Source organism: Callithrix jacchus, chromosome 16, assembly GCF_049354715.1.
Source record: "Callithrix jacchus isolate 240 chromosome 16, calJac240_pri, whole genome shotgun sequence".
Classification (NCBI taxonomy): Eukaryota; Metazoa; Chordata; class Mammalia; order Primates; family Cebidae; genus Callithrix; species Callithrix jacchus.
In genome coordinates this window covers 64231040-64697476 of record NC_133517.1, presented here as the reverse complement: position 1 = coordinate 64697476, position 466437 = coordinate 64231040, and the positions used below count along the sequence as shown (strand labels likewise).

Genomic DNA, 466437 nt, shown 5'->3' with positions numbered 1-466437 from the left:
GATGAGATTTGGGTGTGGACACAAAGCCTAACCAGAAGAAGACCCATGTGGCTGGAGGATTATGAACAAGGGGGATGAGTGGTTTTGGATGCGACTGCAGAGCAGAACATGTAGGAGATGCAGCAGTCTGTGGTCCATATCAAAATGTTCGGAGATCATTTTTTGGAACATGTAGAAACAAAGGCATGGTCTACGTATGAGAGTGATGTAATATAATTTACGTTGAAAGAGACTGCTGTGGTTGCTGTAGGAAAAGAGAGGAGTAGGGGCTGGGTCAGAGAGTAAGAGCAGAAGAAGGGAGACCAATTTGGAGGCTTGTGATACTGTTTTACAGAACGAATGTCACTGAAAACAGTGAGAAGTAGTGACTGTTGTATAAACTGGGTTGGGGGGTAGGGAGCCAACAGGACTTCCTGATTATTTGATTGAAGTTTAAGATAAAGAGAGAACTCAAGGATGACCACCCAAGTCATGCAAATGAACTAGTTTCCTTTTAAATAACAATTTGTAGCATAAATATGCCTAACTCTCCCAATGACGTTCGTCATTCAACTCCCCCTCTGGGCTCGAGTTTCCTCATCAATAAAAGAGGAGGTTGGATCAGATCATTTTGGAGTGTCCCTCAGCCTGATGAGCTTCCAAGCTGGCCAATCTGCAAAACTGCATGCAGCCAGGTACAGCTTTTAAATTGTTAGCACTGAGAGATTTTGATCCAGAAGTAAGGAGTCAGTGCTGAAGACAAATGCACACAGAACAAGTGGTATTTCTCACACGTAGGGATTGATATAGCCTAGTCATTAGACAGCCAAAATCCAGCTCTGGCCCAGTGCCTTGTGAAGGTGCTCAAATCCTTGCACCATTTCATCACCCTGTGCAGGTCTTCCATCTCCACCCTGACCCTCTCCCAATTCCCAGTTACGCATGTTCCCAGGTCCATTTACCAACCTCCACCACGCCAAAGGGTAGCATTACTCTTTCTTGACTTTCCTTTCCTCCCTGTATCCCTGGGGGAAGAAAAGTGTCCATTTGAATAAATCATGTATGGGGGCAGAAGGAACAGAAACATGCTAAGCTGATTACAGCACATGAGCTTATTATAGCTCAGAACCAAATAAGCATTCCTGATTTCTTCTCATCTACAAATACACATATCTAAAAGGATCAGCTTCCATCAATGAAAAATGGACACAGCAACAACTCTAGGACAGAACCACATCACATCCCGGTGACTATAAGTCCATCATGCTGGTGAGCAAGCCAGGTGGGAATGAAGAAATGCAGGTGGTTGTAGCAGCAGGCTGGAAGTGGTCTCCCCCTGATGCCTACAGAGCCAAGAAGGAGAATGAAGGGCAATGGAGAAGGGGACCCAGGGACAGAGAGAAAGCAAAACATGGGAGGTGAACAAAAGCCACAGAGTTAGAGTAAGCATATGCATACAGGAACAAAAGAAAAAGAAAAAATGGAGGGAGAAAGCGTTTTACTACGATTGCTTCATTCTTTCCATATGGGCAGATGCTATCACTTTATTCAACAAATATGGAATACATGTATGTGTATGTATGTGTTTATGTATATCCGCAACACGAATGCATATATGAAAACATATTTACATGTATATGTAAATGTGAGTATGTGTGTGTGGGGGTGTGTATTACATACTTACACTAGGTATTGGACACTGTTCTTGGTGTTGAAGATACAACAGTAAGACAACCACAGCAAAAGAGAGTGCCTGTCCTCAAGAAGCTTATACTTATATAAGAAGATACAGCAAACAAACAAATAAACAGGTAATTTCATGACATGTCAGGTACTACTAAGTGCTGTGGGGCGGGGAAAAGCAAGCAGAGGAAGGAGATGGGAGTGCTGGGGAGGGTTGCTTCCTTATTTAGGAGAAGGTGACATTTGAGAAAGGACAGCATGGATGTCTTGGAAGACAGTCCCAGACAGGGGAGCAGCAAATCCAATGCCTGATGAGGAGAGAGCTCAAGCATGCCCAGGGAAGGGCACGAGGACCCACATGCTGGAGTGAGTAGTGAATGAAACAGAGATGGAGCTGGGGCCACAGCATGCGGAGACTTGAAGGCTTCTAGAACTTTGGCTTTTCTGTGAGAGAGGTGGGAGCAATTGAAAGATTTTGAGCAAAGGAATGTTAAACTCTGATTTTTATGATAACAGGATCACTGTGGCTACTGTGTTGACAGTAGGTTCTAGGAGCAAAGAGTAGAAGCAGGGACATCAGCTGAAGAGGCAATTGCCATAAACTAAACAAGAGTGGGTAATAACATTGAAGTTAATAAGCAGGGGGCAAGTTCAGGCTATAAGGTGGACTCAACTGAAGGATTCAACTTATAGAGTGAAGATAGATTATAAGACAAAGAAAGGAATTGTCATGGATTCAATTGTGTCCTCCCACCCAAACTTGTACAGAGGTAATGAAGTTAAAGTGGACATTAGTGTGGGCCCTAATCCAATATGACAGGTGTCCTCATAAGATGGGGAAAATTGGACAGAGACACATAAGAGAGAAGATGAGGTAAAGATGCAGGGTGCAGGGAGAAGGTGGCCATCCACAAGCCGAGGGGAGAGGCCTCAGAAGAAACCAGCCCTGCCAACACCTTGATCTCAAACTTCTAGCCTCCAGAACTGTGACACAACACAGCTCTGTTGTTTAAGCCACTCCATTTATAATACTTTGTTACAGCAACCCTAGCAAACGAGTACAAGGCAAAAATGAATCCTAAATTTTTGATTTGCAAAACTGAAGAAATGCCATTGCCATTAACTGTGATAGTGAAGACAGTGGAGGGACAGGCTGGGAGGAGGTGAGAACTACAAATTTGACACATGTCTTAGCCACCCAGATGGAAAGTTTGAGAATTAACTTGGACATATGTATCAGGAACAGAGGTCGAGGCTGGAGATCCAGTTGGAAGAGTCATGGTTTACAGAGATGTTTACAGTCATGAGTATGGATGACACCATTCTAGAAGTGGGTTTAGGCAGAAAAGAAGTCTGGCATACTCCAAAATTTAAAGGCTGAAAAAAAGGTGAAAGAATTACCAATGGAGATATAAAACCAGTTGGCTAAATTGAGAAGCCAAGTGGGAAAAGTGTTTCAAGAAGGAAGAAGTCATTACGTCAAATACTGCTAGGTCAAGTCAAATGTGGACTAAGAATTGACCATTGGATTTAACGGCGTTGAAGGCTGTTGACATCTTTGGCATGGGCTACTTGGGTGGATGGTAGGAGTCAAATCCTGATTGGGGTGGGTTTGAGAAAGACGTGAAAGAGAAGAACTGAAGACAAGTAAGCATAGAACTCAAATCTACCAAGGAGTTTTGCTGCTGCGGTAGCAGAGGAATGGAGGAGGGGAATCGTTCTAAGCAATGAGGAATCAAAAGAGGTCTCATTTAAGACAGGTATTATTACAACACGCTGGCATGCTGCTGCTGTAGGAGGGAGGGGACAATTCCTGGAGCAATTTTTATAAGTAGATAAGAGAGGGTGGGCTGCAATGCATGAGTGGTAAATTGGCCTTCGACAGCAGCAAGCACTTTCCTTCTATAGAAACAGGAAGGAAGGCAGAGTAGGAACAGATGCCCGTAGGTGGGATATATGAGGTGGCAATAGCTAGCTGTATCTTCATAACTGTTTCTATTTTCTCAGTAAAGTATAAAGGAAGGACATCATCTAAGAATGAGACTGGGCGACGATGTGCTGAAGCTTTGAGGAGAGAGGACAAGGATGAAATAATCACCCAGGGACAGTGAATTAATAGGACTAGATAAGATACTTGTGAGGCACTACCAAATACACCTGCAGGCTCGTGGTTATGAATTTAAAGAAAGGCCTCGCTGTGTGTGTGTGTGTGTGTGTGTGTGTGTGTGTGTGTGTGTGTTTACAAGGCACGTTCAGCATGTTGGTGAAGCTGAATAATAGTGCTTGATTCAACCAGAATTATAGTTTAACTCGGAAAGTACAATGAATGGAAAGAGATACAAAGGTATGACTTTAATGACAGCCCATGGAATCTAAGCTGAATAAGAACAGAAAGGAAGACATGACTGAGGACAAGTGAAAGGACATCAGAATCAGTGGAATTTGATCTCAGTCATTGAAAAATTATTGGGAGAGAGAGTGAGCTGGAAACATGGTGATGGTTAAAAGTGGGGTATTCAATATTGACAGCATGGGGGAGGTGCAGTCATGGGAATGAAAAGTTCCAGGGTTTGACCATGAGAGCAGATGACTAATTTAGAGTAGGAGACAAAATTATAAGCAGGAAAGAAGTAGAGAAAGTGCGCAGCCAGGCAAAATGCACAGGAAAAGATACTCAACATCATTAGCCATCAGGAAAATACAAATGAAAACCACAATCATATACCACTTCACATGCACTTGGAGTTGGTTAGAATAGAAAAGATAGATATTATGAAGCATTGGAGAGAATGTGGAGAAACTGGAACAATTACGCTGCTGAGAGCACATAATAGTACACCCGCTTTGAAAAGCAGTTCGGCATTTTCTTAAAAAGTTAAGCACAGGTTGGCCTTATGACCTAGAAATTTCATTCCTAGGTATCTACTTCAAAGAAATTAAAGTACATGTCTCCACAAGTCGTGTATGTGAATTTCATAGCAGCATTTTTTTTCATAATAACCAAATGGTATAAATAGCTAAAATGTCCATCTATTGGTGAATGGATAAACAAATGGGATATATTTAAACAGTAAGGTATTATTCTACTTTAAAAAGGAATGAAGTAGTGATTCATGTTGCACTATGAGTATGTCTTGAGAACATTTTGCCACGTGAAATTAATGACAAGATTGGGTAGAGAAAATGTGGTACAGATACACCGTAAAATACTATGCAGCCATAAAAAATGAGATCATGTCTTTTGCAAGAACATGAATGGAGCTGGAGGCCATTATTCTTAGCAAATGAATGCAGAAACAGATCATCAAATAACACATGTTCTCAATTATAAGTGGGAACTAAACAATGAGAACACATGGACACAAAGAGGGGAACAACAGAAACTGGCAGCAAGAACTTTCCTTCTATAGAAACAGGAAGAATGAAGGTTGGAAGGAGAGAGAGGAGCAGAAAAATAACTATTGGGTACTAGGCTTAGTACCTGGAGATGAAATAATCTGTACACCAAAGCACCGTGACCTGACATGAGTTTGCCCATATAACACACCTGCACAAGTACCCTTGAACCTAAAATAAAAGTTAAAAACGCAAAGGCCACATATCATATGATTTCATTTACATGAAATGTCCGGAATAGGTAATTTTACAGACGGTTAGTAGATTAGTGGTTTCCTGGGGCTGAAGGATGGGAATGAGAAGTGACTGCAAACGGCAGAAGGGATCTTTTTGGGGGTGATACAAATTTCCTAAAATTGGATGCAATAATGCTTGCATAGTTGTAAAACTAAAAATCATTACATTGTACACTTGAAACAAGTGAATGTTATCTTGGGTAAATTGTAACTCAATAAAGCAGTTAAAATATACATCAAAAAATAATCCCAGCCCTTTGAGAGGCAGAGGCGGGCAGATCACTTGAGGTCAGGAGTTCGAGACCAGCCCGGCCAACATGGCAAAACCCCATCTCTACTAAAAATACAAAATTTAGCTAGGCGTGGTGGCATGCACCTGTAATCCCAGCTGCTTGGGAGGCTGAGGAAGGAGAATCGCTTGAACTTGGGAGGTAGAAGTTACAGCAAGCCAAGATTGTGCCACTGCACTCCAGCCTAGGAAACAGAGCAAGTCCCCATCTCAAAAAGAAAAAAAAAATCCAAAATAAATAAATAAACAAATAAATAGACTGATGGGCCAGAGTATGAAAGGGGACATCCATGTGTATGTTAAGTTCACCAAGAATGACCGGAATTGTACTAGAGAGAGCGACAAGGCAGGAGATGCTAAAGTCTTCAAGAAATGAGGAGTTAGTATTTACACCCAGAAGTGGCAGCAGATGGTGCAGTCTGGTGTCATGAGTTTCAAAACTGGAGGTTTTAGGGGAGAATAGGGGATAATCATCTAGTAGATGCAAGGAGAAGCAAGGAGGACCTCAATCCTACTTTTAGGTCCAGTGATACAATAAATATGTGACAGAAAATATTAATAAAATGTATGTATTTATAACTTGTCATTAATTATCACAACATACCAGTGAGGTAGGTCGGGAAGCACAGGTGGAAAACATCCTGGACTCTGAGGCAGACCACACCTTGACTCCTCCAGTGGTTGACAATTGACTTCAAGCAAGTGACTCATCTCTTGGATCCTCACCTGTCAAATGGGAACTGTAATCCTATCAATTTTGCAGCACAACATAAGGCAGACTGTTCTGAGCACAAAACTAGAGGAAGCATACACAAACCTATCTCACATTTCGTAGTAGACCATGGAAAGCTCTTATCTTCATATACTGTTCATTTGTGCTAATAAGAAACCTGAATTTCAGGGAGATTAGGAGATTTGCCCAAAGCCACACAGCACTAAAAGAGAACACAGATCTTCTGACTCCTCCAACCCACTATGCTGCCCACCCCTTGCAAAGCTGCTTCTCAGGAGCAACTCTTCCAGGGTTTCCATGCTGGCTCTGAAACAGAAATAACAGACAAGTCTTCAGTTCCCTTTGGTACTGTGAAATAACCACACCAGGTGATTTCTAAAGCTAAATTAGGGTGTACATGGTATAAAGAGGGCATCTTGAATAATCTGGGCACAGTCAACATTGCTTCCACACCCCACGCCACCTGAAGCTCTCTTTCTCTGCACCAGACACGATATATTCCTTACCAGTTCACTAATGGGTCATATTCAGCCATCCACTCATTAAGCAATTACTTATTCTTGGAGCTTCTGTTCTGGTGAAAATATAGGGCAGAGCAGAGAGGAACCAAAAACCAAATCAAACCAAACAAGTAATAATCACACACCACAAATGAGTGAGAATGATAATTTCTGGCTGTGCATGGTGGCTCCCGCCTGTAATCCCAGCACTTTGGGAGACCAAGGCAGGTGGATCACCTGAAGTCAGGAGTTCAAGACGAGCCTGGCCAACATGGCGAACCCTATCTCTACTTAAAAAAAGATAAAAGCTATCCAGGCACCATGGCAGACACCTGTAATCTCAGCTACTTGGGAGGCTGAGGCAGAATTGCTTGAATCCAGAAGGCGGAAATTGCAGTGAGCTAAGATCACGCCACTGCACTCCAGCTTGTGCAACAGAGCAAAACTCTGTCTCAAAAAAAAAAAGATAATAATGAGATAGTTGAGTGATCAGAGGTGGTGTGTGTGAATAAGGAGAACATCCCTAAGATGGTAGGGACGACCTCTCTCTGGGAGAGGTATTTGCATGATGAGAGGAAGCTGGCTATGAGAAGTTCAGAAAGAAGAGTGTTTCCGACTGAGTGTCCTGGAAATGCCAAAGCCTTGAGGGAGAACCAAGCTTGGTGATGTTATAAGAACAGAAAGGGGAGCCACGCTATGGCCATAATGTAGTAAGCAAGAAGAAATGTAAGGTGTGATTGAGGGTAATTAACAAGGAAGCCATGTGGCCTGATGTCAGCTTTAGAGAGATCACTGTAATTGCTGTGTGGAGACTGCAGCCTGGAAGAGTGAGAAGAGGGAAGGCCAGGTAAGAAAATTTCTCTGCCCTGGAATAAGTTGCCCTCTTTCCTTCAAATATCCTTTCCACTTTTCTTTCTTTTTTTTTTTTTTTTTTTTTTTTTTTTTTTTTTTTGAGTTGGAGTTTCGTTCTTGTTACCCAGGCTGGAGTGCAATGGCGCGATCTCGGCTCACCGCAACCTCTGCCTCCTGGGTTCAGGCAATTCTTCTGTCTCAGCCTCCCGAGTAGCTGGGATTACAGGCACACACCACCATGTCCAGCTAATTTTTTGTATTTTTAGTAGAGATGGGGTTTCATGATGTTGACCAGGACGGTCTCGATCTCTTGACCTTGTGATCCACCTGCCTCGGCCTCCCAAAGTGCTGGAATTACAGGCTTGAGGCACCACGCCCAGCCCCTTTCCCCTTTTCTTACCTGCCAAACTCACTCTTTTTTTTTTCAAGAGCATGTCACAACCATTCACAATAGCACCCAAACGGGATAACAACCCAAACATCCACCGGCAGATGAATAAATAAACAACAATGTGATACATCCATACAGTGGACTATCATTCAGCCATGGAGAGGAAAGAAGTGCTAATACATGCTAGGATGTGAGTACGAGAAACATACAAACATGTGAAGTGAAACAAATGGATGCAAAGGGTCACATATCATATGATTCCAATTATATGAAATAGAACAGATCCACAGATAGAAAGCAAGTGGTTGTCAGGGGCTAGGAAGGATGGAACAGAGAGTGACTTCTTAATGAGTACAGGATTTTCTCTTCCGGCTACACAAATGTTTTGGAACTTGATAGATTGTGTTTTGGAACCACGGTGTTGTGGCACACAACAGTGCAACTGTACTAAATGACATTGAATTGTACAGCTTTAAGTGGTAAATGTTATGTTATATTGATTTCACCTCAATTAAACTTTTTAAAGACAAAAATACCATATTAGATATATGTTATTTTATTTTTTGTAGCAAGCAAGATAAATGTGTTCTGACTAACTTAAAAGGAGAGATTGATGGGAAAGGCACTGAAGTTCCTCAGAGACTCCATGATAGACTGTACCTCTTAGCATGTCTACTAGGCTTTGGGAGAAGCCAGCAGGAATGAGTGCAGCCCTCCATCCCCTGAACTTGGTCATGGACTTCCTCTCATCACCACCTGGCTCTGGGAGAAAAAGAGTCTGATTGAAGAGTTCAAGACCAACCTGGGCAAAAAGTGAGGACCCACCTCTCCAAAAAAAAAAAAATCAGCCAGATGCAGTAGTGTGTGCCTGTAGTCCCTGCTACTTGGGAGGCTGAGGCAGGAGGATTGCTTGAGCCCGGGGATTCCATGCTGCAGTGATCTGTGATTGTGCCTCTGCACTCACACTTCAGCCTGGGTGATAGAGGGAGACCCTGTCTCTAAAAAAAGAAATAGAAACAGACTCTGATTACCCAAGCTTGTGTCTTATACATCCATTGTCCCCAAAGTTTGGGGTCTGGGTTTGAGATCAGTAGCCCCACCAAAATTCATGGACGAGGAGGGGTGATTGCCCAAAGAAAGGGGTGTTATAGAAACCAGAATAGAGAAGAAAGTAACAGAGTATCTTCATCCTTTTTGTGCTATCATGATACAATATCACATGCTTGATAATTTCAAATGAACAGATACGTATCTGCTCAAAGTTCTGGAATCTGAGAAGTTCAAGATCAAGGGGTTGGTATCTTGCAAGAACTTTCTTGCTGTGTATCCATGGAGGAAGATGGAAGGGCAAGAATGAGCAAGAGTGGGCTTGCTCTTTTATAATGGCCGCAACCCTGTCTATGAAGGTGGAGCCCTCATGGCCTAATCACCTTTTTGAGGATCCCACCTCTTAGCACTGTTACCATGATAATTAAATTTTGACATGAGTTTTGGAGGGGGTAAACATCCAAACCATAGCACTGGGATACAGAACAGGACAACAAACATTCACTACAAATACCACCCAGCTCATATATTCTTTGAATAGCAGCAGTCTGATCAACAGTTACTGTGTACCTCCCCAGAGGCACTGGGAATAGAGTAATGGCCACAGGGGAAATGGTCTTTGCCCTGCTGGAGCTTGTAGTCATGAGGAAAGATGGACCCTGGACCTAGAACTGTGTGCTGAGCACTGTGCAGGGGAAGTACAGAGGATGCCTGGGAAGCTTTTCTGTCTGTCTTTCTGTTATCCAGGCAGAGGTGGGAAGGGCTACCTGGAGCCATCTCCATCTTGACTGTGAGTCCCTGGGCTGCATGGACCCCACAACTAACAAAAGGGCTGAGAGTTGAAACACAAAAGGAGAGAGGGAGAAAAGGAAGGTGGGAAGACTCACCAAATACACCAGATTTCGGTTTATGTCCTGCTTCCCTTTCAATAAAGTGTCTTTAAAACTAAATTTGATTGTGTGGCCATCTTGCCCCCAGGTTAGGGATGGGGAGTGGGATGACAACGGTGCGGTGTGACAGCTGATGGCACTTTTCTTACAATAAATCATAGCAGGGGGCTGAACCTGTCATCTGGTAGAGCCCTCTGCTTTCAACAGAGCAATGAACACTTAATTGACCCCAGATGGCGGTGGCTCAGAGGCCCAAAGTCCCCCTCTCTAGGTGGCCTGCTTTCATATCTCATCAACCTTGCAACCAAGATAATTTTCTTGGATAAACACCAAGATGTTGGCAGTGGCTATTCTTGAGTTGAGGGATGATGTGTAATTTCTTCTCTTTTGCCTATTTGAATTTTTCCCTTTCTATTTAAATAAAATGATGGTGAGTCACTTTCAAAATAAAGAAAATTGAATTAAAGAAGTTATTTTTAAAGCCAATCTTTTCTCATGCCACTATATAAGCTTACTTTCTCTTATTAGGTCTTTATGACAATAAAGTGATACAATCACTCCATACTGCAGCAAGAGCTTCAGAGCAGGCCTGTTTCACAGGTCATGAAATTAGGCCCGTTTTATTATTGGGCAAAGGAGGGTCAAAGAGGTTGAGTAACAGGTCCAATATCACGAAGCTAGAAAGGGCAGAACAGTCAGCATCTATGTCTAAGTCCACCTACATGTCTACCTGACCTCAAAATCCACATTTCTGCTTTCCTACCATTCTAACTTGTGTTAAATATTAAAAAATATTTATTCAGTTAAACTAAGACATCCTTAGCTAAGCCTCAGCCCACAGTTAGTCTCTCCTTTCTATCATCTCACCCAGTAACTGAAAACTTTCCATTGTCCCGGAAGTCATAAATACTACTACTACTACTAATGTTGCTACTACTATTATTATACAATAATAATGATGATAATAACAATGGTAGCTCCCGCTTCAGAAGGGCTTATGATCTAGCGCTGTTTTAAGTATTAAGCATTTTGCCTGCGTGAACTTGTTTAATCTCATAAAAATTATATGAATTAGGTAATATTTTTATGTCATTTTAAAGACCGGGAAATTAACGCTTAGAAAGCGGAAATCGCCTGTCCAAAGTGACAGCAGTTCGGTAGCTGATCACAGTCTAGCCCCAGGCCTCCTCTGACTCCAGAGCTGGAGTATCATGCTATACTGCAATGCTACTCTCCAAAGGACAGCAAGAGAGGAAACGAGGAAGATTAGGAAGGAGGAAGGCTCTAGAATGTGTTTCATGACTTTTTTCTTTTACTGAAAAAAAAGAAAAGAAAAAGAATAAAACGGAACTGCTGGCAGTGAATTTCAGCTGGCTCCCCCACAGTAGATCACTTGCAGCCTGAAGATGAGCTTCACCCACACAAAGGTATGCTGTTTCAATCTGGATTGGGCTGGAGGAGGGACTACCTTCTTTCTCTACAATGCAAATGTAAGATTTCATTTTGCATTGAAAATGCACGTCCTGATTCACCAGCCTTTGTTTTACCCTTTGCATTTTATTTTCTTTACAAAAATATTTCATTTAAGGCTACAAAAGGATATGAAAATTTTTGCAAAATAGTTTCCAGTTTTTAGCATCCACCTGCAAAATTGCCCTCCACTCTCAAGGTACACTGTCTGGCTCTCTAGCAGGTGTAGCTTGCAGCTGTAGCAGATTTTACCCAGCATGGGACAGATGGAGGGGATACAGCCTGCACAGTAGGATAGATTTTTTTGAAATACACGATCAGAACTTCATCAAAGCCTGGTAGGGAAATGTGGCACTGATGCAAAGTATGCCAAGTTGGCAGGTGTCTGTGTCTGCTGCATTATGTTTGCAGTAGTGGGATTCCTTTTGGGGGGGGGGTGGTTGGCCTCTCCTGCACCACAGGCCGATCATTTTGCATCTGAGTTGTTTTGAAGTAACTACAATAGATATCTGCTTGGAGAAGCATTGTGGTGGGGGGTACAGGAAGGGGGTGGAGGTGAATGGCAAGGCGTCTTAGAAACCTGTGGTGTATGACTCAGGGTGAGCAATACATCCTCCTTGAAGTCTGCCTTCCTCACTTTTAAATGAGAGTGGGTGGCAGAGCTGCTAAAGCTCATCAAAGATCCATGCACTTCCCTGCTTTCTCCACCACCTTGCATGAGTGGGGTCATATGACCAATCCTGTAAGGAAAGGGACATGACACTTCCCAGCCTGAGACAATTAAGACAGAATATGCCAGGCAAGCTTGGAGACCATACGCCATGGTTACAAGATGAAGGAAGACTGCTGGCCCCATCAGACTTGGTGTGGGTTTATATACTCTGGAAGCTGACCAAAGCCAAGAGTGGTCCTCAGCAGGATGGTGGCAACGATTACAGACAAAGAAGATAAATCGCCTGGCACAGCGTAGATGCTCCAGCAACACAGCAGCTCTTCTTACGAGCTCTGTAGCTACATCAGCCTCTCCGAACAGAGGCTCTAAAGCAGAGCAGTGTCAGATAATTCTTCTCTTTATGTTGTATCTCATTTATGCTGATTCTCCAAGAACTAGATTTGAGAACCCCAAGAAAAACGGTGAAGGTGATCATTGTCTCTGAAAGTTGACTCTTTTCATTTAATCTGTCGCCTTATGGAAAACTTTCTCCCGAGTTAGCGTTTCTGACGAGAGTGACTCACATAGCCTTTGATCACCAAGGCATCAGGCCCCTCTCATGTAACCTTCTCAGCAGTAATCAGTAGTGGGGGAAGCAAGGGCTGTGGGTCAGATAGACTTAGCTTTGAAATCTAGATCTCACACCTACTCTCTTGGGAAACCCTTTGGAAAGTCATTCAACCCGTCTAAAGTTATCTATCTATTAAATGTATAAAATCGCAATTATCATATCTGCTATATTAGACAGAGTTGCCCCGAGATATAGAAACAATAGGATATAATGATATATTATAAATATGTATATTACATATATCACATACATAATCACATATTATATGTCCTATTGGTTATAATGTGATGAATTATAAATATATATTTTATGTATACTATATTATATATTATGTGCATTACATGTAATATATGTATATCTATATTATACATCCTATTGGTTCTGTTTCTCTGGAGAATCTTAATACAATATATATATGGTATGTGTGTGTGTGTGTATGGTGTGTGTATATATATATATGATGTGTGTGTATATCTATAAATGGTGTGTGAGTATATATATATATGTATGTTGTGTATATATATACATATAGTATATAAGAGAGAGAGATTTCAAGGAATTGGCTTACACAGTTGAAGTGGACTGACAAGTTCAGAATCCACAGGGCAAAATGGCAGACTGGAAATTCAGGTGAGAGATGATGATTCTACAGCTGGAAAGTCACATAGAATGTTTATATTGCAATTTGGAGGTAGACTTCCTTCTTCTTTGCTAAATATCTGTCTTTGCTCTTAAGGCTTTCAATGTGTTTAATGAGGCCCACCCACATTATGGAGGATAATCTGCTTTATTTAATGTTAACTGATTGCAAACATTAATCACATCCACAAAATACCTTCACAGGAACATCTAGACTAGTTTTTAACAAAACGACTGGGCATCATGGTATATCCAAGTTGACACATAATATTAACCATTACACTTGCATAGCTAAAGTGGCTGTTACGAGATTTACTAGAACATGCAATGTGAACTTCCCCGGGCAGGATCGGGCACAGAATAAAAGTTCCCCAGTAACTGTATTTCCTGTTATTGTTAGCTTGCTGCCACTGCCATCATTTCTTTTATTTTCTTCTCCTTACTTCCTGTTTTTGATACTTAACATGATACCATAATTCCTATTAACCCAAAGGAAGAATTCATCTAAATTTTTAAAGAATCTGACTTTGTAAATGTTTTCAAAGAAACGCATTTTTTGGCTCTAGAGTATATTTGACACTTGTAATTACATGCTTAGCCAGTTCCCAGTCTGCCATGACATCTGCTCCTTGAGAATAGAATTGTATTGCCTTCATATAAAAAATCCCTGGTTCCTAGCAAGTGCCAGGTAATTAGCCGGTGGTCAATAATAATAATGATTAATTGGGTTGATCAAACTCATGGATGAATGGGCTAGAAAAACTATAAACCATTTATACTTTCTAGAGCAGTAAAATAAATCTCTAGCAAAAGTCTTTAAAAGACCTGTAAGTCAAAGCAATGATGTTCAATTCAGACATACTGCATCTCTATCACTTATTGTGTACATATTTTTGGTAACTGGGTATTATGTACCAAATATGTTTGTCCCCCTAAGATTCATATGTTGAAGCTGTAATCCCCAATGTTATGGTATTTGGAGATGGGGACTTTGGAAAATGATCTGGTCATGAGAATGGATCCTCCATGAATGGGATTTGTTCCCTTATAAAAAAGGGAGGAGACACTGGGTCTTTCCAACATGTGAAGCTGAAACAAGAAGACAGCCATCTGCAAAGCAGGAAGTGAGCCCTCACCAGACACCAAATCAGCTGGCACCTCGATCTTGAATTTTGCAGCCTCTAGGATTCTGAAAAAAATATATACTTGTTGTGTAAGTCACTGAGTCTATAGCATTTTGTTACAGCAGTCTGAGGCGTGACTATGGGTGAGTGGAAATCCTCCATTGTCCTTTAGAATCTTTTGTCAGTATTGGTCCTGTGGCCATTGTTTTATGCAATGCCTTGTTTCTCCCATTACAGAGCAAGTTTGTTGAGCGCAGAAACCACATTTTGAAATGTCTGTACCTGTTTCAGTTCTTGCAGGTAGTAGGCTCTCAAAAACTAAATGCTGGGTGAGTTTTTAAAGTTCAGTTATTATCTATGTATCTCTCATGCTTAATTTACTTTCCCAATTTTTTTAGCATCTTGGTGAAGTACAAAGCACATAGAGTATGGAAGTCGGAAGGCGTGCCTTCTGGGAAATTTTATATATTAAGCATCTTCCTTCCTACATATAAACATTGATTATATATAGCATCCTGGCCATCTTTAAAAGATACTAAGAAATAAACTTTTTGTTTTGAAAATTAGCCAATAAAGGAAAAGACTCAAGCATTCATCTCTCCTTTCCTATAAAATCGGAAACACTCAGCAATCAGATGGTAGACATTTCCTTGAGCAGACATATTCCCAACAGATAAATAAAGAAGATGTGGTCATACTGGAGTATCATCATGTTCAGTCTCAAATTCATTAGATATCTATGCATTAAACAGAAACAGCTGCCAACAACACAAAATGACATACTCCCCCTCTTGACAAAATATATGACACTACCTAGGATGTAATTGTTCCCCACAAAATTCAAAACAAAAAACGATTAAGCCTCTAGAATCAACTTTCAGTTGGCAAGAAATGTAGAAGACTAATGAAAACGTTAAACTTTCCTATAGACATGCAATCAGCAAAATTCCAATGGAGTAAAATCTACAAGAAAAATGATGCAGTTTTCAAAGAAATAAACTTCAAAGGTCAGGGAGGAAGAACCTATACAATAAAGGAGACCCAAAAGGTATATTAAATGAACAAACAACAAAAACAGGCAGAGCTGTACTATAGTATTTAGAAATATACATTGGTAATAAAAACGATAAGCCAGGATACAGAGGTGATTATCATAAGCTCAGCATAGTGATTATTCTGAGGGTGAGGATGTTGGAAGGGGCAGCTGGAGGGCTCCGGGTATAGCTAGCAAGATTGTGTCTCTTTTTGTGTTTGGTTCTTAAGAAGGCATGCTCTCAAGAGCAACCATTGGGCTAGAGTCCATTGCTAGGGGACATGTCCTAAAGTCATTTTGCACAGCAACACACTTTATAAACTTGGGAAAGAATCAGTGGATGTTGTGTTCATTATCTATCACAGTGTAATGGCAGCACAAGCTTAGTAGCTTAGAACACACATTTATAAGCTCACAGTTTCTGTAAGTCAGAACCACAGCTTTAACTGGGTCCTCTGCAAGGTTGCAAAGAGGGTGTTGTCCTGGGCTGGCTTCTTATCTGAAGCTTTGACTGGGGAAGGACTTAGCCGTTGGGTCCTGGAAGATGTCTGCATTCCAGGTCTCTGGATCTTATGACTAGATTACCTTATGTGGCAAAGGGACTTTTGCAAATGTGGTGAGGTTAAGGATTTTAAAATAGAAAGATTAGTCTGGGTTGTCTAAGTGGGCCCCATGTAATTAAAAAATGTCTTTTAAGAGGGAGGCAAGAGGTCTAAAGGCAGAAAAGAAGATGTGACCACAGAAGCAGAGGTTAGAGTGATATGGTTTGAAGATGGAGGAGGGGGCCAGGGCCAGGGAATGCCAGCAGTCTCTAGGTTTCAGCCTTGTAAGACTCATTTTGGACTGATCTCCAAAAGAGTAAGGTAATAAATTTGCATTGTTTTAAGCCACCAAATCTGTGGTAACTTGTTATAGTAGCCATAGCAAGCTCATACAGCCTGGGAGAAAAGGTCCCTGTCAACAACGAAGTATTATATGCATGTAAACAATTAGTACTATTTCAGCAACCTACTTTGAGAAACATTATCATTTAAATCAAATGGCCCTGTAGAAAAATGTATGTTACACATAGATGAAACATAGCAATTCTATGGAAGCTCTCCTAACAGAGTATTAAATGAAAGGCTCCATATGCATTTAGTTTCCCATTAAATTCATTTTAAATCCCACTTCAAAGCATTCCATGCATGTGGATTGTTGATCACTTTGTGATCACTTCACCTACTTGTAAAAACGGGAAATGTATGGGACACATCCCAGATCTACTAAATTATTACACAAAGCTATTTTAAATACAACTGTGGTAAGTTTACTAATGGTTTCCCAAAATAGCCAGGTTCTAATCATAGAAACCTGTGATAGTTACCTTATAGGAAAAAAGGGGCTTTGCAGATGTTATTAAGTCAATGATTTTATCTTGAATTATCAGAGTGGATTCTAAATGTAGTCCCAAGTGTCCCTTAAAGAGGGAGGCAGGTGAGATTTTACTGCAGAAGAGGAGAAGGTGATGAAATGATGCAAGTAAGAAATCAGAGCTGCGTGCTTTGAAGGTAGAGGACGGGGCAACAAGCCAAGGAATACAGGCAGACACCAGAAGCTAAAAAAGACAAGGAAATAGGTATTTCCCTAAAGCTTCCAGAGAGAAAACAACTCTACTGACCTTTATTTTAGACTTCAAACTCCAGAACTGTTAAACAATAACTTTGTGTTGCTATAAGCCACTTGGTTTGTGGTAATTTGTTAAGGTAACAAAAGGGAAATAATACAGTCTTCTATTAATGATGTTACTCCATGATTTCTCAAAAAATTCATGTAGATATACACACACATACACACACACATACAAATTTCCTGATGACTCCATTTATTTATTAGTTTATTTTTTAACCAAAAGTGCACTAAATGCAAATTTTACACAAAGTTATATTTTGGCATTACCATTTCAAGCACAGGCAATTTTCTGCATGTAAGAGTTTTTACTCAGAGAATATCACATAGGACAAATTGATAGTTTGAATTGCAGGCCGTATTTGCTTTGTGAACATGCACCAAGTGTGGAGGGTAGAAAGGGAATATCTTCCACAGCCCCTGAGTCAAGGCTCAAGCATGCAACTGCACCATTTTCATGCATTTCAAAGCACTCTGGTGTTTTGCCTTTATTTTGCCCTTAAGGCATTTTTCTGTGGTATGTCTTTAAGTGCAATTTAAGTGAAAGATAATTATGAGCCCCAAGAAGATTAAAAACTCAGTTTAGAAAGTGGTTCAAAAGAATATAACATTCCAAAAATGCTTATTTCCTGTCCATTTTCCTATCAACCACCAGCTACTGTTGCCACCTAATATCAAGTCACTCCGTTGGGGTGAATGACACACTTTTGCAGCATTATGTTTTATGTACAAATTGCATTTATTGTTATAAGTTGTCAAGTTGGTATTAATTAGACAAATTTGCTTTCATTATTCTATTAAGCAATTCAGCGAGGGATAAGTGCATGTGGCAGGCCCAGGAATCTGCAGTTACAAGCTCCTCACAGAATTTCCTAATGAAAATTAATGCTCGAGAAGCACTGCCTTAGAGAATCACAGGGGAACATTTATTACAGGTGGTCTGCTCTCCATCACAGTCCTCAGTCCTTTCCCTTTCAATTGCTGGTGTTCGCAAAGGAAAGGCAAATTAATATTATTTTCATGAGCGTATTATAATTTTGATGGAAAAACTGAGATCATTTTAAAATCACATAGTCATATTAAAATGGCTTTTTTCTCAATTATTCGCTTACTCCCCTCCAGTAAAACACCTGATTCCAAGTGGACTGCAAGTTGGACAATTTGCAGATATCCAGATGGAGGACATTCATCGAAGGCATTCCTAAATGACTGTCAAATTTTGATAAACCTAGATTGGAGAAAGAAGAAAATAAATGCATAATTCATCCACATACACAGGAAGTGCAGTATCTAATCACTGCATACCCATGTGCACATATATATGCACATACCCACACCCATACCCACAACCGGCCTGAATAATCACAACTAGGAAGAGTGGAGCCTCAACTATGGGTACTTTTTGTTTTTGCTTTTAACCTAGCAGTTCTTAGCTCTCTCCTTTTTGCCTGAAAGGGTATAAAGGTTTCGACCCCTTAGCCCAGCATGGTACTTCGTTAACTAACATTTCCTATGTTTTTCTCTTCCCACTTGCCCTTATGACATTTTTCAGTATTATATCTGTACTTTAATTGCACTTTAAGTGAAAGGGAATCATGAGCCTCTAGTAGATTAAAAACTTGGTAAAGAAAATGGCTCTCTTCTGCCCAGTAGAACAGCCTGTAGAGTAACAGGTGGATTTTCCCCATATTTTTATTCCCTAAAGTTTATTCATTCATTCATTAAGTATATGAACATACATTTCTTCATCTAAGAGAGAACAGATGTTACCCACTTTGTTGCTATGAAATCATAAGTGTGCAAAACTGTAAGTGTACTGCCGATGCTAACATATCATTACTAACATAAGATACCTGTGCTGATCCTTATTTGCAAGGGGCAGTCAGGCCAATGGTGAACAAGATAGATAGCCCCTGTCCTCACAGACTTTAAATTGAGTGAGGAGAGCAGTGGACTAAGAATTTCATTATGTTATGAAAAGGGATACGATCTGAGAAGCGTGAGGTGCTAAAGAGGTGCCGAGTCTAATCTAACTTGCACAGTGCAGGACGGGTGTGTGTGCTGGGGGGAGGGTGCTGCATTAATATTTGCTGAACTGAATTCAGTGCTTACTCTCCATTTCCTTCGATCCTCATCATTGATTGTTAGAGGAGACATATGAGTCATTCTTGACTCTTGGTATTAATAACTATGTCTTTGGTTTATTAGTTTCTCGGTATGTTTATATAAAAGGGAGAGGGTTGCAAAGTCTTTAATATACACGCAGAGCTCTTGGCTTTCAAGGAAGTACTTCAAGAAATGATGCAGCAAATACACTCAATTTAATGATTATTTATGGAGTACATACGACTTTCAAGGCTTTAGTGGTAGATACAAAAATGAAGTCAATCGTCCTTGGTTTCACAGGTCTTAAATGCAAATGTGTGTGTATATGAGGCTAGTAGGCAGGAAACAGGGAAAAATGGAAGGGGAACAAGAGAAGAACAGGTAAAAGCACATACACAAATAATCAAAGAAGGAAGCTTATTCCACAAGTGAGTCAGAAGATAAGAGCGTTTGCTCATGATACAAATATTGGCCTGAGGTAATCTCTTTTAGGAGAGAACAATCAGCTCAGAACAATGGGAAGTTCGGAGAAAACAGCAGGTGACAAAACCCCTGCATTTGGATATTGGCTCTTCCCAGAGGGACCCCTGAACATACTCTGCACTCCTCCTAGTCTGGGAACCGACCTCCTTGTGCTCCCCTGGCTCCTCTACCATATTAAAAAGTGATTCCTCCTTGCCCTTTACATGCTCTTTACTCTAACCAGACGATGAAATCTTGAGGCCAGCCACATACCGGAGCATTGCCACCCTGGCACCTAGTGACTGTGTCTAACCCATGGTAGACACTCCATTAACAGCAGTTGAGCTGAACTGGGCACCCCATACAGTATAGAACACACCATAAATTCTCAATAACGATTTGGTAACTTAGGTGGTGCCACTTTAGTAATCAAGGAGTAAAGGTTTTAGAAATCACCTTTTCCAGATTCTTGTAGTTAATGTGCAAACAATTACCTGGAGAAGTGGTTACAAATGAAGACACCCTCTGAAACTTTGATTCAGAATTGTTGCAATCAGGATCCGGAAATCTGCTTTTTAAACAAGCTTCCCAGTTAATTCCAGAGCCCATTTTGAGAAACCCAGCTCTCCTTACAGAGCTTTCTAGCAAAACTATGCTTGTCTTTCTGATTTATTGCACAGGTTCATCTTAAAACCCAGGGAGAAGGAATTTATATAATTCACATTGATGAATCATAGTAATGTTTTCATTTGTGAAAGTTGAGCAACAAAATTGCTGTTTGGGTGAAAATCAGACATGATTAGTTAGTCCACTCCTGACTAATTGTTATCTCAGCCCATGAATCTGAGCACACATGCAAACCTGTAGTAATGTCATGTACGATACATTTCTATGCCTCTGTACAGCCAGAGAGAGCAACCTGTACCTAGAGAAAGGGAGGTGAGTATCTCAGGATTGTTTTAAACAAATGTCATTCATTTCTTTTTCTTTGTCTTTTTAAGACAATTTTTTTCTCTGTAGCCCAGGCTGAAGCACAGAGGCATGGACACAATCACGGCTCACTGCAGCCTTGACCTCCCAGGCTCAAGCAATCCCTCCACCTTAGTCTCCCCAGTAGCTGGGACTACAGGTGTGCATCACCACACCCAGCTAATTTTATTTATCTTTTGCAGGTCTCGGTATGTTACTCAGGCTGGTCTTAAACTCCTGGACTCAAGGAATTCTCCCGCCTCAGCTTCCCAAAGTGCTGAGATCAGAGGTGTGAGCCACCATGTCCAGCTTTATCATTAATTTCAAGGGTTAAATTGTAAGGGTTTCTTGAGTTATCCAAAGATTCAATTTTCTAAATATCAGGTTGAACAAAACTTAGTTATATGTGCATCCCCAGAAACCTGAAATACCTAGAAATTATGGGAAGCATCACTGAAAATGTCAGTGAATCAATATTGGCTAGACTCCTAAACAAAATAAATTTTCACTAAACCCCATTGTGATTTCAGAATGAACACAGATTTTGTAAGAGTGCCATAGTGAATTAAAGACCTCGGTCTCCCAACCATGGGAGTTTGCCTCTGGTAGCCATATTGAAATGAAGGTAATTAACACAGTTCATCTTGCAATAGGATAGTGCTTTCAGACTGTTTGAAATTCTATGAGCTTCCCACCCAGACCCCAGGAACGCTTTGAAATACGCTGAACCATGGCAGTTAACACACAAGGGGGTCATTAAATGAATAAGAGAAGGCAGAGAAATCACAGTTTGTAACTGAAATCATTCCATGGGCAGTTTGCCAGCTATTTGGGAAAGTCTAAGGCAAAGGTTTCTTCATATGGGGCATTTTATAAAGTGTAGTGCTATGACTCTACGAAATCACTTTTAAAATTATTTTAAAGGACATTGCCTTTCAAATTATTTTCTAAATCCTGCTGCTTAAGAATTATTTTGATGTAAAAATTTAAGAGGCAGATGATAATACTATTAAATTTTATTAGTAACAGAAAGTCATCTTCAGGACAAATGACCAGGACATTTCCTATATGCAGTCATTGTCTTCTGTTACACAGTGGAAATCATTCTCAGATATCAGACTATGGTCACTTTTATCCAGACAATAATGATTACACAGGCAACACTTATGGAGCACAGACAGGGGTTTTGAAATAGCTGTCAAGGCTGAGAAACAGTGATTTCATATCTTGAGTGAGAAGGAGGAAATATTTAAAAGTCATTTTAAAATGACCAAGATTGGAATAAAATACAGGCATCATCACAATAACCTGAGAAACAGTTACTTACAAGCTATAGTTACCATCAGCGAGTATGTGAAGGCACTGGCCAAGATTTCTCCCATAAACCATCTGAAACAACAAGATTGCTCCGATTTAGCATACTGATCAGGCATTTCCAACCTAATTCCAATGTGATGTTTTTTAGATTTACTATAAACACATGATTTCAAGGTTTACTATAAAACTACAGTTATAAAGAGAGTGTGGTATTGGCAAATGGACAGACATACAGATCAATGAAAGACAGTAGACAGCCCAGAAGTAGACTCATACAGATAGAGCAAACTGATTTGAATTGAGGGGCAGAAACAATTCAAAGGAAAACGTTCAGTCTTTTCAGTCAATGGTGTTGAAACAATTGGATATTTATATGCAGAAAAATGAACTTCGACATATATAACACACCTTACACAAAACTTAACTCAAAATGGGTCATAGACCAAAACTGTAAACTATAAAAGTGTAAAATGTCTAGAAGAAAACACAGGGGAATATTGATATGACCTTGCATTTGGCAATGAGTCTTAAAATACAATACAAAATGCACAATCCATGAAGGAAAAGAAATGAATAATTGGACTTTATCAAAATGTAAAACTTTTGCACTGTGAAAGACACTGCTAAGAGAATGAAAAGACAAGGTACAGTCTGTGAGAAAATATTTGCAAATGGCATAAATACAAAATGCACAATCCATGAAGGAAAAGAAATGAATAATTGTACTTTATCAAAATGTAAAACTTTTGCACTGTGAAAGACACTGCTAAGAGAATGAAAAGACAAGGTACAGTCTGTGAGAAAATATTTGCAAATGGCATATCTGATCAAGGACTTTTCTATCCATAATATATAAAGAACTCTTAAAATTCAATAATAATAAGCAGCCCACTTGAAAAAATGAGTAAAAGATCTGAACAGACACTTCACCAAAGAGCATATGCAAATGACAAATAAGTACAAGAACAGATGTTCAACATCATTCATTATCAGAATAATGCAAATTAAAACAGTCAGATACCACTGCATACCTAGTAGAATGGCTAAAACCCAAACAACTTACAAACGAAATGCTAGGGAAGATGCAGAGCAACAGAAACTCTCATTCATTGCTGTTAAGAATGAAAATGGTGTAAACACTTAGAAGATAGTCTGGCCCTTGCTTACAGAGTTAAACATTGACTTACCATGTAACCCAACAGTTGCACCCCTTGATATTAATTCAACTGTGTTGAACTCTGTGTCTGTGCAAAAATCTCTGCATGTGATTCTTTGTAAAGGTTTTATTCAAAATTATCAAAAACTGGAAGAAACCAAGACACCCTTTGATAGGTGAATGTATAAACAAACTGTGGTACATTCATACAAGGGAATATGATTCAGCAACAAAGAGGAGTTCACTAATTGTAGAATGGCACATTTATTATTGCTATGGGTATCTTTTCTTAAAAGAAGTGAATAGTTTTCTATATTAATCATATACAATCAAAATATTCCATAGGATAAACAATTGTTTCTGACAAAATAAGAAATGAAGGGAAGACAGAAATGGTGGGAAACACTGAAGTCCCATAAGTGATGGCAGCAGCAGCCCATCTGGAGCAGCTGCTGCAAAGACTCCAGCTGCAGCAGGGGAGGCATGGCCAGGGTTGTGTGCTACATAGAGCCTGCAGGAGCTGGGAACAGGAGGGAGCCAGAAACAGGAGGGAGCCCAGAACAGTAGGGAGCCCAGAACCAGAGGGAGCCTGAACTGGAGGGAGCCCGGAACCGGAACTGGAAGGAAGGAAGGGAGGGAGGGAGAGAGGTAGGCCTGCCCTCCCAGGTGCTGCAGCTGCCCAGCCACGTCTTCGAACCCAGGCATCCCTGCCCTCTTGGGGCCTTGGAAGCCCCCCACCCCTGCAGGCTTGAAAGTGCCTGCTCCTGCCCCTGGCCTCTCCCTGCTCCTGTTGCCTGCTCTGATTTCCCAGGAAAGTTGTGGCTGGGCCTCCCTGCTATCACAGCCTAGCCAGATGTCTGTGCACTTCCAGTGGTACTGACAAGAAGCTGCCTTCTGCCTCAGCCCCCTCCGGACTTTGAACACCAACCAGCATGGGAGGGAGGCCGAGAGAGGGCTGAGGACAGGTTGGCCCTGCTGGCAGATCCCACTCCCACCAACAGGCTGAGTGCCATGGGTGATATGTCAATGGTGGCAGGAAACAGAGTGGATCCTGGGAAGAAAGGGGCATGTCCCTGGTAAAGCCCCACCTTTGAGCCAGGGACAGCCTGAAGCCTGGGAGCCGGGCTGCCAGTTCCCTGTGAAGGAGGCCCAGAGCGAGAACTTACAGTGCTTTTTCTGGCTCCCCTCCCCCGCTGCCATGGCTGCCCATGGACTAATCATAATCAGCACAAAGGTCCTCCCTTCTGAGCCCATAAAACCCCCCGGACTCAGACTCACAGAGAGGTTGGGACTAACAGCTAGGGAAGGAGCTACCCACTACTCTTCTCAACTTGGGATGACCTGCCTGCAGAAAGGAGCTACCCACTCTGGGTCTGCTCTCCACTGAGAGCTGGACACTCATCAGGATGACCTGCCTATGGATAGGAGTTACGCACTGCATGAGGGCTGAACTCATCAGGACTGTATGCCTGTGGAAAAGAGCTACCCATTTCACGTCTCCTGAGAGCTGTTCTGTTGCTCAATGATGTGCCTCTCTACCTTGCTCACTCTCCAGGTGCATACCTCATTCTTCCTGGATGCAGGACAAGAACTTGTTACCAGCCAAATGGCAGGACTGAAAGAGCTATAACACCAATAGAGCTGAAATATCTCCCCGCCCCACCCTGCCCAGCCAAGTGGTGGAAAACAAGGAGAGAAGAGTTGTAGCCCCTTGGGGAGTACAGACCTAGGGGCTTCCTAAGCCAGAGCTGAAACACCCTCCTTGGGGCTGTGTGGTTCCTGACATCTCCAAGCTTTTCGGTGCCACCTCATTTCCCTTGTCCAGATGCTGGTGTCCACAGCAGAAGCTGCTCCTGGTATGTTGATCCAGCCAGCCATAGGTTCACATGGAGCTGGCACCTGTGAGGTGTCCGTTAGGGTTAGGGTTAGGAGTTGCCTGCCTCACTGCAGCAGCTGGTGTGTCTGACTGTGCACAGTGACCAGACCCCACACTTGTTTGCTCACGCATCCCTCACCATTTCACACCTTGCTTGCCCTTGGCAGGCATGTGATCCAGGCTGGTGGTGAGTGGAACAAGACCAGTGGACACAAGCAACACTTGGGAAGAAGGCACCACCAGCAACAGAGGTTTCCAGCTGGCAAAGTGACACCCCACGGATCCCATGACAAAAGGACCAAAATTCAATGTGAGATCTAAGCTCATATTTCTGCTTCCTTTCCTACCTTTCTGTTTTTGGTAATAGTTACTTTTAAGCTAAAAAAATGAATGTGGTATTAATTCATGCAACAGCATGTGTAAATCTTTCTGCATCTTGCTCTATGAAAGAAGCAAGACTGAAAAGGCTTTGTTCTGTATGACTACATTAATATAACAATCTAGAGAAGCCAAATCGATACGAACAGAAAACAGATCAGTGGTTTTCAGGAGTTTGGGGAAGGAGAAGTGTTTGACTAGAGAACCATAGAGACACTTTTAAGTATGATAGAACTAGTTTGTATGATACTGTAGTGATGGATATATGGCATTGTGCAATTTGTCAAAAGCCATAAAACTTTGCAGCAAAAGAGCAAACCTTCATGCACACAAACTTAGAAATATCAATCAGAAAGTTGGGGGATTCCAGGATGGAATGCAGACAAAGTAGTCTAACTATAGTATAAATGTATAGCATAATCTCACTGAAGGGATCGGGGAAAAATAACTTTGGAAAATGGAGTTTCAGCTGGACTATAAAACAAAAGGCAGAAGGTGTAATGCAGAAGCATGGTACTCAAGTCAGGAAGATTGCTTCTCACAGTTTGTATGGGTTAATTCAGATATGTCTCTACATGTAAACTAGCATTGAACAAACTAGTAAATGGATGCCAGATGGTGGAAACCTGCTTTCTAACTGTAGGAGCATGAGGTTACAGGGAGGCATGGTGAGGAGAAGGCTAGAATGAAGCATGTGGTATTGGGTTAGAGTTAGATATAACAATATGAATGATATTTTGCTTAAAATATATGCACAAATGGTTACAAAAATAATTGTTGATATGTAGGTATATATGAGTCAGTATACATACACATAATTTTTATTCCATCTACTGACTGGCTATAGAAGCAATAACATCCCAGTAGCTCTGAGCACACCCAGCACCTAGATCTTGGTTTCTAGTGTTCTATAATAAAAAGAATAAGGGGTTCTTAGAAAAAAGGCTGAGGGCTGGGGCAGGAAAAACACAAATTGAGCGTGAATTATCTGGTAGTAACAGAAGCAAGACAGTGTTCAAGAAAAAAAGATTAAGAGCATGTGAAAAGGATGCAGAAACCAATCTGAAAGAGCTCTCAATGGCAAAAGTCAGAACAACTTGCAGAAGAAAGAGAAAAACATTGTATAATGTTATAACCCAGAGTATAAAATAAAAATGTGTGAGTACCTACTGATATACATTAATGTTTAAATAAATAAGTGAAAAGGGGGAGGCTAAAACGAAGAGGATGATTAAGGAAGTCTAGTGTCACAATGGGAATAGGTGCTCCCCAGTCGATATAAGAAGAAAGCCATTTTATCTGCAGGAAGAGTGCTCACAAAGGCAGGGGTTGTGAAATGACTTGGTGTTTAACAGGTTAGAATTAACAGGGTGGGGAAAAGGATAGTGCAGTGGGTCTGACATTGCTGGACCTGGGAGAATAAATAGATAGGAGGTGGGAGGATGGAAGAAGCAGATCTGAAGCTCATTAAGTAGCTGGACTTAAAGCTGTTGGCTAATTGAGTCTTATAAAGATGGCAGGGGAGGGAAACTGGCGGGAGAAAAATTAGTTAGGAGGCTACTTGTAAAGGCTCAATATATATCTGAATCAGAGTCATGGCAGTGAAGAGATGGAGGTCTAGAGGACCCACACCTTATATTCCATAGCATATTCTGTCTGTAAAAAAGCTATTCAGACAAGTCAGACCTAATACCCTCTTTTAAAAACAAGCATTTCATTTAATAACAGTAATGCCTCTTCTTGTCCTGAAGTAAAGTTCTTAAGAAATATAACCCATCTACATAAGTAATCTAGAGATGATTTAAACTATATGGGAGGATATACATAGGGTATATGCAAATACTGCCTCCTTGGGTATTGAGGGACAACTGTATTCAATGCTTGCACTTCCCCGTTATTATTGATAATTTTTATCGCGAAAGTCCTCCTCATTGGTAATTATTTTAAATCTCTCTCTCTCTCTCCCTCTCTCTCTCCCTCTCTCTCTCTCTCTCCCCCGCCCCTCTCTCTCTCTCTCTCCCTCTCTCTCCCTCTCTCTCTCTCTCTCTCTCTCTCTCCCCCCCCTCTCTCTCGCCCACCTCATCTCTAACTTTATTACGACATCTATCTCTATTGCACTTCATAACTACATATTGTTCTGCAGTGTGGACACATGTTGTTTATTCAGTCCTCTATTTATGGACATTTGGGTTGTTTCTATTTTTTGCTATTGCCAAAATGATGTGCAAGGGACCCCAAATGCTAAAACAATCCTGAGAAAGAAAAACAAAGTTGGAAGACTCATGCTTTTCCACTTCAAAACGCTACATGCAAAAGAATGAAGTTGAACCTCTACTTTATGCCATATACAAATACATATAAGGAAGTCTAGTGTCACAATGGGAATAGGTGCTCCCCAGTCGATATAAGGAGAAAGCTATTTTATCTGCAGGAAGAGTGCTCACAAAGGCACTCAAAATGAATTAAAAGCTAAATGTAGGTGCTAAAACCATAAAACACAACAAAAGGTAGGTGGGAAACTTCATGACATTGGATTTGGCAATGATTTATTGGATCATTGACACCAAAAGCACAGACGATAAAAAAAGAGAAGAACAGAAATTGGACTACATCAAAATGTAAAACTTCTGCACATTGAAGAACACATTGGACAGGGTGAAAAGGCAATCCACAGAATAGGAAAAATATTTGCAAATCACATATCTGAGAAGGGGTTAGTATGCAGAATATATAAAGAATATTTTAACTTAACTGTAAGAAAATCTGGTTTAAAAAATGTCAGAGTACTTGAACAGACATTTCTATAAAAAAAGATATACAAATATCCAATAAGCTCGTGGAAAGATGATCAACATTATTAGCCACCAGGGAAATGCAAATCAAAACGACAATGACCACCAGGATGACTCTAGTCAAAAAGACAGACAATAATAAATGTTAAGAATGAGGAAAATTTTGATTCCTCATAAATTGCTGGTGGGAGTGTAAGATGGTGCAATCCTATTGAAAAACATTTTAGCAGTGTCTAAAAATATTAAACATAGACTTACTATATGACCAGAATCTTCATACCTAGATATTTAGCCAAGAAAAATGAAAATGTATGACCATACAAAACTCGTACTTAAGTGTTCATAGCAACATTATTCATAATGTCCAAACAGTGGGAAAAACTCAAATGCCCATCGACTTGATGAATGGATAAACAAAATGTGGTATATCTATACAATGGAATGTTAGTCGTCCATAAAAAAGAATGAAGTACTGATACATGCTATAACATGAATGAACTTTGAAAACATTATGCTAAGTGAGAGAAACCAGACACAGAAATGTACATATTGTATAACTCTATAGGAAATGTCCAGAATAGGCCAGGCGTGGTGGCTCAAGCCTGTAATCCCAGCACTTTGGGAGGCCGAAGTGGGTGGATCACCAGGTCAAGAGATCGAGACCATCCTGGTCAACATGGTGAAACCCTGTCTCTACTAAAAATACAAAAAAAAATTAGCTGGGCATGGTGGTGCGTGCCTGTAATCCCAGCTCCTCAGGAGGCTGAGGCAGGAGAATTGTCTGAACCCAGGAGGCGGAGGTTGCAGTGAGCCGAGATTGAGCCATTGCACTCCAGCCTGGGTAACAAGAGCGAAACTCCATCTCAAAAAAAAAAAAAAAAAAAAGAAAGAAAATGTCCAGAATAGACAAATTCATATAGACAGAAAGTAGATTAGTGGTTTCCAAGTGGTGGGGGAGGAAGGAATGGAGAGTACCTGATAATGGGTACAGGGTTTCTTTCTCAGTGATGAAATTATAGTGGTGATGGTTGCACAATTTTGTGAATATGCTAAAAACTACTAAAAGTACACTGAAAGATAATTTTTAAAAACTGTTTAAAATGCAGTGAATAGCATGTTACATATGTCATTTCACACATGTGCTAGTGTATGTGAACAATAAATTATTAGAAAAGGTATGGCCAGGTCAAAGGAGACATGAAACTTTAAACCTGGTTGACATTATTGAACCTCCCTACTCAGGGATTTTAAGAATAAATTGTGGCCGGGCACGGTGGCTCAAACCTGTAATCCCAGCACTTTGGGAGGCTGAGGCGGATGGATCATGAGGTCAAGAGATCAAGACCATCCTGGTCAACATGGTGAAACCCCATCTCTACTAAAAATACAAAAAATTAGCTGCGCATGGTGGCGCGTGCCTGTAATCCCAGCTACTCAGGAGGCTGAGGCAGGAGAATTGCCTGAACCCGGGAGGCAGAGGTTGCGGTGAGCCGAGATCATGCCATTGCACTCCAGCCTGGGTAACAAGAGCAAAACTCCATCTCAAAAAAAAAAAAAAAAGAATAAATTGTTGGTCAAGTGCTGTGAATTACGCCTGTAATCCCAACACTTTGGGAGGCTGAAGTGGGCAGATCATGAGGTCAGTTCGAGACCAGCCTGGACAACAAGGTAAAATCCCATCTCTACTAAAAATACAAAAATTAGCTGGGTGTGGTGGTGGACACCTGTAATCCCAGCTACTTGGTTGCTGAGGGGGTATAATCATTTGAACCCAGGAGGCGGAGTTTACAGTGAGCCAAGATTGCATCATTGCACTCCAATCTGAGTGACAGGTCAAGACTCCACCTCAAAAAAAACAAGAATAAATCGTTAAAAATTTCACAGCAATGATGAAGCATGTCTTTTTAATTCACAACTTTGCCAAAAAAGTGTGACTGAGCATTTGAAGTTTTGCCAATATGATGGGTGATGATGTCACTAGGTAGATTTGCTTCAAAAAAGAATAATATTTTTATTGTTTTTATTTTCAAAATGTGAATAATTTGAAAGAGATTACAAATATATACAAAAAGAAAAAATAACAGAAAAATCCCATAATACAGAAGTTATTAACAAAATCTGGTGAATATCCTTTTGGAAATCTCTTTATATGCATTTTGAAACTATTATTCTAAAATAAGCTCTAACATACATACAGCAAAACCTATAAAGTGTACAACTTGATTTTGATTTTTTTATATAAACACCTGTCATTGCTACCCATATTAAGATATAGAATATTTCCGCACCCTATAAGGTTCCTTGGTTGTTCCTTTCACTTTATATCCTTGGAATTAATCAGTATTCTTACATCTTAATCATTGATTTGTCTTGTCTTTTTCTGAATTTTATATATATGTAGGTTGAGCATCTCTAAATAAAAAAAAACTTGAAATGCCTCCAAGTTTGAAACTTTTTGAATGCCTACATGATGCCACATGTGGAAACCTCCGCACCTGACTTCATGCCACAGGTACACAAGATTATTTAAAATTGTGTAAAATTACCTGTAGGCTATGTGTATATATAGAAACATAAATGAATTTTGTTTAGATTTGAGTCTCATCCTCAAGATATCTCATCATGTATATGCAAATATTCCCAAATGTGAAAAAAGTCCAAAATCCAAAACACTCCGGTCCCAAGCATTTTGTATGTGGCATACTCAACCTGTATATACAAACATACCAGTGTTCATGCCTCTCATCTATCACTTACATCTCTATGAGAAACATCTATGTTCTTGCCCACATCTATACATTTTGAGTCAATTTTTTAATTCAAATAAAATTATTTAGAATAATTTTAGATAAGCAGAGAAATTGCAAAATTAGGACAGAGGGTTCTGGTGGTCCCCAGCATCTTCTATCATTAACATGTGATTTTACTGTGGTATGTTTGTCACAGTGAAGGAACCAACACTGGTACATTACTATGATCTCTGCTCTGCACTTCATTTGGATTTTTCTTTTTCCATTTCAGGATCCCATCCAGGTCACCACATACATGCAGTCATTGTGTCTGCTAGGTTCCTCTGGGCTCTGAGAGTTTGTCCCCCTCCCTGGTTTTGATGGCCTTGACAGTTTTGGAAAGTCCTGCCCAGATAATGTGTTGAATGTTTCTTATTTTGTTTTGTTTTTTTCTGTTATTTTTCTTTTGGTTAGACTAGGGTTTGGAAGACCACAGAGATAAAGTGCCATTCTCACCACATTGCATCAAAGGGACATGCAATCAACATAGCTTATCCCTGTTAATGCTGACTTGTTCAAACAGTTGCAGCAGTGTTGGTCTAGTTTCTCCGCTGAAGAGTAACCTTTTTTACTCCTTTCCTCACTCTACTCCCTGGAAGAAGTTTCTAAATGCAGCCCTCCCTCAAAGGATTAAGAGTTAAGCTCCACCTCTTAAGGGAGGAGTATCTACAAACATTAACCTAAGGAACATTCATTTATAGTCCTGTGAAAGAAAAGGGCTCTGAGATCAACTTGGAAGTTTGGAAAACACAAAGTGACAGGAAGCTAGACGTGTTCCTTCACCACATGATTTCACTGATTATTATACTAATGCACATCGTGGTACTCCAACTTGGGATATAGAATGCAGAATTTTGCAAATTTATTTTTAACTACAGGAGCACCACGCCCCCCCCCAACTCCACTTTTGTTCTTTTGGTCCCATTGTGATCTAAAAATGTTTTGCAAACCTCATAATTATCTGGGAAGCTTATTTTAAAATACCAATTCTCAGTAAATCTAAATTAGTATCTCAAGAGACGGGATATAGGACTTTGGATTTAAAAAAGCAGCTCCTCTAAGTGATGCTGCTGTATTTGACCCACAAAACGTGGGACTCGAGAACAGGCGGCCCATGCTGTCCAGAGTTCAAGAACCATAAAGACCCCTGGACTGTCCTATTCACCTTTGTTTCATTGATTCAACAAATATTGAAGAACTCTGGGCACTGAGGATTCTGAAATGAGGGAGATGCACAATGTGTCCCCAAAGTCTGCTCTCAGGTAGCTCATATTCTTGTAGGGAAAAGCAGTTCCCATTAAAATTTCAGCAGATAACCACGTCACAGGTCAGGGGATAATAAGTGCTCTAAAGAAAAGTAAAGCAAGGTACATGTGACAAACAGCGGCATACAGGATTTTCAGGGAAGATCTCTCTCATGATGTGACATTTGAATGGATGTTGTCAAGAAGTAAGGCCACATGTAACGAGGACATCTAGAGAAGGATTGTAAGAGGCAGAGTAAACAGCAAGTGCAAAGGCCCTGAGACAGGAGTGGGCTTAGCACCAAGGAACTTGATCACTGCTCTGGAGACCTGAACAGGGAAAGAAAAGAAGGCAAAGGAAGAACATGCAGGCCAGAGGGTAGAGAACAAACATACCTATAGGAAGGCATAAAGAGACAATTTAAGTGGGGACATACAAATACAATGGGAAAGTGGAGTCTCTGCTGGGACCCTAAGTCCCATAGTGGGGACTTCAAGTGCCTTTGAACTCCAGGCAGGGATGCTTGGAGTATATCTGTAACAGGAGCCACTTCTTTTATGGACAAAAAGTGGTAAAATTTTATCCAAGATACACTAGGTTTTGTTTGTTTTCTAGGTTTATTTTTGTTTTTATTTTGAGATGGAGTTTCACTCTTGTTGCCCAGGCTGGAGTGCAATGGTGTGATCTGGGCTCACTGCAACCTCTGCCTCCCGAGTTCAAGGCATTCTTCAGCCTCAGCCTCTGACAGCGGGGATTACAGGTGCCCGCCACCACACCCGGCTAATTTTGTGTTTTTAGTAGAGACGGGGTTTCACTATGTTGGTCAGGTTGGTCTCAAACTCCTGACCTCAGGTGATCCTTCCGCCTTGGCCTCCCAAAGTGCTGGGATTGTAGGTGTGAGCCACTGAGCCTGGCCCCCTTTCTAGGTTTTGTATGCTTTGTGACAGGATAGAGATGGCAATGAGAGATAGCAAGGTACTTACCATCGACAGACAAATGAACAAATCTTAACCACAGAGCTACCTAACATGTTTTGTGGAATAAGACAAGAAAAATTATCAATCAATTACAGCTTCACTAATTATGAAATACCACTGCGTGAAAATAAAATCTGAATTACCTTGCACATGCAGAAATGATTAAGCACACAGCAAGTAGGATTGCCTGAAAGCAGACTTCTTGCAACAAACTAGTTTCTAAGAGAGAGAACAAAAATAAATAAATAAGAAATCATTGCTGATTCAATCATCTCGGAACAAGAAAATCATCTCAAACTTCCCTTCTACTCACCAAAAACAAAAAAAGTTTTTGAATGTATGTCAGTTTCAAGTGTTATAAATAACAAGATAAAATTACCTAATGTTTGACAGGGCTGTCGATGGACAATTTTCTGCATACAATTGCTTTCTTCAATCACTGTAAAATAAAACTATAAAACTATTTACACAGTTTAGGTCTTGCCTTTTGAGTTCATTTTGGGGAAAGGCTTTGTAGAGTTTAGGATAATGAAAGAAATCTAACTCTGCGATTGTGGTGATTATAATAATAGTGTCTAAAATCTGTAAAGTGCATTATAATTCACAAAGAGCTGTCACACCTTAGCTCACTTAAACAGCACCGCAACCCTGTGAGGTGGATGCCATTATCTTAGTTCTGCAAAGAGAACAAGACTAAAAGAAATGATGGACTTGTCTAAGGTCACACAGCTAGGCGGTGTGTGTCCAAGGTCACATAGCTAGGAAGTGTCACAGCCAAGATTAAATATCCACATCTAGACAGAACGTAACATTTTGTCTGAAGTGGGCAGGGAAAGACAATTGCAACTTTGTATACTGGAAGTCTGTAAAGACCAAAAATGAGAACACATATTATGAAACATTTGTCTTTGCAATCAGTACAATATTTCAGTACTGCCAAGCCGCAGTAGAAACTACAAATCATCTGGCAATTATGGGCATAAGAGTTAAACCAATCATGAACTTTGGTATTATTCTAATCACCTTACACAAATTAAAACTGTTTTAAGGGGTACCATATAAAACTCTAAAGGAGAGTATAAACAGATTTCAACTTAATTTTTGTCAAATGCTTCAAAAGCTTAATTTTGAAACAGTTGTTTAAAACTTGGAATGGCTTTATGTTATGAATGTATTTATTTTTGCTATTTATGCCATGAATGAGGATTGAGTCAGATAACAAAACTTACTTAGCCCATAATGCGGGTGGAATACTGAAGATTGGCAATAATTTACTACTGTGAAAATATCACAGTAGTACATTACGTCATTGCAAATGTACAGTTGTTCATGTACATTGTGAATTAAGTTATTGTGAGTTCAGTTGAACACTCAACCATCCTCCTAAAGTGTGTTTCTATTCTTAGTCTCCCCTGATTTCATGTGGAATTTGGAAAACATTTTCTTACAGAAAGAAATCCAGCTTGAAAAACGCAAAGATCACTAGATTTGGATACTGAAGGATGAATGGGTTTAAGTTTGAGATCTATGAAGATGACTTGTGTGATTTGGAATGAGTTATTCACGGATTCCTTCCTTAAGTAGCCATTTGCTGAATACCTCCTTCAGCTCAGCTAAGGTATAACCTCTTTCAGGAAGCCTACTTTGATTCTACTAGCTCCTCCTTGGCCCTTAGCCGCTCCCTCCCTGGGCTCCCGTTATACCTTGTTCATATCTTCATTAACTCTCTTTCCACATTGAATTAAAAATTCTGTAATATTTGGCTATATTCCTCCACTGGACTGCAAGCTCACTGAGAAAATAATCAGTATCTAGTTCCCATTCTCCAGGGACAGCGCCCATATTTTCCTTGCGGAATCACCTCTCCCCACCTTTGGTGCACAGTTTGGGTGAAGTGACTGAGTTTTTCTGATTTTCCTCCAAGCATTTTTTTCCTTTCAAGCTTTGCAGAGTTTCACATACTTATCAACAAGGTTTTGTCAATGTGAAACAGGCCTTTCCAGAACCAACAAATCAATTACCGACCTCTTGTCATTAGTCTAGACAGATGTAAGCTCTGTCTGCTGAACAGGAAACTGGAAAGGTGTAGGTAGGCACAGAGCCACCAGGATCCACCATGGAAGGAGGACTTTTTCTTTTCTTTCTTTATCTTTTCTTTTTCTTTTTTTTTTTGAGACGGAGTTTCACTCCACTGCCCAGGCTGCAGTGCAGTGCAGTGCATGATCGTGGCTCACTGCAGCCTTGACCCCTCAGGCTCAGGTGATCAACCCACCTTGGCCTCCCAGGTAGCTGGGATTTTAGGCATGCACCACCATGCCCAGCTAATTTTTTTAAAAAAATTGGGTCTCACCATGTTGCCCAGGCTAGTCTTCAACTCCTGGGCTCACACAATCCTATCACCTCAGCCTCCTGGGTAGCTGGGACTATAGGCATGAGCCACCATGCCTAGCTAATTTTTGCATTTTTTGTAAAGACAAGGTCTTACTATGTCACCTAGGTCTTATTATGTTACTGGTCTGGTACAACCTTTTAAAGAGTAACACAGATACAGAAGAGAAGAGAGAACAAAAGACAAAGAATGGCAGGAACCTGCACTATAAACCTGGGATTTTCATTAAGATGAGTCAATACATTCTCCTATTGCTTGATCCACTTTGAGTTCGGTTTCCATCCACTGGAACTCAAAAATCTTCAACTGATACAGATGATGTACCTACCTATACCCTTAGCACCTGGAACAGAACACACATGTAAAACCTACACGCAAAGGACTTAAAGGAAGATGGAGACCTTCTCCACCCAGGACTTTATAGCCCAGTAAGAAAGAGGAAAATAAACGGTTTCTATAGTGGAAAATAGAAAGCCAGAGAATTGAGGGGAAGTGAAGTGCTAACACCACCAGCCAGAAAGGGGTAGAGAAAGTGCATAGAGGAATTCTCATCTAATTAGAGCCTTGAGGAAGGGTAGGGGAGCCACCCAGGTATAGCAGGTGGGAGAGATACTCCAGACACAGCAAAGAGCTTATATTTGTTCTTACAAAACTCTGGGCAAAGAGTAGAAAGGTTAACTTTACCTGTCTGAATCTGAATATTTTTATCTGTAAAACAGAGGTAGCACACTTATTAATTGTTCCATCAGCCGTAAAGCATTATCTCTGTGCCTATGTGGGCATTTTGGAATTCACAGATGACTATGACCTAGTTCTCATATTTAAGGAGCTCACAGAAGCAAACATACAGTAACAGTGAAAATAATGGGCATGAGAAAGAGAAATCCTGGGAGCTAGAGGAGAGCCAAGAAGGGTGGGCTCCCTGGAGGAGGTAGCTATTGAGCCTCCTTCGGTGTTAATAACCTGTCATTGCAACATCTGGAAAGGGAACATTAAAAACAAACAAACAAACAAACAAACAAACCCTGAAGATTTATCTAGTAGCTATACTGGGAACACAATATAAAAAGCACACTGATCTTCAGGAAAAGTGAAGGCCAGTGAAGTGAATATTTATGATTTTGTGAAATAAAATAAAGAGAAAATATTTTTTCCATTTAACTTCAACTTTATGTAACAGTAACTTCACATTTACTGAGTATTTAGTAGACACGACACAGTATGCTAAGTACTTTACGTGAGTTATTCTAGTCATTACAAGGTAGGAATTAAGATCATCTCCATGTAGAGATAAAAATGTTAAGTTTGAGAGGGTTTGGTAAACTGCTTCTGAGTTATAGCTAATGGGTAGGGAGCTGGGCTTTTAATCTCAGCAAGCCAATGACAAAGTGAGCTCTCTTCACCTTGGTGCAGCACCATGTCCAAACATGTTTATTCTGACATTAGCAAACTAGAGATTAAGGAACATGCTTGCTGAATTTACACCAAATGTCTTTATTATCTTTTGACTTTCCATGGCTCGGGAACATAAAGGATGTTCTTTTTGTTCTTTTTCTTCTTCCTCCTCCTCCTCTTCCTCCTTCCTCCCTCCTCCTCCTTCTTCTTTTTCTTTTTTTGAGATGGAGTCTCACTCTGTTGCTCAGGCTGGAATGCAGTGGTACGATTGCAACTCACTGAAACCTCAGCCTTCCTGGTTCAAGAAATTTTCCCTGCCTCAGCCTCCCAAGTAGCTGGGATTAAGGTGTGTGTCACAATGCCTAGCTAATTTTTGTATTTTTAGTAGAGATGGCGTTTCACCATGTAGGCCAGACTGGTCTTGAACTCCTGACCTCAGGTTTTCCACCCACCTTGGCCTCCCAAAGTGCTGAGATTACAGGCATGAGCCACTGTGCCTGGCCTTTTTTTCTTCTTATGTAGTATGTCCACTACACAGCTAAGAATTAAAATAGCAAACATCTGGTATCTTCCACTCTGCTTTATTGAAGACTAACATTTTACAAAATAGTCTCAGGATTTTCTTTTTAATAGAACACTGTGGATCCAGTGCTTCTGGTGCCTCTAACATGACACTCAAAGGCAGTCATCTCCTCTGCAAAGGGTCATTTGTGCTCTAGCAGAGGCCCCGTGTCCTCCCCTTTTCCCACAGTTTGGTACCAGCTCCTAAGAGCACATTAGTCATTCTCAGGCTCTGAAAGGAAGAATTCTTTGAATATGGCAAAGATTTTAAAAACCTGAACTCACCTGAATGATCTGAACTATTCTCTTGGAAATGTTCAGAAGCTGTCAACTGGGACTGAAGAGACATGTCGTGGAAGTTTCCTCCAGGAGGTTGAGATACGATGTGGCTGGAAGAGGTTATTGCAGACTCTGCATTCATCTTCCCTGACTCCCAGTCATCAGGCAGAGAAGAACAGTCCAAATCACCTCCTGGAAAAGCAGAGGGGTTCAGTGAAAGAGAGAGAGAGAGAGAGAGAGAGAGAGAGAGAGTTCACTGACTCCTCAATGCACAGTTAGTTCCTAATATTCACAAAAATAGTATCATTGGTACACCATTGCACTACCATAGTGGAATGGGAGAAGGATTTCTGGATGAGTTAGTCTGTTGTCATGTTGCTGATAAAGACTTTCCTGAGACTGTGTAACTTATAAGGAAAAAGAGGTTTAATAGATGCACAGTTCCACATGGCTGGGGAGGCCTCACAATCATGGTGGAAGGCAAGGAGGAGTAAAGTCTTGTCTTACATGGATGGTGGCAGGCAGAGAGAGAAGAGCCAAGCAAAAAGGGAAATCCCCTATAAAACCATCAGATCTCATGAGACTTATTCACTATCATGAAAACAGCATGGGAAAGACCCATCCCCATGATTCAATTCCCTCCTACCAGGTCCCTCCCACAACACATGGGAATTGTGGGAGCTACAATCCAAGATGAGATTTGGGTGGGGACACAGGTACACCATATCAGATAGCATTTCAATTTGTCATCATCTTTGAAGGTTGAAGAGAAGTATCCAGTGGAGTATCCAGTTGAAGTAAACAGAAGGTTGAAGAGAAGTATCCAGAGAAGTAAACAAAGGCCAGAGGCATCTTCAATGACATAGAGGTTTGTATAGGTGGATTTGAAAGATGTGTAGTCAGATGAACCTCATATCTTTATACGACCAAACTTGAGCAGTCAACTCCTTCTACTTCTAATTCATTTAACATTTATTGAATGTGACTATGTATCAGAAACTGACCTAGCTGCTGGGATATAGTGGTGAATTAGAACAACATCTCTTTCCTTACAGACTGCTGGGGGACAGGGGAGAAAATATCTTGTGATAAGTGTCATGAAGGAAATTCTCCCTCTATAAAATACATTGAAATGCTGGTTAAAATATAGCAACCATCTGTTTAAATTTTTTATTCAAAGAGACTATTTCATACATACATAGCTTCAAGAACATGCACCCATTTTCTTCTATGATGATTCATACATAAATACATTTTACTGGCCCTAAACTTAGCCTGACATTCTCACAAAAAAGTCAAGTTTATTGCAAAAGCATGCATGCAACATCAGGTGTCAAACATGCTAAGATGACTCCTCATAACAATTGGTGCCTTCAGTGTGAGGTCAAAAAGGAATGAATTTTAATCCTTGATTCTTAGTTTGAGTCAGAGATTAAGGGATCCAACACTCCCCAAGCCAAAGCTTCCTTGGAAAGGATGAATGTGTTAAAAATGCCTTTCAACAACAGGGAGAGTTAAGCACCACACCTCTGACTCCGCCACTGGAAGTCTCTCATTTGGTTCATCTGGCATAAATGTACCTAGGAATTCTCTTGGTTCTGTCTTGAGTGCTCTGTATTACATTCCAGGGTTTAACTTTACTCTCGTGATCTTGGGTAAAAATTCGAGCCAGTTTAGAGCTCATTGACTTGGAAGCAAAGCCACTCAGAAAAAGTAGCCAGAGTCCTCCCTTGGGATGTAGGTACTTTCCAGGTTGACATCTAAAAGAGATCGCACATGCCCAACAAATGTTATTTTTCTTTAACTCTATAGCTGAGCTCAAAAGAAGGAATTATTCCCAAAGGCCAAGCCAGGGAAACCTAGAACTCTAAGTATGTTCTGTGGATGAAGCTTCCAAAAGGGGTTGGGAGAGGGCCTTAGAAGTCATGGTAATCAAAAGTATATGGATTAACTGACATTAGGAACAAGACAAAGACCTTGATGTCAAGACTGACAGAAAATTGAAACTGATAGGACTCAAAATGCTACTTCCTCAATGAAAACATGGCTAGGAAAAAAAAAAAAAAAAAACCTGTGCACTAGTTCTAGGAGAAGGCCTGAAAGCGTATCTCTTTTGGCCTAGGTAATGAGTGGGAGGAAGTGTCTCCCCTAACACTTTATAAGAAAGTGGGTTTTGAGTTAAAATTTGTACTGACCTGAGAAGTTAATATTTTAAAAAGTCCCAAGCTGGTACTAGCCCTGTGACATCTGCCGGAAGCCAACATAAAAGCTCTCGGTGAAAACACACTGTAAGCCAATCTGCAAAGATTTCCCCGGATAAAGCCCAAAGGACATGAGCTCACAACCTAAAATTATAAATTATACAGAGAGATAATCTCCCATGGGTAAGGAGAATAAATGTGGTTCTTCAAAAAAAGATAATCCTGCAGTGGGAGATGATGGAGTAGCCATGAGATTACTGTCTGGCTTTAAGCTTTGAGCAGGAGGCACGGTGTTTGTAGAAATTGTCTTAATTTATTTTACCTTGGGGGAAACTCTGAAGACCTGTAAAATTTGTGTTTTTTGTTTTTTGCGGTTTTGTTTATACTCATAGTATGTCCTTATTTTTGCTTCTTGTCTAAATAGGACAATTATTTCTATGGTCCATCTAAGCTTTGATTTCATGACTAAGGGAAGTAGGCATATTGACTTGGCAAATATTTGGCAACCTTATAAATTGTAGGACACTTAGATGGGAGGCGAACAAGGGAGAATAAGACACTGTCCCAAAAGAAGTTGAAACCTAGGTGGGCTGTGTGTGTGTGTGTGTGTGTGTGTGCGTGTGTATACACACGAGTCAACAGTGGGAATCGATCAAGAAGGCATCACTTATGGACAGGGGAAACATTATCATTTGCTAAAAAGAGATAAAACGTGGTTTGGTAGAAATTTCAAGGACTTTGGCATCAGAAAGATTGGAACATACATTGTTATACTAGTAACAGGGCAATTTGCTTAATTTTTCTGACCCTGAGTTTCTTCATGTAAAATAAGACAGTAATGTCTACCTTTTTACAGCTGTGATCAGTGAAGGAGAAAAGGCAAAATTGTAAACATCCTAACATACAGTATAGATGGAGAGAATTGAAACTTCCATCACTAATAAACATTATAATAGATGTGATCCCTAGTTACATGACCAAACAGGATAGTCAGCTTCATGCAGAGTGGGGGGTGGTAGGAAGGTGCCGATGAGTCATCAAAGGATGCTTAAAGGTGGAAGGGATTTTAAAGAATTTATCATTCTATAATAAAAGGAGCTTGTTACTTGACCTTAAGAAAGGTAATATTTACTTTGAATTAGATATACAGGAAATTGCTATACCATGAAGAGATTTCTAAACTTGCCCAGACATTTCTAGGCACAAGCTTTATCCCATATGGCTGCTTATTTGCCCTGACTTCACTGTAGGACAGACTAGAATAAAGTGCCCCAGTGGAGGGAAAAGACACCTCTCTGCCCCCTGCCCCATCACAGAGCTGAATAGGCGTAGTGAGAGGGTATCTGGGAGAGACCAGCTGGACCTAGTGGAGAATAGCCACCACTCCGGAGAAGGGTTTAGAGACAGGGACAAGAGAAAAACAGGGAGGAAGAAATGAAAGAATCCAAAAGGTGATTTTTACTGTGTAGTAGGAAATTCAAGGGGAACAAACAGGGGAATCTCAACAGCTCAAGATAATAAATAGAAACTTTCTCTGCCTTGATTGCTGTCATGGAATGTCCGGAGCATAAAATGACTAAGGAAAGATATCAACCAGCTAGGAGGAAAGACTGAGGCAGCCCCCAGGTGACAGTCCCAGCCATAGGAGTTAGGAGGTGGAGCAAAAGTAAGCAGAGAACGAATGTAAAGGATGCTGCGTGGATACAGGCCAGGAAGATCTATTTAATCATTCAATGCAGTTATTGCATATACTGCAAATGCTGCCCTGGACAAAGGCAGTCAAATTAGATACTGCTCTGCCCTACTCATGATCTGGAGAGGGACAGACATGCAAATGAACAATTAGGATGCAATGAGGTAATTGTCACAATGAAGGCTGGAACAAGTTATCAGGTGGGAGTCTAGGAAGGGGTGTCTGAGTCTGTTTGGGGGAAGTCCAGGGAGGTTTCACAGGAGGCAGTGATTCATGAAACTGGAAAGATGAGTAGGAGTTCTTCCACATAGAAAGCAGGAAGAGGACAGTTCAGGCAGAGAGGAAGAGGGTGCGTGTGGATAAAGAGAAATGACAAGACATCCATTTGTGAGAGATCAGGGTTGATTCCCAGAAGAGGGTTTTCCTGTTTAGCTAGACAAGAGCATGTGCATGAAGTCAGTCCCAGGAGATTATTCTGTCTGGGCTGATAAGCAGAGGTCACATCGTGCGGGGTCTCATGTCACAATCCAAGCCAAGATTGACTCTGTGGGCATTTGGAGTCATTAAAAAAATTTGAGCATGAGTGTAACATGAAATGCTTTGTGTATTGAAATGCTCACTCAGCATTGAGAGATTTTTAAGATTCCCAGTCTCCCATTCTAGGAGCTGAGTGACTACAGGGCTCTAAGAGACACTGGGGTCCTCATATAACAGTAGTTCTTAATAAGGGGTGAAATATGCTTCCGGGGGACATGGTACAATATGTTGAGACAGTTTATGTTTTCACAACTTGGGGTGAGGTGAGGGTTGTTATGGGCATCTACTGAACAGAGGCCAGAGATGCTACTAAGCACACAATAATGCACAGGGCCGGTGCCACAACAGGGCATTACCTGGCCCAGAACACCATGATGCTGTGGCTGAGAAACCTTGTCATTGAGAGAGCATACCTAACCACCTAAGGCAACTACATCATTGAAGTCCTTTCGACAACTCTGGTAGGTGCTTCGAGTGGGGATCACGTGTCTGTATTTTCCTGGTTGTGCTTACTCTAGTCTAAACACTTTGTTCTCTCCCTTCAGAGGACAGATCATAATTTATGATTTTATAATTGTTACAGAAATACAGACAATACAATACATAATTTGTGTGATTTTTTGGTTATTGAGTGTCTGCTCCCTCACTAGATGAAAGACTGTGAGAAAAAGGTCACTTCATCTGTCCCAGACACCAGCAATTAGTACCCAGCTCATAGTCAGCATTCAATAAACTTTATGGAGAATTCGGTAAGAGGTGAAAGGTTAAGACAATGTTGTGTTATTTGCAAAACCTAACGTGGGCCTGTTATAACAGGGTACAGAAACTATAGAGAAAGCAGGTTGGTTTTCACCACCACAGAGGCTAAGGCTGAGCTAAGACTGAGACGTCAAGAGAAGAGAATGGCTGGTGGGCTGGCTCCACCTGTGGTCCCACAGCCTGGATACTGAGCTGGGGATTTTGGACTGGGGAATTCCTACTAACCCTGCAGGCTTCCTTGTACCACCATACACATAGCCTTTGGCAGCTTGACAAAGCAGTCTGTGGATACATCCCTGCTGGTTGCCATAGAGAAAGGAGCGGCAGAAAATGAAAGATACAGATCATCCAATAATGACCAGGCTCCTGAGGGGCTCCTGGACTACACCCATCCCAGCACCGTACATGATAGCCAAGATGTGGAAGCAGCCCAAGTGTCCATCCATAGATGAATGGATATTGGAAATGTGGTATATGCAGACAATGGAATATTATTCAATCTTAAAAAAAGAAGGAACTCTTGCCACTTGCAACAACATGGATAAACCTGGAGCACAGTATGCCAAGAGAAAGAAGTCAGTCCCAGAAGGACAAATGTGGCATGATTCTCCTTCTACGAGGTGGACAAAATAGTCAAACTCATAGGGGCAGACAGTACAATAGTGGCTGCCAGGGGTTAGGGGTTAGGGGTTGGGGTGAGGGAAATAAGGAGCCATTGTTCAATGTGAATACAGTCTCAGTTATGCTGGAAGGATGAGTTATAGAGATCTGCTCTACAATATAGTACCTGTAGTTAACAACATGCTATTTATTAAGAAGGTAGCTCTCATGTTATGTTCTTACCACACACACACACACACACACACACACACACACAGAGAGAGAGAGAGAGGAACAATCACGGGTGTCTGCATATGTCTGAAGTCATAAAATTGTACACATGAAATACGTGCAGTTCTCTGTATAGCAGTTACACCTCAATAAAGCTGTTAAGAAAAAATAGGAGGCTAGCTGATCAAATCAGTGTGGAAGTGAGAAAGAGCTGGGAACTTCCATGGCTAATTATGTATTCATGAGTGTCCCTTAACTGCAATCTGGGTAGATGTGGAGGAGACTGTGACAACAGTAAAAAGATCCCTGTGCTGTTTCCCAGGACTGTCCCGTTGAATGTAGAACTTTGCTGCTGAGAGTTGGATGAAATGAAAATGCATCCTATATAGAATGCTGGAAATTGTACACAGAATGTTCTAAAAGAAAAGATGGTATTCAACAGGGAAACCACAAAAGAAGTCTTAACATTCAAATATGATCAAGGAGTTTTTTTATCTCTGAAAAGACATGATTTGACCCAAACTCACTTTCCCTGATTGACAGTGAATTTTCCTCCCCTAGCTTAATAACAAGTAAAAGGATTATAATGCAAAAAAAATTACCAAATAGCTCGTTATATTTTTGTTGAAGATACCTATTTCATTCTGTTTCACCCATTTTCTAAATTCTATGCAATTTACTTCCATTGGGAAGATTCTGTATTTTCTAAGCACATCTTCCATATCCTTTAATATAAAAATGGGCATTATTTGCTATAAAGAGAAGCCCAGAGCCACATACAGATGTTGCCATCAAAGATATTTATGTGACAGGCACGCGTTCTAGAGAAAGGCACGCAGCTCAAGCTCAGGTGACTTGCCCGGAGTCATCCTGCCTTTTCTAGGACTGGCAGAAATGGAGTCCTTCCTGTTCAGTCCTCCCTGTGTGAATCCTCTACTCTCCTTCACTATGACTCACAGGCCCTGGGAACACATCCCAAATTGCAGTATTGGGGCCTGGGTAGCTGCAAAATTCCGTGGCTCAAGAATGAATTGCAACTAATGAGGAAAGGTGTCAACACAGCTGGGAAAGGGGTGAACTGAGGACAAACAAAACAGGCAAAAACATCCTCTCGCCTGAAAATGAAGCACAAGAAAATCAGGGGAAGTAATGTTTGATTGCATCCATTGCTCAGAGAGAAAACAGCAAAACAATTTAATTTTGATTTCTTCTGGAGTCTTCTAACTAGGCATTTCCAGAGAAAAATAAATTGCTGATGGAAGTCACGGGGCCTTGGGTAAATCCGGAAAGCAAGAAGTCTGGGGAGGATGTGATTACTTTGACAGCAGAGATGAGAGATTTCAAAGTCCTGTGTGCACCCAGGTTGACTAATTACTGATTTTGGATGGAGGTAGTTTGATTTGTTATATTTAGAGGATATTTGGAAACCATGAGAATTTTAATAAGATACCTCATGCACGTGCAGCATTGCTGTGGTCCAATCACTTTGAAATTGTTTGGACATATTTTGAAGAGACAATGATGGAAAGACTAGATGTTAATTTCTATGTATGTGAAATACTGCTTTTAGAATGGCGATTCTCAGGCTTCAGTCATCCAGACATCATTTCCCTGATTTTTGCTGAATCCTGGAACCTGCTTGCTCTCAGCCATTTAATATGTTCTTAAAATGGTCTCATTCTACATTTTTACTTTAAAGCAAACTTTGTATCAGTCACAGAAAAACCCTAAACAGAAAGTAAAGGTGAAAATCAGTACAATGGAAAACATAACCTCATTTCACGTGTCCGAGATACTGGTGTAGCAGAAAGCTCTGAGCCTGTTCTTAGTTAAGAATAACCTTGTTAAAAACAAAGAGAGTATAGCAAATTGTAGAGAATCTGACAGCTACAAAGGTTTTAAACAGAGGCCTGGTCTTCCTGGTTTTATCAGAGGATTGTAAGGGAACTGGGAGAGGAGCCACACCTTCTCTCTCACTGTGTGATTCAATGTTCACTTTTGCTGTGTCCTAGCAGCATTTTCTACATTGCTCTAGAACTGAGAAGAGACTTGCCTTGTTGCTCCAGAAAAAAAACAGGGGAAAACCAGTGGATGGACACTCCAAAAGGCACACTACGGGTAAGCCTGAGTAAGCTATTCCTGGAGCAGCAGTATTCACTGAGCGGAAGAGGCAGTCTCAAAAAGTCATGAGTGGATGGGGAAGTGGATGAGGAGATGTTGGTCAAGGGGTACAAAGTTCCAGACAGGATGAAAGTGTTCTGGAAATCTAGCCTATAGCATGATGACTAGAGTTAGTAATAATGTATTGCGTTCCTGAAAATTGCTAGGAGAGGGCCAGGCACGGTGGCTCATGCCTGTAATCCCAGTACCTTGGGAAGCTGAGGTGGGCAGATTACTTGAGCTCACGAGTTTGAGACCAGCCTGGCCAACATGGCAAAACCTGATCTCAACTAAAAATACAAAAAATTACCCAGGTGTGGTGCCTCGTGCCTGTATTTTCAGCTACTCAGGAGAGTGAGGGAGGAGAATTGATTGAACCCGGGAGGTGGAGGTTGCAGTAAGCTGAGATCACACCACTGCACTCCAGCCTAGGCAAAAGAATGAGACTTCATCTCATAAAAAAAAAAAAAAAATTGCTAAGACAGCAGCCCTTAAATATTCTCACAACAATAACAACAAATGGTAAGTAGATGAGGTGATGGATATGTTAATTAACTTGATTTCACCATTTTGAGATATATATATATATATATATATATATATGTATCAGAACATCACCTTGCCCACTTTGTCAACAACACCTTCATTAAACATTTTAGCAAAATAATGACAGTCCAGAATCGGCAAATCCATGAAGACTGAGAGTAGATTAGCATTGGTCATCAGGGCGGGTGGGGAAGGAGGAGTGACTGCTAGTGAGTATAAGGTTTCTCTTTGGGGCTGAGGGAATGTTCTGGAATAGGAAAGCAGTCGTGGTTGCATAACCTCCCCATGACTGTACTAAAAAAATCACTGAATTGTACACATTTAAATTGGTAGGTTTCAAGGAACATAGATCATATCTCAATTAAAAAGTAACGAGAGCTCTGTACTAGGATATTTGTACCACTCTGTCAAGAGTCAGAGAGATGACTTCTCCCTTGCCTTCTGAGTGAAGATTCCACACATAACACATCTACCAGAGACTAAAGAGTTCTTGAGTTGACCTCCTTATCAATCTGTGCATTATTAGCCATTTCTTCATATTCTTTTCTTTCATAATACTACATCCTTCTGCTTCCTTGCCTGAGAAACTTTCCCCAAAGAGCTTTTACCCAGTGTAGCCCAGTGATTAGGAGCACATGCTCAGACTCTTCTCTTAGAATCCTGGCTATGCCACTTCCTAGCTGTGTGACCTCATAAAGAATACCTAAGCTGCCTTAGCTTCTCCCTCTGGAAAATGGGGATAAAGAATAGTAACTTGCTCAGAGGCTTTGCACAGAAGTGATGATGTGACATGTGGCTTTGTTGGAACTGTGCTCGCCCCTAGCACTCACACAATTAGGGATCATTATTACTGGGGTTTCCGTTCAACTTCTTGAATTCCTTTCTTAACTCTCCTTTCTTCTCATTCACTTGTTTTCCATAAATAGACTTCTTTATTGCAAAGAACTCTACTGCTTCTCACATTGGCTTAGGAATCAACATCTCTAGATCCTTTCTCACTCCTGAACCCCCTTCTTATGTTTCCAAATGTCCACTGGTTACCTATTTCCCATCTCAAAGTATCTCAAAGTCAACCCATAAGAAATACAGTTCATTGTCTGTTTTGATGATCCCCATCTGTTCTTTTCTGCCTTTTTAGAACTAATGTGTATTAAGCAGAATATTAGCCCCTGATATTCATAAGAGATATTAGAAATGTGATATTTTTCATGAATTATTGCATTTCATTCTCACCATTCCATATTTTTCTTCTTTTATGTATAAGAAGTAGAGAATCAGAGAGGTTACTTAATAACTTGCCCAAGAACACTCAGGTGGGAAAAGGTGGTTTAGGATTTGAATTCAGGTTCATGCAGTTCAAAAGCTCATTCTCCTTGTCACTCAACCACACCATCTTCCGGCCCTTGGTGACTGTATTTTTTATGCAGAAACTTTTTATGCAGTCTCCCAAATTAAATACAACAGTTTTCTTTGATTCTCCCACTATCTCATTGCTATATTCTATCTATCACCAACCTGTCAATTCTACCTTGAAAAATATTCTTTAAGTCTCTTCCTTCCTCATTTCCTGCCACTTCCTTAGAACACTTGTTGGTTTTAATTGCCTCTGAGCTCCCATGCAATCCTCACTTTGTGCTGCAAAGGTAACTTGAAAATTCCAAATCTGATTGCATCATCACCCTGTTTAAGAGCCATCAAAAATATTCTTGACTGACTAGATAAAACCCCAAATCTTCAATATGGCACAAAAGGTTCTTCAACTATCTGTGGTTCATCATTCTGGACTCACCTCCCACATCCCTGCTCTTTCTCCTCTTCTCTTCCTGCTTATATTTTAAAAACTAATATAGTATGACATGTACACATACACACACATACACACAGACACACACACACAGGAATATATGAGAAAATTGGTGGAATCTTCATGGTATTGTACCAATGTCCATTTCCTGGTTTTAATAATGTTGCTATAGTTGTGTACGTTGTTATCAGTGGGTGAAGCTGGATGAAGCATACACTAGACCTCTCAGTACTATTTTTTGTAACATTTTGTGAATCAAATTTACTGAAATTAAAAATAAAAAAAATTAAGTGATGTGTGTTTTCTAAGAAGCAGATTAAGAAAAATCATATTCATGTAATTGCTACACGCTTAAATTAATACATTATTACATCATATGACTCCTCTAGCTTGCTCTTTGGGCCTGCACTATGAAGGATATGATGGATTTCTCTTTGAAAAGGAGAACAAAACCCTTCCTGGCGGCAGAGAAGAATCTGGACTTTTAACAGATAGACCTAATTTAATTGACCTGGTTGAATTCCAACTCTGCTGTTTATAAGCTAAATTAACTTGGAAAGTTCTTTTATCATAATTATAATAAATATGATAATATAATCTACTTCCTATGAATTTTGGAAATATTTAAACAAGATAATGTATGTAAACAAGCTAATATATTTTTAAAAGACAAAATGTAAAGTGCCCAGCAATAATAAGTACCCTTACTTCTCTTTTTCTCTCACAGCCACGTAGGCAAATCCTGTTGCCTCTACCTGCAAAATGAATCTGGAATCCTACTTCTCATACCATTTTGCTATCATCTTAGCTCAAGCCGCCATTGTCTCCCACCTGAATCATTCCAACAGCCTCTTAACTGGTTTCTTGCTTCTGTTGCTGATAACTGACATCTAATCTGAACCCAGAAGCTGGAGTTATCCTGCCAACGTGTAAATCAAAACAGGTTATTCCTCAGCTCAGAATCCTCCAATGGTTTGTCCTCCACTCAGAGTAGAAAGCAAAGCCTTTGAAATGACCCCACAGTTCTCCTTGTCCTTTCCTACTTTCATCCCTGACACATATTCTTTTCAGTCTTTTCCCTGCATTCCCTGCTCACTCACTCAGCCCAGTGCAGGCTCCGAGACTAGAACTTGTACATCAGCATTTCATGTAGCTGGATTGTTCCTCCCCCAGGTATCTACAGAACTGTTTTGCTTTTACTTTTAAGCCAGTGCTCAAAAGTCCTTCTCAATGAGGCTTTCTCTAACCACTTTATTTAAATTTGCAATCCCCATCACTTCCCCCTTTCCTGTGCCTCATATCACTCACCGTTTATTAACGTGCTACGTAATTCATGTATTGTCTATCTCCCCCTATAGAAATGCAAAATTGCATTTTGTCCATTTTATTCATCACTATGTTCATTGTGTAGAACAATGCCTGGCACATTGTTGGCCCTCAATAAAATCTTCTAAATGAATGAAAAAGTGAATTCTAACAGAGTGAGTAACTTAAGTAAAGCCACAGATGTGTGGAAAAGCAGGATCCATTCAGGAAATTGAACGATCAGTGTGATGCATGTCAATTGCATGTAAGGGAAAGGAAAAAGATGGAGTTGAAGACAAGACCAGCCACATGGACCTTTGACAAGTGCCATTGCACAGGGCTTCTTGTCATGAGGGTCTTTTTCTTGGTTGAATGGTGTTTCTTGGTTGACACTTGAAAATCTTAAGCATTTCTTAACAGCGAGCCTTGTATTTTTTCTGCAGTGGGCCTGAAAATTATGCAGCCAGTTTGGGTTGGAGAAGTAGGAAATATTCAAAAGGCTTCATATGCTGTGTTAAGGAATGACAAGGCCACATTTGTGTTATAGAAAGGTTAGCCTCGCAGCAGTTTGGAAGATGGAATGGGGAAGCTGGGAATATCACCCCAGCTCATCTCTGCCTAGCCATCCTACTCATCCTTTAAGACCCACTCAGAAATTGCCTCCCTCTGATGCCCTCCCAGTCACCTCTAGGTAGAGCTAACACTGCCTCCCCTGGCTAAACCTCTGACAGTGTCTCCACATATCTTTAAATCTTTTATGCTGTTTCAGTCATTATACTCAAATGATTTGCAAATATATTTATCTACCTGTTTTAAACCAGGAATTTCTCAAGGTTAGGGTTATGTCTTACTTGGTTTGGAAATGTTGTGTTTAGTGCAGTGGTTGGAGTGGTTGGCATATAGCACATACTCAGTGAGTTTGATGAGTGAATGGATGAATGAAAGAATGACTGTTAAATGAATATATAACATATCAAAGTGGACCTGCAAACCCACTTTTATTTCATGCCCATGTGTTGATGAAGTGACATGTATTAGATCATTTTCACACTACTGATAAAGACATACCCAAGACTTGGCAATTTCCAAAAGGACGAGGTTCAATGGACTTACAGTTCCACATTGCTGGGAAAGCCTCACAGTCATGGTGCAAGGCAAGGAGGAGCAAGTCACGTCTTACATGGATGGCAGCAGTGAAAGAGAGAGCTCATTCAGGGAAACTCCCCCTTATAGAATCATCAGATCTGGTGGACTTATTCACTATCATGAAAACAGCATGTTTATTGAAACCCCATGATTCAGTTACGTCCCACCAGGCCCCTTCTGCAACATGTGTGAATTCAAAATGAGATTCGGGTAAGGACACAGCCAAACCATATCATGAGTATATATCATGATATGGTTTTGCTGTGTTGATAGGATGAGAAGAAAAAGGAAGAAGAGGCAAGGGCCCATTCAATCTTCTAATTTGACTTCATCCTCCTTCACCTCTCCTCTTCCCTTCCCAGCAGACATCAGAGTCTTCTATAGGCCATTCTTTATTTCCTCACCTCTCACTCTCTCTTCACTGTACTCCTGGTTCTCTTCTGCCACTTTCCCTCCACTACCAGTCACCCCCAGGCCAATGAATCTGGTGAACATTCAGTCCTCATTCTATTTACCTTTCCAGTACGATTTGCCATCGCTGAGTGCTCCCACCTTTTGTACCACTATTATCTCAGGAATTTCATTACACAACACTCTCTTGGTTTTCCACTCACTTCTATGAATGCTTCCTTCCTAATCTCTTCTGCAGGTTAATCGTGTCCTATTTATTTATTCAGTGTTTGAGTTTATAACTCCATTTTAGGCTCTCTCTTTTGAAAATTGTGTATCTCCTTCCTAATCCATCTCATCCACTGTAAGGCTTCAATGACCTCCTAGACTGATATGATTCCCAGATATATAACTTTAACTCAGCTTCCTCCTCTGAGCTCCAGATTACAAATATCAACACCATCCTGACGTTGCCTCTTGGATGTCTTAAAGAAACTTAAACTCATTGTGTTCCAAACCATGCATGCTATCTTCCCTTACTGAGCAAGTCTACTCACTAGGCAACTCACACTCCAGACTTTTTTTATCTCCTCAGCACAAAATGTTTTTACTTTTTCCCTTCACCCAGAAAAAGCCCCTCTCGTTGTCTAGCACTCATCTCCATCGTCAGTTCCACAGGGAAGCCTTTCTTATGTTTCCAAATGAGTCAAAACCTCCATTATATCACATAACCTTTTTTCATGGCCCCCATCACAATTATTATGCCATGTTTGTGCAATTATTTAACAAAGATCTAAACCCCAGTGCCTGCTCCAGGAGACCATAAGACCCAGGAAGACAGGGGCTACATTGTTTCTATTCATCTTTTTACCCCCAACCTACCACATCACCTGGAAAATAGTAACTGCCCAATAAATATCTGTTGTTTTCATTCTAGTAATAAAAATAATTGTAACCACAACTTATTGAGCACCAGAGATTGAACTATGACTGACTGTCATTGTCCCATTTCATCTTTAAAATATGCTTTGAGAATCAATATGCAAAAGTCAGTAGTCGATTCTGTACACTAATAACGACATTCAAGCTGAGAATGCTTGAAATAAAGAATGCAATCCCATGTACAATAGCCACAAAAAGATAATGCACCTGGAATACATCTAACCGAAGATGTAAAAATCTCTACAAGAAGAACTACAAAGAACTGCTTAAAGAAATTACAGATGACACAAATAAATGGAAAGACATTTCCTGCTCATGGATTGGAAGAATCAATATCACAAAAATGGCCATATTGCCTAAAGCATTATCAACTTCATAATTTACACATTTACATTAGGCTATTTTCCATGACATAGACACATATGTGTTTTGATCACACATGTAGTATAGAGAGAACTTTAAGTGAATTTTTAAAATGTGGCATCTCTCCATCAGAATGACTGTCATCTCTGGACTTGATGTTGGTTGAGGACCACAGGTTACCAGTGCCCACTTGGAAATGAAATTTTGCTATGGAAAGGAAGATTCAAACTCACCATCTCCATTGTGGTGGTCTGTGTCCAACCTCCTGATCCCATCCAACCAGTTGTCCTCACTTGGAGAAGAGTCGATGTCACCAAAGATACTTCCATGTAGCCAAGATTTAGAGGTACTGAGGTTGAAGAGAGAAGAAAAGGGATGGCGGATTCTCTTTTTCTTTCTAAATATCCTAGAGAGAAATGAAAGCATGGAAAACAATGAATAATGGTTACTTGTAGTTCAAAACTGTGATTTGGTACACCAGTACATCTCTACAACCCAAGTCTGCTCACTGCATTAATTCTACAGAAGTTTCTCAAAATTATGCTGTGTGCCTGGTCCTTGGTTCAACGTCGAGAAAAATAAAAGACAAAATTTTGCATGCGATGTTTGCAATGTTTTATGGGAGAAAGAAAAAAAATAACGCACATATAGGTTATGCTTTTCTAGAGTGTATTCTGTGCCCGGCATCTTTCTTAGTGCTTTACAAAGATTAACTCACATTATCTTCAGAACAACTCTATGAAACAGGTGCTATTATTATCCCATTTTTCTGATTAGGAAACTTAGGCACAGATAGGTTCAGTCACTTGGCTGAGGTCATGCAGCTAGTAAGTGACCTAGTTGGGATGCAAACCCAGAGAATCTGCCTCCATGGTCTCTGCTTTTGATCACTATGCTATATAGCGGATATATGCTCTGAAAGGATTACCTAGAGGCTGCTCTGAGGGCACCAGGAGTGGCATTACTAATTGATAATCGAGGGAGGTTTTCTGGGAGAAATGAGTGCTAAGCTTCATGAGATGATCTGATCTGTTCATTGAGGAGCCAGTGGGTGTGATTAGGTCATGCCAAGAAGTGAAGCTGGACAGGTAAAATGAAGGCAGATAATGATGAACTTCATATATGATGCAGGGGGGTTGGAATGTAGTGTTGGAACAAAGGGAGATGGGGAAGAGAGTGGTGATGACATAATTTGATTTGCATTTCCAAAATTATTGGTAACAGAGGATGGCTCAGAGGTGCACAACTGAGGGCAGAGAGGCTAATCAAAGTGCACAGGGGAGTCACTGTTCCGTATCTGCCTGTGATGTGTCAAGCCCTGTGCTGAACACACTATACTGAGGGCCTGAACTAAAGCTAGGTAACGCAAGGCCAAGTGGGACAGCTTTCCCATCACATGCAAGATGGGCATGGAACAGTTTTCCCAACACAAAGTGCTGCTCTCCTCTTGGGACATCCATGGCTGCTATCAGAAGATGCATTTTGAGTTGTGTTTTCCCTTGGTGGTTAGGATGAATTACAAGCCTTGTGCATTCTTTATCCTGATGGTTCTCAACCAGGTCGATTTTGGCTGCAGGGAACATCTGGCAGGTTCTGGAGACATTTTGTTAACATTACACTAGGGAGGAGTCCTCCTGGCAGATGGTGAGAAGAGGCTAGAGATATCATTAAACATCCTACAATGCACAGGGCAGTTGCCCACAGCAAAAATTATCTGGTATGAAATGTGAATAGTGCTACTTTTGAGAAAACCTGCTTTATTTGAACGCTCTCTGTCATAGGTTTCAGGAATGGCAAGTTGAGAAAAATGGTAGAGTTCATGACAGTGGAACACATTCCTGTGAAAATGAACCAAATTTGAAAGATTCTTGTAGGTTCTAAGATGAGGTCATTTAAAACTGAATAAACTCGAATTAGAAATGTTTATTCATTTATTCTTATATTCAATAATTTGTTAAACAAAACTTTATTAAGTACCTATTAGGGGATGGGCACTCATCAAATTTGAGAACAAAAAGTATGTATAAAACGTCTTTAACATCAAGAATATCTACATAAGGTGGGCTAGAGTTAAAAGTGGTGGTTGAAAATTGATTCTCTAAAGTTGAACAATCTGAGCTGAAATCCTATTTCCACCTAATAGCCCTGTGAGCTTGGGAAAGTTACTTAACCTCTCTGAACTTGTGTCTCACCTTTGTGAAACAGGAATGGCAGTAATAAAATCTATGTCATAAGATTCCAGAGCAGGAGTTGAAATCAAATGGTAAGATACATGCAAAGCAGTTGAAATAGCCCTTGGCACACAGAAAGCAATCAGTGTATTTATTTTATTTGGTTTTTTAAAAACAAATATTGGCAGTTATATAAGGTGAAATGAGAAGAAAGTAAATAGAGTAAAATCTCCCTGAAGGAGGGTGTCTAGCCAATGTAAGAAAACCACCTTGCAGTAGCCTGGCCTGGAGAATGCACTGGAAGGTGAGTCATCCAGGAGGCATCAGAATACTCAGGTAACCATTGCAGAAATTTAAGCAAGAGGTAATGGTGGCCTGAATGAATAAAATAGCTAGGGGATCAAAGAAAGAGGAACAATTCAAAATCATTTTAGGAATTAGACTCGTTTGGTCTTAAATTTTATGGTAGAAACAATAAACTTAGCTGAACTACGTCTTTCTGCTCCCTTGCCATTAGGTGTGGTCACGAGTCTAAGGTCTCCCCAGGGGAATATGAGCAAAACTGATCGGTGCCATTTATTGGCTGGAGCCTTGAGCAAAGTAGCTGTTCTTCCACCTCACTTTCTTTCTACTTTTACCAGTTGGCTCCAGGCAATTCCACCATGCCACAGCCTCTACAAGGTTCGCATGGTTAGCAGATGCATTTGACAGAAGAAATCTGGATCTCTGAGTCTCTGCTTCAAGGTGAGTCACCAGTTAAGCTAGAACAGTCATGCTGGACAATTACATGTGCAAGAAATAAAAACCAGATTTTATTAGATCTAAAGGTTACTACCTGTACTTTTAGATCTAAAGGTTACTACCCGTACCATCTTATCCTGACCAACTGACTAAAAGGGATGTGTGAATAAAAAGGTCAAGTCGGGAGAGACTCTCAATGAAGGATAAATGGTGCTTCTTTTCTTTGAAATAGAAATCATGTGAGAAACATTTTGAAAGAAAGAGGACATTTTCTATTTTAGACATACTCAGTTTGAGATGCCTATAGGAAATCCCTTCCTCCCTCATCAACAAGGGATGACCCTTGTTGAAGAGGGTCAGAGAATAAGGGTTCTCTGACCCTTATTCCAACTTGCCCATATAAGTTGAATTGACCATTGAGATGGTAGCAGATTCATGCACATGGAGGCTTGAAATGTACCTGTTGTTGGGGTAAGTCCTCTTGCATTTACGTAGTTATAACACAAAGAACATTCTTCTGTGGTCCACTGGTCTCAAAGTTGGAATTCACACTTGATTCCAACTGAAGCCAAGCTCCACCTGGTTCAGATTAAACCAACCTACTTCAACTGACTTCCAAACATGTGTGTGCTCATTGTTTTATATCATTAAGATTTGGTAGTTATTTGTTACACAGCTATTGTGTCAATAGCTGATGGGTATAGTCAGCATGTGGGTGATTTTGAAGCAAAAGAAAATGAATGTGATCATCCAAATTTGTGATCCAAAGTGAACTCATCCATCTTGTTTCCTCAAACATGCTCCTTGTTTCTTTTTGATCTTGGCAAATGGTCCTACCATCCATCCAGATGACAGAGCCAGAGTCCTAAGATTCATGCAAGTGTTCTTCATTTGCTGGACCTCCCACATCTTTGGATGTCCAGGATTCCACCTCTTTACCGTTCTTTTTATCTATTTCCCCACCCTTACTCTTTCATCATTGCTACCACGATTTGCTTTCAATCCATATACACCCTGCCTTCATTTTTCCCATTGTACTCACTTTCTACTCATGTATTCACACACATTCAACCACCCAACTTTTCCATTGCAGTCACTATTATTTTTCGAAGAATAAATCTGATAATTTGTCAATGGCCTCTCTTTATTTATAGAGTACAGTTCAAACTCTTTAGCCTAAAATTTAATAGCTTTCATCCAGCCCCTGTTCCTGTGCTCAGTCTTCTTTCTTACAAAACACCCCTTCTCACCCTAAGTTTGTCCCTACCAAACTATCTGCTATTCTCCAAGTCTTACCAGGGTCTCTCAGAAACCCATACCTGTGTCATCTTTCCAGAAGTCCTCTTTCCTACTTTTATTTTAACTAACATCCTACACTGTTCAAGACTTAAATCAGCCATCACCACCTCTAGTCAATTTGTTTTTACCTATTCCCCAGGTAAACTAGATTCTCTTTCTTTTTCTCCTTCACTGCCCCCTGACAGGTTTCTATCCTGGCACCCATATTACTTCACTGGTTTCATTTGTTTTCATGTTGGCTATGCCTGTCCCCTCTAACCCTTTGTATTTCGACAGTTTGGAGCAATAATGCACTCCTTATAAAAGACAGTTGAGTGAGTAAATGAATGAATGAATGATTAATGGATGGATTGGATTTCAAATTTCCTTCTGTAATATGCTTTGCTTACCTAACTAAGTTCTCTTTGTAAATAACACGGGTCTGAGATGGGTTCAGAGTTATGTTGCCATCTTTGTTGCACAGGAAGCTGTCTTCGGTCCAAATGTAGTAGCCATTGGTGAGGAGTCTGGGACTTCGGCGACAGGTATAGTGGGAGCCCGTCAGGGGATTTATGGAGCAGCATTCAAAAGAATGGTCACCATCTAGGACATCACAGGTGAAACTAAGAAGGAAAAGGGAAAGCCTTTTAAATCTCTATCTATTACACCAGTCCTGTATAAACCACATCTCATCACTGTGAAGGAAAATAACCTCTTTCCAAATATGACTGTGAATTACCTCTGCAACCATTAGGAATGCCACTCTTAACCTTCTGGGCTTCATCTCCTCACCTACGACAGCATTGAACTACAGAACCTTTAGTGCTTCTTTCTGTTTTAAACTCTGGTGAAAACACGATGGCTAACACTTTCCTCATCATATGATGAACCTACATTTGATGTTAGTCTACTATATTTTTTTTGATGAAATGTTGGCAGCTCAAAACCCCCTCTACTCCCTTACTTTGAATAGCTCTCCAGTTGCCATATTTTTATTCTCATCACTGTAATAGAGACATTAAAATTATGTGGTCACCAGAAACATATGAAGTACAGGGTGAACAAGCACTCAAAGAGATCTTTTTTGGCCTTTGCAAATTTTTGCCCAGGTTGGCTGCACACATGGGCACGCGGTTACCTTCTCTGATGTTGTAGCCAGGGAAGTCTCATAATTATTTGAGTAAATCTATATGTGTCTTAGGTTTAAAAAACAATCACATTGAGTTGAGCATGGTGGCATGTGCCTATAGTCCCAGCTACTCAGAAGGCTAAGGCAGGAGGACCCCTTTAGTCCAGGAAGTTTGAGGCTGCAGTGTGCTATTCATGCCTGTGAATGGCCACTACACTCCAGTCTGGGCAATATAGTAAAGCCCCTGTATCTAAAGGAAGACGGGGAAGAGAGAGAGAGAGACAGAAGAGGAGGAAGAAGGAGGAGGAGGAGGAGGAGAAAGAGATGGAGGAGGAGGAGGAGGAGAGGGAGGGAGGGAGGGAGGGAAGGAAGGAAGGCAGGCAGGCAGGAAGGAAGGCAGGCAGGAAGGAAGGCAGGCAGGAAGGAAGGATGGAAAGAAGGAAGAAGGAAGGAAGGAAGGAAGGAAGGAAGGAAGGAAGGAAGGAAGGAAGGAAGGAAGGAGTAAATTACAGGCCCCTATAATTGACAGGGAATCAAATTATTATGAAAATATTTCATAAATCTTAAATTTCTTGAGGTGAGATTTAGTGGAAGCCTGGTTACAATAGTAATACAGCCATATTGGAGAAAAAAATATGTTATGTGCTATTTCTTCAAAAATGCTTGCATTTTTCTCCTCTCTTCTCCCTTAAAAAGTATTTTTCTTTCTCCTAAATTCCAACTAATCTCATTGTCATTTTTGTGTATGTATGTCTGCCTCAGTAATTATTTTATACATTTCTGGAGGACAGATACTGTGAGCCTAAAAAATTTTCAGTATGTAAATAAATTCAATACGAGTTACTGAATGAAATCAGCTGACAGACTATGGAAATCTGGTAAAATATGTGAAAATATATAGTGTCTAAATATATTTGAATTCCTGGGGTGGTTTTGTGTCAATCAGTTAACAGTGATGATATTATAATAGCTCTCATGTGCTCTTTACCTTGATGTTTTCAATAATTTCTGTATATTATGTGTTCCACTTAATTGCATAAATTGGGATCATAGGTTTCCAGAGATCACAGATTCTAAGAATCAGAAGGAGTTTTGGCGGTCATGCCTGCAGCCCTACCAAATTCTGCTTGTTCCATCTACTGTATTTCCAGCAAACATTGTCCTGTCTCTGCATGCAAACCTTTGGTAAGAAGGACCCCACACTTACTAAGCACCTCCATGCTCCTTAACTGAACAAACATGACTGGAGCATACTGGAAAAGACAGGAAATTTGAAGTCATCCCCCCTGCCCAAGTCCATAATTCCAACTCTTTCAGTGCTTAGGTAAGTAACCATAATCCAGTCACTTAGCCTCTTAGACTCTTTCCTTATCTGTAAAACAAGAAAACAAATCTCCATTTTGGAGTTATCTTAATAATTAAATAAGAAAATAAATGGTCTGTGCTTAGCACCTAGTATGGGTCTCATAAATGTTCACTTCCTCCCTTCCTTTCTTTCCCTTGCTGTGCTGTTCCTTCCATTTTCCATTTGAGATCTAATCAGCTATCTGAAGAATTTTCATGTCCTCCCTGGGTCCTCGCTTCTCCATGCTAAAAGTGCTACAGTTCATTTAACTGGTCTTTATACGACCTAACCTAGTTTTGATCCCTTAGCTGTCACAGTTTGATGGCTTTCCTCTCAGTAGTCTCCACTTTTTAAAAATCCTCTTAAGTAACATGGCAACCATAGAACCCAACCCTTTAGGTGTGTCTGCCCAAGGAATATAGAGATTATCACCTCCCTCATTATAGAATCCAAGTCTTTAGCAATGAAGCTGAAGTCACATTAGCTTGATTCTTTTATTCCCTCCAGTTACCAACATATTATCACACTGTTAAGTCTACGACCATATCACTCTGAACGCACCTGATCTCATCTAAATAATCTATCAGTTTCTAGTCTTTCCCTGTATATTTAGATGTGCTTTTCCTCTCTTAGATTTTTGGACTAATTTTACATTAAAGAGTCAATATGTAATCAAAACTTTGCAGATACATAGAGCTAAGTTTATACCCTGGGTTTCAATCCTGGCTCTACTTCTTGCTAATTATTCTCTTCAAGGCTTGGTATTTTTTTTTTTTAACAAATGTGAATCTGTGCAACAAAGATTACCCAAAATAAACCTCACAGATTGCATAAATATTAAATGTCATAGTTTAATGGAGGTTGTTAATGACCATGCTTTCCATTGCCTAAGTGTGGTAAGCTAAATCTGTTGGCTACCATTTGAATGAGCTATTCATATTGTGCTATTAGAATTTTGAAGGATTATGATTATATTACATAATATTTTTAATATATTTACATGATACAAATATGTTGGAATCTACATGTCCTCAATACAAATCATTGATAAAAATATTGACTAGTACGAGTAGAAATTTGAGACTTTGGAAACACCAAAAGAGACTATTTCCAGACATGCACTGACACACTCTAGCAGACATTTTGGTTCTTGTTACCCCTATTAATAAATAAGAAAATGGAGGCTCCAGTAGGATAAACTCATTGTTCAATAACTCAGGGCTGATAAGTGGGAGAGGCAAGGGAAATATCTAGATCTTTTTTCTCCTACTCTAGTGCTCTTTCTTCTATATTATTTTGCCTACTTGAGAATTAATGAGGCAACTGTATGGTCCTGGACACTTAGGAGGTTTCAGAGTTCTGGACCTGTATTTCTAGCTGTACTCCAATTTCCCAGGTTTCAACATTCAACAGTTATCAACTACGGCCTCCCTGACCCCCAGCATCTTTCCTTTTTAATGTCCCTGCCTTCATCCTCTCTTGATTGTAAACAAAATGAAGACACTCTTCCAACACCCAGATTATAGTTAAAAAAAAAAAAACCCTTCTGAACAATATCAAACATTTAGAGCAGATAACAAAGTTATCTCTAGATCTTGACTCTTTGCCTCATTCTGTTGTAAACTTAGTAGCTGATTCTTTTCAGCAGGTCCTTTCCAATTCGTTTCTAAAGTCCAATCCTACAGTAAAGCCCAGCAATGTGCCTGACTGCCTAAAGACAAAGTCCTTTCCTTTCATGTGAGGTTACTAACTAGGCCTTAGAAGAGCCTAAATCATGCCTCCCAGGATAGGACAAAGACTGGGTGGTGAAAGGACAAATATCATTAGGGTCATTAAAGAATTTTAGATAATTACACACTGATAAATTACAAACTGTCTCTCATCTTTCTGTACTTCTGCCTCATGCACTACTGAACTTCTGATATTTTTACATTTAAACGTTTATATACAATGTACTTAGTCTAGTAATAAAATACTATTTCAAATGAATGTGATTTATCGAACACTTACCATGAGTCTGGCCCCCCACTTTGCCCTTTATCTACTTTTCACAAATCTCTAAAATTTGTGATTTAGTATTTCCTGATCATCTAGCAGGAGAAAAAAGAAAGATTTACAAAAACAGCAAATTACTTGGGTATTTTACATAGCTAGTAAGTGGCAGAGCTATGATATGAGACCTGGTCTATCTGACTCTAAAACATGGATCCTTTCCACATGTGCCTCTGCTCATATGGATTCATTTGGTAGTATCAGGAGGCCTACAGTTTGCAAGAAGGAGTGGGTCCTAAAAGGAATATATGATCTCTTTATATTATAGGCACATTTCACAAAATGTTAGGAGAAACATCAACTGACGTCTTTATAGGAAATAAGAGACAGTCAGAGAGTCAGGAAAAAGGGAAGAAAAATGACCCCCTTGCAGGACTTCAGCAAAAGGGTAGGCTATACATGTTTTAGTAGAGCATGAAATTCAGTCATCGGTATAGGATTCTGTTGCTCTTGTAAAACACGATAGGAAAGCATATTTAAAAGGACATCAGTTTGAGAAAAAGTAGCCATTCATCAGTATCCAATAGTTTCACCACTTGCCGGAGAAACAATTCAGAGACATGATATATAATATAATATGATATATATGTATATATGCATTATTCTATTAGGCAAGTTTTCATTTAGCATGCACATGGCACTGAAAAGATATAACATATCAAAACTAGATGATAGCTAAAATAATAATTTCAAACCAATAACACAACAAAGCAAGACATACAGGAAAATAATAATAATAATTGCTATTATTATTTTGAGATGGGATCACGCTCTGTCACCCAGGCTGGAGTGCAGTGGTGCGGACTTGGCTCACTGCAACCTCTGTCTCCCAGATTCAAGCAATTTCCCCGCCTCAGCCTCCTGACTAGCTGGGATTACAGGCGTGTACCACCACCACACCCAGTTAATTTTTGTATTTTTAGTAGAGACGCGGTTTCACCGTGTTTTACTCAGGCTGGTCTTAAATTCCTGACCTCTAGTGATCTGCTGATCTTGGCCTCCCAAAGTGCTGGGATTACAGGTGTGAGCCGCTGTGCCCAGCCAAGAATGACTTTTTTTTTAAAGAAGGCCCATAAAATACCTTGGAAAAATGCATGTGGGAGAAAACTGTCCAGCATATTCTCTTTCCAAACTGGAAGGACCTGTATAAACAAATGAGAGAGAAGTAGAATGTATCATACCTGATTAACAGTCATAAATGTTGATACATGTGTATCACTTGTGCAACAGTATACACTGTTGCAAATATCACTAGTATAAAAGTATACACCATTGCAAACATGAAGGAAGGTAAGAAGATGGGAATAGCTGATGTCGCAGCCTCAACAGGAAGACTCCAACTAGTGTGGACACCCTTATTACCAGGGCTCTAGAGGAAGCAAGACATAAACTAGGGACTTGTATCTCCGTCTCCCTTGTAACATTCCTTTAGAAGTTCCTTAGTGCAGGATGAGGCAATAATAAACCATCAGCACCAAACTGAGCTCATGAAAGGATGGGGAAAAAAACGTCTTGTGTGCAGCAGGAGAAAACCCGAATCAATTACCCAATGTATTGGTTATTGTAGCTTACTCAGTAATCTGTGGAATTCAATCATTGTTCTAGACTCTCCCTCATTAGTGCATATTAAGACACTTATAGGGTAAAATAGTGAGCAAAAGCCATTAGTGGGGAAGAAATAAAGTTTTGTTTTATATAAGATTTTCTAATGTATAAATACTGTGAGTATTCTTAATTATAGAAATCTCATCCATCCATTCATTCCAGTTTAACCAAAGGCATGACAACAGACTTTACTTGGTGAAAGTTGTAGTTGATTAATATTCTAAACTCTAAAGCAGAATTTGACTGTGTGCAGAGATGGTGTCAATAGTCCTAACAGACAGGCTTAGTGAAATTTGATTCCATTATGGACAATTAGTATCTAGGACAAAGAATGGAATTTAGACTTTCAGATTGGGTTGGTTGATTTGTAAAGCGAAAACTGTGGGTGTGTGAGGGAGAGTGAGAAGTGGGTTTCGGGAGAAAATAACAAGAGGAAGGAAGAAACTTGAAACCACTACCGTTTTCACAGCGCCCTTATTTTCTGCAAGTAGCTATCAAAATCATTCAGCATTTTTTATACACAAACAGTTTTGCATCTTAATAGTAGCTGATAAACAGTCTCCTTTCACATTTATGCACAGGCATCTAAAAAAAACGGTGATTTTTTTTTTTTCTACTAGGAGGAAAAATACCACATTTCTTTCAAGGAAAAAAAAAAGAAGTGAAAATCATTGCCAAAGTGAACACTGGCATTTAAGAAGCACAAGCTACTGACAGATGGTTAATGGTCTGAGTATCAGCAAAATCAAAGCAAGGAAATTGCTAAAAGGAGTCTAATCGTTCAAAAGATAATTGCGTATCGCAGTTCTTCTACATTTACTTGCTACTGGTGTTGACATCAGTTGAGATATTCGGTACATCTTGGGAAGGCCGCTTGTTCAAACTTCACAGATTCTCTGCAAAAGACGTTAAAAAAAGGTGGACTATATATTAAAAATAGAAAATTATGCCAAAACAGATGGCATCTACTAATTGCACTAGTCAGATTTGTTTACTGAAATAATACAGATACAGAATTGAAGGTAGGGGACCAGATTGAAGACACAACTTCTCAAAGTTGTGTCTGTCTCTATGACTCTGAACATTTGCTATTGCCTCACTCCATGCATCTCAATAACCTTTTCCTGTAAATAAGAACCACACTTTATTTGGATAATCTAGACTTAAAGAGGTTGATTTGTAATCCAAAGAAAATAATGAAAGTGAGGTATTTGATTAAGAAATCTTAATAAAATGACTGGTTCTAACAGTCATTTACCTTCAAAAACAAACATATTTGTATTTTAATCAACTGACACAAATCAACTTCATTATCAAGTTTCAAACGGTGCTTGGAGATTGGCGTCTCTTTTGCCCAGCAACTTAAACCACTGACAGGTAGCCACAGAGAGTGTTTTTTTAATAGTTTTTACCAGCTTGGACATTCCTAAACATCGTAAGTAACATTGCACTAAAGATTGCATACCACTGGGAAGATTTTAGAACCCAGTTCCCATGAGCACATAACTTAATTTCTCAATCACAAATTAAAAACATACCAAAGTATGCAAATTATGCAAACTTTGATCATTTACTGTCTATCAAATAGAACTATCTTCTGTTGACTATGAAACTTTTGTATATAGTATCACTGTCCTAGTCGTTTTATAAGGTAGGACCAAGTTCTTTTCTGATTCACCACCTATGTCCACATTTTGCAACATGAGAACTAGCAGTAATGGATTGTTTTTACAGCTGTAATACAATCAATCAAACCAGGCGAATTCTACAGCTTTAAGTCTAATATTTCAATAAATTATATACAAACCCTATTAGGAAAATGCAAAGCTAATGGAGACCTTTAAAGATGTCAGGATAACTTTTCGGCCTTCCTTGGAAGATCTCTAAATCAAAGCACATATTTACAAATTTCATTTGTTTGGGATACAAAATAAATCACAATAATATAATGTAATATATCAGTATGTTACTTGTCCTTTTCATTTTTGATCAATATTGTATGGATGTGCCCAGCCTAAATAACCTTATCTTAGTGTTCCCCACGTATTAAACTTAATTTTCAGCCTACAAATCTTGCAGCAGAAAGCAAGATCTTATTGTTCTATCTTACAAGTGCTTATAGCAATCTACAGGAAGTATGCTGACATTCAATTGAAAATTAGTAACAGTAGGGAAAAAACCCTTCAGGTACGGATCTAAAACTTTTCAAGAAACAGAATCTACCAGTTCCATCAAAGCAACACATCTGTTCTGACAAATAGTGTGCTCATATGTGTTTCTTCCAAAGGGAGTTCCCAGCCTCTTCTTCCAATTGACAAAGGACAAAATTTTACTGAAATAGAAAGCTTCCTGTTGTTGACCCTGGAGAAATAGAGGACAGAGCAGTTCCTCAGCTGAAATGTCTGAATGTCAACAGATGCAGAAGTCTCTTAATAAAGGAATCCACCCTACCTTCTCACAGATGCCCACAGGCATTGCTGTACACAGGTGCTTGCAGAGTTTTGTCTTCAGCAGCCTCTTGTTCTCATCTGTTTCCAGGTACAAATGAGTGTATAGTTCTTGGGAAAGTCAGCCTTACAAACCGTCTTGTTTTCTTTTGAAAACAGCCTGTGTAACCAGAGGCAAAGAGGCAGAATGAGGTCACACTTCCTGTTGGGCTCACATCAGTAGCGTTCACACTGAGGAGTGTGGTGAAGATTTCAGATAGTTTCCTGGGCCAGTGGCAGGGAATCTGCAGCCCATGTGTCAGGCCAGCTGGTTACACCCTGGTCACTAGAGGGGTGGTTTTCTGAGCTAACTTGTCTGTGAGAATGTGAGAAAGACTTTTAGCAAACTGACACTTCCTGCTCATCATCTGGCCACATTCATTTATAAGTAGTGCATAGTAGTGATCTTTGTCCAAATCACTGAAATTTATTGAGGATAATGCACTGATGCCATTAAATTCAGAATACTATTAAATAGCCAAAGCTTGATCTTCCAAAAATTTCTATAGAGGCAATATATTTATCCACTAAAGGCTGGGCTTTACAAAAAACTATATAGATGGCATTTTACATACACATTATAGTAGAGCGCAAGTACTTGATGCTGTTTGTGGGTTTCTATACATCTGTACTATTATAAGTGATAAAAGAAATATACATTCAAACACATTCCAGCAACATCGAGGTACCACTGCATAGTGGAAAGAGTGTGGGTTTTGCGGTCACATAGAGATTCAACCTGTGTACCATCCTAGTTGTGTGACCTCAGATTTGTGAGTTACCCCTCTTAGTTTCAGTGTTCTTGATTATAAACATAGTAATATATATGTCACATCATGGCTTGAAGAATTAAATGAGATAAAAGAAATGAGAAATAATTCAGTCCTCAGCACAGACGTACAAGGTGTATTCCTTCTCTGTTTTCTGTAAATCAAGTTCTCTCTTGAGACACCAGCTGGTCAGGCTGGCAGAGAAGTTAATCTCATCCTTTCTTAGGGTTCCATTTCCCCTGAAGTTCTGCCACATGGCAGGATCTTCTGTAGAACATGTACTAGGAAGCAGAAGCTGTCAGGAGAGCCCATCTAATTTCAAAGTTCCCTGTCTCTGGAACTTCATGTCTAATCCTTACCCCTTGAGTGTGGGCTGAAGCTGCTGACATGCTCCTTGTAAACAGAGTAAGGCAAAGGTGCTGGGTTCCACTGCCATGATAAGGCTTCTGTCTTGTTGGACTCTATTACTTTCTTGGCTTGCACACTTTGATGAAGCAAGCTGCTATGGTGGAGAAGCCCACGTGGCAAGGAATCAAGGGTTGTCTCAAAAGCCAGCAAGGGACTGATGCTCCATCCAACAGCCAGGAATTCAGCCAAGAACCAAGTGTGTGAGCTTGGAAGTGGCTCTTTCTCCAGTTGAGCCTTGAGCTGACTGCAGCTTCATCTAATGCTTGATTGCAGTTGAGAAAGACCCAGAAAGAGACAACCCAGGCTAGCCCTGCCCAGCTCCCTGGTCCTTGCAAACTGGGAGGTGACAAATGGTGTTTTAAGCCACCATGTTTTGAGGTAGTTTATTACACAGCAACAGATAACAGATGCATAGACCTAACACAGGTCACTTCCTAAGCCACCTGTCATTGCTGACCACTCAGTCAGCGAGTCTCTGCTGCTTTATTGCCTCCTGTAGAATATAGTCACATTTACTCAAGGCTACTTCTGGTCACCTCTGCCTAGATTTATCAGACAGCTATTCTGTTCCACAGCTGTTTGGTGCTCTCTTTATTGGAATTCACAGTTCTCTTCTTCTCCTTTTCCTGTTTTTTTTTTTCCTTCTTATTCTTCATCCTCCCCCTTCCAGCCTTGGCTTATCTCTTCCAGATGAGAGAGGAAAATCCTTCTGACTCATTTGAGACCCTCTACTCTTCCTGTACCCACAAATCCACTTCTCCAAAGAGCTCACATCAGAAAGACTTTGGTCTATTTTGTTTAAAGATCTGACACATATTAGAACCTTATTATTTATGATCGTAATAATTGCTAACTTTAAGGAGTGCTTACTATGTACCAGGGACTGTTCTAAGCCCTTTCCACACATCAACACATTAATTGTCATGTCAATTCCACGGGAGAGGCTCTATTATTATTCTCATTTTACAGATAAGCAAACTAGTTTAGAGAGTTAACAACCTTGTCCAAATTCACATAGCCACTAAGTGATGAGTAAGCAGAACTAGGATTCAAACCCTGGTGACAGGGTTCCCAAGTTTGCATTCTTAACCTATAAGTGACGAATGATCACATCCAACGTGTTTCAGCATTTCCTACCAACTAGGCGCTGCACTAAACACTATGATCTTGTTTCAACCTCACACAGCCCTAGAAAATAGGTGCAATTATAATCCACATTAGGACAGAGGCTTATAGAGTTTACATGAATCTTTCAGAATTGCCAAGGGCCAGAACTAGAGTCTAACCCCATGGCTCCTCTCTCAATCTTCTCTCTTGAGGCCCACTCACCTTCTCGTTGTTTCTCAAACACTAGACATGAATATACTTCAAGATCTTTGTGGTTAGTGTTCCCTCACCCTAAGGGTCACAGGGATTTCTTCCTCCCCTCCCTCAGCTCCTTGCTCCATTGTCTTGCTACTAAGTTGCACTCTACACCACTCCCTAGTCTCTCCCTGCTTTATTCTTTAGCACTTTTTACCAAGCAATATGTCACACAATTCATTCCTTGTCAGTATATAAGCCTTAAAGATCAGAGAATATTGTCTTTTTTTCCATTTATATAGCCCCAGTATCAAGAATAGTGCTTCTCATATAGTAGGTTATCAATTAATGTTTATAGAGTCAACGAATAAATTAATTGCATCCAGGCAGACTTGCCTTCAGAACTCTTATTCTGCATGTTACAAATTAATGTTTCTAAAAGCATGTTCCACAGAATATTTAATCCTCCACTATTAATGGAGGTGATGTGTGTGGATGGGGTAAAAGATGAGTGTTAAATGTAGGTACAAAAAGTCCTAGAGAACGTGGGTCTCTGTAATAGAAGTCACTATAGAATCTTTTAAATGATATTCATACTCGTTACTATACACAGGACACATGATCTCACCATCTGTCAGAATTATTTGCTTTGAGAATCTTTTTGTCACATATCGTCTCCCAAGACCTGGGTTCCAGAGCTGTATGTTGCAAACTTCCATGTGCTACGAATCACAGAGGATCCTACAGAAGTAAGGCAGTTGGAGACTACGTGTCTCATATCAGCTCCCAGGTAAAGCAAAGCTGCTAGTCTATAAGATACTCTTTGACAGGCAGGATGCTAGAGAAACTCATTTTAGGAAATGCTGACATAAATTGGTGAACTTGACATTCAATTTTAACATACTACCAGCAATGAACAAACATGCCTGCATGCTTGCTTAAATCCTTCATGTACTCATGATCTCCCTTCCTACCCAAGCCTCATCCTGCTCTGGAACGCTGTGACCCATCAGATGGCATCACCTTCCACCCAATCACTCATGCCAGAAAATGAGGACAAATTGTGACTCCCATCCATACAGCTCTTACACTTATCATCTAAGTCTCCACCTTCACTATCTGCTCTGGGAGTCCAACTACGTCCTTCTGTTGCCTGGAATTCTGTGCCAACATGCCCAGAGCACTTGGCCTCCCTCTAATACATTCCCTATGCCATGGCCAGAATGACCTTTCCAATAGAAAATCTTATTATGTCACTTCCCTAATTAAATCCACCAGTGCTTGCCCTTGCTCCTCTCCCCTGTCAAGTTCAAAATCATCTTCATGGCTGCCAGGCCCGATAGGGTCTGGTCCTATTTTTCAGCCTCATTGTTCCCTCAATAGGCCCCATCTTTCTTTTAGAATTCAACCATACTGGCTTCCTTTCAGCTTCTCTTAGCTTTGCTCTACCTCAGGCCCTTGGAATGTGCTATTTTCTTCATCTCCCATCTCTTTCTGAAAGAGCTTTTTTTCTGAGCAGCCTCTCTGACCCTCCTAGACCAGGTTATGGATCCCATAGCTACCTGCACTTCACCTTCAGAGCATACATCACAACTGCAATTAATAAGCCAAATTTCCATCCATGTTGGTTCCTCTTCCTACACTGTGAGTTCTCAGGGAATAAGAAGAATGCTTTTCTTGTTTGCTATTATGGTTTCCAAGATTAGCATAGTAGGCACTTAATAATATGTGAGTAAAATTTAATTTTTTATCATCTAAGTCTGGCTGAGTTTTCCGCCATACATAGCCCAGAAGGGCCAGAAGGAGGTATATGGGAAAAAGCCTGGACAGGCTTATAATCTGGAAGGAGTTGGAAGCTAGCCAATTTATAACGTTTATGCCATAGGAAAAAGCAACCTCCAAATCTTAGTGGCATACAGCACTAAGCTTTTATTTTCCCACTTGGTTGCTTTGTAATACGCCAACTTGGCGAAGTGAAACTACATTTCCCAGAATTCCTTTTTTGTATGCTCCTGGTTAAGATAGGCCCTAAAAGCAACTTGTTCAAGATTTGGAAGCTGCAAGTGGAGCTGGAGATGTGTGTATTCTTGGAAGATCCACGCCGGTCAGACTTTGCAGCAGCTTATAAACGTTTTCACAGACCTGCTGGCTTGATGTTTGGACTTGGCCCAGAGCTCCAGTCCCTGCAGATCACTTCCTTCCACCTCACAGGTCCTCATAGAGGAGAGGGTGTGGCTCTACAGAAAGAATACCAGCTACTGTTTAGAACATACGCAGCAATGAGGGTGGAGTCTCAGAGACCGGAAAAGGCCTATGTGACTTTTGGTGATAGATCCACGTGTGTTCCACATGGTTCTTTGTGGATTCCAGTTTTCCGTGCTCTCCTCTGCTTCCTGTTCATCTTTTGATATTGAGCAACTGTCTTGTGACTTCAGGCTCAGCACCCCTCCTAAGAAACAGCCAAACTGAGCTCATTTACTGGTATCCATAGTGGAAAAAGTCAATTCCTATTTTACGTAATTGCAATTCTGCACCATTCTGAGCGGTTCTGCTTCTCTACTTGAATCTAACACATCTTTATATTATTATTATTATTATTATTATTATTTATCTTTTGAGACAGAGTCTCACTCTGTTGCCCAGGCTGGAGTGCAGTGGTACAATCTTGGCTCACCGCGGCCTCCACTTCCCAGGTTCAAGGAATTCTCCTGCCTCAGCTTCCTGAGTAGTTGGGATTACAGGCACCAGCCACTACGTCCAGCTAATTTTTATATCTTTTAGTACAGTTGGGGTTTCATCATGTTGGCCAGGCTGGTCTTGAGCTCCTGACCTCAAGTGACCTACCCACCTCAGCCTCCCAAAGTGCTAGGATAACACATATGAGTCATTGCGCTCTGCCGAATCTAACATATCTTGACCTGTGTTCATTGCAAGGTGGCTGTAGCTTTGCTCCTTGTGCCATCAGTTCAGGAGGCAGTACCCCTTATGGGTACTCAAATACTCAGGAGGCTGAGGTCATACGATCATTTGAACATGGGAGGCGGAGGTTGCAATGAGCCAAGATCCCACCACTGGACTCTAGTCTGGGCAACCAAGTGAGACTCTGTCTCAGAAAAAAAAAAATGCTGTTTTCACTTCAGCTTTCCAGAGGACACCCCAAAATCTTATTTAACCATGGCAACAGTCTTCAAGTCCAGAATCTCATAATAATCTCTACATCAATGTGGTTTCTCTTGATATAGGGACTTCTAAAGCACCTTATTCCATATGTCCAACATTCAATAGCAGAACAGAGATTGAATAACTTCCATCAAAACTTCTCCTATTTAGAAAGAGAGTAATGGGGCCATTCTGAAATGTTATAATCTATTGTTACAAAAGCCTTGTACCCTGTAAATAGGGAATGTTCCTTGATACAGCTCTGATTCTGTTCCCAAGGGGTAGCAACTCAGGCAATTGTGGCTCTTGTTTCTACACTCTGGAAAGTAAAAGTATTTTTTTTTCCATTACTCTCCTCAAGATTAGAGAATATGCCACCTCTGAAGATTAGAGAATTTGCCTTCCTTGGGGGCTGAGCAACTTTTTCAACATACTTTCTGCTTGTAGAAGTCTACAAAAAACTAAAACAGATTTACAAGAAAAAAAACCCATTCAAAAGTGGGTGAAAGATATGAACAGACACGTTTCAAGGATCTAGAAACAGAAATTTCATTTGACCCCGTAATCCCATTACTGGATATATACCCAAAGGATTATAAATCACTCTATTATAAAGACACATGCATACGTATGTTTGTTGCAGTGCTGTTTATGATAGCAAAGACCTGGAACCAACCCGAATGCCTATCAATGATAGACTGGACAAAGAAAATGTGGCACGTATACACCATGGAATACTATGCTGCTATAAAAAACGATGAGTTTGTATCCTTTGTAGAGTCACGGATAAATCTAGAAACCATCAATCTTAGCAAATTGACGCAAGAACAGAAAGCCAAACACCACATGTTTTCACTCATAGGTGGTTGATGAACAATAAGAACACTTGGGCACAGGGAAGAGAACAACACTCACTGGGCTAAGTTGGGGGTGGGTGGAGGGGAGGGAAGGGTAGGGACAGCGGGGTGAGGGGGAGGGAGGATGGGAGGGATAACACCGGGAGAAATGCCTGATGTAGGTGACAGCGGGGAGGGAGACAGCAAACCACCATGGCATGTATATACCTATGTAACAATTCTGCGGGATGCAGGATGTACACATGTACGTGCAAGCCCAAAATATAATAATAATATAAAAAAGAATTCAACATACTAGTCACATTGGGAAGATTAAAAAAAGAAGTTAGCAAATGGAAAGGTAACTTTCTAACTTTTAGTTGTCATAATCTCTTTGATACCAAGCTGGCACCTCTTTGACTGTATGTTCTATAAAGACCATATTGGCACCTTTTCATGCATTTGATTTCAGTCAGCTTTATGTTCAATATTCATACTTATAATTTTTTTTGAAACATGCTTCTTTTGAGAAGTACTCTTTGTTTTTAAATTGCTAGCACCTTGAATTTATTGGACAACCATTTGGTTAGGCATCTTTCCTGTGTCATGTAAATAATTCATGGGCACATCTTTGAAGAACTTTCAAACTGTTTGGGTTTATGAGAACTGCAAGATTATGTTGGTCTGTATGAGTTGTGGTGAAATTGTGAGATCATAATGACACTAAGGAGTTTTGTTACTTACAGGTAATATGGGGGTGGGGTGGGGATTATACATACAAATATTTTAAGAATATGATAATTAAATTATAAGTGATCCACTAAAAAAGGACATAGAAATCAGAAGTGGCAAATCAGGATAGATTTGGATTTATTTAAACTGGCTTGCTTCAATTCCCTTGTAATAACACTGGAATACTTCATGTCCAAATAGTGATAGAAGAATGAGATTTCGAATGATTTGTCCTGTTTTTTAGAATCCACAGTTTCTACGTAATTAAATTCATTGCAGTACTTTCACTATTTGCCTTTAGATTTGATTGTCTTATAATTGATGTTCTCAAACTTCCTTTCATCACAAATATTTACATTCCTTCCTTTTACTTTAAAAAATGCTGTATTCAGCCAGGCATGCTATCCGCACCTGTAATCCCAGCACATTGGGAGGCCAAGGCAGGCATATCATTTGCTGCTAATGTGTCTTTTTAGGATTTATAGAATATTTCCTGCAACTAGAATTCCTGTCTCTCAAAAATGCTGTAGGTATATCCCTACTGTTTGCTCAGGGTTCATTTTTGATTGCAGCTTTTTTTTTTTTTTTTTGAGAAAGGGAGACAGAGATGGGGAGGGACAGATTATGAAGTGGGGGTGCAGAGGAGGCAGATCGAGAGAGACTGATTAGCTAGTGAAATTCTACAATAAAGTCTTAATAAGAGTTTACATTCTGGGCAGCAAGAACAGTGTCTTATTCATCTCTGTAATCTCCAGCAGCAAATGCAGGGCTTGACACAGTATGTCCTCAGCAGATGTGTGTTTTCATGGAATCATAGTGAAACTGGGACTATTCTTAGAGATTACAATAATTAGTATATGGTTCCCTGAAAAAGATGAGAAAGGAACATTAGGAAGCACCTGCCAATTGTGTATCAATTATAATTTACCAAACATAATTTCGATTTCATTTAATCTTCATTACAACTCTACAAAGTAGATTTAAAATTTTAATTTCCATGTGAAGAAGATCAAATCAGAGAAGTATCTAGTCCCAAACATATTTCTAATGTGTCAGGTCTAACATACAATTCCTGGTCTCATTCAAGATCCCTGGATCTTATATGGTTTATTATTTTAAGTTGTTGTTTAAAAAACAATAGCAAAAAGCAAGTTAATGAACTGATTTCCTTCAAATCGACAGTCTCCTATTACCTTCAAGATAACATAGCTATAAAAAAAAAATAGGAGAGAAAAGAAAGAAAATCAAAGGGTGTTTCTTCTCATCCTGGTGAAACTGGCTCTGTTGAATGTTTTGCAAAAATACAAAAGAGGAAGTAATCCGATACTCGACCACAAGGGTGTGTTGCCTCAATACTTTTACTAAGGCAAACCACGAGCTGTGCAATGCTTGTGCTGACAAATTATCTGCCCCTGCCCTACTCCTTCTCCCTCCTGCAGAAAGGGTATTAATTCATTCGAATGTCCACAATTACCTTGGAGATATTGTTACTGTTTTTCTGTCCTGGCCAAGAGGCCGGACATTTAGAGAAACTGTGAGTGACTGGAGCCCAAATGCTGACCCTACGCATTCTTCCACACTAAGACTTTCAAAGTATCGAAGTTACCTGTTTGCATATTTATCTACTTGTCTACATTGTTAAATGCCTTAAGATCAGGAATTAAACTTATCTGTCATGCTCTCTGAAACTAGTGCTGTGTGCTTGGCACATCACAGATGTTCAATAAATGCATGTGGAAAAGAAATGTAAGTAGAATATTTTCATTTGTCAGTTCTTGAAACTATGAAGAACTATAAGGCATTAATAATTATAAAGGCTCCATAGAACTCTTATTTGAAGCCTACTCATCCTTCAAAGGAATATTTTTTAGATGGAGTTTCGCTTTTGTTGCCCAAGCCAGAGTGCAATACATATTTTGAATGTCTCTTCCTCTGTGCTGTCCTTCCTGATTTGTCGAGTGAGAATGACCATATCCAATAGTATCTTTGTTTCAAACTGATTTATATTTAGCTTTATATTGTATTTGGCTGCTTCTATATACATCTCTGTAACATGGCAAGTCAGCTTTGAATGGGTACCCAGTTTTATTTTTCTTCTTGTTCCCTTATTCTACATCACCCAGTCTCTAGCATTAGAAAAGAATTCAAAAAGAGTGTGAGTGATATGAACTGCATGTGTGTCTCCTTGTCCCCCAAATTAATATATTGAAGCCCTAATCTCCAATGTGATGGTACTTGGAAGTGGGGCCTTTGGTAAGTAACTACGTAATGAAGGTTGAGTCTTCATGAATGGGATTAGTCCCTTAGAAGAGACAAGTGAGATGATCTCCCTCTGTCTTGTAAGGACACAGTGAGAAGGCAGCCAGCTGCAAATCAGGAAGAATCCCAGGCACCAAATCAATTGGCACCTTGATCTTGAACTTCCCAGTCTCTAGAACTGTTAGGAATAAATTTCTGTTGTTTTAGCTACCCAGTCTGTGGTATTTTTTAAATAGCAGCCCAAACTAAGGCATCAAGTGATTAAACAAATAATGACAAATGAATGCATATAAGTAAATGAATAATGCATGCTTCACATATGCTGTCTGCCATATTTGAGGATGTCACCGAATTGCTGCTAGGTCTGTTCTCAGTGAAAACAATGATCACTAAAAGAGTGAAAATATTCACTCCTTGGTGACTGCTAATTTATGTAGTTGCTGTGTTCTGCTGCTAACCCTCTCCTTCCCTAATTTTAACAATCCACAGAAATGGGGACTGCATGTTACAGAGACTATCTCTAAAATCAAAGACTTACAGAATTAGGAATGTGAATGTTAGGCCAATCTCTCACTAGATTTGTCTCTCAGTTGGCTTGGTTTTCTAACTTTGCAAACCAGGAAGAGAATGGTCAGCTTGGTTGGATGATTGAAAATTGTAATCTGGAGTTACCATTGTGTTAAATATCAGTTATTTTTGCTGTCTCTATTTCAGTCTTTTTCTTTTAAGTAACAGCATCCAAATTTTGCATTAAAGAACCCAGTCATCCTCGCTGCTTAGTCCATTAGGTTTGGACCAGTCTTCACACTTATCTGCCTGCTTAGGCGTTGGAACCCAGTTTAAGCCAAATCAGTACAATTCATCCCCACGGCCACCATGCTTGGTTCAGGTTTAGGCACCTAACTTAAATTAGGCCAGTGAGAGAAAGACTTCTAGGATTTGTTTTTACGGTCACCAGGATGCTGTCGTGGCTTAAGCTGTTGGTGATTGGGATGTGGATTCCCAGAATCAAGCCAACCCTTAGGAAATAGAGTGGAAGAGGTTATAGTTTTTCACTAAATCAAACTGACCCAGAAGGCAAACTTATCCCTGTCTTCTATTAATTCCCCAAACTGAAAAATTCCCTTTATGCTTACACATAAAATTTTTATTAAATCTTCTGTCATGTGCGACAAAAAAGAATCCCCACACACTGCAGGTGTGAATTTTTCATGTACGTATGAATTGTTCAGCGTAGCTTGCTAAAATGCAGATTTCCAGTGCCCAAACCTAAGACATAAATCAGGGTCCAGGAACTTGCATTTTACCAAACAGTGCTGCATTTTAACAGACTGTCTTGTTAAAGCAGTGTCCCTAAGCTGCATACACATCTGTATAATGCAGGTAACTGGTGGACCAAAGCTTGAGAAATACTGACATAGCTAATGCAAGAGACACTAGTAAACAATGATAAAAATCGGGGGAGGTGCAAAAGTATCACATAGCAGCGGGAAGCAAAGACCATTCTTTGTCCTGAATCAGAAATGGGAAAAGATTTTGAGCTGTCAAGAGTGGATTCCATATCCAGTGTACCACTATTTATAATATCTTTACTAATTTCTCATAATTATTTCTTCCTGCTTTATGTGGGATGATCATATATCTCAGTTTGTCTAGAACTGTCCAGGATCCACCTGTCATTCTGGTGTAATTATTAATAGCACTTCCTTCCATTCTCAAAAGTGTTCAGGGTTGGATGATAAATTTTATGGTCACTCTCTTGCTTCATGGTAATCTGCACACAAAAAAAGAGTCCTTTGTCCCCCTTGCTGCATTTGCTGAAATAGTCATACATATTTTCTCTATGTGATGACCCTGAGTAGCAGAGACTTTAATATCTTAGAATCATTACTGCCAAGCCTTAAAGTTTTAAAAATCTCAGAAATCCACGTAATTGCGCTGAGTAACATGTACACTGAGTAACACATAAACTTACAGATATATGAATATATATACATATGTATATACTAACACATGTTATAAAGTAATACGTATTACTTGAATATTCTATACTTTTACTAAAATGAATAAATTGTATTATTTACTTTAATAACATATACTTTAAAAATTTTTTTAAATTATATTCGTGTATACAGACATGTTTAAAATGATTTGGAATACCCTGTCATCCTTAGAGTTGGCTCATTCTAATAAAGTGGAATATAAACCTACAAATCACATCAGAGATGTGAAAGAATGCTGTAGGAACATGCGAGAGATGACATCTCTGCCACTTTATACATGGCCTAGAGGTCCTATTGCCAGGGATTAACTCTGGAACAACCATAACTTCTGGTCAGTTGATAAAGGGTTATGGTGACAGAGAAAAGAGAAGTGAGTGTTTGGCAGGTGAGCGAAGTGATGCCAGTGTTCTTTTCAAAGATTTTTATGTACCTGGAATGGAGAGATTTGACAGAGGTTATCTATCACAGCAGTTTAAATTTCTACTAAACTAACCTTAAGAAAAGAAAAAACCTTGAATTACTTTGATTTTCTTACTAATGCTAATTATAAATATTAAGTAAACACACAAACAATTGCTTTCTTGTGTTTCATTTGTAATCAAGGAGTATCTGGTATTAAGTACTACCTTTTTTCTACCTTAAAATAGGTATACGTTTGTTAAATATTCCAGGAGACACTATGGTTCCATATTCATGCTTATCATGTTCGAAGAATTTAGTTCAGTGATTTCTGCCTAACAACTGTTGTTTCAAGATAATTTGCCCACTGCTTGTTTGGTTCTGCTCAAACACAGCTGTAAGTTCTTTCTTTCTATATTTGGAGATGGAGTGACTGATGGCTGGGCATCGACCATCTGGAAGAGGGTGTGCTGGGTGGAAGGGAGGAGAAGGGACAGAGCAATGTATAGCTTCACTACATGGCTGCGGAGTCAGTACGAGAGTTCTGTATATTCTGTATCCCTTCCCTGGTCCTTACCTCTGACTCTTTATGGTTAAAAGAGGAAATGACATCCTACTTAAGTTTTTTGTCAGTTTTATCAGGCTTAATGCCTGATAATGTTTAGAGTAAACATTCTGTTCACACCCTCTCCACTTTCGGAAAACTAATTCATAAATAACATAACCAAGCTATACATATATACTTAAAAAGTATGACAATGATAATATAAAAAACAAATTTTATGAAAATAATTCATAAAAATCATATATATTTCAATACATAATGTTCAGCCATGTCTCACAGAGATATAATGGAGTAGTGAAGTTCTTGCATCTAAATTCAGATTTACCTGAAATGTAGCAGTTACAAAACCAGACTGACACAGGTGCATTCTATCAGTGCCTCAAATACTATGAGTAATTAGCCATTGGTGGCATATCTTAAAATGAGATAGACTCTTGGTAATGTTCAAAAAAAAGAACAGTGTTTCCTTACATTACACAGCTGCTTCATTCCTGGAAAATTTAATGTGTATTAAAACCTTTCAAAATACTTATATGTGAAATGCAGTTCTAGGCACAGATTATACGCAGGTTTTTCACCTACATGAATGTCTGGAAGGACATCCAGGAAGTCATGCATGACCTTGGGCAATTCTTCAAGGTATGGGACTGCACTGTACATTTCAGGATGTCTAGCACCCTTGGTTCCTTCCCACCAAATAGTAGCAGTGCCCTGCCCCAAACCTGACAACTAAAATACCATCCTCCATTTCCAAAGTGCCCTCTCGGGGATGGTATTAACTCCACGGAGGACTACTAAGCCTGTACAACCTACTCGAGCCAGAAATCATTTAAATAAGACCTTATTTTTATTTTTTTCTGTCAAGTGTCATTATTGGAAGACCCATCATCAAGTTCCAATTAAAATGGAACAATCATCTTTTCAGAGCAGATTCTCAACAAATAGTTGGAGAATGGACAGAATCTATGTTATTGTTTATGTATGCATTTTATTTAAATTGCAAACAACCTCAAATTTTTAGTGGTGAATAATAATAGATATTTATTTTTTCTCACTTACTAGTTTGTGATTCAGCAGGGGTTCTGCCAGAGTTCAGAAAGATTTAACTCTAGGCTGATCATCAGAAACTTGATTACTGGTACTGCCACAGATGTGGGAGAAAAGTTTCCTTATTTTGAACATCATTAGCAATTTTTGATACAAAGTCCTTAGTAAAAGTTTTACTTGAAGTTAGAACTTCAGCTGCAGGGGATACTGGAAACATGAGGTTCTGATTTTTTCATCTTATTTAGTGGGAAGTTGGTTCTGCATCCAAGACTCATAAGGTGGGTGTATCATTTAGTTTGGGTAGGATTATGCCATGTAACAAATAATCCAGCTCCCAAACTTCCTTAGCTTAAAATAATAAATGTTTATTTATTTTTCCTTATACGACGCAGTAGTTGTAGATTGTCAGTGAGGCCGTGGCTCATCATAATCTGTCTAGAGCCTGGATTGCTAGAGTAGCTATCACCTCAAACACTGCTAGTCAGTGTGCCAGAGAGAGAAAGCTTGGTGAGCTGGTGTTAAAAATTACCAGCTGGCCATGACAAATCTCACTGCTAATTACATTTTATCCGACAAAGCAAATCAAATAGCCAAGGTGGAAAGTATAATCCTGTCACATCCTAAGGAAGATGCTACAAGTATATGGTGTTCTGAACTAACGACAACCATGATGAGAAATTTCCCAAACATGGAAAGAGGATTCAGATGCTGGGCAACCAAAAAACAAGATACTCAAATCCACTAGAGACTGCCTTATTGATATCTTTTCCATGTATAACCATGCTCAGTAGATCTAGCTCAGTAGCTACTAGTGACATAGTAGGTGCTGAATGAATGTTTGTTGAATAAAAAACAGAATATGACGTTTAATTTACCAAATCTTAGTATAACTGAAGCTTAAAGAGAGTAACTTTGCTATTTTAACTCTACACTATGAAGCAAGATAAATATAAGTGTCATTTGTATGCAATGTTGCACTTGAAAGCCAGAGTGGTACAGTGGAAAGGAAGACACAAAAGATGTTTCGTCTCAATATTACTTTGAATGTGTTCACTCATTGCTTTTTCCCCACAGCAGGGATACTGTTTCCTGTGCTTAGTAGAGTTTGGGACGTTAGGTATTCAGTACAAGCAGTTCTGCTATCATTAGCTGTGTAGTCTTGGGGTAGTCATATCGAAGTAGCCATAGGTTAACGTTATTCAGCTGTGCCCAAGCGCAGGCATGCACACACATCTTCGCAACATTCGTCTTTGTCTTGTAAAGATCTCCAAGACTAGAAAGCGATACAATTGTACAATTGTGATTGTCATGTGACATATTAACAGCCTAGTGTCTACCACAAAGTATCCATTCAAGGCAGGTTTACTGATTTTCTAACAGTAACCATGCTCTATTCTTGATGTGGAATTGGGTGGGTGTCTAAGAAAGCATGTGGTGCCTTTCAAAAAGTTTGCCCAGGGTCCTGGGTAGAGGGTTCTGGGGACGTGATTCCCAGCGAATCAAGAGTAACTAGCAATGCCCTTCGTCCTCAAATCTCAAAGGTCAAACACTTCACAACTACCAGTCGGCACCAAGAGCTCGCGTTCCTTCCTTGGCTAACCAGGGCCCCGCCCGCTAGCGGTCTGCTAACGACCGCGAAGCCCCGCCTTCCACGGCGTCCCGCCAATCGGCTGCGCGGCCCGGGCCCAACCCTCGCGAGTCACGTGACAAGGCCAGGCCCGCTTCCGGCACGTCGCGGGCGGCTGACGTCGCCGGGGTCCGGCGTCGCGTCAGGGCTGGCCGGCGGCGGAGGCGGTGGCGGCGGCGGCGGCGGCGGCAGCGGTGATGGCAGTGGACCCAGAGCGAGCTTGAGGGCTGGGACCCAGCTCCCTCCTGCGAAATCTTGGGCCGTTCCGGCGCTGCGGCCCCAACTCGCTCCGCTCCTGCTCCCTCCCTGGCCGCTGCCTCGGCGGAGGCGGAGGCGGAGGCCCGGGCTGGCCGCCCTTCTCGTGCCCCAGCTCTGCCCCGGACGGCCCGGCTGCTGTGCAGAGAGGAGGCCGAGTCGGTAAGAGGCGGCGGCGGCTGGGCCTAGAGTCCGCCTGGCCCCCGCCGGGCCGCCCGGGACACCCCCATTCTGATGTCTCTCTCTCCGGCCCGCTCCCCTCCCGCCTCCCTCCCCGTAACTCGCCGGCCCTATTGTCTGGGCGCCGCCGCTCCCTCTTCCCCTCCCTTCCTTCCCCCCTGCCGAGGGCCGGACGACTGTCAAACCTGGAGGCTTCTCCAGCTCCCTGCCAGCCCGGTCTCAGCCTTTCCTGCTTGTGTCTTGCTGCCCCCTCTCTGTCTGGCCTCACCTCCTCACCTTTTTTGGCCTCGCGGTCATTCTCTGTTCATTGCTTTACATTGTCCATCTCTACGTCTTCTTGCGCATTTCTTCTTCCCTCTCACTTGTCATCTCCCAAAACTTCCACTGTCCTATTTCTTGCTAATCTTTGCCCCTTTCCTTTCTGTTTTTACTCCTCTCCGTGCTCTCTGCCTTCTTTTTGCTTCAAGTTTTACTCCCAGTAGACTGTCTTACTTTATAAAAGTTCCTTAATTCAAATCCCCCTTCATCTTTCCCTCTTTGACCCTAAGACAAAGGAAAATCTTGGTTATTATGGTACTTCATCCCTGTCACTGGGGGATTATACTTATTCAGTCCATCACTTAATTATGAGCTCTAAGTTTGATCCTGAAAGATGTTAGTGTACCTGGTGAACCACCCCTTACTGTATTCTTCCTGTGACGGACAGCAGAAAAGGTTGATTCGATTTCTACACAAACATTTTAAGTAACTGCCTTATGTGTTGCGGACTGACAAGACCTCTATTACAAATATTCATATATTTGTTCTTTTGCATCAACTACACCCTGGCCAAGCTCCCTGTTCACTTTTTAATGCGTTAATATTTGCTCATGCCATGCCAGGAGGATATGCTCTCTCCCTCTCCAACCATGAGTATTCAAGTTTGAGTTCGCATATTTTCATGGCCAATGTTGGTGCAATTTTTCCCCTTACCTATCAGATTCTTTCAAAGAGAAAAGAAGCAGCAGTTGGAATTTTATGTTTGCTGTTCTGTCTGTTATGAATTGTGGCCGAACCATTATACAAAATGACAACTGTGTGTGTTTCTTTTTTTCTTTTTAAACTGTAGGGAGCATAGTCATTAGTGATCTTAAATATCAAAGAACATCTTAGGGATCTCTCCTTTCCCCTGATAACAGTCAACTTACATTCCTAATTATAAGTTATGTTTTGACTAGGCGGTCTCAAAATGTATTCATATTTCTCATGTACCCATTAGTGAAAAAGAGGCCACCTCAAATGTGCTCGGTGGCCAGTGTGGCCCAAAATGTAGTTTGCGTGTGAATGATCTAGACATACATAGTTACTCCTTTGCAGTTTTTGTTCTTGCATCACACCACTTTTATTATCAATGTGGACACTGTCTATATTTAAATATAGTAGAAATACTCAGAGTTAAAAGCATGTTATTATTGCTTGTTGAAAATGAAGTATAGGAAAGCAGTTTCTTTTGTAACACTATATATTATTGAATTATGTGCTACCAAAGTGGGAGCTCATGGATAATCAAAACTCCTAATCCCAGGAGGAATTAGTGGTATCTTCACTGGCAGAGGAGTGTGTCTACTGTTTCCTCCATCTTTGTGTGCTATAGGGCCTTATCTTGTGTTTTGTATTATGTGGCACTCAACAAATATTTGTTGAAATTAAAAACTTGATTTTCTTCTCAAGAATTTCGGAAGTCATATTCCAGAACACTCAGCCATCTTAATTTTCAAAGGCAGGAAAGCATTTTCAGCTGTCCCTGTGGATAATTTTCTTGGGTAGCTTCAAGCTAAAATATAAAGTGTTTTTTAGCTATTAACAAGTTTTAACAGCCCATTTATTCATTCTTTTCAGATAGTTTTCTTTATTCTCTTAAGTCATTATCAAGATTGCTGGTTGCTCAGTACTTTATTAGAGATTTTGGTAATCCTTCACATTTCTCAAAAATTTGGCAAGTATTTTATCTTTTCATGTATTGTTTTAGAAATTCTGTTTAATTTTAGTTTTATCTGTTGCCTTATAGTCTACCTCCTATGCATTTTCTGCATTGGAATCTAACTTTTTTCTTTCTCTTGAGGTAGTGAAAAGAGAATACTGAAGAATAGGATCTCAAGATGAGTAAAAAGCCCCCAAATCGCCCTGGAATCACTTTTGAGATTGGTGCTCGTTTGGAGGCACTGGACTACTTACAAAAATGGTATGGAAAATACAGAACTTTTCACCTAAAGCACAATATCTGTAGCCTTACGTATGGTAATTAAGACAGTGAATTCCACTGATGGTAGCGGAAACATCAGTGTATTCACATTTTGATTCCACATGTACATTGTTTTTTAGTCCTACTCTTTAGGCTTTGTTGGTTTAGCATTTAAAAACTATTTTTAGTCAGAGTTGTACTATCATTTTCAGTGTTTGAGAAATGAAAATAATTGTCTAGAATGTGAGGTTTATGGAGAGTATCAGTACCCCTGTATACCTCACATGAGTTGTATTGGTGGAATAGAGAGAGGAGTAATCCAGAGAACCAGCTTCTTAAGTTTTGGATAAATTTTGATTTAAATCTGTATTTTTGGCCTGTTGGTGCTAGTCTTTCAAACTACAGAGTATATTAATGGTTAGCATAGGATTTTAAAAAATTTATTTTACTTTAAGTACTGGGGTACATGTGCAGATTTTGCAGGATTGTTACATAGATATACACATGCCATGGTGGTTTGCTGCCTCCATCCCCCGATCATTTACATTAGGTATTTCTCCTAATGTTATTCCTCCCCAGTCTCCCCAACCCTTGGAATCCCTCCCCTAGCCCCCAACCCCCAACAGACCCCAGTGTGTGATGTTCCTCTCCCTGTGTTCATGTGTTTTCATTGTTCAACACCCACTTAATGAGTGAGAACATAGCAAAGCATTTTTTTATAGTGAAAACTTTCAAAAACATCTCCACTATTCATTATCCCACCTAAAACCAAAATCACACTTAGCTTTCTATTTTCCCTGGAGGACCGTAACCTAAAGGCAGGTTGTTGCAAAATAGGCTGTCCTTTCAGAACTTGTGTGTCTCCCCCTATTCTGGCCATCGTGGTAAGTGGTAAATTTAAACACTTCCATCATGAAGTGATTTTTATACTGTGATTATGAAAAGTTGAAGAATTGGTACAAAGCTACCATCTGGAAAGGAGAGAAGGGTAAGCCACACACAGGGGTCCTTGGGCCAGAGTAGGAATTAGGGTGATTCTCCCTTCTCCTAAGGAGTGTGTTCCTCATTTGGCTTAACTGACACCTTGTTCTGCTGTCTTGGAAGATGTCTTTTTGTTGCCACTCTCAGGTTCTTAACCTGAGAGGGACATTAGAGGGTTTCCACTTCTGTGAGGGATGCTGCTTTGGCTCCTCCTGAAGCCCATTTATTTTGATGCAAGCTCTGGTGTAGCAGTTCCTGGACTCTCCTAGACTTTTAAATATTTTCTCATTTAAAACCATAGTGGGCATTTTGTAGATTTACTTTTGATTGATTTGCATTAAGTCAACTTCCTGAGTTGGCAGTGGCAGGCAGAGAAATCTTTAGTCATGGTATTTGACTGTATAGACCAGGCTGGTGTTTCTCTCTCTTAACATCTGGTGTTAGAGTTTGGCACGTATCTCTGACCCCAGCTTAATGGCCTCTTGTCTTGAGCCCCGCTTTAGGACAGTTTGAAGCTACAATTTGAGATGAGGAGGTTAATTGTCACTGTCAGTAGGTGGAGAATATACATGATAGTTCCCAGGAGGCATTTGGGAAGCACCTGGGAATTAGACAGTAGCATCTCTAATTCCCAGTCAGAATATCTCCAGACATTGCCAGATGACAGCTGGAATGAGGGCGAGTGGCAGCGAAAAATGCTTCTGTTGAGAACCTCAGCATTAGACCGTGCAGCAAAAAATGCTAGTTGAGGCAGCAGTAGGTTATCTTGGTTTGCATTTGACCAAGAGAAGCTTTTTCTCCAAAGGCATACTGTTGAATCTCTGTGTGATACCAGAGTGTAAGAAATAATACTTGTTACTTCTTCAATGTTACCCTTAAGTGGTTTATGGATTTTTAAGTTACTGGCTTTGTGAATTAGTTAATTCATATTAATATATTCTCTTAGGCTTCCCAACTGACAGTGTTGCAGTTGAACTAGCTTCCAGTTTTGGAAAAACGCATAATTAGTTCTGTCAGTAATTTACAGGGATAGTAATATAACTTTGATATTAGTGAGATATTTTGGTAATGAAACATTTTCTAACTTAGGAACTATTAAATTTATGATCCAGGAGTTCAAAAGACTACAAAAAAGAACTCGTAAAACCTTGCTTGAGGCCAGGCGCAGTGGCTCACGCCAGTAATCCCAGCACTTTGGGAGGCTAAGGTGGGTGGATCACCTGAGGTCAGGAGTTTGAGAGCAGCCTGAACAACATGGTGAAATCCTGTCTTTACTAAAAAATACAAGAATTAGCCAGGCATGGTAGCGGGCATCTGTAATCTCTGCTACTCAGGAGGCTGAGGCAGGAAAATTGCTTGAACCTGGGAGGCAAGGGTTACAGTGAGCCAAGATCACACCGTTGTGCTGTAGCCTGGGTGAGCCACAGATCAAGACTACACCGTCTCAAACAAAAGTAAAAAACAAAAAGAAAGCATGCTTGTATGTACCTTGAGAGTATTCTGTGTTTTTAGAATATGTGGGATTTCAGAGCACAAATGAAAGTTGTATCTTCTTGCCACAAAATTCATATGTGCTTACTAGATAGTGTCATGCAAATGTACTCAATGATAAAGCTTAGATTTAGTTTTAATGACCTTGGTAATAATAGTCTCTTTAGTGGAAATAAGCATTAGCCAGAATAATTGCATATCATCACTGACACTTGTTATCAGTTTTATTTTTATAAGCTCATTAATATAAAGATTTTGGTACTATGTTTCAGGTGGCTCCTTAATTAAAAAAGAATTAAGAATATTGTATATATGTATTCTAGGTAATTTACAAAAATAATCTTCTTATTGTGATTGTGCTTGTTAACTACAGTAGTTTCAAGAACTGGTTAGGCTTGGGTGCCCCTTAGATTTAGGTGGTTTGCTATTGGACAACTGTTTAATTAATGAGATGTATTGAATTTTATATGGGACACCAAAGTTTTATGAGATTGGTGCTCTTAACAGATTTTATTTCTAAATGGGAATATAAACTTAATTGTTCATATTATTTCATATGTAAATGATAATTTTATATTTCATGGAAATTCTATAAATTATTGCATTAATATGAAGTAAAATTATAGGATTATTTGATTGACAAGAAACTGATATTCTTTTGAGAAGCAAAATATTATAGTTAATCTTTGAAAATTTATGGAAATTCTTTTCTCTCTCTTCCCCCACTCTTCTTTCTTTCCCTTCTTTCATATTCTATTTTTTGCATCCATATTGAATGCTTAGTATTCCAAATTTATTCAATTCTCTTTGAAAAGTATTGAGTCATCTTTGAGATAAATGTAGATTCAACTATTATAGGCATTGGATAGGAAGGAGCAGGAATGCAACTCTTGCTTACTGTCTCTATACTCAAAACATTTACAATAAGCAGCATATTAATTAGATACTAACTTATCACATGTTGATAAGTTACCTTTTGGAGAGAAGTACAAAAGGAAAATGGTGCTAGTGAAGAAACCAAAATGCCTTTTTTTTTTTTTTTTGAGACAGAGTCTTGCTCTGTTGCACAAGCTGGAGTGCAGTGGCATGATCTTGACTCACAACAGCCTCTAGCTCCTTGGCTCAAGCTACCCCCTCACCTCACCCTCTTGAATAGGTGGGCACCACAAGTCTGGGCTAATTAAAAAAAAAAAAAAACAGAACAAAACTTTTTTTGTAGAGATGAAGTGTCACTGTATTGCCCAGTCTGGTCTGGAATTCCTGGGCTCAAATGATCTTCCCACCTCAGCCTCCCAAAGTACACTCCCTGCTGGTTTCTCATATTTAAAAAAGGAAAATAGTTTTTGGTATGTGTCTAGACATAAAAGGATAAACTGTAAATTTAGTAGGTGGAAATAATCTGAAGTTAAGCTCTCACTTTTAGCTTTGGGTAGATTTGATTTAATAAGAAGACTCAGTGTGTTTCTCAGGAATTATTGCTTGAACAAACCATATTACATAATTCTTAAAGATCAGAAAGATACCTTATCTTTGAAAATACATTGATGCATTATACCTTTTTAAGTAGTGATTTATTTTTATTTTCAAAGTAACTGTAACTACATTGGCGGTTTATTTACCACGACTAATGAATGCAGGCCCTGAGAAGCCACCGAGAGGTCAGTCATCTTAGTCCTAGTATTTGCTTTTTGATACTTGGGTCTCTCCTACACTGACCAAACCTAATTCCTGAGTAGTGTGGGCTGTTTTATTTTTTAAAATATTATAGCTTTGCAATATTTTAAAAACATTTTCTTTTAACTATTTTTTTGTTTTTTTGGTTTTTTTTTTTGATAGGGAATCTCACTCTGTTACCAGGCTGGAGCGCAGTGGCATGATTTCTGCTCACTGCAACCTCCACCTCCCGGATTCAAGCAATTCTCCTGCCTCAGCCTCCCAGGTAGCTGACACTACAGGTGGGCGCCACCAATCCCAGCTAGTTTTTGTATTTTTAGTAGAGATGGGGTTTCACCACATTGGCCAAGATGGTCTCGATCTCTTGACCTTGTAATCTGCCTCGGCCTCCCAAAATGCTGGGATTGCAAGCATGAGCCACTGCGCCCGGCCTTTTAACTTTTTCAATCATTTGCATAAAGACTTTAACATGCTAATGTTTACAGCTAACGTAGTCAATCATTTTTTTACCTTTTTTTATCATATTTTTCATGCCAGACTGTGTGCATCCAAACCTTGATACTGAGTTTTATAACCTCTTGAAGGTAGTAACATCATAAGAATAAAAATGAGTATAGGTGTGTTGATTCAGAAGTATATTTGGGGAAGGAGAAAGTTCAGAGTCAAGGTTATACTGGAGACACCGTAAGTTTAAATTCATACTGTTGCTAATCCTGTACATATGGGTAGGTCCTTTAACTTGGTTTTCTTAGCAGGAAAGTGGAAGCAGTGTTACTGGCTTTTATTTAGAGGTTGGTTTTTAAGGTTCAAATAAATTTATGTGTTGCTTTAAATTCTGCAGATTGGCGCATAATCATAAAGCATTGAAGTAAACGCAAGAGGAGAGGGAAAATAGAAAAGTAAATCTTTGGGGATCTGAAGAATTAAGTGATTGAGTTTTTTGATGTAGCTTTAGTTGTCAGGAGAATGGCTTGGAATCATAGAAGGCAAAACATGTCACTGCAACAAACTGATGATCCTTTCTTTCTTTCTTTCTTTCTTTCTTTCTTTCTTTCTTTCTCTCTCTTTCTTTCTCTTTCTCTTTCTTTCTTTTTTTCTTTCTCTCTCTCTTTCTTTCTCTCTTTCTTTCTTTCTTTCTCTCTCTCTCTTTCTTTCTTTCTCTTTCTTTTCTTTCTTGACAGGGTCTTACTGTCACCCAGGCTGCAGTAGAGTCATGAGATCATGATTCACTGCAGCCTGCAGCCTTTACATCCCAGGGCTCAAGCCATCCTGTTGCATCAGCCTCCCAAGTAGTTGGGACTACAGGCATATGCCATACTACCTGCGGATTTTCTTTCTTTCTTTCTTTTTTTTTATTTTGTAGAGAAAGGAATCTCCATGTTGCCCAGGTTGGTCTCGAACTCATGGGCTCAAGAAGTCCTTCTGTCTGTCTTGTCCTTCTGAAGTTATAGACAGTCTTTTTGAAGTGTTAATAAAATCCTCATGTTTCCACAGAGTTTTATGAAATTTGCTTGCAAATATTAAAGCATCTAAGCATTCTGAATACTGTTTAGTAAGAAAAGTGATAAAATACACTTGTGTTGACTACTGATTTAACTCCTGTTTTCTGATTGAAATTAAAATAGTTATTCTACAGTAAATGATTGTTACAAAAACACAAGAGATTAAATCATATGCTCTGCTGTTAATCTTAAAATAAATTTGAAATATAGAGTCAGTTTAAAACATTCAGATGAGTTATGCTCCTCTGACTATTTTGGAACATTTCTATTTAATTCTCTTCTGTATCTAAAAAAAAATGGAAAATGTAAGATTAAAAAATATGGAGATTTCTCCAAGTATCAGAGTTTAATAGAACAGTATAAATTTGAATTGACAAATGCTGTTTTCACACATTTGAGGTTTTTGAACTGTACAGAACATTTGCAAATGTGAGTTTTAAGATGTTCATGACAGGATAGGAGAATTAAGGAAATTTACATTGTAGCAAATACAAATACTTTTTAATCTAAATAAAAATACATATTTTCTGAATAAAAGTTATTTTGTTTTCTAATTAGATTTAACTACTCAAAGGAAAACACTACCGGAGATAAGTTGTATAATCTATATTTAGAGTAGGAGAATATTTCTGAAATGTAACATGTAGATGAAATATAGTATTGTAGGAACATTAGGTGAATACTTTAAAAATAGAGGTTCTTTTACTAATATTAAAATGCATGCAGTTTTTGTCTTTTTGTAATTTCGGATTCTTTAAGTTTGTCTAAACATGGAAAGTAATGATTATTATTTTGAGTCACTCACTACCTTTGAAAAGCGATGCCAGCCGGAGACTCAGAAAAAATGTACAGTTATAGTTGTATATGTACACCAAAATAAATAAATTATATACTGTGGTCATCAGTTTATAGAAAACTTATACCTGACCTCCAGGTTAAGGACCCTTCTTGCAGAGAATTCAATTGAAATCTGTAATTTGTTTAAAAGTTCTGAGATAATTTACATTTAGATAGTCACAAGTTTTGAATCTTAAGGTCAAAGTGAATCATCCAGTTTAATTATCAAGCAGGTATGTACCAGTGCACAAACATTTTACTTCTTCAACTTTTAAAATTTCCACAAAAGAAAGCCCCATACATTTCTTTGAAGAATACTAAATATAAGAAAGCTTCCCTATGTACCCCTCCAAATGTGTGAAAAGCATGATTAGAAATAGGGACAGAGAGTACACCAGGTTTTAGCTTGTTCTTGCTCTAGTGTTCTTCCTTTTTTTTTATATTAACTCATTTTTTATAGAACTTTTTTCGATTCATAAGCTTTTTCTGCTTATCCTAGTTTTTTTTTTGAAGAACCAAAGTATTGGAAACAATAAATTAAACTGGAAGTCATAAAATATGGGTTTTAAGTGCTATTTTGCCATAATCTATGTGATTTTGCAGAGGTATTTTTCTGCTTTAATGTCCTTAAAATGAATGTCTTACATTTTAGATGGTCTTTCAGGTGTAGTTCAATTTCAAACTCAGTTTCTTTTTATCAATTTTTAGCTATTCAGGGATGACAGATTATTTTTTTTAAATCATATTTTTAGATGGGTAAATAACACAAACTTGAGGCAAAGGTAAGATAGACAGAAAGTCATAGGTAGTTCAAAACTGCTGGCTACTGGAAGAGAATGTGAGAAAAATATAGAAAACTGAATATAATTTGGAAAAAAATCTAGAGGTTTCAGCTATTTGAGGTATAACTATATTGGTCATGAAACCTTTTGGCTCCCAATATAGTGATCTCTGCACTACAACCTATTGTCTCATATAGATTTCCTAAAGCTCTGAGCCTCAGTTAACTAAGTGGGCTCAGTGTTCATGGATCATCTTAGTTTCTGAGCAATTGTAGTAGTGAGTGTATGTCTGGTATTTGGAAGGGCCCTGAAAGTCCAGCAAGCCTATGCCATTCTTTCTCATTGGAATTAGAGGGCTTGAGCAAGGTAGGTAAATTTCAAGTTTATCCGTCCTAGAGAGCCTTCCTTCTAAGTTTAGTTTAGAATCACATCTCCAAGCTGATGATTTCTTAGGGTCCTTCATACATTCATAATGGGGGTAAAGTCCAGGAATTTCAGGCTTACTGTGCTGTGCTTTATGAGTGTCTGATCATATAGTGGCAAGGGTTGGAACAAGAGAAAAGACTGTTTTACTTGCTTAGCTGACATTTGATCCAGCTATCACATATCACACACATCCAACTCCCTATTTGTTACATAATTCCTGCTGAATGTTATTATGTATTATGAGATTCCACCTTGCCACATCACATTAGATAATGGTTTAGTTTTTAGTTGGGGAGTTGATTAAAGCCACTAGCTGGAAAACAGTTTAGCTGTTGTGGTAGTTAACTCTACTAAAAAGAATGTTTTGCAATTCTAGTTTGCTGAGTAGACAGAAATGGCATCTGCAGATGCGTGTGTTTTTAATTTTGGTTTTAAGTGATTTCTTTTAAGCTGAGGGAGAAAATACTAGTTTTAAGTTTTGAATATCAGTAGTACAATTTTTAAGAGAAATTAATGGGGTATTGAAAAGGCGGCTTAGTTCTGTTCTTCATAAAGGTCCCAGTTTGTTCGTATTTTTACTGTAACTTTATATTTTGAAGAATTCTTGACCACTCCCTATCATTTCTTGCTATAGATCATTAATACATAAGAATATTCTTATTAAACTAGAAATTGGTATGCAAGTATTATGTTATTTCAGTAATTCTAATTACCTCAACTTTGAGAGAATTGTTGCAGTAAAGTTGAAGGAAGAATATAAATATAAATATTTACCTAATATTCGGAGTGCCAAAAAAAATTACCATCAATTAGCAATAAATGTATTTCTGGTATATCATGATAAGCTAGGGTACTGAAGTATAAGCTACTTAAATGAAATGGTGTATCTGCGAGGTCTTAACATAGTAACTTACTCATAAAAGGTGCCCAGCAAAGTTTATTGAATTTCGTTGGGTTTAAAAAAGATGAACACAAATGTTGTGGGATATCTTGAAATAACCTAGTTACCATTGCAGAAAATTATGGCAACTGCATTGTGAGTTTTGGATTGAAAACTAAGCATAAGATATTTGTTAACCTTGATTAGCAAATTTAATTTATTTTAAAAGTCACGTTATGTTTTCCTTAGTTCTGTAATGTATCATATCCTAGATTTCCTATCTTAATTTTAAAATTTGTGAGTTTCAAACATGATAAAAATTAAACTACTTTCTTTTCTCCAGTTGTTTTATTGTAATAATATGATCTTTCATACCTAGGCATAGTTGAGATGTAGTGCCCTTTGAGAAGTTTTAATAACAAAACAGAAGAGCCTTTTATCTTTGCTTAGTCATTTTGTGCATGGAAGATATTTATTTTGTACAATTATTTTCCATACTCTTTCGTCTAACAAAAACCAACTTTATTCATGTTGCTTGTATATGAAACAGAGATTAAAAGTTCAAGAATAAACAGATAATATAATTTGATTTTTGTATTGTTTTACCTGTTTTTAATATAACTTTGGCAGGAGCCTCCTATATTGAAACACTGCCATAAATGTAATAAAAACTGAAAATCATCAGTTGCAAGATGCAGAATCTGTAATGATTGAATGCACGTCTTTATGGACAGGAATACCTCAGTTCAAGGATCCACCATTCATTACCTCTTTTAACATGAGCGAGTTACCGAATCTTTAGAGCCTCCAGGACTTCCCATTAAAAACTGGGAACAGTAGTAGTACCACACTTAAAAGGTTCTTTGAGGATTTAAACAAAATAATGCATGGTGTATGCCACAGGGTAGGTACTTAAACATCAGTTTTAATCATAACAGTAACATGAACATTCATTATTTTAAGAAGGTAAAGTCAAATGAAATAGAAATTGATGTAAATTCATCAGGTGTTAATCAGTAGGCATATAAACAAATATGACTATCTGTAGTAAAAACTTTTTAAAGTGCTAAATGTTAAGAAATAGAACTGGGTGATTGTAACCTGCTAGATTTTGAGTTTTGCTAGCACAATTAAGTAACAAAAGTTTAGTTGCAGTAGCTTGAAAAAACTTTATGAAGTGCATAAACATTGATTCAAAAACCCATGATAGGAAGAGCATGTTTTAGTGGAGTAGGAAAGAAATGCTCCATGGTCTAATGGATTCATGTGATGGGAGAAGGTAGTGAGTACAAAGGCTAAGATACAGGTATTTTGATTTGGTCAGAACTGGCAGTGTGAGTGAATACAGGCATGCCAGGATTCAGGTGCTATGGGGTGGGAGGAGAGAGGAACAGGTATTTAAATACAGTGATCTGGAAATGAAACATTAATTTGCAAAGTACTTGCCACAGAGTTCTAAAAGAGAAGACATAGCTTTCTTCTTTTTGTTGTAAAAGTTGTGGACAAGTAGGAAGCAGGGTGAACTATTAGCTCGTGCCAGATGTGTATTATGGGGATCAATAGGTCTCAAAAGAAGGCCTAAGAAATAATGTGATGAGGTTCTTACACTTTAGTGTTAGAGAATACGTGACTTTGACCTGTAAGCTATCATCTGAATGATTTGAAATTTTAGACTATTTTGTATTAACATTGGATTTTGGAATATTGAGTTTGATAAGAGAATTTTGTTTTAGCACATTGTTTTTAAAGTGTGGAGCAAATGAACATGCAGTATTTGAAAGTGCTGAATTTAAAATACTGTAATTGTAGTAGGTGATATCGTTACTGTAGTTATAATCAATGGGTGAATGAGAAAACATTTTTGAAAATTATAAAGCTTAATGTAAATTTAAAGTGCTTCCATGATGCTAAAAATGTTAAAGGGTTACTAGGTTACAAGAATATTTTGTTTGCTTTGGGTTATGTTCTGTGTTAATTTTTGTTATTTGGCAAATAATCCTCTGCCTAATAATTAAATGTAAGACAGTTCTTACCCTTCTGTTTCTAGTTCTTTTACTCTTTTAGTCATTTTTCATGACTACCACAGTTATAGTTGTTCTTATCGACAAAACTATTTTGAATTGTTAATCCTAGATCCCAGGATTCTACTAATAGTTTGGTTATGCTTAAGACATGTTTCAGGTGTATTTCATACATACTATCCTTTATAACGTAAAGAACTGAAACTGCCTTGTCTAAGAGAACATCCTTGTTCAGATACTCTTTCTGTATGCTAGCATAATGTCTTTATTATATTACCTATTACATTATGTTGAGTTGTGTTAAGTTATTTGATTCTTTTTCTTTGTTGATTAAATGAAATGAACGAGGAACTGTCAATTTCTAAATTTACATGAATTACAAATCCTGTTGGCTGATCACTATAAACAAGAAAATGACTTTAAAATACATAATTTGAATAACTTATTGAGCCAGTTTATAAAAATATGTTGCTCTTTTGATTGATATGGTGCTTATTCAAATGATTAGTTAAATCTCAAATCTTTAAGTGACGTCTCATGGTCTTTAGGGCATTTGGCAGCATATTCTGGCCCTGCTAGGTGAATTGCAACCTGTCGTTGAGATAGTTATCAACTCTGTATTTTGACTTAAGTACAGGAGATTCTAGGTTATATCAGTTAATTTCCCTTGTTCTTTTCTCATGGTTGACTTTATCAACACAGATAAACATCTGGGTATATATTTCACACTAGAAGACAAATCAGAATGAACTCCTTAAATGCAAATGATGTTTAATTGTTTTGGTGTTTTTACGTTGAATGCAAAGAAATTTTAAAAATTAATCCATCAGATTATATTTCTGCCAGATAAATATGCATGCCCACCATTAGCTTTCCTCTTCTATCCTAGGATAATGAAGCTCTGAGAGTTTGAGTTAATAAATAAATGATCTTATCTTCCAAAAGTTTTTGTTTTCGTGAATGTGGACCACTTTGAAAATCTGATTAAATCTGGGAATTCTCTCCTCGAAAGAATACCCATACATCTACACCAGGAACATAGCCTTTTGCATGCAGCCTCAGGGAATTCACAGTCTCTTGATCTAGTGTGTGAGTCCAGACCTGCCCATGTAAAACAGTTAACAGTGTGAGCCAGGATAAGAATTCACTGGTAATAATTCCCATTTTAGGTTTCTATAAAATATGTAAAAATAAATTGTAAACAAAACATATTTATGTTTTGGTAACACTTAAGAGTTGATACCACAGGGAACTGATAAAGTATATTTACAGTAGAGCTAACTTCTTTGGTCAATTTCTGTTCTTATTAGATTGTGGTGTTAGTCCAGACTCTTCTAGATACTGCCACTCTCTGAAGACGCTTGTACAAGTTATAGTGTTAAAATGTCAGCATATCAGATAATGCAGTCAAATGCTATAGGAGTTCAGAGAAGGTGAAAAAAAGTTTATTCTTGGTCATGGCCTTGCTCTACTCTTGTGATGGCTACAGTTTGACTTGACCATTAGAGGACTTGGATCCAAAAGGGTCCCACACTAATTCAGAAAAAGTCTCAAGAAATCAATTGAGATTAATGGAATTGCGTATTTGGAAATTCTGTTAAATTTAGCAAGAATCATTTTAAAGTCTTTTCTCTTTTGGAATGCTCTTCATTTTCATTAAGTGAGTAAACAAAGAATTCATTTTAGAGTGGATTATTTTTCTTGTTAAGTTTTCTGAGGGTAAACTCTTCTCTAGGATTCAAGTATAAGGTAGACTCAGCAGTGGAGGTGATTATTTTCTACACAAGTAGAAAACATTTAACAATGCATGAATTTTAAAGTGAAATTAGGAAGGTCCGTAGCAGAAATTTTAGGATATATTGCAGTAGTATATAAGGGGTAAGTAAGCTCTATGTGGAACTTTGACACTGAGAAATCCTACTTTTATTGAGATTGCCTTCTCTTCATCTGTTTCTGTTGAACCCTTGAGAGATGCTAGTTATAGTTGTTTTCTTTTTTTTTTTTTTTTTCTGAGAGGGAGTTTTGCTCTTGTTGCCCAGGCTGGAGTGCAATGACGCCTTCTCGGCTCACCGCAACCTCCGCCTCCTGGGTTCAAACGATTCTCCTGTCTCAGCCTCCCAAGTAGCTGGGATTACAGGCATGTGCCACTATGCTCAGCTAATTTCTTTTGTATTTAGTAGAGACGGGGTTTCACCATATTGGCCAGGATGTCTCGATCTCTTGACCTCGTGATCCACCTGCCTCGACCTCCCAAAGTGCAGGGATTACAGGCGTGAGCCACTGAGCTATGGTTATTTTCTTTCCTGTTTATCTCTAATCATTGTTATTGGCATCTTATCTCTGACTCTTTAAACTCTGGAACCTCAGTCTTCCACTCCTTGAATCTTTTCCTAATTTACTCATAAATGTCTGGGATTTAGCCTAATCACTATTCTTTAATTTAACAGCTTCCTATGATTCAACCTTTAAAAAAGTGACAAAACGAAAACATTAACACTATGCCTTCCAAATTCAATTAGAAAAATCGTATGTTCAATTCACAGTTAATTAGAATAAAACATAAATAGTGCATCAAAATAATATTGTAGTTCAGTATACAGAGGAATTTGTGAATACGTTTATGTTCAACAGCATTTTTCCTTCACTGTATGTATCAAAACATGATTACCATGAGCCATCTGCTACAGATAATTTCACTGTGCAAAGCTATATGTTAAATTACCATTTACTGCATTTTACATGTATTGCAAAGATCTTGATGTTACGATTTTTTTTCCTCTGAGATATAACTGGTAACCAAATTAAGTACAAACTTTAAGTTACTCCCTGTTATCTGTAGAATAAAGGATCGTTTCATTAGTTTGCTATTTCAGGCCCTTCAAGTTTCAACGAAGCTAACAAGTCCCATCTCATGCCTTAGTATTCTCCTTTTCCTGCTTTACTTCTTACCATGTAGTCTAGCTGGAAAGACTATTACTCTTTTTTTTAAGTACTCCTCCAATCTCTGAACATGAGGTCTTTGAGGACAAATAACCACATCCTACTTATCTTGAAATCCTCCATGGCTGCTGGCCTAAGTCAGAATCATGTGATGGTTTTAAGTAAATGAACGTTGAGTAAATGAATTATGCTCTGTGTATACACTTTGTTTGTGCTTATGAAGACCATATTCTAGAAGTCCCCTAGCAAGTCCAATATAAATAATGTCTTCCAAGAACCTTCAGTAAATCCCAGGATTTCCTTGGACTATTAAAGCATCTTACATACAGTTTTTGTATACACTTACCAGTTTTACTATGCATGATATAATCACTTAGATGTAAGCCTTATCCCATTTCTCCTTTTGGCATAGAGTATGGACTTTTGTGCCACTTAGTCTCAGTTTATAATACTGTCTGCAACATGTATATTCTTGGACAGGTTTTCATCTGTTAAGTGTATACTATGTCTTCTATACCTTTCATGATTACCAAGATCAAATGAGAAAACATACAGAAAAACAGTCAGCACTCAATAAGTAAAGAAAACAGAGCCTGACACATGTGTGATAATAAATATTCTGTCTCTTCTCTCTTTCTCCTAATCTGACCCTAAGCTAAGCCCATCAGTGATAGGAGTTGTGGAGTTATTTCCTTTTTGTTGTTGTTGTTGAGATGAGGGGAGTTTTGCTCTTGGTTCCTTGCTCTTGTTTCCCAGGTTGGAGTGCAGTGGTGTGACCTTGGCTCACCATAACCTCCACCTCCTGGGTTCAAGTGATTCTCCTGCCTCAGCCTCCTGAGTAGCAGGGATTACAGGCATGCACCACCATGCCTGGCTAATTTTGTATTTTTAGTAGAGAAGGGGTTTCTCCATGTTGGTTAGACTGGTCTTGAACTCCTGACCTCAGGTGATCCGCCTGCCTCAGCCTCCCAGAGTGCTGGGATTGCAGGCGTGAGCCACTGCGCCCAGCCAAGTTGTTTCCTTTTTATGTACCAACAATGCCTAGCAAGTACCTTAGTCTTATTGGATGTTCAAATAAATGTTTAATGAATAAACAGAAATTTGGACATTTTTTATAATGTTAATATTTCTGTGCCTTTAAGATGAAAAATTTGATTAGTGAACATTATAAAAATTAAAATAGAGAATAATTGTGGGTATCTGTGGTACTTATTTAATTCTTGGCCTTCATCCCCAAGTGTATGTATCAATTACTAGTTATTTATGTAGAGAGTACAGAATGCTATGACTTATCTTAAAAAGGATCCCCAAAACATAATTTTCATTTTGGTTGTTGCATCAGGCATCTCAGCCAGAAGAATGTTAAATATTTTAGAAAAACCATAAGTCACTTTAAAATGTGATCTAGACTTAAATTACTCAAAATCCCTTAGATGCTGATTCTTTACTGAATTGAATCATGTGAAAATAAAGATGTGTTTAACCTTGTTACTGTGGACTATTCTCACTTTGAGAAATGTTTCAAATATATAGAGTTGTATACATTTAGAATTTGAAGGAACCTAAAGAATAAACTCCTTATTTTTTTATTCAAAAATGTAAATGTAGGACAAATTAAGTGCATGAAATTAAAGTCTTTTATGTTTTGAGAGAAATTTATCAATTTTTATAATTGAGAGAAGATCTCTTTGTAGTTCTTTAGTGACTAGTGAATGTTGAAAAATAAAGAACAACCTTGCTATGTTTTTCTTAATGCTATTGGCAATTTTTATGTTTTAAAAACCAGGGCAACAAAAACAAAACCAGAGCAACACTGCAAAAGACAAGTGTTATAACATCGACTCTAAGTGGGTGGGCAGGTATGTCCACCTCAGGAAGTATGTTCATCTCTTAGGTTTTCTTGTTTTTATGCCTTTCTTTAATACAGGTCTTCCCTCACCTATACTTACTCCCCCCAAAAGACAGATCTAACAAGGTTGTAATTGGGTCAATTGCCTTCTTAGTTCTGAAGAAATGAGCAAATTGCCTTTCTGTAAAGCTGCTTCTTACTCCTGCAAACATTCCCTTAGTAGCAGTTATGTGTCCTGTTATAGAGCTGGGTGCTGGAGACTATAAAAGTGAACATGACTCAATTATCTCCAGATGCTCACAGGCCAGAGTAGCATTTCTAGCCTCATTTTCCTTAGCTGTCTGCTATCTCCAGATAAAAGGGGCTGCATATTACTTTGAATACATATTATTTTCATGCTAATAGGGGCTACATATTACTTTGAATCTGTTAACACTGAATGTTTTATCTCCATCTCATTGACAGCACCAAAAAGTCTTTCAATAAAGAACACAGCGTAACTTTTTAAATTCATTAATTCCCTAACTTATTTGACAACAAGACCGTTTTTTTTTGGTGCCACACATATCAGTGTCCTAAGAGATATAAATGTTCTGCAGCACCCAGTTTGAGAACCTGTGCAGAGATGACATACAGCTCAGCAGCATGGGAGTTAGGGAAGCCTTCACACAAGCAGTTTTCTGTGTTTCACCAAGTTTGCAATGATTTGTGTACAAAGATAGGGAAGGGCGGTTTAGGGCTCTGCTGAAAATAGAACCTAGAACAGCACAAATGCTTGACACAGAGTGACGTATGTTTGAGGAAAATCCAAGTAGCTTAATATCATTAGATCAAAGTGCGGTTGAATGTCAAGGAAGAAGCTCTACTAGAGAATGATCCTTGAAATGTCTAAAAAACTGAATAGTGTGACTGAGCTGTAATGTATATAGTAATCAGTTCCAACATTTAAAAGTTATATAAAGTCCATTGTACTTTATATTTAAAGGTAGTTTTCTGCAGGGAAAACAAAGATTCTGAATTTAGCAAAGGCTAGCAAGAATATGGGATAAACTGTATGGCTGAATCATCTACCATGTGCTGCTATTGAGTTCTGAATGTTATTTAATCATACTTAAAAAAATTAAGTCATCTGTCAACATTTTAATACAGTACATTAAAAATGATGAAGCAATTTTCCTTGTAAAAAAAATTCAAGTTAACTAATTCCTGTTTTGGGATTAGAGAATTGTCACATGTGAAGACAGAACAATGAAATATTTTATATTTTTAAATTTAAGGTTTTACTGAGCCTTTCCTTACCATCATTGATCCTCTTTATAAAATATTGGTAAACACGGAAAAATAAGAATAAATTGAGCTTATGTCATACAAAGACAGTGTATGTGCTGATGTACTTTTTACTAGACAAAATTTATATATTTATATTTCTGCTAAATATAGTGCTTGTTTTTTTACATTTTCCCCATATTGTAAATTCTTTGTAAACACCACATTCAGTGACTACATTTGATTCAGTGAAATATTGTTTGTATAGCTCTAGACAGTCTTCAGTTTTTCCAACCATATATTTAGACGGTTTTCAGTTTTTTTATTATTATGAATAATGTTTTCTGTATACAGTTCCAGAATTGGAATTGTTGGGTCAAAAAGTAGGAATATGTTTAAGGTTCTTGATGTATGTTACCTCGTTACTTCACAGAACAATGCAGTCATCTATATTTGTACTGGAAGTGTATCATGGAGTTTATTGAGATCTTGAAGACTATCATTTAAAAAGACAATAAATCAGACTTTTTTGGTTAGTTTTAAAATATGAACATATTTATTGTTCATGGTTTTGATGGTAAACAACATTTCAGCTATCTCTATAATACTTTGTGTAAACAAATATAAAGATTTTCTCTTGATTTGAAGTGTTTTGATTTTTGAGGTATCCATCACGAATTGAAAAAATCGACTATGAGGAGGGCAAGATGTTGGTCCATTTTGAGCGCTGGAGTCATCGTTATGATGAGTGGATTTACTGGGATAGCAATAGATTACGACCCCTTGAGAGACCGGCACTAAGAAAAGAAGGTCTAAAAGATGAGGAAGATTTCTTTGTAAGTAGCAGGTTTTTTCTGTTTGCTATTTTTGCTGGCTATTTAATGACATGTTAAATTTTACAAAAGCCTGTTTTTGTTAAGGAAGTGCTTATTTAATATACATGGAATTGATCTTAAAAGTTGTTTAAAATAGGATTTTAAAGCTGGAGAAGAAGTTCTGGCTCGTTGGACAGACTGTCGCTATTACCCTGCCAAGATTGAAGCAATTAACAAAGAAGGTATGTGTTTGAAATGATCTGAGACTTAAAATTAGATTAATAGTAAAATTTCACTATATTTTAAAATTTAATTAGTGTATGTTATGTAATCATATGTAACTTTTCGTTGTTTTATATTTTACTGAACAAATTTTCTGCAAGTATTCTTTTTTGGGGAGCATTTAATTTGTTATATGTGGCCGAGAATACAATGCCACATGATTTGCTACCTAAGTAGTATTTAAATTAGTAGGTGAAAATAGTCGGTTAAAATTTTTCAACTTTCAATTCACAGGCTTATATGCATTTTATTTCTACTTCTCTGTTTCTAGTTTGTGACCAAATTACATTTATAAGCATCTAATCAGAGTGTGAGGAAAGGTTAACGATTTAGGGGAATTCAAATCAGTTTAATGCACAAGTGAAATACATTGGGCTATTTTCTGAGGAAATAGTATGGACTTTTTACCAATTAGAGGATTTCCTTTATTGTGTATCTCCCTACTCTCCTATCATTAATTTCTGTAGATAATTGAGTTAATTTTTCTAGTAGCTTTTTGTGCACAGTTTTTAGAATATTAGATACTGAGCCACAGTTACTTAAGTGATCAGAAATGCTGAAAGTAACACAGAAATTAGGTGTGTTAGTGTTGCGTAAGACTGGGAAAGCTACTGGACAGATAATTAATTTAAAACAGAATGCATATGCTGATTAATTTGGAAAGTTGTGAGAATTAATAATTAAATTATTATTGAAAACATACCTGAATATTTTATTTTTTTAATTTCTCATTTAAAAAGTTATGGAATACTTGCAAGTATTTTTTAAAGTCAGTAATACATTCATTTTCTTCTACAGTTATTTGTTAAACTTGACCACTTAAAATAGTACTCCCTTATCCACAGGGAATATATCCCAAGACCCCAAGTAGGTACCTGAAACTTTGCAAACTACTGAACTCTATATATACTCTGTTTCCCTATACTGTACATGTATATGAACGATAAAGTTTAATTTATAAATTAGGCATAGTAAGAGGTTAACAACAATAACTAATAAAATAGAATATTCAACAATATATTGTAATAAAAGTTGTGTGAATGTGGTCTCTCTTTCTCCCTTCCTCTTTCTCTCACCTCTCTCTTGCAAAATATCTTACTGTGCTGTACTCACTCCTTTTCAGACCGCGGTTGACTGCAACTGTGGAAAGTGAAATCGCGGATAAGGGGGATTTCTCTATTCATTGTTATTACTAAAGAGACAAACATTGAGTGACAGCTTCTTGGCAAGAAGGGCATTTGATCTAAGTAAGGGGACATTTCCTTTAAACTGAGTCTTGAAAGACAACTAAGTTAGCTAAAGAAGTGATCAGAGGGCTTTTCTGGTGGAATAAATCTATGGAAAATAATAGAAGTGGGAGAGGCATGCCATCTCATTTTAAGGAACTGCAGGTTGTTTAGAATGATGGATTCCTTTAAAGGTGATAGAATAGCTGGAGTACAGGTTGGAGAGAGAGGCAAATATTGGTATATGAAGTGTCATGTAATCTTGCTGAAGAATTTGAATTTTATTTAAAGGTGTTGGGTGCCATGGAAGAGATTTAAGCTGAGGATTTAATCTAACAACAAACTTGAGAGAAAATAGGAGCTAAGAGAAGATAGAAGAGGAAAGCAGAGATATATTAAGGAATGTTAGGTGTGAAAAAATAAGTCATAGTAGTCTAGCTAGAAATTATGATGTTCCTTTATAAAGACCTTAATCCAATGTATTGTTTTAATGAATTGAAACCATGAGTATGGCTATGGTTTTCTTACCACTGGTTACTCCTACAGAAAGATGTAAGAGACATCTCAGTTGTTAGATGTGCAGGCTATTTCTCCTTTTCTAGTGGGGCCTGCATTTCCCTGTGCACTTAACACCTCTGTGGAGCTGTGTTATGGAGCTTACATTCCCAAGTCTTATTCACATTGGCTCCTGAGTGTCTAGTCTAGAGCCTAGCACACAGTAGACAGTCAGTAACAATTTGTGGAAGTAAAGGGAGAAGTAAAATCTATTCTGTTGGATAATAGGAGGTACCCCAAACAAAGTAAAATTAAATAGTCATTGCCCTCTACATTAATTGGTAACAGTTTCTAAGAGCTTTGGGACCTTCCTCTCATGCTTAAAGTTCCTGTGTGTGGACAGATGCAAGTACACACACACCACACACACTCAGAACAAAACCACTGTCATTCTTTATCCTATCCCTTTCATCTACAGGCATTTACTATAGAAAATTCAGCTTATATTAGTGGAGGAGTGATGATATTGATTGCGATCCCTGCCATTTCAAGAGTAGTTTCAGTGAACACATAGTGAAATATTGGCAGATACTATTTGTTTTCTGAAAGGTGTTAATTTTGTGATCTCTTTATGCCCCACATGGTGGATATGCTTGCCCCCTCCCCACCTTGACAAACATCAGAAGGGCAAAATAAGCTGTCCATTCAGTGTAAGAGCAAAACAAAATGAACAATTGTCAACATTTAGGCATTTGTAATACACCATATAGAAGTGAAGAAAAGGGACCAGTCAGTGTGTACTGGAGTCATTGAGAAAGTTTTCATCTTGGGGATGGTCCTTGAAGAGTGGACTCTGGTTTAGATAGACATAAGGAAAGGAGAAAGGCATCACAACAGAGGAAATAGCACAAGCAAAGGCAGAGAGGTATTTATGCCCATATGGTCTGGTGTGCATGCTGAGTTTTTCTAGAATGCTGTATTGAAGAAGGAAGATGGAAAGTTGCAGGGAAGAAGGGAGTACAAGGTGTACATAGAGTTTGTCATTCTCAAAATATTTCCAGGTCTTTACATCCTTGCTATTCATCTAATCCTTTGTTTGTATAACTTGAATTTAGATCTTTATATCTGTGAAATTCAACACTATGCTGATTATAGAAAGATACAAAATCAAATGGTGTTATTCAAAGTACAAAAAAAATTCTTTGCACATATATATGACTGTCTTTGGTGCCAACTCCAAAGACATTAATAATGATTGTCACATTTCTTGTTTATAATTATTTTATAAAAGCCAAGTATCTGTTTACTTAAAGCGGGACTCTGCCTTCATTTGGGAGATGGTAGAAGAACTTTTATCTAGGAAATGACAGAAAAACCTTTGAATTTCCTTAGGTAGAACATTATACATAATTTATATCTTCTAATAGTACTGACTTATATTGGCTTGAAAGTAACAGAAAGTGAATATGCTTCATAATGGACAAAATCTTGAGTCTTCAAAGTAGGATGAGTTTGTAGGAAAGACATGGATGACTAGATGAGATCAGAAGTGTTATGGCTGTGTGTCGCTTAGGTGAATGCCATGGGGTGTAGCACTTAGCCTTCCTCTGGAGTTCAGTGTTCTGAGCCACATATGAGGACTTTTATCTAGACGATTTGTATTTTCTAGCTTTAATGTCTGGAAATCTATACTTCTTTCAGTATGTTATTATTGCCCAAGGAATAATCCTTTCCAGGGCAAATGACCTTTTTTTGTAGATCAGCTCCTTCTCTGTATTACTTTTAAAGAAACATTCAAAGAGAGCAAATGGTAATTCCTATGGAAATAATATATATTTTTGTAAGTAATAATTTTTACTTTTGTCAGCTATGTTAGGAGTCTAAGGATTTGAAATATTGCAAAAATAAATTATCAAATTCTTTAGTAAAAATCAGAGTTACATGGAACTAACTTATAAAGTCTTAATTTGTGTACTTTTGAAGGGAAACAGGAATTCAGAGTTGTTTCTAGAGGGAGGGAGAAAGTAAACTTAAACTTGATGGAGTCCTTAATAGGAGTATATGTTTGTAGTTTTTGCATTCCAAAGCATTTATTTATACAGATCATTACTTGTTAGCTTTCAGGTGTTGCTGCAAAATTGAATTATATTTTCTAATGGTTCTGACTTGCTCCTGTTTCAGGAACATTTACAGTTCAGTTTTATGATGGAGTAATTCGTTGTTTAAAAAGAATGCATATTAAAGCCATGCCCGAGGATGCTAAGGGGCAGGTAAGAGTGTTCAGTATTCCTGGCTACCCAAAGGGATATCTTCTTGAACAATGATTGATCAAAATATATTTATACATAGATATATTTTATATGAACTAATTGTAGGGTTATGTGCTGATAACCCCAAATAGCAGCAAGAAAAAGCAGCTTAGACTGTAAAATAAATTATACACTTGATTTTTGCTTCTTTGGTTTTAGACCTGCTAAAGTTATAGGTCACTAGTTTCTGTTCCAGGTGAAATCCCAGCATCCACTAAGCTGGTGTTGTCCTATCGACCCAGCTGGATCGTGTAACCAGTCTATGGGAAGTGAGGTAAGTGCCTTTTTAAAAAAAATTTTGTTTTGTTTTTCCTGGTATATAATGTCATTTAGAAAGTTAAAAAATTTTAATATAAAATTTTACATTGAGTTCTTATCTTCTTCTTTCCTTCTACAAATCATAGTCATTCATTTTCCTTTAAAAGGCGCTTACCTGACACTCTGTAGGCTGTTTCAGGTAGGGCTTTCTGAGTCGTATGATGGAAGCAGTGTATTGTATGCTTTGTCACTGCTCAAAGCAAGAATGGACGGTAAGCATTGGAAGGACAATCTTGGGTGGAGGTAAAACCACAATTGCATTGGTGGGCTGTGTTTTCTGAAATACTGGAAAGAAAGGTGCCATTAGAAATTTAAAATATTCCTTTATATTCTGCTGTTATTTGGGATTTTCAGCACCTGGACCTACAATTATTTTTAAGAAATTGAAAGTAGTCTGTGAAAATGTCTAATATGGAAATATGCTACATATTTGTTCAAACTATGCAGTGAAAACTGTCATTCTGAAATGTGTTGAAATTACCTGGTCAGCTTCAGTCAAGTATAAATGTTTAATGCTCTATAAATATATATCCAACACATTAAAAAAATTATGAAGAAATAAGTGTGATTGTTTTAAATTACCTTGTTTTCAAAAATTTAATTATGAAATGATTAGCAAGCAGGTTTCCTCTAATTAACATGTAAATGCAATTTAAAATGAAAATGCTTTTGATCAGGAAGTGGCTTTGTGTGTTCCCACATATATATATAAATAAAGTGTTCTTTTAAGCATTCAGTGGTGTAATTTCTTGGTTACTACATAGATTGATTAAAATGTTGGGAACATTGGTTAGTAATACCTGCTTAAACAAAAGTCTCAATTTTTTTTGTTTTTTTGCTTTAAAACAATTATTTTGTTATTCTGGTTGATCAGATGCTCATGAAATGACACCAGTATTATTGCCTTAAAACTTCCTTTTTTTAAAGTGGGACACTGAGCCAATTTGGTTTGTCATAAAATTACAGGTTGTAAAAATTAAATTTATTGGGTATTATGGATGTTTGTGTTTAATAAGTAGTGATTCCTTATTCACACTATGGTGTATTATAACATTAAGATCAGTGCCAAGATATAAAACTACTGAAATAATATTTGGATAGTAGTATATTTCTTTCAGTTTTTCATTTTTTCTTTATAATTCATAATTACAACAATGTTAACAATATTTGTAGAATTGTGTTTTTTAATGACTCCCATTTTGTAAGTTGCTTTTTCCTAACAAGCGTTTGACTTGCCTTCATTAAGGAAATATGCCAAATCAGGTGTTATTTGGCCAAAGCTAAGGGGTGGCCTATCTTGCTATCTTCTAGATTTTGAGTACATTGAGAATTTCTTTATAGTTTTTAAATTGAGCTAGCAAAGAATAGTGCATCAAATTAATGCACTCTGGAAATGCTCTTTCTTAAACTTGCCGTAGAACCTGTCTAAAATGTGACATTAATAACACTTCTGTATGTGCAAACCTCCAGATTAATTGATACTCTTAGGCCTAAACAAGTCTTAATGCTGTTGTTTTTTACTTTGAACCAGTTGGTTAATGCTGGATAAACTGCTGCTTTCATTATTAAGAGGTTAGCTTGAGCACCTTAAGGAGCTTTTAATATTACATGAATGCGATGTAGTCCTTCTAACACTGTGTCTGTAGACATTTTTCTCACTGAATAATGGTAGACACGTTAACAGCCCAAAATAAGATCCCCTGTTTTTCTCCCTACCTACATTTTTTTCTTCTTCCACATAATTTTGTGTGGAATGGTAGTGTTGATACATAAATAGCTATGAAACTGACATATATCATAGGATGAGGATTGATTCCTTCATCTTATGAGATACTTTCTTGTTCCTTCTGGTTTTCTACACTAATAAGAGCAGTAGTAATTACAGGGTGAGAGATTGAGCCATTATATTTTTAATATAGAGGCTTTTAACAGAAGTATTTGCTTTTTCTCTTGATTTTTCTTCCTGAGGGTGTGCTGATACAGAATTTATGTTGTAACTCACAAGTGTTAACAATTGGCTCATATGTCCTTTGCTATTAATATTTATAAGACATTTTTTTCTGTGTATTGTCTCATTGGAGTCTTTTAGTAGATCCTTTGACATAGATATGGCTAATATTTGTTTCACATTTGAAGAATTCAGATGTTGGAGGATTGAGTGACTGACTTAAAATTTTACTCAGTCATTCTGAGCAAAGTGATTCCAAACACAGTGCCCTTTTTAGTGCAATACCTTTTTATCTACAAAGCACTTGGAAATATATTATTATTAGTTATAGTTCATGAAAAGATCACACCAGTTATTTTTGACGGTGAAGCTTTTCTGTAGAAGGAGTAAATTCAATGTTTGATAGCAGAGTAGAGTGACTGTGGTTAATAAAACTGTATTATATTCGGGTGATGGACACTCTAAATACACTGACTTGACCACTACTAGTTATATACGTGTAACAAAATTTCACATGTATCCCATACATTTGTATAAATAAACACAAAAGCAAACACAAAATAAAACAACATAAAAGAGAAAAACAATGGGAGAGTTATTTAATCACACAACTACAGTGATTCCCATGCAAGTCATATGATTAAAAAGCATTTAAAAAACATGTTTAAATTTTAAAGGGTGTGATGTGATTCTCTTTTTAGTTTTCTCTTTATTGGAGGTAGAAGACAACTTGGGATGGAAACTATTTCTGACATTTTCCAGCAATTCTAACAAGTTAAAATTTTCCCCACAATGTGGATCCCAGAATTTAATGCTCTACTCTTAATAGGTCTGCAAACATATGATGTCTGTGCCATATAACACTTTCCTTTCCTTTTGCTTGTTTGATTGTACTTACTCTTGTTTCTCTTCCCATTTTGTTGATTGTTCTCTCTCAATCCTTGTTTTTTTTACACTGATGGTGACTTCTTTTCTCATTGCTTAAACGTTAGTCTCAAAGCTCAATTTGGCCATACTACTCTTAGCTACCCGTATTGCTCCTTGAATCTTCCATCACTTTCACTTTTCTGTACACTTTTACTCCTGGTCTTTGTTTAACGTTTTTCCTTTTGCTTGGAGCAACCTTTTCTCCTTTGCCGCTACCCCTATCCCTAGCAAATTTCTACTTAACTTTAGGGTTTGGTTCATCTATCATTTTCCACTCGTCTTTCTCTTCAGTCAAAATCAATCTTTTCTGTTCTCCTATAGTATTTTGTTTACTACTCTAGTACCTTTCCTGTCACGTTGGCTTATAGCTAATTTTATTTAACTGTGAATTCCTTATGGACAGAACCAGCATTTTAACAGTTGCGGTCTCCTGAATTCTTAGCCTAGTACCTGGTATATAGGACATGGTATAATCTCAGCTACTCAGGAAGCTGAGGCAGGAGAATCACCTGAACCCAGGAGGTGGAGGTTGTAGTGAGCCGATATCGTGCCACTCTACTCTAGACTGGGCGACAGAGTGAGACTCAGTCTCAAAAAAAAAAAAAAAAAAAAAACCAAAAAGAAAAAAGAAAGAAAATTGGTGATTAAATGTGTTAAGTGCAATCACATGATGTTTTCAGTTAATTTCAATCATGAGAGAGAGTTAGAAATACAGATTTTTGTAATGGCTTTTACTTTTACCATATATTTTTAAGGCAGTGCTAATCTACATTGTTCATTGCTTAATTTTATTTACCTGTTTTGCTTATATTAATGTAAACCATGAATTAAATTCATTTGATGTGAAATTTTTAGTTGCTTGAACTAGGGGTTTAATGTATTTTGAGGGAATCTGAATCGGTAGTCTATTTGACACAGCTTAGTGGCCTCAGCAGATGGACTCTTAGAGATATTTATATTTGTTTTAAAAACAACATTTTGATTGTGAAAACATTAAAATGTTAGGACCACTGTATACTTGTTTACAGCTTTTTATATTTTTTATAATAAGCATTTTTAGTTAAAAATACAATAGTAAAATGTATTTAGCGACAAACTAAATTAACACAGGAAAAATAAATACTTGTACCTCAGAAGAGTGGTACCAAACAGAGACTTAGGATGTTGTATAGGAAGAGAAATTAATGTGGAGTTCTGACAGTGGATGCTTTACCTTGGTCAGTGGAGCTCTTTTCTTCTTCATCAGTATTATTAAGCTGTTGTGATAAATTGCTATCTTAATTTCAGTAGCTTTAGAAAATAATAAAAGGCATACCTTTCTTGATTTCTATGAGATTGACTGTAATTTGAATGGTACCTTTGTCCTAATAAGGAATAGTAATTTTGGTAGGTGGGAATACACTATTTTTAATCTTTTTAGACTATTCAAGATAGCATTTTTCTCTTCTAATCCTTTGTATTATGGAAAAGTGATTGAATACAACATTTAAGCCCTAAAATACTTAAGGTAGAATGTCATGTAGTATTCCTTATCTGCCATAGGTTTCCTCTGCTATTTTATGAGAAGTTATACCATCTAACCCTTTGATTATTAAATTTGATAACCTACCATGTTGATGAGCTATCATGTAAATATTGTTATCTCTATGTTTGTGTGGTTACATGTGAAAGTAGCTTTGAAAATGTGACACATATTTTAATAAGTGTAATCACATTTTAATTCATTTTTAATGCTTCACATGTTTTGTGTTTTTCCTTTGGAGGATTGGATAGCTTTAGTCAAAGCAGCTGCTGCAGCTGCAGCCAAGAACAAAACAGGGAGTAAACCTCGAACCAGCGCCAACAGCAATAAAGATAAGGATAAAGATGAGAGAAAGTGGTTTAAAGTACCTTCAAAGAAGGAAGAAACTTCAACTTGTATAGCCACACCAGACGTAGAGAAGAAGGAAGATCTGCCTACATCTAGTGAAACATTTGGTACAAAATACATTCTTATGTTAATTCCTTATGACACTGGTAAACTCATTAGTGAACAAGTCAAATCCCTTGGCTTCCTTTGATTTTGAATGTATAATTAAATTTTTAGGCTTTTTTCCCTAGTATAGTATAATGGCTAACTTTTTTAGCATCTTACAGATAGATCTGAAAATTAATAGTGTAATATGGATTACTTGATATTGGATGCCCTCAGCATTCTTAAATAGAAATAGGTTGAGATTTTGATTTGTAACTTCTTGGTAGCAGATTTTTGTTTGAGATTTTTTTGTTTTGTGTTTTTTCTTCAACCTTTTAAATGCTTCTATGTATGTTTCAATATGTAATATCAAAAAAGCAGTAGGTCATTTTCTTCCTGCTTTTCTTTAAGAATAACTGCTTTAGTAATCTTTTTATTCTAATGTATTAGTCTGGAGGAATTTGTGGTTCTCAAAGATCTTTATCAAGAAATAGATTAAACTAATGTGCAAAGCATTGTTACTGTTTTGCTATTAAAAGATCATGCGTTTTAATTTTGGATTCTAGATAAACTCTCATATATGTGTTCTATTAAAAGTAGGACTTCATGTAGAGAGCGTTCCAAAGATGATCTTTCCACAGCCAGAGAGCACATTATCAAACAAGAGGAAAAATAATCAAGGCAACTCATTTCAGGCAAAGAGAGCTCGCCTTAACAAGATTACTGGTAAACAACAATGATTTTTTTGGGGGGGAAATGGAATGTTTATAATTTTAGAGTAATTTGTTTTTAATAAAGTAAAATGCATCTTTTGGTTTAGTATCATGGACCTGTTTATAACAAAGACAAGGTCAATGTCTTTCAACACTTCAACACTGTCAGCTTTTCCTGATGTAAAATGTGAAAAATATCATATCTTCTACCTACCTCACAGGGATGTTGTGAGGGTTGATAAGGACAAATACTACAAATCTCAGTCATTTTTAAATTACATTGGTGGTAGTAGTTTCTAGAAGAATGATCTTATTTTGTCAACTTAAGGTAACACAGCGTTTGAGGTTCTAAATTTTTTCATACATTCTTACAATTGACCAGTTTTACTTAAGGAGGGTACCATATATGGTTGGAAAGATGACTGTCTGACTTACATTTACTTCCTGAATCTGTTAATTTCTCAATTTCTGATATAAAAGTATTTTTATGAGGTTTTTTTTTTTTTTTAAATTTCTAGTCTTACCTTCTGGTTAGTCTCTAGAATCTGGGCTTATTTCCATATGCTTTCCTGTAGTTTAGGAAATAGCAGTGCTAGGCTATTAGAAAATTCTAGCCTGGTTAGTGTTCGTGTAGGAGGGGATTGAAGAATTAGAATTGGGGCCAGTCATACTACATCCTGCCATGTCCATGGTCTGCTCAGCCTAGTCATTCTAGTCTTCAAAAGAAATAGTGAACATATTTACTTTTTCTGAGTATATGTTAAAAGTGGACTTTAAATATTTTCATGATTTAGTCATATGTTCTTATTATAAGGACATACCTTTTTTTAGTGCCTTTGGCCTAATAAGGCTGTATAAACCTTTGTTGGCATTCATTTAAACTTGAAGAAACTTGATTTCATGGTCAGATTTAGGAATAAATGTAAACTAAACTTGACCATTTTCTGAAGAGAGGAGGCGAACAGAAAGATGACTGTGGAGCTGAGGGTTGTTTAGACCAACCATTTTATTTATATTGTTGGTCTAAGTGATAATAATTGGTTTCAGCAGGTGAGAATATTCAGTCTCTTTCCATTTGTATATATTATTTTCATGCCTGTCTCTGATAAAGGATATATTTGGCTCCAGAACAGGAAATATTTTAAATCAGTTAACCTGTTACACCTTTTCCTTGTAAACTATTAACCTTGGAGAAAGCCACATGTTCTCTAAGTGATTGTTCTTATGGCATGAGACTTCAGTTTTGCCTTAAAACGTGGAACCCATTGCTATATACTGGGCAGAAGTGGAATAGTATTTCTAACTCCTGTGATACAAAGATTGAAACAGCACTATTGGAGGAGTCAAGATCAAAGAAGACGGAGGTGACACTGACATGATACAGCTTCCAGCTTTCCAGCTTCATTTTTTTTTCCCTTCAATTTGGATAATCTGCTTTTAATAGTTTCAGTCAATATATTATTACATATGCCTTACTGGGAGATTCAAGCTCAACATTTAAAGAAGTAGAAAAAACAAAACGCCATAACAGAAAAACTCAGCTGAGCCCGCAATGATGCATTATTTCTCCATGGCCTTGAAAAGACAGTAGTGAAGGAAAAAAGTACCATTTTACCATATGCCTCAAGTTTCTAATACTGGTTGCTTAGTAACACCCTTCCCTTCCATGGAGGGATTTTTCTCTTCACTTTCCCTTGGGAGTCTCAAATGAATAGGTTAGAGTTTGACAGCAGCAGCAAAGCATAAGATTTTATGAATGTGAAGCCATTATGATCTTTTCTCTTTATTTGCTCAGAAAATTTAAGTGTGTCATAATCTTTTTAATAGTTCATCTTTCTACATCTATTTCTGATTTCGTGTTGCAACTATGTCATGCAAAAAGACAATAGCTTTTGTAAGATCGCCTTCAATAGATGAAATTCAGGCTTGCCTTTTAACAGTAAATTTCATTTATAGTTTATAAATATAAATGAAAAGTAATACAAAAAAGTAATTTTGCTATGGCATTATGGTATATTTTAAATTTATCAAGCTCATCTGTGTCTTTTTGTCCTTTTACCACTGAGAGGATTGAGGTTGGGATCATGGCAGCCTGCTGTGATGTATTTCTCTCCTCTATTTTATTTTATTTTTAAAGAGTTCTAGCTTAAATAAGTGGACCAGCCACTGGAAAACTTTAAGTCATGTATTTATCATTTTTTCCATTCACTTTGCCACGTACATACCATGTGATGATTTTAAACTCGATTTCTATATAGAGAATCATAAAAGGATGGCTTTTTTGAAAGATTCCAAATAGGTAGACATTAAAAATACAGTTGTACAGTATATGGAATGTGTATATATGTATGTATATACATATTTACACATATACCTATTTCACATATATACACGTTCCATATGCTGTACAATATATATATACACACACTTCCAGGTTTATATTTTTCATTATGTAATGTACCTTATTGATAGCTGTTATCATATATGGCTAATACATACTAATTTGCAATAAACAATTTTACATAGAAAATTAGTAGTCCATACTTGTAGAACAAAGTTGCAAACAAATTGAAAATGAGTAGACTTAAAACTGCAGATTGTCTAGGGAGTAAAGGAAAAAACATCAGCAGTTGGTGCTGCATGGTCTGTTTCTAATAGGTTCTAAAAGTTCCTGGAATTTCAGCCAGCTTAGGTTTGTTTCTGTAACTTACAAATTAAAAAAAAATTTTAAATCCTGAAATTTGAATTGACCAGTAGTATATTACTGATAATAATATCAAGAATATTTGATTCTTAGTCCCAGCAAGAGGATTGTGTTTTGAAATATTTGGATAAAAAGTAGACCAAGAATTTAACCACTTTGCTCTTTCTTTGTTCCCCTTTGCCATTCCAGGGAGTTCTAGCCTCTGTTCTACTTCTTCCTATTGGCAGGAAGAGACCACCTGTGTATTTTCTAGCTAATATTGAATACTGGGAAGTTGTGACTTTGTTGATGGATGGAACTAATAACTATTTGATATTCTTCTTTTACCTAATTTCTAAATAATTTCTTGAAGCACCATAATGCGTTCTTATGGGGCAATTTTATCCCATAAGTGTATTCTTCTAGAAGAGGGCCTGTTAGTAATATACTGATCATTAATAGGTACTTGTTGATAATTTCCTTTCAATTAATTCTTCTCATTTTCTATGGATATTGCATTTCTTCCTGGAATATTAGCAGGTCAACATAACAGATTTTGGACTGCCTCTTAAGGCAAAAGTAGTCAGAATTCTCTCAAGTACCTGTTTTATCATTTGTTCCATTTTGTTGTTTATATTTAATAGCTATTTTGTAAGTTGATATGTATGTAAAGCATAAAAAAGACTTTATTAATCATACTTGGGCTTTTAAATTCTCTGGATAATCAAGTATGCATTTTTAAATCTAATTTTAAGTAGTTTTTTCTTAAATCTCATTACTTTTTATGAACACATTACAACACTTCATTTTTCCTTCTCAAACCTTTAATGGAAATGGATTTTAATAAACTGGGTCTGTAATGTCCTCATATAAATCTATAGGTTATGGGTGAATTATTTTGTTTCTTTCAATACTTGTGGTACCTATTTTCAGTTATTTAGTTTGTGATCTATTTCAGTTATTTAGTAAGTGATCTAGGTAGGAATTCACATATTAAAATTATATTCTTGGGTCCAGCACAGTGGCTCATGCCTGTAATCCCAGGACTTTGAGAGGTTGAGGCAGAAGAATCATATGAGGTCAGGAGTGCGAGACCAGTCTGGCCAACGTGGTTAAACCCTATTGAGTATTAAACTATTAATACTTTATTGAGTATTAAAACCTCAACTCTATTGAGTATTAAAAACTATTATTAAAAACTAGTATTAAACTATTATTAAAACTAGTATTAAAAACTCAACTCTATTGAGTATTAAAAACTATTAACACTCAACTCTATTGAGTATTAGAAACTATTTCTACCACCTCTATGAAAGGAAACAGAATATATAAAATATATTGAATAGCAAAATTTGTCCTGTTTGAATAGTCCTTAGAAATAGAACTTCTACTCAGTTTCCTGCAAAATAAGAACTTGATTTTCTAATTATTTTTATTTAAATAGTTTATTGATCCTTATAAATATTAGCTGGAGACTAAAAACCTAGTGAATGTGGCTTTAAATGTTAGACAAATATTCAGTACTGTATCTTTTTCAGTAATGTAAGAATATGTTCAGAATATAATTAGGATTGAAACTGTTTTTGTAAAATTGTTTATATACAGTTGATGTGGTGTGAGACTGGAACTAACTATGTAGGTTTTTTTTTTAAATCTTAAACTGGGACAAATACCAGGGTTTTGTTGTTGTTGTTGTTGTTGTTGTTGTTGTTTTCTATTTATTTTTTAATATAGAGGCGGGATCTTGCTATGTTGCCCACACTGGTCTCAAACTCCTGGGCTCTCAAACTGCTACAATTAACAGGCAGCTGCAATTACAGACATGAGCCGCTGCACCTGACCTTAGATACCGGTTTTAATACTAATCATAGATGCATCAAACTCATTGTCTTACACTCAGCCTTTTTTATTTTAAAGTATAATCTGAGTACTAGGTATTCACCTTTCAATAAAGGAAAGGTATCTTTTGCCTAATTTAGAATTTGACTCGAGTACTACTTTAAGAATTTAATTTGTTTGTTTATTTAGAAACAGAGTCTCACTCTGTCCCCCAGGATGGAGTGCAGTGGTGCCATCTCAGCTCACTGCAACCTCCACCTTCCAGGTTCAAGCGATTCTTGTGCCTCAGCCTCCTGAGTAACTGGGATTACAGGTGTGTACCACCACACCCAGCTAATTTTTATATTTTTAGTAGAGATGGGGTTTAACCGCGTTGGCCAGACTGGTCTCACACTCCTGACCTCATATGATTCTTCTGCCTCAGCCTCTCAAAGTCCTGGGATTACCGGCATGAGCCGCTGTGCTGGGCCCAAGAATATAATTTTAATATGTGAATTCCTACCTAGATCACTTAACTTGTTTAGGGTAGTTAGTTATCTGATAAAGTCATGGCATGTTGCCTCATGGATAGCTCTATGCCATACCACATTTGATGGGGAACCATTTTTCTTCTATTAAATATGTTGTGGACAGCTTCTATAATGTGTGTAGTATAATTGCTGTAGTCACTTTACTATTAAACTAGTTGTTAGTTGTTAAACATGCTTTTTTTGGAGCAAAGTTTTTATGTGGCCAACTTTGAAATGACACAAATATGATTTTTGGTGGCCTTTTATGAGCAGGGTGGCCTTAAACAAAACCGAATACTTGTTCTAGGCTTGTAAACTGGGCTTTATTGAAGGTACCCGACAACTTTGAAATGACACAAAAATGAGTTTTATTTCAATAGTACTTTGGTGACCTTAAACAAAACCAAATACTACGTGTGTTGGGCTTATAAACTGTACTTAATTGAAGGTAACTGACAGGCTTAGCAAAGAATTTTAACCTAAGTAAATGCCTGTATTTTATTAAAGCGGAGTTTTGATGTTTTGATAAATTAATAATACAGTTATATATTCAAATAAAATATAGTTTTTTCTTTTTTTAAGACAGAGTCTTGCTCTGTTGCCCCTGCTGGAGTTCAGTGGCACAATCTCGGCTCACTGCAACTACTGCCCCCTGGGTTTAAGTGATTCTCTTTGCTCAGCCTCTCAGATAGCTTGGATTACAGATGCCCACCAACACACCTGGCTAATTTTTGTATTTTTGGTGGAGATGGGGTTTTACCATGTTGACTAGCCCGGTCTTGAACTCCTGACCTCAAGTGATCCGCCTGCCTCAGCCTTCCATGGTGCTGGGATTACAGGCATGAGCCACCACGTCTGGCCTATTCTGTTTTTTAAATTTGAGAATTGTGACATACATCAAAGAAAACTAGACCTTCTAAAAATTTTTGTCATTTATAGACAAAATGAACTATAATACTAAGTTCAGATGTTCTAGGAAGGACCCACGCTTTTATTCCCTTAACGTAAAAGGGATCCATCTGTGTTTAAACTCTTATAAGAAGATAAGGTACAACTGGACACATCTAAAGCTTAGATTGAAAGGATCTAAGTGAACTTAAGAATTGGTAACTTTTTTAGCTAGTAAAACAACAGAAAATCGTATTTTATGTTCTAGATGTTTGGAAGGGTTTCATCTGTCTTACTCTGTTTTTATAGTTGTATAGACAAAACCTGTATTATAATTATTAGCAACTTGAGCAATCTTAATCTGGACATTAAGACATAGAATTTTAACTTTTTACAGAATAAATGTATGTGTGCATGTGTGTGTTTTCAGTGATTTCATTGGGTAATATTAAACAAAAACCCACCCAACTATGTAAGCAACTCTTCAGTCCTGATTCAGTCCCTTGGCTTATTATTAAGCATATTTGTATTTTTGAAAAGAAAACATTTGAAACTATTTACTTCCTATATATTAAAAAGGATAGGAATTTCAGCTGCTAAGATTTTTGAAAAGTTAATTAGGGTGTAAATCAGTATTTTTTTTTTCTAATAAGCAATTTCTGTACGATTTTTCTCAAGGTTTGTTGGCATCCAAAGCTGTTGGGGTGGATGGTGCTGAAAAAAAGGAAGACTACAATGAAACAGCTCCAATGCTGGAGCAGGTATGAAACGGTAGCATTTGATTTTTTTCAAGGTTCCCACTGGAATGATGACGGAGCTCTAGTATCTACATAATTGAAATTCCCCTTTTGATCAGATATGGGAATAGGAAGCTAATTAATTGGTGATATATTTTTAACTCTGCCTTCTCCAAGGTATACAGATAACTACAGACTTCATTAGTGTTTGATTTCAGTAGACTGGCATTAAAGCTTTTGTCTCCAAAATTTGAAGGCCTGGAGACAGGCATCCCAGGGTATAAGCTTCCAGCCGGATCACCTTTAACTAGCTTACAAAAAGACCCTTACACAAATACTTTTCATTTGTGAGTTAAAACAGGGTTTTTTGACATCTAATAAAGCTTCTTTTGTAAGAAGTTTCTTTTATATTGTAACAATTGGTGTTGTTAGATTGACTATGTGTTTTATGAATTGATCAATGAGCCATACATTTTTGCTAGGATGTATATTTTAATAACTACAAAAAAAGAGAGTTTAAAAAACTATTAAGGGTCTGTCTTTAAACCACCTAATAGAGGAATTTAAAAGTGAAGGTTGCAGTTGCTAGATTTTGCCTTGGCTACCTTCAGATTCCCACAATACTTGTACATAATGAACTGTGCATGCTTTTACATTCTCTAAGGGCTTAACTTCTTAGGCACTGTAAGACTATAAGAACACAGTAATAGCCATAACTGGATTTCCTTGGTTCTCCTGTTTTAAAATCTGAGCCTTAACGTAGTTTTAATATATCCTTTTTGTATTACTTTTCTTTATTAGTAACCTAATAAAGAAGACTTTAGAATGAGTATCTTTTGCTCTCCTCTAGATGCGTTTAAAAAAATATTCCAAATTTAATTGATATTGTATTGAGTTTTTCAGGGTTATTTTAGGCCTGATTTGATAACAGTGCGTTGTTTTGGTGCATCCATTAATGTTGTATGAAATCAATGGGTCTTTTAAATTGATTAATATGTCATTAAATCATATCTTCTGATTTTCTGTGATCATCAGACGGTTAAGTCTTTGCCGTTATTGTCAATATATCAACCAAATTTTAAATAACTTTTTTTACTGTGTATTACTATATTCAACGTCCCAGTTATACAATATTTTGTATTTTCACCACTGTTTATGGTATTCTCAGAGTGCGATAAATCAGGGACTTGGGTAATAAAATGTTTCTGGAAAATTCATTACAATGTCAATCTTTGATTATGCACAGTCCTGCTGAGGTGAATGTGATTGTGAAAAGTACTTATTAAATGTGGAAGTTAGTGTAGAGGGCAGTACCCACTTTAGAGAGAAGTATAGAAAACCATGTTTTGAAATCGAATTTCTAAAAAGAAAGGAAAATTGCGTAACTCGGCTGTTTCTATTTTCATAATTAAAATATTTTGAGAGTCCTTGCCAGTTTTGTAACAAAGAGACCAACAATCATTAATGAAAACCTTGTAAATTATTTTAGATTTTAAGGAACACCATGCCATTCCCTCATTTTCTATTTGTCATTCAAGTTGATTTCAATGTGAAAATGTTTTGTAACCAAACATATTTTTATCCTATGTGTTAGCCTTGCTTCGTAGTTAAAAAGCCGAGTTATAAAGCTCTTAATTACATCTCAATTGGTATCAGCAATAGACCTAAAGAAGAGGTATCGATTGTTACTAACCTCTGTTTCCTAATGAGTTAAAGTAATGTCACTCGTGACATAGATTGATAACAGGCCTGTAGTCAAAACTTACTGTGCTAATGGATTTATTTATATTTTTTAAAAATTCAAACTCTGTGGTCTTGAACCCCAATTCTTAGCTTATTAATTATAGATTATTTAATTGTATTAGGGATATGTCATGTTATATTTACTTTTGGATAAAACTTGCATTAGATGCATAATAATTCAGTAAGTTTTAAAAACAATGTTAATTTTTCCTTGTTTAGAAGTTAAGCACCTTATCAAGATATTAATTTAAGTTTTAAAACCTTGTTTTATAACTTTGTAACTTGAGAGTAATGGATGCTGTAGTGATGTCTTTCACATATGTGAAGATGAACAATAAAATTGTTTATTTACAAGTAATGGCTCTAATTACTTTTCTGGCAACACCTTTTATGATAAGGTTAGGAATACTATCTATTTATGGAGTACCTTTTCAAATAATTAACCTGCACTTAAACACATTTGTAATGAGTAAATTCAATAATAGAAATGACAACTGAATGAATGGGACACTTGACACCAGGCCTTTTATGTGGTTTGTCCAACATGCTGTCTGTAGAGCATTCAAGGTGCCCTATTTAATACCAAATATGCACGTTTTCCCCCCACCAAAATTTGACTTGTGTCAGCGAGAACAGAATTATTTATTTATATGGTCCCCAGAAAATGATCTTTCATACTCCAGAGAAATGCAGACCGTAGACCTGATAGTTATTCTCCACAAGATACAGAAGTAAAAAGATATCTTGGGGACAAGGATGTTGTTTATAGTGCTAGCAGTTTCACTCTTTATAAAGGCCTATGGTAGAAGAGATTTTCAAAAAATATGTATTACATATTTTGCTCTCAGATAAGTATATCAGAAAGAGAGAGGCATTTCAGCACCATAGTTTGCAAATCCATCCAGAGTAGCTATTTTCTCTTGTTTTGAAAAATGGACACATTCACACATATTTTAACATATGTAGGAAATTTTACAGCCAAATGATAAAAATATTCTTTTATGAAAGAACTGACAAAGTTCTAATTTTTTTTTAAAAGTATCAGTTGGCAGGAAGAAGGTAAAAACTCTCATCTAAGAATGCGACGTATTTTGTTTTTAAATCCAATGTTTTTAACTTACACTTTATCTCTTTGGTTTTTTTTGTTGCTTGTTTTGTATTGTTTTTTGGTCTTTTAACTCTGTATTGCTGGTGGCTCTGATTTCATGATGCATTGTGCTTATGAAACTCTAGCTTTCAGCACTAAAATGAGTTAAAGATAATGTTTTGTTAATTTGGTCATTGTTTTCCTGTTTGGAGCTTTCTTTAAAGGGAAACTGTCTACTTAGACCTCCACATTCAACTTAATAAAATAAATGATTTTTTAAGAAAACATCTAAAGTTGAAAGCTTAAATGTATTCCTCTAGTCCTTTAAAACATGAAAATGTTATTTGTTTATCGAATTATTGTCATTGGCAATTATGGTTCCTAAAGGGGTGTATTTCTGTATAATACTGAAAATATTTGTCCTATAACATTTTATATTCTGAAAATATTTTGAATAATATATTTAAAAAAATGAATTTAGACTGAAAGTTGACAGCATCCCTTTAAAGATAGCCTATTCAACTTTTAGTTAATAATTTGTGGGGTTCTTTTTGGTTTTTCATTTGTAATAGAAATGTTATATGTTGCTTAACAATGTTTCTGGATACTAAAGTTGCTTAACAATCAAAATAGAATACAAGAACAAAAATGAAGAAGCCAAAATAAAAATATCAATTTTTTATTATTTATTCAGGCGATTTCACCTAAACCTCAAAGTCAGAAAAAAAATGAAGCTGACATTAGCAGTTCTGCCAACACTCAGAAACCTGCACTGTTATCCTCAACTTTGTCTTCAGGGAAGGCTCGCAGCAAGAAATGCAAACATGAATCTGGAGATTCTTCTGGGTGTATAAAACCCCCTAAATCACCACTTTCCCCAGAATTAATACAAGTCGAGGATTTGACGCTTGTATCTCAGCTTTCTTCTTCAGTGATAAATAAAACTAGTGAGCACAGATTTTTAAAAAATAGTTTTTTATCCTATAAGATACATTAAAAACAGTTTGATTGTAGTTATATTGTATTTTTATGAAGTTGCTTTTTTAAAAACTCAAACTTAAGTGGATATGATAGGGAAGGCTTGAAACTATTTCAGGGGCAAAAACCATAGACATTTCTTACTGATTCATTGCTTAAAGACTACTGCTGGTTGAGATACCTTACCATTTAATAACACAGATTCCACTGTAGTTTGACTCTCCTCAACTAATAATCCAAGCATACTGAGAGGCCTGATTCATTACAAAAAAAAAGTTATAAAAAGACCGTGATAGCTATTTTTACTTAAGACTATTTTTGTAGATTTTTGTGTCCCCACTTGTCTATTACTTCCCTCTGTAATACATTCTATTCATTCTTATTATAATCTTTATAGTCTAGACTTCAGTTTAATCTTTTTAATGAAAGAAGAATGCCTCTGAAATTATATATTTAAAGATTTTACTGTTTCAGTACTTCTAATTTTTCAAGAGTTAACGCAGTCTTTTTTAAAATAACCTTTCAACGTGGGTATATCTATCTATATAAATACATGTGTCTATATATCTACATATATAAATAATAGAAGATTTGTGTTGACCCTGAGTTTCCCATATTAGTTTAGTATTCCAAGTTGGAGACATGAATAACAGTTAATTTGAAAAGTCAGTAGGTAAATGATGCTTTTTTCCCTCTTTATTCAACAAGTGAAATACATGATCAGAGAATGAATATGACACATTTCCTCATGAACTGTTCCATATTGTGTCTTCCAGAATAATCAAAGATGTTGACATTCAGAAGACTTTTATCAAACATATTAACCTATTTTTTTTCAGTTGCCATATTTTCTACTGAATCACTTTTTCATTTTGATCAGGTTTTGCTTTTTTGTTTTGTTCTTTTTAATAAATAGGTGGAAAGAATGGGAACATAATTCAATTGTTTTCCAATAGGCTTCATTTCATTTTGACATTTATCATGAAATAGTGTCAGTAGTAGTCACTGGAATGTCATATGACATTAATAAACATTTTATTTTGGAATTTGGTATAATCACAATATTATAGCAATTAAATTTTATTCTTTTATATTTTTAAATTATCACCATATATGTTCGTTTTGATTGTAAAATTACTTTTAAATACCCAAACATCAATCTCTTTAGACCACTCTTACTTCCTTTCTAAATTAACGTGAATATACTGGCATATATAATCTTTCCTGTTCTTGTCAAATGTGTTTATATGCCATGTAGAAAGAAGATATATAAAAGTGTAAAAGACATTTCCAAATATGTATATTATATTGCTAAAAGATGCCTAAATTACTCACCAAGTTATTAAAAAACGTTACACAATGTCATAATCTTAAAACTCCTCATTTGCTCACAATAATACACAAAGTTGTTTTTGTTCAATTTTTTTTTTTTAATGAATCAGGCCCAGACATGTTTGTAAAACTCCATTTGGGGGGTGATAATGGGATAAAATTATTTACATTAGTGTAAAGTAAAGCACTAACTCTATAATGTTATATCATCTATGCCCCTGCTTTTTTTCCCCCTTAGAATTTTTAGATTTGCAATGTAGCAAAAGGCATATATATAATTTTTTCCTTTATATTTTGCTGTAAAGAGAATATTTTCCCAAAGGAAAATGGCAGTTTACACAATGATCTGCAGTTAGAAAAATTAACTGTAGTCTGTCACTTGGGGAAGCTACTTGAAATTAATGTTCCATTTTATTTTCTTTTAGTTCTAGTAGAGTATAGAGTTTAGAATTTTTGATTGACTCATTTTGTGAATGAGGGCACAATTTTTGCCTTTGATTGCCTTTGGAACATGCCATTCCTTGTGGATATCTTATAACAACATCAGAGGGAAGAGTATAAATCATTTTTCCCATTTATCTCCTTAAAAATTTTTAAATGATCCTGGTATGTATCTGCTTCGTGAACATTGAAGATCTTTTTCTAGGTCCTCCACAGCCTGTGAATCCCCCTAGACCTTTCAAGCATAGTGAGCGGAGAAGAAGATCTCAGCGTTTAGCCACCTTACCCATGCCTGATGATTCTGTAGAAAAGGTTTCTTCTCCCTCTCCAGCCACTGATGGGAAAGTATTCTCCATCAGTTCTCAAAATCAGCAAGAATCTTCAGTACCAGAGGGTAATGTATATTGATTTCCTATAGAACCAAACATAAAAGAAGATAAAGAAAAAAACTAAGAGATAAAGATTATTAAAATATTAAGAAATTTCTGCTCTTTTATCTTCTGGAGTTATAAGCACTTCTACAAGTATTTATTGAATGCCTTCTTTGTGCCAGGCACTGTTTAACTTATGTAACACTTTAATTCACAGTGATAGTGACTGAGCCATTTTATCTGTGTTAATATTATATTACACTCTTTATTTTGTGTAGTGACTGATGTTGCACATTTGCCACTTGAGAAGCTGGGACCCTGTCTCCCTCTTGACTTAAGTCGTGGTTCAGAAGTTACAGTACCACTAGCTTCAGATTCCTCTTACCATAATGAATGTCCAAGGGCAGAAAAAGAGGATACACAGATGCTTCCAAATCCTTCTTCCAAAGCAATAGCTGATGGAAGAGGAGCTCCAGCAGCAGCAGGTAAAGGAAAAAAAAATAAAGGCTCTTATAAGTAGCTAGGCTTGCAGTTATTAGGTATAAATATTTTGAGGCTTAACTGTATTATTTTGATTCCTATATAATTCCTTTTCATAAATAATTTAACATTTATAGGAGAGTTTCTTCTATATCTATTTTGAAGATCTTTTGTGTGATGATTTTATAATCATATTCCCTGGACATACATGCTTCTTACCTTGTCACTTGATCTATTTTCTTCTCCCTGCTTCTTTTTTATATATCCTTACTTCTACTAAATGTAAATTATTAGGGCCAAGTACAATTACAGGAATTCTTTTGAAGCCAGAAAATACTTAATGAGATCAGTACTTCAGTTTAAGGATTTTAGTAGAATTTAATATTTAACAAACACTGAGCTATATGCCTGTATCTGAAATATAATTTCATATTCTGGGGCAGAATCCTCCAAAGTGAATTAAGTTTGCTGTAAAGTTATTTAAGAAGTGCAGTATGTAAAATCAGCCATCCTTAATAACACATTTTTGCATGGTTTTGTGATATTTATTGTAGTTCGAAAGCATTTGGATGTGTATTTTACCAAGCTGATATTTTAAATCTAATGGAATATTAATTCATGTTTCCCTTATGTGGGTGCATTGCTTTATTTAGAAGTTTTTAAGAATTATAACCTCATTCAGAATACACATAATTAAAAAAGGCCAATACTGGTTACAAATATACTTCTGATAAATTACTATGTGCAGTTAGCTGTTTGAAGGAAGTCTGAATTTAGTTAGTTCTGAGTTGGAGAAAAACATCATTTGTTGATTCATTATCAAGGGTGCTGGTGATCATTGTGTTTACAGGCATCTTCCTGAAACCACTTTATCTGTTTTTTGGATGAAGCATAAAATGAACCTTACTCTTATCTGGTGATAGCATGTATTTAAATAAAATGATTGAAGTAACTTAAGGTCATATACTTATTTTTATTAATTTTTATCTTGACATAAGGTTGAAGTTACTTTGTACATGATAATTCTTTATCGTATTTAAAGATAAAATTCCCAAATCTGAATATTTGTAGATTTCAAAACATTTCCTGTAGTTTCTCAAATCAAATATATTGTCTTTTGATTCTTAGTCTTTCCTTAAGATAATTATTTTTTCTTTCCCACTTTTCGACAAGATTTCTGAATTATCATTGACCCATTGAGATACTTTTTTGATAAAGGTCTTACTCAGTTCTTTAATGATCTGGAATTTGTTACTGTACTGAATATATGAAAAGCATGTTTAAGTTGTAATGTTATATATCCATTAGGAAAATTATTTTCAGATGTACATGTGAAAATATTTACATTTTTCTTAAAAAATACTCATAATAGTAACAATATTGGAATATATAGGCAAATATAAGTAACTGTATAATAAGAATCTTATGTTAACAGATTATATGTCCTAAAATATCAATGTAGTGATTGTGCATGAAAGTCCTTGAATTAGATGATTTTGCTTCAAACCAGATTATTAACTTCCTCTTTTCAGAATTTCTAGCATATTTGTGGCAATATGGCTGACTATAATAAGATGAATTCGTAGATTCGTTTGTGGAAGAGTTATGATTATCTGGGTGTGATGAGCTTACTAGTAGAGTAGCTGTCAACTTTAATTGCTTATAGCAAGGAAAGGCATAGTTTTAATTGTTAATTACTGCAGATTTATTAGAGGGTTAAACAAAGTATTTGAATAGAGTGAGGTGAAATTCTAGTTTGTTTCTGTGACCTCTTAATTTTTAGTTCTTAAGGAAAGCAGTGGAATTTAGGTCATTTTCTAACTGACCACCTTTTGATTAAAATTTTGTGCAGCTGTCTCACTTGCATTGAAATTCTGAGTGGTCTCCATGCTTTTTTCCTTAACCTTTTGTTGTTCACCCTCTCTTGACCATTTTGCAGTGTTTGTTATGCTTCTGTCTGCTCCCCAAGTCCTCTTATGTCTGGAGTCAAAGTGCCAGGTTTTTATGTTTTTGTTTCTTTTATAAATGTGCGTGTGTATATATATATTTTGTTTCTTTTTTATATATATATGTGTGTGTGTGTGTGCACATGCGTGCATATATGTGAATATGTGTATATATGTGTATATGTGTGTGTGCATATATACATACACATACACATATGCACACATATATACATATATGCATACACACATACATACACACACATATGTTTGGTTGGTGTCCATATTATAAAAATAAATTTTCTTACTGTTGAATTTTAAAACTTACAATAGAAAATATTCTTTATAGTTTATGTCAGAGACATTTTCTGAGTTATTTATTTATTTATTTTTTCTGACAGATTATATTCAGAGCAATTTTGCTTTTAACATTGGGGTACATAGATAATATTTATATATATTTTTTTCCTTATTTTTTTATTGAATTTTAGGTTTTGGGGTACATGTGCAGAACATGCAATACAGTTGCATAGGTACACACATGGCAGTGTGTTCTGTTTGCTTTCACCCCTTCACCCACATTTGGCGTTTCTCCCCAGGCTATCCCTCCCCACCTCCCCCTCCCACTGGCCCTCCCCTTTTCCCCCCAATAGACCCCAGTGTTTAGTACTCCCCTTTCTGTGTCCATGTGTTCTCATTTTTCATCACCCGCCTATGAGTGAGAATATGCGGTGTTTCATTTTCTGTTCTTGTGTCAGTTTGCTGAGAATGATGTTCTCCAGATTCATCCATGTCCATACAAACAACACGAACTCATCATTTCTGATTGCTGCATAATATTCCATGGTGTATATGTGCTACATTTTCCCAATCCAGTCTATCATTGATGGGCATTTGGGTTGATTCCAGGTCTTTGCTATTGTAAACAGTGCTGCAGTGAACATTCGTGTGCATGTGTCCTTATAGTAGAATGATTTATAGTCCTTTGGGTATATACCCAGTAATGGGATTGCTGGGTCAAATGGAATTTCTATTTCTAAGGCCTTGAGGAATCGCCACGCTGTCTTCCACAATGGTTGGACTAATTTACACTCCCACCAACAGTGTAAAAGTGTTCCTTTTTCTCCACATCCTCTCCAGCATCTGTTGTCTCCAGATTTTTTAATGATCACCATTCTAACTGGCGTGAGATGGTATCTCAATGCGGTTTTGATTTGCATCTCTCTGATGACCAGTGATGATGAGCATTTTTTCATATGATTCTTGGCCTCATATATGTCTTCTTTCGTAAAGTGCCGGTTCATATCCTTTGCCCACTTTTGAATGGGCTTGTTTTTTTCTTGTAAATCTGTTTGAGTTCTTTGTAAATTCTGGATATCAGCCCTTTGTCAGATGGGTGAACTGCAAAAATTTTTTCCCATTCTGTTGGTTGCCGATTCACTCTAGTGACTGTTTCTTTTGCCGTGCAGAAGCTGTGGAGTTTGATTAGGTCCCATTTGTCTATTTTGGCTTTTGTTGCCAATGCTTTTGGTATTTTGTTCATGAAGTCCTTGCCTACTCCTATGTCCTGGATAGTTTTGCCTAGATTTCCTTCTAGGGTTTTTATGGTACCAGGTCTTATGTTTAAGTCTTTAGTCCATCTGGAGTTAATTTTAGTGTAAGGTGTCAGGAAGGGGTCCAGTTTCTGCTTTCTGCACATGGCTAGCCAGTTTTCCCAACACCATTTGTTAAATAGGGAATCCTTTCCCCATTGCTTGTTTTTGTCAGGTTTATCAAAGATTGTATAGTTGTAGATATGTTGTGTTGCCTCCGGTGCCTCTGTTTTGTTCCATTGGTCTATATCTCTGTTTTTGTACCAGTACCATGCTGTTTTGATTACTGTAGCCTTGTAGTATAGTTTGAAATCCGGTAGTGTGATGCCCCCTGCTGTGTTCTTTTTGCTTAGAATTGATTTGGCTATGCAGGCTCTCTTTTGGTTCCATATGAAGTTCATGGTGGTTTTTTCCATTTCTGTGAAGAAAGTCAATGGTAGCTTGATGGGGATAGCATTGATTCTGTAAATTACTTTGGGCAGTATAGCCATTTTCACGATATTAATTCTTCCTAACCATGAACATGGAATGTTTCTCCATCTGTTTGTGTCCTCTCTGATTTCGTTGAGCAGTGGTTTGTAGTTCTCCTTGAAGAGGCCCCTTACGTTCCTTGTGAGTTGTATTCCAAGGTATTTTATTCTTTTTGTAGCAATTGTGAATGGCAGTTCGTTCTTGATTTGGCTTTCTTTAAGTCTGTTATTGGTGTAGACGAATGCTTGTGATTTTTGCACATTGATTTTATATCCTGAGACTTTGCTGAAGTTGCTTATCAGTTTCAGGAGTTTCTGGGCTGAGGCGATGGGGTCTTCTAGGTATACTATCATGTCATCTGCAAATAGAGACAATTTGGCTTCCTCCTTTCCTATTTGAATACCCTTTATTTCTTTTTCTTGCCTGATTGCTCTGGCTAGAACTTCCAGTACTATATTGATTAGGAGTGGTGAGAGAGGGCATCCTTGTCTAGTGCCGGATTTCAAAGGGAATGCTTCCAGTTTTTGCCCATTCAGTATGATATTGGCTGTTGGTTTGTCATAAATAGCTTCTATTACTTTGAGATACGTTCCGACGATACTGAGTTTATTGAGGGTTTTTAGCATAAAGGGCTGTTGTATTTTGTCAAATGCCTTCTCTGCGTCAATTGAGATAATCATGTGGTTTTTGTTTTTGGTTCTGTTTATGTGGTGAATTACGTTTATAGACTTGCGTATGTTGAACCAGCCTTGCATCCCCGGGATGAATCCTACTTGATCGTGATGAATAAGTTTTTTGATTTGCTGTTGCAATCGGCTTGCCAATATTTTATTGAAGATTTTTGCATCTATGTTCATCATGGATATTGGCCTGAAGTTTTCTTTTCTTGTTGGGTCTCTGCCAGGTTTTGGTATCAGGATGATGTTGGTCTCATAAAATGGTTTGGGAAGGATTCCCTCTTTTTGGATTATTTGGAATAGTTTTAGAAGGAATGGTACCAGCTCCTCTTTGTGTCTCTGGTAGAATTCGGCTGTGAACCCGTCTGGACCTGGGCTTTTTTTGTGTGGTAGGCTCTTAATTGCTGCCTCGACTTCTGACCTTGTTATTGGTCCATTTTCTGAGTTATTTTTGTCAAATTGAAACTCTTGGGGAGTTTAGAATGATGAAGATGTTAGTTGCTAACTGTGAAATCATTGGGCATGATTAGGTTTTTACTTTTTTGAGGAGCAAGATAAATTCACGCTGCTGACTTTAGTAGTGATACTAACACATTGATGAGATTTGCAAATGGTACAATTATTATATACAACTATTCTTCATTGTTTTCCAGTAGAGATAGTGAACTTGTGATAATCTCTCTATGTTCTTCTACTAGGACAGATGCCCACATGACTAGCCACTGTTAAGAATGCTATTGCTACCCACATTACCAAAGAAGTAATTGGTACCTTTGTAAAAATTGATGAGTTTGTTTTTATTTTATTATCAGGATGCTTTCTCACAGAGCCAGCCAATTTTAGAAAAGGATACAGCCTCAGGAAATCTTAATTCTGTTAGTATCTGTTAGTATTTATAGAGTATATCAAGTTTTTTAAAAAGTGGCCTTTCCAAAAATAAACTCTTGGTTCAGGTTCTCACAGGCGTCTTGGGCCCAGTTATCTATTACCCCTTGTCACACAATTCTCCCTACGTACAATTAGGTAGGGAACACGTCACAAACAGATAGGGAATTTGCCTTCAGGAGACTTAAAGTCTAGATGGGACACAAAACTAATAACTGAAATGCAAATAATTAAATGCAAAATATAAGTTCCTGAAGAGGTGTAAAGTACTCTTGGGTGTAAAGGAAGAAAAAACTGTCCCAAGAGGCATCTGGTAGGGCCTTTTAAGAACTCTGGAGAGACAACCCATCTGCCTTGTCTTTCTGCTTCCTTGACTCAGTTTTCATATAGATTTATGGTGAGATTATAGTAGATGATGACTGTGGTCACTTTTGGTTCTACAATGTTAATGTTTTACTTATCATTAATCAGGCATTTGATAGAGTCTATGTTTATTCCAAAAAAATATTGTGATATATGGTAGGATTATTTTCAGCTTAAAAGTTCAATTTAAGATAGTTTTAGAGATGATAACTTTTATTGTTTGTAACTACTGTGAAGACAAAATTGGCATTAGCAGATTGTATGAATATAATTTTGAATCATTTAGTTACTCTTGTATTAAAAGAAATACCTGTAGTAGCACATCTTCATTTTTTAAATTTTTTTAGTAAATTAGTAAGTAAATATCAAAGAGCATTTACCCGTTTTATTGAAGCATGTTTTAGTTAGCATGGATAGGAACGTTGGCTTGACATGGTCATGCAGAGTGGAGCTTTTTTTTTTTTTTTTTTTTTTTTTTTGAGACAGAGTTTCGCTCTTGTTACCCAGGCTGGAGTGCAATGGCACGATCTCGGCTCACCGCAACCTCCGCCTCCTGGGTTCAGGCAATTCTCCTGCCTCAGCCTCCTGAGAGGCTGGGATTACAGGCACGCACCACCATGCCTGGCTAATTTTTTGTATTTTTAGTAGAGACGGGGTTTCACCTTGTTGACCAGGATTGGTCTCGATCTCTTGAGCTTGTGATCCACCCGCCTTGGCCTCCCAAAGTGCTGGGATTACCGGCTTGAGCCACCGTGCTCGGCCGAATGTAGCTTTATGTAATGTCATCAGGATGGCCATGAACAGGTCCCCTGAGTTTTAGGGTAGCATTCAATGAAATGCATCAGGCTTTGCTTCAGTGTCACTCAAAGTCATCTTAGTGTTCAAATGATATGTTGATATAAGTAAATACATGTGTGTATATTTATTATCATAGATAAGATAGTTGGACTCTTTTTTAGTGAATCTTCTGTAGAGTGTCCATAAATTACATTATGGATTGGTTAATATAATGCATTTTATCTGTCACCAGTGAAAAACAGAAGTAGGTCTTCAGATTGGTCTCAGTTAGTATGGCCAAAAAGCATGTTGTCAGTTCTACTGAATCTGCTTGTGGCGGGTTTTGAAATGGCCTTCATTTTTATTCCAACATCTCACATCAACTTTACATTTACTCTTTAAAAGTCTTTTTGTTTTAAATTGTTTTTCAATTTGTTTTCCAGATTTGTTCAAAACAAAACTACAACTGGAGACTCTGTAATCTGCCTCCACCCTCATACCAAATGTTCATGGCTTGTACAGAGCCTGGGGTTTCCATGGAGAGTCTCAGGGATTGCCTCTCTTTTTAGCCAGGAGAATCTGTAATGCTTAACTTACCAGAAGAGGCTTGAGAAATTGCTCTGTATTACTAGTTTTTAAACTGTGTGCAAGCAAGCATGGTTCAGACATCTGCCTCTGTGACTTTAACTTGAGTAGCTCCATTTGTGTTTTGGGTTTTGTTCTTGCATTCAGCTGCCAGATAATATATATTTTTTAAATGTTCTGTTGCTAAAATTTAGTTTAAAAATTACTGTTCTACAAACTAATGTTCTGGTACCTTGGTCACCAAATTCTAGCACGTAGTGAAATAAAGACAAGATAGTGAACTTCTTGTAAAACTAAACGTATTTTTCTTGTTGACTTCTGGAATGGTCTCTTTTGTTTTCCTATTTGTGTGTAAGTATTTTTTAAAGTCCTGCCATTGCAGGTATGAATATTTATTTTAAATTTTTACTTGAGTAGAAACATCAACAACCCCTTTATAAGTCCCCAGTTTTACTTTTGAAATTTTATCATTTATGAAATTGAATGGTTTGGGAACCACTAAAACATGAAAAACTAAATCTAGAGCTGACACTCTGGAACCCACTCTGGGAATGACTGCATCTGTACTGCTCTGTTAACTTCTGTGTTCCTGGTGCAGTGGTTCGTAACTGTTTTATTTGTCTTCCAAGTACCTAAGGGTGGCACACATTCTAGTCAGTCAAGGTAGCCTGGTAAGACAGTTCCTTTAATCTGACTCCCCGTCCCCACCCCAGCAGATTATAAGCATCATTGCTCTACCTTTTCCCTAGAGATGCAATGCTCCAGAGATGTAAGCACCTAAGAGGCAGTGATCGCTGTTAGCAATATATCTGAATATATCTATTCTACCACTCAGGATTTGGAAAGCACATTCCTCATGGTTTGCCTTGTAAGCGCTTTATTGTTTTCAAGGAAATTGCGTAAAATTTGTGGAGTTCTAATAGTGCAGTAAGTAGTAAACAGAAGGAAGTGATGTATTTGTTCAACAGTCTTGCTAATAAGAAAATTTCTCTTTGCTGTGATGTCCCTTCCATATTTTCTGTCATAACAAATATCAATATTCTTATTTACATTTAAACTTACTAGAGCCTTATTGGCATTTGACTTGAGTGGTATTTTTATATTTTTGTTATGTTTAAATGATAGAAATATTTGAAGTAAGATTAATGAAATGTCAGCTTTTTTGATACTGTTGTAGACTGATTTTTAAAAATTAAAGAACTAGTAAATGATGATATTAAAGCATAATTTAATGGACTAAAATTGAATTTTAAATGTACTAAAGTATTTTTTTAGACTAACACTAGCCACAAATAGATATTAGCATTGGGAATGGTTGAATATGAATTGATTAAATGTACCTGTGTCAGCTGCGCAGTAATTAAAGTGCAATATTGCTTTAAAAATGAATTTTGGACTATTAATACCTATATTGGAACATTTATTGACACTGAATATTTTAATATATAAATATGTCTTTGTATTTTACATTTATATGTAGAACAAAAGTGGTTTGCAGAACAGTTTTATTTTGGCTATTATCATTACCTAACAGTGCATTCATAATGGAATTCAAAGGTACAAGTTGTTTTAGGCAGAAGAGCTTAAATATTAGTTTAAAAATTGTGTACAGATTGTTGAAAACCAGTATGCTTTAATATGGAGTTTAGTATTTCATTTGAATAATCCAAATAGCATTCATGTTGTAACTGTCACAGAAGTAGAGATGGTACCTGGACTTACGACTCAGGTGAATTTCAGCATCTTTTGGATTGCCAAAGGCTGTGGTGCTAGAGTAGACCTTTACTGATGGCCTAATACAGTTAACTTTTTCTAAATGGTTAGACTCATATTTATGCTATTTCTATAAATAGTGTGGTGTTAAATTATCACCCTACTACAAAAGAGAAAAATGAAAAAAATTACATATTATGACTGACATAATCCTTATAACTGCATGAGGTATATAGACTTATTCCTATTTGACAGAAGAGAAAACTGAAGCACAAAGGCATTAAATGATGTTCTCAAGGCGATACAGCTAGTAAGTGGTGGAAACAAGAGTTGAACCTAAGTAGTCTGAATAACAAAAATCACATTTAATTTATTGTTTTGGTTATTTTTTAAGGTAAGAAATCTCACTACTTTGTTACCAGTTGAGGCAGTAAAACATATAGACTGTTAGGACAAAGAGTCTTACATAGTTTTATGAGCAATTGTAATATAAAATGTCCCGTACTTTAACTTTTTCTGATTAAACTTACATATTTTTCCCCTAACCCACAGGAATATCGAAAACAGAAAAAAAAGTGAAATTGGAAGAAAAAAGCTCAACAGCATTTGGTATGAACAGAAAGTAATCTTTAAGCAAAAGACTATAAAGCTTGACAGAGATAGTCTGCCCCTTACTCTTTACCTGTTAATGCTTCCTTAGGTGTAAGTGATCGTCTGTTTTAGTTCTTACTATTGTTAGCTCCAGATATGTGATTTATTAAACACCTATCTTGGTTTATATGTAACTTTTTTGTCAAGTGGGTCTCTTGCTTCCTCTGAGAACTTTTGTGTTTATGATCATCCCTAGCCAAAATTATAGCTATTCAAAAATAGTCATCGATTTAATATTGTTGAGACTTTAGAGAATAGATGATAGATTAAAATAGTAATTTTTTTCATACTTCTTCAATATACTTTACAAAAAAGTTTTTGAGGTTTCTATTTTCTATTTTCTGTGCTGTAATGACTAAAAGTCAAGAAATGATGGATGATAGTCTTATATAGTCTGTAGATTAGCTAACTGGAGCTCGAATCACTGAAAGTTGGTCAAATACGTTTGATAAGTTATAGGCTAAACCATTGTGAGTTGGAGCAATAGTTAGTAGGATATATGTGGTGATTTAATTTGAAATGTTATAGGGTACTGCTCTAATATTTTTTTAAGTACATATGGTTGTGGAAAAGAATGCTTTACAGTTTTGGGAAAGATTAGTGAAATACATTTTTTTCCTTATGTTCTTAGCCTTCATTGTTAAACACACAGAGAATGTAATTAAAGGCTGGAGGAGTTGTTTATGAGTTGATTTAATTATTATTATTATTATTTTTGAAACGGAGTTTCACTCTTGTTACCCAGGCTGGAGTGCAATGGCATGATCTCTGCTCACCGCAACCTCCGCCTCCTGGGTTCAGGCAATTCTCCTGCCTCAGCCTCCTGAGAGGCTGGGATTACAGGCATGCGCCACCATGCCTGGCTAATTTTTTGAATTTTTAGTAGAGACAGGATTTCACCATGTTGATCAGGATGGTCTCAATCTCTTGAGCTTGTGATCCACCTGCCTCGGCCTCCTAAAGTGCTGGGATTTAATTATTTTTTAAAGCTTTTCCAAAGAATAAAGTCCAAGTTTTTTTTTTTAAATATCCTGATATATTTTCTCATTAAATTACATATGGAAATGCTGAGTCTCTTCATTCAGGTCCTTTTAAATTATGGAGTTTAACTTCTCACCACATCAAGAAATTGAGAATATTACTCATTTAAAGGTTTTAACTACTGTCTGTGTTAACTTTAAGGTATCAGGAGTTGGGATTTCTCAGCACTGCTAATGAAGATCCCTTCTTATAGTCCAATAAGCTTATCAGGACTTCCAGAGTCATGACATGAACAGTTTAATTGAACCCATCCACTCTGGGCAGGTGACTGGAATAGCTGATTAAAACATAAATGCTGCATTTAGGTTTACCACAAAGTAACAGCCCAGGATCAGTCATGATTGCTGAAGTATTCACTTACATCTTTTAGGTAAGAGAAAAGAAAAGGATAAGGAAAGAAGAGAGAAGAGAGACAAAGATCACTACAAACCAAAACAAAAGAAGAAGAAAAAAAAGAAAAAGAAATCTAAGCAGCATGGTAAGTACAATGAGATGGTTATTCCCCCTTTTTAAAAAATCTGAAGTTTCCTTTGATTCCCCTTTTCTTTTACAAAATGCAGTTATGACAAGATCCTCGTGTTGAGAACTGAGAAGTTTCTGTAGCTTTCCTTTGACATGAAATTTCAAAAATATACTACTCTGTTTTACTCTGGTCTATAAATTAATTGTTGCAACTGATTAGACACGTTTCCTTCTGGCATTTTAGTAGACTCAGTGCCTTGACCAAGCACCCTTTAGCATGCTCAAGTAATTATTCTCAGTCTAGAATTATAGAGACCCTTAACTTAGCTTTCAAGAATGAGAGCAAAATAGGTATTTTTAGAAGAACTTGAGAAACCAACAGAATTTGGTATCAGCAGTCTGTATTTAAAGGAAACCCTAAAGGCTGTACTTGAAGGCAGAAGGAAAATGATGGCAAAAGGAAATTCAAGATGCCAGAAGACATGGTTAGCCAAGTGTAAATACGTGGGTAAATCTGAGCATTGACAAACAGTTCATTGTATGGAGAAAAACAGAACAAAAATATATGATACACCTTGTACATTGGGAGTAGCATCTTTGTATTTCAGCATTTTTAAGCTCCTTGAAATGTTTTGGAGAAATGAAAGAGATTTGTTGCTTTTAGCTCTAATAAGTTAAATCTGCAGGTTAAAATATCTGACGTAAATCCTAAAAGAATAGAAGCATAAGGTATAACTCTCAAAGTTTAGTTCATTATATTTAGAATAAATATAGTGAATAAACTATCCAGAGAAGGCAGTTAATAGAGAAAATCATAGAAAAAGGAGAAAAAAAATACAAATTATAAGATATTAGAAGTAAATCCAAATGTATTAGTAATTATATAATAAACATTATCATAGTAGATTATAAAATACAGTGCCATATTATTTGTAAGAGACATATATAAATGTAAGGATAAAAGAGGATAGAGAAATGTTGAAAATAAAAATGTGGAAAAAATATGGTAAATAAATACTACCTGAAAGGAAAATTAGAGTAGATATTATACAGATAAGATAGTCATTAATGCACAAATCATTCCTAGAGATAGGAGGTTACCATGTAGTAGTAGAGGTTCAGTTCACTTTGTGTCTTCCTAGATATAAAATTTCTAAGTTTTATCCCTGAATAACATCATTAATGATGATGTATCTTTTTATTACTGATGACATGTATTTCACAGTAATTAATAAATGAATAAAGCTAAAAAATATTCTGTAAGGATAGGAAAGCAACAGCATAGTTGATCTAATAGCTTCATATACCACATGGACTCAGCAGCTGTAGAGTATATATAGTTTTCTCAGCCGGACACAAAAATTTGTTAAAATTGACCCTGTGATGCAGCTTTAAGCAGATCTCAACAGATTGTAAAATTGGTATAATACAGACCCGTGGTTTCTGACCACAATATGTTTACCTTGAACCAACATAAAAAAGGTAATTGGAAAAGCTCTGAAAGTTTAGAAATCTAATAATTCATGGATAAAGAGCAAATTCAAAGGGAAAGTAAAAGTGATGTTACAAACCTGAAAGATAATAAAAACATTGTGTGTCAAAACTTGTGAATGTAGTTAAAATGACACTTCTGAGAAGAAAATGTATTGTCATACACACTTGTATTTGTAGTAATAAATATTGGCTAAACCTGTAGCTTACAGAGTTAGAAAAGGACAAAAATAAATCTATAAAAGTACAAGTAAGTAATAATCATATGAGTAGAAATGGACAAACTAAAAAAAAAAGTGTGCTGGGAAGAATTTTAAAGTGCCATATTTAGCTTTTTTTTTTTTTTTTTTTTTTAATCAAAGCTCTGGGAGGACTAATTAAGAAAAAAAGACAAAGTGCACAAATAAATAATATTAGAAATAAAGAGAATGTAATTGCACATATTTCAGACTTTAGAAAGAAGATGATATAAACAGCTTTATGCCAATAAACTTGAAAGGTTAGAGGGAAGTATAGACAATTGCCAGAAATGAAACACAAGAAGAAAGTTAAAAACCTGAATAATCCAGACCTTAAAATAAATTTAATCAGTATTTAAAAGTGTTTCCACAAAGCAAAAGGCCAGGCCCAGAAAGTTGCTGCCAAGTCCTACCAGACATTAAAAGAACAGATTACTCCAAATGAATGTAAATTTATTTCAGAATTTAGGAAAAGAGGAAGGACTCCTGTAGTGGGGTGAATAGTGTCTCCCAAAAATACAGGTCTAAGTCCTAACCCCTAGTATCTGTGACTGTGACCGTATTTGAAAATAAGATCTTTGCTGATATGATTAACTATCTCAGAATGAGATCATCTAGGATTTAGGATGGACCCTAAAGCTAGTGACTGGTGTCTTTTTAAGAGAAAGGAAAAGGAGATGTGAGAGATACAGGAGAGAAGGCCATGTGAAGATGGAGTAGAAATCAGGGATGCAGCCCCAAGCCAAGGAACCGGAAGTTGCAAGTCAAGGAAAGATTTGCCCCTAGAACTTGCAGAGAGAGCACTTCCCTGTCAAGCCCTGATTTTCTACTTCCAGCCTTTAGAACTTTGAGAGAATAAATTTCTGTTGTTTTAAGCCACTAAATTTATGGTAATTTTTTATGGTACCCCTAGGAATGAACACAACTCCAAATTTATTTTAAATGATTTAAATAATTTTGCTATCAAAATCAGGAGAGAATAATATGGGAAAGCACAGCCGCAAGCTCTTCTTACTTATGGATGTAGATCCAAAATCCATAAATGAATGTTATAAAATCAAATCTAGCAATGTGTTAAAAGGATATGACCACATAGGATTGTATGCAGAATTGGTTAGACTTCAGAAAATCAGACAGTGAAACTCAGTTTTTAAAGCATCGTGAAGTCTGTTTCATACCTGCTCTATTGGCACAAATGACCAGGTAGATAATAGCAGATGATGCTGAGGAAATGAGGGCAACTACTCAACTACTGTGGGAATTCCAGATGGGGACCAGGGAGTAAGGTGTTGTGTGTGCCCTGTGGCCTAAAAATCCCTGAGGAAACTCACAGGATACATCAAATGAGAGTGTTCACAGCAGTACCGGACACGGCCCAGCTCTCCATCAAAAGTCATGCATTCCCTCAGTGGAATAAATACATGAATTGCCACTACAGAATCTCAGGAACAAAATGGTAACCTAAAAATCAAGTAACTGGGGCCGGGCACGGTGGCTCACACCTGTAATCCCAGCACTTTGGGAGGCCGAGGTGGGTGGATCATGAGGTCAAGAGATTGAGACCATCCTGGTCAACATGGTGAAACCTCATCTCTACTATAAATACAAAAAATTAACTAGGCATGGTGGCGCACGCCTGTAATCCCAGGTACTTGGGAGGCTGAGGTGGGAGAATTGCCTGAACCCAGGAGGCGGAGGTTGCGGTGAGCTGAGATCGTGCCATTGCACTCCAGCCTGGGTAACAAGAACGAAACCCCGTCTCAAAAAAAAAAAAAGTCAAGTAACTGAAGAAAACATAATATTTCACTTATGTAAAGATAAAAAATTATAAAATTAAACAGTATATTTTTTAGAGATTCAACTGTGTGGGGAAAGCATGAAGAAAAACAAGAGAATGATGAACAAAAATTCAGGACAGTGATTGCCTCTAAGGTGGGGAAGGAATGTTATCAGTTCAAATTGGAAAGTGGTGCAAAGGGACCTTCAGAAATGATGACACTCTCTTAAACTGTGGGATCAGTACCTAAGTGTTTTGTGGTATTGATATTCTTTGTGTCATGCACATTTTTTCATAATTATTACACATTTAATAAAACCAGTTTTAAAAAATATAAATCCAACTGAGCAGTTTTGTAGTTGGTAATAATTGTTGCTAAATTCTTCAGATTTTAACTCTCCATAGTCCAAAAATAACATTTAATTTTCCACAAAATGTAAAGTTTCTACATTCTTGAATTCAAAAGCCAGAGTAGATTTGAAGATACAGGATCAAAATGGAGTTCATAAGCTTGAAACCGCTTTCCAGAGAGAATCTTGAACATGTCCAGGCACTTCTGTATGTGCCTTGCTCCTCACTCCTTTCCCTTCTGCCCGCCCCCACATCACCTCTTCATATATAGCTGTAAATTCAAGCTAAAAATGATGTAGATGTAGGAAACTCTGGAGTTTGGTAAACAAAAACCATTCACCATGAACTGATTTGGTCAGTGAATACCCTCCTGTGAGTGGTATGTCACAGTACAAGTATGAGAAGCTCAGGCTGCAAATAAAACTTCCAGATGAACTCCCACCTGACCAGAGACTCTCAAGGGATTTGCCTAGCTTATGTGTTCCAGTGGAGACCTACATTGTCACTGCAGGAATGGCCAGCTATTTTAAGTCATCTTACCGCACAGCAGCAAATAAATATTAGTTGGTTCTAATATTTAGTAGCAGACACAGAATCTTATATACAAAATACCTGTGAAAGTGGGGAAAAAGATAACAGGGGCCGATACAAAGCAAAATTAGAAGAGGCCCATGATTGGCAGCAAAATGAGGGACAGAACTTAGGAGAATGTGGTAAATTGTAACTTGAAAGAAGAAAGAGAAATTAGGATTAATAGAGGAAAAATGGTCAAAAAACTTGCACCTTAGAATTGTGACCAGGCCTTAACTATAGTAACCCTTTATAAAGAGCCATTAAAATATACTCTAAATGGTATATATTTTTATTTTTTAATAAAAAACAAAACCATATATATTTGTTTACATTTAAAAATCAGACTTACAAATGAACATCTTAACTTCGTGAGGTAGAGTCCTGGTAAGATGCACAGAAACATTGCTATTTATAAAAGGCAGGTGTTGAGTTTGGCAATCACTATCATCTTTGTAATTAATTATTGCATTGAGAAGAATTTATTCTGAGCTATTTACTTTATCTTAGAAATGACACTTTCCCCCAGATGGTTAAACTAGAAGAGTGGTCTTTAAGTGGGAAATACAGGATTTTAAGTAACTTTGAAATTTTAAAGACATCTTAATGTTAAAGAATTGACATTATTACTGTATGAGATTCTTGATGTGTTTTTTAGTGTACAGTTAGCACCATAGGGAGTTTCAAACTCTTATTTACTGCTCAACATGATTACATATATCCTGCTGGTACTTATGTACCAAAAACTAGCATTTTATAAATATTACTACTTCATTTAACCCTCAAATGAACCCTTTACAGTAGGGTTTGTTATTTCCATTTTACCCTCAGTTAACTGAGACAGAGTGAAAAAGAGAGGTCTCCAGGTCTCATAGCTAGCAAGTGGTGAAAAGCAGATTCATTTTAAATCCTAGCAGTTTGACTTATTAGTCTGAATTTTTAACTTTAACCACCATGCTAGGTTATTAATACCTGAAATATTATTTATCAAACTGTGTATTCTTCTCTTCCACAAGTTTTTACTTGTTTTTGTTGGCATACTAAGTTCTTGTCCTTATTTGTTACTTTAATGCAGTTCTGCAAAGTAATAATTTATCTAGTTTTTTTTTATTATTCTATGAGGTAGTGGGTATGATATGTTTTGAGTAACAGAATTGGTTTACGAGACATAATACTGACGTTGTGTTTAATTTGTGTGGATGAGAAGTCACCATGTTAGGATTTAAGAGTGGCATCTTTGCCAGTTTTTAGCTTGGATACTTTGAGCAAATCACTTCATCACTTTCATGTGTCTGTGAATATAAGGATACTGAAAGCATCTAGAGATTAAAAAGACAGAGAGTTAGAAGGGAAAAGAGAATTGAAAGCATTGCATAATAAAGATTTCCTCAAGGAGCTTGAAGTCATTTAAGTATGTAGTAAGAATGATAAGCGTACATAAATCTCTACCAGGGAGGTCTGATATGTGTGTTCAGAGTAGTACAAAATAAATCTTTAAGTTGGAAAAGCTGATGCGATCAAGGAAGGGGCTTTATGTAGGAGACCACTTCCAATCTAAGCCTTGAAGCATAACAGATAATAGCCAGAAGGGATTGGAATGGGGAACACAGACAGGGTGCAGAATGCCAAGTTTTGTTCATTTGTTAATGAAACATTAAATATCAGCCACGTTTTATTTTAGCACAAAATTGAGATTTCTTTCATTATTTTTACAATCAGACTCTGCATCTACGTTTACTTTTGCTGAAAGGGCGATACAGAATGGAGTTGATAAGAAGGCAGCCTTGAAGGTTGAGCACAGGGACTCAAATCCTGCCTATAACACTTAGAGCTAAGTGACCCTTGACAGGTTATTTAAATTCTCTACATCCCAATTTCCTTTCTTCTCAAATAAATGGTAATTGATAGTTTTACTGCATAGATTTCTTGTTCGAATTAAATAATCATTATAAAGTACTTGATATAGTACCTAGCATTTAATAAATGCGCTTTCCATGACTGGGTCTAAGTAACATGGCATTGGGCAAACTGCGGTTATGGTAAGACCCTTGGAGGCAGAATAAGGTAGTGCTGCCCAAAACCTGCTGTAATCTGACAGCATCAGCATCGTCTGGGGGGAGTGTTTCGTTCCCAGTGTACTGGAGATGAGGTCCAGGAATTGGGTTTTAACAAGCTTGCCAGCTTGTACACACTTTAAATGTTGAAATACACCTATATCACTTGTTATAGAGTGCAGCTTCCGTAGTTAGGCTGCCTGAGTTTGAATGTTGGCTTTGCCATGGATAGTTATGTGTTCTTGGGCAATTTCGTTAATCTGTCCTGCCACAGTTCTTTTTTTTTTTTTTTTTGAGACGGAGTTTCACTCTTGTTACCCAGGCTGGTGTGCAATGGCACGATCTCGGCTCACCGCAATCTCCACCTCCTGGGTTCAGGCAATTCTCCTGCCGCAGCCTCCCGAGCAGCTGGGATTACAGGCACGCGCCACCGTGCCCAACTAATTTTTTGTATCTTTAGTAGAGACGGGGTTTCACCATGTTGACCAGTATGGTCTCGATCTCTTGACCTCGTGATCCACCTGCCTCGGCCTCTCAAAGTGCTGAGATTACAGACTTGAGCCACCGCGCCCGGCCCCTGCCACAGTTCTTTACTGACAGTCCTCCTTCCCTTATGGATGCTTGTGAGGATTAAGAGTTAATACACATAAAGAGCTGACTCAAGCAGTGTTGGTTATGCTGTGGTATTTATGATGACCAGTGGAAGTTTCCCATTGCTACTGTCACAAATTACTGCACATCAGTGGTTTAAAACAGTACGTATTTATTATCTTAAAGTTCTGGAGGTCCGAAGTCCAAAGTGGGTCTCTCTGGGTTAAAACCAAGGTATCAGCAGGGCCTCATTTTTCTCTGGAGGCTCTCAGGGACAGTCCATTTTCTTGCCTCTTCTGGCTTCCAGAGGCTGCTGCGTTTCTTGACTCTTGTTCTGTTCCCATCTTCAAGGCCAGCAATGGTCCAGTCTTTCTCATATTGTTTCACTCTCACATTGTCTCTTCTGCCTCCATCTTTTCACTTTTAAGGACCCTTCCCATTACATTGGGCCCACCTGGATAATCCAGGATATTCTCCCTGTTGTAAGGTCAGCTGATTAGCAACCTTAATTCCACCTTTCCACATGTCTGAGCCCATTTAAAGGTTCTAGGGCTTAGGACATAGACATTTTGAGGGGAATATTATTCTGCCTCCCACAACTCCCAACTTCAAATGGATACTTAGTACAGAGTAGTACTAGGTACAAACCAGTACTTCTCTTACAAGCTCATTTCTCCACTCTCTGTCTTTCCTTTTTCCCACTTGTTTCCACCTTTTATGTATTCCCTTTTCCTCACAGAGGTGAGGAGACAGACATCATCAGGTGGGAACTTTTCCATAGTCTGTCCACCACATCTGCATGCATACCTGAAAATACTCCTTTTCGTTGCCTCTATTAAAATGGAGGGAATGTCTGCCTTTCTCTTCTTAATCTGGCATTTTTCACCACTGCCATCCCCCTTCCCCTCATCTTTAGGTTCATGCAAGGATGTGTAAGATTTCCCATATTACAGAACCCTCCTCTAAACTTCTGTTTCTTCTCTGGTTTTTCCACCTTGCATTTATTCTTCAGCCCCATCTCAGATCCACTTTCATCACCTAGTTGCCCAAGCAAAAATCTGGAAATCAGTTTTGATAATGCACCTTAGCTCTTGGCCTCCAGTCTGTAACAGCACTGTGTCTTTGTTAATCTGCCCCTTAGTTGCCATCACTCAAGTTCTGAGCCACCAGCATTTCTTGCCTGGACTCCTGCTGTAGCCTCTGAAGCATCCCCCTGTTTTTACATGTGTCTTCTTGCACTCCATCCTCTACTCCACAGCTAGGGTGATCCTCCAGAAATGGAACTTCACCTGTCATATCCTGCTCCTCCACACAACCATTGAATAATGGAGGTTTTATTGCATTCTGGTAAAACTTTTTTAAAAAAATCTGATCTGGCTCCTGTCACTCTAGCTTTGTTTCCCCATTATTCACTGTGCTCAGCCAGTCTTACAGTTGGCCAAATGTAGCATCATCCACTCTTCAGCTTCAGAGCCTTCGCACATGCCTGGAATCACACCCCCGCCTCCGTGTTTCCTTCCCTCACTATACCCTCAGCTTTCCAGTATGCTGCATATGGCTTCTCCCCTTGCAAACATCTGTGGGATTCATTCCAAACTGAGAAAAACAGAATTTTTACAGATTTATTCCAGGACTAGTTAATTATTTGCAGAGATTTTTTTAGTTGAAAAAATATTGATATGAGTATCACTATATAATTGATGTGCTAGACATCAGGAGAACTTTTTTACAAATTGTGAGGAAGAAAAAAGGTTAATTTCCATCTTGCATATCTTTTTTTTCCTCTCTTCAACTTTTCTTAGGTGTAATTGCATTACTTTTGCACCAACCAGATAAGTTATATGTGCAGGATGTGCAGGTTTGTTGCATAGGTAAACATGTGCCATGGTGGTTTGCTGCACAGATCAGCCCATCACCTAGGTATTAAGCCCAGCATGCATTACCTTAGCTATTTTTCCCGATGTTCTCTCCCACTTCCCACCAGCTCCAGTGTGTGTTCTTCCCCATGTGTTGTCATCTTGCTTATTTTACTGCAGACATAGTTGTGATTATAATGGAGAGAAAATGTAGAAATAATCCTTTTTCACCTCTGTAATACTTCACAAAAGTTTACTGGTACCAGTTAGAACCTGGTGCTCCCTACTATGTGTATATATATATATATATATATATATATATGTTGTCTGGGGTATGTTGGTTTCCCAAGTGTTCTTGCTAAACCCACTTTCTCAGATACATATCTAGCTTTTCATGAATGAGAAGAGAAAGTGGTAGCATGATTATTTGATGTATCCTGCACATGACTTTCATTATTTTTATGGTGACCTTTCTTAATTACCTGACACGTTATTAATATTTCTTTATGTATCTTATGTTGCAGACTATTCAGACTATGAAGACAGTTCCCTCGAATTTTTGGAAAGGTGCTCTTCTCCACTAACTCGATCTTCTGGGAGTTCTCTGGCTCCACGAAGCATGTTTATGGAGAAAACTACAACCTATCAGTACCCAAGGGCAATTCTGTCCGTTGATCTTAGTGGTGAAAGTATGTGTGACCATGTAATGGTTCAAACAAGATTTACAATTCTTAAATGTGTAACTGAGAATAAAACATACTCTGTTAAGGGCACACAATTTAAAAAGTTGTTAGCTAAACTAATATGAAAGTCTTGACATGAGAAATTTGAACTACTTTTTAGTTTATATAAAGTTAAATTGGCTTTATACCAACAGTGGAAAATGTTGAGGACTCTTACTTTCCTTCCAATATTACAAGCAATTAAGAAGAGAGTTCCCAGCTCTAGACTTTGAGGGCTGTGGCATAAGAGTAGAGCTCTAATGCAGTAAGGACCAGAGTCAGAGAATGAGGAATAAGGGACAAGACCTTCAGCGCTTGTACAGTCCAGGATCCTTGTGAGTGAGTTCGATGGTGGATACTAGGTTAAGTGTTTTCTTTTGCACCATTCACTTCTGGGTCTAACTCCTCCCTGGCTTCTATGGAGAAAGCATTTTCTTTCCTTTATAGCACATGACACTTGTGAGATTTTATTTTTAGAAAGCTTGAGATGTGGGAGGGGATTAAAAAGAAGTTACCACCACTCTTTCCAGCAAACACAAGTCCCCTTTTACCCATGGTTCAGTGGTTCTTAACTCCAGGCGGACCTTCTAATCATTGCTGTGGTGCTTTAAAAGTATACTGATCATGGGTCCTACCATAAGGCACAATTAAATGATATTTTTGGAAGGATCCTGGCAACATACAACTTCTAGGCAATTCTGTGGAGAAGCAGAAGTTGGTAATCAAGTTAAGAACACCCTTGCAGTAAATGATCAAGATCTGAAGATCATCTCTTGCTGTAGAGAGGTGGAGAATAGGGGTTATATCTAGGCTAGCTGTGGTGCTGAAGCAAGAATCCTTGGAAGAGTGTGAGAGGAGCCGCAGATGGGTACTCTCTGTTCTTTCTTGTCTCTGCCCTGCCCTTGCGATCAAGTACTGAGCCAGGAGAAAGAAAAGGAATGTTAATCAGGTCTTAGGCCAGAAGTTCTCAAATGTTAGCATGTGTCAGAACTGCCTGGATGGTGCATTAAAACACATTTCTGGCCCTCACCCTCAGAATTTCTGATTTCTAACAAGTTGCCTGGTGATGATAATGTTGCTGGTCAGGGAACCATACTTGCAAAATGCTGTCTCAGGAAATAGCAGTGACTGTATAAGGGGAAGTGGTTGGAAGGCAACAGCTGTTCTTGTGGCCACTCAATTGGAGCCATTGTCTAGGTGGCTATTTAAGCACAAGGGGGAGCTTTTATTTGCTTCTTACATAACTTTCAGCCCTATCATCCATTTTACTCAACTTCCAAAGCTCAGCTGAGCGTATGTTTAATGCTTGGGAGTTATTCAAACTGGATTTTCTGGAGAATATGATAAATTTGCTGGCTAACACCATAAAACCTGGTAATTTTTGCCATGCAAGTATATGTGAGATACACTAATTCCTTTCAATGATATAGTTTCAAATTGATTTTTATTTATTTATTTACTTATTGAGGCAAGTTCTTGTTCTGTTGCCTAGGCTGAAATACTGTGGTGTGATTGTAGCTCATTGCAGCCTCAAACTCCTTGACCCAATCAGTCCTCTTGCCTCAGCCTCCTGAGTGGCTAAGATTACTAGCACATGTCATCATGCCTAGCAAATTATTTTTGCTTTTGTGGAAATGAGGTGTTTTTTTTTTGTCCAGACTGGTCTCAAACTCCTAGCTTAAAGTGATCCTCTTGCCATGGCCTCCCAAAGTGCTGGGATTACAGGTGTGAGCCGCTGTGCCGGGCCTATTTAATACAGCTTATATGCTACAACAGTATTTGAATCTGTTTTGTCCACATTCTAATTAACTTGTACTTGGGAAAACCCAAAAGAAAATTTGGATTTAAGCCAGCAAGATCATGGATGGGTTTAATTTTCCTCTTTAGGTTCTTTTAAAACAAGTTATACTGTTCATATTAGATTTTCCTTATCTAGTTGATTTACTAGCTCAATGAATATTTTCTATTCATTCTGTATTCTCTATTATCTATTTCTGCTGACCTTCCTTCCGTATGTCCTCTGACGTCAAAGAGAAGGAAACTATTTATTTTTCTATAAAATAATAATTCAACAACCAAACATTCAAAAACATTGAATCAAGAAAAATGCCAGATTAGAAGCTGATAGAGGAAACACTGTCATATTGAATATGTAAAGTATAAATAGCTTGAATTTTAAAAGTTCGAATCTGTTCAACTTCAGTCCAATCTGATTAGGTCCGAAAAGGAAATGTTCTCTCTCTGACTCCTTAGTTCTTCTACAAACATTCTGGAGTGGCTATGTTATATATCAGACCTCATTCTAATCACTGGGGATATAGCATTCAACAATGCAGAGATAGATGATAAGCAGGTCAAGGGATAACTCAGAATGTGGCTTGGGGATAGGATGTGAGGTAGGAAGCTACTCTGTTGAATAGCCTCTGTCAGGAGCTCACACACAGTGTTATATGATATTCTGTGACTCGTGATGACTCTGTTTTCCTAACATTTCTCCATCCAAACTCTGCAAAAAATTTAGTGTCCCATCATCATTTATTTTCCTTTGTTATAAATAAAGATTCCCCCATGTCTGTCTCAATTTTCTTTTCCTCAATAACCTGAGCAAAACAGTCGGGTTTGGCATTGACACTATTATACACACACACCTAAAACCTGGCATGTAAATTGAGTTGTATGTAGTTGTCATCCCTATGATCTAGTTTCTAGATAATGCTTAATTTAAAAAAATTGTTACCAAAAACAAAATTAATACATTTTAAAACTTCCTTGGGGGAACTCAGTGTTCTGTTTTTAAGAAATACTGGTTAAGTGAGTAAGAACACAGGCTTGAGAATCAGGCATTCCTGGTATTCGGTTGCTTTCCCACTCCATGACTACATTTCTCGAGCAAGTTATATGTCTTATGTTTAAAGTGCTTAATATAGTACTGCGTGCTTACTAAGTACATAGTAGTTGATGCTACTGATACTGTCAATGATGGTATTGTTGATTTTAGACCTTAAGCAAGCTCCTTTACCTCTCTGAAGTTTATAGTACAAATAATAAAACCTGTCCTCTTTACAATCCAGGTTTTTGTTTTTGTTTTGGGTTTTTGTGTGTGTGTGTGTGTGAATTTTCAAAAAGCATTTTATTAATCCAAAAAAAGAAAGAAGAAAAAAATACAAAGAATGAATCATCAGTGGTGTGCTAGAGCCAGCTTATGCTGGCCAATGGGGACTTACTACACACACCTATCCTCAGGTCCACAGACAGCGGAGTCACATCAATAGTATGAAGTCACAAGGGGACAACCCAGGGTTTTTAAGAGGATCAGAAGGGATCGTGTTTGTGAAAGTATATGAAAACTATGCAAATTTAAATTTTTGATGTTGGCCTTAGCCATAAATTCTGTAAGCATGAAGTCTAAAAGATACTTTGAATTACTTATAATAGTGTATACTCTAAGATGTAAAGCAGTCATAATAGTCTAAGCTTCAAAAATCTTTTGTTTCTGTGTCCAGAGACAAGTACAATACAATATTCTCATTTGTTTGCTCCCCCTTTTAAAATGTTTAATAGCTTATGATCGCTTCTCATGGCTCCTTTCTTTATGAAAAATGACATGAAAATATAAAAAAGATGTGGTGCTGAGTATACTTCTTATATATATTCTAGACTTATCAGATGTAGACTTCCTAGATGATTCTTCAACGGAGAGTTTGCTTCTGAGTGGGGATGAATACAATCAGGACTTTGATTCAACCAATTTTGAGGAATCTCAGGATGAAGATGATGCTCTTAATGAAATTGTGCGATGTGTTTGTGAGATGGATGAGGAGAATGGCTTCATGATCCAGGTAATTGGCTAACCTTTCTTCTCTATACTGCATCCATGTTAGTTATTATAATAATTAACAGTATATAGTCACCCTTCACATGTCAGTGATTAAAAAATAGAAATTTCCAGTATTCTTAAAAACAGGGAAAAATTTTGTTGCAGGAGTTAGCGACTTCTTGTATGAAAGATATCTTTAAGATAAAAGGAAAGCATAACCCAAATTTTGGGATATCAGAAGATTTGGAGATATTAGTTGAGAGCATGAAGAAAGAGTAATCTGCTTTTCCTCCCATTTTCAGTGGTTTTCTGGAGGTAACCACAAATTTATAGCTTTACCACAAGAGTAGTACTTTAAGAGATCATTGGTATAGACACTGCTACAAACTTACTTTTTTTCTTATTTCTACATTTTAATAAACTAAAAATTTTATGATGTGATTGCCTTAATGTCAGTGGGAATTAAATTAGAGAAATTATTACTTTTTTAGGATTTAAATAGTTGATCAAAACATACTCTAATAGGTGCAACAAAAGACAGTTCTTGAAGTAGTTGACCATTTCAAAGATAATTATGACTTGATTTTGTTATGTCGAATAAGAATGGAACTGATAGTGGCAGTAAGAAGTCAAGCTAGCGAATTCAAAGAATGGGAATGTATCCTTATTCCTAGCTTATTCCTAGTGAGGATCAGGTGACTTTAATACTCCTCTGTTTTCTGCAGTGTGAAGAGTGCTTGTGCTGGCAGCATAGTGTGTGCATGGGGCTGCTGGAGGAGAGCATTCCAGAGCAGTACATCTGCTATGTCTGCCGGGACCCACCGGGTAAGAGATTCTACACCGTGCTCATTGCCAGGATTCCTCCATGTCTCCTCTAGGATTCTAGAGTGTGTCAACTGTGTTCACCACCACGACAGCAAGTTCTCACATAATGTCATTGACAGGTTCTTGGAAACTGAATCCAAGTGAAACAGCATGCTATATGCCAGAGGAACTTAATTTGTTTAAATCAATGAGCATATAGTACAATTCATTTCATTATTCAGTGTGTCTGTTTCCAAGAACCTATCAATTATGCATAGGGAGGACTCACTGTACTTCTTGGTGGTCAATTAGACTCAACTTCCATATTAAAATTATAAAATATTTTTTCACTTATACTTCTGTTTTCCATATTGATTGCTTAAATACGTTAGCATACATTTATCAACAAAATTACTATCTTACTGAAAGAGAAGAGGTATGACTTCTTCCTGGAGAAGAATTAGCCTCTGTCTATTCTTCTCCTAGCTAGGCTTCTTTGTGGCTATTGGAGTAGACCTGCATCTGTGTTCTGAACTTGCATGCTACTGACCTGGCAGTTCTGCATGTTTGACTCATCGTAGAGCAGGTGGGGCCTCAGAACACCACCTGTGATGCCTTTATTTTACTGATGAGGCAGACTGAGATGAAACCTGTGCCTTTTGATTCTCAGTTCATTGTGCTGTCTACCTGGTGCCTTCCTCTATGCTAGAGGGTCTTCAGATAGCATATTCTGCATGTTGGATATAACTTTAGCCTCCAGGCAGGAAATAACTAGGTTTTCTCAAATAATAGGCATGTGGTGAATTGGGCCCATGACTATTTGAAATAAAGAAAGAAGTCACAGTAAGTCACAAAAAAGTCACAGTAAGAAGGAAGAGAATTATTCACAGCCATATGAATGTAGACATTTGTTTATTCATTCACTAAAATTTGTAGTATTTATTATTCATTGTATGCTTTCGATAACAAATGTAGACATTTGTTATTTGTTCAGCAGCATTTATTGGATGGCTTCTATTTGCAACTGTGGTGAGATCATTGATTAAACCATGCCTTTAACTAGCTAGTTGTACACAGGCATACAAATACCTAATTGTAATAAGATCTAATTTGTATTGACATGGAGGGTATGGAATTTCATAGGATTCTGTGAAATCACAGACATGGGGGAAGGATTCCTATTCACTCAAGTAGAACTCTATGGTTCATCCAATTCAGAACTAAGGTTAATGAGAGAAGTAACCCTTGTCTAGTTTTTTTTGTTTTGCTTTGTTTTGTTTTTTTGAGCTACAGTGTCACTCTGTCACCCAGGCTGGAGTGCAGTGGCATGATTTTGGCTCACTGCAACCTCCACCTCCCAGATTCAAGCAGTTCTCCTGCCTCAGCCTCCTATATACCTGAGACTACACGCCATCATGCCTAGCTACTTTTTATATTTTTAGTAGAGATGGGGTTTTACCATATTAGGCTGGTCTCAAACTCCTGACCTCAGGTGATCCACCCGCTTTGACCTCCCAAAATGCTGGGATTACATGTGTGAGCCACCGTGCCCGGTCCCTGTCTAGTTTTTAATCCAGCCCTTTGAGCCTTTTTAGAGGACAGGTGATAACTACAAAAAACATTGAAGCCAATATGCTCAAGGTTCCCTTTGTAGGTGTCATCTGCCACCAACCCGAACACACCCTTAATGGTGTTTCTTCTTGTTAGTGGGCAGGAACACTGAAGGTGTGGAGGAGCTCCTCCTGCACCAGTTCCTCAAAACACTGTCTTACTTATTTGAATCTGCTCCTGTTGCTAGAGCTTGCCTTGCTTAATGAGCAACGTTAGTAGCGTAGCAGTTGAAGAAAAATCTGAGTTAAGTGTGGTCCTTTGTGACTTTAATGTCAACTTCATCTACAGGTCAGAGGTGGAGTGCAAAATACCGTTATGATAAGGAGTGGTTGAATAATGGGAGAATGTGCGGGTTATCATTTTTCAAAGAAAATTACTCTCATCTCAATGCCAAAAAGATAGTTTCTACACATCATCTGCTTGCTGATGTCTATGGTGTTACAGAAGTGCTACACGGGTTACAGCTGAAGATTGGAATACTAAAGTAAGTGAAGGGCGGCAGAGGGAGGGTCACAGCAGACATTTTAATTCAGACCAACACTCTTGGCCTTTTGATGGTCAAGAGTAACAGTTTGGAGGAGAGAACAGGTATTTGAATAAAGTTTCATATTTAAAAACAAGGAAAGATTAACAACCCTCTGGATGCGTTGGTGCTTTCTGCCTATCCTCCTGGAATGTGTAAATGTGGTTAAAGGTAAATACAGCATCTAGTAATTCAACACATCCTAGCCACTGTCCTGTTGTTTGGTATGTTCACCATAATGTGCAAAATTAAGTGCAGTTGCTGTGGTGAACCCTATATATTGTGTCCTCCTTCAGGAACGCTATCAAGATGAAATAGATTCTAAACAGGGCGTGTATTTTTTAATATACATAAAGATTGATTTAGAGGGGCTGAAGGGAGTCTACAAACCAGAATCCACTTCTTTGCTGTGCACCAAATGTGTTAGTCATCCCATACTATTTTCTCTTAAAAAAGTCTCAGCCTCCCTTAAGAACATATCAGAATATTCTTGAAGTGCTTATTTTCAGTCCTTCCTAATGCCTGACTGGAATTCTTCTTTAAAAGAACAAATGTAAAAAGCCCACATTTTAAGTAAAAACAGGATGATTCACTGGTTCTTCACAAGATTTTCTTCATTTGGATGTACTTGTCATGGCCAGAAACTTGGCCTCATCCTCTCCTTGCCTTCCCATCCTGTGTCCTTCACATCCTATCCATTGCAATTCGTGAACATTGTTCAGTCCGTTCCTCTCTCCCTTCTCACTGGTACTGTCACAGCCAGGCTGTTACAGTTCACGTGGACGATAGCCATGCTGGTCTATTATCTCTGGCTCTAGTCTTATACTCTATCACTTCATTCTTTGTACTGCTGCCAGTGTGAGCTTAGTAGAAGATAAATATCAGCTTGTCGTTCTCCATCTTAATGTACTAGAGCATCTTCCTGTTGTCCAATGGACTGAGTCCTTCCATGACACATACTCTGTCTACCATTTTGTTGCCACATATTCCCATATTCCCTGTGCTTTTCCCCCAATGTTCCAGCTATCCCAAACCATAATCCCTAAATGAAGCAAGCTTTTTCATAGCTCTAGGCCTTTACCAGGATAAGCTTCTACCACTAATGCCCCTAGCAGATGCCTTTTTTTTTTTTTTTTTTTGAGACGGAGTTTCACTCTTGTTACCCAGGCTGGAGTGCAATGGCACAATCTTGGCTCACCGTTCCTCCGCCTCCTGGGTTCAGGCAATTATCCTGCCTCAGCCTCCTGAGTAGCTGGGATTACAGGCACGTGCCACCGTACCTAGCTAATTTTTTGTATTTTTAGTAGAGACAGGGTTTCACCATGTTGACCAGGATGGTCTCGATCTCTTGACCTCGTGATCCACCTGCCTCGGCCTCCCAAAGTGCTGGGATTACAGGCTTGAGCCACCGCGCCCGGCCCGCAGATGCCTTTTATAATTAACTGGAGTTGGCCCAACTGGAGTTGACCATGTTCTTCTTGGCAAAGTCCATGCATACTGGTGTCAGGCACTTTGATATTTATTCTTTTTATGTCTGTCTCCCCCTACTACATCATGGGATCCTTGAAAATAGGGCTTGTGTCCTATTCAGGATTATATCTCCAATTGATAGTGTAGGGTAAGTACTCAGTTACTATCTGTTGAATAAAATTTGCTTCCATTTATCATAAGCCTGAGTATGAGTTTCCTTTTTAAAAGGCCGTGTCGATGCTAAGACTTAAGGGAGGGACTAATGTGTTAGGCCTTTTTTTAAAACCTGATTCCTTCTTGATGTTAGTATGAGTTTCTCTGCATTCCTGATTTTGCCAAGGATTATAATTGGACCATTTCTGTTTCATATACTTATAGACCCTCTTTATGTCAATATTTTAAATCATAATATATACTATGTACAATTTATTAAAAGTCCTACACATCATGGACTTTTGTGTGATATTTTATTTAATCCTTATAATAAGCTACCTCATTTCGTAGATGGGTAGTGAAAGACAGAGATTTTTAACTTGTCTAGGCTTCTCTATGGTACAGCAGAATTCAACCCCTTGGACTATTGGACTACAGTGCCAGCTTTTCTTCTATTATGCCTTTTACTGATATAAGTGTTTTAGTGTTTTCTGAATATTAAATTACTAGGGATTCAAAACATTTATTTATAATTTCAGAAGCAATACTTGAGTATTATTGGAAGAGAACTAATTTAACTCAGTATGTATCTAATTTGGAAATTATTAATATGCAAACATTCTGAGCCTTTTGAAAGGTTTTTATCTCCTGAATGTCCTTCCACTTCAGCTCTGATGATTGGATTCCTATTTTACTTACTGCAGAATTAACTGTACAATATCATGCTTACATGTTCAGTGAGGATGAGATAAATGGGCATTATCATAGAGTGTTGGTGGGATTGTCAGTATAATCCCTTTCTAGGTCACTTGGGTAGTACCTATCAAAATTAAAATGTGCATGTTATCCAGCAATTCTGTATCTAGAAATTTGTCTGGCTTTAATATTCTGACTTGTGTGCAAAGGAACAAACAAGTACACAGACGTAGAACAGCAGGAAAGTGTTTGGCTAGACTGGACATTTGTAACTATTCACCCATAGAATAAAAGTAAGGGAAATCTATCTGTATGAAATGATATGGCAAGATGCCTATAGCATGTTAAGTACAAAAAGGCAGATTGTATGTGTTCTGGTTGTGTCACAAGAAGATGTGTATACTTACATCCATTTAAGAACTAATTTTAGGTATATAGAAGAAGTCTGGAAGTTTATACCTCAGTTATAAATCATAAGATTGCCATGGGAGAGGAAATTTTTACTTTCTGTGCATTTATATTTAGGATTTTTTTCCATCAGGAATTATCACTTTTTGACTGAATAAAAGTTTTTAAAATATGCTCACATGAAAGTTTTTCAGATTTTACAATGAAAAAATGACAAAAAATCAGTAGAAAAAGAAATGCGTGTATCAAATGATGACATGGACTATCAACACAAGTTTGTTACTGCTTTTCTGAGTGTTACTTCTCTAAAATTGAGAAAATTCAAATTTTGGATGAAATCCTGGAGTGAGTTAACTTAAAGAATACCTTTCTTTTGTCTTGAGTCCCAGATCTCCTAACCTAGTTCTGAAATGTATTATTGTATTTAGCTTGTTACTGGAGTTTTGTTTTTCTGAACTGCTGTTTTCTCAACTTTGTTTTAAGGAATAAATATCATCCTGACCTTCATCTTTGGGCTTGTTCTGGGAAGCGAAAAGACCAAGATCAAGTAATGGCTGGGTTAGAGAAAAAAATAGCGCAAGACACAGTTAATCGAGAAGAAAAGAAATATGTACCGAACCATAAAGAACCACCTCGTTTGCCCGTAAAAATGGAAGGAACTTACATAACAAGTGAGCACAGCTATCAAAAGCCACAAAGTTTTGGTCAGGACTGTAGATCTCTCGCAGACCCTGGGAGCTCAGATGATGATGATGTTAGTAGTTTTGAAGAAGAGCAAGAATTCCACATGAGAAATAAAAACCGTTTACAATACTCAGCAAAAGAACACGGAATGCCTGAAAAGGTAAAACTGGTTTATTTTTCTTTGCTTGGAAAATATGATAGAACAACAAAGTAAAATTTTATAAAATAAAACATTCTGAATTCCCAGATTCTACTTGTATTTCCAAGTTCTCCAGTAACTTGTTAAAGTAACGAGATTTTAAAAAATTTCTCTACAGGAAATCACTGACCATTTCAACATTTAATTATCTCCTAATTCAGAATTGTAGTTATTCAATAAACTGTTTCTCTAACAAAAGTGAATTGTGTAAGCACATTAGATGCCTCTAAAACATGAGCTACATTGTATTCCAAATGCAAATGTCCATGTGTAAGAATGTGAAAGGACGTATGAGTGTAATGATTTGTCTTCCTCTTGATGTGTGTTAGATGAAAGGTGGCACTCTCATTTTCTTTTTTTAAAATTGTAGCATATTTGTCAGTGCATCCCACTCTTCAGTAAGCTGAATTCTGACATATCTTTGTGTATTAGATATCTGTAAACTTATTTCCTGTACACTGGGATTATCTCAGAAATGTTGTACCTTTATTTTGTACTGATTTTCAGTTAGTGGGGCCACTTTAAAATCGTTTTTTTTTTTATTTTTCTGCATTCCTTAACAAGTAGTTACTGTAAATAAGTACTTAACTGAATTGGAAAGTTTATATTTCATATCATAAAGTTTGTGGTAAGTTATTTTGTCTAATTAATATCCTTTGTGTGAAATGAGTTATATCTGACAAATCTAAATGCACATTGTGTGTATGTGAGTGTGTGTGTGAAGCAGTTTGCACTTTTGAAATTTTAAAAGGTTTTTGCCTTTCCCTCCCCTCATTGGTTTACTGTACTGTAACAGTAAAGTCCAGTCTGTAGTTAATTAGACTTTATACTGGTCTTTGGCAACTCTCTTGATTTCTTTTCATCATACTTTGCCCTCTTATGTCCACTTACATCACCAGTTAACATTAATTGAGGAACAGGCCAGTCCAAATTAGTCAGGTATTCTAATTGCAGAATAGAATTAGTGACTTCATTTATTTAGCTCATTTTATTGAAGCCTTTTTGCCTGTGTAGCACCATGCCTCGCATGGTGCAGGGAGGTGGTAGACACGTCTGCTCTTAAGAACCACCAGCTGGGATTTGGTTATGTACCAGTACTTCTTTAAAGATATCCTGGGAGTCAGATTGGATCTCACTGTTACCAGTGTTGAGGTGTTTCATGTATCTTTACTTCAATGACTACATTTCATCTCGTTCTTTGTGTTTGCTTTCCAATGGTCCTTTGGAGAAGAATCCAGCTGACGGGAATACAGTATTTGTTTATAATGATAAAAAGGGCGCCGAAGACCCAGGAGACTCCCATCTTCAGTGGCAGCTCAATCTCCTCACACACATAGAAAATGTGCAGAATGAAGTTACCAGCAGGATGGATCTAATAGAAAAAGAAGTTGATGGTAATTTAAGAAAGAACTAAAATATAGTTACCAGAGTGTGTTTATTGTTACTATGAAGAAGTTACTTAAAAATTCTTAAATTATGGATGAAAACTACAGATACTCTCCATCCTGATGGGGCTTTATTACTCCCTTTGTATTGTATTTGACATATTTGCGATCTTTTACACTTAAAACAATATGACTGGGTATGATCATAAGTTGTTTTCATTTTTTAAAGGTGGAGGTTTATTAAATACTGTCTATCTATCTGCCAGGCTCAAGATAGATCACTGATTTATTAGCTTCATTGAACTAAGTTTTCTTTGGAAGTCAACATAAGGAATGTAAGCATGTTTGAAATGTGAAAACATTTTCATTCAATATTTTACTTTGGTTAGCACTTGTTAAATTAACTTCTACAAAGTTACATAGGTAAACCTTAAGTTTGCATACAGATTTTCAAGTAGTTTTCTTTTTTATTTTAAAATTGTGTCATCACACAGGAGGCCTGAAAAGTAGGCCAGAAAGATACTATCCCTATTTTATAGTTGAGAAACTAGAGTAATTTAGATTACCTGATTTTCAGTCCATGTTGTTCTTAATGCTTTCTGACTCCTGTTTCTTCCTAACATCATAGATGATATTCTGCACCCCAACTTTTTTTTAATTTGGCATAAGCATGTGATATTTCTCCTCTACATTAAGTTAGAGCTCCTATTCCTTCCTGCCCCCCGCCCTTGAGAAAAGCAAAGAGGAAATGGAAACCAATTTTAGAAACATCTTCCATCTGGGTGTAAGCTAACTGTAGAGCTGATGTAATGTTTTGAGTAGATTTTTGAAGAAAAGAAAATGCATCTTGACACTATTTCATATTATCAGGTTAGATTTCCAAAAGGAACATGAATAAAAACTATAGAAGATAATCAATTGCATTCTGCCTAGAATTTTAATATGCTGTGTGTATTTTAAAAAGTAGTGTTAAAATAGTGGAACTGAAAGAATACCGAGAAATTGCTACTTCCTTTTCATTGTTAAAAAGAACTTCCGGATTAAAAAAAAAATGATTAAGTATGTTTTCTGTAAAGTAGAGATGATTTGAGTCTAAACTAACAGGAAGCTTAAGCAAGTATAGGGAACTGTTGTTACCTTATTCTAGGAGTAGAAGGGGACCTTCAGAATGAAGTTAGTATGTATATATGTATATGTGTGTGTGTATGTATATTTTTCCCTCTTATATATAAAAAATATACATTTCCTGTATATTTAAAGGGGAAAATTATCTTAAATGACAGATAAAAATTGCCAGGAGGGACTTGAACTCTGTGGGGCGGGATAGACAGCACGCTAAACCTCTCGGAAATGGCTTGAGTATGTTGGCCTTCTAAAGACAGGCAAGTGAACTCTTATCTCCATCACAGCTCCAACTTTCTAATTGTATCATTTTCTGACTGTTCGTCCAGTTGCCATTCAGATTTGCTTATTTTCTTCTCTCTTTTAGTTCTGGAAAGCTGGCTTGATTTCACAGGAGAGTTGGAGCCACCAGATCCTCTTGCAAGATTGCCCCAACTTAAACGCCACATAAAACAGCTCCTAATTGACATGGGCAAAGTACAGCAGATAGCCACTCTTTGCTCTGTATGACAACAGTGAACACTTAATGAAATAATGTGGCTCTCTTCAGTCAAATCGTTTTTATTATCCACATGACAGCTAAGTGGATAATTTAAAAGCCTATTAATGTCTGGTCATTCACTGGTTTGTGATGTCAATAGGATGGCACCTTGGAGAGCAAAATGAAGAACAACTTTATCAAGGAAGCTAGAATTTAAAAACAAATTCATGAGCAAGCTGCAAATGAGAATGTGTTCTATGCCAAGGTTCGATGAAGTAGAATATAATCTATACTAAGGGATTTCAAGTGGGCAGAATTTTTGAGTACTTGCTTACAGGAAGCTCAAGATACCTGTAGAAAGAAATATGGTATATTTATATAGTTTTTAATAGAAAGATCTACATTTATAAACCAGCACGTGGCCAAAAACAAAATTGTAAAGGAAATTTAAATTCTGGAGAATTCTACAGGTTTGCTCTAAGAACTGTCTTCTCAGCAGTTGATCCAGCTGTACGGAAATTTAGGATATTTAAACTTTTATAGGATCATGAGCTGTTTCTTGGGCGATGAATGTTCTTAACAGAAAACTGACAGTAGAAGTCTCACTTCTGGGGAAAACAGTTGTGGAGTTCTTACTTCATTATGAATGTATTTAAAAACAAACACCAAATAATTGGAATATATTGCAGGCATTAAGCTCATTAAAAACAAACTGGCTTGCAGAAGGGTTCCATGTGCCAAGTGATCATGATTCTGCTGGAAAGAGGTTTTTAAATATTGTGGGTGTTCTCCCACCCTAAGTCTTACATAATGCCATCAGTCCATCCAAAACCAACCATGCTATATATGTCATATATATAGTTGAATGGCAGTATTCAGGCTCAACGTACAGTTTGATCCTGAGTATGCTTGGTGTTTGCCTTCAGAAAAAAAATTGTAAATAACCTCAGCTGGGATGAGGAGTGACAATATCAAAATAATTTGTGGCTGTGGATTTTTTTAACTGCTAGTAGTGGAATACTGGAAAAGCTTCATTTCTGAAGATGAATTTTATTTTTAAAAAATACATGCACACTCAAAACTTTTAGCTTTGATCACAAATGGACAAATTTCTGAAACCAAAGGCAACTAAGTTGCTGTGTTAGCTCTTGCTGGATTTTGAGCCTAGGTCCTACTGTCTGCCAGTACTCATGTGAGTTGTATGCGCCCCCAGTGCTACATACGCAGGTATGCGTAAGTGTGTATGCTTGTTTTAAACAAACACTCAACGTACATATGTACATAATTGACACATATTTATATCACATATCTAGTTTTATTACTACAGACTATACGAATTGGTGGTTAACATGAAATGTTACCTTTTAACAGACTGTTTTTAAAAATTAAAAATGTGTGTATAGGTTTTGAAATTTTTTTAAAAGGGGGAAAAAGACTGTTAGGAGGAGGCTATTTGATGACATATAACACTTGAATATTTTATGCCTCATTCTGTTTATCAGTTCTCACAATCTGTATAAATGCATTTTAGAACTGATAGACAGTAAACTTGAATTTATCTTTGATAAGAATACATGCCACTGTACATTGAGATATTATTTAAATTTGCAAACACATTGTTCTATATGTAAGGGTACTGTATGTAAAACTCTTTATTAAAACTATTCCACATATCCTGAAATTTCAGCTTGCCTTTTTGCGGCCTTATATTTTGATGTAAAGATTAAAAGAATGTGCAAAACAGTCAGAAATTTTTATTGCCTTTTGAGATTCTCCAACTTGACAAAGTGCCAAAGATCAACAGACAGAAAATATAGTCCTGTGTATTTACTTGTCATCCTTTACCTTTGTGAAAGATCTTACTGACAAATGAGAAGCTTTAGCCGGGGCGGTATTGTGGGGTAGTTGCTTAAATTTGCATATCAAAGTAAAAAAATAGTGCCTGTATTCGATGTGTGGAGTAAATTTGCTAATGTCTGTATTTTATGATTGATACTATTCTCTTTCCTTTGTGTTTTAAAATAATGGCTCTAATTTTCACTGTTATGGCTACATTCTAGACACTGAATTTATATCTTCTTTTTTTCAGATATGGAGCAAATAGCATCCTTAACCTATGAATAATGGTGTTGCCTAGATTCTTGTCACAAACACAGAAGATCCTTTGTACCTAGTAACATTCATCCTCTCGATTCCTGGTGAACAGGGTTAAATTAATGCACATTTGTTCTTGTAGTTTCTAAAAATTAGATCAATTTATTTGTTAGCCAGCAAATTGAAAATTCCATTAATAGATTACTGAAATTTTTGCTCTGCTTATATATATATGAACTGGAAATCTGAATTTTTAAATTTAGATCTTTAAATCAAATTATTTTTATGCATATTTTCCATTTAATATAGAATATATCAGTCGATTGAAGCCTTTCACAACTAGTGGGCTGACACTTTTCTTCTTTAAGAGAGTGAATTAATTTCTAAGAAGTCAACCCATTGTGAAAAGTTTCAGATGAGATTATTTTCTTTCCTTTTAGTATTTTTAAATATCACTATATGTATTTAAATAAAAGCAATAAACTAGAGGGAGTGGTTCTTGAAAAGACAGTGTTTTATTTGCCACTCAGACAGAACAGAACATTGATAGAGAGGGCTCCCTCTTGGTGTGTTACTTTAAACTTGTACTTCCTCATACTTGTTTGTGTTTCTACTGACTTATTTCCAAACTTAAGAGTAATGTACTTTGAAAACAACTTGATTATTCTTTTAATTTCAGGTAAAACCCTTTTTCCTAACACTCATCTTATTTCCACTGTCTTATTTCCTCTCAGATGTTGGTATTTCACATGTTCAAAATGAAGCATACTATTTCCCCTCCAATAAATGAAGTCTCCTGCCAACTTCACTGTCTCCGTTAATAACGTTACCCTAAGAGTCCAGGTTTCAAACACCTAGTTGTCCCTCATATCCATATTATTAAAACAGATAATGTTGTCTTCTCAATCCTACTGAAAGTCCAACATTTTTAATAAAATAATGTCATGAAGATATTACTACTGGCCTCTGAAACCGTAACTTTGCCTTTATTGTAATTCATCAAAATTGTCACTGTCAGACTGTTCCATGCATTGCATATGTTCCATACATTTTACATGTTACCTGCAGTATCTAATTAGTTCATAAAATAAGGTAAAATAATCATTTTCTAGACAATGCTGAGATATAGAGACATTTAGAAACTTATCCTGGATAAGACCTAAGGGACAGGTTCAAATCCTGTGCTTTTCAAGTGCATGGTCTCTTTCCAGCATATGTGCTTCAGCTATCCTTGTCATTTTTGTTTTCTGCTCTAGAATGTCTAGTGACTCCCTGTTTCAAAGCATGTCAGGTCTTTGTAATCTGGATCTTTTGCAATTTACATAATCCTCAAAGTTATTTAAATGTAGCCTCAATGTTAAATGGACTACACTTGTTTTCCTCTGTTACCTTCATACTGTTTTCTTCTTCTGGAAAATTCTCTGCTGTTTGTTGTCTCACTGTAAAAACTCTGACAATCCTTCAAACTTCATTTCTCTTCCTATGAGAAGTAATCCATTACCGAAGCCTTTCGTGGTATCCTGCATTGTACCAAGCTATGGAGCAACTGCATCAGTGATGAATAATACAGTAGAACAGGCGTGAACTTTGAAGTCTTGGACTCAAATTTTCACTCTGGCAATTTACTAGCCGTGTGATCTTTTGGAACTTTAGTATCCTTATCTGTAAATTGGGAATAATGCCCAGCTTAGAGCCTGCTCTGAGAATTAAGTAAAGCAAATAAAGTACCTAGAAGCTGTTAAATAGAAATTTCAGTAGACATTTAGGGTTGTCCCTATGCCAGCTATTAAGCTTAGAGGCTGGGAGTGGATGTGGGATTAATAAGATCACAGTCTATAGACAAATGGAAACATAAAAAATATTTTTCACCAAGTTAGGTGCTATCAGAGAGTATAAGACAAAAGAAAGGAAAGATAATTAGACTTGTAGGTGGAGGGGTTTTTGGGAAATAGATGATGTATGTTAGAGCAGTGGTCTTCTCATATCTTTCGACTGAGTGGCCTCTAAAGAAATTTCAAAAAATTGCATTCCAGTCCTGGTACCTACTGTCTTTGGGTACTCCTGAAAGTAGAGCAAGAGACAAGATTTGATTGTACTTAGTTTATTCAGGAAATGGTCCATGGAGGTTGAAATGAGGGAGAAACAAAGGTGTGGGAGGGGAGGGAAAAAGCTAATATAAATATGTGTAATTGAAGACACTGCCATGAACAGTGGGGCTCTGATTCTTCCATTCAAAGTTGTAAATTTAGACGATTGCAAAGGATAATTTCCAGTTTGCAAATATTGATATGTTCAAATCAAGTTACATTATTTTTAAATTTTTACAATAGAATCATAATAGTTTTGTTACTTACCAACATCTGTTTTTATCATCCATGAGCAATCTTCTTTAACATTTAGAAATTTTACATATGTTTATATTTTCCCTTCTGCCTTTCCATTTTACTTACCAACAGAATGTTGTTTTCTATAATTATAGGCCTTTATCGTCCTCTCATACTTTTGTCCACAAAAAATGATATACTGCAATTTAAAAAAGCATAGGCTTCTTAATAGAGTGTCAAAATACACCAAGCACTAACATCACTGAATAAATAGAAAAATTTACAATTGTAGTTGAAGATTGCACCCCTCCTAATTTAGCACTAATTGATAGAACAAGTAGACAATGTCAGGGTATATTAGAGAAGACTTAAGCAAAAACAATCACCCAAAATGACTTAAAATTGATATTTATGGAACCTTCTGTCCAACAACACAAGAACATACATTTTCTTTTGAAGTGTACGTAGAACACTGAAGGAAAGAGACTATATACTAGGCTGTAAAACAACATGTCTCGATAAAGGTAAATACAAAACAATATGTCTCAATAAATGTAAAATAATTGAAATCATGCGCAATATTCTGTCTGACCACAACTGAGTTAAATTGGAAATCGATACCAGGAAGGTATCTGGAAATGTTCCCAAACATGAAGGAGTTAAACAGTGTACTTCTAAACAACCCATGAGCCCAAGAAAAGTTACAAGTAAAATTAGAAAATAAGTTGAGTGAAAATGAAAACACAACATGCTAAAATGTGTGGGATACACCTCAGTGTTAGAAATTACAGCTTTGCTTATATGTGTAAAAGTATAAAATCACTGATAAAAGATTTCACCTCAGGAAACCAGAAGATAAAGAGTAAATTAAAGCAAAATAAGCATAATAACAAGGAAATAATGATAGTGATGGAACGAGTGGAAATATTAAATGAACAAAATACAAAGTCAATATAAGAAAACTGATTCTTTGAACAGAACAGAAATTGATAATCCCTTGGAGACTGATAAATAATTAGAATGGACAGTTTTGTCAAAGACAGTGAATAACTATATTTCCATATATTTGAGACTTAAGATGAAATGGAAAAATCCCTCAAAGGACACACATTACCAAAAGACAAGAAATTGGAGAAGTTGAATTTATAATTAAAAACCTAGGCCAAGCACAGTGACTCACACCTGTAATCCCAACAATTTGGGAGGTCAGGACAGAAGGATCACTTAAGCCCAGGGGTTCCAGACTACCCCGGGCAGCATAACACCCTGTCTCTACAAAAAGTAAAAGATGACAACAATAAAAATGGCTAGATATAGTGGCACCTAGGTGTAGTCCCAGCTACTCGAGGCTGAGGTGGGAGGCTTTAGCCCAGGTGTTTGAGGCTGCAGTGAGTGGTGATTGTGCCACTGCACTCCAGCCTGGGTGACAGCAAGGCCCTGTCTCAGAACAACAGAAAAAACCTTAAGGCCTAATTGAGTTCTATTATAACATTTAATGGAGATGTAATGTCGATTTTATGGAAACACTGGCAGAAAGTACAAAAGAACATTGAGTAGCTTACATCTTGAGATGAACTTTGACCTCATGCCAAAACCAGAAAAAGAAGATATCAGAAGACCAATACATACTCCTCCTGAATATAGTTACAAAATCCTAAGCAAAATATTAGAAAACCAAACCCAGCAGTATAAAGAATAATATATCAAGATCAGGTTGAAAGTATGAAGTTGGTTTACTATTCAAAAATCAAAACATGTCAATAAATGAATACAAACTATATGTTAATCTCCATGAAGAAATATTTACAAATTTCAACATCATTTGTGATTTAAAATCAGAAAACAAAGAAAGGAATTTATAATTATATGAAGGGCATATACCAAAAAACTTAACCTACCATCACAGAGGCAAAAGAATATGTTCTTCCCTAAGATGAGGAACAAAGCAAGCACATCCACTGTCACCACTTTTATCCAGCATTGTTGGAGTTCCTGCCAGTGTAAGATGGAACTGGGCAATGAAAGGAAATAACAGTAAACCAATTGGAAAGAAAGATGACATGTTTTGTACCTGGAAAAGCCTAAGGAATCTATCAAAATGCCACCAGCAACTAATAGTTCTGTGGATTAGCAATGAGCAATTGGAAATTAAAATTTAAAAATAAATGCTATTTTCAGTAGTATCAAACTATCAACAGGGATAAATTTGAAAAATATTTAAAATATATGCAGAAAACTACAAAAACAATGCTGAGAATAATTGAAGAAGACAGAAATAAATAGAAAGCTATACCAGGATAATGGATTGGAAGACTCGGTGTTGCTGAAATGTTGGTTCTCCCAAAATTGACCTGTAAATATAATGCAGTCCTACTTAAAATCCCAGAAGACTTTGAATTAGATTATCCAGGTTATTCTAAGATTTATATGAAAATGCAAAGGACCTATAATAGCCAAAGAAATTTCAAGAAGAATAAAGTTGGAGGTAATCCAGTTTCTAATTTTGAGGCTTATTATAAAGCTACAATATGGTGTAAATATAGAGATGTAGATACATGGTACAAAAATAGAGAATCCAGAAATAGATCTAAAAAATATGGTCGATTGAGAGTTTCAGTTGTGCCACATTCTTGTCGACATTTGGTAATGTTAGTGTTTAAGGTTTTAGCCATTTAAGTGTACAGTGGGATCTTATTTTATTTTTTCTTTTTGGAGACAGAGTCTCACTCTGTCCCCCAGGCTGGAATGAGGTGGTGTGATCTTGGCTTACCACAACCTCTGCCTCCTGGAATCAAGCGATTCCATGCCTCAGCCTCCTGAATAGCTGGATTACACGTGCATGCCACCATGCTCAGCTAATTTTTGTATTTTTAGTAGAGATGAGATTTCACTGTGTTGGCCAATCTTGTCTTGAACTCCTGACCTCAGGTGACCTGCACCCCTCAGCCTCCCAAAGTGCTGGAATTACAGGTGTGAGCCACAGGACCTGGCCTCTCTTCCTGTTTTAATTTCCATGTCAATATCTAATTGTTCCAGCACCATTATTTGAAAAGATTATCTTTTTTCCCTTTGAATTACCTAGGTGGCTTTTTTGAGAGACAAGTAACTATAATTATGTTAGTTTATTTCTGCACCCTATATTCTTTTTCCACTAATCTATCTATATATCTATCCTTATGCCAACATGAGACCATCTTAATTACTATAGCTTTTTACTAAGGTTTAGAATCAGGTAGCATAATACTAATTATGTTCTTCCATAAAATTATTTTGCTAATTCTAGGGTTTTTTTTTTTTTGCACTTCCATAAACATTTTAGGTTCAGCTTGTCAGCTTCTTTTAAAATCTGCTGGAATTTTGAGAGGAATTGCACTGAATCTATAGATCAATTGCTGTCTCAACAATATGGAATCTTTTGATCCATGAGCATGGTATATTTCTACATTTGTAGAATTTATGTATTTTTTTCCTCAGCAGTTTTCTTGTAGTTTTGAATGTTCAGATTTTGCGCTTATTTTGTTAAATTTATTTTTAAGTATTTTATTCTTGATTATATTTTAAGTGGGACTGTTTTCTTAATTTCATTTTTAAATGTTTTACTACTAGAAAAGAGAAAGAAAATCGAGTATTTAAAAGTTTATATCTGCTAAAATCACTTATTAGTACTATAATTTTTGTATATTTTCTAAGATTTTCTATATAAATTATGTTTTCCATGAATAAAGACACATTTATTCCTTTATTAATGTGTATGTCTTTATTTCTTATTGTATTACTGCACAGGCAAGAACATCCAATGTGAATAAAAGAGGTGAGAGTAGACATTCTTGCCTCATTCCCTTGGGAGAAAACATTCAGTTTTTCACTATTAAAGATGATGTTATCTTTAAATTTTTGGTACATGCCTTTGATCAGATTGAAGTCACCTTTTATTCTGGTTTGCTGAGAGAGTTTTTTATGGTTATTATTAGTGGGTGCTGGATTTTGACAAATGTTTTTCTGTTTCTGTTGACATGGTCATATAACTTTTGTATTTTTTAATATAGTATATTACGTTAATTCTTTTGGTGGTTAAATCAACCTTGAATTCCCAGAACAGACCCTACTTTGTCATGATATAAAATGCATGTTATATATTGCTAGATTTGACTTGCATTATTATGTGGCTAAGAATTTTTATATTTGTATTCATAAGGGAATATTGTTCTGTAGTTTTATTTTCTTGTAAGATTTTTGTGTGGCTTTGATATCAGGGTAATACTGACTCTATTAAGTTGATTGGAAAGGGTTCCCTTTTTCTGTAATTTCTGGAAGACTTTATATGAAGTAAATATTGTTTCTTTCTTAAATGTTTAGAATTCACTAGTGAAACCACTAGGATTGGCCTTTTCATTGGGAGAAGATTTTAAATTATTGATTCAGATATTTTATCAATATAGACATTTGGATTTTTAGTTTCTTCTTAGAGTTTATTTTAGAAATTTGCATCTTTCTAGGAACATGTCCATTTCATCTAGTTGTCTAATGTGTTAGCATAATGGTTTTTATAATTGTTCCTTAACATTATTTTATGGTTAGTCTGTAGTCATGTCTCTTATTCTTGATTTTATAATTGGCTGCTTGTCTCTCCCTTCCTCTCTTCCTTCCTCCTGCCTTCCTTCCTTCCTTTCTCTTTCTCCCTTCACCCCAAATCCTTAGTCTACTTAGAAGTTTGTCATTTTGTTAGCCTTTTCAAGAAACTGTTGCTTTATTTTAGTTTTCCTGTTGTGTTTTGTAATATGTTTTATTCATTTCTGCTCTGATCTTTTGAATTTCCTCTTTTTTGTTTTTTTCCCCTCTTTCAGCTTCCTGAGGTAAAAACTATGATTACTGATTTTAGATCTTTCTTCCTATGAATATAGGCATTTAAAGCTGTAAATGTCCCTCTAGTCTCTGACTTAATTGCATATCATACTTTTTGACATGTCCTTTCTATTTTCATTCAGTTAGAGATATTTTCTAATTTCTGTTGTGATTTCTTTGTTGACCATGGATTATTTAGAAATGTTGCTTAATTTTCCAGTACATGGGGATTTCTCAGATTTCATTATTTTGATTATTTCTAATTTTATTCCATTATTGTTGGAGAATATTCTTATATGATTTTAGTCCTTCTCAGTTTGTTAAGTCTTGTTTTATGCCTAGCATGTTAAATGTGCACTTGAAAAGAATGTGTATTATGCCATTGTTAGGTGAAGCATTCTATACATATCAGTTAGGTCAAGTTGGTTAAGAGTTTAGCTCATGTCTGGGGTATCTACTATATCTTTACTCATCTCTCTAGTTGGTATATCAACTATTAAGAAGGAGATGTTGAAATTACCAACTAAAATGATTGAATTGTCTATTTGTCTTTTCAATTAATTCAGTGTTTATATTTTTTAGCCTTGTAGTGTGTGTGTGTGTGTGTGTGTGTGTGTTTATAATTTTTTATATCCTGGCATACTAAACTTTTCATTATTATCTTTTTATTTCTAGTAATACTCCTTGTCTTAAAGTCTGTTCTGTCTGGTATTAATGTACCCAAGAGCAATGAAAACATGTCCACATAAAAACTTATTTACAAATGTTCATAGCAGTATTATTCATAATGGCCAAAAAGCAGAAACAACACAAATGTGCACCAACTGATAAATGGATAAATAAAATGTAGTATATCTACATAATGGAATATTATTCAGCAAAAAAAATATGAATTACTGACACATGTTACAACACATCTACAACATAGATGAACATTGAAACCCTCACACTAAGTGAAGGAAGCCAATTACAAAAGACCATATATTATATGATTTAATTTATATGAATTTTCCAGAATAGAAAAATCTATAGAGACAGAAAGTGGATTGATTAGTGGTTATGTAGGGCTATGGGGAGAATGGGGAGATTGGAAGATGATGGCTAAAGGGTGGGGAATTCTTTTGAGGATAACATTCTAAAGTTTATTATAGTGATGGATGCAAAATTATGTAAATGTGCCAAAAGCTGTTGAATTATACACTTTAAGTAGGTGAATTGTATGGTATCACCCAGTCTTTTTAAAAAAAATTTAAAGAAAAAACACATATACATCAAATTGTTGACTATGATAAAACTAAGGAGATGTTACAGCCAAATAAAATGTTAAATCCTGGATTGAATCCTGGGACAGAAAGAGGAACATTAGTGCAATAATTGGTGAAATTCCATTACAGTATTCAGTTTGGTTAATAGTATTGTTCTGATGCAATGTTAACATCAGGTGAAATTGATTAAGGGGTATCCGGGAACTTTGCACTACTACTGCAACTTTTAAGTCTATAATTATTTCAAAATAAAAAGTTAAAAACTATATGAGACAAGAGTGAAAATGTAACCTATGGATTGTAGTTCAAAATGCACCAATAATGGTTAATTAATTTTAGCAAATGCGCCACACTGATATAAAATGTGAACAGTAGGGAGAACTGCATGGGGAAGGAGGGATGTGGGAACTCTATACTATCACTCAATTTTCTCTAAATCTAAAGCTGTCAAGTCTATTAATTTAAAAAAATTAAAGATTTCAAATTTCTATTTCTGAAAAATGAATATGAAAGGATAATTATAATATGCTATCTGTTTAGTTTGAGAGAGAAAAGAATTCAGTGAAATTATTACAAACTGACAGGCAATTTAAAGTTCATCCTTGCAACACACTGTCTCTAGGAATCAGGCTGCCTCAGGAAATCAAGGAGGAAATACAGTCATGAGAAAAATGTGTCTCTTACAATCAACACAGAAGCCTTGAAAGAATGAAACAAAATTAAGGAAGATAGAAGAGAGTGTTGCTTTGGAGAAAGGGTGCAATTTGTGAAGACAGGTCAGATTTAAATATAAAATAGGGCTGTGAAGTCCAGAGTGGGTTGATACAAGTGGGAAGTAGAGATGCACAGGGAATCCAATTACTTTGAAAATAGACACTAGAGAAAACAGAAACATCTTAATTTTTACAAATCAAAACAGACTTGAAAAGATTCAACCACACTATACTCTGAGATCTTGGAAGGTCTTGGCTCTGTTGGATTTCTTCAAAAACTAGGATCAACAAACAGTTGAGAAATTCCTTCTTAAAACCACAAATAGTTCAGTAAGTGAGAACCATCCCATGAAGAATGGGCTACTATTTGAGATGCTTTCAGAAAATCTAGACAGATGTAAGAAGACTGGTCCAAACACACAGAGTACTCAAAGTAGTTTTAGTGAGTTTCAAGGTGAGGCAGTCATCTTCATAGAGAGGACATACAGATGCTATTTATGCCCCAAGGAAACATGCCTGAAAACTTTAAAGAATGATGACTCTGAAGTGAGGCGCACTAATGTGAGAGCCATTGGAGGGGCCAGGCAAAACAAGATAATGGACATGTCTGAACTGTTAGTCAAATGGCAGAATGTCTTGACAGAGACACTTGAGGAAGTGGCAGTGGACAAGATAGGTGTGAATAACTGATGCTTTCAGCAGTCCCAGAGTATAATGATTTTATCTCCTCAGATCTGAGAGAAAAAAGTGGACAAAATTTAGTGGTGTATGTTTCAAAATATTTCCAGAAAGAACAGAATTAAAAGAAAGAAGGGCTCAAATTCAGCAAACCATCCCAGCCCAAAATGAATCAGAGAAGAAAAGAGAGTGACTTAAGCAGTTAATATATTAGAAAATAGCATGGACCTTTCAGAAAGCAAAAGGAAAAGTGGGAAACAAAATGTCCATGCCATATTTCTCCATGGCAGAAAACCATGTAGCAAAACAACTGCTAATCAAGACACAGAACAGTTGAAAATAGGAAAAGCAGTGTTTTTGGGAGCAGCGGGGTTCTAATCATTACTAGTCCCACAGAGTGACAACCTTCAAAAACATTAATAAGCTAAAAATGATGCTTCCACTGAAAGAAATTGGAGGACAGGGAGGAAACATTCCCAAGGGTAAGACTTCAGAGGGTTGGAAAATTCCAGGACAGCAGCCAATGTGAGACTGACTGTACATGGCTGTTCACAAAAGCCAGGAGACAAAGTATGGCCAGATACATCCACCTTCAGTGTTGCACATTGGGCTCAACAGAGAAACAGTAATGGAGAGGTTTCCAATATGTTCAACACAAGGAGATGCGTCTTAAATAAGGCTAACATCTGGGGCTGCCACAATTGAAACATTCTCATTTTTGCAAGAAAAATGATATCAAGTATTTATTGCACACAGACACTACTATGCATTTTATATTTATTGCTTTATGTATAATTACCTCATCCTATGAAGTTGGGCTCTAATAGCATTACAACTTTATAGATGAGTAAACTGGGGCACAGAGAGATTAAATAGCTTGTTCGTTAGTACTCTTGGTAGAGTTTCATGAGACCAGAACCACTCTGGTGAATGCAGGACGAGTCTGATGGATGATCTTTCCCTCTCCAACAAGAGTTAGCCATTTTTTAAAAAACGGTGGAGACCACTGCTTAGGCAGGGTATGGAGGGGGGCATTTTGGGAAACTTCGGAGTGCTTCTGCCTTATTCCTGATTTTCAGTCTATGAGAATTCTTCTCTAAATGCTCTTGGCTTCTTGTTCCATCCCTTTTCTATAAATGTTGATAGTTACCTGGTCGATGAGTTACTTTTCCTCTTTTCTAATGTAAACATTTTTACTATAAATTTTTGCTGTGAATTTCTCTTTTAGTACTGCTTTAGCTGTGTTCAACAAGTTTTGATATGTTGTATTTACATTTTAATGCAGTTCAATATATTTTTAAAATGTCCTTTGAGTCTTCCTCTTTGACCCATGGAATACTCAGAAGTGCGTTTAGTTTCCAGGTGATTGGAAATTTTCCTGTTGTCTATTCTTTATTTATTTCTACTTTGATTCCATTTGTTCATAGAACACATTTTGTATGAATTCAATTCTTTTACATTTGTTAATGTTTATGGCTCAGGATATGGTCTATCTTGGCATATGTTCCATGGATGCTTGAGAACATGTATTCTGCTTTGTTGGATGTGGTATTCTTTAAATGTTGATTAGACCCTACTGGTTGATGGTGTGGAGTTCTTTTGTATCCTTGCTGATTTTCTATCTAGTTGTTCTATCAATTGTTGAGGGAGAGGTTGACTTGTCTATTTCTCCTTTCAGTTCTATCAGGTTTTGCCTCACCTATTTTGCAGCTCTGTTGTTTAATGCATACACATTAGGATTGCTATGTTTTCTTGGAGGATTAATGCTTGTGTCATTATGTATTATTTCTTTCTGTCCCTTAGGACTTTATTTGCTGTCAAATCTGTTTTATCTGATATTAGTAAAGCCACTTCTGCTTACCTTTGATTAATATTTGCATGGTGCATCATTTTTCATTCCTTACTTTCAGCCACCTATGTTACTATAGTTGAAGTGAGCTTTCTGTAGACAGTATATCGGTGAGTCATATTATATACTCTGCCAACCTCTGTCTTTTAATGTTGTACTAATTTTAACTATATAGTAATAATTGATATTTTAGGGCTTGATATGCCATTTTATTTTTATTTATTTATTTTTTAGATATAGTCTCACTCTCTCACCCAGGCTGGAGTGTAGTGGCGTGATCTCAACTCACTGCAATCTCCACCTCCCAAGTTCAAGCGATTCTTCTGGCTCAGCCTCCCGACTTGCTGGGACAACAGGCATGCACCCCCATGCCCAGCTAATTTTTGTATTTTCAGTAGAGACAGGGTTTTGCCATGTTGGCCAGGCTACTCTTGAACTCTTGACCTCAGGCGATCCACTGAGGTCCCTCAGGTGATCAGCCTCATGCTCCTAAAATGCTGAGATTACAGGTGTGAGCCATGCTGGTTCTCTGTTTTCCATTTCTTTTTTCTTTTTTCTCTTTTTTTGTGAGCTACTTAAACATTTTTTTTCTACAATTCTATTTTGATTGACCTGTGACATTTTTTGATTGTACCTCTTTGTATAGCTTTCTCAGTGACTGCTCTAAGTATTACATTATATATACATAACATATTAGGTATTGGTATTGGAATCTTTACCAGTTTGAGGAAATATAGAAAGCTTATCCATTTTCCATATTTTTACCCTCCCTCATTTATAATTGTCTTAAATATGTCCTCTATATACATTAAGAACCACATCAGACAGTGTTGTTATTTTTGTTTGAATCATCAAAGATAAGTTAGAAAACTAAGGAAGAAAACAAAGGTCTATCGTATTTACCCATTGTTTTTCCTTTTACTATTCCTCCTTCTTTTCTAATGTTCCAAGATTTCTTCTTTTGTCTTTTTTTTTCTGTTTTTGAGAACTTTCTTTAGCCATTCTTTTAGGGAAGATCTTCTGGTGACAAATAGTTTTCCTTCATCTGAGAATATCTTGATTCTTGTCTTCATTCTTAAAAAACATAATTTCACTGGATATGGAATTCCAGACTGACAACTCCTTTCTCTCAGCATTGAAAAGTGTACCACAACCTTCTGCTCTCTGTTGTTTTCCATGAGAAATCTGCTATTCCTCTGTAGGAAAAGATGTTTCTCTTTTGCTACTCTCACAATTCATTTTTGTCTTTAATTTTTAGATGTTTGATGTGTCTTGGTATTGGTTTCTTTGGGTTCATTCTCTGGTGTTTACTCAGAGAAAATCTGTAGTTTCATAGCTTTTGCCAATTTTTTTTTCAGCAATTACTTTTTTCAAATTTTCAGTTCCACCTTTTTTTCCCTCTTTTTTGCATTCTAGTAACATGAATGTTAGATCTTTTGTTACAGTTCTGCAGGTCATCAAGGCTCTGTTTATATTCTCTTCTCTCTGTTTTTCAAATTAGATTATTTTCATTGTTCTGTCAAGTTCCTGGGTTATTTTCTCTGTTTCTTTCATTTTGTGGTTTGGCCACATCTATTGAGTGTTTTATTTTGGTTATTTTCTTTTTAGTTCTAAAATTTCCATATAGTTGTTATTCTTTGTATCTTCTATTTCTTTATAAGAATTTCTGTTTTTTCACTTGCTTTGTATACATTTATAATTGCTTGCTAAAACATTTTTATGATGACTTTTAAAATCCGTATCAAATAGTTCTGACATCTGTGTCACCAAATGCTGGTATATATTGATAGTCTTTTTTCACTGAAGTTGAGACTTTTCTAGTTCTTGGTACAATTAGTGATTTTTGATCAAGACTTGGACAATTTGGGTGTTAAGAAACTTTGGATCTCATTTTAGAAGCACTCTTATGACATCACTACATTGGGAAACTGGAGATGCTACTTCATTACTGCCAGGTGAGGCTGGAAGTCCAAGTTCTTACTCCATTGACACCTGGAAGCTGTTGTGCTTTTCTGTACTGCTAGGCAGGAATGGCAATTCAGTCTCTTCTCTAGGCTGATGTCACCTTGCCTGAGACGGTCAGGGTTGCCCCATTACTGTTCACCACGTGACCTTTCATGGACACCACAGGGAGATGGTCTTGCTACTGCTGGGCAGTGGTGAAGGTCCTGATACTTCACTAGATCTCTTCTGACACACAAAGTGGCAAGGTGGAGAGTGACACCTTATTACCACTGGATGGGAGCAGAATTCCAAGCTCCCTACAAGGTCTCCACTGATACTGCAGAAAGAGGAGGCTCATTACTCCCCAGCAGGGTAAAAGTCACAACTCCTCACTGTCTCCTCTGACAAACCCTGTCAGAGGGATTGGGGAACCTCCTTACAGATTGACAGGAGTGGAAATCTGGGCTCCTCACTTGACCTTTGCTGGCTTGATGGGGTTAGAGACAGATTTTCTGTGTTTGGTATAGTAAAGAGGTGGTTGTCTAAACGTTTTCTGTCTTACCAGGCTGCTGCCTTTTCTGGAACTTTGGCTCAAGAGGTTTTTCTTGGGGCTTGTTTTATCTGTGCTCATTGGCATTTCTGAGTATCCTGCATCTCCAACATCTCATCTGAAACTTAGGAGGCCAAATAGATCCAGGAAACTCCTACCATCTCTCTCATTCCTTTGATCCTGAGGGTGATAGCAGTCTTTCCTCTCTCCACCTTTCAGTGCCTTATGTTTGTTTTATATATAATGTTCGTGGTTTTAGCTATACTTAGTAGAAGGTATAGGAAAAGTGTATTTTTCTCTCCATTTTTCTGTGCTGAGAAACCAAGAACCAGAAATGTTTATTATTGCCCTAGAAACATAGGAGAAGAAGGTTTGTGACTTTGTGTCCTTGGGTATGTCGGGGATGAGAAGAAGCTGTCCCTAGAGATAGCAGGGATCCAGCAATATAGTGGCAGGCTGGATTAAAGGAGACATGACTGGGAAGCAACCTGTGGTGCATGACAGCTGATGGATGGTTGTCAGAAACAGTGGTGTCTGATGATCCATTTGAAGCTATTTCCTCCTCTCTATTCCTATTACTCTCCATTTCCCCCAATATCTTCAGTAAGCACCTATTATATGTAGCAGCTTAGTATTAAAGAATGAAGGAGATGAAAGAGAAGGTTATGCAATTGTATTTTGGGCCAAGGAAAGTGACAGAGGTGGCAAGGCCAGTGATGAAGAGCCTGCCAGAGTGATAGAGGCCTGAGCAAGGAACAAATTGGTGAAGGAAGATTAGGACCTTGGCATGTGGAGTCACTGCGGAAGCCTGTATGTTCTCAGAGCTCAGTAGAGAGGAAGTAAAAGCAGGGAGCAGTAGCTGAGTCATTATGAGAAAGAGGGTTTCGCCATAGAAAGTGCCACCTTGGCTGGATTCTCTTGAAGTTTGCTGCACGGTTACTTGAGTGGAGAGAAGCACCTCTGCTTTTGCGTATGGAGGGAAGCTCTTTGCATGCATTTTGAAGGCAGCCTGTGCCGTCTGAACTACTAAGTGCCCTCCCACAGGCTCCTAACGCCTTGCTGCCTCTCCAGGTGGGTCTGAAGTGGAGTCAGCTCAGAGGCCTGCCATTCCACTCTTCATTCCAGTGATACCTTGGCTTGCTTTATGAACCCTGAGCCCAGAGTTCCTAAAGCACCAAACCCAGTGAAGCAGAGACACCTCTGGCATGGGTCTGTGAGTTGCTTCTCAGGGCCCAGGCCAGCAACAATGATTCAGCACACAGGCCAACCTGTGTAAGCTTTATGCATGCATTTTAGGGCAATGGGAAGCATGGTGAGCAAGATTTGTGGTAAACCTTTAACCACATTCAACTTCTTCTAAGATTTATCTGCTTTAGAATATGTAGAGTTGGAGAAATGACCAGGGACCGCACAATGCTGTGCTTGTTATATTGCTGTAGAGTGAAGGATGCTGCTGGCTCTCCCTAGTCTGGAGTGAATTTGGCCCATGTAACGGGGCAGCAGGGAGTCAGGCAGGTGAGTTCTTCCTTGTGTCTCCTTTTCCAGTAAATGCCAATATGCTCCCCAGATCACCCTTGGCTAACATCTAGGTCTTACACTAAGTTGTCCTCCCACTCCCCAGGGTGAATTAATCTCCCTGCCATGTACCCCCTGAGAACCTATTGGCTGAGTCTCCATCCCCATCTGTGAAAATGCTTTGTGATGTGCAGTTTCATTTCACAGAATAGAAACTGTGTTTTGATTCACCAGGACCCAAACACTCTTTTTGTAGAATCTATAAAGTGACATGGAAGGTCATATTTTAGAGGACTGTCCCTGCAGCTGGTGAGGAAGCCCTGGTGAGGGGCAGCACAGGAGGCTGTTCTGGCTGGCTGGTTCTGGGCTGAGGGGATGTGTTGGAGGCAGGAGGAGTGAGGATGCAGAGGAGGGGAGGACTCACGAAGTGGAATGAGCAGCAGCCTGGTACGACTTAGAGGCTGATAAGACTTGAGGAAAGAGGCTTAGGAAGGGGCTTGGATTTGCTCTCACAGAGACAGCCAAAGGTGTGATGTCGGGAGAAAGGTTGAGGAGTTCGGATTGGGATGTGTTGAATTTGAAAGGTCTGTAGGGTGTCCAGGCAGAGTGGACCTGAGCTCAAAAACGTCTGGCTGGAGACTGAGCTAGAGAGAGATGTGGAAGCTCCAGGCATATGTGGTCCCCAGGAGGATGTGCAGAGCATGGGCTGTCACCTGTTTTTAATCCACACCCTGACACTAAAAATGACTGTTGTGTTTTACTTTCTCTAGTTTGTATCATGAACCCAGTAATAATGACAGTAGCTGTTACGGACTAGTTGTGTCCTCTCCCCAGTCACTATGCTGAAGTCCTAAAACCAGGACCTCAAAATGTAACTGCATTTGGAGATAGGGTGCTTAAAGAGGTAATTAAGTGAATAATGAGGTCACAAGGTGGGTTCTAATCCAGTATGACTGGTGTCCTTAAAGGAAATAGATACTAGGACACGCACACACACACACAGGGACAACCAAGTGTGGACACAGCGAGGAGATGGCCATCCACAAGCCGAGGAGAGGAGCCTCTAAAGAAACCGACACCGTTGACACCTTGATCTTGGACTTCCAGCCTTCAGAACTATAGAAAATAAATTTCTGGTATTTAAGCCTCCCAGTCTGTCATACTTTGTGATGGCACCTGTAGCAGACTAGTACAGTAGCTAACACGGGATACTTATTACGTGTCAAATACTGTCTTAAGCACTTTAAATATTCTAGCGCATTTAATGTTCATAGCAACCCTATTTGTAGAAAGTAGTACAGTCCATGGCATGGCGGCTATATTGGCTCCTTCATTTTCCCCAGGGTTTGGAGTCTCTTCCACTTTCCAGCTTGTCCTCCTGTCCTTCACTCTCCCCGGGACCATGTCCTTTAGATTCTCACCTGTCCCCCACCTCTCTCCTCAGGTTCCAGGCTCAGCAACCTGCCCTCATCACCTGCCAGTTCCCGACTCTATCTGTAACTAGCTCCTTACCTGTCTGGGTTGGTCTTCTGAATACTTGCCACTACTTGGCATGATGCTTTTGCAAAATAGAAAGAATCAATAATAATAATAACTGCTAGGGTCTACTGAGCATGTGCTCTTCAATGTCTGTTTATTCTCTTACAACTACCTTAACACATTATTATTCTCCTTTTAATTCTGCTTTCTAGAGAAGGAGGCTGGGGCTCAGGGAGATGAGATGAGTTTTCCCAGGTCTCACAGAAACAGGATTGAAGGAAGGAAGCCGTGTTTTCCAGAAGAAAAAAACTTACGTAAAGTCTTTCTGTGAAAGACTCAGTTCCTGCTCTCTTTCAGTTGGCAAAGTCTGAAGTCCTAGGAAAGAGAGGAAAAGAACAGAAATATGAATATGAGTGTGTGTGTATTTTGCTTCCCTCACTAAAGTTTTCACGTTCTATATTAATAAGGGCAAGCTTTCCCTGTTTTGTTCTCTGCCATATCCTCAGTGTCTATATTAGGTGCCTGCTAGTGTGGAGCTCTAAAAAGTTGTTAGAGAAAGAATGGAAGAAAGGAAAGAAGAAGGCAGGAAGGAAAGAAGGAAGGAAGGGAGGGAGGGATGGAAGAAGGAAGGTAGGAAAGAAAGAAGGAAGGAAAGGAAGGAAGAAAGGAAAAAAGACAAGATGAAAGGAAAGAAGGAAGAAAGGAAAGAAGAAAGGAAGGAAGAAAGGAAACAACGAAGGAAGGAAGGGGAAGGAGAAAGGGTTCAGGGGAAGGAAAAAACAAGGGATTGCTTTTCCCTCATGGGGGGCTTGAGCTTGTTGCTTCCAAAGCTACAAAGCTTTGGTCTTTACCCATAAAAAAATTTTGAAGTCACCCCATCCAGTTATGTTTCCCTACAGTTTAAACAAGAATTCTCATGCTCCACTGGCCACACGAGTGACCTCAGGGGGAGTAGACACAGGTGGAGGGAGCTCCTTGTGACCAGCAGAGAAAACAGGATGGGGCACTCCCTCACTGAGTACCTGTGGGTGGGAAGGCCATTGCCAACCGTAGCTCTATAAAGGCTCCCTGGCCCGGGAACCTAGGGCAGGCAGTGGCTTCTTCTCCTTCCTCCCGGGAAGGGCCAGGAAAATGGCCCTGGTCCTGGGGATTGTCAGCCTACTGGGCTCTGTCTGCTTGGTGTCCGCCAATATCTTTGGTAAGTTCTGAGGCTGTGGAGCCAGGGGGCTGGGGAGGGAGCGCCAGTGTCAGCCAGGCTCTGCCCTGGGCCTTCGAACAGGTGTGATCTAATTAAATTTTCCCCAATGCCTACATGTCAGTGATTTACTTTCCTTTTCAGATAAACAGGCAGATTTAGAAAGAGGCGAACTGAATTACTTAAGGTCACAGAGCTAGTGATTGGTGGAGCAGAAATGGGAAATGGGGTTGATCTTTCTATTCAATTCTAGGTCCCCCTCACTCCACCATTTTGGCAAACTTTTGGCATTGACCTTGGGTTTTTATCCCCTTAGCTATTCCAAAGTCTATGTCATCTGTAAGAGGTATTTTAGAAGTAGCCAGCAGGTAGAAGGAAAAGAAATCTACCTGTGGAGTGAAATAGCCCTAAGTTCTGTCCTAGCCACTTACCCGTGTGACTTTGGGCAAAGTGCCAAGCCGCTGTTTCGTCATTTAAAAAGTAAACAACAACCTCATGGTGTGGTTGTGATTTGTGGGTAAGATCCTCTGTGTTATATGAGTTCTCAATGAAGAAGACATGTACGTTATTAATCAATTTGTATTCCATTGTGTATCTGGAAGGTGCTACATCTGTAGGGCATGGCTTGATAGATTCAAGAAGAACTTCCTTGTGGTGTTGTAACCTACTCCAAATAGCCTCATGGGAGCAGGGGTTGGAATGTGGAGTCCCTGTGTTGATTTTGGAATCCTTCACTTGCCAGCTATGTGACTTTGAGCAGGATGACTTTCGCTGCCTGAGATTTGGTACCTCATGAGTGACAAGGATATATTGCCTGTCACCTCTCAGAGGAATGCTGTGCTTTAAATCAGCTAATGTAATACTTGGAAAAAAGTGTGCCTAGCTGCCAGATCTTAAGATAGACTGTCACAGGTAATGGTGATGACCCTGGAAAAGCATCTGTGCTTACGAGAGCCTATCTCTGTCCTGGCAGCCCAGTCCATGCTCTTCTCTGATGAAACATTTTTCTTTTCCTAGAGTACCAGGTGGATGCCCAGCCCCTTCGTCCCTGTGAGCTGCAGAGGGAAAGGGCTTTTCTGAAGCAAGCAGACTATGTGCCCCAGTGCACAGAAGATGGCAGTTTCCAGTAAGGCTTATATCAGCAGCAAACTCTCAAGGTCCAAGATGCCATAAAGAGCATCTTGTGCCTCCCCCTCTCTTCCTGGGATCTGCCCTGCAGCTCCTTTGTGCACATGAGGCTTGGCCACTGCCATTTGGAGGTGCCCACCTTTCAGGTCCCCAAGCTGATCAACACCGGCCAAACTGACCAAGTGAACCCTAATCCATGCTTCGTCCTCCCACTGCTCTTCCTTCTCTTCCTGCCATCACTTTTTCTGTGATGACTTGAGTAAACTGCACACGTGGGGGGTGGGGCAGAGTTGTGGAGGGTGTCAAATGATCTGTGTTTTGGAGCCTCTCCCTCCTCCAAGTATCCTCTTGAGAAGCTGGGGTGGTGGAAGCAGAGGCTGCCTTGACTTCCCAGTCCATTGCTGCCTTTGACCCTGTCCAGGCCAGCTTTCTAGGCTGCCTCTGGGCTTACAGGTCACTGTCTCCTCATGGAGCTGCTCTCTGGAAGGGGTTTCTCCAGCTGCCCTAATACAGCTGTGGGGCCTGAGACCCTCTCTGTGGAGAGCATGATAATAATCTAGACGATTCTTCCTTGTGGAATAGACAGGAATCATTTGCAATGTGCATGCCATTGAAATTTCCCCGTGCTATTCTAGTCATTTTGAATAGGGGAACTGCATCTATATGATGGTGTTCTGGGACACATCTGCAGAACGTCCCTCCTTGCCGCTATCTTCTGTACACTCTTAACATGCCTAACCTCCCACGAGCATGCAGAGACACTGCTAGAGCAGTTCTTCTTTAAATCGCTGGGAATTCTGAAGCAGCAAGGAAGGCATTAAGGAGGATGTGTCGCTTTCACCAGCCTTATTTATGTTCCCATCCCAATTCTCTTGTTCCAGCCTCTTGCAGTTTCAAACCTGGTCTGTCCTCAGGAGGCTTTGCATATGCTGTTCCCTTTACCCAGAGCATCCTTTACCTTCTACACCCCGACCATCCTGCAGGTCTCAGTTCAGCCATCATTTCTTTCCAGAAATGACGTCAACTCTATGGCCTGGCCTGACCCCTCCCATGTGCTTCCCAATATGCCAGGCCGGCCCCTGACCCCACTAACGTCCCACCCCCAGAGCCCCAATGCTATCCACACAATGTGGGCACTGCCTTTTCCCTCTACAGCCTCATAATGACTGAGGACACTTAGTAGATGTGGCTGAAGCCCTGTACTCTGGGTGGGTCACTTGCTTTGGGGCTGGAAAGGTGGTGAATGAATGGCTGGGGCAGGAGGCAGAGCAGGTGTCAGCCAGGCAGGAAAAGTGGAGCCTTTCCTTTCCCAGGTAAGCCACCCCTCTCACCTCCACTGTCTCCCTAATTTAAATGAACCAAAACCTGGAGGAATGGAAACAAAGAAGAAAAGTAGGCTGTGTGGGAGCCTGTGTGTGCCTTTGGGGGCCCGTCGCAGAGTCACCTGGTCTGTCTCTCCTCCTCAGGACTGTCCAGTGCCAGAATGATGGTCGCTCCTGCTGGTGTGTGGGTGTTGATGGCGGCGAAGTGCTGGGCAGCAGGCAGCCAGGACGGCCTGTGGCTTGTAAGTGGGGATGGGGGATGTCCCTTGGGGATAGGAAGGACCCTGCTGGGACAACTCATGTCCAGGAATGAGCACTAGGTTTGGGTAGGTGACTGAGCGAGTCCTCCCTTTGGGCTGCTGGCTTCTCTGTGAAGAAGAATCATCCCTGCAAGTCAAGGAAGGCCCTCTGTGCTGCAGGGCCCCTGTGAAAATCCAGTAATTTGTTAAGCAAATATCCATCCACTTGCTCCCATGCACCAGGCACTGTGCCTGGTGCTGAGAAGACAGTGGTGAACAGACATCATGGTCCCCTGAAATCAGAAAATGACCATAAAAATACGAAGTGCCTTCTCACCTATGGTGTGAGGTGTTTCTAAACATTTAAGACTTGGCTCAAAACTATCCAGTTAAGATCATTATAATAGTGAGTCATCAAAGAAACACAGTCCCCATTTAAAACATGTCATAACCCTAAAACAACAGTCAATTTAAGCCAACCACCTTAAAATGAGGAAACTGAGCCTAAAACAAAAACTCTCCTTTGATGGATTAAAAGCTGTGTTTGGGGCATTACTTTTACGCATCCCTTGTGGCTGTCGTGGGGGCAGGCCTCTCTCATACTCTCCTGCTGCGTGAGCTTGGCTGAGTCAGGCATCCTCACTGAGCTGTGGCTCCTTATCTGTGACATGAATATAGCATCTGCCTTGTACGATGTGGGGATTTAGAACACATGTAAACACTAGGCATGTAGTAGGTACTCAGTAGTGGGTGACCATTGCTAATGTATTAGTCCATTTGTGTTGCTATAAAGGAATGCCCGAGGCTAGATAATTCATAATGGAAAGAGGTGTATTTGGCTCACAGTTCTGCAGGCTGTGCAGGAAGCATGGCGCTAGCTTCTGCTGCTGGTGAGGGCCTCAGGCTGCTTCCATTCATGGTAGAAGGGGAAGAGGAACCATCTGTGCAGAGATCACGTGATGAGAGAAAGCTTGAGAGACAGAGGGTGGAGGTGCCAGGCTTTTTAAAAAATAATCAGCTCTTATGGACACTGCTAGAGCTGGAAGTCACTCTGAGGGAGGGCATTCGTCTCTTCATGAGGGATCCGCCTCTAAGACTCAAACACCTCCAACACTGGGGATCAGATGTCAACATGAGATTTGGAGGGGACACATGCTGAAACTGTAGCAGCTAAGGTCACTAACCCTCATGCAGAGTGGTGAAGCAGCTCCCCCAGGGCTACACAGCAAGCCTGGGGAGAAAACCGGACTCAGAAAAGCTCCATTAATACCAAGCCTGCACTCTGATGCCATCTCCCCTCCACAGTACCGGTGCTCTGGGGTACATGACTGATCGAGGTCAAACCAGCGAGCTCTGCCTGACCCAGTCCACAGGATACTAGCTAGGCCTGTGCTCTGGTTGCCACCGATCACTGAGTCACTCTGGGGAGGGAGCATGAGTTTTCCTGGGCTCTGCCCCCTGGACATTTCCCCTCGGCCCTATCTAACACTGCTCCTTGTACCCACAGGTTTGTCATTTTGTCAGCTGCAGAAACAGCAGATCTTGCTGAGTGGCTACATTAACAGCACAGCCACCTCCTACCTCCCTCAGTGTCAGGATTCAGGGGACTACACGCCTGTCCAGTGTGACGTGCGGCAGGTGCAATGCTGGTGTGTGGACGCAGAGGGCATGGAGGTGTATGGGACCCGCCAGCTGGGGAGGCCAAGGCGATGTGAGTTTCACACCTGCACCCCTAGAGCAGTGGAGGAGCTGCAGCTTTCCTCACTGTGAGCCAAAACATTTAGGGTTTCCTGCCAAAACGGGCAGAGAACCAGGCCCTCAGTAGGGAAAATAAAAGCTTCAAAGGGAAGGTTTTATTATTCTCTTATTTCCATATGGTAGACAAGTCATATTTGCTGGCTGATCATTAGAAACATAAGCAGGATTTCAATAAATGTTGTGAGTCTCCTGTTGCAGACCTGAGTCACTGTGTGGGTCTCTAACTGTCATGTATATAGTGTAAGCACAGCCATGTGCTGCATATGGATGTTTTGGTCACCAGTGGACCACATACATGACAGTGGTCTCACAGGATTATAATAGAACTGAACAATTTCTATTGCCTAGTGACGTAATGATAACCTTGATCCTAGTCTGAGTAGATCTAGACTAACGTGTGTGTTTTTCTATTACTTTTTAACGAAAAGTTTTAAAGTAAAACAAAAATTAAAAATAAGGAAAAGTTTATAGATTAAGGACATAAAGAAAGAAAATATTTTTGTACAGTTGTACCATGTGTTCATGTTTTAAGCTAAGTGTTATCATAAAAGAATCGAACGTTTTAAAAAGTGAGATTTATAAAATAAAACTGAAGTAAGTCTACAGGAGTGTACAGGAGTGTCCTAGGCTTGGGTGTTCACCCACTGACGCCCAGAGCAACTTCTAGTCCTGCAAGCTCCATTTATGGTAAGTGCCCCATACAGGCGCCATGCACTATTCTTTATCTTTTTTTTTTTTTTTTTTTTTTTTGAGACGGAGTCTCACTCTGTAACCAGGCTGGAGTGCAGTGGCGCAATCTTGGCTCATTGCAGCCTCTGCCTACTGAGTTCAAGCGATTCTCCTGCCTCCGCCTCCTGAGTAGCTGGGACTACAGGCACAAGCCACCATGCCCAGCTAATTTTTTTTGTATTTTTAGTAGAGACTGAGTTTCACAATGTTGGCCAGGATGGTCTCAATCTCTTGATCTCATGATCCGCCTGCCTCAACCTCCCAAAGGGCTGGGATTACAGGAGTGAGCCACCGCGTCTGACCTATTCTTTATCTTTTGACTATATTTTTACTGTATCATTTCTATGCTCAGGTATGTTTAAATACACAAATACTCACCATTGTCTTACAGTTGCCTATAGTATTCATTACAGTAACACACTATAGAGGTTTGTAGCGTATAAGCAACAGGCTAGCTCGTACAGCCCAGGTGTGCCGTGGGCAAACCATCGAGGTTTGCATAATGCACTCTATGATGCTCACATAAAAATGAAACCGCCAAACGATGGCTTCTCAGAGCTCATCCCCATTGCTAAGGGACACATGACTGTATATGCTGCTCAGCTATAGAAACGTGTGTCTACTTATGCATAAGAATGTAATTTTTCTTCATGAAAATGTTTAGGTCCAAGGAGCTGTGAAATAAGAAATCGTCGTCTTCTCCACGGGGTGGGGGACAAGTCACCACCCCAGTGTTCTGCAGAGGGAGAGTTTATGCCCGTCCAGTGCAAATTTGTCAACACCACAGACATGATGATTTTTGATCTGGTCCACAACTACAACAGGTAAGGGGAGCCGACCTCCGGGCTGTGCCTGCCACTGGCCCGTCACCTGCCCAAGCACACACTCACCTTGAGCTGGGGGCTTCCATGTGTCATATGTGCAGCGTGGTAAAGAGTTAAGAGCAGCCTTATTCTCATGAGCTGTGCTGGGTGTCTGAAGTGCCACGGCGTTTTTATCAAGGCAAACTGGCAATTGGTATTTAATGAAAAATATATGTGCCCTCTAGCCAATGAAATGTAAAACATCAGAATGTGAAGACATGTGGACTAAGGTGCCTACTGCATCGTTTTTCATTGTAGCAGGAAACTGGGAACAAAGTGATCATCAAAAGATGGTTGGCTGAATCAGTGTGAATCTGCCATAAATATTTATGCAGCTATTAAAAAGACTGTGTTAGAGCTGCCAGGACATTTGACCTGGAGAGCATGCCACAGTATATTAAGATAATACAATACAAGATACAAAGCACAGATAATATAATGTAATACGCTTTAATTTTTAAAGAACAGATGAGCGAAGAGATCCTTTACACATGCTTAGATGACTATACCATTAAGCAGATCTCTGCAGAGGACTATGTGAGCACAGAGGGTAAGAGGAAGGTGCAGGCAGGGCATGGTTATCCTGGGCTGCTGCAGGGCCAGGGCTGCCCTGCAGAAGAAGGAGTAGGCAGAAAGGGAGTCTGCAGAAAAGGAGAAAAGGCAGCACTTCCAACAGCACGGATGTCATCATGTTGTGAACTTTTGTAAACTGTGTGCATATGTGCATTTACAAATAATTTCTAAAATGTTAGTAGTGAATATAAACAGAGAGATGCATTATAGATCTTGACCCAGATAGCCAGGCAGCTTCTGGTTATCCAAGGTGGCCCCTTGTTTATTGTAAATGGGTTCACTTCAGATGTAACGGAACCATTTTGAGTTAAAAAGAAATATTAATACTAGTCTGCAAATGCTGATATGAATTCTCTTGGAGAACTTGAGCCTCTGTGTGGCTGGCTTCCAAAACAACCAGTTTCTTTCTGTGTGTGAGGAAGGAAATTCTCATGGGCTGTGCCAGGAAGAAGCTCACACTAGCAGCCTGTGTGCAGAATTGTCCCATAGACATACTTGGTTTGAACTGCATCGTATTTTTAAAACTGGAAACTTCTATTAGGTTATACCCCATGAAATTTCCAGTTTTGTAGGTTACTAAATAGTTGAACATGAGCAGTTTTATATGTTCAATCTGAAACTCACAATTCTGAATTCCTGATTGTAAAGAACAAGGGTAGGAGGCTGCACGCATGCATTCACTGGTGGCATCAAGACACTGGCTTCGCTGCTCTTTTTAGACCAAGGACACACCCTTCTGTGCTCCAGGTCCCTCTGTGCTCTGGTGCCATACCCCTGACTACCCCATCCTGCCTGGTCCTGTAGCATTTGCCTTTGTGACCTGCCTTCTGCCTCTGCCACTGCTTAGAACAGTGACTTAGCCACTTACTCTCACAGAGCCTCAGTGTTCCCATCCATCAAATGGAGGACAATGCCTTGCTCATTACCTCGTAGTGAAGATCTGATGAGGCCTCATCTATGAAACCATGAGTGCGAATTTACAAAACTGTAAATTACTATACTTCTGAAGGGCATTCTTATGCTTCAGCCAATTTCAGCAAACGTAGCTTAGATTTTTCCCCTCTGGGCCTGGCCTGCCTGTGGGCATGTATAAATCTCAAACAGCCAATTTTATTGAATGTTCTTTGTTGCAAACCAATGTATTCTCTGTTCAAGATTACCTGAGTGCTTGCTATATACAGGGAATTTTATATCCTTTAACCTACCTGAATACTTATAGAAATAATTAGATAATTACAGTCATGTCTATACAAATGATTACTGAAACATTAAGGAACATAGGGTGACTTAAGGAACTCATCTTAGCAAACATAATTAGTAGGTGCTAGAACTGTCTGGCTCCTTTTAGTATCCCACATAAACGCAGCTTATCTCTGTTCCCCTGCAGTGCATGGCACAGAGCCTTGCACACAGCAGGTCCACCATCAGTACTCGAGGAAGTGGTGAATGCATCCCAGACCCTGGCGGGTGCCGCGTTAAGGTTGAGGCACAATTCACAGCTATTTCCACAAGAGGGCAGTCGAGTTAAATGCAAAAGTTCAGAACTAAGCAGCCTTTGTTTAAATTTACTCCTGAAATGGGATCCTTTTCATTTTGTAAGCAAGCATCTCTCAGAGCAAATTCTGGTACCGAAAGGTCATGGGAAGGGTTGGGTGGTTGGTTACTGGCAGCGCAGCTGTAATCAGGGATTTTCTGATACTTATGCGGACCTGGTTAGTTTCAGGCCCAAGGACTCCTCTGGGCACAGTGGAAGCAGCTTCGGAGGCCATAGAGAGGGCCTAAGCTTCGTGACTCAGGTTTCCAGGTAAAATATGAGACTGCCAGTGATGTTTGAATTTCAGATAGCAAAGAGTAATTTTTTTCAGTGTAAGTGTGTTTCAATATTGCACCAAGCATTTTAAGCCTGGGGTGGGGGAAGGGTATATCATAATCACCATGGGACACGGATTTTTGAAAGAATGGAATGGGCGAGGGAAGAGCAGAGTGGGTGTGGGTGGGGGATGCAATCCTCCGAGTTTGGAGGCTACTGCACTAGTCCAGGCAAGAGACAGTGTTGACATGGAGCAAGTGTCCCAGAGGACGGCAGACACTTGATGGAGTGAGACTAGAAGAACATTGACCAGATGGAATCCACAGAACTTGGTGAAGGAATCGATGTGGAGGTGAGGGTGGGAGAGGGTCAAGAATGACTCCTAGGTCTAGTTTCTGAATGGATGCTTAAGGATAAATTTGGAAAGGAAAAGCCACAAGCTTTGTTTTGGGATATTGAATCTAAGGGGATTTCTTTGAAAAAATTCAAATGGAGACGTGAAGGAAGGCAGTTACTTCCCTGGGGCCATCAGGAGGGTGGAATCCTATCGGCGGCTCCCTTGCTGACCTGTTGCTGTGAGTTTTTTCTGTGCTGGGTAATGGTGTGCACTTGAATTTGGCCATAGTGTTTGCCCATTTGAAGTAGGTCCTTTTGCCCTTCAAGAAGGCCACCGCTTACTATATCTGTTTGACTGGAAAATTTTAAAGAAACATGTTGTAATGGGGAGCAAGCTTCACTGGTCCTCCTGACTCATGCCCCATCTTTTATATTGCCCTAGCCCAACCATTAACTGTGGACACACATTGTGGCCAAGCAGATTATAAGTAAAGGTCTTAAGAGCCTGCAAGCAGGGTTAATGCCATTATCAAAGCCTTAATGATCTGATTTAATTGGCTTCTTTGTTAACCTTCGTCCTTAATGACTAAACACACTCAAACTTCCTAGCAACCAGTCTAACCTCAAATGCCTCAGCCATCTATGCTACCCAGATTGCCCCATGGGAAGAAGGATCAGATGCATCTTAATATATGGTAAAGGGGTATTGTAATCAGAACACTGAAGGTACTGTGTGGAGAAATCCTCATAGGTGAACCACAAGATCATCCTCACTACATACACCTACGGTGATTAGCTATGTGTCAGGTGCTCTGCTAGGCGATGGCCCCCTCTTTTTAAAATTTTTTTTTTTTGAGACAGAGTCTCACTTTGTCACCCAGGCTGGAGTGCAGTGGTGCGATCTTGGCTTACTACAACCTCCGCCTCCCAAGCTCAAGCGATTCTCCTGCCTCAGCCTCCTGAGTAGCTGAGATTACAGGCATGCGCCACCCTGCCTGGCTAATTTTGCGTTCTTAGTAGAGATGGGGTTTCACTATGTTGGCCAGGCTGGTCTCAAACTCCTGACCTCAAGTGATCCACCCACCTCAGCCTCCCAAAGTGCTGGGATTACAGGCGTGAGCCACCAAGCCCGGTACAGCCCCCCTTTTTAAGGAGCACCCTCCCTAGTGCAGGAGATAATCAAATACGTGGCTCATTTGTTAGTTAGTGTTTAGATTTCTGAAAGGGCTGCCTGTGGGAAACGTTGGAGAATCTGATTGAACCTGAGGCAGGAATCGTACTTGCAAATGAACAAGACCAAATGCCCAGTAGAGACCAGAATTTCGCATTCCTCTGAGCTTGGCTGTAATTTCTCTGTCTTGAGGTTGGACGTAATCTGAGCATAAAGTCAGAAATGCCATCCTTTCCTCTCTGCTAGGATTTGCCTTCTTGAGGATTCTTCTATGGCCACCCTGAGATTTTGCTTTTTATTTTTTTATTCAACGAAAAGCAAACATCCTTTTCCACTAGATTGTGACACAGGAAATTAGGGAGATTCAGAGCTTGAACTCACTGGTGATTGCAGGGTAGGGCCCCTGAAGGACTGGGCTCTATTGGAGTCGTAGTCCAAAATACATATTATTTTTAAATTTTTAAGTATTGTGTAGATTTTATCTTCCTTTTATTCTTCTGATATGCCCAAAACAGGATAAAAGTGGAAATTAGAGGGAATTGAGAGGAAGGCAAAATAAAAGTAGAAAATCAGAATAAGGCAAGGCAAAAATTGGGCCACATCACCCATTCTACAAAGTCATAACAAACGTGGGGGGGCTGCATATTTGTCTCTGAGCTTCCTGTAACCACAGAAAAGAAAAAGATAGCCTTCATTTATTTGGTTTCTGCCAAATAAAAATAAGAAGTTTCTCAGGGGTTGCAATGTTTTCTTCTATTGAGGATGGAGGGAACTTCGTTCCGGTCCTTATGAAGGGGATGCCACAGGGGATACAGGACTTGACAGCCCTGCTGCTAAAGGACCAGTGCTTTCCAAAGGCCGGTGCCTGTAAAAAATGTCTTTAGGGGCCGTATTTAGGAGGCTGTGAATCTTGGGCCCTAGTGTTCTCTACCAGACTTGTACCTCCCTTGGTGTCTACCAATTTCTCAGTTTCCCTTGCTGCCCACATCTGCAGTCTTGCCTCCCACCTTGAAGTTGGAGGCAGGTAAATGACCCTTCTAGATATGTTCTTCGCTCCTCTGTTGTCTCCTGGTCAAATTGCCATTGTGGCTTTAGAATCCCACTCAAACTCACCTCTTTCGCGAGCATTCTTTGGCCCAGCTGGCTCGAGGCTAGGAATGAAGCCTTGTCCAGCTTTCACTGCGGCTTTGGGTTCAGTCTCAGTAGTTTGACTTCTTTTGGGTGATATGGGGCAGGAGATCTATAAGGAGGAGGTTGAAAGCATGACAGAGCCCTTGTTTCCTGATGACAGTGAATCACTCATGACAGTAGCAGAAGCAACAGCTAAACAATCTTCATGGTGCTAATTGTTATTTTGGAGGAGGAGCCAAAAATTCATAGATGGTGATATTGTTTCAGAAATTAGGCACAGACATCAAATCGTATCAAATGGAATTGTGGGCACATGGGAAATTGGGAAGACTCAGAGCCTGAAATCACTAGTGATTGCAGGTTAGGGCCCCCAAAGGACTGTGCTCTACTGGAGAGGTGGTCTTACCCTTTGGCCACCTGGTGTTGTCGAAGTGCATTGGAAATGAACTTGGGATTGTGGCCCCATGGTCTTGGCTGGATGATCTTGACACAGTCACACCACCACTCAGAATCCCAGTTTTCTCATTTGCGAAATGGAGATTTTAAAAGGGTCGTGAGAATTAAATGAGACAAAATATAGAGAGCGCTTGGTCTGATTGTTCATACATATCACCTGTGATTATTTTATGAATAATAATTAATAGCAACAATCATATTAGCTCTTCTCACTACATACGGAATTGGCAAGAAGGGATTAAAGATGGCAGCACAGGGTGTCTGTCCAAGAGGTCATATGGGAACAGCCCTAGAGAGTCCAGATGGCAGTAGCTGGCCTTTGGGTGGTCTTACTGAGAGGGTGAGAGGATTCTCTCAGGAGCTGAAGCCAGGGTGATCTCCAATATGCAAGGAGCAGGAATATCAAGAGTGAGGTCCATGCAGAAAGCACTGGTAGGCCAGATACTGCGCAGTTGATGAGACCAGAAACCCCCAGAGAGCGTATCTGAACATAAAGAGGCGGGATGAAACTGGCTCAAAGACCTTGGAGGTCATGTCTACCATGAGCCAGGACATTGAAGTGGATTTAATTGACTGAGCGTAGAACTAGAGGATTTAAACTTGTGCCTCATGCTGGAACGTGTTTCAGAAACTACCTCGGGCCAGGACTTATGTCATCAACTTCTATGAGACATCAGGAAGAGCAAGGTGCTGGGCATATGGAGCAGTGTCAGACAGAGTCATGTGCCTCGCAGGGTAGGGCATAGGACAGAAGCCAGGTGCAGCCAAAAACACATGAATAACACCAGTGGCAAATAACACCTTCTTAATCTCTAAAAGGGGGATTAAAATATATCACCTTCCTTTTAGGACTGTTAGATGGATTAAATGAATCAACGTGTATTAAAACATTTTGCAAGGGATGGGTGCGGTGGCTCACCCCTGTAAATCCCAGCACTTTGGGAGACTGAGGCAGGCCGATCACGTGAGGTTGGGAGTTTGAGGCCAGTCTAACCAACATGAAGAAACTCTGTCTCTAATAAACATACAAAATTAGCTGAGCATGGTGGCGCATGCCTGTAATTCCAGCTATTTGGGAGGCTGAGGCAGGAGAATCACTTGAACCTGGGAGGCAGAGGTTGTGGTGAGCTGAGATTGGGCCATTGCACTCTAGCCTGGGTAACAAGAGCAAAACTCCATCCCAAAACAAAAAACAGACAAAAAAAACCTTTTGCAGATAGTCTTTTATAAAGTGGTGCTCAATAAATGAAAAGTTATTATTATACTATTATTAGCATTTTTAAATTGAATTATCGTAGGCTCTAATGAACGAACTTTTATTATATACCCCCTATCTCTCTATCAGTGGCAACTAAGCAAAGTGAGGTTTTATTTTTTGTTATGCCACACACTTACTGTAACATTCTGTTTAACATGATACACAGAATCATAGATTGACAGCATGAAAAAGCTTATCCATCATCCCATAGTGCATTTATAGCTTTTGTTTTGCATATTCATTTCTATTCAAATTAACTAATAGTAACATGATTGGAAATTCAAAGCCAGGCTCTGAGCAATTACTACACCATACATTGCCTTCTAATACTGGTTCAGTTATACAGCTGTAATTGTAATACATGTGCATGGCATTTTATAGTCTAACCTTTTTACATAATGTTATACACACTTCCTTTTGGCTAGAGTTTATAAGCATTGTCCTTGGTCATAGCATTTTATTATCCTTAGGGGATTTACTATAATTTACTTCTTAATTTTCTATTATTGGACATTAAGGTTGTTTTCAGTATTTTTCTAGAAAAGGTTGCACAGCAATTGACCTATCAATGTCCAGAACTGCCTTTTCTAGTAATTTATTGTTTGGAGATAGATTTCCAGACATGTATAGAAACACATAATGCTTGGACCTCATATACTAGTTATATAGTTATATAGGCATGAAAACAAATCTCTAAATGTTATAAACAATGAACGGTTTCTCTCTGGCTGCTAAATCATTGCACAGGGGCAGAACTCCTCAATATGGCTTTTGATGCTTTACGTTTCTATTACTTCAAAGACAGGGAACCCAGCTGATGAGCTCCTTAGGACAATTGTCAGGCCAGACATGATTAGGAAATCTCTTTCCTCAATTTACAGAAAGAGATGGACAGCCTTGTTAGTGATGCTGTACTGATTTGTGTTTTTTTCAGCTATGGAACTGGATAAATTTCCTTTTTAAGGATTTCCTGTGGTGGGAGCTGGCTTCTTTTCAAGCTCTTGAAAAGTCGTAAAGGGGCCTGGAGTCATTTGATCTCCCAAAATGAGATCATCTCCAATATGCCATATGTTTGTAAAGCAGACTTGGCCTTTAGTCTTGAGAGTTGTATTCCAGGAAAGGAACCAATTAATGGGCTCTTCCTTGACTGTTTTCACCTGGCCTGATGAGACAAATGCATCGGCATACATTGGTCAAAGGCCATAAGTGAGAAAAATGGCTAATTAGCAGATGGCAGCTATGCACAACTTTATTTTACAAGGTCCAGCCGGGTTCCAGCCAGGTCAATTTGTAAAGAAAATGCATTTACTATAGGAAGTGTGAAGCAACTGTCATGATAGAAGAAAGTAGACATGCCTTTCCACTAGGTGCGGCTTGGCCATGTTTATTTCCACAGGAAGAGCTTGTGATGACTTGCCTGTATGAAATGGTGACCGTAAATCTCATTCTCTCCAAGGTTTCCAGATGCATTTGTGACCTTCAGTTCCTTCCAGAGCAGGTTCCCTGAGGTATCTGGGTATTGCCACTGTGCTGACAGCCAAGGGCGGGAACTGGCTGAGACAGGTGAGTGACACCCCGTAGGCCATCCTCAGGGAGGGAGTGTGATTCCCCAGGCTTGAGAGCCTGCATAGCATTGCTTGTAAAGCACAGCTAGAGAGACAGGCTGCTGTGGGTATTGAGGAGGACACAGCCTTAGCACACTGTCATCTGCAGTATGGTGAAGGAGGCTGTTGCTGGCCCACACAGGGCCTTTGTGCACACTGGAAAGAAGTGCCTGCTCTCCAGATGCAGCTCCAGAACTGGCGAGTGGAACGCAGGATGGATTTAAGCTCTCATCATGCAGGCACTGCTCCCTTGTTCTGTGACCAACTGCACAACCACCCACAGCAGGCCTGACTTGGGAAACTGTTAAAGTGTTGTTCGGACTGATTGCCTAATGATGCTGGCGAAGGCTCTCTCTCTCAATATGTTTGCACAGCAAAGTCAGGGCTTCCTTTCCGAATGAGACCGTCCCTGAAAGTCTTGCTGTCTTTGTTCAGGTTTGGAGTTGTTACTGGATGAAATTTATGACACCATTTTTGCTGGCCTGGACCTGGCTTCCACCTTCACCGAAACCACCCTGTACCGGATACTGCAGAGACGGTTCCTCGCGGTTCAGTCCCTCATCTCTGGCAGATTCCGATGTAAGTAAAAAGCTGCCAACAATGTGCGTGTTTCCATTAGGGGGCGCCCTTTGGGTTTCAAAGTCGCTATGGTCTGCGTGGCTGTTCCACCAAAGTGAGTGCAGAGATGAGAAGAATCCTAAGAGCAGGCAGCAGTGCATGCTGGGAAGACACCAAGCGTTGTTGACACTGCCTTCTTTACTGCGTGGATTTCTTCTAGGCCCCACAAAATGTGAAGTGGAGCGGTTTACAGCCACCAGCTTTGGTCACCCTTATGTTCCAAGCTGCCGCCGAAATGGAGACTATCAGGCAGTGCAGTGCCAGAAGGAAGGGCCCTGCTGGTGTGTGGACGCCCAGGGGAAGGAAATCCATGGAACCCGGCAGCAAGGGGAGCCGCCATCTTGTGGTGGGTTTCCTCTGGGGGCTTCTTGTGGGCTCCTCAGATCGTGTTACTTTAGCTATTCTCTAGAGCAACCCCTCTGGACCCCATTAATTCAACTGCCTTCTGGTGTGCCCCCCTGGCCCTTTAAGCTCAACCTGACTGAAAACCAGGTTATCATCATTCACTTCCCACATGTTTCTCATCTTCTGTCAGACCTGGTTGCTTTTTCAGGGAGCTCAGGGAATATTAGGAGGCTCACAGGTGAAGAGAACGAAATGTGCCGTGAGACAGGAGCATGCACGCAGCTACAGGAGCACGGTGGGGTGGGCGTTCCATCTCGCAGCAGGTGTGGGAGAGAGGCAATTAGGAAGGCTGCATGGAAGAGGCTGCACTTGATCAGAACCTTCCAAGATGTTTCCTGAAGGAGGGGAGTAAGGACAGCTGCTCTCTATATGGAGAGAACAGGAGAAGCAAAATTGGAAGGACAGAATAACAGACATTGAAATGCTAATGATCATCTAATCTGCAAGTAGGGTAGAGAAAAAAATTGCTGGAGTATGAACAGGGTGGTGCTCCGGACTCTGGAGAAAGGCAGGGGTAAGACAATGAGGTCTTTGCTATCCTAACAAAGGCTTGGAGTCTTCATCTGGGAGATCACGTGACGACAGTGAAAGGTTTTAAGTTGGACAGTGTCATCGTGGGTTTTGCGTGTAAGACAAAGCAATTCTGGAGGAGAGACTCAAAGGAGCGGTCGTCCAGAGGCAGTGGAGCTAATTAGAAGGGCATTGCCATGTTCCAAACAGAGATGATGAGGTCTGTGTTAGTTTTCTAGGGCTATGGTAATAAATCACCACAAAGTGGGCATCTGAGAGCAACTGAAATGTATTGTCTCTGTTCTGGAGGGTGGAAACTGAAAATCAGGGTGTCAGTGGGGCTGTGCTCCCTCTGAAAGCTCTAGGGGAGGACCCTTTCCTGCCTCTTCCTAGGTTTTGGTGGCTGCCCGCAATCTGTGCTTTCTTTGGTTTGGGGCAGCATGACTGCAGTCTTTGCCTCCATTACCACATGGCCGTCTTCGCTCTGTCTGTCTGTGCATCTTCTCTTCTTATAAGGAGACCAGTCACGTTGGGTTAAGGCTCCACCTGGTCCAGCCAGCCATCATCTTAACTAATCCCACCTACAATGACCCTTCTGCTAAATAAGGTCACATTCTGTGGTTCTGGGAAGAGCATGAATTTGAGGGACACTATTCAACCAAGCATGGGAATCAACCCTAAAGCAGTGAGAACTCTCATTAGGCATTCCAGTGGAGACCCCATTTTCTCTTCCCTGTGAAATTCTGAAGGATGTTACTGTGAGGAAGGGAACAACCAGGAGCACACCTAGGCGTCCAGCTTGGGGAAGCTGGGTAGATTTTAAAAGATTTGGAATTGTAATATACCAATGCAGGGTTGTTTTTTTTTTATAACTTCAACATGTATGTTAGCATTCGTTCAATAATTCCTGTTAAATCATTCAATTTCTCCAACTTAACCTTTTGAATATTATTGATGGTGTGTGGTCATATTCTATCTGCTAAGAATGAGAATGTCAAAAAAGGAAATTTGGAGATACTTGCCTGAAGGTATTTGCAATCCCATTTCCTTTCTATTAAAACCTAGAGAATGGTATGCCCTCCAGCTTCCAGGTGGAAAAAAAGAACTAGGATTTGCCAAATTAAAGTGCAGACATGGCTCTATCAAGTGCATAGATGGATCGTATGTTTTCATTTTTTCTCTCTGGTGTATCAAGTCCTTTTCTGAGGAAAAAAATGCCACGTGGAAACAGTAATTGAATTTCCTTGCTTTCGTAACACTACATAACAAATGACTGGAAGGGTAAGCTCTTAATTTGGTGGAAGACTAAGCAAGGCAGTAAACTTAATTTCTGCCATACCTTCCTGTAATATCCATTAGAAGAGGCCATGGCCTCGTTGAGGGATGTTATGTGCTCCGATGCTGCCAGTCTCTCCCCACTCGCACCACATTTTCCAGTTCTTTCTCTGTTGCCTGGTGACGGAAGGAAATTTGGTGACTTTCTTCTTGGCATTTGTGTGAATCAAGAGGAAAAAATTATTTTAAAAGTTGGGGGTGGGGTGGGTGATTAAAAGGTCTTCTAAAAGTTATGATTTTATGGAGAAAAGTGGAGCTTGCTTATCATATCCACCTATGTAACTGAGACAGCCACTTGGTGTTTGAATTTTATTTTATTTATTTATTTTTTTTTCTGTTAATGTGGCTAGAGTCAGCCTAGGATGTTCAGATAGAATGATTTGATCATGCAAAGAGTTGGCTGAGTTGATCACTGTTAAATTAGTAATTTCTAGGAAAGGTCAAGAAGCCCAGAAGAATGTTCTAAGTGTGTACGTTAGATGTGTGGTGGGCATTCTTGTTTTATATTATAGGAAATATTATATTTCCTATGTTATAATATATATTACAATAGAGGACAATGTTTCTTACAGGAGCCATTAATGGCATTTCAGATATGGTTCTTGCCCTCAAAGAGACCGTAGCTAACCTAGACAAGACTACCCCCAGGAGGAATTAGCCACACTAAGAGCATATAGTGAAGCATTAAGGTCCACTGAGAATTCCAGCGAGAGAATGCTGGAAGACAACATTTCAGTGAATACACATAGGAATGTGTTGTGGTTCTAGTTTCACTGCCATACAACATTACTGCGAATCAGGTGGCATAAAACAACAGAAATGATTCTCTCATAGTGCTGGAGGCCAGAAGTCTGAAATCAGGGTGTGATCAGGGCCATGCTCTCTCTGAAGGTTCTAAGGCAGAATTCTTCCTTGTCCCTTCCTAGTTTCCGGTGGTTGCTGGCAATCCCTGGTGTCCTTGGCTTGTGGCTGCCTCCCTCCAGTCTGCTCCTCCATCCTCACACGGTCTTCTTCCCTGTGTGCATCTTTGTGTCTTCACATGCCCTTCTTATAAGGACACCAGCCACTGGATTTACAGCCCACTCTAATCCGGTATCATCTTAACTTGGTGACATCTGCAAAGACCCTATTTCTAAATCACATTCTGAGATTTTTGTAAATGGGAATGTCATGTCTGTGGGTGAGGGGGACACTATTCACCCGAGTTCACTTGGCAAATGAGGTCAGATTTTCAGAAAGTGGGCCAGTATTTACGAGACTTGCCTTAGAAGGGATCAGCCTCTAGTGAGAGCTGTGGGTGTGGTCATGCCAACTGGAACAGTCACTCCCCCAAAATGGCCCCACAGAGGCAGCTCGGGGGAAAGGAAAAAATAGAAGGACATAGAGAAGAAAGTGGTTTCAAATGCAGGTGTCTTTGATGGGATGTTCTGGCATCTTACTACCTGAAAGATCTGAGGGGCTGTCTCAGGATTGCTTGTGACGTTAAAACCTTTTCTCCTATTTCACTTTGTTTCGTGCAGCTGAAGGCCAATCTTGTGTCTCCAAAAGACAGCAGGCCTTGTCCAGACTCTACTTTGGGACCTCAGGCTACTTCAGCCGGCATGACCTGTTCTCCTCCTGGGAGGAAGGACGGGCCTCTCCGAGAGTAGCCAGATTTGCCACACCCTGCCCACCTACAATCAAGGAGCTCTTTGTGGACTCTGGGCTCCTCCACCCAATGGTGGAGGGACAGAGCCAACGGTTTTCTGTCTCAGAAAGTCTCCTCAAAGAAGCCATCCGTGCGATTTTTCCCTCGCGAGAGCTGGCTCATCTTGCCCTTCAGTTTACCACCAACCCAGAGAGACTCCAGCAAAACCTTTTTGGAGGGAAATTTTTGGTGAATGTTGGCCAGTTTAACTTGTCTGGAGCCCTTGGCACAAGAGGCACATTTAACTTCAGTCAGTTTTTCCAGCAACTTGGTCTTGCAAGCTTCTCAAATGGAGGGAGACTAGAAGATTTTGCCAAGCCACTCTCTGTGGAATTAGATTCAAATTCTTCTGCAGAAACTCCTGAAGCCTCTAAGAAGGCTGTTGCTATGAATAAGTCAACTGTGGGCAGCTTTGGCTTTGAAATTAACCTGCAAGAGAACCAAAATGCCCTCAAATTCCTTTCTTCTCTCCTGGAGCTTCCAGAATTCCTTCTCTTCTTGCAGCATGCTATCTCTGTGCCAGAAGATGTGGCAAGAGATTTAGGTGATGTGATGGAAATAGTGCTCAACTCCCAGACCTGTGAGCAGACACCTGAAAGGCTATTTGTCCCGTCATGCATGGCAGAAGGAAGCTATGAGGCTGTCCAGTGCTTCGCAGGAGAGTGCTGGTGTGTGGATTCCTGGGGCAAAGAGCTTCCAGGCTCAAGAGTCAGAGGTGGACAACCGAGGTGCCCCACAGACTGTGAAAAGCAAAGGGCTCGCATGCAAAGCCTCATGGGCAGCCAGCCTGCTGGCTCCAGCGTGTTTGTCCCTGCTTGTACTAGTGAGGGACATTTCCTGTCTGTCCAGTGCTTCAAAGCAGAGTGCTACTGTGTTGACGCTGAAGGTCAGGCCATTCCTGGAACTCAAAGTGTGATGGGGAAGCCCAAGAAATGTAAGTCTGTTGGGTATTCAATCTGTAGATTCCCTGAGTCTCTCTTTAGGCCCTGGCCCAATCCAGTACAGTCATAGAAATCCATTCCCGGTCAATGCCTGAACTTCAGTTAAGGACAAAATTGACTGCTTATCTTAGAAAGTATCTAGGAATGCCTAGATAATGTTCATCAAACCCAGGAGTAAATAGGGATTTGTTTGACCTTAGAGAACTGCCGCACACATTTCTGCAGTGCTGATCACCAACTGATGTCGATGGTGCTGAGTTAGTCACTGGACAAGGCCTATGTAGATGTTATTTACACATTTAAGCTTCATGGGATTTCTATGGCTACATAAGGGTTTAGATGGAGTTTGGACAATTAAATGGTTTTATCTTGGTCTTTCCAGCTTATTAAGTTTCTTAAACACCTGCTCATCGTTTCTCCCCAGGCCCCACACCTTGTCAATTACAGGCTGAGCAAGCTTTCCTCTGGACGGTGCAGGCCCTGCTCTCTAACTCCAGCATGCTACCCACCCTTCCCGACACCTACATCCCACAGTGCCGTGCTGACGGGCGGTGGAGACAAGTGCAATGCGATGGGCCCCCCGAGCAGGTCTTCCAGTGGTACCAACAATGGGAGGCTCAGAACAAGGGCCAGGAGCTGACGCCTGCCGAGTTGCTAGTGAAGATCGTGAGCTACAGAGAAGCAGCTTCTGGAAACTTCAGTCTCTTTATTCAAAGTCTGTATGAGGCTGGCGAGCAAGGTGTCTTCCCGGTGCTGTCACAATACCCTTCTCTACAAGATGTCCCACTCGCAGCACTGGAAGGGAACCGGCTCCAGTCCAGGGAGAATGTCCTCCTGGAGCCCTACCTCTTCTGGCAGATCCTAAATGGCCAACTGAGCCGATACCCGGGACCCTACTCAGACTTCAGCACTCCTCTGGCACACTTCGACCTTCGGAACTGCTGGTGTGTGGATGAGGCTGGCCAAGAGCTGGAAGGAACGCGAACTGAGCCAAGCAAGCTCCCAACATGTGAGCTAACGCATATGAAGTGCTAAATGTGTGTGTGTGTGTGTGTGTGTGTGTGTGTGTGTGTAATTTTTTTTTAAAAAAGGATGTCTAGTGGGAGGGTATTAAATGTCAAAGCTGGAATGAGGTTTAGAGATGGCTGAGAAAACCAAGGCTCACAGAGGGAAGGGACTTCCCTGCATCCCCACAGTCAGGCGTTGGCAAGATAGATGCAGTATATTTTAAAACTTTCATATAATTGATTACTTCAATCGGTGTCTTAGATTTTTACTGGATGTCTTCTGTGTGCAAAGCATCTTCATCTTAGAGCTGATGAATGCTGTAAAAGTGGAGATGACCTGGCCCTTATCCTTCTATGGTTAATGTTTAGTAATCTCTCCTGTTAGGTGCACCTTTTAATTGACCAATGAGTATTACAGTGATCCTGCTACTTGCATAGAATGCTGCTACATGCGGAGACCTCAGGAGAGTGCCACCTGAAGTGGCTTTCATTGATTTGGAAGGATTTAACTAAGGGACTAATTGGAGAGCTATTAACTGAAGTCTATACAGTCAGCTCTGTGGCAGGTCAATTTATGGGAAAGTTGAGCCATAAATAGAATGACGCTGACATTGGTTAAAATGCCTTATCTGCCGTAGCTGCGCCAGCAGTTTGAAAGAAGAACCAGACAGGTTGAACACTGTTATCACCAAATCAGAATATCTCTAACCAGCCATTGCTAATATAGGTGAGAGGACAGCCATTCTGTGAAAGCTCTCAATTCATTCTCTGCAATGTTAAACATTGTCTGGACCTTTCTGAGTAGTGTTAAAATCCATTAAGCTATTTTGATATTAGCCAAAGTTTAGGTTTCTGTGACAACTGGAGTTTTAGAATGTTGGGTGAAAGTGCCATGTGAGGAGAACAGTAATACCCTTGGCATTTTGAACAGCTTAGAGATGGCAATGCAAGGACTCTCCATTCAAATGTCAAGTTCTAGCAATGCAACCTTCGAGGTTAACACCTTGGTCTTGGCCTGACTGTTAAATAAGAAGTCTTATTTATTTTTGTGGTATTGGTAGAGTCATACTCCATACCAGTACTTGGGTTTCTTACATGGGGATGGTCCCATAATTTTAAATTATCTAAGATTAAATTTGGTGCTATTTGTATGCAATTTTAGGAGCCTCAATTGTTTATACCAAAAGTACCTGGTAACTTTATTTTATTTTATTTTGAGGTGGAGTTTCACTCTTGTTGCCGAGCCTGGAGTGCAATGGTATGATTTCTGCTCACTGAAACCACTGCCTCCCAGGTCCAAGTGATTCTCCTGCCTCAGCCTCCTGAGTAATGGGGACTACAGGCCCCTGCCACCACATCCAGCTAATTTTTTGTAGAGGCGGGGTTTCACCATGGTGGCCAGGCTGGTCTTGAACTCCTGACCTCAGGTGATCTGCCTGACTTGGCCTCCCAAAATGCTGGGATTACTTGTGACTATCTTACTTTAGTCTGAATGCTGGATAGAGTGTTAGAACTAGACTTTTTTCATTGAGTAACAGGAGACTGGGTACAAGATCATCCATTAGGGAGAAAATGTTAGAACTTCCTTCTCTATTCAGTATTTTCTGCCTTCCTTTGACATTTCTATTAATATTTTTATTTTTGCAATTAAATATTAACAGCTGAAACAGCTAAAAATCCACATGTAGTATATTATTTTAGTAGTATATGCATATGCCTTATAAAGAAATACCCATTTTGCGGGGGGAGAGGTTGCGTATTCACACTCCTTTGTTTATAAGGGGATGCCCTTACAAACTGAAAGGGTTTGATCACACTCAAAGCGTGATCCGGCAGCATTGGCATTCACCTTGGGAACTCATTAAAGATTCAGGATCTCAGACCCCACCTATTGAATCAAAACTTGCATTTCTACAATATTCCCAGGGGAATTGAATGCAGCCAAAAGCTTGAGGAGGACTGGCCTGGGGGACAGAACAGTAGTTGCCTTCTACCGTGGTTCTACCATTTACTGCTCCGTGACTTAAGAGAGGCTAGCACTTTTGAGTCTTAGTGTCATCTGTAAAATCTGATGGAGTTCCAATACATAACTGCCTCAAAGGCTTGTTGGAAGAATTGCAAAAGGTAATAGATGTAAAGTGGCACATAGGAAGTACTTATTAAGTGGTAGCTGGATTAATACAATTGATAGTGAGTAATGAAAGGACCAATAACTTCCTACATGCATGCTCAGGTGATGACTCAGGCCTCTAGGAGTTTGAGTCTGCCTTGCTATCTCTGGACTGTTTGAAATTTTGCTTTATTCATTTAATATGCATTTATGAACTGCCTACTGTGTGCACTGTATTGTATGATGGGCAGACTGTCATGTGAAGGATGGTGTCTGCCCTGAGAAGCTCGGAGACCAGTGGGGAAATCAGAGATGTTATCAGGAATGTCATAAATGGCAATGATGGAACAGAGGTATGTACACGGAAAATGTGGTGGAGAGTGCTCAGAGAAAGGGAGTACTAATCATTGAAGATTGGGTAAAGATTGGCTTGATCCCAATGACAGGGATGAATCTTAAGAGGTATTTATCCACTCAAGATGTGGCAGGTCCTTTGTGACAGAGGAAATAGCAAGGACTGAGTGAATGCTATGAGTGAGGGGGAATAAAGGTTATTGATGTAGGAGGGGAGGGGGCACAGGAGGGAACAAAAGAAGAGGTGGAAAAAGTTGAGGACAGATTGTTATTTTGTTGAGACAGTCTTGCTCCGTTGTCTGTGTTGGAGTGCAGTGGTACTATCTCAGTTCACTGCAGCCTTGACCTCCCAGGCTCAAGTAATTCTCCCACTTCAGCCTCCCAAGTAGCTAGAACTACAGGCATGTACCATCACACCCGGTTAATTTTTGTGTTTCTTGTAGAGATGGGGTTTTACCATGTTGCCCAGGCTGGTCTTGAACTCCTGGGCTGAAGTTACGTGTCTGTTTCGGCCTCCTGAAGTGCTAGGATTACAGGCTTGAGTCACTGCACCCAGCTGGGGACAGATTTTACAAGATCTTATGTGCCCAGTTGTAGGTTTTCACTTTATCCTAGAAGAAATGGAGAGCAAGCAGAGGTTTTTAATTGTGAGGTTTTGCTTCAGAGATTCAAAATCCCTAGGATTAATAGATTAATTTATTTGATAACATCCTTTTGAACAAGAAATCAGTATCTTCAAATTCTAGACGTCAGAATTTTCTGTTGACCCCATGCTCTCAAAAGAATCCAGTGACACCCCCACTGTTGAATTCACCATGTGATGGTTGAAGTAAATATGGCGAGGGTGGATTTTGCTAAGTGACAATGCCAAGGACAGCATGTGCCAGATGCTGTGCCAGGCACTTCAACTGCAGCACCTCAAAGGCTCATTACAAAAGCCCATGTTTTTCTTATTGCACAGATCAGGAGGCTGAAGCTCAGAGAAGTTAAGTGCATTATCCGTGGTTGTACAACTCATCAACGACCCAACAATTGAACCCAAAGGTCTTTGAGCACCACACTCCTTCCTCTTCACAGGGGAATAACTCTCTGCTAACCTACAGTGCCTCCCTTCAACTTTTGATATCCATCCATCCATCCATCCATCCATCATCTGTCCATCCTTCATTGGAGACAGCTAGTCAAGATCATGTTCTGAGAGTGAGAATGTCCAGATTGAAATTCTGAATCAGCTACTTGCTAGCTGGGAGTTCATTTAAGTTATATGACTTCTCCATGCCTCAGTTTCTCACCTGTAACATAAGAATATGTTATTGGGCTGTTGCAGAGATCAGACTGTCTGTGTGTATATGCTTAGAATGATGTGCAGCATGAAGCACCTGTTAGTTATTATCTTATGCTGTGCGCCCTCCACAAATGGTGACTGAATGAGAGTGTGGAGGCAAAACGAGGAACATTCCAGCTTGTGGAAAGAGCTGCTGCAAAGGAAACAGCTGAGGAAAAAAATGCACGTGTGTGTGTGTGTGTATTGTGTAGTGTGTATATGTGTGTCGTGTGATGCATGTGTTTATGTGTGTGGTGGGTGTTTATGGGATGCGTTTCTATATGTGTGTATGACAGTGTGTGCATTTATGGGTGTGGTATGTGCATGTGTGTGGTGTGTGTGTACTGTGTGTGATGTGTATGGGTGTGGGTGGTGTGTGTGGTATGTATGTGTGGTGTGTGTGTATGATGTGTGTGTGATGTGTCTGTGTATGTGTGTATGTATTTGTGTGGTGTATGTGTGGAGGGTGTGTGTATGTGTGTGTGTGTGGTGTGTATGTGTGTGGTGTGTATTTGTGTATGTGCATGTGTGGCATTTGTATAAGTGCATGTGTGGTGTATGTGTGGTAGGGTGTGGTGTGTATGTATGTGGTTTGTATGTGTGGTGTGTATGTGTATGGTGTGTGGTGTGTATATATGTGTATGTGTATATGTATATGTGTGGTGTGCATGTATGTGCAGTGTGTATGTGATCTGTATGTGTGTACTGTGTGTGTGGTGTGTATGTGTGTGGTGCGTATGTGTGTGGTGTGTGAGGGTGGTGTGTGTGTGTATGTGTATGTGTGTGGTGGGTGTGAATGTGTATGGTGAGTATGCGATCTGTATGTGTGTACTGTGTGTGTGTGATGTGTATATGTGTGGTGTGTATGTTTGTGTATGTGTATGTGTGTGGTGTGTGTGGTATGTATGTGTGTATGTATGTGTGTGGTTTGTGTGGATGTGTGTGGTATGGTGGGTGGTATGTATCTGTGTGTGTATGTGTGTGGTATGTGTGTGTGTGTGTGTGTGGTGTGGGGGGTGGTGTGTATATATGTGAGTGTGTATGTGTATGTGTGTGTGGAGTGTAAGTGTGTGTGTGAGGGCACACATGCCTCCTGGGAATCAGAGGGAGCTCGACCTGGTGAGTATGTCCATCTGTGATACTTTTATTCCCCTAGGTCCTGGCTCCTGTGAGGAAGTGAAGCTCCGCGTACTGCAGTTCATTAGGGAAGCGGAAGAGATTGTCTCAGTTTCTAACAGTTCTCAGTTCCCTCTGGGGGAGAGTTTCCTGGTGACCAAGGGAATCTGGCTGAGGAATGAAGACCTGGGCCTTCCTCCACTCTTCCCGCCCCGGGAGGCTTTCTCGGAGCAGTTTCTGCGTGGCAGTGATTATGCCATTCGCCTGGCGGCTCAGTCTAGTGAGTGCTGTGCCCTTCAGCTTTCTTACTGCATTCCTTTGGAAAAGCAGGAGCTTCACTTTGTCTCTCCTCAGTGATCTTGAGGATTTTGTGGTTTGGTTTCCCGAGGCTGGTGGGTTCCTGGGAAGGAAAAGGCAAAGTGGTTTGGGATACCAGTCAAAGCTGGAATGCTGGAGCATCTCTAAAATGCTCCCTAATTCTCCAGTGAATCTGCCCTAGGGCCGGTTACAGATGGCACCTGCAGCTCCCATAAAGCCAAGTATTCATTTTAAAATGTGAGGGACCCAAGCCCTTGAATATTTATATGACCCTCATGGCCTGCTCCAAAGCTTCCCTCCATTTCCAGGGATTCAGGAATATCTCACAGCGGGAGGGGAGAGGAACCCTCATTATTGAGGAACTATGACACGTTGATCTCATCTAATCCTGAGAGTAGCTCCAAAAGGCATCAATTACTACCTGCATGTGACAGAGGCATAAGCTCAGGGAGCCTGCAGTTTTGTGGCCTATAATGACAGCCAAACAATATTCTATTTTTTTTTTTTGAGATGGAGTCTTGCTGTGTTGCCCAGGCTGGGTGCAGTGAAACAATCATAGCTCAGCACAGGCTCAAACTCCTGGACTCAAGCAGTCCTCCCACCTCAACCACCCAAGTAGCTGGGACTACAGGTGTGCACCACCACACCCAGCTAATTTTTGCATTTTTAGTAGAGATGGGGGATTTCACCATCTTGGCCAGGCTGGTCTCAAACTCCTGACTTCAAGGGATCTGTCCGCCTTGGCCTCCCAAAGTGCTGGGATTACAGGAATGAGCCACAGTGCCTGGCCAGCTAAACAATATTCTAAACTTTGAGCAGGCACTTACTATGCTAATTAGATTGTCAGATCTTCACATTTAATCTAACATCTCCAGGAGGATGATGGTGTAGTCACTATCCACAACTCTTTGTAAATGTGGAAACTTGCCTGAGTTCACCCGACCGATAACCAGTGGGCCTGGACAGAAAGCCTGGAGACCTGGTCCTCCAGCTCATCGTCTCAGCTCTCCTGTTCCCCACTGGGCTAATTGCAGGTGTGGCTGAGGGCGGTGCCTAGCTCTGCCTCATCCTAGAGCCCTTGTTCTTCCTCCACGACCTCACAGCTGCTCTAGCAGGAAGGCAGGTCCCTTCCAAGTTTTCTCACTGACCCCACTTCAACTTGACCAGGACAAATGGTTCATCTCTCTTTGAATCTTCCTCAGGATCCCCATCCCTTTCAAATGGTCTCAGCTGATTCCCTGTCTAGCTTTCCAGGCGTGAATCACCAAACAGCAAAGCAATCCTCCCCAACAACATCTGCTCCGAGTCAGAGAAGCCCTCCAGCAGGAGGCTATCTCCCTGCCTTCCCATCCACTCCAGGCATTCCAGGGTGTCTACCGCCAGCGTGGGATTGGGTCTCAGTGATCTTTGTTCTCCTAATATCATGTGACAGTCTCCCGAGTGCCATCTTTGTTTCCTGCTTCTCTCTCCCACCAGACATCTCTTTTGGAGGACAAGACACTGTGTCTTATTCTTTCTGTATCCCTGGTCGGTGGCTTAGTGCCTGACACCTACAGGGAGCTCAGCAGATGGTGGTTAACCGTCCTTGTTGCTTCCTTCCTTCTTTCTCTCTTCTATCCCCTCCCCTAACCCTTTGCCCAGACACTGCTTTTGTCTGTTCCTCAGAGACTTGGGGACTTCTGCTTTTGAGAAGAACCCTGTTGTTTTACATGTTTGTACAAAGACAGGATTTGAGGTAATCAAAGAGAGAAGTGGGATTGATGCCCCTTCAGTTGTGACAACTTTGGTCAGGGAGGAAAAAGCGGAGGGAACATCACTTGTGCTGGCAATATTAGTCATTGAACGGCATGAGGGTGTTTTCTTCAGAAGTTGAGCTGAGAAGTTCCTCTCCAAGTAGCCACATGCTCAGCTCTGCATGTCTGAGCCTGTAGAGAAAAGAGGAAGGGACCATACAGGGCCAGGCCTGGTCTTTTCCCTGAGAGTCAGGCGACTGGGGGCCTGGAACAAAGTGCTTTGGCCACTGGAACGTGGCAGCCATGTCTGAGGGCCTAATGAGGGTGGTGGAGGCCACAGGAATAAATGGACGCAGCTTGGTGCTTGATGCCTATCAACTCCTTTGATGTAAATATCATACTTGCCCTATTAGGTGAGTGTTAGACCCATTCCACAGATGAGGAAATAGGCCAAGAGAGGCTGGGCAACTTGCTCATGATCTCAGTTAGGAGGTGCAGCGCCGGGATGCAGCAGGAGGCCTGGCAGACTCCAGAACTCTGTCCACTGTAGGAGCTGCTTCAAAGGTGGGTCCTGCTGTCCCCAGATGGGCTCTGACTGTGAGTTGGTGGCATCCTACAGCTGTAGGCTCTCCTGTTTGGAGCCAGGAAGCCTGTTTCTGAAAGCTGGGGCGTGGGGAGAACTGTCCCAATGGACTGCAGGTGACTGCCCACAATGCCGCCCCAGATGCAGCCTTTCTCCCTCCAGGATCCCGGTAAGGAACCCCAACCCACCTCAAACGCCAGCAGGAGTGGAGAAAGAGCTCAGGCGACAGTTCATGGCCACCTGGGAGGAAGGCGGTGGTTAGGGCAAATCAGACTGGGCCTGGTAAGACCCGGACCAGGCTGATGTGTTTCCCACCTGCTGTCCACCCTTGCGTCTTCCTCCCCCCCCCATGCATTCATTCACTCTTTTTTCCCAATTGGTTATTTCTTGAGTGCCTACTATGAGCCAGACACTCCACTATGTGCAAAATAAACACAAATCTCTGCACCAAAGAGCGTGTTAGGGCAGAAGAGACAAATCTAACACAATAAATGAGTACACTAGGTACTATGTTGGTGGTGGAGAAAGCCATGCGCAGAGCCCAGTCAGACAGGGACTGCAAGAGCTGAGGATGGGGTGCAGTTTTATTAGTGGGGTGGCCACTGGTTTGTCATATAACCTCCCTCACTGAACCTCCATGTCCTCACCTGGTGTGAAAGTTCTGACTTCATAGAGCTGCTGTGAATATCTGATCCAATTTTGTGGATAACAAATTTTCAAAGTGGGTAAAGAACTGAACTGTAGGAGTTTGGTAGGGTAACCTACGAGGGCAGCTGACATCGATTGCCCTCTTGTGTTCCAAGGCCAACCCCTCTCCTTTCTGGCTGTGAGCCCTTGGTTAAGTTGTTTAATCCATCTCTGTCTCAGTTTTCTCATCCATTAAATAGGATAACATGGGCTGGGCATGGTGGCTCACACCTATAGTCCTAGCACTTTGGGAGGCTGAGGTGGGTGGATCATGAGGTCAAGAGATCGAGACCATCCTGGTCGACATGGTGAAACCCTGTCTCTACTAAAAATACAAAAATTAGCTGAGCATGGTGGTGCGTGCCTGTAATCCCAGCTACTCAGGAGGCTGAGGCAGGAGAATTGTCTGAACCCAGGAGGCGGAGGTTGCGGTGAGCCAAGATCGCGCCATTGCACTTCAGCCTGGGTAGCAAGAGTGAAACTCCATCTCAAAAAAAAAAAAAAAAAAAAAGGAAAACATGACATTTCTTCTAGGTTGCTGTGAGGATTAAATTAATTAAGGTATGTGTTTAGATAGTGCCTCGCACATGACGTGAGTATAGAGCCTGTCTGTTATCACTATTACCTCATGTGCCAAGACACTTCACTAACCTAATTATTTCTATATGGAAGTTATCATAGAGGTCTACTGTAATATTCTTTCAAGCTTCATCCTGAGTGTTATTCTTAAAGGACAATCTGTTGAGTGCCTTCCCACTGTGCAAGGAGCCTCTGTAATACTGCGAGTTGAAATGTTTGTCAAATCAGTAAATAAGAAGGCCTTCTTATGTTGGAACCAGGACACACGTGGTGGTTCTCAGCATCAGAGCCCACACAGGGCAGGTGGTCATATTCTACTTTTCTCCCTCCCTGACTCCAGCCTTAAGCTTCTATCAGAGTCGCCGCTTTTCTCTGGACAACAATGCTGGAGCATCCGCCCGCCTGCGGTCAGGTCCCTACATGCCACAGTGCGATGCGTTTGGAAGTTGGGAGCCCATGCAATGCTATGCTGGAACTGGTAAGGTGGCCAAGTGACAGCTCCTTTTTTTATTTTAGAGGACAGAACCCCACACTGGGAGGCAAGTGAGCTGGACCCTTGAGCTCCTCTTTAGCAGCTGGTGACAAATTCCTTAGCTTCTCTGACCTCCAGTTATCTCGCTAGTTTAACAGGAGCAGGAATCTTCTAGCAGCCTGAAAGACAAGTGGGTGGTTGCTGGGGGCATCAGAGTGATCGTGGACAATGTTCAACTGGGGGTATAGACTGGGGACAGCAGGCGACCAGGCTTGCACTGCTGTGAGTACACAGAAGGAAAGCGGTTTATGGGACACTCAGGGGCAAGTCCTCAGTGCGATTCCTGAATGTCCTCCCCTTGGCTGTTTTCCAGGGCACTGCTGGTGTGTAGATGAGAAAGGAGAGTTCATTCCTGCCTCGCTGACTGCCCGCTCTCTGCAGATCCCACAGTGTAAGCGAAACCTGCAGAGCTCCCCTCCTGACCCGCCTTGGTGGGCATCACTGGTCTAGTCAGCTGAGGTTGCTCAACTGCTGGAGACTCCGTAGCCCTTCAGCGAGGCTCCGGGTGAAGCCAGACACATTTTCCTAAGCCCCCAGGTCTGCAAGCTTGTGCTGACCTAGGCCCTTCCTAGTTGATGCTTCCAGCTTTGCAGGTGGGAGGAAACAGCTGAGACTGATGAGGAAGCCCTGGTTCACCTCCCTGTATGCTTGCTGGGCAGTTTCAGCCACTCCTGAAGTTTCAGCAACTGCCTCACATTGGAACCTGCAGCCCTAAGCCCTCTCCTGAGGCTCAGTCCTGTGAAATCCTCAGTCCACTTGGCATCTCATGGCTGACATGTCCCACATGAATCTTTTTCCTCGAGGCTCCACCTCTCTGTGAAGAGCACCTCCATTCACCTAGGCCCATGACCCTGAAACCTGGGGTCAGCCTGGGCTCCCCTCTTTCCCCTTGGCTCCCATGACTAGTCCTTTAAGAACACCTCTCTCTCCCACAGGCCCGACCACCTGCGAGAAATCTCAAAGCAGTGGGCTGCTTTCCAGTTGGAAACAGGCTAGATCCCAAGGAAACCCAACTCCAAAAGACCTGTTCATCCCAGCCTGCCTAGAGGTAAGGCTGGAAGCACAGGACTGGAGCCGGGACTTGCCCCATGTCCCCTGGTTGGAGATGATTTTTCTTTTTGTCAATACATTTGGCTTAGTTGAAAGCTCACATGGAGTTCTCAGCTGGGGAGTTTGTCCGGGCCTGCTAGAACCTGGTTCTGTGACCTTGGGCCGTTTGCTGACCTTTTCTGTCTCCCAGTTTGTTTTGTTTAATCATAAGATCAGGCCATATTTTGTCCTACTAATGCTAGAATTGTTTTGAGATTCCAAGGAAATATCTTTCATAAGAACTCTTTGAAAAATAAACAAAACACGCTGTCATGATTTCCTAAAGGTGTCTTGGCCAAGGCCCTATGCTTGCTGTGCCTCAGATTCCCAACACACATGGAGGACACCAGCTTCTGTCCCTCCCCGGGTCCTGGGGTGACTGTAACAATTCATCATTCAGTGAAGTCCTGATGTAGAGCTCCTAGAGAAAGAATTTGTGCCCGGAATATACCCACTTACTTGCCAAGTGAGGGAAGTCTCTGGACCTCAGTGGTTTTTTTCTAAAATAGGATGGTAGGAACACCATCACTCACTCTGCTCAGCTTCCAGGGACTTGGTGAGAAGCAGATGAAACAGCAGCGTTGAAGCTTGTGAAACTGGACTGTGCTAAGCACAGGCTTCCTTATTGTTATTGTTAGGTACAGTAAACAGGGACCCAATGGGGGGTCCAGGACCCAAACAGGGACCCCTGTTTCTCTATGGGTAGCTTCATAGAGAAATTAGTCAATGCCATTTAGTTTTTCATCTTGGCCAGAAAGCACCTGCTGCAGGAATGCAATTCTGTTTCATCCTGGGCACTGATGCTCAGGGAGAAGGAGAGGTAGAAGCTACCGTGTCCGATGTAGGACAAGTGACTCCAGAGCAGAGGTGAGAGGTGCTCTGAGGTGCGATTTGCAAGCCCAGTTCCTGTGGAGGGCTGCAGTGCTTGCCAAAATCATTTCCAGAATTAGTGAGGCTGCTCCAGGAGTATGGCGGGGCTTTGGGTCTAGATGGGTTTGGGCCGGGCCTGATCTGCCTCTCACTCACCAGCTGTGACGCATTGCCACACCACTTTCCCTTTCTGAGAAAGCCTCAGTTTTCCTCACCTGAAAGTGGGAGAATGGTGGTCCTTACCTCATGAGGGTGTTGTAGCTGTGAATTAAATGATGCACATAAAGGGCTGGGAACAGGAGAGCACCTCTCCCGACCCCCACGTCTTTCCATCTGAAGAAGCCATCATCAGTTGCCTTGGAAGGGACACTTTTGACATCTGCTAGCAGCAGGTTGGCCACTAGAGCATCTTGCCTGCAGCAGTGACTGACGTGACCTTGGCTTTGTCTCAGACAGGAGAGTATGCCAGGCTGCAGGCATCGGAGGCTGGCACCTGGTGTGTGGACCGTGCATCAGGAGAAGAGTTGCTGCCTGGCTTGAACAGCAGTGCCCAGTGTGAGTGGCAGCCCTTCCCGACATTGCTTTTCACCTCTCCTGTGGGGCACTGAGTGTGGAGTCCGAAAAGCTGGCTTCATGTATCAGCTCCTCCTCTCCCATAGCTGTGGGGGCGCAGCTGCTGACCTTACTATGCCTCAGTTTTCTCATCTGTGAAATAGGGCAATATTCTCACACCTCTGCAGGTTCTTGGGAGAAGCAAACGTGGTAGGGAGCAGGCTGTGCCTTGTGTCTGAGAAGTGCAAACCGGCACTGCTCACTGTCAAAGGGGCCCTGGGCCTTTGGAGGGCTCGCTGGATGTACAGCTCTGCAATCTGGTTTCCACAGTGAAGCCGTCTTTAACGTGCAGATGTCCCTCCTCTGCCTGGACACTGTAATGCTCCCATGATCCTTGGGGCCGTGCTCCAGCTCCCTGGCATGGCTTGAGGGCCCTGTGCTTCTGGCTCCCATGTGTCTATTTTGGCTTCTCTTTCTTCTCCATCAGTTTTGCTTCAGGATGAAGTTGTGATAAATTCTGGTCAGAATTTTGAAAAAGGAAGCACTTTCTTCCACCTGGGCCTTCATGCGTTCTGGCGGTGCCACCTGCAATTTGTCCGCCTGTCCCCTCCCCACCCCCAGCTGACAAATTCTTGCTCAGACCACACATCTGTCCCTCCAGGAAGCCTCTGCTCACCTCTGTCTTCCTCCATAGGCTCCTATACTACACTATTGTTGCCTTTATTTCATAGAATTATACCTGTTCACGTGCTTGTTGAATCTCCTTTAAGACTCTAAGCTGCTTAAGGGCAGGCGGTGGTGGGGAGAGAGTACAGAGCTGAGCCAGGCCTAGTCTTTGCCTTGTTGTCATTTAACCTCCTGGTGGGGAGGCAGCCCCATGCCTCTGGAATGCCCTGCAGGCAGGTAGGCTGAGGGTGGCTATGGGTGGTGGGCATTGAAGCAGGGAGTGGGAGCTGGTTGCCTAGTTCATCTGGCTTGTCTCTGTGTCAGGCCCAAGCCTCTGCAATGTGCTCAAGAATGGAGTCCTCTCCAGGAGAATCGGCCCAGGCTATGTCCCGACCTGTGGGGCAGAGGACGGGGGCTTTTTCCCAGTGCAATGCAACCAGGCCCAGAGCAGCTGCTGGTGTGTCATGGACAGTGGAGAAGAGGTGCCCGGGACGCGTGTGGCCGGGAGCCAGCCCGCCTGTGAGAGTAAGTCATAAACCCCTGGGGGAACCACAGGGCCCGCATATCTGTTCTTTGATGCAGTCGGGGTGAAGTTCTAGAGAAGCTGGGAAGGCGGGGGTGGGAGAGGAGACAGGAAGCGCAGGAGGAACGTAGTTGTGGTTGAGTCCCATCACATGAAAACTTACGGCTACTTCCTGAAGACGCTCCTGCTGGGAACTGAAGTAAGAAAGAGCCTGAGCAGGGAACCTCTGGAATTGGCACCTCAAGAAGCTTGGGGGCTATCCCGCTCAGGGGTTTGGTATCTCAATCTCTGTGTCCTCAGATGGGGAGAAGGACGGTGGTTGCAGGATCTCAGTGTGACGGTTCCATCCTTACTGGGGCACTTGAGGAATCTGTGGAGATGTTGACTTGTTTGTTTTTATTTCTATTACAAAAAATTGAGTGAATGTCAAATATTGAAATATATATCACATGAATATATAGAATATTGAACTATATTGTTAAATATTAAAATATAAATTCTTAACCTTTTATTTCTCTAACAATCTCAAGTCACAGGACATTGCAGTCATTTTTAAATTTGTATAAATAGGTGGGTTAGACTATCTGTGAATTTCTTTTCAGGGCAGGCCATGGAGACATTACAAAACACTCAGTACAAGTTGGGGTGGTGGGTCTGGCAAAGTTGTGAAACACCGTGCTAAATGGTTCTGCGTCTGCACAGTTACCTTTCTTTTGATGTTCTTATTCTTTCATTATTTTCATTTTCTAATCTCTCAGCAACATTTTGGAATTGCAGGGAAATTCAATTAGATCTAGTGATACTTCTGGTTGATATTTGTAAAGAGATGGGAGGAGCCTCAGAAGCAGGGGTGGGAGGGAAGAGTCCTCCTGCTCTCTTTGCGGGGGCTGCTTTCCAGTTTTTTCCATACTCCCTCATGCCCTGACCCTGTACTGTGCCCAAGGCTCTTCACCACACTTCATTTCCTTCAAGTTCTGTTTTGCTCCCCTCCACACGGGCCCCGTGTCATCTGCATCTTTGCAACCCTCAGCGGCTGTCACCATGCGGGATAGGGATACACAGCAGGTGCTCCATGGTTATGTATGAGTGAAATGGTCTGCCCTGTGCTTCCAAACTAGGGAGAGAAGTGAAGGGTCCACCTTAAGTCAGACACAATCAGACACAGACCTGGGTCTTAGTGCAGATCATTTAGGAGTGGTCTGCACTGAGACCCAGGACACACACTGGTGTGGCTTCCTCCAGGAACAGGTCTGGGGAACAAATCCTTTAGTGCTTAGGAAGACTCTACGTGGCTTGACCATGTAGACATCCATGATATGGCTCATGTATACAGAGATTGCCTGTTCAAAGCTGCTTTTCACATCCCTTATCCTATTTTTGCCTTCCAACAATGCAGGGGAATAGATGGAGCTCTCCTATCTCCCCATTTTTCAGATGGAAAAACTGAGACTCATATAGGTTAGTGAACATGTCCAAAGTCACACAGTTAGCAAGTGGAACAGCCAGGATTTAACTTGGGGTCCTGCTGATGAAACCCTGTGCTATACAGATGTAAGGGCTTTAAAAGAAGACAGGCGGAAAGCTCCAGAAGGTCATTTAGTGACCTTGTTGAATGAAGAAAGAAATAAGATAAATATGTCCAGAGGAAGAGCTTTGGCTTCCTCTCCTTATAGGGGAATAGTTCTTCATTGGCTGAGTTGTTTTCAAGGCTGGGGAGCTAACATTTGTAAGGACTTCGTTGTGGGTTTGATGGTTGGGTAGGTGCTCACCTGCTCTTCTGACCCCACTGGCTGGTGGGATTTGGCTGGAAGTCTAGGAAGATCCCTGATTCTTGCGGGGTCTGGCAAGCCACTCTTGCCCCATGCAGGTGCAGATGGAGTGGATGGTGGTGGGAACAGTCAGCACTGGCCTCTTCCGATTCCACAGCAGGGCAAGGGAGTTTGGGAAAAGCTGAGAGATTTAATATAGGTGGTAATTTGGGACATTGCCCAGGTTCCCTGAGAGTCTTAAAGTGACCAGGCTCCTGGTCATGTGATCAGGAACTAAGAAACACCATTCATTTAAACAAAGAAGAGTGGAATATTCCTGGGGTCTTGGAGCTGAGGTCAGAGGCTGGCCACGCTCAATACACTGCGAAGGTGGCATTAACATGAGACGCCCAAAGCCTCTTCCTGCTGACTCACTGCAGAGCGTGATAGGGAGTCAGGGGGCTGACAGACAGACTTGAATGGCAGCTCCACCACTCACTTACCAGGTGACCTTGGACTGGTCCCTCCTCACCTCTGTGGACCCCAGTGTCTCAATCTGTAAAATAAGAATGGAGAATAAAATCTCTGTAAACTGTTGAGCACTGGAATTACCAATACACTAATAAATACATATTATTACTACTTTTTCTGGTATTACTTAGGGACAGGACTAGAACAGATACCAAGTTGCCTCTGTTTGCATCCAATGTCATATTCATGGAAAATACTGCCTCCTCCGCTGCTACCAGCCACGTCTCACAGGTGAGGCCCTGGAAGTCTGACAGCTTGACTTCCCATCCAGAGCCCAACAGCAGGAAGTGCTGTGCTCTGAGCTACCAGGCTAATGCCCAGCGGAGGAGGTTGCTCTTGGAAGATGGCAGGTGGAAGCAAGCAGGTCTGGCTTTTAGTCCAATCACTAACACATGTCCCCAGGCGAGCCACTTAGCTCCTTTCAGACTCCATTTTCCTCATCTCTAAAATAGCAATAAGGACTCCCAGTGGTATAATTTTGGAAGGATTGCTTGACGTTAAAGATGTAAAGCATCCCCTCTGGGGCTGCACCCACTTGGGGTATTCAGTTAATTTTAGTTTCTGTACTTCTTCCTTCTCTTCTTAGCCACTCCTCCCTGGCTGTGGGGGCCAGCTGGGTTGTACCATAGCCAGGGAGTCACTCATTTCAATGACACAGGGAATAAGGCTGTGAGAAAACAGGTCTGCGGGGGAGGGTAGGAACCCTGGCAAGAGAAGCCTCAATGTCCTGGGTGATGTTTGTGGCCCCAGGAGGAAAACCTCTTCTTAGCCAAATCGGATCGCTCACTGGCCCACTTCCAAAAGGCAAAGGAAGGTTAAAAAAAAAAAAAAGGAAAAAACACAGGTGCAGATCATTCCTATGGGATAAGAGAGGAAACCTGTATTCACAGAGATGGGAAGGATGCTTACACGCTCATTGACACCCCATATACACATGTGCGTCTAGCACACTGGTAGAGGATGTAGATTCTGGGGTAAAGATAATGGAGTTGGAGTCCTGGGTTTTCTGTTTACTAGCTGTGTGACCACAGAGGAGGCATTCACCCTCTGTGTGCCCCAGTATTGGTATCCGTATAGGGATAGTGGGACCTATCCCATAGGGTTGTGGGGAACATTATATGAAATGTTATTAGTCAAGCTCTTAGTGGTGTAGCTGGCACAGACTCCACATCCCCTAGTAGTTTAATAAACAAATATTGAAATAAATATTAATAAATTATTAGTAAATCATTTCAATAAATATTCCCACTAGGAGGTAGGTGTTATGGCCATCTTCATCACTTTATGGGTGAGCAAACGGTCACAGAGAAGTTAATTACTTGTGCCAGGACCCTGAACTAGTGAATAATGGGGCCAGGACTCACAGCCTTTAGGCTGACTCAGAGTCATAGCTGGACTCTTGCTGTCCCACTTACACTTGGGACTTGGTAAGAGACGACTCAAGAAGCCCACTGCAAATCGCAGTGCAAAATCTTGACCGGGGACCATTATCACAAAAAAAGTCCGGGTTGGGTTCTGGAAATCAAAATAGATCATTCTTCCTCTTTAAAGCCCCTGAATACCCTCATATTCTTTATAGATTGAAGATTTTAAAGCATATATTGGTCAAAAGACTGTGCCTGAGTCTGATAATGAACTAAATCTAATTGGTGTGAAATTCTCATGCTAAGTCTGTTGGCTCTTTGATTCACTAATTTTCCCATTTACTTGACTCATATTCATTGAGCTGTGTCTGGGGCAGCTGTGTGCCATGGTCTGGGTGAATAGAGGACAGGTGCCCTCTTTCTCCCTGTGGACTTAACCCAGTGGGGAGACCAGAGTGCCACTTATTAGCGGTTCTAACAGTTGACAAAAGGAAGGTCTACACCTGGTGGCCTGGGAATTGAAAAAAAAGCTAAGCCTGCCTGGGAGAACCATGAAAGTGTTAGAAAACGGAACTTGTTGAGTTGATATTTGAGGGTCAAAAAGGAATCTTCCAGACAGGAGCAGGCAGAGGGAAGGCTTGGAGATGTGTTCAGGGAGTAATAGATATTCCTGGAGGCATCAGGGAACTGATGAGATGAGAGTGAAGAGAGGAAGCCAGGTTCAGCCTGCACACGAGGGAGTTGAGAGCTGATATTCAGCTCTGGCACAATTTCTCTGCCAGCAGTGGGGACTGGGTGGGACGTGGGAGCAGAAAGGCAGGAGGTGAGGGCTAATTGCAGACACCTGGCAAAGAGCATTTGCTGGCAGCTCAGGCAGAAGAAGAAGGATATCTAATGATGGAGGTGGCCATGCGAACAAAGAGACGTGGAGCAGGTATGAGCTGTGACCAAGACAGAGGAGATGCACCCTGCAGGAAGGTCACCAGCTTGCTGGCGTGGGACGGCTGGGTGGCTGGCAGTGCTGTTCTCTGTGGCTGGGGCACTGAAGCAGAAGCAGGCTTGGCAGCAGATACTAAGTTCAGGCCTGGATGGTGGGCTTTGAGGTGAAGAGACCAGGTGGTAATTAATTGGCTTTAGAGAAGAGAAAAAGCTCAAGAGTGCCTGAGCCAGACGTGAAGCTACAAGAGGCATTCGTGCTTAGGTGCCTGATAAGACTGAGAACGGATGGGCTCATCCAAGTAGAGGGCAGGGAAGAGAGGAGGGGAGCAGGCCCAGGCCTGGTCCTGAGAGTTTGACAGGTCCAGGGAAGGGGAGAGGAGGAGGGCCCAGTGTGAGTGAGAAGGAGACACCCACAACTAGATGCGTTCAGCCCTCCTGAGGCTGGGCAGGTGTCCACCATGGCTCCACTTTCCTCCTCCTAGGCCCGCGGTGTCCACTGCCGTTCAACGTGTCGGAGGTGGTTGGTGGAACAATCCTGTGTGAGACCATCTCGGGCCCGACAGGGGCTGCCATCCAGCAGTGCCGGTTGCTGTGCCGCCAGGGCTTCCGGAGCGTGTTCCCACCGGGGCCACTGATATGTAGCCTGGAAAGCGGACGCTGGGAGTCACAGCCACCTCAGCCCCGGGCCTGCCAACGTGAGTGGCCTCAGAGCATCTGTCCTGCACCCCGCTCCCTCTCAGGGCTAGGGCTGGGACCAAGATGTGGAGGCGTGGCTGCTCCCTTTCCCCACCCAAATGTAGCCTGTCCATGGTAAGCCAGGCGGCACCAAGAGGTGAGAGACAGTCCCAGGGAGCATAGTCTTCTGGAAGGAGCAGATGGACTTCACAGACCCCTGGAGTTAGGCTTTCTATGTGCCTTATCTGGAACCATCTGTTTCTTGAGAGAATTGTCATCCTTCCAACCTTCTTGGGATATTTGGATTCAGGAAACATACTGGGCAGGTCGGTGCTCTGACAGCTGTATAGGTGGCTGTGCCATGCTCAGAGATGTTCTGAACCTCTGAATGACCCTGCCCAGCAGCATCTCCTCATGACCAACTGGACTTCCCGGGCTAATGCCAGGCTTAGCAGGGGGCCCTGGACTCTGCTCCAGGTCTGTTGTCAGTTCTGATTGCTGGAACACGTGCCCTGTGTAAGTTTCGGCTCTCTTTCCCAGTGCCCTGAGCAGAGCTCCTTTAGCCTCATCACACACTGAACCCACTCTGGGACTTGGCCCTTGATCTACCCAGTGCAATGGGAAGAGCATCTGGGAGAGAGACTGAGATCCTGGGACTGTCACAAGGCTTTGGGTTGATGCTAGAGTGTCCGGGAGAGCATTTGTTGCAAAACACTCTGGAATATAGAGGGTCCCCATCCAGAAAATTCAAAATGTGATTTGGATAAATAAGTGGCCTGCCACTTTGGCTATGCTGAAATCAAGACCAAGATGGTCACAACTGATCCTACAGCAAAGGACTTTGGGGAAAAGAGGCACAAAGCTTGATCTCCTGAAGTTGAATGCAGGCTGCTGTGCATGATTGTTCAGGTTGTGTACTGAACAACCTTAGAGAATGGCTTTCCCATGATCTGTGGTGTCTATTCTTAACCTAAAAAACCAGATGGCATGGCCATGTCTATGTGCAAGATGGCATGGAAGATTTTCCATGGAGGATGTCCAGGACCTCCAATTTTAAAGCACTCTGGTTTGCACGATGAGGTAGTACTGAGCTTGCTGTGAGGGTGCTCAGTAATTTCAGAGACAAGCCATTATGCTGGAAAGGTCTTAGACTCAGGATGACAATGCAAAATGTCAGTGCTTACGTGTTTCAAGCTAAATGAGGAAGGGTTAGTTTTTGCAGAGCAAAACCCAAACAAAGAAAAGAACTCCACAGTCCTGTTGCCTCTGTCTGCTGACCTCTGGTGCTTACCTGCAGGGCCCCAGCTGTGGCAGACCATCCAGACCCAAGGGCACTTTCAGCTCCAGCTCCCACCGGGCAAGATGTGCAGTGCCGACTATGCGGGTTTGCTGCAGGCTTTTCAGGTCTTCATATTGGATGAGCTGACCGCCCGTGGCTTCTGCCAGATCCAGGTACTTGCCTGACCTTTCCCACAGTGAGGGCTCAGACTGAACTCAGGGTTACTGTGTCAGAGAACCTGAGGGCTCACATGAACCTGAGGGTTTGAGTTCAACCCTCACTATTTGATCAGTGTGCAAGCTGATACCCAGAAGTGGGAAGTAGTTTGGCCAAGGTTAATTACATAGCAGCAGAGGCAGAATCCATACCCATCTCATCATTGACCATTCTTTCTACATAAAGATCTCAAACATTTACTGAGCACTTAATATGGGCATCCTTTGGTATAAATTAGCTAATGCAGTGCACATAGGGACTTTATCTTTACTGCTATTGTGCAGATGAGGAAAATGAAGGCCAGAGAGCTAAAAGAATTGTTCCAGAGTCATACAAGCCGGAGAAGGTAGGGCCAGGCTGTCTGACTTGATCACAGAACTGTGACCACCATGTACTACCTCCACCATCCATAGAGAAAGAGCTTGGGAACATGGGTAGGAAGGCTAAAACCTCAGTGTACTCTGCACACCACAGTGTTAGATGTGTTTCTAGACAAACCTGAGAGGAGGCATTATGGATCCCTCCTGGAAGAAGAATATTGCATGCCACCTGGAAAGGCATCCTACCATATATAATAGTTTTTCAGCTGTGCAATATTCAATAGCTTTGGTTATTTGAAGCCATAAGTGTTTAGAGAAGGAATCTTTAAAGGTTACTCCTTAAAAAAAAATCATTTTTCTGCTTAAAGGTTGCTAAATCGGCCGGGCGCGGTGGCTCAAGCCTGTAATCCCAGCACTTTGGGAGGCCGAAGCGGGTGGATCACGAGGTTAAGAGATCGAGACCATCCTGGTCAACATGGTGAAACCCCGTCTCTACTAAAAATACAAAAAATTAGCTGGGCATGGTGGCACCTGCCTGTAATCCCAGCTGCTCAGAAGGCTGAGGCAGGAGAATTGCCTGAACCCAGGAGGCGGAGGTTGCGGTGAGCCGAGATCGCGCCATTGCACTCCAGCCTGGGTAACAAGAGCAAAACTCTGTCTCAAAAAAAAAAAAAAAAAAAAAAAAAAGGGTTGCTAAATCATCAGAGCAACTCAGTTTTGGGACCTCATGTTAAGAATTTTGGAGAACATTAGGGTTGAGTTCATGTAAATTATCTTAAAAAATAAGAGAATTTTAGAGAAGATACTTTTTTTTCTTTTTATTAACAAAACAATATGCTGCGGTTACTGATATTAAAAGAAACAGAGGCATGAATAGACTTGGTCTTTTTATTCAAGGAAATACACTCACAGTAACAGTGTCAGCGATGCCTATTAATTATTCGGTGCTGTGTGTGGTACCAGGCTAGAAGCTCTACGTTCCTTACATGTAATCATCACAGCACCCTGTTTGGTGGGTATCAGTAGCCCTCCATTTCCAAGGGAATTAACAAAAGACATCAGGTAAATAAGCTGTCCAAGATTTCTCATCCCTTAACAAGTCCAGGTCTGTGTAGACCATATTTATTCAGTCATTCATTCTTACATTTAACAAATATTTAAGTGCCTACTACAGGTTAGGCATGTACTTAGGCACTAAGGTAAATTATCGAAGGTAAATCAAGCCAATACTAGTTAAAGTGATCAGGACAGATTTTAATCAGAATATATTATACAGTGGGGAAAAGAGTTCAGCATGAACTGGACTCAACTTCAATTTGTAGAGAAGTGACTGGGCATTTGAAAAGGAGAATGAGGGGATAGGGAAGGGGTCAGCAGGGGTTCAGTAGAGTCAGGGAAGTGAAAAATTAACAATGCAAAAACCAGGAAAGGGAGCTAGTCCATGTGATGTGAAACCCATCTGGGTTTGCTAGCCGGTGCTATTGCAGCCTCCCACAGAGGCTAGAGACAGGTGCCCCATCTTCAAGTGTTTGCTGGAACAAATAATGAATTCTCTTGGCAGCCTTGAGTTTTCTAGGCAGGCATTTTAAGAGGAGCTAGGGTCATTCCAGGGGTGTGGCCTTGAACAGTTAGAAATAATATTAGTGCTTATTCAAGTCTTTTGAAGCCAGGCTGAGGTCTAGTAAGAGGGCTCAGAGGATCCCGGCTAGAATTTGCTTCATGACAGTCTTCAGGATGTAGCAGTGAATGAGATCACCTCTTTGTACTTTGGGGGAGATGACATTAAGCAAGTACCTATCAGGTAAGGGTAAGAGCTAAGAGGGGAAATAAAGCAGGTCGGGCCTTGGAGAGGGAAGACAGTGAGTTGAGAGGGGTTTTAGATAGAAATGTCAGGAAGGGGCCTCCAAGAGGTGCTGTTGGGAGGGATAGGAGTGAGGTAAAGCTGAGGACCTATGAGTTCTGGGGGAAAGGGACCCCTGCAGAGGAAATAGAAAGTCAGAGCTTCTGTGATGGGCACATAAAACTGAAGGGACCATTATGGGTAGGCACAGCAGAAGAGGGAACTGTGAGTTGGGGTGTGCATGTTGAGAATGGCTCAAGGCCTTGTTGGCTGTGGCCAGGATGGTGAATTTTACTCTGCATGTGATGGGAAATCACTGAAGTTGAGAAAGGATGCTGAGAGTTTTGCAGTTTTCTCCAGCCTGGGGCCAGGCAGAGTGTAGAACATGAGAAACAGCAGGAATCTTGACATGGTGGGGCCACAGAGCCCACAGGACTGGGTAGTAGGTGATATGTTGTGGGAAGATAGAAGTGTTGAGGATGATTAAGGTTTTAGCTGCAGGGAATGGCTGAAGACATATGTTTCCAACATGGGGAAATTAAACCTCATGCAGAAAGGAGTCAAATGTGCTGGAATCCAGGGGAATGGAGAGCTGAGGACCATGCTGAAGACAGAGATAGGGTCAGGAGGAAGCTGAGCAGGGACCTAGTCCTAAGGGCTTTCTAAACAAGATGTCAGGGTATGACCATGAGACAGAGAGCTTCTAAGGTCAAGGAGGAGAGGGCCCTATTCTTCAGAAGTAGGAGACAATACATAGACTTCCAAGTCAGGTGGATCTGGGTTCAAACCTCGGCTCCAGCACTCCTACCAGTGTGACCTGGGCCTTTCCCAGGCTTGGCAAGCCTCAGTCAATCATCTGTAAAACGGGGTTGGGAGAACCCACCTTGGAGGGTCAGGTTAAGTGAGACAACATACAGACCCAAAGCTTTTTCTCTTTACCCTCTTCTGAGAGCTACACAGTTCTGGGGTTAGTGGAGTTGTGAATCCCAGCTCTACCACCTACTGGCCGTGGGACCTTAGGCAGTTTCTCAGCCTCTCAGAGGCAAATTCTCCATCTGTAATGTGGGGTAATGAGAGTCTCAACTCTGTAGACTTGTTTTGGATATTAAACTAGCGAATATATTTCAAGCACTTCACACAGGGCCTGATGAATAAAACATGTTCAAAAGCCATGCCACAGTGCCTTCTGAGAATACTAAGCCCCTGGCACACAGCAGGATCTCATTAAATGACAACTATATGAACACTCACATTCACTTTCTCACCTTCACCGCGGGTGTGGCACACAGTAAGGTCTGGGAGCCAGGGCTGTTGGGATGGATGCCATGCTGACATTCAGCCTCTGTATGCATTGGCCGCCTGGGGCTGGCCTTCAGGGCACTGTCTGCATTCTGAAGAAGGTAGTTGAGGCCTTTTGTGGTGAAGCCTGAAGGCCAGGGCCACATCAACTCTGAATTACTCATTGGTGATGGAGTTAACTTTCTTTCTAGAACTTCTATTCACTCTCTAGGCACCCAAGCTTTTGATAAACTGACTTCCCTTTGGACTTTATATAAACTCTCTTGGAATGCTACCTTTTGCCATTATCTGAATGCATGTGTCCCCCCCGCCCAAAATTCATATCCAAACCATAATCCCCAAAATGATAGGCTTAGGCAACTTTATGTTAGGTCGTGAGGGTACTGCCCTCATGAATGGGGTCAGTGTCCTTATAAAAGAATAAAAAGGCTATATCCTTATAAGTGTATATCCTTTACTATAAAGAGGCTCCAAGAGATTTTTACCCATTCCACATGTGAGGACACAGTGAGAAGAGAGACATTTATGAAGAGAACCTTCACCAAACATGGCTGGCATCTTGATCTTGAACTTTACAGCCTCCAGAACTATGAGAAATAAAGTTGTGTTGTTTATAAGACACCCAGTCTGTGGTATTTTACTATAGTCATCCAAATGCACTAAGACATCCTTTAAAAGAGGCTGTCTTTGTGAAGAAGGAGAGATGAAGCTTGTGTTCAACCCTGGACCAAAGCTTGGCACTGTCCTTAGGGTAACAGGACTTGTAACCATCTGTCTTTCTCCCCAACCCTGAGGAGCCCGCAGTATATCACTCACAGACATTCAGTGGGCACAACTCAGTGACACTTAGGCTGGGAGGAGAGACCAAGCTGCATAACCAAAATTGAGGAGCTGGTGGATGCTATAGGGGTTCAGAGGTGTCCTGCTGAATACGTGTGTGGTAAAAACTTTCCGAGTTGGCTAAAGTTGTTTCGCCAGTGAAATATGGTGACTGGGCTTTGATGCGTGGAGCCCTGCTCTTCCTCCACTTACACCTGTATACACCATGTAACCAGGGCAGGTTATTTAACTTCTGTGAACCTTGTTTTCCTCAGGTGTGGAAAAGGGGGTTACTATTGCTTGACTCCCTGAAGTAGGGTTGGTGGAGGATTGAAGGAAGTAACATAAGCCAAGTTCTGGTTCCTGGTGTAGACCCAACAACACTAGCTTTCTACTCTGTGTTCTTGAGCTGATAGTATCTGTCTTCTTGTAGGTGAAGACTTTTGGCACTCCAGTTTCCATTCCTGTCTGCGACAACTCCTCTGTGCAGGTGGGATGTCTGACCAGGGAGCGTTTAGGAGTGAATGTTACATGGAAATCACGGCTTGAGGACATCCCAGTGGCCTCTCTTTCTGACTTATATGACATTGGTATGTTTTTCTGTTTTAGTACCTAGAAGAAGCTATGCAGCCTCTCTCAGTCTCGGTTTCCTCATCTGCCATGGAGCTAGTCTTCCTGTGAAGATTATGGGGAAAGCTAATTATTTTAAAATGTATAATAATCAATAGAGTTCTTGCCAGTCCTTTACTAGAGTTAAATAATGTCAACGAAGAGCTTGGTTCTGTCTCCTGAACGTCTTCTAATACTTCTCTTGGTTTTCTGCATGCGGAGAGGTGAAACAGAATGTGTGAAGGGGACAGCTGGGTGGGCTGGGAAAGTCTTTATTGTTTTTTAACTTATATCTTACCTGCTTCCAATTGTAAAACATTTCAGACCACTTTACACCATTTAGAATGGGGCAGTCATGATATGGGTAATTAACAGAGGAGAGGGAAAAGAAGAATGGATTTTATGATAGCTACCGTGGGCATGTGCCCTGTTCAGCTCTGAGCTTTCTGGTAGGGTAGGAAAGAGTCCATAGATTTCTGACCAGAGAATGGGATGCAACTCCATTCTCTCTTCTACCATCTATCCAGTGGCCAAACATCCGGGGTGGGATTGGCTGGAGTTTGCCCTCTGTTCCATGATGAAGAACTTCTGGAAAACGTTGCCAGGAAGGAGACTACATTCACTAGTCCTGTCATTCACTAGTTATGAGGGTAATAATCCTCTAAATGATAATTCAGAAGAATTATGAATTATCCTGCAGACCCAGCATTATGAATTAGGGATCCCCTTCCATCTTTCTCCAAAGAGATCCTGGATAACGTGTCTGTGTTTGGAGCTGCAAAAGCATGAGATGCTTATTTCAATGGTGAGGCAGCGAGACTGTGATTGGAGGCCATGGGCTGGCTCTGTAGTAGCCTGTTACAGCTGGAATGTTTGCTGTGTGCTGGGATCTGCCCCAGCTCCTGGCACGGTGCTCGCCTGCTTTCTTCCTAGGAACTACTTACCGTTTGACAGATGGAGGCCTCTTGGTGTTTGGCTAAACACTGAGGCAGACGGTCCCATTGCCTCTTCAAGTCCTTGCTTTCTTTTTGAGTGGCCACTTCACACACATTCGTTCCTAGGACCCTCACCAACTGCAAAGAGAGCCATTCCCAAGCCATTTTTCAGATGGGAACATTGAGGCTTAGAGGTGTTCAGTGCCTCAGTGAGGGTTGAGGTAGATGAGTGTCTGGATCTTGCACCTTAGACTAGTGACTGAAGACGTGGTCTTCTATGCCAGCGCAGGTTGCATTGGTGCCACAGAAGTGGCAGGAGCCAGGAGATCTGGGTTGGAGTCCCTACTTGTGCTTCTGACTCCTGGGTGACCTGGAGATGGTCCATCCTCTTCTCTGAGCCTCAGTTCCTCCCTCTTTAAAATGAGACATCACATGATGCCTATGTCTCTTTTCAGCCAGGACATTCTAGGCATCTCTGCCCCCTTGATCCTCCCTGGCCCTTGCAGAGAACAGTGGGGGTGACCCCTGCCTTATCCTGTGTCTTACAGAGAGAGCCATGGTGGGCAAGGATCTTCTTGGGCGCTTCACAGACCTGATCCAGAGTGGCTCATTTCAGCTTCATCTGGATTCGAAGTCATTCCCAGCAGACACCGCCATCCGCTTCCTTCAAGGGGACCACTTTGGCACCTCTCCCAGGACACGGTTTGGGTGCTTGGAGGGATTCTACCAAGTCTGGACAAGTGAGGCCAGTCAGGACCGACTAGGATGTGGTAGGTCCACTCTCTCCCTGGGTGTCGCCTGTGGAGCTGTGTGAGGCTCTGGGAAAGGCCACCTCAGCTCTGGAGAGAGGCTACATTCTGGGCTGAGAATCATCCATTCAGTTAATGAGCAAAAGTTTTCAATCATCCACTGTGCATGGGCATATAGTCTCCATCTGTTAGGTGGCATGGCGGAAGGAGGGGCCCCGTGTTTGCAGTTATTCTTTCTGTTAGTTATGAATAATCTTGGAGCCTGAGCCTGAGCTGCCCTGTCATTGTGAGGAAGGCCGATGTCCACTTGTATCCTGGGTACACATTTCCCAGTCTGGCTGTGGCAGTATGTAACTCACCACGATTTCCAAATGGCCATTCATCCGCCCAGGGCTTTAAAACTCAGGGAAAGTGGTTCCTGATGGAAGTTCACTTGGGTTGCTCTTGCCTCTCCTGTAAGTAGTTTGGGGGCCGTTTTAATGGGAATGTGTATTAGTTTCCTCTTGCTACTATTGCAAATGACCAAAAATTTTGTGGCAGAAAACAATATAGATGTAGTATCTTACAGTTCTGTAGGTTTCAATTACAACATGGGTGTCACTGGGCTAAAACCGAGCAGTTGGCAGGGCCCGCACGCTTCCTGGAGGCCCCTGGGGAAGTCTGTTTCCTCACCTTTTCCACTTTCTAGAGCTTGTCCGCATTTCTTAACTGGTGACTTCCTTTCTTGCTCATCAAACCAGCAGTGTTGCAGCTCTCTGACCCCTCTTCCCTGATCACAGCTCTCCTCACTCTTTCACCTCCAAGGACCTTAGAGTTACACACAGCTGCATGGTTCAGGATGCTTCCCTTATTTTGAGGTCAGCCAATTAGCAACCTTAGTTCCATCTGCACCAGTAATTTCCCTTTGCCACGTAACCTAGCATATTCACAGGCTCTGAGGATGGGGACATGGATGTCTTTGGGGGGTCTTTGTCATGTCTACCACTGAAGATTCAAAGGTCTCCTGATGAGAAGCCTTCCTCCTGCATGGAGTGAGATAGACATTTTTATGAAGCTAAAGAAAGAAGATGTTTCTCAGTTATTGTTATCAATTATTTATATTGGTTGCAACACAAAAGCCAAATGCCCTTTCCTTTTCTGACATCTGTGCCAAATTCTGAACTCCACATTGGATTTAAGATGCAGCTAAATCCTAACACAGAAAACGGCAAGACAACCACTTCCCACTAGCATTTATGGAGAATTCTACAGTTCAAATGCACCTGCATAAACATTTAACTCTCACAATAGCCCCTGGTGGCAGGGGTTATTTGACAAAGAAGCTTAGGTTCAGATTAAATGAGATTGGGCATCTGTTGTGCTTGGAGTGGGGCGACTCACAGGAGGGACTCTAGCTCACCTGATTGATTAATAGAGGATGAGTAAGCCCAGGTCCTCTGGGATCAGAGACCGTGATCTTTCTTTCCATTCCATCAGAGCTGCCCGAACCAAGAGGACAAGAAAAAGAGCAGGAGTGGATGGTGCCACTCCAGCGTGGGTGAAACAGGGTTGCAGAGAGGCAGAGTCACGTAGAGAGCACCTGCCCCTGTGTTCACAGACTTTATCATGAAGAGCCCTTGGCTTCAATGCCAGTTGCTGAACTAGCAGGGGTGTACGTGTGTGTGATGTGTATATGAGTGTGTGAGCACATGTGCATACATGTATGTGTGTAGTGTGTGTATATGTGTGTGATGTACATATGTGTGTGTGAGTGGGTTTGTTTTTGTCTGTATACATGTGTATGATGTGTCTATGTGTGTATGCCCATGTGTGTGCATGCATATGTGTATGCTGTGTGTGTGCGTGTTGGGAGTGGGGCTGCAGGAGCCTGCTTTCATAGCTGCCTCAGGTGATATACCATGGGATCTGGAATTAGCCCCAGGAGACTCCCTGGCTTCAGGGGTGCCCTCTGTACCCAGTGATGGAGGTAAAGGAAAGGCAGAGAATCTGTGTTGACTCTGTGTCCTCAAGGAAGTTCTGTCCACTCGGTATCTTCCTTTCCACTTCCACCCCCTCTCACCGGTAAAATAAAGGGGCTGGCCTAGAAACCTGGCCCCAAGTTTCCTTCTAGGAAGCTCAGTTATTAGTACCTATCAACAAGGGGATGAGAAGGGCTACTCAGCTCAACTTTGCCTGAAGGAGAAAGAGTGGGGTCTGGGAATCAGCAGCTGGCATCAGGGCATGGGGCTTCTGAGGGCCTTTGTGGGAGCCACAGGATGGGGCGTGGGGAAGAGACTGCATGGGAGACCTTGCCCAGGACACTCTTGCTCTGGAACAGGACTCAGCAAACCTCTCCTGTAAGGGCCAGATGGCGATGTTTTAGGTCTCTGTCTCAGTGACTCAACTCAGCCGTTATAGGGAGAAACATGGCTGTGCTCCAGTAAAACTTTATTTACCAAAGCAGAAGGTGAGCTGAATTTGGCTCCTGGGCTGCTGTTTGCCAGTCCTGCTCTAGATAAACCTACACTCTGTCTTCCAACTGCTGCAGCCTCTAAGTGATTCACAAAGACTTGTCAACCACACCACACAGCCCCATCCCCTTACTCCAAAGGGTTAGAAAGATCCAGAATGGAAGTCTCAAAAGCAGTACCAAAAGCCCTGAATTTTCTTCAGCATCAGTTCTAGTACCTATCCCTTACTGAGTTTCTGATATGTGTGTGGCCTTACTAGCATTTTTCTGTCCAGAGACTCAGGTGTTATTGATCCCATCTCATGCACAAGGAAATGAGGGGCCTATAGTGCTACACAGCATCAGGAAACTGCTCCGTGAAGTCCGGTGGACCCGGGTTCGAGTCCTGACTCCAACACTTTCTCATTGTGGATCCTGGAGGAAGTCCATTATTCTCATAGGCATCTTCTGAAAAATAGGGATAATAATACCCACTGCATGGGGTAATACCTATTGTTGTTTAGATAGCATGAAATAATCAATGCAGAACACAACACTTAGCAAACTCTTGGCAAATGGTTTTGTTGTGAAAATTGGCAGTGCTGAGCTCTAAATCCAGCTCTGTCTGCCTCCAAGTTCTTTGTTCTGTCCTCTGCATCACATGTCCTCCCTTTTCAACAAGGAGGTTCTTGGTGAAATCACACCCTCTGACTCCTGTGTCTATTCTTATTGGTAGTTTTCCCTCTAAAACACATCTGGGACACAGCTGTGATATTACAAGGCAGAGCATTGTCCTGTGGCAATAAAGCAGATTTTTCTGTGTCATCCTGAGGGAGGGCTAATCAGGATGGCCCCCTCAGAGGGCTGTGACTCAGAGGGCCAGTGGGAAAGTCCGTCCCCTGTGACTCATGTAGACACAGCAGCCTTGATCCAGGGAACTGGTGGCTTCCAGGGAGCAGAGACCTTGTTTGCAGCCCTGATGGGGTCGGTTTTGTTCACTCTCTTGCCTCAAGGCCAGCCATGTGGGTTCTCCTTGAAACTACCTGCTGGCAGCCTTCAGAGCAGGTTAGTTTATTAAGGAGAATACCTGAGAAATTTTCTATAGTTTTCATATTCCATTCTGGATGACATTGACTTTCACTCATTCACTATAATTTACTCTAGTAGAGCTGGTTTCCTACGGATTTTTTTCCTGAGCCAATTATTCCTGCCTTCTCTCTTCCCTTCCCTTCCCTTTCCCCTTCCCTTTCTCTTCTTTCCTGTCATCCATCCAAACTTACAAAATGTTATGTGCCATGTTATACACTCAGGGAAGCAAAACACAAAGTTCCACTCTCAAGGAACTCACAGCCTGGCTAGGGAGAGGTCAGTGAATATTCAGCTGGATCACCCCAGGAAGAAGCCTGTTGTATCCCAGCCAGGGTGGTCAGAGCAGGTGTGCTGGGGTAGCAAATGCTGGCAGAAGTCTTGAAAGGTGAGGAGGAATCACTGCTCAGACAAGAGCAGACAGAAGGTGGTGCGTGTTTGTGAACGTGTGTGTGTGTGTGTGTGTGTGTGTGTGTGTACTCATGCTGAGGGTGCTACAGTGATGAAGAACATTCCAGAAATATAGATCGGTATGAACGCAGGGAGTCATGAGGCTGCTGACTTTTTGGAAATAGTGCTCATGATTTGTACAGCTAGGGAACAAGGTGTGTGGGGAACGTGACAGGAGGTGGAGCCAGAGCAGATGGACAGGGACAGGCCAGGGGAGGTCTTGGAGCACAGCAAGGGGAGTGGGCTGGAGATGGGACCACAGAGGGTTTTAAGTTGGAGAGTGAGAGGACCACGTGTTTCCTCACAGATGTTTTTCTTCAGCAGAAATGCGGCTGTCACTGTTGAGGGGTTTGTGGACAAGGGTTGGCAGGAGGAGTGGCCTGACTCTAAAGCTTTGTGAAACTCTTAAACTCAAATAGGTATAAGTCTCTCATTTTATTAGGCTGGTGCAAAAGTAATTATGGTTTTTGCAATGTTTTTAAAATTTAAAAATTTGTTTTTAAAAAAAATCACAAAAACCACAATTACTTTTGCACCAGCCTAATACAAAGGAGGGATCTGAGGCTGAAAGATTTTTTAGTGATTTTGGGGGATTTAACCGGGGTTCAGCACCTACTGGTGGCGGTGGACCCAATGGTCTTGAGAAAGCCTTCTCATCTGAGGGAAGGTTAACAATAAGGCGACAGTAAGCTAATAAAACGAGACAGTTATACCTATTTCTGACTTGAAAATGCACTCTTTTGGGTGGAAAAGACTTGACGTCAGAGATAGAGAGAACTGGTAGGAGGAAAGAGCGCGTACATTCCCTGAGCATAGACAGGAGGCTGGGACTGTGGGATTTGCAGCAGAAGTTAAGTCCCAGCTCTCTCATTTCTGCTAGTTGCCTGCACATCGGCATTTGGAGGCCGGGCAATACAGCCTGGTTGAAATGCTTTTGTTTTCCTTCAGTGATGAATTTGGAGGCCACTTGAAAAAAGTAGTCACAGTTCCGGGGTGGAAGTGCTAGAGATAATCATCACCAACTTGACTCATAGAAGTAATGAAACTCCACTCTCTGAGGGAGGATATTAATTGCTCAGCATGGACCAAAACACATGGTGTTCAGTTTCCAAGATGTGGCTCGAGTTTCTAATTTACTCAGCAATGCCAAGTACATACGCAGACCAGAGACAGCATTGCTACATCAACACTGGCTCCATCTCCACACATCCCACTCACTGGTGCTGACTTCTCTGCTAGAGGGAGGTGACTGGATTGGTGGAAGGAACAAAGACTTTGGTTTGGAGATGAATGAATGGGGCTCAAATCTCACCTCTGTCACCTCACTGCTTGGCTGACCATGACCTTGAACCTCAGTTTTCTCTAGTCTGATACGAAGATAACTTCCTTATAGGGCTGTGAGAAGAACACATTAAACATCTGCTACTGTGCTTGGCATATTCTACAATTTTACTTTCCCATTGCCCTTTGCTGAAAGGCATACTAGGAAGTCATGCATGGATATCTGAGGCTCAGCTTTCTCAACTGAAATGGGGATAAAATACTTTCCATCAGAGTGATGTATTAATGTACATAACAGGGCAATAGAGTAAGTGCTCCCAATAGTGGGCAGGATTTTAGCTTCCACCTTTTACTGGATAAAAGCTCACTTCTTCTGGAAGGTATTTGGCAAACTCTCAAGAACACAACACTGAACCAAGAAAAAAAGCAAAACAACCTCTGTCCCCATCCCCTCCTCTGAGCCATCAAAATCAGTAGCCAAGTTCATGTACTTTCCCCAGAGCAGAACTCCTCAGACCTTAACTTAGAGTTCTTATGAGAACCCTACTGAGAGCTCTAATTCTAGTTGGCTTTCTGTTTTCCCAGCCGATATCATATTAGAAGAGGAAATGAGAAGGGATGGGAAATGTTCGAATCAGAGAGACAGAAAGTGCTGAGAATGGGTAGATTAATTGGGTACCATAGGGAGGGATTAGGGTGAGGTGACTGAGGCATCCAGATGCAAAATTTAAGGAGGCTCTCAGGGTCACACTTGGCATTTCTGGGTCAATGAAAAGCCCAGCATCAGTGAGAGCCACGTTGAATCCTGTGACCATGTACCTCACTTCCCTCACTCAAGTCCCATATTAGAGCAATACTACTAATGACCCAGCGGCCAGGTACAGTGGCTCACGCCTGTAATCCCAGCACTTTGGGAAGCTGAATTGGGCAGATCACCTGAGGTCAGGAGTTCAAGATCAGCCTGGCCAACATGATGAAACCCTGTCTCTACTAAAAATACAAAAATTAGCCAGACACGGTGGTGCACAGGAGGCTGAGACAGGAAAATCACTTGAACCTGGGAGGCAGATGTTGCCGTGAACTGAGGTTGTGCCATTGCACTCTAGCCTGGGTGACAACAGTGAAACTCTGTCACAAAAAAAAAAGACCGAGCAATAGGGAGAGAGACCACGGGAGTCAAGTGGGGAGGGGCTGAATGTTGGGAATGCCTCATAGAGAGGGAACCCTGTTTGGACAGAGTGGGTGTTGAGGTCAGCTATAAGGAAGGACTTCCTCAAGTGTAAAAATGATTATCATTTGTTGAGTGCATATGTGAGTCTGGCATTATGATAGCTACTTTTATATACATTATCAGTATGCTCCAATAAGATTGTATTATTAATCCCCATCTTGCAGAGGAGAAAGTGGAGCCTCAGAAAGGTCCAAAAGTACAAGGTACACGGGGCAGCGGGACTTCATCCAATCTGTAAGATACCAAAATGCGCCCTTCCACCCCTCTATTCCAGCAGGCCCTTAACTTTGGGAAGCATTCCCATGGCAACCTGTGGATGGGCTCTCATCTTTCAAATTGTTCTCCAACTTCATCTCATGCTATTCATTCTTTGCAGACTTAAGCGCTAGGTTAGTACCAAGCTTTGTTTGCTTTTGTCTTTCCATTGCTTGAATGATCCAAACTCATTTTTACCTCAGGGTTTTTGCACTTGTTTACTCTGCCTGGAATTCCCTTCTCTTAGATATTTGCCTGGGCTACCCCTCATCATTCAAGGCTGAAGCATCACGTCTTTCAGGGGCCTTTTCTCACCAACATGCCCTTCTCCCCTGCTTTATTTTACCCATATCTGAAATTCCTGTCTGACTCTCTCATCTACAAGTGTGTCACTTCCAGGACAGCAGGAAGCTCACCCAACTTTTTCACAGCTGCTTTCCTGCTTCTTAGAGTCTGACACACAGTAGGTTCTCAATGGACGTTTGTTAAATGAATGAGCTCTTGAACTGCTTTGAGGATTTCCTGTACCCTGTGTGTTTTGGGATTGTAACTGTGAAGCATGTGTCTTGATCTTTCATATCTTTTCTCCATTTGTTTTTTCTAGTTAAGTGTCCTGAGGGAAGCTATTCCCAAGATGAGCAATGCATTCTTTGTCCTGTTGGATTCTACCAAGAACAGGCAGGGAGCTTGGCCTGTGTCCCATGTCCTATGGGCAGAACAACCATTTCTGCGGGAGCTTTCAGCCAGACTCACTGTAAGTTCTGTGGGGTGCTTCTTTCAAAGAGAAGCCCTGCAGTGAAATGGACTGCAACAAGATTTCCCAATCACTGCACTATTGACATTTTGAGACAGATAAATCTTTGTTCAGGGATGGCCTGTGGCTGGTAGGGTATTTAGTAGCATCACTAGCTCTTCGATGCCAGTAGCACCCCTCCCTGAGTTGTGACAGCCAGACGTGTCTCCAGACATTGCCAAATGCCACTTGGGTGCAAGTTGCAGAGAGGGCAAAATTGCTCACCTGGGAGAACTATTGGGTACACAACATAATAATCAAAGGGGCCGCCATCTTTGAATACTTGCCACTGCCAGGCTATGGGCCAGGCGTTTTACCTGTGTTGCCTCATTCAATACTCCCAGTACATCTTCCAATATCATTTGCCCAACTTTTACAGATAAGAAAGCTAAGACTCCAGGAAAGGAAACTTAGTCAAAGTCACTCAGCTAATTGATGATGTAACTGCTCTTTGATCTTGGTTTTATCTGATTCTGAAACTTCTGATTTTTGTAAGTCAACTTTATCAGATTGAAAAATGGAAGATATTTTCCACCTACAGTCATTACCTCAGTGTAGCTTGTCTTCCTTTTCTGCCTGCCACATGAATTTGCCAGGACTGTATGTACCTGTGGCCTTCCCATAGGTCATGTGATTTCACTCGACCTACTTACTTCATAGTCCCCTGGGTATTGTTGGGTTTTTCCGAGAAGGACACATAAGTTGCCTTGTTGTGCATCTCTTGTGTTGGTCTGGAACAGTGTCAATATAAGAGAACCTGTTGTGCTTACAATCTAAATAGTTTCTAGAATTTTTAAAACAAGTTATCAGAAAAGACCAAGATACTTTCTTTGATCAGGGCAGTTTCCTGGTCAGGAAAGCAGTAGTAATAGAATGGTAATTCCAGTAAAATGAAAGTAAAAGGAAATTTATAGGCTGCGGGTTTGACATTCTTCCTGGAATAGGAAGAATGAAATTTCCTTCACTAGGAGAACAGAGTGACCTGGACATCTGAGCATCACCCTGTTTGTACACAGCGACTCGAGTACTTGTAGTTTGAGATGACTTGAAGTGCTTTCAACATACCAGAGAAGCAATTTCTTAAAAGAAGATGAACATAGTGTGCTAAGCCTGTTTATGGTGGGGATATGATAAAAATGGCAGGGAAGAGAGAACGCAGGTTGAGGTTTAATCACTGCTCTCCCTTCTTAGCGGTGCTGTGACCTAGGCCAAGCCACTTTCCTCTTCTGAATGTCAGCTCCCCCATGTATCAGATGGAGCCAATAATACTTCACTCACAGGGTGGTAATAAAGAGTGTCTTAGTTCAGGCTGCTATTGCAAATTATCCTACACTGGGTTGCCTAAACACCAAATTTATCTCACACAGTTCTACAGGTTGGAAGTCTGAGGTCCGGGTGCCCATATGATTGGGTTCTTGTTGAAGGCTCTCTTCCTGGTTATGTCCTCACATGGCCTTTGCTTATTATATGCACAGAGAAAGAGAGAGAAAAATCTCCTATCCTCCTCTTTCTAATAAGGAAATTAACCACATCATCGGGGCTGTACACTCATGGCCTCATCTAAACCTAATTAATTTCCAAAGGCCTCACCTCCAAATACCATCACATTGGGGATTAGAGCTTCAATATATAAATTTTGTAGGGGAGGGACATAAACAATCTGTAGCAAAGTGGAATAAACATCAACAGTAAGCATTTATTCTCCACCCATTTTGAGGGTGAGCATTGATTGCATTTTCATGTAGTAGTAGAGGGTGGTGTTGAATCATTGCCATCCTTCCAGATATTATCCCTGAGTAGTGAAATAGATTTTAGTGAATGGTTCTCTATGATCAAGGTTGGAGTCTGTGCTAAGGATCTGTTCAGACCTAAGAAACTTCTCTATGACTCATTAACTCCAATGTTCTGCCTGTTGAATTATCTGGTCTTTGTTCTTAGATGAAATTATACCAAAGAGAAACACAGGGCACGGGGCAGGAGAGTCTGCCAAGTTTTAAATGATGCCAGGAGATTACAATATTTCCCTCATTTCCTTTTGGTGTTAGGATGGCTTTTAGAATCCCAACTCCTCTATATAGTTCAGGTCTATATTATTGATCTTACTTATACTTTTCTCCTACACTTTGTAACTTAGCTGGTCCACTGGACCATGTTTGAGGTTCTGCTTTTTCTTATTTGTTTCTTTGTTTATTGACATATTAATTCTTGTATATCATGCATGGCATGCAAAGTGTCCAATTAAAAAAAGAGCCTTTGTAACTTCCCAGAAAAAAAGGCTGTTATTAGTCAATGGTGAATCATGTAACCAATAGTCTGGAAATATAGAAACTCAGTTGTTATGAAATCTCTGGGCATAAAAGATTATGTTTCACCTACTTCCCGGACCTGAAGAACCAAATGAAGGTATTCCCTTTTAATATCATTCATCCAACATGTATTGAGTTCCTGCTTTGTGCCAAAAATGTACTGGGTATGTATTAAATAAAACAAGTAGTGCCCGCTTTGGCAGCACATATACAAAAATTGGAAGGATGCAGAGAAGATTAGCACGGCCCCTGCGCAAGGATGACATGCACATTCGTGAAGTGTTCCACATTTAAAAAAATAAATAAAACAAGTAATGATACAGTCCCTGTCCTGAAGGAGTTTAGAGTCTAACAGGGAAAAGAAACTTGTAAGTATATCCATGAGATGTAATGAATAGTATAATGGAGGTACAGGTTAGGTACTGTTATAGCAGCTTGTGAGAGGTCTTGAAGGACAAGGTGAGATTGGCTAGGGGGCCTGGTGCAGAGGACTTCTAGGAAGAAGAAATAGCTTGAACATGGGTATAGAGAGGGGTATTCATCCATGGATTTGACTAATATTTATTGATTTTGAGAAGAAGCTTGTTTTGTGGGTCAGACACTGAGTGAGGGATTTGGATACAATAATGAGCAAAGCATACCTGGTCTCTGCCTTTCAGAACATCTATCTAGTGGGTGACTGGCAGTCATCAATCATTCATTCACATGGAAAAATGGGAATTGTACCAGCATGCCCTGCTATGAAGGAGAGGTATAGGTCCCTGGGATAGTGCATAACATTTGGGTCTGACTGAGCTGGGACGTCCAGAGATGTCTTAGTCCATTTGGGCTGCTATAACAAAATACCATAAACTGGGTGGCTTATAAATAGCAGGAATTTATTTCTCACAGTTCTGGAGGCTGGGAAGTCTAAGATCAAGGTGCCAACAGATATGGTGTCTGATAATGGTATCAAAGATGGCACCTTCTCACCGTGCCCTCACATAGCGGGAGTCTTTGAAAGGGTACAGATCTCATTCAGGAGCACTCCACTCTCATGATCTAGTCGCCTCCCAAAGGCACCACCTGCTAATACCATCACACTGGGCACTGGGTTTCCACATGTCAATTTTGGCAGTGACACCCAAACATTCAAACCGTAGCAGGAAGGCTTTCCTGAGACAATGGGAATTTCCTGAGACAATGAAAACAGGTGAGTGATGGAGAGTTTGTGCCACAAACACTGGGAGAGCTGTGGGCCAGGAGAGGGCTCAGATGAGCCAAGCCTGTGTTGGAGCAAATGGCATCAGAGAGGTTGGTGTGCTCAGGGCATGGAACGAGGCAGGTGGTGTGGGAAGCATGGGGTGTGTGTGCAGAACTTAAGAGTGGTGGCGGCCAGGTCAAGGGCCTTATTGGTCAGAGCAGTGGGGACACTGAAGAGTTTTAAGCTAGAATGTCTGAGTTAGATGTGTGACTTGGACACCTTGTCAATGACCCAGAGCCTAGGAGTAGGAGTGGGGCAATTCCAGAGGCCCATCGTTGACAACCTTGTCAATCTATTGGTTCTAGGTGTCACTGACTGTCAGAGGAACGAAGCAGGCCTGCAATGTGACCAGAACGGCCAGTACCGAGCCAGCCAAAGGGACAAGGGCAGTGGAAAGGCCTTCTGTGTGGACAGCGAGGGGCAGAGGCTGCCGGGGGAAACAGAGGCCCCACTTGAGGACTCACAGTGTCTGAGTAGGTGCTGGAGGTGAAATCAGTTGCGGTTCCTGGGGAGTGGGAAGTGGTCTCAAAGGCTTTATAGAAAGGGAGAGAAACCAGAGGTACATTTGTCTCCAACTTTTATTTTAATCTGTGTAGAAATTGGAAGAACCGTTGCATGAACAAATACCCATCACCTAGATCCAAAAATTGTTAACATTTCACTCTCTTTTATTTGAATCATTTGGTATGTAAATTCCAGATATCAGGAACCCTTACTTCTAAGTACTTCAGCATGCACAAGAGGTGAAGTTTCATATGAAAAGATCTGTGGAGGCCTCCATTCTTCTAGGCAGCTTGCCTTTACTAATCTAGCCAGCACTTCTTCCTCAGTAGGACACTGTAGAGCAGCAGTCCCCAATCTTTTCGGTATCAAGGATCAGTTTTCTTTAAGACAATTTTCCCACAGACTAGGGGTATTGGGTGGGGATGGTTTCAGGATGATTCAAGCACATGACGTCTATTGTGCCTTTTATTTCTATTATTATTGCATTGTAATATATAATGAAATAATTATACAACTCACCATAATGTAGAATCAGTGAGAGCCCTGAGCTTTTTTCACTGCAACTAGATGGTCCCATCTGGGGGTGGTAGGAGACAGTGACAGATGACCAGGCATGAGACTCTCAAAGGAGTGCACAACCTGGATCCCTCGCATGCACGGTTCACAATAGGAGTTGTGCTCCTGTGAGAGTCTAATGCTGCCACCGATCTGGCAGGAGGCGGAGCTCAGGTGGTAATGTTCACTCTCCTCATGCTCACCTCCTGCTGTGGGGCCCATTTCTTAACAGGCCATGGACTGGTACCGGTCTATGGCTCAGGGGTTGGAAACTCCTGTTATAGAAGACTTGTGTGCCAGGCCTTGTTCCGTATTTTTGTTTTAAATTATACTTTAAGTTCTGGTGTACATGTGCAGATCTTGCAGGATTGTTACATAGGCATACACAAGCCATGATGGTTTGCTGCCTCCACCCCTCCCTTCACCTACATTAGGTATTTCTCCTAATGTTATTCCTCTCCAACCCCTGCTATCGCTCCCCTAGCCCCCCACTCCCCAATAGACGTGTATGATGTTCCCCTCTCTGTGTCCATGTGTTCTCATCATTCAACACCCACTTATGAGTGAGAACATGCGGTGTTTGGTTTTCTGTTCTTGTGTCAGTTTGCTGAGAATAATGGCTTCCAGATTCATCCATGTCCCTGCAAAGGACATGATCTTGTCCTTTTTTTGTCTGCATGGTATTTCATGGTGTATATGTGCCACATTTTCTTTATCCAGTCTATGTTTGATGGGCATATGGGTTGGTTCCAAGTCTTTGCTGTTGTAAACAGTAATGCAATGAACATATGTGTGCATGTGTCTTTATAATAGAATGATTTATAATCCTTTGGGTATATACCCAGTAATGGGATTGCTGGGGCAAATGGTATTTCTAGTTCTAGATCCATATCTTTATCGCTGGGTGATCTAGACCAAGTTGCTCGATCCTTCTGATCCTCAGTCTCCCAGTGGCTTTCAGTCTATTTCCTGAGAATCGACATCACCTATAATGTCAACAAATATATATTGAGCTCTACCCTGTGCCACATACAGTTCCTCAGTGAGCTACTGGGTGGAAAAGTCCCAGGTGAACCATCAGATATTGTACAGTACATGGTGTGATGGGAACCAGAGGAGCAAAAGGGAACAGTATGTCCTGTGGGACCAGAACTAGTTTAATCCCAGTGGTGCCTTTACTGGCTGTGTAGTCTTAGGCAAGTCACTCACCTGCAGCAGTTTCTTCGTCCATAGCATGGAGGCATCAGTTTCAACCCTTGTAAGGGTGTTGAGTGCCTTAGCGATGGAATACCTACCAGCGGTAATAAATGTCTCAGAATAAGAAGGCTCAGAAACAGTATTTGCCGTGTTTCCCCATCTGCTGAACTTGGAGGGAGGCTGAAACAGTCTGCAAGATCCCTTAATCCTGACATCTTCTCAGTCTTTACGACTCTGTTCCACCCTTCCCTGGAACCACCTGCCTCTGCTTGAGGTCTTGTGGTTGACCTTTGCACACTTAACAAGCCAAAGCAAGTTAGTCTCTTAGTATTTCTGCGTAAGAAAAGGGTGTAACATACATGGGCTTACTGTATGCCAGACGTTTTATGTGTTTATCACATTTGCATCCAGGGCAGTCCTAAAAGGTAAATATTATTACCAATATTTTAGCTGAGGAAACAGAGGCAAAGAATGTATAAACACTTCTCTTGCTTCCATAGTTAGGATGGAATATGCCTAGAATTTGAATCGGTGTATGTCGAACTACCCAGCCTTTGTGTTCTTCATTCCGCCAATCTGTTTCCACTTAGATTCATCTGCTTCCTCAATAAACACATCCTCACACACACATATATACACGCATAGCCTACCTGGCCTCCAGGGAAGCAGGTACAGCTCATGGCATAAAGCATCAGTGAAAATCTAAGTGAAAATTTTTTCATTTTATAATTCTCAGGGCAATCATTTCCCTTCTCTAGTGAAGAGCTAACGAGTGAATGTATGCGTGTGTGTGTGTGTGCGTGTGTATGCGTGTGTGTGCGTGCGTGTGCGTGTGTGCATGTGTATGCGTGTGCACGTGTCCATGTGTGCGTGCGTGTGTGTGCGTGTGTGCGTGTGCGTGTGTGTATGCATGTGCGTGTGTGCGTGTGCATGTGTATGTGTGTGTATGTGTGCGTGTGTGTGTGTGTGCGTGTGTGTGCGTGCGTGTGTGTGTGCATATGCTTGTGTGTGCGTGTGTGTGTGTGCATGTGCGTGTGTGTGCGTGTGTGTATGTGAGTGCGTGCGTGTGTGTGCTTGCGTGTGCGTGTGTATGCGTGTGCGCGCGTGTGTGCTTGCGTGTGCGTGTGCGCGTGTGTATGTGTGCGTGTGTGTGCATGTGTGTGTATGTGTGTGCGTGTGTGTGCTTGCGTGTGCGTGTGTGTGCTTGTGTGTGTGCTTGCGTGTGCGTGTGTGTGCGTGTGTGTGTGCATGTGTGTATGCGTGTGTGTGTGTGTGTTCTTGAATAAACTGCAAATCCAATGAAAGTCTTACTTTTTCCCCAATATCCCTCCACTTGGGCAGAAGTAACAGGGGAGGTACAGCTGGCAAGTACTTTGAGAGATCAGTTAGGCAGATACTTGACAAATGAGAGACTGTGTCCTTAGAGGGGGAGCAACTTGCCCAGTGGCCCAAGTGATCACTGCCCGTCCTGGCATTTTTGTCTAAGTGCTCTGAGCTCTCTTTGCATCTTTGTCAATGGCTCGGCCTTGAGGATTGTCTACTGAAGTCTGTAGGGCATTTCATGGTGTATTCTGCCCAGTGTTCAGGGCAGAAAGAACAGTTTAATCAGTGTCACCAGAAGTACTCAGGAGTTACAGCTCAGCTTGACAACTTTGATGATGCCTCCCTGAGGCACTGGATTCTGAATAGCCTCCAGATAGAGCTTCAGCATCTTTGGCTTCTTATGCAAAGCTCTGAGCTTATGTTTCCCTTTCTGGATATGCCTGGGGATTTCTATGTTAATAAGCTAGGACCTCACAGGCATGTCAACTGTCTTTTCTCAGAATTGCCTTTGAGAGGAACTTTCTCTGGGAGTAGAATTTTCTCTCTCTCTCTCTCTCTCTCTCTCTCTCTCTCTATATATATATATATATAGAGAGAGAGAGAGAGAGAGAGATAAAATTAATGGTATGTGGTAACCACTCAGTTAGGGTTAGGATAAGTCCCTCTGAACCCTGTAGAACACCTTGCCTAAGTCTCAGGGCTTGTAAAATTGACCACAGGAATGGAGGTGGTAGAAGAATCCCCTTCCCGGAAGACCTTTAGGAAATGGTTTCAAAGAATCCCAGACAACTGGAGCAATTCGTTCATTCTGTCAATGAGTATCTGTGATCCTGGAATAGAACAAGAAATAAGACACAATTCTAGCCCCAAAGGAACGTATGGTCTAATTAGGTTAGGGCCCAGAGGGGAGGCTGGGATACTGCAAATGGTGCTTCATCCCCAGAGCAATGCAGAACCACTCAAGAGTTTTAAAAGGCTTTGCATAAGCAGAATCCCCTTTTAAATAACTGCACTAGAAGCATCATAGAAAAACTGTTGGACTGGAGCAAGAAGATGTGTGAGGCATGTATGGCAGTGCCATGTCAGCAACAGCAGAGGCCTGAACAAAGGAGGTGGCAAGAGGGCTGGAGAAGGAGCAAATTCCTCTCAGGTAGGTACCTGTTTGGGGAGGTATAAGTCCCTTGCTTAAGGACCTAGCCTCAAGGACAAAAGCCTTAACAATTTTACTCCTGATTTTTTTTTTTTTTTAATGAATGAGAGCTTCTTAAGTTGTCCAGGTTGGCCTTGAACTCATAGCCTCGCCTCCTCAAGCACAACTCCTCAGGACAACTGGCCGGGGCCACCGCGGCTCCTGTGCTCCTGATTTTTTAATGATTGCCATTCTAACTGGCTTGGAATGCAGCAAACCACCATGGCACATGTATACCTATGTAACAAACCTGCATGATCTGCAAATCTACAAATATATATATATTTTGTATATATAAATATATTTTATATTTTATATATATATATTATATATAATCTCTCTCTCACAGATACTCATTGACAGAATGAACGAATTGCTCCAGTTGTCTGGGATTCTTTGAAACCATTTCCTAAAGGTCTTCCGGGAAGGGGATTCTTCCACCACCTCCATTCCTGTGGTCAATTTTACAAGCCCTGAGACTTAGGCAAGGTGTTCTACAGGGGTCAGAGGGACTTATCCTAACCCTAACTGAGTGGTCACCACATACCATTCCCTGCTATATTATTTAATCCTCACTACCAGGAAACTGAAACTCTCAGAGGTTGCAAGGTGTCTAGGGACACAGAGCTGGTGGTGGCATCAGGAGTTGAGCTGAGGGCTCACTTCACAGTTGGTGCCTCTCCCCGACTGCCTGCTGCCCCTCTCTGAAATCTCTCCTGCTGCAGCTTCCTGGCGCTCTTTTTGATCTTCTATTTCCTTTGATTACTTGCAGAGTTAGTAGAAATATTTCCACCTTGCTCACTGGAAATATTTCCAGTTCATCCTCCCTTTAACTTTAGATTCATTTTCCTAATTCTGATCTTTGTCGACCTATGCTGAAGACTTCATATACCACATCAAGTGCCATCATAATGTTCTCTCTAGGTTTCCTGGTGTCCTGATGATGTTGTTAGTCATTCATTTGCCTGTCCTTCCTTCCCTGATATCCTCCCTCCCTCTCTCTATCCATTCAATACGCAGGAAAGTGGTCTCTCTGTTACAATCCTGGGTAGTGATCAGAATATTGTCTTTGCCTTGGAAGGAGACAGGGACCTAAGTATCCACAATATACTATGCAAAACTTATGGAATATTAATATATGCTGTGCTTTAATGATAACCTTTTATGCTTTCCTTAAGACATTTATACATAGCTGCTAAGTATAAATTGGATATATGGGAAATTATACCAACAGAATGTATAAATCTGCAAACTGGCTCTGTTGGCATAATTCATCAGCAAATTGGTTCATGGATTGTTTCTGTTCTGCTTGGCCGTGAGATTCTTCACAGAATGCTGAAATGTGAAGATCTCTATCACCAAGGTGTCCCTTTTCTGAAAACCAGCAGATTCTCTAACTGAAGTGCTACATTTACTGTATTTTTGGCAGAATTTAATTAGAAACTGAAAGATCTTTCAAATTTTATTTAGTCTCCTAGAGAGTTTTGAGCATCTGGTCTGTACCAATCAAGACTTAGAGACACTGTGGTGAATGTAACATGGCATTTGCTGGACTGGAGCTGACGGTCTCTACAAATGAGCTACTAAGGAATATAAAATTTAAAAGAGAGAGAAGGAGATGAGATGAAGGGCTGAGTGTGGGCAGAGAACATGAAATTGACAACTGTAGCAATTAATGTGGATAGGCCAGTTTGTCAAATCAGAATTATTTTCTCTATCACCACTTTAGAAGGCTTAGAGCATATCATGTATTTTATATAAAGGCTCACTCCTCTCAACCCTATCCCAAAGGAATAAACATTTTTTCTGCACTTATCATGAAAGCTGAGAAAAATTGCTTTGGATGGCCTTGAATTTATTGACTTGATGAAAACCAATCTAGATATAAGTCTTTTGTATAAAGCAATGGATGTACATAATTAGTGCCTGGGTATATGTTTATAATTATGTTTCCCAGAAAACAGATACTCATGTGCCTTTGGGGTTGTACATAAGCCTTTCTTTTTGACAGTTACCTGTAAGACTGCAAGATATTGACACTCTTGGGAATCGGTGGCTTGGAAGATAAATCTCATTCCTTGAGTGTTACCCTTCATGCTTTCTTTTTTGCTTGGTAAAGAATGAGTTCCAAACCTCATAGCCTTGCAAAATTATATTTCTTCCTCCTCACTTGTCTAGTTTTATGAGTTTGTGGCTATGTTATTCCTATCAAATGGAACTCAAGTATGTCGAAGGTAGTAGCTAGGAAAACAGATGCTAATAAATCACTTAAACAATCGTAAAAATGCCTGAGCCACGTGACACATCTTCAGATTTACATAAATACATATGCACATGTCTTTTAACAGATAACTTACCTCATTTCAGAAAGAATTCACGTTGCTTTATAGAAAGAAAATGCCAGTAAAATAATTATATGATGTAATTAGCACTCAGGGATAGGAACAGAGAAATGTAAGTTTAGATAGAAAATCAATGTTAATGAGAAAACATGAGTTGTAAGGACTAACATATTAAGTTTCTGCCTCACTTCATGACAATGAGGTAGAAGCAGGGAGAACTGGTAAGTTGTAGCTCTCAGTATTAGATGTGGGGCAGGATGTTGGAGCTACCTCAGGAAGGAATTGCTTTCCCTGGGACATTTGTGCTACCAAGAGCTACGAATGGGTAGTGACTTCTTGACCTAACAGCCTTTAGGGCTTCTCTGCACATGCCCTATATCCTTCTGAGTCATATTTACTAACTCTGCATTATTTTTAGTGATGCAGAAATTTGAGAAGACTCCAGAATCAAAGGTCGTCTTCGATGCCAGTGCTCCTGTGGCTGTCAGATCCAAAGTTCCCGATTCTGAGTTCCCCGTGATGCAGTGTTTGACAGGTGAGGAGCGGCGGGGAGATGTGCATTCAGAGTAGGTGTGGAAGTAAGCTCTGCTGAGAGTTGTCAAGACAAACCAAACCAAACCATTCAAACTATGATTTAAAAGCACACTTTATTAAAAACACTCAGTGAATTGATTTCCAGAATGTATATTCAATTCATAATTTCACTGCAGAGTTGAGAGTGTATCTACTGTATGCTATCCACATGGCACATGTTAAGGAGTAGAAATGAACAAAATTAGTTTGGCATGGAGCTTTGCATCCAGTCCAGGATATGTATCTCCCTATTTAACAATAGGGCCAGAGAGGTGGTAATAAAAGCCGGTATTCATTGAGAATGTGTGTTTACAAGGATTAACTCACAATCCCAAAGCTACCCATAGAGTAGCCATTGCTATCCTGAGTTACAGAAGAGAAAAATCAAGCTTTAGGAGTTTAAGTGACTTGCTCAATGACACAGAGTCAGCAAGTCCAGGGCTCAAATTCAGATCCAAAGGAACATGTCAAAGCCTGCAATCTTTTTTTGTTTTAAATGATTTAATCTTTGGAGTGCACTAAAATCTCAGACTTTACCACTATACAATTCATCCGCATAACTCAAAACCACTTTTACCCTAAAAGCTATTGAAATAAAAAATACTAAAAAATAATCTTATCTTTGTCTTTAGATTTAGCAGGTGCACATGCAGGTTTGTTGTATGTATGGGTATATGGTATGCTGCTGAAGTTTGGGGTCCGACTGAATCCATCACCCAGGTAGTGAATGTAGTCCCAGTAGTCAGTTTTACAAACCTGTCCTCCTGTCTACATTCCCACCCCCAGGAGTCCCCAGTGTCTATCTTTGCCATTTTAACTACTGCCTTATGCCTCCCTCAGTAACCTCATGTGACTTAGTTATTAAGTAATTAACCCTCTGAGTGTGACTCTGTTTCGGATATCAGCTTTGGTTATGGTGAGCACACTCTTGTTTGTTTCATAAACACAGTGCAAGGCATGAAGTAGAAGCTAAAGAAAATGTTTGTAGAATGAGAGATACTAACAGGAATGGAGGGACAAAACCAAGTGGTCAAAAATGTGGATGTGAGGAACCAGCAGGACAGCAGACACAAAGGACAGCTTTGATAGTTACTTGTTTTGACAAGGACCATCATATACCTGCTCATGTGTGCACACGCTGTGACACAGCTTAAGTTAGAAGGGCAAACTAGTGAGATGGGAAGCAAAAGAGGGTGCAGAATTTTAGGGAGTGAGGCAAGCATGGATAACATGTGCCTCTGTTTGTGTCCAGAGATGGTTTAGCTAACTGGGCCACTGAGTTCAGTGTCTAAAATATGCTGAAAGGAAACAGACAACAGTTTGAGAAAGAAAGCCACATCAGGATGTCTAGCAAGAGGCCATCCTATCACACAAACGAGAGTAGAGCAATGCAGCTTGAGTAGAGGTCCAGGCGTTCAGCACTGTGTTAGTCTGCTTAGGCTGCTGGAACAAAATACCCTACACTATGGGGCATAAACAACAAAATGGCTTTTCTCCTAATTCTGGAGGCTGGAAGTCCAGGGTCAAGGTATTGTCAGGACTGCTTTCTTCTGAGGCCCCTCTCCTGGGCTTGTAGATGACTCACTTCTCCCTGTGACTTTGCTTGGTCTTCCCTATGTATGTGTCTGTAGCCTAATCTTTATTTCTCATAAGAACACCAGTCCTATTGGCATATAACCGCCAATATTATATACTTAATTGCCTCTTTGAAGACCCTAACTCCAAATGCGGTCACATCCTGAGGTTCTGGGGTGGACTACATGATATGAATTTTGAGTGTGAAACATAATTCAGCCCACAATGAAAAATCAGGACAGTTTTACAGTTGGTCAAAGGGCCATTGAAGGGGTAGGAAAAGCCACTTAGTCAGTGAAGACATAGATATCATTGTCGGCGAGGCAAGGAGAGACTGGTAAGAAAACCAAGTTATCTAGAGAACCGAACAGCATGATAGGGAATGGGAGGGAAATGCGGGTGAGTGGGAGCATGAGGGGAAGCTGTGATTGGGGCCATGGTAGGAGCCCTGGTTCTAGGTCAGCACTTAAACAACCAGATTCTGTGGTGCTCATCCTTCCAACACTGATCAAGAACTTTGTTTTCTTGACTGAATTTGTCCCTGAGCCTGAAGCAGGATCTGCTTGCAGTGAGGATTAGGTTATGTCAGTTAGGAAACAGGAGAACTTTAGAGCCATTACCCAGCAGACCAATAAGAATTATTCTCTTTGGAGCTGGATGCAGTGGCTCACATGCGTAATCCCAGCACTTTGGGAGGCCGAGACAGGTGGTGAAACCCCATTTCTACGAAAAAATAAAAATAATACAAAAATTAGTCAGGTATGCTGGTGTGTGCCTGTAATCCCAGCTCCTTGAGAGGCTAAGGTAAGAAGATGGGTTGAGCCTAGGAGGCAGAGGTTGCAGTGAGCCAAGATCACGCGGATGTACTCTAGCCTGAGCAACAGAGCCAGACCCTGTCTCAAAAAAAATATTTTAAAAAAGAATTACTTTGTGTGTATGTGTGTGTGTGTGTGGGAGTTCTGAATGAGCCAGGCAGTTTGTGGGTAAAATGATATCATTGACCTCTCAGTGCCTCGTTCATAAAGACATTACAGTCGTACAATGCTGAGATGAAAATCAGGAGATGATACAAACAGCCGGAAGACCACCTTTGCACCCAAGATGTCACCTGATTATGCAGTTTGTGAGATGTCCTGTTAGAAAAAGGAAGACATCTCCGTTCCAGATACAAGAAGCTTTCCCTTGTCCTTCATCTGGGCAAATGCAGTGTCAGGGGGGCGGGCTCAGGAATTGGATTGCAAAGGTATTCAAGTTACTGCTTTGCCCCCATCAGCCACAGACTGTGCCAAGTCTTAGTCTTGGTGTTCCCTTCTCTAAATTGACCTCTTACCTAATCCAAGAATCAGTATTAATAATATATGTGAAAGTGCTTTGAAATGATAAATATGTAAGTTTAAGGTTTTTCTCCTTAATTTATATTTTCTACCAAAACCTCCTATTCCTGATAAATCATTAATTGCCATCATTATTCATGAATATTACACAGTTGAATGCTTCATGCCTATCATCCAGTGTCCACAAAAAGCAGCTGTGGTCCCTGCCCTCATTAAGCACATGGCCTCCTATCATCTGGAGAGAGCACTCACTGTGGGAAGTGGGGATTCTATTCTATCATTCAATCCCCTACAGGACTGCTGTTTCCTCCTGATGGAAATGGCACATAGCCTTGAACAAAGTTGTGATCTCAACGGATATCTAGGCTTGGATCCTCATAGGACAGAAGCAATTAAAATATAAAAAAGGCATAATTTAGGCAGATACAGCTTAGTAACTATACAAGGTCTGAAGTCTGACTACTTAGATTGAAATCCTAGCTCTGCTGCTTGGTAGCTTTGTGACCTCAGTAAGTACCTAAACTGAGCTGTGCTTCAGCTCTTTATCTGTAAGATTGGGGATCTGTGATTCAGTAACACAAAAAACACTTCATACTGCATGAGGTTCATGGTATGTACTTAATAAATGTGTGCTTATATGTGTGCTTGTGGGTATATATTGGGGGTGTGTGTATTTGGGCGTATATGTGTGTATTGGAGGTGTGTGCATTTGAATGCACATTTGTATCTGTGTGTGTCTTTGAGTATATTTGTGTGTGTGTATTTGGGTGTATATGTATGTATGTGAGTGTATATATGCTTGTGTGTGTATTTGTGTGTGTGTGTGGGTGTTTATTTGGAGGTATGCGTTTATTTGGGTGTATATTTGTGTGTGTGTGTTTGGAGCTGTGTGTGTGTGTGCTTGTGTGTATTTGTCTATTCTGTGTGTGGGTGGTTTGTGTGTGTATTTGGTTGTATGTTTTTTTGTGTGTGTTTGATGCTGTGTGTATTTAGGTGTATATTTGTGTGTGCTTGGAGGTGTGTGTGTGCATGCGTGTGGTTATGTGGGTATTTGGAGGTGAGTGTATGTATTTGTGCACCCATGTATTTGTGTGTGCAGTGTGTGTGTATGTGTGTGTATGTGTGTGTGTGTGTTTGGGCATGTGAGGTAGGAACAGGGGCAGGGGAGGTGTCTGCTCTGTCCTCAGCATCCTCCCCAGTACGGCCAGGTGAGTAACCATCTCATGATGCTTGCAGATTGTGCAGAGGATGAGACCTGCGGCTTCCTCACCATGTCCATGATGGAGCCAGAGGTTTCCTGTGATTTCTATGCTTGGACAAGTGACAATGTCGCCTGCATGACTTCTGAGCAGGTGAGGTGGGCCAGCCCAATGGTGGTTCTGCCCCGCATCCACTCTAGGCCAGACATGCTCTGAGGAATGGGGTGGCAGCCTGGCCAGGTGATGGAATGAAGTTGTCAAGAGCTGATCCTCTGTCACCTCCATTTCTTCAAAGTGATGAGACTTGGGGGACTTGAAGCTGAGATAGGCCAGGGACAGACCCAAGATGGAGCTGGAGTAAGGGGTGTCTGCCTGAACTGTGTAGCTTCCTGATGAGTCAGTCAGGAGAGAACTGCCTGCTCTATCAGGCAGCGTGGGCCAGATGTGAGAGGGCCCTAAACACCACTGTCCCTCAGGGTCCCAGACCCCAGCATGCCTACCCATTGTAGAAATATAACATAATTGTGGTTGGCCAGGCACGGTGGCTCACATCTGTAATCCCAGCACTTTGGGAGGCCGAGGCAGGTGAATCACTTGAGGTCAGGAGGTCGAGACCAGCCTGGCCAACATGGAAAAACCCTGTCTCTACTAAAAAAACACACACAAAATTAGTTGGGTATGGTGGATATTGCTTGTAATCCTAGCTACTGGGGAGGCTATGGCAGGAGAATCACTTAAATTTGGGAGTTGGAGGTTACAGTGAGCCAAGATTGCGCCACTGCACTCCAGCTTGAGCTGCAGAGCAGAGACTCCATGTCAAAACAGAAAACAAACAAACAAACCATAATTGTGGTTTAAAAAGAAAAAAAGTTAAATATTAGAATCACATAAGATTGCTGTTCTGTTAGTCAAAGTTTGTAGAGTACTGGCAATTTCATGTGGTACCATCAAATTAGGATAATTAGCACCTGTCCTCCTCAGTGAAAAGCATGAGTCTCCTGTCTCCTAATTTCCTAATTCATAAACATATGCCTATCTCCTTTTTACTCCTGGTTTCTTATGGATTCTTCCAAATGCACAACATTTCTGTGCATTTATAATGGTGTTTTTATTTGATTGTGTGCTATTTTTATAATAGATATTCTTTTCTACCTTGATTTTCTCATGATGTTTGTCTTTCTCTATATAGAGCCTTGAAAAATAAGCTTCTTATTATCATTGGAGCATATGAATCTATTTAATGGATGTGCATAATTTACTTGGTGTTCCCTCAGTGGAGGTCATGGAGATGTGTAGCGGCTTTGCAATGTCACCCACGCTGGTGCATTTCATTTCCCTTTACCCATGTGCTTGCATGTGAGAGTGTCTCCATAAGTGACGCTGCAGAAGGGCATGGAGGGTGGATCTTGAATTTCAGGGCTCTTGAGCTGGGTTCTGTAGCTGCAAGATATAGGGAAGAGGCAGGAAAGGGTCTTGGGTTCAAATCCCAGCTCTGCTACTTGCCTGTTTCTATTTAGTGCTTTGGAGCCTCAGATTTCCCCTATGTTATAGGTCTAATAATGGCAGCCACGTCACTGGATTGTTGTGAGGATTGAATGAGGTCCTTCATGAAAAGGCTCACTGAAGAGTTTGATCGCAAAATACACTCTTATTGACCATTGTTACAATGATCATTGTTGCTGCTAATATTATCATTCCCCCATCAGGTCTGCAGGAAATTCCATCTCAACCATTATTAAGGCTTCTCTCCAGGGCTCTGGGCTCTTGGTCCTAAGGTGTTGGGGTGGGGTGATGATGGGAGGGTCTTGGTCCTTGGTCATTAGTGGTTAGCCACACTACCCAATGCCAGGGCCCAAAGTCCTCCTCAATTCCTCTGCTTCTGGCCAGGCTTAGGGTATGAAGAGGGCTCTACCAGCGCTGGAGCCTTAGCATGTTGGATTTAGCCCCCTCAGGTCCATCTGACATCTTGTCCCCTGCCTCACCTGGCATAGCCACAGAAGGGCAAGTTCTCCTGCTACACAGGACCTCATCTTGAGTTCTTATCAGGTCTGTAGGAATCTCTTCTTTCTTTTTGCTCTCCAAGCCCTTCCTCCTCTTTCTGCAAAGCAAGAAGAGCTGTTGCCTTCAAACAGCCTTGCTATAGCCCCTGTCCTCCAAAAATTCCCACAGGAAACTCAAAATGTGGCAACCTTGAGGCAGGGAGGCAAAATACTGGGAACAAAATACACAGGTTTATCCTACATCATCCACATAGCAAGACTGCTGAAAATAAGTCAGGAAGAGAGATCAGAGAAGGCTGAGAATGACAAGAGCTCTGGAAGTCTGACCTCACTCACCATCTCCAAACTTAAGAACTTTCTCCATGATCTTCCCTGGATAGAAACTAGGGGTCTCTCAGGTCTTTCATAGCCAGCTCCTGCCTCTCTGTGCTCTACCATCCTCCTCCCTCATAACTGAAGTCCAAAAATTACTGAACCTAGTTCTGAAAACACTCATGAAATTCTTGGTCTCTGTGTCTGCTGTTTCCTCTGCTTAAACTCAACCCTCCCTTGTTTCCATTTGGCAAACTCTTATTCATACATCAGAACCTCACCCAGATTCACTTTTTCTGGGAGACTTTTCTAGGTTCTCTTTCTCAGTAGAATCAATTGCTCCTTCCTCTCTAACTACCTCTTCTCTAATTATATGTATCTTCGCAGTTAACACTCTGGGCTTCAAGTTATTGCTTAAATGTCTATCTCCTCCAATAGACCAGGAGAAACTAACTTACCTTTGCAGCCTCCATGCCTAACCATGGTTAGGGTTGGATAAATGTTAGTTGGGTTGAATTATTAAACATCGCAGGATGATAATGAAGCACCTTTCTGTCTCTAGAAACAAGATGCATTGGGGAACTCAAAGGCCACCAGCTTTGGAAGTCTTCGCTGCCAGGTGAAAGTGAGGAGTCGTGGTCAAGATTCTCCAGCAGTGTATTTGAAAAAGGGTAGGTTGGTCGGGCTGGTTGGCTTAGGGCGGCAGTGGCTTCACATTGTCATATTTGGAGCTGATTTCCAGCAGGTGCATGTGGGGAAGGGCCGGACTGTCCCCCTCCCCACTCTGCACCCTCAGCCTGGCCTCTCCAAGCTCCATCCTTCAGCAGACCCAGCACAGTACACTCCGCAAGCAGGTACTGATCTCCCCTGTGACTACAAAGGGATTTCCACATCATTCTCCTTTGTGCCATCAGACTTGATCTCATTGCAATCTGGTAGAGATTGGGAGTCTCATTCTGCAGGCACAGCTGAGTTGCAAAGTGGATGCAAAGCCACTAAGTGAAGGATCTTGGCAGAACCTGCCGAGTTCAGCCCATGCTGTCAGGAAGGCCCATGTGGCCCGTGAGGCAGGGCAAGCCGCTTGCAGGGGCCTGGGCACTGGGCTCTCTGCAGCCGCTCCTCCCAGGCTTCCTGATTCATGGAGCTTCTCCTTCTTCTCACTTTAATCTCTACCCTCCCAGGACATTTTCACGTTTTCCTCCCAGCAAACCCAGGCCCTGTAAGGTGTAGACCCTGAGTCAGTAAATTGGTGTCAAGCCAAGATCCAGCCCTTTTTTTATTTTTTGAGGTAGAGTTTTGCTCTTGTTGCCCAGGCTGGAGTGCAATGGTGCAATCTTGGCTTACCACAACCTCTGCCTCCCAGGTTCAAGCTATTCTCCTGCCTCAGCCTCTCAAGTAGCAGGGATTACAGGCATGTGCCAGCACGCCCAGCTAATTTTGTGCTTTTAGTAGAGACAGGGTTTCTCCATTTTGATCAGGCTGGTCTCAAACTCCTGACCTCAGGTAATCTGCCTGCCTCAGCCTCCCAAAGTGCTGGGATTACAGGCATGAGCCACCATGCCCGGCTGAGATCCAGCCTTTCTAATCAACTCTTAATGGGTCCCTGTGCTGCTGGTCTGGCGACCACACTTGGAGTAGCAAACTTTATAGTATTGTACAGTTTACAGCTTCCTTTCTCATCCATCTTTTCATTTCACACTCATGGAAACTTTTGGAGAAAGGCACAAAGGGGATCCCAATCCCCATGGACACATGCGGAAGTGCTCTAGGCTGCCACTGGCACGTGGGAGAGGCAGCAGCTCTTTCCCTGGAATCCTGGAGCCTGCTCTTTTCTGCCCTGCCCTGCTCACCTCCAGCCTCCCCTCCAGCAGGGTAGAGAGGAAACATGCCAGCAAGGCAGGCCGTGAGCTCTGAGCCATGGTCAGGTTCTGCCTTGCGCCCTGTGGCTCCTTCACAGCTGTTAAGGGCTTCAGAGTGAGGGAGGACAGTGGGGCCACCTGCCTGTGTGTGGCTCCTTCACAGCTGTTAAGGCTTCAGAGTGAGGGAGGACAGTGGGGCCACCTGCCTGTGTGTGGCTCCTTCATAGCTGTTAAGGGCTTCGGGCGCGAGGGAGGACGGTGGGGCCCGCCCACCTGCGTGGATCCCCTGCTCTGCCACATAGGAGCTGCATGATCGTGAGCCTATTCCTTGACATCCTAGGCTTCAATTTCTCCTTTGTAAAACAGGAGTCAGAGTGGACCAAGGTCATTAGCAGGTTGAAATGAGGTGACAATGTGTGAAGCTGTTAGGACAGGACTGGGCTCACGAGGAAAGCCGAGCAAGTGTCAAACATTTCTGTATTCATCTACATTCCTGCTAAAATGTTTCCTGAGGGTCCGAGGCCATGGCTGTGCACCAGATGAGAGCCAAAGGGGGCTGGACCTGGGACATGGGGGTTGGGAGACGGGGAGTGTAGGTTCACTCTCTGAGGTTCGTAACTCAGGGAAAGTTGCTTGGGGCTTCTAGCAGCTTCAGACTTGTGTCTGGAAAAGCAGCAAGTGAAGATGCCACAGCCTAGGTCCAAAGTGGCCCTGACCTCAGTAGCAATCGCCAGCCCTCAGCAGGGACAAGTGTTTGTGTTTTTTTCCCTCTGGTCCTTCTTTCACCTAATGCCTCCATCCCCGCTTCACAGAGTTTGCCTGGGAGCTTGGAGTCTGGCAGAGCTCGGATCTCTCTAACTATGATCAGGGTCACTAGGATTTCTGCCACAATCTTTATTCCAGTTATTTTTACTGTCTTTTCTTTTCTCTACTTTTTTCTTCTTTTCTTTTCTTGAGACAGAGTCTCACTGTGTTGCCCAGGATGGAGTGCAGTGGTACAATCTCAGCTCACTGCCACCTCTGCCTCCCCCCACGAGTGGCTGAGACTACAGACGGGCGCCACCACATCCCAGCTAATTTTTATGTTTTTGGTAAAGACTGGGTTTCACCATGTTGGCCAGGATGGTCTCAATCTTCTGACCTCGTGATCCACCCGCCTCGGCGTCCAAAGTGTTGGGATTACAGGCATGAGCCACTGCACCCAGGTTTCTTTTTAAATAACAAAACATAGGGATTGTTTTCTAAAAATAAAAATCAAAATAGAACAGTAACCCCTACCAAAAATGTCCTTTAAAATAATAACATACCGTTTTATGACATTTTTCAAACTGCAATTGTATTTCTGTTTAGGTGTTTGTTACTTTTTTTTTTCAACATCACACAGAAAGTTGTAGTGTTTGTTATTTTTATTTTTCCTCCTTGTCTCTTGAAAGTTTATACTTCGGGGGAAAATTCCTTGTTGCCAAACTAAATCAAGGGCAGAACTATGTTTTGTTTTTTTGGTTTGTTTTGCTTTTTGGCTTACAGCAAAAGATGCACCAGGCAGCCATTCTAGCCCTGGGTGGAATGGAGGAGGAGGAGGAGGAGGAGGAGGAGGAGGAGGAGGAGAAGGAAGAGGAGGAAGAGGAGGAGAAGAAGGAGGAGGAAGAGGAGGAGGAGGAAGAGGAGGAAGAGGCGGAGGAAGAGGAGGAAGAGGCGGAGGAAGAGGAGGAGGAGGAGGAGGAGAAGGAAGAGGAGGAAGAGGAGGAGAAGAAGGAGGAGGAAGAGGAGGAGGAGGAAGAGGAGGAAGAGGCGGAGGAAGAGGAGGAAGAGGCGGAGGAAGAGGAGGAGGAGGAAGAGGAGGAGGAGGAGGAAGAGGAGGAGGAGGAGGAGGAGGAGGAGGAGGAGGAGGAGGAATAAGCTGGGTCTGGCTTTCAACTCCCACCTCCCTCTTCCTGGCTCTGTCTCTGATCAGAATCAACTTTTTAATTTCACTTGAAACTCAGTTTCTCTTCTGTAAAATGGGATTATGTTGCAACTGAGGAGGAAAGGACACCATTTCTGAAAGTCACCCACACACGTCCTCAGCTCCCAGTAGGTAGTTAATCATGTCCGTTCCCATCCCTGACCTTTAATAACCTGGAAGGTGAAACTAAAGAAAGGGTCAGAGTCTCAGAGCTTGATCTGTTACCCAGTACCATCTGCTGCCTACACCCACTTAACATCTGTGGTGTTCAACTTGGGGGATGAGCTGTGGGGTCTTTCAGAATCAAAGGATGTCAGTGCCCAACAGTTGTTTAGGGATTGTCTAGCCAAACCCCTCATCTCACAGATGAGGTCTAGGAAAAGGAACCATTTTACTACACGAGACATCAAAATGGAACCTCCCATGAGTCTGAAAGTCCTTTCTGGCCTGCTTCATTGTCTAGGCCTCTCCCATTGCATGGGGCAGCTCAGCATTGGCACTGCCATAAATAGTTACGAGAACTCATGCTGCGATAAGCACTTTTGTAGTCACTGTGGATGCGTTGGTGAGCAAAACAGAATCACTGATTGATAGAGGAACTGACCCAGCAATAAGATCAATTCAGAGGGTGGTAAGTGCTTGGATGAAAACAAAGCAGGATGGGGAGGTAAAGATGGGTATGAGCTGCTTCAGGTGGTCTGAGAAGGAATCACAAGGAGGGGACATTGCAACTGAGATCTAAAGGATGAAAAGCAGCCACCATGCTAAGTTCTCAGGGTAGGTGGTCCTCTCTGCCACCTGCCCTATGTGGAAGATACAAAGGTGAGCTGAGATGTGTCCTGGACTCCAGAGTAGCACCGTCCAATGGAACCTGTGGCAGTGATGGAAATGGTCTACAAATCTGTGCTGTTCACTAGTCACTCATGACTACTGAGCATTTGGAAGGTGGCTGTCACAGCATTAACTTTGATTAACTGACAGTGATTTTTAAATAGTCACATAAGGCTATGATTATGGCATCAAACATTGGAGAATCACATGCTGGTAGGGGAGGCTCACTCTCTCAAGTAGCTTAAATACAGAGAGAGGGACAGTGGAGGCTTTAGTACAGGCACAAATGGAACGTATGAGAGATCAAGGGAGAGAGAGATTAATTCTAACTGTACAAATGCAGAGATGTATCCTTCTAATTCAGCTGGGCTTTGGTGAAGAATGGATTTGTCTGGCATAGTTGAAGGCATTCCAGGAAGAAGGGGTGGAGTGAGCCAATGCTTGGATGGAGAAGATGCTGGCTTTTTGGAGATGTGTAAAACATCTGCTAAGCATAAGCTAAGTGGCAGGCTTGTTGTTCAGCCCTTTTAGATACATGGTGTTTTTTGGTTTATTTTTCTGATATGGAGTCTCACCCTGTTGTCTATATTAGAGTGCAGTGGCAGGATCTTGGCTCACTGCAACCTCTATCTCCCAGGTTCAAGCGATTCTCCTGCTTCCACCTCCTGAGTAGCTGGGACTACAGGCACACGTCACCATGCTTGGCAAATTTTTGTATTGTTAGTAGAGACAGGGTTTCACCATGTTGGCCAGGCTGGTCTTGAACTCCTGACCTCAGGTGATCCACCCACCTCTGCCTCCTAAAGCGCTAGAATTACAGGTGTGAGCCACTGCACCTGGCCCCAGTCTGTGTTATTTTGTCTGCTCAATGTCCATGAATATTACATATTATAATCCTCATTATACAGGGAGGCTTGGGAGGCTGAGAATCCAAGGAATTAGGAATTTGCTTGGCAGGGTGCCCTCAGATCTGTCTGATCTGAAATTTGTGCTCTTGGGTCTCACACTGAAAACCTCCCTATGACCCCCAGGTGTGTGAGTTGGATAAGACGTGGTGATCTGCAAGGCTGACAGAAGGTCAGTGTGGTGAAGGGTGCAGGCCCTGGTGTCCCATCTGCCACCCACTGGCTGTGTGAACCTGAGCAAGACAGTTCGCATGTTCAGACTTGTCCTTAAATGGAAAAAAGGCATAAGAATGGGCAAACATTTAGGCTATATTGCTCTCTCTATCTATCCCTACAAAATCTCATGTTTGCAAAATGATGCTCTAAAATTAATAGGGCTGATTTGAAAACTAGAGTTAGGGACAGGAAACCCAAACCATGCTGCTTTTAGGTAGATGAATGGAAAAGAACAATAACAATTCTACTTAAAAATGCTAGAACAGTTTTTAAAAAGATGTGTTGAATTTATACTAAAGAAATGCTTCAGCCAGGTACGACGGCTCATGCGTGTAATCCCAGCACTTTGGAAGGCCAAGGTGGGCAGATTACGAGGTCAGGAATTCAAGAACAGCCTGATCAATATGGTGAAACCCTGTCTCTACTGAAAATATAAAAAATAGCCAGGTTGTGGGTCCTGTAATCCCAGTTACTCAGGAGGCTGAGGCAGGAGACCTGCTTGAACCCGGGAGGTAGAGATTGCAGTAAGCCGAGATTGCACCACTGTACTCCAGCCTGGGTGACATAGTGAGAATCTATTTCAAAAAAAGAAAAAAAGAAAAAGGAAATGCTTCTGTAAATGTAAAAGGACACCTTAGCTTGATGGGGAGGACATAAGGAAGGGTTGAAGCTGCTGAGTTCTGGAGACAATGGCTAGTCGCAAAAAGGGAAGGGAAAACTCTGCAACTGTCACTTTGAAGACTGAGTGGGGCCAGTCCCAGGCCAGAGGAGGAATGTGGGGTCACAGTGCTGTGTACAGTGCTGAGTTCTTGCAGTTTGCCCCATTCAGCTGCATCTGTCTACACAGCGTTCCTTTGATGATGTTTGGTGGCACAGGCAATGACATGCTGAGAAAACTAGGTAGAGCAAGCAATGTGACTGCAGCATTACAGTGCCCAAGCTTTTCTACCATGTGTTCAAACTAATTGGTGTGACAGAAACACATGGGATAGCAGGGCAGGGCAGTGGAAATTAAATGAAACCATGTAGGTAGCGCATGTGGCACAGTGTCTGTGTATACATTTACAGCTCAAAACATTTCTGCTGATAATAACAAACATAATAATATATGGCCATTTTCTACACATAGCCTTTGGAACCTTGAAGGCATGATGGGCATTTATCCCGATATCCCAGGTTTGGGGCCATGCCCTTGGCTGGCCCACCCTCCTCATGCATGGGCACATCCAGAAGCTTTGTGGCACAGAGAACATCTCATCTTGGCCCACAGGCTGCCTTGAGCACAGTTGCAGCTAAGTCAACAAACTGTTCTATGAGATCAGCAAGCTCTGTCCAAGTCTGCCATTTTTTGAGGTCTTTTAAAACTTTGTTCTGTTTTCCCCAGGCCAAGGATACACCACAACACTGCAGAAAAGCTTTGAACCTACTGGTTTCCAAAATACGCTTTCTGGATTGTACAACCCTGTTGTGATCTCAAGAGCCAGTCTGACCGATGCTCACCTCTTCTGCCTTCTTGTGTGTGACCATGATCTGTGTTGTGATGGCTTCATCCTCACACAGGTCCAAGGAGGTAATGCTGGCGGTGGGGGCCAGGGCCTAACGAGGGATGGGGAACATGTAAGGATGCAGAAGCAAGACACACAACGTGGAGCTGCATGGGGAGTACAGTGAGAGTGCCTACACCCAAACAGAAGGCAATAGTCAAGTACATAATACACACACGATACTCACATTTATATTCCACACCTTGCACACTGTGCTGGCCCCTTCATGCTGTAGGACTGGTTTACTCCTCACTGCTGTTTTTAGGGGGCATTTTGCAAGCTCCATTTTACATACTGAGAGACCAAGCCTCGGATAATTTAAATCATTTGCTCATGGTCAGACACATTGCAAAGTTATAGAGCCAGGATTTGATCCAAAGTATGTCTTCCACAGCACCTTACTGTCACCTATGAAGCCTGGACTGGACATATGTGGTTGAAACATGTGTTAGCTCATTGCTATTTCCCATCATTCATTCAACAATTGAGTGCCTACTGCATACCAGGTCCTGTACTCAATGTGCCTATCATTTTCAATAGTATCTCAGCAGTGGGGCTGCATGTCTGTCTATGGAAATCAACTCATGGACTCAGCAGTGTAGCCTAGTGGCTGGGAAGGGACTTTGGTTGTATGGACCTGGATTCTAGTCCCTGCTGTCACTTTCTGGTTGTGTTGGACAAGAAATCTTGGACAAGTTGCTTAAATAAAGTTGTACTTCCATTGTTTATAACATAGACATAATGATACTCCCTATTGGACTAATCATTATAAAGATGATGAGTGCAAAATACTGCATATAAGTTTGGCTCCTGGTGTACCATTGATTGTCTAACAGGGACTTAACTGTTTTATATAAAAGTCAACCCTATTTCTCATTAGCAGCATCAAACTATAACTTTTACGTGAAGTACAATCCTATTTCTCTTTAACAGTAACAAACGGTGACTGTTTTATGTGAAAACCAACCCTATTTCTCCTTAGCAGCATCACCTTGTAAGCGACTATGTGACTGGTCACATTAAATCTATGAAAAATTCTAATTAGAAAAAATGGAAATAATCTAATGTACCTTGTTATGGTTCTCACCTAAGTCAACAGGGGACTCTAATTGGTCACCATGTGCGTGCAATTGAATGTGCTGTGCATTAGGAACGGATAAAAAAGACTTGGGGTCTGGTGGGCGAGGCAGTGTGCACCGTGAAAGGGAAATGACCTTTACTAACTTACTCATCCCTGCTGGCATTCAGCAAACACGTTTGGAGCACTACTCGGTGTCGGGCTGGAGAACTAGGCAGTGTGCAATGCAAGTGCCCAGTGAAGTAGAGATGTAGAAGCCTTGCAGTGTGAAGGAAGGGGTTATCAAAAGGATGGTCAGGGAAGGCTTCCTGGAAGAAGAGGAACTTTGTGGGGTGAGCAGTATTTAGATGACAGGGTAGGGGGATTTGGTTCAGAGTGGGTGTCCTTGTGAGCTGAGCAAGAGACAGAGAGACTCCAGCTTTTCTGAAGACTATTAACTGAGACATGGAGCTGATCAAGAAGCAGGTGTTTTTTTGGTTTTACCTTCAGGGCTGTCACTGCCTCTAACATCTACATGATATCTCCACTAGGCTCAGGGTAGAGGGTGTCTCCTTCTGAGGAGGACTAGCTTTGCCTCCTGTGTACAAGAGCCTCTGGTCTTACCTTGGCAGGGCCATGCATGACATAATTTGGATGTTTGTCCCTCCTTATCTCAGGTTGAAATGTGATCCCCGCTGTTTGAGGTGAGGCCTAGTGGGAGGTGTTAGGTAACAGGTGTAGATCTGTCATGAATGATTTGGTGCTGTCCCTGTGACAGTGAGTGAGTTTTTCTTGTAAGATTCTTAAAAGAGCAGGGAAGAAGAGATGGTATCCTGGGCTAGGGCCATAGCAGTAGAAAAAAGGAAAAGAAGACAGATTCAAAGCATCCTTAGCAGGCAAATTCAACAGGACTTTGAATATGGGGGTTGAGGAAGAGGTGTCAATGATTATTATTGGGTAACTAGCTTGTTCACCTGTGTGGCAAAGAATAAAAGCGATCAGATGTCCAATCTGGCAATGGGAGAGGGAGATTTAGGAAGGTCATGAGTCCATGTGGGGTATCCTAAGTTTGAAGAGACTTTGAGACATTCACAAAATGTCGGCAGAGTTTTTAGAGGCAAAGATCCAGAGCTCAGGAGGGAAGTGTGGGCGGGAGATATAAATGTGTGGATTACAGTTTTGAGACAATATCAAAGTTATGAGTATGGATAGGATTTTCTAGGAGGAGGGTGCAGAATGAGGAAATAAAGGGGGATTGAGCCCATTTTGATGAGCAGCTGTGTAACAGGTAGAGAATCTGCAAAGAGATGGAGAAGGAGCAGCCAGAGAGGGAAGAGGCCAATGAGGATAGTGGATCCTCATGAAAGCCAGGGTGGGAGAGCATTGTGTGGTGAGGAAGTTGTCAACAGTCTTGAGTGCTGCTGAGAGTTCAGACAAGGTGATTCCTGAAAAATGCTGAGTTTAGCTCACAGTGGTCAAGGGTGGCTAAAATGAGAATTTTTGGGGGAGTGGTGGGGAGGGAACACAGATTAGAATGAGCTGATTTCTAAAATTCCTTCTAGATTTAATGCTGTGTGATTATGTGATGTGAATTCCTGTCAGTGTTTAAATAGGAAAAATATGTTAAATGCACACACACACACACGATAGGAAAAATGTTATACACACCCCCCCCATGTTTGTCTTGATGTATATCTATATTTAGAAATACCATAACTCAAATCCAGGATTCCTCTTTGAACTAAATGTATTTTCTGAGGATACCACAATTTCCCCAGATGCACGATTACTCACCAGACCATGTGATTTTTCAAGCTGGAAAGGTTGATTTCATTTTCCTTAGGATCATATATGGAAGAATGTTTTTGTTCCATGGAGCAGTAAGCCCACAAAATCCTTTTTTCCATGATATTTCTGGCTAGCAGCTTGCTTGCTTTTCCCTCCAAGTTTAATCTGTGATCTGTGAATTACGTTGAACCAAACACCCACCTCACAATGCTGAAAGTCAAGCCTTCTTTGAGAAACACCTCAAGTATCAGGCAGATATTTCCCCCAGTCTTGTCCAGTGGGCACATCTGGAGTTTTAACTAATGAAGCTTTGGCTGGACCTGCTGATGACCAGGAACAGAATCTCGCTACATCCTTTACCACAGCCTGGAAAGTCATTTAACTCTGGTGGATTCCCCTCCTTTCCTTTCTCCCCTCCCAGCAAGTCTCCAGCCTCCTCCAACCTCCACCCCTCCATGGCTTTGTTTCCACTGAGAGTTATTAGTAAAAATTCATGGGGCTTCTGAACTGCATTTTAGTGGAGGCTGCTTGGAAGTGGGGCTCTGAGGGCCTTGAGTGGCCTCAGGGTCACGGGAGTGTAACTGAAGCTAAGCTGGCAGTATGTGACCAGCAAAGTGACTTCCAGCCTCTTCCTGGCCCCCACCTCTCAGGCACAGCCTTCTCAGGGACATTTGGCACTCGTTAAAGAAGAAAGCTGCATGGGTTTCTCTACTGAGTCTTGAGAGCAAAAGGAAAAATGCACCCTGTTTCTTGTTAATTCCATCATTTGGTTTCCCGGCTTTCGAGTCAGCCAGACCTCAGTGATCAGCCTTCCTCAAACCCTCCTGGGCTCTGAGTGTGCCCCTTGCTGGTGCTGCCCTCACGGTCTGCAGCTGGTTCTCAAGCCTGCACTTTGCTGAGGCTCTTGCTGCCTGCTGGCCACTCTACCATTTCTCAGCTCCTAGAAAAATTGTTCTTCCTTTCTGTGCCTCAGTTTCCCATCTGTAAAACAAGGTGGTCTAACTAGGTCAACATTTCTCCATGATGCTCTTTGCAAACGCTTATGCCCAAATGCACGCTGCCCCATACACATGACCTATCAAGTCAGAAACTCTGGCCGATACCTAGAAATGAGCATCTTCAGAATGCTCCCTGCATTTCTGATGTCATCAGTCTAAGCATTCTTGTTCAAAAACCACCACATTAGATGACCTCACAGGCCATTTTAAAAAAATTTAGAGATGCTACTGCTGCCGGTTTTATAACTACTGCAGTTTTACAGTGGCCAGCAGAAGGGAAAAGGACACAATGTGAAATTCTTAAGCCAGACATCCATGAGTCACCTACTCTGGGGAAATTTTGGAGATAGAATTGTTTAGAACTAGATCCGGATTGGACATAAATTAGGAAATTAGAATGAAGAATGGAGTAGGAGTTGTGGGATAATATATCGCCTTTTTTTTTTCAGGAGAGTCTGAGAAATTCCACAACCTAAAAGAGTTATTTATCCAAATGGCATAGATATAAATTAAAATCTAAATATACTCAAGCAGCTTACTTAACTTATATGAGACTCAGTTTCCTCTTTGGTAAAATGGAGATTGTAATGTCTATAAGAATTAATGGAATTAATATGCTTAAAGAACTTATCATAGTGGCTGACACATGGCAGATATAAAAACATGTGAGTTACTTGAATGTATCCAACTAAAATCACTATCAAATTCCATTAGTGCGGAAGTAGGTTTCCCTGATGCCAAACAAAGATGTAATTTTAGGGTAGCTTTTTAAAATTGAGAGTCAGAAGACGTATTCAAGACAAGAGAGTCCAGTGTCATCTCCCCTAGTTATAGGTTTCTCTCCACACATCCTAGGCATATGGACACACAGTCTCAGCTTAGATATGTCCAAAGATGAGGAGCTTACTTCCTAATAGGGAAGTTTGTGTCATTGATGCATAGGTCTTAGTTTTTAAGAGCTTCTTACTCCATCTCAAAAAAAGAATAGTTTCTTACTTTGAATCTAAATACTCATTTATGAGACCCTTCAAGATCTCATGTGTGTGTGCACACACACACATGCAAGAAAGTGGGTGCGAGGGAGCGAGAGAGAGAGAGAGAGAGAGAGAGAGAGAGAGAGAGAGAGAGAGAGAATGAGAGAGAATGACCTTACATGAGGCAGATGGGGAGGAGAAAAAGGAGGAGGAAAATGAAGCAGCAGTAGCTCAGAAAAGTAACCCTGTTCAGCAGGTGTAGATCATGTTGACTGAGGATTTTGGCAGTGATGCACCCAGGAGGTTGGAGGTGCTGTGAATGCTGTGGATGCCATAAAGAAGGGGTCTCATGGGGAGGGAAAGGATCAGCAGACTTGAAGGTGGCCCTCCCCTTTAAAAATTTGTCAAGAAGACAACTGCAGGACACTCAGGCAGGACTATCTCAATTTAAAACCAGATTTTTGAGTTCTAGTGCCCACATCTTCTCCTGAGACGCTGTCACCTAGCTTCAGCTGCAAATGCTCTCAGGGCACAGAGAAGAGTCTCTAAAGCACCCCCTCCCTCACATTGACCTCTCTGCCCTCTTGTGACCCTCAGGTGCTATCATTTGTGGGTTGCTGAGCTCACCCAGTGTCCTGCTTTGCAATGTTGAAGACTGGATGGATGCCTCTGAAGCCCGGGCTAATGCTACATGTCCCGGTGTGACATATGACCAGGAGACCCGCCAGGTGACATTGCGTGTTGGAGGCCAGGAGTTCATCAAGAGTAAGTCTTTGCCATTTGTCCATATTCCTTCAAAATTACTCTTCCCACCAGCAAGGCCCTCTGCTACTTTCTTATGAGCTCTCCCTGTGACCTGAGGAACTTACACCTCTGAAAAGAAAACTTTACCAATCACGCTGCATGGAAACAACCCTAGCATCTCAGCAGAACTCCATGGGAAGCATCCATTTAGCTACTCTGACTGCAGGTGGACTGGGGGATGGCCAAGTGGGGCAAGTCTGCTGCTCTCAAAAATCTTGGGGTCAGCTGGCAGTTGGTGGATCTCATCTAGTCTTGGCTAGTGCATCTGGGCCCTGCTCTGTGAATTTCTCATCCTCTGGAGGAACATACTCTTCTCTAGGTGGCAGAAGCAGGAACAAGGAGAAACAAGCAAGGCCTGTGCTGTTGGAGCTCAGATTTATCACGTTGCCATTTCTGCCTCATCCTATTGGATAAAGCAAATCCCATGCCCAAACAAGAGACAAAGGGCAGGAAATACACTCTGCTCTTTAATGGGGGGACTGCAAAGTCATGTGCAAATTGTATGACTACAAAGGAAACTGGAGCCTGAAATGCAGTCTGTCCCAAACTAATGCCCATCCAGGCACATTTCCCCTTCTGTGAGTTAAGAAATTCCAGATTGTACCACCTGTGCTACACACTCTAATGGTGGGTACAAGGGACTGTGGGCTCCATTACATGCGTCCAACTCACAGAAATAATCACTGGGCTTTCTCCCTCTCCTTCTTTCTTTTGGAAGCTCTTCTGACCTTTCTTTTCTATGAACATATAAGCATTATGGTGAAGCTGCATCTCTGCGATCATCTATCCCAGCCTCTCAGTTTCCAGAGATGGGCAGTTAGTGCTTGAGGCCCCCCAGCCAGTCGCATCTTTCTCCACCTTCACAGCCCTGCACTACCTCTCCCAGCAGACCCCCATCAGGAAAAAGTGGATGTCCACTGTATGTTGGGCTAGGGACTGGTCAGCCATGTACTTCTGATGTGATCACAAAGGACAGGACCAGCACCACCACCATCCCTGGGAACTGGTTAGAAATGCAGAGTTTCAGGCCACACCCAGCCCCCATGGTGGGCCCCAGGATTCTGAATTCTAACAAGTGGGCCAGATAATGCTATGAACACTGAGGGCTTGAAAGTTTCCTTCCATCCTTGAGAGTCTGAGTTGTGATGAAGATGGGGCCAGCTGCTCCCTTCCCTCTTCCTGCTCCAGAGTGGGGTTGAAGGGAAGTCCTGCTCCTCATTGTCTGTTTATCTGCCAGCACCTGAACTGGGAAAGCACCACCAGGCTTCCACTCTGCCTTCTGAGTTGAGAGCAGTGAAAGCATGTGCAGATGCTGACCAGATAGGCGGAGCACCTGATGTGAGTGGGTCAAAGGGGTTCTTCTTTGGGAACCTTTGGGTGCTTATGTTGTTGCAGGAAGTGATCTCCCAAAGACTGGCAGAAGCTTTCTCCAGGAAGCTTCTGAGACTCACACCTTTATATCCTGCATTTCTCAGGGTTCCAATGGCAGAGCATTCAATGTCACCTCCTTCAAAAGCCCTCCCTGACTACCCACAGGGCTTATTGCTTCCTCGACTGCAGAGCTTCATGGATGCTCTGCCTGTTCCTTTGTGAGGTAGTGGAGTCAGCAGCGTGCCGCCGTTATCCATTTGCCTGTCTGTGGCAAGTGTGTCTGTGTTGTTAAATCCTAGCTTTGGACACTAATTGTGTGATCTGGAGTAGGCCGATGAATGTTTTCAGGCCTAATTGCCTGACTGTATAAAGAGAGTAATACCAGTACCCATCTCACAGGCTTGAGAGGGTGAAAGGAGAGGATATAACAATTGAAAAATAAGGATAATAGAAATGGCTTATGTAGCACCCTCTGAGGCAGTCCTGCTCTGAGGCCTTGACCGGTACTCACAAGTCCTCAACACAGTGCTTCAGGGGAGGCACTTTCATTATCATTGTCCCTGTTTGCCCGCCGAAGACATTCTGCTGTTAGGTGACTTCCCTAGATCTTAGAGCTTGCAAATAAGAGTGCTGGGATCTGAAACCAGGCATTCTGGTTCTCACACTGCCTTCTTAACCACTCCCCTTGCAGATGAAGAAATTAGCCGAGTTCCTGATCCATGGTACTGATATTAGATGATATTATTGTTATTTTAAAATTTGTCATTGTTTTCTGTCATATTTGAAGAACTGAAGTGTATTTCATTAATTTCCAGATTCATACCATTGAGCATAAAAAATGCCATATATATATATGTGTGATTGGTTGTTTGGGGGTGTGTTTATTGGGGGCTGGTATTAGAAGTCAGTCCTAACCGTAAAAAATGGCCATATATATATGCCATTTTTTATGCTCAATGGTATGAATATATATATATATCTGTGGAGTGCATGGTTACCAAATTCTGAAAAAAATATTGCAGAATTTGGTGGAATTCCACAAAGCATAAATAATTTCTTTTGGGGTAAATACAATCAAATCACTTATTTAAATGATGGCTAGTAAACACATGGCACTCATTGCTCCAAGAGGTAGCACAGGGTGAACACAGGCATTTCCAGAAAGACATATGATATATTCACGGCCGTAAATCCAGAGTGAATTGCTCAACCCAGAGCGTGTGCTTGGTATGTGCCCAAGAAATGAGGTCTGTGCCCTTGTCTGGCCTCCCGGGGAAGAAGTGATTACCAAAGGACTTTGGTAATGTTTGCTTTTCTCAGTGCCTTATATGTGTGGGTGTGTATTCTGGGGTGAGGGTGCAGCTTTAAGCAGTGTGTGCTGTGATGGGGATTTCAGGCAGCCTTGATATTCCAAATTGGAGGTTGCACTATGTAAAGACTGATTAGGAGGCTCCCTCCAATTGAAGGCAACAGGACACAGATCTTTCCTCTTCAAAATAAGAGGTCAGCCTTTTAGTGTGACTAACCCCTGGGGGTGAGAGGGAGGGGGTGCAGTATTTAAATTCTTACTATAGTGTGAAGAGCTGATACATACCCTTTTCTATGAACAGATATTGAAGGAGGAAAAGAGGAAGAGGATTCTGGCTATAGGAACAGTTGCAGGGGAGGGTGTGGCATGCTTTGAAAGAACATGGGGAGGTGCCAGGACAATAAAGACAAACTCCATTCCCACTAAACTTGATTGAGGACTGGCCTCTTCCTCCCAGTATAACAATGGGGTAGACGGTTGTGAAGACAGACTCTGAATCAGGCCCCGGAATTTGAATTCCAATGTGAATGTGTCCTCACCGTGTGGCCCTTCTAGGCTTTGGTCTTTCCAATTATACAATGAGGATAATTATGGCCTCTGACTCTCCAGGTAGTTGGGAGGATGAAGGAAGAATATGTGTGGAACAGCAGAGTGGTGCTGAGCAGGGCAGGCTTGCAGTGAATGCTGAAGATAGGGCACAAGGGGTGGGAGTGAAAATGCCTGGAATTGAGCCTGGCTGTTTCCCGTAGCTCTGTGGCCTTATTCAGGACACTTGACCATTTGCAGCCTCAAGGCCTCCACTGTGCAATGGGGGCACTTGCTCACAGATTACTGAGTGAAGTTCTGGCATTTGCTACAGCCCTCGAAGAATGCCTTGTTCTCTGGTCCCTGGTTCCCTGACAGCACACCCAACAGGGACACCCATGGGACTTCTGGGTGCAGATATCTGTTTTCATTGATCAGTTCACTGGTACTGTCAGGCTCTGGTTCAACAGATGACCTGGGTAATGGAGAGGAGCATTTATTTATAAAGGAAAAATGAATTGATTGCCACCAGGTGTAGCAAGTTACAACCCAACAGAACACAAATTCAAGTAGTAAATATATCAGTATCTGCACTGCATTTTACAAAGTGCTTTCACGTACAACTCCATCGATCCTTTGGGCACTCTGGTGAGGCATTTGGTTATATCGCAGTTTCACTCATGAGAGTGAAGTTTGAAGCTATGAGATGACATACCCTGAGAAACAATCTTTACATTAGTGCCATGGCTGGGGCTCAGGGCTTCGGCTTTGGAGACCACTGCTGTCTTGTGGAAGCTTTCCACCCACTCCCCGCTGCCGCCTTCCACTTCCACCATCCCGTGTGCAATTTACTGGAAGGAGAAAGTGCTTTGGAGTTTTCCTTGTTATTGTGCCAGAAAATTAAGGCGCCTCCAGTAACTGAGAGTGTCACTCTTCAGACATCACTTTGGGGCCAGCTATGCTCTGGATATTAGGTATTAATGCCAGCTAAAGGGATAGTCCACTTCAAGGATTTTACAGGGCTGCTGGAAGAAGAGAACAGAAGATTCAGAAAAGCTGTAGGGTCAACTGTGAGTTGCACAGGGGAGCTGGGAGATGCGCAAACAGCTGTGGAGGAGGTGAGTCGGTGGGAAGCCCCCCCCCCCATGGGGAAGCAGCTCTTGTGTTCCCTCCTCCCTCCCTCGTATCGTGAGCACCTGCTGTGTGGGTGTGAGGATGAGGTGACCAGGCCAGGTCTGGAGTGCAAAGATGGTGAGAGTGGCTTCTGTTCTCAAGGAGCTCACAAGGTAGATGGGGTGAAAGATGCAGATTATTAAATACAACAGGCCTCTTGTTTGCCCATCTTAGTGGACTGATGAGGACTGTAGAGACATGAATGTCCCCTTAGCATATCCCTTCCTGTTTGGTAAAAAGCCTCCTTCAGGTCACTTGCCCCACAGAAGTTAGGACTGACTTATAATACCAGCCCCCAACAAAGACACCCCCAAACAACCAATCACACAAAACATTTGGAGGCCATTTTTATCTAATTGGAAGATACAGCACCTTTGGCTGTGAGGCTTCACTTTCCTGCCATCAGGGATGAGTGATGGCTGAGAGTATGAGATTTTGCTTCGCCTTGGTGCCTGGGTTGATGTGTGTTGTTCTCCAGAGAGAAATCCACACAAGATCTGGATCTCCCAAATTTCCAATGAGCATCTCTGAGTGTATTCAACTATTTGCTGTTGGCTGAGTCAACCTTTTTATTTCTCAGAAAAACATCTTAGAAAGCTCCGGGACTGCATATGACTAGTTTTTGAGAAATCTTAAAGTGCAAATGAATGGAAAACAGGCAGAATAAATGTCCCCTAATGCCACACAGACGTAAAATTTGATAGAAAAAAAGAAAAGCCTTGGCAGAAATACTACTAGGTTCATCCTGAATTCAGACGGCTTAATGTTGAGTGATTGTGAGGCTTTGCCTGATATCTGATGTTCAATTTTTAGGAGGCTGTTTTATGTCAGTGATTGTCATTATCTAGGGATGCCAGGAACTCAGTGGAGAAACTTACAATACACCTGTGGTACTCATTGCAAGCAGATGCATCCAGATTGCATGACTGATGAATGCCTAGAAGTAGGATGGGCCATTTAAAAAGGGCCCTGTCGGTTATTAGTTACTGTTGCCACGTGCTTAGTGCTACGCTTTGTTGCTCAGTTTATCGTTTGGATTCTCTCAGAATCAACCATGAGACAAAGATTCAGGAGCATCATTTAAATAGGAAAGACAAGGAATATGAACAGAATCTCAGGGGAAGTAACAGAGAAGAGACAACAGTCAAGAAAGGGTGGACTCTTAAGCTGTTGTAATTCCCTGAATCAGTGCAAAACACACTTCAGAATGACCCCATCAGCTAAGCCAAGGAACAGGATGTGCACCCAGCAGTGCTGCAGAGGACTTGGCTGACAATTGCAGGGAGAGCAGCAGCTCCCGGCCCGTCCATCCTGCCATTGTGCCAAGGGCAGCTGTGGCTTTCTGCAGCTCCCTCAGAGCCCTGGGCATAGACCAGCAGTTCATGTTGCACACATAATTTCCACTCATCCTCTAAGACCTGGTGAGAAATGGCATTTTCTCCATTTACTGAGGGAAAGAGTAAGGCATAGGTACTCAGGGGAATGTCCTCAAGGTTATTCAACTCACGAGTGGCACAACTCAGGTTTCCTTTACACCACAATCAGCTTCATGCTGGGAAGTGGGATGTAGAGATCCTGATATCTGTCCTCTGTTAAGGAAGCTCACTGTCTAGGAGAGGGAGAGGAAATAGGACAGAACCAATCCTATTCTCACAGCTGAACTCAACTCACCTTCTCATCAAAATCAGATGAACAAGAATCCTTCAGATCTGTGACTGATCACAGACCCCTTTTGAATCAAGCCACAGCTCTCGGGCTGTTGGGCTCAGAAATCTGTCACAATCTCTTCCTGCCAGCATAGGAATGACACTGCAATACATTTAGCCAAGCCATGTGTTTTGAATGCTATGAATCTGACCAATAAGTATGTGCCTCTTTCCAGCATTCATTATGCTAATGAACAAAGCCCCGTGGTGGTGGTGGCGGTGGTGGTGGCGGTGGTGGTGGTGGTGGCAGTGGTGATGGTGGTATTAACTAGGGATAAAGAGTTGATGTATCTGTGACTCCTTCCTGGAGGGTGGGGCTCCTGGACAGCAGCTTTTCCTGCCATGTGACCACTCCTAGAATGTACTTTTCCATTAGGATCCTGCCCAGTTTAATATGAGGGCGTGGATTAAAATTGATTGCCACAGACGCAGCACATGATCTCGCGGAAGGTTTTTGAGTAAAGACCACGCGACATTCAGCAATGCTAGAGAATCAGGCTCTGTACTCAAACCCCAAGTTCTCGGTGTGTTTGTGCTCCTGCAGCCTTGATCACAGGGGCAGCGACACAGAATCAGGGGCTGGAGGCTGGTGTGTGTAGCAGGGATATTCTAACTCAGTTATTGTGGAAGAAATGAACTGTTATCATTTATCAGGGAAGAGGAGGAGCGATGCTTGCTTGGGTTCTGTGTACCTTCTTATGGTCATCAATATTCTATTAGGGAAATGTTGGGGAATGGAGTCAAGAGTCAGATGTCTGTTTAGGAAAACTAATGTGGGGCTAACCGTCTTATGTGTGGGAGGATGATGTTCTGTGTTTATTTGGTGGGCTCTGAGTATAATTCATTGTTTTGTTTTCCCTCATTTATTTATCCCTGCATTTACTTAGGCACTGAATGCCAGTTCTGTGCCAAGAATTGTGCTGGGGGAGTGGGAGATATAAAGAGGGGACTTACAGTGTATCCAAGAAGCTGGAGAATAACCACCAGCCATGAGGGAAGAGAGAGAAGATCTCTGAGTACTGCAAACTCAAAGGAGGGGGGCATGTGACCAGCTGGAGAGCTCAGGGAAGCCTTTCAGAAGGCGGTGATGCAGAACCTGATTCTTAAAGAATGAGTAAAGGTCAATCAAGTGAAAGAGAACAGGGTTCTAGGCAGAGAGAAAAATACGTCCGATGATGCAGAGGCCTGACAGCAAGCATTTAGTGTGACTGGGGAGGTGGGCACTTTGGAGACAGAGTAGAGCATAAGGCTGCTCTGCTGTCATGAGCCAGATTGCAAGGAGCTGAATTCTAACATCCCTGTAGCTACTGCAGGACCAAAGGTAGGTTTGCCTTTCAGGACGAATACCTGGAGGCTGTGTGGCTGAGGGATGGGAGGAAACCAAGGTCAAGGCTAGGGTAGGGATCAGCTAAAGCCTAATGAAGTTAGGAGAGTAGCCTGAGCTGAGAGGGAGGGTTCAGAGGAGAGGAAAGAGTAAAGAACAGTTTAGGAAGTAGACTGAATGGATGCGGAGACCGACAGAGAGGGAGGAGCCAAGGACAACCTGAGAAGGTGGTCCTATTAACTGATTTAGAAAGCAGGAGGAAGTGATTTTGGAAGTAGAGATGGGAATGGGCAACATTCTTTTTTTTTACCCCAGTATTCTCTATGTATTCCTATGGACACCTGGCAATCATATGAATTATGAAGACCACCGAGGGGTTATAACTTTCCTTGTGGTGATTGACTAGGGTGCTTCCCAGGACACAGTAATCTCTGTAGATGCTGGCCAAGTGACTTTCTGGACCTACAAAGGTGCCCTACATGCATGTGCTAGGTTTAGTTGAATTGCATTGGATTAAATTGTATTGAAACAGGCAAAAACCAAGGATGAACTTAAGACAGCATATTTCTCAGGCTGGTAGACCCAGGGCTCTGTTGCCTTGAGATGGACAGAGTATATAAGAGGGTCTGCTTCCTATCACAGTTCAGTACATTCTGGGCCAAAAAAACCGTCTTAAACTGATGTGCACCTGCAGGAAGTGCCCATTTGTTTCTGGGTGATAAAAGGGGCACCTATCATTTTTGACATTATGTAAAGCAGGATACATATACCAACCAAAGTACGAGTCCCAGACAGAGTGAAAGACACCACCAGCTCACCCCAAGTCAGTCACTGAGACTGCTGAAAGGTCAAGACCTTTCTCTTGGCATTTCCTAAGGATTACTGCTCTTAGGAAGGGGCAGGCATGGGAATGTGACCGAATTTGTATTTGTATTGAGGGACTATAACCAAAACGCCCCAAATTATTTCACAGTAAACTACACACACACACACACACACACACACACACACACACACACACATACACACACGCATATATTATTTTTCCACAGGTTATTGGGGTAAGGCGGTGTTTGGATACATGAGTAAGTTCTTTAGTGGTGATCTGTGAGATTTTGGTGCACCCGTGATATGAGCAGTATCCACTGCACCCTATTTATAGTCTTTTACCTCTTGTTCCCTCCCACCCTTTCCTCCAAGTCTCCAAAGTCCATTGTATTTTTCTTATGCCTTTGCATGCTCATAGCTTGGCTCCCACATATCAGTGATAATGTATGATGTTTGGTTTTTCATCCTGAGTTATTTCACTTAGAACATTAGTCTCCAATCTCAAACAGGTCACTGCGAGTGTATTTCATGGTAAACTACTTAATGTGGTCATTGGCTTCAGCCTTAGACTTGAGACCAATATAATACTCTAGAGGTAAATATTGTTTCTTTAACTTTTACAGGTTAAATAAGAATGGTAATGCATGACCTGAAGTATTTTAAAAAGCTTATTCACTTTACATCTGTATTACATATTACCTATATGAACATAGAGGTTATCTCTATAGCTATATATCTCTCTATACACCTACATATAGTCTTTCTTTCAGAATCAGTATATCGATAGATTTGGGTATAAAAAGATTTTAAAAATTATCTAATTTCCCTTGTGACAAGTCTAAAGCCCCATAGCCTGACCTTTGAAATAATCAGATGATGCTCTCATGAGGAGAGAGTGAACACAGAACACAGACTGAGCAGGTGCCCAGCCACTGGTCTGTGTTGTTGCAGTAGGAGTGTATGGTGAGGTCTCCTCTGCAGTGTGGAGAACAAGTCCAGGAATTGCAGAGAGCCAAGTCCACATCTCTCAGATAGCGTAGGTGTTCACTTGCCCAAATTTTTATAAATAACTTTTACTTTCTAAAGACGGGCGTAACAGAATTTTGAGTGGCTCCTTTAGAGAGACATCCCAACATTGCAAAGCCTGAAAAGTTCTAGCACCGTTGTTTATTCCCATTTCAGAAGTCAAAGCAGATGGAAGTGCAACGCAGTATTTTTGGCTCACCTCCATGTCCTAGAATGTGGTCAGCCCTGGGGGGGACTTGTCACTTTGATAGCCAAGTTTTCCAGAGAGTTCAGTCCAGACATCTTTAAACACAACAACATTTAACATTTTTGCCATGTCAGATGGACAGAATTCTGAAGTACAGCCATGTTTTCAGAAAGACATTTTGACCAATGAAGGACCACCTATGTAATGCTTATCCCATTAGACTATAATAGAGAATAGGACTATAAGGTTAATCTATAAGATTATAATGGATGATAATAGAAACCTAATACATAGCACTTGTTACTGGCATTTCATGTTAAGTAGGGGAAATGATTGCTATTCAGTAATGATGCTAGGACATTTTGTTTTTTATATAAAAATATATGTAAATAAAAGTATATAGACCATCTGTGCTTATGTATATGCCCTCTATGATCACACAACAACAAAATTGCATCTCTCTGAACGTATTCTGGTTGTTAAGAGATGCACGGCTGTATATTATCCTCTCCCTAGTGTGGTGGTGAGGAAGGAGTATGGGATTTGAAGCCAAACACACAAGACTTAAATTCTTGCATGAACCTTTCTTGACTTTGATTCCTTTATCTGGAAATCGGGGACCTTACTTTACAGCACACCTGTGAGTTTTAAATTCGGTACTGGATGGGGATTTTCATGCAAGCTTGTACAATACACCGTTTGTTGTTGTTCTGTTCTGTTTTGTTTTTAGGTTTTTTAGTCTGACACCACGGTTTTTAGTTTCTGTCTTTAGTGATAAGCGAAAAAGAGTGATGATGAAGGGGCTTTACTGGCCAAATTAGAAACAGAAACTAAGAACCCATGACTGTATTCTCTCTCTTAGACACCCCTGCTGGTGCTGGATAAACGGTAATAACTGTTTATCAATAACTAGCTCCTCATTAGCAGAAATATCTAATGCATGCGGGGCTTAGGACCTAGGTGATGGGCTGATAGGTGCAGCAAACCACCATGGCACATGTATACCTATGTAACAATCCTGCACGTTCTGCACTTGTATCCTGGAGCTTAAAGTAAAATAAAATTTAAATTTAAAAATATTGAAAACATAACCTCCTAATGATAATTTAAAGCAAAGTTTGATCATATCTTGGCATCTCAAGCTATCAGCCAGCTCTCTCCTTTAGCGTAGGGCTTCTTTGCCTCCAGACTCTGCTCTCTGGGTTCTTTCCTCCATCTTCCATATCACAGGGATATTGAAAGGAACTGAAGACTGAACGAAGGCAAAAGAGGCAGCACTGACCTTCAAGAGATGGTGTGGCAAGTCTAGTCTCATCCAGAATGGCATCCAGGGGAGAACAGTTTGCCAGAAGGGAAAACCTGCTAATATTAGTAATCAATTGAGCCATGGCAGCTGCCAAGTGGCTGCCTATCAAATGTTGAGGACTGCAGAAGATCGTTTACGTACAGTATTCCCATTCTCGAAATTGCTGTCCACATTTACCAATGAGGCAAGAGTCTCTGAGGAGTTAAGTGATGTGGAAAACTCATAGCCCTCAAAGGTCCCAGGAGTTTTGCTTTCTTCAAGCCGATATCTAGTTCCTTAAGTGACTCTCCTGAGTCATAGGTTCACAACACCTCATGAAAGTAGTCCCTTTGGTGCCCTGAACATGACACCTGACATCTGACCAACTTTGGTTTTGGGCCATAGAGCTGCAAGAAGCTCCTGGGTTATACCTTGGGTAGGAAACAGAGTTTTCAGGCCTAGGAAGAACCAGCATCAAGGGAAATGGGGCTGTTGCAGTAATGATGGGTACACAGTGATAGCACACTCAAACTCATAAAAATAAACATCTTCCTTTGCAGGTCTGACACCCCTAGAAGGAACTCAAGGCACCTTTACCAATTTTCAGCAGGTTTATCTCTGGAAAGGTAAGCTCCACAGTGGAAGAGGGGGGTTAGCAGGACACTGATTACATGAGATTGTCTGGCACCATCTCTCATTCACAGGGCACCTCATTTCCGTAGGGAAATAGGTAGAGAGTCACTTTCCAAATGCATACTTTCTGTGGAACAGAAAGGCTCCAGCTCATCAGATAAGATACCAAAGTCTAAAAGAAGAATGACTGCTGTGGAAACCCAAGAATGGATAGAGGGAGGAAGCACTAGGTTCCCACGAGACAAAGTTTGCTGACCGCAAGACACCCTTTTTCCTAGGAGGGGAGTTTGGAGCCATTGCAAAGGCATTTCTCCAGGGGGAGGCATTTCTCCAAGGGGACTCAGCCTTTCTCCTGAGGCTGAGAGACTGGGGACAGGACTCCAGGCAGATAGTGCCCTGAATTCCTGCTCAGAGATAATGCTACTTGGGTGCGTGGGACAGAGTGGGGAGAAATGGAGAGTCCGACAACATGTGTGCTTGGCACTTCCCTTCTGCTGCTTTGTCCTCCTTAGAGTTTTCTGAATGTTGACCAAGTGACTACTCAGACCCAGGGAAAATGAATGGCATTTAGGAGAGAGATGAACTCTTGAAGGGTTCCAGCCTCAGGAGGGAGCAGATGGAGCAGTGGCCCATCGCAGGTCATGGCCGTATGTGCTGGGTGAGAGGCATGAGGAAAGGCCCTTGACCCCATATCACCCTTATCCTGTCCCCCTAATCTTTCCTCACTGATCTTCAGTGTCCTGAGAGAGGATTGGTGACTTGTGCTGTTGAACTGAAAGGGCAGGAAGGCATAGACTTGGAGTGATAGGATGTGAATCCTGGTGCCATCAGTCCTCACTTGTGTGACTGGGAGCCCGTGGACCAGCCCCTCATGCCCAGATTCCCCATGGGTGACATGTGACACAGATAGCACTGATCTTAGAGTTACCTGAGCAATAATGCGGGAATGCCTGAAAAGTGCTTTGAACAGTTCCCTGCATACAATACCTGCTGAGTAATGTTGGTGGTGGTGGTGGTGATGAACAGGAAGAGAAGGAAGGCAGAAGAGGAGGAGGCGGAAGAGGAAAAAAGAAAAGGAAGGTGTTTACCATTATTTTCGTTTTAAAGAGATAAAATTAGATTATGTACTTCTTTTCTCATTTAATTATACCTATAAGGTAGGCCTAAAGAGGGGGTAATATTTTATTCATTTTCCAGGCAAGAAAAATGAGACTTGGAGAGGGTATGTGAAGTGCCCATGGGATGCCTGGGAGGCCCTGAGGTTGAGAGCAGGCACTGGTAGTATGTCCCATGTCCAGCACTTCCTAGTTATCAGACATTTCTATTAAAGTGTTAACTGATGAAATATGAAGGACATATATTTCTCTAGGACATTTGCTGCATTGCAGGGAAGTGCCTTGAGACCTGCCTGATATCTGCCTCACGGCAGGCTCTCACTTTCATGGAAGACCTATTCCTGACTTGGACATTTGGTTAAATTTTTAAATTTTCTAAATCATTTACTGGCCACTTGAGCAGTCTGGAATAAACTATTCTGCCTCCCTAAGTCTCAGGTTTTATGGAAATCTTGTTCTCTACCTACTTAGGATGTTATAAACAGCAATATTTATGAGCATATATTGTTAACTCGAAAGGGCTTTGCATATGTTAATAATTTCAGTATCACAGACAATGATTATTCTGTCATTGAGAGGTTGGATGATGTTCCATATAAAACAAAAGACTGCAGATCTACATGTGAGGACATCTGTTTCAGATTTTATCTCAGGCACCTGGCTCTAGGCTCTGAGAATTTCTCACATTGGTACTACCATTTGGTTGACCAGTGGAATACTACCCGTTCTTCCCAACATTGAAACAACTCTTTTTTTTTCCCTCCTAGATTCTGACATGGGGTCTCGGCCTGAGTCTGTGGGATGCAGAAAAGGCACAGTGCCAAGGCCAACATCTCCAACAGAAACAGGTACCAACCCCAGAACCTTCTTACACACTTGGGTATCTGAATGCAGAGACAAAATGTGTGCACCAGGAGTTTAATCAATGAACCGACCTATTGACATCACTCTACTCTGTATCCATGGAATCTCCATTAATCTTCTAACCCAATTATCCAGCTTATAAATATGGAACACTCCTCAGATGAGCAATTGGCACAGAAAGTAAGGCAAAATCATTGCAAAGTCATCACTGTTACAGGAAATGAAAACAGCCATAATAACAAACCTTGAAAAAAAAGAAACAGAGCAAGGTTCGCCTGACTGTGCCAGTGGGCTTCACTTACCTCAACCCTGAAGAGTATAGGCAAAGTGTAAATATTCTGAAATTGTCTAATGAATGAAATGTCTATGAGAATCTTCTGCATGTCATGGCATACAGTGAGAGCTATGACTCCAAACACAAATAGGAACAGTACGTATATACTATCTGGGACTTCTCTACCTCCACAGTCTCTGATTATTATTACTGAGGTGGAGCAAAAACTCAGAGAGAGAGAGGAAGATCAGCTGCTTAATAGAGGCTCAGCAAGGACCAGGAGACAAGACACCACCTGTGGTCTGCAGTGTGTGGTGTGTGTGTGTGTGTGTGTGTATGTGTTTGTGTGCACATGTGTGTATTTGCATGCATGCACATACTGTAGGAATAGGAGTGGGAGCAGAAGGAAAGAAGGAGGGGAAGGGCAGAAGAAGAGGGATAGCCAGAGCAGACTGCTAGCATAGGAAGTAACATGGTGCAAGGGAAAAACCATCACATTACAGAGCAGATACTAGATCCTGAACCACACTTCTGCCACTGAATACATGCCTTACTGCACAGCCATGGGTAATTTGCTTCCCTGCTAAAAGCCCTGGATTTGTGTGTAAAATAATCTTCTCTACCTCTTATCCTAATAGATAGCAAACACTTGGCACAGTGCCTGGTTCTTAACATGCCAAAAACTGCCCAGCACCCTGCCCTCCCCTCCTTGATCAGGCATTGTGTTTGCATTTGGCAGTGCCTTTGAAAGGTAGCCACACAGCTTGTGACAATGTAAATGTGTGCGAGTTAGTGGCACTTGAGAAGGTTCTGACAAATCCATCATCACACCCTGCTTCAGGGCAGCGTCTGTCAAACTCACATGATTCACACAGGACGTTCCCCACCCTGTCCCCTAGAAGGGGAGCTTGGCCTCCACTGGAGACCTTGAAGGGAGGGAGTCAGGGTGAATAGACAAGGCTCAGCTCAGTTTTCCCTTTCTCAGTTGATTACATTCCTGGGCTCAAGGAGATAAACTGTCTGGAGAAGAAATCGCATTGAGTCCAGGCGGGGTGGCGTCTCCACGTGCTCGTTTACTTGGACGGTACTTCTCAGTGTTCATGAGAATGGCCTCTCTGATTCAGAGGACAGTGAGGAATCTCCCCCTTTGTGTATCAGGTTACTGCCATCAGTCTGAATGTTTGAGACAAACTCAGGAAGCCAACGAGAGCAGTTGGTCTCCTTGCTTTTAAGGTTGGTGCAGTTTTAAAAGAAGCAGCAAATGGCTTTATGTAATACAGCATGTAAACCAAGCATAAGATGAAGTGGCTGCAGTATTCATTCTTTCATCGAACAGACATTTTTGAGCACATGCGGCTGTGGCCTTGAACATTCATAGACTAGTGAGAATTCCATGTGCCAGCCACTGCGTGACAATGTGGTAAGGGGTGCAATGTGGACGGGTGTCGAGTGCAGTGAGAATGCAGGAGAAGGAATGCTAGCAGCCTGCAGGGGCCAGGAAAGGTTTCTCAGAGGAGGCCAGAAGGATCTGCCAGACACTCCCAGGTACACCTGAGAAACGGTGTTCCAGGTAAGGGGAACATCTGTACCAAGGTTCCAGAAGCAGGTGTGCCTTCAGGCCTGCTGCCTTGTTTCTCTTCTCTTACACTGCCATTTTGAGGGGAAACCTGTGATCTCCCTGAGCTTCTACTTTGTGCCTGGCATGGTTCGGTGGGGAGACAGGCATGGGGACTGGCCATTACGGAATCACGTAAGATGAGGGCTGGGGCGGTAACATGGTCTCTGGGGCCTCTGCCAGCATCAAATTTCTGACCTTTTCAAATACTTGTAAAGTCTTTATCCTGACTGTGATTCTTTCTAGTAAAGAAGCTCAGTCTTTTTGAGCCTGCTTTATGGAGTGTGGAAAGTGGCTGCTGACAGGTACTGACAAGGAAAATGCAGTGCTCAAGTCCACGGCAAAGTGGAGGTGTATGTGGGATATAGTGCCTCTTACACAGAGCCCTGAATGGATGGACATGGCAAACATTCCCCGGCTCATCTCCCTGATATACCTCATGCCACCATTGTATGTCCCCCTGGAAGTCAGAGCCCTCCAAGGATACAGAGCTATCCCCAGGGCCAAGGGCCTGGATGTCAGGGCCCTTGGCCCTATAGAACCTCTTTATAGAGTCACAGGACATCAGAGCAGGAGGGAACAAAGCTGATCCTTGAAACACGAGTTGCACTAAGCTGGGTGGGGGAGGAGGGTATAATGGAGCTTGAGCCAACAGAGGGAAGAGCACGAGCAATTGCACAGGGACGGCAACCATTGTGGCGATGAGCTAGAATTAGCAGGACTGTTGTGCTGCTGGAGTGCAAATCCACACAATCCGAGGTGAGGCTCAAAATGCAAGTAGAGCCCAGATTGAGAAAGGAACGTGCACTTCTGTTCTGTAGGCAGTGGAGACCCCAGGAAGAGCTGGGATTATGGCATGTGAATACCTGAAGAAAGACTCAGGGAATGGTTGAGCTAAAACGTTCAAGTTTGGGTTAAGTGGAGTGGAAAACTGTCTTTATAGACAAAGACTACCATTTGAGAGAGAGGCTGGACTTCCTTGTTACTTCAGAAGACAGAAAGAGGATCAGTGGTTCAAAGTTACAGAAAGAGAACTATACAACTTACTAACGATGGGGTGAGCTGCTGCGGTCAGTACACTGATGTCATGATGAGCTATAGAGGCATTAGCCAGAAGTCTCAAGGGGAAAACTTCTGCAATAGGTGAAAAGGCGGACCAGATAACTTCCAAGACTTTATCCAAACCCACATTCTAAGATTTTTTCATCCCATAGTTTTTAGGACTTCCTGGAGCCTTCTGAACTATTCCTGTCTGACCAGAACCCCAGCTCTATCTACTGACTTCAATCCTGCTCTGGTTTCACACAGCATAAAAATCTCTCTCTCTCTCTGTCTCTCTCTCTCTCTCTCTGTCTCTCTCTCATTCTCTCTCTCTCTCTCTCTCTCATTCTCTCTCTCTCTCTCTCTCGGGGGGTGTGTGTGTGCGCGCACATGCGTGCATGTGTGTTTCTTGTGTTTTTCTCATACTCACTATAGAGATAAATGTCAAGGAAGTTGACTCTCTGCTTCTTTTTCAGGTTTGACAACAGAACTTTTCTCCGCTGTGGACCTTGACCAGGTCATTGTCAATGAAAATCGATCACTGCCCATCCAGAAGCACTGGCTTTTCAAACACCTGTTTTCAGCCCAGGAGGCAAATCTGTGGTGCCTTTCTCGTAAGTATCCCTAAAACTCATCCTTCTTCTTCCAGACACTGAAGTCAGGTATCACAGGCCTAGTCTGGCAAATCCTGAGAAACAGATAAGGTCAAATTTTGTGTCATAACTTAGGGATCACTGCACTCTTAGTACCATGGATGATATAAAAGAAAGATAACACATAACCCCTATCTTCAAGAAGGTTGCAGTGTAGTTAATCTCTACTCTGCTCCGAGGACCTATCTTCATCTACCTGTCTCTCCATCCATCCATCCATCCATCCATCCATCCATCCATCCATCCATGTATCCATCCATCCATCCATCCATCCATCCATCCATCCATCCATCCATCCATCCATCCATGTATCCATTCATCCATCTGGCAGTTATTAAGTATGCATTATGTTCAAAACTTTGTGTTTAATTTTAGAGATGAAAGAGAATGTCCAAAATGAATCAAATCAACCATGTTTCTTGCCCTTGGGGAGCTCATATATACCAGGGGCATAGGCTGACATGGGCACAGGTGCAGGGAGACCATGCATAAAGTTCATAGTTTTTACAGTCCCATGGCCTCTGTCTACAGATCCTGACTCCCTCTGAGATGGCCATGGGTGGATCCACTGGAATGTTACTATTTTGCCTCTTGTATTGCTGAGTTTGAGATTTGCCCCTTGTGCCTTTGACTCTGCCTTTATTCAGGAGCACACAGTCCTCTCCACAGCTAGCAGAACCCCAGCGTTTTGCATGGGCCTTCCAGACTGGGTGATCATGACAGTCTCAGGCCTCTGCCCTAACTAGGAGGGATCTCTACCAGGCATTTCCCACCCGCCTCCCCCCAGAGAATCCTGTAGATGCCACAGGAAGTAAAAACACACTGCTCTGTTCCCCATAGGTTGTGTGCAGGAGCACTCTTTCTGTCAGCTCGCAGAGATAATAACAGACAATGGTTCCATGTACTTCACTTGCACCCTCTACCCAGAGGCACAAGTGTGTGATGATATCATGGAATCCAGTCCCCAGGGCTGCAGACTGATCCTGCCTCAGAGGCCAATGGCCCTGTTCCGGAAGAAAGGTGAGCACTTGGAGGAATCTGCATAAACTGTATTTCCAATGTGCTGCTGACTCTGTGGTTTTAGAAATATCCAGATTACTTTCTTCTTTAAAAACTGTTTTCTTTATACTTTTATTGGCTTCAAGAAGATGGGAAACGGGATCCAAACTTTCAGGGTTAGAATCAATAAACCACTGCGTGATTGTCTCAGTTTAAACAAAAAATATGAAAAAGGGTTATTTGGGGGCAGTTTTTCAATGCAGAAGTGGGATTGTTTTAAATAAAAATGAAACAAAAATGTTTATTTACACTTAAAACTAATTTCTTCTTGTTTTAAAAGTAAAGTTGTTGATGTTCCTTGTAGAGATATGAAGCCAGTCAGAACTGCATCAAACTGACTTTAGAAAATAATCCTCTCTCCTAAGAGAGCCGCCTTTACTGCATGTATCAGAATTCCATTTGGCTGTATATTACAGAGAAGGTCAGCAACAGTGACTTTTCTCTCCCAGGCCATTAATGATGCCATATTTTTGGAGATCCTTTTTAATCCCATACAGTCTGTTTTCTCCAGATGTTGTCACCCTTCCTTCACTGTTCTATCTTCTTTGTTGGAGGCCTTTCTCAGATGTCCAGCGATTTATTCTTCCACTTGAATGTCAAAGGGGTCCACAAGATGACTGCGTAGCCCCGAATGTGTGGTGGGAGCTTGTTGGCTCTAGGTGTCTCTGAGGGATAATCCAGTTGAGCTGCCCTTTGGAGAATTCCTCATGCCAGTATTTTTAGGTTCCTCCTTCAGAGGAGTTTCAACATCTGGCCTTGGAGTATGAGCCTGGCTGCTGGTGGTTTTGGCACCAAATACATTTGGAAAATGGAGGTGGGGAACATCTCAATATTCATTATGCAGGCTGACTTAAAAGAATTTGCTGCTTCCAGTGAAGTGCTCATGCCATGGACTATACCTGATGCTCCCGGGAGATCCTCTTTTCTGTCCCCTTGAGAAAATGAACCTTCTACCTTCTTCCATGATGGGGAGGGGGCTGTTGTCAGCTGCGGAGAGCAGAGGAGAGCATCTAGAAACCTAATAGCTTCGTAAAGAGATTCCAGCCAGTACTTCAGTTTGGGCCACCTTCACCCCCAGGGCTACCATACATATACCCGGTGGGATTCCAGAGGGCAGGCTGGTTCTTACCACAGGAAAGTTGAGTCGTTTTCTTAGGTCTGTTAGACCCATTTTTATTCCTCATATTTTCTAGCTTCCAACATTTTGTTGCTGTGTCCCCACTTTTTAAAAAACAATCTATCTTGTGGACTTACCATCATTTTAGTGAGATTTGGGATAGGAACTGAGAGTTAATATGAATTTAATATGTCACCTTTAATTGGAAACTTTCAGTCTGGGTTTTACTCATTCATCCTTGTATTTTCCCGACTACAGCAAATCACTAAGTAATATATTTTCTTTCTTCCTATATGTAGTTATACTGGAAGATAAAGTGAAGAACTTTTACACTCGCCTGCCGTTCCAAAAACTGATGGGGCTATCCATTAGAAATAAAGTGCCCATGTCTGAAAAATCTATTTCTAATGGGTAAGCTACTTGTGTCTCACTCCTAACATTTATTATTAATAATACTTCCTTAAAGAAGATGACACAATCACAGAAACAGAAGCAAAACCCAAAGCTAAGGGGGTAAAAGGTAATGAGGAGGTAACTATATCTGAAAACCTTAGCTCAGGTAAGTTACTGATAAGTAAACACAGTATTTAGCCTTGAACTACCAGGTGGTCATGAAAAAGCCACTGAGCTACATCTTATTATTTAATGTAAATTATCAAGTTTGGTAATAAACTTGATTCTCAGAACCTCACATTGTAGTACTCAGAATCTGGAGAGCAAGTAGAAATTTTAATAGACTCATAGGCATAAAGTCATTTAATTTATTATTTTAAAAATGTATTTTATTATTAATTTATTTGCTTAGTCATTATTTAGTTGCTTTAATTGAAGATGATGTCTGTCTTAGTATTGTCTATGGACCTTACCCATTAGAATCACCTGGAGAGCTGAATGTGAATTCTAATGGGTAAGATCCACAGATCTGCATTCTTGGGTCCTGTTTATAAACTGCATCCTTGGGGCCTATTTCGAACCTGCTGAATCAGCATTTCCTGGGATGGGGTTCAAGAATCCAAACTTTATGGAAGCTTCCCCTGGTAATTCTTTTATTCTTGAAAATTCAAGGATCATTCATTCATTCATGAACCGTTGATCTATGAAGTGCTCTTGAGTTGTGAAAGTAAATCATGTTGCTGGTGCTTAAGGTCTACTTTTGAAAATGGGGGTAAAAAGGTGAGGCAGGCTAGTCTGTCTTGAGATTCATCTGGACACCACTGTGCTGATGGGAAGGGTGGATGAAAGGAGGGTTGGAACCAGGGATCAGCCTGACCATGGAGCTGAGATGGGAATTAGGGGAGCAGATTGTGCATCTAGACTCAGGGAAATGTAACTGGTGGGGAAAATGCGTGGTCCAGACTGCATCTTAGAAATGAGCTTCCAAGATAGGAAAAAGAAGTGGTAAGTGGGCAGGTTGGCAGGGAACTAGGAGATGGAAAGGCAGAGAGGTGACTTGCAGGCATCAGGGCACAGATGCTGCCAACAGTGGAGATGCTGCCCAGCAGATAAAAGCGTCACCACTAGGATGTGACTTGGGTTCAGGGAAGGAGAATGGCAATCACAAGGCAGGAACCCCACACCAAGAAAGGACCAAGGATTTTAGAAAGCTCTCAGGATTCAAAAAAGAGTGATCAGACAAGAGCATGTGAACTTGGAACTGAGCCCAGGAACATTGGTTTGGAGCCATTAAGTCCCTCCTGCCATGACTGGCCCTAGAAGCTGAGGGTGGGGCTTAGTAGCTACACTGAGTGGATAAGAAGGTTAGTCTTGAGAGAGTCGGGCTGGATGGGCTGAGCCAGAAAACAGAAATGCCTTGGTAGAGTGTGATTATCCACATTGCACAGTGAGTAAGAGGGGAGGCGAGTGGGGGGAATAGGCTCAGCTCCTGCTGCTTCAACAGGCCCCTTACCCTGACAGTAAGGCCATGGACTCTCCTCTTTCTAGAAATACCTTCCCTATTATTTATTTATTTTCCCAGAGTCCAAAGCTGAGACTTTCTGCTTACATAAAAGGATTGAAGAAGTACATTTAGGATCCTGAGTTAGCTTGATTGGAGCCTGCCACATTAGAGGCACAGAATATATGCATGATGAACGAATGGGTGAATAAATGACTAATGGCATGACAATATTCCTGAGAGGAGTAGAATTTTGTTTTCAGAATGAACCTCAAAGCTAAGAAACCACTCATGCACATTGACCAAAGCACCTCCAGTTTAAGTAGTCATAAAAAAGCTGGTCCCCAAAAGCATGAATGACTGCAATCAGCCCACCCAGTAGGTCCTGGGCCACCAATGAAAGCCTTCAGTCCTGCTCTTTCTTTTCTCATGCCAGGTTCTTCGAATGTGAACGATTGTGTGATATGGACCCATGCTGCACTGGCTTTGGATTTCTTAATGTTTCCCAATTAAAAGGTAATAATGGTAATAACTCCCTCTCCCCTGTGCACAGTACTCTGCAGTTTAGAAAACACAGTCACATCTATGCTCTTATCAAATCCTCAGCGTCTCCTCTAACATGAGTAGAGAGAAGTAATCCTCATTCACAGATAAGGAATTGGGGGTGTGGAGAGGGTAACTGGCTAATAAATGTGGCAGCTGAGACATGGCTCCTAGTCCCGTGATCATCACTTTACCTGTGCAGTTCTGCCTGGCCAAATTTCTTCCTTCCACTCTTGGCCCAGCTTTTGTTCATCTTTCAGTGCTTGGGTTAGGCAGCTTGGCAAACTTTGGGTCCATTTGTTGGATATGTATTTAAAGCTTGGTTCATTCCCTTATTAGTGTGTGATTCTGGAAAAGTTACTTAATTTCCCTGAGCCTCAATTTCCTCTTTGTATATAAGGCTGCCAAAGCTACCTTCCTCTTAAGGTTATGTGAGGACCAAGTGAAATGATACCAACAGAGACCTAGCACAGCCCTGGGTACGTGATAAGTGCTTGATAAGTATTAGCCACCTCTATCCTTTTGATTTTAGATAAGAGTCTCCTTGATTTCAGGTACCTGGTTTTTCAGCAGTGGCTGAGATAGTGTCTGAAATATAGTGATGTATCCCAAATATCTGCTGAACAATGAATTTGCAGAATTTTTCTCATTCATTAGATTCTTCCATTGTACTCATTTTCCTGATCCTGCTTTTTTTTCCCCCAGGAGGAGAGGTGACATGCCTCACTCTGAACAGCTTGGGACTTCAGATGTGCAGTGAGGAGAATGGAGGAGCATGGCGCATTTTGGATTGTGGCTCTCCTGACATTGAAGTCCACACCTATCCCTTTGGATGGTACCAGAAGCCCAGTAAGTAGCTTTCCCTTGACAGCTATGTGAGCACCTTTGGTTAACTATTTCCCAGCCATGCATTAGACAATGTTCTTGGATTGGTGAGTAGATTTAGTCAAGATTCACTGGGTTCAAGCAACAGAAATGGATTCTGTTTAACTTAAGCAGACAAGAAACTTATTGGAAGGCTGCTCATTGACTCAAAGGAGGGATGAGCAACCTGGTCTCAGTAAAGATGGAAATGGACCATTTCCATGGACATATGTAGCAAGAACAAATGGACAACTTATTCAGTGTGCCATGATCATCGTTAATTTGCTTCATATAGTTTAGTGGTTATATTCAACCTTTAAATTCAAGGGGGAGAGTTTGATCCCACCTGGGCTTAGTCAGTACACTGCCAGAGGGAGAGTAGGGCAGCTTGACAGTCCCAACAAGACTGTATACACTAGGGTAGGGGATGGTCCTCAAAGAATAGTGAAGGCACTGTTGCTGGACAAGCAAAATCAATAGAAGTGGACTCTGGCACATTCTCTTGGTTTTCTTACCTTGGCAATCAAGGCAGTGTAGCACATGGTAGTCCAGTGGAGGAAAACAGGGACAACCAATGTGTATTTGGCAATGCATATAGAGTTAGGACTTCAGGGCCAAGGCAGCATTGGCCCAACATGGGTTCTTAAAGCATGACTCTTGATTATATCTGGGTGCATTTTTTTTTGAGATAGAGTCTCACTGTGTCACCAGGTGCCAGGCTGGAGTGCAGTGGCACGATCTCGGCTCACTGCAACCTCCGCCTCTTGGGTTCAAGCAATTCTCCTGCCTCAGCCTTCTGAGTAGCTGGGACTACAAGCGCATGCCACCATGCCCAGCTATTTTTTGTATTTTTTTAGTAGAGACGGGGTTTCGGCATGTTGGCCAGGATGGTCTCAATCTCTTGACCTCATGATCAGCCCACCTTGGCCTCCCAAAGTGCTGGGATTACAGGCATGAGCCGCCATGCCTGGCTGGGTGCATTTTAGAAGGTCAATTTGAAATTGATGAAGGAGTGAATGAATGGCATTTACAGTGTGGCATAAAAGCTCTTGGAGTCAGATAAGGAGATGTTAGGATGGTTCTAATTCTGCCATCTATTTACTATGGGGTTGTCTTTAGGAAAGTCACACCACTTCCTCAGTTTTTCCATTGTTGAAAAGAGCAAATGAGACTCACTGTGATCCTGTCACCACTTACATCCCAGGTGTCTGTGGTACGGATAGCCTTGGAAAATAGTGGGCAGCCACATGGAAACTAGACATCTTCATCCCGTGTCCCAGAAGCAAATTCACAAAGATGTCGCAGGTCCAGAAAGGTGGACCGCTCTGTGTTCAGTTAGGAGGAGTCACATTAGAGAGAGGCTGAGCTGAGTTTTAGTGTTTCAACTTCTCTCACTAGTGGCTTCCTTGTTCGTTTCAGAGTAAATATATGGTGAATTCCGGCTCTTACTTGACATTTGCCCTAGAAATTAGAGTCATGGACTGCCTGATCTGGAAGGGGTCTTTGATATTCCTACCTTTGACTTCAACATTCTTTATGTTACTCAATATAACACTTTGCCCAAAGTAGGCAAGGAGAGAAGAAACGACATTCTTCATATGTCTGCTGTGTGTCAGACCATGATGAATTTACATGGGTTGTATCACTTACTATTTATAATACTCCTGCAGAGTAGGTATTGTTTCTTCCATTTTAAGGTAGGAATATCACAGCATAGAAAGTTGAATTGTTTGACCCAAAGCACACAGCTGGTAGGAAGCAGAGGCAGACTTCAGGCCCAGACCTGATGACCCTAAACTTATTCTCTGTCTCTTGATGATGTTGCCTCTGGCAGGTGTTTCACATCCCATAAATGACAGAAAAATGTCTAGACACCTTTTCTGACTGGATTTCCTCCAACTCAATTGATTAATAAGAAATTGACTAATACATTGAAAATAACAAATACGAATAAACTAACAAATCAAACCAGTTGGTGGTTTAGTGCCTTGGTCCACAGCCATATCCAACCTGAAAGGTCCAGATACAGCTCCCAGGCAGGATCTGGCCCTTGGCCCTTGCTCCCAAGCCTACCCATTCCCTGTGTGTGTCTCAACTTCATGGAAGATGTTTCTGGAGTTAATTATTACTCTTGAATGAATCTTCCTGCTGCTGTCCACCTTCAGCATCCTGTGATTTGATCTGAGTTTACTCTATTGGCTTTTTATTTTACTTTAACATCTGAAATTATTTTAGGAAAACATCAGGATTGTATAATAAAATATCCTCAGTGGGTTTCTGTGTAAGAAATGATGTTCCATGTATAACAATTTCTCTGCTTTAACTCATAGAGGAAGGGAGAAAATACCTGCCCAGGTCTTTGGCCTCAAAGGAGACCCAATGTCAGCACTGGGTATTTGGGGAACTTCAGAACAGAGCTCTCAACTCTCAGTTCCCCCTTGCCCCATCTGTTCTCTCCCCTCCTCACCTCACTAAAGTCTGAAAAATGTCATTTTCCATCTTCGTATTACTCATGGAAGAGTTGGGTAAAAAGAAGCTTAAGAAGTAATTCATTTGTTCAGAAGTAATGAGAATCAGACCAGAGTGTTACAACATCTTGACAGGAGTTGGCAGGGGAAGGAACCAAGGTACACATTGTCCCAACTCTTTCCATCTGTTCTGTTTCTTTTCATCCGACTGTAGATCATTAACTTTTTCCTGCATATATATTGTGGGGTCAGTCTGGGGACTCAACTCAGGAGTTTTGACCAGAAAGTTGGAGCAGGGAATTAAAAATCCACAGAGGGGTTCTTATTTAACCAACATTGACTGAGCGTCAGTCATACCTGGGGGTCCTCTGGCATTACCAATATAACCTCTATTTATTGGGCTCATATTGTGTACCCGGCTAGATTCCAGACACTTTGCATGAATTATCTCACTTAATTCTCACACCCATGTATCATGATGAAATAGAGGCTCAGAGAGGTTGTCACTTACCCAAGGTCACCAGAAAGTAAATCATATAGTTAGAATTTGGACACAAGTCTTTTTGAGTCTACACTATGTTGTGTGATTGAACATGAATAAGCCACGATTTGTGTTTTGTAGTCACTTACAGTGTAAGAAGGAGTTACAGATTATAAATAAAAAAGCATTCTGGTGCTGGGTCTATCTTACCATAAGTTTTTTAACTTTACTGAATGTCTGTTTTGAGCTATAAACCGTGCTGTGCACTGTGGAAAGTGACATTAATAAGATATATTCATTTTCCTTAGACACAGACTTGTGAGGAAGATATGAGCAAATATGGTTGAATATAGCAGAGTAGATGAGTACTAGAGTACTCATCAATAAAGTGTCATGGGAATGTAGGAGAAATAAATTGTGCTTGGGAGGTGTCTTAGGCCATTTTGTGCTGCTATAACAGAATACCACAGACTAGGTAATTTATAATAAACAAAAATGTATTGGCTCTCAGTTCTGGAGACTGGAGAGTCAAATATCAAGAAGCCAGCATCTGTCAAGGGCCTTCTTGCTGTTCATTCCATGGGGAAGGGCAGAAGAGCAAAGAAAAGAACGGGAATCAAACTTGCCCTTTTATAATGGTGTTTGTCCCACCCATGAGGACTCTGCCTCATAAAGGTTTCACCTCTTATTAACGTTGCAATGGCAATTTAATTTTAACATGAGTTTTGAAGGGGACAATGAAACCATAGAGGGGGTGTGGTAGTATGTTTCTGGAAGGTTCCTATGGGCTCTCCTTTTGACCTAAGGCCCAGCTCCTGCAATTTCCTCTTCCCAAGCAGGTAGTCTTTCATACTGTGTACTGCCTGCTTTCAGTGTCTGGGTGCCTGTGGAGAGAAAGAAAAAGTGCTGCAATGTCATCAGACTGTCATTCTTCCATCCATGGCCCCTGAGCAGAAATACCTTGGGATACACATGGCTTATGGGCATTCTGGTGTGAGTGGCTCCATATTTCTCATTTCAGAACAGAAGGAGGAGGACTGGCTGTCACAAGGTTGTGTTGACATGGTTTGATGTGACTCTCCAGAAGAGAAGGACAGGGTTCTTTCTCCCTTAAGTTGTCTTCCTCAGACAGAAGTGAGTGGTGAGATAAGTCTTAAGACTTTGTGGATTGTCTCCTTCTAAGACCTAAGACTCCTCCAAATGTCATGTCGAAATGTGACCTCCAGGGTTGGAGGTGAGCCCTGTGGGAGGTGTTTGGGTCATGGGGATGGATCCATCATGAATGGCTTGGTGCAGTCCTCACAGTAATGAGTGAGCTCTCGCTCTATGAGTTCACATGAGAAGTAGTTGTTTAAAAGAGCCTGGCACCTCCTCTCTTTTGTTCCCTCTCTTCCTCTCAGTCTCACCATGTGACAGGTCTGCTTCCCCTTCCGCCATGAGTAAATTTTCATCTCACGTGCCAGTGCTAACAGAGAGGTGAAGGAGAAGATCCTATCCACCCTGCCAGGCTCAGGCCCAGGGATTACGTGGAGAAAAGGAACCTTACTTAAGGAGACTAGTTTAATAAATTATTCTCACAGCTGGGTCATGTTGACCAGAAAGAAACCATCTTTTGATTGATGATATAGTTTGAGCCAAAACATACTTCTTAGTTGAGTTCTAAACATTAGTATGGTCTTGGATTCTATTTTCTCTAGTAAACAAAACCACACCAGTATACTGATGTAAAGTCCCAGCATGGAAGCTGACATTGCCATTACTTTTTTCCTCAGTCTTACCTTTGTATTAGATAATCACATACATAATAGTAGGAAGTAGACTCTATGGGGCTAGAAAAGTCTGCCTAGAGGAAGAAATCCTTGGACCTGAGCCTTGCAGGATGGATGGGATCCTCTCCTTCACCTCTCTGTCAGCACCGGCACATGAGACAAACATTCTTACAATTTGCTGAATATTTTCAACAATAGTCTTTGGCCTTGCTTCAGGTCTGTGGTTTGGTCATTCAGTGTAGTGACATCTGTACTGAGTGATGACTATGAGCCTGTTAACGCTATGCATTAGTCCATTTTCATGCTGCTGTTAAAGACATACTGGAGACTGGTATGTTAAAGACATAAGGAGACAGAAGAAAGAGGGTTTACTGGCCTTACGGTTCCATGTGGCTGAGGAAGCCTCACAATCGTGGCAGAAGGCAAGGAGGAGCAAGTCATGTCTTACGTGAATGGCAGCAGGCAAAGAGAGAACTTGTGTAGGGAAACTCCCATTTTTAAAACCATAGATCTCTTGAGACCCCTTCACTATCACAAGAACAGCATGGGAAAGACCTGCCCCCATGAATCAGTCATCTCCTGCCAGGTCCCTCCCACAACATGTAGGAATTATGGGATCTACAAGGTGAGATTTGGGTGGGGACACAGAGCCAAATCATGTCACACTAGGTCCCCTGTTCCTGAGGAACTGCCATTAGAATCAATTAGGAACTGAGATTTATTGAATTCCTATGATGTGCCAAACAGCTTGTTGGCACAGGGGGTAGAAGTGCCTTCCCACAAAGGGTTGACTGTCTAGCTAAGGAGACAGATGTTTAAGAAACAGACCATTCTTAAGCACTTACTGTATGTCATACTGTGTTTATCCATTTTGCATTGCTATAAAGGAGTACCCAAGACTGGGTAATTTATAAAGAAAAGAGATGTATTTGGCTCATGGTCCTGCAGGCTGTGCAAGCATGGCACCAGCATCTGCCCAGCTTCTGGATAGGCCTCAGGAAGCTTTTACTCTTGGCATAAGGTAGGGGGAAGCAGACCTGTTACATGGTGAGGCTGAGAGAAAGAGAGGGATCAAGAGAGAGGAGGTGCCAGGATCTTTTAAACAACTACTTGTGTGAACTCATAGAGTGAGAGCTCACTCGTTACTGCAAGGAGAGCACCAAGCCATTCATGATGGATCCATCCCCATGACCCAAACACCTCCAACCCTGAAAGTCACATTTCAACATGAGATTTGGAGGGGACACACTTCCAAACATATACAGACACTATTCTAAAGGCATTCCTTGTATCAACTCACACGCCCCTGGGAGAAGGGTGCTATTCTCCTCCTCATCCTTAAGAAATAATTATTCTCTCCAATCAGAGAATTACACTACGATGTGGCTTGTGTTACTCTAGTGAGATCCCAGGGGTGAGATGGGGGTTGGGGGTGCTTCTTCAGAGCATGAGGGAGGAACAGGAAATTCTGTTCTACATGGGAGTGTACAAAAGTGACTCTGGGGGAAAGCTGGACGTAGAGAAAGGGGAGTGGGGTGAAGAGCAGTGGCACTGACCTGCCGTAGGCAGTAGGTAGACAGGAGGTAGCATGTCCCTGCCTTTACAGACCTCACAGCCTCAGAGGCAGAGGACTGCACACATGGACAATTGCAACATAACCTTCTTTCAGGGCTGTGGTCACAGATCAAAGGACGGAGCAGGGTCTCCCAGCATTCAGAAAGAGAAAAGTACAGACCTAGTGCAGCGGAGCACCAAGAGGAGAGTCCAAAGAACCTGCAGCCATGGACCTTCTGATTCTGCTATGAGCAGAGCTCAGAAGTGAGCAGAAAGTTTCATGCATCTTAGCACAGAACCTCAGAGTCTCAGGCTAAGCAATTGTGAATGCAAATGAGACTGTTTGCAGCCTTTTCCTGGCAGTAGACCCAGAGAGGAACTGTTCTGAGCCTCCAGAGGACAAGGGTGTAAGTGCTGAGGTGAGGTGCGGGTGGTGTGTGCCATAAGGGGGGCTGCTCTGTGGTTAAGCAGTACCCAGAGCCCAGGGCTTCCTGGAAGGGGTGGACCTCTGGGGCATTGGGACTCTCTGTTCTTTGAAGAGAACTAGGGCTGCCCATCTTATCTGCAGCTGTGCATTGTCTGCAAGTGGGGCAAGGTCTGTTTACAAAGTCGAATGTGATGTCTAGAAAAGACAGTTGAAGCCTCGCAGTTCCTGTCTTCTGCTGAGCAAATGTTTTTGAACCCTGTTGAAATTCTAGGTATAAGAACCTGGAAAGGAAATGAAAAAATTCTTCTAATTATGTGTCTCTACAACCCACATAGAAACTTCCATATGTAGGAAGCATTTACTGTAGAAGCTATTCTTTATCATCATTCACATCCTCTCACCAGCTTCTTACCTTTTAGTAAGCATAGAATCTGCTCCTGGCACTAGGCTAGCATTTGACATGCAGTATCTCATTTAATTCCCTAACAGTCTGATGAGGTGGGGCCTACAGTTACCCCATGCAGTGCTGTGCTGGCAAATATGTTACAACTGATGAAGTGGAAGTAGGAGCTGTTTTTTACTCACAATGTTTCTGATACCAAATATGTGTTTCCCCCCCGCCCCCCGCCCCCTGCCCCCTGCCCGCCACCAACCAATTCTTCAACCTTCTGGACCAGTGATTCAATTCAGTTCAGACACTCACTACCTGGAGTTAAAGTCAGACCCCACAGGTTAAGTCTCGGTCACAGAAGACTGTCCCCCACTTCAGATGCCAGTCACGAGTCCTGAGCTCCTGCACTTCTGACCGTATACATTGGGGGTTTCCATGGTCTCCTTCTAACTTGCTAGAATAGCTCCCAGAACTCAGGGAAACCACTATTAAAGTTTTATTATAAAGGATACAACTCAACACAGCCAAAGGAAGGGGTACATAGGACAAGGGGGCCGGGGGAGGAGCCTCTATACCCTTTTTAGGTGCCCCACCCTCCCAGAACCTCTGTGTTTTCACCAACTCAGAAGCTTAAAGTAAATTTCTAAAAACAGAATTACTGGATCCAAGAGTGGACATTTGAATGCCCTCAATATAGATAGGTAGATTGTTTTCTGAAGGTTGCATTCTCAGGAGCCTGGTTGCACTCTCTCCTGGTTCTTCCAGGAAGAACAGACATTTTAAACAAGTGACAACAGGAGGACAAGTGTCAGCCTGGCCAACTGGGTGTAGTGGAGCGTGGGGGTACTTATGAGCAATTATGAATTACATGAGGAACTCCCAGAACGTGAGATACAGAAGCCTTGGCTCAGTGTGGATCAGCAGCAACAGCCGCAATGGGGAACTTGCTAAAAATGTAAACCTTAGATCCATTCCTGGACCTGCTGAATCAGACACTCTGGCGTGGGACCAGCAAGGTGTGTGTTATCATGTCCTCCAGGTAATTTGGAGGTCTGTCAAAGTTTGAGATCTGGTTGCTTTGAATGACAGTGGCAGGTGCTTCTAGGGCGATGATGCCAAGTAGAAAAAGACACAGTAGGATTGAAGGCTCTGGAACCCAGAGAGACTGGGGTTTGGTATACTTGACCAAAATGGAGAAGGCAGAGGAGGTGGGTGTGAGAGGACCCACGTAAGGACTTTGGGACCAGAATAGAGCATAACTCTGACCCCTACCTTTTCATGGAGACACACAGGGACAAGAGACGTGATGAGAGTGTATTATGGTTAAAGGACAGCATTAAGAGTGAATAAGAGACAGGATGCATTCAATGTTACTATATGACCAAAGCTGGACCAGCATCAGCTCATCTAAACCTCACAACCCTAAGAGAGGCACTGTTATTATGCCCATTTTATAGACAAGGAAACTGAGGACAGAGAGGTTGAGTAATTTGCTCAAGGTTACACAGCAGAAAAGCAGCAAACCAATCTTGCTGGGAACCACTGACCCGGGATTGCTGACGCGGGAGCCCCTACTTTTGACTGCTGGCCATGCTACATTGCCGCAGCTCCCCGTGAGCAAGGAGGTCCCATATATGGTCCTAATTTGGGCCATTGGAGAGAAAGGAATGATGAAGACTTAGATATATTCAGTAAAAGAAGAAAAGGGGAAGAAGGTAATTCGCGTTTGTGGGTCACATACTGGGTCGGGTTCTTCATTTAATTTTTATATCGTCTTCATTTTATCAATGGTGAAACTGAAAATAGAGGAAGTTAGAGGACATGTCACTCTCCACCGTTTCCAAGTGGTCTCTTGAGGTCCATATCTGGTCTGCCTGCCTTCAAAGTCCAGGCTGTCACCATACTGTGCTGCTTTGCCATTAGCAGCTGGCACTTGCCGAGCTTGTATCTTATGTGGACACAGTGCCAAATATAACAAGTTGTGTCATCTCCTTTAATTTCATAGTAATTCACCAGGTAGGTAGTGCTATTCTCATTGCACAGATGTGAAAACCGAGGCCCAGAAAGGATAAATGCCTCACCCAGTTCACAGAGTCAGTAAGTGATAGTGACGGGCATTTGTGTTATTTCCCACATGTTTCTGCTCTCTACTCTCTGGGACAGGGTAGGACTGCACTTCCTCACCCTTGATCTCATTCCTAGCTTTGGTCAATGTCATGAGAAAAGGAGTGATATGTGTCACTTTTAGGCAAAAGCTCTAAGAGCAAGACTGAAATCTGCTGTATTCATTTTGCCCTGCATGGCAATTACTGAAACCTGGAGCAAGAAGGTGCCTTTCAGGTGGATCACGAGGTCAACAGATCAAGAACATCATGGTCAACATGGTGAAACCCCGTCTCTACTAAAAATACAAAAAATTAGCTGGGCACGGTGGTGCGTGCCTGTAATCCCAGCTACTCAGGAGGCTGAGGCAGGAGAACTGCCTGATCCCAGGAGGCGGAGGTTGCGGTGAGCCGAGATCACGCCATTCATTGCACTCCAGCCTGGGTAACAAGAGTGAAACTCCGTCTCAAAAAAAAAGAAAAAAAAGAAGGTGCCTTTTCCAGCCTGGTCCTTGAGAGAGGATAACGTAGAGCGAAGCTCCCAGCCTATCTGTGTTAGGCAGGTGGTGCGAGGAGAGGGATCCTGTACTGTTCTAAGCCACTTAGATGTTGAGATGGTTTGTTAGCTCAGCATCCTCCAGCCCACCCTGACCGATACAGGGTGGGACCATCTGTCTGCTTAAGTTGGATGTCATGATCACCATCTTGTACTTCTATTAATGCATTCTGAACTCAGTGATACCAAGGGGGTAGAAAAGAACTAAAAGACTGCTTTTTTCTTTTCAGTTGCTCTAAATAATGCTCCCAGTTTTTGCCCTTCGGTTGTTCTGCCTTCTCTCACCGAGAAAGGTAAGTTCACTGTCCTTTTGATCTCTTGTATGAGCGTACCACTCACTCATCTGTCTCCTCTTTCCCCTTGCTTTTGTACAGTATTTTATAGCTTACAACACTCTCATTAACTCCAGCTCCCATGAATTAGACACATGTATAAGTAGGGTGAGTGCCAGCAACATGCCTGCTTTGCAGAAGAGAAAACTGACCCGTGGAAATGAAATTATTTGTGGAAATAATGTGGCTGGTTAAAGCAGAGTGGGACTTAAGTCTGGTTCTCCCAGTTTTTGTTTTAAGGATTATTTCACCCTGTCAAGTAATGACTGGATACACACAATCCTAAGACAGTGTCAAGAATGGTGTTATTTATAGCCAAAAAAGGAAAGAAGTCAACTCCTTATTAGTGCAAAAGAGTTGGAGCTTATAGTTTCTGGCCATCCTGGGTAGCACTGTGGCATCTAATGATGAAACACTGGCCCTGAGTCCAGGAGCCCAGGTGCCGAGAAGCCCAGTAGCATAGCCTGGACCCAGGCTGCCCTTCCCCCTGCACGTCCCACTGACCCATCCCACAGACAGGTTGTATCTGATACAAGGAAGCAGGAAGTGCAGAGAGGTTGGGTGCAGTGGGGACATCTGTATGCTCTAGATGGGGGTGAGGTGGAAGAGTCAGGACAACAGAGACCTCACTGCACCGTCCCCTTTTCTGCTTCCCTTTGTCAGGAATTGAGAGGCCCAGCCAGGGCTCCAAACATTGCTTAGCCAAGAACCCAAGCGATGTTAATTCCTGTCTTGTGACATGATGTCTAAGGGGCCCTAGACATCTGTCATTATGGCCATTATGGCCCTGGCTGGAGAGACAAAATACAGCTCATGTAGGAGGAAATTATTTAAAGCCAAGGCTGTGGCTAAAAGTATGAATTGTCTTTTACCCGTCTATATTATTAGTTTCGCTCAGTCAGTTAAAATAGCTAACTTTGGAGAACACATTATATAAAAAGTTTTTGAGCCTTCTATAGAGACTGTGTATGCTAAGCACCTTGCATGTACAATAGGTATTAGCTTCCTGAAATATTGTGGGGTGGTGGTGTTATTGTCATGTCACAGAGGGAGGAGTAGGGCTTAGATTAGGATGCCCAAGATAGATAATGCCCAAACAGATAATACATGTCCTAGCCAGATTTTGGTCAAAACTGATTTTGAATTTTATCAAGTTAATGTATAAACCCAGTTGAAATAATCAAAAAATCCCCAAAGATTTGCGGTCTAAAAGCAGAACAAATGAGTTCCCCAGGTCATCTCTACTCATCTGCCACTCCCACTCCTAGTGGCCACCCCTTTCCACTCTTTTAACTACTTTCTTTCTCATCCTGGCCTCCGTGTTTCTATGTGACAGTTGGCCCTCTGTACGTGGGTTCCACATCCATGTATTCAATCACACATAGGTCAAAAATAATCAGAAAATAAAATTCCCGAAAATCCCATAAAGCAAAACTTGAATTTGCCGTGCCCCAAGCACTACATTGAATCCATGCGGACAAAGCTGTGGTAGGCATTGTATTAGGTATTTCAAGAAATCTACAGATGATTAACGTATACAGAGGATGTGTATGAGTTATATGCAAATGCTGTAACATTTTGTATAAGAAACTTGAGCATCTGTGAATTTTGGCATGGGTGGGAGGGGTACTGGAACCAATTACCCATGTAATCCCACTATTCCTTGATTTGTCCACTTCAGAAGTGTCCACTTCTTGCATTGATACAGACTTAACTCTCTGTCTCTTTTATCACCCCTTTTACAATTTTCGTCCATCCACAAAATATATTAATATCAAGATTTGGTTTGAAACAAGGGTAAATCATGATTACGGCCATGGAAATGTGGTTCACCACAGAGCCCCAAAGAACAACAGCAGCATCCTGTTACAATTGTCAAGATTTTCAGCTGTCCTCCTGTCACACACAACCCCTGTCCTCCACGGCACCTGCTTCCTGCTCACCAGAGGCCTGGGAGCTGCAGGTCGGATGGTGCTTCCTTCTGCAGGCACTGGGTCACTGCTTGTGCCTCTCTGCCAAGTCAGTAAACCGGCCTCCATCTCCCATTCTTCACCTAATAATGTTTGAAGTCCCTCGTCTGCCATCTGCTCCTTGCATTTTCTGTTTTCCTTATTCTGTTTTGGTTATCTTCGTGGGTTTAGATGCTTATGTTCCTTTACTTCATTTTGTAGGGGATTGTGGAGGGAGAGAAGATAAAGGGCCGTATTTAATTCAAAACAATACGGTAGCGTTTTTCAAAAGTTTTGAATGTTTAATGAAAACTCATTTTGTCTTCAGCACTGTGCTAAGCATTTAAACTTCATATGAACCCCAAGAGATAGGTCCTATTATAATATTTGTTAACTATAGAAAGTTCAAACAATACAGAAATATAGAAGGAAAACCACAGTTATTTAGAAGTTACTCTGTGTCAGTTAATTCATTAGTTTATTTTTTCAGTATTTTTAGGCCCTCTGTATGGTCTGATCATTGTAATCTCTATTTATAATGCTGCATTTTTTAGTTGTCTTACCTAATATTGCATTATATATATATATATATTTCCATATTGTTACATGTCTCTCTACATCATGCATTCATGCATGCATGGCTATACCTACTCACTCATTCGTTGAGTCTTCTGCATTCCTCCTCTCATGATGCTCACCGTCTAGTTATGAACAACAAATGAGCGAGGATAGTGTTAACAGAGACAGCTGTCCTGTTATTCCACCAGTTCACTGGTTCATTTCATTATTTTTGGCAGTTTGATTGTTTCTGATTCTTCAACATTATAAAAATAGCAAAATGAACTACTTGGCACCCAAAATTCCCTCCAGAAGTCCAGATTATTTCCTGGGGTAAGAGTCACCAAAGTGGAGTTATTGGGTTTGAGAAATTAGTCTCAAACAGTTGTTGCTAGTTGCAAACTTACCAGCCATAAATTAAAGTGTTTATTTTGCTTTCGATATACTTGTGATCCTTAAGTTTTACCACTTAAAAAATTACTTATTAAATTTATACATAAAGAATGCTTTGATGTCAGATCCTATTGTTAGAGATGTATAAACCAAAGCATACTTCTTTGGATGATTTTATAATGCTTCCATTCTGGTTTTGCTAAACATTTGTATTACTGACACATGAATTACCTACAAAAGAAAAAGAAAAGAATGGAGTCTTGAGCATGTCCTTTCACGTATACAGACAGCCTATGAGTCTGAGTAGGCATTTCTAAGGTGGAATGAGATGTCACAGTGCTTGTAAATGTGTCTTTCACAAGTATGATTTAAAAGCAGTAGAGATAGATGTTAGAGCCAACATCCTATCTGTTCTTTAAAGTTCCCAAATTGGAACTAACAGTTTGGGCATGTTCCTTTGATGTGAATAAGAGGGAGGGGATAGTTCTGCTTTCAGGGTGTTAAAATGTCAATGTGTGGTTCTGAAATGGATTGCGCACATGTGTGTACATGTGTATGTGTACGTGTACAGGCACATATGCACTATGCATATGTAAAACACTCATCTTTATGTACTTTCTATTCAGGGAGAAAATGAAATATTTATTAAATATTAAATATTTATAAATCATGTAATATTCACAAGAAATTTAGGTTTTTAGTATGGCCTGTTTTTCAAGTAAGGAAACTGATATTAAATGAATGAGCTGGGATTTGAACCCACATCTCTATGGACCCTTTCAGAGTTAGATACAGTTACTTGGTTGAGTTTCTGAAACAGGTTAGCAAAGATAAACTTTCAAGTCTAGACTAATCTCTTGGCTTCATTTCTTTTGTGTGTGTGTGTGTGTGTGTGTGTGTGTAAGCCGCCCATTCAAAGTCTGCTTCAAAGCAAGAATTCTTTGCACATGCAAACCCTTCTCTCTGGAAAGACTTTCTAAAACTCACCTGCCTGCTAAACTCCTGCTGCCTTCAAACCAGCTAGTGTGTTAGAAGCCTTCCCTAGAGCAACAGAAACGCAGTGCTTACAGCAGTCCTTATCACTTACTGTACAGTCAGACAGGGCCATAAGATTTCCGAAGTCTCCTTCATCTGCACAACATCCCCACTGACTAGTCAAGACAGCAGAATTCTTTCTTTGAAGTAGACTTTGAATGGGCAGCCTATACATACACACACACACACACACTCATACACACACACGTGCGTGCACATGCATGTGCACATATACACACACACGAAATGAAGCTAAGTGATTAGGTCTCCAGACAAGTCTAGACTCGAAAGTCCATCTGCACAGTGGAATTGCTCTTAGGCTGCAGGGGCATGCTGAAAAGGTTCCCCCAGATTCATTATAGATATGCAGGAAAGGCACCACAAACATGATCAAACTGTGACTTGGAGGATGCGTATGCCTCTGTCATATGGCCAGGAGGAAAGGGACAGTGTCTGAGGCAAAGGGCACTGCACATGTGGAAGCACAGGGGCATGCATCACTAAGGTTCAGGCAGGGCCATGCACATAGTTCGGTATTGCAGGACCAGCAGGTGCAGAAGAGGACAGGGACCAAAACTTAAAGTGCATTGGATGCTGCAGATCCTTGCAGGGCTTTAAACAATGATCTTTAAAACTGTGTAAAAGCTTTCACTTTGTACTATCTGAGAGTGCTTTGGTGGATGACAAGGTAGATTTTGAGAAAGTGAGGACAATCATATCATCTGTATATAGCGTATAGTTGAAATCTTTTTGGAGAAAAATTGTTTTATCAAACAAGTGAAATAGTAATGCTATCGTTTTCTTCATAAGACAAATGTACATCGTGTCTTAAAAGACTTACACCAACCAAACCAGAAAGGCTGCTGCAGGTTAGCATGAGTTATCTTCCCCAGTGTTGGAGCCTGCCTGTGTGATCATCACTCCCCTCCCCTGCTTCTCAAATGTGGAATCTTCTAAGAGTTTATTCCCAGGACAACTGGCATTCAGCTTGCCATTCCCTATTTCAGAAACGTTAGTCTTAGAGGTGTGTATTAGTTCATTTTCATGCTGCTGATAAAGACATATCCAAGACTGGGCAATTTACAGAAGAAAGAGGTTTAGCTGGACTCACAGTTCCATGTGGCTGGGGAGGCCTCACAATCATGGCAGAAGGCAAGGAGGAGAGTCACATCTTACATGGATGGTGGATGGCAGCAGGTAAAGAGAACTAGTGTAGGCAAACTTAGATTTTTCTTTTTCATATTTTTGTTGTTGTTTGTTTTTGAGACAGAGTCTTGAGCTGTTGCCAGGCTGGAGTGCAGTGGCACAATCTCAGTTCACTGCAACCTCCGCCTCCTGGGTTCAAGCAATTCTTTCGCCTCAGCCTCCCGAGTAGCTGGGGCAACAGGTGCGTGCAACAAAGTCTGGCTAATTTTTGTATTTTTAGTAAAGATGGGATTTTACCATGTTGGCCAGCATGGTCTTGATCGCTTGACCTTGTGATCTGCCCACCTTGGCCTCCCAAAGTGCTGGAATTACAGACATGAGCCACCATGCCCGGCCACGCGCTCACATTTTTCAAAGCCATCAGATGTCCTGATATTTATTCACTATCATGAGAACAGCACAGGAAAGATTCGATTATCTCCCACCAGGTCCCTCCCATAATACCTGGGAATTATGGGAGCTACAGGATGAGATTTGGGTGGGCACACAGAGTCAAACCATATCAAGGTGCCACTGAATTAAATTTAGTATTTGGATTGAAAGCTCAGGAAAACAGAATATTTAGGATTCTGTCCTCTCCATTCTATGTGAATTTCACATGAAGACTTCAACATACCATTTGGAAAATGCTCCTGCCTTGACTTTTAGCTCTTCTGAGCAATGAGCACAGCACAGGTTGCTGCTGTCAGAGAGAACTGTGAAGAGGGCTGCAGCTGAGAGGTGTGAGGCGGAACGAGGAGAAATGCTTCATTACAGTTTGTCCTGCTCATTTTTCCGACACCTCTCTCCTGACCTCATCCTGATCTCAGTGACAGGAACAAAGCCTGAATTCAGGGTAGATGGAAACTGCAGTGGCTGCCCCAACAGCTTTTGGACCACACAATGAAAGGGAATAAACTTTGTCTGCTTTGCCTCCGTCCTCTGCTTTTGATTGTGCCTGTGGGTTGATGGAATTCACTTGATCTTTTCTGCAAATGTTTTTCATTAAGCTGGAACCAGAGTCCTGTAATCCTAATAAATGTCAGCACCGGTTGGAAGCACGCGCTCCATCTAAGTGAGGAAGCAGTGCGACATCATGGTGCAGCACATGGGCTCTGAGGTCCATCTGCCCGGCTTCACTAAGTATCTGGGCCAGATTTCATAGCCTCTTGATGCCCCTGCCTGCCACTGTAAAATGAGATAATGGCGAAATATAAGCAACCTCAGGCTAGCAGGCTTTTGTTGAAGAGCAAATAAAGTATAATGCACAGCATGGAATTTACTGTAGAGTAGGTGTTCAGGAAATGTCAGCAGTAATTCCCAAGTCCAAGCCACTTTACAGAGGAGAAAACCGAGGAAGAGGGAGGATAAGACTTCCCCACATGACAACCAGCAAAAGCCAGGCTATACAATTGTGTCTTAAAGGTAAAAGTGATCAATTAATGTTTGTTGAAAAATGAATGAATATCAGAATGAACAAATGAATTAGTGGTGATGGTGATAATGAAATATTGACAGCCACATGGGATATGAGTTTGGGCAGCCAGATTTTAAAAAAAATTTTTTTTATTGCACTTTGGGTTCTGGGGTACATGTGCAGATCATGCAGGATTGTTGCATAGGTACACACATGGCAAAGTGGTTTGCTGCCTCCTTTCCTCCCATCACCTACATCTGGCATTTCTCCCCATGTTATCTCTCCCCAACCTGCCCACCCACCCCACTGTCCCTCCCTTGTCCCCCCACGACAGACCCCAGTGTGTGATGCTCCCCTTCCTGTGTCCATGTGTTCTCATTGTTCAGTACCCACCTATGAGTAAGAACATGCGGTGTTTGATTTTCTGTTCTTGTGTCAGTTTGCTGAGAATGATGGTTTCCAGATTTATCCATTTCCCTACAAAGGACATGAACTCGTTGTTTCTTATGGCTGCATAGTATTCCATGGTTTGTATGTGCCACATTTTTCTTGTCCAGTCTATCGTTGATGGGCATTTGGGTTGGTTCCAGGTCTTTGCTTTTGTAAACAGTGCCACTATGAACATGTGTGTGCATGTGTCCTTATAATAGAATGATTTGTAAAAAAAAAAAAAAAAAAAAAAGAATGATTTGTAATCCTTTGGGTATATACCCAGTAATGGGATTAGTGGGTCAAATGAAATTTCTATTTCTAGGTCCTTGAGGAAGCTCCACACTGTCTTCCACAATGGTTGAACTAATTTACACTCCCACCATCAGTATAAAAGTGTTCCTGTTTCTCCACGTCCTCTCCAGCGTCTGTTGTCTCCAGATTTTTTAAATGATTGCCATTCTAACTGGCATGAGGTGGTGTCTCAATGTGGTTTTGATTCACATTTCTCTAATCATCAGTGATGATGAGCATTTTTTCATATGTTTGTTGGCCTCATATATGTCTTCTTTTGAAAAGTGTCTGTTTATATCCTTTGCCCACTTTTGAATGGGTTTGTTTTTTCTTGTAAATCTGTTTTAGTTCTTTGTAGATTCCTTTGGTGCTCCTTAAGTATGTGTCCTTGGCCAATTTAAAGAATCTTTCTGCATCTCAATTGCCTCAGTTGTAAAATGGAGATGATAATACCTATGTCAAAGAGGTTGTTTTCAAGCTTAAAAGAGAATATTATTTGTAAAATTGCTGTACCCAATGATCAGTGAAGGTTGGCAGTGGTGGCATGGCTGGGTTAGATCAAGCACTATCAGTTCTAATGCAGTCCTTTCACAGGTAATCTTTGTAAATGTTACCTCTGCAGCTGCGCTATGCACAACCTGTGCAGCTGTACATAGTAAGCCTGGGAGGCACTTGGTGAATGTTTGCTGAATGATAATGCTTAAACCCTTGCTAGATCTTAGAGTCTTACAAGATGGAGAAAATGTATGGATTTTCTGCAGTAACTTTCTCCCTGTTCAGTACCAGTTTCGTACCTGGTCCATCAAAAATTTGCTTAATTATATTTAAAGGATATAGAGCCAAGAACAAAATATACCAACAGAAAATCTACCATTTGGGTTGTTTAGCCTTTAGCTTTAAATAGGTTTTTCTAAATCTCCTTAGCTACGGAAGATACCTTTCAGCCTAGAATCCATCAGAAGCCACATGATCAAAAATGACCTCAGTCAAAGCTGCGAGGTAGAGGAAGCTGGCGTTTGGTACCATCCTGCCTTCCTCTCTTCCTGTAACCCGTCTCTGCCCACTCTGGGGAACTCCTGACTTCATGCTCCTAAGCCATGTTTCTCGTCTAGAATGGCAATCCCAAGGCAGGACACTGTGATGAAAAGTCGTTTCTCTTTCCTTCTCATCCCTGAATCAGCTTGATCTGAGGCAACTGTTAAGAACAGAAGGATCTTGTTTACTTATTATTTTATTTTCTAGTGCCATCCTGGAGCCTCCTGAGCCAAATGGAATTAACAAAGTTATTTACACTAAGGTGCAAATATCAATATTCTCATATCTTTTTCCCACGGGTGTTCACAATTTAATAAGTGGGTAAACCAGTTCTATTCTGAAAGTAGAGATTCAGAGCTTTTTCCAAATACATGGGGGAAATATTTTAGGCAGGTTGCCCCTCCTGGGGCCCCTCAGATCCTTCTACATAGCTGACAGTGAATTGGACCATCCCTGAGTGCATTCTACTAGATTTCCTTATTTTTATGGCTTATAATAATTTTAATCGCTGATTAAAAATAGTGATAATATGTTACAAGTGGCTAGTGCTACACAAAGTTTTTAAAGTAATCCTTCAGTCACACATTTATTTATTCTCCCTTAATGTTGAGTGTGTTCTGAATTCCCTGACCTCATGAAGGAATGCAATTTGACTTATCAAGGAAGCATCCACCTCTTCTTTCCCAATGTATAAAGTCCAGGAAGTGAGAGGGGCCCAGCTTAAGAGGATGGAGTGAGGGCTTCAGTATGGATGGAGTAGTACCTGCTGTCCTGGGAAGGTGCAGTGGGGAAAGAGGAGAAGAGGGGCTGGGTCAGATGATGGAAAGCATTGGTTATCCTGCTGTGATGGAGAAAGATTTAGGTAATGAGCTTTGTGCCACTCAAATATATTGAAGAGTCTCTTGTTGTGTGAGGGGTTGGCTTAGATGTCTTCTAAATTTTCCTTTAAATTTTGTAATTCTTAGGATTGTCTCAGCTACACTGTAGGGTGTGATTTTTCCCTTCTGCTTTTGTGATCGTTCACCCACAGGCCAGCAGAAGGAGCTGGGCAAAAGCAGAAGCTGGGAAGCACAGAGCCTGGTGCTGGGCTGATCTCCATCTCCATTCACATTCCATTCCTGTTCCATGTATAACCTAGGGAAAGTCGCTGCACTGCTCTGAGCCCGAGTTTCCTTAAGGTGGAAGTCATCATGTTACCTATTACCTTCAAGTTGAGATTTGGGTAAAGTCCTATGTGGTATGTGCTTATCCTGGCACCCACCACATACAGCAAGTGGTTGGTAAATGACACGAGCAGCAGCTGCTCCTACTCCTGGAGAGAGCAACACAGGTCTCTAACACAGAGGGCAAGGTTGCAGCCTTGGGAGTCTGTCTGTATTCAAGGCAGCTTTGTGAGCTTGGGGAAGTTCCCCACAGTTCACCTATACCCTTGTTCAGCACCCCAAGGGAGGCCTCCATGGTGCTGGAATCACCTTACTAAGCTCAGATTGGTTGTTCACATGCATTTGTGCCTCAGAATTTCTGCAGTTTTGCCCAGATACCCAGGATCACATATGTGTCCCCATGAAAGAGGAGTTCAGATGCTCTTAGGAGATCCAATTCTTGTACTTTCTCCATGTAGCTTTTGTGTTTGGGGAAGTTGGTGGGGATGTCCACTTCTTAGGAGTCAAACTTCTTAGAAATCACATTCAATTTGAACCTTTGAAATTTGGCTAGAAATTTTGCTGGTGACAAACTTAGTAATTTGTCTTGAGGACATAGAAAGAGTATAGATCCACGTCTGGTTTCGTGTGTATGGCTTTTTCTTGGTTAGAAATTTCCCTAGAAGCATCTTTGAAGTTAGTGGCATTAAAGGTGGTTACTCACCAACACAAAAGCTCATAAACAGAACAGATGCTGGGCCCTCACAGATGTCTTTGGAAACTTCTGCCTGCAATGAGAAATCACAGGGAACCACTTTATGAGGCTGCAGCTGAGTCATATGGAGGAAGTGGCAGCTGTGGGACAGTGGGAAATGAGAGGGGGTAGTTTGGATGAAGTCCCTGGCAGTTTGCCGCCCCAGTCACGAGCTTTAATCTTGGCCATATTTTGTAGCAACTCGGAACCTCAGTTCAGCTCTCTACATGATAGTAATAGTATTAAGGCCTGGGATGATGTAGTTATTAATTCTCGCAGTGTAAGTATAAGTGTTTTGTAAGCCAGAACACACAATATCTTAAATTGGTTTCCCATTATTTGCTTCCTATGTGACTAATCTATGAACTAATTTACTCAATAGTTATTTACTGAGGTTTTGTAGTATGTGAATAGTAATAGTCTTAATATTTATAGAGATATAAATTAGCACTCTATTGTTCCTTTATTAAGTAACTTAATTCATTCAATACATATTTATGGATTAGGGCAGTTTATGAAAAGAATAGTGCTATTGCTCCTGTTTAGCACACGGTGAATACTTAGGAAGTGCAAACCCAACTACATTACTACTTCTGTTGTTAATATTTTTTTACTTGCTATTATAGGTCTTGGAGAAACAGGGAAACAGTGCACACTCTTTGATCTCAAGGAATTCATGTTTTAACAGGGAGATTAAAAAATAAGCAAATTGCAATGCAGTGTATTAGTGGAACAGTAAGCATATCTAGGCATTTAGAGGAGCAGAGGTAGGCATTTACAGGCGATGGTGGTGGAGGAGGCAGCTGTAGAAGGTGATTTCAGAGTGGATAAGATCTAAGTTGGGTTTTGAAGGATGATACAAGTTTATCCTATAAATAAACTGACTTAACTTGGTAAGTCAGTAGTGGTGTTCACACGAATGGTATACAAAGTCAAACAACACAGAGTGGGGTGGTAGGAAGCAGACTAGTGAGAGATGAAGTTGGAGAGGTAGGCAAGAAGGCAGCAGATAGATTTTGGAGAAACTCAGGCACTGTGATTTTTGTTTTGCTACAAACCTAGATGAAATGTGTTTGCTACAGGGAGAATATTCACTTATAATGGTAGATCTGAAATTTATCCCTAAAATGATACTTATTCAGACTTTTCTTCTATCGTATCCTTTCTAGGTGAACATTCAGTCCACTTGAGCACCAATCAAGGACAACACTTAGGGTTTTGAGTTGGGCAACCCCATGGCTGGTGGTGCCAATTCCCAGATAAAGAATATAAGAGAGGAACTAGTGGAAGAGTGTGGTTGTGGGTGAAAGTTAGATTATGTGTTCAGTTTTCAATATGCTGAGCTTAGAGGACGTCTGTTTGGAAGTGTCCAGTAAGCACTGAATATATAAGCAGGGAGCTTGGGCAGAGGGTCTAGCCTGGATGCATTTGGTGATCATTAGCATGTCAGTGGTATTTGAAGTTGTGGGGATATGAGGCCACCCATGGAGAAAGTCAGATGTAAAGATTAAGGGTCAAGGGCAGCCCCCTGAGGAGAGGAGGAGACGCTAGGAAGAGGAGCATCTGGAGACAGGGGAGGCATGCTGGTGCCATTTGCTATCATGGAACCCAGGCCAGGGAGATGTAGTTCATCATTTCAAGGAAAATGGAGACTGGAAATGTCTGCTGGGTTAGTGATGAAGAGCCCTTTGAAAATTTAGTGGAGGAAAGAGGAAAGAAACTTACTAGTAGTGATTTGAAGTAGAAACTACAAACTTTCCCCAAGCATCTTGGCTATGAAAAGAAAGGGAACAAGATTGACAGCTAAAAAGGGAATTGTGAAACATGAGCTGGTAATATTTAGGTCATAGACTGCTTGTGACAATGAACTAAAAACTGTATGCTCCACCTTATGTATCAAATTTTGCCTATATTTTTAGGGAAATGGGTCGCCTGAAACCCAGACCCCGAGTTGAGAAGCTTTGGGTTAAAGTGGTATTCTTATGATGGGGGATATTTCAGCATGTTTTTATGCAAAAAGTAAAGTGTCAGTATCGAGGGACACACTAAAGATTTAGGACGGATAGGAGTGGGGCTGGATTGGAGGTCATTGATAGATGGAGACACCTGAAGGGGTGAAGAATGAGCTCTAGAGCACAGATGGAAGGACTGACTTCCAATGGACACTCTTCCTCTATGTTAGGAGAAATCAAGATGGAAAGATACAATGGCTTATAAAAAGTATGAGCAGGAAGGTAGCTGAAGCAGACATTGACAGACAGCCCCTCTTTGCTCTGGGAGGCCAGCAGCCAGGCACTGGCTGAGAAAAGAAGGGGATGGTGAGGTCTAAGCCTGAGAGAGTGGCAAGCACTGAAAGCAGTGGCTGCAAGGAATGGAAGAGAGGGGACCACGTAATCAAACTGTGCTGAGGATCAGTTAAAGCTGAAGGTTCGCAAGTTGTAAAGGTACCAGTCTGTTCACCTGTGGCTATGGGAGATTTCTCTGGCCATGCTCAGCAGACTAAGACAAGCTGCAGGGAAAGACAGCCCATAGGGTTAGTCCCACTGGGAGGAAGAGAATTCAGGACACTGCTCAAAGGGAAGCTGAAATAATGGACCAATGGGAGGTCTTCGTTGGACGATGAGCCAGTGAGGATGGATAACATGGAGTGGGTGGGAGAGTAGAAATCACAGTAAAATTAAAGAGCTGGTGTGAGTGGACTAAAGTGTGAATGTGCTGGAAAGAAAGAAAATTGTGGTCTATATCAGCAAGTGCAGCTTAGGAAAACTACAGTTTAAATGGTGATGGAGTTCAATGCCATGGCAGGGTTTGGGGTGTGGTCATGGAGGCAGTTGGCTGGGGTGGAGTGGAAATGAAGGTCTCTGGGATTGAAGCAGACAAGAAACTGAGACCAGAGTTTCAAATGGGCTTCTGTTCTCCCTAAGATGATGAAATCACTCAGGATTTCGGCAGGAGTAGGAGGAACATGAGAGAATGACCAGGCATTCTCTGTTAAGGATGATGAGAAGGACTAGAAGATTTTATTGTCAGAGGGTTGGGACCCAAGAACCCCATGACTCAGAGTGAAGGAGGGGACATTACAGTCATGGTAAGGACACTGGTTTCGGGGACACAGCAGGCTAGGGAAGGATGAGACAGGTTCAGGGGGTAGCAGTGTGACAGCGCAAGTTGGTTTCAGAGAGAAGGGTGAGCAGGAGTCTGGATCAGGGCAAGAAAGGCCAAGATGGCACAGAGACAACAGGTGGGCTGGTATTCTACCTTTTGACTGGAGGAAGGTATGTGGTTGCCACCCTTTCATTTTATCCAATAAGAATAAAAAAAATAAAAATAAACCAGAATTGGGTGGATGCGGTGGCTCACACCTGTAATCCCAGCACGTTGGGAGGCCATGGCAGGCAGATCATGAGGTCAGGAGTTCGAGACCAGCCTGGCCAATATGGTGAAACCCTGTTTCTACTAATAATACAAAAATTAGCTGGGTATCGTGGTGCGTACCTGTAGTCCCAGCTACTCAGGAGGCTGAAGCAGAAGAATCGCTTGAATCTGGGAGGCAGAGGTTGCCGTGAGCCAAGATTGTGCCACTGCACTTCAGCCTGGGTGGCAGAGCAAGACTCTGTCTCAAAATAAAAAAAAAAAAAAAAAAAAAAAAAAAAAAAAAAAAAAGGACATTCACTTCCCCAGTTAAGAAGGAGCATTATCAACAGGTCATAAAATTAAAATATTTTGCCTTCCAGATGGCATCCCCAATACTGCTCTTTATTCCTGGAAAAAGCATGCAAACTCCCTGTCCAGCTGCCTGTAGTATTTTTGGTTCACAGATGTGTACTCCCCACTCACTAAGGTGCATAATGCCCGGGTTCATGCCCTGTCTCAGCCTCTGCCTTCTGGATCAGAGTTCAGAAAACTGCAGCCTGAAGCCTGTTTTTGTACAGCCTATGAGCCAAGAACGGGCCTATCACATTTTTAAATGGTTGCAAAAAATAGAAGAATATGCAACAGAAAACAACTGTGGCTGGGGAGGTCTAACATATTTACTCTATGGATCTTTATAGAAGAAGCTCATGGACCCTGTCCTGAAAGCTTGCATCTTCTCTGTCCTTCCTTCTGTGTCCCTCAGTCATTTAAGTGGGTCTTTTCTGGTCCTCCTGGGTCACACGACCAGAGGTACATCCCTCTGTGGGACCATCTTGATGTGACAGCATTTCTTTCCAGGAAGATGAGAGATAGCAAGTGTAACATCAATATTATTAATATTCACTATTAATATTAAATTTTGGTTAAAAAAGCCCTGTTTCACAAGCAACAGTAAGGATGCCATCATGTATTCAACAATGTGCACTGGTGAGTTCAGGTGCTGGAGGTTGATGTATGGGAGGTCAAATCCTTAACAAATGTTAGTGAGTATTTGTATGTGCCAAGCAGTTTGCAGGCATTGCCTGGCTCTCTATTCAGCTTCGAGCCTGTGCCCAGAGCTCCCTGGTTTTTCATGCCGTTGCACACATAGGGGAAGATGACATCTGCATGACTCATTGGGGTCAACAGATGGGAAGATGGGACCAGCCCTAGCTCCCTCCACCCCTTGCTCTCCCACAGGCTAGAAGATCAGTAGCAAACTGTGACTCTCGCTGTATGAGAAGCTCTGCTTTATGGTACAGGTGGTAAAACAATTCTTATTTACAGATTAAAGCAAAATACCAATCATTGAGACTTAGACTATAATTTATTGCAAATCACAGAGCTGGCAGGAGGCAGAGTGCCCCAGAGTGGTTCTTCCTTAAAATGTGCAGTGCCACCTCTCAGAGCAGGAGTGACCAGAAGAGCCACATCAGACAGCTGTGTGTAGACGGAGGGAGACGACACAGAGAGCACATCAGGGGATGTCTGCAGTGCTTCTACAGGAGATGCTTCAAACCTATGAGCCATTGGAATATGTGCATTTCATAGGGTGGGAAGTATCAGTGTGATGAGCATTTTATGCGAGGGAGCAGCACTGGGGCAGAGCAGGCCCTCTGTGAATAATCAGCAAGTGGACACTTTCACCGATTGCACACTCACTCTGTTACTTGGCTGCAGCTGCCACAACAAAGTGCCAGGAACTGGGTGGCTTCAACAACAGACATCATTTTCTACCAGCCCTGGAGGCTGCCAGTCTGAGATCAAAGTGTAGATGGGGTTTGTTCCTTCCAAGGTCCCTGTGGGAAGGATTGTCCCAGGCCTCTCCCCTCGGCTTGTAGATGGCACCCTCTCCTTGCACCTCTTCACCCCGTCGTCCCTCTGTGCAGATGTCTCTGTCCAAATTTCCCTTTTTTATAAGGACACCAGACCACCATTGGATTAAGGTCTACTCTAATGAACTCATTTTATAACTTAATTTCATCTGCTAAGAGTCTATCTCCAAATAAGGTCACATCCAGAGGACCTAGGGCTTAGGACTGCAACATATGAATTTCGGGGACATGGTTCAACCCAGGACACCCACTGTCATCCCCCTGCTAAGCCCTGAGATGCAGAGTTAAAGATGAAGGTGTGCTCACTGAAGAGCTCAAAAGTAGGCATGGAGGCTGGATAGAGAGGTCAGCAGATCTGGGTGTTTCTCCAGGGTCATCGATGTTAACAGAGGCCCAGGAGTGCGTGCTGCAAGTGCAAGGAATTTCTCCTGGAGAAATGCTGAACCACCCGGCAGCTCTCCTCCCATTTTCAGTTTGCAAATGACCGTAAAATAACAAGGGTGTATTTATTTTGTCTTCTTTTCTTTCTGTTATCAAAGGAACATCTGGTCTTTGATGAATGTTGTTAAGAACAAGCATTGGCCACCATGTTGTGGTTCTCACTTGAAAGATGGTCTCTGGTAAGACAGCAGGCTGTCTCGATGTTATCTCTGTCCAATGACGACAGGCTGAGATGCACGCTGGGCTCTTCGCTACAGCAAGTGCTCTGTGGCCATACAGTCCTACAAGGCAGGTTCCAGTTGCTTCTATTCTGCTTATCCCAGGGATCACAAAAGTTTGATGGGGCCCAAAAATCTTTTCCTTCCTGAAAGGTTTCAAAATGTCACGATTTACCCCAGCCAGCCTGTGCAGGTGTGGAAACTGCGTCTTCTATTTCCCAGCTATTCCATATTCAGGAGCGGTCATTTGACAAGGGCTGAGGAGCTGAGAGGAATTCCTCTTGGTTCTGACTGTGAGAAGGGTGAGGATCCTGAATGCCTTTGCCTTGGAGCTGAGACTCACTGTTGTCTCTTTTCTTGATGAATCCTAAGGAAGTCATGTGATGTTTTAATATAGTAAATGGGTCTGTGATTATTTGAACGTTGGAGAGTGTCAGGCATTTGCTACTGGTTTGACATTTCTGCCCTTGGAGCTGATACAAAGATGCTTGAAGGTACTTTCTGCCCATTTTTCTTTTTCTTTTTATTGTTATAATTTAAGTTCTGGGGTACACATGCAGAACATGCAGGTTTGTTACATAGGTATACATGTGCCATGGTGGTTTACTGCATCCACCACCCCATCATCTACATTAGGTATTTCTCCTAATGCTATCCCTCCCCTAGCCCCCTACCCACTGCTATCCCTCCCCTAGCCCCCACCCCCCAACAGGCCCTGGTGTTTGATGATCCCCTCCCTGTGTCCATGTGTTCTCATTGTTCAACATTCACTTATGAGTGAGAACATGCAGTGTTTGGTTTTCTGTTCCTATGTCAGTTTGCTGAGAATGATGGTTTCCAGCTTTATCCATGTCTCTGCAAAGGACATGAACTCATCCTTTTTTTGTGGCTGCATAGTATTCTATGGTTTATATGTGCTACATTTTCTTTATCCAGTCTATCATTGATGGGCATTTGGGTTGGTTCCAAGACTCTGCTATTGTGAACAGTGCTGCAGTAAACATACCTGTGCATGTGTCTTTATAATAGAATGATTTACAATCCTTTGGGAGTATACCCAGTAATGGGATGGCTGGGTCGAATGATATTTCTGGATCTAGATCCATGAGGAATCACCACACTGTCTTCCACAATGGTTGAACTAATTTACCCTCCCAATAACAGTATAAAAGCATTCTTATTTCTCTACATCCTCTTCAGCATTTGTTGTCTCCTGATTTTTTTAACGATCACCTTTCTAACTGGCATGAAATGGTATCTCAATGTGGTTTTGATTTGCATTTCTCTAATGACCAGTGGTAATGAGCTTTTTTCATATGTTTGTTGGCTGCATGAATGTCTTCTTTTGAGAAGTGTCTGTTTATATCCTTTGCCCACTTTTTGATGGGGTGTTTTTTTCTCTTGTAAATTTGGTTAAGTTCTTTGTAGATTCTGGATACTAACCCTTTGTCAAATGGGTAGATTACAAATTTTTCAAATGAGAAAGGCAATGGCCACTGCAGGAGCTTACCTGCCAGCGAGTGGCAGACCTCTGCCTGCGGGATTCACGTAGCTCTACAGTGATGTGTAAATTTTTTGGCTAATTTTTTAACTGTAAATTATTTTATTTCTTTTGTGATGATTTAGAGAAACTATCTTCAAACTGGCATGAATATTTCATAAATATCTGGCCGTTTTCTCACCAATTGAGTAATTTGTTACACAATAAGCCCCCTCACATCTTTCAGCAAGAAATACATAAAATTTGAATAGCAGAGGCATTACACAATGAATTCAGACACAATTACAATTTGCTAGAAATATTTCTTTGGCAGAGGACACCACACTTCTACTCAATGAAGAGAAACATTTTTGCAGTCCAGAGATCTTTTTTATTTTATTTTTTAACACCTGCTATGCCTTAAGTTAATAGGGACTAGGTTCCAGCATCTCTGGCTCTTCCCACTGGCTCTCACACAGTGCGCTTCTCTGGGTGGAGCAGGCTGGAGCTTCAGTGGAACCCGGGTGCCTTTCTCTTTGGCCTTTTCATCCGATCATTTTCCTTATGTGTTTCAGGAAGTTATATCGGCTCGCAGAGTGCTTAGTGTGCTCACTACCTGCATTAATTCTCTTGATTGGAAGAATCTTGCCCTTCCCTTGTTTGTTTACAACAATGCCAGCAGCATGCTGGGTAACAATGTAGACTTCCAGTTTTGCTATGGTAACACTTGCAGGGCATTCCCTTCATGTCTGTAATATCACCTTCCTTAAAGCATCCGGCCAAATGAAACTCTGTGCTTTCTGAAACGCCTGGGGAATGCATCAGGTGCCTCTCTTTTTTCCTTTTGTATTTGTCATCTTGGCAAATTACTGGAAGATGGTGGTTCCTGTCGAAAGGCTTTTGGCAATTTTTAACAGCTGAAAACACACCTTGAAATTAACATTTTCTGCTTTAACTGATGTCTGGGAAGGAAGAAAGAAAAAAAGAAAAAAGGAGATAAGGAAGGCAGGAGGGAGGGAAGAGGAGGAGAGAGGGAGGGACGAAATGAGAATTAAAAATAATTATATATCAATGGAAAATTTCAAATATATCTTGGCATAGCTTTTTTTCTACTTAGTATACATTTAAAAAGTGAGTCATTGTGGAATGACTGACTCAATCCAATGAACACATCCATCTCTCAGATACTTATTTTGTGGTGAGAACATTTGAAATTTACTCTCTTAGTAGTTTCAAAATGTGCAATACATTGACTATACTCACCGTGCTGTGCAACAGATCTCAAAAAAGTATTCTTCTGTACCATATACATATATCATAACCTCATATTATACCCCATAATATGTATAATAATAATTTGTCAGTTAAAAATAAAAAACTTTTAAAAAGGGGATATGGTGCTTTCTAGAAAGGAATAGACATGCCTCCATGTCACCCAGAGACCTGTTTATGCAGAGCTGAAGCCATGCTGCCTCAGAGTTATGGGGTGACCCAAGCTGTCCCCATCACCTCCTGCCTCTTTGCTGCCTCCATCATCCCTCCTAGACCCTTCTCCTCTGCCCTGTCCCCCAGCAGCTCTGGTTTGCAGGGGGATATCACCATATAGGGCTGTCCTGGGTGCAAATACTGACTTAGGGCCTTTCAGCTGTGTGGTCTTGGGCAAGTCAGTGGCCCTCTGTAAACCTCACTTTTCCCTTCTATAAAATAGGATTAAGACTGTTCATCTCAATGGGGTAGCTTAGATGGAACCAGATAATCTTGACGTAACTTTTCAAGCACTTCCAGCCTTCTAAATAGACAGTAGCACTCATTGTTAGTCTGTCTGGTCTCAGAGGAAAGAGGCTGTGTGAGATTGATGAGTCTCTCTTCCCTTCAGGGCCACTTTTGCCCTTCTGCTCATGGAAGGGGCAGAGCCTCTTACTTCCAAGGGCATATTCTCCTCCAGGGTCTTAGGGCCTGCTAGTGAGCTATTTCATACTCATTGAAAGAGCCACTAAAACCTTTAACTGCCACGCTGTGGGGCTGGATAAGGGTTGGGAGGGTGCATATTAGCTGCTAGGAATGAGGGCTGATATGTCAGTTACCACCTCAATGAAGAAGTTCCAGGCTGTATAGCATCGCAGAGGAGAAGCACAGTCCCTGTGCTCTGTCGGTAGGACTTCAACTGGGCTCTGCCCTGTGACCTATGGCTACCCCTATAACCTTGGGGGTCCCTCTGTAACCTTGAGGGTGCCTCTGTGACCTTGAATGATGTCTCTATAAACAGCCTCTGTGATCTGGGGGAGTATCCTGAGGTCTTTCCTCCAGTACCTCAGTGTTCCCACCTGTTGTGAGGATCGATGTAAGTTAACACAGGCAACTCAAATTACATAGTAAATCGATACTGTTTTCACTTCTGATTGTGTATTGTGTTTGGTGAATTGGTGAGAGTAGGGGGCACCCAGGGCCACCCTGTAAAACTGGAGGGTTGCAACGTAGCTGGAGTGACTGACCCTGCCAACCACAGGTCTGCCTGGTACCCTAGAGGACCAGAGGTGGTGAGTGCTGTGACCAGATGCGGATGTTAGAACCGTTGTCCTGGCACCAGCATGAGAATGGCCTGAGCAGGCTGAGACTCATAATCAGGAGGCCCTTGTTTGGAGACTGCGTGGTAATTGCAGTGAAACTGATGAGACCGGAAATAGGTGGAAAAGAAAAGACAGTTTCCAGAGGAGCTGAGCAGTTAGACTCTACCAGGAGGAGGCAATAAGGATGATAGGATTTCTGGTTTGGACAATGGAGTGAGTAGTGGAAACATTCCCTGAGGAAAGAAAGAACATGGTGTAGGAGTAAAGAGGAGGATTGGGGGCAGTAATAGCTTCATTTTGGGACATGCTAAGCTCATAAAACCTTGAAATGCTGATGTTTATAGATGTTGCTGCAATTCAGCAGCAAGTTTTCTGTGAAAGCGAACTGCCTGGTCCCACTGTGTAACAATCTAGAAGTGACAGGGCCACAAGGCAGGAGGTGAGAAGCTGTGGAGACCCTCCTGGGCAGGAAGCAAGCTGTCCTGGGACAGGGTGACAGTGGGACAAGGGAAAGAGGGGTCAGGTGGAAGTCAGGAGTGAGATGTTTGGTGGGGACATCATTGGCAGTAGTTTGGGCTCCTGTTCCCCTTAAAAAACACCCCTGGTACTTCCATCCAGACTCAGAGCTCTGCCATTTGGAAAAGACAGTGTCTAAACTGCATCAGGAACCATGCAGCTTGATCCAGAGATGGTGAGGGTGGCTGTGTTTACTGAGTATTTTCTCTGTACAGCAGCTCATGTCTACCAACTCATTTACTTGTGGTTACGACCCTAGGAGAGAGGATCTCTTAATATTCCCATTTTACAGATGAGGAAACTGAGGCTCAGTGAAGGGAATTGGTGTGCCCAAAGTCACACAGTGTGGTCTGGCTGCTTAACTGTGTCTCATTTTTGACATACACTCACAGCCAATTGTAGTGTCAGCTGCTGGGTGTGTTCAACTCTTCACTGGTTTCTGACAATTTAAGGGGACCCCGACGTTCTTCTCTAACCAGCATTGGCTTCTGGGGAGGTGCAAGTGGGCTGTGTGGTCTCGCATCTCTAGGGAGCATGCCAGTGAGCACGGAGGGGCATCCTTCTTACCAGGCAGGAGAGTCACTCTGTAGGAGCCAACCTGTCCCGCTTTTCTCTCAGCTCACCTCTCCCTCCTGCTCCATCTTCTCCCTGCACTGGAGGAAAAGGACTCCTTTCCTGAGGCCTGAATCCAAGGGTCTCATAGCACAGGTGCTGATGGATTAATTTACCCCACAAAGGCAACAGTCCATATGTCATCTATTCAGAGATATTATGCTTATTAGAGATCCTGAACAAGGGCAATGCATAACACAAAGATCTTTAAGATTAGAGTTTCTCAGAGTAGTTAGGGGACTTGCCTGAGGAGACACAGTGTCAGGCCGAGTGAGGTTTAGAACTGAGAACTGTCTCTTCACTAGCCTAAGCTGTGTCTCCAGGAAATATGGCCAAAACAAAACCAAAACCAAAAAGGATATCATAGAGACCGCATTCATTCTCTAACTTGGATGTGTTTCAGACTCACCAAGAAAGTGAATAGACTACAGGGCCCAGGCTCTTCGAAGTGAGAGCTGGGCCTTTTGCTGTCAGGACAGTCCTGAGTGTCACAGGAGGCCTGTAAACGGTTGGTGAATGAATAGACAATTGGTAGAACAAGTACACAGCTGACTGTGAATACGGCAGGTTCCCAAACTGGATCCCAGCGGAGGCATATCTTTGCTAGACCAGAATGTAGTTTTGGTCCTGTTTTCAAATTAACCACACAGCAGAGAGCCTATTCATATTACAAATAGTCAGTTTTATTTTGATATTACTCAATAAGATGGTAGACTTAAACAGGAAAAAATAGATAGGCAAATAATTTAGAAGACTAAATGTTAATTTTTTAGTTGTAGATTTTTTGGATCATAATTTCAGTTTTGAATATTTTAATGTGATTTGGCCAGTAGTTTTAAAATGTGTATTAGAAAGGGCCAAAATATGTAATCAGTTGGAATCTCAGAAAACCTGGCACATTTTAAGGTTTGAGAATTTTATTTTGGCCATTTTCTTTTTTTTTTTTTTAATTTTTTTTTTATTGCATGTTAGGTTTTGGGGTACATGTGCAGAACATGCAAGACAGTTGCATAGGTACACACATGGCAGTGTGTTTTGCTTCCTTTCTCCCCTTCACCTACATTTGGCATTTCTCCCCAGGCTATCCCTCCCCAGCTCCCCGCCACCCCGCTGGCCCTCCCCTTTTCCCCCCAATAGACCCCAGTGTTTAGTACTCCCCTCCCTGTGTCCATGTATTCTCATTTTTCATCACCCGCCTATGAGTGAGAATATGCGGTGCTTCATTTTCTGTTCTTGTGTCAGTTTGCTGAGAATGATGTTCTCCAGATTCATCCATGTCCCTACAAACGACACAAACTCATCATTTCTGATTGCTGCATAGTATTCCATGGTGTATATGTGCCACATTTTCCCAATCCAGTCTATCATCAATGGGCATTTGGGTTGATTCCAGGTCTTTGCTATTGTAAACAGTGCTGCAATGAACATTCGTGTACTTGTGTCCTTATAGTAGAACAATTTATAGTCTTTTGGATATATACCCAGTAATGGGATTGCTGGGTCAAATGGAATTTCTATTTCTAAGGCCTTGAGGAATCGCCACACTGTCTTCCACAATGGTTGAACTAATTTACACTCCCACCAACAGTGTAAAAGTGTTCCTTTTTCTCCACATCCTCTCCAGCATCTGTTGTCTCCAGATTTTTTAATGATCGCCATTCTAACTGGCATGAGATGGTTCCTCAATGTGGTTTTGATTTGCATCTCTCTGATGACCAGTGATGATGAGCATTTTTTCATATGATTGTTGGCCTCATATATGTCTTCGTTTGTAAAGTGTTTGTTCATATCCTTTGCCCATTTTTGAATGGGCTTGTTTGTTTTTTTCCTGTAAATCTGTTTGAGTTCTTTGTAAATTCTGGATATCAGCCCTTTGTCAGATGGGTAAACTGCAAAGATTTTTTCCCATTCTGTTGGTTGCCGATTCACTCTAGTGATTGTTTCTTTTGCCCTGCAGAAGCTGTGGAGTTTGATTAGGTCCCATTTGTCTATTTTGGCTTTTGTTGCCAATGCTTTTGGTGTTTTGGTCATGAAGTCCTTGCCTACTCCTATGTCCTGGCTGGTTTTGCCTAGATTTTCTTCTAGGGTTTTTATGGTGTATTTTGGCCATTTTCGTGTTATTTTTTTTTTTTTTTTTTTAAGTAAACTCCTGTCATCCAGGGAGAGCTTTGTCGGAGTGTTGACGGGCAATTGGCTGTCTGGTGTCTCGTTGTTTTAGTTTTGGATGATTTATTTTTTATTGCAAGAGTTTAGTAAAGCAGGCACAGTTCAAAAGGCAGAGGCTTTTTAATTTAGGCCTTTAAAATTGTAGACTTTATTTTTATACTAAATCTAAACTGTCATGGGACTGGAGTGGAGATGGAAGGAGGAGTGAGACCAGGGGAAGAGGGAGGAGAGGTGGGGATGGAAGAAAACAGAAGAATTCACTTTGTAAGTTTTTTATGTGTGTGTTTTTTATAATTTTTTGAGTTTATGGAGTCTTTTTGTTTCTATTGAGTGTGTAGATAAATTAGTTTGAAGATTTTTACTAGACTTTTGTTGTGCCCATTAAAGTCTTTAATTTTTCTTGGGCCAAATATTGTTAGATACACCAAAAACATAGCCAGAGAGACAAAACTTAGAATTAGACCAGATTGTGTATTTTACTTGATGCAGATTTTTAGTATTATCTTCATTTTTGGACTCCAGTCTAAATTATATTTGGGACTTTACCCTGACCAGGATTTGTTTTAGAATGGAACTTGAACTTACCATTTTAGACAAGGATGGAACTTTAATTTATAATTTTAAGACTAAAAAATAGTCTAAAATTATAGAAAAATAGAACTTGAATTTCTAAATAGTCTAAATAGTCTAAAAATTATAGAAAAATAGAACTTGAATATTCTATAAAAATAGAACTTGAATGTATAATTTTGATGGGATTAAAGATAATTAAAGGTATAGGCATATATTAATGAGGTGTTTATTAGAAAGATGTCTAATTTAGAAGCTCTTTTTTTAAAAAGAAAGAAAGCAGTGTCAAGGGAGCCTGGCATGTTGTGGCAGAGAACTAGAGATCTTATAGTCAAATCCTTACACAAACTAGGCTAGGTGGCCACTCAGGGTGAGTAAAGGAGGCCCATACCCCGTTAAGAGGATAGAGTATCTTGGACCAACTTTGTCTCATCCATGTCTGTGAGTTTCATTGATGGTGGGTTTAGTAAGGTATCCTGTTAGAAAATGTGAACACATAAGTTAAATGCTTTTCTCTATGCCAACAATAACAATTTTGAAAATATAATGGAATAATAACACATTCTATTCTTACTGGCAACAAATATTAAATATAATATTAAATAACATTCAAATTAAAACATTTTCTCCCAAATTAATGTTTAACTTTGAGATAATTCCAAGTAATAAACCAAAGAAGATTTGTCGAACCCTGAAATGGAAAATTTTGTTCAAAAGAATGAATAGTCAAGAAGATATTTTACAAAACAAAATAATGTAGAGAGAGTTTTACCATTAGATGATAAAATATAAAGTAACTATGGTTTAAGCAGGGTGCAGGTAGAGCCAGGATTTGCAAAGAGATTCATGGAAAAGGACAAACATCTACTAAAACAAATCACTTACAGATAAGTACTTGATATATGATTAGCATGCATTTTGAATTCAAGGAGAGATTACATTTTAAAATAAATGACACTAGCACTGTAATCTATAAACTAAAAATAGAAATGTGAAAAAAATCAATCAATAAACCATACACTCTGCTTTTTAGGAAAAGACTCACACTCTGGGTGAACTTGAAAGCTGCTACCACCTCATTCATCTGGAGAAGTTAGTGATATACTAACTCTGGGTTCTGTACTTGCAAGAGCTGGCTCCAGCCCTAGCTGACACTATCACTTAATTAGCCAGGCTAACACTGGCTAAGCTGATTGGCTAAGTAAAAGGATGTATTACTGGATAGTCTCTTTCCTTGTCTGTAAACTTGGAGAGTGACAGTACCCATCTCAATAGTAAACTCTCACAAGATGCTGCCAAGAGCCCCAGTTTTCCTGCTGCATCATGCTTCTGCCTCCATAAAGAATTTATTCTCAGAATTTTCATAAGATGCATGTGGACCTCCCAGATGTTGGCTTCTGCAGTGGCTCATCCAGGGGTTCGTGCAGCCCAGGAGATGAAGGCAGGTGGAGGGCATGGCAGGAACTTGGCTCCAGGCCCTGAAATGCTGACAGATAAACTGGCTTTCCACTTGGAGATGACATTCACTTTTCAATTATAGCACTTTCTCCCAGACATCAGCCTAAACACAGAGCATGACCAGCGCTTCCATTTTAAGACCATAATTGGTGAGTCTAGCCCTTAAACCCTTTCATAGAGCTTCTCTAAAATTACAATGTTCTCACCCTCCAAAAATACACAGCTCAGTTCGGTCATGTTGCAAAAATGCCACTTGTATTGACCCTGAAAATAGCAACATGTGGACGACACTTAAGAAAATGAAAACCCAGCATCTCTTGCAGTCAAGCCAGGACCCAAGCTCAGGAAGACGCAGCTCCTGCATCTAAGGATGGTGCCCACTGCTCTAGGACAGAGTATGGGGGTTTACCTTCCTCTTGCTGGGCTTGCATGAAACTGGTTACATTATTTGGCAACTTCTCTGGATGAATCTTTTCTCTCTCTTATTTTTCCTTTCTTGTTCTTATGTTAAAAAGCGTAGACATGTTATAGACTGAATGTTGCATCCTCCTCAAATTTATGTTGCAACCCTAGCCTCCAATGGGATGTTATAAAAAGGTGGGGCCTTTGGGAGCTGATCAGGATGTGGAGCCCTCATGAGGCTATCACGCCCTTCTAAGAAGAGGCAACAGAGGGCTTGCTCTCTTTGATCTCTGCCATGTGAGGATACATCAAGAAGATGGCTACCCCTCAACTAGAAAGAGGGCCCCAGCAAGAATCCAATCATGCTGCCACTCTGCTTTCAAACTTCCAGCCTCTGGAACTGTGAGAAATGAATGTGTGTCGTTTAAGCCACTCAGCCTATGGTATTCTGTTACAGCAGCCCGAGCCAACCAAAAGGCAGCACTAGGTTGTTTTGCTGCTTTATTTGCCAGTCTAATTTTAGTCAACCCCCCACCAGTGTGCTGAATGTCAAAGACAGTTTTAAGATAAAAATTATAAGCTTCCCTGCATAGCTAAGAGCATGACGTTATCAAAGGCAAAGACTCTTTTATACCTGGGGATAATGTTCTGGAAAAGGTGCATAGGAAACTCAGATGGGACAGAAGGAGCATTGACTTAGAGCCAAGACGTCTGCCTCAGTTCTGGCCTAGTTAATTTCCAGCTCCGTGTTCTGAAAAATGTCATATAACTTCTCTGAGTTTCTGACTCCTTATTTGTGAAAGAGGCACTAGAGCTCCTACTCAACCCCTTATTCGGGTGCTCTCAGGATCAAACGTGACGATGAAGTGAATATGTTTTGTAAACTTTAAAGTGCTGTGCTTCAGATCACCATAGTGTTCTGTGAACACAAGGTAAATGATACCAAATATTTATTAAAGGACATACTTCTGTGGTCTTCTGGGAAAAATAAGCAAGAAAACAAGAAAGAAGAGAACATGAAAGTAAGCAAGAAAGTATGTGTATGACACACACACACAGAGATTTTCTTTATTAACGATCACTGACGCTCCCACTTAAAATAGTGTGTGTATGATACAGAGAGAGAGAGAGATTTTCTTTATTAATGATCACTGACGCTCCCACTGAACATAGTGTGTGTATGATACAGAGAGAGAGAGATTTTCTTTATTAATGATCACTGATGCTCCCACTGAACATAGTGTGTGTATGATACAGAGAGAGAGAAAGATTTTCTTTATTAATGATCACTGACGCTCCCACTGAACATAGTGTGTGTATGATACAGAGAGAGAGAGATTTTCTTTATTAATGATCACTGATGCTCCCACTGAACATAGTGTGTGTATGATACAGAGAGAGAGAGATTTTCTTTATTAATGATCACTGATGCTCCCACTGAACATAGTGTGTGTATGATACAGAGAGAGAGAGATTTTCTTTATTAATGATCACTGACGCTCCCACTGAACATAGTGTGTGTATGATACAGAGAGAGAGAGAGATTTTCTTTATTAACGATCACTGACGCTCCCACTGAACATAGTGTGTGTATGATACAGAGAGAGAGAGAGATTTTCTTTATTAACGATCACTGACGCTCCCACTGAACATAGTGTGTGTATGATACAGAGAGAGAGAGAGATTTTCTTTATTAACGATCACCGACGCTCCCACTGAACATAGTGTGTGTATGATACAGAGAGAGAGAGAGATTTTCTTTATTAACGATCACTGACGCTCCCACTGAACATAGTGTGTGTATGATACAGAGAGAGAGAGAGATTTTCTTTATTAATGATCACTGACGCTCCCACTGAACATAGTGTGTGTATGATACAGAGAGAGAGAGAGATTTTCTTTATTAACGATCACTGACGCTCCCACTGAACATAGTGTGTGTATGATACAGAGAGAGAGAGAGATTTTCTTTATTAACGATCACTGACGCTCCCACTGAACATAGTGTGTGTATGATACAGAGAGAGAGAGAGATTTTCTTTATTAATGATCACTGACGCTCCCACTGAACATAGTGTGTGTATGATACAGAGAGAGAGAGAGATTTTCTTTATTAACGATCACTGACGCTCCCACTGAACATAGTGTGTGTATGATACAGAGAGAGAGAGAGATTTTCTTTATTAATGATCACTGACGCTCCCACTGAACATAGTGTGTGTATGATACAGAGAGAGAGAGAGATTTTCTTTATTAACGATCACTGACGCTCCCACTGAACATAGTGTGTGTATGATACAGAGAGAGAGAGAGATTTTCTTTATTAACGATCACTGACGCTCCCACTGAACATCTCTCTGGGCATGTTCTGGAATCAGCACTTCCGAATGATTATGGAAGCCTATCTTGGGAGGCAGCCTTTCAGCCTCTTCAGTGTTATTTATGGACGTATGATACATCTGTTGACCTAGATTCATAGTCCCTCCTCTCAGTGGAACCATAAGTCCACAGTTCAGGGTCACCCTCACTTGGTCTGGCTCTAGGCACAGCCTTTGTGCCAGTTGGGACAAGCTCATGCAGGCCTCCTCACCTTGCCCAAGCCATCTCTGTGGCTGCTACACCACTGCTACACCAGTGCCTCCCTCCCCCATGCTGATACAGCCATGTCCTATGTATGGGACTGGGGAGGCATTACCAGAGAGCAGTTGAAGGGCACAAGCTTCACAGATACAAAGGCAGCTCCAATCCTGTTCCATTGTATAGGAACAGTGCACTCACAGGCAGTCCACTTTAACTTCTTGTGTCTTATTTTCTTCATATTTAAGGGAAGATACCTTACCTGGGGCTTCTGAGAAACAGACTCTCACATGGAGATTTGCATGCAAGAAGCTTGGTGCAGTGTACTTGGGATGTAGAAGGAAATGAGGGGCAGCATTGGCCAGAGGAAGATGAACTTTGATGCAAATAAAACGATGGCCCCACTGGTCTTCCAGTGAGCTCTGAAGCTAGGCTGTCCCTTCAGATTTGTTTCATTTTGAAGCTGGGGGTCTCAACCTCTGTTTATCCACATGGACGTGTTGGAATACAGGCTGTCACTGGGGAAGGGGAGGCAGTTTTCTTAGATCAAAGGCAATTCCTGGAGACTCAGTTGGGAGCTGCCAACCATCAGCTTAACAACAGTTGGGGAAATGAGAGCCTTGGTCCTGCAGGGGGGTCTCAGTCCTGTAGGAAGTCTGGGTAGCACCCCACAGTGTCCCCTACAGAGATCAACTGATAGCAACTGATGTAGCGTCTGTGAAAACCTGAGCATAGTACCACATAATCAACCTGATATGTCTGTTAGTGTCATTATTACCTCATATTATTCTAGTTGTTGCTTTCTAACAATTATATAATGATGTTTTGCTTCTCTTCTCAACTTCTCTCCCATTGCTTAATAGAAGCAGCCATGCTTTCTGTTTGTTTCATACCATTTTCAACCTTTGTTTTCCTAGGCTTGAGCACAGAGTTTGGCTTATAAATAACTTAATAAATAGTTGTAGATGGAAAGACAGATCAAGGTGTAGGATTGCACCTGAATGGAGACCACAAGGAGGATCCTCCTGAGGCTACCTTTGAGGATACTGAGTATACACTGCTGTCTTTATTACTCACCAGGTGACAGCTGTGTGTGACTGTTCCTTGCTTTCTCTCCTAGTCTCTCTGGACTCGTGGCAGTCCCTGGCCCTGTCTTCAGTGGTTGTCGATCCATCCATTAGGAACTTTGATGTTGCCCATGTCAGCACTGCTGCCGCCAGCAATTTCTCTGCTGTCCGAGACCTCTGTTTGTCAGGTAAGAAGAGTTTCCAACCTCCAGGTAGGGTAGGACAAAGCCTCACACAAGTGCTGCTCAAGATTCTCACCTTAGATAAACACATGAGATACCATGATAACCTAGGGTGCTTGGAAGTAAGGGATTAACCTGGGGAAGAAGACCCGGGTGAGGTCTTTCTCATTCCCTCTCAGGGCAGCCAAGGTGTCCAAGGGAATATGCCAGCCGGAAGATGAGGGACATAAACCCAGGTCAGAGGAAGATTAGAAGGATCTAGTGGGCTAGTCTGAGGCAGAAAAGATGCACATGTACAGCAGCTCTGGTAGTTGACCTCGGATAGCAGGTGGGCTGTTGCAGTGAGGAGGAAGTACACTTGTCTGGCCTACAGAATACAGCTAAGAGCTATTCTTCTGGTAAAACTCGAATTTCCAGAGACATTTTTTTCTTTCTTTTTTCTCTTTTTTGAGACAGATTCTTGCTCTGTCACCCAGGCTGGAGTGCAGTAGTACGATCTCTGCTCACTACAACCTCCACCTCCTGGGTTCAAGCAATTCTCCTGTCTCAGCCTTCCAAGTAGCTGGGACTACAGGCATACACCACCACGCCTGGCTAAATTTTGTATTTTTAGTAGAGACAAGGTTTCACCATATTGGCCAGGCTGATCTCAAACTCCTGACCTTGTGATCTGCCTGCCTTGGCCTTCCAAAATGCTGGGATTACAGGCATGAGCCACCACCCCCAGCCTCCAGAGACATTTTTCAATGCAGTTTGAAGAACTTTTTAAATAGGCAAAGCTGTCCACAGATGCATAATTTCTTTAGAGAGTTTTTGGTCATTGTTGATATTTAAACAAAAGCTAGGTAACCACTTGATAGGAATGTTCAACAAAGAATTTTAGCTTCTGAGAGGGACTGAGATCAGATAACATTTATACCCTTTCCAAGATTCTAACCCCTTCCGAGGTTCTATGAATTCCATGAATCTCCTTCTCTACAAGGCTGGATAATAATATGCACAAAGCTATGCTTATCTTGCAGATTGGACCACCACGTACAGATACACAGGTTATGTGTTGCATACCTCTGGGTGGTACAATTCACAGAAATTGAACCATAAATAGGGCTGTTAGACTGTGAACATCAGACCAATCAAATGAAGCAGCATTTTTTCAGAACTGTTCTCAGGACTGAATGTCATATAGTTTAAATTGTCCAGTGCAGAACTTGACGTGTATGGGAAAGGGCATGGTCCCTGGTGGAACAGTGGGTATGGTGCTAGCTGAGGAGGCACTGACGGACAGGAGAGGGAGACAGAGCTGAAAACAAAGTCTAGAGTATGGAAAGGCTTAATCCTTAAGCCCATGGGGAGCCATGGAGTATATTAAGCAGGGAAATAACAAGAGCACATTTTTAAATTAAATAAACAAAAAAGACCTTAATCCTGTGTGAAAGGTAGATTGATGAGAGGGTTGGGTTTCCCATCGCTACCATTTTATATTTCCATCCCCTGGCACAGTGCCTAGGATTTATTATAGTGCTCAAATAAATGAGTGATTGCATGACTGATGGATGGCTGGATGGATGGATTCATGGATTCATGGTTTCATGGATGCATGATTAAATGAAATGATACATGGATGGAAGGGTGGATAAGTGGATGGCTGGATGGATATACGGATGAATTCATGAATTCATTGGATGAAAGGATAGATGGATGGAAGGGTGGATGAATGGATGGGTGGATGGATGAATGGATGGATAGATGGATTGATTCATGCATGCATGATTGAATAGAAAAATGGTTGAATGGAAAGGTGGATGAGTGGATGGGTGGATGGATGATTGATAATTGGATGGATGCCTGAGCGAAGTAACATCTCTGAGGCCCAAGCATCACTCCTCGCCTTCTTCTCTGTAGAATGTTCCCAACATGAGGCCTGTCTCACCACGACTCTGCAGACCCAACCTGGGGCTATGAGATGTATGTTCTATCCTGATACCCAAAGCTGCACACATAGTCTGCAGGGCCAGTACTGCCACCTTCTGCTTCGTGAAGAGGCCACCCACATCTACCGGAAACAAGGTAAGCCCAGGCCTAAGCCTTTGCAGCCATCCTGGGAAACGGGGTCTGGCTCAGAGGAACTATTTAAGCACATGGTGACTTGGAGGACAATGGCTTTTGTTAGCCAAAGTTCTGGGCTAGGTACAGTCACTTGTAGTGAACTAAAGGAAAGTATAAAACATTCCTAGTCCTGTATCACTTTTATTCATTTATTTCTTTGAGTTATAGAAGTCATCTTGGTTTTGAAGAGTTTCTTAGTAAAATAATTAAAGAGCCCACTTTTCATTTATGGTTTTGTAGTTTAGAGAGTTCTTTCACAGGCCTCATCTCATTTGGTCCTCACACTAATCCTGTATGGTGACAGGCTAAGGGCTTTATCCCTGTCTTAGATATCAGAAGGCTGTAGCCCAGAGAATTTAAGTTCCTTCTGTGTTTTCACACAGCTAGTGATGATAGAGCTGGAACTTGGAGTCAGTTCACCTAGCTCAAGATGCAAAGCAGCGCAGCCTAACTATTGCATCATAAACACTTTGGAGAGGGAAGCTGTTCCTGGCTGAGTTGAGTAGTTTTAGAACATGTGTCAGATACTGTGTTGGTGCTGGGGATCCAGGCAAGGCAAGGGGGAACATCCGTAAATCCACCACTGAGGAAGACTACTAAGAGCTGTAGAACAGGAAACAGGAGCTGAGCATCTGGGGGAAGCCTCCACTAAGACATGTTTATTGGATGAAATTAAGGACTGTTAACTTGTTGGCTACATCTGCCATCTTTTCTTCTAGAGCAAGGTTCTACAACCATACTTTTTTGTTTCCACTAATCAACTGCTATTGTAGCATGAATGCAGCAGTAAACAACGTGTAAGCCAGTAGATGTGACTGCGTTCTGATAAAACTTTATTGAAAAAACCAAGTAGAAGCAGATCTGGCCCCATGCTATCCTAGAGCATTGACAGTTCTTTGGTTCTGTCTTGATGCCAGAGATATCCTCCTCTTTTGCCCCCTCCTCAACCTTAGCCTTCAGACTACAAGAGTGTCTTCCAGACCCGACAGTGCTTTGATTCCTATGTGATGAGATATTAGGCCCTCAGTTGAAAGTCTTGTCCTCAATTTATCTGGACATTCATATTATTTAGTCAAGCTAAGTAGATTTTTTTCTGAGACAGAGTCTCACTCTGTCACCCAGGCTGGAGTGCAGTTGCATAATCTTGGCTCACTGCAACCTCTGCCTCCTGGGTTCAAGTGATTCTCATGCCTCGCTGGGACTACAGGTGCATGCCATGATGACCAGCTGATTTTTGTATTTTTAGTAGAGACGGGGTTTTGCCATGTTGGCCAGGCTGGCCTTGAACTCCCAGCCTCAAGGGATCCACCCACCTTGGCCTCCCAAAGTGCTGAGATTATAGATTTTAATAGTATATTTCAGAATAGTGTAGCCAATCTGTGTGGTAGTTCTGCTAAAAAATGCCTTAACATTGAGGTTTGAGTTCTGTAAAACACAAATTAGACTGCTTCTCTATTACTTCAGTGTGACTAAAATTCAATTCGAAATGCTCACTTCCAAAAGAAGACGTGTGCATATATGCATCTACAGGTATCTCGACTTCCATGCAGACATTATTTGTTTGCAGCTAACACACATGGCCACAGATAATTTTCTTAACCCAGGTAATCATGTGGCCTCTGTGGGTATCCTGGAGAGAATCTACCATTTCTGCAAAAGAATTTGAAAGAGAGAACTTCAGGTCTAACATTTTTCCCATGTTTGATCTCATTGAGTTTGTGATTCACTGGCCAGCTTCTGAAGGGAAGACTGAATACCACTCACGGCCCATAGGAATGCACGCCTGCATTCCCCCGAAATTCTTCAGCCTTGATATTTGTTCTGGCTTTGTTCCTGCCTTCGGGTGATGCCACGTACATAAAATGTGGCTGTTTCCTGCATAGCAGAATGAGGTTCCATCACTTCAGCAGCCATGGTCCTGAGTGCTTGCCTGAGACCCCTTGATTTATGATAGTGACGGGAAGTTTGGCAAGGAGGAACTGTGGGGGTGACATCAGCCATAATTTATGATTGAGGCCAGATTAAAAAACAGCAACTATTCCTTCCAGCCTGAGTTTCTATTTTAAGTTCTAACTCATATTCCAATGTTTTTGCAACAGAGAGGCTTTGTTTGCTCTATTTATTTATTTGTTTGTTTGTAGAAAGTGAACTATTTAAAGAGAGAGAAAAGGAGAAGGTAGGAAAAAGAAACAGCTAACTCACACTGAGTGAGAGAATCCAGAAAGATGGAATCCAAGAGAAAAAAGCAGCTTCCACCCTGAGTGGGAGGGAATAGAGAGATGGAGTTTAGGAGGGGAAGACAGGCTTCCATGAGAGAGTGTGGAAGGGGACCCCAGAGGGGATATCCAGGAGAGAGAAAGATGGCTTCCACAAAGGGAGTGTTTGTGGAAGGGGGCCCAAACATGGAGTCCCTGCTCTTTTTTTTCTTCTTCTTTTCCTTTTTTTCTCTCCCTGTGTCCCCCAACCCCTGACAATTCCTTCCTCTTTTTTCTTCTATTCATTAATTAATTAATTCATTCATTCGTTTACTTATATGTTGGACTCCTGCCATTTTTCAGGTACTGGAACTGATAGGCTTCTGCCTGCCTGCCTCTTGGTCTGTCTGCCTCACCAGGGGATTGGGTGTTGTTTGCTGTCTGCTTCTCTGTTCATTTTATATATGTACATATATAAATATATATATATATACGTGTATAGACACACACACACATATACATATATGTACATATATTTATATATATACAATTATATATATAATTATATAAAAATATATATATAATTGCACTTTAGGTTCTGGGGTACATGTGCAGAACATGCAGGATTGTTGCATAGGTATATACATGGCAATGTGGTTTGCTGCCTCCATTTCCCCATCACCTATATCTGGCATTTTTCCCCATGTTATCCCTCCTCGACCTACCTCCTCCCTCTGTCCCTCCCCTACCCACCAAACAGACCTCAGTGTGTGATGTTCCCCTCCCTGTGTCATGTATTCTCATTCTTCAACACCCGCCTATGAGTGAGAACATGTGTTTGATTTTCTGTTCTTGTGTCAGTTTGCTGAAAATGATGGTTTCCAGATTCATCCATGTCCTTACCAAGGACATGAACTCATAGTTTTTCATGGCTGCATAGTATTCTATGATGTATATGTGCCACATTTTCCTTCTTCAGTCTATCATCGATGGACATTTGGGTTGGTTCCAGGTCTTTGCTATTGTAAACAGTGCCACAATGAACATATGTTTTCATGTGTCTTTATAATAGAACAATTTATAATCCTTTGTATATATACCCAGTAATGGGATTGCTGGGTCAAATGGTATTTCTATTTCTAGGTCCTTGAGGAATCGCCACACTGTCTTTCACAATGGTTGTAGATGTGTGGCATTGCCTCCGAGGCCTCTGTTCTGTTCGTTGGTCTATATCTCTGTTTTGGTACCAGTACCCTGCTGTTTTGATTACCATAGCCTTTAAGTATAGTTTGAAGTCAGGTAGTGTGATGCCTCCAGCTTTGTTCTTTTTGCTTAGGATTGTCTTGGCTATGCAGGCTCTCCTTTGGTTCAATATGAAGTTTAAGGTGGTTTTTCCAATTCTGTGAAGAAGGTCAGAGGTAGCTTGATGGGGATAGCATTGAATCTATGAATTACTTTGGGCAGTATGGCCATTTTTATGATATTGACTCTTCCTAACCATGAGCATGGACTGTTTCTCCATCTGTTTGTGTCCTCTCATATTTCCTTGAACAGTAGTTTATAGCTCTCCTTGAAGAGGTCCTTTACATCCTTTGTTAGTTGTATTCCTAGGTATTTTATTCTCTTTGTGGCAGTTGTGAATGGCAGTTCATTCTTGATTTGGATCTCTTTAAGTCCTGTTATTGGTGTATAGTAATGCTTGTGATTTCTGCACATTGATTTTGTATCCTGAGACTTTGCTGAAGTTGCTTATCAGTTTCAGGAGATTTTGGGCTGAGATGATGGGGTCTTCTAAATATACAATCATGTCTGCAAATAGAGACAATTTGACTTCCTCCTTTCCTAATTGAATACCCTTTATTTCTTTTTCTTGCCTGATTGCTCTGGCTAGAATTTCCAATACTATGTTGAATAGGAGTGGTGAGAGAGGGCATCCTTGTCTAGTGCCATACTTCTCTGTTCTTTTGCAAGGCCCCAGGGTGCTGGTAAGGGGTCCTGGGCCTTGGACCCATGCATAGAAGAGATTAGCATTGCATTCTGTATATTTTGGTGCCTAATAAAAATCAGCTTTCTTTGCTAATTTTTTTGTTTGTTTACTTTGAAAACCTGACTAGATTTAAGCTGTTAGGGGTCTGAATAAATGACTGACATTTTCAAGGTGCAAAAAGCAGTGATTTTTCTTTTGCTGAAAGCACATTCAGAATGCTAGTGGAGAGAGCACTCACGGAGGCCTCTCCCCTTCCTCACTCCTTTCCCTTCCCTTTCCCAACAGGAATCTCTCTGCTCAGCTATGAGGCATCTGTACCTTCTGTGCCCATTGCCACTCATGGCAAGCTGCTGGGCAGGTCCCAGGCCATCCAGGTGGGCACCTCATGGAAGCAAGTGGACCAGTTCCTTGGAGTTCCATATGCTGCCCCACCCCTGGCAGAGAGGCGCTTCCGGGCACCGGAGCCCTTGAACTGGACAGGGTCCTGGGATGCCAGCAAGCTAAGGTATGGGTTGAGTGGAGTACATGTTGGTAAATGCTCAGAGAAGCCTTATCTATTCTGATCTATCAAAGTGAGTCTCAGTGGTAGAGCAGTGCATTTTGGATAAAGTGATGTATGGAGAATGGAATCTATTGGCTAAGGTATTATTAAATGCTGTGACAGATAAACTCCCAAGTATCAGTGGCTTAATGGTGTTTTGCTCATGTGAAGCCCATCTAGTGATGGAGGGGCCTGTATGCTCTGCTCCATGCAGTGATTCAGGGACCAAGGCTGATAGAGGCTCTCCCTTCCTCAGCATGAATTTTCCAAGGTCCCCTGGACATTGATCCAGGAAGAGAGGCTTTAATTGACAGGAGAGGTTCCCATGGGATAAACCTGGAAATGGGGTTTACATATCACTTACACAGGTATTGCAGTGGCCAAGCTCAGCTTCCTGGCCACATATGATCTTAACGAAGCTGGGAGACACAGAACTGAAGGAAAAGAAAATTTTTCCCACTAGGAACAAAATTACTAGTTTTTTTTTAAAGCACCCATCTTCTTTCCTCATCAAAAATTTCATTTTTTCCTATCTTTTCCATGTGTACACCACTTTAAATAGCAAGCATATTAAAGAACAATATTGTGATTTTTTTCTAATTAAAGCATACTCAGAGTACCTGTGAAAACAGTACTTACTACTGCTGCTCTTCTCCTCCCCTCCTGAATCTCCTTCTCAACAGGTACCTATACTCAGGTAGCTGCACCTCCATACTCATTACCCCCATGGCTGGCTGCTGAGCAGGTCTATGAGTCCATAACCAGATAGAGTGATGAGCTAAGAGGCTCTTGGAGTACTCCAGGAAAAGGATAATGAGGATGAGGACTTCAGGATGGTGAAGTGGGATGGTGGCGGTGGGAGTGCAAAGGCATGTCCATCTGCTCCACCACTGGGGAAAAAAAAATCAAATATTCATGAGTTAGAGTATCCTACCGTGTTAGGATGTACCCATTTTGACAGATGAAGTGATGGAGTTACATAGGGTTTGAGTGGAGAGTAGTTGAGAGCTTGGGTCATTGTAGTCCAGGGCTAGTGAAGATTGGGTGATGAGTCACATCACCCATTGGGTAGATGACGATTGCACTGCCATTAGGCATGGTCACGGCTTCAGTCTCAGTTCCTATACTGGGAGATGCTCAAACTGGCATTGTAGGACTCTCTACTGGTGAAGAGAACAGGTAGGACACCCCCTCCAGAGGAGGGTCTACACTCTTGGAGCAAGGAAGGGGCAAGGTCCTGAGTGGCTTTCATTGTCTTCTACTCTATCTTAAGCTGTTGGGTCAGCAGCCTTCTCTAAGTTGGTGCATTGTCTCTGGGGAACGTTCCTCCACAGGCCAGTGGCCAGAGAGTGGTGGGTGCTCTGCCGTTCCTTTCATTCACTGCCACTCCCATTTACTGAGGCTGCCTAATTTCTGCAGGGCTGGTGGGACGCCAGGCTTTGGAATGGGGTAGTGGGCTCTGACCATGGTGGCGGGTGGGGAGAGGTGATGGAGCATGTCTTAGAAGTCACCCATTCTGTATCTGCAGGGCCAGCTGCTGGCAGCCAGGCACCCGAACATCCATGTCTCCTGGAGTCAGTGAAGATTGCTTGTATCTCAATGTGTTCATCCCTCAGAATGTGGTGAGTTCAGAAGCACTTGCTATGGTTGTTCTGAAGACTCCCACTAGAAATCCACTGTCCTCACAGTGTCCAGCACAGCCCAGTCTCCTCTGTGGCCTGCTGAGCTGAGATTAGGTGATTTGCCTAACGTCATGCAGCCAGTGGGTGATCTACGGACTTGGTCATTTGGTCCTCAGAGCTCATGGCTAGAACCAGTGAGTGGTGACCATGAGTATGTGCTTTTCCCATAGGAAAAGGAAGAAGACTGTGAAAGTGGTTTGCAGTTTAAAGAGCACTTTTTTTTGTCTTTGATTTTATTCGTCTTCACATCAACTCTAGGAGGATAGATAGATGATAGATTGATCAATCCATCAACTGATAGAAAAATGTAGAGAGAGAAATTTACCCTTATCTTAAAAGTGCAGACCTGGAGCTGAGAGAGGCTAAATGAGGTACATAAGGACATTCAGCTGGGCAGAGTGGAGGCTCATTCCTGTCACCGTGTTCCAAAGCCAGTGCTCTTTTCTCCTTAGGGAAGTTCCCAGTAAAAGAGAGTTTAGCTTTCTGCCTTGGGCTGTCCGGGCTCCATCCTGACCTTGGGAGAGGAGAAGTGATACCTCAGCCCAGATGGGCAGTACCTGCCCCGCCAGGTGACAGGCCCTGCGCAGGAGGGGCCAGCATCCTGGACAATTCCTGTGGCTGTCGTTGAGGTGGGAGCTGAGGATTGCCCCTCCTTTCTGTGCCTTGCCCTTGCCTCAGCAGCCACAAGCCAAAAGGCCTTTTCTCTTGCTGGCAAGCTACCCAATAAACATGAGTCCGGGCACTTTTAGGAGGGGTATACTGGGCTCCTTCACTGATCTGTTCCACAAACAAGGACAAATGAGTCCAAGACCACTCAAGCTGGCCTTTCTCTGTCGCATTTAAAAAGACCTCATATTTGAAGAATCCACATCTGAGCTGGAATATCACAGAGGAAGAGACTAGGGGAGTGCTGGGAAGGTGGGTCAGGGGTCAAAATTCCAGGTCAGCCCCTTCCTCTCTGTAAGGCATTTCCATGGGTGACTTCACTGCTCTGCACCTCTGCTTTCAAAGCTGTGGAGTGGGGTGCTTATGGCCACCATAGCTTCTACCTCCTTGGGTGGAAGATCAAATGAGACACTCTAGGGGAGAGCCTTTAGCCCAGCCCTTATAGGGGCAGGTCCTAGGTCAGTGTTTGCTCCCGTGACATGGCCCCTTTGTAAAAACATCTGTGTGTCTGTCTGAGGCCATCATACATGGAGTAGAGACGTCACAAGGAATCAGGATCCTTGATGGATCATGAGTTACCTGGTACCCGCATGTGCCCTGGCCTGAAGTAGGCCCTCAGATTCCCCAGCTTGGACACATGATTCTAATAGAATAGGGTCAGCCTACTTCCAGACCTCAGCTCTGCTACCTCCTAGCTGTGTGATCTCAGGCAAGCCAATGAAAATGTCTTAAGCCTCTGCCTCTTCATCTGTAAAATAGGGACAATAAGAATCTGGCAACTTCACAGAACTGTTTGAGGAACTATTGCAAACACTGGACACAGTGCCTGGCTCTTAGTAAGTGCATAATGAACTCTAGCTCTGTGTTACCAGAATGAGTCCAGCAAGGGAATCATCCAAGGGAAAGGGGATGCCAAGGGCCCAGAATGCTTTTCTGGAATAAACCATGTGCCAGAACTGGGAGCTAGAAGTCTGTGTGGTACCATGAGACGGGCTTCAGGTCTGCAGGGAGATGCCATCCCTGACACCTGCTCACTCTGTAATGTGAGAAGTGCACTCACCTTGTCTGACCCTCAGTTTCCTTCTCTATGGATGGGGTTTAATAGTTTGCTCAGGCTGCCATAACAAAGCACTGCAAGCTGTATGGCTTAAACAACAGAGAGATTTTTCTCACTAGAGACAGAAGCCCAAGATCAAGGTATCACAGGATTGGCTCCTTCAGAGGCTCCTTTCCTTGGCTTGTAGATGTTTCTCTTCTCTTCCTTGTGTCTTTATGTGGCCTTCCCTCTGTGCTTGTGTCCTGACCTCCTCTTCTTATAAGGACACCAGTTCTATGGGATTAGGTCTCACAAGTATGACTTCATTTTACCTTAATTACCTCATTAGGTACTGTCTCCAAAATATGGTCCACTGCTGAGGTCTTGGAGGCTAGGACTTCAATGTACACATTTGGAGAGACACAGCCCTATCCACTGCATGGGGCTAAGTATGCCACAGAGTTGGCCAGAGGAGTCCTGTGCTGACCCAGAATCGGGCTCCAAGCTTGGGAAAGGTGCCCTCCCCACGCTCTAGTCTCATGTTTCTCCAATTCCCACAGGCTCCAAACACATCCGTGCTGGTGTTCTTCCACAACACCATGGAGGGGAAGGGGAGTGAAGGATGGCCAGCTATCGATGGCTCCTTCCTGGCTGCTGTTGGCAACCTCATCGTGGTCACTGCCAGCTACCGAGTGGGTGTCTTCGGCTTCCTGAGTTCTGGTGAGTTGCTGCCTCTGGTGGGAGCTGCTGACCCCCTGAGTCAAGGCTCAGCCCCTTTTTCCCCAAGCCCTATCCCCTCACTGCCCCTGCTCCTCCTCCAGCCAAGCTAGCCACACAGTGGAAATTTTAGCACATTCAGGAGACACTCTGGGGATACTGACACCTTTAGATAAGGATGATAGTTTCCACTTATGGAGAACTTACTACATGTCTGAGCTGCTCCAAGTCTACCGCAGTTCTTACCTTGTGATGTATATATATGTGTGAGCATGTAGTTTAAAGAGAAAATTGAGGTCCACTTAAGATTATACAGTCAGGAACAACAGAGCCAGGAATTGACTTGCCCTGGACAGCCCTAGGGGATGAATTATAGCTCTTCTGCCCATAGAAAAACCATCTGGTTTGGAATCAGAGCTGTATAAATAAGGAGATTCCCACCTCCCTTTAATACTGGCCTCACTTGTAAGCAGTGGCCTGTCCCCTATCACAGACCTGTTGATCACCCCATCTATGTCCTCCATCCTCCCCACTGACTGCCAGGGCAGAACTGAGCCCTGGACCAACCCAAACATCTTCCAGCCACATCTTTTCCTCTAGCTATTACCTGCCACAGGGAGTATGTCAGCTGCAGTGACCAAGGCAGAGTTACTGCCTTGGAATCTGAAGAGCCCAGGGCCACCTCTGCCACTCTTCGGCTGTGGGCCCTCGGACAAAACCATTCCTTTCACCCAGTCTCAGTCTTGTCCTCTATAAAATGGGGATAATTTTACCTGACTTCCAAAGTTCCAATGAGGCTCAAACAAGGTACAGGTAAAAGGGTTTCAGAGACTTGAGTTTTACACATCTTTGAAGATAGTGATTGCTTTGTCTCTGTTTTCCAAGGGTCTCCTTTAAGATCTGAGATGTTCTTTGTGCTGAGTACGGGTGGGTGAATGGAAGATAGACTGGTCAGACGATCAGCTGGACTAGAATGTGTGTGAATGTGTGGGTTAGGCATCCAGCTGAGCAGAAACCTGGATGACTACATGGTGTGAGGCCTTGGATGCTGCTAAGAAGATTCTAGATGTATGAAATGGGCAACAAGTTAAGGCAAAATACAAGCAGATGTCAATGCAGGAGACGAGGGTGAGAAACAAATTTCAGATGCTTTTGATGGGGAGCAGGGTCATCTGGGAATCCAAGGACAGATATAGCTTCCCCTTTCCTGGCTCTGAGAGACCCTGGCTATCTCATTTAGCCTTTCCAATCCCAGTTTTCTGGCTGGTAAAATGAGGAAAATTAGCCCCACCCTCCTTCACATATATGTGGTGGTAAGAACCGAATTTGGTGACTGGGGTTTTGTGGAAGCCCTTTGGAGAGTGTTTAGACAATTATTCACATGTGAGCTTATTTTCCTCTTTAAGGAGAGAAATCTCTTTGCCTGGGTTTGCTTTCCTCTGTGTGAACACAAGACTGACCATGATTTGTGCCATCAGTAGCCCCTTCCTCTAGAGGTGGTGATATCAGGACTCGCCCCAAGGAGCCTGGGCCTGGGAAGCTTTTCCCAGACATGGCTGCCTTGTTGGCTTAGAGCATTTCTAGACAGAAGAGAGTGAGTTTCTGTATGCCATCTGTCTCTCAGTGGGTAGGGGATTATGATTTCACAGAGTATAATCTTGTTGAGAATTCATGTGCTTCTGGAGAGGCAAATTCATTTTGGCTGTCGGCAGGGACAGCCTGTGGGGAGGCAACGGAAGCTTCCAGAACACCAACCCTGCTCATTCCTGACATGCACTAAGCCTGCCTGTTCATTTTGCTCAAGGGAAACACCATCAGCAAGAGAGAAGGAAAGTTACACTTACAAAGTGTGTCATCTTCACCAGATATTTCTCCTGGATTACCTCATCTGTTTCTCACAGGCGATCTCTGAGGCCAGCAGGGAGTGGCCATTTCATAGATTGGTCAGCGAAGCTCAGTGAGGCTAAGGAACGTTATCACCACAATCACAAGTGGCTTCCTGGGCCTTAAACTCTGTTGGTGGAACAACAAGAAATATTGTTTTGCAGCCGGCTCCCTCAGATGGCTGGACATGTCCTTTCAATTTCCCGTTTTTCAGTTATGCTGAGCAGGGTCCATCTCTTGCATTCATTTAGCCACAGGCCAGTTTATTTCTTTTTTTAAAAAAATGTTACTTTAAGTTCCACTATACATGTGCAGAACATGCAGGTTTGTTACATAGGTATACATGTGCCATGGTGGTTTGCTGCACCCATCAACCTGTCATCTAGGTTTCAACCCACATGCACTAGGTATTTGTCCTAATTCTCTTCCTCCCCTTGCCTCCCATTCCCTGAAAGGCCCCAGTGTGTGATGCTCCCTGCCATGTCCATGTGTTCTCACTGTCCAACTCTTACTTCTCAATGAGAACATGCAGTGTTTGGTTTTCTGTTACTGTGTAGATTGCTGAGAATGATGGCTTCCAGCTTCATTTGTGTCTCTGCAAAGGACATGATCTCATTCTTTTTTATGGCCGCATAGTATTCCATGGTATATATGTGCCACATTTTCTTTATCCAGTCTATCTTTGATGGGCATTTGGTTTGGTTCCAAGTCTTTACTATTGTTAATAGTGCTCCAATAAACATATATCTAGAACCAGAAATACCATTTGACCCAGCAATTCCATTACTGGGTATATACCCAAAGGATTATAAATCAGTCTACTATGAAAACACGGGCTGTTTTCTTTGCCTTCCTTCTTAGCCCGTCTCGTGTGTCCTACATTCCCAAGCTTCCCAGTCTCTCACATTGCTCTTCCCTGCTCTTGAGCTCTGAGAGGGGAGCAGAGACATTGACATCCTCATCAAACCAATCAGGAAAGTGAGGCACAGAGACAGAGGGAGGGCAGAGCAGCAGCAGCAGAGCCATGATGCAGATTCAGGCTTCCTGCTATGGAGGAGTTGTCTCCTGCCTGCTTCGGGCAAGATCAGAGACAGAACTGAGCCTGGCCATGCAGAGGACAACAGGAAGCAGGTGCTCACCTCTGGAAGCACAAAGGAGCGAGTCTTGATCCCAGTTAATCCCCCAATAAACCTGCCACACGAGTGCAACCATTCCCTCTTTCATATTTTTTAAATAATAGATTTTATTATTTAGAGCTGTTTTAAGTTTATAGAAAAATTAAGCAGAAAGGACAAGGAGTTCCATACACTTCCTTCTGCCCCTCTTTCTTACCCTACTATTGATTAATAAGATTATTTGGTTGGGCACATGTGTTACATTTGATGAGCCGATGGGTGGTGCACTATGATTTACTGAAGTCCACAGTTTACCTTGCGGTTTGTCCTGTGTGTTGGATGCTCTCTGGGGTTTGCAGGCTGCCTGATCTCCTGGACCCACTGTTACAGGGTCCCACAGGATCATTTCATTGCCCTCCAACTTTCCTGTACTCCACCTCTTCATCTATCCCTTTTTCCACTTTAAGTCATTGAAAATTGCAGTTCAGAACATAAGCCTGGAAAGAGCTGGTTACTTTGCATCCCACCCTCAGCCTGGGATTCTGCAGGGAATGCAAGTTTACATTTGAGCAGGATGGGGTCTGAGGGCTGCTCTGTGGCTCTGCAGGGCCAGGACTCTGAGCAATTCCTTCCTTCTCCATCCCAGCGCAGGCTGCCTGTCTGTCAGTGAAGGATTCTAAGCCTTGCAGGGCAGCTCATGTGAGATGAAGTGTGTGAGGAAAAGTACCCGGGCTCACTCATATTCATTCCCACTTTCTTCTCTAGACAGGGCTGTGTTTTTATCATTTCCTGGCCCAGTATCTGGTCAGTGTCTCTTGATCTTAGCAGAAACAGCCCTGTCACTCACAGAGCCAGGCTGAGCAGCCCCTCGTGAGCGTCATCTCACTTGATAAATGTGTGCGGAATCTGCTGCTGTTTCCCAGAATGAAAATGGTCCCTGGGAGCCCAGACTCCAGAGGTACTTTGTGAAAGAGACCAGAGGAAAATGAAAGCAGCAGCTTGTGCCAGTCCTGAGGCCTACTAGACAAACACGTGCTCTCTGCTGGTAAAAGGCAAGCCCAGCCCAGTGTTTAGAGGCAGCCTTGGTTCCTGTTGATGTGAGCAGTTGGAAAGGAAGTAGTTGCTGGGCAAAGGGAGGCCATTTCCCCAAGCCTGGCCCCTGCAGCAGGGCAGACCCCAGAGGGCATCTGGCCCCAAGTCATTCTTCCTCTCTGTCTGGCAAAGCAAAGCAGTGAAGGGAACTGGGGCAGTGGCATCTGGGATAGAGGACGAGAGGCTGGACAAGGGGCCTGTGGACTCTGCAGGGCATGGGAGCAGAGGAAATGTACTTTGGCCAGGACACCAGACAGAAGGCCTGGCTGCCAACGGCAACCACACACTGCCATGACCTCATCGTCTCTGGGACACTCAGAGGCCTACTGAGCAGGTCTGCTGTCCTCTCTACCCAGAACAGGCACAGAATGCTGCCCCAGCAGGTGCCCCTTCACAGGCAGGCTGGAGACAAGGCATTCTGCTGAGAGCATCAGTGACATCATGTTAGAACCTAAACTTGTTCTATTTTATGAAAAATTAATCTGTAGTGCTTTATGACAAGCACTGTTCAACCTTACAGATATTCACTAATTTACTCAACCTTACGTGGAAGTGCTAATATCATCCCCATTTTACAGATGGGGAAAGTCAAAGCACACAAACATTATTAGCTTGTCCAGGCCCTCTCAAGGCTGTAAATGGTGGAGCTGGAACTGCAGCCAGCTGGTCTGGCTCCATGGACACTACATGACACTGCCTCTTGTTGATGGTCTCTGGTAAGACCAGGGTGAGCCCAGGATGGTGCTAAGGGGCTTCTGTGAGATGATTGAAGAGATCAAATGAGCAAACGAGCCAATTAGACAATGAGGGAGCAGGTGAGTGCTTGCTGGGTGCTCTGAGCAGAGGAGTAGGAGCCAGGAGGTACAGGGGCAGATCAGGGTGGGCGACAGTGGATGGAGAAGAGTGTTGGTGCTGGTGTGGAGGGCTTCCATTCAGGCCAGTTATCCCTGTGGGCAGCTGAGAGCAGTCCTCTGACATCTTGCCCCTGGGCCCGAGCCTCAAAGACATCAGCAGAGGCACAGAGTGTGTGTGTTGCATGACTGAGTGAGGTGGGACCTGAGGATGAGGACTGCAGCTTAGACACACAGACTGCAGCCGAGGGGGCAGCCCCTGGGCAGTGATGGGGCGCCAGACTGATCAGACAGCTTCGCAGCACATTTAGAAGGTCAGAAAAGCCAGGAAGAAGTTTGGACTTGATGCAGTAGGAATGAAAGAGATATAAAGGCTTTTTGAACAGAGAAAGTTTCAGAAATAAAGCACTGAAATGTTTTAATGTACATTATAGATTTTTCAACAAGCATTTGTTGAATTGGGTTGAATGTTAGGACAGAATTCTGATTGTGAATTAGGATTTGAGTCCCAACTTGATCTCAGATTCACTTCTTGCATCTAAACAAGCTCGTTCCCTCTAAAGTTTGAGTTCTTCACCAGTAAAGGAAAAGGGTAAACCAGACATGTTGAACCATAATTGCTTGTTAACTGCCTTCTGCATTTCTCTGTGGTCATGTGTCCCTAGGGCTAGGCGGGATCTCTCTTGCTTTCTGCCATACCGAGCACAGTGCCTGATACCGGCTGAAGCCCAGTCATACTTGTTTAATGAGTGGCCCCCTGACCACATGCTCACCTCTGTCCTCTCAGAAGTCTGGACCCCAGAAGTCAACACTGACCCTTATCGTGTAGTGGGAAGCTGATACATGGGAAATGAGAGTCAGGAACATGTCCTCTCCTCCTTGTCCCTGGAATACAGGCTGTGGCCATCACTTTCCAGATTTGTAGGACTTGGTCTGACTAAGTTGATGTCATGCTTTCCTGGGCTACCTCAGACTTTGGAGGGAGCAAACACATTCATCCTAACAAATGGGACATACAAGCAATCCAGAAAGTTCACAGCGAGGATCGTGTTCTACCAATGGCTTCACCAGTCCCAGAACACAAAATGCCTTTGAAGAACTGAACGTCTCTACAGCTGGAAGAATAATTTGTACCGTTATGCACTCTGAGCTAAGTGGAGTGCTCAGGCAGGCTGGAGACAAGGAAACTCTGCTAAGAGCATCAGTGACATAATGTTAGAGCCTAAACCTGTTCTATGTCATGAAAAAATAACCTTCTATAGTGCTTTGTGACAAGCACTGTTCTGCTCCTCTTACAAATATTCACTAATTTACTCAACAACCTTATGAGGAAGTGCTATTATCACCTATTATCACCCCCATTTTACCAATGGGGAAAATCAAAGCATACAGATAACTTATTCAGGGCTCCTCAAGGCTGTAAATGGAGCTGGGACTGCAGCCAGCTGGTCTGGCTCCATGGTGAGACCATCATGTTCCCTTAAACTTTGTGACTTAATACTAGACTGGGGAATCAGGATGCAAGATTTTTCTGTTTTTTCTTTTCTTCTTTCCTACTTGGGAATATGGGATCTTATCCGTAGTTTCTTGCTGGATGCCGAATCCTGTAAATCATAACTATCATGTCTCATGGAGAAATGAAGGATCTGGAGCCCGGGGAGTGGGCTGGGCTGCTGACACACAAAGGACCGTCGCCAACATGTAGGTGCTAATGAAAGCCATGGAATCTGATGAGGTTCCTTAGTGCAAAGTCAGAAGAGAAGAGTGGGAAGCTCAGATGAAATGAGACCTGGTGTTTCAAGGTCTGATAAAGAGGACAAGTTAGTGGAGTAGTTTGACCAGAAGGATCTACTGAATTCACAGCACAACTGGAAGTCTATGTAGTGTCTCAAAAAGCTAAAGAGAAGAGCATATTTGTGCTATACTTGTGCCTAAATCATTTTATTTAAAAAAATAGTGCTGAGTTTTTAACAAATGTTAATTTGGATTCTATAAAAAAAAGAGATCGATTCAGTTGCATGCTAATAAAGGCTTCAGATGATGAGACGAGGGGAAGGGTGTAATCCAGAACCCCAGCATGTCCCGGTCACTGTCAGGGACAGCCACCTGCAGGGGTCAAAGACGTGGGGCAGAGAGTTCACCTCCTTCCCATTGTCAGGCCAAGCTAGTGATGGAACTGAAGATGGACTGCCTGTAATCTGAGCAACTCCCCTCAGCTAGTGACAGGGAAGCAGTGGCTCAGAGAGTTATAAAGACATGATGCAGATCTCCTAGCTGGCAAAAGAGAGGTACAAGGACATGATCAAGGTCTCCTTACTGGCTAGCATTCAGGCCTGCGTGTGTCTTCTTTCAAAGCCCATGCTCCTCCATGTTCCTCACTGTGTTTGGAACCCATACTTCTGACCTGTGACCTGTGAGGACAAGAGCCCATAACTCCTGGAGGGGCCATTGCCTGCCATAGACAGCACCATGTTTGTCAAATCCAAGGTTGCAAAGTCACAAAGGGTAAAAGGCTTTCCTCTTTTCTGAAGGGTCTGGAGAAGTGAGTGGCAACTGGGGACTTCTGGACCAGGTGGCAGCTCTGACCTGGGTGCAGACCCACATCCGAGCATTTGGCGGGGACCCTCGGCGCGTGTCCCTGGCAGCAGACCGTGGCGGGGCTGATGTGGCCAGCATCCACCTTCTCACGGCTAGGGCCACCAACTCGCGACTCTTCCAGAGAGCTGTGCTGATGGTGAGTGTTGTGTGTTCTACCTTCAGTCTTACTGTAGATGTGGCTGGGGAGGTGGTTCTCCTGTGCTTTGAAAGGCTAGTTGGCTTTGATCGCTTGACTTTCCCTTGTCCTTTGTCCTGAGTGTGGATTCTGCTTGGAGTTTTCCATGTTTGTGTGATTCCAAGATGCTGAAGAGCTCCCCTGACTTTTTTTCCCTCATGTCTAAAGTGCTAAAAATTTTAGATGGCGAAGCGTTTCTGTTTCCTGAGAGTGGTTCATTAGGGTTTCCTTTGCATGGAACAGTTTTTCCACATCCCCCTCTTTGCCTGCCCTACTTTTCCTTTAGAAAAACCTTCCTGACTTTTCAGCCTAGAACTGAGCCCTCTTTATGTGGCTTGTGCTGCCTGTAGGTCCCCTGTGCAGCATTTACCAGGATTTCCAAAGTAAGTAATTGCTCTGAGTGGCGAAGCTGCTGCCTCATAAGACTGCGGGCTCCAGCAGAGCAGGGGCTGGGTGTGCCTTGCTCTCCGTGATACCCTGAGCACCCCACACAGCACATCTGAGAGTCCGTGGTTGCACCATTAATTATTGTGGGGCAGCAGTGAGCAGATGACTGGGGGAGAGTTCAGCTGTTGTTCTCAGGGCCCAGGGACCCACAGGATACACCAGCTCCCTCCCTTCCACACCTTTCTGTAAGTCTTATCCTTTGATCCCAATTTTCTTCAATCCATCCCTCTGATATTGATCCATCTCAGTGGCAGTAGAATTGGGCACAAACATCTTTCAATTCCTGGTATTGAGAACAAACCATCCTGCATTGAGTTGATCCTGGAGTGATTTGTCCAGGGCCCTTTCAGAAACAAGACACTCATTAGGACCCAGAAGATGCCAAAAATACCTTCCAATGGGCTCAGAAAGCAGATTTTTCTTTTTGAGGGTTTAGGTGTTTGGGGAATTTCAAATACTAATCTGTTTTAACAAATGGCAGTGTATTTAAAAATAAACCTTCCATCTGTTTTAGTCATTTGGAAGCAGCTTTTACAACTGCTCCCAGTAGTCCTTGGGATGCATGTGAAATTATTTGGAATTGAGAGAACTAAAATACTTCAATATATTAGCGGTTCTTAAATGTGTTTTTTATCAACAGATGTTTGGGGAAATGAATGTGAGTTGGCAATTTATTCTGGGATAAAATCTTAAATCTCTTTGCAAATCTTGAGGCCAGAACTGTTGAAATATTGGTCAAGGGAAATCCTGTGATGATAATGAATAACCTGTATTTATTTAGCACTTTTGAGACCACAAAGCACTTTCAGTGTCTTATCTCACAGATTCCTCATGTTGATTGGCAAGGGGACTTTATTTTATTTTGCAATCTAGAGATGAGAAATCTGAAACTCAGAAGATTTAGTGACCTACCAAAGAACACACAGCAAGGAAGAAGCTGCATTAAGGACTAGAAGCTAAAGCTAAGTCCTGTGTTTCCCCACTGTATGAGGCTGCCTCTCCGGGAATTTGGGACTCTCTTGGGATCTCAGGGTGTAAGATAAAGAGCCATCAGATAGGCCTGCATTAAGATCTTGGTCTTGGAGAAGACACTTAACCTTGTATTCTTCACCTATCAAATCAAATCCATGTGATTAATTCTATTTCCCAAGGTCTCGAGATGTTGCCAGGACTTAATGGTTTGTAAAGTGTCCTGCATAACATAGGAACTCAAGAAATCCAAGCTCCTTCTTTCCTCTTCCTTTGCCAAAGGAAGGCAACTCCAGACAGAAGTGCATCCTAGGGCATTTCACCTGTCCCGGGGCTGGGTTGGGGGATGAAGGTGCTTGTTGCAAACATGCCTTCTGTAGCTCTGTCCCTGGACAGTTTTAAGACAGGGGAGGTCTTGTCCTCTGGGGTATGATTCATGGACCCAGAAAACATTTCCCTTGCTGTTCTGTAACATCGCCCCAAGTCTGCATTCCTCGGGGTGAACTCCTGGCCTCAGGCATTGGCCTCAAGCTAAATTGTTCTGTCTTGTTTCTTACTCCATTCCTGCATGAATCCTACACTTGAGGATCCCTGGCTATCACCCTTCTGAGGAAATGCCTTGCCTTCCTCCAGACCTTCTTAACTCTGTTCTGTATTCAGCATATCCAGTATCTACCTGGAAAGTTCCTGCTATCCTTCAGGGATCAGCTGGAATGAGGCCTCCAAGCCTTTCCTCATCTCTTGAAACAGAAGGAAAGAATCTTACCTTAGTGAAAAGACTTATATTTAGCAATTCTTAGAAACTGTGCCTTATTTTACATGCTTATTATTCTAACATCTCTCATTCCAATTCTATCATGACTAGGTGCTTGAAAACGTACATGAGTGTAATCCTCTTAGTGTTTCCTTAACACTTAGCACAGCATTTGGTTCAGAGATGTGCTGAGTTCCACTAAAGTGATGAGAGAGATGGTAGTTTGGGCTCAGAGCACTGTTCTCTATTGTTTTTGCAGTATATCTCATATTGTGAGCATGCAATGCCTGTCTATTCAGAATTCACCAAGCTATTCATGAGTTTAGATGCTTCCATATATATTTTAGAATAAGTTTATTGAGGTTTTATTCTAATATTTTTTCTGGGAGTTTGAGTGACATAGACTTGATCCTTAATTTCAGAAAAAAATCTACACTGTAATGATGTTAAGCTTTGCCTTAATGAATCAGGTAAACGCTGTAACCATGGACACAGTAGTTTTGCCTTGTTAGGTCTTTTCATACAGTTCTGAACATTTCTAAATAAAAGTTTTGTGAAACCATTGTGAGTCAAGTTCCTACATGTGTCGTCATTTGGCTGGCCCTGTCACCACTTTCTTCTTTTCTATTGTATTTTCCAGTTTGAAAATACTTGTGTTAGGAAATAAGTTGTTTCAGCAATTTGCTAAGCTGTTTTGTCACATCTAATACTTTGCCTGTGGGTTTCTTTGGGTTTTCTATGAATTTTCCTCATTCTGCAAATAATGATGGGTTTATTTCTATACCTGTTGGAACAAAATGCTCAGTTGATATAAGGAGACCCAGTACTAAAGCAGCTTAGTGGATAAAGTTCCTTCTGTCTGTCTGTCTCTCTGTCTCTCTCTCTCTCTCTCTCTCTCTCTCTCTCTCTCTCTCTCTCTGCTCTCTCTCTCTCTCTCCTATACCATCAGCCAAGATGGGCAGTCCAGGTGTCTCTGGATCACTCAGGGCTCTGGTTTCTTCAAGATATTTCTCTGCCATTTCTTAAGGGCTTCCTCATCTGCTGGGTTAGAGTTTGGGCTGCCAGGGGTTCCAGATGGTAGAAAGAGGATGGAGAGGAAGGAGGACCAAACCTGCCGCCTTAGGTCTTTGCTGGCAAGGGACACACTCTGTCTTCAGGTATAGTTACAAGCAGACGTGCATTTGATTTGTGTTTGTTGTCCCTCATCTTTCTTGATCATTCTTGTTCATATTTTTATCACGTTAGTCTATTTCAACAATGTTTTGCTTTTTAAAATCTTCTCTATGGCTGTGTTTTAAGAAGTCTGTTTCATTGATGTCTTGTTATTATCTTCTGCTTTCTTCCCGTTTCCTTGGCTATCTGTTGTTCTTTCAGCTTCTTAAGTTGAAAATTAATCTCATTACTTTCATTCTTTGTTTCTCGATTAATTTATTTCAAACAATAATTCGCCCTCTCACTATTTTATCAGCTATACCCAATAAATTTTGAAAAGTAGCAATATGTCATTTATTTCTAATATTTTATTTATTGCATTATTTTCTTCTTAACCTAAGGATTTTTTTTTTTACTTTAGATCCCTGGCAGTTTTAAATTTTTATTTCTTGTTTTGAACTTTGATTCCCAATTTTATTGCTTTATTATCATACAGCATGAATTGGAGGATGCCGACTCTGAAATTTACCAGGACTTTCTCTGTGATCTAATATATTATCCATTTGTTGGCAAATAAGTTATATAGTGTTATCAAAATCTATCTACCTATTTATTTGTTTACTTATTGTTGCTTACTATATCAGTTCCTGGGATTGTGTATTAAAATCTCCAAGTAAAATTATTGATTTATCTATTTTTCCCTGTTGCAGTTGTGTAATCTATTTTGATACTATATCATCCCATTAACATAAGTGCAATCATCATTTCTTCTTAATATATTGTTGCTTCTGTACATCTCTCTTTGCCTTTATGTAATTTATTTTTACCTTAAATCCCATTTTTTCCTCAAAATGCACCACACATTATCTTTTGTTCATTTTCGCATTAAATTTTTTTTGCCTCTTTAATTTCAAACTTTGTGTGTCAGTAGGCAATACAATGATGGAATTTAAAAAATGTGTCCTCCACACAGCATGATCTTTTAAATATATCAGTGAAATGATCTTACCCCTTACTTGGATCCTTTCAGTGGCTCCTCATGTCTCCTAGAATGGGCCCTATGCCACTTTATATCCTCCAGGGCCCTGCAGCACCTTCCTGATGCCTCCTAAGACCCTTCTCTCCTTCCCTAGCTGCCTCGGCCTGGCCACCCTGGCTTCTTTTAGCTTCATCAGTGTGCAGTCTTGCTTCTTCTGCCTGCAGGAATTGCCCCATTATTCCTGCTGACTCCATAGACTTCCTAGATCTTTACATGACTATTTGCTGCTCACCTTTCAGGCCTCAGCCCAAACATTGCCTCTGCTAGGAGGCCTTTCCTAAGCCTGGACCTGAAGGCCAGCCTGCCCTCACCCTCATCACCACCATCACCAAGCATCTTGTCTATTTATGATGTCGAGCTCCATGATACCAGAGACCTCATCTGGTTTTCGTTGCTACAGCCCCAGTACCTGAGCAGTGTCGATTTGGTAGGTGTCCAAAAATCTGCAGAAAGAAATTCTTGGGAGAATGAATAGCACAGTGATCACAAGTAATGCGTGGAGAATCTAGGCGAGATGTTTTTTATAACAATTGTTCAGGATTTGCTGTCCCCTTCAATCCCTTAGGCTTACCTTCAGGTCTCATAAAACACCTTCCAAAGTCAAGCAATCTGGTTTTTCTTAAGGCTGCACCTCAAGAGGATGCTGCACTGCTAACTGGCACCAGGTTTCTCTGGGTGATCTTTGCCTCTAGTTGTACGTTTATTTGAAAATTTGAAACACACAGAGCTTCTGAATGAACCACCCATCCCCCTCAACCCAGAAACTGTCCCCACATGCCAAGGGTTAAATATTTATTAGGTTTATTTTAATCAGGAATAAATACATGATTTAGCGAAGTGTAATGCTCCCCACTTAGAAATCCCTCTGGGTGCTCCCCAACATTCCAATCACATTTGTCACAATGGAAAACAATACATAAGATGCTATGCAGACATCTGGAGTTCAGGGGTCACCTTGCCTTGTGTGGGAAGTCAGTGTCCACAGTGTTACATTCATTTCTCATACATTGGCTGGTTCTTTTGAAATAGCCTTTTGGAATTGTTGGGGAAACCACAGATGCCTCCTTGTATAAACACACTGGAATCTATGATACAGAAGATCGTGTAACTGCACATATACATACCACTAGCACAATGAGCTCAGATCGATGGAATGCTTATGTGAGCAGACAGACTCTGAAGGCAGGGAAAGATACTGAAAGTATGTGCCCCTCCTTCCCCAGGATCCCTTTGAAACAGGAAAACATGAGTCATAGACTCATCTGCAGCCCACTCTCCTCCTAGCAGGATTTGGATGGGAGCTCTGAAGATCCCTGCTTCTCCCTCTCTGGCTATACACTGTGTTTTCTCCCTTGTCTCTTAAAATTATGCGTGACATCATTAATCCACTTGGATTCCCCATCTTTCCTGGAGCTCAGCATTTTTTGTCATACGGATGCCAGACCCTTCTTAGAATAAAGTACTGGATGAATTCATTCTTTAGAATGTATCCATTTCATTTAAAAAATTCAGCTATTCCAGCCAGCCCTTTCACTCTGAAGAACAGCTAGAAAGTGAGCTTCTGAATGTCCATCACCTGCCTCCAATTCCACCCTAACCCATGAGTGATTTCTATTTTTACATATTATTTTTAACCACTTTTTAACCTGTCTACAGTGTGAACACCTCTATTGGGGGTTGGGACTTAGGCATTTTTTTTTCTGGCCTACATGACACATTACATAGGACCTAATGCAATGCCTCTTCAGGCAATAAATGAATAGTTGATGCATTAATGTAGGCAAGAATCCCAGCATTCCAGAGAAGCTCTCTCTGCACTGCAAAGCCATGGCTGCAGACACCAGGACAGCTGGCGCAGTTCTAGGCTTGCCCCCTCAATTTCCCTGCCAGCAGCCTTCCTCTCTCTCATTCTTCTGGCCCTCTGCAGAATCAGCGGGGCTATCTGCCTTCCACCCACATGGCTTTGGTACAGGAGCAGGCCCAAGGTATCTCCCAATTGAAGGCTCAGAAGTTTTTCGGGCTAATGTTTAGTGTCACAGAGTTCCTATAAAAAGAGAGGAAAGCATACGAGAGATCCCTATGGATTGGTTAAAGTAGTTCCATTCACGGGGATGCATCTGCAAACCCAGACCTTCTGCCAGTCCATAGCTATTGTTTCCTCTCCCTCTCAGCCTTGGCCATACGGAAGTTCCCTCCAACGACCTTGGAGCATAGCTATCTGGACAGGTCCAGTTCCTTGGAGAATGGTCCTGGTGCACTTTCTTGTGAGGGTGGCTTTGTCCTGTGTCTCACATACACAATGTGTGCACAGATACATGCTGAGCTCTTCCAAGCACTGCCTGACATGTCATGACCCAATCTTTCATGAAGCCACTGCCCTGATCGGACACCAGGCCAGAGTTCCTGTGGTCACGATGTGAATAGAGAAGATGCAGCTTTGAGTCTCCATGTGGCTTCTCTTGGCTCCTAAAATATATGAGTTTCCCGGGGATCAGGGAATCTTGCTTTTTGCAAGATTCCAAGCAATCGTTGGAACATCTGTTCCTTTAGGGCATGAACCATTGTGTCTGTTCTTGGCTAGTCTTCAAAGTAAGGTGGTGATGAGAAGAATGAGCTCTTTCTCTTGCTGCCACTGTACATCAGGGAGACACTTTTCTTCTTTCGATCGAAGGAGGTGTTGTCCTCACTGGTCAGGGACAGGTAAGAGGCGATGCTCTCTCGAAGGCCGTAGCTGAAAAGGGACTCGTCTACCCCAAGTGGGTTTTCTGTTCCCTCATGGTCCTCCTGCAGCCTGTGGGTCAGAAGAAAGGGGGCAGAGAATGGGAAAAAAGAGAGGGTCATAGAGAGAGGAGGGGATGAGGGCAAGAGAATGAGAACAGGAGGAAAAGAAAAATGAAATTCCTGGTGACTATTTCTCTTATTTATCCTTCTTTTTTTTTTTTTTTTTGAGATGGAGTCTCATTCTATTGCCCAGTCTGGAGTGCAGTGGCGCATTCTCTGCTCACTGCAACCTCTGCCTCCCAGGCTCAAGCAATTCTCCCTCCGTAGCCTCCTGACTAGCTGGGATCACAGATGTCTACCACCACGCCTGGCTAATATTTTGTAGTTTTAGTAGAGACAGGGTTTCACCATGTTGGCCAGGCTGGTCTCAAACTCCTGAACTTAGGTGATCTACCTGCCTCGGCCTCCCCAAGTGCTGAGATTACAGGCATGAGCCAGCCCTAACCTACTATTCTAATTATTACTCTAACCAATTATTCTACTCTAACTGCAATTATTCTAACCGATTATTTTAATGCTGGTTCTTATATTTGTGGGCCACATGATCTTGGATAAATAACCTCTCTGAACTGCTGTTTTCTTGGAAGGCTGACACTTCCAACTGTCAATTCTAGTAAAATTACTTTTTATTATTTATAAGAAAGAGCTGTTTTCTTTATCTCTTATATAATTCTGATCTCTGATTTCTTTGATTTGCCGGTGGGATCTCTGGATTGATACTGAATTACTAAAATAATCCACCAATCCCAAACTGTAAATAGCCTTTAAAATTCACACGCTGACAATGGAATAAACAGAACAAATTGATGAAAGGTTTTTCTCCTAGAGAAAACAAAGAAGTCACTGTAGGATTCTACTGATGTTTTTAAGCTTTGTGAGTGGGTTTTAAATAATATTAAATTTACACAGGATGTGATACTTTCTAGGATTCTAACAACTAGAAAGAGAAAGGTGCAGAAACAGGGGAAGCTGCCACACACCTTGTGATGCTTGAGGCTGCACCAGCACCCAAGGATTCCCTTGGTTTACATCTGGGTGGGGTGCTCACCTCCAGGTCTCAGCAGGGCTGGCTGACCCTGGCCATGGTTTTTATGTACTAGGCACACACACTGTTTTGTGCTCACACATTCACGGACCACTTGCATATGTACACACACACACGCACGCACACACACCATACTCACCTGGACACTCTCCTCCAGTCCACGGTCTTCTGACGCAAAGTGACAGGTGAGCTGGAGGTCCTCACTGCCGGGGCAGCTGTGCTTTGTGTCAGACAGGGCGTGGTGAGCACACAGCACAGGCCATCAGCCACTTCTGAGGAGGGAAGCAGACAGCCAGTCAGGGACCCTGTGGACGCCTCAGCCAGTGTGGGGTGCAGGCCTGACACACCCTCCAGTGCAGCTCCCTGGCTATTGCTGTGGGGAAACTGGGGCTGAGACTTCAAAGGGGCATGGTAGGTAGTAGCAAGGCTGAAAGTCACATGCTCAGTTGTTTGAGAAATGTGAGTGTGCCCTGGTGTACTCTGCATTTAGGCAGGTGCGGGCAGAGAGAGAGGTTTAGGATCCAGTATCAAGCAAACTTGGGTTTGAATTTTAGCTTTGCCCCCATGGTAAATGACGAGGAACTTCATTGAGCTTCATTTTCCTCAACTGCAGAATCAAAGAAACGAGGCAACAAGTGAGTGCCTGCAGAGGCCACAGCCTTCCAGGGTTTCCAACGAAGGCCCAAATTATCAACTTCACAGGGTGTGAGAATGGGGCCACATACAACATTCATCCCCCCAGTTGTGCATTCAGTATGCACAGGTGGACTAAATACACCTCTAGGAAGAAAGATAAAAGAAGCAATGAAAGAAGGAAGGAAAGGAGACAGGGAGCTGAGGAGGAATGAAAGAGGACAAGAAGGAAAAGCAAAGATGAGAGGGAGAAGGAGGAAGAGGAGGAGGCAAAAATAGCATGAAGAGTAGAAGACACAGGAAGGGAGGGAAGAGAAAAACGAAGAGGGCAAGGAGAGAATGCAGACAAAGAAAGAATGCAGACCATCTCTCTTTCATTCTAGAGACTCACGCACAGAAAGAATGAAAATTAAATAAACCTGTTTCTTTTTCGCTTGTATGAAAATCTCTGTATGAAATGCCTGACTCTCGGGCACATCACGACATAGCTTCTATCTCTTGGAAGGCTTCTTCCTAGCCCATGTTATCATCAGAAAGACTTGATTCTGCTGTACTCAGGCATCTTAGAGATTCAAGAAATTCTGTGCAGTCTTATTCAGGCTAAAGACCCTGACCCCAGTGCTTCTCCTGTGCCCTGTGGGAGATGACATGGCCAAGGGGATGAGGAGCCACTGGTCTCCGACTGGACTGAACCACCCCTGGCTGCAGAGCCAATCCACCACCAGGGTTTAGAAAGCACATCACACCTCTGACAGGTCCCACCTCCCATCTGATTTATGGAGTGCTCTCTGGGGCATCCTTGCCAATGACTGAAAAAGGAATTTGTAGCAGAAGAAGCACACTCATCCTGTCACAGGAGGTCAGCCAGGAAGACTTTGTTTCGTGGTTTTCAGTCTGACGTCAACTATGAACTCAAATGTCCACCCACACAGGTGCCCTTGGAGAAATGGGAGGTGAGACCATGAATTTCGAGGGAGATTTAATGGGACGGGAATCTAAACTAATGACCTGTCATGTGTTGGAAATTGAAACGACCTCCCAGGTTATGAGGCGAGGAAGATGAAGTCAGATGCAAAGGCTGGAGAGATCAGCTGCAATGTGCAGCTCAGGCAGGGGACACTTCCTGAGTTTCCTTCCTCAGACAGGTTAATATGCAGGGTGAAAAATAAAATTTGACAAAAAGCAAAAGAACCACCACTTATAAGCACATCACATGCCTCCAGCACTAAGCTAGCCTCATCCCCTGGATCACACTGAGCCCTTGATCAACTCAATGTTTTTAGACCCATTTTGGGGAGTAGAAAGCTGAGGATCTTGAGGTGAAGTAACTTGCTCAGGGCCATAGAAATGTGACCAAACTAAATCTTATTGACTCATTGTAAAAGCAACTCATTGCCTCTTAAACAAAGAAGAAAGACACCATCCAGCTGTCTCTAGGATTCAGACACCCTGGTCTCATTCACCCCTGTCTACATGGCTCATCAGAATTCACACTCCTCTGGACCTTTAGGGTCCAACAACTCTATATTCAAGGGTTCTTAGACCCTCAAGGTCCCCAGCCCTTGATTTTCCAAGCCATATTTTAGAGCTCATTTATGCCCATGCACTCTGTTCTCTCAGTAACCAGCATGCATGGTGTACTTTAGGTGCCGCATTTTTCATGTGCATTTTTTCTTGGACTAGCAGCAATTCTGTGAAGATTATTGCATTTTAATCCCCAAGTTATAAATAAAAAAACCCTGAGCCTGCAAGGTGTTAAGTAATTTGCCTAAAAGCATCGTGATAAAAATTATAGGCAACCTGTTGTTAGATGTCTATTTAAACCCTGGTGAACAGTTCCTCTCGTTCTGTCTTTAGAATGAGTCCAGTGGAGATCAAAGTGGCTGTGTGGTTTCTGCTTGGGGATTCTGAATGGGGCATAAGGAGGATTTCAGGTTTTCACACCCTTTTCAGTTATTCACAGAAGCAAACGGATGACCCTAATCCATTGAGTGGTTCGATGACCAGAAACATATTGTGGGAAGGTTCTAGTGCTGCCTGGGGTGAGATATGCCCCATGGTCAAGCAGCGGCAGGTAGATTTGGGTGTTTCTGGCCTGGTAGCCTCATGGCCTCGTGGTCCCTAGAAGCTTTGCTAGGACAGCATCTTTCTCATGTTTGCTTTTGTCTATGCAAAACTTATGGTCTCCACACCCCCTCCGATGGTTGTTATTAAAAGCCAAATACCACAACCAACCTTTACTCAAAACCAATATAAGTTGGCTGTTTCCAGGACTCCCTTCCTCTTTCGTTTTTACCTGGCTACTAAGTTTTCAGATATCACAGAAGTAATATCTGTTATTATTTATTTTGCATCTGCTGTGTGCCAGGCTATGCTGAACACGCTATGTAAACAGTTGTGTTTAGTAATTATTCAATCACCTGCTAGGAGCCCATATTCACCCACCTCCCATAAATGGGGACCCCAGGTTCTGAGGGGTGGCTGACCTTGCCCAAAGCCTCACATGGTACAGATCTGAGCTTGGACCAGCCTCTCCTGAACAGCCATTTTTGCTCCATGCCCTGCTGCTTCTGCTGGGCCAGCTGTGATAACCAAAGCCCTGTAGACTTGTTTCTCCCTGAAATAGCCTTCATTTGTTCAGTTCAAGACCCCATATACAAGAGGACGCTGGCAAAGTTGCCCCAGTGTGTGAGGTCAAGCATCCTGAACCCAGAAGATGCTATGAAAGCAAAAGCATCCTCTTCCTTCCTCCCTCTAATGTGTAGAGGAAGTGAGGAGGACAGCGATATTCTGCTAGGTGAAGTGGCTGGTATTTAATGGGCGCTCGTGGTTATGGGCCAGGTACCCTCCTCACCTTCCATGCACTAACTCCGTGGATCCTCATGGTGTCCTTGAGAGGGGGGACTATTAGTGTCTGCCTGGCACAGATTAAGAAAGTGAGACACAAACTGCCAGCCCCAGGCTGCCCAGCTAACAGTGAGCAGATTTGGGATAGAAACAGAGCTTCCAGAGCTGGTTTTTGGAAATTTAGCATTTAGCCAACTGTTCACAATAGGGTAAAGTTCCGAATCCTGAGCTGATGTTTGGGCCTTTTACAGTGTAACTCAACTTTCTCTGTCTGGCAGTGTCCTACTCTTCCAGCTGCCAACACCACATAAGATAAAGATGTGTCCTTTATCTTAGTGGATGCTCCCCATCTCATCAGCCTGGGAGAATTCAGACCTCTTCCTGGGTCTGCGAAGGGCACAGAAATGAACTAAATGCAATTCCTAGTATTTAGGAGCCTGCTAAGGAACACAGGTTAGCACACAATCAAACAGACCACATGGAAGCATGATTAGAATGCTGGAAAGGAACCCTGGGCGTGCTCTGAGCACAGTGAAGACAGGCAGCCACTGGTAACTCCTGTAGCTTCATTGCAGAGGCGATTCATGTTGGCCTTGAAGGCCAGTGAGGATCTTGACAAGTAGAAAAGGGAGAATGAGGGGCAGTCTAGAACAAAGCCCCAGAGGCTTAAAGATGTATGCCCCACTTAGGGATGTGCAAGCTGATTGCAGTTGTGAATCTAGGCACACCTTAACTTGTTGAATGTACAGGTAGAGAGAGGGCAAATTTGAGATTAGCTGTATTTTGCTTATTAAGGCAGCACGCACAGGCAAGCTTTCCCTGTCTCAACCAAGCAGAATTGATGACACTTTCCTTTGTACTCCCATTGGTTCCAGTTCAAACTACTAATCTTCCCTTAACCCATGATAGTGCAATTATTTGTAGTCATATCCATCTGGAACATAATGAGCATACAACATATGCTATTAAATGAACCAAGGGATGAACGAACGAGTGCCCTGCAACCAGTCTGAAATTTACGGTCTGAATTAACAAGAGAGCATATCGTGAGGGCAGCATGGGCAGAAAGCAAGAGTAAATCACTGCATTTATTGGTGACCCCTCTGCATTCCAGGTGGATGGTGCAGCAGAGCAATTAGCTAAGAGGGGTCCCACCATCGCAATCAGTCCAGATTGAATGTCTCTTACCAGAATAGTGGTTCACCAGGTCCTCCAGGCACTGGAAGGTGAGCCTCGGAGAAATGTAGTACCAGTTGTTGGGCAGGCGGAAAATGCGGTAATGCTTTACCTGCCTGTGTCTCACCGACAGCGAGTAAAACCCTGCAGGAGGTAGAGGATAAGTCAGCGGGCTCCACCTGTCCCCACCTGAAGGCACCCAGCTAACCAGCTTGCCACCACCGAGGCAGGGAGACCTGCCCACCCTTGGGATACAACAGTGATGCCTCCCTCCACTAGACCCTCCTGTGTTTAGATGTTGCTTCCCATTGCAGGAGTGTGTTATTGTGTCAAAGCAGATGTGTCCATCCTATGGCCCTTACAGGTTTTCAGGAACACACAGGTTTCATCCTCCTTGCTTTTTTTTTTGAGACTGGGTCTCACTCTGTTACCCAAACTGGAGTACAGTGGGGTGATCTTGGCTCACTGCAGCCTCTACCTCCTGGGCTCAAGGGATCCAACCACTTCAGCCCCCTGAGTAGCTGGGACTACAGGCATGTGCCACCATGCCCAGCTAATTTTTGTATTTTTTGTAGAGATGGGGTTTTGCTACATTGCCCAGCTGGTCTCAAACTCCTGGACTCAAGTGATCCACCCACCTCAGCCTCCCAAAGTGCTGGGATTACAGGCATGAGCCACTGCACCCAGCCTTGTCTTCTATCTTTTTGAGGCAAACACATTTGGGCTGTTTCCACATCCTGAGGCCAAATTGAATGATTGCACTTTGGTTGCAACCTGTAGCTCCAGGACCCATGATCGTTTTTGGTTCCTTCCTGGATACATTCTAAGATGTCATCCCTACTGTTTTCCTCTTTGAGCCTCTGTCCCATCAATGCTGCCACAGCACACATTTGAGGGGGTCCTTGCAGTTATTCTCTCTCTTTCTTTGTCTATACTATCTCTGACTTGAGCTTAGTTTTTTCAGAAATTTGAAGGAGTTGAGTCATCTTTCTGGGTGTCCCTAAGAAAAATCTGAAAGGTGGGTTATTGTTCCTTAACCCTCATTAGAGCAATGACCTGATATGGGTTGGTAGGAGCAGAATCTCAGGCATGTGCCTCGATTTCCCCAAATGCAAAATGAGAGAATTGGATATAGGTTATGTTTTAGGGTCCTCTCTGCTCTATCTTCTGGGATTTCAGGAGTAGAAAATGCCCACCAGACAGAGGAGTTAGGGAACTGATTGATTTTGCTATCTCTGCTGGGCAGGGCTAAGCAATTGCCGAGACATTTCTATTAATTCTCAGAAAGGTCATAGGAGGCATTGCCCCCGATTTTTTTAAAGATGGAGAAGCAGAGGCCTAGAGTCTCAATGGGATACGGCCAGGGGCACAGGGCTTGGAAATGCCACCTTGGGATGTGAATCTTGGCCTCAGCTCATCCCTCAGGGCACCCAGACCTGCCCTGAGTCAACCCAGCGTGAGCCTTCCCGTAAGATCAGGAGAAGTGGGAGTGTGGTAAGCAAGTCGAGGGTAACAAGTAAAAAAAAGTCAGAGCTTTGCATACCCAAGGTGGGCCTGCCACACCCACCCAGCTCCAGCATGATCACTCATCTGCCTGATAATATCTTTATTTTTAGATGAGCTCTGTGGCACCCACCCTGGGTTCTTGGCCAGGCCAATTTAGGAGTTTCTTTCTGAGTCAGGGCATCCTGCCTCCGGGGAACACTGGGACAGGCAGAGGATGTTTTGCTTTTGCTTTGATCTTTCTGTCCCCCAGCCTATTTAGGTTTTTGAGTGAATAGTTGATCTTGGATTTTTTGTTTAATCACATATATCTGACCCTGCTCTCTGAAAGCAAGGTCGATGCTCTTTTTGGTGAAGAGCTCTAGCACCATGGAGCTTTGGCACTTATTAGGTGCATAGGAAGCACTCTCAGATACTGTGTTTTTTCTTCTTTGATATCAAGTATGCAAGAAGCAAGCCAAGAACTTGAAGATACCTTCTGAATTTAAAAAAAGTTATTGTTTAGTCTGGGAAATCCTAGCTGTTAAGTATTTGGGGATAAACACAGTACTCTCCTACTGTAAATTTCATGGTCTAGATCAGAGAGCTGAGGCTTAGGGAGAGAGAGGCAGTAACTTAGTAATTTGTAAGGCTAAAATTGGAATTTGGAACCCTTGCTTTGAACCATGACAAAGAGCTCACACTATCTGTGCTTTTACTGAGGTGCTTAATGCATAGGATGCAAGGAAATGATAATGCTAGAGATGGTGGTGACTGAGAGGACACAGCTGATTCTCTGGTTTGGTTACAGAGCACAGAGGAACCTGATATCGGGGCCATCTGTGCAGCAGGAGCAATACAAATATTATGACATTTGAATCTCCCACACCCTTATAAGAAAGGGGTTTTCTCTCCATTTCACAGATGAGAAGACTGTGCTCAGGCAAGTCAGTCACAGAGCTTAGAACACAGGCCAGGCCTGTACTGAAGGCCGCTTTCTGTCTGCCCAGTGTGCTTTCTACACGCTATGTTCAGTTTTGTTCTCAGCTGCTGGAAAATTCTCCAGCAGGAGTCATCAGGCCTGATGTTGGCCAGGCCCATAACAGTGCCCACTTGGCTCCCCACTGCCTGTCCCCTTGCTTCCACACTGGCCTCTCCAGCAGTATGTGGGCTGCAGGGGGCTAACTACATTGGGTCAATTTGCATGGATGTAGGAGGAAGGAAAATGAAGCCATGTCACGAGTCAGCCAGGAACAAAACATGCTTGTCTGCCCTGAACGGGGAAAGATGAGTTGGAGGCCACTCACCTTTCTTGGTCTCACTCTCTCTGATCATGAAGGAGCCGACCTTCGTGTCTGGCAGCTGCAGCAGCTCCTCGGCCTTGTCTCTGCCCAGGCCCTCAAAGAGCCAGCTGGGAAGGAGGAAGACAGCCATTAGGATCCCGAGCAAGTCCTCCCCCAGGACAGGTGGGAATGGGCCACCCACCACACTGAGCACTTGAAACCTAATCCTCATCTGAACCCACTAAGACAGGTAGCATTATCTCCCTTTCACAGATGAGGATACTAAGGGTCCCAGTGATTTAGTAATTTGCCCAAGATACCATGTCAGCAGTTGATAGTGTTAAAATTAGAATTCACTTTTCTGGGACATCCAATTCTATAACCACCATACTTCACTGCTGCTCTTTTATTTATTTATATCTGGAGTTACATTATCCTTTATTTATTTATATCTGGAGTTACATTTATTTGTTTATTTATTGAGATGGATTCCTGCTGTGTCACCCAGGCTGAAGAACAACAGAGTGATCTTGGCCCACTGCATACTCCACCTCCCAAGTTCAAGTGATTCTCCTTCCTCAGCCTTTCAAGTAGCTGGGATTACAGGCACGTGCCACTATGCCTTGCTATTTTTTTTGTATTTTTAGTAGAGATGGGGATTCACCATGTTGGCTGGGCTGATCTTGAACTCTTGACTTCAAGCAATCCACCCACCTTGGCCTTCCAAAGTGCTGGGATTACAGGTGTGAGCCACCATGCCCAGCCCTACTCTTCCTCTTTGACATATTAGAGGATGTGATCACCTCTGTTAGATTGGTAGTCCCATGAGGTCATAATTATGTCACTCCTTTTGGTTCCTCACCACCCCAGCTCCCACCAGCTGTAGCTCCACAGCTTCAGCATGAAGGCGCTGATGCATGCAATGAATGAATGGCTCCAGGGTAAGCAGCTGATGCAGAAGATTCATGTGACTCACATCTCTTTCAGAACACAGCAGCTCCTGCTCCACTTTTGTTCACGTGTATCATCCTAACCATGGGAATGGCTTCTGGTATTCACAGTTAATTTACAGGACTCTCCTACCACATTAGCAGTTTACTACAGTACTGGTAAATAATGAATACTGAAATTAAACACGTGGAATTTCAGTCTTCAAAGGATTCAGATGGTTATCTCTGTCTTGCAAGATGAGCACGTGGCATGTAGAGTCTTACTCTGGACTTGAAGAAGTAACTTAGTATTTATCAATGGAGTCCTCCTTTCTTTCCCATTTCCAATATGCTGTTCACTTCTTCGCCAACTTCCGACTTTGGTAACTTGACAGATGAGGATAGTGTAACTCCAGGAGGTGAAGCCACTTTTCTAAGGCCCTCACATGGAAGTAGGGAAGCCAAGATTTGTGCTCAGGTGTGCGGGGCTCCAAAGCCAACCAGGAGATGGCAGAGACCTCACTGGCATGACTACAGGAGAAAGCAAGGTCCTTATTTTCTTACCTGCTGAGCCTGGTTTTCTAAGATTTCTCCAGTTCATCTTACAAATTTTTCAAGGAGGGCACATAAGCATTTTTGGCAGTAAGGATTCTGTGTGTTTCTGGATTGGTATTTGATTAGAATATAGCTAATAGTTATCGAGCGCTTACTGTGATGCCTGGCATTGCTCCAAGAACTATGCATCTATCATTATATCTTATTTTCCTAACAACCCTACACTTTGATCGTATTATCATATATTATTATCCCCATCGTTCTATATTATGATCTCTATTTCACAGGTGATGCATAAAAAGCTTGTTCACTATCACACAGCCAGTAAGTGACAGAGGCAGGATTTGAAAGTAGACAAACTGACTTCTAGTCTCTGTACCGTGCTGTGCCCTATGATAATGTTTACCACTCTGTTCCAGGAATACCATATTAGAACTGAAAGGCCTAACTTCCTTCATTTTACTGTGGGAGAAGTTGAGTTCCAGAGAGCAGAAGAGATGAATGAGCCCAAGGTTACGCCTTTCCTTATTGACTGGGTTGGGAGTAGGAGTATCTCTACTTGACCCAGTGCCTTCATTTCCACTGTAAATGCTGGAGTCTATGTTCTACCTTGTGAGTCACCAGCATAAGCATCATGCTTAATGGATGCCTTTTGAGAAATGTACTCACCCATGGTAGACTCTGGCCACACATATTCCAGGGATGTAACTCTCTCGACCAGTGCTAAGAGAAATAGCTTTCCACCAGCCCCCTTCACTGTGAGAATGAGAACAGAGAAGAGCACAGAGACAGGTAAATAGCAAAACAAAAGGATGAATGAACAGAGTAATCAGATTTAACCCAGGACAGACTGGAGCATCCCTCTATTAAGACCTGTCACTGGCCATGTTAACCCAAATTCCTTCATCTGAAAATTTACTTTTTAAAGTATGTGTATCCAATGGAGAGCCCTCCATTGCAAGCAACTGCTAAACCCTCCCATGTGCTAGAAATAGCTGCCTTTCAGGGATTAGCAGCTAAGGTTCCCAACTGTTGGGGGATTTTAAAAATAAATGTTTACTATATTGATTTATAGTCTAAAGTATAACCAAAGATAATCTCACATATCTGCATCAATGAACATTTAAATAAAAGGGGCTTATTTAGAGTCCCTGTTATGCTCTATAGCCCATATTGAATCAGACTGCAGAGGCAAGAGGAGAGAGGGCAAATCTTTTATATTTCTCATCCAAAGAATTTCCAGACCCTGGGGCCGCCTTCCCAGTCCTCATTCCTACATAGCATCAACACTGTACATGTGGTGAGAGATGAGAAGAATATGAGAAGAGGTTGGATCGTAATGAATTTCAAAAACCAAGTTAAAAAGTTTAAATTTGATCTACTGGGCAGTGGGGAACCATGGAAGGTTTTAGAGCACTGGCCACATTAAAGAGGAGGGTTGCAGTATGGGCCAAATTTCTCACCTCACAATAGGACCAGGACCCATGTGGAACTAGACAACTCTAGCTAAGTATCAAATGATTTTCACCCAAACCAAGTTTATCCTGTTTTGAAGATTGTAAAAGTTTTGGAGAGCTAACTCACTCAGAAATCACACGCAGTTTCTCCCCTCGGCGGAATATAGGGGGGCTGATGTCAGGAGATGGGTAGTCATTCAGCACAGCGAGGAAGTCACTATCCAGTCCTGGGGAAACAAAGGCAAGGGGGCAGGGGGCAGGGTGCTTTTTATTCACAAGGAGCTTAAAGGTAGCCTGGGAAGAAAGGGTATAAAGATGAGATTTTCGAGCAGGAGATACCTTTCTTGTTTAAACACTAATTTACGGCTATGTCCTCTCTTCAGAGACAGCAGTGCAGGGTCCACGTATGAGCCCTGAGGGTCAGGTGACATGCTCCTATTCTCAAGCCTGCCTTGGCCCTGATGTTCTCATCTGAGAAATGGGATCCAGAGCCTGTAAGCTGAGTCATGGGGTCTGATTCAGGGCCTGCCCTGAGTCTACTAGCCTCACTCTCTCCAACTTTAAAATGGGACTAATAATACCTCATTCCAGGGTCCTTAGGAGAGGAGATGAGAGTATTTTACACCACATACATTCACATAAGCTGCTATAAAAACACCCCTTCTCATTACCAATGCCTCGAGTGTCCACTCTGGGGCTTGGGGGTGTTGTGTCTGTGTCATGTTGGGGGAAGGGCTGCCAGGTTAAATGAGTTCCCAGGACCCATCAGGACCATGAGGCAGTAACTCTTAAACAAAACACTTCTTTCTTGCAGAATATAAGACCCCATACTGGGCATTTATTTAATAGAGACATTTGTTGAGGGTAGGGATGGTGGAAGAAAAATCGAGTACTTTTCCTTATAGTGTATTGAAAGGAATTCTGGTGAAGTTTTGAGAAGGAAACAGGGCTGTTTCCTGTGAGTATCATTGACTGTAGAGCAGAGACAGTGATTTTGCTTTTTGACACTTAGTGACACGTCTGCTTCCATCCTCAGTGATTTGACATAATTCAGGTGCATCAGAGGCAGGGTACTATTTGGGTACATTTTGGGGGAAAATAATAAGATGTCTTCCATATCGGCAAATACAGCTATTATTTGCCATGACTTTCATCACTCCACCTGCTGACTGGGTCTTCAAACTTAAAATTCTGGGTAACATCACCTGTTCATTCATTCTTTTGGCAACTACTTACTGAGCACCTGTCATGAGTCAGCATAGGTGAGCAAAGCAAGCCCATTCTTGCTGCTCTCATGGAGCTCACACTCTAGAGGATACATAGTCATGGGAGGAACTGTTTCCTGGTTTGCTCACTGCAAGAAGATCTGGAGAAATGCCAGCACTCAGGCATGTTGGCTCTATGGCCCAAACAAGCCACTTTCTAGGATCCACACACCTCTAGATCCTGCCTCCTACAACTCATATGTCTTATAGCCTTGAGTCATAAGTCTCCTGGGCAGACTAAGTCTAAAGAGAGATTAAATACTCAAATGAGTGAGAAAGAGGAAGCGGGTTCTGAGTAAGGTTATGCTTATCGGTTGATAAATGAATTAGAAACAAGCAATCGCAGTGGAACAGTGCACCCAAATGTATTGTTCATTTGGGGAAGCTGAGTCACTGACACTAAGCCACGTAAAAGCAAGAGTTTCTGGGTGTGAGGGAGAAACCAAAAGTGATCTTCAGTGGCTATCCAAGTCTTGGAGGGGGATCAGGGCTTTTGAGAAACAGTTAGGTTGGGATGTAAAAGGGCTGGCCCAGCCAGACCTCTGGTCTGTCCTGCGGCAAACCTCCCCTGAACCTGTGAGGGCAGCTCCTTCACATTCTGCTTCACTGAATTCAAAAAAGGGGTTCTTCCTTGTGTAGCTTTGACTCAACCCCAATAAGTAGAGGCAGCTTTACCATCGTGTTAACTTTGAAGCCAAAAGTCCCAAGTTCTCACACAGGGCAGGTTCACATTTGGCGAGGCATAAAGCTTTTGCAAATTTGGTGATCCTCTTTAAGAAAAAATACACAATTTTAAATACACAATGAAGGCTAGACCCCAGGAAGGTGCTGTACCAGCTAGGGGGTCTCAGAGGTATGATTTGTTTGGTTTCCTGGCACATCTGCCCAGAAGCTGAGGCTGACTTTGCTGCTCACTGAGTGGAACACCTCCTTCTTCTCTTGCGCCTGGGTTTCTTAGTCTGGGAAATTAGAAACACCTTCAAGGTGGAAATCCAACTTCCTGGACTAATGGCCCCCAAATATGAAAGGGCCATTTATTATCCTGGCACTCTGCTGCCTTGGCTACATGTGACTGACCTTTCTCCAATTTGCCAGGTGCCCTGGTTCTCAAAGCCTCTGGATACGCTGTTCCCTCTGTGTGGAACACAACCTGCTTTTCCCTCCTTCACCCCTCCCACGTTTGTCAACTCTAAACTCACCTCTGAAGAGGCTCCAGAGGAGGCTCAGCCTTCCCACTGTACTAATTCTTCCTCTCCGCCCCTAAGATTTTCCTTTGAAGCAATTATCCCAGGCTGCATTTTCCCATTTGTGTGACTGTCAGGGGAATGTCCATCTCTCCCACCCCTGGCTGTGAGTTCCGGGAGGGCAGAACACTGGTGTCTTCTGTGTCCTATAACCCGTGCTCCGCCTGTTTCGTAAAGGATACTCAAAGCAGGTTTGCTGAATGTATGGAGCGGTCCCTGTGCTATAATGCCCCTTAAACACAGCTGTCAAGCTGCAGTTTTAAAGCAGACCCAGGCAGAAGGAAACCTGATTTGTGGGAGGCCACTGGGTAGGTGGCCACTGTGGAACCAGCCCCTTGTGAAAAGTGTTGAAATGGAGAGGTGCAACATGTGTTATCTGTGGCAATGATAGAACCTTGAGGTAGATGCTGTGTCTACAGAGGGGATTGAGGATTGATGTCAAGGTTAAGACGGTGGAACAGAACAATTGTCTTTCCTAACATTAACAACAAAAACCAACAGAAGCAAAAACAAAAGCAAAATCCCATTATAAAAACAACTGTTCCAATGAGGGAAAGGAGAGTTTCAGTTTCACAATAATGAAGTTAAGTTTCCTGTGGAATTTCCGTAACAGTGATGTTTTGTTAGCTAGGCACTTAAACATCACTGAGGAAACTTTGAATCTGGGCTTTTGCTTACAGCTCAGATAACCTGTGCCTAATCCTTTGCAAGAGACTTTGCAAGGTGACTATCTGCAGAGGTCACCTTTATTATCAGCATTAGCCAAACGGTACAAAGGCACTGTGAAGGTATCGCACTTTGGCTTGTACTTCTGTGGGGCAGGGTGGCTGTTCTAAGCAAGACGCGGTGCCAGGATCCCTTCATAGTCTTTCCTGAGCTTTGGTTGCTACTGAAAAATAAATGCAATGTAGGAAATTTCAGTTTGCTGGTAAAGGTGAAACATTATCATCTACTTCTAGAACTCCTTAGCTTTATGAAGAGCTCAAGCAGAAATAAATGAGTGATGCCAAGAAGAGGAGAGCTGAGGAAGTCAACGAAATTATTGCAGACTTAAGATAAGGCAGCAAATTAAGACATTTGCACTGGGCATGACAGAAACCCAGAGAGAATTTTTGGGACAGAGAATGAGCTTTGAAATCCATCAGAACTGGCTTACCCACCACCTCCACCACTACATGGTGGTGCTATTTGGGAGAGATTCATTTTTATCTAATTTGAGCTTGATTTCTTCATATATAAAAATGGAAAATGTCAAAATCTGCCTCGTAGGATTGCGTTAAGGATTTATGATGCATTGCACTTCAGGGCCTGCCTTAGTAAGTCCCCGCTAATGTTATTTTCATGAAGAGCGGGGTCACCGGACAATAACTCAAGACCAGTGTTGGCCAATGACGTTTCTAAAATTTGCAAACTGGTAGTATACACTTGAAAATTTCTGCTTGTCTAAAAATGAACTCTATTTGGTGGGAACAGAAGATGAAATTCAAAAGACCAAGTATTTGCTGATAGCTCAACTTAAGAATGGTTGAACAAATTGTACAAATGCATAAAATAGGAAATGAATCCCCAAAGGAGAGGGACCCAGGCAGGCCCTTACTGGACTTTGTCGAGAGGACAAGCCCTTTTGTAAATTGTCATTCCTTAGTGCAGCATAACCATTTCTTCCTTCCTTTCTTCCTTCCTTCCTCTTTCTTTCTTTCTTTCTTTCTTTCTTTCTTTCTTTCTTTCTTTCTTTTCTTTTCTTTTGTTCTTTTCCTTCCTTCCTTCCCTCCCTCCCTCCCTCCTTCCCTCCTTCCCTCCTTCCCTCCTTCCATCCTTCCATCCTTCCTTCCTTCCGAGTCTTGCTCTGTTGCCAGGCTGGAGTGGAGTGGCGCAACCTCGGCTCACTGCAACCTCTGTCTCCCGGTTTCAAGTGATTCTCCTGCCTCAGCTTCCCAAGTAGCTGGGACTACAGGCACCCGTCACCACACCCAGCTAATTTTTGTATTTTTAGTAGAGGCAGAGTTCACCACATTGGCCAGGATGGTCTACATCTCTTGACCTCGTGATCTGCCCACCTCGGCCTTCCAAAGTGCTGGGATAACGGGCATGAGCCACTGCGTGCAGCCCCTGACCATTTCTTTTTAAATGCTGAGGACATTCTCAGTTGCTCCCACTTATAACTGTCTAGATAAATGACTTCTAGCAAAACTAGTCATTTGTTACTTCCAGTGCCCTGCCCAGCCCTACAGAAAATATGCGATTATTCAAGGGTGAAGAAACTGAAGCTGGGAGAGTTTTAGTAACATGTCCAGGGGAAAGTGTGTAGATTTCAAAGCCTATGTTCCTTCATGGAGCCACATGGCCCTCGTTGGCACTTAATCTCCAAACTCTCCTCAGCTCACACTTGACCCTTACCAGGGGAGACAAAGCAGACTCCAGCTGAGTCTTCAGGATTAGCACAAGCGGCTCAGGGCAGCTGGCAGGTAGGGAGCTGTACAGCCCAGGGGTTGTAGCCTCTGGTTTTGCATTCCCTGGAGTCATGCCTAAACTCACGGTTTCCTAAGGGGTCAAAGCAGGCCTGACTTTTAGTGTCTTCAGTAAACACACACACACAAACACACACACTCTCTCTCTCAGACACACACACACACACACACACATACACACACACACACACACACACAGGATTATACATGTAACTAACCAATCACACAGAGCTGGGCCGTCTAGCCTAGTAGAAGGTCTACCGAGTCCTGTGTGTCACCATGAGCCAGACTCATGGAGCCTCTTAGTCATATGAAAAGGGCTGTGTTTGAGGCTCAGTAGCCCACAAAGCTCTTTTCTGCCCATGCCTTGGTTTTTCCATATGTTAGTGGGAACACAGTGGAACTAAACAGACCGTGAGGCTTTTCAGCATCAGTTTCAACCTCTGAGATGCTAGAGGGATACAGGCAGGGCTAGCAGAGAACAGAAGCAAGAAATAGTCAAAACTAATATTTTGGGCTGCGTAGACGCAGAATGTGTTTTGCTTGGACACTCTGGGCTTCCCAGACTTCAGTTGCTTTTATTCCACCATCCCCTTCTTCCCCCTCCTCCCCATGATCATCAGTAGCAGAGGGCACAGCTCTGGGGGAAACTGGGCACTGGCCCATGTGTGGTAACCAGGTTACTCCTTAAGTCCTCATGCCTCCCTTTGAGGTTGATAGATGGAGACTACCTTATTTTGAGTATGAGTGAAATAGAGGCACAGTGAGGTCCAAAGACTGCCCAAGAGAACACAGCTAGGAAGTAGAGTGCCAGGTTTCAAAGCCAGGTCTCCCTGGGCAGGGCAGGGCAGGGCAGAGCAGAGAAGGGCAGGTCATAGCTGTGCTCTGGACCACTCAGCCCTCCTTTGTCATAGTCCACACCACTAGTTATGATAATCTCTTCCTTAAAATTAATTTACTTACAAAACCCTTGTGTGCTATTCAGAGCAATGTGACATCATGGATCTCTTGGGCTAGTTATATATTTTATGATGTTCATCAATGTGAAAGTTGTAACAGTTGACGGATAATGATCCACCTAAAACCATCTCATGTACCAGCAGCAAGGTTAGGCGCAAATAGAAAAAAGGGATCTGGTCCAAGATTTGATACAGATTCACTGTTTGTGGGATCCCTTGCTAAATCTTGTGGCCAGGCATGTTCTCACTCACTCGGGAGCAAGCCCACCCTCTCTCAGAACCTGCGGGCTTCTTGAAACCCTGTCCTCTCCAGGCACACACTGCGGCGGGGAGATAGACCCTGGAGTCAGGCCACCTAGCTTTGAATTCCGGCTGTCTCCTCTGAGCTGTGTGGCCTCAGGCAAGTCAGTTAAGCTTCTTGTACCTCAGATTCTTCAGATGCAAAACGGAGATGATAATAGGCAGAAGCCTTGTGGGGCTGTGAGAATCGAGTCTGTGCTTTTAAAGCACTGGAAACTTTGTCTGGAGGCTGTGAGCACCAAGTGACTTGAATCATTCCTGTTTTACAAAGGAGGACCAAGAGACTGAGGAGATAAACTCTCTCTCATCTCTCCTTGTGTGTCAGCGCAGGGGCAGGACTGAAAGCTGGTCTGTGGTCCGCAAGCTTTTGGGGCTATAGAGTCTCAGGGACTTGCAGGAAATTCAGCTGGCGGCTACCTCCTACTGTCTCCAGATTCTGATTGGTTGGGACCCAGGAATCTGCATCTCAACTACTTCCCAGGGGATTCTGATGCAGGTGGTGTGAGGACCACTTACTGAGAAGCTGCAAGCTGTATTTGAGAGGTCCCTGCACGCTTTTTCCTTCCCTGAGCCCCATGTGTCCCCATCTTTCCACTGGGCAGCTACACAAACAGCATTGTTTCTACACTTGCATGGGCAGAAAGGGGTCTGTGCTGCTGCCTCTGTTGGCACCTCTTCAGGTCAAGGTGATAAGAAGAGAAGGAACAGCTGGGCGCAGTAGCGCATTCCTGTGATCCCAGCATTTTGGGAGGCTGAGGTAGGCGGATCACCTGAGGTCAGGAGTTCAAGACGAATCTGACCAACACGGAGAAACACTGTCTCTACTAAAAAGAAAAAAAATACAAAAATTAGCCGATTAATCCCAGCTACTCAGGAAACTGAGGCAGGAGAATCACCTGAACCCAGGAGGCGAAGGTTGTGGTGAGCCAAGATCATGCCATTGCATTCCAGCCTGGGCAACAAGAGTGAAACCAAGTCAAAACAAAAAAAAAAAAAAAAAAAAAAAAAGAAGAAGAAGAGAAGGAACAAAGAGGGGAAAAAGATCAGAGCGGAGAGATGGAGTGCTCATTTTAAGGTGGAAATATGCCATTTTCTGACCACAGCGGGACTTCCCTAGGTTGTATTCAAAAGTCCTGTACTGCCCATGTCTGGTACAGAAGTATGTATAGAATTATAGAGAAAATGAACAATTTGGGGTGATTTGGAAGCAAGTCACAGAACTACCAGTTTCACCACTTTAAAACTTTTGGGGAATGGCCATTTAGATATATAGAGCCCAGTGCAGTCAGGTACCCCCAAATGGATTTTTTTTTTTTGAGACAGAGTGTTGCTCTGTTGCCAGGCTGGAGTGCAGTGGCACAATCTCAGCTCACTGCAGCTTCCATCTCCTGGGTTCAAGAGATTCCTTTGCCTCCAAAATGGAGTTTTGAAACGTTTTCACACCCTTCTTTGCTGGTACCTGCTCTACATGATAGTGTCGCTGTGAGAAGGAACTTGTTCCGGATCTCTCTTGGGGCAGGCCGAGTGACACCTAAAGTCACACAGCTTCAACGGAACATTACTGGAAGCTCGGTGAGGGCCACCTGCCCTTGAAACTTGCCCTATTTCCCCTCAAGTACTGCTTCTTTTCATAGGTTTTATGACATTGGTTTCTGACAACTCGACTAATCAGGAATGTTCTGGAAAGCTTAGTTTGTGGGGGAAAAAAAGCCAGATTGTCAAAGCCACGTTCCAAGGCATTCACAGTCCTGGCTTGGGGGAAGAATGGTCTCCCAAAAGCTCAGAAAACGTGGTTGTCTGAAAGTCTCCAGACTGGCCTCTGGATGATCCTTGTGCAGGGTCAGGTCTGTGGTGCCTTTAACTCTCTGGCACTGAAGCCAATGTGGAAGCTGGCTCTGATTGCACATTGGCCTAAAGCAACCAGCAAGACCTGCACTGTCTCCTGGGTTAATTGTTTGAGGGTAACTAGATGAGCAACCATATGAGCTTTAGCTGAGTAGGAGCTCATTCCAGGAAAACCCTAACCCTGGAAATGAGGAAGATGGGACTAGTGAATACAACATCACTGCACAACTTTCTCCTCCCTCACTCAAGCAGATATAAGAGAAAAGAGGAAATAACGTGAAGACTGATGATCAGGGAAACTTCTCAGGGCTGGGGGGTGGAAAAGCAGCCCACCAGCGCTTGATGTGGTTGCCTGGATCACAAACGGGGTATGACCTGGGGAATTCTCTTCACCAGGGGGTGGAGGGGTGGGGAGACCCCTCTGTCTACCTCTGCTCTAGAGGTGACTTCTCACCCACATAATGGAAAAAATAAACTTACTTTATGACAATTTGCATTGAAAAGTTGAAAGCAAATGAGCAAGCCTTGGAGGCTGATGTTTTCATGGGGTTCACTCAAGCATGCTGCCCCCTCTGCCCCAGGCTGAGAGGTGAAAAGCCAAGATGGGTTGGGCGGGTGGGAGCCTCCCCAGCCTGCCCGGGCCCGGGGCCCTGTGGAGTCAGTTTTCTAGCCGTGATTATGACCAGAGGAGAAGGCTGTGACCAAAGTCAGTTGGGAGAGGGTGAGAAGGAACCCCGGGCGTTCTCCTGACAGCAGCAGCAGGCTCAGCTGCCTGTGCCTTGAATGCTATTCTGAATGCTGCACCGGAGGTAGAGGGCTGCCCCCACAGGGTCCTGAGGACACAAGCCCTGTTCCACCTTGTCATCTGGTTCCATCCCCTTGGTCCTGGGGAATATTCTTTTTGTTTTCCATCTTCCATTTGCTTTGGGAAGGGGAGTTACTGCACTAGATAAATCAGAACTACCAGGATTGTTCAGCATCTGTCTTGAAAGGGGTGTAGAGTGGCTGGGTCTTAGCATGCTGACTTGGAGGCATCTGAGGCCATCAGACCACATGAGCTGGGCCTGTCCATTTTGAAAGAGGTGAGAAGGCTCCTTTGTGAGAGAGCCACAGAAGTCATGGAATGCACAATAAGTACCTGAAGGCAGCTCAGGAACCTGGCTCAGTCCACTCCCCTGTTAAGCTCAGCAGACAGGGCAGTCATCTATGCTCAGTGAACTCCACCCAGAGCAGTGCTACAGGGCTTCTGGGAACCATGTGTGGCCACCCCTGCTAGGAGATGGGATGCCAGGCCCCAAAGACTATGATGTAAGGTGGGAGGCAGAAGTGTCCCAAGGTGCCCCTTGGCCTCGCTATCGTCCCTTTCCCAAGACCACAGAAAATGAGAAGTATGAACTAGGAATCTGAGGAAATAAAGACTGGGCCATTAGAAGGGGCCAGCATAGCTGAGCCCAGCACATGGTGGATTTGACATCTAGCCTTTGCCCTCCGTTCACTGGTGTTCCTCCCAGGCCTCTGACCAGTTGCTGAGGGACTCTTTGTAGCTTTGGTAATCTAGCCAAACCTTGCATCTCCCGGAAAAGCTGACATTGTCATCACTGATTAACCTGCAACATTAGGCTCTTTCCCCAAGAATGCTTGTCACCTTGCAATACCACCAACAGGACATAAGGATTCCTTTGCTTTCAGAAAGATGTCAGAGGATGGTGCCTAGCTTAGAAAAGGAACACAGATCCAGCTCATGCAGGGCTAACTCTATGGGCGATATTATATTATACGCTGCCAGAGTGTGGTAAACAGGAGTCTAGGTTTCAGAATCAGATGGGCCTAGATTGGAAACTTATCAGCAAATACTCAACGATGTGGATTCCATTCCCTTTGTGAACTTCAGTTTCCCTACCTGGAAAATAAAGGGATTGAACCAGCTGATCTTGGAGAACCATCTCAAAATGCCAAAGATTTAACATCCTTCAGGTGTGCCAAAGACCCAGTCCTTTTCATCTTTTAATTATGAAATATTTGAACCACAAACAAAACGAGAGAGAAATATGAGTCCTCCAGTACCTGCTGCCATGTTTAAGCAATTATCAGCATCCACCACCCCCCAGTCTTTATCACAGGCTCTTGTAGCACAGACTTAAGCATCTCACCAAAGAAGCCAGACTTACCCTCTGGGCTGGGCAGAGCCCTCTCAGCAGGCACAGGGGTGGATTTCATGCTGTTTCCCATTTCTTTCTCTCTCCCTGGGGCCGTTGGAGATCCCCGGAACCTGCGGTATAAGACACACACGGGGAAGGTCAACCGTGCCCTGAGCCCTCCAAGTGGAGAATGACCCAGTTTAGAGAGCATCATGCATCATTTTTCTGGCAGCTTGCTTCTTGAAAGGCGACTGTTTATATGTGAAGATGAGATTGGTGAAGATTGGTTACTTTTGCGCAGCTCAAGTTCTTTTATCAAGGCAATGACAGAAAAACCACAGAGAGGGAAGTTGCTAGCAAATGCTGTTGGTGGCAAAAGTTTCCATTCCTCCGCGCCCTTGCTGGGGATGGTAAGCAGCCACAGCAGGGTGCGTGTGAGAAACTGAGCAGCATTTCAGGTGGCCCAGAAAGTATCTGCACTCAGGGGCCCTCACCATCATCAACTCTGTGCACCAGGAATTCAGAGCACAGGAGCTGTGTGGCTGTACAACCAAAGGCATGAGGAGAAGGTCCATTCTGCTGCTACCTTTCTCATCTGTTTGAGTTTGTCAGCATGCTTTGACAAAGGATGGAAAAGGACAACTTTATAACAATTCCGTATACTGCCTGCATGCTGCTGATACCCTTTCGCATTTATTGTTACTTTTGATCATTGTAAATTCCTTGCACCACACTTAAGCCCATTCTGCAGTGAGGGAAACTGAGTCTCAGAAGGGGTAAGCGACTTGTGTGAGGTCACATGGCAAGCATTTGTAGAGCTGAGATTTGAACCACTGATGCTAAATCTCTGGGTTGCTCCATAACAGTTTCCCAGCGTAACCACCGAGGCTTAAATTCTGGCTGTGTACTTACAGGCTAGATGACTTCGGGCGAATCCTTAACCTTTTTCTGTTTCTGTTTTGTTGAGACTCAGTCTCACTCTCCCTAGCCTGGAGTGCAGTGGTACAATGTTAGCTCACTGCAACCTCTGCCTCCTGGGTTCAAGCGATTCTCCTGCCTCAGCCTCCCAAGTAGCTCCCACAGGCACACACGCCGTACCCAGCTAATTTTTGTATTTTTAGTAAAGACGGGGTTTCATCATGTTGACAGGCTGGTCTTAAACTCCTGAACTCAGTTAATCTATCTGCCTTGGCTTCCCAATGTGGTGGGATTACAGGCATGAGCCTCCGCACCCAGCCAAGTCATTAACCTTTTTCTGACTGCTTTGGGGGTCACTAATTGGTCACTAATTGAACAGTGTTGGGTTGTGGTTACAAAATCAACTGAGGTAAAGCATGGGAACCACTTTGACCGTGGCCTGGCATAGAATACATGTTAGTTATTACTCTTCAGAGTCTGTTTACTAATTGTCTTTAATGATGAAAGTTCCAAGTCTGGACCTTCATATGAATATTTTGGAAAGGGACATAGATAATCAGAGAATAGGGTCTTAGGAAAGCTGCCTTCCCTCTGGATGGTGGTGGCACAGAGAGGAAGGCCACATAGACAGAGCTCTGCCTGCTTTGTGGGGCCAAAGAGAAGAGATGGATCAGGGTCTCCCCATCAGCCTCCAGCCCAAGTGGAAACTTACCTCCCAACTACCCGTGTCTGTAGCTCAGGATCAAACCTTATGAAGGGCACGAATATCAGCCCGTCCAACTCCCACCCTGACCTTGAATCCTGTCTCCATGCCCTATGTGTACAGGTTCTGGAAGGAGCTGCACTCTCACAGCAAGGCCTTCCCAGGTGGAGGGAGCTCTGCACTGCTCCTTAATTTGAGGGAAGTGTGAGGTGAGACTTCTACAGTATTAGGGAACAAGGAACACCAAGATGAGTGTTGTTAAAAAGTCCATATATCTCAGACATTTACATGAATAGCTTGTCACTTACTGCTCAGGCTAATGCCTAGTAATAGTCTCAAGACAATGACAAGGCTTGCAAAAGCTATAAACTCATAGTGCACCATGGAAGGGTTAGAATGGGCAGCATATTTAAAGTGAAGTGCAACTTCCATCCTTTTTAGATCCTGCTGATCTTTGTGACTGGAAAAGAGGATACTCTTGCAAATTTGAGGTTCTGGCCCTTCTTTCTCCATACTTGCCTCTACCCTCCTCACAGACTAGAAAATGCCCCCCCACACAAAATCGCAGGACCTCTGACCCTGGTGGGCAACTTCTAGCAGCTGGGCTAGTTCTAGTGGCAACACCCAGAGTCTAGTAGGGCAAGAATGCATTGGCCTTTCTCCATCCCTGAACCTGGTGAAGGTGCCCAAGAAGTGTGCTCCCCCAAAGTGTTTACAGAAACACAACAGGTGGCACTGCAACCCACATTCTCTGCAGTTCAGCAGACACTTCCTGGGCATCTATGTGGTGCTGGGCCCTGGGCCAGTGCCTTGAGGAAGGCAGAATCCCACTCATGTAGTCGCAGTGTGCTGCCTCCAAGGCCTGGGTCAGACAGAGGGAAGAGGCACACAAGGCAGCCTCTCTGGCCCTGAGGAGCTGGCAGTCACATAGGCTGTCCCACACAGGCCTCAGGAAGCATATGTGATATGCACAGGCTGTCCTGCACAGGTCTCAGGAACCACGCATGTGACACACACAGGCTGTCCAGCACAGACCTCAGGAAGCATGCATGTGACATGCACAGGCTGTTCCACATAGACCTCAGGAAGCACACATGTGACACGCACAGGGTGTCCCACACAGGCCTCAGGAACCACACATGTGACACACACATGTTGTCCTACATAGGCCTTGGGAAGCATGCATGTGACATGCACAGGCTGTCCCATACAGGCCTCAGGAAGCACATGTGTGACACACACATGCTGTCCTACACAAATCTCTGGAAGCATGCATGTGACATGCACAGGCTGTTTCACACAGGCCTCAGGAAGCACATGTGTGACACGCACAGGCTGTCCCACACATGGCTGCCTCTGCCCTGCTCCTCGGGCTTCCTGAAACTCACCAGCTGCCTTGGTTCCTCAGCCTCCCTATCTTAGCGTCACCAAGGCCTTTGGGCTTCTGGGGAAAGTTTTCAACATGCAGAACTAACTCTGAAGCCACATGTATGATGGCCTCGCCCATTTGCCACCATCTCCTATGTCCCCAGACACAGCAAACTATCTCAGCAATGGCTTTCTGTCCTTTCAGCCCAGAACGTGGCATTGAGATCGAGTGTCTTTCGACACTTAGTGATGGTCCCCAGAACCCCGATTCTGTGGTTCCCCCCTCCAGATATCAGGGTGCCCCCAGCCCTGCCAGCCTTCCCTCCCCTCCATCCTCTCCACTGAGCTTCTTCTAAGTAGCAGGCTCCCACCACAATGTCTGATCTTTATGTCACAACCATTCTAGAAAACCAGTCAGAACAAGACTTTGCTATCCATCAAAGAGAATTCCAACAACCTCTCTCTTCCCAAAAGTTCTATCATTCTTCTCAAGCATTTGCATGCTGATTTGGCGCTGGAATCCACTACAGAAAAAAAGCCTTTAAATTTGCATTTTTCAGATTGGAAAACCGACATTCATTTAGGAAAAGAAACATACCCAGGGTCACGAGATGAGAAAGTTGAAGTCAATCCTGGAAGCCTTGGTTTTTCTATGCTAACACGCTTCTCTCTCTGTTGCTTGCACTCCACCTGTTCTGTCTTGCCAGGTGGAGTTCAGTCTCCATGAGAGAAGGGGCCGGGTCAGGGCTATATGACCACCAAAAAACCATCAGGTCTCAACAGCCCCTTAGTGGTCTGCTCAGTGGCTTCCTACAGTCTTCAAGAAGGAGTTAACTTATCTGAAAGAGGCTTTTATTGGAGAAGAGCGAAAATGCCCCCAGAGAATGAGAACTGGAGTCTCTCTAATGAAACGGCTGAACAATTTGATTTAATCTGTGACAGTTTTATGCAGTGGCTGAAGGTGGGAGAGAGGGTACTGGAGACATAATTGCTTCTAAGAACAATAGAAAAGGGCAAAAGAGAAATGAGTTAATTAACACTGGCTTGGCACATCCTTGATTTCTTCCTCTCTTTCCTTGGTGTGTGTAACTCTTAGGTTTCTGGGTCAAAGAATCATAACTGCTATTACCTTATTTTCCCTCCGGTCTTTGGGCCAATGCTATTTCCTCTGTGTGAATTTGGACCTTGGTTTCCTCTTCTGAAAAATGAGATGAGTAGAAAAGATGATCTCCAAAGAGCAAGCCTTATAACCCCATTTAATTTTAGCAATCACAACTCAATGGTTTTTGAAAATTATTAATAAAAGAACCATTGGCATTTTAAAAATGAAGTCCCATTGGACAGAATCCAACTCTTGTCTTTTTGTGCTTCAGAATCAAGGGAAGACAGTTAACGTGTACAACCACCTTCTGGGAGGCAATTTTTAAATACTATTGTGTTTAATCTTACCAGCATTCCCGAGGGCGGATACTCTTTTACTTTGTCAGTGTGAGGTCAGGGGTTAGTCACCCGCACATTGTTCCAGAGCTGGAAACCCTACATCTCCTAACTTCAGGACCTACACCTTTTGCTCAGAACCATGCTGCTGCCTCCCCAGTGTAAGCAACTCTGGTCAGGGATGGCTGGCTGCCACTTGAGCAGACACATGGCATGGAGAGGTCACATACTGGCAGGGCATTGGCATCAACAATGTGGGATGTGCCAGCCAGCAGCCCCTCTCTTAATAGGTTTCTGTTTTGCAGATCTGGGTCCTTTCATTGTGTGCTCTGCATTGTCTTATAAATCCAGGTGGGGAGCCTTCTCAGAACCTTCCATTCCTGGGGCAGCCTCCCAAGACAGCTCTGTGCACCTTGTCCATCTTGTGCTTCTGTTGCCTGGCCTTGCTGCTGCGAAGGAGAGTAGCCCAAACCCCTTTATCATGCACCAAAGGGGAGAGAAATTGAGGATGTCCAACCAAGGGAAGGCAGGTCAGAAAGTCAGGAGCTGAACTCTTGGTAACAGTTAGAATTAAGTTGAAAACTTACTTAGGGATGCTACCTTCCCTTTGGCCTTAGAAATTTCTGCTGCAAAGTGTGACAGCTATAAGCCCATTCATGCGATCTTCTTCTAAGGCATGGGAGCACGGTGGGTCAAGTGGAGAAGCCTCAGTGTCCACCATATATGTGAATGCCAGCAGCAACAGTGATGACCAGAATACCTCTATCCCACGATTGGTCAGCGAGCATCCTCTGCCAGGTACAGATCTAAGCACTGTCCAGCCAGTATGTCTTGGGTTGCTCAGAACAACCCCACTTTATAGCTGAGGTAAATTTAGTGAGTTATCCAGGCTTATACCACTAAGAGGAGGTAAAGCTGGGATTCCAACTTCATCTGCCTTGCTCTAAAACCTGTGCTTTTAGTGGCCACCAGTGCTGGCCTTTTTTTCTATCCTCTGGCTAACCCAAGAAGGCAATAGAAAAGTGATTTTTAAAAGTCATCAAAGCAAACCTTAGGAAGCATAAACATTGGGGGAACCTTTAAAACAATGGACACGGAGACCCTAGGGGATCTCTTGGATGTCACTTGCCAGTGTTTGGAAGCCCAGGTCTGGGTGCATGGTGGGGATGAGGGATGCAGGAGTGCTTGCTGGGAGCAGAAGAAACAAGAGAGAGAGGCCAATTGAGACATGCTATGGGCAGAAGAGCGGGAGTGAATCACAGGGGATGTTTTCTAGCCTTTCACAGCATTATTTTCAAAAAAGCTGTTACTACTGTGGAACAAAACAAATGAAAGAAACGAAAAGGAATACTAGCTGAGCTCTTAGCACTTCCGCGTCATGAAGATGTACCACTCAAATGCATGCGTATAGAAAAATAATAAAGAGAAATTTCCAAAATGTTTCCAAGGACTGTCTCTGGGTAGTGACTTTATGCATGAATTTATAAATTTCTTCTTTACTTACACATTTCTAAAATGCCCAGATTTTCTCCCAAGTGCATGAATTGCTTTTATAATCAAAAGCTTGGAAAAAATGAGGGAGCTTTAAAGAAGAGATTTTCAAAGCAGGCAGGCCTGAGTGCAGATTCCAGCTCTTGACCTACTGGCTGTGTGTCCTTTGGCAAATTAATTCCCTTCTCTGAACCTCGATTTTCAAATCCACTAATTTGGGACACAAGTATATGCCCTACAGGGTTGTTTTGAGGATGAAATGATAGATCACATCTAAAGCAGAGCTATGTTTGGTAAATGGCAGCTAAATTCTACCCAAACTATATCCTGTGCAGGGGCTGGGGTGGCTAGCTCACTGTACAAGCTTGAGCAAGTGCCTTCCTCTGTCTGGGCCACAGAGCCCTCAAATATGATGGGGAAAGGGTTGGGACACTTTCCCAACCCTTGGGAAATGGCTCTTTTGGTTCAACAATTTCCCCGTCGTGACTGTACCCAGTACCGGCACAATTGACTAGGGACCTGCTCAGTGCTGCCTGTGGCCTGACCTTTGGCTTCAGGAAAAATAAGAGCTGGCACAGGGGCTTAGCATTCGGTGGTCTCCCTGGCAGGATTTCCGGGGTCACCCACCACATCCTGATCTGTCTCCACAGGTGCACCTCTCTGAGTGCGAGGCGGGGGGCTGCTGGTGCTGCCTGCCCCGTGACCCACATAGTCCTTTGCTCTTCTGTAGGGCAGGTGCAGCCACAGGCCTGTCCTACCTGCTCCCACCCCACCCCCACCTGCTGCTCCGTTCTCTGCACTGCAGCAGAGGGCTGCAGCATACCAGGGGCTTCAGGGACACCTGCAAGACCCACAGGGGCAGGAGGCCAGCTCAGAGAGGGCACGCAACCCCCAGCCTTTTTCTTAGGAATGACTCCAAGTCAGAGGCCCTCAGGAGCACCTGGGGAAGAATGTGGGATCCTCACACCTAAGATATTTCAAACTGTGTTTCAAAGAAAGATTCCCTAGGCCAGGTGCAGTGGCTCATGCCTGGAATCACAGCACGCTGGTAGGCTGAGGCAGGTGAATCACTTGAGGTCAGGAGTTCAAGACCAGCCTGGCTAATGTGGTGAAACCCTGTTTCTACTAAAAATACAAAAATTAGCTGGGCATGGTGGCAGTCACCTGTAATCCCAGCTACTCAGGAGGCTGAGGCAGGAGAATCGCTTGAACCCATGAGGCAGAGGTTGCAGTGAGCCGAGATGGTGCCACTGCACTCCAGCCTGGGCAATAGAGTGAGACTCCATCTGAAAAAAGAGAAGGAAAGATTCCCTAGAAGCTCAATACATAGAATAGATGAAAGTGAGTAGCTGCATGGGCTGAGGGCTCAGTATCTCATCCCTCTAATACTGCTGATAGAATACCTCAATCCTGGGGCATCATAAATCACCACTTGAAAAGTAGCAATTCAGCAGTCTCATAGGACCAGGAAAAGACTCAGAGGGGGCAGGCAACCTGCTACAGGTCACACGTTAAGTGTGTACGAGTGCATGACTCCCTGTCCAGCACTCCATCCCCTGCAGAGGAGGAGATGCCCATCTATCTGTCAACCAGGCCGCAGGCCTGACCTACGTGTCCAGGAGCCTGTGTACTGTGCCCACTTTGCCCTTGAGTGCCCAGAAGGGGATCTCATACACTCTCAGTCTTTATGAGAGACTGGGCTTTATGCTAAAACCAGAAGAGGATGGAGGTGTCCTAGTGTCCATTTTAAGGTCATTTTAAGATATCAGGGAAAGAAGCCAGATTTGAGGCCAGTCTATTCCAGGGCAAGTTTTAATGTTATACTTTATTAAGTCACTAGACCACTCTTCCTGTTGTTTCTGTTTTCGTCTTTAATGGACATAGTCATACGTGCCTTTCTGGGTATTCTCACAGAAGGACTGGTGAGAGGAGGTGTTGAGGGCTATGCACACCCTCCAGTCTCTGTGGCTCGCTGCCACACTGACGCAAGGGCCCCAGTAACCCAGACGTGTCAGTACAGTGAGTGGGTGTCATGTAAAGAGCTGTCTCACATATGGGGGCGGGCAGCAAAGGACATTCCTGACGTGGCTTTGATACTTCATGGAGATAAAAAGAGCCTTCCCCATCCCATTTCTTTCTTTCTAGATAGGCTTTCTATACACAGAGGCCCCCAACACACAGGAATGGTGAGGTGGGGCACCGCCCAGTCAGTCTGTGGCTCTGTTGGACCAGAACACATTCGCTGACAAAACCAGGCTATAAATGGGGTTTGGGCCCAGGCCAGGTCGTGGATAGCTCTAGATCCTATAAGCAGGCTGGCCTAGCAAACGTTGGCAATGAAGAGAAAGTGGTAAAGACAATTATTTTGATCCTGGCCATTACACGGAATGGGGAAACGATGACCAGGAAACAGGCCTCTTCTTTTCTTTTCAGATGTGGATGCCTGGGAAAGGCAGGTTTCACCAGAGAAGGGAGAAGTATATAGAGTCTTTCATGGACATGCTAAGCTTGCCCAGGCATCTAGGCACAGGGACGATAAAGTCCGTGATTTCTTTATTGCATTGTATTTCCCAGCAAGTTACTTTTGCTTTTCATTCAGGCATGTGAATCACAGCATTACTCATAAACTTACTAAGTAAGATGGGAATCAGCATTTCACCTGACACAGCGTTTGCCAATGACCAACTCCTGATCTGGGGTTTCCTCTCACTGTCAATCACTTATCAAGGCACATGGACCCCAGAACCCCAACACTGCAGCTCCCAGGCATGGATCAAATGGGGCTTGGTCTCTCTAAGGAGATCTCCATGGTGTTTTTAATTTGCTATTAATGTGCTTCTCTTTTGAGCTCATTTTTCCCTCCATAGCTCCTCAGGAAAGCTGATTGCCTTCAGATGGGTCATGATTTGATGGTCATTTGTATGAGTGTGTGGTGAGTGACCTTCTCCCTTACTGGACTGTAAGTGCTGTGAGGGCAGCCAGCAGGTTCGTTTCTACTCTCGGCTGGGACTCAGTAGATGCTCCATAGGGAAATAAAAGAGAACAGTTAGAAACAAAGAACAGGCAGGCGTGTACTCCCGGCACTTTAGGAGGCCAAGGTGGGCAGATCACTTGAGGTCAGGAGTTCGAGACCATCCTGGCCAACATGGCAAAATCCCATCTCTACTAAAAATACAAAAATTAGCTGGATGTGGTGGCAGATGCCTGAAATCCCAGCTACTCAGGAGGCTGAGGCAGGAGAAATGCTTGAACCCAGTAGATGGAGATTTCGGTGAGCTGAGATTGTGCCCAAGGCTCCCTCTCAAGGAAAAAAAAAAAAAAAGAGAAAGACAAAAGAAAAACAAAGAAAGAAAGAAGAAAAGAAAAGAGAAAAAGAAACTGAAGGAACAATGTGGACCTAGGAGACCGTGGGTTCTTGGTGTGCTAGTAAATGTCAAACAATCATTGTTTCAGGGGACACATTCTAACTGATAGAGTGTGCCAATTTCTGTGGTGTAAATACTCCTGCCATAGCTAACTTCCAGCTTCCAGTGTGACATCTCTGAGGACAGAGTAGGAAAAAGATGTGTGGAATGCACCTCATAAGACAGTGCAGGCTACATCCAGGCACCACCAGAGTGAATCAACTCTATGGAATCTTTCTCCCGATAAGTTTCTGTTTGGGGAACAGTTGCCTACAGACCTCTATTTTTTTTCAAAGCAAAAGAGGTATCTAAGTGGGCATCCACTACATGGAAGGCCTAAATGAGATGTTTAAAATACGGACTCATTTGATGCCCCCAGGAACATACAGTTTTATAGATGAGAAAACTGAGTCTCAGAGAGGCCAAGTAACTTGCTCAGGGTCACAAGGCTTGTTCAGGGCTGGGGCCAGCCTGTAAATCCTTTGCCTTTTCACTCCCACTCCTAATTCCTTCAGTTACCTTCATCCCAGTTTAATACAACTTTAATTCTAAAAGTAGGTGCTCTAAGAGCTGGGACTGCTGGTGTGACTAGAGGAGAATGCACACAGGCTTGGGAGCTGGCATGCGACTGCCCCATGTCTGCAGGCACCCTCGCTCTGAACATGGCGAAACTGTCCCTTCTTCCCAGACAATGGTTGTCAATTTTATCATAAAATCATGGGGATCGGTTACTCCAATACTGTGAGGGAGAATTTATCTCAGTTGTTTCCCCTAATTTTATCTAATTTTCATATTCTGCACATTCTGTCTTTAGACTGCACAGTGGGACAATCAGCTTCTCTGAGACTGTGGTCAGCCACTTTCCTCTTTTGGTGTCAGTTCGCCTTTCTGTACATAATGAGGGGGCCAGCTGGAGGACTCTCTGCGTCCATCCCAGATTGGTGCCAGCCCTTGATGAGGCTTTGTGTATAGCACCAGGAGAGGGGGCGCCAGTGCGTATTGAGGAATTGCATGTCCTGCGTGTGTTACATGTGCTTAGCAGCAGGAGGGGGGCGCCAGTACGTATTGAGGAATTGCATGTCCTGCCTGTGTTACATGTGCTCCCTGCCTGACCTCCACAACTCTCCAGGGAGGACTTTTGTCTAATGGGGAAACCAAGACCAGTGCACTCACATAACTTGTTGGAGTTTGCCCAGCTGGGAAGTGCTGGAGGTGGGACTGGGGTCTGGCTCTAGAGCCTGGCTCCCAAGTACCATGCCTTAGGCCTGAGGAAAGGGGTGAAGGGCTGCCTAAAGCAGAGACATTTTTTTCCTGGCAAGGTTATGTTACTTTTTTGTGTGCTAGAGGGTTATGCATGTCATAGTTATTCAGTAGGTGGACTGATAGGTTTGTGGATAGAGTGGTGCAATGAAAGGTGGGTCCAGATACTCAGGGTGCTTGGTCCTTGCATTCAGAGGATGCATATTTTTAGCCGGTTGTCCAGGTGGCTTGGAAGGCATGTAGGGAAGAGAGGGAAAGAGTGGGGGCAGATTGGCACATCTGCAAACTGGTGTGGGGAGCATGTTCACCTCCCAGGGTGAGTGGGAGAATTAAATGAAACTGACTGCACTGACTACACTTGGTCCCCTCTGTTCTCTCCCCTGGCTATTTCCTCCACAGCACAAACCACAATTTATCCTTATGTATTTGTTTCTCCAAGTGCTTATTGTTTCCAGGGCAACTTCCTTAGGATAGGGTTGATGACTATTGTATTCCTCAGTGAAAAGCCATGACCTAGCAGGTGCCTGGCACATAATGCAAGCTCAGTTAGTTAGAATGCATGGCCGAAGGTATTGTATATAAACTGGCATGGTACAGGCAACAGGTGGTCTGCTTCCAGGGAAGCCTGGACCATCCAAGATAGTTATTTTGCCTCCAAGCACATACCAGCAACAATTCTCACTTTCTTCCGAAGCTCTTTAAGTCTCTCAGCTTCAATCACCAACCCCTTCAAAACACACACACACACACACACACACACACACACCCCAAGTCCTCCAGCCCTGGTTCCAGTCAGCCTGGTGCCAAGGAGGGAAATGTGACTTTGCAAAGCTGTTTGACAACAAAAGGGATCCTTTTAGCCCCTGGAGCCCTAAAATTGCTGTTTTAGCTAGAGTTACCATAATCCAATTGGCTCCTCCCTCAGTGGTTCTCAGACGGGAGGAAGTGGTTTGAACAGGCTGTACTTATTTCCTTCGGAATTCATAGGGAGGTTGACAACGAGAGGGAGGAAGTTGATCACGTGATGTGACTTCAATGCATATTTTATTACAGAAAGAGAGGGATGGATGGATAGATAGATAGATAGATAGATAAATAGATAGATAGACAGATAAATATACAAACAGAACCCTTGCACTGCTGAAAAGAACTGAATGGTTTGGTCTGAAATATGCTGGAAGTCCTTGATGGGAATTTTACGTTTCAGCCTATCTCAGAGCTGGGAGAAACATTCCTGATGAATGCCAAATGAAAACCTGAAACCCAGCAGCACCCACTAATGCAAGGCACTGATCTGGGTGGACTCGAATGAACGGTTTCTGTCTTTAAGGAGGCTCATTTCCCTCAGAAATACATTGCCAGATTTCACAATTCAGAATGGGGAAGTCTTCCCTGAAAGTGACTGAGGAACGTTTTCTTTGGAAAGTGACTATAGTTTGCTGCAATGCAAACCTACCCATGTCTGTTTCGCGTATATCAGACGGAGGAACAAGCAGAAATACATAGTCAGAAAAATGGCGGAATGCCTTGCTCATTGCTTCAGCAGTTTAACCATCATATTTAACACGGCCTATTAGCAGCTTTCTGCCTAGGAAATATTAAAGGAATCAGATATATTTTAATTTTCTGATTTAGGAATGATATCAATAGCTCCTATTTAGTACATATTATTTCCTACATATTACATGTAAACTTCTCTCAAACATATAAAGAAACTGGTCTTCTTTTTACAAGGAAAAAATGAACACTCAAAGAGGCAAAGTGACTTGCACGGAGTCACCGAGTTCTTTGGTGGCCGACCCAGAATGTTGACTCAGATGCAGCTGATTATAACACAGTCCTTCTATACTGCCATCTTGCTGCTCTGATCTAGATTCTAGATCTGTTGAAGATGAAGGAATCTAATTAGATTTCAATTTGTCTATTACTTAAGTTTGAAATATTTTTACTATACTTTCAGAGCATATTAAGCACTCTTAAGTAGCATTCTTCTAAGTGGAAACTATTAGTTACAACAAATTTGCCAGAATTTTTACCTGGGCTTACCTCTCTAGTTTTCAAAGGACCACAGCCCAGTTTAATAGACTCGCAGCTGAGCATCTCACAGCAAACCACAGAATGACAAATTGAAGACTATGGTGCATTTTTCCTAAAGTGAAGGGCACCGCTTTAAACACAGGCCTTGGCCCTTCATTCACTTGTTCTCACTGAGGTGTCCCAGCCCTTTAGAGCCCCTAACTTGCCTCTGCCTCCCACCAGCTATGTGACTTGGAAAAGCCACCTAAGTTCTCTGAGCCTCATTTTCTCAGTTATCAAAAGCAAATAACAATCATGAACCTATAGGACTGTTCTGAGGATTGCAGAAAAATAACTTTTTCTGTATTGCTCCTCCCCCGTCACTCAGGATGGTAGACATCACCTACTGACACCCCCGTGCACAGCCCCAAGTGAGGACATTCTGAGGCCCAAGCTCAGGTCATTTCTTTGACACCAGGCTCTTGCCATATGTGGGCATCTCAAAGAATGTGGAGTGTGGCACATTCCTTAGAAAATTGTAGTTCTCCTAAATCTCTTCCAACTCTAACATGCTGTTTTCAGAATTTATGTACTTCACATGTTTGCCTTTCCTTTGATTCCTCCTCTCCCCCATACACATGCCACCAGCTCAGATTATTATTAATTATCTTTGGCATCTTCCCAAAGAAGATCTGTACAATTGCACTCCAAGTAGCACTATTGCAATCTCTCAACCCACTTGGCTCCGTGTGCCTTTCAACGTCATGGCTCCAGCCTGATAGCATTTGCTGAACACCTGCTGCGTGTCTGAAGCTGGCATGGGTACTTAGCAGATGTCCATTTCTTGACTTTGCCCCATACTTGTGTGCGTTAGGTACATCGTTGCCACTTTACAGATGAGAAAACGAGGCCTGGAGAGGCTTAAATGACTTGCTCAAGGTTCCATAGCTAGAAATTCTGGTGGCAAACCCCAGTTGTCCTTTATAAGAAGCCTGCTAAGTACAGGCCTTTTTGGTGAGAATATCTCCTCTGGCAATGTCCTGCCCATGCTCCTCCAGCCTTTCTCCCCATAGAATTATGCATCCAACATCCACTGAGCCACTGCAGTGTGCTGGGCACCAGGTTGGGGGCTGGGCTTCTCTAAAAACATTGCCCTACCTGTTCTCAGGGAGCCCCCCTCTGCCTCCAGAAAGTCAATCCCTGCCAACTGTGTGTTGAAGAGGTTCTGAGTTCTCTCCCCACTCTGTCTCTGCCATATCCCCCCAAATTACCTTCACACACTGAGCATGACTCCTGTGGGAGCTGTCTGCAGAGAAATTGCTGGACGCAGAATCACTGCCTCTCCGTCTGTCAAGTGCTGCTCCTCCGGAATAAACAGACAGTCGGGCCTCTCACGGGTGAGGAGAAGCAGCCCATGCCACCCAGAAGAACTGCAGTTGCTAAACTGGCCGCATACTTCCTCTGCTAGGAACAAGGAAGGCACAGGGCTTGCAGAAGGGCAGGTTCCTGTTTTCAGTAACCACTCTGAGCAGGCTTCTCTCTGCGAGGACTGGGAAGATAGAGGCATTTGTAATTGTTTTACAAAGCACTTGAGAATATGGCCAGCTTAATTCTAGATTCTGGGAGTTCAGAAACTTTGTCTTCTTTCTCTAATTAAAAGGCAAAGAGACGGGGCTGTGAATTTGCTCCTGTGCATCACCAGAGCTTGCTGGGTCCACGAAGGCTGTGGCTGACAGCTGCAGCTTCTGTGATTTCAGTTTCCCAATTTTTGCAGTTCCCTTCTGTCACTGCCACATGGACCCCAGAGCAAGACTTCAAGATTAGAGGAGACTGAAGAGACACAATGATTTGGTAATGTGTGGGTCCAGGGAAAAGAACTAGAAAGAACATTATGGGATGGGAGTTGTTAGAATATATACTGCCCAGTAGAAAATACTGTTCCAGTGCTAAGTCTCTTGGACATGGTAATAAGGGTATGGGTTATGTGGGAGAAGGTCTAGTTCTTCAGGGACACATGGCGACTAAGAGAATATCTCGTATCATGATGGCTACAGCTTTCAAATAGTTCATTAAAAGAAGAGCTGCATCCCTGTATCTACAGTCATTATGTTGGTGCAAAAGTTATTGCGGTTTTTGCCATAAACATGGCAAAAACCATAGTCATTGTTGTACCAACCTAATACACCTATTTCTATATATATCAAGACACAGAAAGGTAATGAGAGAGACAGAAAGTAAACGTGACAAAATGGTGAATCTAGGTGAAGGGGATATAGGTGTGGATTATTCTACTCTGGTGGGTTTGATGTTAAAATACATGTGTCTCTTTGTTATCTATTACAAAATGTATGTTGTATATGTTATAGGTTATATACATATTGCATATAAGATCCCCCTACTTACAGTGTGTGAGTCTCAGGCAGAGAAACCCAGGCACTTGGGGCTTCAGAGCTTATTGGTGAAAGAGGTGAACGTTTCTGGAATGCTGACCCCAGGATTCCCTGGGAATTGCCTGCTTGAGCTTGGAATGCCAGGTAACCATGCTGGGATGGCCTTCAGAGCCCCTCACAGCCCCTCATACCTCATAGAGTGGACAGAGCATCAGAGACTTGAGTGACCTGCCCATAATCACACAGCTAGTCCCCAGGAAGGGTCAGGGCCCGAGTCTATGGCTGGGGACCCAGGCCCTAGTCCAGCAAGGCCAACATAGCCACCCTGGTACAGTCATTTGGAAACCTCACTCCGTATAGTTTGCAAAGATGAATCAAAACCCTCAGAGCTGCTTCTAAATTTAGCAGGCAGGCACTCTGCACTAGAGAGAGGGTTCCTTAGAACTTGTGGAAACACCCGCTCGTGAAGAGCTTGCTGGGAAGGTGCAAAGGAAATATTGCAAAAGACTCAGTGGGTAGTTTGCTTAACAGGGAAGAGGGGACAGGCAGAAATATGCAGAAGTGGAGACTTCCCCCCAAATTCACACAGAGGAGTAAAAGAGCTTTGGACTTAAAGGTAGAGGTATGAGTTTTTAATAGACACTTACCAAGGATCTAGTACAGATGAGGCTCTGAATTTATTCTCTGTCATTTCTTTAGTAGAGCTTTATAGATCAAGGTATGTTCCAGGAGCTGGGATTTAGCTGTAAACAAAAGTGCAAAAGCCCTTCCCTTCCGTGTGCTTAACTTAACTTAAAGGAGACTACAGAGGCATGGTGACTTGGTGCAATGTGTGGGTCAAGGGAAAGAACTACAAAGAACATTATGGGGTGGCAGTTATTTGCATATATACTACACAGCAGATACTACTACTTCCCACAGGGGGAGTCCTATGGGAAAGACTGAATATGTGGCTATAAATTATGGTGACCCATCGAGGAAACTTAATGAGTTGATGGGACACAGGGGCTCAGAAGTGCTACTTTGCACAGGTGGTCAGTTGTGTGGAGGATATGCTCTCTCTAGAGGTATCATTAGGCTGAGAACGGTAGGAAGAAAGGAAGCCAGTCTTGGAACAAGCTAGGACACAAGAGGTGTGTGCAAAGGGGCTGCTGGTTTAACACAAGCTTTAAAAGTTTTGGAGAAAGACACCATCAGCCCTAAAGATGCTCAAGTCAAAGGCAGAGGCAGGCAAGAGAGAGGCCCATAGAGTGGGTTCCTGATCAAGGGCACAGGAGGAGCTGCGGAAGAAGGAAAAAGGCAGATGTGGAGCCCTGGAGGTCGGGGCTGCAGGCTATTCTCTGCCTTTTGCCAGTGGGTCATTGGGTGACTGGTATGCTGCTGCTAACCTTCCCCAGCCCCCAGCCCCCAGCCCAGGGGGGTTTATGACCTCTCGTTTGCCTCCTGGGGTAACTGTGGAAACTCGGTAGGTTTGAGAAAGTGCTCCTCATACTGGGCACTGTGCTATCCTGAAGCCTGGGCTGTGCCAGAGCAGGGGGATGGAATGGAGGTATCTGCCCTGGGCTCAGCTAGAGAGGGCAGGGCTGAACCTTGATGCCATGCTAGACAGGTGACTCAGGTCTTAGGACTCCATTTTCAGTAACCCCAAGGGGGTTCTCAACCTCAACACTTGACGTTTTGGATCAGCACATTTTCTGAGGCGTGTGTGTGTGTGTGCGCGTGCGCACGTGTGTGTGTGTGTGGTGAGGCTGCAGGGCTGGCCTGTGCATTGGAGGATGTGCCATGGCATCTCTGGACTTGACCCACTAGATTGTGCTCCCTGGCATGCATCTCAGAAGCCTGCTGTATAGCAAGGCATCTTTGGGTGGCTGTGTCACCTGTCCTTCCTCTCCGCCATCATACATGTGACCCAAGAAGAGGAACTAGTTTGTGGTCTGTTCAGGAATCCCTGGGAATTAGGGCTTAGAAGCTCCAGTATGGGCAGCCTGTGAGCTGCACCTTAAAGGAGGAGTAGTTTGCTGTCAAGACTTAGGGTGAAAGCATGTGAGCCACGAGCTACCTAAGCACAGTAGGGGAAGAGCAGGAGGTGTACTTCTCACTGTGGAGGCCCATCCAAGAAGGACTGTACTGTGAGTTCGTTCTCATGTCGTCCCTGCTACTCCACTACCCTAACCATTCCTCTCCCAGCCATTTTCCATAGTTCACACACCTTTTTTTCCTAATCCATGAAATGTCCCAAGTCCAAGAAGGTTGTCATTTATTCAAGCATGCATTTTGTGCTCTATACATTCAGTCATTTATTCAACAAACATTTGTTAGCACTCACTGTGTGCCAGGCACTATGCATGTAACTGTACTAAGTGCCAGGCAAGACGAGGCCCGACCTTTAAGGAACTCAAAGCCAAACACTCTTTATCCTGGTTTCCTGGGCCCAGCACAAAACAGTGTTCATCACATATTTGCTGAATTACTTAATTTTGCCAACATCTATTGTAAACTTCTTGTGTATATAACCCATGCTCAGACGACAGATGGGGAGAGAATTCTCAGATAGAGCCTGAATGTGTCTCCATCCCTCCCTGCCCTCAAGGAGTTTCTGATCTAGCAGTGGAGACACACACACATATAAAAACCCCAGGGTGTAAAGAAAGATGTCAGTAGGGAGAGGGCCAGGTGAAGACTAAGAAACCTCCAGGGCTCCTGGTTTCACATGGGAACTTCATGGTACTGAGGCGTGGCGGGACCATGTTAGATTCCATCCCAGCAGCTTGATCTTCAAGGTCCATGTACTGAGTCAGCACAAGAAACAAAGACAGAAACCCTTAGCAGGTGATGCCCCCACGAAGGACCTCAAGTGTAGGCATGGGGTCAGCCCAGGCTCTGCTGCACTGGCCGAATGACACTATCAGGAGGTCGGGCTTTAGGATTCACAAAGACACCCAGTACCATCTGTGTAGGAAGCAGCTGATTGCCAGAGGGCTTTGCAAATTAATTAGCTATTGGGGCCCAGACTAATGGCCATAGGCAAATAACAAAAATGCCAGCCGGGCATCGATTGATAATCACTCAGTCAAGCACTAGGATGTGGTCATCACCTTCATTAAAGTGAAATGTACAAACTAGCTTTCCACACTTAACATGGTCATGAGCCAGTGGTTGTATTTCTCCACTTGGGGGTTGACGGGTCTCCCAAGGCAAGCAATAAAAAGCCACTTCTCCAGCTTCAGGTCTCAGAGGAGCTCCAGGTTCTAGGAGGTTAAGAGCTCCTAAGGCAATCAGACTCACTCGGCAGATGCGATGTTGAAGCCCCACGCTGGGTCAGAGGTCACAGCTTGGTCCAGTATGAGCAGATTTCCAGTCCTACTTTATAGCTTGATTTTTTTTCCCTCTTTCAACATAAATGTTAAAAGTTTGGAAGAAGGAAAAGGAAGTCTTGGAAACTAGAAGTCTTTCTCTCAATGGAGAAAATCAAGTGTAAACTAATTTATTTGGTAGAGATGTTCAATACCACTTATTGTATGCAAGGCATTACGCTTGGTGCTATTAAACTGTTGATGGGATTCTCATATCAAACCCTATGACCTTCAAGATCCTATGCAAGATAGAAGTTCTTGAAAGTAAAGTTTTGCCCCCTTATGGCCAGTAAGTCTGACCCACTCATTCAATAATTTAATAGTTTTTTGAACCCTTTCTATGAATTAGGCGTTGCTCTGGTTACGGAGTTATAGAAATAAATGAGTAAGTCTTAGAAGGGAACTGAGGGCATGGGAACAGTAAGAAGAACTCTCCCCTTAAAAGTGTGACATTTGAAATGAGTCCAGAGTGACTCTGGCATAAAAATCAAGATGTAAAAACACCAGGTGAAGGACATAACAACTGCTAAGGTCTGGGGCTAGAAATGCTTGTGTTCAAGGAGCAGACAGAAGGAAAGGGAGGACGAGCACGGTGGCTCACGCCTGTAATCCCAGCACTTTGTCAGGCCAAGGGGGGCAGATCACGAGGTCAGGAGATTGAGACCATCCTGGCTAATACAGTGAAACCCTGTCTCTGCTAAAAATACAAAACATTAGCCAGGTGTGCTGGCATGTGCCTGTAGTCCCAGCTACTCAGAAGTCTGAGGCAGGAGGATCAGTTGAACCCTGAAGGTGAAGGTTGCAGTGAGCAAAGATCATGCCACTGCACCCCAGCCTAGGTGACAGAGCAAGACTCCATCTCAAAAAAAAAAAAAGAAAAGAAAAGAGAATTAATATTGGGGAAATGCAACTTGGCTCTTGCTTATATTACATATTTAGTCTTTCTACTCACTCTATGTAATCTAGATTTCACCTGAAAAAACTGGCGCTTATAGGGCTTAACTTACTTGCCTCCAGTCACCCAGCTGATGAGTGGCACCACTGGGCCTAGGCTCATGGGCTCTAGAAATAGGAAACTTGCTGTCACTATTTTACTGGCCTCCCATTGGGTCTTCCCCAGTCCCACCTCTCCCTGCCAATTCTCTCTTCCCATTCGTTTTCAGTCCTGTGTCCCCAAATAAGACTCAGACCCTGCTGTTATCCTCCTCAAGCAGCTGCCCAAAACTCAAGGCCATCTTCATCCCTTTCCCACAGGATCCACTTCACTGCTTTCCTGGCATTCAAAGCTCATCAATCTGTTCTCCATCCTCCTTATCAGCCCCATGGCAATGTCAGCACTCAAGGCCTCCATGCCCACTCACCATAGGAACTCCCCTGCCATTGTGCACTGCAGAAAAGCCCTCACCTCTTCCTCATGCACTTTGCCACTGTGCCACTGCCATTCCCTTCCTATGTGGATGCCTTTTCCCCTGCAAGGGCATGGGGCAGGTCCCTTCAGGCCCAACCCAGGCCTCATCTTGTCCATGCATCTTCCCAGATGCCCCTCACCCAACAATGATTGCTCCCTCTCAGAATGCCCCTTGGTGTTTTATCTGCAACACAGGAATGGGACACATTGCATATTGGAGCCACAAGCAAGAGGATTTGAGGTACTTAGGAGCTGTGTAACCTTGTGGGGGCTTTCTGATTCTTTCTCTCTGCCTAGTGGTATTACTGATACTGCTTTATCATGAGGGTCCATACATTATCATGTGTACAGCCCACCTGGTCTAGTGCAAAGTGCATAGAAGGGGACCAACCCCTGCCTTCTTAGAACTTAGAGTTTTTGAAAGTCAGACCAATAGAAAGATAGTGAAGGTTGGTGTTAAGAGACACCCTTAGAAGAATTCCCCTCATGAGGCCTGACAACACCCAACACTGACAACACCCAACACCCTACCCTACACCTTACACCATACACCCTGCACCACACACCATAAACCCTATACCATATACCTCACACCCTACACTCTATACCCTACAGCCTATACCCTATACCCTACAGCATATACCCTATACCATACACCATACACCCTATACCATGCACCCTATACCCTACACCCTACACTCTATACCCTACACCCTATATCCTACATGCTACAGCATACATCCTAGACCCTACACCATATACCTCACACCCTACACTCTATACTCTACAGCCTATACCCTACACCCTACAGCATACACCCTACACCATACACCATATACCCTACACCATACACCCTATACCCTACACCCTACACTCTATGCCCTACACCCTATACCCTACACACTACAGCATACACTCCATACCCTACACCATACACCTCACACCCTACACTCTGTACACTACTCCCTATACCCTACACCCTACAGCATATACCCTACATCCTACACCATACATCTTACACCCTACACTCTACCCTACACCCTATACCCTATACCTTACAGCATATACCCTATACCATACACCATACACCCTACACCATGTACCCTATACCCTACACCCTACACTATACCCTATACCCTATATCCTACATGCTACAGCATACACCCTACACCCTACACCATATACCTCACACCCTACACTCTATACCCTACACCCTATACCCTACACCCTACAGCATACACTCTACCTCCTACACCATACACCTCACACCCTACACTCTACCGTACACCCTATACCCTACAGCATACACCCTATACCATACACCATACACCCTACACCATGCACCCTATACCCTACACCCTACAGTCTGTACCCTATATCCTACATGCTACAGCATACACACTACACCCTACACCATATACCTCACACCCTACACTCTATACCCTACACCCTACAGCATACACCCTACACTCTATACCCTACACCCTACAGCATACACCCCACACCCTACACCCTACACCATACACCTCACATCCTACACTCTATACCCTACACCCTGCAGCATACACCCTATACCCTACACCATACACCCTACACCATACACCTCACACCCTATACTCTATACCCTACACCCCTACAGCATGCACCCTACACCATACACTCTACAGCATACACCCTACAGCATACATTCTAAACCCTACAGCATACACCCTACACCCTATACCCTATACCCTACACCCTACACCCTAAACCATACACTCACACCCTACACTCTATACCCTACACCCTACAGCATACACCCTACAGCATACCCTACACCATACACCCTACACCCTAAACCATACACCTCACACCCTACACTCTATACCCTACACCCTACAGCATGCACCCTACACTGTACACCCTACACCATACACCCTACAGCATACACCCTACACCCTATACCCTACACCCTACACCCTAAACCATACACCTCACACCCTACACTATACCCTACACCCTACAGCATACACCCTACACTGTATACCCTACACCCTACACCATACACCCTACACCCAAACCATACACCATACACATGGGAAGACTTTGCCTCTTGTCTGTGTCCTAAGTTCCTATTCTTGGAACTTACAGTTTTTGAAAGTCAGACCAATAGAAAGATAGGGAAGGTTGGTGTTATGAGACACCCGTGGAAGAATTCTCTTCATGAGGCCTGACAACACCCAACACCATCAACACCTTGTGCCAAAATAGGAACTTTTGAAAGTCAGACCAATAGAAAGATAGGAAGCAGGGAGTAGAAAGACTAAATACGTAGTATAAGGAATGTGTAGAGATGCTTCCCTTTCCTTTCAATTTGGAGCCTGAACTTGGGAAGGCAGGAGTGTGTCATGACCATGGAGCCTAAAACAGAGACGTGATCCATAAGATCCATAACTATCCCTCCAATAAAAGAGTAAATGAAGGTTGTACCTTCTGAATTAAAGTACGTAAGTTGTAAAAGTTCACCTCTGGAGAAGACAATAAGCGAACTATGAAAACTGTCTTGCGGGGAGAGCAGCCCCTGTTGTTTCTCTGGAGATAAAAGCTTATGTTTCTGGAACATCTCCAAAGTTGGATAAGTGGTCCATCTGGATGAGCTGATTTCTCCAGCTGGAGTGGAACCTAAATGTATATGTCATCAGAATCTTTGGAAGGTCTTTGGCACTAGCGATATGCTCAGGAAGAAGGAAAAAAGTAGATGCTTGATGTCCACCACAGCTGTCTGCCGTGAAGAGCTGCACAGATAGGTTGATTCATTCAAGCTGTTCTTGTGTGTCATTGCTCAACATAGACCCGCTACCTCCACGCTGGGGGAGACCTTACTCTTCTCAGCCTTGAAAGGATTGATAAAGAGGTCAGCAGTGTTCCCAGAGATTGGGAAGTTCTCTGAGAAGGACCCAATTTCAGTTGTTTGCAACATTGCTTTCTTTGCTCACTTTCTGTAACTGCACTCCTGTGTAAGCCTTTCTGCCTCCGGTGGATTGTCACACAGGCCCCACTGGAGAGAACACAGCTCCAACAGAAATGCAGAGGAGGAAACAGGCATCATTTCTAAGCAAAGAGGGATCTAGACAGGAATGTTGTTGAAACATTGTATTTTATCTTCCCTTGGTCCTACTTAGAGTCTATCTTCTGCAAAGGGCACAGAGATCCTTGTGAACTCCGTTTAAGGACACAGACAAGAGGCAAAGTCTTCCCATGTGTATGGTGTAGGGTGTAGGGTGTTGATGGTATTGGGCATTATCAGGCCCCATGAAGGGAATTCTTCCAAGGGTGTCTCATAACACCAACCTTCCCTATTTTTCTGTTGGTCTGACTTTCAAAAACTGTAAGTTCCAAGAAGGCAGGGAGTGTATCTGTTTGGCCAGTTATTGGCGGCTAGTCTTGGCACTTTGCATGCCTGGGGCAACCAGCAAAGGTCCACTGGAAAGAAGAAGGGAGGGAGGGCAGAAGAGACAGGGAGCAAATTAAGAAAAAACTTCCCCTCCCCATAGATTGCAAACTTTCTTGAGGCCTTAATCATTTTTCATTCCTTGCAGCATAGGGCACATAGGAGGAGCTCACAGACACCCATGGAATTATCCTGATAATCAACCAGCTCTCTGCAGAAGAGCAGGCTGTGGGCCCAGGGAAGGTGGAAACAGAGGCTGGACACTGAGTGATAATGCCTTTGCGATTAGTTTCCTGACATCACCAGAGTCAGGCCTCTTAAACACTCTGCCCTGGTATTATCATCTCCTAAACAATAATGCCGAGAAACCTTGCCCACCCACTTCCAAATGTGCTTGAACGGCATGAAATCAGGGTAGAATCTGGAGCAGCATTATTATGGCTTTTATTAAGGTTTCCACTAATGCCCCTGTTCTATGATGCCTTGATACTTTCAAGACATGTACTTTTTCCTAAAGATTCTGTTATTATTCTCAAAAGAAAAGTAGGCCGGGTGCAGTGGCTCACACCTGTAATCCCAGCACTTTGGGAGGCTGTGGTGGGCAGATCAAAAGGTCAAGAGATTGAGACCATCCTGGCCAGCATGGAAAAACCCCGTCTCTACTAAAAATATAAAAATTAGCTGAGCATGATGGCACGCACCTGTAGTCCCAGCTACTCAGGAGGCTGAGGCAGGAGAATAGCCTGAAACCAAGACGTGGAGGTTGCAGTGAGCTGAGATTGCACCACTGCACTCCAGCCTGGTGGCAGAGCAAGACTCCATCTCCAAAAAAAAGGAAAGAAGAGCAAACTTAAAACTAGTCTCAATTTAATTTAAAACAGTGTCATCCAGTTATAACCTACTGGATGGGTGTGAAATCATCTGTCAGTGTTTGCTTCGGTGCCCGCTGAACTACAACTAATTACACTTAGTTGTCGTGTGCAGCAGCCATGGAGGAGAGCTGTGAATAGGCAGGCCTTGTTGCTATAGAAACATTTTTGGCCAAAACAAAATTTCAATCCCAAATGCCACTTTTAGGCTGGAAAATTTTATTTGAGTAGCAATAATAAATAATTATAACGTATAACGTACTACGCAGGTGCCAGTTATCATTATTTATTATTGCTAATACTTTATAACCTGTAAAGTACTATACAGATGTCAGTTATCAAGTACTTTTTGAAACTGGTACTTAATTTTCACGAGAAGTCTTTGAAATATCAATCATGATTTTAACAACTGCTGCTACTATTTATTAGAAACTTGAACCATTGTAAGCACTTTACATGTTTTCTCATCAATTCATCTTAACAAGTGAATGAGGTAAATATTCTCATCCTTATTTTATAATAGAGTAAACTGAGGCATGGGGCTTTTAAATAGCTTTCTTAAGAACACACAGCTGGTTAGAGAGAGTGTTGGACTCGAACCTGGGCTGATGGACCCCATGACCCATGCTTTTGATGCCATACCTTGACACATATCATATACCCGTTTTACAGATGGGAAGTGGGAACCCAGAGAATGAAACCAATTACCAAGTTGTCAGTGCAGGACTCAGTAAGATTTCTCTAATCTGAAAGCCTATAGTCTGTCCATTTTTTTCTCCATCTCTTTAAAATCATAGTTTCTGCTTTTCATCCGACAGATTTGAAGAGGATAACATTGGAATTGTGTGATGTGAGTGTCAAAATCTCAGTAGGCTCAGGGACTCACGCACGCCCTTCTCACACAGTGCCCTGAGGCCCTGTCCAGGTTCTGGTGAAGCCGCCTCCTCCTTGGATGGCCCCTCTGCACCCAGTGGTTCCCAGTTTCCCCCCCGGATCCCCTCTTTATGCATGGAATCACCTCAGTCACTCAGCCCAGGTTGTGCCTCTGTCACACTGTCCTCTGAGAGGTGACCCTGATCCCTCCCAGGCACCTTCTATGCCATTTCCTCTCTTGTACTTATGAGGCCATTTCCACCCACCAGCGTCTCAGAATTTTCTGCATGCATTGTGTTTTCTAGGGCAGACATGGTGAGTCCTTTCTGCTGGTCAGGAGCTGGCCCATGGCATTTACTAGAGGAAGGAGAGAGGAAGCAAAGAAAGGAGAGAAGAAATGGAGAGAGGGGGCAGTCTAGGGGTGACTGAAGGAAAATAGAAGAGACTTTGCCTCTCTCTGGGCAGTCCCTACTGCTCTAGCTCTTCTCCTGGGCCCTGAAACAAAGCTGCAGGAATAAATGAGTAGAACGAAGCAGTCAGGTTTTACAAGTTATAATGATGAAATTATTTTTAAAGGGAAACATATGCCCATGTGTATGTATGAAGTGCTCATTGACAATGGAAGGGAGGCTCAGGAGCCTGCATTTTAAATTCTCTTTGAAATAAGAGGGCAGCCATTGCCTTGGCTATCACTCATGGTGTCACTTTAAACGTGTGACACCTTTGCCTGGGAAATCAGAAATTTTCAAGTGCCAAGCATTTAAATGGCTTCTGACAGCCAGAAGGTGACAGAGGCAATTAGATTTCATGTTTGTAACAGATGGAAAAGGCATTTTGTCAAGTCTGTAAGACCTGTAGGAAAACATGACAGGTGCCTGTTCTGAACTAAAGAGGCAAAGCCAAGAATCGGGTCCTCTCCATTTCCCAGCAGAAGTGCCCAGAAGAGACCCCTTAGAGGGCTCCCCCATGGGGGCCTGGGAAGGCCTCCACACTGTGCCTCCACAGGCAAAGGGGACAGTTATACAGCTAGACTACAGGGACTGCTGTGTCTGTCAAAGATGTCTGCAGAAGGCAGGTTGAGTGCTTTCAGCTGGCAAATATAAGAATATACCAAGGTACAGTCTCTCTGTAGGACAGGTTAGCAGTCTATTGTGAAAGAAGTTTTTGGTCAGGCACAGTGGCTCATGCCTCTAATCCCAGCATGTTGAGAGGCCAAGGCAGGTGGATCACAAGGTCAGGAGATGGAGACCATCCTGGCCAACATGGCGAAACACCATCTCTACTAAAAATATGAAAAATTAGCTGGGAGTGATGGCATGTGCCTATATTCCCAGCTACTCAGGAGGCTGAGGCAGGAGAATCGCTTGAACCCAGGAGGTGGCAGTTGCAGTGAGCTGAGATCACACCACAGCACTCCAGCCTGGGTGACAGAGCAAGACTCCTTCTCAAAAAAAAAAAAAAAGTTTTTATATATCTATAGATTATAAAATATCTATCTATAGAATGAAAGGCAGAGCGTGTGGACCTTACACTAGGCAAGGGGTTTTTTAGATAGGACACCAAACCTCAAGCAGCAAAAGAAAAAATAGATATATTGGATTTCTTCACAATTAAGAAAATTCTGTACTGCAAAAGATGCCATCAAGAAAGTGAAAAGAAAATCCACATAATGGGAGAAAATATTTGCAAATTATGTATCTAATAAGGGACTTACACCAAGAAACATAAAGAACACTTAAAACTGAATAACAAAAAGACAAATAACTCAATCTGAAAATAAGCAAAGGATCTGAATAGACATTTCTCCAAAGAAGATGTACAAATGCACCCATCAGCACAGCAAAAGACTCTCAGCACTATTAGTCAGTCATTAGGGAAATGCAAATTAAACCCATAATGAGCTATTAACCCACACACACTAGGACGCCTATCATAATAACAATTTTTAAAAACCAGATGGTAAGCGTTACTGAGGATATGAAGAAGTGGGAGCATTCTGATACTGTTGGTGGGGACATAAAATAATGCAGCCACTTTGACAGTTTGGCAACTGCTCAGAAGCTTAAATACAGAGTTTTCATGTGACCTAGCAATTCCACCTGCAGGTATACATTCAAGAGAAATGAAAACATGCATCCATATAAGAACTTGAATGTGAATGTTCACAACAGCATTATCCATAACTGGCAAAAAGTGGAAAAACCCCAAATGCTCACCAGCCAATGACTAGATAAGCAAAATACGGTTTCTCTATACAATGAAATATAATTCAGCAACAAAAAGACAGTACTAATACCTGGTATACTATGGATGAAGCAAAAGAAGCCAGACACAGAAGGCTACATATTATTTGATTCCATTTATATGAAATGTCCAGAGTAGGCAAATCTATAGAGACAGAAAGTAGATTAGTGATGGCCTGGGGCTGGGAGTGAGGGTGGAGAATGGGGAACGACTGCTAATGGGCACAGGATTTCTTTGTGGGATAATGAAAATGTTCTAAAATTAGAAGTGGTGATGATTGCACAACTCTGTGACTATAATTGAAAACCATTGAATTAAGTGGATGAATTCTGTGGTATGTGAATTATATCACAAGAATGCAGTTTCTTCAAGTTAGCTATAGATACCAAGAAACATAGCTTAAAATACTAGCTAAATGTTTATCATACAACAAAAATATTCTTCTTTAATACAGATTTTCATGTGGTACCTTTTTAATGAGAAACTATTAAAATGTCATGGAAACAACTCATTCAATACGTTTTTATCTTTTTTGATGAAAAAGCTATACCTTTTGACCCAGCAATGCCTTTGTAGAAGGAAATCATCCCATGATGTGAATAGATTTGGCTATAAAGATATACATTGCAGTATTATCTGTAACATCATAAAACCTGAAACAATGATATCTGTCATTTATTAAACACTTACAATGTGTAATGCAGCATTCTGTTACAGGAAAACTTTATCTCTTCAGTACAACAATCCTATGGGGAAGCTCTCAATATTATATTCTTTACAGATGAAGAGAGTCTCAAATCAAACAGCTGCAAATCAGAGCTGGGATTTGTATCCAAGACTGTCATACTTCATGGCCTGCAGGTGCCCCAATCTGTCTATAACATTCTCCTTAATAACCTAAAATCCTAAATTTAATTAGCATGCTGGCATTGAAAACAATTTTGTAAATAAATAAGCAATGACACAGAGTGATATTCACAACGGATCATTAGGTGAAAAAGACAGACTCAAAAGCAATCAGCTCTCTATATTTCCTGAATATATGTGTGTACAAACACACACACACACACACACACACACACACACACACACACACGAGACTTGCTGGAGGCTAACAGCATTTAATAGTGGTTTTCTTTGATTGGGAGGATTCTGTGTAATTTTAATTTTTTTTGTTTTGTTCACCTGTATTTTCTGTTTGGGGTCTGCTATTTTTGCTTTACAAACTGCAGTGGCCATTCTGTTATCCCTTTAAACAAGCTAAAGTAGTACTGATAGATATAGAGCAATATATGACAGCCTTTTACGAGAGTGCAAAAAGGATTGCATTTATGCCGATCTGTGAAGACAGCAAGGCTTATTGCTGGGACCTCTTTTGTCAGCCAGAACCACCTCCTTCCTCCCTTGGGGGGTGAGGGGGTCTCATTTCTGCCCCACTTCTTATTGTCCCCGCAAAGGTTTTCTCAATGGACTTGGCCACGTCACTTTTCCACTGATATGCTTACATGCTAAGTTATAATGCCTGCTTCCCTCTTGACAAGGATCATTACATTTTAGTGTGCAATTCATATTTTAAATGTAATTTAAATTTCTCTAATTAAAAATTTAACATTAATTCATTGGAGACAAGTTAGAATATTCTGAAAAGTATAAAAAGTCAATAGAACTCCCCCATCATTCACTCACCTTGAATTGTAAGAAGGCTCTGTGGATTGATCAAGTCAGACTATTCAAATAAACCCAGTGGGGCCAGGCAGCAGGAGGTGCCCTGGGACTGAAGGCCTGTGAATCTCACGTGACCTCCTCTAGCTGTTGAGACAGCACAGCCTCATGGGAAACAAAAACCTGGGGCCAGAAAACCTGGGTCTTAACCTCTTTCATCCACTACTAGCAGGTCTTTAAACTTCTTAGACACGCTTTCTTGAGTATACCCCAAATTCTTCTCAGAATGAAGCGGGTCATACACAGAAGAATGATTCTTAAGAAAGGTCAGTGGATTGCGGTGGCTCACACCTGTAATCCCAGCACTTTGGGAGGCCTAGGTGGGTGAATCACTATGTCAAGAGATCAAGACCATCCTGGCCAACATAGTGAAACCCAATCTCTACTAAAAATACAAAAATTAGCTGGGTGTGGTGGTGTGTGCCTGTAGTCTAAGCTACTTGGGAGGCTGAGGCAGGAGAATTGCTTGAACCCAGAAGGCACAGGTTGCAGTGAACTGAGATCATGCCACTAAACTCCACCCTGGTTGGCAGGGTAAGACTCTATCTCAAAAAAAAGGAAAAAAAAGAAAGTAGCATTTTCAGTAATATTGGTTTTTCCTACTTCCTAGGATAGTAGTGGGAATTTAAAAGAGCCAATAGAGGGAAGAGCTCTGTCTTAAGCAGAATGGAACACAGTTGTACATGTGAATCAAAGCGACTTGGGATAGATTCTCTATTGTCTCACTAGGCCTTTTCAGTCTGCAGACCACGGTGTATTTTTGAGCCCTGTGGCATAATGGAGAAGCCAGGCTCTCCTCCCCTTCATCTTCCTCCTCTTCCTCTTCCTCCTCCTGCTCCTCTTCCTCCTCTGCTTTTGAGCCCTGTGGCTTGATGGAGAAGCCAGACTCTCCTCCTCCTCCTCTTCCTCCTCCTCCTGCTCCTTCTCCTCCTCCTTCTCCTCTCCCCACCACCCCACCACCCTTGCAAGGACCTTGCTGACAAGTCACCATCCGCCAGCCACTCATGAGTGGAATGGAAAATAAGCGTCTGTGATGTGCTTAGTGATTGCTGTTTTCATGGGTAGGTGGCACAGTATGGGGCAAATGGTGAAAGCTTTATAATCCTAGTTTTGCTACTGATCAGTTTGATGACCTTGGAAAAATTACCTACCCACTCCAGGCCTCAATCTCTCTGTAAAATAGGGATAATAATATTATACTTAGGGGTTGTTTTGGAGATCATGAAAGAAAATGTGAATAAATGACTTGGTCCTTAGAAGGTGCCTTGTAAATGTTTAATTATTTTCTGCTTCCCTTTAAGTAAACACATACACACACATACACACATGCACACACACACACAATTTTTATATAAAAAAGAAGAAATAGCATTCACTAGGCATCCTTCAAATCTTACATTTCAGATGGTCTCCTAGATCATGACTATACCAACAGGTAATTTTGATGCCTTTTAAGAAAGCAAGAGTGATCCTAGCACTTTGGGAGGTTAAGGCTTGAACCCAGGAGTTTGAGACCAGCCTGGGAAACATGGCAAGACCCTGTCTCTATATATTAAAAAATTATTGGATTAACCAGGAATGGTGGCACATGCCTGTGGTTCCAGCTACTCTAGAGGCTGAGATAGGAGGATCACTTGCACCCAGAAGGTTGAGGCTGCAGTGAGCTGTGTTCACTCCACTGCACTCCAGTCTGGGCAACAGAGCAAGACCCTGCCTTAAAGGAATAAATAAAATAAAATACAATTAAAAAATAGAAAGCAAGAGTGAAACCTTAGCCTGATATTCAAAGGACATTGACCAAGGGCTAAGCTACCTTCTGCTTTTCTCACCCAAATTCCACGGGCTTTCACCAAGTGAAACCAAGAACTACTGATTCTAAGAAGGAAGGAGAAGTGCATTCTAATGTCCTAATACTGGGGTTTCAAGATGAAAGTTGTGTTAATTACCACCCCTCTGATGGAAGTTTTGCCAAAATCAAAGTGTTACAAATTAGATTAAAATTCAGACTTTAGAGATCAAGGAAAGGAGATGATTTTCAGTGTAGGAAACATGCAAGAGAATACAAATATAAACTTGGATGTATAGCAGTTTAGAAAAACGTCCATCTGTGCTTTAGTTTCCAGAGCTCTCTCCCTAAGCTATCCTGGCTGCTCAATAGCATGCCCCAAGTCAGCTGGCCCACAACACCTTGGTGGCACCTTCCAGGTGTGAGTGAGTTCCCAGGAGAGGTTGGTGTGAGGCCAGAGGCATGGTGCTCTGGATCCCACACTACCCCTTTTTCTTAAGACTTAACAAGTCACTGATGGACTCCCTGCCTCAGATGATTCTTATTCCAGTCCATCCCACAGTCAACTGGCCAAGCCACCAAGCTGCCATTCACTCCAGTTCACTTCTGTTTCATGCATGGTGTTCCCCACCTTGTGCTGGGCTCTGGGGATAAAGGAATAACTACCTCCCAATCCCCACTAGCAGAAGCTCACTTTCAGGAGGTGCTGATGCTCCATCCTTCAGTGAGGGCCTGTTGAGTGCTATGAACCATTTTCAGCTCTAAGAATGCAAACACAAAGGACCCAGTGACAGGAAATTCCTAAGTCCTTTCTGTAATACCCCATTTAAAAGCCTTTATGGATGCCCCATTGCATGAAATGGATGCCTGCTCTGTGTCCCAGGGTTGGTGTCTTCTAAATCACATCTCTTACTTAGTCTGGGATTGAATGATCTCTGAAGTTTACTTTTCACTATCCCTCTATGCAAATTCTTCTCTTCATTTAGAAGTCATTGGTCCATCTGCCTGCCATTCATTCATCTGTTCACTCCCTCACTCATACAGTCATTCCCTCACTCATGCAATATACATTTTGAGTCCCAGGCCCTGCCCTGGAGCTGCTGGGTTACTTTGGACCCAGCTCCTATCTATAACTGGGTAATCAGCTTCTGGCCCTACTGCCATCCCTGCCCACTCCCTCTCAGAAGGCTCATTCATGCTGTTTTTCCCATTTATTTCCTCCCATCGAAATCCACACAAGTCCTAGTGAATCTCTGCAGCTTCCTCTGGGCCACCCTAGTGCCCAGAAATCCCTCCCTCCCCTGAATCCCCAAAGCACAAGAATTCTTGGCTCACTACTGCTGATTATTGCAAATAGCTCACCCAGAGGTTTGCCAGTACATGTGTCCTGCTGGATACAGCCACATTTTAAAAAAATATCCACCTAACTGGAGCTTGAGACTTAGGCTTCTTTGTGACTCACATTGCCTGGAATAAAATAGAGAAAATAAGCCAGCTAGATATTGTTAAGTTCCCAGAGGCCCAATGGTCTGGTCAGGGCCTAAAAGTCATACATCTGGTTTCTCCCAGGAGATGCAGAGAGAAGCCCTGGGTTTGGAGTTGGAACACCTGGGTTCAGGTTCTGTGCAGCAGAGAATTTCTTCCTGAAAAGACAGTCCTTCCTACCTGATCTAACTTCATAGTATTGTGGCAGGAAATAAACCGTGAGTCTACAAGAAAGCACCTTGGCCCATGTGTGATATCACAGGGAAGTAAGTTTACCAGCTCTGCAGCTACCCTGCGTGTAGAGGCACCTGCCCCCGAGTCAGATGGCGCAAGGGACCTGCTCCCCATCAGCCTAGGTTGTAATAACTAGTTTCATCAAGTTACATTGCAGGCGTTAAACCATGGATAATAACATTCCTGATGATGAATACAGCCAACTTTGAGTGCAAATTACACATCAGGTATTTTACCTCCATTGTCTCCTTTAATCTGTACTTCAGCTCTGTGAACACTGATCATAATATCCCCATTTTACAGATTAAGAACTGGAAGCTCAGACAGGCAAAGGAAATTGGCAACATAGCCACGGGCAGAGCTGGAATTAAAACCCCAGTCTGTCTGGAACAAGGGCCATGAGCTTTGTACTTTGCTCTGGCCTCATGCTTTCAACGGGAAAGAAAGAAACTGCCCACCGCAAGCATGAGATGGCATACTGGTTAGAACATGGAGCTCTGGCGCCCGCAGCCTGAGTTCAAATCCTAGCTCTGCCACTCCCAGCTCTGAGACTTGGGGGGAGTGGCTTCAACTCTACCCTGGAGCCCCCTCTAAAGCTGAGATGATACTGTTGTTACGCAGCTCCTAGGGCTGCTCTGAGAACCCTACCTATACACATTCTTCTACAACCCACGCAGAACATGTACAACCCACATTCAGTGCCAGGTACACAGAAAGTGCTACTTGATGTTCATTCTCCTCTTCATTGTTATATCTGTGTGGGGCTGCAAGGGCTTTGCAGGAATTAACTCCTCGATTCCACGCAGTGCCTGATGGATGACGAACTCACTGGGTACCTCTTTACTGGGCTTCCCATTCTTCTGCTTTACATGAGGCAGACACCACTGTAGATGAAGATCCACGTTCCAGGGAGGAGCTGAGAAGTGCAAGGGGTACCAGGAGGGAGGTGGAGTCCACCCAGAGGACCCTCTGAGGCACGGATGCCCCAGGGCAGGGCCGCCAGACCTCCTGCTTGTCCAGGGAGCTGCCCACCCACTCCTTGCTGTTTTGCTTACTGGAGCTGCTCTGGGGAGGCCACAGGAGGGATTCCTCCTGGTAAATGCCCAAGGGTCCATTTCAACAAGGGCAGCTGTGTGTGTGTGTGTCTTGGTGACTGTGTGTGTCTGTGTGTGTCTTTCTGTGCTTATGTAAGTGTGTATGTGTGTGGGTGTATATTTCTTTCTATAGCTGGATGTTTCTGTGACTGTGTTTTACTAAGTGTGGGTCTCTCTGTGTCCATGAGTGTATGCCTGTTTTTTTATGTGACCGTGTCTGTGTGTGTAAGTGTGTATCTCTGTGTGAGTATGTCTCTATGACTGTGTGTTTACATCTGTGGCATTGTTTCTGCATGTAAGTGTGTTTTTCTGTCTGTAGCTCTGTGTGTAAGCATGTGTGCATCTAAGCATATGTGTGTGTAAGCATATGTCTCTGTTGGTGTGTGTGTGTGCATGTGTGTGTGTGCACACGCGTGTGTATGTGTGTCCTTAACCAACTTTGACAAACTCCGAGTCTCCTGGTGCTGCTTTAAAACGAAGCAAGGCTTCTGTGTTATGTGATCTCCAGCCAGTGGCTCACTCTGATCTCCAGAATTTTTAAAAGAGAGAGAGAATCCTAACTCCCAGGATCCTCTGAGAAGCAGTAGCAATACACTCCTTGACTGCAGTGTGTGTTTTCATCTGTGGCTGTGTGTGTGGACATGTGTGCATGGCCAGGGGAAGGTCTTGACTCCAGAGTGACCATAGAGACTGAGGTCGAGGCAACTCACCATGTTCTGAGGCCCCAAAAAGGAAAGCAGTGGTCAGCAATTGTGGTTTTGACCTGAACTATTTTTAAAGTTAAAAAAAAAAACAACAACAACAACAAACACACACCAGCGGAAACTCATTGCCATTGAATAGATAGGTCACATTTAGATAAAGCCAGAACCCAGAGCTGTGGACGTGTAGGTATGACTGGGTGGACTGAGAAGACCTGATTCCTTTACACCCTGTGGGGTCCCATGAATGTCCCTGCACTAACCACAGTGTAGCCGTCGCTCCCACTGTGCAGAGGACACGCTTCTTCAGCTACCGGGCCTCGAGCATCTTTGCGGTGACACTGTGAAGTCTGGTGTATTGTTCTCATCACAGGTGGTCACTTGCCCAAGCCCACTTCATCAGGGGGTAACGCAGCTAGGGTTCAGACCGAGCCCTTCTGCCCCAGAACCCATGCTGTCTGCACATCTCTGCCCAGCAACTCCCGTTCTGTCCCCAAGTGCTTTGTCTCTAGTCGGGTGCTTTAAAGTGAAGGCGGAGTCGACCGTTGGCTTGCTTAAACACCAATTTTCCATGGTGAAAAAAATGTTTCCTTCAGAAAGATCAATTTAAACAAAATACTTTAAAAGAAAGAAAAGTTCTCTAAGCCATCTTGCAATATCAGTGTGACCCACGCCATTAACCACTTCCTCACCAGATCAGGATCCCTGGCTTTTTATAGCTGAAAAAGTACTGAAACTGTCAGAGGGGGCCCATCCTGACACTCACGCCTCCTCCCTGCCTGCAGGACCTTCTGCAGTTTCATTCAGATCCTGGAGTTTTGAGCTTGAATAGTTTGAGTATGTGTATGTTTTCTGTGTGTGTGTGTGTGTGTGTGTGTGTGTGTGTGTGTTTTAATTTAAAGTACATCCAGTGGTTCTCAGAAAAGCTGCCCTGTTCATTGTTAGAAAAATAAACCCGAGAGCCCAGGAACTCAACAGTAGGCCAAATCATATTGACCCTTGTTCCTTGGGTCATTGAATTCCAAGCCTTGGCCTGGCTGAGTAGGTTAATTTGATTGTTGCTGCTTCTCAGAGGATCCTGGGAGTTAGGATTCTCTCTCTTTTAAAGATTCTGAAGTTCAGTGTGAGCCACTGGCTAGAGATCATGTAGCACAGGAGCCTTACTTTCTTTTAAAGCAGAACCAGGAGGCTCAGAGTTTGTGTAAGTGATCAAGGACAGAAAACCAGGTCTATATCCCAGCCCTGTCTGCAGTCTGTGGACCAAGTTGCCAAGCCTGTTCTGAGAAGCCCAGAGCGATTACAAAAGCTTCTCTGACGTCAGTCTCACAGCGGCCATGTCTGGGATCCCCCAATTCCATGCACTTGTGTTTTTCCTTGCCTCTGGCTGAGATTCTGACTGTCCAGCTTTGCCTCTGACCCCAGGCGCAGGTCTCTTCTTGAACTTGACAGTTAACAGAGATTATTGTAACAACAGTGTCACCACCTACCAGGTGGTGAAAGGTCCACTTCACAGTGGCTAAGTGTTTGGCCACTGGGGTCAGAGCCCAGATCTGTCTCCTACATCATTGTTAAATGGGATACTAAGAGCAACTGACTTACACAGTTGCTGTGAGGACCCAATGAGTTAAAATACGGAACCTCTTGAGTGAGTTTGTCCAAGTCCTCGATTCACAGTGGTTGCTGTTATTACCGTGAGTGGCAGTAGCATGGGGAAGAGCAGTGGCACTGGTGTCACCACCACTGCCTCCCTGGTTATCCATGAGCTTTCAGTGTGCAGCCAGTGTCTGAGCTATGGGGAGACCCATAGAGGAGGTGCCCTGGAATTGCACACTGGTCAAGACCCCACTCAGTTCACTTGTTCCTCCCAGGGCAGATGACCCAGTTCTACCAATAATCTAGGCAAAGATGAACTTCCTGGAACCCAGCTCCTACCCCTTACATCATTAGAAAGAAGAAGCCTGTTATTTTAACAGAGAGTAAGCTGAGTTTGATGAAGCACTTTACCCTTACAAAGACTGTGTTTTCATTACCTCCTAGGCGGGCTTCTATTCTAAAGTCCAACTCGATCTTAATGGAGCCAAGAAAACTTGCTATTTATGGAGCCCCTGTGGGGGTGATGGTGGGAGACGGTTCTACCTTTGCAGAGTTCTCTTCCCAGAGGACTTTGCCAATCTCTGATCCTGTTAAAGAACCATCAGCCTGTTGCCTGTATATACAAATTCATCTGCACAGCCAAGACCGAAGGTTCCCTTGTGCAGTACCCCCTCACTTCACAGGTTAGGAAACTGAGGCCTAGGGAGACACCTGTTCAATACTACACTGCATGCTGATATGCTGTTGACCAGTCATGACCTCTGCACTGTGTGTATACCCAGAATAGGTCCTGGGACCCCCAAGCAGGGAGGAAAGCTGCACAGCCCTAATGTGGCACTGAGGTCTCCAAGTAAGCAGGAGCAAGAGATGCTCTGGACCATCAGCCCTGAGCCTGCTTTCTCTTCCAGGGAGGCTCCGCACTCTCCCCAGCCGCCATCATCAGCCACGAGAGGGCCCAGCAGCAGGCAGTTGCTTTGGCAAAGGAGGTCAGCTGCCCCATGTCATCCAGCCAAGAAGTGGTGTCCTGCCTCCGCCAGAAGCCTGCCAGTGTCCTCAATGACGCCCAGACCAAGGTGGGCACTTAAGTGCAAGTTGGGAAGGGACATTCTCTGGTCTTTTACAAATAGAAAACGAAGACCTAGAAAGGGGGTGTGACCCACCCCCGCCATATCACATGTGAGGCTGACCATCAGTGGGAGCTGGAACTCACATTCCCCAGCCCCCAGAGCTGGGCACATGCTACAATCTGCAGCAGCTCAAACATGGAGACTGAGGGTAGACAGATATCTGCAATTTGTTTTCCTTATTTATAACATGGGAATAGTCATACATATCTCATAGAGTAGGAGGAGAAAATGAAGTAACACATATGAAGGGTTTGGGCCCATGCCAGGACAATGGCAGGCAGGGGACCAAACCCTTAGCAGGTCACAGCTACATGTATTGAGCATTGCAGACATGGCTTCATAGATGGCAGTGGGTTTGAGCCACTTCACTCCCGGAGATGGGACAGCTATGTCTTCCCTTTCTAGCCTGCAAAGTTCTTGCTTGCCAACCAAGCCTCTGGCTGGTGCTCACATTAATGGAGGGAACAGTAGCAGGAATAATTGTTGTTACTGTAACTGATGGCCTGATCATCTTAGCAGTGAGTCTGGATTCACAGAATTGGAGCAGGTCTTATCCTCAGCTCCCCTAAATGCAGGCTAATTTGATCACAACTGAAGCTGGTTAATGTCACCTGTTAGAGTCACTACCTCCTCTTCAACCACTGTCCCCTCCTGCCTTCCTCACCCACCTACAGGGTCAGGCTTACCCATCCCTCTCTGGGGATCTGCTGTGACCTCTGGGATGCTCCCCTGGAGACCATCATTGCTGAGAGTGAGATTCATTCACCCTCCAGCCCCTGACTTTGTCACATGGTGTCCTGTCTGCCAGTTGTCCTGGTCATTTTTTCCCAGTAGAGTCCCTGATGGATAACCAGCATTAGCATTCAGTATGGTTAAGACCTCATTATGCAAAGCAATGCAACTGATTATTCCAGGACAATTGATTATTGTTGCATCCAATGCAGCTCCTGGCCGTGAGTGGCCCTTTCCACTACTGGAGTCCTGTGGTCGATGGCCAGTTCCTCCGGGAAGCTCCAGCCAGAGCTCTGAAGAGGACTTTACAGGTAGAGGTCGATCTGCTCATCGGGAGCTCTCAGGATGACGGGCTCATCAACAGAGCAAAGGCTGTGAAGGTAGGCAGGGGAGGGGCGTCAGGCATCTCCAGCCTGGTGCTTCCTAAGGGTTCTGGACCTCAGTGTCTGACTTGATCAAAAGATGTCGACCAATTGCTGAATAACTACTGTGTGCAATACCTATGTGAGTTTAGGAGGTGGTAATGGGGGTATTCAGAAATCAGACACTTGCAGGGTAGTGAGCAACACAGGCACATCCACAAATGACAGCTGTGAACAAATCACTGTGGAAAACTGGAGCTGACTCAGAAGCTCTGCAGCTCAGGGCTCCAAGTTAGAAGACTCAAGTCTGGGCCATGCCACCCCTGTTTCACGAAGGATGCTTGTCATACTGAGAACTGAGAGGTTAGGAGGCAGGGGGTGAAGGGACCCTTATTAAATCATCACCCTTTCCCAATCCTGAAAAAGACACCAAAGCACCAGGCTTCCAAGTTACATTTTTTAGTAAAGATAGCATGCAAACACGCAGCTTTGTGCGGCTTGCTGGAGGCACAGAGAAGTGGGAGTGAGCTGTGAGGTCTGCAGTCTGCTTGAATGTACAGCTCCTGCTCTCGCCAGCAGTCACAGCCACTCACTAGGATGTGGCTAACCCTGGAAGAGGCTGAGCACATGTTCCTCTGCCTACCCCACCCTGCCTTGGACATGCTATTCATGACCAAAGCCTTGTAGGTGGTCAGACCTGAGGAGGGGAAGCCCCGTGTGCATGAGGCACAGAGAGAGGACCACTCTAGGCATGGGTAGAGAGCACCCTCCCCTTACATGCATGACACAGGTCTCTTGGCTCTGTTGAATATAAGTCAGTGTAACCGAGATTTTATTAAATCATGAAAGCAACCAACAGGATCCTGAGTTCCTTTGGATAATACTATTTCCTTTGGATAATATATTTCACCTTGGGGACTCTATCCTACAGTAATAAAAGCTCCAGTCTTACATGATATATATACAAGAGTATTTATCGCAGCATTGATTATTGTGGCAAAAAGTTGGAAGCATCTCAAATGTCCATTAACAGGGAAATGGTTGACTAAATTAAGATACAGACAATTAAATATTATGCAGATGTTAAAAAGAATGAGCTAGATTTATCTCTGCTGGCTCAAGGGATGCCTGTGACACATGACAAAAAAGATGCAGAGGAATATGAAATTAAGATGGCATTCATATTTTTAAAAACCAACCTGTACATATCTTTATATTTATAAATATGTATATTTGTATATTTTCTGCATAGAAGGATAGCGGAGTGAAAAGATTCACAACAGGCAATTAACATTGGCTACCTCTGGAGGGGTAGAGATGTGAGAAAGAATATAATGAATTATTACTATTGCTATATATATATAGACATGCATAATATGTTACATATTATATACATTTATGTATACATGTATATAGAGAGAAAGAGAGAGAAAGAAGCAGGGCTGGTGAGGCTAGAATATGGAGTTGATTTCTAAAGGTTCCCATCTGGAAGGTGGGTATGGCATGTGAGCAGTGACAGAGTCCTCTCTGAGGGTGTGTGTGTGAGTGTGTGAGGGTGTGTGTGTTGCAAGGGGATGGTGGCAAGCAGAGCTTAGTCACCCTCAGCTTTCATCCAGCTAACTCACAGCCAAGGCAAAATACCATTTGTACCTAGTTCATTTCAACATTTTTCTGCCAAGCACCCGTATACAGCACAGACCTCACCCTGAGGGGATGCGACTTTATTATTGGACAAGACAACCATTCAGGAAGGACTGAAAGGGGCCACTCTCCTCCACTGTCTCACAGTTTGTAGTCTCTAAAACAGGGGTCTTCAAGTTGCTTCTGATCAAGCCCCTCATCAGTTAGGAGATAGTAAGTTTAGTTATTTTAGTATAAATTAGATACATGTGTACTCCTGTACTAATACTCCGAATTATTATAAACCCTTTATTGAAACAAAAGAATGTTAAAGCATGAGAAAGCAATGGAAGTTCTAATCTTAGTATTCCCTGGCTGCCCCTAAACACTCTCTGCCCTGGAGACAGTTATCTGAGGCATGGGCAGACTGGGATGGAGCTGGCCATTGACCAGGGACTCTTTCTCACTCACCTCCCTAATGTACACTGTCCTACGGGGGAGGCACAGTCTCTGTGCAGAAGACGTGATGTCCTTACAGCTCTGGTTCCTTGGACCATGCACTGAAAACTTACCATAGCCATCTTTGACTTTTGAAAGAGGAAGAATTACTTTTATATTTCCAGGAGCCTTGGCATTGGCCTAGAAAGGGCTGATGGGGCTAGGAAGGAGGGAGGCCCTGTGATTAGTTCCCAGACCTCTCCCAAGGCAGTAGAAATCCAGTCCATCAGGGATGGTGAGGGCGGTGGTTGTTATTGGCAGATCTGGGACCATGGTGTCCAGAGGGTAGCCCAGGCTCATGTTTTCTGATTATGCTTGTTCATTGTGATAGGAATGACTGTACTTGTGGCTGCCTTGGGCTTTCCTGGTTTAAGCATGGTCCCAGGAATATCTGGAAGTGTCCTAACTTTGTCCTGAATTCCTTAATCAGTCCAGCCAGGGACCTGAATCCAGAGGACTGGGATCTCTACTCAAGGATGTATTTGCATTCTTCTCATTGAGTTTTTCTCTAAGGGTTTTAAAGAAAGCTTACTTTTTTCACTTGCAAAGAAAGATGGGTCCACTAGCAGGAGACTCACTGCCAAACAGGGGCCTGGCTGGGGAGGCCAGCAGTGAAGTCAGGCGTCCCCAGATAGAGAAACCCCTCTGAGGGCACAGCAGAGCAACTCCTAGACCCACTCCATGGCAGTCGTCCCAGACACCAAGCACAGGGAAGTGTTTCCCAAACACATTTATTCATTGGTTAGACCGTCCTTTCTGGCTTTACTTCTTCATTCATTCCCTTGTGCAGCCACTGAGCAGCTTTTGTGAGCCTGCATCCTGCTGAGAACTCATCTAGGTGCTGACTGGTGAGGAGGACTACCTGCAGTAGGAGAGTGTTGATGGGGGATTAGAAGCCAGCTCATAGCTCAGTGCCACTGCACGTGGACATCTACTAAACATGTGTCTGTGCCCAAATTTATTCCTCCTGGACTTTTCCCTTCAACTCTGAACTGGTTTAGCCAATGTCCACTTGACATCTTGACTTATATGTCTCATAGTGTCTCATCAATAATACAGCCAAAGTGGACTGCCGATTCCACCTCTGTTCCCACCCCAATCAGCATGTTCTTCTATAGTCTTCGCCTTCTTAGTAAACAACTCAGCAACTAAACAACTCATCCTTCTGTACTCAGGCTCAAAACCACAAGTCATTCCCAACACTGCTATCTCATATCCTACCAGTATTCTATCAGTGAATCCACCTGATCCAGCCATTTTCTTTGGGATTTTTATGGTAGCCCCCAACTCTCTCTCTCTGCACCTGTCTTGCCTCTTGTAATCTCTGAGAAGCATAGAAGCCAGAGCAATCCCTTTATAAGTCAGACCATGTTACTCCTCTACTCCGAGCCTTCTCTCCAGTGGCCTTCTCTCATGCAAAGGAAAATCCAATCTTCCATTAACTGCCATAGCCCGTTTGATGTTACCCCCGTTAGCTCTCTGACCTCACCTCCTGCTGTTCCCCCCTGCCTCACTGTGGTTTGCCCCTTTAGAGTTTCTCAAATAGGCTGAGCATATCCCACATCGGCATCCTGGTATTTGTTGTTTCCTCTTCTGGAATGTTCTTCCCCTAGGTAACTCACTGCCTTACTTCCTTCAGGGTTTGCTCATCAGAGGGACCTCACTTGACCACTTGGATTGAGAGGGAAGCCATATCCCTAGCCTTCTCTATCCCCACATCCCACACCCCACTGCAGCACTCATACCTCTTGACATATTATGTATTTGTCTATTATCTTTCTTTCCCAACTAGAATGTTTGAAACTGCTGCATCTCTGGTGCCTAGAAATGTGTTCAGTTCTGCTAGACACATCGCACACAACAGGCACACAGTAAACATTCACTGGAATGAGTGAATGAAAATATGAAAAACTGACCATGACTATATGCTGGGCCCTAATCCAAAAGTCTTCAATGAAATAATTTACCCTCACAACTACAAGGTGGGGATTATTATTACTGTTTTTCAGAGAAAAACCAGAATTCAAACCCAGGTTCTATCTGCCCCTAAAGTCATCCTTTTCCCATGATGGCACTCTGGGAAAAGCCAGGCCTTCCTCCAAGAGCCTTCCATCTACCATCAACAGTATGCTGGGTACTGCAATGTTTGCAAACTCAGATAGAATAAGGGCTACTATGTGCAAAAGGCTTTGCAATTTTACCCACATTTTTTTTTCTGTTGTCATTTATTGATGTATTTATAAGTTTAAAATTTTAATAACCTTAGGAGTTATCCTAAGTGAAGTAACTCAGGCTCTTACTTTACTTTATCTCAATCATACGGCTGTGAGGTAGGGAACCATGAACCAGTATTTAACACCTTTTTCTTTTTTTTGAGGAAGAAAGGCTTAGTGAGGTTTACCAGTTTCTAGGTCAGCTAACTAGTCCTTTGCAAAGCCAAGTCTCCCCTGCAGGTCTCTGACCCCCAATGGAGCAGGGGGTCTCTACTCATGACCCCATCTGTGCTAAACACAAGAACAGGGATGTGCTAGCACCACCTTACCCCTACCATATGCAAGTATTGCTCAGAGAGATCCTCAGGATTCTGCCCCACACAGAACTGCAAGAAGGTACAGTGGACGCCTAAGTGGAAACTGAGCTACGAGCTATGCTCCCCCCGTCCCAACAGTGAGGAAGCTCCTTCTGGACTTCATCCCAATGTGCCCTTTGGTAGCCCTCCCTTGCCTTACCCTTCTCCCAACCTGAATTTAGAGTTGGGTTTGTGCATTTCTGTCCCCCACACAGAAGGCTCCATGGCTCCTGGGTCCAACCACCATCAGCCAAGAAGGACCTGAAGATGGCAGGTTCCAGAGGGCCTCAATTCCAACCATGCCTTTTACTCCATCCTCTGTCCTTTGATACCCACCCAGCTCCTCCTCCCCCATCTAGGGCTGAGAAACAGGATATATCAGTTGCAGTAAATTGCCACATCCACCTAAACAGGGTGTCCAGCATGTTTCTGTAATACCAACACCTGTTTGTTTAGTCATGCAATATTTACAAGGCCACTTGGTAGCTGCCAGATGCTAGACCAGATGTTTCAGCATAAAATACAAATTGAATTCCTCCCCTAAAAAGGGCTTGCAGTCATATGAAAATAAATAAGGCAAACAATGGAAACACCATTGATACATACAATAAGAAGAGATGGATATCTATTCCAAGACCTCAGGAGGTGGGGATCAGGTGCCGTTGGGCCCCATAGCAGCACTGTCAGCTGGAGTGACACAATAGCCAGGAACTGACCAGGACCCTGCTCCCTGGGTCATCTGTCAACAGAGCAGGGAGAGTGTCTTGGGTCCTTGGGTTGCAATTACAAGCATCCAAGTTACCCAGAGCCTGAGCCTCAGTTTCCCTATCTGTGATATTGGGAGATAATTAGTTAATATTCTCATAAAGATGTTCAAGAATTCAAATATACACCAATATCTGGAAAATAGTTTGGCTTCAATAAATGTTCATTTTTTCATTTAATTTTTAAATTTTAATATTAAGATTACTATCCAAAGCTGTTGCCCCTTCTTCAGATAGTTATCCACAGAAAGCAGGAACACAGAGAATGTCCAACCTCTGAACCACCTCAGCTGACCTGAGACAGATTTTCCAAATGGTAGTAAACACAAATGCATGCTCTCTTCTCATGCCAGCGCTGCATAAGTATCAGCCAGATCCCAGTCCACAAACATGCAATGCAGCTTCCCAGGGAAGTCATGGAGGGACAGGAGTGGAGCCTCTTGCCCCAAGTCCTGCCCCCTGGAGCCACCCACCACCTCAGCAGAGACCCACCCATTTCCCTCCGGCCAAAGACAGAGGGTGGGTAGGGGCTCCATTAAGTCCCTCTGAGCGCCCTCCACACATACCACTCCAGACCACCTATGGCCCACCCAAGGAGTCCTAATGACACCCAGCAAAGTTAGCAACCTACCGGTGGGGCATCAGGGCTGCCTGAGAGGTTCTCCATTCGCGGCAAATGATCTTATTTTCCGAAGTAGCAGCTTTCTATTGAAATTCTTCATCAGTAGCTGTCATGGGGAATTTCCCCCCCTTTCCTTTCTCTTTCTAACTGGTGAAATTGACAGTCTGCCTACATTAACCAGGCATTCATTTGCATGATCAAAAGCAGATTTGTTCCAAGATACAATGTTCTGCCTTCCCTTCCAAGCACAGGCATCTCCAAGAAAGGCGAGAAAAATCAGAAACAGAGCTCCTCCGCTGTGCCCCTGAGCTTGGCCACAAGTTGTCCTCGTCTGGGAGCAGGTGGAGTGGGGGCCCTGTGGAGAGGAGTTGGGGGAGGGCAGCTCATGTGAGAGTTGGAGAGCAGCACCTGGCAGCCGAGGTGCTGGCACGAGCCCCGGCACAGGAATATCCAGCCTTTGGTGACAGATTATAGTAAGGGAAGCATGCAGGAGTTTCCAGCGTGTGTGCAATTTCCTGAAAGGAGGCACTGCTGCCTTAAATCCCCAGCACTCAGGGATGGGTGGGTGTTACGGTCTGAACCCAGGGCATCACGAGGACCTGGATACAGGAAAATGGGTCACAATTCTTAGTTTTAACCACACCATTTAGGAGAGTTGCTGAACTAGTCTGAGCTGCAGTTTCTTTAGCCTTTGAATGGACACACTGAGACACCCCCCACCCCACTTCTGTCTCCTGCAGTGTTAGAAGAAGCAAAAGAGGTGTCTCCCAACACCCAGAGAGACCTGGAGGTCTCATGGCTCTTGCCTGCCCTCACACACTGTAAGCCCTCCACCCTGGAGCTGTAACCCCACATTACCGCTCACAACTGACACTTGCACGTCACTTTGTCTAATTCTCCCCAGTGGTTTGTGAGCTGGGATCACCGTTCAGAGAAAGCTGAGGATCAGAAGGATTGACTTGTCCTCCTCAAAATATTAAAAATTGTATTTCGTGACTGCATTGGTATAAAGATGAATGTAAACCAGGCTAGATTCATTATTACATTTTCTTTTTCTTTTCTGTATTAATTGACTCTTTTTATTAACTGACTTTTTTTTAAATTGTACTTTAGGTTCTGGGGTACATGTGCAGATCATGCAGGGCTGTTGCATAGGTACATACATGGCAAGGTGCTTTGCTGCCTCCATTCCCCTATCCTCTGTATTTGACATTTCTCCCCACGTTCTTTCCCCACCCCCTGCTGTCCCTCCCTTGCCCGCCCCAACTGACCCCAGTGTGTGATGCTCCCCTCCCTGTGTCCACATATTCTCATTGTTTAACACCCACCTATCAGTGAGATATTTTTTTTCTTCTGATTTTAAAATAAATTAAAAGGAAAATACTTTCATGAGTTCCTAAAAGTGCAGTGAGCCCTCAGTCCTGAGCCAGCTGTGCTTGATGGAGAAGTCAGGCCTTGTCCCTTAACTCCGCAGTGGGTGGTGAAGCCAGGAGTCACTCAAGCATTAACCCATGCAACATCTCTCCAACACAGACTATTCAGAGGCTCCTGTGTGCTGGACTCTCTTCTAGGCTTTAGAGGGAAAAGTTGTAACCCAAACAGATAAAGCCCCTGACTTGGAGAGTTCATGTTCTCATGAAAGGACACAGACGATGTAAGTGAATAAAGAATATCAGATCTTAGATATGCCCTGAAGAACACTGAAGTGGGGTCATTGTAGAGGAGGTGACAGAATGGGGAAAATACTTTAGGGGCAGTCAGGGATGGCTTTTCAGAGGAGGTGACTTCTGGACTGATGCCCGAGCAATGAGGAGCCAGCTCTTTGGATTGAGGTACAGAGCTGGCGCAAAGACTCTGGGGCAGGAATGGCCCTAGCTGTTTGGGGGTCACAGGGAGGTCAGTTCTAGGAGACCCTGTGGCTTGTTGGGAGACCTGGAGGAGAGGAAGTCAGAGGTATGCCGAAGACCAGTTATGAGATATTGCAGGCTATCAGAAAAGTGACTTTATTCTTCCTGCAGTGGACAGGTACTGAAATGTTTCAAGCTAATAATAGAAGGTGATTTTGTTGATTCATTTTAAAAAGGAACATTTCTGGCAGGTATATGGAAAATTAACTTAGGAGATGTGACACAGGAAATAGAGATCAGATTGGGCTCTGCTGTGGAAATCCAGGGGTTGAGCTAGTAAATTAGGGTTGCAGACACAGTCACAGTTAGAAATGATCAGATTTGGGATATATCTTGCGACAGCAGTTGACCACATGAGTTGGGAGTTCAGTAGAGAGGTCAGAACAATAGATACAGATTTGGAAGAAAACCAGGAAAATGTGATGTCACAAAAGCCAAGAAAAGAAAGTATTTCCAAAAGGAAGGAAAGGTCAAATGTCACCGAGAGTCAAGTGAGATGAGGGCAGAGAGTGGGCTTTTGCAGGTCATGGGAGACCTTGATGATGGCCATTTCAGCGGAGTGAGGTGTGGGGAAGGCTGATTGGAATGGGCTGGGGGAAGAGAGGAAGTGAGAATGTGGTCACATTGCTTCCCAAACCCACCCTCTCTCCATTGTGCAATGCCTTCCACTGGATGCAAACGACCACCCAGGATTCACAGAGCACTTTGCTCATTCACCAGCTGACCCCACTGGCTACACCAAGCTCTGCTCCGTGACAGGAACTGTGTCATGTTCCTTTGGAATCCTCAGCTTCTGGCCAACACAAGGTTGGTCTTTAATTGATGTTCCTCAAATGAGCAAAGGAGTATTGTGTCTCCATCTACCTCAGAGCTCTAGAGAATCCTGGGGCATTCCGTTATTCACTCACTCATCCATTCAAATAGTCTTGCAAGAAGCACGCGCTCTGTGTCTCCTTCTTCCCAAACCTGTGATGTTACAACCATCTTTCAAAAGTTGGAGGACAATCAATAAGCAAAAACTGACTACAAGCCTCTGTGTACAGTGCATTCCTCCCCCAAGCTCCTGCTAGGAGCAGCATCTCTGCTTCTGCCCCAGTGTGGGTAGAGGAGATGTGCCACGAACTAGGACAGCAGTAGGGTGGACTGGAGGTGGGGGCAGGTCTCACTCAGGAGGAAGATTGTAGGAACAGGCTACAGCAAAATGTAGGGGAAGAGAGGAACAATCACAGGAGCAGCCAGGAAATACCTGTGTTTTCATCAGGTAATTGACAGCTGGTCTTAGTCACTAAGGATAGGAAAATAGGAGGGGAAGGTTCTAGAGGGGAGGAAGAACACATGTGAATGACAAAGTTAAACTGTGCCTATGTTGAGTTTGAGGGGCCTGAGAGACTTCCAGGTGATGTGAGTCATTTGAATATGAAGGTGTGAGGGTCAAACTGGAGAGAGACGGGAATCATTAGCTTAACAGGTCATACTTGAAGCAAGAAGAGGAAATGGCCCCATTCCACAAGCATTTGTGGACAGAAGGGGAGGAAAAGGGGACAGGGTGGCAGCTGGGAGCCTTGGCTTTCAAGAGTAGGCAGAGATAGCAGAAGGGGACTCCAGAAATGAGCCTGAGGCAGAACCAACTGGGAGGAGGAGATGGAGAGGTGGGGGGATGGGGTGTCTGCTGGTGGGCCTCTGCAAGGCCATCAGTGACCTTGATGGAGGTTGGGGTAGCCAGATGGCCATAGGGTAAAGAGGCTGTAAGACAGCTGGAGACCACCACGTAGGCATGCTCTCAGCATGCACACCAGGCTGGGAGCATCTGGACGAAACAGATGGAGGAGACTCTCCTGTTGGGGACCTCCAGGCAGGCACCTTAGCTCTAGGTGGGTGTGGGACTCATGGAGAGCTAGGGGGAGATTTGCCCAGCGAGGGGCTCCAGAGATGTGGGCAGCAAAGACAGCCTCAGAGAGAAGGAGGGCCCTCAGTCCAAGAGGAGGAAGGGCCATTCCCTGTGAAGAGGGCAGTGTGGCCTGCAGAATGCACTGGCCTTGGGCTTTGCAGCAGGAGACAGAGCTGGGTAAGCACTGCCAAGGGGCCAGTTGGCTCCTTACCGAGACCTGCAGTGCCTGGGCCAATGCAAGGACACCCAGCCTGGCCTGCTCTGTGCTCCGTGCTCTCTGACAGGTCCCATTTGAAAACCACAATGGGATAGCCCTTCTTCTGGGCCTTGTGTGAAGTAAAAGACAGGGTGGGGCTATCCCAGTCACCCAGCCCTCTGTTCTCTCTGGCTTCACCCCTGCTCCTCTGCCCTCATCACTCCACTGACCCCGAAGGCCTCGCTGCTCCCCCTCACCCAGGTGTCCACGTGTCTGATCCCCACCCTCTCCAGTCTGGACTCAACCATCCTCCACGATGCCTAACCCAGCTCCCCAGGGCACAATTGGGACCCTCACTGGCCAGCACCCCCATCCCCTTTCCAGTTCCCTGCTCTGTGCACTAATTTTGCTCCTTATCACCCCTGGACAGTCCATATCAGATAGATGCTGTATATTGTCAGCATGTCCCACAGAACTAGGAGCCCCATGCAGGCAGAGAAGAGCCTGCTTGTTCACTGATGTGTCCCAAATACCGGGAGTTGTTCCTGGCACACGCAGGCACTCCATGGATGGCTGTTGAAGGGATGGTATGTTGAAGAGCAAGGACCTGCAGCCATGTGTTCCCATCGTGTCTCTCAGACATCACCAGGTGTGAACATAAGGGCATTCTAACCTGCCTTGCTGAGTTTCTTTTTAATCATTTACTAACTGGAGGGGAGAGAGAAGTCATATTTACTGTCTCCCATGTGTCAGCCTCTTTATAATCATGAATTCGTTTTATTCTAATATCAATCCCATTTTACTGACCCGAAATGAAAGCACAGTATATACACTGAACACATTTGTTAATTGGAGGCAAATCATCTGAGGCTACAGAACAGAGCTAGATTGAACCCAGGTCTCTCAAATACCAAATCTCACATTCAGTCCACGGGGCCCTGAGACATTCAGGTTGATGCTGAAGCCCTGTGCAGCCTCTCAGTGTTTCCAAGGGGATCTGACTTTTCATTAGGATGTGTTTGTGGCCGTCCTTTAAAAGTACACACTGAACACTGGCCAGCGCATGACAGCCCTTTGTGTCATTCCTGCCTGCAACAAATCTACTGTCTAAGGCAGACCCCGCCTGTAATTACAGCTCGTGGGAGTCAGTGCATGCAGTCACACGGTGGCCCCCGCCCCCACCTGCTGACTCTCTAATTAAACTGGCAATGGCATCTGTGCTCAGGCTTTGCCAAGCATGAAGGAATGTGTGTCCCAGGTCATGCTGAAAATGTGCCCCTTCATGTTCCCTTGCACCCCACTGGGACTTAGGAATTTGTCTCCCACTATTTGAGTGATAACTTTTGGGTCTTCTCCAGAATACTGACCAGTCAGCAAGGCTGACTGTCAATTAGTGTCTCAGATCCCCACAAAATGTGGAACTCTAATCTCAACCTCATGGAAACATAAACCAGGCCCCAACCCTCCCGCTACCTGGCTGTGAAGCTGTTCTAGACCATTTTATGCAAGAGGGACTTCTTTTGGCAATGCCCAGGGCTTGGTGTCCCTGCACTCCTAAAAGCTCATTTTGCAAGGAGGTTCTACAGAACCCATGAAGGAGGCTCCATCCTTGATTGAGGGCAATCATTTTGTAGCAGGGGTTTGGAAAAGGGGTTCCAAGTGCTTGAGCTCAGCCTCAGGTGGACAAAGCTCTGCTCCGACCTCTCTCTCTAGACATGGGCTTTCCCTGGCCTGTCTGAATTGGGCTCAAGGCTGGGTCTACAAACACCTAACAACAATGACAATAGACACAGTGCTAAGCACTTTGCTGGTTTCACCTCTTCTAACTTCATGACAGTTTTATGTTGAGGGTAATTTGTTGTGCCCATTTTACAGATGAGGAAATAGACATGGAGTGATTATATAACTTTCCCAAGTTCATACAGCTAAGAAGTAGTACAGTTAGCCTCCAAGCCCAGACCTTTCCAAGTCTGGAATTTGAAACCCAAGACGTTTGACTTTAGAGTCCTACTTTCAACCTCTAACCTCTATTATCTCTACAAAGGCTGTTCATCCAAAGCATATTCACCTATGACATGCCTGTCACATACTGAGCACTGGGACTATGAACACAGTCCCTGACCCTTTGCCATGTAGTACTCTGGAACATTAGGCAAATAAACACAGCACCTGTGGCCCCTGGTTTAGCCTGGGACAAGTTAATCATCATCACTCACATTTATTGACCATGTGTCAACTACTGTGCTAAACCCTTTTAATGCATGTTTCATTGGAATCTGTAGGTAATTCACACAATGGGCATTTTCTTCATTATCCACCTTGTATAATTAAGGAAACTGAGCTACAGAGAGAGTTAGCAGTTTATTCAGGATCCCAGAACTGCAAGGCAGGTATCCCGAGTAAAGTGGATCTCACGTAGTTTGACTGTAGAGCCTGCCCGTTCAACCATTGTCTGTCCTGTTTCCTGGAGAAGGTGAGCCCTGGGAAAAACCTGGATGTTCTGTTTATAATCCTATTGCTGGCAGTGAAGTCCCCAGGCCAATGGCATCAGCATCACCTGGAAACTTGTTAAAATGCACATTCCTGCACTCCACTCTGGACCTGCTGAATCAGAATCTGTATTTCATCAAGATTTCAGGCTACTCTAATGCTCATTAGATTAAAAAGCCTGGGTCTAGTTCAATAGCTGTTATCCAGGCAAACTAGGGAAAGGTGTTTAGGCAGGAGGAACAGCAGGTGCAAAGGCTTAAAAGTAAGAGAGAACATTTGGTGTTGAGGACACAGCACTCCTTACACATGCTGGGCACTTTGGGACTATTTCAGCAGCCTAGTTCTCGTGAGTTACAGAAATTGAAGGCCCAGTGGCAGCCTGTCAGGGTGGCAAGGGCTAGGCACAGCTGGATCTGTTCCCCACCTGTATGACTTAATCAGCCCTGTAAGACAGCACTTAGCCTCTCTGAGCCAGTTTCCTTGTCCATCCTCTCAGGATAGTTATGGGGGAAAATGAGGAGAGGTGGACCAGGGGCCAGCACAGTATCTTACACACAATGGGTGCTTGGTGCGTGTCATTGGTGCTGACGTTGGCTACTCCCTTCGCCGACATGACTCAGGCAGCATCGTTCTCACTGCTAAGCTGTCTCCTCTTGTAATGCAGTGAATGGCATTACACAGGGAGGAGATAATTTATGAATTTGCTTTACTCCTCTCAAGCCCAGGAGGCATTGGTGTCTTAGCTAGGGGTCTCACTATGACCGCCTCATGTTATGTATGAGAAAATGGCACCCAGAGAGAGGAAGCCACTCTCTTGAGTTTGCCCAGTGATTGCCACATAGCGGGTGCTGGGACTTGGAGGTCCTGGAACCCAGACCTCAGCATAGCTCCCTCATGTTAAGACATGAAGGCAGATTATGCCTCCCATGTGGCAAAGCAGACTGGGGAGAACCCAACTTGGTGCCACTGCACCCTTGTCCTTGTACCATCCTGGGCTCCCAGAACTGAGTTCTCTCCACTTGCACTCCAGCCCTGGGCATTAGACCCACCCAGTATCTGAGGTGGGAGCATTACGAATCCCTTCTTGTAAAGCATCTGTGAGCAGTACTTAGGCCTCGAGTTTGGTGCCTTCCACCTGCCCCACCCACTCATCACCCAATCTCCTGCTCACAGCTCAGAGCTAAGCAAACAGGCTAGCACTGAGATAGCCACTGGAATGAGCTATTATATTTTCTTGCACAGTTTTTCAAATATTCATATTATTTGTATGAAGGAATTAGAATAGAAATAGCAGCAAGAGAGCCTTCTTCCATGAAGATAGATACACAGCACTTTTTAAATATTTTTCTCATTTAATAAAGCAATTTGGGGCCCTGTGTTCCTCCTTCAGTTTTCTAATTGAAAACGATCACAGGAGGCTGAGGCAGGAGAATTGCCTGAACCCAGGAGGCGGAGGTTGCCATGAGCCGAGATCGCGCCATTGCACTCCAGTCTGGGTAACAAGAGCAAAACTCTGTCTCAAAAAAAACAAAAAACAAACAAACAAAAAAATGATGAAACCCATGATAGATAAAAGCAGATCTCTTTTATTAAGGACTGTATGCCAGACTTTGAGCTAGGTGCCACCAAAGGTCGTTTCTCATTCTCAGAACAATGCTGCAAAGCAGATTTTAGTTAACTCCCTTTTGCCTTTGAGGAGGCTAAGGATTAGAGAGGTTAAGTGACTTGCCCAAAGTCACACAGCTGAGAAAGGCAAGAGACGGAACCCAAATTTTTGTTGCCAGCTCTAGGCAAAGTGCAAAGTGCCCTTTGCACTGAGACTTCCCGGCTCCTCTTAGCCTGCACCCACAGACAACCAGCCACATCTAGGAGAGAACCTTAGCAGGTGACTTCACAGGAGACATACGAATACACACAATGCATTCACATTTGGAAGGTGTCAGGCTCAGAGAGAGGAAAAAAATGTACCTTCCCAAATCCCCCAAATTTAACAGCAATTGAAACCTAAGTTTTGACTCCAAACTCAATGCTCTTTTCACTGCTCTGGGCCACGCACCTTGTGGGCAAAGCATCCATCCTTCCGTGTGCTGTGGTACCATCATCCACAGCTCTGATGTGGGGTACTGCTTAAGCTATAGCTGGGGGAACAAGCCTGTCTCTTATCAGCAGCAAGACCTGGGGTTCAATCTTGCCTCATGCATCCTATCTGTGTGGCCCTAACAAGCGAGATAGGTTTTCTCAGCCTTGGAATTATGATTCGTACGATGGGATAACGTCATGCTCAGTTCACCTGGTTATTTGGATATATGTATATATCCTTGAAATATATGTGTGAAATGTGTGGCACAAAATTTAGAAATAATCAGAGGAGTGCCAGTGGGTGGCTAATATTATTTTTGTAATGAAATATTCCAGGCAGAAAAGGACAGAGAATATAATGCAGTTTTTCCCCTAAACTATGAGCTGGTTATAGGGTCCACATGAGAGATTACAGGTGAGCATTTTTTAAATAGACTAGACTAGGATAGAGTAGAATGGAAACTCTCAGATGCATTGTAGACGGTAAGAGTATGGAGTGTGAACATTATTTGTGAATGCTATTTCAGGTCTGTGTGTGTCCATGTGTGTTCCCTATGTATAAAATGGAACTTACATGGTCGTGGTCAAATAGATTCACTCTTCGGATTTTACAATTTCATATTTGCTCCAGAATTTATTCCAATAATTAAAATGTTATTGATAGAATGAGAATGAAGCCCTCTTTGCATGCACTCCTGGCTTTGGTCATCCTGAAGGACCAGTTAGTCCACCAGCACGGTTCAGCCTGGCTTCTCATTCACCAGGCCAAGGGTCCCCCACCAGGAGGGGCTGCGCCCACCCAGGAGGGGATACGCTCACCCAGGAAGCACTGCGCTCACCCAGGAGGGGATGCGCTCACCCAGGAGGGGATGCGCCCACCCAGGAGGTGCTGCGCTCACCCAGGAGGGGATGTGCTCACCCAGGAGGGGCTGCACCCACCCAGGAGGAGCTGCGCTCACCCAGGAGGGGATGTGCTCACCCAGGAGGGGCTGCGCTCACCCAGCAGGGGATGCGCCCACCCAGGAGGGGCTGCGCTCACCCAGGAGGGGATGTGCTCACCCAGGGAGGATATGCCCACCCAGGAGAGGATGGGATCACCCAGGACAGGATGCGCTCATCCATGAGGGGTTGTGCTCACCCAGGAGGGGCTTTCTCACCCAGGATGGATTGCTTACTACTGGAATTCTAACCACAGATCCTGTGTGTTTGGAAATGTTTGCAGAAGCAATTTAAACACACCAGAGTGTGCTGATATGCACGTTTCACCGTTTACATAAGGTCCTAGAAATATGTAAACACGTAGCACAGGATTGTGCAGGGGTCCAGGATGCTGGACCTCTCACCCGGGCCGCCCCCCCACCATGCTTTCCCCAGGCCCTTGTCTTCAGAAAGGAGGAAACTGGGTCCTGGGGGAAGGCAGTGATTGGCAGTGCAGACAGCAGCACCACCAGGACAAGGAAAGAACAGAGAGGGGGAAATACAGAGAGAAATAGAGACAGAAGGGGAGACAAGGAGAGAGAGGGACAGGGGGAGAAGATGTGAGGGAAGGGAGAGAAAAGGGGAAGCATGAAGGAAGGAAAGTGAAAGGCAGAGAAAAAGAAATAGAGAAAGTTGCTCTCATCTGGACACGTCTTAGAGAGCTGCATGCCTTCCCTGGCCGTCCTATGCAAAATAGCCCCAACCCCAGCACTCCCTGTCCCTCTTATACTGCCCTATATTTCTCTGTAGGATCTGTTTCCTGATACACTATGCATTTATTTGCTTATTTCCCGCCTCTGCCCACTGGAACAAGAGACAGGGAGCTTGATCGCCGTGTTCACAGCTGTTTCTCCAAGCCTGGGGCACTGTTGGCCCGGGTGAAGAGTGTGACTATCCACATGAAAGTGTGCATGAAGCATTCATATGATGAGTGACAGAGTTCATGAATGAAACGGAATTTAGCATTCCTAACACAATCAGACCATAGTTACCCACGAGCTGGCTGAGCAAGCAGCCGGTAAAGCAAGTGAAACTCGGTGTCTGACCTGTTCTCAGGCGAACATGTTTCCATTTTAAGTACTTGTCAGAATCCTATGTGGCAGGCACTCTCATTTTCAGATGGAGAAGGCAGGCACAGAGGGACAGAGCCATTTGCTTAAGGACATACAGCTAGAAGGAGGCGGAGCTGGGATTCAAACCCAGACAGTCTGGCTTCAAAACTCATGTGTTTAATGCCATGTTCCACTGCTTCCCAGAGAGAAAATTCTAGAGCAAGGGCTTGGGGGACACTGACAGATTTTTCAGAATTCAACTGGGGAATTTCACATCTTTTTTTTTTTTTTTTCTAGCAATTTGAGGAAAGTCAAGGCCGGACCAGTAGCAAAACAGCCTTTTACCAAGCGCTGCAGAATTCCCTGGGCGGCGAGGACTCAGATGCCCGCGTTGAGGCTGCTGCTACATGGTATTACTCTCTAGAGCACTCCTCGGATGACTACGCCTCCTTCTCCCGGGCTCTGGAGAATGCCACCCGGTAAGCTAAGCTGCGGGAGGGTACAGAGCAGTGGCTTTCTGCTTGCGATTTCCTCTACGTCATTCATTCAGCCTACAGCATGGGGTGCTTCCCTGCTGAGGGGCAGCCCTGGGGGGCATGTGGGGTGGACCCTGCTGCCAGGAAAGCCCAGGACAATGGGAGACATGAGAGGTGGCCCTGACTTTTCCTAGGCATGAGGGAGCTGTTGGAGGGCAGAGAAGCAGCATTTGCCAGAGGCACCCAGTGCACGCTCTACCTGAAGCAGCCACTCAGCAAATGCTCAGGACAGCCTCCCATGCTCTTGGCCTTGCGTTCACTGAGCCCAGTGCCCCCAGTCTTGGCTGCCTTTCAGCCACACATGGGGGCATTTAAAGGGTAGGTGACACATAGCCCCCATAGGGGCCAGCATTTTTCAAAGCTCCCTCACCTGACTCTACCCTGCAGGCCAGACTCACCTGGCACATGGGAAGCAGAGCCCTGGAGGCGGGGAGGTTTTGTGGCTGATGCCACTCCCCAGATGGGAACAGCCCAGGCTCTGACAGCCATGCCCTCTCTCTCTCTGGGGCCCACTGTTTCTTGTATCCACTGCTTGCACACCTTCTCCCCATTCACGCTCAAGCTTCTCTCACTTGGGGAGGGCTGCCCAAACCCACACCCCAAGATGGTTAAAGGCTGTGGCCCCCAGGCCCTGCTGTCCCCAGGGTCCCTCTCTCGCAGCATGCCCTCCCCTCCAATCCCAGGGGTTGTCAAGACAGACCTACCTCCCTTTCCTAGTACTGCATGCGCTCACTGAGGCTGAGAACTTTTATAGAAATGTGCAGCAGATGCACAAGAAATGATTTTTGAATAGAAATAAGGAAATAACCAGGGTTCCAGTCCTTTCTTCCTTCTGAGATCCCTAGGATAAGACTACAGTGGGACTCTGGTGCTCAGGTCACCTTTGAGTCCCCTCACAGGTGCCTGGGATTTCTCAGTTTCCTTTGCAGAGCTCCTGCTCCCAGTGGGAAGAATGGACAGGGATGTAAGTGCCTTCAGCATTCTGTGCCTCCTTGTCTCTCTCCCTCCGGGAGGTCCACAGTGACCATTTGCTTGTTGTCCCTGGGGACAAAGCCAATGTCAAGGCCCAGCATCCTTTGCTGAACCAGACCCTGTTGAAAAGGAATGGGCTGGAATGTGTTAGAAACCCACTGCCTCAATTGGTCTCTCCACCCAGGAGCCTGTGGTTTCCAACTGGAAGGTCACTGGCTCAGAATAAAACTATACCACCCACTTGGATCTTGGGTACTGAAAGGCTTTAATTTTCCCTCTAGTGGAGATATTCACTTTAGATGAAACAGCCAACAGCTATTTTGGGAGGCCTTGCCAGGGCTGGACTGTAAGAACTCACAGATGTCCAGTCCCTGACCCTGAGAGGCTTATAATCAAGTCAGGGCTGGGCTAGATCGTGTTGCAGAGAGAGCTCAGGGCTAGAGATCAGAAAGCCTAGGTTCTTGCCTTAATTTTGCCTTATGTGACCTTAAGGACAACCTGCGTGCTGGGGTGAGAGCTGAGACTGAGCAAAGGCAGCATCACCAAGAGAGGTCTCACTCAGAAGACAGACTCCAGCTCTACCTTAGCTCAGGAGCTTTTTCCCTCTGCCACAGACTCAGGCCCTGGCTCTGTCTCTGAGTAGTTTTCTAGGCAGTGTCCTGCCCCAGGCCTGCCAGTGCATGACTCTTCCCGTAGGTTCGATCCCATCCCTGTCTTGCTCACAATGCCTCGGGGAAACTCACAATGCAGGAGGAAACTCAGCTGGCTTCATCTGTCCCCAAGACACCCATGGTGCCCCACACAACCTCAGAGCCTCACCTGGGGACACTCTAGCACCCAACAGACTCACCAGATGCTTTTATCCCAAGAAACAGGAAAGGAAGATGGGCACCCCTTTTACTGAGGGACACCCATGGGTGTTATTAAACTTGGTCATTACAACATCTCTTCCAGGTAGAGACTCTTGGCCCCACTTCTCAGCTGAGAAGACAGAGATTCAAGGACATAAAAGAACTGTTGAGTATCTCATCTTTACTCTGCAATGCAGATGGGATTGAAAGCCTGGTGGGCCCAGGGCCAACCAGGGTCTGTCTGTCTGCTGCACAGCCGGGGTTGCCTCTCTAAGCACACAGGCTGCGTGTCAGCACAGGCAGAGCCCCACTGTTGTAAGCTGCTGCTTCTGAAATCGATTCATGGTACCCTCAAAGGCAGAGCAAATACAGAACTTAGGGTGAAGAGGGAATTAAATAATAGCAATAATAGTAAAAACAAAACCTTATAATTTGTAGTTCCTATATGATAAATAAATTTTGCTGTGTTGTGTGCTGTTTAACATAAAACCTAACCCCCAGCTCTGCTTAAAATTAACTCACTCCCTGTAAAACCTACCTTATCTATTCTCCCCACATTGTCAGCAAAGCTCCCAGCATCTCAAAATTCCTGTTTTTCTTGCTGACCAGCTGCAAGGTCACAGGGCAAGATAACACCCAAAGAGCATACAGAGTGGGCGTTTCTCAAAATGCCATTTTTTAGGTGTAATGTACATCAAAAGACATGTTGCAAATTAATTAACTGTTCTTTGTTCTGGCTTCTGTAAACCTGTTAGCTGCTACGTCATCCTGGATGTACAAAAAGTACCCCATTTTCTTTCTTCTTCGCTCAGCCTCGGGGTGCTAATCTGCCGTGGCAGTAGCCACCTTAAAATCCTTCTGTTTCATCCTTTGCTTGTTGTCCCTAGGGACAGAACCAATGAAAAGTCGTTGTCTCTGGTCTCCTGAATTTTCTCCAACAAGAGAGGTTTCTCGACCTCCTCATCCAGACGTTTTGGACTGGGTCTTCCTTTCTTGTGGGGCTTCCCTTTCCACTCTAGGATGATCAGCGGCATCCTGACCCCCACATACTAGATGCCAGTACAACCCTTTCCACTCCGGGTTGTGACAACTAGGAAGGCCTCCAGGCATTGCCACATGTTTACTAGGGGAGGTAGAGATGGGGTGGCAATATCCCCCCTGCTGAGAGCCACTGACTGGGCTGAACTAAGGGTATCATATGCATGAGCTATCTTAGGGGGCTCTGACTTCTTTTAAAATGCACAATGATTTTATATTCCGTTCCACAGTACATTGCATTTATCTCCACTGTATATTGCATTTATGTTACTGTGAAATGTTTTGCTTCCACATCTTTAAGTGAAATTGATGTCCTGGGAAGACATTTATTTCATGGTATTTTTGATACCTAAAATACATCAACATGGACACCAGTTTTCAAGCCTACCACCTACCAGAGGGGATGGTGGTGTACTTACCATACCCTGGCTCTCCCATCAATGTGGCAGTGGAGCCACTTGGAGAGCATTGCTGGGGAACTGGAGGAAGGTGTTCTTGTAGGCCTGGCAGGGGCATTTTGGGGGCCAAATGGGGCCCTCGCTGGGAGAAACCCTTTTCAGGTACCGTTGTCCACAGAGCCATGTTTAACCAGACTCCCCCATGTTCTCCTGTCACCAGGGACTACTTTATCACCTGCCCTATAATCGACATGGCCAGTGCCTGGGCAAAGAGAACCCGAGGAAACGTCTTCATGTACCACGCTCCCAAAAGCTACGGCCACGGCAGGTAAGACGCTGCAGGGAAGCAGAGAACGGAAGGTAAAACTGGAAGGCAAGTCCCAGCTCAATGACATGGGACACACCACTTAACGTTTCTAAGCATCAGTTTCCTCATCTGAGAAATAGAAATAATTATAGTAGCCACTTCATCTCACTGTCTTGTAGGCAGGGAAAGTTAAATTGCAAGTGATGATGACACACTTTGGAACTGCAATGTTAGTCATTAATTAATTAATTTGACTTGAGAGATGCTTTTTCTTCCTCCAGAAACTGAGCACTAGCTTAAGACAATGACTTTCCAAAGTACAAAAAGGATTTTTTTCAACCAAAGGAAAGTTTTATTCATGCTTGATTTATACATCATTCTTATTTCCAGAATAGATTCAAGCTCCCTTAGAATAACATATCAGGTGCAGTGAAGTCATCAAAATGAAAACGAGAAATAGGCACAAGCGAAGGAAAACCAACAGTAGAGGAAGGGCCAAGCAATGAGCATAGAATATAGCCCTGAGTTTCCCATGAGCCAAGGAAAAGATTTTAAAAAGAAAAAGAAAGGTTTGGGTGTCAGAGCTCCAGTAGCTGGACAAAGGAAGCAGAGAGACTAAGTGACAGGGCACACTCGTGATCTCAGCTTTGGAGTGAAACAGCAACGCAAAGAGGGCAGCTGAGGACTTAGATGACCAGTGCTTTGAAGGGAGGACTGCGGGGCTATCTGTTCTACTGCCCCGTGAACTTACATCCTATACCATTTACCCATGTGGAAAAATCCCAGAACCCTTCCCACTGAGGCAGTGACTTCTTGCATTAAGCCACATCAGATATCAGTGAGATGCCTTTAGCGAGACTATCTACTCTTCTAGGGGAAGAAAGTAGTGGTGTCCTTGTGCTCAGCCTCCAATAAGCATTCACAGGTAACAGATCTTCAGAACACATGCCTGCAAAAGATGCAAGACCATTCTTGTTTCATTTTCTCTAAGACTGGAAGCAAGGCCTGCTGTCTGGGGTCAAGAATATTCATCACGCACATCTACGGTCTATTTGATGGGCAACAGGGATCTGGGCTGAAAAGACTACAGCTTTAGGGATTTCAGTCCAGCCACACCACATACCTGCTGTGCCCGCATAGGTAGTTTTCTTTCTCTCTCTTATCTTCAATATCCTCACCTACAAAATAAGGCTAATAATGTTTCCTCTTAGGGTTGGCATTAACAGTATCTGGAACATGAGTTATCCAGCCTATAACAGGGCTTTACCCTGTGCTACTTAGTAAGGCAAGGAAACTCTTATAAACATACATCATTTATCTTTACAAGTAGCAACTTCCCTAGAGCAGGCTGAATAATGGCCACCTGAAGATAGACTCCCTCTCATGTCCTCCTTTCACCAGGGACTACTTATCACCTGTCCTGTAATTGACACGGCTGGTGGTTTGGCCACCTTCTTCCCATTCCCCAGCAATGCTCTCCAAGTAGCCTCACTGCCACTAGGGGGAAGAAAGGGCGTGTTCATTTCTCCTAAGCACCCATCATTTACCTGCTTTCCCCAAACAGACTCTTCCTTCTTTTTTTTTTTTTTTTTGAGACAGAGTCTCCCTCTATAGCCCAGGCTGGAGTGCAGTGGCGCAGTCTTGGCTCACTGCAAGCTGTGCCTCCTTTGCTCAGGAGATTCTACTGCCTTAGCCTCCCAAGTAGCTGGGATTACAAGCATGCACCTGAACGCCAGACTAATTTTTGTATTTTTAGTAGAGACGGGGTTTCACCATGTTGGCCAGGCTAGTCTCGAACTCCTGACCTCAAGTGATCCACCAGCCTTGGCCTCCCAAAGTGCTGGGATTACAGGCATGAACTACTGTGCCAAGCCCAGGCTCTTCCATTTTTGTAGCACTCCACAGAAAAAGTCCAGAGCCCAATTTTTTTGAAATGGTCACCTCTGTTTTACAGAGGAAGTGTGTCTGAGTGTATTTGGGATGCCATAGTAAAATACCTTAGCTGAATAGTGGCCACCTAAAGATATCAGGCCCCAATCCCTGGAACCTGGAACTGTTATCTTATAAGGAAAAAGAACCTGGGCAGTTGTGATTTAGTGAAGGATCTTGCCGTGGGGAGGTTATCCTAGATTACCTGGGAGGGCCCTGAATGCCATCGCAAGCATCCTTAGAGGTGAGAGCCAGAGGGAGATGCACTGTCTGCAGAGGAGAGAAGGCAATGTGACTTCAGAGGCAGAGACTCGAGTGATGTGGGCACAGGGAGGGAGTACCAGTAGCAACCAGAAACTGGGAGAGCACGGGGAGGGAGTGTGGCCCTGCTAATGCCTTGGTTTTGGCTCAGTTAAAGTTTTGGGCTTCTGGCCTTCAGAACGATAAGAGAAAAAGTTTGGATGGTTTTAAACCATTAAGTTGCTGGTGATTTGTTACAGCAGATGCAGGAAACTAATACAGTCCCTGAGGAGTTCTCATTTCCCCCGAAGCATCCATCATTCACCTGCTGTCCCCAAACAGACTATTCTGTTTTTATAGCACTCCACGAGAAATGTCCAGAATCCTCCTGAGTTCTGCAGGGTTGAAATGGTTACCTCCATTTTACAGATATGAAGTGTGTCTTAGTTTATTCAGACTGCCATAGTAAATGTACCCTAGCCTGGATAATTTATAAACAGTATAAACTAATGGCTCACAGTTCTGGAGACTGGAAGTCCAAGAGCGAGGCATGGGAAGATTTGGTGTCTAGTGGGGTGCATGCTGTCTGCATCACAGATGGCACCTTCTTTCTGCATTGTCTCCTGGTGAAAGGGACAAACATGCTCCCTAAGGCCTCTTTCATGAGAGCACTAACCCCATTCATAAGGCTCCACCCTCATGACCTCATTACTTCCCACTCTTTTTGTTGTTGTTGAGGCGGAGTCTTGCTCTGTCACCCAGCTGGAGTGCAGTGGCACAATCTTGGCTCACTGTAACCTCTTCCTCCTGGGTTTTGCAATTCTCCTGCCTCAGCCTCCCGAGTAGCTGGGACTACCGGCGCATGCCACCACACCCGGCTAATTTTTTGTATTTTAGTAGAGACAGGGTTTCACCGTGTCGCCCAGGCTGTTCTCAAACTCCTGAGCTCAGGCAATCTGCCCGCCTCAGCCTCCCAAAGTGCTGGGATTATAGGTGTGAGCCACTGCACGCAGCCCCAAAGGCTTTATCTCTTAATACTAACACACTGGGGATTCTGTTTCAGCCTGGGTGGATTCTGGAGGGTCATAAACATTCAGAGCATAGCAGAGTCTGAGGTTCAAGGAGTGCAACATGACTCCATAAAGAACAAGCAACTTGTTAGATGGAGAGCAGGAACCCACCGGGGGCTTCTCTGAGCTTCAGAACCCTTTCCACTCCAACATGTGGTCTCATTGCTTAGAACTAGAATTGCACCCTGACCTAGAGATTCAAACAATGCCTCCAGGTTGTAAGAGGAAAAATAAATGGCAGGCCAGGGTTCTGGGAAGGAGGCATTGCAGGAGAGAAGGAATGATGACGAGAGCCCTGTGGTTTGGGTGGAGATAAGAGCGCCCGCCTAATCCAGTGGTCTGTGGCCATCCGTGGCCAGGGAGGTGCAGCATGGGAAAAAGTTCCTAGAATCAGTCGTGGCAGTGTCCTTCTCATGCCAGGGCTCTCCAGAATTCACCCTCAATGCATGGCTCTTTTGTCTGGTTCTCTTTCTCGCTTGGAAGGCAGAGATTATGATGAAAGGTGTAACCCTCCCACAGCAGTTCATTAAAAGCCTTACAAATATGCACGTACCACTGGACCCTGGAATTTATGGTGGCAAAAAATAAGAAATGAGTCTTCTACATGAGGGTGAAAACAATCAAAGCAAAACAAAATGAAAGCATTCACATCACCGCCGTCAGAATCAATAGTGCTTGGGCCCTACCTGGATGACTTTCATAGGCTACTGTGACAAAGTGCCCCGAAACTGGGTGGCTTAAAGCAACAGAAATGTGTTGTCTCAAGTTCTGGAAGCCAGAAGGATGAAGTCAAGGTGTCAGCAGGACCGTGCTTCCTCCGCACGCGCCAGGAAAGGATGTGTTCAGGCCTCTCTCTCAGCTCCTGGTGGCCTAAGGCGATTCTTGACTCATAACTATCTGTCTTCTTCTTCTGGTATTTCTTCACATCATCTTCCTGTATGCATGTCAGCTTCTGGATCCAAGTTCCCTATTTTATAACACCACCACCTCTATTGGTCAGGGCCTATGCTAACGACCTCAGTTTTACTTGATGACCTCTATAAAGACCCCATCTCTAAATAAGGTCCCATTCTGGGGGTACTTGGGGTAAGGACCCCAACATATCTTTTTGAGGGAGACAGAGTTCAACCTGTAACACCGTCTTTCTCTCTAAACTGAATCCTGCCAAACAGGTTCTTGAGTGGCAGTGGCCCAAAGTGGTCTATCTTGGACCTGGGATTGGGGTGGTCCTCAGAGGAGCAATCCTAACTAAATGGAATCATGACCTCAGGCTCCCATGACCTGTGTGGGTTTCAATGTTGCTGAGTGGTATCCTCATGTCCCTAGAGACAGGGTTCCACTGCAGTGACCCAGGGGACCTCCCATGAAACCAAGCCATGTTCACGCAGAGACCCTCACAACTGCCTCCCAAGGCTTCATGACTCTTCACACCTCAGAGTCCACTAACCCTCCTGGCACAGATGAGCACTTAGTAGGTGGTCCAGAAATCATGCTGAAGGATAGATGGTGGGGAATGAGTCCTTTCTACTCTCGTTTTTAGGCTCTACGGGCTCAGTGTGGCCACCTGTGAAGTGGGAGTAGGGAGGCAGGAGAGGTCTGAAGCACTGATTCTTCACTGGGTTCTATGGAGCCTGGAGCCTGAGCCTCTGTGAGGAAGGGGTAGGTCTGAGCCTCCCAGCCCCTTACTCCCTGTGTTACAGACTAAGCTTTGAGTAACATTTCAAAGTTTTTCAATTTAGAAAGTATGAGAAACTACTGGACCCAGTCACCTTTAAGGCATCATTTGGTTCTCAGTTTTATCATTTTTGGAGGAAAGAGACCCTCAGATCCCTGAAACATTGTACAGTAGTGGTACTGGTACTCTTACAGGGGCAAAATAATGCCCTGGTCAAAAGCAGAGATGCTGGCATCTACTATTTTGGCAAAAACCATATCCTTGAGTCTTATCAGCTCAGGGATCTAAGACAAGTCATGTAACCTTTTTGGTGACTCAGTTTTTTCATCTGGCAAATGGGTATGATAATAGAACCCATCTCAAAGGTTGTGACGACCATTAATTTTACATGAAACAGAGACAGGCAAGCAGTGCTAAAAGTATTCTGTTCTCCTTGGCCATCAGAACGCATTCTTGTCAACTCCCTGTGTGGATATCTTCTCTCGCCGTCACCATCACATATGGTGCCATCTATGTAGTAGATAATTGAATCAATGAATGACTCACAGAAACTAACTCATTTGATTTTTGGCAAGTTTATCTTATTGTCCCAAAAAGACATCTCTCTTTCTCTCTCTGCCCTGGAGCTGTCACATCTCCCATTTTATTTCTGGCTCAAATCTACATACTTAAAATATACGTGTGTTACATTTTCTGCCATCTGTCTCATACCTCCATTCCTGTTAGCATATATTAGCTTTCCTGTCAACAGCTAGTGAAAAAAATACAATGAATTATTGCCTTCTTATACACTATTGTAAACTGATCACAGAATAGTGTGGTTTTCTTACTGTGCACCTGGATTATAGATGATACTTTCATTCCTAAAATTGAGGGCAAACTTCTGTGGGGAAAGAATAGGCATAACAGATGGAGAGGAGACAGGAAAATCAAAATCTCTAGTGTGAGAAAAAGGTGCCAGTTTAAGATTCAGATTCAAAGAATCATAGAATATAGAAGATGAAACCGTCTAGCTCCTTCATTTTACATGTAAAGAAACAGAAGCCCAGGGATGTGAATGGATCATTTCCTCTTCCCCAAGCCAGTAAGTGGCATTCTGGGCCCATATCCTGTTCCCTGCCCTCTCTCCAGCTTTCTTTCAATCGCACCCACTTCACCCTAAATCCTATTGAGTGCCTACAATGGACAAGTTCTCTTCCTAGCTGTGTGGCCTTGGGCAAGTCACATAATGTCTCTGAGCCTCCATGTAGCCTCACTATATCTGGAGAGAGTAACAGGCCCTGTTCCATAGGGCAGTAGGAGGGTTTGGGGGACAGTGCTTGCATAGTGTTTAGCCCAGAGCCGGATCTGGGTTGTGTGTCTGAATGTCTGCGTGTGAGCATATGCATGTGTGTGTGTCTATGTGTGCGTTACCTGGCAGCTTTGATTTCCAAGGCTACTGATGAGAGAAAAAAACCCACCAGCTTTCTCCTGTTCATCTCTGCTCACTGGGGAAATGTTGAGCCAGTTTCTCCCATGGTCTGTCTCTGGAGCCTTCTGATTTAGGAAGTGGAATTTCCAGCGACGCCTGTAATCCAGGGCTTCTCCATGTCAGCACTGTTGACATTCAGGGCCAGATGACGGTTTGCTGTGGAAGGCTGTGCTGAGCATTGAAGGATGTTTAGCAGCACCCCTGGCTTCTGCCCACCTGATGCCAGCAGCTCCAGTCCCCCTAGGCTGTGCCAAGCACAAATGCCTCCAGACATTGTCAGATGTTCCCTGGGACACAATCCTTGCTGACTGAGAACCACGTCTGGGATCTGTTAGAACTGAAGTTATTACTAACGGCATCGAAAAGGGGGTAGCAACCCCTCTCCTAGACACTGGTCCTGGATCAGTGCAGCGTGTCCCCACGCCAGGATGCTCTCCGTGGCCCCATGGAGCCTTCGCAAGCAGATAGAGTGCCACAGAACCAGAGGGACGGCTTCAGTCCTTCTGTCACAAAGGTGACCTAGAAGGCCAACAGACCTCCAGGTTCACACACAGAGGGGCCCTGGCCAGCTGCCTTCTCCCAGGTCTGAGGCCCTAGACATTCTCTCTAATGCCTCCTGTCACTTGCCCAGGTACCTCTCAAGGCACCACCTGCATATTCCGCTAGGACCCTTCCCTCCCTGCCCATCTCCAGCATTTTTATCTCTTTGACTCCCCAGTGATGTCCTCCCTCTAAACAGCCCCTTTCATCCTTTGAAGGTGTGGGTATCATTTCCAGGAGGAGCCCCATCTGTTTCCTCTGCTGCTCATGAGCATAGGACTCAGACCCTGTGGCCTGGTTTGGGGACCCCACCCCCCAGCCCTGGTCTGTGCTCTGGGCCCCTGCAAGTGTGGTAGAGGACACCAGTTTGTTCTCTGCTGTCCCCTGTCTTTCAAGGGCTCTGCCACTTTCTGTATGCCTCTTTAAGCATCAGTTTCCTCATCTGGGCAGTGGAGCTGACAGTACTTATGCCTACTATGAGATATGTCAGGATTAAAGAAGACACATGGACAGCCTCGCTTCTGGGCCTAACTGCCTGGCAGAGAGTGAACACTTACTTGGTTGGCATTACTAACGCTGCTTCGTGTATTATGCAGGAAGGATCCAAATTGGAGCTCAACAGGTCCTAGGAAGAAAGCAGCCACAACTGGAGTGGTTTCTGGTACCAGACATTGCGTGAGGAGCTGTAGCTACTCAGAGAGGACGTGAAAGCCTCTCATTTTAAGATGCCTGGGGGCTGGGCCAGCTGTGGAGTTCATGGTTTCTACGGCAATTCCTCATGAGGCTGAGGGTGTGCTAGGGCACTTGAATAGTGTGCTGCATCTGGGTCTTTCTTCTGAAGGCCGTGGCCTCCGGGGTGCTGGGATGCCATTCCTACATCTCAGTGGTGTGGAAGACATTTCAACAAGACCACCTTTGACTTTTCTTTGAACAGTGGAGTGGGGGCTGAGGTATGGCTCTTGGGATTAACTGTCTACTCAGGATTTTGGACTGGTCTTTCATTTTGGCAGAGGCAGCCCAGTACAGTGAAACAGCACATCCTTTGAGAGTAAACCCACTAGAGTTTTAATCTCATATCTACCATTTATGAGCTGTTTGCATTTAAACAAACCCCTTTACCTCAATTTCCTCACCTATAAAAGAGGTATAGCTGTAGCTACTTTAGAGTATGGATATTCAAGATAGTGTATATTAAACACCTGGCTCATTGCAGATGTTCAGTGTTAGGTAGATAGGGTTATTTTTCTTTTAGTAAAACTAAGGCTCTGAGAGAGAGAAAAACAAAACAAAACAAAACATTTGAAAATGACTAAAGAAGCAGTAATGTTCTTTACAAGTTGTCTCAGCCCTGGAAAACAAAGCTGTAAATTCTAGACTCCAGGCATTTGTACACCACTCCATTCACATTCTAGACATTACTGTGCATTCCAGAGGCTAAAGGCCTGTTAAAACATTCCAGGTTCAAAACATTATCTTTTTAGTTGACTGTCTTGGCAAGTTTGTTGGAATTAACACACCAAAGAAAATATTAAGTGGATAGATTATTGAACTGGATCCATCAGTCTGGCTACATCCTGTGGAATTATTTCCCTGTGTAGATGAAAATAAATCATTTTCTGAAACTGCTCACTCCAACTCCTTGACATAATAGGGTTTGCACTGTGTATTTTCTTCAGTGTTGATTTGACAGATATTTACCTAATGCCTTCAATGCTGCAGATCCCTTTCCAGGAACTAGAGATAAGAAACCTGCAAGGCAGAGAAGATCTGCTTTCTTAGGACTAAGACTGTAGTTGCAGGTAGGGCTGATGGGTATCTAGGAATAGTGTAGGAAGAACAGATGGCCGGGTGCAATGGCTCATGCCTGTAATCCCAACTCTTTGCGAGGCTGAGGCGGGCAGATCACCTGAGGTCAGGAGTTCCAGATCAGCCTGACCAACATGGAGAAACCCTGTCTCTACTAAAAATACAAAATTAGCCGGGCATGGTGGTTCCTGTTTGTAATCCCAGCTACTCAGGAGGCTGAGGCAAGAGAATCCCTTGAACCCCAGAGATGGAGGTTGTGGTGAACCTAGATCGCACCATTGCACTTCAGCCTGGGTGACAAGAGTGAAATTCTCAAAAAAAAAAAAAAATAGACAATACACACATCAATATGCAGCATGTGTTCAGGTAACAGCACTAGGAAGGAGGTCCACTAGGGTGCCATGGTCAGCAGTAAGAAAAGAACTTTCTGTAAAGGTGACATTGGAGCTGAGAACTGAGAAATGAGAAGGTATGTGATCCTCAAGTAGAAGTGAGAAATCCCAAAAGAAGGATCATCAAAGGCCAAGGCCCTAAGGTGGGAAAAAGCTTGGCATATTTGAGGATAAAGAAGAAGGCCAGGGAGCTGGAGCATTACTAATGCTGCTTCGTGTATTATGCGGGAAGGATCCAAATTGGAGCTCAACAGATCCTAGAAAGAAAGTAACCACCACTGGAGTGGTTTCTGCTACCAGACATTGCATGAGGAGCTGTAGCCACTTCAGAGAAGATGTGAAATCCTCTCGTCTTAAGACGCCTGGGGTCTGGGCCAGCTTTGGAGTTCGTAGTTTCCATCATGATGAATAGAATTTCATCATGGGGCTGAGTGTGAGCTATGACACTTGAATTGTGGCACTTGAATTGGAGTCTGTTGAGGAGGAGGAAAGTGGTGGAAGGTACATGGGAAAAAATGGGTCTTGTAATTCACATAGGAGTTTGTAAGCTGTGGCTAGTGGAGACATAGTATTTTATCTGAGTGTGTTGAGAAGGCATTGCAGATTTTTAAGAAAATGTATGTAATGAACAGTGGTCTTTTCAGTCATATCCAGAACAACTCACTGAAACATCAAATGTCTTTTTAAAAAATAATAGAGTGTAGAATATCAACCTCATTATCCAATGTGGTGGTCAGTTAGTCAGAAAACTCAATGAAAAAGAGAACTTGTGAAAAATGAATAAGGTAGGTGTGATGCCTTAAACATTTTATTTTAACTTTAAACATGTAAATCTGCATCCCCTGGCCATTCTTTAGCTGCAGGCTCAGTGGGTTAAGCTGGAAAATGTTGTTTGGAATTCTGCCTTTACATTTCTTGCAAAACCATAAGCATAGTACATGATTTATGATTTACAGTCTGGGGTCCATGAAGTGGAGTATCTGCATGGTATTCAGTACATTCAATTAAATATCAAATCACAGTGACTTGGACAGTTGGGTCTTGGTAAACACACAGCACAGTTAGAATGAAAGTTTGGGGCTTGGAAAGTTTATTTTTTTCTGGGCAACAGTTATCATACTTTATAGAGAGAATAAAATTTTCAGGTTAATCTAGCAGGTTAGTTGAAAACTTTGACTCTACTGTGAAACAATATATCATACAGCTCTGCTGAGCTTTAGAAAGTTAGGGAACTGCTACGGGTATCTCCTTTGGGGCTGGGGGTAGGACTGCACTATTTAGCGTGCATTAGGGAGTTTATATTAAAGGGTTACATACATAGCAAATTCTCTTGTAAAATGCAAGCCATTTGTAAAGCAAATAATTCTTGATTAATTCATAGGCAGAATCTGAGCTTTTGCATATTAGATTTGCCCAACAAGGGGCATATTTATAAGCTTCTAATCATAAGTTATTTAACACTTCCACCACTTCTCATAGAAAAAAAAAAAAGCCTGTGAAGCAAAGGGACTTTCATTCCTCCCTGTTCCCTAATTTCCTTTGGAGAAAGCTATCAAGAGATGCTGGCTGAGGATAAGAAAGGGAGTATATTTTATGAGGATGAGGTCAACAGACTTCCTGCAGACAGAACAGAACAGCAGGGCCTGAAATCCCTGCAAGCACAGGCTCTCAAATTAGTCCATTCAGATGGGCTGGAATGCAATGGGCCTTTTCTCCAGCACAAGCCCCTTCACAGCATTATCAGCATCATAGCTTCTGCCATGCAAAACAGTGTCTTACTTCTGTCAAGAAAGATCCCCCTCACACCCTCACTTCATTATAAGGGGAACCCAAGCTTAGCCGACCTCCCCAGCTGAATGCACTGTCAGGTACATCTCTTTGGAGACACCGCCTCCATCATCCTGTTCCCTGGTAAGCCCAAACCATCGTGGATTATGGCTGCTGATCCTGGAAGCCCAGCTCAGGTCAGGAATTTGTGCAATGGATAATCTCTGCAATGTGGCTTTTGGTTCGCTGGGATGCAAGCTCAGCCTCCCTGCAGGTCCTCAGCAGCACCAGCAGGATTAATGATGAGCATCGTGGCTGACAGGTAAGCTTGGGAACATTATGTGACAAGGTTCCGTCTTTCCTGGGCAGTTGCAGTGACGCTAGGATTTCTCAGTTCTAGCCTTTTTTTTTCCACACACCTCTAGTCATCCTTCTAAAAGAAATGCAACTGACAACTCATTTGCTAAGAAACTTCTAGGGTTCCCAGCCCGTTTAAAACACGATCCTCAATTCTTCTGGTCTAGGCTGTCATACCTTTCAAAGAACTAGAGCCCAGTAGACCTTAACAAGCATGTAATTTAGTGGTGTTCAGACTTTGGATTCTTCTGGACTAGAAAAGTTCCAATTGTGCTTCTCAGCAGGACCTGTGAGACCCAGCACCCTGAGGACCGTTTCCTGCCGCACGTGCCAGCCCCCACCTGCCCTCGCTCTCCTTGTGCTCAGTCACACCCCTTGTCATTCCTTGCTTCATACGGAGCACAGAACCCACTCCATGACAGCGCAAGTGCTGAGTCGCCACCTGTGTGCCCTTCCTCACCTCCTCCAATCACCCACCCTACTCATCCGCCCAGACACAGGTCCACCGCGGCTTCCTCTCTCTCGTGTCCATAAACTCCTCTCCACTTTCTTGCCTGGAATAAGCAGTATTTCATTTCTCTCTCTTCTTATGATACTTGGTAAATAATTATGTCACTTGATAGATACCTACCTACCTATCATACAACTCACAACATTTTATTTTTGAAAAGCAGTGGTTTATCTCACTTTCCTGTTAGAATGTGAGCTCCTTAGCAGAATAGCCACCTTTTGAGCCTCAGCATCTATCCAGAGAATGGCACACAGCAGGCATTCAGCAACCGTGGGCGGAGGAGGGTCTCAGTCCCGACACTCCTTTTCTAATTTGCCACAGTCCTCACGGGACGGTATTCAAATCCGAAAACTGAAACACAAAGCGTGTGCGCGTGCGGGCACACAAACACGCACACGCACACACGTGCATGCACACACATGCACGCAGACGCATGCACACTCACGCACACGCGCACGCACACACACGCACAGAGTCATCCGCAGAGCTCCGTGGCCGGTCAGTTCTTTGCACAGTCTGGTTAAATGTAACTTTATCAACATCACAACTTTAACTCTTCCTGGGATGGCAAATTATAGTTTTTAAAGGCATTTACACCCACTGGATCTATGAGCATCCACTGATACCAGATGGGTGGCAGAACGGGGAAAATCAGACCCATTTTACTGACAGGAAAACCAAGGCTCAGAGACTCAGTGGTGGAAGTAGGACTCGAACCCAGCTTGCCCAGCTTGGGCACGTAGCTTTCCCAGGCCCCAAGTCTGCCTCTCCCTGCAAGAAGGAGAAGATTCAGTTCTGGTCTGGACATAGGATGAGCAGCTGTCAGATGAGGGGCAAGTTCCACTGCAGTGAGATTACCAAATACAGCAGATGACGAGTGAAAGCTAAAGGCAGCCAGCCTGATCGTATACTGACACAGCTGACACAGGTTTGGGCCTCTGATTTATCAGTGATCAGAACAGCACAGAGCAAAGAAGCCACATCAGCACACATGAACTGCCTGCCCCCAGTCTGTGAGCACCGGGGCACTCAGTTGAGTCTCTCCCTTTACCTTACAGACCCTGGCGTGTTCTTCCAGGTCCCCTTCTGCTGCTGCGTCCAAATCCCCTTTTCTTCCTCCAGAGGGTCCTGGAACCCCCAGCCAGTCCCCGGTTCGCTAAGGGCTTAGTCCTCTAATCCCAGATCCCCTCTTCAGAGGCTCCACTGTTTGTGCCTCCTCCAGATGTCCCTTAAACTGCTCAAAATAACTCCTGCATCCTGATAGAGATCAGCTCTGCTAAGGAAAAAACAAAGCAGAAATCCTCATACACAACAGGCTCTCAAATTAAACAGATGGGATGGGCTGGAATGCCAGGCCTTTCCCCCAAAGCAGTGTTCTGTGGCCTTTCTAAGGTCACAGACAGTGGTGGCCTTGAGCTGGCTCATGTAAGTTCATGAAAGCCGGTGGTACACATTGCTTCCCAGCACCATGCTCAATGATGTCACTTTGAAATTGGCTAAGGTGGGAGTATTTACATTGTAAAAATTGGAAAATACTACAAATAGGATTTCCTTTTCACCAGAGAGTCAATGATTAAAGCTTTTTCTCTTTTTGAGAAAAGGTATCACTTTGTCACCCAGGCTGGAGTACAGTGGTGCAATCATGGCTCACTGCAGCCTCAACCTCTTGAGCTTGAGTGATCTTCCTGCCTCAGCCTCCCAAGTAGCTGGGACTATAGGCACACGACATCATGCCCAGCTAATTTTTATATTTTTTGTAGCAATGGGGTCTTGCCATGTTGCCCAGGCTGGTCTTGAATTCCTGAGCTCAAGCAATGCACCTGCCTTAGCCTCCCAAAGTCCTGGGATTATAGTCATGAGCCACCACGCCCAGCTGATTATTAAACATTTATCAGCACGTGACTTTCTTGAGAATGTGATGGAGGATATGAAACATCTCTCAGGAAAGATGCACCTACACACTTCACAACGTTTTACATGTAATTCTAGGGACCTTGTTGATTTCCAAAACCCTACAGTGGAATCTCCCCAGCTCCCCACAAGTTAAGAACCCCCACTCTTAAGCTTCCAGATGTCTCTCTTAGGTAATCAGAAAGGAAATAGGTATATGAGCCAGAAACTGGGTCAGAGAGATTAAAAATGTCTTATTAGTAAATGTTGTTCAGTGTCCGAGATAAGCATAATTGTGTCACCATTTTTCAGAGGAGGACACCAAAGCCTAGAGACATTAGACAGCTTGTTCAAGATTGTACAATCGTCAGTGACTGAGCTGGGGTTTCCACAGAGCACTCTGGCCTTGCAAGTTTATTTCTGCTCACTAGAACATTTGGAATGCAGCTTTCTTTGGAGGAAATAGTAGACCAGGCTGTTGTGGTAGCAGTTATGCCCCCCAAAATGTCCAAGTCCTACACACTTGTGAATATGTTACCATCCATGGCAAAGAAACTTAGCAGGTGTGATTAAGGTTTAAGACCTTGAGATGGGAGGTTATCCTGGTAGGCTTGATTAAGTCACCTAAGCAGGGGAGTGCTCCAAAGAGATGCAGCATGAGAAGGACGTGGCCACTCTGAGGATGAAGGAAGGTTCTGATTGGCAGCCTCTAGTCGCTGGGAAAGGCCCTCAGTTTGTAGCTAGCAAGAAAATGGGGACCTGGATCCTCTGACTCAAGGAACTGAATTCTGCCGCAAACCTGAATGGTCAAGAGAAGAATTCTCCCCAGAGCTTTCAGAAGGAAAGCAGCCCATGCACCCTTTGATTTTAGTCCACTAACAGCCATCCTGGATTTATGAACTCCAAACACTCTCAGAGAATCATTTGTGTTGTGTTAAGCCACTGATTTGTGGTAATTTCTTAGGGGAGCAATGGGGAACTAACAGAGCCAGTTTTCCAGAAGGGCCCCCTGAGAAGCAGGAGTTTCACCTTCAATCACATTGTGAGGAGGAGGACTAAGCCCCAGTGGGGAGAAAGTCGGCCAGACATCACTGGAGGAAGAAAGATGAAGGGGCCCTGTTAACCCTGGGCCTCCTGGCTGCTCTGTGGCCACCACAGAGGGAGTGTGGTGATTGAGAAACAAGACAGCTTCAACAAGAGGGCAATGAGGCCACGAGAATACCCACGCAAGACACAAAGGGACCGCAGACCACAAAATCTGCAGACCTGACTTCAGTCCTGGCATCACCACTAAACAGTTATGGGGCCTCGGTAAGAAAATGGCCTCTTTGAGCCCAAGTTTCCTCCAGGGTTGAAAGGAGTAATACCTATTCACAGGATGGGTGAGATAGCAAGGGTGAAAAACATTTGTAAACTATCAACTTTGGGTTTGTGTGAGAGATTATTTTTATTGCCATTGTAATGACAACTTCTCTCTGCCTGGTATTTTTTGTTTTGTGATCCTCTTCCTAATAACTTACATTGCAAACACTTTTAAGGGGTCCTCAGTTCCCAGTGCACAGGTAGACGACACAGAGCCAGGGATTTGGGGCCTGGGAGATGCGGGTTTGAGCTCTGGCTCTCCCGTATCTTGGGCCTGTCCCTTTGTCTGAGCCTTTGGCTGTCACCTGGAAAGTATGTGAATGGTAACATTCACTTCTCCAGCAGCTCTTGATTGTTGGTGATCACAGCTGCCCAAGATCTACCACAGTGCCTGGCACAGCACTGGAATTGGGGGCCATGAGCAGATGCTGGGTGGTGCTGGCTGCAAAACAGGCCACCTTGGCCACCGCAGAATCTGAGGCTCTTTCCTTAACTCCTCACAGTTACTTCAAACACTGCCCAAGGGACTTAGCTCTTTGGGTCCCAGGATCCTACAAAGTTCAGTGACACTCACTACTTCCTGCTCCCCTCTCAATCAATAGGAAACCTTCCTCCTTCTTTAAGAAGGCCCTGGATACTTGAGGAAATTGTAAAGAGATGCTGCACTTGGTGACTGTTATTCTCCTCTTCCTACCCCTGCTGTATGTCCTACATGGCTGCAACTTCTTCTATGATGCCTTCCAGTGCAGTGGCCCAGTACTGACACACAATAACATAATCATAATAATAGCAGGCATTTGTAAAAACACTTCTTTTGGCGAGGTACAGTGGTTCATGCCTGTAATCCCAGCACTTTGAGAAGCCAAGGCGGGTGGATCTCTAGGTCAAGAGATTGAGACCATCCTGGCCAACATGGTGAAACCCCATCTCTACTAAAAACACAAAAATTAGCTGGTGTGGTGGAGCGTGCCTGTAGTCCTAACTACTTGGGATGCTGAGGCAGGAGAATCGTTTGAACCTGGGAGGCAGAGGTTGCAGTGAGCCGAGATTGCGTCACTGTACTCCAGCCTGGGTGACAGAGCAAGACTTTGTTTCAAAAAAAAAAGAAAGAAAGAAAGAAAACAAAAAAACACTTCTTTTAGATAGGGTTTCCACGTGCAATAGCTTATTCTATCTGGTATTTTATGAAGAGGAAGCTGATGCATGGACTTTCTCCCAAAGTTACAGAAGCTGTAAGTTTCAGAGCTGAATCTCATATGAGTGATGAGTTTATGTCTGTTTTTCTATATCCTTCTGCCAGTACATGTATGCCTGGTAACCAATCTTCTGGCCAGAGTAGGAATACTCGCTCTCAAATCCTGAGGCCTTAGAGTTAGGGAGGACCCCTGAACCTCTGCTGTCACCACAGTCCCCAGCCTGAGAAGAACGGGGGCAAGAAGAAGGTGCCTTCTTCACTTGAAGCGTTCCCCTTCAAGTGTTCCCCTGAGCTAGAGGGCCCTTTTTCCCAGTCTCTTGGATAATCACAAGGAATCTCTGAGTCTTAGTCAGACTGTCTATCCACAAATCATTGCACTTCATAGAATTTCACTTCCACACAATCTGCCTCTATCTGGAAGCCACTGCAGTCTAGTCCTTTCCCAGGACATCTGTCTGCTGGTTACCTCTGCCCATTCTACCAGCAGGGATGAGAACTGCTGGGTCAGAGATGCTTCCAGGAACATAAAGACAGTCGATTGCTTCTGGAAGTGAACCAATGAAGTGAGAAAGAACTGGACCACATTTTATTTCCCTTTTAAATAGCTACTCCAACACCATCTTATTTTGATCTTCACAGCAGCACTATGAGGTAGGGAGTTGACATGGCTTGGCTCTGTGTCCCCACTCAAATCTCATCTCAAAATGTAATCCCCAGAATTACAATTACAGGGACCCAGTGGGAGGTGATTGGGTCATGAGAGCAGTTTTCTTCAGGACGTTCCAGTGATAGTGAGTGAGTTCTCATGAGATCTGATGGTTTTCCCTGCTCTCTTCTTTCTCCTGCCCCTTTGTGACGAAGGTGCTTGCTTCCCCTTTACCTTCTGCCATGATGGCAAGTTTCCTGAGGCCTCCCAAGCCATGTGTTACTGTGAGTCAATTACACCTCTTTCCTTTATAAATTACCCAGTCTCGGGTATTTCTCTACAGCAGTGCAAAAACAGACTGATACAGGAGTTACACACCCATTTCATAGATGAGAAAGTAGGAAATCAAGGAGGCCAAGTAATTTGTCAGACATCACCCAGCTTGAAGATGGAGGAGCCAGGACCCAAGCAGGGGAGCGCCCCGAGGCCCTAAGGCTTTTTGTTAGCATCATGTGTTCTGGAAACCTCAGCTTTGATCTGACTCTGCTATTCACTTACTCTGTGTCTCTGGAAAGTCAGGAAACTGCCAGAGACCTAATTTTCCTGGTCTACAAAATTAGAGGCTGGCTTTTGCAATAAGATGGGGCCAATGACAAAATTAGTGGGCATGGTCTCCACACAAGACCACTCTGATACCAGCTGAAAATGCAGGGATTTCCCAAACTACTCTCAGGCTGGATAATTCACTGGAAGGAATCAGAATTCACTAAGAGCTATGATACTCACCACAATGATTTATTACAGGGAAAGGACACAGATTAAGATTGGCCAATGGAAGAGAGGCATAGAGCCCAGGAGGGTTCCAAGTATGAAGTTCCATTGTCCCCTCCCTGTGGAGTTAGGACGCATTGCTCTCTGCACTGAGGCTCACCCCAGCATTGGTATTCAAAGCTTTATTGGAGTTCCATTACATAGGCATGATTGATTGACTGATCAATTGCCATGTGAGTACTCTCAGTTTACAGGTTGTCTGATACCATGTGACCTAAAGCTCCCGTACTAAATCACATGGTTGTTCTTTCTGGCATGGCCAGTCCCCACCCTAAGACTGTTGGGTAGGGCCATGTCCACCCTACGATCCAGTGTGGCCAGCCTCTGTCCTACTCCTAACAAGTATGACTCACCTTCCAGAAACCAAGGGCAAAGTCCAGACCTCTCTTTGGGCAAAGCCAAATTCTTTACTATGCAGTGGTGAAATCCTTTCTGGCTCTTCACTCCGTCACACTCCCCGGTTCACAATGCTCACTCCATGGCCCATGAACCAGGCTCCTCAGCACCAGCTCCAGCTCACGCCATTCACACCACTGGACTGACTTCTAAGTCATCATTCTCACCTGGATGCTGCTTCCTAGATATTCAATCCAGACTAGCCTGTATTTATTGAACAACTCCTATTTGCCAGCCATTGTGCTGGGATGGGCTCCAGGGATAAATGTCTCCTCGAAGAGTTGTGAGAGTGTGAATTGTATATGCACAAGAGCTGGTGCAGAGAATGGGCTCAAATACAAGCTACTTTCCTGATTGCTTTTTCAGTGACTAGAAGAGTACCAGTATCCAGTGATACCCTAAGTATCATGAGTAGAATAGGATCAAACACTCGTCGTGTTGGGAAGTTTCTCACAGGCATTTATTTCTAGAGAGTGAAGTGTTAGGCATTGGTCTCACTTCAGACAACAGACATGCCACCGATGTGTCCCCAAGGGGCCACTGCACCAAATTTAGGCCAAGCCAAATCTTTACTAAACTGAGCACTGAACAGGACCCTTAAACATGATGGAAAGAAGGGAAGGCCTCGGTTTTGGAAGAAGGTTGGCTTTTGGTTTGTATGCTTTTTGTTTTGGAAGAAATATTGATGAGAAATTTTTGGTTTTTGGTTCGTTTGCATTTTTGAGTAGTTGACTTCTTTTTGACCTTTTGCTGCTGCTTTTCCTCTGTTTTCTCAGCCTGGAGTTGCTGGTGGATGTTCAGTTTGCCTTTGGGCTTCCCTTCTACCCAGCCTACGAGGGGCAGTTTTCTCTGGAGGAGAAGAGCCTGTCACTGAAAATCATGCAGTACTTTTCCCACTTCATCAGATCAGGGTAAGTGGGCCTTGTTCAGAATTCTGTTACTGTGCTCTTCCTCCCCTTCCTTCAAGCAGAACGCAAAGGCCCAGTTGACATCGATGGACTCACCCTTTCCTCCCTAGGTATTACAGTCACCAGCCACTGGGCTCCCTGTCTCGATCGCCCTCTCCTAGCCAAAACTGCTTTTGCATACATTAATCTTCATGAAGAAAAGCGCTGATTATACCAGCTGCATTCCATGACTCTAAGTCAGGGTTTCTCAACCTTAGTGCTGTGGACATTGCGAGCTGGATAAGTCGTGGCTGTGTCCTGTGCACTGTAGGATGCTTCACAGCATCCCTGGCCTCTAGCTGCCCACCAGATGCCAGTGGTGCCCACCTCGGCCCAGTTTTGAGAACCAAACATGTCAAATGTCCTCTGGAGGCAAACCACTTGGAGGAGAGCCACTCTCTCTCCATAGAGGGGAATCCCAGTGCCTTGGGTTTTCAGCTCAAGTTGAAATGCTCAGGGCCCTTCTTTATGCACCTTGAGGCTCTTCCTCTTCCCTGCCTGCCTCTACTCCAGTCCAGTTAAGTTTATTCTCGGTCCCCACCTACATAATTGATTCCTGCGCTTTCCTTTTCCTGTTATTGCCATCAGATAACAGGCTTTTCCACTCTACCCCTCCCCGGTTCACAATGCTCACTCCATGGCCCATGAACCGGGGTCCTCAGCACCAGCCCCAGCTTAGGCCATTCACACCATTGGACTGGCTTCCAAGTCATTATTCCCACCTGGCTGCTGGCTAATGTGCATGGATTACCTAGACTGTGCTAGATTCCCTGGAAAGGTAAAAAGATGCAAAAGTCATGGCCCAGTTCCCAGCTACTAATAGTCTGAAAACATAAAAATGAACCATAATTCAAAGCAGGAGAAAATAAAGCTTTATGCAGTTTGTTTTGGGAGGTGAGCAGAAGAACACATTTCTTCTAATTGGGGTTTTAGAAAATATTTCACTGAGGATGGCACATTTAAACTGGGCCTTGGGGGATGAATAGAACATTCAGGTAAGCAAAGGGGAAGAAGGCACTTCCAGGAGAGGAGGTCTGCGCGAATGCAGTGGTGATACGAGGACACGCCTTGTCTGGGAAGTGCCAGGTGGTTGCAGGGCTGGTGTTTGGGCTACACGCAGGACATGCTGGAATTTGGGCCTGGGCAGCAAGTTTGGGAAGGAGCTGGTATCTGAACAGGCGCCGTGTCCCCATTATGGGCAGCTGGCCTGCAGATTCACCCTCCTGCCCAGGCCTTGGACAAACAAGGGCATTCCAAAGGCTAGTTAAGGTGTCTAGATCTAAGAATATCAGGAAAGAGTAGAGCACGGTGATCTCCTGAACATTCACAAAGACAGGAGGGCAGCGCAAGGCCCTGGGTGATGCTACCAGGTCATGATCTCAACACCTTTCCTCACCCAGAAGTGGCCTAGCTTTGCGGTGCCGTAGTTAAGATCACAACCCCAGAAGCCAGATCCGGGGGTTCATATGCAGCCCTGACACTTACAGATACCGGAATTGTCCCTCAGATATCAAGGGCAAGTGGGAAGTGATTCAGGTGATGAAGGGAAAGACAAGTTTCCCTCATGGGTATTTCTTTCTTCTCATTTTCCCAGAAATCCCAACTACCCTTATGAGTTCTCGCGGAAAGTGCCTGACTTTGCAAGCCCCTGGCCTGACTTTGTACCCAGTGCTGGCGGGGAGAACTACAAGGAGTTCAGTACACAGCTCCCCAATCGACAGGGCCTGAAGAAAGCCGATTGCTCCTTCTGGTCCAAGTACATCTCGTCTCTGAAAGCATCTGCAGGTAGCAAAGCCATGGGATAGGCAGGGGCCAAGGGGAGGGGGCTGGGTCTTGATGTCAGCATCTGCTGCACTCTCTGCACAAGACCTGTGCTATGTGCACTGAAGTCAGGGGTCATCAGTGCCAATAGCACAGCCCCTTCCCATGAGATGTTCATGGTCTGGGAAGCTCTGCATTGCCAAGGGTCTCCTGATCTGATGTAGGGCTGGAAGGAGAAGCAAGAGAGGCACAGGGAGAGGGCAGTGGGGTGACTAGGAGAGAAGGTCTGTGGGGGTTCGAATGATGAACCAGCATTAAGGCTTCCAGCCTAGAACACTGGTACAGGAAGAGAAGGGAGTGTTTGGAACCTCATCCTCACAGCCCTTGAAGGCCTACGTGGAAAATCTTGGAGAGGCAATTCTAACCAGGGTAAAAGTGGGCATTTCTACCTCTTCCTGTTGCAGACATGTTAAGGAGAGAAAATAAATCATAATGAAGGCACCGAGAATAGAGAGAAATCACAGTGCTCTCGGGAAGCTTTGGAATAATGGGTGTGAGTGACACAACCCAGGGATGCCCTTCAGTTTTCCAGAGGCCGTGATGGAAACTGCCTGGGCGAGTGGGAGCCCAGAGGAAGGAGGACTCACTCCTCCCTGGAGGCTCTGGGAAGGGTCCCCAGGAGAGATGATGCCTGGGATATGGAGTTTAGAATGTCAGGAGTTTTTCAGGTGCAGAGAAATGGGGGTGGGCCATTAAACAGGGAAGGGATCTTGTCCAGCACATAATTTAGATTTTCAACTGTATTTTTTGTTTCCAAGGCCAAGTGGCTATCCGCTGACAGTGAACCCAAGTACCATCATACCCTTAGCATGTCTTTATAGCCAGGGGATGATTCTGGCACTTCAGTGGAAATGTCCCTCTAAAGGGCATTAGCAGGAAATGCCTACTGGAGGCTGGGGTCTCTTTGGGCCAAAAGGAAGGGACCAGAGAGGAGAAGTCCTAATCTGGTTTGGACCAACCCTCCTTGCCCACCTGTTTCAGATGGAGCCAAGGGCGGGCAGTTGGCAGAGAGTGAAGAGGAGGAGTTGACGGCTGGATCTGGGGTAAAAGAAGACCTCCTAAGTCTCCAGGAACCCTACAGCAAGTGACCAACTCCTGAGTGCCCCCAACACCCCACCTGAGGCTGCCAGCTATGAGCATGTTTTTCTCTAAAATAGCCAGTTACCTTCAATAAAGTATCCGCATGCAGTGAAGCATTGCTGCCTCTAATTTGTGGATCCAAGGCAATTCTTGGGTAACACCAACTGCATCTTAATCCTCTTTCCAAGGTTTGAATCCTAGGCTGCTCTTTCCATCCAACAAATGTTTATGAGCATCTGTTATGCACCAGGCCCTGTGCTGCATGCTGGGCAAATGAGGACTTTGGTAGCCTAGAAGGAGAGAATGTTGGGTAAAAAGCAGCACAAAAATGGGATCCATCAGGAGCGGGTCCCGGGTGGCACGGTCCCACCTGAGTGGTCGAAAAGACTCACTCATGAAGGTTCCGTTGTGGAGGTAAAAGACCGACTGGAACGGGTGCAATGGTCCAGCGAGAAGCAATGCACTCTGAAGCAAGACAGTGAGGATGGAGATGGGGCATGAAACAGAGGCACAGGCCCTGGGGGAAGTAGAATTGATGGAACTTGATTAAATGTGAGAGGGAGTTGGCTCCAGGAGACAGAATTACCCCAAATTGGATTCCCAGATAAGCGATGTTTGCCCTCCTGAGGGACACACTTTTAAGGCATATCTTCCGGTTAACACTTTCTCTCTCCACCCCCTTCACACACACACGGACGCACACTTCATACAAAATAAAAGCAAGTGGAGCTGGTTAACAGTCTTGTTCATTTAGACAGCATGCCATAAAATGCATTTGTAGCATCATCTTATTTGAGTTCAGAACAAATTAATGATGATTTGTAGGTTGGGATTATTGTCCTAGCTTGCAAATGTGGAAGGAGAGGCTCAGAAAGACTTACACTATACCTATATTCACACAGTGAAGATGAGAAGGATCAGAGTCCAACTCAGATTTTCCCATTTCTCTGTTTCCATGCACTGTATGGACTATAAATTATAGGCTTGGGGCACATTATGTGTCCTACAAAACCTACTGATAGCACTGAAAGTCCTGAGTAGCCTCCAGCCTGTATTTTAGGCTCTGTTAGGATGGTTCAGTGAACACACCTAAATACTGAACTACAAGGCCTTAACCAAAGGAAACTCAATAGGTAGATGGTCCCAGGACGGGTCAACTGGTCAGTGTCTCAATGATATCAAGGACCCAGAGGCTTTCCAATCATCCTCTTTGCCATCTTCAGCACATGAATGGTGTTTCAATTCACTGACACATTACGGCTGCCACAGCTCCAGACATCACACACAACCCCCAACATTATTTCATGCTGGAGACAAATGGGGAAGGAGCTAAATGGCTTTTCCCCCAAGCACTTCTTTCTTTTTTTAGAGGAAACTTTTTCTCCCAGAAGTTCTCAGCAGAATTCCTCTTACATCTTTTTGACTAAAACTAAGTCATGTGCTCCCTTTTTTTCTTTTTTAAGATGGAGTTTCACTCTTATCACCCACGCTACAGTGCAATGGCATGATCTCGGTTCACCACCACCTCTGCCTCCCGAGTTCAAGGATTCTCCTGCTTCAGCCTCCCAAGTAGCTGGAATTACAAGCATGCACTACCATGCTTGACTATTTCTTTTTTTTTTTTTTTTTGGTATTTTTAGTAGAAACAGAGTTTCACTATGTGAGTCAGGCTGGTCTCAAACTCCTGGCCCAAAGTGCTGGGATTACAGGCATGAGCCACCACACCTGACCATATGCTCCCTTTTAAACCATCACTGGCAATGAAGGATGAAAAGGCCTTCTGTGATCCAATTATACCAGGCATGATTTATCCTCCAGAGTAGGACATATTGCTGTCCCAACAAAGCTGGGGTGCAGTTATCAGCAATGAATGAGAAGACAGTTATTGGGTAGACAATGGATGCTTCCAAGACTATGAGAGCTGGGGCCATTCCCCCATGCTTGGGGCTGTCCTGGCATGGCCCAGGGTTGGAGTTGGCCTCAAACCCCTTTTTACCCCTGTAGTGCAGTGTGGGTTGAAAATCACGTGCTATGTTTGGAAGTGTTCTCAAGTTCCTGGCATCAGAGGTCATGGCCCTGGTCCTTCCTTGATACCCTTAACCCAGAGTGAGGCCTCAGGATCTGGGTGCTCAGACAGGGGCAGGGGACATGGCTCCAGGAGGCAGTGCCCTGCATTCTCACTGTGTTTGGCTCTCCTACGGCATCCAGATGGTGGTGGGGAGGGGGTGGATGAGACCTCTATTAGTTGTCTGTGGTTACTGTTAAAATTTTCACAAATGGAGTGGCTTGAAACAATAGAAATATATTCTTTCATAGTCCTGGACACCAGAGACCCTGGATTGAGGTGTTATCAGGGCCATTCCCCCTCCGAGACTCTGAAGGGAGATCCAGCATCTCTCCTACCTTCCAGTGGCTGCTGGTGGCCAGTGGTGTTTCTTAGCTCCTGACTGCCTTCTGATCCCTCCCTCTGTCCTCACTGGCCTTCTTCTCTGTGCATCAAACTTCCCTCTCCTTTCTTTTAGAAGGACATAAGTCATTGGATTTGGGCCATCTTATCTCAAGATCCATAATTTAATTATGTGTGCAAAGACCCTAATTCTAGATAAGTTCACATCCACAGGGTTAAGACTTAGATGTGTCTTTTGGACAGGTCACAATTTAACCCATTCTGGGACCCAGGGCTTGGGGACTAGACAGCATGTCAGGGAGGGGTGGGGGGGCTAAGTTGATGCAGTGCTATGGGAAAGCCCTCAGATCAGACTATCTAAGGAGAGGAAGAGGAAGGCATCTGGAAGGTCTTTCTGGCATAGCCCTCTCTATAGCCTGGCCCTAGTAATAATAGAAATAAAATAAAATCCCTCTGTCTCATGCCCTATGTGAGGTTCTGTCTTCTGAACACTCTCACTTTTCTTTCCCAAAGGAAAGTTTGTTCTTTTGTTGCCATTGGGAATTCAGTGCTTGATATTCTACCTCTGAAGCTCTGTTCCTTTGGTTTTAACCCCCTCCAGCAAAAGGGTACGAGGTTTCTCCTCCACCAGCCCCTCATTGGGACTTTGAAGTGAGATAGACTGGGCTGTCTCACCATGTTTTTCCAGCTGTTTGGGTGAATTGAAGTAATTCCTTGGCCCAGTGTTTTCCATCCTTGACCATTCACTAGAATAACCTGGAAATTTTCACAAAATCCCGCACCATATCCCAGACCAATTAGATCAGAATCCCTGGAGGACAGGGTCAGGCATTAAGGGACTGCTATGCATGTCAGGAGTGGACACCACTCCTAATCTCTCTGATCTGCAGTTTCCTCACCTGTAGAATAGATTCAATTACATGTACTGGGTGAGCAATGCTTAGCAAGGTGCAAGCTGGAAGCAATGTGATCTTTCCCACCCTTCTCAGTTTGTGGTAGACAGGATAATAACTAAGACTACATGGCAAGAGGAAATTAATGTAGCAGATGGAGTTGAAGTTGCTAATCAACTGACTTTAAAATAGCTGGGATTACACAGGTGGTGCTGATGTCATCACAGCGTCCTTAAAAGTAGAAGAGGGAGGCAGAAGAGAGGACCAGAGAGATGGCAGCATGAGAAGCATCTGGCCTGCTGCTGCTGGCTTTGGGATAGAGAAAGGAGACCCTGAAGCTAGGAATATAGGTGTCCTCTAGAAGGTGGAAAAGGAAGAGAAAATGATTTGCCCTTACAGCCTCCAGAAAGGAACGCACCCTACTGGCACCTTGATTTTCACCCATTTGAGATTCATATTGGATTTGTGACCAACAGAATGGTAAGACAGTATATTTGTGTTGTTTTAAGCCCATAAATTTGTGAAAATTTGTTGTAGCAGCCACAGAAAACTATGCATCATTATACCTATACAGATGTATACTTTATTCTGCCCTTGGACCAGACCTCATATACCTAGCTCATGGTTTTTCTGATAATGAAAAGTCCACTCTGGTATAATATGGGCACCCCCAAATTCACCAGCATTGGCCCTGAAAACAAATTGTTCACATTCCTTCACATGGAGTTTAGTGACGGGTAACTGTTGGTGAACTGATTTTTGACCGCCCCCTTGCAAGTCCTGCACATATGGTCTAGCACCACAGGATGACACCTGCTATTTTGTTCTCAGCCTTTGAAAACACCTCATTTTAACATCCTGTTATAATAAGAATGCCTACTCTGCAGATTCACCCTGGTGATTAAGGGTGTGGATGTATGTGAACAGAAAACAGCAAAGTGCTGTTCACAAAGCTCTTGAAGTTAACGGATTTGAAGCACCTGCTATGTGCCAATCCGTGAGGATGATAAAGATGGGAAATAGGAGTGACCTAGAGGGCAGTCCTAAAGGAAATAGGAGGGACCTAGAGGGCAGGCAGTCACAGTCCTGCCCTGGAATGACCTTCAGAGACCTGTGGTGAAAGAGACAGTCTACAATAGCTAAGGTGTGTGAGTTGCAGAAGACCAGAGTTTCTATTAAGACAAGTAGGGGAAGGTCATGCTCCAGGCCCTACGGCCAGCCCTCTCAGAGCTGGCTTCAGAACTCTGGGCACTTGACTCCCACTGTATCTTTCATGCTCTTTCTCATGTGTTGCAGAGATTCCTCTTGAAGTCATGTGGGATTACGTAACCCATTCCCAACTTTGATGGGCCAACATGAGTGTACATCAGGGCAACTGTAAAGATGTCATAATCTCTTTTCTGCATCTTTAAAGGACAGGAAGGTCACAGTACACCCACATCAAGCTTAGGGTCAACCAAAAGTCAGGAGGTCAATGAGGCATCACCCAGCATTGAGAACCAGAGTGATATTCACAATCTGTAAGGCAGGAATTAAGATAGGAAATGAAGACATGACCGAGAAGCTCACTCATGAGACTGAGTCACCGTCCTCCTCAGTTGGAAGCAGAAAGTACAGAAAGATGAAGCAAGTGATCTTTTCAAAGGGAAGTTGTGAAGTAACCCTGCAAGGTTCCCTAGCTTCCAAGCCCCTTTACAAAGGCAGCAGAAACGCCCAAATCTCAGGGATGTTCTAGGTCCTCAGTGAAACTGGGAAGTCAAGAACAGCTGGGAAGACAAGGCCCTCCCAGGCCATCCAAAGCCATAGGCAATGGTTCCAAGACAGGGCTGAGAGCATAAAAATTACCTCAGTAGCTGATTAAAAATGCAGATTCCTAATCTCTAATTTTTTAGAATAAATACATGTATTGTAGCACCTAAGCCAACATTTCAAAAAGATAATGATTCTACATAGGAATTGTCTCATGTGGTCCGCCTGTTTGTCATAAATCTATTTTCCAGAAGCAACTTCTAACAGTTTCCAGCTTAGTTCAGTCACCCCAGGGGTCTAAATAATGTGAATTTGCCTCAATTTTTGATTTATCAGCTTTATCTAGACCCATTGATTTCCTTCTGAGAAAAATGAGGGTTTAGCTCACTTATACCACCCACCTCCTATACTTCCAACAGTAATTTTTTATTCCTTCTTGAGATTTCTTTTTAATTCTGAGAAAACAAATTCTCTTTTGTATTCCATACATTTTCTAATTATTTCCTGGCTTGCTAAATAAATGATGAGCATATCTACATCTATCTTAGTCCATTTTCTGCTGCCATAACAGAATACCACAGACTAGGTAATTCATAAAGAACAGAAGTTTATTTGGCTTGCAGTTCTGGAGGCTGGGAAGTCCAACAGCATGGCAGCATGGCACTGACATCTGGCAGAGGGCAAAAGCGAGTTTGAGATACAGAGAGAAATGGAGCCAAACTTATCCTTTCATCAGGATTCCACTCTCAAGATAATTAACCCATTCCCATGACAACAGCATTAATCCATTCATGAGGGCTACTATGAAGGCTTGTTAAGGGCTCCACCTGCCACTACTATTACATTGGCAATTAAATTTCAACACGAGTTTTGGAGGAGACATTCAAGCTATGGCACCATTCTTATACCCCCACCCCCACCTCTTCCCTCATTGACCTCATTCCTTAACACCCCTTCTCTTCACTGTCCACACTGTTAGATTGTCTTTGTCCTGCAGTCTCACATCAGCCTTCTGTGTTTTGTTCCATAGGTTAATTCCAACAGCTGAAGGCTGGTTAACCTTACTTGCTGTATTAAGGCTATATAGATATAATCGTTCTCCTAACCAACACCCATGGAGAATGGACCAGTGCCTGGGCTCTGCCAATGTTTTAGATATACATCTCAATATCTCAATATATTGGGACCTGGGGAATCCCTGAGCTTTGAGCATTTCTGCTGCCTTTGTAAAGGGGCTTGGAAGCTGGGGAATCTTGCTGGGTTACTTCGCACCTTCCCTTTGATGATATAACTATCTCTGTATATAGATCAATAGATAGATAGATAGTTTACAGGCCAAACAGTGTGTTTAAAGTCATAGTTTGTATTCTCCCCCTGGGCATTTAAGGAGGAACATTGCTGACCTCAAGATGAAACTGTAATATTATATAATATATGTAATGTTATGGTGCATCTTATTGTTCTATCTAGCCTTCATAATTGCTTTTCTTTCCTCTTTCTCTCCATCCTTTCCTTCCTTTCTTTTTTTTTCTCAATTCCTTCAATTCTGTGCCTTTATCCTATCTTCAAGGAATTTGCATGTTTTATAGCAAGACCTGATGGTCTTGCCAGGTTTGTGGTATCATTGCTTTAAGGCTTTTGATATAAAGGACAGAATATGGATTTTTGGAGCCTGACAGCCCTTTGAGTCCCGACTCAGCAACTCACCACCTGGATGCTTCAGAACAAACCGCTTCACTTTAGCTTCACCTGGAAAATGTAGCTAATGAACTCCTAACACTATGATGAGGTTCTTAGGAGGCAAGAGAATTAAATGCTCTGCATACTTAGAAATTGCTGAACAGTAATTAGAAGACATTTTCACGACCAGCATCTGCTTCTGTTGAGCTCGTTCATCACTTTGGGCCAGGCCCCTTATTGGTGCTGAAGGCACAATGATTAAAGCTCCCTTTGCTTGGGGAGCCCCAAGTCTAGAGGGAGACACAGACGAGTAAACAGCCAATCACAATTCCGTGGAATATATATGATAATAGGGATAAAATAAAGGGGAGGCTTCAGGAGCAGAAGAAGGGCACCCAAGTCATATCAGAAAATATTCTCCGGAGAGGAGACCCCAAGCTGAATACCAAAGGACAAATAAAAATAAGCTTGGCATAGACCTTTCGGGCAAGTGGGGATGGCGTTCTAGGTACCAGTACTGAACCTAGGAGCATTAAGGCCTTAAAACATCTGGTGAGTTTCCACAGCCTTAGTGGCTGCCTCCCCAGCTTGCTGGGAAAGCTCCAGGTCTCATCTGAGTTCCATGTCAAATTGCCCAACTGCTCCCTATCCTCCCAGGGGTACTTTCCAGGACCCTGTCCATCCATCTCTCCTTCAGTGATCCCAGGTTCCTGCCCAGAAAAAGACTTCAAGTTCTAAGGCAGTGCTCGCCCAGGGGTACTGTCAAAATTCCTGCCCAGAACAAGACTGCAAGCTTTAAGGCAGCGCCCTATACTCCACATCCAAATCATGCTTATGTGAGTGACGTTCTGGCCTTTGAGAAAGTGAGTGATGGTCACAATGGGGACACAGACAGGGGAGCAGCCAACCAACATCCATGGGGAACTGACTGATGCCTGGGCTCTGCCAATGTTCTGCCCCCAACCTCGGGTGCTATCTGCTTTGAAAGGTGAAGCAGGGGCCAGAGTTTGTCCCAGGCCTTTGCTGGTTCTTTTCTAAGATAACACACTTGTGGGATTTTTTCCATCCTCTTTGTCTCTTTCTCATTCAAGCTGAAGCTCATGCCTCCCTGCCATCTGAATGAACTCACAGCCCTTCCTCCCCTCTTCTAGTCCAGCTGTTGCCAAACATTCATGGAGTTCAATTGTGTCCCAGGCTGTAGGAGGGTGTAATGTGGGTGGACAGGCCCCGGTACACTCACTGAGGAGATGACATCTCTGTGTGTCTGACTGAGGAGCTGGAGTCAGCCATGGAAGAGCTGGGAAAAGGGTCTCTCGGTAGAAGAAAAAGAGGCAGCAAGGAAAAGTAAGCAAATGTGTCTCTGCAGGCAGAAAAAAAAAACCTATGGATTTCACTCATTTTATTAGTGTGGAAACGTTAGTGTGACCTCAGAAATCAGTTCAGGTGTCTGGACCTATCTGGTCCTAGAGAAGGAAAACAGCATGAAAATGCCCAGGTTCTGGGTTCAGGCTCCAAATCCTCCATTTCTTCCTCCGTCAAGTGTCCTTCCTCCATGGCTCCTGATGGTGGCCTTTGGCCAGGCTCTCTAGCCTTCCTGAGGCTTGGTTTGTTTAAGTGTAAAATGGGGAAAGAAAATTGCTGTCTGCACAGAGTTGTTGCAGGAATAAAATACAATCATGGGCTGGGCATGGCGGCTCACAGCTGTAATCCCAGCACTTTAGGAGGCCAAGGCAGGTGGATCGCTTGAGCTCAGAAGTTTGAGACCAGCCTGGAAAATATGGTGAAACCCCATCTCTATCCAAAAATACAAAAATTAGCCAGGCATAGGGGTGCACATCTGTAGTCTCAGCTACTCGGGAAGCTGAGGCAGGAGGATTGCTTGAACTCAAGAGATAGAGATTGCAGTGAGCTGAGATAGGCTGCTGTATTCCAGCCTGGCTGACACAGTGAGACTGTCTCAAAAACAAACAAACAAACAAAAATAGAATCTTGGACTTGGAGGCATTGCTAGTCCCTCGGTGTGGCCTGGTGAAAAGAGCAGGAGTGAGCCCTGGCAGAGGGCACACCTGTGTTTGAAGCCAGCCTCTGCCCCTTTCCAGCTCTACGTCCTAAAACTAGTTACTTAACTAACATCTCTGAGCATGTCCTCCGTTAGTGACAAAATATATCAATTTCCATTTCTCTGGGTTGTTGTAAGGAGTAAATAAATTAATGAACATAAAAAGTACACAGAAATTTCTGTTACATTGCAACTACTCCAGAGGTGATTGTCATAATGAAGAAGCATATTCAAAACTGGAGGTGAATCTCATGATTCTGCACTTTTTATCTGGATTTTTGCTGGCTTTTCACCATGGCCTTTCTGACTTTGCTCCATAGCGTATATGAAGCACTTAATTTGTTCCAAGCTCTTTATAAGACTTTACTCTGAGGCCTGAAGCCCACAGCTCATTGCCCTTAAAAGGAGAAGCTATAAATAGTACATTGGGTCATTAAAAAGAGGAAGGAGTGCACCTGGACAGTCAAGCACATGTAAATTGGGCCAGAGGAGACTTCAGGGCCCAGAGTGTGCCTGTCACCAAAGTCTCCCCTGGCTTCTGCAGAATAACTCTGCTCATCCAGGTGAGGGACCACAGGCCAGACAGCTGTTCCCTCCAGACGTCTCCGGAAACCCCTATGAGTCCCTTGGAAGGTAACAAGCTCAGGCCAGGGTGAGTCACAGGCCTCCAGTACTACATAGCCTCAGCCCTGGGGGAAGAAGGAAAATGAAGCCTGCTGGGGAGGAGCCAAGGCTTGGTCCTAGCAGGTGTGGTACTCCCTCTGAAGACTGGACTGGAGGTATCCTGATGCTGGAGAGTCAGAGAGAAGAGGAAGGGTGAGTCCTGACTGTGCAACATAGAAACTGGGTGATGTTGGCCAAGTTCTCGACCCCCTTACCCCAGAGCCCCAGCCTTCTCATGTGTGTGATGAGATGCCCCTTGGACATTAGTAAGAGTGCAGAAAGTGTGCATGGCAGTCGTAGATGTTCAAGAGTCAGTTCCTCTTTCTCCTCTTCCTCCTTCTTTTTAGTGGTCTTAGCATTTCCAGTTTGTATCCCAAACATTTAGAAAAGTTCTTGGCACACAATGAGTGCTCGATGGATCTTTCTGAGAGAATGAAGAAGAGCTCAGATATCCCCAACTCGAAGTCTCTGTCCATTCTCATAGTGGGACTGACTTCACTGTGGTGTATGGGAGTCTGAATGATGGCCCCACAAGGTGTTCATGCCCTCATGCCTGCAGCCTATGAATGGGTTCTGTTAGTTACATGACAAAAGGCACTTTGCAGATGTAATGAAGGTTTAGGACCCTTAACATAGAGAGATTTCTGAATCATCTAGTTGGGACCCAGTCTAATCACATGATCCCTTAACAACAGAGAACTTTGGCCAAAGTCGGAGCAGTCAGCGAGAAGAAGGCAGAAGGGGAGGGTAGAGAGATCCCAAGCCTGAGAAGGATTCTGCACAACATTGCTAGGTCTGAGACATAGGAGCACATGAACAAGGACCAGACAGAGGCCTCTGGGAGCTAAGGGTGGCCCCCAGCTGACGGCCAGCAGAGAAAGAAAAACCTCTGTCCTACAACAGCAAGGAGCTGGGTTCTACCTGGACCCTGAAGGAGTTTAGAAGTAATTTTTTTTTTTTTGCCAGAACCTCCCGGAAGGAAGGCAGCCCTGCTGACACCTTGAGTTTAATCTGGCTTCCATTAACCTTCTGACCTTCACAAAACATGAGATAGTAACTATGGATTATTTTATTTTATTTATTTATTTATTTTAAATTTTTTATTGGATTTTAGGTTTTGGGGTACATGAGCAGAGCATGCAAGACAGTTGCGTAGGAACACACATGGCAGTGTGCTTTTCTTTCCTTCTCCCCTTCACCCACATTTGGCATTTCTCCCCAGGCTATCCCTCCCCACCTCCCCCTCCCACTGGCCCTCCCCTTTTCCCCCCAATAGACCCCAGTGTTTAGTACTCCCCTTTCTGTGTCCATGTGTTCTCATTTTTCATCACCCGCCTATGAGTGAGAATATGCGGTGTTTCATTTTCTGTTCTTGTGTCAGTTTGCTGAGGATGATGTTCTCCAGATTCATCCATGTCCCTACAAATGACACAAACTCATCATTTCTGATTGCTGCATAATATTCCATGGTGTATATGTGCCACATTTTTCCAATCCAGTCTATTATCAATGGGCATTTTGGTTGATTCCAGGTCTTTGCTATTGTAAACAGTGCTGCAATGAACATTCGTGTACCTGTGTCCTTATAGTAGAACGATTTATAGTCTTTTGGATATATACCCAGTAATGGGATTGCTGGGTCAAATGGAATTTCTATTTCTAAGGCCTTGAGGAATCGCCACACTGTCTTTCACAATGGTTGAACTAATTTACACTCCCACCAACAGTGTAAAAGTGTTCCTTTTTCTCCACATCCTCTCCAGCATCTGTTGTCTCCAGATTTTTTAATGATCGCCATTCTAACTGGCGTGAGATGGTATCTATGGATTATTTTAAACCACTAAGTGTGTGGCCATATTTCATAATGGCAATAGAGAAGTGATACACAAAGCCTCCAGATTATTAAGAGGCTGGAAGCACCCACCTCTTTGGTAAATACATGCATTTACCAAGCACACTAGCAGGGCAGCTGTCACCACCATGGATAGATGTCATTGAGTCAAGCACCATGCTGGAGGCTCCATGGACCACCCTTCAAATTATCTTATTCTGAGACTATCAAGGCTCCTGGCCCATGAGGCTGTGTCATCCAGGGAGCCAGGCAGGATAAATTATGACCGAGGTCTTTGGGCTGGGACAATATGTAGGGAATGTATTTCAATGAAGAAAGTCCCATGCAATGAGAGTCCAATCATATTCCACACAAAGTCAAGATTTTCCCTGAAGATTCTTTCAACTCCCTGTTACAAGAATGTCCTAAGTTAATTCCCACAGATGCCCCCACACAATTGTGTGACACCCCACATCCATTTCATGGGCCATGAGGTGGCTGGTGGTAATCGGGAGTTGGTGGAGGAGACTACTAGAGAGAGCTTGTCCCTCGTCCCTTCTTAAACCTTGATATCTCCAGAAGGTCATACTTGATCACTTTGGGCTCGAAATCTATTAGTGGTGGTTTCACATGCCAGAAAGTCAAAACCTGCCATTCTCCTCCTTGTCAGCCTCTTTTCTTGCTCACAAGAATTGAAACTGGGTCAAAAATGTGGGTACATGATGGTTTAGACAGAGGTATGGTGAAGCTCCATCAGTTGGGCTAAAAAGAACCCAGAAAAGCTGCCTGGCTTTTCAGTGCCCTCCTCTGTGAACATCTCTATGGCACCTGGGAAAGGAAACCAAGCCGAATTTTCTTTCTGAGTTCATTTCTAGTGTTCGTATTAGATATTTGTTCTGTTATTAATGACTTTCTTCATTCCCCTTTCCCCAACGAGAAACTGAGGCTGGGAAGTTTAAGTGGGAAAGTTAAGTTGCTAGAGCACTCCCAAATGCCCAGAAGGATGGGGCGCTCTGAGATGCAGGAGAAGTGGAGGATTTGTGTAACAAACAGTAAATAATTACCC

The 466437-nt window shown here is 42.6% G+C and overlaps 4 protein-coding genes, 1 long non-coding RNA gene and 1 other non-coding gene across 45 annotated transcripts; 3 read left to right on the top strand and 3 right to left on the bottom strand.

The window, feature by feature from the left end:
• Positions 1–17392: 17392 nt before the first annotated feature.
• Positions 17393–65538, bottom strand: TMEM71 (transmembrane protein 71). 2 transcript variants are annotated; one of them, XM_035277364.3, is made up of 10 exons: positions 65354–65538; positions 63723–63798; positions 62379–62439; positions 57182–57394; positions 52815–52987; positions 37911–38096; positions 33660–33719; positions 33424–33499; positions 22078–22139; positions 17393–18441 (listed from the first exon to the last, which is right to left on the bottom strand). In XM_035277364.3, exons 2-10 carry the CDS (start codon positions 63760–63762, stop codon positions 18314–18316), a joined length of 999 nt encoding a protein of 332 aa, XP_035133255.1. In that variant the 5' UTR covers positions 63763–63798; positions 65354–65538; the 3' UTR covers positions 17393–18313. The 2 variants fall into 2 exon arrangements, with proteins under 2 accessions (XP_035133255.1, XP_008981495.1); XM_008983247.5 differs by lacking the exon at positions 33660–33719.
• Positions 65539–80634: 15096 nt separating this feature from the next.
• PHF20L1 (PHD finger protein 20 like 1) lies at positions 80635–163026 on the top strand. 31 transcript variants are annotated; one of them, XM_035277360.2, is made up of 22 exons: positions 80635–80912; positions 83036–83151; positions 98472–98544; positions 100465–100636; positions 100773–100857; positions 104800–104888; positions 105112–105201; positions 109884–110097; positions 110672–110800; positions 117385–117467; positions 120968–121220; positions 123230–123418; positions 123674–123880; positions 133434–133490; positions 134944–135051; positions 144489–144653; positions 148344–148525; positions 149229–149328; positions 151207–151402; positions 154652–155012; positions 156280–156445; positions 157926–163026. In XM_035277360.2, exons 4-22 carry the CDS (start codon positions 100508–100510, stop codon positions 158066–158068), a joined length of 2946 nt encoding a protein of 981 aa, XP_035133251.1. In that variant the 5' UTR covers positions 80635–80912; positions 83036–83151; positions 98472–98544; positions 100465–100507; the 3' UTR covers positions 158069–163026. The 31 variants fall into 31 exon arrangements, with proteins under 31 accessions (XP_035133251.1, XP_078209283.1, XP_078209277.1 ...); XM_078353157.1 differs by lacking the exon at positions 98472–98544 and adding an exon at positions 87213–87281 and having other exon boundaries at positions 83032–83151; XM_078353151.1 differs by lacking the exon at positions 98472–98544 and having other exon boundaries at positions 105124–105201; positions 110675–110800; positions 156283–156445.
• A 15354-nt stretch (positions 163027–178380) lies between these two features.
• On the top strand, positions 178381–454202 carry TG (thyroglobulin). Of its 5 annotated transcripts, XM_078353142.1 has the most exons (48): positions 178381–178490; positions 179505–179613; positions 181082–181179; positions 182684–182887; positions 184328–184487; positions 192718–192824; positions 193301–193444; positions 193644–193829; positions 197254–198354; positions 198786–199370; positions 204313–204552; positions 208513–208650; positions 209018–209095; positions 209640–209752; positions 211116–211218; positions 212206–212406; positions 217469–217681; positions 218959–219113; positions 223868–224024; positions 225527–225748; positions 233063–233212; positions 237106–237273; positions 244329–244445; positions 248629–248744; positions 251466–251574; positions 258044–258229; positions 263618–263785; positions 275119–275184; positions 277074–277154; positions 280577–280714; positions 281594–281773; positions 283229–283340; positions 285260–285339; positions 286072–286215; positions 296209–296271; positions 325857–325991; positions 327888–328052; positions 332559–332778; positions 334343–334436; positions 336759–336918; positions 344389–344591; positions 410086–410250; positions 411249–411416; positions 428359–428540; positions 432077–432184; positions 451018–451152; positions 452783–452973; positions 453991–454202. In XM_078353142.1, exons 1-48 carry the CDS (start codon positions 178424–178426, stop codon positions 454095–454097), a joined length of 8292 nt encoding a protein of 2763 aa, XP_078209268.1. In that variant the 5' UTR covers positions 178381–178423; the 3' UTR covers positions 454098–454202. The 5 variants fall into 5 exon arrangements, with proteins under 5 accessions (XP_078209268.1, XP_078209267.1, XP_035133359.3 ...); XM_035277468.3 differs by lacking the exons at positions 178381–178490; positions 179505–179613; positions 193644–193829 and having other exon boundaries at positions 180842–181179; XM_035277469.3 differs by lacking the exons at positions 178381–178490; positions 179505–179613; positions 225527–225748 and having other exon boundaries at positions 180842–181179.
• Positions 235745–235851, top strand: LOC118148648 (U6 spliceosomal RNA). Its single transcript, XR_004735569.1, has one exon. It is a non-coding gene; the product is annotated as a U6 spliceosomal RNA (small nuclear RNA).
• On the bottom strand, positions 249895–251499 carry LOC118148599 (uncharacterized). Its single transcript, XR_004735502.3, has 3 exons — positions 251362–251499; positions 250574–250689; positions 249895–250031 (listed from the first exon to the last, which is right to left on the bottom strand). It is a non-coding gene; the product is annotated as an uncharacterized LOC118148599 (long non-coding RNA).
• Positions 349776–417923, bottom strand: SLA (Src like adaptor). 5 transcript variants are annotated; one of them, XM_035277474.3, is made up of 9 exons: positions 417481–417923; positions 416692–416824; positions 373429–373529; positions 363307–363406; positions 362392–362478; positions 360263–360366; positions 357486–357617; positions 352957–353089; positions 349776–351782 (listed from the first exon to the last, which is right to left on the bottom strand). In XM_035277474.3, exons 3-9 carry the CDS (start codon positions 373487–373489, stop codon positions 351569–351571), a joined length of 831 nt encoding a protein of 276 aa, XP_035133365.1. In that variant the 5' UTR covers positions 373490–373529; positions 416692–416824; positions 417481–417923; the 3' UTR covers positions 349776–351568. The 5 variants fall into 5 exon arrangements, with proteins under 5 accessions (XP_035133365.1, XP_078209271.1, XP_035133362.1 ...); XM_078353145.1 differs by lacking the exons at positions 416692–416824; positions 417481–417923 and adding exons at positions 377517–377585; positions 387267–387441; XM_035277471.3 differs by lacking the exon at positions 416692–416824.
• Positions 454203–466437: the final 12235 nt, after the last annotated feature.

Coding starts and splice junctions, on each gene's coding strand:
- TMEM71 (XM_035277364.3), bottom strand. CDS start 63,762: ATGTACCGAATATCTCAACTGATGTCAACACCAGTAGCAA. Junction 52,988..57,181: donor TACAAAGAGAACTTAGTTAG/GTAAGCAAAGCA, acceptor ATTTCTCTCTAG/GATATTTAGAAAGAAAAAGA. Junction 18,442..22,077: donor GCTGATGGTAACTATAGCTT/GTAAGTAACTGT, acceptor TCTCCAATCTAG/GTTTATCAAAATTTGACAGT.
- PHF20L1 (XM_008983231.4), top strand. CDS start 83,069: ATGAGTAAAAAGCCCCCAAATCGCCCTGGAATCACTTTTGAGATTGGT. Junction 83,152..100,464: donor CTGGACTACTTACAAAAATG/GTATGGAAAATA, acceptor TTGATTTTTGAG/GTATCCATCACGAATTGAAA. Junction 155,013..156,279: donor AACACGGAATGCCTGAAAAG/GTAAAACTGGTT, acceptor GGTCCTTTGGAG/AAGAATCCAGCTGACGGGAA.
- TG (XM_078353142.1), top strand. CDS start 178,424: ATGGCCCTGGTCCTGGGGATTGTCAGCCTACTGGGCTCTGTCTGCTTG. Junction 277,155..280,576: donor AACATCTCCAACAGAAACAG/GTACCAACCCCA, acceptor CTTCTTTTTCAG/GTTTGACAACAGAACTTTTC. Junction 344,592..410,085: donor TCCAGAGAGCTGTGCTGATG/GTGAGTGTTGTG, acceptor TTTCTCTTCCAG/GGAGGCTCCGCACTCTCCCC.
- SLA (XM_002759219.6), bottom strand. CDS start 373,612: ATGATGCTCTCTAAACTGGGTCATTCTCCACTTGGAGGGCTCAGGGCA. Junction 357,618..360,262: donor AGAGAGTGAGACCAAGAAAG/GTGAGTGGCCTC, acceptor TACCTCCTGCAG/GGTTTTACTCGCTGTCGGTG. Junction 351,783..352,956: donor GACTGGAGGAGAGTGTCCAG/GTGAGTATGGTG, acceptor TCTGACCCACAG/GCTGCAGGAGGACCATGAGG.